At 37.3% G+C, this 516,029-nt stretch overlaps 1 protein-coding gene across 4 annotated transcripts; it reads left to right on the plus strand.

The window, feature by feature from the left end:
- The first annotated feature begins 135,310 nt into the window (after positions 1-135,310).
- On the plus strand, positions 135,311-480,252 carry Unr (cold shock domain-containing Unr). Of its 4 annotated transcripts, XM_090387109.1 has the most exons (16): positions 135,311-135,388; positions 184,729-185,002; positions 221,740-221,913; positions 225,820-225,916; positions 252,788-252,942; positions 282,486-282,737; positions 291,539-291,622; positions 324,331-324,500; positions 339,906-340,074; positions 365,470-365,613; positions 385,045-385,431; positions 430,200-430,381; positions 434,725-434,954; positions 441,705-441,865; positions 446,897-447,087; positions 478,839-480,252. In XM_090387109.1, exons 2-16 carry the CDS (start codon positions 184,982-184,984, stop codon positions 479,140-479,142), a joined length of 2,721 nt encoding a protein of 906 aa, XP_090243235.1. In that variant the 5' UTR covers positions 135,311-135,388; positions 184,729-184,981; the 3' UTR covers positions 479,143-480,252. The 4 variants fall into 4 exon arrangements, with proteins under 4 accessions (XP_090243235.1, XP_090243236.1, XP_090243237.1 ...); XM_090387110.1 differs by lacking the exon at positions 291,539-291,622; XM_090387111.1 differs by lacking the exons at positions 135,311-135,388; positions 184,729-185,002; positions 225,820-225,916 and having other exon boundaries at positions 221,801-221,913.
- Positions 480,253-516,029: the final 35,777 nt, after the last annotated feature.

Here is a 516,029-nt window from a genome sequence, read left to right on the forward strand (position 1 = left end):
TTTAGCCACGTTTAAGAGATGCGACGTGATGTAATCTGTCACATCATCAATACGCTGGAGACTGATTTTCTCCTCATCAATTTTTGCCCAGTTTGCTCTTGTAAATTTCCATTTCCTGCAGGGTTTAGTTAAAGAAGTCTGTGCTATCAATATTTTGCATACGATTGGGAAGTGATCACTGCCCATAGGATCGTTTATAACATACCACTCTATGGTCGGGACCAGTACTGGAGAACAAATGGAAAGATCTATTGCTGAAGTATGTCCAGTTGGGAGCTGAATGTGAGTGTGTGTGTGCCAGTATTCAGTATGGCGAGGTTTAGTGCATCTGAAAGTCTTTCAATGAGTCGACCACGTGTATCCAATTTAGAAGCACCCCCATAGGGGGTTGTGCCCATTAAAGTCCCCTAATACCTAATATACAGAAAGGTGGAGGTATCTGTATGAGGAGGTCTTCAAGTTCTTTTAAACAATAAGTACAGTTTGGCCGTAAATAGATTGAGACTAGTGTTATTGCAATATGGAGAGTTATACGAACCGCAACAGCTTCTATTTCAGTTCGAAGTGGGATATGCTTAGTTGGGATCTTTGAATTTATCAGGATTGCTACACCACTGTGGGCAGTATTTGCTGTATTGCGATCTCTTCAATAAAGGCAGTAGTTATTTATCGAAGGAGAAATTTGCGAGGTTAAGTAAGGTTCTTGGAGACAGAGAGCAAGTGGAGAATACTGGTTAATTAGATTATGGATATCATCTGTGTTGCAACGAAAGCCTCTGCAGTTCCATTGTACCATGAAGGCCATTATTTGTGTTTAATTGTTTGAGATGTATCTGACTGTTTTTTGAAGGTGACTGGCTTATGATGTTCCAATTTTTGTTTGTCTTTTTTTTAGACAAACTGGCCGACCAGTGTCCATTTCTTCTTCTTCGGCATGAATTTCTAATATTGGATTTTCCTGTAGAGTAGGAGAAGTCGCTGGTATTGTAAGAGGAGTGTTACTTGCCTGGTCTGAATGCTTTGGGTTACTGGACTGTTGCTGAGAGAGGACAGCTCGAGCCCAGTCAGAAATTGATATGTTTGAGGCGACGGTAACTTCAGTTTGGGTGGACACTGTTTGTTGTTTTTGTGCAACATTTGCATAGGTACGTTTGGGCATGGTAGGTGCAATTATTTTCCTTGCTTCTTGAAAGCTTACCTTGTTCTCAACCTTATATTTAACAATTTGTTTCTCAGTTTTCCATCTCTCACAAGTTTTAGAATATGCAGGATGGTTACCTTTACAGTTGGGACATTTCTTTTCTATTGCCAAACATTCAGACTGAGTATGATTGGAAGATCCACAGTTTGGACAAACTGGGTTTCCTCTACATGTTGTCTGAGAGTGACCATACTTTTGGCACTTGTAGCATCTCAAGGGATTGGGTAAATACGGGCAAACACGGCAAAGTAGATAGCCAGCTTTTACTGTTGATGGTAGGTTTGGGGAATTAAATGTAAGAATGATATTCCTGGTAGGCATAAGGTTATTGTCTTTTTTAATCATGATTCTTCTTGATGCAATAACATTTTGATTGTGAAGTTCTTCGGTTAATTCATCCTCTGTCACATTCAACAGATCCCAACTAGAAATCACACCTTTGGATGTATTTAAGGTAGCATGGGGAGATACTTTAATTGGTATCCCAGCAAAATTTGAAAGTTGTAAGAGTTTCTCTGAATGTCTACTTTTTGTTGTTTCTAAAAGGTCTCCAGATTGCAGCCTCTTCACAGTCTTAGGAGATCCTGCAATATTCTCCAGGTGTTTCTGGATGAGGAAAGGAGATAATTTGCTGAGAGGTTGTTCTGAAAGTGAATGTAAAATTAAAAAGGAAGGAAACTCTGTTGTTGAATTTGTTTTCAACCTCTTGGGTTGTGAACTGTCGTAATCAATTTCAGTATGTGACCGAGAGCTTGTCAGCTCTAAAGATGGGTAATCATTTTGCTCCATCTTTGCTCCTTTTCGCCCTTGGCAGATGAGCTTTTCTGCCAAGGTTTCCAGCCCCGCCATGAGGAGGCAGGAGCAGTGCCTGGTGTGACCAAGCGAGAAGTAGTAGGGGGTTAGTAATAAGACTATGAAAAAAGAAAGGTGGCTTGCCTTTCTTTCTCTGTACAGGTACTTTTGTTTTTTTTTTTTTTTTTTGGTTTTTTTTTTTTAGGAGCATTAGCAACTAAGGCCATATTGCTCCGGTTCGGTGGTCATTCCCTGACCTTTCCGCATCCTCCGTATTTGGTGGTGACGGGCTCGAACCCCGGTCTAATCAAGAAGCGTGTGCTACGCACTGCTGCTCCTTCCCACCTGGCTACGGAGGCGCCATGGTACTTTTGTAGCAAGAGCAGTTATAAAATAAATAGATTACTTAACGAGAAGAACGCAAAAGAACTATATATCACTTTTTGGAAATCACACTATAAGGCACAGATAAATCGCTCAGTCACAATCACTTGGCACCCGGGGCCGTCAGGGAATGACCACTGCATATCCCGGAGCAATATGGCCTTAGTTGCTAATGCTCCTAAAAACCAAATAACAAACAAACAAACAAACAATCTTGCTCAGATTCAAAGTGAGGAAAGACAGTTGTAGAATAGATGTGCAGAAATTTGTCTTTAGCCAGCAAGTAATTGACTGGTGGAACAAACTTCATCTTTTGTTGTGGAAGTTGATAGCCTAAATAAATTTAAGGCTGAGCTGGACAGGCATTCAGAACAAATGGAGGGGTGAAATTTGAGGGTTTTTTTTTTTTTTTTTTTTTTGCTGATGCTGCATAAGCTTGCTTTCTTTCATCGTATGCCTCTACTAATGTTAATGCTAACCTGTTTTTAATAATCAACACATCGTTATCAACTTCTATTGCCACTATCAATAACAAGCACCATCTATTTACTGAGAATGTAGAGAGAAACTGTGGTAGCGGAAAACAAGTTTGCCCAGTATAAGTTTACTGAAGTTCCCTGTGATTCTCATGTTGGCTTTCTTTACCTTAAGCCCTCAAACCTATTATGGATATCCTGCCAGACGGCAGAATTATAAGTAACAATATACCTATAATAGATGCACTGAATAATGGGCAATATTAACACACATTCAAATGTTTGACTTAGTCTTTTTAAAAGACTAGATCTAACCAACTTAAAATCAATCTTGAATAAAATATACAATAATTATAAACACATTTTAAATTGCAATCCTGGATATTGGAACAATCTAATCAACTTCTGTATTTCCAATATGGAGGTTGGTTAGATTTGATTAACTACATATTTGATGGCAACACTGTATACCTGCAAACCAAAGGTACTCCTATGGGCAGCCCCGCTAGCTGTGTCATAGCTAACCTATATCTATACTGGTCTGAAACCACCCTACCCTCAGATATAAGTATGTACAGGTATATCGACAACTTGTTGGTAATTAACTATCCCACATTTCTACAAGACTTTGCTAGTATTTATCCTCCAGAACTCACTCTGGAAAGAACTAATAACAATGACCTTTCTGCCAATTACTTAGACTTGGACATTATTATTAACATCATCATCATTAGCCATATGGTGCAAAGAAGCTTGAGGCTTATGCTGCACCAGCCAAAAAAAAAAATTACAGAATTACCCTGAGAGAGAGAGAGAGAGAGAGAGAGAGAGAGAGAGAGAGAGAGAGAGAAGTAGAAGGGAATCATCAAGAAAGAGAAGAATGATGATATCCAGCTCAGGACCCTGGGTGTGCCAAGCCCATATTCACCAGATGTGAGCCATTAACATATACTGTATAACAAAAAAGATGCCTTTAACTATAATGTGGTCAGCTTCACCCAATGGCATTCCAACACATAAAAAAAAAAAGTACATTTTATATCATTGAATATAAAAAGCTGAATGACAACCATACTGATATTAACAGTATAATAGCAGGTCGATATTCTTTTTATATTCAGGCTTGTATATAATGTACAGACAATACCCCCTGCCTCCTTGGTGTCTCATGATCTAGAAAACTTGTGCCCACCAGTTGGCTAAACGTGAAGGTATTATATTGATGGTTAATTGGCTTATATTTATGATTATATTATAACACCACTGACTAAATTTCAATAGCAAAAGCTTAATTTACAGTACCCACCTTGGACGATCTGCAGTTATTTAGGTGAATGAATGACTAAATTTTTGGGTTTGGGTAATTTAAAGTTAAATAGATTAATTTACGGGATGGGAATAAATTGATTGAAAACAATTAAAAACGGAATTAAAATATGCGCAAGGAAGCAGAAGTGCACAACTTCGTCCCTGGTTGTCATGGAGAATTAATTAAGAACTCTAAAATATGTGAAACAGATGGGCCAATAGTCATAACGGTAGACTTTCATTTTGTTGGAAAAAAAAATTTATCACTATAACATTCTGAAACATTATCACTATAACAGTTTCAGAACAGGACAATCCAGTATCGAGCTCACATTACACGTGCATTTCCAAACCCCCCCCCAGTCGATTCAACCATTACCATAGTAAAACTAAAAACCAGTTACAAAATTCTCCAATACGAAGCCCTCATCATAGAATGGTTCCATCACCATTCTAAATTAAACAGTATAAATGCAAAACTACCCTCCAACCTTTCCCTGGTTTGGAATCTCACACACTTGAGATTTCTACATGTCGCAAAGTGCATCACGTGAACCTAATTTCTTTAAAATACAGCACGCATTCTCTCTCCACTAAACTTTGCCAACTGAAGATGTTTTAACAAAACGAAAGTCTACCGTTATGACTATTGCCCCATCTATTTCACATATTTTAGAGTTCTTAATTAATTAATTCTCCATGACAACCAGGGACGGAGTTGTGCACTTCTGCTTCCTTGCCCACATTTTAATTCTGTTTTCAATCAATTTATTCCCATCCTGTAAATTAATCTACTTAACCAAAAATTTAGTCATTCATTCACCCAAATAACTACAGATCATCCAAGATGAGTACTGTAAATTAAGCTTTTGCTATTGAAATTTAGTCTAATCACACGGTACTTTAAGACATTCTATAATTATCTAACACTACTGACTTAAACACATGAAGCATACTCCCAGACCTATGTCTAGGGTCCTACTACAGGTATGGGTTTCGCACCCCCAGACTGCCTGAGCACCACTGTATTCCCCTTCTTCCAATTACTTTTTACTGTTCTTACACCCTTTGTTTTTTCATTTCTCGTGAATGATTAGGTTAACCAAAAGCATTATTTGAGATGCTATTTTTCTGCTATTTCTCGCTTTTTTCATCTCCCACAAAGTTTAGTCTTTTTAAGCTACTTTGCCATTTCTCCCCTATACTGAGTTATGCTTCATTTGTGTAATTGTCAACCTCCCTACTACACTGGTAGTGTTAACTTTGACTTATTTACACCTTCTCCCCTCCAACACTTGGAGTTACTTTAACATGTTATAAATATGCTGAGAACTAATTTGCTAACTTCTTTGGTTCCCAATACAGCTTGGCTGATGTTTTCTTCCTCAGCCCATTTCACCGGTTCCTGTTTGGCACTGCCGTAAGTTTTCTACCTTTGTCTATATCCTTTCATCTGCATTTTACATTACTTTTGTTTTTAAATTCCTCTTGTGTGGCATGCTATTTTATTTAATCTTATCTTAATTTTCTACTTTTATTTTAGATTTGATTTTTATTCCTTTCCTTTTTGGTCTCTGCTGGGTCAGCTAGGAAATATACGTCAGCCTACTTTTTTTTTTTTTTACCTCTTGCTACATATATTTCATATCAGAAACAGAGGCCTTGCTTCTTGCTATATTTCCTTTGGTTTTGGCTGCTGACCCTTGATGAAGAAGTTAAAATCATTGGATCTATAACATTAAGTACTATATGTATTTCTATTTAATTTTACAGGTACCTATTTAATTTTTTTCATTGTTACTATATCTGATGTGGTCAGCATTCCTCCATTTATATTCTAATCTACTTATCTATATTCCATTATGGTCATTGGGTATTTCTGCTATTACTTGCAGTGCTCCTTATCCATAAACCATTCAAATTTTTTAATTATCATTCTTTTCAAGCTGTCAGTATTCACTAATGGCTTAAAATTCACTCACACACGAAAAAAATGGGCAACCATTGCATCCAATCTAAAAGGGGCTCCGGTTACAACAGCCATGAACATTACTGCATTTTTAATGTAATGCAAATTACCGCAGACAGACTGACATTAACTGAAATGCCAGCCCACCAAAGCAACAAAATCACATCATGGCAGCCCTATATTTCTTTTAACCCAAAAAAGTTTTCAGATGACACAGGTTGGCAGGATGGTTAATGACTCATCAGGATGAACTACTGCAACAAGATCTAGGAAAATTGGGTTGATGGACTGAGAAATGGCAGTTGAAGTTTAACAGTGACAAATGCAAGGTAATACATATTGGTAGCAGTAACCTCAGAGTAACTTAGAAACTGTTTGGTACTACACTCAGGATAGTCTAGAATAAGAAAGACATGGTCGTAATTTTTTTTTTTTTTTTTTATAAAAACCCCAATAGACAAGGAATTAGAAACTATAAAACTCAGTATCATGCATAGGTTGAAAAGATGAAAGAAGATACTTGTTGATCTTCTTAGACTTTAACTTCTGTAGATTGCAATTTTCAGGAAATATTTATGAAGGAAGGTTGTTCCAGAAAAATGAAGTTTAATGAATAAATGAGGAAGAAGAAAAGTTGGTTCTGTGAGTTTGAAGTTGAGCAGTAAAAGGATGTCAACTGATTATGGCACGTGTTCAGACTGCTTTGGAAGAGAGAGGGGGGAAATTATGGAAGCCAAGTATGTATAGAAAAGCAAGCAGCAGAAACAGAAAGTCTATGAGACAATGGAAATACTCTGTTAGAGATGAATCATTAATTAACCTATTTGCCCTCTTTTGAATGGAATCTAGAAGCTTGAGAGGTTTTGGGAGTAGTCTCCCAGATGTGGAAACAACATTCCATGGTAGGGAAGATTTGCAATTTATACAGAATGAACAACTGTTTGGAAGAAAGTAATACCAAGAGCAAAAGAGAAACCCCAGTTTTTTAGATGCAGAGGAAGCAATATTTGTAAAGTGTTTATGACAAGAGAGATCAGAAGTCAGGGTAATCCCCAATAGATATATGATCTTGCCTAGAAATCTGAGTGTCATCAAAGATAAGCATAGGAACAGAAGAATCCTTTCTGTGAGATAGAAGACAGGTCTGAGTTTTAGAAGGATTGAAATCAACTAAGTTCTCTTTGCTCCACTTCAAGAAGTTGAAACTGTTTGTGCAGGGCAAGGCCTCTCTAACTGGAAGGTAGAATGTAATGTGCAATCATCAGCAAAACTATGGATAAGATTTCAGATCGATGGAAGAAGTTCATTAATATACAACAGGAAAAGTGTGGGAGAAAGAACTGAACTTTGAGAACACCAGCATTAGTCAAGTAGTCAGAAGACAGAGCCATCTACCATCACCTGCAGTGAACAGTCAGAGAAAACTGGATACCCAATTACAAAAAAACGTTTCACAAATCATAAGATGGAAGCTTATTTAGAAGAACTTTAGGTCAAACATGATCAAAAGCCCTTGAAATGCCAAGAGCAACTGCTCGATTTTCACAAAACACTTTTCCATTGAATTCATCCATCGATGGCTAACACATAAGCCAGAATATCACCAATGGATTGACATTGAAACAAAATTTGGGTTTGTAAAAAAGAGAATGTATCACATTCTCTTTTTACATAATACTTCATAATTCTGCTATCCTCACCCTGTATTTTGCATAAAAAAAAAGAGATAAAGGTTTGATATTGTCACCTTTGCAATCACCTTGTAATGGTGACTATCTTTTTATTTTCACCTTGCAATCTGTTCTTGAAAAGTGACACCAAGGTTGCACGTTATGTGGCAATATCTTTTTGCTTAGTACTATCTCATTATATATATATATATATATAGTTTTATTTACAATTTACATTTTTTTTTTTTGCTATATCTAAACTAATTATGCTCATTCTTTACTACCTTTCTATTTCTCTTTGCTCTATACACTTCTATTTCTCTCTTTTTTTTTCCCATAGATCTCATCACAGAATTAATATATTCTTCAAGGCCATTGGATTTCTATGGGTAATATATATTTTTATGCTTTTTTAAAATTTTACTAGATGCTAGTGTATCCTTAATTTTATTTTGACGGTCCCAAGTATCAACCAACCAGTAACTAACAGGCACATATTATATGCAAAAGCAGTTGAATAATGGTATTAATTAAGCCAAGTTATGAAGATAAAGGCATTAAATAAGATATTAAATAAAAGCATGAAATGAAATACTATATTTTATTATCAACAGGAAGATTTTATAGTAAATTATACTAATAAATTCACTAATATATACAGGGTGTTTCAAAATTATGTATACAGGTAATTCGACTTTACAAGTTAATTTGTTCCTAGAGCGCACTCGTAAAGCGGGAATTTATTTCCCATAGACGTAAGGTTAAAAATAGGGGTACGTTCTCAACAATGAAATTAGTTGGCTAATTAGTTTGTTTAAACAATGATCGATTTATCCAAAGAAATGAAAACTTAGCCTGTAAAATCATGCATTTATAATAATAAGGATATTATTTATAACTTAGAAATGTTAAAGAATATTTATTCTTCATCATCAGACTAAATGCACACTTGCTGATCACTCATTATTGGCTTGGCACTCATTGGTTTGTTGCACAAGGAGACGTCTTTAGAAATGTTTCAAAAGGCATTTATTTCCAAGATAATCTTCTCTTTTAATTATAAATTTCACAATTGCATGCATAAGCATTTAGCGGCACACACAAATTTCAACTAACACAATTTGTGTGGAGTAACAAGTTTACGAATATTCTGAAAAATTTTTTTTTTTTTTTTTATATATGATTGAAGATTTCAGTGAAGGGGAACACATTTCACCATAATAGCGTAAAAACCCACCCAATTCCAGCTATTGGTATTTTCACAAATGGCAATAACATGGAGTTTACTACCCGTTTATAATTGCTTGCAGTAACAGAAAAGCCCAATAAACCAGAAAGTGCAAATTTTTTGTTTTATGGTTGTGACCTCCAGAAATATGCTTTAGAAAAATATCAAAGGCGTTTAAAATTGATTCTTATAACGGAACATATGATAACAATAAATGTGTAGTGCATTTCAATGATTTGAATTGGTAGCTAATACAATTTACAAACCACGCTCACAACCTTTTATATGACCTTAAGGTCACACTCGTGACCTTAAAAATGACATTTTAGAGAGATAAATAGCTTAGTTATATAGCGAAAATTAACTTCTGAGATCTTGAAATGAATTACCAAAAAAAAAGTGTTACTGGGTTCACATTATGATATTTTAACGATACGATGGTGTCTCTGGAACTAATTAATATCATAAAGTGGGGTACACTGTATTGTATAGTTAAGCACATGGTTTGGAATGCAGTATTTATGAATGTTTAACATTCATTTTTTGCAATTAATGTTCATATTTTTGATTTTGTTGATACTTTATACTTGTGGAAAAAAAAACTCAAACCCAGGAACTCTTAAAGCGAAAAAACACTTAAAGCAAGAACTGCCTGTACACACTTTAAAAATTTATATTTAATGAACAATATGCACCAATTTAATTTTCTTACTCATTTTGTAGCTTAAAAATAGACAATTTTTTTACAATTATTTAATTGTTTTATTTTATAGATACCTATAAAATGGAGTACCCAATTAAGTTTCAAAGAAAGAAAGGCAATTATAAAATGGTATTGGAAATAGGAAAATGTCAACGAAGTTCAGTGTACTTGGAAAATCATAATATGGAACAAATGCAACCACACATTTAACAATTACTCATTTGCATGATAAATTTGAGGAGTGTGGAACCATTCAGAATATCAATAACTTAGCATGTTGCAAAGAGAGGACATCATGAAGTAATGTAAACATTGAAGCTGTAAGAAATGCACCCTTATGCACCCCCAAGAAAATCAACAAAACTGTTTACAAGAACTAGGTTTAAACCAAATAAGTGTTTTTAGAATGACAAATGAATTAATAATTGCACACAGCTGTGCACAATTATCTTGACAATGAATTTCATGATCTATGGATAGGTCTTTGAGGGAGTGCTTTTAAATATCCTCCAAGATCACCTCCAAGAGGAATCGTGGATGAAAATTCAACAAGAAGCAGAAAACATTTCACCTGATTTGTGCATTTCAGTACGTGGATCTGTTGAAGATAAATGCCACTCATGCATTAATGCTGATGGAGGGCATTTTCAACAATTAAAGTTTTATTGTTGTAAAAAAAAAAAAAAAAAAAAAATTACATTTGTATATATCGTTCATTAAATATAAAATTTTAAAATGCATCTACATAATTTACAAACACTCTGTATATACACCAACGGGCTTGGCATTGTGAAATCTCATCATGCATACAAGCAGATATTTAATGAATGCAAAGCTTCCTCAAAACCTGTGATAAAGTTATGTGTTGACCAGTTTCGTACTTGTGGAAATGCTCTGGACATCCATGACCTTCACATAATTAAAGAAAAATCGAAGCAGCCCATAGGTCAATGTGAAGCAGTCTATAGAAATCAATGTCATTTTCAAGAAACTGCCATACCTAGATCATACTTGCACAGAATTTTAACCAAGACACTCATATGGAACAGGACCAGGGTATGTCTGCCAGGGGCAAAGGTTGATGACGTTGTAGAGCGGATATCATCTTTTAAGGGCACAAAAGGTGATATAATTGTACACGTTGGCACAAATGATATTAAGAGTAGGAGACCGGCGGAATTACTTAACAAGTACAGGTCACTGATGAAAAAAAGCTGTGAATTAGGGTTGAATTTCAAAGTGTCTGCAATTCTGCCCAGACACGAGAGGAAGGAGTATATAATGAGAGCCCTGTCGATCAATTCGGCCCTGGAAAGATTGTGCAGGGCTCAAGGTGTAGAATTTTTTTCAGCCTGGTCTGTACTTGTTAACAGGAGAGACTGCTTCTACAGGGATGGGATACACTTAAATAGAAAGGGTGCAGGAATTTTTGCTGATGCTATCGAGGCAGTGTTAGGTGGGTCGGAAAACTGCTAGATTGGGGGGATACATGGACTAATAGATTAACAGTAACCACTGGCAGAGGAGAAAGTGATTCTTGCACTGCTTCTATTGGAATGAGCAGCACCCTGGAAAATAAGATGCAGGATATTACAGAGACTGCTGGGAACCATGGGGGTACAACTAAACACATGGGTTGTGTTAGAGTGGCTAAGAGGAAGAGCAGGTGCATGTATACTTGCGTGTACACCAATGCTAGGAGTTTGGTAAATAAATTTGATGAATTTGAGTTATTGCTCAAAACATCAAAGGCAGATATTGTTGGGATTTCAGAGACATGGTGTCACACAGATATAAGGAATGCAGAACTGGAATTTGGGGAGTACAATGTCTACAGAAAGGATAGACAGGATAGGAAGGGAGGAGGGGTTATGCTATTAGTTAAGAAACACATAAAATCCAAGGAAGTGAAGCCAGTCGACATCGCTGGACAGTGCAGTGTCGAGTCAGTTTGGTGTGACATAAGCATTGGGAGATCAAAATTGAGAGTAGGAGTGTGCTATAGGCCTAATGACTCTGATGAGTATAATAAGAAACTGTACAGAGAAATAGAGTGGGCCAGTAAATCAGAGAGTCTTATAATGGGGGATTTTAATTTCCCAGATATTGACTGGAATTTGGGGGCTGGTCACTCACACACTAGCAAGGCTTTTGTGTATTTATTGGATGATTGTTTTCTATATCAGCATGTTCGGGAGGCAACTAGAGGGAGTAATACTCTTGATTTGATTATCAGTAGTGATTCTTCATGCATTAAGAATCTGCAGATAAATGAACCACTAGGTGGCAGTGATCCCAGTGTTCTGAAGTGGGAGTTACTCAAAGAGGTAACTACCATTAGGGGTAAAGGGAAGGGGTATTGCTTTCGTAAAGGTGACTACGATGGACTGAGACAGTATTTAAATTCTATACAGTGGGATCAACTGTGTTACCAACAGCAAATTCAAAATGGGAAGCATTCAAAGAACTTATCTTGCAGGCTACTAGGCTTTACATACCAACTAAGAAATATTGTTCAAGGTTTAGGCCTAAATGGATGTCAGATGAACTAATGAGGCATATGGCAGAGAAGAAAAATGCATGGGATACATACATGCATTTGATACATACATAAACACACGACACAGAAGCCTATGATAGATACAAGTTGATCTGTAACCAAGTTACAAAGGAGGTTAGGCAGGCGAAGACAGATTACGAGAGATCCTTGCCACGGGATGCAAAGAAAAACAGCAAAGAGTTCTTTACTTATGTAAACTCTAGAAGGAAGGGGATGAATCAGATTGGTCCACTTGATATCGATGGGTCAACTGTTGATGATCCTGCTCAGGTAGCTAACAAACTAAATGAATATTTTGCATCAACATTCACACATGAGGAGTTATTCAGTGAGGGGAATGCCAGAGGTGTATTCAACTCTAGCAGTAAGCTAGAGAATCTTGTAATAACTGAGAGTAAAGTGGAGGATAAATTGTTGAAGATAAATACAAGAAAGGCACCTGGGGTGGATGGGATCTATCCAGTTATATTAAAGGAGGCAGCAAAGGAAGTAAGCAAACCCTTATCCATAATTATGAGAGCTTCCTTGGACTCAGAGGAGGTACCCATGGACTGGAGATGTGCAAAGGTGACCCCAATTCACAAGGGGGGGGAATCAAAGGCTGACACAAGTAATTATAGACCTGTGAATTTAACTTCTGTTCCCGGAAAATTAATGGAGGCACTGCAGGATCATCTAGACAAGACTTCAGTTATAGCTCGACACAGCATGGTTTTGTTAAGGGCAAGTCTTGCTTGACCAATTTGATTGGATACTATGATGCAGTCACAAAAGAACTGGATGCAGGGAATAACTTTGATATTATATACTTGGATCTTAGAAAGGCTTTTGATACTGTTGCACATGGAAGACTGCTGCACAAATTGGAGCAGTGTGGCATTGGAGGCAAATTGCTGCTATGGATAAAGGGGTGGTTGAGGGGGAGAAGACAGAGTGGTAATCAAGGGACACTGCTCATTGTGGACTAATGTTAATAGTGGAGTCCCTCAGGGTTCAGTATTGGGTCCTTTATTGTTCTCTGTATTTATAAATGATATTGATGATGGTATATCAAGCTTAATGTCCAAGTTTGCAGACAATACGAAGGTTGGCAGGGTTGTCAAGGACACTACTGACACTATGCTGCTGCAACAGGATCTGGAAAGGTTGAGCAGATGGGCTGAGAGGTGGCAAATGAAGTTTAACATTGACAAATGTAAAGTACTACATATGGGAAAGAGCAATCCCAGAGCAACATATCAACTCTGTGGTACTACACTGACAGTGGTAGAGAATGAAAGGGACCTGGGGGTGGTTGTGCAGGTAGATATGAAGTTCTCTGAGCAGTGCAGATGGGCTGCAAGAGTAGCTCATGGTGTATTGTCAATGATATATAGGAATTTTTCTAGCAGGGATAAGGAGGCAATTATTCCCTTGTATAAGGCAATGGTCAGGCCACACCTAGAGTACTGTATACAGGCTTGGAGGCCTCATTTCAAGAAGGATGTAGAGCTGCTGAAACGAGTACAGAGAAGAGCAACAAGATTAGTGAATGGAACAAAGGGGTGCTCTTACGAAGAAAGGCTTAAGTTTTGCGAATTATAGTGTCTGGAGACTAGGCACCAGCGAGGTGATCTGATAGAGGTGTATAAAGCCTTGAATGGTTTGAGCATGCTCAATGCTGATGGGATTCTTCCTCTTGCTCAGAATAATCACCTGAGAGGGCATAAGTTCAAATTGAGGAAAGATAGATGTAGGATAGATGTGCCGAAATTTGCCTTTAGCCAGTGGGGTGGTTGGTAGGTGGAACAGACTTCCATCCCTTGTCGTGGAAGTTGATAGCCTAAATAAGTTTAAGGCTCAGCTGGACAGGTATTTCGAACGAGCAGAGGGGTGAAGTGGAAGTGGTTATTTTTTATTTATTTATTTTATTATTTTTTTTTTTTTTTGGCTGATGCTGCATAAGCTTGCTTTCTTGCATCAAATGCCTCTACTAATGCTAATATACTTACAAGATTCAATTAGTCCAGCAATTATTGCCTACCAACCTTACAAAAAAGGTTACAGTTTGCAAATGAGTTCCTGGCCTTAGCAGAAGAACCAATTTTTTCAAAAAAAATCTTTTGATGACTGATGAGATACACTTCCACTTAAGTGGGTTGATAACACAAAACTGCCATTATTGGCCACAAGAACAACCAAAAGAGGTTAAGCCAAGGCCACTTCATGATGTGTGGGTGGGTGACTGTATGGTGTGGTGTTGTAGCTCATTGAGCATTTGGACCTTTCTTTTTTTGAAAATTAAGGAAATGCTATTTTGACATTGATATATTTGAACAATATTACAAAAAGTTAACTTTTCTGCATCCATTGCTGGAACATGAAAACAGGGACGAAAAAACAGATCCAATAAGAAAGAGCAACGAGTCACACATCCAGAGAAACAATAGCACTGCTTCAAGAAATGTTCCCAAATCATTTAATCTAATGATTTGGAGACATTGTTTGGCCTCCGAGATCTCCCGATCTTACAGTCCCAGATTATTTCTTTTTGGGGCTTTCTGAAGGACAGAGTGTATCTTTATAAACCGAGAACAATGGATCAAAGAAAACATTCAGAACATAATTTGTTAATTATCAGAACTTCTTGAGAAAGTGTAGCATTCCAAGTACAACAATAGAGATCAAAGGGCAGGCATGTACTTAATGTAATAATGCATATATAAACTTCAAAGTGTGTACTTTCAATTATAATAATTTGTCTTGTATCAAATTATCTTTCACAATCTTTAAAACAAATGCATTTACTAGTTTTGGAACAGCATATATACATATAAAATTACCTTTATACCAAAAACAGCTAACACTAGTTCTTTAGCAGCATTCACATCTTCTGAAGGACCACAAATTTTCACATGAGGATCTGTAAAATATGTTTATTTTAAATAAAATTATATATTTGTAGAAGATCTTGTTTGGTTTTGTTAGCAAAAATTTGCTATGAGGGGGGAAAAAAAAAAAAAAAAAAAAAAAACTTCTCTACATGGAAAGTAACAAATAAAAGTTTAATGTAAAATTATTAACTGTCAATTGAATCACTAAATTATCAAAAGTTGTAATAAAAATCTGGAAAATCATGAAGTTCAGAATAAATATGGATTACAATTAACCAAGGGCATACATTTTTAATCTCCTACTTTTGAACCTTCCTTTCTGTGGCTTACAAGAGAGAAATTAAGAAACAAAAGGTATGCAGCCACATTTCCTACTGGATCTATGTTACACTCTTTGGACACCAGACTCCTTCATTCATGAAAGAAAGTTACAAACAAGGGTCCAGCAACAGATTTTACCTATAAACCCCTGCCCTTTTGGCCATGAAGTCTCTCCCTCTCTCAAAAATGCCCATTTATAGCTAACTTTTGTGTCCAATCACAACCACCCCTTGATTCACTCAGGTAAATCAAGAGATAGCAGATAAATCTGATTTTCCCATAATCCTAAAATTCGCCAGTTTGAATGATATTTATGATGGACTGTCAAATGCATCTCATATAGAATCCATACTGTTATCCTTTATTATTCTTGCTTTCAATGCCTATATACTATCCTTTATTTTTGATGCCGAAAGAGTTTTGCAACACTGTGCTACAACAAAACAGCAAATGGCATTATTTTTTTGCAGGTGCTGTAGTAACACCAAAAAGATATAATTTAGAAGGGGGAAGGAAGGCACCTAAATTCTACTGCAGGATAACTGCTAGACTGTGGCAATCAGAAGTACATCACTAGAACACCCACCCTATAACCCAAATTCCATACATGGTTTAGTATTAGGCAAAGCCAAAACGATGCCAGAACAATTTAATTTGTATCAGAAAGAAGCACACCCTTTTATCCCTTACATCATGCTCTTCCCACCACAAAACGATACCAATCCAACCTCAACAAAGGGAAACAGTTTGTTCTAGTGTTCAAAAACTTGCTAACCACATGTAAACTACCTTAAGTCTATTCCATTAGTTTCACCAATAATTTATATTTATTCTCCTTGTTTTTTGGTCTATTTCAATAGGAAAATTACAGTTATCAGTTTATCACCCCACTGTTTCATCTATTTCAGTCAGTTTCCCATTAAGAGATAGGTACAATTGTAGTTTCCAAGTTCTGTACTTCACTTTTATCATATCAATTTCCCTTTGCTGATCTCACCAGGCAAGAATGCAATCTCATCAATGATGTGACCAACTGATGATGTTACCAACAGCAAACTCAAAATGGGAAGCATTCAAGGAACTAATCTTGGAGGCTACCAGGCTTTACATACCAACTAAGAAATATTGTTCAAGGTTTAGGCCTAAATGGTTGTCAGATGAACTAATGAGACAGGTGGCAGAGAAGAAAAATGCATGGGATACATACAAATTAATGGGTGACATGGAAGCCTATGATAGATATAAGTTGGTCTGTAACCACGTCACAAAGGAGATTAGGCAGGCAAAGGCAGACTACAAAAAATCCTTGGCAAAGGATGCAAAGAAAAACAGAAAAGAGTTCTTTATATATTTAAACTCAAGAAGGAAAGGGATGAATCAGATTGATCCACTGGATATTGATGGTTCAACAGTTGAGGATCCTGCTCAGGTGGCTAACAATCTAAACGAGTATTTTGCATCTACATTCACGCATGAGGAGTTATTCAGGAAGGAGAATGATGTAGGTAAAGTAAACATTGGCAGTGAGCTGGATGATTTTGTAATAACTGAGAAGAAAGTGGAGGAGAGATTGTTGAGGATAAATATAAAAAAGGCACCTGGGGTGGATGGGATCTATCCAGTTATATTAAAGGAGGCAGCAAAGGAAGTAAGCAAACCGCTAGCCATAATTATGAGAGCTTCTTTGGACTCAGGGGAGGTACCCATAGACTGGAGATGTGCAAATGTAACCCCAATTCACAAAGGAGGATCAAAGGCTGACACAAGTAATTATAGACTGTTAGTTTAACTTCTGTTCCAGGTAAATTAATGGAGGCACTGGTTAAAGAAGCACTGCAGAATCATCTAGACAAGAATTCAGTTATAGCTCAGATGCAGCATGGTTTTGTTAAGGGCAGGTCTTGCCTGACCAATTTGATTGGATACTACGATGTAGTCACAAACTGGATGCAAGGAATAACTTTGATATTATATATTTGGATCTTAGAAAGGCTTTTGATACTGTTGCACATGGAAGACTGCTGCACAAATTGGAGCAGTGTGGCATTGGAGGCAAATTGCTGCTATGGATAAGGGGATGGTTGAGTGGCAGAAGACAGAGTGGTAATCAATGGACACTGTTCAACGTGGACTAATGTTATTAGTGGAGTTCCTCAGGGTTCAGTGTTGGGTCCGTTGTTGTTTTCGGTGTTTATGAATGATATTGATGATGGGATATCAAGTTTAATGTCCAAGTTTGCAGATGATACAAAGGTTGGCAGAGTTGTTAAGGACACTACTGACGCTATGCTGCTGCAACAGGATCTGGAAAGGTTGAACAGATGGGCTGAGAGGTGGCAAATGAAGTTTAACATTGACAAATGTAAAGTACTACATATGGGAAACAGTAACCCCAGAGCAACGTATCAACTCTACGGTACTACACTGACAGTGGTGGAGAATGAAAAGGACCTGGGGGTAATTGTGCAGGCAGATATGAAGTTCTCTGAGCAGTGCAGACGAGCTGCAAGAGTAGCTCATGGTGTCTTGTTAATGATATACAGGAATTTTTCTAGCAGGGATAAGGAGGTGATTATTCCCTTGTATAAGGCAATGGTTAGGCCACATCTTGAGTACTGTATACAGGTCTGGAGGCCTCATTTCAAGAAGGATGTAGAGATGCTGGAACGGGTACAGAGAAGGGCAACAAGATTAGTGAATGGAACAAAGGGTTGCTCTTACGAAGAAAGGCTTAAGTTTTGCAAATTACAGAGTCTGGAGACTAGGCACCGGCGAGGTGATCTGATAGAGGTGTATAAGGCTTTGAATGGTTTGAGCATGCTCAATGCCAATGGGATTCTTCATCTTGCTCAGAATAATCACCTCAGAGGGCATAAATTCAAATTGAGGAAGGACTGATGTCGGATAGATGTGCGGAAATTTGCCTTTGGCCAGCGGGTGGTTGGTTGGTGGAACCGACTTCCATCACTTGTTGTTGAAGTTGAAAGCCTAAACAAATTTAAAGCTCAATTGGACAGGTATTTCAAACGAACGGAGGGGTGAAATGGGAGTGGTGTTTTTTTTTTTTTTTTTTGGCTGATGCTGAATAAGCTTGCTTTCTTGCATCATATGCCTCTACTAATGCTAATGCCACAACTATAACCTTCTCACTAGATGCAAAGCATGGAAAATCATTGATAAAAAAAAAAAAAAAAGCCTACAGCAAGTATAAAACCATTCCGAAATAAAGTTAGAGGATAAGTGTTTGATTGAGACCATAAAGGTTTTTTTTTTTTTTTTTTTTTTGCTGTTAAAAATTGAGGGAAAGATGAACCACACTAGTCCAGTGAATATCGATGGACTAACTAGTGATGATCTGTACAGGATTTGCTGATGCAATCTGTACAGGATTGCATCTTGGCAATCTTCATTTCAAACTGCCAGTTGTGGGGTTTGGGGGGGGGAGAAGGTTAATGCACACAGTTATCAGATGACAAGGTCAAAGTAATGCTTCCATGCATCACAAGAATTCTTGTCTATTGCCACAACAGCCAATGTTGCAATATGTTCTGAGGGTGGGAACATTTCAAATGAGTAGGAAGAAAAAGCTAGGAAACAAGTCTACATAACTTTGGGGGATGTGTTAGGGTGGTAAACTATTGAAGAATACCTAGTCAACTGTGCCTATAGTAATGTCAAGCATGTTGTAAATAAAATTAGTGAATTCAAACTACTGGTTAGGACAACTAATACTAACAGAGCTAATGAAAATGTGGTGTCATCCAGAAATTGGGAATGATGAGTGTCACTATGGTACGTACAATGTACTTAGGAAGGAAGCGCCTCCGTAGCCAGGTGGGCAGGAGCGGAAGTGTGTAGCACACGCTTCTTGATTAGACCGAGGTTCGAGCCCATGACCACCAAATACAGAGGATGCGGAAAGGTCAGAGAATGACCACCGCATATCCCCGGAGCAATATGGCCTTAGTTGCTAATGCTCCTAAAAACCAAATAACAACAACTTAGGAAGGATACGAAAGATAGAATGCTTCTTGTTAAAGTGGCCAGAATACAAAGAGCTTTTACTGAGTCAGAAGATAGTTGCCATCATAGAATCTGTGCAGTGTGAATTAATTGGAAGCAACAGTATAATCAGAGTGGGAGTAATTTACAGACTAGAAGATTGTGAAGAGTATATGAAAAGCATCTACATGTGGATAGAATAGGCAAGCAAGTGTGACTGTCTTGTTATTGGTGATTTAAATTTGACCCTGATTGAAAGGAACAAGTGGGAGAGAAACTTGCCACAGGAAACAATTTTTAAATAAACTTAGATAATTAATGTACTAAGATAGTGTAGCTTAATTTTCAGCACTCACCTCTTGAATGATCTGCTTAGATGTGATGTGATTATAGAAGACAGTTAATGTGAATAAGAACCTTATTTGTACATAATCATAGCTATAAATGCAATTACAATTTGGAATTTCATTAAGGATTTAAAATAATTAATTAAAATCATTAAAATGTGTGAGAAGGAGGAAATGTACATTCCATTTCATGGTTGTCAATTATAATCATTAAGACAGGAATAGTTCTGAATGGATTAATATTAATAAACAAGCTAATAGTTGTGCACGAGCAACTTTTGATTTACGTCCTCTGTTAGCATTGTGTAAAGAGAAAACGCAAATGGTTTAATAAGAAGAAAAGTCGATTCCCGAAGGGCAATTCAGTGCATGTCGGAAACTTTATGCATGTTAAATTCCAAATAGGGAAAAGTTTGATTGGGAGTTTTGTCTTTAGTACGTTAAATGATGTAAGTTGCCTAAACCATTCAATAACTAGTGCTTCATTTTTGAGAATTTTGTAATTAGACTAATTTATTTATTGTGATAGCGAATCTATTAGTGGGTTATGATTGTAGGAATGGACATGCGTTAAGCTCTGTAATAGATGGTTTTAAATATAACCTATTAAAATGGTAATATGTGCACATATTAGAGATTTTAGAAGTACCAAATTCTGTCGTAGTGCTACCATTTGTAACAGTCTTTACAGTCTGATTGGCATCAAATTAAATATATATTATCGTAATCCTGCGTGGTGTATTTGTATGTTGTTCTATATGAATTAAATTTGGAGCCTAATTTTATCGTATGATGAAAAAATTATGGTTATGTTTGTGTTTGTAAAAATCTGTCCGAGTTGTTTTGCATATTGTCTGTGATAAGGGAGAACAATTTGGGTTCCTTATTCTTTATCATGACTGTTGCAATGATGTGGGTTATTAATATTGTTTTCAACTCTGGATATGGTCCCTTATTAACTGTAATGGATATTTTCTAGTTATGAATTTTTCCATAAGGTATTTGAGTTCTATAGATAAATCATCTTCTGTATAGCTATATTCAATGGCATTGTGAGTTTGGTTAAAAAGAAATGCTTCTTTCATGTATAAAGAATGATGTGAATAAAAATTTAACCGTATGTGTTTTCTTCCTATAAATCTTGGTATCTAACCATGTACAACTTTATAAATACAGGCAGTTCTTGCTTTATGAGTTCCTGGATTTAAGAGTTTTTTTTTCCCCAAGTATCAAGTATCAATAAAATTGAAAATATGAACATTAATTGCAAAAAATGAATGTTAAACATTCATAAATACTGCATTCCAAACCACGTGCGTAGCTATACAATACAGTGTACCCCACTTTACGATATTAATCAGTTCCATAGACACCATCGTATTGTTAAAATATTGTTTTTTGGTAATTCGTTTCAAGATCTCGGAAGTTGAAATTTTCACTCTTTTTTAGGTTACATAAACTAAGCTATTTATCACTCTAAAATATCATTTTTAAGGTCACAAGCATGCCCTTAAGGCCATATAACATGTTGTGAGTGTGGTTTGTAAGTTGTATTAGCCAATTCATATCACTAAAATGCACTACACTTTCACTGTTATCATATGTTCTGTTATAAGAACCAATCTTGAACACCTTTGTGATATTTTTATAAAGCACATTTCTCGAGATCGCGACCATAAAACAAAAACAATTCGCACTTTCTGGTTTATTTGGCTTTTCTGTTACTGCAAGCATTTATAAATGGGTAGTAAACCATGTTATTGAATAATTTTAATAGGTTATACTTAAAACCATCTATTATAGAGCTTAACGCATGTCCATTCCTACAATCATAACCCACTAATAGATTCGCTATCACAATAAATAAATTAGTCTAATTACAAAATTCTCAAAATTCACTTAAATTCACCCTTCGTTTCAAGGGTGAATTTAAGTCATTTGTGCATTACGTTAAATGTATTAATTAGTGTATCGATGGAATTCTTATTACAGGTATGTTACCAGGAGAGACTGCTTCTACAGGGATGGGATACACTTAAATAGAAAGGGTTTAAGAATATTTGCTGATGCTATCGAGGCAGTGTTAGGTGGGTCGGAAAACTGCTGCCTTGGGGGGATGTTGTTGTTTTTGGTTTTTAGGAGCATTAGCAACTAAGGCCATATTGCTCCGGTGCGGTGGTTATTCCCTGACCTTTCCGCATCCTCCGTATTTGGTGGTGACGGGCTCGAACCCCGGTCTAATCAAGAAGCGTGTGCTACGCACTGCTGCTCCTTCCCACCTGGCTACGGAGGCGCCCCGCTTGGGGGGATACAAGGATTAATGGATTAACAGTAGCCACTGGCAAAGGTGAAAGTGATTCTTGCACTGCTTCTATTGGAATGAGCAGCAGCCTGAAAAACAAGATGCACAGTATTTCAGAGACTGCTGGGAGTCATCGGGGTACAAGTAAACACATGTGTTGTGTTAGGGTAGCTAAGAATGGGAACAGGTGCATGTATACTTGCGTGTACACCAATGCTAGGAGTTTGGTAAATAAATTTGACGAATTTGAGGTATTGCTCAAAACATCAAAGGCAGATATTGTTGGGATATCACAGACATGGTGTCACACAGATATAAGGAATGCAGAACTGGAATTTCAGGAGTACAATGTGTATAGGTAGGACAGGAAGGGAGGATGGGTTATGCTATTAATTAAGAAACTCAAAATCCAAGGAAGTGAAGCCAGTCAACATCGCTGGACAGTGCAGTGTAATATAAGCATTGGGAGATCAAAATTGAGAGTAGGAGTGTGTTATAGGCCTAATGAATACAATACTATACAGGGAAATAGAGTAAGCCAGTAATTAAGAGTCTTATAATGGGGAATCTTAATTTCCCAGATATTGATTGGAATTTGTCGATTGGTCACTCACACACTAGCAAGGCTATTGTGGATTTATTGGACGATTGTTTTCTACATCAGCATGTTCGGGAGACAACTAGAGGGAGCATACTCTTGATCTGATTATCAATAGTGATTCTTCATGCATTAAGAATATGCAGATAAAGGACCCACTAGGTGCCAGTGATCAGTGTGCTGAAGTGGGATTTACTCAAAGAGGTAACTACCATCAGGAGGGAAGGGTTTTTGCTTCTGTAAAAGCAAATATGGTGGTCTGGGTCAGTATTTAAATTCTATACAGTGGGCCCAACTGATGATGTTACCAACACCAAATTCAAAATGGGAAGCATTCAAAGAATTTATCTTGGAAGGCTACTAGGCTTTACATGCCAACTAAAAAATATTGTTCAAGGTTTAGGCCTAAATGGATGTCAGATGAACTAATGAGACATAGGGCAAATAAGAAAAATGCATGGGATACATATAAATTAATGGGTGACATGGAAGCTTATGATAGATAAAACAGGTCTGTAACCAAGTCAAAGGACATTAGTTAGGCAAAGGCAGATTATGAGAAATCCTTGGCAAAGGATGCAAAGAAAAACAAAGTTCTTTACCTATGTAAACTCTAGAAGAAAAGGGATGAATCAGATTGGTCCAATGGATATTGATGTTTCAACTCTTGATGATCCTGCTCAGGTGGCTAAGAAACTAAATTAGTATTTTGCATCTACATTCACACGAGTTATTTACGGAGGGGAATGCCAGAGGTGAATTGAACTCTGGCAGTGAGCTAGATGCAAAGCCATTAGAAAGAGACTCAGAGAGGACATAAGATTTAACACAAAAGTAGAACAAGCATTAAGGGAAAACAAAGGATTTAAATCAGCAGCCATGAGCAGTAATACAGAAAGACAAATGATACTGAAACTGAAGAATAGCGATGGTGTACTTATAAACAGCAGAGAAGGCATAATTCAAATAGCAGAAGACTACTATAGAGAATTATACAAGGAGTGAGGGAATGATACCAGCAGTGGGGAACATGGATTGCAAAGTAGCAACACATACAACATACCCGATATTCTTCCTGATGAGGTAGAACATGCATTGAAGAAAATGAAGAACCGGAAAGACCCGGGGGAAGATGAAGTTACTGTAGAGTTGTTAAAATTGGGAGGAAGAGACATAACACAAAAACTGGCAAGGCTCTTCACAAAGTGCATTAGAAAAGGTGTGATGCCTAAGCAGTGGAATAATGCAATCATAGTTTTGCTGAATAAGAAAGCAGATAAATCAGAAATTGGAAATTATAGACCAATTAGCTTGTTATCCCATATCTACAAGTTGTTCACAAGGGTCATTACTAACAGATTAGAAAGAATACTTGATGAGAATCAACCGAAAGAGCAAGCTGGCTTTAGGACAGGATTCTCAACTATGGATCACCTTCACGTAATATCACAGCTAATGGAGAAAGCAAATGAATATAAAACACCATTACGCTGGGTATTTGTGGATTATGAAAAGGCATTTGACTCCATATAGCATAAGGCAATGTTCCGGGCACTGGATAGACAAGGCATAGATACTCCATATATTATGATTTTGAAGAAAATATGAGTGCTACATCCTTTATTAGACTAGACAAAGACAGTAGCAAATTTAAAATCGAGAAAGGAGTTCGACAAGGAGACAATATCTCCGAAGCTGTTTACTGCTGCACTTGAGGAAGCTTTCAGAAGATTAGACTGATCGCAGAAAGGAGTCGATGTGAACGGAGAGTACCTAAACCATTTACAATTTGCAGATGACATTGTGGTCATAAGCCACGATCCCAAAGAATTAGAGGAAAATCTTAATCAGTTATGCACAGTTAGTAAGGATTTTGGACTAAAGATGAATATGGCTAAAACAAAAGTAATGATGAACAAGTATGCCACGGAAAGGGAAATAATGATTGAAGGAGCAGTAATTGAAAAGGTGGAGTCATATACTTATCTGGGACAAGTTATTAGCTGTAATAATGATAAATGGCTGGAAGTCAAGAGAAGAATAAATTTTGGATGGATAGCATTCAGGAAATATAGTCACATACTGAAGAGCAATATCCCAGTTTGTCTGAAACGTAAAATAATGAATCAATGTATACTCCCCACCATGACTTATGGAAGTCAAACTTGGGCACTCACCAAAAGAATGGAAGAGAAGCTAAGAACTACACAGCAAAGAATGGAACGAATTATATTGGGAATCAGACTGTTAGATAAAAAGAGAAACACGTGGATTAGGCAGCAAACTCAAGTAAAGGACATTCTTATCAAAACTAAAGAACTAAAATGGTCTTGGGCAGGACACATAGCTCGAAGACATGACAGATGGACTAAGAAAATAACAGAATGGTACCCAAGAGGAGCTAGAAGAAAACCTGGAAGACAAAGGCGGAGATGGATAGATGAAATTCATGAGTTTGCGGGTAGTAAATGGATGGCCAGTGCTCAAAACAGAAGGAACTGGAAAGTTGCTGGAGAGGCCTTCATCCTGCAGTGGATTGAAAATGGCTGATGATGATGAGTGAGCTAGATGATTTCTTAAAAAAAAAAAAAAAAAAAAAAAGGAAAGTGGAGGAGTAATTGTTGAAGATAAACATAAAAAAGGCACCCGGGGTGGATGGGATCTATCCAGTTATATTAAAGGAGGCAGCAAAGGAAGTAAAGCAAACCCTTAGCCATAATTATGAGAGCTTCCTTGGACTCAGGGGAGGTACCCATAGACTGGAGATGTGCAAATGTGACCCTAATTCACAAAGGAGAATCAAAGAGTGACACAAGTAATTATAGCCCTGTTAGTTTAACTTCTCTTCCAGGGAAATTAATGGAGGCACTGGTAAAAGAAGAACTGCAGGATCATCTAGACAAGACTTCAGTTACAGCACGGACACAGCATGGTTTTCTTAAGGGAAAGTCTTCCCTGACCAATTTGATTGGATATTATGATGCAGTCACAAAAGAACTGGATGCAGGGAATAACTTTGATATTATATACTTGGATCTTAGAAAGGCTTTTGATACTGTTGCACATGGAAGACTGCTTCACAAATTGGAGCAGTGTGGCATTGGAAGCAAATTGCTGCTATGGATAAAGGGGTGGTTGAGGGGGAGAAGACAGAGTGGAAATCAATGAACACTGTTCACTGTGGACTCAATGTCATTAGTGGAGTCCCTCGGGGTTCAGTGTTGGGTCCATTATTGTTTTCTGTATTTATAAATGATATTGATGATGGTATATCAAGCTTAATGTCCAAGTTTGCAGATGATACAAAGGTTGGTAGGGTTGTCAAGGACTCTACTGATGCTATGTTGCTGCAACAGGATCTGGAAAGGTTGAGCAAATGGGCTGAGAGGCGGCAAATGAAGTTTAACATTGACAAATGTAAAGTACTACATATGGGAAACAGCAACCCCAGAGCAACGTATCAACTCTGTGGTACTACACAGACAGTGGTAGAGAATGAAAAGGACCTGGGGGTAATTGTGCAGGCAGATATGAAGTTTTCTGAGCAATGCAGATGGGCTGCATGAGTAGCTCATGATGTCTTGTCAATGATATACAGGAATTTTTCTAGCAGGGATAAGGAGGTGATTATTACCTTGTATAAGGCAATGGTCAGGTCAAGCTTGAGTACTGTATACAGGTCTGGAGGCCTCATTTCAAGAAGGATGTAGAGCTGCTGGAATGAGTACAGAGAAGGCAACAAGATTAGTGAATGGAACAAAGGGTTGCTCTTATGGAGAAAGGCTTAAGTTTTTGCAAGTTACAGTGTCTGGAGACTAGTCACCGGAGAAGTGATCTGATAGAGGTGTATAAAGTCTTGAATGGTTTGAGCATGCTCAATGCTGATGGGATTCTTTCTCTTGCTCAGAATAATCACCTGAGAGGGTATAAATTCAAATTGAGGAAAGACAGATATAGGATAGATGTGCACAAGTTTGCCTTTAGCCAGCGGGTAGTTGGTTGGTGGAAGTTGATAGCCTAAATAAATTTAAGGCTGGGTTGGACAGGTATTTGGAACGAACAGATGGGTTAAATGGGAGTTTTCTTTTGGCTGATGCTGCATAAGCTTGCTTTCTCATGTGCCTCTACTAATGCTAATGTCATTCACATATCTCATATATAATTTGATGTTAGAGGGAAAAGGTTGAAGTACTTTCTGTTTGATAGAAGTTAATTAAATCTTGGACAACAGGGCTGATATACCCAGACCCATAGGGAGACCATATACTGTTCGTAAACTTTGTCTTGAAATCGAAATTGCTTTGCTTTAAGTAAGAATGATGCAAGTTATAAAATACTATTAATACTTAGGTTAGTGCATTTTATAAAAGTGTCGGCTGCAGTTCAATTCTTTTAAAACTTGTAATGTAATTCTATATGTACGTTCATGTATAATGAAACTACATCAAAGGATGCAAGAATATCGCTATCTGAACAGATGATGGAGGTGATGCGTTCATGTGCTTGTTTTTTGTTATATACGCGAAACCTGGAAAACCTCATCACAGGTGAGAATTTTTACAAGAAATGTTGATAAAATTGCATATGCGGAATGGACATAAAGGATAATCCTGTTTATGCAATTCAACAATACCAATAATGTGAGGAAGAACGTTGTTGCATATGCCTATCCATTGAAGGGTATGTAAACAAATTTGCTTATCGTATATAGCTAGAAAATATCCATTACAGTTAAGGGACCATATCCAGAGTTGAGAACAGAATTAATAACCCACATCATTGCAACAGTCATCATGATTAGCATAGGCATATGATGCAAGAAAGCAAGCTTAGGCAGCATCAGCCAAAAAAAAAAAAAAAAAAAAGACCACTTCCACTTCACCCCTCCGTTCGTTCGAAATACCTGTCCAGCTAAGCCTTACATTTATTTAGGCTATCAACTTCCACAACAAGGGATGGAAGTCTATTCCACCAACCAACTACCCACTGGCTAAAGGCAAATTTCTGCACAACTATCCTACATCTGTCTTTCCTCAATTTGAATTTATGCACTCTCAGGTGATTATTCGGAGCAAGAGGAAGAATCCCATCAGCATTGAGCATGCTCAAACCATTCAAGACTTTATACACCTCTATCAGATCACCTCTCTGGTGCCTAGTCTCCAGACACTGTAATTTGCAAAACTTAAGCCTTTCTTCGTAAGAGTACCCCTTTGTTCCATTCACTAATCTTGTTGCCCTTCTCTTACTCATTCCAGCAGCTCTAAATCCTTCTTGAAATGAGGCCTCCAGACCTGTATACAGTACTCAAGGTGTGACCTGACCATTGCCTTATACAAGGGAATAATCACCTCCTTATCCCTGCTAGAAAAATTCCTGTATATCATTGATAAGATACCATGAGCTATTCTTGCAACCCATCTGCACTGCTCAGAGAACTTCATATCTGACTGCATCATTCTCTACCACTGTCAGTGTAGTACCACAGAGTTGACACGTTGCTCTTTCCCATATGTAGTACTTTATATTTGTCAATGTTAAACTTCATTTGCCACCTCTCAGCCCAAACTTTCCAGATCCTCTTGCAGCAGCATAGTGTCAGTAGTGTCCTTGACAACCCTGCCAACCTTTGTATCGTCTGCAAACTTGGACATTAAGCTTGATATACCATCATCAATATCATTTATAAATACAGAAAACAATAATGGACCCAACACTGAACCCTGAGGGACTCCACTAATAACATTAGTCCACAATGAGCAGTGTCCATTGATTACCACTCTGTCTTCTCCCCCTCAACCACCCCTTTATCCATAACAGCAATTTGCCTCCAATGCCACACTGCTCCAATTTGTGCAGCAGTCTTCCATGTGCAACAGCATCAAAAGCCTTTCTAAGATCCAAGTATATAATATCAAAGTTAGTCCTTGCATTCAGTTCTTTTGTGACTGCATCATAGTATCCAATCAAATTAGTCAGGCAAGACTTTCCCTTAAGAAAACCATGCTGTGTCCAAGCTATAACTGAAGTCTTGTATAGATGATCCTGCAGTGCTACTTTAACCAGTGCCTCCATTAAATTTTCCTGGAACAAAAGTTACACTCACAGGTCTATAATTACTTGTGTTGGCCTTTGATCCTCCTTTGTGAATTGGGGTCACATTTGCACATCTCCAGTCTGTGGGTACCTCCTCTGGGTCAAAGGAAGCTCTCATAATTATGGCTAAGGGTTTGCTTACTTCCTTTGCTGCCTCCTTTAATATAACTGTATGAGATCCCATCCACCCCAGGTGCCTTCCTTATATTTATCTTCAACAATTTCTCCTCCACTTCACTTTCAGTTATTACAAGATTCTCTAGCTTACTGCCACAGTGGAATACACCTCTGGCATTCCCCTCGCTGAATAACTCCTCATGTGTGTTATTCCTGCTCAGGTAGCTAACAAATTAAATATTCTTTAATTTGTTAGCTACCTGAGCAGGATCATCAACAGTTGACCCATCGATATCAAGAGGACCAATCTGATTCATCCCCTTCCTTCTAAAGTTTACATAAGTAAAGAAATCTTTGCTGTTTTTCTTTGCATCCCTTGCCAAAGATTTCTCATAATTTGCCTTTGCCTGCCTAACCTCCTTTGTAACTTGGTTACAGATCAAGTTGTATCTATCATAGGCTTCTGTGTCACGTGTTAATTTACATGTATCCCATGCATTTTTCTTCTCTGTCATATGTCTCATTAGTTCATCTGACATCCATTTAGGTCTAAACCTTGAACAATATTTCTTAGTTGTTATGTAAAGCCTAGTAGCTTCCAAGATAAGTTCTTTGAATGCTTCCTATTTTGAATTTGCTGTTGGTAACATCTTCAGTTGGTCCCACTGTATAGAATATAAGTACTGTCTAAGATCATTGTAGTTGCCTTTACGAAAGCAATAACCCTTCCCTTTACCCCTGATGGTAGTTACCTCTGAGTAAATCCCACTTCAGCACATTGTGATCACTGCCACCTAGTTGTTCCTTTATCTGCAGATTCTTATTGCATGAAGAATCACTACTGATAATCAAATCAAGAGTATTACTCCCTCTAGTTGCCTCCCGAACATGCTTATGTAGAAAACAATCATCCAATAAATCCACAAAATCCTTGCTAGTGTGTGAGTGACCAACCCCACAAATTCCAGTCAATATCTGGGAAATTAATATCCCCCATTATAAGACTCTGATGTACTGGCCCACTATTTCCCTGTACAATTTCTTATTATACTCAGAGTCATTAGGCCTATAGCACACTCCTACTCTCAATTTTGAGATCCCACTGCTTATGTCACAGCAAATTGACTCGACACTGCACTGTCCAGCAATGTCGACTGGCTTCATTTCCTTGGATTTTATGTGCTTCTTAACTAATAGCATAACCCCTCCAGGGTTTCTGTAGACGTTGTACTCCCCAATATCTGCATTCCTGCATTCCTTATATCAGTGTGACACACGTCTCTGATATCCCAACAATATCTGCCTCTGATGCTTTGAGCAATACCTGAAATTCATCAAATATATTTACCAAACTCCTAGCATTGGTGTACAGGCAAGTATACATGCACCTGTTCCTATTCTTAGCTACCCTCACACAACCCATGTGTTTACTTGTACTGCAGTGGCTCCCAGCAGTCTCTAAAATACCCTGCATCTTGTTTTCCAGGCTGCTGCTTATTCCAATAGAAGCAGTGCAAGAATCACTTTCACCTCTGCCAGTGGCTACTGGCAGCCTATTAGTCTTTGTATCGCCCCAAGCTAGCAGTTTTCCGACCCAGCTAACACTGCCTTGATAGCATCAGCAAATATTCTTGCACCCTTTCTATTTAAGTGTATCCCATCCCTGTAGAAGCAGTCTCTCCTGTTAACAAGTACAGTTCAGGCTGAAAAAAATTCTACCCCTTGAGCCTTGCACAATCTTTCCAGGGTCGAATTGATTGACAAGGCTCTCATCATATAATCTCTCCTATCGTGTCTGGGCAGAATTGCAGACACTTTTAAATTCAACCCTAATTCACGGCTTTTTTCCAACAGTGACCTGTAATCGTTAAGTAATTCTGCCGGTCTCCTACTCTTGATATCATTAGTGCCAACGTGTACAACCATATCACCTTTTGTGCCCTTAAATGATAAAGAACAAGGAGCCCAAATTGTCCTCCCTTATCACAGACAATATGCAAAACAACTCCGACAGAAAAACAACCATAATGTTTTCATCATACGATAAAATTAGGCTCCAAATTTAATTCATATAGAACAACACACAAATACATCACGCAGGATTACAATAATATATATTTAATTTGATGCCAATCAGACTATAAAGACTGTTACAAATGGTAGCACTATGACAAAATTTGGTTGCCGACCGGGCTAGCCAGGTGGGTAAAGTGCCTGCCTGGCAACCCAAAGGTCGCGGGTTCGATTCCCGCCTCGGGCTTGGATCAAAGTACTGCAAAAACCTTGGGAGGTGCACTATGGCCACAGAAGCCGATGCGCCAACAACTACCAAACCAAAAAAAAAAAAAAAAAAAAAAAAGACAAAATTTGGTACTTCTAAAATCTCTAATATGTGCATATATTACCATTTTAATGGTTTTAAATATAACCTATCTATTACAGAGCTAACACATGTCCATTCCTTCAATCATAACCCACTAATAGATTCACTATCACAATAAATAAATTAGTCTAATTACAAAATTCTCCAAAATGAAGCACTAGTTATTGAATGGTTTCAGCAACATACGTCATTTAATAGGCACCTCCATAGCCAGGTGGGAAGGAGCAGCAGTGCGTAGCACATGCTTCTTGATTAGACCAGGGTTCGAGCCTGTCACCACCAAATACGGAGGATGCGGAAAGGTCAGGGAATGACCACCGCATTTCCTGGAGCGGTATGGCCTTAGTTGCTAATGCTCCTAAAAACCAAATAACAAACAACAACAAACAAACATCATTTAATATACTAAAGATAAAACTCCCTATCAAACTTTCCCCTATTTGGAATTTAACACATGAAGTTTCCACGTGCACTGAAGTGCACTTCAGGAATCTACTTTTCTTCTTATTAAACCATTTACATTTTTCTCTTTACACAATGCTAACTGAGGATGTAAATCGAAAGTTGCTCATGTGCAACTATTAGCTTGTTTATTAATATTAATCCATTCAGAACTATTCCTGTCTTAATGATTTTGATTGACAACCATGAAATGGAATGTACATTCCCTTCTTCCCGTGCATATTTTAATGGTTTTAATTATTTTAAATCCTTAATGAAATTCCAATTTGTAATTGCATTTATAGCTATGATTAGGTACAAATAAGGTTCTTATTCACATTTACCATGTGTCTTCTATAATCACATCATATCCAAGCAGATCATTCAAGAGGTGAGTGCTGAAAATTAAGCTGGGCTATCTTAATACGTCATTACCAAAGCACATAAGGAAGTTCCTAAAACTTGTGATTACTTAGATAATTATTTGTAGCATCATGTTAGAGAAAATACTAAGGGTAAGAATATTTTAGACTCATCATTACTCACAAACCCGATGATATCATGATTTACAATACAGGAAACACTGGCAAGTAGTAGTCACACAGTCATAGTTGAAGAATGAAAAAAGATGTTGCAGTCAGTGGCGTAGGAATGCCTTGGCATTGGGGCAGGTGCCAAGGGTGCTGACAGGAGAAGAGCGCCACTGACAGACTACATCAGTATAGTGTCAGGCTATTTCAACACCCGAGGAAAGCTGACGAAATGGCACCTCTCTGATGTCGAATCAAGATGAAAGCATAAGGAGGTTGAAAATTAATTATTTTCGCATGGTGATTCAAGCCTGCATGCATCCTTACATCTGAGTGCATACTGCATAGCATCAGATCTATTTTCTGTCCAGAATGTAACTTTGAAGGGACAAATCAGGCAATCGCTTAATAAGCACATGCTCGAATGCATAGTAGTTCGCAATTCACGCATTGTGTACAAACTGAATAAGTTAGTGTTTTTGTGATTGCTATATAAACAGGTAATCGTGAATATTGCGATTTATAATTTAAAAAAAAAAAAAAACAATAAAGGCCAAATTAATTTTAGACATGCCACCAAAGAAAAGTGGAAAGACTGCATAAACAGGAAATTAGAAAAAAAAAAAAAAAAAAAAACATTCCGGTAGTTTACAAAACTGGCTTACAATAAACCACTCCAAACCTAAAAGTGACAAAGAAAACGAACATGATTCGAACGAACATTATTATTAGCTGTATGGTGCAAGGAAGCCTAAAGCTTATGCTGCACCAGTCAAAAAAAAAATTCCCGAGTTACCCTAAGAGAGAGAGAGAGAGAGAGTCAGAAGTAGTAGCAGCATGTGATGCAAGAAAGCAAGTGTATGAGCTTATTGCAGCATCAGCCAAAAAAAAAAAAAAAAAAACACCATTCCCACCAAATGCCTGTCCAGTTCCTCCTTAAATTTATTTAACCTCTCAACTTCCACAACGACAGATGGAAGTTTGTTCCAGCAATTAACCACCCGCTGGCTACTAAAGGCAAATTTCCGCACGTCTATTCTACATCTGTCTTTTCTTAATTTGAATTTATGCCCCCTTAGGTTCGTAATCTGAACAAGTGGAAGGATCCCATCAGAATTCAGCGTGCTCAACCCATTCAAGGCCTTATACACCTCAATCAGATCACCACGCAGGTGCCTAGTCTCCAGCCACTGCAATTTGGAGGAAAAAAAAAAAAAAAAAAACACATTCCAGTAGTTTACAAAACTGGCTTACAATAAACCACTAAAATGAGGCCTCCAGACCTGTATGCAGTACTCAAGGCGTGGCCTGACCATTGCCTTATACAAAGGGACAATCACCTCCTTCTCCCTGCTAGCAAAATTCCTATATATCATTGACTAAACCCCATGACCTGCCCTGGCAGCCTGTCTGCATTGCTCAGAAAACTTCATATCTGACTGCACATCTTACTCCCAGGTCTTTTTCATTTTCTACCACCTTAAGTGTAGTACCACACAGTTGGTACGGTTTCTCTGGGGTTACTTCTACCCATATGCAGTACTTTGCATATGGGTAGAAACAAATGATGCCACTGAAATGGAAGTCTAAGAAAAGCTCAAACAGATGAAGTTATTTTAAAAGAATCAGAAAGTGTGGACAATTCCAACAACAATTGGCAGAAGAAAATGATGGCAGCAATAATATTAACATGGAACATGTAAGTCAGAATTTTAATGATCCGACCACATGGAACTTTAATACCCACAAAAACAGATCTCTTGTGGTGCAACAAGGTCCTGAACATAGTCTTAAATACGTATCCTGTCACTAATAGATGTTTCAATAAATCGTGGAAATACAAAAATGAAGGTATTGAAAAAGAAAGAGGAAATGGTTATTTTATTGTAAAAAAACAAAGATCCAATACAGTGAAACTTGTAACGGACACCTCCCGTTAACGGACATCTCTCTACAACGGACATTTTCAAATTCCCCAACTCACCTCTATTGGTTTTAACGTGTTTGCAGCTGTCTAGCGGACATTCTCTGTAACAGACGCGGACAGGCAATCTGCACTGTCTTGTTTAGATTAGCACTTAATTTGATCTCCCCATAACGGGCAGCGGGAGAGCTCACAGCCTTTTTCTAGGAATGTTTCTTCCACGTATTGCCTCAATCGTGTGTTTATTTTCTATTTCCGATTTTCTGAATTTTATCAAGGTTTACGTCACAGTTCTAAACTCTTTTTCAGGAATTTTAAGGCACGTGTAAAACTTCTGATGAATTCGGTGTGCAGGGGTGGGGGAATATGGTCGGCCTTTCGTCTTTTCAGTTTTGTTCAGTGTCGTGTGAAGTGCACAATGTCTTCTCGTAAACATTTAACTTTAAAAGATAAAGTCGAACTAATTAATGCGTATGATCGGCAAAAAAAAAAAAAAAAAAAAAGTGTTCGCAATCTCGCTGCAAAATTCAAAAATCGAGAAGACGCAGGTAAGCGACATCCTAAAGAAAAAGAATAAACTGCTCAAACAATTTTGGCAACACAGAAATGATCAGGTTCAAAAATAATTCGCGAAAACTGTTGGACTTCAAATTGACAATGCTACGTACGTGTGGTTTTGTCGCGCACGTGCTAAAAAAAATTCCCATTAATGGGCCTATTATTAGGGAAAAGGCTTTGGAGGTTGCGAAATCTATGGGAGTAAATGAGTTCAAAGCTTCTGTGGGATGGCTAGACAAGTTCAAAACTCGGCATTAAATTTCTTGGAAAACTGTAAGTGGTGAAGGTGGATCTGTTGATACTGGGATTGTAACAGAGTGGACCATCAAATTGGAAGATTTATGTCGTGATTTTGAAGCTAAGAATATTTACAACTGTGACGATATCACAGGGTTGTTTTTTAAAGCTCTTCCTGAAAAAACAACGAGTCTAAAAAACGAAAAGTGCCAGTGCGGAAAAATTTCTAAGGAACGCTTGACTATACTATTGTGTACAAATATGTTGGGAGACTTTGAACAACCTCTTGTTATAGGAAAACCACAAAATCCTCGTTGTTTCAAGGGCATAAAGTTGAATCTTTTGAATGTTGACTGGAAGTCTAATAAAAAAAGCGTGGATGACACGAGATATCATGAGCGAATGGATAAGTCACTTTAACCAAAAACATGATTCGTCAAAACAGAAAAATTATTCTTTTCGTGGATAATGCTGCATCTCGCCTGCACATTGAATTGTCCAACATTCAAATCGTTTTTCTGCCACCAAACACATCTCCAGAGTGTCAGCCCTTGGATCAAGGGATAATAAAAAATTTTAAACTTAACTACAGAAAACTTATTTTAAGACATCTCATTGCAAACATGAACGATGTAACAGTGCGAGTGACTTTGCAAATAAACTCAGCATCCTAGATGCGATTCAATGGATTTCCTCTTCAGTAAACGCAATTAGAAAACAAACTGTCGTGAACTGTTTTGTAAAGTCTGGCTTCTCAAACGCAAAAATTGAAGTTGTGAACAGCAATGTGGAGCACCAAGAAGAACAAGAACTTCAACATCTATTGATAATGTACGATACTTCACTACAAAGTGACCCTGGCTACAAAGGTATAGAATCGAACCTCACTACAGAAGATGGTGCTGGGCGCCTCCGTAGCCAGGTGGGAAGGAGCAGCAGTGCGCAGCACACGCTTCTTGATTAGACCGGGGTTCGAGCCCGTCACCACCAAATACGAAGGATGCGGAAAGGTCAGGGACTGACCACCGCATATCCCGGAGCAATATGGCCTTAGTTGCTAATGCTCCTAAAAATCAAACAACAACCAACCAAGATGGTGCTATAGATATAAACGACATTATCATCGATATTTTTCAAGAAGTTCCTCATGAGGATGAAGAAATGGAAGGAGGTTATTCTGTCGAAGAACATATTAACGACGAACCACCGATGAAAATAGAAGCGCTCATACAAATCAATCGTTTAAAAATGTTTTTCGCCGCTGAAGAAGATACTGAAGGACTTTCGACGGTTTCTTCACTCCAAACAAATGTTGAAAACAAAATTATCAGCCGGAAGAAGGTGCAGAAGAAAATAAGTGATTACTGTATTTATTTTTCTTAAGATAAAGTCATAATATGCATGGCACAATTGTATGTATATTATTTACAAAAATATTGTTCAAAATCTGTATATATTTTATTTAATTTTACATTAACCGTTTAAAGATTTTTCTTTTTCTTTTTTTTTTCTCCCTCAAACTTCTTGTTAGCGGACACTTCTCTCTAACGGACAGATTTTCATTCCCCATGGCTGTCCATTAAAGGGAAGTTTCACTGTATATTGTTTTCCGTGCCTCTTATTTGTATCTGGTACAAATAATGTTCCATTTTGTAGCTCAGATGGATTTAAGGATTGGAAACATCTAAATCCAAACTTTTTTTTCATGAGAATTCATTACAGCACAAACAATTTCACAAAATGGAAATTATTAGAAAAGGGTTTTCACAAAAAGGATGGATTAGCATTAGTAGAGGCATTTGATGCAAGAAAGCAAGCTTATGCAGCATCAGCCAAAAAAAAAAAAAAAAACCCCACTTCCACTTCACCCCTCTGTTCGTTCAAAATACCTGTCCAGCTGAGCCTTAAACTTATTTAGGCTATCAACCTCCACTACAAGGGATGGAAGTCTGTTCCACCAACCAACCACCCGCTGGATAAAGGCAAATTTCTGCACGTCTATCCTACATCTGTCTTTCATCAATTTGAATTTATGTCCTCTCAGGTGATTATTCTGAGCTAGAGCAAGAATCCCATCAGCATTGAGCATGCTCAAACCATTCAAGGCTTTATACACCTCTATCAGATCACCTCGCTGGTGCCTAGTCTGCAGACACTGGAATTTGCAAAACTTAAGCCTTTCTTTGTAAGAGCACCCCTTTGTTCCATTCACTAATCTTGTCGCACTTCTCTGTACTCGTTCCAGCAGCTCTACATCCTTCTTGAAATGAGGCCTCCAGACCTGTATACAGTACTCTAGGTGTGGCCTGACCATTTCCTTATACAAGGGAATAATCACCTCCATATCCCTGCTGGAAAAATTCCTGTATATCATTGACAATAATCCATGAGCTACTCTTGCAGCCCGTCTGCACTGCTCAGAGAACTTCATATCTGCCTGCACAACCACCCCCAAGTCCCTTTCATTGTCTACCACTGTCAGTGTAGTACCACAGAGTTGATAGGTTGCTCTGGGGTTGCTGTTTCCCATGTGTAGTACTTTACATTTGTCAATGTTACACTTGATTTGCCACCTCGAAGCCCATCTGCTCAACCTTCCCAGATCCTCCTGCAGCAGCATAGTGTCAGTAATGTCCTTGACAACCCTGCCAACTTTTTGTATCGTCTCCAAACTTGGACATAAGCTTGATATATCATCATCAATATCATTTATAAATACAGAAAACAATAATGGACTCAACACTGAACCCTGATGGACTCCACTAATAACATTAGTCCACAATGAGCAGTGTTCATTGATTACCACTCTGTCTTCTCCCCCTCAACCGCCTCTTTATCCATTGCAGCAATTTGCCTCCAATGTCACACTGCTCCAATTTGTGTAGCAGTCTTCCATGTTTGTTTGTTTGTTTGTTTGGTTTTTTTTAAGGAGCATTAGCAACTAAGGCCATATTGCTCCGGGTCATGCAGTGGTCATTCCCTGACCTTTCCGCATCCTCCGTATTTGGTGGTGACGGGCTCGAACCCCGGTTTAATCAAGAAGCGTGTGCTACGCACTGCTGCTCCTTCCCACCTGGCTACGGAGGCGCCAGTCTTCCATGTGCAACAGTATCAAAAGCCTTTCTAAGATCCAAGTATATAATATCAAAGTTATTCCCTGCATCCAGTTCTTTTGTGACTGTATCATAGTATCCAATCAAATTGGTCAGGCAAGACTTCCCCTTAACAAAGCCATGCTGTGTCCGAGCTATAACTGAAGTCTTGTCTAAATGATCCTGCAGTGCTTCTTTAACCAGTGCCTCCATTAATTTTCCTGGAACAGAAGTTAAGCTCACAGGTCTATAATTACTTGTGTCAGCCTTTGATCCTCCTTTGTGAATTAGGGTCACATTTGCACATCTCCAGTCTATGGGTACCTCCCCTGAGTCCAAGGAAGCTCTCATAATTATGGCTAAGGGTTTGCTTTACTTCCTTTGCTGCCTCCTTTAATATAACTGGATAGATCCCATCCACCCCGGGTGCCTTTCTTGTGTTTATCTTCAACAGTTTCTCCTTCACTTTACTCCCAGTTATTTCAAGATTCTGTAGCTTACTGCTAGAGTTGAATACACCTCTGGCATTCCCCTCGCTGAATAACTCCTCATGTGTGAATGTCGATGCAAAATATTCATTTAGTTTGTTAGCTACCTGAGCAGGATCATCAACAGTTGACCCTTTGATATCAAGTGGACCAATCTTATTCATCCCCTTCCTTCTAGAGTTTACATAAGTAAAGAACTCTTTGCTGTTTTTCTTTGCATCCCTTGCCAAGGATTTCTCGTAATCTGCCTTTGCCTGCCTAACCTCCTTTGCAACTTGGTTGCATATCAACTTGTATCTATCATAGGCTTCTGTTTCATGTGTTAATTTGTAAGTATCCCATGCATTTTTCTTCTCTGCCATATGCCTCATTAGTTCATCTGACATCCATTTTGGCCTAAACCTTGAACAATATTTCTTAGTTGGTATGTAAAGCCTAGTAGCTTCCAAGATAAGTTCTTTGAATGCTTCCCATTTTGAATTTGCTGTTGGTAACATCATCAGTTGGTCCCACTGTATAGAATTTAAATAATGTCTCAGTCCAGCGTAGTCACCTTTACGGAAGCAATAACCCTTCCCTTTACCCCTAATGGTAGTTACCTCTGAGTAAATCCCACTTCAGCACATTGTGATCACTGCCACCTAGTTGTTCCTTTATCTGCAGATTCTTAATGCATGAAGAATCACTACTGATAATCAAATCAAGAGTATTACTCCCTCTAGTTGCCTCCCGAACATGCTGATTTAGAAAACAATCATCCAATAAATCCACAAAAGCCCTGCTAGTGTGTGAGTGACCAGCCCCCAAATTCCAGTCAATATCTGGGAAATTAAAATCTCCCATTATAAGACTCACTGATTTACTGGCCCACTATTTCCCTGTACAGTTTCTTATTATACTCATCAGAGTCATTAGGCCTATAGCACACTCCTACTCTCAATTTTGATCTCCCAATGCTTACGTCACACCAAACTGACTCAACACTGCACTGTCCAGCAATGTCGACTGGCTTCACTTCCTTGGTCTTTATGTGTTTCTTAACTAATAGCATAACCCCTCCCACCTTCTTATCCTGTCTATCCTTTCTGTAGACGTTGCACTCCCCAAATTCCAGTTCTGCATCCCTTATCTGTGTGACACCACGTCTCTGATATCCCAACAATATCTGCCTTTGATGTTTTGAGCAATACCTCAAATTCATCAAATTTATTTACTAAACTCCTAGCATTGGTGTACACACAAGTATACCTACACCTGTTTCTATTCTTAGCTACCCTAACACAACCCATGTGTTTACTTGTACCGCAATGGCTCCAATTAACTAATTAACAATGCTGCACAAGCAGCACTAAGAAGCGAAATTTCAAAATGGTGTCATATATTGAAAGGCTTTACTAGGCTTTACATACCAACTAAGAAATATTGTTCAAGGTTTAGGCCTAAGTGGAGTGATCTCCACGGGCTCACATCTGGTGAGTATGGGCTTGGCACACCCAGGGTCCTGAGCTGGATATCATCATTCTTCTCTCTCTCATTCAGAAATATTTTATAGCCATATGGTGCACAAAGAAGCCTCAGGCTTCTTTGCACCATATGGCTAATAATAATAACAACAACAATAATATTGAAATGTATATTGTTCTGTGCTGAAAATAATTTGGCATTTCGTGGACATGCTATTATTATAAAATAAAAAAATTTTATGTTTATACTCCGGGACGACCAAACGGTCAGAGGAGTTATATCGATACCGAAGGAAAAAAAATTTGTGGCGTATTTTTAAACTTTAAAAAATTTGTCAGCCAATTTGATGGTATGAAAAATGCTCTGGAATTGCATATTAAACACCACACTAATTATTTATTTCCAGAAATTCAGAATGAATTTATTAATTTGGAAGTGAAGCCAGTCGACACTGCTGGACAGTGCAGTGTCGAGTCAGTTTGGTGTGACATAACCATTGGGAGATCAAAATTGAGAGTAGGAGTGTGATATAGCCCTAATGACTCTGATGAGTATAATAAGAAACTGTACGGGGAAATAGAGTGGGCCAGTAAATCAGAGTGTCTTATAATGGGGGATTTTAATTTCCCAGATATTGACTGGAATTTGGGGGCTGGTCACTCACACACTAGCAAGGCTTTTGTGGATTTATTGGATGATTGTTTTCTACATAAGCATGTTCGGGAGGCAACTAGAGAGAGTAATACTCTTGATTTGATCATCAGTAGTGATTCTTCAAGCATTAAGAATCTGCAGGTAAATGAACCACTAGGTGGCAGTGATCACAGTGTGCTGAAGTGGGATTTATTCAAAGAGGTAACTACCATTAGGGGTAAAGGGAAGAGTTATTGCTTTAGTAAAGGCGACCACGATGGACTGAGACAGTATTTAAATTCTATACAGTGGGACCAACTGATGATGTTACCAACAGCAAATTCAAAATCATTCAAAGAACTTATCTTGAAAGCTACTAGGCTTTACATACCAACTAAGAAATATTGTTCAAGGTTTAGGCCTAAATGGATGTCAGATGAACTAATGAGACATATGGCAGAGAAAAATGCATGGGATACATATAAATTAACACGTGACACAAAAGCCTATGATAGATATAAGTTGATCTGTAACCAAGTTACAAAGGAGGTTAGGCAGGTAAAGGCAGATTAGGAGAAATCTTTGACAAGAGATGCAAAGAAAAACAGCAAAGAGTTCTTTACTTATGTAAACTCTAGAAGGAAAGGGATGAATCAGATTGGTCCACTTGATATCGATGGGTCAACTATAGAAGATCCTGCTCAGATAGCTAACAAACTAAATGAATATTTTGCATCGACATTCACACATGAGGAGTTATTCAGCGAGGGGAATGCCAGAGGTGTATTCCACTCTGGCAGTAAGCTAGAGAATCTTGTAATAACTGAGAGTAAAATGGAGGAGAAATTGTTGAAGATAAACACAAGAAAGGCACCTGTAGTGGATGGGATCTATCCAGTTATATTAAAGGAGACAGCAAAGGAAGTAAGCAAACCCCTAGCCATAATTATGAGAGCTTCCTTGGATTCAGGGGAGGTACCCACAGACTGGAAATGTGCAAATGTGACCCCAATTCACAAAGGAGGATCAAAGGCTGACACAAGTAATTATAGACCTGTGAGTTTAACTTCTGTTCCTGGAAAATTAATGGAGGCACTGGTTAAAGAAGCACTGCAGGATCATCTAGACAAGACTTCAGTTATAACTTGGACACAGCATGGTTTTGTTAAGGGGAAGTCTTGCCTGCCCAATTTGATTGGATACTATGATGCAGTCACAAAAGAACAGGATGTAGGGAATAACTTTGATATTATATACTTGGATCTTAGAAACCCTTTTGATACTGTTGCACATGGAAGACTGCTGCACAAATTGGAGCAGTGTGGCACTGGAGGCAAATTGCTGCTATGCATAAAGGGGTGGTTGACGGGGAGAAGACAGAGAGTGGTAATCAATGGACACTGCTCATCGTGGACTAATGTTATTAGTGGAGTCCGTCAGGGTTCAGTGTTGAGTCCATTATTGTTTTCTGTATTTATAAATGATATTGATGATGGTATATCAAGCTTATGTCCAAGTTTGGAGATGATACAAAGGTTGGCAGGGTTGTCAAGGACACTACTGACACTATGCTGCTGCAGGAGGATCTGGAAAGGTTGAGCAGATGGGCTTCGAGGTGGCAAATGAAGTTTAACATTGACAAATGTAAAGTACTACATATGGGAAACAGCAACCCCAGAGCAACGTATCAACTCTGTGGTACTACACTGACAGTGGTAAATGTGGCAAATGAAGTTTAACATTGACAAATGTAAAGTACTACATATGGGAAACAGCAACCCCAGAGCAACGTATCAACTCTGTGGTACTACACTGACAGTGGTAGAGAATGAAAGGGACCTGGGGGTGGTTGTGCAGGCAGATATGAAGTTTTCTGAGCAGTGCAGACAGGCTGCAAGAATAGCTCATGGTGTATTGTCAATGATATATAGGAATTTTTCTAGCAGCGATAAGGAGGTGATTATTCCATTGTATAAGGCAATGGTCAGACCACACCTAGAGTACTGTATACAGATCTGGAGGCCTCATTTCAAGAAGGATGTAGAGATGCTGGAACGAGTACAGAGAAGGGCAACAAGATTAGTGAATGGAACAAAGGGGTGCTCTTACGAAGAAAGAGCTTACGTTTTGCAAATTACAGTGTCTGGAGACTAGGCACCGGCAAGGTGATCTGATAGAGGTGTATAAAGCCTTGAATGGTTTGAGCATGCTCAACGCTGATGGGATTCTTCCTCTTGCTAAGAATAATCACCTGAGAGGGCATAAATTCAGATTGAAGAAAGACAGATGTAGGATAGATGTGCGGAAATTTACCTTTAGCCAGCGGGCGGTTGGTTGGTGGAACAGACTTCCATCCGTTGTTGTGGAAGTTGATAGCCTAAATAAGTTTAAGGCTCAGATGGACAGGTATTTCGAACAAACGGAGGGGTGAAGTGGAAGTGGTTATTTTTTATTTATTATTTTTTTATTTTTTTTTAAATTTTTTTTTTTTTGGCTGATGCTGCATAAGCTTGCTTTCTTGCATAAAATGCCTCTACTAATGCGTTAACAAAAGTACGAAGTGAAATAACTTAAAATAACGAAATGCAACAAGGTATAATGTTAAGAGTAATATATATATATATATATATATATATATATATATATATATATATATATATATATATCTATCTCTCGGTGTGGATACACCATAGGTAACTCTTAAGAAAAAACTAAGATAGTAGTGTGGGAGGCATCATTTCCTCTGTATCTCATATTTTGCTCTATGAAGGGCCAATAGATTTGAAACAGTGCCATTTCACTTCCACGAAACAGATGACCGCTCATCAGGATAAAGGAAAACCACTCTTCTAAATCCCTAACAGAGTGATTACAATAGATGGTTGACCAGACCTATTGTTCGAATGTCTAATGGCCTTGGTCTGGCCACTGGCTATGGATACACAAAGTAGTTGACCAGCTCGACTTCTCAGTATGTGGGACAGGTAGTCGGATAGGTTTTACGGGTCCCACTGAGTTGCAGATGGTAATTTATCTTTTAATTCGGGCATAACAACAGCACTATTGCTTGCATGAAGGCAATGGGTGCGAATGATGTGTACCCAGTTAAGTCTCATAAGCCAGTTGTTATATGGAAAATTTTCTTTGTTCTATGAACAAAGAAAATTTGTTTCCATAAAACGAAGAAATAAAAAAATAAAAAAATTCTATAAAAATTCAGTAAAGAATAAAATTCTATTTAGCAAATTCTAAAAAAATTCGGCAAAAAAACATTTACATCTAAATAGAAAAATTTGCTATAAAAAAGTTTGTTAAATAGAGATCTGACTGTACTTATTATTTATTATGATTTTACCAATTATTGAAAAAAAGTCGTGTAGCCACGAATTTGTCAAGTGTGCCGAAAACCTAACTATGCTTCTGGTTGCAGTTTGTTTGTTATTTGGTTTTTAGGAGCATTGGCAACTAAGGCCATATTGCTCCAGGATACAGTGGTCATTCCCTGACCTTTCCACTTCCTCCGTATTTGGTGGTGACTGGCTCGAACCCCGGTCTAGATCAAGAAGCTCTGGTTGCAGTAGTTAAAAATAAAGGCAGGGGTTTTAATAGCAAAAGATGGGACTATGACAGTTTAAGATGCTACATGGAATCTATGAATTTGGTGGATTGCAGAGGGAGGGCAAATATATTAGAACTATGGAATACATTTAAAGCAATAATCAGAAATCATGAACACATAATACCATTTAGAAAATATAGCAAGTGGGAACAAGATGGGTGAATATGGAGCTGACCATTCTAATATAGCAGAAAAAGATGGCATTGTAAAATTAGAGTAATGAAAAGTACCAAAGCCTAAAACAGCTAGAAACTGATCTATAATAGTACCACAAAGTTAGGGCAGCCAAGAGAGTATGATAAAGCACTGGCTTAGACAACAAAGAATGGCAACAAAGAGTTTGATGTATGTGAATGCACAGAAGAAAACAAATCAGATTGGTCCCTTGTGTACTGGGTGTGAAAAAGTCTTAGGTAACTCAGGTGATGTTTCTGATGAATAAGTACTTAGCATCAATCTTTACTAACAAAAGACCACTCATGGTGAGGAGAGGCTATACAAGTGGAGCCGGAAAGCATGAAGTTAGCAATAATAAAATTTCTGAATATTACTTATTAGAAAAATTTTCAAACGAAAGGCAAGTAAGGCTCTTTAAGTTGACAGCACATACCCAATAATTTTGGGAGAGGCAGCCAAAGAGTACATTAACCATTGAGGCTAATTACAAGGGAATCACTGGACACTGAAGACATTCCTCTAGATTGGAGAAGTGTAACATATCACAATACAATAAAAGTAGTGCCAAGAGTGAAGTCTAACTACAAATTAGTCTAACTCCAGTAGAGGCAATGATTAAGAGTGCAATTCAGGGAATTTTATATAGAAATGGTGTTCTGAAGAACACACAATGTGGTTTCATTAGGGTAAAATCATATTTAAAATACCTGATATGCTGTTTCAGCATTAGCAGTGGCAAATGATGTAAGAAAGCTTATACACCTCATCAGCAAAAAAAAAAAAAAAAAAAATCCACACATCTAATTTCACCTATTCTATCAGTTAGTCTATTTCCTTCTTGAATTTATGTAAGTTCTCAACTTCCATAACAACAGACAGAAGTTTGTTCCAGCAATCAACCACCCACAGGATAAATGCAAACTTCCACACATCTATTCTACAACCATCTTTCCTTAATTTGAATTTGTGCTCCCTCATGTGAGGGGTCCAAGAATGAAGAATCCCATCAGCACTGAGATTGCTCAATCCATTCAAAGCCTTAAATGCTTAATCAGATCACCTCACAGGTGCCTAGCCTCCAGACACTGGAATTTGCAGAATTGAAGCCTTTCTTGGCAAGAGCACCCCTCTGTTTCACTCCTCAATCTCATTGTTCTTCTGTGCTTATTCTAGAAATCCACATCTTTCCTAAAATGAGGCCTCCAGACCTGTATACAGTACGCTAGGTGTGGCCTGACCATTGCCTTATACAATGCGATAATGGTACATCTTCAACAAAACCCCATGAACTTTGCTCAGAGAACTTTGTATCTGACTGCACAATTGCCCCAGATCTTTTTCATTTTCCACTACACTGAGTGCAGCAACACACAGTTGCTATGTTATTCAGGAATCACTGCTACCCATCTGTTGTACTTTTCATTTAGCATTAGTAGAGGCATATGATGCAAGAAAGCAAGCTTATTCAGCATCAGCCAAAAAAAAAAAAAAATAACACACCACTCCCATTTCGCCCCTCCGTTCGCTTGAAATACCTGTCCAGTTGAGCCTTAAATTTGTTTAGGCTATCAACTTCAACAACAAGTGATGGAAGTCGGTTCCACCAACCAACGACCCGCTGGCCAAAGGCAAATTTCCGCAAATCTATCCAACATCCGTCCTTCCTCAATTTGAATTTATGCCCTCCGAGCTGATTTTTCTGAGCAAGATGAAGAATCCCATTGGCATTGAGCATGCTCAAACCATTCAAAGCCTTATACGCCTCTATCAGATCACCTCGCCGGCACCTAGTCTCCAGACTCTGTAATTTGCAAAACTTAAGCCTTTCTTCGTAAGAGCAACCCTTTGTTCCATTCACTAATCTTGTTGCCCTTCTCTGTACCCGTTCCAGCAGCTCTACATCCTTCTTGAAATGAGGCCTCCAGACCTGTATACAGTACTCAAGATGTGGCCTAACTATTGCCTTATACAAGGGAATAATCACCTCCTTATCCCTGCTAGAAAAATTCCTGTATATCACTGACAAGACACCATGAGCTACTCTTGCAGCTCGTCTGCACTGCTCAGAGAACTTCATATCTGCCTGCACAATTACCCCCAGGTCCTTTTCATTCTCCACCACTGTCAGTGTAGTACTGCAGAGTTGATACGTTGCTCTGGGGTTACTGTTTCCCATATGTAGTACTTTACATTTGTCAATGTTAAACTTCATTTGCCACCTCTCAGCCCATCTGTTCAACCTTTCCAGATCCTGTTGCAGCAGCATAGCGTCAGTGGTGTCCTTAATAACCCTGCCAACCTTTGTATCATCTGCAAACTTGGACATTAAACTTGATATCCCCTCATCAATATCATTCATCTTCTTCTTTAATGCTGCCGAATGGCGTTTGCGACTTCGTTTTGATATTGTTCTCTGTCTAGCGCTGCGTGTAGAATTTGTGCTGTTGTCATGTGAAGCCAGGTGTTGATGTTATCTAGCCATGCCATTTTCGGTCTGCCTGGGCGTTTCTTGCCTTCGATCTTTCCCTCCAGGATGAGTGGTAGTAGGTGATATTTTTGTTGGTTCCTAGCAATGTGACCTAGGTATTTGCATTTCCTGCTGATGATGGTTTTGAGCAGGTCCCGTTCCGTGTGCATGTCCTGCAGGACCTGTGCGTTGGTTATCTTGGCTGTCCACGGAATTTTCAGCATTCTTCGGTAGAGCCACATTTCGAAGGCCTGGAGCTTTTTTGTAGTGGCTGATGTTAGAGTCCAGGTTTCTACACCGTAGAGCAGTATTGGCCAGATGTAGCATTTCAATGTGCGTAATTTGAGCATGATGTTCAAGCTTCTGTCGTTGAGGAGGGTTCTCCATTTGGTGAACCCTCCTCAACGACAGAAGCTTGAACATCATGCTCAAGCTTCTGTCGTTGAGGAGGGTTCACCAAATGGAGAACCCTCCTCAACGACAGAAGCTTGAGGAGGGTTCTCCATTTGGTGAATGCCTGCCTGGCTTGTTCAATTCTGCTTTTGATTTCGGCCTCATGGTTCAGCTGGTCATCAATGAGTACTCAGAGATACTTGAAGCGGTGTATTTGCTCTAATTTTTCGTTGTTTAGTTTGATCGTGATTTTGCTTGCAGTCCTGCTGACCTTCATCACCTTTGTTTTCTTTTTGTTGATTCGTAGCCCCCATGCTTGGCTTTCTATGTCCACTTCGTTCAAGATGGTCTGTAAATCTTGTTCTGAATCCGCTATTAGTGCTGTGTCATCGGCATATCTTAAGTTATTGATGTAGTGTCCGTTAACTTTTATGCCGATGTTCTTGTCAGCCAGTGTTTGGTTGAAGATCATTTCCGAATAGATGTTAAAAAGAATGGGAGATAATGGACAGCCTTGCCGGACGCCTTTTTTTATTGGAATTGGGTCTGTCAGATCGTTGTCATAGCAAAGCTGGGCTGTTTGATTCCAGTAGAGAGTTGTAATAAAGTTGATATCATTGTTTTCAAGCCCACGTTTTCTCAGTCAGTCAATTAGGCGGTCGTGGTCTACTGAATCAAAGGCTTTCTCGTAGTCAATAAGACATATACACGTCTTTTTGATGTTCATAGCACCTTTGTAGCAATATTTGTAAACAGAAAATTGCTTCTCTGGTGCCTAGTCCCCTGCAGAATCCAAACTGTGTGTTTCCTAGTGCACTTTCGCACTTACATCTTATCCTTTGCTGAATCACCTTGAGGAAGACTTTTAGCACCTAGCTCATTAGACTGATCAGCCTGAAGTCTTCGCATTTCCGGCTGGTAGCCTTTTTTGGTAGGGCCACAAAGATGGATTGGAGCCATTCGGATGGAATGTCGTTGTTGTTGTAGATTTGATTGAACCATTTCGTTAGTTGTTGGATGTTGCTGTAGTCTAGTTGTTTCAGCAGTTCCACATGAATCTGATCAGGTCCACAGGCCTTGCCTGGCTTTGTTATTCGGATGGCATGTTCCACTTCAGATGTTAATATGCGGAGATTGTCTTCCTGTGTTTGTTGTTGCGTTTCTGCCGGTTTTCTGTTGGTGCCGAACAGATTGTATATATAGCTCTTCCAGGTGTCGAGTTTGGCTTGTTTGCTTAGTATAGGTTGATTGTTGTCCATATATAAACTTGGGATAGGAGCCGGTTTGTAGATGTTTCCAGCTTCTTTAAGCTTCTTGTGCAGGTTATAGTTGTCATTTTTCTTGATTAGGCCTTCGATTTCTGCACACTGATCTTCCATCCATTTTTCCTTCGCTTTCCGGATTTCCTGTTTGATCTTTTGTTGTGTTTTTGTATTTTTCCCGGTTGTTGTTGCTTTTGAATATTCTCCGTTCATCCATTAGGTCTAGTATGTGCTGGGTCATCCACCATTGTTTCTTTTTCGACGCCTGATGTCCTAGCAGGGTTTCTGCTGTTTCATTGATGCACTGTTTGAGTGAACGCCCGAATGCTTGCACGTCTGTTGTTACTGCTTCGATCGATCGGATTGTAGTGTTGAGATGAAGCTGTACTTGTCGTCTGTTGGCGGTGTTCTTCAGTTTCTCCAGGTCGATTCTTTTTGTTGTGCTTGTGCGTTTGACTGCTCGTAATTTGAGACGTAGTGTTGCTATTACTGGGTTATGGTCTGATGATATGTCAGCTCCGGGGTAAGTTTTTGCCTTGAGGACACTTGACTTATATCAGATGTTGATTAAGATGTAGTCAATTTGGTTCCTGACGATATTGTTGTCAGAGTCTTGTGGTGAGGTCCAGGTGTATAGTCGTCGAGGTGGTAGTTTGAACCAAGTGTTAGCAATGCTAAATTTTTCTTCTTGGCAGAACTGGAAGAGTCTGTCGCCTCGTTCATTCCGTGTCCCCAAGCCATGTTCTCCGACTATGTTTTGTAGCTTTCCTTGACCGATTTTGGCATTAAAGTCACCGAGGATGACCGTCATGTCGTGCTTCTTCAGTGACTTTAAAGTGTTGCTTAGCTTGTCGTAGAACAATTCAATTTCTTCATCGTCTTTGTCCGCTGTTGGTGCGTAGACCTGGAGCACATTCAGGTTGATCTTGTTGCCTGCTAGCTGTAGTAGTGCGATTCGTTCCGATATTGGGGTGAAACTGGTGACTTTGTTGGCCAGTTGTTTGTGGACAACGAAAGCGACACTGTACGTCTGCTTGGTGTTCTCTTCTCCTCCGGAACAGAAGACGTGGTGGTCATTTGATATAAACTTCTTTGTTCAAGGCCATTTGGTTTCACTTAGCCCAAGTATGTTGATGTTAATGCGTTCCATTTCTTGTAAAGCATTGGCTAGTTTTCCTGGTTGTAGTAGGCTTCTAACGTTCCATGTAGCTAGTTTCAGAAAATTCTTCGACGCAAGCTCGGAGATTCTTAGCACCCCTGTCCCATTCAAGGGACGCCGAGACTCTGGGCCGTGGTTTATTTTGCTTGCTATCATTGAAGTTTTCAAGGGAAGGATAATCCAAGTAGTTTCCCGTTCCTTTCTTGGATCACAATTTAGTTGAAAAGGTTGTGTGTGGACCTTTTGAAACGGGTTTCGTCTGACGTCTCCACTGAAACCTTTCTGTCATGGAAGGCCCTTCTGGGAGCATATATCTTTCGGTGCTTTAGTAGTTTAACAAATTAAACTACTAAACCTGCCACAGCCATATAAATGGAGTAGCTCTTATTCAGTGATGAAACTGCCTAGTGATGTCATAATTTTACGCAATTTATGCCGAATTTCTAGTCTGCTGTTGTTTCTGATTTTTATGCCGAATATCATTCATAAACACCGAAAACAACAACGGACCCAACACTGAACCCTGAGGAACTCCACTAATAACATTAGTCCACGTTGAGCAGTGTCCATTGATTACCACTCTGTCTTCTGCCACTCAACCATCCCCTTATCCATAGCCTCCAATGCCACACTGCTCCAATTTGTGCAGCAGTCTTCCATGTGCAACAGTATCAAAAGCCTTTCTAAGATCCAAATATATAATATCAATTTGTACATGTTAAACTCCAATTGTCCTTTCTCAGCATTTGTAGTATAGTATTTGTAGCATTTGTAGTATTATAGTATACATACTGTCATTAACTATTCTGCCAACCTTTGTATCATCTGCAAATTTAGACATTAAGCCTGATATGCCTTCATCAATATCATTGATGAATATAGAAAACAACAATGGGTCCAACATCATTTGACACAATTACTCTAAATTTGGATATAGAGAACAATTTCAACATGGCTTAGATTTTAGCAAGGCATTTAACTCAGTCCCTCATGAAAAGTTACTGTATAAGCTGGAAAATGATGGGATTACTGGCAAGATTCTAAGATGTATTGCAGGATGAGTGCAGGCAGAGGGTTGTGTTTAATCGATAGAAACTTGAGGAGTGAGGCCCCAAGGATTGGTTCTAGGACTGCTGTTGTTTCTGATTTTTATAAACAACATAGAAGATGGGGATAAAGGATGTAATGTCAAAATTTGCAAATGATATAAAGATTAGGAAAGCCATTAACAATCAGTGCCAAACAGTGCTCCTACAGAATGACTGGCACCTCCGTAGCTAGGTGGGCAGGAGCAGCAGTGTGTAGCACACTGCTTCTTGATTAGACCAGGGTTCAAGCCCGTGAGCCACCAAATATGGAGGATGCAGAAAGGTCAGGGAATGACCACCGCATATCCCCCCGAGCAATATGGTCTTAGTTGCTAATGCTCCTAAAAACCAAATAACAACAACAGAATAACTTGAACAGGCTTCAAGGTTTGTCAGAAAAGCAATAGCTATGTTTTAATGATGCAAAATGCAAGGTCTTACACTTTGGGAATAGCAATCCCAAAATAACTTATGTGGTGGGATTGAAGTAAAAACAGTAGAGGAAGAAAGGGATCTGGCAGTTGTGATATGGATGGATATTAAGTTCTGTGAGCAGTGTAAACAAGCAGCGAGGAATTTCCATGGTATCCTGTCAAAGATTTATTAAACAATATCCTGTAGAGAGAGGAAGGTCATAACTTCACGGTATAACACAATTGGAATACTGTGTTCAGGTATGGAGACCTCATCTAAAAATATACAATGAGCTTCTTGAAAGGGTCTAATGACAGACTACCTACATAGTTAAACTAAGCAAAATGGCAACCATACAAGGAAAGACTTCAATGATTATGGGGGCTAGAGAGCTTGGCAACTGGATACCTTAGAGGGAATCTGATTAATGGTTAAGGCTCTGAGAGGTAATAGTAAAGTGAATGAAGGTGGAGTTTTCACTGTTATAAATGATTCCAGAGTAGGGGCCATAAATTCAAATTACAGAAGAAGTTTAGACTAGAACTGTAGAAAGGCTTTTTGCCAGAGAGTTATTGATTATTGGAAAAAAAAATAAAAAAAAAAAGAAAAGTTTCCTCTGCAAGTAGTTGAGGCTGACAATTTGAAGGAATTGAAAAAGGTCTACTGGATAGTTAACTATGCAAAGAGGGAAGCACATAATTTGTATGTTCTTACCTACTTTTTACTTCTTTTTTTTTTTGGCCAGTGCAGCAAATGTCTGTGGCTTCCTTGCACTATTGGCTAATACTATTACTAAAAATAGTAATACTAATTCCATATTTACAAAGAAATGTTTCTTCTAACATGTAAGTGATTGGTTAAAGAATTAATGCAGAATCATCTTCACAGGAACTCAGTTATACAGCAATGACAGCATGGATTTGTTATGGAGAGACTTTATCTGACTAGTTTGACTGGCTACTATGAAGAAGTCAAAGGAAACCGGACGCAAAAACAATTTATATCATATTGCGATTCTTGCAGGGCTATTGATACTGTTATGCATGAATGACTGCTGTACAAATTGCAGCAATGGTGGAGGGGGGAGAAGAGGATGAAGTTACTGCTACAGATAAATGTATGGTTGAGTGGCAGAAGACAGAACATTTATTAATGGGCACTGCTGTTCTTAGACTAATATGTAGAGCCCCTCTCTGTTCAGTGAGGTTTCTCCTTACTATTTTCAATATTTGTTAACAATACTGAGCTTGATGTTTAAATATTCTAATGACACCAAGGTTAGCAAGACAGTTAATGACAGTAATCAAGGTATGCTACTCCCACAAGTATCAGATAAATTAGGCAGACAGGCTGAGAAGCAACAACTGAAGTCCATCTTTCAACCTCATTTTGTTGGAAAACTGGGACCAGTTACTTTCTGTTGCAATGTTCCCCTGTTTTATTTTTAATTCTTAAGTGATATGTTTTTAACTTATTCTAAGTTGAGTGGCAGAAAACAGAGGTAGTTATAAATGGGCACTGCTCTTCTTGGACAGTTATTAATGGACTTCCTCAGGGTTTAATGCTGGGGCTCCCCCCTTACCATTTTCAATATTTATTAATGATATTGAGCTTAATGCCCAAGCTGGCAGTGGTACAAAGATATGCAGGATGGTTAATGACAGGAATCAAGTTATGCTAATTGTATTCTCCATTCTATGCTTGTTGTGTTAAGTCACATTGGCACCTAAGGCTGCTCCAGATATGCTACTGCAAAAAGACCTAATAGGCCATGGATTCAGAAAAATTAAACAGATGGACTGAGAAGTGGCAATTGAAGTTTAACATTTGTAAATGCAAGAATAACACTACCACCTAGTTGGTAGTGTTATTACCACGTAGTTGATAATGTTACAAGGTGGTGAAGAACAAAGGAGACTAGGGATAATTGTACATTTCAACGAAGTTTTCTGAGTAGTGCATACAAGCTGCTATGACATCATGGGGTTCTGTTAATGATATACAGGCATTTTTCTAGCTAGAAAAAATTGACTATCCCATTATATAAAGAAATGGTTAGGCCATATCTTGAGAACTGCATACAGGTCTGCAAGACCCTTTTTAAGATGTGGATCTCTTGAACAGGTACAAAGAAGAGCAGCCAGATTAGTCAATTATACAAAATGGTACTCTTACCACAAAAGGCTTCAGTTCTACAAATTGTGACACTTGGAAACTGGTCACCTGCAAGGAGATCTGATTGAAGAGTTTAAAGCATTAAATGGATTGAGTGAACTGAATGCTGTTGGCATTCTTACTCTCTCAGACAACAAGAACATATGGGGGAAAATTTTAAAAAAAATAATAAAAAATTTAGGATAGCTGCAGGGTGGATGTGTGAAAATTTGCTTTCAGCCAGAGATTGATTAATTGTTGGAACAAACTACTATCTGATGTTGTGGAAGTGGATAGTTTGAATAAATTTAAGGAAGAACTACGCTGTATAAGCTTGCTTCCTTGCATAAATTGACCAATACTAACTAACTGCTTACAATATATACTTTTGGAACAATTCTTCATCTGATTTTATTTTAAGCAAAAAAAAAAAAAAAGAAATGATACATTTATTATTAATTAATAAGCAACTATATGATTAATAATCATAGTTGAGATAATAACTCCAATGAGAACAGTATATTTAGTACATTGTATATGCTTATTGATAGAAATAATGTTTAAGAATTTCTACTTTTGGGATTCAAAAAAGACCATTTAAAATTGCATAAGAAAAATTGAGAATCAATTGTCTAATTGTTGATAAATTAGAATATTCATCTCACATAATGCCTTTCACATAGTACATTCATGGGTAGACTATCACAGAATGTTAGGCAAGCAAAGGCAGATTACAAGAAATCTTTGGAAAAGAATGCAAAGAAAAACCAGAAAGACTTCTTTACTTATGTAAACTCTAGAAGGAAGGGGAAGAATCAAATTGGTCCACTTGACATAGACGGTTCAATTGTTGATGAACCTGCTGAGGTAGCTGACAAACTGAATGAAGATTTTGCATCTACATCACACAAGAGGAATAGCTGTAGGAAAGTGGAGGCCAGAAGCTTATCAAACTCTGACAAGGAGCTAAATGATTTTGTAATAACTGAGATCAAAGTGGAGGAGAAATTGAACACAAGAAAGACACCTGGGGAACTATCCAGTAATATTAATGGAAGCAGCAAAAGAAATAAGCAAACCATTAGCCATATTATGAAAGCTTCCTTGGGGTAGGGAGAGGTCCCCATGGACTGGAGATGTACAAATGTGTCCCCAATTCACAAAGGGGGAACAAAGAGTGACAAGTAATTACAGACTTGTTAGTTGAACTACTTATCCAGGGAAAAGTAATGGAGTCACTGGTTAAAGAAACAATGCAAGATCATCTAGACAAGACTAGTTATATTTCAGACACAGCACGGGTTTGTTAATGGGAAGTTTTTCTGACAAATTTTATTGGATACTACAATGAGGTCACAAACGAACTGGATGCAAAAAAAATAATTTTGATACATATACTTGGATTTTAGGAAAGCTTTTGATACTGTTGCAGATGGAAGCCTACTGTACAAATTGGAGCAGTATAGCATTAAGGGCAAGTTGCTACAATGGATAAAAGGATGGTTGAGTGAGAGAAGACAAAGTGGTATTCAATGGACACTGCTCTTCGCAGACTAATGTTATTAGTGGAATGCCCCAGGGTGCAGTGTTCGGCCCATTGTTTTAGCATTAGCAGGGGCACATGATGCAAGAAAGTAAGGTTATATATACAATTTGAATTTATGCCCTCTCAGGTGATTATTCTGAGCAAGAGGAAGAATCCCATCAGCATTGAGCATGCTCAAACCATTCAAGGCTTTATACACCTCAATCAGGTCACCTCGCCAGTGCCTAGTCTCCAGACACTGTAATTTGCAAAACTTAAGCTTTTCTTCGTAAGAGCAACCCTTTGTTCCATTCACTAATCTTGTTGCCCTTCTCTGTACTCGTTCCAACAACTCTACATCCTTCTTAAAATGAGGCCTCCAGACCTGTATACAGTACTCAAGGTGACCAACTCACAAATTCCAGTCAATCTCTGAAAAATTAAAATCCCCCATTATAAGACACTGATTTACTGACCCACTATTTCTCTGCACAATTGCTTATTATACTCATCAGATTCATTAGGCCTATAACACACACCTACTCTCATTTTTCTTTTCCCAGTGCTTATGTCACACCAAACAGACTCAACATTGTATTATCCCCCAACATCAATTGGATGCACTTCCTTACATTTTATGTGTTTCTTAACTAACAGCATAACCCCTCCTCCCTTCCTGTCCATCCTTTCTGTACACATTGTACTCCCCAAATTCCAATTCTGAACACAAGCTTATGTCTTTGTGACATAAGTAGTTATGTCTGCTTATGTCACACAGACATAAACAAATATCTGTTGGGATAACAGAGACATCACATCTGTTATCCCAACAATATCTGCTTTTGATGTCTTGAGTACTTCAAGCTCATCAAATTTATTAACTATACTCCTAGCACTGGTGTACACACAACTGTTTCTACTCTTAGTTACCCTAACACAGCCCACATTTTTACTTGTTCCACTATGACCCCCAGCAGTCCTGGAAATCCACATTGCCTTGTTTTCCAGGCTGCTGCTCAATTGCATTTCAATAGAAGCAGGGCAAGAACCACTTTCACCTCTGCCAACGGCTACTGTTAATCTATTAGTCCGCGTATCTCCCCAAGCTAGCAGTTTTCCGACCCACCTACCTCTGCCTTGATAGCATCAGCAAATATTTTTGCATTTAAGTGTATCCCATCTCTGTAGAAGCAGTCTCTCTTGTTAACGAGCATAGACTAGGCTTAGAAAAATTCTACCCCTTGAGCCTTGCACAATCTCTCCAGAGCTGAATAACCAACGAAGCTCTCATTTTTTTTTTTTTTTTTTTAAGGAGCATTAGCAACTAAGGCCATGTTGCTCCGGGATATGCGGTGGTCATTCCCTGACCTTTCCACATCCTCCGTATTTGGTGGTGACGGGCTCGAACCCCGGTCTAATCAAGAAGTGTGTGCTACGCACAGCTGCTCCTTCCCACCTGGCTACGTAGGTGCCAGCTCTCATCATATACTCCCTCTTATCATGTCTGGGCAGAATTGCAGACACTTTCAAATTCAACCCTAACACTGCTTTTTTTCAACATTGACCTGTACTTGTTAAGTAATTCTGCTGGTCTCCTATTCTTAATATCATATCATTAGTGCCAACATGTACAACAATATCACCCTTTGTGCCCTTAAAAGATGTTATCTGCTCTACAAAGTCATCAACCTTTGCCCCTGGCAAACATACCCTGATCCTGTTCCACCTACCCTTTTTGCACAAATGTTCCCCGTTTCCCTGACAATAGTCACCAACCACAACTAGTTACTTTGGGACCAACGCATTCTGCCTTGGGGGTTGCCGCTGTGTTGAGTGATATTCAAGTGCAAGCTCTGGCATTGATGTGAGCAGCTGAGGGCTTGATGGGCCTCTCAATTTAAATCCTTCAATGGCATCCACCCTGCCCTTCAAGCTCTCATATAGACCCAGAACAATGCTGAGTTGGCACACTACTTCCTCACACTCTTTACATCACACACAAAGACATTCCTCTTGGCAATATTATGTCCCATTCCTGATATCTCTACACACATCAAACAAGCAGTGCATTTCAAATGGCTGTGATTCAGAGGACAACCGTCCCCCCCCCCTCAGTTTTCCCGAGCCACAGCACTCCCATTAGTTTGAGCCTTTTGCTTTGCTGCTCGTCATGATTTCTATTCAATTTCAAATAAAATTCCAATACAAATTATAACCCTAAACTTATATCCCAATGCAGTTATAACACTACATACATACATATATTTCAGTATCGAATATTATCTCGAGTTATGTTATATGACTTTATCTTCTTTCAAGTTATATGTATTAATTTATAATGTGATGTTTGTAAAAACTAGATCATTGTCTGTATTTAGTTTAAAAAAAAAGTACAATTTAATTGACAATGAAATTTAATAAGATTAGTAAATTTTACTAATTAATTTATACTACTATACTTGCTATCTAGTTTTCTTGGTAAACCTTACGCTATCTTATGCATGTTTGGGGTGCACGTTGTATCGTATAATAATGGCGGCAAGTTACAAATGGACACTTACTGATACTCAGGTTTTCTGTTTTTATTTCTGTATTTATCAATGAAGGTATATCAGGGTTAATTAAGTTTTGCAGACAATACAAAGGTTGGCAGGATTATTAATGATAGTACACTACTACAACAGGATCTGGAAAAATTAAGCAGATGGGCTGAGAGGTAGCAACTGAAGTTTAACATTGACAAATGTAAAGTACTGCATATGGGTAGCAGTAACCCCAGAGTAGTGTACCAACTGGGTGATACTACACTCAAGGTAGTGGATAATGATAAGGACATGGGGTAATTGTGCAGTCATATATGAAAGGTTTCTGAGCAGAGCAGACAGGCTGCAGGTGTAGCTCATGGTGTCTTGTTATTGATATACAGGAATTTTGCTAGCAGGAATAAGGAAGTGATTATCTCCTTGTATAATGCAATGGTCAGGCCACACTGAGTACTGCACAGAGGTCTGGAGGCTTCATTTTAAGAAGGATGCAGAGCTGCTAGAATGAGTACAGAGAATGGCAATGAGATTGGTGAGTGGAACAAAGGGTTGCAGTTACCAAGAACTGGTTAAGTCCTGCAAATTGCAATGTCTGGTGACTAGGCACCTACAAGTGATCTCTTTGAAGTGTATAAGGCCTTGAATGGTTTGAGCAATCTCAATGCTGATGGGATTCTGCTTCTTGCCCAGATTAATCACCTGAGGGGCCAAATTCAAATTGAGGAGAGACAATTGTAGAATAGATGTGCAGAAATTTGCCTTTAACCAGCAGGTGGTTGATAGTTGGAACAAAACTTCAATCTGTTGTAGAGGAGGTCAACAACTTAAAATAAGTTCAAGGAAGAACAACATTCAAGAGTGAACAGATGAGTGAAATGGAAAGGGTTTTTTTTTGGCTGATGCTATATAAACTTTCTTGCATCATATGCCTCTACTAAAGCTAATGCAATTAAAATCATAATGGGAGGGCAAGATGCACGTGGCCTTCTCTGTAAGTCAATGTTAAAAACTGGAAAACTTTACAAAGATTATTGTTCCAATTTCATAATATACAAACTGTTTATGGTTAGCAAAAAAAAAAAAAAAAAAAATATAACCAACATTTTAAGAAACAAAAGTAATGAGTTAAAGGGATATAATTATGCTCTTTAGTTATGATTGTACAACTGTACAAATTCACTATATATGTATAAAGATCTCTAGTTTAGTAAACTGGAGTATCTGCTTCAGAAGTTCAGCAGAATATTTGCATTCTCATGAAGCACTTGTTTTGATGTATTGAATATTTCATTTTGCTAGATATCTGGATAAAAAAAAAAAATCTTAGAATGTTTTTATAATCAGACAGCTTCTACCACACCATATGGAAATTTTTTCCAACAGTCAACCACTTTCTAGCTAAAAACAAATTTTGGCCAATCTATGTTGAAACTATATCTTTTTTCAATTTATTTCCCATTATTGTGTATTATCCAAGAAAAGAGCAAGGATGCCATTACTTTACTCAGTTAACATTAGTAGAGGAATATGATGCAAGAAAGCAAGCTTATACAGCATCAGCCAAAAAAAAATTCCCACTACACTCATCCATTCACTCTAAGGTCCATTCATTCACTTGCTACTTGAATTTATTTAAGCTATCAACTTCAACACATGGAAGTTTGTTCCAGCAATCAATTACCCGCTGGCAAAGTGCAATTTCCACACATCTATTCAACAACTGTCTTTCCTCAATTTGAATTTATGCTCCCCTAAGATGCAGAATCTGAGGAAGATTCCCCATCAGCATTGGGAATCTTCTTGAATTCTTGAATGGTTTCAGCAGGCTGAAACCATTCAAGGCCTTATACACTTCAATCAGATCACCTCGCAAGTGCCTAGTCTACAGACACTGAAATTTTCAGAACTTAAGCCTTTCTTGGTAAGCGCAACCCTTAGTTCCCCTCGACAATCTCACTGCCTTCTATGTACTCATTCTAGTAACTCTAGATAATTCCTAAAGTGAGGCCTCCATACTTGAATGCAGTATTCAAGGGCGTGGCATGATCATCGCTTTACACAAAGGGATAATCACCTTTTCCTACTAGCAAAATTCCTGCATATCATTGACAATACCACATGACTGGTTCTGGTAGCCTCCCTGCACTGCTCAGAAAACTTCATATCTGACTGCACAATTATCCCCCCAGGGTCTTTTTCATTCTCTGTCACCCTGAGAGTAGTACCAAACAGTTAGCATTAGTAGAGGCATTTGATGCAAGAAAGCAAGCTTATGCAGCATCAGCCAAAAAAATAAAATAAAATAAAATAAAAAAATAATAAGAAATAAATAAAAATACCACTTCCACTACACCCTCTGTTCGTTCGAAATACCTGTCCAGCTGAGCCTTAAACTTATTTAGGCTATCAACTTCCACGACAAAGGATGGAAGTCTATTCCACCAACCAACCACCCGCTGGCTAAAGGCAAATTTCCTCACGTCTATCCCACATCTGTCTTTTCTCAATTTGAATTTATGCCCTCTCAGGTGATTATTCTGAGCAAGAGGAAGAATCCCATCAGCATTGAGCATGCTCAAACCATTCAAGGCTTTATACACCTCTATCAGATCACCTCGCTGGTGCCTAGTCCCCAGACACTGTAATTTGCAAAACTTAAGCCTTTCTTTGTAAGAGCACCCCTTTGTTCCATTCACTAATATTGTTGCCCTTCTTTGTACTTGTACTTGTTCCAGCATCTCTACATCCTTCTTCAAATGAGGCCTCCAGACCTGTATACAGTACTCTAGGTGTGGCCTGACCACTGCCTTATAAGAGGAAATAATCACCTCCTTATCCCTGCTAGAAAAATTCCTACATATCATCGACAATACACCATGAGCTACTCTTGCAGCCCATCTGCACTGCTTCATATCTGCCTGCACAACCACCCCCAAGTCCCTTTCATTCTCTACCACTGTCAGTGTAGTACCACTGAGTTGATACGTTGCTCTGGGGTTGCTTTTTCCCATATGTAGCACTTTACATTTGTCAATGTTAAACTTCATTTGCCACCTCTCAGCCCATCTGCTCAACCTTTCCACATCCTGTTGCAGTAGCATAGTGTCAGTAGTGTCCTTGACAACCCTGCCAACCTTCGTATCGTCTGCAAACTTGGACATTAAGCTTGATATACCTTCATCAATATCATTTATAAATACAGAAAACAATAATGGACCCAATACTGAACCCTGAGGGACTCCACTAATAACATTAGTCCACAATGAGCAGTGTCCATTGATTACCACTCTGTCTTCTGCCCCTCAACCACCCCTTTATCCATAGCAGCAATTTGCCTCCAATGCCACACTGCTCCAATTTGTGCAGCAGTCTTCCATGTGCAACAGTATCAAAAGCCTTTCTAAGATCCAAGTATATAATATCAAAGTTATTCCTTGCATCCAGTTCTTTTGTGACTGCATCATAGTATCCAATCAAATTGGTCAGGCAAGACTTCCCCTTAACAAAACCATGCTGTGTCTGAGCTATAACTGAAGTCTTGTCTAGATGATCCTGCAGTGCTTCTTTAACCAGTGCCTCCATTAATTTTCCAGGAACAGAAGTTAAACTAACAGGTCTATAATTACTTGTGTCGCCCTTTGATCCTCCTTTGTGAATTGGGGTCACATTTGCACATCTCCAGTCCATGGGTACTTCCCTTGTAACGACTATTGGCACCACCGGTCTTCTCTCTTTTTTTCATTTACATTTTTTAACCTCTTTATGACAACCAAGGATTGGAGATTTGAATTTCTACTTCCTTGCACTCATTTTAAAATCTGTTTAAAATATTTTCACCCCATTCCCCGCCTTAGTTCTTTTTAATGCTCTTCTAACCTAAATTTAACCACCATCTACCAAAAAAAAAAAAAAAAAAAAAAATATTGCCGATTTATACAAGGTGAGTACCGTTTTCTAAGCATTTGCTATTCATAATTATATCTGTAAAAAGAAATCAGTATGTCATATATTATTTGCCAGATTATGCAAAATTATTTTGGTAAAACGTAACTCACTCTATATTTAATAACTGATGTGAAACTATCATGGTGATTTTTGCAAATCTATGCACCATCTACCAAAAAAATTGGTTAAAAACTGCATTTAAGTTCTTGGAGATAAAAATTAGGTTGGCTAATGTTATCAGCAGTGATTATTCTTGCATTAAGAATTTGCAGATAAAGGAACCGCTAGGTGGCAGTGATCACAGTGTACTGATGTGGGATTTACTTAAAGATTCAGGTGGACAGTGCAATGTTGAGTCTGTTTGGTGTGACATAAACACTGGGAAAGTGAAAATGAGAGTAGAAATATGTTATAGGCCTAATGACACTGAGGAGTACAATGAACAGTTGTGCAGAGAAATAGAATGGGCCAATAAATCAGAATGTTGGTACGTGATGAGAAAAGTACATGAGAGCCTTGTCAATCAATTTGGCCCTGGAGAGAATGTGAAAGGCTCAAGGGGTAGAATTTTTTTTAGTGTGGTCTGTGCTTGTTAACAGGAGACTGCTTCTACAGCAATGGGATGTACTTAAATAGAAAGAGTGCACGAATATTTGCTGATGTTATTGAGGCAGTGTTAGGTGCGTCGGAAAACTGCTAGCTTTGGGGTATTCAGACTAAAAGGTTAAAAGTAGCCGCAGGTAGAGGTGAAGGCGATTCTTGCACTACTTCTATTAGAATAAGCAGGTGCCTGGAGCGAGGGATGCTGGAGTTTCAGGGACTGATAGCAATCATCGTGAAACAGGTGGGTATATTGGGATGTATTAGGGTAATTAAGAATTGGTGCATGTATACCAATGCTAGAAGTATAGTAGATGAATTTGAAGTGTTTGTCAAGACATCAAAGGTGGATATTGTTGGGATATCAGAGATGTGGTGTCACACAGATATTAGGAATGCAGAATTGGAATTTGGGGAGTACAATGTGTACAGAAAGGATAGGAAGGGAGAAGGGGTAATGCTGTTAAGAAAAACAAAATCAAATGAACAGTGCACAGTTGAGTCAGTTTGGTGTGACATAAGCACTGCAAAAGCAAAAATAAGAGTAGGGGTGTGCTATAGGCCTAATGACTCGAGTGAGTACAATGAACAATTGTACAGAGAAATAGTGGGCTAGTAAATCGGAAAGTCTTATAATGGGGGATTTTAACTTCCCAGATATTGACTGGAACTTGTTGTTATTTGGTTTTTAGGAGCATTAGCAACTAAGGCCATATTGCTCCAGGATATGCGGTGGTCATTCCCTGACCTTTCTGCATCCTCCATATTTGGTGGTGATGGGCTCGAACCCCGGTCTAATCAAGAAGCATGTGCTACGCACTGCTGCTCCTTCCCACCTGGCTACGGAGGCGCCACTGGAACTTGTGGATTGGTCACTCGCACACTAGTAAGACTTTTTTTGGATGATAGTTTTTTTGCAGCAGCATGTTCAAGAGGCAACCACAGAGGGTAATACACTTGATCTGGTTATCAGCAGTGATCATTCGTGTATTAAGAATTTGCAGATAAAGGAACCACTAGGTGGCAGTGATCACAGGCTAAACCTTACCCTCGAAATTGCAACGGACAACCAGATTAATTTTCTTAATCTTACTATTTATACAACAGACACAAATTTAAATACCAAGATTTTCAGAAAAAATATGCACACCGGTAAATATCTACATTTCACTTCACATCATCCCCTTAGTACCAAAAAAGCCAACCTACACAACCAAATCTACAACGCTATCAAATTCACCTCTTCACAAAACGATCTACACAATGAACTTCAATACCTTACTGATAGATTCATAGCCAGGAGCTATCCCCCTCAACTCATCCAACACACAATATCCACCTTTAAAAACAGTATTAATAACCCCATCAGACACAGTCACAAGACAAATACTCGCATAGTTCTCCCTTACCATAGTGAACTCTCAGCACAATTCTGACGTACATTCAAAGATACTGACTTCTCCACTTAGAATAAACTAGGTTCCCTATTTACTTCTTACAAAGATACACACAAATATCCCATCAATGATCTCAATAACTTAATTTATCTCATAAAATCCAACCGAACTGCAACACCTGTTACATCGGCAGCACTACCACCAAATTCGGTTCCTCCACAACTTCCAATACCCACGCATACTACCACTTCAACAGTTTCAAGACAAGTCAATCCTGCACTGAGTTAACAACCCATGCTCAAACCCACAACCACACCCCCCTTGTTGACTCTGCCATCACTATTATTAAACTTAGATCGAGCTACAGAATTCTTCAATATGAAGCCCTCACCATCGAATTGTACTGACACCATTCTGATCTCAGCATTATTAACGCTAAACTTCCCTTCAACCTTTCACTGGCTTGGAACCTCTTGCGGCTAAAGTTCCCACGTGTCAAAAAGAGCATCATGGGAGTTTAGATAACTTTATATACAACACGCGCTCACTTCTCTTTCATTTGCCAACTGATGACAGTTTACTCACGAAAGTCCCTCTTAACGACTATTAGCACCACCGGTCTTCTCTCTTTTTTTCATTTAGGTTTTTTAACCGCTTTATGACAACCAAGGAATTGGAGATTTGCATTTCTACTTCCTTGCTCGCATTTTAAAATCTCTTTAAAATATTTTCACCCCATTCCCCACCTTAGTTCTTTTTAATGCTACTTCCAACCTAAAGTTAACCACCATCTACCAAAATTTAACCACCATCACCAAGAAACAGAAGAATGATGATATCCAGCTCAGGACCTCGGATGTGCTAAGCCCATACTCACCAGATGTGAGCCCCCGGTGGATATGTCGGAGATACTTTATTTTTGTATTAATTGATTAGCCAGGATTTTTTTTTTTTTTTTACAAACTATCCTGGAAAATATAGTCCACTGTATTAACTGATTGTGACATGTTGTCAGGGTTGTAAATCTATCCTCCAAACATAAACAGCCCCTTGAGAGTAGGAGGGTGCAGCCTGTAACCCTTGCAACAGAAAAGGTTTTTGAAATATTTTGCTATGGAGGACAGTATGTGTTTTTGCAAAGATGTTATTGGACTTCTGAAAGAACTAGGTGTTGTGCATAAGTCAGGTGAATGTCGTTTATTCATAGATGCCTCAAAATTAGGTTTAAAGCAGTTTTTGCTTCATAATGGCAACGAATTTCTATCAGTTCCTGTGTTTCATTCAGTTGGAGTTAGTGTTTGAAACCCAATTAAAGGAGGTTTGAATTGAAGCTTAGCAATCATTTCAGTGAAGAAAACTATGAAATGTTGGTGTCTAATTTACTTGAGTGCTACAAAAACATGAGCTGTTTTCATTTTCTCCATTCCCATCTCGAATTTTCCCCCAAAAATCTAGGAAATGTGAGTGATGAACAAGGAGAATGATTTCATCAAGATATTTTTCCACAATGGAAAAGTGGTACCAAGGTCACTGGGATCCTGTAATTATGGGGGGGATTACTGCTGGTTCCCTGTGAGGGAGAGTAAGCAGAAATACAAAAGAAAATCCCTTAGTAGCAAACATTTTTAAGGACAATCACAGGTATGCTGATTATATATTCTTGAAATATAACTATTTCACTATGCATGATATTTTTTCCCCGAATTAAATGAGTTAGAGAACGTCTAATATTTTTTTACACTTTTATTACAAACTTAATTATATATCCCTTTATTTTAACATTAAACATTGGTACATCTTTTCACGTAGATGCAATAAAGAATTTTCATGGTGATTTTCGTAATCAGCATGTTCATTTCATCCAGAATCACATATTTTCATTGCAGAAGTATGACGAAAAATATATTTTTTGTTGGCTAGTGTAATCAGATCAAGAGTATTACACCCTGTGGTTGCCACTCGAATATGCTGCTGTAGAAAACAATCATCCAATAAATCCACAAAATTTGTGTTAGTGTGCAAGTGACCAATGACAAGTTCCAGTCAATACCTGGGAAGTTAAAAACCCCCATTAAAAGACATTCTAATTTACTGGCACAATATTTCTATGTATAATTGTTTGTTGTACTCAGAGTGATTAGGCCTATAATACACTCCTACTCTCATTTTTTTGCTTTTCCAGTACTTGTGTCACACCAAACTGCACAGACTCACTACACTGTTCATCTATGTTAACTGGATGCACTTCCTTAGATTTTGTGTTTCTTAACTAACACGGCATAACCCCTCCTCCCTTCCTATCCTGTCTATCTTTTCTGTACACCTTGTAGTAGTAGCATATGATGCAAGAAAGCAAGTGTATGAGCTTATGCAGCATCAGCCAAAAAAAAAAAACACACCATTCCCTCCAAATGCCTGTCCAATTCCTCCTTAAATTTATTCAACCTATCAACTTCCACAACGACAGATGGAGTTTGTTCCAGCAATTAAACACCCGCTGGCTAAAGGCAAATTTCCACACATCTATTCTACATCTGTCTTTTCTTAATTAGAATTTATGCTCCCTTAGGTTCGTAATCTGAACAAGTGAAAGGATCCCATCAGAATTCAGCGTGTTCAACCCATTCAAGGCCTTATATACCTCAATCAGATCACCACGCAGGTGCCTAGTCTCCAGCCACTGCAATTTGCAGAACTTAAGCCTCTCTTGGTAAGAGGAACCCTTCATTCCCGTCACCAATCTTGTTGCCCTTCTCTGTACACGCTCAAGTAAATCTACATCCTTCCTAAAATGAGGCCTCCAGACCTGTACGCAGTACTCAAGTAGTGGCCTGACCATTGCCTTATACAGAGGGATAATCACCTCCTTTTCCCTGCTAGCAAAATTCCTATATATCATTGACAAAACCCCATGACCTGGCCTGGCAGCCTGTCTGCATTGCTCAGAAAACTTCATATCTGTCTGCACAATTACTCCCAGGTCTTTTTCATTTTCTACCACCTTAAGTGTAGTACCACACAGTTGGTACGTTTCTCTGGGGTTACTTCTACCCATATGTAGTACTTTGCATTTGTCAAGGTTAAACTTCAGTTGCCACTTCTTAGCCCATCTGCGCAAATTATCTAGATCCTGTTGCAGTAGCACACTGCCATTACTGTCATTAACAACCCTGCCAACCTTTGTATCATCTGCAAACTTCGACATTAAGCCTGATATACCTTCATCAATATCACTGATAAATATACAAAACAACAGTGGACCTAACACCGAACCCTGTGGGACTCCACTAATAACATTAGTCCAAGAAGAGCAGCACCCATTGATGACCACCCTCTGTCTTCTCCCACTTAACCATCCTTTCATCCATTGTAGCAACTTACCCTTAATACCATTCTGCTCCAATTTGTACAATAGTCTTCCATGCACAACAGTGTCAAAAGCTTTCCTGAAATACAAATATATGATATCAAAATTATTTTTTGCATCCAGTTCCTTTGTAACCACATCATAATATCCTATTAAATTTGTCAGACAAGACTTTCCCTTAACAAACCCATGCTGTGTCTGAATTATTGCTGCAGTCTTGTCTAGATGATCCTGCAATGCATCTTTAACCAGTGACTCACTCCATTATTTTACCCGGAACAGAAGTAAAACTAACTAGTCTGTAATTACTCGTGTCACCCTTCGATCCCCCTTTGTGAATTGGGGATACATTTGCACATCTCCAGTCTGTGGGAAACTCCCCTGAGTCAAAGGACTCTCTCATAATTATGGCTAAGGGTTTGCTTAGTTGCTTTGCCGCCTCCTTTAATATAACTGGATAGATCCCATCCACCCCAGGTGCTTTTCTTATGTTTAACTTCAACAATTTCTCCTCCACTTTGCTTTCAGTTATTCCAAAATCATTAAGTATCCTGCTACAATTTGATAACCTTCTGCCATTTTCAAATCTTAATAATTCCTCATGTGTGAATGTAGAGGCAAAATACTCATTCAGTTTGTTTGCTATCTGAGCAGGATCATCAACAGTTGAACCATCGATGTCAAGTGGACCAATCAGATTCATCCCCTTCCTTTTAGAGTTTATATAAGTAAAGAAATCCTTGCTGTTTTTCTTAGCATCTTTTGCCAAGGATTTCTCGTAATTTGCCTTCTCCTACCTAACCTCCTTTGTCACCTGATTATAGATCAGCTTATATCTGCCATAGGCTTCTGAGTCGCTTGACAATTTATATGCATACCATGCATTTTTCTTCTCTGTTACGAGTCTCATTAGTTCATTAGATAACCATTTAGGCCTAAACCTTGAACAATATTTCTTAATAGGTATGAAAACTTTTAGTAGCTTCCACGATTAATTCCATGAATGCTTCCCACTTAGAATTTACTGTTGGTAACATCGTCAGTTTATCCCACTGTACAGAATTTAAAAACTGCCGGAGACCACTATACTCACCTTTACGGAAGCAAAAACCCTTTCCTTTACCCCTGGTGGTAATTAAATCTTTAAGTAAATCCCACATCAGTACACTGTGATCACTTCCACCTAGTGGTTCCTTTATCTGCAAATTCTTAATACACGAATGATCACTGCTGATAACCAGATCAAGAGTATTACTTTCTCTGGTTGCCTCTCGAACATGCTGCTGCAGAAAACAATCATCCAATAAATCCAAAAAAGTCTGACTAGTATGTGAGTGACCAACCCACAAGTTCCAGTCAATATCTGGGAAGTTAAAATCCCCCATTATAAGACATTCCGATTTACTAGCCCACTATTTCTGTGTACAATTGTTCATTGTACTCGTTTGACCCATAACACACTCTTACTCTTATTTTTGCTTTTGCAGTGCTTAAGTCACACCAAACTGACTCGACAGTGCACTGTTCATCTATATCAACTGGATGCACTTCTTTTGATTTTATGTTTTTCTTAATTAACAGCATAACACCTCTTCCCTTTCTATCCTTTCTGTACACATTGTACTCCCCAAATTCCAGTTCAGCATTCCTTATATCTGCGTGACACCACGTCTCTGCTATCCCAAGAATATCCACCTTTGATGTCTTGACCAACACTTCAAATTCATCAAATGTATTTACTATACTTCTAGCATTGGTATACATGCTCCTACTCTTATTCTTAGTTACCCTAACACATCCCATATACCCACCTATTTCAGGATGACTGCCATCCGTCCCTGAAACCCCCAACACCCCAGGTCGCTACTTATTCTAATAAAAGTTGTGCAAGAATCACCTTCACCTCTGCCTACGGCTACTGTTAAACTATTAGTCCTTGTATCCCCCCAAGCTATCAGTTTTCCGACCCACCTAACCCTGCCTCAATAGCATCAGCAAATATTCTTGCACCCTTTCTATTTAAGTGTATCCCATCCCTATAGAAGCAGTCTCTCCTGTTAACAAGTACAGTCCAGGCTGAAAAAAAAAAAAAATCTACCCCTTGAGCCTTGCACATTCTTTCCAGGGCCGAATTGATTGACAAGGCTCTCATCATATACTCCCTTCTATCGTGTCTGGGCAGAATTGCAGACACTTTCAAATTCAACCCTAATTCTCGGCTTTTGTTCAACAGTGACCTGTACTTGTTAAGTAATTCTGCCGGTCTCCTACTCCTAATATCATTAGTGCCAACGTGTACAACTATGTCACCTTTTGTGCCCTTAAAAGATGATATCCGCTCTACAACATCATCAACCTTTGCCCCTGGCAGACATACCCTGGTCCTGTTCCACCTATCCTTTTTACAAAGCATGTTTCACATTTCCCTGACAATAGAGTCACCAACAACTACTAGTTCCTGTGGGACCAGCGCATTCTGCCTTGGGAGTTGCCGCTGTGTTGCGTGATGACCAAGTGCAAGCTCTGGCGTTAATGTGGGCAGCTGAGAGCCTGATGGGCCCTCAATTTAGATCTTTTGGGGCCTGATGGGCCCCCTCAATTTTTAGGCCCATAACAACGCTAAGTTGTCTCCTGATTTCCTTACACTCTTTACATCGCGCACACACACAAAGACATCCCCCCCCTGGCAATGTCATGTTCCATTCCAGAGAGTTCGGCAAACATTTCACAAGTTACATTTTTTTAGGCTGTGATGCGTTGGGGAATTGGCCCCCTCAGTTCTCCCCCGAGTCACAGCACTCCTGCCACTTTGTGCCCGTTGCTTTGCTGCTCTAGTTTGGGGCATGATACTTTAAATTAATAAAATCAATAAATTAAATTAATTAAATGTCAATACTACACTATCTAATAGAAACAGTGAAGCGTATTACTCTATAAATTATACATTAGAGCTACCTAACTACCTCAATTAAAAATTTGAATTCCCTACCACCATATACAAAAACAATGGCTGCGAGATTCGAACGAAATAACAGTTTTACGTATATCTACAAAAATTGTTTATCTAAATTAAAATAAAAATAACCAGCGTAACTATAAGACTACGTATTAAGTACAATATAAAATAACAATTATGTAAATAAAGAGGCAAACACTTATCGTTTTTTTTGGAGCCTGCAACTGACAGCTGTAATTTTTAAAGAGAGTCAGTGCCCTCTTTCCAAATTCCACTTCTGCCCTGCTTATCTGTGTGACACGACATCTCTAATATCCCAACAATATCCACCTTATGACTTCACCAGAACTTCAAATTCATCAAATTTATTTAATATACTCCTAGCATTCGGGTACATGCAAATATACATACACCTATTCTTACTCTTAGTTACTCTAACACTGCCAATGTATTTACTTGTTCCATGATGACTCTCACCAATCCTTGCAATCCCCAGTACCCCTTGCTTCCTAGCCTGCTGTTCATTCTAATGGTGTATAATATAAATTAAGACTGAAATACATTAAGGGCTTTAGCCTCAGGCTGAGAGAGATTTAGACAACGTATAAGTTAGTGCAAACGCATCATATTAGTATGCAGCTAAACTCTAAACCATCAGGCATCTCTCATATTGTGGAGTTATACTTCACAACTGTTTTGTCATCATTGCATCACTAGGGTACCTACCCACCCACCCACCAAAGGAGCCGACCGGGCTAGCCGAGTGGGTAAAGTACCTGCCCGGCAACCCAAAGGTCGCGGGTTCGATTCCCGCCTCGGGCTTGGATCAAAGTACTGCAAAAACCTTGGGAGGTGCAATATGGCCACAGAAGCCGATGCGCCAACAACTACCAAATCAAAAAAAAAACCACCAAAGGAAGGCCAAATAGCCCTGAAACGGTGCCATCTGGGTGAAGCATTACTTATTCAAACTAGTGCAATATCATGGCAACTCGTTGCGAAGGTTGGTTGGGTTTTATTGGCACATTAGCAGCTAAGGCTGTTGAAGGTATTCACAATATGAGATAACTTAAACAATGCCACCTTTGCATATTTTTGCTAATTCAGAGTTTAGCTGCGTACTAATATGATAAGTTGTAAAGATAAAAGAATTATAAAAAAGGAAATGATTTTTTTTATATATATATATATATATATATATAGAGAGAGAGAGAGAGAGAGAGAGAGAGAGAGAGAGAGAGAGAGAGACATACAATGTATATTGAATTTCCTGTTTCCAGCATGGAATACTAAAAATTTGCATTTCTATATACCAAATTATTTTATAACTATTTCAGATACTAGTTATTTGTAAACCCCTGTCACAAAAAGGCAGGTATACTGCTTTCTTTCCAGACAAATACTTCCATTATATTTTTAATAGTTTACACAACATCTTTGTTATTACAATATAAAAAAACAAACCTTTTCGTGATTTTGCTCCTATCTTCAACCGGGAGGGCCAGCTGATTTCAGTATTTGTTTCCTCCATAATCTAAAATACAGAGCAAATTAGGAAGAAATATTTTTGTACAAAATATAAAAATCTGCAATAAATGCAAACTTTTTTTTCAAAATAAAAAAATAAAAGAAACTAAGCAATTTTTTAAAAAAATTCAGTGTTCAGTTACATTACTTTAATATTTTAGTGCATTTAACAGGTAATAACAAGCTTATCTGCCAAACCAGAAATATTTCAATTTAACCTCCATTTTTCCTTTTACCAAACCTTAAATTTAACCAACTGAAGAACTTATTCTAAATCAACTAATCTTGAAAACTAATTTAGAAAAATAATAATAGAAATTTATGCTGAACTAAGTTATGTTGATGAAAGAGTTTTTAGAGATTATTTTCCCTTACATACATTAAATAAGGGAACTTTCTACAGAATTCCTTTAAGTTGTTAGTGCCTTCAGTCAAAATGGATATTCTATTTCTTTTATAAGCTAAATAATTGACAGTCTCAATATCAATGACATCAGCACACTTTTTGCCTTTTTTTTAGACTACAACTGACTTGTGTAAATCTATTTAGACTGCCTTGTTAAAAAAAAAATAAATAAATAAAAAAAAAATAAAAATAATACTCAATAAAAATTCAGGAAAAACTGCTCAAGAATTTGGTAAAGTTTACAGTCATAAATTAAGGCAATTGTGAATGCATTCACAATATGAGATTAATGAAACAATGCTACTATATTAGAAGAGGCATATGATGCAAGAAAGCAAGCTTATTGAGCATCTGCAAAAAAACTATTTCACCCATCTATTCAGTCCAAAAGTTTATAGTCTTTCCTTGAAATTAAAACTATCAACTTCCATAACTAAAGTAGCTAAAGGCAAATTTCCACACATCTATTCTAAAACTCCTCATTTTGAATTAATGTGCCCTCAAGTGCATAATCTGAGCCACAATCCCACCAGCATTCACCATCCTCAAACCCTTCGAGACCTTATACACCTCAGTCAGATCACTTTGAAAATGCCTAGTCTCCAGATGCTGAAATTTGCAGAACTTAAGCCTTTCTTGGTAAGAGCAACCCCTTGTTCCCCCCTCACCAATTCATTGCTTTCTCTGTACTTTCAAGCATTTCCACATCCCTCCTAAAATGAGGCCTCTAGATCTGTATGCAGTACTCAAACTGTGGCCTGACCATTGCCTTATATAAAGGAATATTCACCTCCTTATCCTTGCTAACAAAATTCCTGTACAGGCAATTCTTGGTTTACGAACGTCACAATTATTCAAAATTTCTTAGTCTCCAATAAATAGAGTTCTTTATAAAACAAAATGCCAAACGTATAGTGAACATAAATGTAAGATTTTAAACTTTAACAACTTTAAATTTTAAACAAATAAACTTTTAAAAAATGTATTTATTACAATAATTATCAGGAAATTGAACTGGGCAATAAAATGGACCTCAACCTTGATGTGAGACAGCTTTTGACTCCCATTTTGAAGAATTGACCATGGATGAAATAATTGAAATAGAGACATCTAAATTCTGAAGTAATGGAAGAACCTGATATTCCACAGTCTCCCAGAACATTTACAAGGCAGAGAATGGCTGCAGCTTTTAAATCAATTTCTGAGGGGTTGACAATATTGAAGAAGAGGTAAATATGGAAAGAATTGCCAAAAGTGAAAAGAGGCATTTATGACTGCCTAGCATGTTAGAGTGATATTTTTGAAGAAAATATAAAAGAATCTAACTGTGCATTCTGTAAAATGCATTTTAAAAAAGTGGAAAACCCAACTGTTTCTTCATTATCAGATGCCCTTCCATCTACACCTAGTGTCATTTATGTGGAAAATATTGAATCTGATGAAGATATAGACGAATAAAATTTGAATACATATGTTAGTACTCATTTTCTTTATTTCTATTTTGTAACTGTTTTTAATTAAAATTAAAAAGTAAGATATCTTATTTTAATTCTTTTTTATTTTATGTTACATATGATATACAATAAACCATAACGCATACATACATACATTATAATAAAACGTATTGTATAGACCATTCAAAATGTTTAGTACATGGTTTTAATGCTTTAAAATGGATGCTAATTTATACGATACTTATCGTAAAAGCTCAGGAATGCAAGATACACATACCGAACAAAACATATAACGAACAACATCTTGAAATGGAACTAGTTTGTAAACCGAGAGTTGCCTGTGTATCACTAACAAGACACCGTGAGCTGCTCAGAAAAACTTATCTGATTGCACAATTATCCTCAGATCTTTTCCATTCTACACTGCCTGAGTTTAGTACTGGTGGTACTACATAATAAGAATTACTGCTACCCGTATGCAGTAATTTGCATTTGTCAATGTTAAACTTCAGTTGCCACTTCTCAGCCCATCTGCCCAAATTTTCTAAATCCTCTTGAAGTAGCACACTGCCATTACTGTCATTTACAACCCTGCCAACCTTTGTTTCATCTGCAAACTTTGACATTAAGCCTGATATACCTTCATCAATATCATTGATAAATATACATAACAGTGGGTTCAACACTGAACCTTGGGGAACTCCGCTGTACAATTGTTCATTATACTCAGAGTTATTAGGCCTATAACACGCTTCTACTCCCACTTTTGCTTTCCCAGTGTGTATGTCACGCCAAACTGACTCAACATTGCACTGTCCATCAATGTCATCTGGATGCACTTCCTTAGATTTTGTGTCCATGAAGAGCAGTGTCCATTGATTACCACTCTGTCTTTTCCCACTCAACCATCTTTTATCAACAGCAGCAACTTTCCCATAATGCCATACTGCTCCAATTTGTATAGCAGTCTTCCATGTGTAACAATACCAAAAGTTTTCCTGAAATCCAAGTATATGATATAAAAATTATTTTTTGCATCCAGTTCCTTTCTGACCACATCTTAGTAACCAATCAAATTGGTCACACAAAACTTCCCCTTAACCCATGCTATCTCTGAATTGTAATAACAGTCTTGTCAAAATGATCCTGCAATGCTTCTTTAAAAAGTGACTCCATTATTTTTCCCAGAATAAAAGTTAAACAGATGTGTAGTTACTAGTGTCTCTTTGATTTCCCTTTGTGAATTAGAGATACATTTGCACATCTCCAGTCCGTGGGGACCTCTCCTGAATCAAACACTCTCATAATTATGGCTAAGGGTTTGCTTACTTCCTTTGCCATCCTTTAATATAACTGGATAGATGCTATCCATCCAGCTACCTTTCTTATGTTTAACTTCAAAAATTTCTCCTCCACTTTCCTCTCAGTTATTACAAAATCACTGAGCTTCCTGTTATAGTTTCTGACAAACTGAATGTCTATTTTGCATCTACGTTCATTCATTATGAATTCTGTGGAAAAGTGGAGGCTAGAAGTTTACACAACTTCCTTACAAAATAAAAAACTTCTTTACATAAGTAAAGTTTTTGCTGTTTTTCTTTGCATCCTTTGCCAAAAATTTCAAATAATCTGCATTCGCTTACCTAACCTCCTTGGTGACTTGATTACAGACTAGCTTATATCTACCATAGGCTTCTGTATTGCCTGATAATTTATATGCATTCCATGCATTTTTCTTCTCTGCCACAAGTCTCATTTCATCTGACATCCATTTAGGTCTAAACATTAAACAGTATTTCTTAGTTGGTATGAAAGCCTAGTAAGCTTCCAAGAATAATTCCTCGAATGCTTCCCATTTAGAATTCACTGTTGGTAATGACATCAGTTGGTCCCACTGTGTAAAATTTAACTGTGGGCCCACTGTAGTCAACTTTACTCAAGCAAAAACCCTTTCCCTTAACCTCCTCCACCTGATGGTAGTTACATCATTAAGTAAAGGCCAAATCAGTAACATTGTGATCACTTCCACCTGGTGGTTCCTTTTTCTGCAAATTCTTAAAGCATGAATAATCACTGCTGGTAATCAGATCAAGAGTATTACTCCATCTGGTTGCCTTTAGAAAACAATCATCCAATAAATCCACAAGTCTTGCTAGTGTGAGTGACCAACCCACAATTTCCAGTCAATATCTAAAAATCTTCCATTATAAGACAATCTGATTTATTGGCCCACTATCTCTGTACAATTGTTCATTATACTCAGAGTTATTAGGCCTATAACACACTTCTACTCCCATTTTTGCTTTCCCAGTGCTTATGTCACACCAAACTGACTCAACATTGCACTGTCCATCAATGTCATCTGGATGCACTTCCTTAGATTTTGTGTTAGCACTAACAGCATAACCCCTCCTTCCTTCCTACCCTGTCTGTATATATTGTACTCCAAATTCCAATTTTGCATTCCTTATATCTGTGTGACAGCACATCTCTGACATCCCAACAATATCCATCTTTGATGTCCTGACTAGCACTTAAAATTCAAATTTATTTACTATACTCCTAGCAATAGTCTACATGCACCTATCTTACTCTTAGTTATCTGAACACAGCCCATATATTTACTTGTTCCATGACAACTCCCAGCAGTTTTTGAAATCCCAAGCACCTTGCATTCCAGGCTGCTGCTGCTGCTCACTCTAATAGAAGCAGTGGAAAGATCATTTTCACCTCTGTCTGCAGCTATTGTTAATCTATTAGTCTGCAAATTCCCCCCCCCCAAGCTAGCATTTTTCCAACCCACCAAATACACCTAGATGGCATAAACAAATATTCTTGCACTCTTTCAAGTGCAAGAATATTACTTAAGTGTATCCAATCCCTGTAGAAGCAGTCTCTTCTGTTAACAAGCACACTGACCATGCTGAGAGAAATTCTTCTCCATGAGTCTTCCACATTCTCTTCAGGATCAAATTGATTGACATCATATACTCCCTCCTATCATGTCTGGGCACAATTGCAGACACTTTCAAATTTAACCTCAATTAACAATTTTTTTTTCAACACTGATCTGTACTTAAGTACATCTGCAGAATTCCTAATCTTAAATGTTATTAGTTCCAACATTTACAATATCACCTTTTGTGCCATTAAAAGATGATATCTACTCTACATCAAACTTTTACCCCTGGCAGCCATTATCAGCCATTTTCAATCCACTGCCCGATGAAGGCCTCTCCAGCAACTTTCCAGTTCCTTCTGTTTTGTGCAATGGCCATCCATTTACTACCCACAAACTCTTGAATTACCTGTTCATCTCCACTGTTGTCTTCCATGTTTTTGTACCATTATGTTATTTTCTTAGTCCATCTGTCATCGCATCTTCGAGCTGTGTCCGGCCCAAGTTATTTGAGTTCTATACTTTTGATAAGAATGTCATTTACTTGTGTTTGTTGCCTAATCCATGTGTTTCTCTTATCGAACAGTCTGATTCCTACTATAATTTGTTCCATTTTTCGCTATGTAGTTTTCAGCTTCTGGCAGGCATACCTGGTCCTATTCCACCTATCCTTTTTGCACAATGTATTTGCCATCTCCAAAGCAGCTAATTATTGTCGGTTGAAGATTGCCACTGTGTGCCTGATGCACAGGACTGAGCTCTGCCATTAATTGGCAGCTCAGGTTTATGGGCCTCCCCACTTTAACTCCTTTGAGGGAATTACTCTACTCTCCAAACTCTCATAGACACCCATCAGAATGCTGAGTCAGCACCTAATTTCTTCACACTCTGCACCTAGCATACACAAAGACATCCTCCTTAGCTGGATCATGTCCTGTTCCAAAAAGTTCTGCAAACATCACAATATGCATATTTTCTTTAGGCTGTGATGCATTAGAGAATCACCCCCTTTGGTTCTCCCACAGCATTCCTGCTACCTTGTGCCCATTGCTTTGCTTCTCTAGCCTGGAGCATGATTCCCATTTAAATAAAACTTAATTGATTAACAATTAAAATTAATAAGGTTGATAAATTTAATTGATTAATTGACAATACTAAGATAATAGATTCCTAAATGCAGCAATATGTATTATGCTATCTAGTTTTATGCTACCTTATGCTATCTAGTTTGAGATATACATTACGCTATATCATAAGAGCAATGTTAAATTAATTATATCCTTTGTTAACACAAAAAAAAAAAAAAGCCTAACAACCGACCAGGACCTTCAAGCTACTTATTTATCACAAGTAAAACCCTACTATTCCTCTGCACTATGAGTAATAACTTACAAAATCACTAATTAAATTTTAAGAAAATAGGCTAAGGAACACGATGAGACTACTTAATCTAGTTGTAAAACACAATTTAATGTTAATTAATAAAGAAGGCAGTAAAAATTTCCAAAAAATTTATCCATTTGCAGGAGCATGAAAATTATGCATCTGGCACATATAACTTTGGATAATTTACTGTGTAAGACATGATGCATTTGCACTAATTTATATGTCTATAACTAAATAATTAAGCCTGACAGACAAGTATTCAGGAATGAGAGTGCCGTTGCACACCAAGTGGACTGTGGTTCAAACCCACATAATTACTAAATTTTTTTTTTTTTTTTATGTGAACCCCAAACACGAGGTATTAGAACCTATAGTACTCAGTACCGTGCTTGGGTTTAAATTAACAACTGTATTTAGGATTTATTGTAAACTCCTCTGACTTGGTGGTCATGCTGGAACATAAAGAAACATTTTATAAATTGATGATTTAAAATATTTCAATGAAAATAACATTAATTGTAATCCTTAGGATTAATAATTTTTTTTTGTTAAAAGATTCAGGAAATTAATAATGCAGAATAGTTTGAACTATATTACAGTGCAGAATATACATAGCTTGGTAGAGTTTTTGCTTATAAAACAAAATCTTTCATTTTATTTATTACAATGGTTTTAATTTTTACATTTAACCCATCGGCAATTGCAAAAAGGATTGTTCTTCCTCCAAGAACACAGGATCACTTCAACCCTATGCATAATGTACATTTGGAAAAAAAAAAAAAAATTCAAAACTGTTCACTTTTATGATGCTACCTTTATTTTTAATATTTTCTGAACACAATTGTGAAAAATCCATTTATATTAAAAGGTTTTGTTTTTTAATTTTTGAAATTAAAATTCCCTTTAGATCTGTCAGCAAACAAAATGCAAATTGAAAAACCCTCCTGCTTCAATGAACATATACAATTGGAAATCCAGCCTATCAATAACAAAAGTACCTATGAAGAGTATACATCAACAGCTTAATTTCAGATGGTGCTTCAATGTCATGAATCCAGAAAGCATTACCAATTGGGAGAATGTGTCAGTAAAGCCAGCTTGCTAACAACAACTGTATGGTGGCTGTCATTCAACATTTGCATATAATAAACTTAATTTGTGAATTAGTAGTGGCAAGTGATCCAAGAAATCAAGCTTATACAGCATCAGCCAAAAAAAAAAAAACTCCACCCATTTATACCCACCAAGAATTTGTCTAGCTCTTCCTAGAATTTATTCAAACCGCCCACTGATGGAAGCCTGTTCCAACAATCAACCACACGTTGGCTGAAGAAAAACTTCCACATATCTATCCTGCAACCATTCTTCCTAAACTTGCATTTGTGCACCCCCCTCATGTGTGTGTGTAGTCTCAGCAAGAGGAATAATGCCATCACATTTGGCTTACTCAATCCATTCAAGACCTTAAATACTTCTATCAAATCTCACCACAGGTGCCTAGTAAACAGATGCTACCATTTGCAGAACTAATGCCTTTAAGAGCATCCTTTTTCTCCCTTCAATCTGGTTGCCCTTCTCTGCACCAATTCTAGCAGATCTACATCCTTCCTAAAATTGTATACAGGTCTGGAGACCTCACTTTAGGTGAGGTCTCCAGACCTGTATACAAAAGCAGATGCAGCTTAACAAAGGGATAATCACCTCCTTATTCCTTATAGCAATGTTTCTGTATATCAAACTTAGACATTGGCAAAACCCCATTAGCTGTCCCAGCAAGCATGAAAATCATGCTGTGCTGATTCCATTGCATTCCGTATCAGGAGAAATTATGCACTCAAATGACCGGAACCAACACATTGAAAAATTTGATAGATATGGTTGTGAAAATTATGAATTACCTCCAGAGTGGAAGTTGCCTCATCTACTGACTGTTTGTTGAGGCTTCGAAAGAATGCAATGACTGATTTCGAAGATCTTATTGGACTTTGTAAATGTGAGATGGCCAAACACAGGAAAAGTACTGGAACAATTTACTTCTTTGATTCCTCAACAAGAAAATTATCTTGTTGAGAAATGTCAGATTGAAACTTTTTCTGACATGAGAGCTCTTCACAGCAGAGTGATTTAGATTTTCTGTGCAATATCATGGCTCACCTGAATGATCTGAACATGAAGCTCCAGTGAATAAGAAAAACAATGTGAGTATGTGCAGCATATTCAAGAATAAATCAAAACCGAACCTTTCTGTGGCACACACTGAAGACAATTTAAAACAATTTAAAAAAAAAAAATTAGGAGTGTGGTCTACTCAATATGAAGTGGCAGTTCTATGTAAACTAGACAAAATCTGTCTCAGAAATTTAAATAATACTTTTCTGATTTCAAGAACTTCAAATTGGCATTTGAGTTATCTGCATCACTTTGATATTGCAAATTCAAGCAAAGAAATTGCCACTCTTGTCTTTGTATAAACGGGGACATGAAGATATGCTTGTTCTTCAGTCTGGAACACTTGAAAGTTGGGCAGAATTCTTCAATCACAGAGATGTGAGAATCTATTCTCTGATTGACAAGAATCTTCTAACTTTGAAATTGGTCATTTCGAAATTGTCTATGTTTGGATCAATATGGGCATGTTAATTAACATTCTCAACAAAATGGAGCCAACATTTATAGAAATTGTCAGAAAAAAAAAATAAATAAAAAAAAATTGTGAAATTAAGTTAAGTTTTCTGATTTTCAATTTGTTTCATCATTTGCATCTGAGGCAGCTGTAACTGAGTAGTCGAAATGCATATGTTTTAAATAAACTTGGTCAAACCACATTTACTTTTTATATTTGACTGAGGAACCTAATTTCTCAGTCAAATATTAAAAAAAATTGACAAATTTCACTTTTCATTTGCCACACCTGTGGCTGCATTGAAAAATAGGTTACCCATCTAAGCTTTAGATCAGTGTTTCTCAATTTTTTGAATCCCCACCCCCTTTAAACTAACTAAATCTTATGCTGTCCCCCTCCCCAATATTCAAGTGAAAGCTTATCATTATGGTGACTAAAAGCAAATCGAAAAACTTAATATATATAAAAAAATTATTTCCATATTTAAATATTTGCAAACATACATAAATGTTATTAATATGAGCATTGGGCTTGCTTTGCTATTATTTTTTATTTGGCTTTATTTTATTATAATTTATTTGGTTTTCTTTGCTATTATGAGATTGGACAGTACTAGAACAATTTTGGGAATATGCGAAGGCTGCAAAAGAAGAGCTTTCTTTTGTTTTGTCAAAACAAAAGCTTTCAACAGCTTCACAGATTCCCGAAAGTACTGCCCAAATCTCATATGCTGTTGGGAATCTCGCTTCAGAGAAAAAAAAAAAAAAAAAAAATTCAGTTCTTGGCTAGATTTGGTTCAAATGTCATTCCAATCTGGAAAGTCACATGGATCATTTCTCAGCATTTTCAGGCATACAAAAACCACTGAGGAATTTGGAGCCCATCTTTTGCAATATATACATAAAACCATACTTGATAAAACTGAAATTTGTTTTATTTTTTATCACCATCAGAATGGAACTAACTAGTATATTCTTGCAAATATCAGAATGAAACTACTGTAACTAGTGTTCTGGGATGTCATACATCATACTACTGTTACTACAGTGACACATGTGCAGAGTAATAAGACAGGCTATGTGCAGTACACTTCTGCATCACAGATGATGCCATTAAAACAGTCATTTCTGTATTAGGTAACCTTAAGTATATATTTCTGTGGTTTTCCAATTAAAAATAAAAATTATAAAAATAATTTTTTTTTATGAGACTGAATATGCTTTTTCAAACTACAAATGCCCCTTCAGTGGGTCAAACCTCCCAGTTGAGAATCCCTGCTTTAGATAGGGTGCCATATTTAATAACTGCATGTACACTGTTAAATATACAGGGATTGAAACAGAAAATTAATAAATTGAGAGAGAGAGTTACTGATGCATAATGAACTGGCACAGTGCCATTATGAACCCTGTAAATTATTCAGCAAATATTCATCATTTAATTTTCAGCATTTATCGTACATAAAAGCTGAAAATATTTCATTCTTACCCATTTAACTTTAAAAAGGTGGTGCTTTACAAAGTCATAGAAAAGTTCTTAAATGAAATGTCTAGTGTCAATTCTTGTTCAAAAAAGTCCTTAAATCTGATCTTCATTAATCAAGCACTTACTGTAAAGAGAAATTAATTGTATTGTTAACCAATAAAATTTAATAATACTATAATCAAATTATTCATAACTCATCTATCCCCAATCACCTTATTATGTATTTACCTGTACATGGTCAACAAACCTTGTTTTAAATGAACTCTCATAGATTTGCCTCCCCAATCAGTAATACTATTTAGTTTAATACACTACAAATATAACCGACCGGGCTAGACGGGTGGGTAAAGTGCCTGCCTAGCAACCCAAAGGTCGCGGGTTCGAATCCCGCCTCGGGCATGGATCAGAGTACTGCAAAAACGTTGGGAGGTGCATTATAGCCACATAAGCCGATGCGCCAATAACTAACCAAAAAAAAACTACAAATATATTCATATCTATAGTTATTTTGTAAAAAATAAAAAAAACAAAAAAAAACTTTTATTCTAGTTTCCAGTCTACAGCACTTGCTGTATTCCACAATTTATTCATCATGAAAAACAATTTAGTATTTTTTGTTAATACAATTTGAATGTCAAGCAAGTAATGTACCACAATGTAACAATAAATATAAATATTTTTATTCCAACATGCTAATCCAGGTCAGGGATATGTAACAGAGCATAATAACATTCAGTTAGATTATACGGGAAAGCCATTAAATATTTTGCCTCTACACAGTAAATTGTATCTTAAATCTCCCATTCAATTTTTCTTTTTCCTTTCAATTGAAAGCCATATTGCAACAGCCAACAGATAATGTTCCATCTAAGGTAAAGAAAGCCAACATGAGAACCAAGGCAAATTACAGGAAACAGCAAACAAACTGGTTTGGTGCTACTACAGCTTCCCGCTGCATGCTTAGTAAACAGGCAAAGCATGCTATTGGTCTGGAGCAGAAGTAGAGAACAATATTGATTGACATGTAGGCATGACAGGCGATGTACTCAATGTGTAAACACAGCAGACAATAACATCATAGTGTTAAGTGTTTGTTGACATTATGATACATATAAAAAGTATTTTTCTTTTCCTATTTCCAACCTAACCTTAAAAGTTAGGTTATGAAACAGAAAAGGTTTCCTTACCTAACTTTAAAGGTTAAATAATAATAGGAAAAGAAAGGGTTAAATTTTTAGATCAGAGTGCACACTCCAATCTATTTAGTCAAACTGCAGTGCAGGTGAACTTTTTTTTTTTAAATAAAAAAAAAAATATTCGGCTATTTAAAAAAAGGTTAGCTTAGTTTACGCCACTAATTTAGAATGGATTCAAGCAATAAAACTGACTATGTTACAGCATACTAAAGATAACAGACACTGTTTTTCACTTGAATCTGTCCCAAATTAGTGGCATAAACTAACAACCTTTTTTCACTAGCTGAATATTAGTCTATTTAAAAATTACCACAGTTTTAATCAAACAGACTGGAGTGAGCACCCTGTTCTAAAGTTAACCTAAGAAAGACAGATTCTTTATATACAATGGACCCACGATTTATGATTGGTTCATTGTATGATCAAGTCATGTTACGATGGACTCTGCATAACAAAATACTGTTCACTATACAATATGTAGTTGTGATCACATTTGCAAATTGAATTTTAATTCAATTAAACTGATTCTAATAAGCAAAAATAGGAGAAATTTTCCACAGGCTATAAAAGTAAAGATATAAAGCACAAATTTACACTTTATTACCTTACCAATTAACAAAATTAAATGATACATGAAAATTAGAAGAATATTTTCCACAGGTTAGCAAAATAAAAATAAATTAAATACATAGCTCAATTAATACTGAAATATATACATACTAACTAATTGATATTTCTGTTCACCGACTTTTTTTTTTGGGTTGTAAATTTTGAGTAAAAACTAAGCAATCAATAATGAAGAACATGGCACGCACAAATGAGATACGAAGTACCAAGTTTAGAAGCTTAAAAAATAGGAATGAAGAGAACATTCTGAAAATTTATGGTTTTTCACATGATAGATTTCAGTGAATGAGAAACATTTCACCATAATAACATAAAACCCACAATTCCAGTTATCGGTATTATTGCAAATGAGACAGTTTACTGCTCGTTTATAATAGACTGCACTAACAGAAAAGCCCAATAAACAGGAAACTGTTTTTATTTTTTATAATAGTGATCTCCACAAATGTGCTTTAGAAAAATATCACAAAAGGCATTCAAAATTGATTCTTATAACTGTACATATGATAACGAAAGTGTAGCACATTTTAATAGTTTGAATTAGTTTTTTCAAATTTGATTCTATAAAACAGCTGATTCTATAACCAGTGATCATGATAACCAGAACCTACTTATTGCACTTTACGACAGGCTTAAGATTGTCTACAACCGAACCACATGGTCCTTCCTCTTAGCCATTAGTAGCATTTGTAAACGTTTTAGATGCACGTTTTATTTTTGCATTCTTTAGTTAAAGTGATTTGTGTTGTGCTTACCTGACAAAGTTAAATAAAACTAATACAATTTCCATTATAAAAATGACCTTTTAGAAAGATAAATAGCTTAGTTATATAGCAAAAATTAACTTCCAAGGTCTTAGCATTAGTAGAGGCATTTGATGCAAGAAAGCAAGCTTATGCAGCATCAGCCAAAAAAAAAAAAAACCCCACTTCCACTTCACCCCTCTGTTCGTTCAAAATACCTGTCCAGCTGAGCCTTAAACTTATTTAGGTTATCAACCTCCACTACAAGGGATGGAAGTCTGTTCCACCAACCAACCACCCGCTGGCTAAAGGCAAATTTCCGCACGTCTATCCTACATTTGTCTTTCCTCAATTTGAATTTATGCCCTCTCAGGTGATTATTCTGAGCTAGAAGAAGAATCCCATCAGCATTGAGCATGCTCAAACCATTCAAGGCTTTATACACCTCTATCACTGGTGCCTAGTCTCCAGACACTGTAATTTGCAAACTTAAGCCTTTCTTCGTAAGAGCACCCCTTTGTTCCATTCACTAATCTTGTTGTCCTTCTCTGTACTTGTTCCAGCAGCTCTACATCCTTCTTGAAATGAGGCCTCCAGACCTGTATACAGTACTCTAGGTGTGGCCTGACCATTGCCTTATACAAGGGAATAATCACCTCCTTATCCCTGCTGGAAAAAATTCCTGTATATCATTGACAATACTCCATGAGCTACTCTTGCAGCCCATCTGCACTGCTCAGAGAACCTCATATCTGCCTGCACAACCACCCCCAAGTCCCTTTCATTCTCTATCACTGTCAGTGTAGTACCACAGAGTTGATACGTTGCTCTGGGGTTGCTGTTTCCCATGTGTAGTACTTTACATTTGTCAATGTTAAACTTCATTTGCCACCTCTCAGCCCATCTGTTCAACCTTTCCAGATCCTGTTGCAGCAGCATAGTGTCAGTAGTGTCCTTGACAACCCTGCCAACCTTTGTATCGTCTGCAAACTTGGACATTAAGCTTGATATACCATCATCAATATCATTTATAAATACAGAAAACAATAATGGACTCAACACTGAGCGCTGAGGGACTCCACTAATAACATTAGTCCACAATGAGCAGTGTCCATTGATTACCACTCTCTGTCTTCTCCCCCTCAACCACCCCTTTATCCATAGCAGCAATTTGCCTCCAATGTCACACTGCTCCAATTTGTGCAGCAGTCTTCCATGTGCAACAGTATCAAAAGCCTTTCTAAGATCCAAGTATATAATATCAAAGCTATTCCCTGCATCCAGTTCTTTTGTGACTGCGTCATAATATCCAATCAAATTGGTCAGGCAAGACTTCCCCTTAACAAAACCATGCTGTGTCCGAGCTATAACTGAAGTCTTGTCTAAATGATCCTGCAGTGCTTCTTTAACCAGTGCCTCCATTAATTTTCCTGGAACAGAAGTTAAGCTCACAGGTCTATAATTACTTGTGTCAGCCTTTGATCCTCCTTTGTGAATTGGGGTCACATTTGCACATTTCCAGTCTATGGGTACCTCCCCTGAGTCCATGGAAGCTCTCATAATTATGGCTAAGGGTTTGCTTACTTCCTTTGCTGCCTCCTTTAATATAACTGGATAGATCCCATCCACTACAGGTGCCTTTCTTGTGTTTATCTTCAACAATTTCTCCTCCATTTTACTCTCAGTTATTACAAGATTCTGTAGCTTACTGCTAGAGTTGAATACACCTCTGGCATTCCCCTCGCTGAATAACTCCTCATGTGTGAATGTCGATGCAAAATATTCATTTAGTTTGTTAGCTACCTGAGCAGGATCATCAACAGTTGACCCATCAATATCAAGTGGACCAATCTGATTCATCCCCTTCCTTCTAGAGTTTACATAAGTAAAGAACTCTTTGCTGTTTTTCTTTGCATCCCTTGCCAAGGATTTCTCGTAATCTGCCTTCGCCTGCCTAACCTCCTTTGTAACTTGGTTGCATATCAACTTGTATCAATCATAGGCTTCTGTGTCATGTGTTAATTTGTAAGTATCCCATGCATTTTTCTTCTCTGCCATATGCCTCATTAGTTCATCTGACATCTATTTTGGCCTAATTTGGAATGAATTACCTTTTTGGAATGAATTACCAAAAAACAGCGTTATTGGATTCACATTACGATGTACAATGGAGTCTCTGGAACATATCATAAAACAGGGGCCACAGTATATTCGTATCACATAACATCAATCAATCACTCACTTAATGCTATGATGTTATCATCTGTGTTCACACACCAATGAGTACATAGTCCGTCTTACCTACGTGTCAATTAATATATCGTCCTTGACTTCTGCTCCAGACCGATAGCATGCATTGCCTGTTTTCTGAGCATGCAGTGTGAAGCTGTGGTAGCAGCAACCAGTTTGTCCAGTAAGTTTCCCGTAGTTCTCGTGTTGGCTTTCTTTACCTTAGCCAATATTCCTTGAAAGCTTTATTCCCAGATAAAATGCATCTAACAAAGTTCCTAAACCAATATTTTTTCAAAAAATAAATTTACATTATGACAGTTGCCATATAAACCAAAGTAGACTACTTCATGTCATTATGAAAAATTTTACTATTAACATAAAATTACTGAAGTGTAGCCTTAATTTACAGGAACATCTTTTACAGTTATTATATCAGCATATGATTGAAAGTCACCTTTATTTCTGTATTAAATCGCTATTACAGAAGCTATTCAAAGAAATTGTTGTCTTTGAGAAAAAATTAAATTCTCTTCCTTTAATTAAAAATACAAAACTGAAATTTCCTTTGAATTCATGAAAAATTCTAGACTTCCATTTCCTGATTCTGGAACAGTTCTATTGTCCCACATACAGGCTTGTATCATAAAACAAGAAGAAACTTACCCTGCTGAAAAATGTAACTGGAGTCTCGCAGCTTCCATGGCCTGAATTATAAACAGAAATTAAAACAAAATGTTAACAAAAGTGCACTAAAATTGCAGTTTGACATTTTGTATTTTAGTTTCTACAATGAATCCAGATTACAATAGCAAAGGAGAATTTTTTGTTTGGGTTACAACAGCATAGTTAATAGTACATGAGCTATCATGAAATCTAAGTAACAGATTTGTTTGGAAAACAGATTTTTCAGAAATTAATTTCAGAATTTCTCTATTCAGGATTGATGCAAACAGAAAAAACTTAAATGCATTAGTTTAAATCTCACCTTTTATTATTATTAGCCATATGGTGCAAGGAAGCCTGAGGCTTACGCTGCACCAACCAAAAAAAAAAAAAAAAAAATTTGAGTCACCCTGAGAGAGAGAGAGAGAGAGAGAGAGAGAGAGGGGGGGGGGGAAATCACCAAGAAAGAGAAAAATTATGACATCCAGCTAAGGACCCTGGATGTGCCAAGTCCATATTCATCAGATGTGAGCCCCTGGGGAAATTATAATGAATAAATGATAAATTTAAATACATTTTAATGAAAATATCTAGAGAAAATAGCATTTGCATATGTGCTCCAAACATGAAATTAAATAGTTTATAACAGTTCATACAAAAATAAAGGTGAGATAAAGGCAATCTCAATAAAATTTATACCAGTTCTCATAAATTAAGAAATATTTTTGATAGGTTATCCATGCAGTTTGCAAAATAAATGCAAAGATAAATACAGGCAACCCCCGCATAACTCTACTTCTACAACATGGTTTTGCTCTAACACGATTGATAAATTGCAGCAATCCATGCACAACATGGTACTTAAGACAGTTTTGCTCTAACACTGCTGGAAAATTGAAGAACCTTGCATAACAGTATTTTTTTTTTTAACTTTTTTTTCAGGGGAAATCCTGCTATGTTGTATGTAATTTTTCCATTTCTATTTTTTTTTTTTTTTGTGAATCCCACTGTTGACTCTACTTGTTATGTAAAAAAAAATTGCAAAATCTGTGTTAGGTTCTATGCTTTTGAACTTGTGCTTGTTTGACACTACAAAAAATTAACTTTGAAGCGTGCAGTTTGTGACTTTTAAGGTTTTTGTAAGATTATTTTAGCTTTTATTTGATCATTTATAAATTTTTCTGGATATGAATTACTAAACTTTGTTCTTAAGAACTGTATCGGAATAATTTTTGTTGTGAATTTAATTCCAGCCCTAAATTATGCCTAAGGAAAGTGAAAAAGCACCCCTCAAAAGACATTTTTCAATTGTGGACTATATTGAAATCATAGCTTTATGGCTCAAAGAAGTAAAACCGTCAACATTAACTTTGTGTGTTGAAAAAAAATGCATGGCCAGAGTCAGCTCATTTAGGAAATATGGCAGAACCAGTAGAAAACTGAATCAATGTGATAGCAGAACTTGCTAAGTCAGTAGGAGGGGAAGGTTTTGATGATAGGACTATTGAAGACATTTACCCCAGGGGCTCAACATCCGGTGAGTACAGGCTTGGCAAACCCAGGATCCTGAGCTGGATATCATCATTCTTCTCTTTCTTGGTGATTCCCACACACACACACACACACACACTTTTTTTTTTGCCTGGTGCAGCATAAGCCTCAGGCTTCCTTGCACCATATGGCTAATAATAATAATAATAATTCACAAATTACTGGTAGAAATAGAGGCTGGCAAAGCAGTTTGCTGGAAATGGCATCAGATGTAAAACAAATCAATTAAGAGGATGACAGCGCAGATCAAAATTCTGAGGTTCAAAATTTTACACTAAAAAGCATATGGGAAGGTAGAATGCAGATCCTTCATCTGAAAAGAGCACAAAGTTCAAAAAGGAGCTTCCAACATGCTTAGCTCTATACCAAGAAATTAACAAAGATCAATCAAGTAAAGGCAAACAAACCCAGATTGCCAATTTTTTAAAGAGCAGAAGATAAACAAAATGTAGATGCTGCAGAAGAAAGTTCAAAAGGTGAAGATATTAACAGGAAAGATTGCTTCTACAGGGATGGGATACACTTAAATAGAAAAGGTACAAGAATATTTGCTGATGCTGTAGAGGCAGTGTTAGGTGGGTCGGAAAACTGCTAGCTTGGGGGGGGGGGGGTTCACAGACTAAAAGGTTAAAAGCAGCCACAGGCAGAGGTGAAGGTGATTCTTGCACAACTTCTATTAGAATGAGTAGCGACCTGGAGCGAGGGGTGCTGGGGTTTTCAGGGACTGATGGCAGTCATCGTGAAACAGGTGGGTATATGAGATATGTTAGGGTAACTAATAATAAGGATAGGTACACGTATACTTGCATGTATACAAATGCTAGAAGTATAGTAAATAAATTTGAAGAAGTGTTGGTCAAAACATCAAAGGCAGATATTGTTGGGATAGCAGATACGTGGTGTCACACAGATATAATCAATGCAGAACTGAAATTTGGGGAGTACGATGTGTACAGAAAGGATAGACAAGGATAGGAAGGGAGGAGATGTTATGCTGTTAATTAAGAAAAACAAAATCAAAAAAAGTGCATCCAGTTGATATAGATGAACAGTGCACTGTTGAGTCAGTTTCTTGTAACATAAGCACTGCGAAAGCAAAAATAAGAGTAGGAGTGTGTTATAGGCTTAATGACTCCAATGAACAATTGTACAGAGAAATAGAGTGGGCTAGTAAATGCCTTATAATGGGGGATTTTAACTTTCCAGATATTGACTGGAACTTGTGGGTTGGTCACTCACAAAGTAGTAAGACTTGTGGATTTATTGGATGATTGTTGTTATTTTGGTTTTTAGGAGCATTACCTACTAAGGCCATATTGCTCCATGATATGCGATGGCCATTCCCTGACCTTTCTGCATCCTCTGTATTTGGTGGTGACTGGCTCGAATCCCGGTCTAATCAAGAAGCATGTGCTATGCACTGCTGCTCCTTCCCACCTGGCTATGGAGGTGCCATTGAATGATTGTTTTCTGCAGCAGCATGTTCGAGGGGCAACCAGAGAGGGTAATACTCTTGAACTGGTTATCAGCAGTGATCATTCATGTATTAAGAATTTGCAGATAAAGGAACCACTAGAACCACTAAGTGGCAGTGATCACAGTGTACTGATGTGGGATTTACTTAAAGATATAATTACCATCAGAGGTAAAGAAAAGGGTTTTTGCTTCCATAAAGGCGAGTACAGTGGTCTCAGACAGTTTTTAAATTCTGTACAGTGGGATCAACTGACAAGTTACCAACAGTAAATTCTAAGTGGGAAGCATTCAAGGAATTAATCATAGATGGTACTAAAAGTTTCATACCTATTAAGAAATATTGTTCAAGATTTAGGCCTAAATGGTTATCAAATGAACTATTGAGACTCTTAACAGAGAAGAAAAATGCATGGGATGCATATAAATTATCAAACGACTCGGAAGCCTATTGCAGATATAAGCTAGTCTGCAATCAGGTCACAAAGGAGGTTAGGCAGGCAAAGGCAGATTACGAGAAATCTTTGGCAAAAGATCCTAAAAAAAACAGCAAGAATTTCTTTACTCATATAAACTCTAAAAAGTAAGGGGATGAATCTGATTGGTCCACTTGATATCGATGGTTCGACTATTGATGATCCTGCTCAGATAGAAAACAAACTGAATGAGTATTTTGCATCTACATTCACACATGAGTTATTAAGTTTTGAAAATGGCAGAAGGTTATCAAATTGTAGCAAGGTGCTTAATGATTTTGTAATAACTGAGAGCAAAGTGGAGGAGAAATTGTTCAAGTTAAACATAAGAAAGGCTCCTGGGGTGGATGGGATCTATCCAGTTATATTAAAGGAGGCGGCAAAGCAACTAAGCGAACCCTTAGCCATAATTATGAGAGAGTCCTTTGACTCAGGGGAGTTTCCCACGGACTGGAGACATGCAAATGTATCCAAATTCACAAAGGGGGATCGAAGGGTAACAAGTAATTGCAGACCAGTTAAACTTCTGTTCCAGGTAAAATAATGGAGTCACTGGTTAAAGATGCATGGCAGGATCATCTAGACAAGACTGCAGCAATAATTCAGACACAACATGGGTTTGTTAAGGGAAAGTCTTGTCTGACAAATTTGATAGGATATTATGAGGTTACAAAGGAACTGGATGCAAAAAAATAATTTTGATATCATAAATTTGGATTTCAGGAAAGCTTTTGACACTGTTGAGCATGGAAGATTATTGTACAAATTGGAGCAGAATGGTATTAAGGGTAAGTTGCTACAATGGATAAAAGGATGGTTGAGTGGGAGAAGACAGAGGGTGGTAATCAATGGGTGCTGCTCTTAGTGGACTAATATTATTAGTGGAGTCCCACAGGGTTCAGTGTTATGTCCTCTGTTGTTTTGTATATTTATCAATGATATTGATGAAGGTATATCAGGCTTAGTGTTGAAGTTTGCAAATGATACAAAGGTTGGCAGGGTTGTTAATGACAGTAATGGCAGTGTGCTACTGCAATAGGATCTAGATAATTTGGGCAGATGGGCTAAGAAGTGGCAACTGAAGTTTAACCTTGACAAATGCAAAGTACTGCATATGGGTAGAAGTAACCCCAGAGAAACATACCAACTGTGTGGTACTACACTTAAGGTGGTAGAAAATGAAAGACCTTGGAGTAATTGTGCAGGCAGATATGAAGTTTTCTGAGCAATGCAGACAGACGGCCAGGGCAGGTCATGGAGTCTTGTCAATGATATATAGGAATTTTGCTAGCAGGGAAAAGGAGTTGTCCCTCTGTATAAGCAATGGTCAGGCCACACCTTGAGTACTGCATACAGGTCTGGAGGCCTCATTTTAGGAAGGATGTAGATTTGCTTGAGCGTGTACAGAGAAGGGCAACAAGATTGGTAAGGGGAATGAAGGGATCCTCTTACCAAGTGAGGCTTAAGTTCTGCAAATTGCAGTGGCTGGAGACTAGCCACCTGTGCAGTGATCTGATTGAGGTGTATAAGGCCTTGAATGGATTGAGCATGTTGAATTCTGATGGGATCCTTCCACTTGTTCAGATTACGAACCTAAGGGGGCATAAATTCAAATTAAGAAAATACAGACGTAGAATAGATGTGCGGAAATTTGCCTTTAGCCAGCAGGTGGTTAATTGTTGGAACAAACTTCCATCTGTCGTTGTGGAAGTTAATAGATTAAATAAATTTAAGGAGGAACTGGACAGGCATTTGGAGGGAATGGTGTGATTTTTTTTTTTGGCTGATGCTGCATAAACTCATACACTTGCTTTCTTGCATCGCATGCCACTACTACTACTACATTCTGCAATAGAGAAAAAGTTTTTGTTGATTGTGCTTGGCAGCAATGAAGAGGAAGAAAATTAAATGAAAGTACATTATCTGACATATACACTGATGAGCCGAAACATTGACCATCTACCTAATATGATATTAGTCCTTGACGTGTAGCCAAAACAGCTCGTACTCGGCAAGACATGGACACTACAAGATTTCTAAATGTGTCTTGTAGTATCTGGTACCAACACGTAACCAGCAGATCCTTTAACTCCTGCAAGGTCCTTTGTTGAGACACTGCAAATCAGAGTTGCTGTTCCAATACAAACCACAGATGATTGATGGGATTGATGTTCAGGGAATTTGGAGGCAAGGACAATACCCTGAAGTCTTCATGTTCCATGAACCAGTCTCGAAAAATCCGGGCAGTGTGGCATGGCACATTATCCTGCTGAAAGATGGCACCACCAGAGGGGACGACCATTGCCATGGAAGGGTGTACCTGGTCAGCAATGATGTTTAGGTAGGTGGTAGACATCAGAGTGCCCGGCACACGGATGATTGGACTCAGGGTATCCCAGCACGTTACCCAAAGCATGACACCCGCCACCAGCTTATTTTTGTCCAACAGTGCATTCAGGTGCCATCACTTCCCCAGGTAAACAATGCACATGTACCTGGCCATCCACATGATGCAATAAAAAATGATTCCTCAGACCAGATAACCTTCTTCCAGTTTCGATGCTTGCATGCCCATTTTAGTAACTATCGCTGGTGAACCATGGTTAGCACGGGCACTCTGAGAGTGTCTGTGGCTACACTGCCCCATTTCCAGCAGGATTCAATGTACTGTGTGTTGTGACACATTACTCCTGTCACCAGCATTCCAATTACTGGCAAGTTGAACCACAGTCACCCTTCTGTTGTCATGTACCATCCAGGAAGCCTTTGCTCACCTCAATGAGCCATGGTTGTTCAACACCTTGCCGGTGGTTCATGGGTTTTCCCCTCCTCTGACCACTTTCAGTAGGTACTAACCACGGCTGACTGTGAGCATCCCAAAAGCTGTGCCATTCCGGATATTCTCTGACCCAGTCGTCTGGCCATTACAATTGGGCCTTTTTCAACTCACTCAAGTCGGCTGCCTTTGCCATCCAAAGAACAACACTGATTAACGGAGCTCAGTATCAGGTGTTTTTTTTTATAGTGTCCCCGAGCAGGGCAGTAGTTCACCTGCAGTTGCTTCGATTTGCATAAAGACTCACTGGTCATAATGGTTTGGCTCATTGGTGTGGGTATCATAGTTTGTAAGACGTTTGTTCAGTTATTACCTTTTTTTTTTTTAATAAAAAGGTCATTTTCCGATTTATAAAAATCGGTTGTATTTTTGTTAGCTTTTGGAACATAACCCCCCCCCCCTTTTGTACTGGTTCTTAGTCCCATATAACACTGTTTTGCACTGCATGGCACTTTTTAGAACCTTAACTAACTTGTTATACCAGGGTTACCTGTACACATTTGTAAGAACTTTACTTTAAAAAGATATATACCAAATACCGTTATTCTCACTACATTATTAATGTGTTTCGGGCATCATACTGATACCCACTGCTTTTTTTTTTTTGTAAAAAAAAAAAAAAAAAAAATTGGTGCCGGTACTGATTCTATTTGCTAATAGGAAAAATTGAAAATTTAAAGGATATGAAAAGTACTCTAAATTTTTTTTTCCTGATATTGTTATTTTAGTAGTAATTTTTAGAATAAGAACAATAAATTAAGTATATTAACAGTTTATTAAGCATGAATTTATTATTCAAGTATATAAAAAAATAAGTAAAATAAGTAAAAAATAATAACATTAGTAAAAATAAGTTCATAAAGTTTTTGTAGAATATTCCAAAAATTTTCATTAAGTTCTCATCGGACACCCTATGCCGACTTCTTTTCTTCCTCTGTGTGTCGGTTGCTGAATGACGTTTCCGAAACAACCACGAATCGACATATTTTGCTGGATCGAAGCGGGTCAGCGGCGGTGGGCCAACAGTTTTAAGAAATGGTAGTGAAGAAACTGCTTTTGTCATCAACGGAGCGCTGGTTTGGCTGGCGATCAAATTCATTTGTGAAAATCCTCGTTCACCTTCACTCGATGAACTTGGTATCGTACTCAGAGCGTTCATGAAATGCTTCAATTCTTCCGAAACCTTATTAATTAGGTATCCCCCGAAATCCCTGAATTGCATTTAACTGTAACCTAATTGACAATTTTCAAACTTCTTCACCAAATGCCAACAATTCATCTTTAGAAGGATTAAAACCTTCGTTGTCCTTCTCTCGATTTGAATATTTTCTTTAAAAACTGTCCAAAATGACGGTGTCATTCGGATATTCAAGTATTGTGACCATGTAAACAGAGATAGGGAAAATTAATTGAAAAATGTGGATAACGTACTTCCGCGAAACAGATGATTATTTATGGGGTAAAAGAAAAACCATTTTTCTAATTCTCGAACGGGGTACTGTACTTACAGTTGATTCACAGAGGTATCCAACCTACGGCCAGGGATGAAAGTGAACTAAAACAGCATTTTAAATTGTTAATTATCAAAAATATTCTCATTAAAATGTTTTGTTCAGTAAATGTAATTGTGTATTGTATTTAATAAAATTTTCGAATATTTTCAATTTTACTTTTACATGCAATAAGATAGGGAAAATGGTACCATACTAAAAAAATTCAACTTTGAATTCTTTTGAATATGGCCCCTGTACGGGAAAAGGTTGGACACCACTGCAGTAGAAGGTGGGCCAAAGCCCATTGGAATACACCTTGATCTGTTCACTCTTGACCAGCGCGACTTTTCCGTATGTGGGACAGTGGTCGGATAGGTTTTACGAGGTACTACTAAGTTGTAGAACGGTAACCCTTTTAGTTCTCTTAATTCACGCAGCAGCACTAATTGTCTAAATTGCCTGAAGGCCAGAAATGCCAACAGTACGTACCGAGTTAATTCTTTCCTAATCCGTTCGCTATATGAAAATTTTCTTCGCTCAATGGAAACTATTTTAAATGTGACTTCCAAGGGGAATTCAAAATAATTCGCTATAAAAAGGTTTTCGTTAAACAGAGGTCGACTGAGTAATTTAGAATTATAAAAATGGTTTTACAGTAAATATCTTAGCAATAGACAGTAAAAAATGCAAATTAACAACAGTTGCAGTGCTATGGAGTGTGGCGTTATCATCCATGAACACGAACTCGGGGCCAATGGCACCTCGGAACAGACGCACATGGGGAAGGATTACCTCGGTACAGTAGCGCCTTCCAGTATTTGGAGTTGTGTATGTCCATCCAAGATAACGCCTTCCCAGACAAGAACACCTCGACCGCCATATCGATCCCTTTCAGTGATGTTTGCGGGGGTGATACCGTGTGCCAACCTCTCGCCAGATTAGCTGACGTCCAGAATCGCTGCTGAGACTGAATCTACTCTCATCAGTAAAGAGTATCTTAAGTAAAGATTTTGTGGTTGTAACCTTTATAAATAGTATTGGTCTTAAATTTTGCACACCAGTGTACAATGAAGCCTCCAGACCTGTATGCTGTACTCAAGACATAGCCATGTACAATAGGATAATCACTTCTTTGCCTAGCCTTTTCCTAACCTTTGCCATGTACAATAGGATAATCACTTCTTTATCCCCGCTAGCAAAATTCCTATAAACCCCGTGAGCTGTCGTGGCAGCTTGTCTGCGCTGCTCAGGAAACTATATCTGACTGCAACAATTACCCCTAGGTCTTTTTCATTTTCCATAACATGAGTTTAGTACCAGAGTTGTGTGTTAATCTGGAATTAATGCTACCCACATGTAGTACCTTGCATTTGTCAATGTTAAACTTGGACTGTCATTTCTCTAGATCTTGTTGCAGTAGCTTACCTTGATTATTGTCACTAACCACCTTACCAACCTTCGTACCATCTGCAAACTTAGAGATTATATATGATATACCTTGTTCAATGTCATTAATAAATATAGAAAACATCAATTAGCCCAGCACTGAACTCTGGGGGTCTCCAGTAATAACATTGGTCCACGAAAAGCATTGTGTTGGTCCACGAAAAGTCATTAATAACGACTATCTTCTCCCACTCAACCATCCCTTTATCCATAGCAGTAACTTGCACTTAATTTCACGTTGCTCCAATTTATACAACAGTGTTTTCTGCAGTAGTATCAAATGCTTTCTGATATCCAAGTACATGAAATCAAATTTTTTCCTATCAGTTCCTTTTTTAATGTATCATAGTATCCAATCAGATTGGTCATCCAAGATTTCCCCATAACAAATCCCTGCTGTGACTTCAGTATAACTGCATTCCTGTCTAGGTAGTCCTGCATCGTTTCTTTAACCAGTAATTCTATTATTTTATTTTCCCTGATAAAAAAAAAGTTAAGCTAACAGGTCTGTAATTACTCATGGCACCTCTTGATCCCCACTTTATGAACTGGGGATACATTCGTTCATCTGCTGTCCATACGAACCTCCCCTGAATCCAAAGATGCTCTCATAATTATGGCTAATGGTTTGCTACTCCCTTTAATAGAATTGGATAGTTCCCATCTGTGTTGTTTACGTTTAGCTTCAAAACTTCTCACTTGCCTCTCAATTATCACAAAATCATTTAGCTTCCTGTTATATTTTAATAAACTATTTCTTAGTTGGCATGAAAAGTCTAGTAGCGTCTGATTACTTCCCTGAATGCTTCACATTTATAATTTGCTGTTGGCGTAATCGACCGTTGGTCCCATTAATTTTATGAAAACAAAAGCACTTCCCTTTACCCTTGACAGTAGTTATGTCTAAGTTAATTCCGTATTAGTACACTGACACCCTGTAGTTATTTTACCTGAAGATTCTTAATGCATTTAGAATGACAGCTGATAATCAGATCAGGAGTATTGATTTCTTGTTGCCTCTCTAAAATGCTACTGTAGAAAAACATTCATCCAATAAATTCACAAAAGTCTTTCTAGTATGTAATTTACCAACCCACAAATTACAGTCCATATCTGGAAAGTTAAATAATAAGACATTCCGGCTTACTGGTCCACTGTTTCTCCATAGAGGTGTTTGTAATTCTTATTAAATACTCTCATTAGTTAATTTGTGCCAATTGAATTTTTCTCCATAAGCACAATATTATAATAGAAGGTTGTGTTCCTGGAAAATCTTGGAAATTTTTTTTAATTTCAGGGGAAAAAAATTTTAATATCATGAAGCTTTGTAGTGTCTATCAACTGGCCAGATGGTACATTCCAGAGAATTATAAAAAAATATGGAATACCTTTAATATTTTCAGACATGCATAGGTATATATTAAATAAACGTTTGTCAGGTGAAAGCTCTGTGGAGTAAACACATTACGTTTTTTGGGTAACATCGAATAGTGTCCGTTTACTCCTAGCTGCTAAAAGCGAAATTATCTGTAGAGAAAAATTGCTTGAACAAACCGTCTTACAATATTCAAGTGCTGCCATCTATTATCTGTGTCCACAAGTAATGGCAGACAGCACCACCTGATTTTGATATGGAAATTATAACCTTGCTTAAAGAGTAGGCATATGATAATACCATGGTGATTAAATGGAACTATGTTCGGTCTATGCCAGTTCAATAATAGGTGGCAGAGGCAGTACTATTTTAAATATAGCTTTTAAAATGTAGAGGGGAGGGAATCCATGTAATCCTTTATTTAGGGTAATCCATTATTTCAATATCGCGCGGTGACAGCGTCGGGACGCTTTAGTTCCAACAGATGTGTCACTCAATTTCAGTGGCGGCTCATGACTCTGATGTATGGAGGTGCTGCTTCTTAAAGTTATATTAAATTGCCTTGTTTATAAGACATGTAGACATAGATGATAATAATAATAAGCATGTTAAAAATACTACAAACATATTAACAGAAATGAGTAATGTTGAAATTTTATTTTAAAATAAAATCCATTCTTCGGTTTTTATTTGTTGAAAATAGATTAACTTTTTCATTCCAGTTTGGTGGACTGCTCGGCACTGATCACTCCGCAGTTCATTGACTCGTTTTATCAGCTCTAAAAAAAATGCGTATTGGCAACCTACCAACTAGGCATTGACACAGCCATTGGGCCAAACGTAGAACTGTGTAGTGCACAGTTCCACCTACGGTTAACCTTCAAAGCTGAAAACGATTCGATTTAGTGTTTTTATTGGAATAATTATTGGAAATAGACGATGAGTATACTATATGCGGGACCTGTTAATAAAAATATTCATTGCGTTGCATTGTTCTTCACAAAATTTCATATAACACCGTTGACTGTATATTTAGATTTAAAAAGCTGGGGATTCTGCAATTCCGCAGTGCCTACCAACGAGCAGCCCCTTCTTGATTTTCCCGTCTCTGTTGGGAATTTAAACTTGCTATTCGGAGTTTTATGGTAGATTCTCCACTCCAATGTACGTTATGCATTTAATTAAAAAACTTAAATATTGTAATTAAGTTGTTAATTTTAATTTTCTGCGCTTACAGCAGCGATATCCGCCACTGCCCCTGATAATATAAAATTTGAGGGCTTCATAAATGCACACAAGAAATTAAGTAGAAATGAATGTTATTATTACTAGACATACCAAGGAAGCCTGAGGCTTATGCTCCACCAGCCAAAAAAAAATTTCCGAGTTACCCTGTGTGTGTGTGAGAGAGAGAGAGAGAGAGAGAGAGAGAGAGAGAGAGAGAGAGAGAGAGAGAGAGAGAGAGAGAGAGAGAAAAGAATGATGACATCCAGCTCAGGACCCTAGATGTACCAAGCCCATACTCATCAGATGGGAGCCCATGTGTATATGTATTCTCTTGTAAAAACACTTTTATAATCCGTTTTATGTTTCGACTGTGAAGGCATCTTTAGTTCCGCTGTAACAAGAAAATACATAACCATCCACTCGTCCGTTTCTACTTAAATTTTCTGTGTTCACATGTGCGTTTGTATTTCATGACTTTAAATACCAATGAAAATGGATTTATTGTATGATTGTTTTTACTGCAGCAGCATATTCGAGAGGGAATCAGAGAGGGAAATAATCTTGATCTGTTTATCAGCAGGGATTATTCGTGCATTAAGAATTCTGAACCACAGGATGGCAGCGAACAGTGTACTGATGTGGGATTTCTTAAAGATATAATTACCATCAGGGGTAAAGGGAAGGGTTTTTGCTTCCGTAAAGGTGACTGCAGTGGTCTCAGACAGTTTTTAAATTCTGTACAGCGAGACCAACTACTCTTTGCTGTATTAACGACATACAAGATTGTATGCAACATGTTGACATCAAAGTGCTCTCATATGCAGATGACTTGAAAATATACAAAACCATCAAAACAAACACAAGACTGTGAATCACTGGAAAATGGACTAGACACCATCACCCGATGGATCACAAACAATGGTCTAACACTAAACTTAAACAAATGCTGCACCATGTCTGTCACAGACTATCACAAAAAACACAAGATTAATTATCCCTATAAAGCTAATAATCATGAGCTATTGAGAATACATGAGGTCTCAGATTTGGAGTATGGTTTCCTGAGATGGGAAACTTCAACACACATGTAAATAAAACTACAGCTAAGGAATCCAAATCCCTTGGACTGGTTAAAAGAATCTGCTTCGATTTCACTAATGTACAGCTCATAAAAACAGCTTGCATAATGATCATTAACCCAATTCTAGAATATGCCTCTCAAATCTGGAATCCTCACACCAAAATTCTTATAAAACAACTGGAACGTATTCAGAAATCCATAGTCAGATTCCTGGTGTACAAATCTAGGTTGGAATTGAACACAAATCCTACAATGAATGGTGCATTCACTTCGGGATTGTACCACTCTACCAAAGAAGAGCTGCGGCAGACTGCAAATTCCTAATGCATCTCGTGGCTGGCAAGCTCGATGCCCCCGAGCTGCTCTACCTCATCAACTTCAGCTGTCCTCCAAGAGTCTTGAGAAGACAAAATATGCTGGCACAAGAGCCATTCAGAACTGATCAACTCAGATTCCACTACTTCAACAGAACTGCAAAACTGCTGAACGATTTCAACATTGATATCCTAAATGAAAACATGAATATCAAAAAAGAGCTACAAAGGTTTTTCAATCAAACTAATAGAGAATAAGAATAAATGACTAATTTAATAATAACAATACTATAAATATAGGTATACTTAGCCTTAACAAAAAAAAAAAAAAATTTTGGGATAACAATAAGAATAATAACACAAAGCAATTAATGCAACTACTTAATGTGAACTATCAAGAAAAGAAAACAACAAAATGATTAGAAATACTAATTTCTCTGTTACCACAGCTTTGCTAAAATGCAAATCGTTTGTAACACATGATATGCATTGTATATGTTGTAAATTGACCTTGTATATTTGAAATTGTATATTGATACCTGACATTGTGTACAGTTTGTAAATAGAAGGATTACTATATTTCTACTGTCAAATTCCTCCTCTGTAAGGCTTCGGCTGTTTTGGAGTAATAAAAAAAATAAATAAAATTTAAAAAAAAATAAAATAAAAAAAAAAACTGTTGTTAGTAATAGCAAATTGTAAGTGGGAAGCATTCAAAGAACTAATCGTGGAAGCTACTAGGCAATTCATATATAGTATATTAAAATATTGTTCAAGGATTACGCCTAAATGGATGTCAGATGAACTAGTGGGACTAGTGACAGAGAAAAAAAATGCATGGGATGCATATAAATTATCAGGTGACTGAGAAGCCTTTAGCAGATATAAGCTAATCTCTAATCAAGTCACAGAGGAAGTTAGGCAGGCGAAGGCAGATTACGAGAAATCTTTGGCAAACGATGCTAAGAAAAACAGCAAGGACTTTACAGAAGGAGGGGTTAGCATTAGTAGAGGCATATGATGCAAGAAAGCAAGCTTATTCAGCATCAGCCAAAAAAAAAAAAACACCACTCCCATTTCACTCCTCCGTTCGTTCGAAATACCTGTCCAGTTGAGCCTTAAATTTGTTTAGGCTATCAACTTCAACAACAAGTGGTGGAAGTCGGTTCCACCAACCAACCACCCGCTGGCCAAAGGCAAATTTCCGCACATCTATCCGACATCTGTCCTTCCTCAATTTGAATTTATGCCCTCTGAGGTGATTATTCTGAGCAAGATGAAGAATCCCATTGGCATTGAGCATGCTCAAACCAATCAAAGCCTTATACACCTCTATCAGATCACCTCGCCGGTGCCTAGTCTCCAGACTCTGTAATTTGCAAAACTTAAGCCTTTCTTCGTAAGAGCAACCCTTTGTTCCATTCACTAATCTTGTTGCCCTTCTCTGTACCCGTTCCAGCATCTCTACATCCTTCTTGAAATGAGGCCTCCAGACCTGTATACAGTACTCAAGATGTGGCCTAACCATTGCCTTATACAAGGCAATAATCACCTCCTTATCCCTGCTAGAAATATATCTGTATATCATTGACAAGACACCATGAGCTACTCTTGCAGCTCGTCTGCACTGCTCAGAGAACTTCATATCTGCCTGCACAATTACCCCCAGGTCCTTTTCATTCTCCACCACTGTCAGTGTAGTACCGTAGAGTAGATACGTTGCTCTGGGGTTACTGTTTCCCATATGTAGTACTTTACATTTGTCAATGTTAAACTTCATTTGCCACCTCTCAGCCCATCTGTTCAACCTTTCCAGATCCTGTAGCAGCAGCATAGCGTCAGTAGTGTCCTTAACAACCCTGCCAACTTGGGATCATCTGCAAACTTGGACATTAAACTTGATATCCCATCATCAATATCATTCATAAACACCGAAAACAACAACGGACCCAACACTGAACCCTGAGGAACTCAACTAATAACATTAGTCCACGTTGAGCAGTGTCCATTGATTACCACTCTGTCTTCTGCCACTCAACCATCCCCTTATCCATAGCAGCAATTTGCCTCCAATGCCACACTGCTCCAATTTGTGCAGCAGTCTTCCATGTGCAACAGTATCAAAAGCCTTTCTAAGATCCAAATATATAATATCAAAGTTATTCCTTGCATCCAGTTTGTGACTACATCGTAGTATCCAATCAAATTGGTCAGGCAAGACCTGCCCTTAACAAAACCATGCTGCGTCTGAGCTATAACTGAATTCTTGTCTAGATGATCCTGCAGTGCTTCTTTAACCAGTGCCTCCATTAACTTACCTGGAACAGAAGTTAAACTAACAGGTCTATAATTACTTGTGTCAGCCTTTGATCCTCCTTTGTGAATTGGGGTTACATTTGCACATCTCCAGTCTATGGGTACCTCCCCTGAGTCCAAGGAAGCTCTCATAATTATGGCTAGCGGTTTGCTTACTTCCTTTGCTGCCTCCTTTAATATAACTGGATAGATCCCATCCACCCCAGGTGCCTTTTTTATGTTTATCCTCAACAATCTCTCCTCCACTTTCCTCTCAGTTATTACAAAATCATCCAGCTCACTGCCAATGTTTACTTTACCTACATCATTCTCCTTCCTGAATAACTCCTCATGCGTGAATGTAGATGCAAAATACTCGTTTAGATTGTTAGCCACCTGAGCAGGATCCTCAACTGTTGAACCATCAATATCCAGTGGACCAATCTGATTCATCCCTTTCCTTCTCGAGTTTAAATATGTAAAGAACTCTTTTCTGTTTTTCTTTGCATCCTTAGCCAAGGATTTTTCGTAGTCTGCCTTTGCCTGCCTAATCTCCTTTGTGACTTGGTTACAGACCAACTTATATCTATCATATGCTTCCATGTCACCCATTAATTTGTATGTATCCCATGCATTTTTCTTCTCTGCCACATGCCTCATTAGTTCATCTGACAACCATTTAGGCCTAAACCTTGAACAATATTTCTTTGTTGGTATGTAAAGCCTGGTAGCCTCCAAGATTAGTTCCTTGAATGCTTCCCATTTTGAGTTCGCTGTTGGTAACATCATCAGTTGGTCCCACTGTATAGAATTTAAATACTGTCTCAAACCATCATAGTCGCCTTTACGAAAACAAAAACCCTTCCCTTTACCTCTGATGGTAGTTACCTCCTTGAGTAAATCCCACTTCAACACACTGTGATCACTGCCACCTAGTGGTTCATTTGTCTGCAGATTCTTAATGCATGAAGAATCACTACTGATAATCAGATCAAGAGTATTGCTCCCTCTTGTTGCCTCACGAACATGCTGATGTAGAAAACAATCATCCAATAAATCCACAAAAGCCTTGCTAGTGTGCGAGTGACCAATCCACAAATTCCAGTCAATATCTGGGAAATTAAAATCCCCCATTATAAGACTCTCTGATTTACTGGCCCACTATTTCCCTGTACAATATCTTATTATACTCATCAGAGTCATTAGGCCTATAGCACACTCCTACTCTCAATTTTGATTTCCCTATGCTTATGTCACACCAAACTGACTCGACACTGCCCTGTCCATCGATGTCGACTGGCTTCACTTCCTTGGACCTTATGTGTTTCTTAATTAATAGCATAACCCCTCCTCCCTTCCTGTCCTGTCTATCCTTTCTATACACATTGTATTCCCCAAATTCCAGTTCCGCATTACTTATATCTGTGTGACACCACGTCTCTGATATCCCAACAATATCTGCCTTTGATGTTTTGAGCAATACCTCAAATTCATCAAATTTATTTACCAAACTCCTAGCATTGTGTGTACACTCAGGTATACATGCACCTGTTTCTATTCTTAGCTACCCTAACACAACCCATGTGTTTACTTGTACCGCAATGACTCCCAGCAGTCTCTGAAATATCCTGCATCTTGTTTTTCCAGCTTCTGCTCATTTCAATAGAAGCAGTGCAAGAATCTCTTCCACCTCTGCCAGTGGCTACTTGTAATCTATTAGTCCTTGTATCCCCCCCAACTAGCAGTTTTCCGACCCACCTAACACTGCCTCGACAGCATCAGCAAAAATTCTTGCACCCTTTCTATTTTAGTGTATCCCATCCCTGTAGAAGCAATCTCTCCTGTTAACAAGTACAGTCCAGGCTGAAAAAAATTCTACCCCTTGAGCCTTGCACAATCCCTCCAGGGCCGAATTGATCGACAAGGCTCTCATCATATACTCCCTCCTATCGTGTCTGGGCAGAATTGCAGACACTTTCAAATTCAACCCTAATTCACGGCTTTTTTTCAACATTGACCTGTACTTGCTAATTAATTCCGCCGGTCTCCTACTCTTAATATCATTAGTGCCAACGTGTACAACTGTATCACCTTTTGTGCCCTTAAAAGATGATATCCGCTCTACAACGTCATCAACCTTTGCCCCTGGCAGACATATCCTGGTCCTATTCCACCTATCCTTTTTACAAAGCATGTTCCCCGTTTCCCTGACAATCGAGTCACCAACAACTACTAGTTCCTGTGGGACCAGCGCATTCTGCCTAGGGGGCTGCCTCGGTGTTGCCTGATGACCAAGTGCAAGCTCTGGCGTTGATGTGGGTAGCTGGAGCTTGATGGGCCCCTCAATTTATTTCCTTCGAGGGCATCCACCCTGTCCTTCAAGCTCTCATAAAGGCCCATAACAACGTTGAGTTGTCGCCTGATTTCCTTGCACTCCTTACATCGTGCACACACAAAGACATCCCCCTTGGCAGTATCATGTCCCATACCTGACTGTCCGCAAACATCAAGCAAACAGTGCATTTTAAAAGAGTGTGATTCAGAGGGCAACTGCCCACCTCAGTTCTCCCCTGAACCACAGCACTCCCATTAGCTTGAGCCTTTTGCTTTGCTGCTCTGGTCAGAGTCATGATTCTGATTTAATTCAATAAAATTTCAAAACAAAAATTAAATCCTTAAGTTATATCCCAAAACAGTTATGTTATATATATATATATATATATATATATATATATATATATATATATATATATATATATTTTTTTTTTTTTTTTTTTCGGTATCTAGTGTTTTCTATGAGTTCCCTTTATACAACTTCCGTATCACGTGTACCACTATAGTTATGTATTAATTATTTGTTACGATTAAGTCGTTATATATATATATATATATATATATATATATATAGAGTTAAAATACAATTTAATTGACAATAAAGTTTATCAAGATTAATAGATTTACTGATTAATTGACAATATTATATTATGCACTATACTACACTAAGCTTATGCTATCGTGTGAAAATGGCGGGAATTCTCGAACGGTACTTCTACGGACTCGTAAGTATTGATTAGCTTCCAAATCTCGCTATCTCAATTTAGAATAAACTAAGGATCCTGACTAGGTCTATAATCTACTTATAGAAGATAATTTGATATAACGATTGGTTAATAAATCGACTAAATTTGGTTAAAAAAAAGACCTCTCGTTCAATTTGTGACACGTGGATTTGATACCGTTACCGATACTAAGTAATATCTACAAAATCTCTGTCTAAGTTAAACTTTAAACTAAGTATCGTAACTAGGAATATAAAGCTACTCTAGAAAATAAGTTAATATGACAATTTAAACTAATAAAGCAGAAAATAAATCAGGAAAAACTTCTGTTTCAAGAGCTTCAAGGAGCTACGTCCGCACAGGCTAACCCCGCCCCAGACAGGGTTGAATCAGAATGGTCAACTTGATATCGATTGGTCGACTGTTGATGATCCTGCTCAGATAGCTGATAATCTGAATGCGTATTTTGCATCTACATTCACATATGCGGAGTTATTAAGGGAGCAAAATGCCAGAAGTTTATCAAACTGTAATAGTGCTTAATGATTTTGTAATAACTGAGAGCAAAGTGGAGTAGAAATTGTTTTAATTAAATATAAGAAAGGCACCTAAGGATGGGATAGGATAGGCAGCAAAGGAAGTAAACAAACCCTTAGCCATAATTATGAGAACATCCTAGGACTCATGGAAAGTCTCCAAGGACTGGAGATGTGCAAATGTATCTCCAGTTCACAAAGGAGAATCAAAGAGTGACACGAGTAATTACACACCTGTTAGTTTGACTTCTGTTCCGGGTGCTTATAAATGATGAAGTCACTGGTTAAAGATACATTGCAGGATCATCTAGACAAGACTGCAGTAATAATTCAGACACAGCATGGGTTTGTTAAGGGAAAGTCTTGTCTGAAAAATTTGATTGGATACCATGATGTGGTTACAAAGGAACTGGATGCAAAAAATAATTTTTTTATTATATACTGTATTTGGATTTCAGGAAAGCTTTTGACACTGTTGTGCATGGGAGAATACTGTACAAATTAGAGCAGTGTTAAGGGCAAGTTGCTACAATGAATAAAAGGTGTTTGAGTGGGAGAAGACAGAACGGTAATCAATGGACGCTGCTCTTTGTGGACTAAATGTTATTAGTTGTGTCCCCCGGGGTTCGCTGTTTGGCCCACTGTTTTTCTGTATATTTATCAATGATATTGATGAAGGTATATCAGGCTTAAAGTCGAAGCTTGCAGATGATATAAAGGTTGGCAGGGTTGTTAATGAGCAGTGTGCGACTGCAAGAAGATTTAGAAAATTTGCGTAGACGGGCTGAGAAATGGCAACTGAATTTTAACATTGACAAATGCAAAGTACTGCATATGGGTAGAAGTAACCCGAGAGAAAAGTACCAGCTGTGTGGTACTACACTTAAGGTGGTAGAAAATGAAAAAAGATCTGAGAGTAATTGTGCAGTCAGATATGAAGTTTTCTGAGCAATGCAGAGTGGCTGCTATTGTAATTTGATTTTTAGGAGCATTAGCAACTAAGGCCATATTGCTCCGGGGATATGCGGTGGTCATTCCCTGACTTTTCTGCATCCTCCATATTTGGTGGCTCACGGGCTCGAACCCCGGGCTAATCAAGAAGCGTGTGCTACGCACTGCTGCTCCTGCCACCTGGCTACAGAGGCGCCACAGAGTGGCTGCCGCAGCAGGTCATGGAGAATTGTCAATGATATACCGCAGCAGGTCATGGGGTATTGTCAATGATATACAGGTATTTTACTAGTAGGAAAAGGGTTATTATCCTTTTGTATAAGGCAATGGTCAGGTCACGTCTCGAGTAATGCGTACAGGTCTGGAGGCCTCATTTTAGGAAGGATGTAGAGTTGCTTGAGAGTGTACAGAGAAGGGCATCAAGTTAGTGAGGGGAACGGGGGGGTCCTCTTTCCAAGAAAGGCTTAAGTTCTGCAAATTGCAGTAGCTGGAGACTAGACACTTGCGAGGTGATCCGATTGAGGTGCATAAGGCCTTGAATGGGTTGAGCGCGCTGAATTCTGATTAGATTCTTCCGCTTGCTCAGATTATGAACCTGAGGGGACATAAAATCAAATTGAGGAAAGACAGTTGTAGAACTGATGCGAGGAAATTTGCTTTTAATCAGCAGGCGGTTAATTGCTGGAACAAACTTCCATCTTCGTTGTGAAAGTTGATAGATTAATTAAATTCTAGGAAGAAGTGAACAAACTTTCAATGCCTTCATTACTACTACTGCAAAACTCCAAACAGCAAGTTTAAATATCCGGTACAGAAGGTCAAAATAAAAACAATAACGGATTAGAAACAATTTTTAAACTCTTTCAGAATTATAGAAAGTACGTCATGAAGTAAAACAGTATGTTATTTACACAGACATGCAAATATCGCGAGCAACGTGCGTGCTCTCCCAGAGTAAGTTTACAATCAGTACTGCAAGCGGCAGCACGCTTGGCAGGGTGGAAAAATTAGAGCAGTGATCGACCAATCAAAGATGGAGGCGGTGAAGAGTCACCGCCTCCATCTTTTCGATCGGATTTTGAATTCAGTGAACGCGAATTGTTTCCAATAATTGTGTCTTCATTTAAAAATGAATTTATCACATACAAGCAAGAGAACGAGTCTCCCACCCCCTAGCCTGGTGGGTTCCCTACTGCCAGCAAACATATCCCACCCCCGAGCGGGATGGGCAGCTTGACCTTCATACCGGACACTGCTTGGATATGACACCGACGAAGGCATTCTTCTGCGGCTTTGTTGCCAACTCGCCATTGGCAATCTGAACTGGGTACTCTAACCTGGTTCCCTTTAAAACCCCATCCCCAGGCAGGGGGGGAAGACGGATCTGTCTCCACTCTGCCTACCCCCGCCCCCATACTTCGCCTGGTGGGGCTCGTCTCCACTGACCTCTTTGGGGATGCCTACTCTATCATCCCTATTCTTCTATCTGTTTGCCCCAGTCTTCAATCTCCCCCCTTTCTCACTAAATCGACCAAGGTGCCCCTTAACAATGCTGCTAAATTCTAATCAACGTCTAAATTCCACCGGTTTCATCTAAATCTACAACAAACACTATTAGCTTTTATCTAGCGTATAGCCTCACGTCTAAATTTAATAACATCAAAATTTTGCCCGACTTATTAGGCCTTTAACACATCTCTTTAGCGTTCAACCCCAACCAGCGATTTCCAAACAGCAATCCCATTAAGTACTAATGTCAAATGCGTAATTTTTTTTTTTTTTTTAAAGCCACTGAAATCCCAGTAAACTAGGCGGCAGGACCTGCTAGAGCAATTTGTTGTGATACTGGATACACCCGGCTACCCTCCACGTGGCAGGATATCAGAACGCCATGCCCCACTAGAGGCCTGGCAGCCAATAAGCCGGTCAAACAATGGGCACAACATATCACACTGCACAGACACGGCCCACACACTTTCAAGTCTCTGGCTTGACAGTGTACTGTCCTTGATACAGCGAAACACACGCGGAGTTGGGAGAAATCCCAGGTGCCGTTTGATACGAACATACCTTATACCTAAGAGTTAGTTATTGTTGGGGTGACAGGGAATATATTATGCAAAAAGGATAAGTGGAACAGAGCAACGGGTATGTCTGTTTAGGGCAAAAGTTGATGACGTTGTAGAGCAGATATCCTCTTTTGAGGGGACAAAAGGTAATATTGTTGTACGCGTTGGTACTAATGACCTTAAGGGTAAGAGATCTGCAGATCTATTAACAAGTAAAGGTCGATGTTGAAAAAAACGTCGCGAGTTAGGGTTAAATTTTAAAGTGTCTGCAATTCTGCCCAGACGCAGTAGGATGGAGTATATGATGAGCCTTGTCAATCAATTCGGTCCTGAAGAGATTGTGCAAGGCTCTTGGGGTAAAAAATTTTCGGTGTGTTGTTTGCTAACAGGAGAGACTGCTTCTACAGGGATGGGATACACTTGACAAATGCAAAGTACTGCATATGGGTAGAAGTAACCCCAGAGAAACGTACCAACTGTGTGGTACTACACTTAAGGTGGTAGAAAATGAAAGACCTGGGAGTAATTGTGCAGGCAGATATGAAGTTTTCTGAGCAATGCAGACAGGCTGCCAGGGCAGGTCATGGGGTTTTGTCAATGATATATAGGAATTTTGCTAGCAGGGAAAAGGAGGTGATTATAAGGCAATGGTCAGGTGATTATAAGGCAATGAGGTCTCCAGACCTGCGTACAGGTCTGGAGACCTCATTTTAGGAAGGATGTAGATTTACTTGAGCGGGTACAGAGAAGGGCAACAAGATTGGTGAGGGGAATGAAGGGATCCTCTTACCAAGAGAGGCTTAAGTTCTGCAAATTGCAGTGGCTGGAGACTAGGCACCTGCGCGGTGATTGAGGTATATAAGGCCTTGAATGGGTTGAGCACGCCGAATTCTGATGGATCCTTCAACTTGTTCAGATTACGAACCTAAGGGAGCATAAATTCAAATTAAGAAAAGACAGATGTAGGATAGATATGAGGAAATTTGCCTTTAGTCAGCGGGTGGTTAATTGCTGGAACAAACTTCCATCTGTCGTTGTGGAAGTTGATAGGTTGAATAAATTTAAGGAGGAACTGGACAGGCATTTGGAGGGAATGGTGTGATTTTTTTTTTTTTTTTTTTTTTTTTTTGGCTGATGCTGCATAAGCTCATACACATGTTTCTTGCATCACATGCACAAATATTTGTTTATGCTATCAACGCAATGCTATGTGGGTCGGAGAACTGACAGCGTGATAGGATTCACAGACTAATAAATAAATTTTCTGTATATATTCCGGGACGACCACACGATCAGAGGAGTTCACAAGGTAGAGATAATACAAGAAAGAGCACCGTACTGAGCAGTCATGGGCTTGAACCCGACTAACAGTAATGAAAAGGGTTTTTGCTTTCGTAAAGGTGACTACAGCGGTCTCACAGTTTTTAAATTCAATACAGTGGGATCAACTGATGATATTAAAAACAGCAATTCTAAAGGGAATCTAAAGGAAATCCTTAAAGCAATTACTCTTGGAAGCTACTAGGCTTTTCATACCAACTAAGAAATACCGTTCAAGATTTATATTTAAACGGATGTCAGATGAACTAATGAAGCTAGTAGCACAGAAAAAAAATGCATGGGATGCATATAAATTATCCGGCGACACAGAAGCTTATGGTAGATATAAGCTAGTTTGTAATCAAGTCACAAAGGAGGTTAAGGCAAGCGAAGACCGATTACGAGAAATACTTGGCAAAGGATACAAAGAAAAACAACAAAGAGTTCTTTACTTATGTGAACTCTAGAAGGAAGGGAATGAATCAGATTGGTCCATTTGATATTGATAGGTTGACTGTCGATGATCCTGCTCACATAGCTGACAAACTGAAAGAGTATTTTCCACCTAAATTTACACATGAGGAAATCTGTAAGGAAGAAGAGGACAGAAGTTTACTAAACTAAAAGGGAGCTAAATGATTTTATAATAACGGAGAGGAAAGTGGAGGAGAAATTGAAGTTAAACATAAAAAAGCACCTGAGGTGGATGGAATTTATCCAGTTATACCGAAGCAGGCAGCATGGGAAGTAAGCAAACCCTTAGCCATAATTTTGAAAGCATCCTTAAATTCAGGGGGAGGTCCCCATGGAATGGAGATGTGCAAATGTATTCCCAATTCACAAACGGTGTTCAAAGGCTGACACAAATAGTAAAACTGGCTCCTCCGTAGCCAGGTGGGAAGGAGCAGCAGTGCGCAGCATACGCTTCTTGATTAAACCGGGGTTTGAGCCCGTCACCACCAAATACGGAGGATGCGGAAAGGTCAGGGAATGACCACCGCATATCCCCGGAGCAATATGGCCTTAGTTGCTAATGCTCCTAAAAACCAAAAACAATAACAAATAGTAATAGACCTGTTGGTTTTATTTCTGTTCAAGGGAAAATAATGGAGTCAGTGGTTAAAGAATTGTTTCAGGATCATCTAGACAAGACTGCAGTAATCGTTCAGACAGCTTGGGTTTGTTAAGGGAAGGTCTTGTCTCACCAATTTGATTAGCTACTACGACGTGGTCAAAAAGAAACTGGAGGCAAAAAATAATTTTGATATCGTATACTTGGATTTCAGGAAAGCTTTTGATACCTTTGCATGGAAGACTGCTGTACAAATTTGGAGGTATGGCATTAAGAGCAAGTTGCTGCAATGGATAAAGGGATGGTTGAATGGGAGACAACAGAGCGGTGATAATTACAGTGCTCTTCGTGGACTAATGCTATCAGTGGAGTCCTCTAGGGTTCCGTGCTGGGCCCATTCTTGTTTTTTGTATTTATCAGTGATATCGATGAAGGCATATCAGGCTTATTGTCCAAGTTTGAAATAAACAATTTTCAAATTATTTTTTCAGGGTTGTTAATGACAATAAAGACAGTATGCTACTGAAACAGGATCTAGAAATGTTAGGCAGCTAGGCTCAGAAGTGGCAACTGAAGTTTAACTATAACTTTTAACTGAAGTTTAACTGAAACCATATGCAAAGTACTGCATATGATTTCAGTAATCCCAGGATATTGTATGAACTGTGTAGTACTACACTCAAGGAAGTGTAGAATGAAAAGACCTGGGGGGGGGGTTGTGCAGTCAGATATGAAGTTCTGAGCAGTGCAGACATGCTGCCAGGCAGGTCATGGAGTCTTGTCAATGATATATAGGAATTTTGCTAGCAGAGATAGAGGTGATTATCCCCTTGTATAAGGCAATGGCCAGGCCACACCTTGAGTACTGCGTACAGGTCTCATTTTAGGAAGGATGTAGAGTTGCTAGACCGAGTACAAAGAAGGGCAACAAATTGGTGACAGGAACAAAGGAGTGCTCTTACCAAGAAAGGCTTAAGTTCTGCAAGTTGACGCATCTGAAGACTAGGCACTTGCGAGGTGATTTGATTGAGGTGTATAAGGCCTTGAATTGTTTGAGCAAGCTCAGTGCTGATAGGATTATTCCTCTTGCTCAAATTACGAACCCGAGGGGGCATAGATTCAAATTGAGTAAAGATAGTTGCAGAATTGATGTGCGGAAATTTGCCCATAGCCAGCAGGTGGTTGATAGTTGGAACAAACTTCTATGTGTTGTAGGGCAAGTTCAAGGCAGAACTAGACAAATATTTGGAGTGAATGGATTGGTGAAATGGGAGGGTTTTTTTTTTTTTTGGCCGATGCTATATAAGCTTGCTGTCTTGCATCATATGCCTCAAATAACGCTAAATTTGTTTTTCTTCAAGACAGACTAAGTATAGAGACACTCAGTAGCACAAGTAATAGTACAGTGTAAGAACACTTGCTCGAATCGACCGAAGCCCAGAACAGCAGCGACAAGCACCATAAATTAAACTAAATTTAGAATAACAGATCAGTACCATAAATAACATATTATACTCCGAAACAGCCGATGAAATATATTAAAGCAAATAATATACAGCAGTTTAACACAGAATGACACCATCACAGATAGATCCAAGATAAAGAAAAGACATGCATTGACACAAATTTCAAACCAAATGTACGTCAGATTTTATATATTTAGAATTATTTTTTTAATAGCTGTTATCAAAAATTACCATAATTACTAAAAATAGATTACACCCAGTAACACTTCGACAATTCTCTTACAAGTCATGTTTAAATAATTCCGATCAAATGCAAGCAGGATAGTGCCAATGTTTATGACGTTCAATTTAGTGTAAATGCATCATTAGTACACAGCTAAACTCTGAATTAACAAACTTTTGCAAAGGCGGCATCGTTTAAGTTATATCTTAAATTGTGAATACCTTCACAACGAGTTGCCATGATATTGCACTACTTCGGATAAGCAACGCTTCAAAGGAGAAGACTATTGATACTTATTCTCAGCGGATACCACCACTCAGACAGCACCGTTTCAGGGCTATTTGGCCCTTCTTCGGTGGGTGGATAGATACTCTTGTGATGTAACGATGGCAATTATCTAGAATCAGACTACAAACGTAGTCTAATTCTGTTGCAGTCTGAGGCATAAGCCCTAAGTACATATTATTTACAGTATTATTATTATTATTTATTATTTTTTTTTTTGTTAAGTGTTAGTGCGAGGAGCAAAATAAATTCTGGAGTGAAATCGAGTTAAGGTGTTTGTGAATGTCAACTTTGGAAAGGTTTATTGAAAGATTGAGGCAAGGTAACAACCGAAGCATTTTTTTCCCTTTTTAAGAAATACCTGTCTCGTCCCTATTTTCCGACTGTTCTTCCAACAGAAATGAATGAAATTTAAAATATGTTGCGTATAATAAACTTAAGAACAAAATGAAAAGAAGTTTGATATTTCAGTTCTGAGTTTAACGCATTATTAATATATGAAACGCATGCCACATCGACGGCCTTTTTTCCCATATAGATTGGAATCTTTATGGAAAAGAGAAACCCCCTCCCCCAAGGATTGAAGTAGTGAACCGGTCACTCTTCCACAGAAACTATCTAGATCTCTTTACTCTAACTGGTCTGGCCTGGCTATCGGACACTTAACACCTCCATTTCCCTCCCCCTTACTTATTGCAGAGATGGGGTTTTGACAAGTCAAAACTCATCGCCTTGTTACGAGGGATAATTACTTAGTACTGTATCTTGTAATAGCTTAAAGTATGCAAATCTGACTGCAAAATTCGCTTTCCAGGAATAACTATGCCACGCCCAGCAAGCAGACAACGGATCTACCAAAGTGCCTATAAAATTGTGAACACAGGATGTATAACAGTAATGTCTTAAAATCACTAAGTTCATTCCTGACCGACCTATCGCTGCCAAAGTGTAATTACAATGAAAGTGTTTTTAAGCTACAAAATCTAAGCACACTCCAACAGAAGAAAATGGTGACATGTACTACATTATGTAAATATTCATTTTTCAGTAACCAATTTTGTAGCACGATAATAAATAAATACATGGTAAAGTTAACGATCATTGCCAATGTAATCACAGCATGTTCTGGTGTTTTTATTCAGAAATAATCTGCTTGCGATGAAATATCTCCCTTCTTTCTGAGAAGCAACCAAAATAACTGATCGGGGGGGGGGGGGAACAGACAAAGTTATGAATTCAACCGTTTAGTTACAGTATTTTTTTTTTTTTTTTTTTAGAATTTCATGATACAGGCTTGCTATAAGTTAGCGTCTGATAATAATTAACTTTCTCTCTTTTGGGGTGGAGCAGCTTGTAAACCAGAGGGAATTAATGGCGCCAGTGTTCATGAAAATGCCAATTGTACGTTTCATTTAGAACACAGAGGTTGAAAATATGCGTAACATTTTATTTCTAAACATCTCCCGTAAAATGTCACGTTTAGAGGGGTGCTAACTAAAATCATTGCCCTTGCTCAGTTCCTTACCAAGTCTCAATTTTAGTTGAACTGAATCGGAAGATTATGCATTTTAAATGTGCACGTGTCCCATTGAGCACCTAATGAAGTTCATCTTCGCTTTTATTGTACGTTGATAAATGAATTTGGAACAAAAACCTGATCTATTGAGTAGTACAGAAAGGAAAAAAAGCGGCTTATAAAAGAAAAAAGCTGTGATTTCATATACCCAAATAAGTGAAATACATATTCATAAATTGAATTAGTGAGCAATATTTACTCAATGAAACAATCACACATTAATTACAAAACGTCAACTTTTTATCAAATCTGAAATTGAAAGTAAAAGTCAAGAGCGTTAAGACAATATATGGAAACTACTTTTCTGAACTGCCCATACCTTCTGGAATTTGCATCATGCACTCGAGTTTTTTTCTGTCGATACGAAATCTTTCGATCCTCCAACCAAAACATTGTGCAACTTCGTTGTCAAGTTGATCATCAATTCCGTTCGCATCATTTACGCTATTGGAATCATTGTGCCAGTTCTCCATAACTAAATCGTTATCTGAATCAAGTTTCCCGTAAACAAAGCCAAATCTATAAGCGTAATTACTGCAAACCACAACATCAGTTACCCAGTTTTCATTTTATTCGCAGTTATTTGACGTTTTCTCAGTGCGCTGCACAATATAGTTCCAACTTGTATAATTATAATTTTGAATCTGATCTTTATATTAGATTTTATCAAAATGGAAATACTATAAATACAAGTATATGATATTGTAATTTTCGGAAGTCGACTGGAAAAGGAATTCTTCCTGGCCAGTTTTCTAGTGCACTCCATAAATCAAGAGCACTTTAGCATAAGAATTTTATTGGTTGGTTGTTTAGCACTTCATAAATCAAAAGCACTTTAGCATAAGAATTTTATTGGTTGGTTGTTTAGCACTTCATAAATCAAAAGCACTTTAGCATAAGAATTTTATTGGTTGGTTGTTTAGCACTTCCTCGAGGCAACTAATATGTATATGTACACTGTCTGGCCAAAATCGCCCTAGCGGGTAGACCTGAATGTGAAAAGACCTGAGCTCGAATCCGTCAATGATGCAAGGAATTTTTGTCTTTTTACAAACGTGGCTAAGTATATCGGTATTAGGCGAGAATAACATGGTTTTTCCTCCCAGATACTTGGGTTTGTCCAGTAAACAGCAAATCGACCATATAACACACGCATTTTACAGACATATTATATACGGCTTAATATGGCCTAAGTTGCTGATGCGCCTAAAATCCTACAACAACTAGCAGTCCTTTCCCCAGTCACTATGGTCCAGTTCCAGACTACTATTGCCCCTCCTGTTTCCCAGCTCGGCATAGCACCAGGAGTCCATGGTACTCCTTCTTTTCGATCACCTAAGTCTACCAATTATATATCAACCTCGAAGAGAGGATGATCCCCCCACAAGCGCCCTATATACTCGTAGCAGGATGCCACTCCGTTATCAGCTGAAACCTCTTCCTCCTGACATTGAACTCTTTCCGATGCAGTATTATTGCCCTATGGTACAGTGCTGACCAATCTCACCCTTGAGTCTGGTTGAAATCTCCACTCCATGTGCCTCACTTCCTGTTTCCTGGAAATTGCTGATGCTGGATCGCAGTGGTCCCAACGTTCAATATCCAGCTTCACCGTAGCTTATCCTTCTGCCGACCTGAAGCCTTCCTAGGTGGAGTTCAGTACATTCGCTTCTAAATGATCAGGGATATTATTTTTACACTGCCTCCATACCACCTAGAATGAAACCTCTTGAATTAATTTGGGCTAAGATAAAAAAAAAAAAATTGGTTGGGTATAGAAATATCACTTTTAAACCTGACGATGGAAAGGGTTAACAAATATTTGAAGAACTGGGGAAAGAGGAGTGGATTGTTTGCTGCCAAAAAAGAAGAAAAAAAATAAATAAAAGCAGAAACTGAACATTTAGAAAACAATTCTATTTTAGAAACAGAAATTGAAAAAATAATAATTACTATTGGAGATGAATCATTATCAGAAACTACCAGTGAAAATGAATGCGGTTTGTATTAATGTTAGAGTGCAATAAACTGTCATATTTGGGACACCCGAGAATCGACTCATCTTTCCACGTGAAATTTATGGTCTTCCGAAAGAGTCCATAAATTACGTGTGTTTTGGTCGATTTGCTTGGCTTAAAAACCCTCGGGTTGTTCGTCCAACACAACACAACAAGCAAATCAAGGTTTCCGGGTTAAAACCATGCTCTCCACGCCTTAGATCGACTAACTCAGCCATGGAATGAAATAAACAGAAATAACTTCATTTCTTTATTGATGGGATTTGAACCCGTGCCTTTCGGAGATAATTATCTTTATATTTCTTTTATGTTAAAGAAATAATTAATCACTTCATTATATGTAACAATTTATACTTTTTTTTTGTTTTTTTGGTAGTTGTTGGCGCATCGGCTTTTGTGGCCATAATGCACCTCCCAAGGTTTTTGCAGTACTTTGATCCAAGCCCGAGGCGGGATTCGAAACCGCGACCTTTGCGTTGCTATGCAGGCACTTTATCCACCCGGCTAGCCCGGTCGGCAAACAATTTATACCATTACCTTGAAATGGCATCGTCCACTATTGAAGGTTATGTGCCAATCCAGTTGAAATACTTAATAGCCTTTGCTGTGAGAAGATATACTAAACACTGGATATATTGGGCAAGCCACTAGAGAAGATATTGCATCTATAAAACTAGCAAATACTCAAATAGCAGACTCCTCACTACAAACTTATCCAAAAAAAGTTGGTTTCCTCTATCTTCTGAAAGAGTCCATGTTTTTCCAAAATGGAGATCTTCTCAAAGAGTCGATGTGTTCCAAAATCAAAGTCACTTACTCTATCAGAATGAAATATGGATTTTAGATATTCGATAATTCTCATTATAGCGCTTTCGTAGGAATTGTCCCCGAAGAACATTATACGCTACTTTGAATCACCGAAGAGATCAACACCGACATCAGAATGCATTTCGATCTAAACAAATGAAAAACCCTTGGATTTCTTCGAGGACATTCAATTGGCTGAAACAACTAGCTGAAGACAAGTAAAGAGATTGTAGCCATGACTGAGGGAGAAACCTATAAATATTTGGGGATGATGCAGGCTCACCAATCAGAACACAAGAAGATCAAGGCTGGCTCACTGAGAAATACCATCAGAGATTGAGAAGCTTGCTAACATCAAAGCTGAATAGCAGGAACATGTTCACAGCCATAAACACATATGCTATCACAGTACTGACGTACTTGTTTGGGATAATAACTTTTACCAACAGCGAGCTATAAGAAAGAATATGAGATCAATCAGGATAACGATGACCAATAGCCGCCAACACTACCCGAAGTTGCCCATCAAGAGATTGACCATAGCCTGGAAAGGAGAGAGGATTGACTGATCTCATTGAACAAGAGAAGAACCTGCATCATTACTTCCAAGAAAACACAGCACCAATCTACCATAAGAAAGATAAATAAACGGCACACAGGACTCAACCTAAACAAGGAGAGCCTACTCGCACAGACAGAAGAAACAAAGACAGAAAGATGGGCGAAGAACGCACTCCATGGCAGACACCACAATGACCTCCATCAAGAATACATAAATAAGATGGCTTCAAACGCAAGTCTTACCAGTGGGATGATCTTCCCCAAGACTGAAGGATTCGTGCTTACCATCCAAGACCAGGTACTGAACACCAGGAAATACATCGCCAAGGTCCCCGGAGAGACAAATGGCACATGTCAATGATGAAATCTGGTACCAGAAACAATCTAGCACATCGCCAGGGTGACCACTCAGACGGAGTATACCCTCAGACACACCCAGGCCACCAGGATAAAAATCAGAAGCTAGCGCAAAAATACCAGTTGATTGAAGAAAATATATCGAATTACAAGTACAAACCGTAAGCTGTACCAGAGACCCCTACTCATAAACTATATTGGGACCGTGACATAATACCGGCATTCCAGGACAACAGATCCGGCACAACAGACCAGACACAACTCTCATCGACAAGAACGAAATGGCTACCCACTTGATCGACCTAGCGGTGACCAACATCAGCCCAGCAATTTCCAGATAACCAACGAGGGAAAAATCAGGAAATACATTCCTTATACAGGACATCAAAGAAATGAGACATATGGAACAAGTAAGAACCATCCCCACCACGCGTCTACCACTGGAATGGTACCAAAAGGCCTCCACAAGGATCTAGCAATAATAGGCCTCGCAAGTAACAATGTCATGGAACTTCAGAAAGCCGCGATTATGAACACCTGTAGGTTAGTAAGACAGTAATAGCAATAATAATAGTAACCTGATAGAACCAACCACTCAATGCTCTTGGTACCAGTACCCGGCATGGGGCAAAAAAAATCCCATAAAGGAGAAAAGGTTTAATAATAACAGACAACAGACAGACTGGATCAAGCAACGGACAGACTCCATTGCAGTTATGGAGCAAGCCAAGAAGCACCGCAACTTGTACACCGCCTACAACGACTAACGCAAGGCTTTCGATTATGCGTCCCATAGCTGGCTGACAGAAACGCTGAAAATCTGCAAAGTCAACCGATATTGACAAACATCCTAGAAGCGAGCAATGCAAAGTGCAGGATCACCATCAAAATCGGGAACATTACGATCAAACTGATCCCCATCAGGAGAAGATATCAAGTTCTACTCGGCAACCAAGAAGTATCTCCCTGGAAGATGCAATAAATTCAAGACTAACGGATTGCATGAGGGGAAACCAGTCAGCCGAAAAACAGATGAGAGCTATTGTATGTTCAGGATCAAGTCTTGCATGTATAAACACACAAACTATCAAATGTTAACCCACTAATAAACCAAAAACCAAACCGAACTATTATGTTATGGTCACCCGGAAAGTTATTACATATGTTGTATAGAGAAATAGAATGGGCCAGTTAATCAGATTGCGTTATAATGGGAGATTTTAAGTTCCCAGATATTGACTGAAACTTGTGGGTTGGTCACTTGCACACTGGCAATATTTTGTGGACTAATTGGATGATTATTTTCTACAGCAGCATCTTCGAGAAGCAAATAGAGAGTGTAATACTCTTGTTCTGGTTATCAGCAGCGATTATTCGTACATTAAGAAATTGCAGATAAAGAAACCACTAGGTAAGGCCTGGTGAAACTTTTTGGCTGAAGGGCCACATTAGGAATTCAAAAAGAAGGCGGGCAGCACGTAAAATACTATTTTTAGATATATATTATTTGTTATCATGAAGAAATATAACATTAAAAAAAATTATTCTCTAACAACCAAGAATTTAATGAGATGAATGGAACTGTTTTACATCTTTTTATTTAGAATTTTTATTTAGATTCATGACGGAAAATGTTTGTTCACATATATAGGTTGGTCCAAAAATAACCAACATTTTTCGGGCAAAATCTTTAAGTTCGTCGAATTTGTCCGAATTAAGAGTACTGTAAAATTTACAGATTTCCTCACGACGGTGCAATTCCCTTAAATCGGTATCACACTGCAGATTTATAATCTGAAGTTGTAGTTCACTCGGTGCACTATCAATTTCTATTGAAAATGGGTCGCGCACTATTGTCAAACTTGTTTCAATTTTTCGGAAGTTGCCAAATCTTCGTGAAAAGTCGTCATTCAGCGCGTTGATAATTTCACAATATTTTTCAAATTTATTTTCTGGAATCTTCAGCAACTTCATGGTTGGAAAGTGGTCTACCTTGTTAATCAATAAATGTCGAAGGAACAACTGGAGTTTTAATTGAAATCCATTTAAACATTTTACCATATCATGGGCGTATAAATTTTTCCCTTGTAACACGGTGTTGAAAGTATTTAAGTGTGTCACGATGTCCAGGGTAAACGCAAAATCACAAATCTAGTTATTATCAGTTAATTCGGGAAAGTCCATAATATTTTTCAGTTTTAAAAATAGAATGATGTCATCTTTAAGATCCCATACTCGTCGAAAAACTTTTCCTAAGCTAAGCCATCGAATTTGGCTATGATAAGGAATATCTGTGTATTATTCGGATTCAATATCTTGAAGAAAATTACCGAATTGTCTGTGTTTCAGGCCCCTCGATCGTATTAAATTTACTAGTTTAATAATACAAAATGTGACATGTTCAACTTTTAACACATTTTTACATAATACTTGATGTATAATGCAATGAATTGTAATTAAATTATAATCAGGATAATTTTCACAAATTTTATCCTGAATTTTCTTTAACGCTCCAACATTTTTACCTGTCAAACTTGTGTCTCCGTCAGTTGTTACGCTTACCATTTTGTTCCATTGTAAATTATATCTTGTTAAGCATTTTTCAACTTTTTTAAATATATCAGCTCCCGTTGTTTGGTCTTTAAGAGATTCCATTGAAAGAAACTCTTCAATAATTTCCGAATTAGAGATACATCCACGTATGAAAATTAATAACTGCGCAGTATTCTTTTGGTCGTTACTTTCGTCGAGAGCTATAGAGTACCATGTTATGGATTCTAATACTGATAATAATTGCTCATTCAAATTTGTATCGATACATTCAATTCTTCTTACTACGGTCGCCAAAATAAACTTATATTCTCAAATTTGTGTTTAATGTCAGGACATGTAATTCTACAAGCTTCAGTCATACATTCTTTAATATAGTCTCCATCAGAAAAAGGCTCGTTGCTTTTTGCAATTATATGAGAAATAACAAAACTTGACTCTACAGTAGCTTCTCGTTCCTTAGTTAGCCGCGTAAACACATTTTGTTGTCTAGATAAATTTTGAATCAATCCATCAGCAGTTTCTTTCGTCTTTTAATATTGTACTCTTTCAACACTGACACGTTCTCCGTTATTTTTGTTAGCAAAAAAATATTTTGTGTTCCACTCTTCATTGAAGACACGATGATCTTGTTGAATTTTTAGTTTTTTATTCATTTTTAAAAGGGCGTAAATATTATTTTTATCGCTCATGGCACCAAGATAATTCATTCATTTCATTCATTCATTTGAGTGAGCTTTCATCCCACATCGCCACCGGGGTTTTCACCCATATGCGACATGTTCTCATTCGTATTTTCTACCAATCCGGTAGGTTTTCACTAAAAATAAAATACACAGACCTCTGCTGGTCAACCCAAATAAAACAAAAATTAATGATTAGTACGTTGATCTATTATCGACTTTTTAGCCTTGTGGTTGGAATGGACAATCACACTCCCACTCTACTATCTAACATTATTCTGCCATTACTATCATAGAATCCTCCACACTACTCCATTGCCCACAATTCCTACAGCTTTCTTGGTTTTAATTACTGCTATAACTATTTGGAGCCACCGTCACAGACAGGGCACCAAAATTACATTCAGTTGAAACCTCCAGAGGACGAGGAACCTCACCCCATCCTCAGCTAATTGATCTTAATGCAATTTCTAATTAGCACTTTTATTTAGACTGCAGGCGACCGCTCTACAGCCACCGCCTCGCATAGGCCTTTACAGAATTTCAGAATCGGTGTATGACTCTGATCATGGCTAAGAAAATCTTCTCAACCATGGTGCCAACTGCGAGGCTACGTATCCTTGATCAACTGCATTATGAAGTAAGGTCTAATCTCCATAATCAGTTCTGCGTCTTACCATATCTTCTGCCCCAGAAAACTCAGGGCATATCTTATTTGTTGATGAATGATCAGAGGGTACCCTTCTCCTCCAGCAGCCGACCGGGCTAGCCGAGTGGGTAAAGTACCTGCCCGGCAACCCAAAGGTCGCGGGTTCGATTCCCGCCTCGGGCTTGGATCAAAGTACTGCAAAAACCTTGGGAGGTGCAATATGGCCACAGAAGCCGATGCGCCAACAACTACCAAATCAAATCAAATCAATCTCCTCCAGCAGTTGACGCACTTAGGAGAGTTATCTCGACTCACACACTCCCGAAAAGTATGTCCCTTTTTCGAGCAGTGATCACAAAACATATCACTCCTGCAGTACTTGGCTACATGGCCAAAGGCCATTCACTTAAAACATTGCGTAGGAGCGGTGAGATCCCTCATCCTGTGGGAGCTCCAATCTACAAAAATTCTAGTGCGCGAAATAAGAAACTCTATCTCACCAGTTGTTTGCACTAGGAAGTTAAGGCACCAAGATAATAACCGAAGATAACTGCGACTAACTGCGGGATGACCGTCAGAGAAAACAGATTGGAACTGCTGCCGGTAAGCAGTCCTATCCTTTTACTCCGCCACCGCAGCAAAGCTGTTGTCTCATCACCGGTTGTCTCTTACAGTAGTTTCGCGCGGTTAGTTTATAATCACAAATTATACCGTTATAAAAGCGCCCGTTGACTCACTCCGGTTCGCACACAGTTTCAAATTCTATCTCAATTTGAACAATATAGAGATGATAAAACAATTTACAAGTCGATAAATTCTATAATGTATTACACATACAAATTTATTTTTCAAAAAGGCGTCGCAAAAGGCATAAAACAAGTAAACTTTTTTCTAAAATACAATTAAAGCTCACGGGCCGCACAAAAATGTGCGGCGGGCCATAGTTTGCCCTGGCCTGATATATACCAGGGCAAGATTAAGATACTTAATGATTTTGTAATAACTGAGAGCAAAGTGGAAGAGAAATTGTTGAAGTTACACGTAAGAAAAGCACCTGGGGTGGATGGGATCTATCCAGTTATATTAAAGGAGGCGGCAAAGCAACTAATCAAACCCTTAGCCATAATTATGAGAGCATCCTTGGACTCAGGCGAGGTTCCCACGGACTGGAGATGTGCAAATGTATCCCCAATTCACAAAGGGGGATCGAAGGGTGACACGAGTAATTACAGACCAGTTAGTTTAACTTCTGTTTCGGGTAAAATAATGGAGTCACTGGTCAAAGATGCATTGCAGGATCATCTAGACAAGACTGCAGCAATAATTCAGACACAGCATGGGTTTGCTAAGGGAAAGTCTTGTCTGACAAATTTGATAGGATATTATAATGTGGTTACAAAGGAACTGGATGCAAAAAATAATTTTGATATCATATATTTGGATTTCAGGAAAGTTTTGACACTGTTGCGCATGGAAGCATGTACAAATTGGAGCAGAATGGTATTAAGGGTAAGTTGCTACAATGGATAAAAGGATGGTTAAGTGGGAGAAGACAGAGGGTGGTAATCAATGGGTGCTGCTCTTCGTGGACTACTGTTATTAGTGGAGTCCCACAGGGTTCGGTGTTAGGTCCACTGTTGTTTGGTATATTTATCAATGATATTGATGAAGGTATATATCAGGCTTAATGTCGAAGTTTGCAGATGATACAAAGGTTGGCAGGGTTGTTAATGACAGTAATGGCAGTGTGCTACTGCAACAGGATCTAGATAATTTGGGCAGATGGGCTAAGAAGTGGCAACTGAAGTTTAACCTTGACAAATGCAAAGTACTGCATATGGGTAGAAGTAACCCCAGAGAAACGTACCAACTTTGTGGTACTACACTTAAGGTGGTAGAAAATGAAAAAGACCTTGGAGCAATTGTGCAGGCAGATATGAAGTTTTCTGAGCAATGCAGACAGGCTGCCAGTGCAGGTCATGGGGTTTTGTCAATGATATATAGGAATTTTGCTAGCAGGGAAAAGGAGGTGATTATCCCTCTGTATAAGGCAATGGTCAGGCCACGGCTTGAGTACTGCGTACAGGTCTGGAGGCCTCATTTTAGGAAGGATGTAGATTTACTTGAGCGTGTACAGAGAAGGGCAACAAGATTGGTGACGGGAATGAAGGGATCCTCTTACCAAGAGAGGCTTAAGTTCTGCAAATTGCAGTAGCTGGAGACTAGGCACCTGCGCGGTGATTTGATTGAGGTATATAAGGCCTTGAATGGGTTGAGCACGCTGAATTCTGATAGGATCCTTCCACTTGTTCAGATTACGAACCTAAGGGGGCATAAATTCAAATTAAGAAAAGACAGATGTAGAATAGATGTGCGGAAATTTGCCTTTAGCCAGCGGGTGGTTAATTGCTGGAACAAACTTCCATCTGTCGTTGTGGAAGTTGATAGGTTGAATAAATTTAAGGAGGAACTGGACAGGCATTTGGAGGTAATGGTGTGATTTTTTTTTTTTTTTTTTGGCTGATACTGCATAAGCTCATACATTTGCTTTCTTGCATCACATGCCACTACTACTACTACTACTACTAAAGTCCAAAATGTATTATTGTGTTGTAATTTTTTTGATAATTGAAAAAAAAAAAAAATTTTTTTTTTTGAGATGCTCTATTTTTATGTGCATACATGTATATCATGTATTTATATACGGAATAAATAAATAAAAAAATTCTTGAAATTAATTTCATTTTAATTTGCAAATTTCCTATTTTACGAGGGCGCTGAAATATAACTTTGAACAAAGGCGCCTCTTACCCACGGGGCAGTACCGTCTGTGAAATGCACGCGGTCTTGAAGGGAAAACGGAATAGCGTATTTGAGAAATAAGAAAATATTCAGACTCCGTGTAGCAAGTGCGAGAATGGTCGATGATACTCGAGTTCCGCGAAGACAAACCCGCTCCAGAGGACTGTTCCCGAAATGAGAAGATCTGCATGGAAAATTCCGATGTAAAGATTTCTTGTGTTAGAGGAAGAAGGAGTGGATGGAAGATTCTGAAAATGTAAGTCCTCACATCGAGTGTTTTCGGAACAGAATTGGGCAGTTTATGTTTAATTTAAAATAGCGGAGAGAGGATATCGAAGTTAAGTGTAATGATAACGAGCATGATTAATAGCATGGTGTTTTTATTAATGTTAATATATATATATACCAATGAGCCAAAACATTATGATCACCCTATCTAATATGATGTTGGTCCTCCTGCAGCCAAAACAGCTCTAAACAAGATTTCTAAATGTCTCTTGTGTTATCTGGTACCAACACGTAGCCAGCAGATCTTTTAACTCCTGTAAGGTCCGTGGTTGAGACGTCGCAGATCGGAATTGCTGTTCCAACACAAACCAAGATGCTTGATGGGGTTGATGTCTGGGGAATTTGGAGGCCAGGGCAATTCCTGCAAGTCTTCCTCATTTTCTGCGAACCAGTCTCGAACAATCTGGGCTGTGTGGCATGGCGCATTATCCTGCTGAAAGATAATGCGCCAGAGGGGAAGACTTTCCAGGAAAGGGTGTACTTGGTTATGTTTAGGTAGAAGTAGAAGTGTTTGGGTTGCCTGAGCAGAGCCCGGAGTTTCCCCCATTAGCTGCTTCATGTCTTTTTGCTATAGGACTTTTTACTTCCGGCCGTTGTGTTGGGTGTTGTCTGAGAGTAGTGTTATGTTCTGTTGTGTGTAATGGCCGGACCGGCAACATAGCGAGTGGGAGGAAGAGACACGAGGGCTCTGCCCCCACTCCCCACATTGCCATGTGGAAGCGTGCCGGGTTCAACTATCATCTTGCCGAGCACCTCCAAAGAACATTGGAAGCGCTCGAATTAGGGTAGAGAGGTAAAGTGATAGAAAGGGGGAAAATCTAAGGGAAGGTCTGCCCTAAATAGAAGAGATGAGTATTCAAGCTAGTTAAAAGTATCTCCCACTGAGGGTGGTGGGAGAGTAAGGGGAAGAGGAGATTTAAGTAGCGTCTAAGTAGAGGAAATTTAAATAGAGGAGTAAGAGATTTAAGTAGTGTCTAAGTAGAGGAAATTTAAATAGAGGAGTAAGAGGAGATTTAAGTAGTGTCTTTATCAGCCTAATTGTTGGCAGTGTGAGGTGGGCGGTTGTCAAGGTCTGGCTCGGTTTCCTTCTGTTCTGGTGGCCGCTTCTTCTTTTGAAGGCCCTTGTGCCGAAAGAATTGAAGGCCTTGAAGTTAGTTTTAGTGGCTATCAGCTTTTCCTTGTTTATTGGCGGTATTATTATTATTATTATTATTATTATTTTAGGGTTGCCCGTAATTAAATACTTTAACCCGTATTTGTGTCTGTAAATTGCGTATGTTCTATGATTGATTTGCCTGTTTTGCTGGACGAAAAAACACCAATTACTGGGGAGAAAAACCTTGCTATCTACGCCTGAGACCAACTAACTCAGCCACGTAGTAAAAAAAGCCCATTAAAGTTCCTCGCGTCATCGACGGGATTCGAACCCAGGCCTTTTCCAGCTGGTGTGGGGAGGACGGTGATGATACCACTGTGCTACGCGCGCAGACTTTATTGGCGGTATAGCATCCACCAAGGAGGACAGTTCTTGTCTGAGGTCTTGATAAGTTTAGCACTCGTTGTGGATGTGCTCAGCCGATTCTATCTCGCCGCAATTGCAGTGTGCTGTCTCAGCCAGTCCTAATTGGTTCAGTTTGGCATTTAGGCTGCCATGTCCTGTCATTAAGAAAGTTGCATGAAGTCCGGGTGACAGCCATAAATTCTCCTTCCTAGATATTTCTTGCATTTCCGGAAAGTAGTGCTTGGTTGTTTTACCAACCTGAGCTGCGATCCATGTTTCTTTTAATCTTTCCTTCAATTTATTTCTTATTCTTGCTAGCTCGACTTTTTTGTCTGCTGTAGGTTAATGGTGATATCATCTAGGGTTGTTAGTATCTTCTTGTTTAGCCTGTATTTAAGGTAGCGGTACTGGATCTCAAGATGGGCTGTCATTTTTCCTAGAAGTGCTTTGAGGGCCATTGTGGAAGTTGTACGGCATACTCTGGACATGGTTAGTTTGGTTTAGTTGGTTTATCAGCGCTACCTTGTTAGCTCTGAAGCCCCATGCCCCTACTACGTAGGAGAGGGCGGATAGAAAGATGCAGTTAAATACAGCCTGAGGGTGTTGGTTTTTAGGCCCTGGTTATTTGTTTTATTGCCATTAAGGAAGTGATGTTTCGGTAGGTTCTAGACGTCAGAGTACCCGGCACATGGATAACTGGACCCAGGGTACCCCAGCAAAACATCCCCCAAAGCATGACAACACCACCACCAGCTTGTTTTTGTCTCACGGTGCATCCAGGCGCCATCACTTCCCCAGGTAAACGACGCACACATACCCGGCCATCCACATGGCTGGGTACGTATGCCTGGCCATGTAACAAGAAACTTGATTCATCGGACCAGACGACCTTCTTCCAATCACTCAAGATCCAGTTTCGATGCTCGCGTGCCCATTGTACGCGCTGTCGCCGGTGAACCATGGTTAGCATGGCCACTCGGAGTGGCCTGCAGCTGCGCAGCCCCATTTTCAGCGGGGTTTGATGCACTGTGTGTTGTGACACATTACCATCCGGGAGAGGCTTCACTCACCTCGAGCAACTATGAGCCGTGGTCGTCCAACACCTTGCCGGCGGTTCGTGGGTTTTCCCTCCTCGGACCACTTTTGATAAGTTCTAACCACAGCTGACCGTGAGCGACTCACCAGCCGTGCGATTTCGGATATGCTCTGACCCAGTGGTCTGACAATTACAGTTTGCCCTTTGTCAAACTCCCTTCAGTCCACTGCCTTTCCCATCTGAAGAACAAGAGTAACACTGATTAACGGAGCTGAGTATCAGGTGTTTTTTATACCGTGTCCCGATTCGCGCACGCGCCGTAATTCACCTGCAGTTGCTTCGATTTGCATAACGACTCGCTGGTCATAATGTTTTGGGTCATCGGTGTATAAGATGAAGATGAATATATAAGATTTTATACATAATATATAAAATGAGCATAAGAATGTTGGAGTAAAGTAATGCAATGATTAAAATGAATAAGAAACAACTACACTAGATAGATAATTAGAATTTTGTAGGCAGTTTTGTTTTAGGGATTTCTTTGTTGTTATTTGGTTTTTAGGAGCATTAGCAACTAAGGCCATATTGCTCCAGAGATATACGGTGGTCATTCCCTGACCTTTCCGCGTCCTCCGTATTTGGTGATCACGGGCTCGAACCCCGGTCTAATCAAGAAGCGTGTGCTATGCACTGCCGCTCCTGCCCACCTTGCTATGGAGGCGCATAGGGATTTCTTTAAAAGCAGAGTGTTTCCTAGTAAAATGCCATTACATAATGTAATCTGAGTTGTGTAGTTAAATTAGATTGAATATAAAGTATTTGTGGGTAAGGGCTCATGCTAAGAGGTAGAATGACTAATATGTAGGTTAGTGCAAAGGCATCATTTTAACATAGCTATCTACCAAAGTAGTTAAATTAATTAATTAAATTGACATAGTTTTGGTTACATCTCATATTGTGACAGCCTTCACCAGTGGACAAGACTATTTATTCTCAGGGGATACCACCACCCAGACGGTACCGTTTCAAAGCTTGTTGGCTCCTCTTCCGTGGGCGGGCAGGTACCCTCGTGACAACCAGTTAAATAAATCAATTAATTAAATGATTAATATAACCAAAACGATGCCATTTAATTAAATTAATTAATTTAACTACTTTGGTAGATAGCTATGTTAAAATGATGCATTTGCACTAACCTACATATTAGTCATTCTACCTCAAAGCATGAGGCCTTTGCCCTTAAATACTTTATAGTCTATATCACTATGCACCATCAGGCACATCTCATATTGTGAAGTTATACTTCGTAACTGGGTTGTCACTATTGCAACACCAGGGTACCTACCCACCCATCAAAGAGAAGCCATCAAGCTTCTTATATTCAGCTCATTCTCTGTAATTCTCCAATTCCCATCGTCAATAAGCATACTGATCTCGGGGTTGTGTTTGATCCTAAGCTCTGCTTCAGTTACCATATAGACAAGCTCCTCACCCTGGCAGCTCGACTCCGATGGATTGCCAAACAGCATCTACATTATATAAATGAAGTCACAACTACTAGAAAATATATAAAAACCACTGTATACTCTCCGCTTTTATATGCTGCAGAGATATGGGCATCAGCTGCCACTAGCACAATCAGGCCACTTTTTTCTGCTGAGTACTGGCTCTTAAAATGGGCCATAAACAAACACCCCCCACAAACTTCCCCCACAGCTAAGGACAACCGAAATGGCCAGCTTGATTCAGATTCACAGGCTCCCCACGCTGATTTGTGTGAAACGTCTTAATACGACTATCAAAATGATGGTTGGCGAGATTTCGGCACCATCATTCTGGGACCTGTGCTCATGGAGAATCCCTCAGTCTTCCCTCAGAGCGACTCCAACTCTATGCCCACATCACAGCCATCTCCACCTATCTGATAGGTTTCTGCCTTCTCAGCTACTTTCGTGTGCCCAGTCCTTGGATGCTGACCTTAACAAGTTCGCTTCTGACAGGGAATATAGATGTCGCATCCTTGAATTGTACTTCCCTGTTCCTGATCCTTCTCCTCGAAGCTCGTCTTAATGCTGCAAGCCATCAATACCACCTGATATATGAAGACGGCATACTAACTCTTCAGTATGACAGTTAGTAATGATGGACTAACTACTTCTGTTCAGTGCCAAGAACGTTGCCTGTTTATACTACTATATTTATATGAAATTATCTGTTTCCGCCAATATCTTCTTTATATATTGTATTGTAAATAACTGTATGATACTTGGAGTTTGGAATTGTACTTCCGCATATGCATTTCCTATGTTTTATATATCAATGTTCCCTATTTATATTTGTATTATTACTGTTAACCCCTGGCCTGGTGGCCGTGAAGGGCAACATTGCGATCTATCAAATTGTATCATTATTATTCAATAAAGATTTCTCTTTGAAACGGTGCCGCCTGGGTTGTGCTATCCGCTGAGAATAAATAACAATAGTCTTCTCCACTGATGAAGTGTTATATATTCCAAGTAGTACAATACCATGGCAACTCGTTGTGAAGGCAGTCACAATATGAGATATTGTGACTGCGGCACAATACAATTAATTTATTTACCAAAGTAGTTACATAATTAATTTAACTACTTTGGTAGATAGCTATGTTAAAATGGTGCTTTTGCACTAACCTATAGAATGGTTTGAGAGAAAATATATTGGTTAGTAATAGTAAATGTGCCATAAGAGCAATATAGATGAATGTATGTGGGAAGAAAAAAATATTGTTCAGAAATAGTAAATGTGCTATAAGAATTAAGATAGGTAATTAAAGAATTAGCCCTGATAATGGTGTATGATTGATGTATATTACAAAAAAAAAAAAAATGAATTGCACTGGAATATAAATAAAAGGTGCGTGCATTATAAAAAGGGCAATGTTTTTAATGTAGGATGAAATGGATGATTTAACTGTAATGAATAACATTCATGCACATATTTGTTAAGTAGCATTGTATAATAAACGACGTGGTGTTAAAAATTTTGTGTCATTGCTCATTAAATTCTGGCAGCTTACACATCTAATATAAATTATATGGGGAAAATCCCTCTATTCCTGTAAAACTCTGATAATTTGGAGCAGTCAGATAGCTTGTGGACCTTAGTGCTTGAGGGGTGCTGTTGTACGAAAGAGTAACAACAATTGTCACTGCAGCAATACTAAGAAACAAAGGGAATATAAATATAATCCCAGGCAGGGGCAGATCGTCCATAGGCACTGCAGCACTTCAGCTATTTAAATCTAGATATATAGTGAATGGAGTTATATGAAATTTTGTCAATGCAACGCAATGAATATTATTATTAACAGGACCCGCATATAGTATGCGCATTCTCTATTTCCAGTAACCATTTCAATAATAAACGAATGAAAACACGAAATAGTTTCCAACTTTCAAGTAATTTAACTGTAGGGCGCACTGTGCGCTAGGCTGTGACATATTTTGCATTCCAGTGAATGGTAGTTGGTTGCCATTGGCAACCAACTACCAGATAGAACCTGTACACCCTCATCCACCTGATGTACATGGATGACATCAAGCTCTATACGGCAACCGAGAAGCAACTCCAGCAACTACTCCGGGTCACCGAATAATTCAGCAAGGACATTAAGATGGAATTAGGTCTAAAAAAATGCAAGACCCACACACTGCACCAGGGAAAATTGGCCGAAACTACCAGCTGCTGACTGGTAAAGAGATCAAAGCTATGACAGAAGGAGAGACCTACAAATACCTAGGGATGATGCAGGCTGAGCAGTTGGAACACAAGGAAATCAAGAAGTTCCTGACCGAAAAATATCATCGGAGACTAAGAAGCCTGCTGAAAGCAAAATTGAATGGGGGGAACACAGTTAAAGCCATAAACACCTATGCAGCTCCAGTAATAACATATACATTCGGGGTCATAGATTGGGCTAACACCGACCTAGAAGATATCATGTGAAAGACAAGGACAATGATGATCAATAGTCTCCAGCACCACCCAAAGTCAGCAGTGGAGTGAATAACGATACCTCTGAAAGAGGGAGGAAGATGCCTGATAGATCTGACAGAACAATAGAAAGCAGTGATAGTTAATCTGAAAGATTACTTCGAGAACAACACAGCACCACTCCATCAGGCTATAAGGAAGATAGATAAGTGTTGTACCGCAGTCAACCTAAGCGAGGAAACCCCCTCCCGCCCAAACGGTACAAGAAACGAAGATAGAAAGATGGGCAAAGAAGACACTCCATGGCAGATACTACAATGACCTCCATCAAGATCACCTGGATAACATTGCTTCCAATGCATGGCTCACAAGCGGGACTCTCTTCTCCGAGACTGAAGGATTAATGCTTGCCATCCAAGACCATATAATCAACACCAGAAACTATAGAAAATACATCGCAAAGGAGCCCAGAATGTCAGATGACACATGTCGACGATGCCACCTGACCCACAGAAAGGATCCAACACATCACCGCGGGGTGCAAGGTGATCACCCAGACTGAGTACACTCATAGACACAACCAGGTAGCCAGGATAATACATCAGAAGCTAGCGAGGAAATACCAGTTGACCAAAGAAAGTGTACCATACTACAAGTATGAAACCTAGGCAGTACTAGAGACCCGAACCCACAAGCTCTACTGGGACCGCGCCATAATAACGGATAAGACCATCCCGCACAACAGACCGGACATTACCCTTGTGGACAACATGGAAAACGCTACCGACCTGACTGACATATCGGTGCCCAACACTAGCAATGTCCAGAAAACCCGATGAGGAAAAAATCAGGAACTACACGAACCTGAGATATGAGAACAAGATGTGGGATATGCAAGAAGTATCAACCATCCTAATAATCGTGTCAACAACCAGTATGGTACCAAAGACTCTACATAGCAGCCTAGCAGCAATAAGTCTCCCAGAAAACAGCTACAAGGAACTCCAGAAAGTCGCAAACCTGAAGACCTGTTGGATAGTCAGAGAGTTTCTCGACCGACAGTAACACCAGAAACCACCCTGTGTACTTGGTAGCAGTACCCGTCATGGAATGGAATCCCCCAATCAGGGAGAAATAATATAAAAGAGGAACAACAACAACAACAATAATATTAATAATAACAATAAACACACAGCAGCACTCTGCCAGTCCATAAGGAAGTTAGACAAGCGATATACCCCCACTCAACCTAAGAAAGGCAATCCCTCTCGTCCAGACGGTACAACAGACGAAGTTAGAAAAATGGGAAAAGAACTCCAGGGCAGACACTACAATGACCTCCATCAAGATCACATCGACGACATTGCTTCCAATGTATGGCTCACAAGCGGGACGCTCTTCCCCGAGACTGAAGGATTCATGCTTGCCACCCAAGACCAGAAAATCAACACCAGAAATTATAGAAAATACATCGCAAAAGAGCCCGGAATGTCAGATGACACATGTCGACGATGCCACCTGGTCTCAGAAACGATCCAACAGATCACCGCGGGGTGCAATGTGTTTACCCAGACTGAGTACACTCATAGACACGACCAGATAGCCAGAATAATACATCAGAAGCTAGCAACGAAATACCAGTTGACTAAAGAAACTATACCATACTACAGCTACGAACCCCAGGCAGTACTAGAGATCCAAACCCACAAGCTGTACTGGGACAGCGTCATAATAACAGATAGGAGAATCCCGCACAACAGACCGGATATAACCCTTGTGGACAAGAAGGACAAGGCTACATATCTGATTGACATAACAGTACCCAACATTGGCAACCTGCAGAAAATCCATGGGGAAAAATTCAGGAAGTACACGAACCTAAGACAGGAGATCAAAGAGATGTGGCATATGCAACAATTAACGACCATCCCAATCATCGTGTCAACCACAGGTACAGTGCCAAAGACTGTACATAACAGCCTAGCAGCAACAGGTCTACCAGCGAATACCTACATGGTACTCCAGAAAGTTGCAATCCTGAACACCTGTAGGATTGTCAGAGAGTTCCTCGACCAACAGTAACATCAGACATAGCAACCCCCCCCCGTGTATTTGTTAGCAAAACCCGTCACGAGGTGGAACCCCCAATCAGAGAGAAATAATAAAAGAGCAGCAATAATAATAATAATAATAAGTCGCAAATCCTGAACACTTGTAGGATAGTCAGAGATTTCCTCAACCGACAATAACACCAGACATTACAACCACCCTGTGTACTTGGTAGCAGTATCCATCACGGAGTGGAATCCTCCAATCAGGGAGAAATATTATAAGAGCAACAACAACAACAACAACAACAACAAATCATCAGACAACATCTCGCACAACAGACTGGACAAGGTCTGTTGTCTTTTCCAACTTGTGGACAAGGTGGAAAAGGCTACTTATCTGATTGACATAGTGGTACCCGACATTAGCAATGTCTAGAAAACCCATGAGTAAAAAAATAGGAAATACACGAACCTGAGACATGAGGTTAAGGAGATGTCGCATATTCAAGAAGTAACGACCATCGTGGATCATCGTGTCAGCCACCGGTATGGTGCCAAAGACCCTACATAGCAACCTGGCTGCAATAGGTTTCCCAGAGAACACCTACAAGGAACTCCAGAAGGTCACAATCCTGAACACCTGTAGGATAGTCAGAGAGTTCCTCCACCAACAGTAACACCAGATATTACAACCACCCTGTGTACTTGTTAGCAGTACCCGTCACGTAGTAGAATCTCCCAATCAGGGAGAAATAATATAAGAGCAATAATAATAATAATAATAATAATAATAATAAACTTTCACATGGAAGTAGCGCCTTGCATTATTAATCTCGAACCTTTTACTATTGGAAAAATTATTTCGTAAGCTATGATTGGTAGAATATTTCTTTTAAGTGTTGATATCAAAGTAGTTATAGAATACCCTGGGTGATATACTCAAAATGGCGGCGTGTCGTCAGTGTCGTGCTGTGTCGAGGTGGGGATAAATTAATATGTCTTCAGCTTTATATTGTTTTCATATTCTTGCTTTTTAATAATTGATTGTACTATTGACGTATTATAAGTTCTTAAGATTTCAATATTCTCTTCTGCCAAATAAATGGATAATGCGGTTAAAATAGTGCGGCTTGCTTACCTTTGCTAAATACGTAGCGTGATTCTCTCAGGTATTGTAGCAATATATGCAACTCGGGATAACAGTGCAGCATTCGTGTAATTTAGCCTACGAATGTTCATAAATAGGTTGAAGTGTCGATTATGAGATGGCCTTATTATTTCTTTGGAACGAGAAATCCATTTCTTTAGCAGAAATTGTTATTAAATTAATATTCTCGGAGATCCTTTTAAAGATTCAGTCCTTAAACAGTGCTAATATTAGTTACCATCATAAATCCCATAGTTGAACATAAGACTAAAATTATAATTCCTTTTATTACTTCTCACGAGTCACTAGAGGAGTATTTTATTTGATTTTCACCTGATGCGCATTTGTTTTAAGGTGTATTTTTCATCGAAAAATTGTAGTTTGCAGTACAAATTAGGCAAACCAACCTTCACAACTTGCATAGGTGCATGTCATAAAATTGTGCAACTATTATATCTTGAATTGCTGTTTGCACAAATGAATAAAATACTCTAACAGTGTTGGAGGAGGGGGGTTAATTGTATGTGGCATTTTGATATTTTTCCCTGGCAATGTAATCAAAATGATATATATATATATATATTTTTTTTTTCTTTTTAAACCATAATTTAAGTTATTTTTTTTTAAATATATTGCAAAAATACAGAAGAAATTGTACAGGGTCTTTCAGAAATATGAAAAAAAATTGTGTGAAAATTTTCTGAGATTGATTCCAGGGTTTTAACAGTTAATGAATTCCAGTATGTCTATTCCATGTGTAATCTGTTGTTTTCTGAGGCACATTTAGTGACAGTGTCTGTTAGTTTCACAGCAGCTACTTAGCATTAGTAGAAGCGTATGGTGCAAGAAAGCAAGCTTATACAGCATAAGCCAAAAAAATCCTTCCCATTCTCCCATCCATTCGCTCCAAATGTTTGTCTACTTCTTCCTTGAATTTATTTAAGCAGTCAACCTCTACAAAGAGAGATGGAAGTTGGTTCCAGCAATCAACCGCCTGCTGGCTAAAGGCAAATTTACGCACATCTGTTCTACAACTGTCTTTCCCCAATTTGAATTTGTCCTCTTGGGCGATTAATCTGGACAAGAGGAAGAACCCCATTGGCATTGAGCTTGCTCAAACCATTCAAGCCCTTATACGCCTCAGTGAGATCACCTCACAGGTACCTAGGCTGCCTCTGTAGCCAGGTGGGCAGGAGCAGCAGTGTGTAGCACATATTTCTTGATTAGACCAGCGTTCGAGCCCGTGACCACCAAATGCGGAAAGGTCAGGGAATGACCTTTCCGCATATCCCCGGAGCAATATGGCCTTAGTTGCTAATGCTCCTAAAAACCAAATGAGAAACACAGGTGCTTTGTCTCCAGACATTATAATTTGCAAAACTTAAGCCTTTCTTCATAAGGGCAACCCTTTCTTCCATTCACTAATCTTGTTGCCCATCTCTATACTCATTCCAGCTGCTCTGCATCCTTCCTAAAATGAGTCTCCAGACCTGTATACAGTACTCAGTGTGGAGTGACATTGCCTTGTACAAAGGGTTAATCACCTCTTCATCCCAGCTATAAAAATTCCTGTATACAGACTGTCTGCACTTCTCAGAAAACTTCATATCTAACTGCACAATTACCCCAGGTCCTTTTCATTCTCTGCTACTCTGAGTGTAATACTACACAGTTGATATGTTACTCTGGGATTACTGCTACCCATATGCAGTACTTTACATTTGTCAATGCTAAACTTCAGTTGCCACCTCTCAGCCAATCTGCTCAACTTTTCTAGATCCTATTGTAGTAGCGTACTATCATTAGTGTCATTAACCACCTGCCAACCTTTATCTTCTGTAAACTGACATTAAGCCTGATATACACCGAGGAGCCAAAACATTATGACCAGCGAGTCGTTATGCAAATTGAAGCAGGTGAACTACGGCTTGTACATGGGTTGGGACATGGAATAAAAAAACACTTGATACTGAGTTCTGTTAATCAGTGTTACATCTTGTTCTTCAGATGGGAAAGGCAACTGACTTAAGCGAGTTTGACAAAGGCCAAATTGTAATGGCCAGACAAGTGGGTCAGAGCATATGTGAAACGGCACAGCTGGTGTGGGTGCTCGCGGTCAGCAGTGGTTACCTACCAAAAGTGGTCAGAGGAGAGAAAACTCACAAACTGCCACCGAGGTGTTACACGACCACGGCTCATCGATGTTTGAGGTGAGCAAAGGCCTCCGGATGGCACGTGGCAACAGTAGGACGACTGTGGTACAACTTGCTGGTGATTGGAATGCTGATGATGGGAGTAACATGTCACAACACACAGTAAATCAGACCCTGCTGAAAATGGGGCGGTGTAGCCACAGACCACTCAGAGTGCCCATGCTAACCATGGTTCACCAGCGACAGTGACTAAAATGGGCATGCGAGCATCGAAACTGGATCTTGAGTGATTGGAAGAAGGTAGTCTGGTCTGATGAATCGTTTTTGTTGCATCATGTGGACGGCCAGGTACATGTGCATTGTTTACCTGGGGAAGTGACGGCACCTGGATGCACTGTGGGATGAAAATAAGCTGGTGGCGGTGTCATGCTTGGGGCGACGTTCTGCTGGGATACCCTGGGTCCAATCATCCACGTGCCGGGCACTCTGATTTCTACCACCTACCTAAACATCGTTGCTGATCAGGTACACCCTTTCATGGCAGCTGTCTTCCCATCTGGCGGTTCCGTCTTTTAGCAGGATAATGCGACATGCCACACCGTGTCGATTGTTCGAGACTGGTTCATGGAACATGAGGAAGACTTCCAGGTATTGCCCTGGCCTCCAAATTCCCATCGAGCATCTGTGGTTTATGTTGGTATAGCAACTCCGATCTGTGGTGTCTTAACCACAGACCTCACAGGATTTAGAGGATCTGCTGGTTACGTGTTGCTACCAGATACCACAAGACACATTTAGAAATCTTGTAGTGTTCATGCCTCAGCGGGTACAAGCTGTTTTGTCTGCACTTGGAGGACCAACGTTGTATTAGATAGGTGGTCATAATGTTTTGGCTAATCAGTGTACCTTCATCAATATCTTTAATAAATACAGAAAACAACAATGGACCCAACACTGAACCCTGGGGGGGCTCCACTAATAACATTAGTCCACGAGGAGCAGTGACCATTGATTACCAGTCTCCTTTTCAAACTCAACTGTCCCTTTATCCCTAGCAGCAATTTGCCTCCAATGCCACACTGCCCCAGTTTGTGTAGCAGTCTTCCATATTGGAAGACTGCTGCACAAAGCCTTCCTAAGATCCAAGTATATGATGTCAATTATTCTTTGCATCCAGTTCCTTTGTGACCACATCATGGTATCCTATTGGTCAGACAAGACTTCTCCTTAACAAACCCATGCTTTGTCCGAACTAGTATTGCACCGATTAATCGGTAGATAATCGGCCATATGGGCTCTTTTGCCGATTAATTGGTAATTGGCCTTTAGACTGATTAATTGGTTCTCATTAAATTTAATTTACACTTGTATTTCTGCCATTACATCTCTTTCAAGAGAATCATCAGTTATTTTTGCCATTGGACTAGATTATAGCAATAGGTTTACTTTCTTCACTATTACCTTCATTTTCAGTGTCTGACTGCTGATCTGACTTTATTGATACAAGTGTGTGGTATTACATTTAAGGTGGTAGAAAATGAAAAAGACCTGCAAGTAATTGTACAGTCAGATATGCAGTTCTCTGAGCAATGCAGACAGGCTGTCAGGGCAGGTCATGGGGTTTAGTCAATGATATATAGGAATTTTGCTAGCAGGGAAAAGGAGGTGATTGTCCCTCTGTATAAGGCAATGGTCAGGCCACGCCTTGAGTACTGCGTACAGGTCTGGAGGTCTCATTTTAGGAAATATATAGTTTGCTTGAGCGTGTACAGAGAAGGGCAACAAGGTTAGTGAGGGGAATGAAGGGATCCTCTTACCAAGAGAGGCTTAACTTCTGCAAATTGCAGTGGCTGGAGACTAGGCACCTGCGCGGTGATCTGATTGAGGCATATAAGGCCTTGAATGGGTTGAGTGCGCTGAATTCTGATGGGATCCTTCCACTTGTTCAGATTACGAACCTAAGGGAGCATAAATTCAAATTAAGAAAAGATAGATGTGCAGAAATTTGCCTTTAGCCAGTGGGTGGTTAATTGCTGGAACAAACTTCCATCTGTTGTTGTGGAAGTTGATAGGTTAAATAAATTTAAGGAGGAACTGGACAGGCATTTGGAGGGAATGGTGTTTTTTTTTTTTTTTTTTTTAGCTTCATACACTTGCTTACTTGCATCACATGCCACTACTACTACTACCACAAAAAAAATGAAATAGTAATTTGATAAACACCTAGCTTCATTAATAAAAAACACAAAAATGAAATAACTTTGATAAACGCATAGCTTCTTTAATACAAAAACACAAAAGTCAATAATTTCGTTACACAAACGCTTGGCTTTTGAACTATTGTAGTACAATTAAGAAAAACATCTTGGAACATTTAAAAAAGTAAATAACTTAAAACAGTTGTAATGAATATAATCAAATTCCATTATTCTTAAATTATAATACAGTAATACCCCGAAGTTACGCGATAGATGGGTCCGACGAAAATCGCGTAAGTCGAATTCGCGTAAGTCGGGGTACAACTTTGCATATAAATACATATAAATTTTGCTTAATTGGGACCAAGGACTAACAAAAACACTAGTTTAGAAGAAAAATATTAATAAAATTGCAGTTCTTTATACATATTAATACAAAATATGTATTAAAAAAAACAAATGACTTACGTAAAAAAGTTATTTCGATGTCGATGGCTTCATAAAATCTAACAAATTCGTCTGACGACACAGCGCGTTCTTTTTTTCACGCAGAATTTCTTCGTAGCAAGCTAATAATTTTTTTATTCCTTGCTTTGTAGCTATAACGCGTTCTTCGTTGGAGTCTGTTTTCTAAAATTTTTAAGCCCTTTACAATTGAGCCCTTTTCAATTTTCAACCTGTCAAGTTTTCAATTGTCGTGTGCTTTTCGCCGTTGCTTCATTTAGGCCTGTAGCACGTGCAATATCACATGGTCTTTCATTTCGCTCAAAGCGTTTCACAATTTCATATTTTTTCTCTATCGACAGAGGTGGACTGGCCATAAGCCTTACCGGGGAAACCCTGGTGGGCCAGTGTGATTTTGGCCATAAACCATAGTATGACGCCACTATAAATTTTCCCGGGTAAGAATTTTTGACCCAGTCCGCCTCTGTTTATCGATAATTGCTTTTCTTTTTCTCTCTGAATCTGCAGTGTCTTCACCAGGACGCTTCCTTTTCACACCTTTTAATTAAGTATTTTACTCATTTTTAGGGAATAAAGCACAATTACAAAACGAGGAGGCACGCTTGATACGCATAAACAAAGCTGCGCGCATGTAGCAACTGAATAAACAACACCATAAAGGCAGAGATACACTATTAACACCTCACATTTCTAGGGGTTACAACCATAAAACAATAAAAATCCAGTTGCGTTTCTGCTAGTGAAATCTGTTATAAACTGGTAGTAAACTCGATCTAATTGCATTTGCGATTATACCGATAGCTGGAATTGTGTTGGTTTTTATGTTATTATGGTGAAATGTGTTTCCCCTTCACTGATATAAAAAACATAAAAGCAGCAAAGTTGAATTTTGTTCATCTTTCGCTCTCATTCTCCGCCGTCGCACCGTATATCGATAACATATGAAAAACGACCTTGAAGGCAGTGGGCGGCAGCGTTGCCAAACGAAAAAAATCAAGAACCGCGTAACTCCGAGTTCGCGTAAGTCGGGGTAGCGTAAGTCGGGGTATTACTGTATACTAACATGAGAATTTCTCCATTTTCATGCATAACCTGTTTCTTGTAGGCTCGTATATATATTTCTACCTGTGCGGAATATTCTTTCACTTTCAACTGAAGAAGGTGGTGCACTTAAATATTTTAAAGCTAATTTACTCAAAAGAGGAAAGGTTTCTTGTAAATTTTTCCACCACAAGAAAGGGTCATCAGTTTTTGGTAGTAACAGTAAATTCAAATAATGATGCATTTCCCTTGAACAGGTACAATTGATGCTTGATTTAGATTCCTTTTCTTTCGATATTGCTGATTCTTCATTCTTTTACATCTTAGCAGAAGCTAATTCATTAAACAATTTTGAAAAAGCGAGTGCATTGTCACTTGAGGATTCTTGATCTTCTCCAGAACTGGATGAACATGAAATATCTTCTCTGAATTCTCCATTTTGCCCACAGCTTCTAATACCCATTCCTGTATTTTTTTCATCCATGTCACTTTTGTGAAATGTCATCTTGAATCTAGGATCTATGAAAGAAGATACACAAACATTTGTTTTCCAAATAAGTAAATCTTTTGTCAGTTGAAGACCTAAGTTCTTCAATTGTGGTGCAAATTTCGCTGAAGTTATTACTTTGTATAGCCTTCAATAAAAACAAATTAATAGTTTGAATTTTTGGGATGATCGTTGAAATGGAGCATTCTCTCTTACTTGATTCTTTAGTAATTTCTTCTAATGGCTCTGAAAGTTGAACTATTTTCTCAACAAGGCTCCACTGGTATGAATTTAATGTAGGGATGTTTTTATCTACAGCACATGCCACAAGAGCTTTTTGTTGCTCTCGATTTCTTTCTAGCATGTAATACATTGAATTCCAATGCGTAGACATCTTGAATTAATGTAGTGTTTTTTTTTTTTTTTTTTTTCTAAATTTTGTTTATCCTGCAATTCTGTCTACTTATTAACTGCTGAAGCAGAATGGTTTCAGTGTCAAACGACTTAAAAGCCTATGGAAGATATAAGCTAGTCTGTAATCAAGTCACAAAGGAGGTTAGGCAGGCGAAGGCAGATTATGAGAAATCTCTGTCAAAAGATGCTAAGCATAAACAGTATTTCTTTACTTATATAAACTCTAAAAGGAAGAGGATGAATCTGATTGGTCCACTTGATATCGATGGTTCCACTGTTGATGATCCTGCTCAGATAGCAAACAAACTGAATGAGTATTTTGCATCTACATTCACACATATTAGTTCACAATATTTTTACTAGTTGTAATGATATTCTTCACTGTCTGCTGGCAAATATGGATTCATTTATTAAAAGTTGTAGTGTGCGTATAAGGCATAATTGCAACTCTAAATCACAATTATTAACTCAGCTACCATATTTGCTCCAGAGTCTACTAGCATCGCACAAATTGCATATGCAGATATGTATCTTTTGGGTCTACCTTAAAAAAAACTTCCACACAATACTTGGTGCCATTAGGATGATTGATTATTTATAAAAGAAATTAATATTTTTCTTCTTGAAGATCTGAAAAAAATTGATTACCGTTAGATTAGAACCTTAAAAATGTTAGTTTTTAGGTGATATTTTTAGACGCTCTACATAAAAACAGAACTTCCCAAATTAATCTTCAAAAGTATAACTCTGAGATATATGCTGTCACAGATGTTTTATAGTGAATGAAATCTTCTATCGTCATGCAAAATTGAATTTGCATCTTACAGATCATGTTACTGCGAGGGAATCGAAAAATATGCTTCCTGGTAAGAGCCTGTTTGATGGCATTCTCATGATTGCACGATTGATTAAAAAAGGGACACAGATTTATTTTCTTGTACAAATTGTACAGGGAAGATTGATTTTAATATGAATTAATAATAGCCATAGGAATAAAATAATCAAAAATATATAAAACAGTGTATTTTACTTACTTTATGTGCCTCGGAGAAACCGTCCATCCCCTTCCTATCTCGAATGCCCTTTTAGTCGCAGAGTGCAATGATTCAAATCGCAGTTATTTTTTAAACTTGAAATTTAATGAAATGATGTATTGCTACCTTGCTTCAGATTTTGTCTCCTGTTTTCATTGGAAATGTCTCCCTTGGTATATATATTTACCTTGATTTTACCTATATCACGAAGAACCTAGAAAACAATTGAGTCACAATAAGCATATGTTGCAGCCTAATTTATGGTTTGATGACAGAAAGTTTCTCACAAGCTGTTTATAGTTATTTGCTTTGTTGTTTCCCAGAAAGTTTGTTGCTGCAAGTTTGAAAGAATCTCAGGCTGCTTTTTAATCAACATGGAGGATCTGGTCAAAGTGTTTGTCCTTGAGAAAGTCCTATATTTGTGAGACATTGAATACACCTTTCTATTTTTTGGCTTCAGTAAGTCTTGGGCCCCAAGTGCCAAGCGATTCTGTGATCAAGTGACTTTGCTCTGAATTAGCGCTCTTTCTTGAAGTAGAAATCGTTTCCTTATTTAAAGCATTTATTAACACACAATTAAATAATCCATAGTAAAGAAAGCAACTTTACTAGATTAAGAAGGAAAGCAACCTTCTCTCTCCCTTTTATTTTTGTTATATATTAATCACTAACCTCCTAGTGCTTGGTCACAGGGTGGCACTGCTCCTGCCTCCACGTGGCGGGGCCGGTAACCTGGAAGGGAAAAGCTCTCCCTTCCAGGGCGAAATGGAGCGAACTGACTCCAATACCCAGGAATCCACTGGGTCAACGGACCCGAATAGAACTGACCCAAGATATGAGAAATCTAGTTCTTTCGGAGACACCTCTAAGGCAATCAGAAAAGGCGATACAAATGACTATCTCCACAAAGAGATTAAAAACAGACGTTAAAGTTTTAATTTCCCCAACATACATTATTATACATTCAAATACTGAGAAAGCGGTAGGGCAATTGTCACCCTTTCTCATACAAAAGACTCTTGAGAGTTATGTTGGCCCACCAAAACAAGTTAAAAGACTAAAATCAGGCGACATATTGGTAGAAACAGCCAATGCTAAACACTCCGAAAAATTATTACAAATGACAACCTTTGCAGGAATACCAGTAACGGTACCCCCACACAATACATTAAATACCTCAAAAGGTGTCATTACGGAATGGGACCTTCTAAATGTGCCCAAAGAGGAAATTCAAATCGAGCTTCAGGAACAAGGAGTCATTAGTGTTAAAAGAATTACAATTAAAAAAGAAGGAATAATCACCCCCACCAGGAATCTGATACTCACTTTCAACACACCTAAAGCACCCAGATCAGTAAAAGCTGGATATCTACACTGCAATATAAGACCGTACATCCCGAACCCTCTCCGTTGTTTCAACTGTCAGAAGTTTGGTCACTCGCAGACAGTATGTAGAGGAAAATTAACATGTGCAAACTGTGGTTCACAAGAACATGCCACTTCTACTTGCACAGCTGGAAACCATAAATGTGTAAATTGTAAAGGGGAACATACTGCATATTCAAGGGAGTGTGAAATTTGGAAGAAGGAAAAAATGATACAAAGCAGAAAATGGAGTTTCATATCAGGAAGCTAAAAAGGCGATTACAATAAATATAGCAAACAAACCTTCTTATGCGCAGATTACCACAACCAAAAAGGCTCCGGAAATTAAATTACCCATTTCAAAATGTTGTGGCACACAAACGGATGTCACAATCCCCCCAGGAGAATCCATCTCAGAATGGGTTCGTGAGTTTTACAAACCATCTCCATCACAAAAACAAGAAAAGATTATCAATACTCCATTATCTTTCCCACCAGATAATTCAGAAAATGTAAGGCGAAAAGGAAACAAAGAAAAGATAGGTAATACAGGAAAAAAGATTGCAGAACAAATGGATACAGATGCAAGAAACCAAGGAGAGGAACCAATTCTCGAAATCTTTACTGAAGAAGAAATGGATACGGGTAGACCATATTTTTCAAAGAAAGACAAAACCAAGGTAGACAAAGTTAAATCAGCCCCAAGGAAGCAATCCGAGGGAACATCTAACCTCAAATGACAGGTACAATTATCCAATGGAACTGTCGAGGTTTTCGCTCAAACACTAATGATGTTATAGACCTCATCACCCAGTACCACCCACTAAGTATCTGCCTACAAGAAACCTATTTAAAACCACAGGACAATAGTATAATCAAAAATTATATCATATATAGAAAGGATCGCATAACGAATGGAACAACGAGAGGAGGAGTTGCAATATTAGTTAACAGACATGTACCTTCCCAAACAATACCATTGAACACACCATTAGAAGCAGTTGCAGTCCGTCTAGCAATAGGCTTCAACATTACCATAGCCTCAATATACCTACCCCCTAATCAAGAATTCCAATTTAAGGATTTCGAAGAGCTGATCACTCAACTACCATCTCCATTCTGTATCTTAGGTGACCTAAATGGATATCACCCACTATGGGGCGATCCCAAAATAGACCAAAAGGGTAAGCAAATAGAAAAATTAGTTGTCGATAACAATCTAATGATTTTAAATGACGGCACACACACACATATTTCCACCTTCCATCAAAAAGCAGTTCTGCAATAGACTTATCAATCTGTTCTCCAACACTGTTCCCTATGACTAAATGGAGCGTACACGAGACTCCATTGAGCAGTGACCACTACCCCATTATTTTGAAAATCATGAAGAAAACGGCATGTCAAGCCAGTAGGCACCCCAGATGGAAAATATATGATGCAGATTGGGAAACGTTCAGGTTACTAGCCAAGTTAGACTGCAACATTATTAAACGAGAATCAGTACAAACATCGGTAGCCTATGTTACTGATAGTATGCTTCAAGCTGCGGAAAAACAATACCTAAAACATCTTCTAACATTAGAATATATCCAAAACCATGGTGGAACAAAGAGTGCTGGGAAGCTAAAAAAGAGAGAAATAGAGCCTGGAACCTCTTTCGCAGAAATCCAACAACAGACAATCTGATACAATTCAAGAGAGCCAGAGCTAAGGTCAGGAAAGTACAAAAAATAAGCAAAAAAGCTGCTTGGATGAAATTTGCATCCACTATAACTATTTCCACACCAGCTACACTTATCTGGAAAAAGATCAGAAGGATGTCAAACAGTTCTCAATTAAACCCCTCACCATTGCTAAGTTGGAAGGGACAGTTGGTTACAAATACCTTAGATATAGTCAATGTGCTTGGTGAAAATTTTTCGAATACATCTGCTAATTGTGCATACCCCACTGCTTTCAAAACGTACAAGAAAGAGGCCGAAAAAATAAAACTAAACTTTTCTAGCAATCAGTGTGAACAATACAACTTGCCGCTCACTATAGCAGAACTAAAACAAACTTTGCTACAGGTGAAACACAGTGCCGTCGGTCCTGACGAAATCCACTATGCAATGATACAACAATTAGATGAACAGTCCCAATTAGCCCTATTAGATCTATACAACAAAATATACCTTGAAAATTCTTTCCTAAACAAATGGCACCACGCAATAATACTAGCTCTCCCAAAACAGGGAAAAGATCTATCAGACCCACAGAACTATCGTCCCATAGCTTTGACTAGCTGCTTAGGCAAGATCTTAGAGAAAATTGTCAACAATAGACTAACATGGTATCTAGAAAATAATGGTCTTCTCAACCCAGAACAATTTGGCTTTAGAAAAAATTGCTGTACCTTGGATGTACTTATACAACTGGAAAATCAAGTAAGAAATGCTTTTCTCAGGAAACAACACCAAGTCATGGTTAATTTTGATATCCAAAAGGCATATGATACCACGTGGCGATATGGTATACTTAAAAGGTTACATCAACTTGGCCTTAAAGGACATCTACCCCTCTACATACATAACTTCCTTAAGAATCGGACCTTCCAAGTTCGAATGAACAATACACTTTCTAATATATATTATCAAGAAGAAGGGGTCCCTCAAGGATCTGTACTTAGTGCCACACTTTTTGCAATCCACTTCAGCACAATAATAGAACAAATCCCAAACAATATTTTTACAACTGTTTATGCTGATGATTTCAGCATTTCTTATCAAGCGCAGCATATGAGGACAATAGAACGGCAATTGCAAGTAGCCATTAACAGAGTCATAAAATGGACAGAAAGAAATGGATATAGAATATCGGTACAAAAGACTGCATGTATACATTTCTGCAGAAAAAGGAATCTCCATCCTGACCCAGAACTCAGGCTGAAAGAACAGATCATCCCAGTTAAAAATAGTGTCCGTTTCTTAGGATTAGTTTTTGACAAAAAACTGACTTTCCTAGAGCATATCAGTCACATAAGAGTCCACTGTTTGAAGAAAATGAACATCTTGAAGGTCCTATCCGCTATATCCTGGGGAGCAGACAGGACAATCCTACTACGTTTATATCGCCTTCTCATTCGGTCTAAGCTAGACTATGGTGCCCCAGTCTACGACTCGGCAAGACCTAGTGCCCTGAGATGGCTCGACCCGGTACATCACTGCGCACTCTGTTTAGCCCTTGGAGCTTTCCGCACCTCACCCGTGCAGAGCCTGTACGCTGAAGCTCAAGAACCTCCTCTGCAAATCAGAAGACAAAATCAATTACTCTCTTACGCAGCTAAAATAAAATCCTTACCGGACCATCCTCTACAGAAAACTCTTTACTTCTGAATGGGAACAACATTATCAGCAACAACAAAGAATCAATAAACCTGCGAATGTGAGATTAAAAAACCTTCTCAGTAGAGAGCTTAACCTGGATAACATAATCCCACTGACGAAGCAGTCTACCCCACCATGGATAATCCGACAACCTTTATGCGACTTTTCCTTCCACATTTGGAGCAAACAAACCCTTTCTCATATAAACCATCAACAGCTGCACGCTGCTTATAAGGCACAATTTTCAGATCATTGTTTTCTATATACAGATGGATCCAAAACTGATTCTCATGTGGGAGCGGCAGTTTACTTTTCTGACATCACATTGGCTCAAAAACTCCCAGAAGACTGTAGCATTTATACTGCAGAACTGCAAGCCATTATGCTAGCATTAAACGAAATCGACCATTCAAGTTTTCAAAACAGCATAATTTTTACTGACTCCCGTAGTTTCATGATGGCAATACAAAATATCAGTTCTAACAAACATCCACTACAACAGCAGATTCAATACAAAATATCAAAACTCCTTGAACAACATTGTAACATTAGATTTTGCTGGATCCCAAGCCATGTCGGAATACATGGTAACGAACAAGCAGACAGAGCTGCTAAAGAAACCAAGAACAATATTTCTGCATTAGAATATATCTCTTTCTCTGACTACAAACACGTTATTGATCGCAGTGGGAAACATCACTGGCAGCAGCAATGGCAAGTACTTACCACTAACAAATTGCATCAGATTAAAAGATTACTCCAGCCATGGAAATCCAGCATTCAGAAAAATAGGCGCGATGAAGTGATACTTGCTAGGTTAAGGATAGGACACACGTATTTCAGTCACTTATCTTTTGCGAGGAGAAGATCCCCCCCTATGCCCTATCTGTCACACACAACAAACAGTAGAACACGTACTGATTACTTGTCCAGCTTTTGCAGATGATCGCCGAAACTCCTTCAAAGAGCTAAACAAACATCACCCTCTCACTCTCAAAACCATACTGGAAGATAGAAAGAATATAGCAGATGTTTTTCAGTTCCTCAAGAAAATAAATTACTATAATCAAATATAAAACTAAATATTATCTATTACTCTTGGAAATTATTAGCAGCAATATACCAATTAGAACAAAACCGATAAATTAAATCTTACAGGCGCATTTTAGCCACAGTAGCTCTTGCACCAAGAACTCTTAAATCAAATCAAATCAAAGTAAGTCTTGGAAATTTTTCTTTGAAGGATTTGAAAGCTGGTCCATCTTGATCTGGTCTTAACAAATTGATTCATAAATCCCAATTTTATGTGTAGGGGAGGTAACAGGATTTTGCTTGGCTCAACTTGTTTACTCTAATGGGCATTTTTTTTATCCCTGGGTGTTTGCCTTGAAGGCCAGTCATTTGTTGTGTGACGAGAATCCTGTGCTGTCCTATTCAGCAGCAAAACTTTTGATTCCCTGCTGCATTCTTAACAAGATGGCAATAACTTTTAATTCACTGCAAAACTGCTATTGGTAGTTCTTGTAGTTGATGGATTCAATAAGAAGCTTCATGTTATCATATGATTCTTTCATATGAACTGCATGGCCTTTTGGCATTGATGGTAGTGTATTGCCATTATATAGTAGCACTGCTTTTAAACTCAGTTTAGAAGAATCTGTAATTAGTCTCCAGTCTTGAGGATTGTAGTCAATATTAAGTGAGTCCATTAAACCAGTGGTTCTCAACCTTTTTTGCTCGTGGCCGACTTCTGAGTTTCATTCATCTCTGTGGTCCCACCCCTTATATTGTTTAATTATAATAAATATGTATTTTATCAACTGCATTTTTTATTTATAACATGCACTATTTGTTTATAATAAGGAATATTAATAATAAAAAGGGGTTTATTAACTACAATCTTTATTTATAATAGAATTTTTACTCATACAATATTGTTTATTCACAATATACAATTATGCTCCTAACAAAAAAATTTTAATAATATCATTGTCTCTTAGTTTAGTGAGAACCTTGCAGATCTCACTAATTTGTTTTTTATATTAGTAATAATTTTATTTTAGAAGTGAACTTTTCGTGGCCCACTTAACAGTTTCCATTGCCCCCAGTTTTACGACTTTTACCTGTAGCCCCTTACAAATACAGCGTGGCCACGTTGAGAACCACTACATTAAACTATTGCTGTCAGTTCAGCCAAGAAAGTCATTTTCCATTTGGTTAAATCCTTTTGGTAAAAACCAGTTTTACTGACTCCCATAGTTTCATGATGGCAATACAAAATATCAGTTCTAACAAACATCCACTACAACAGCAGATTCAATACAAAATATCAAAACTCCTTGAACAACATTGTAACATTAGATTTTGCTGGATCCCAAGCCATGTCGGAATACATGGTAACGAACAAGCAGACAGAGCTGCTAAAGAAACCAAGAACAATATTTTGTTCTTGGTTTCTTATCTTGAATGTGATTCCACTGTGTGGAATCACATTATCTTGTGATAATCACAAGTGGAATCACATTATCTTGAATGTGATTCCACTGTTGCAAATCTTGGGGTTAAAAATTCTGCCTTATATTTTAGTTATTAATATCCCTGATAAGATTTAATTCATTTTGTGTAACTTTGTATGGCTCTGCAGAGGGGGATTGGAAATAAAATCAGCATTTGTTGATGTGGAGGGTTCAGGTGATTTATGTTGGCTATCACCTGACTTTTCATCAGATTCTAAATAATATTCAACTGGTGGCTCATGAATGGGAAGTCCTTCTTGAGGTGCCAGTTGAATACTAGATGGTATATTTGAGTAGCTTAAGGTCCACTCTTTCTTCTTAGAAATCCCATGCTGAAGAGGTGGTACCATACAAAAATAAATGTTATATGATCCAAATTCTCTCCATATTGTAGGCATATCGAAAAGTATTGAGTGGCCTTTGTGATTTAACCAGCTGCAGAGATTAGAAGCACAAGAATTCCAGCAAATATGAGGCACTCAGCTTTTGTCTTGGTCCACAACCTTGTAGCCAAAATAATAGTTGTATGCTTTTTTTTTTATTATCAGAGTAATGGCATGCAAGATGGGGTGGAAAACTGCTAGCTTGGGGTGGGGTATTCAGAGACTAATAGACTTAACAGTAGATGGAGGCAGTGGTGAAAGTGATTCTTGCACTGCTTCTATTGTAATGAGCAGCAGCCTGGAAACCAAGGTGCTGGGGATATCAAGGACTGCTGAGTCATCATGGAACAAGTAAATACATGGGCTGTGTTAAAGTAACTAAGAGTAAGAGTACACCAATTCCAGGAGTAAAAGTAAGTAAATTTGATAAATTTGAAGTGCTGGTCAAGATAGCAAAGGAGGATATTGTTGGAATATCAGAGACATGGTGTCACACAGTGGTCTCAGACAGTTTTTAAATTCTGTACAGTGGGATCAACTGACGATGTTACCAACAGTAAATTCTAAGTGGGAAGCATTCAAGGAATTAATCGTGGATGCTACTAAAAGTTTCATACCTATTAAGAAATATTGTTCAAGGTTTAGGCCTAAATGGTTATCAAATGAACTAATGAGACTCGTGACAGAGAAGAAAAATGCATGGGATGCATATAAATTATCAAGCGACTTAAAAGCCTATGGAAGATATAAGCTAGTCTGTAATCAAGTCACAAAGGAGGTTGGGCAGGCGAAGGCAGATTATGAGAAATCTCTGGCAAAAGATGCTAAGCATAAACAGTATTTCTTTACTTATATAAACTCTAAAAGGAAGAGGATGAATCTGATTGGTCCACTTGATATCGATGGTTCCACTGTTGATGATCCTGCTCAGATAGCAAACAAACTGAATGAGTATTTTGCATCTACATTCACACATGAGGAGTTATTAAGGTTTGAAAATGGCAGAAAATTATCAAATTGTAGCAGGGTGCTTAATGATTTTGTAATAACTGAGAGCAAAGTGGGGGAGAAATTGTTGAAGTTAAACATAAGAAAGGCACCTGGGATGGATGGGATCTATCCAGTTATATTAAAGGAGGCGGCAAAGCAACTAAGCAAACCCTTAGCCATAATTATGAGAGCATCCTTGGACTCAGGCGAGGTTCCCACGGACTGGAGATGTGCAAATGGTATCCCCAATTCACAAAGGGGGATCGAAGGGCGACACGAGTAATTACAGACCAGTTAGTTTAACTTCTGTTCCGGGTAAAATAATGGAGTCACTGGTTAAAGATGCATTGCAGGATCATCTAGACAAGACTGCAGCAATAATTCAGACACAGCATGGGGTTGTTAAGGGAAAGTCTTGTCTGACAAATTTGATAGGATATTATGATGTGGTTACAAAGGAACAGGATGCAAAAAATAATTTTGATATCATATATTTGGATTTCAGGAAAGCTTTTGACACTGTTGTGCATGGAAGACTATTGTACGAATTGGAGCAGAATGGTATTAAGGGTAAGTTGCTACAATGGATAAAAGGATGGTTGAGTGGGAGAAGACAGAGGGTGGTAATTAATGGGTGCTGCTCTTCTTGGACTAATGTTATTAGTGGAGTCCCACCGGGTTTGGTGTTGGGTCCTCTATTGTTTTGTATATTTATCAGTGATATTGATGAAGGTATATCAGGCTTGGTGTCAAAGTTTGCAGATGATACAAAGGTTGGCAGGGTTGTTAATGACAGTAATGGCAGTGTGCTACTACAACAGGATCTAGATAATTTGGGCAGATGGGCTAAGAAGTGGCAACTGAAGTTTAACATTGACAAATGCAAAGTACTGCATATGGGTAGAAGTAACCCCAGAGAAACGTACCAACTGTGTGGTACTACACTTAAGGTGGTAAAAATGAAAAAGACCTAGGAGTAATTGTGCAGTCAGATATGAAGTTTTCTCAGACAATGCAGACAGCCTACCAGGGGCAGGTCATGGGTTTTTGTCAATGATATACAAAGGGTACTAGGAAAGTTTTGCAATACAGCTTTGTTTATTTAATTTTTTCAAAGTAATTTCCTCTACATTCAATACACCTCTCCATCCTCCGAAACCAATCTTTAAACCAGTTCTGCCAAGTTTCACTAGGGAGTAAAGCACACTCGTTGTCCCAAGCCCGTAGAAGGTCCTCATCACTGGAAAACCGCCTCCCTTTTAGCTTCATTTTCACATGCGGGAACAGTGCAAAGTTGCAGGGAGCAAGGTCCGGACTGTAGGGAGGGTGCTCGAGAAGTTTCAGTCCTGTCGTGGTCAAATATTCGGTGCAGGCTTTGGTGCGGTGAGGTGGAGCATTATCATGATGGAGGTACCAGGTGTCCATTCTTGACTTTGGCTGCAGGTTCTTCATAGATCCAATGACTTTAGGCAGGCATTGTTCAGTATACCACTTAGCTGTGACTGTCTTCTGCGTGTCCAAAACGACACATTCCACAATTCCACTCGATTTGAAAAATACAGCTATTATTTTCTTCTTTACAGATCGGGATTTTCTGACAATTACGGGTGTGTCGTCATCATCAAAGACCCAAACTTTGTTTTGAGCCTTGGTCAGCAGATCGTAATAGTACAGCCAAGTCTCGTCACCTGTCACAATGTTGTTCTCATACCGAGATTGTCCCTTATCAAACTTTTTTTAACATCTCCCGGCACCAAGTCACACGTCGTGTCATCTGCTCTTCAGTCAGTTGATGCGGCACCCAGAGAGAACAAAGTTTCTTCACGTGCAAATGATCTTGGAGAATCGAACGAATTGCTTTTGCATTTAGGCCCAAAGTATCCTCTATCTGTTGGTAGGTCACTCACCTGTTTTCGTCAAGCATTTTCCTCACAGCAGTAACGTTTTTCTCCGTAACTGACGTTCGTGGCCTTCCCGGCCTCTCAGAATCCTCCAGAGTGAAATTTCCCCTTTGGAATTCTCTATACCACCTGAATATCGTTGTACGATGTGGACAATCATCATCTAGTGCAAGAGTCATTTCTTCTAAACACTGGTCTATGGTTAAACCACGCACAAAATTATACCGCAAAACTGTCCTTATCTCATTTTGTGACCACGATGCCATCGCAAGCACTTTACACTCTCACTACTAATGAATAACTGAGCCCATAGACTTGGCGCGGCGGCTACTATGCACGTATGAACATGTCTCAACATGCAGCAACAAGCAGCTTCCTGTGATTCATTGTTGCGTCATATTGCAAAACTTTCCTAGTACCCTTTGTATAGGAATTTTGCTAGCAGAGAAAAGGAGGTGTTTGTCCCTCTGTATAAGGCAATGGTCAGGCCATGCCTTGAGTACTGTGTTCATGTCTGGAGGCCTCATTTTAGGAAGGATGTAGATTTGCTTGAGTGTGTACAGAGAAGGGCAACAAGATTGGTGAGGGGATGAAGGGATCCTCTTACCAAGAGAGTCTTAAGTTCTGCAAATTGCATGGCTGGGGACTAGGCACTTGCACAGTGATCTGATTGAGGTGTATCAGGCCTTGAATGGGTTGAGGACACTGAATTCTGATGGGAACCCTCCACTTGTTTAGATTACGAAACTAAGGGGGCATAAATTCAAATTAAGAAAAGACAGATGTAGAATAGATGTGCGGAAATTTGCCTTTAACCAGCGGATGGTTAATTGCTGGAACAAACTTCCATCTGCCGTTGTGGAAGTTGATAGGTTAAATAAATTTAAGGAGGAACTGGACAGGCATTTGGAGGGAATGGTGTGTTTTTTTTTTTTTTTTTTTTTTGACTGATGCTGCATAAGCTCATACACTTGCTTTCTTGCATCACATGCCACTACTACTACTACTACATTGCTCTGCTAATAGCCCTTCTGACTTTAATACAGTGATCTTCTAATGAAAGTTTGACATCTGATATATTCTTGAGGAATGCATCAGAGGATACATGATTAATGGCAATATGCACACACAGGGTCCTGAGCTGGATATCATCATTCTTCTCTTTCTTGGTGACACCCTTCTACTTGTGTGTGTGTGTCGGGAACTCAGGATCTTTTTTTTTTTTTTTTTTTTTTGACTAGTGCAGCAAAAGCTTCAGGCTTCCTTGCACTATATAGCTAATAATAATAATATTATGAGTGCATCAATCATATAAACTAATGAACCATATGTGAAAGTCAATTGGCCAATAAGCTAAAGCCAATTAATCAGTAATCGGACAGTTTGCTTATCGGTGAATCCCTAGTCTACAACTGAAGTCTTGTATAGATGATCTTACAGTGCATTCTTTAATCAATGCCTCCATTAAATTCCCCCGAACAGAAGTTAAACTAACAGGTCTGTAATTTCTTGTGTTATCCTCTTTTGTGGATTAGGGTCACATTTACACATCTCCAGTCCATGGGTACCTCTCCTGAGTCCAAGGAAGCTCTCATAATTATAGCTAAGGGTTTGCTTACTTCCTTTGCTGCCTCTAATATAACTGGATAGATCCCATCCACCTTAAATGCTGTTCTTATGTTTATTTTCAACAATTTGTGCTCTACTTTGCTCTCAGTTATTACAAAATGATTTAGTTCGCTGCCAGAGCTGGAACTAGGCAATCCTAAGCCTGGGGAAAAGTGTTAAGTATGCCCCATTATATGTGGATCGTTCATTGTCGAGCTTTGTGACTGCCATGTATGATTAGGAAAAAAAGAAATGCGATAATACATTTTAAATAAGAGTTTGCTCACAATCTGCCTTTTTTTTTAGTATAAAAAAGTATTTTAACAAGGAAAATGTTCTGCTCAAAAAAATTAACAAGGGGAACTCTTTGCTCAAAAAATTTAACAAGGAGAAATACGTCCTCCCAGTTTGATTACTGTGTCTAAAACTCGTTTTGAAAATGAGACAAAAATCGAATTCTAAAACATGTATTTTAAATAACTAATAATTACATATAATGTAATTAAAAATTACATTATATGCAATTATGAAAATTAAAAAAAAATAAACATAAAATATGGTTACAGTTCAACTAAAGAAAATTAAAATACATAAAAGAAAGGCTTGTTTATAACAACTTATTAAAACTTGCTTTTTTAATATGGAGACAAAACAACTGAATAACAAAATTTGAATTACACTTTTGTTTCTTTTAACCTGCGATTACTCACACTTGAGCACTTTTGCAATTCAAGCAAAATACAATTGCAAACTCGGCAACTGGCTAGCACTGGAGTACAAACCAAAATGCTCAAAGGTGTGATGTCACAAAATGGGCCATACTTTATAGAAATTTGTAATTTGTTTCTCTATTATTTTCAAAATTTGTAAAACACTGTTCCTCCCTGATATTTTTTCTGTAAGTGATTTATAAGTCCCAAATTTATAATTTTTTTTCACTCTTACAAAATCACAATTTCAGGAATCATAACATACAAAGATAATGCAGTATTTCTTTTAATAAGATTTTTATTTTAAACAAAGAACACAAGTTGACTAGCAGGCTATTATCCGTGTCGGGAATACACCTGGATCGTTTGACTAGCATAATTTTTTTTTTTAGGTATATGGGATAGGTGGCTGCATAGGTTTTATCTTCTGGCTTACATTGTAGAACGGTAATCCCCTTAACCTTTAATTTGTGCATTCTAATTGCTTCAATTGCCTAAAGGCAGGAACAAAGCATACAAGGGTGTTTCTCGTAATCCATTTGTTACATGGAAATTTTCTTTCTTCTACGGAAACTATTTTAAATGTAATTACCAAAAGAATTCAAAAAAATTCACTATAAAAAAGTTTGTTAAACACAGGTCTGACTATAATTAAATTAAGAAAAAAAGCAATTTTTAAATATATAACTGGTTGAAAGCGCCCTTAAAATGCTGCACGTGGGACTAACGCCCCTCTTGCCCCACCCTAGTTCCAGTTCTGCTCACTGCGAGTTTAATACACCTCCTGGCATTCTCCTCCCTGAATAACTCCTTGTGTGTAAATGTTGATGCAAAATACTCATTGTTTGTTAGCTACCTGAGCAGGATCATCAACAATTGAACTATCGATATCAAGTGGACCAGTCTGACTCATCCCCTTCTAGAGTTTACATAAGTAAAGAACTCTTTGCTGTTTTTCTTTGCCAAAGATTTCTTGTAATCTTCCTTTGCCTGCTTAACCTCCTTTCTGAGTTTATTACAGATCCCATGCATTTTTCTTCTCTGCCACATGTCTCATTAGTTCATCTGACATCCATTTAGGCCTAAACCTCGAACAGTATTTCTTAGTTGGTATGCAGAGCCTAGTAGTATTCCAAGATTAATTCTTTGAATGCTTCTCATTTAGAATTTGCTGTTGGTAACAACAGTTCTCTCGCTCTCTCTCGCTCTCTCTCTCTCTCTCTCAGTTCTCTCGCTCTCTCTCGCTCTCTCGCTCTCTCTCTCTCTCTCTCTCTCTCTCTCTCTCTCTCTCTCTGTGTGTGTGTCAGTGTCCAACTCGCAATGTCTAGGAAATTAAAATCCTCCATTATAAGGCAATTTGATTTTACTGGCCCACTTTATTTTTCTGTACAGTTGTTTATTATACTCAACAGAGTCATTAGGCCTTTTGTCACGCCAAACTGACTCAACACTGCACTGTCCACCCCATGTCCTAGTCTTGCAGCACACTTGAAAAAGGTTGTCAAACCATTGTGGCATGGCTGCACTTACTTAGATTTTGTGTTTCTTAACTAATAGCATAACCTCTCCTCACTTCCTATCCTTTCTGTACACATTGTACTTCCTAAATTTCAATTCTGCATTTATATCAGATGACGCCACATCTCTGATATCCCAACAATATCTTGAACTGTTTGTCAGCAGTATATATATTTTTTTAATCCAAAAATGTTTTTTTTTTTTTTAAATCATCGTCCTGCTATCAAGTAGTGTCAGCATTGTCAATTAAATTATAAAGTAATTTTTTTGTTTTTATTGCCGTTTTTCCCAAAAAACATGATTAGTGTACAGATTCTGATTGAATATGTATACTAATGGTCTGCAGCTGATTTTTTTTTTTTTTTTTAATGCATCTGCTAAAAGGTTAGAGCTCAGTTTGAAAAGAGTTCTGGATATTGCAGAACTGTAGCAATGAATAGAATGTGGTTGTGAAACAGTGCATCACTGCATGAATGTTTAATCATGTACATCAGTCACTGTCTTTGCACTTCAGCATGAGCTTGAGGTTTGTATTGAAGTCCAAGGACATCCATTTTGAACATTTTGTTGTGAAATCAGTTTATGAACCTTAATTTGAGACTTAGGTTTGTATCGTTTTGGAAGTTTAACTCCGAAATAAACTTTTTCAGACATTCATTTATGTGGGAACTTTTTTTTCTTATTTTAAACCAGTGGCTCCCAACCTTTTGTCATTTGAGTCACATCTTAAGTTAAAGAATGCTGTATTCATGGCATACTTAGTGATTGCCACTGAAATAAATAGTTCTTCCTAATCTTGCAGCACACTTGAAAAAGGTGTGACAAACCAGTGCCATGGCATACCCTTTGGGAATGTTGGTTCTAGTCCTTAGAGCATGTACCAGAATTTCTGTGCATCATCTGAAACATCATGAATACACCATAATTGCATTGTTTTCAAGGGGTTAGTAGTTCATTTTAGGAGGTACCCAAAGTAACTGATTTTATCATTACTTGTGTGTCAAGTACCTCAGATTGATTAGATTAGAGCCACGGTGCACTTCAGAGAGCAAGGGTTATCTCTACTTGCATTCTGAAGTACCAAAAAAAGGAGTATTGAAACTGGTCATGATAATGATATTATTCATGTTTTGATTATTATTATTATTATTATTTTTTTTGTGAGTTTAAGATGAGTAACTGCTATAAACCACTCATATTGAAACCCAGAATGTGTTTGGAGATGGTTTGTATTGTGATTATATATACAGATATCTTTTGATGAACATGCCAGAGAGGACATTTGTCTGTCATAAAAATAAGTTATCTTGGGCCTCAATTAGTTCATGAGCCAGATGCTACCCTCTAAAAATTAGTCAGCAGGTTGAGGGGCAACAATATATTAAAAAGTCTTCTGAAAGCAACCATTATACAGAAAACTTATTGTATTATGTGTTGAAGCAAAAAATATCTTTGTTTACTTTGCTTGTATTGCTAAATTCATAATTCCAATGTCTCAAAGCTACCTGATCTCATACTTGTGCTATGATACTGGGCAGTCTTTAACCATTGTATATGAGAACAGACTTCTTAGGAGAAACGGTGAGCAACCTCTGAATAAAAAATTAATTTTCATCTGATCTAATAAATAAATGCAATTGATAATTCATCATCCATAGTGAGTCTTATCTTATTCTACATTTTGTCAAATGGTACAGTAGACTCGAAATAACTGCACCCCAAATAACGGAAAATTCGAGCTAACGGCACATTGAGATCAAATGTTTATATACAGAGCAGATGTCTTGCATTGGCGAAAAAAGAAAATGGCAAGTTGTGATCTGTATTTTGTTTATGTTCACCATTTTGATAGTGAATTCTGTACTAATGTCATGGATTATGCTGCTGTTTTATTTATTTTAAATTAAAAATCCCTCTGTACAGCTCCTAAAGTTAATAAACCTTCTACAGAGAAGAAAAGAACAACAACATTAAAGCTTAGTGACAAACTTGATATAATCCAAACTATTACATTAGGGTCACACAGAAAGTTAATTCGTATACCCATATGTATTGTCTGTAAATCGCATTTGTTCTCTGGTCAATTTGCCTGTTTTGCTGGACGAAAACCCCCAGTTTCTGGGGAGAAAACCTTGCTACCTATGCATGAGACTGACTAACTCAGCCACGGAGGGCAAAATACCCATAAAAGTTCCTCGCGCCATCGACAGGATTCGAACCTGGGCCTTTGCTACCCAGTGTGAGTGAGGGCGCCTCCGTAGCCAGGTGGGAAGGAGCAGCAGTGCGTAGCACACGCTTCTTGATTAGACCGGGGTTCGAGCCCGTCACCACCAAATACGGAGGATGCGGAAAGGTCAGGGAATGACCACCGCATATCCCGGACCAATATGGCCTTAGTTGCTAATGCTCCTAAAAAACCAAATAACAACAACAACAACAACCCAGTGTGAGGAGGACGGTGACTATGCCATTGTGCTACCTGTGCAGACTAAACCTGATATAATAAAGAAATTAGAACAGGAAATAAGCAGGAGTGTATTAATGGCAGAATATAACATTAGGATCATCAACATGTTTGTTTTTTTTATGTGCAGTTAATAAAATAGCATTCTTAATCTCTATTTCTTATTTAGCCTCATGGTTTCTGCATTAAACATTAACTTTTTAAATAATGGAAAATCAAAATAACGGCACCATGAATTCCCGAAGGTGCCGTTATTCTGAAAGTCTACTGTATTAATCTTTGGAAAGATAGCCACAGGTGATTGTAAACTCTCTTAATGTCAGTTATTTTAACCTGGTCAACAGAATTTTTATGTTGTCTGCAAGGAATTTCAAAAAATATCCAAGCATTTTTATTTAATATTTGAATTGATTAAAGTAATGTTACTTTCCATAAATGTTGCCCAGCTAGAAAGCTGTCCTTTTCAAAAAATTATTTTTTTGATTGAGCTATTCTATTTCAGTCTACACATATGATCATATTTTATTGCATGTGCCACTAAGTATTGGTGGCATATGAATGTCAAAATGTTCAGTAAGGTAAACATCCTGACCCACATTATGAGAAGTGGCCTCCGTAGCCAGGTGGGAAGGAGCAGCGGTGCGTAGCACACGCTTCTTGATTAGACCGGGGTTCGAGCCCATCGCCACCAAATACGGAGGATGCGGAAAGGTCAGGGAATGACCACCGCACAACCCGGAGCAATACGGCCTTAGTTGCTAATGCTCCTAAAAAAAAAACCAAATAACAAACATTATGAGAAGTCTTTGGCAAAGGATGCAAAGAAAAACAGCAAACCCTTCCTTCTAGTGTTAACATAGGTAAATCATCAATGTTGTTGTTATTTGGTTTTTAGGAGCATTAGCAACTAAGGCCATATTGCTCCGGGGATATGCGGTGGTCATTTCCTGACCTTTCTGCATCCTCCGTATTTGGTGGTCACGGGCTCGAATCCCAGTCTAATCAAGAAAAGTGTATGCTACGTACTGCTGCTCCTGCCCACCTGGCTATGGAGGTGCCAATGTAGGTAAAGCTTTTGACATGAATCATATTGGTTCACTTGATATCATGGTTTAACTGGTAATGATCTTGCTTAGGTTGTAATTAACTGAATACAGCCACTCTCCTACCAACGTAACAGCTGCGTTCATGCAGCACTCGCAAATTTGATTGAAGCAAAAAAGAAAGGTTCAACAAACATGTAAATAAAATTTATTAAATTTTATCTTGTGTGCAGGAAAAATTACGAAAATTTCAAAATTATAAAATTACAAGAAGAGAGAGGAGACAGGCATAACATCAGCAAGTTTTACCTTTCAAGCATCATTGCCAGAATTAACTCTCCAGCTGATAAGCATGCCGTTGCAAAAGTTGGTCTGTGGAGATTTAGAAGGGGTTTTTTCCAAAACATCACAATTTCTCTGCAGCTGCAGAATCGGCACTGGCGACTTCATCGCATACTTTAATGTTTTGGAAACCAGCGCAATGCTTGAACCTATTAAACCACTGTTGCTTGCCACGAACTTGGCTTGGGGTTTGCCGTATTTATCCTTAATATCTTCATAAATACTTGTTGCTTTTGCTTGAATGGCTGTTAGGCTCAGGGGCACTTGCTTCTGAATCTGATTTTCCATCCATATTGTTAATAGCTTTCCATCTTCGACATAGCACCCGAATGCTGTTGATCTTTAATGCTTTGATCCTTTAATATGTTCTTTTATATGCACACTGTCCCTTAAAATAGTATTCACTGTTGAAGCAGCGATACATAATTCCATGCAGTAGATGACAAACTTTGTCCTGCTCCTTCATCTTCATTTCTAAATCAATTTTGTTTTGTTTCCTAGCACTGCCAGCACTTGCACTTTCTGTTGGTTCTTTTCCCTTCACCATTGTAATAAGCAAATAGGAATGAAGAGAAGATTCTGAAAATATGTTGTTTATATGATTGAAGATTTCAGTGAAGGGGAACTCATTTCACCATAGTACCGTAATGTAAAAACCCACAGAATTCCAGTTATTGGTATTATCTTAAATGCAATAAGAATCAAGTTTACTACCATTTATAATAGATTGCACTAACAGAAAAGCCCAATGAACCAGAAAGTGCAAATTGTTTTTGTTTTATGGTTGTGACCTCCAAAAATGTGTTTTAGAAAAAATCACAAAAGCATTCAAAATTGATTCATCCCAGGTATAATAGAACGTATGATAACAATGAAAGTGTAGTGCAATTTCCATTATAAAAATGATTTTTTAGAGAGATAAAGAGCTTAGTTATATAGCAAAAATTTCAACTTCCGTGTTCTTGGAACAAATTACCAAAAAAAGTGTTATTGGGTTCACATTACGATATTTTCATGATGCCTCCATTTATTCCTACAGGATGCAAAATAAGTTTCCACGATTTTTTTGTTTGTACTGGCTGGCAAAAACTTATGTAAAGTCGAATTTCCATAAGTAGAGTATTAGGTAAGCCGGGGAGTGGCTGTAGTTATTTTGTCTCTCCTTCACAAAGGAAGGAAATAATGAGGGAAGGGGATTCTAGACGTTTATCCTAATTCTAACAGGGAGCTTAGTGATTTTTGTGTTAACAGCGGTGTGGAAGAGAAATTGTTGAAGCTAAACATAAAATGGGCACCTGGGATCTCTCCAGCTATATTAAGGAAGGAAAGGCGGTAAGCAAATCCTTACCCACAATTATGAGAGCATCCTTGGATTCAGCAGAGGTCTCCCTCATGGACTGGACATGGTGTGAATGTATCCCCAATTCACAAAGGGTGACATGAGTAATTACAGAGCTGTTAGCTTAAATTCTGTTCCAGGGAAAATAGAGTTCCTGGTTAAAGAAGAAATGCAGAACCATCTAGATAGGAGTGCAGTCATTTAAGTCACAGGGCAGAGTTTAGTCATATTTGTAAGGGATGATCCATGCAGTCATTTGTAAAGGATGATCTTGTTTAACCAATTTGATTGAATAATACTAAGATACAGCAACAAAGGAACTGGTTCCAAAAAATAATTTTATCATATACAGTCTATTAATCGGCTGCCCCAATTATAAGAAATTTCACGTAAATAGTTAAAAAAAAAAATACAGCTTTACGATTGATTTTACGATCAAATTATGTTACGATGGAGTCGCCATAGTAAAGTACCGTTCACTATACGATATGTAGTAAGCGCCAGTCATTGTGATCACGTTTGTGAATTAAGTTTGATTCTATTAAACAGCGATTCTAATTAGCGAAAATAGCAGGAATATTATCCACAGGCTATAAAAGTAAAGATATACTGTAGTACAAATTTACACTTTATTGTGTTACCAATTAAAAAATTAAATGCTGCGTAAAATTCGGAAGAACATTTTCCACAGGTTATCAAAATAAAAATAAATTTACACTTATGTGCATTACATACTGTAATATGTACATGGTAACTAGTTGACATTTCTGTTCACTGAAATTTGTGGGTGGGGGTTAAAATTTAAAACAATAAAAAAGATAAGCAATCAATAACAAAGAACACAGCACAAACAAATTGCAAGTAACACGACACATGCAAGTGAGAACGGAGTAACAAGTTACGAAGCTTAAAAAATAGGAATGAAGAGCAGATTCTGAAAATTTAATTTTTTTATATTATTGAAGCACTAACAGAAAAGCCAAATAAACAAGGGATTGCTAATTTTATGTTTGGGACCTCCAGAAATCCGACCAAACCGCATGGTATGATCAGAGACAATCGTAGGGTAATCTCGAGTGCTGCAGTTTCCTGCCCCGATTAAACGGCATGTTGTCCCAATTAAGCGAAATAAACCTCTGGCTATTTTCTCAATTGGGTTCTGTTCTTTAAGATTTGTCCCAAATAAACAGCTCCCCGATTTAACCGGTGGCCCAAATAACCGGAATCCACTGTACTTAGATTTCAGAAGAGCTTTTGATACTGTTGCACTTTAAATATTACTATGCAAATTGGAGCAATGTGGCACAAGTGCAAATTACTGCCATGGATAAAGAGATGGTTGAGTGGGAGAAGACAGAGTGGTTATCAATGGGCACTGCTATTCTTGGACTAATGTTATTGCCAGAGTTCCTCAGGGTTCAGTGCTTGGGCCCATTGTTTTCTGTTTTTATTAATGATATTGATGAAGTTATATCAGGTTTGCAGGTGATACAAATGTTAGCAGTGTTGTTAATGACAGTGAGGGAGGTATGCTACTGCAAAAAATGTAGAAAATTAGGCAGTGGCTGAGAAATGGCAATTGAAGTTTAACATTTACAAATGCAAGGTACTCTTTGGATATTAGTAATCTCGGGTTAACTTATGTTACTATGCTCAAGGTAGCAGAAAATGGCATAGATCTTGGGGGTAATTGTGTTTGGTTTTTTTTAGGAGCATTAGCAACTAAGGCCATATTGCTCCGGGATATGCGGTGTTCATTCCCTGACCTTTCCACATCCTCCGTATTTGGTGGTGACAGGCTCCAACCCCGGTCTAATCAAGAAGCATGTGCTACGCACTGTTGCTCCTTCCCACCTGGCTATGGAGGTGCCCAGGTAATTGTGTAGTTCGATATGAAGTTCTCTGAGTAGTGCCTACAATCTGCCATTGTGCATTGTGCTAGCAGGGATAAGGAGATTATTAACCCATTGTATAAAGCAATGGTTATGCTGCATCTTGAGTACTGTGTACAGGTCTGGAGGCCTCATTTTACTAAGGATATGGGTCTGTTGGAACAGGTGCAGAGAAGGGCAATGGATTGGCGATGGGAATCAAAAGGTATTCTTACCAAGAATGGCTTCAGTTCTGCAAATTGCAGCAGAACTGAAGCCATTCTTGGTAAGAGACTGCATCTGTGAGGTGATCTCATTGAGGTGTTTAAGGCCTTCAGCTTTGAGCATAACGAGTGCTGATTGTATTTTCCAGAACTCTTGTTTAGACTACACACATGAAGAGCATAAATGCAAATTGAGGAAGGATGGTTGCAGGCTAGATGTGTGAAAGTTTGCTTTCAGCAAGCAGGTTGATTGTTTTGATGTGGAAGTGGGTAGTTTGAAATTTTATATATTAAACTATTAATTTTTTAGTTTAATTATATTTTATATAATTAAACTACAATTGAAAATGACTTGCCATGGACAGCACGTGGCACAGCAGCTTGTCATTTTCAATTGCAATTTAATTTCAAAAATATACTTTCTTACGAGCATGTTAACATACATTATGCAGTTTTGCAATTTGCAGTTTTACCATTTACCACTCATGGGTGAATCTTAATAAAAATTATAAGTTAAAATATGTTCTTAAGACAAAGGGGGGAGAAAGAAAAAAAAAAAACAGTATATGCTGTACGGTAAGAAGATGCACGTGACCATGGGTTGCACTCAAGATTGGAGAAGAATTTTGGAAGAAATATTTTATTGCATATATTTGAAATTACAAGTATTTTTTTTTCTCAGTTGTTGGAAGACAAATGTCTTTCAGCCCTGTTTCCATGTTCTTTGCCATAATTTAACACCTTCAATTTGAAGCTAAATGTTTATGGAAATCTCATCTTGCTTGTACCATTTTTTTTTTTTTATGGAAATCTTATCTTGCTTGTACCATTTTTGTGACAACTACATATTTATAACAATATAAAACTCCCTTAATGCATGAAACAGCTACTAAAGGGAGGGTTTAATTTTTCCCTTCCCCACTTGTAACTGATTGAAAGGATTACTGATTCTGTGACATAATGGATAAGGTCAATCAATTGAAAACTAATGCTGTTAAATATGGACTAATCAAGCTGCTTATTTCTCATAAATATGAGTAGGCATAAGCAGTGCAAGGAAGAGTTGTTCTCGGTCTCGTATATTGAATGGAAGCTTCAGCTACATGGTAATTCCCTTTTAACCTTTTCCAGAAAAGGTTTTATTGTTCCCTTCCCCAATGAAAATAAAGTATGATTTTATAGGGAGATGTGTAAAGATCCAACTTTACAACAAGATGTGTAAAGACCCAAGCAATAACCAGAGCTGGCACAACTTTTTTTTTGCAGTGTGCCACATAATCATGTTTCAAGTGCATTGCATGCCCCCATACGTTACTGTATTCATTCCCCACCACTGACTTGCATTGCAAAAAAACCTTCCCTCCTATAGTTTTTAGTTATTTCTTGACTTTATTTAAACTATCAACTTCCACAACAACAGATCAAAGATTGTTCTAGCAATCAACCACTTGCTGGATAAAGGCGAACTTCTGTACATCTATTCTGTAACCGTCCATCTTGATTTTATGCCTCTCATATGTAATCTAAGCACGAAAAAGAATCCCATTAGCACTGAGCTTGCTCAAACCATTCAAACCCTTAACTACCTCAATCACATCATCTCTCAGGTGCCTAGTCTCCTGGTGCTGCAATTATTTGCAAAACTGAAGCCTTACTTTGTAAGAGCACCCCTATATTCCCCTCACCATTCTCATTGCCTTTCTCTGTATTCTTTCCAGCAACTGCACATCCTTCCAAAAATGAGGCCTCTAGACCTGTATGCAGTACTCAAGATGTGGCCTGACCATTGCTTAATTGCAAAATTCCTGTATCTAATTGACAAAACCCCATGAGCTGGCCTGGTTGCCTGTCTGCACTGCTCAGAGAACTTCATGTCTGACTGCATAGTTACCCCTAGGTCTTTTTCCTATTCCAATACCTTGAGTGTAGTACCACAGTTGTATGTTACTCTGGGTTACTGCTACCTGTATGCAGTACTTTGCATTTGTCAATGATAAACTTCAGTTGCCATTTCTCAGCCCATCTGCCTAACTTTTCTAGAACCTGTTGCAGTAGCATACTGCCATTACTGTCATTAACCAACCTGACAACCTTTATATCATCTGTAAACTTGGACATTACACCTGATATGCCTTCATCAGTATCATTGAAAAATTTAGAAAACAAACAATAAGCCCAACATTAGTCCACGAAGAGCAGAGTCCATTGGCGCCTCCATAGCCAGGTGGGCAGGAGCAGCAGTGTGTAGCACACACTCCTTGAGTGGCAGGTGTTCGAGCCCGTGACCACCAAATACGGAGGATGCGGAAAGGTCAGGGAATGACCACTGCATCTCCCTGGAGCAATATGACCTTAGTTGCTTAATGCTCCTAAAAACCAAATGACAAACAAACAAACAGTCCATTGGTTACCACTCTGTCTTCTCCTACTCAACTGTCTCTTTATCTGTAGCAGCAACTTGCCCTTAATGCCACACTGCTCCAATTTGTACAGCAGTTTTATGTGCAACAGTACCAAAAGTTTTCCTGAAATCCAAGTACAGCAGACTCTCGATTTACCAGGAACGGTTTAACCAGGACACTTCAAGACCTCAAATAAAATAAAAAAAAAAAAAAAAAACTAACCAGACATCATAAAATTAACTCCAGTGGTTCACATCTTGTGAGTATGGGCTTGGCGCACCCAGGGTCCTCAGCTGGATATCATCATGCTTCTCTCTCTCTCTCTCGGGAATTTTTTTTTGGCTGGTGCAGCATAAGCCTCTGGCTTCCTTGCACCATATGGCTAATAATAATAATAATTCAAGTAATAACTACAATAGGTATAAATAGATGTTTTTTTTTTTTTTTTTGATTTGATAGTTGTTGGCGCATCGGCTTCTGTGGCCATATTGCACCTCCCAAGGTTTTTGCAGTACTTTGATCCAAGCCCGAGGCGGGAATCGAACCCGCGACCTTTGGGTTGCCGGGCAGGTACTTTACCCACTCGGCTAGCCCGGTCGGCTATAAATAGATGTTTTGCAAGTCGTAAATAAGCGAGAAGGAGAGTGTTATAAAGTCTTCATTGGGAGATTATCTCGCAACCCCACTGTCTTCACAACTGACGCTAAAAAAAAAAAAAAAAGAGAACAAATGTTTAGTTTGTCTTACTGCGTTGCTTCAATTGTTGTTTCGTAGCACAACAAAAAAATTTTGTTTCGTTATTTATGTCAGGGATAAAGAAAATTTTTTTGTTTAGAAATCGCGAAAATGATGGGTAAACACAAACGAGTTGCACTTTCAATTAAATAAAAATTTGAAATTATTCAAAAGTTTGAAAACAGTGCATCCATTAAATCTCTAAAGAACCATTATAATGTTGGTGACGAAACCATGCACGAAATTGTAAAAAATTAAGGGAAGCTACTGGATTTAAAATCGACATTGAAAAAAAATAAAGGGAAGCATCGTATTGGACATGAAAGTAGTGCGTGGTAAGTTTTTTATACATCGCCCTATTTTTTAAGTAGGTTGCTGAATATTTTTGGATATCCTGTAGTAAATCCCTGACTTACGTAACTTCGAACTTACATTAATGTTTTTCATTCATTTTTTTAGAATAGTAAAATTCAAAAAAGATGATAATAATAATAAGCAATCAATAATGACGATCACAGCACGCACAAATTCCACAAGCAGGATACGGAGTAACAAGCTTAAAAACAGGAATGAAGAGAAGATTCTTTAAAGGTTTTTTTTTTTTATATGACTGAAGATTTCAGTGAAGGGGGACACACATTTCACCATAATAACGTAAAATCCCCCAGAATTCCAGCTATCGGAATTATCACAAATGCAATATGATCGAGTTTACTGCTCATTTGTAATTAGATGCACTAACGAAAAGCCCAATAACCCAGAAAGTGCAAATTGTTTTTGTTTTATGGTAGTGACCTCCAGAAATGTGTTTAGTAAAATGTGAGCTTGCGTGGGGTGATAATGTGTTTTCGCCTTAACCCCATGAAGTTCTTTCCAGAAAATTTAATTTTGACTGTTATTGTGGTGCCAACTAAGAGAATAAGTGACAGCGGTACTAGTAAATCTATCAAAAAAAAAAAAAAAAAAAGGAAAGCGATTAATTCGGATCAGAAAATTAAAATAAGGATGTTTTGAAAATGATCAAACATAAACATGAACAAGTATCACACGGAATTTAGATTTGTCAGTGTCAACAGTGAACACAATAAATGAGAAAGACAGAATACAAGAAGTGGTGAAAAGATCGGCACCAATAAAGTGAATTATGATAAACAAACCTGCGAAATACATACCAGTTTTTACTGGTATGTATTTTGCATAGTTTTTAAAAATATGTATCTATTTTTCTATACATATAACTAATATATAAAAAACATAACTTTTTCTTCATTCTTCTGAGTATATTATGCAGTTTTTGTAATTTTGGCGTATCACGGATATAGGAGCAATGTTCTTTTTGGTCATTCCCAAGTCGTAAAACTCGACTTACATAAGAATTCCTGGAACGTATGTCGGAGACTTGCTATATTTTTGGATTAACCAGGAAATCGATTATCCGGGATTTTTAATTTACCACCTATCCCAGAAATCGAGAGTCTACTGTACGTGATATCAGAATTATTTTCTGCATTCATTTCCTTTGTGACCACATCGTAGCATCCAATCAAATTGGTCTGACAAGATTTCCCCTTAACAAAGCCATTCTCTGTCTGATGTATAACTGCAGTCTTCCCCAGATGATCCTGCATTAACTTTTAACCAGTGACAGTTATTTTCCCTGCTAGAGAAGTTTAACAGGTCTGTAATTACTTTCCCTTTGAGCCCCCCTTTTTGAATTGCTGATACATTTGCATATCACCATTGTGTGGGGACCTCCCCTGAATCCAAGGATGCTCTCCTTATTATGGTTAAGGGTTTAAGTTAATTTCTCTTCCATTTTCCTCTCGCTTATTGCAAGATCCTTTAGCTCCCTGGTGAATGTAGGTGCAACCCCAGGGGCTCCCATCTGGTGAGTATGGGCTTGGTACACCCAGGGTCCTAAGCTGATATAATCATTCTTCTTTCTTTATGATTTCTTTCTACTTCTCTCTCTCTCTCAGGGTAACTTAAATTTTTTTTTTTTTTTTTTTTTTTTTTTTTTTGGCTGGTGCAGCATAAGCCTCAGGCTTCCTTGCACCATATGGCTAATAATAATACTCATTCAGTTTGTTAGCAACCTGAGCAGGATTTTCATCAGTCAAACCATTGATATCAAGTGGACCAATTTTATTCATCACAGTCCTTTTAGAGTTTACATAAGTAAAGAAGGCTTTGCTGTTTTTCTTTGCATCTTTTGCCAAAGGTGTCTCGTAATCTGCCTTTGTTTTGCAAATTGCAGTGTCTGGAGAGATTTGGCATATTTAAGGAGATCAGCATTGAACTTGCCCAACCCATTAGGTTGGATAAGTTTAATGCTGATAGAATTTGGCCTCTTGCTCAGACTCTGCTTTCCATTCATGATGGGAAGATAAATTCAAATTGAGTAAGGATAGTTGCAGAATAGATGTGTGGAAATTTTGCCAGAGGATGGTTGATTGTTGGACCAAATCCCATCTGGTGTTGTAGAAGTGCAAGATATCTAGACAAGATCACATATCTCTTTTAGAGATTATCCTGACTTCACCTTTCTAGACCTAAGCATATCATAAATATTGCTTCCTCTGCATTTAAAAATGGGTTTTCTCTTTTGCCCTGTGTTACTTTTCTTTCAAACAGCTAGTCAATTTGCACAAATCTGTCCTACCATGGAATATCATTCCTACGTTTGGGGCAGTGCCCCTAAAACCTCTCAGGCTTTGATTCCATTCAAAAGAGGGCAATTAGTTCATTAGCATTAGTAAAGGCACATGATGCAAGAAAGCAAGCTTATGTAGCATCAGTCAGAAAAAAAAAAACTAATTTCACCCATCCATTCACTCCAAATGTTTGTCTAGTTCTGCCTTGAATCTATTTAAGCTATAAACTTCTGCAATGACAGATGGAAGTTTGTTTCAGCAATCAACCACACGCTGGCTAAAGGCAAACTTCTGCAAATCTATCCTACAACTGTCTTTCCTCAATTTGAATTTGCCTTCTCAGACGATTATTCTGAGCAAGAGGAACAATTCCATCAGGATTGATCATGCTCAAACCATTGAAGGCTTTATACACCTCAGTCAGATCACCTTGCAGGTGCCTAGTCTCCAGACATTGTAATTTGCAAAACTTAAGCCTTTCTTTGTAAGAGCAACCCTTTGTTCCATTCACTAATCTTGTTGCCATTCTCTGCACTCGCTCCAGCAGCTCTACATCCTTCCAAAAATGAGGCCTCCAGACCTGTATACAGTACTCAAGGTTTGGCCTGACCATTGCCTTATACAGGGGGATAATCGCCTCCTTATCCATACTAGAAAAATGCCTGTACATCATTGACAAGACACCATGAGCAGACCATCTGAACTGCTAAAAAAAACTTCATATCTTCCTGCAAAATTACTCCCAGGTTCTTTTCATTTGCTACCACTGTCAGTGTAGTACCACACAGTTGATACGTTACTCTGAGGAGAACGCTGTCCCTCTTCTATAAGGCAGTTTTCTTCCCGGTTATCACCTATGCCTATGGAGTCTGGTACAAGAAGGTCAATACAGTAGTAAACAGATCGCACCTAGGAACTATCCAGCGCTCTCTTCTCCTTCTGTCCTTGCATGCCTGTCGCACTGTTAGCACCCATGCACTCCAGGTCCTCACTGGATCTCTTCCACTGGACCTGGAGATTGTTCGTCATGGGTTGCTCTATCAAATAGCCAAAGGAAGAGCAGTTACCTGTGCAGGTTTCACCACTGACCCAGCAAATAATAGAAACACTGAAAAGAAGACTTAATGAATGTCTAACAGACACCTGGCAAGAAAGATGGCAGACTAAAGGTGCTGTCACCAAAATGTTCCGCCCGGATGTCAGGGCCTCCTACCCCCTCACACCTGTCTGGTTTTCACTGGGACTCTATGCTACCTACCTCCTCACTGGACATGGCTCCTTCCAGAAAAAACTACATGACTTCAGAATTTCAGACTCGCCCCGCTTCCACTGTGGAGAGGATCGGATGGAGCACCTTGCCCACAGCTGTGAAATCTACGAGGACTTCAGGAGGATCCTGATAACGAGACTACGCTTCAACTACCAAAATCAAGAACACCTCGCCCTACAGAATGAAGAAACTTAGAGCCCTGACTCAATTTGCAATGGACCTATTTACCAGGCAGAAAGTGCTACCACCACCTTAGCACCTGGATCAATAGGTCATAACAACCATGACTGCCAAATGTTGCTGCGCATCATTGAGCCATGGATGCTAACGCCTTAGACCAACTTACACAAGACTTGACCAACAAACCATCCGGAGTACAGAACCCAACTTGATCCCTCACATCTCAAGTAGTCAACTGGTCTCCCCACTTGGTTGGGTCAATACTAGCAGTGTAATCAAAGACAGAGTCCACACATACCTTGACAAATTCCTCATCATTGATTCCTGGACCAACTTTTCCCGACCAGATGCGACTCTTCTCATCAAGAAGAGACCTACCATTGATCCCTGGACTTGACCATCATATCTTGGACTCCCGGTTTTGACCACCCCACTATCTATTCGTTATCATGGACTACTGGACCAGCCTTCAGTCTGGATGTGATACAGACTCACCAAATGGAGTCCCAATGACGACACCTGGACTAGACCCTGAACATGACCCATCCACCATAGCAGTACTCACACTACTGGATTTCCACCAAGTGTCGGCTCCAACTGACTGGCTGTGCTAGCTATACCTACCCTGCACTTGCAGGGTATCTCTCTCTCTCTCTCTCTCTCTCTCTCTCTTTTTTTTGGCTTTCTTCTGTTTCCTACCATCTGTCCTTTTACCCCCCCCCTCCATTTTTCTCTTACACAATGATTTTTTTTTCTGTGGGGAGGTGGTTTTTTTTGTCCACCCCACTCTTCTCTCTGGTGAGGCACTGGGCATACCACACTGTCATCAGGGCCATCTTGAGCCCGTCACCACCAAATACGGAGGATGTGGAAAGCTCAGGGAATGACCACCGCATATCCCGGAGCAGTAAGGCCTTAGTTGCTAATGCTCCTGAAACCAAATAACAACAACAGGGGTCATCTTCCCTGTCGGCCCCCTTCTTCTGTTTCCTACCCTCCAGTCTTCTGCCTTCCTCCCTTACTTTTCTCTTGCACAACGTTTTTCTTCGTGTGTGTGTGTGTGTCCCACAGGTCTAAATCTAAATACATCAAAATTATTGCCTGACCTATTTGGCCCTAGAACAAGTTATCAGCGAACAACCCTACGCTCTGTTAAAATTACAACCGTTGCTCAAGAACCAGCGATCATCTCATTCTCAAATCTGGTCCTAGCCACTGAAATCCCAGAAAAGTAGGTGGTAGGACCTGCCAGAGTACTTTAGCATCAGTGGTGCACCGGTTAGCCTCCCCATGAAACGGTGTGGTAACATCGGGTCCCACTAGGGGCTCGGCGGCTAATAGACCGGAGGAACAAGGGGCACAACACAATATACAGCACATGACCCCCCACATACTTCAAATCCCTGGCCCTGATACAATGTACACCCACGGAGATGGGAGAAATCCCAGGAGCCATTAGACGCTAACATACCTTACACCTTACCTCACATTACTCTGGGGTTACTACTTCCCATATGCAGTACTTTACATTGTCAATGTTAAACTTCATTTGCCACCTCTCAGCCCGTCTGCTCAACTTTTCTAGATCCTGTTGCAGCAGCGTACTGTCATTAACAACCCTGCCAACCTTCATATCATCTGCAAACTTGGACATTAAGCCTGATATACCATCATCAGTATTATTAATAAATACAGAAAACAACAATGGACCCAACACTGAGCCCTGAGGGACTCCACTAATAACATTAGTACACGAAGAGCAGTCTCCATTGATTGCCACTCTGTATTCTCCCACTCAACCATCCCTTTATCCATACCAGCAATTTGCTTCCATTGCCACACTGCTCCAATTTGTGCAGCAGCCTTCCATGTGTATCAGTATCAAAAGCCTTTCTAAGATCCAAATATATGATATCAAAGTTATTCCCTGCATCCAGTTCCTTTGTGACCGCATCATAGTATCCAATCACATTGGTCAGACAAGACTTCCCCTTAACAAACCCATGCTGTGTCCGAGCTATAACTGAAGTCTTGAATAGATGATCCTGCAGTGTTTCTTTAACCAGTGCCTCCATTAATTTCCCTGGAACAGAAGTTAAATTAACAGATCTAATTACTTGTGTCACCCTTTGATCCTCTTTTGTGAATTGGGGTCACACAATTAATGAACCAACTCTAGCAAAGTCTCTTCACCCTCTCTCTCTCTCACACACACACACACACACACACACACACACACACACACACACACACACACACACACACACACACACACACACACACACACATATTCTGTTTCTGCTGCATGCCTTTTCAATAGGCACTATTCTTTTGAATTGGCTTCTATAACTCCTGCTCTCTTTCTCTTCCAAACTGGAAAAGTCAGCATCCTTACTGTCCGACTTTAACTCTCAGAACCAACTTTTCTTATTTCTCATTATTCCTTCAACTTCCATTTTCTGGAACAACCTTCCTTCATATTATTTCCCAAAAATTGTAATTTACAATAATTCAAGTCTAATGTCAACAAATGTCTTCTTTTATCTTCTCAACCTTCAACGCATGCACAGTACTAAGTGCTATAGGTTCTAATATCCATTGTGCTTGGGAATTAAAAAAAAAAAAAACTTCCCCATTGAGTTAATGATGCAACCTCTGATTCTCCTATGGTGAAGTGACCAAAACCATGCTTGACTTCACCCCACACACCCACACCCGGTATCTCTTCTTCCATTGCAGAATAAAACTTATTATCAGTAGAATAGCAAGGCCCAGTATTTTAGATTAAGAATATAGCTCTCAGATGATTTTTTTTTTTTTTTTTTTGTAGATAGCTGCTTTAAATCAACAAGGACAAACTGTGCAGTACTACACTCAGGTGGTGAAGAATGAAAAAGAACTGGGCATCAGATATGAAGTTTTCAGAGCAGTGCAGACAGACTGCCAGAACAGCTCATGGGGTCTTGTCAAATGATATACAGGCACTTTGCTAGCTGGGATAAGGAGATGATTATCCCTTTGTATAAGGCAGTGGTCAGGACACACCTTGAGTACTGCATACAAGTCTGAAAGCCTCTTTTTAGGAGGGCTGCAGAGCTGCTGAATCAGTACAGAGATGGGCAACAAGATTGGTGAGGGTAACAAAGGGGGGTTTGCTCTTACCAAGAAAGGCTTAAGTTCTGTAAATTGCAGCATCTGGAGACTTGGCACCTGTGAGGTGATCTGATTGAGGTGTACAAGGCTTTGAATGGTTTGAGCAAGCTCAATGCTGAATGGATTCTTCCTTCCTCTTGTTCAGATTACACACTTGAGGAGCACAAATTCAAACCGAGGAAAGACAGTTGCAGGATAGATGTGCAGAAATTTGCATTTAGCCAGCGAGTAGTTAATTGTTGGAATGTACCTCCATCCTTCATTGTGGAAGTTGATAGCTTAAATAAATTCAAGGAAGGACTGGGCAAACTTTTGGAGTGAATGGGAAGTGTTTCTTTTTTTTGATGACGCTGTATAAGTTTTCTTTCTTGCATCATATGCCACTGCTAACACTAAACATGAGTTCCACCCCTTCAAGCCCTCATTAAGCAAAGTGGTGGTATTGCACTGGTTGGTGATAGTATTTACCACCAAGTATTTCCAGGCAGCATTCATCCGTGTGGTGTGGATGCCACACCTTAACCGCTGCTTACGTTGGTTTGCACGTGGGTGGTCATTTGAGGGGGAGAAGACAGAGTGGTAATCAATGGACACTGCTCATCGTGGACTAATGTTATTAGTGGAGTCCCTCAGGGTTCAGTATTGGGTCCATTATTGTTTTCTGTATTTATAAATGATATTGATGATGGTATATCAAGCTTAATGTCCAAGTTTGCAGACGATACGAAGGTTGGCAGGGTTGTCAAGGACACTACTGACACTATTGCTACTGCAACAGGATGTGGAAAGGTTGAGCAGATGGGCTGAGAGGTGACAAATGAAGTTTAACATTGACAAATGTAAAGTACTGCATATGGGAAACAGCAACCCCAGAGCAACGTATCAACTCTGTGGTACTACACTGACAGTGGTAGAGAATGAAAGGGACCTGGGGGTGGTTGTGCAGGCAGATATGAAGTTTTCTGGACAGTGCAGACAGGCTGCAAGAGAAGCTCATGGTGTATTGTCGATGATATATATAGGAATTTTTCTAGCAGGGATAAGGAGGTGATTATTCCCTTGTATAAGGCAATGGTCAGGCCACACCTGTATACAGGTCTGGAGGCCTCATTTCAAGAGGGATGTAGAGATGCTGGAACGAGTACAGAGAAGGGCAACAAGATTAGTGAATGGAACAAAGGGGTGCTCTTACGAAGAAAGGCTTAAGTTTTGCAAATTACAGTGTCTGGATCACCAGCGAGGTGATCTGATAGAGGTGTATAAAGCCTTGAATGGTTTGAGCATGCTCAATGCTGATGGGATTCTTGCTCAGAATAATCACCTGAGAGGGCATAAATTCAAATTGAGAAAAGGCAGATGTAGGATAAACGTGAGGAAATTTGCCTTTAGCCAGCGGGTGGTTGGTTGGTGGAATAGACTTCCATCCCTTGTCGTGGAAGTTGATAGCCTAAATAAGTTTAAGGCTCAGCTGGACAGGTATTTCGAATGAACAGAGGGGTGAAGTGGAAGTGGTTATTTTTTATTTATTTATTTATTATTATTATTTTTATTTTATTTTTTTTTTTTTGGCTGATGCTGCATAAGCTTGCTTTCTTGCATCAAATGCCTCTACTAATGCTAATTTCCAGTATACTGGTTATCATAATTCTGGAATTGCAGATGGAGGAATGATGAATAATAGATGAATAACAATCCCACCATCTTGAAGGTGCAAGCAGTGGATTTAGTTATCACAGAATGACTGGACTTCATCAAAATTCAATCCATTTGACTTGAGTGCCACCTGAATATCATTTCCATCAGTGTTTTTGACTCGCAGGTATCAAGCCTAGCTTGGCATACCTGAGAGAGTTTCTGTGACAGCCTCATGGACCAGTGAATGCTGAACAGCATAGTTCAACCCATGCTTGCATTGATTGGCATAGGCATGTGTTGTCATCCCCAGTGTAAAAGGATTTCTTTTAACCCTTGGATCTTGCACATAAGGGATGTACCTAGGATACAACAGCTATACTAGTGTGAAGTAGAGGATTTGGCTTGCTCCAAATGATTTTGAGACTCGCCATGCTACCTGTAAGTGTACTTTGAATATCAACCTTTTTGATTTCCAATTTGTGTCTTTAGCCATTGCCACTGCAAGTTTCTAGAATGTTACTAAATTCTTCTATGAAATATGAAACATTTAAATGCTGTAATGCCATATTTTACTGCACTTGCCAGTTGTTTGGATTCTTGATATTTTACCATGTCATATTTGGCATGGAAATTCTATTCACATTCTGAATAAAGCTTATTCTAAGTTTGAACAACTCATGGCATTCAGATGATTACCTTCCAATATCTGACATGTTTAGCAAGCTGGTTGAAGGTGAAGAAAATCTTGGCTCCTGATGTTAACCTTGTGAAGGTGTATACTTGAAGCTATAAAACTTAAGTGGGTGATTGTCTGATGCTGCCTCAAACTATCTGCCTGAGCATCCTTAGATGGCAGGTAATGAGGCTGCATTTCTGAATCTGAAGACAAACTAGTGAAGCTTGATCATATCAAAAAATTCTGACATTTGACAGCTTTACCTTGAAGACAGTCTCTTTTTCCTTGTCCATGTACTCTTCAGTATTATCAGTAATAACACCTCAGACAATCTCTTCAAGAAAATCTGGTATCTAGGATCTCTTTAATCAGCTCCCAACTGCTCGGTGTAGTCTTCGGTATAAAATACCATATTCACCAGTCTTTGAGGTTCATCTCAAAGTCAGAATCTGCATCCCTATCTTAGAGGATTTTGTTTATCCATTTGAAAGGGACAATCTTCATCTCCTTTCAACCTCAGTTGAATGTGGTGGTCATCAGATTTAACTGCATATGGTCTGCAGAGCCTTTATTCTCTGGTATCCTCCATTTTGTCCTGCTCATCCTCCAAACTACCATTGCTTCATCAAGGAACCTCTTCCTGTACAGTTTTTTGTATGTTCAGATGCTATCTTGAGTCCTCAGTTGGATTACAGCAGTTGTGCTAGGTGGTAAGAAATATTAACAGAAGCTTTCCCATCCTGGTTGGGAATCGGATTTCAGTCTGTTAATGCTTGAATCCCAAGTACTTGAGCTTTTTACTTTCAGGATTGTAGTGGTAGACCCAGTCAGAGGTAATCGTCTATGTGAATCATGTATTAGATGAACTAATAAATTGACTGGGAATTTTTACTTATGTTATTCACTACTCATCACTGATTTCCTCACTACAGTAAACTTTCAGTTGATAGCTACTGTCAGTATTATTATTAGCTATATGGTGCAGCATAAACCTCAGACTTATGCTGCACCAGCCAAAATAAAATTTACAGAGAGAGGGGGGGGGAATTGCCAAGAAAAAGGAAGAATGATGATATCCTTACTCACCAGATGTGAGTCCCTGGGGTTACTTCTGAGGCACGGCTGATATTCCCTACTTCTCAAGCTTTTTGAGAGTAGTGAATACAAAAAAGTTCAGTTTTGTTACCATTATATACCTGAGGGGTTTAGAGGGGAACAGGTATTCTGTGTGTTATCAGTCGAAAACAATGATGGATCCAATATCTTTTCTATTACAGAATATTTAGAAGTCTAGTTGGCCTGCCTCCCTAAAATCCACTCATGCACACCTCAGTGGTAAGCCCTGTTATGTCACTTAGGTCAACGAATGTGTAGAGTGGTTCTCTTCAAGACGCCTGGTCAGCGTGAAGAGGAAAAGACCAAATCCTCCAGCACATGATAGTACGACGAAACAAATGCCGCTTAGTCCCCAGTGGCTTTCATTGCCCCCTCTTACAGCTGCAAGAGGATCAGAGTGGAAGCAAAGGGTGCTAAGAATCTCTGGGTATGACCAGGCTGCCATGCACGGTTGTTGTTGTTTTGGTTTTTAGGAGCATTAGCAACTAAGGCCATATTGCTCCGGGGATATGCGGTGGTCATTCCCTGACCTTTCCGCATCCTCCATATTTGGTGGTCACGGGCTCGAACCCCGGTCTAATCAAGAAGCGTGTGCTACGCACTGTTGCTCCTGCCCACCTGGCTATGCAGGTGCCCTTCCATGCACGGAAACTGAACTTGGCCTGTTACAACGTAAGATTGTGCTTCGGTGAAGACAGGATGTTAGAGCTGGAAAAGGAATTAGAAAATGTGAATTGGAATATCATCGGTTTGGCTGAAACAAGAAGAAATGAATCATAAGTTTACCAAGTGGAAATCTGCTGTACACAAATGGAAACAGTGAAAGGAGTGAAGGTGGAGTTGGCTTTCTTGTCCATAAAGATTTAAAAAACATTTTGGAATTCAAAAGTACATCACCAAGGGTGTCAAGACATATTCAGGATTTCTAAGAGGTACAAGCTAAAGGTTATAATGATTTATGCACCAACATCAAGCCATGATGATTACGAGGTTGAAGAAATGTACACCGAAATTGAGTTTCTAGATGAGCAGAAAAACACCCCACCATCATTATTATGGGGGACTTCAATGTTAAGGTTGGAAAAAGACAAAACAGTGCAGAAAGGGGAACTATAGGAAATTTTGGAGTTGGTGAAAGACTTGTGGAATTTGCAGAATCTTGAGGAGTGTCAGTAATGAACACTTTTCAAGGAAAGGGTGAACAGAAAGTGGACATGGAAAAGCCCAATTGGATTAACAACTAATGAAATCGACTTCATCCTCACTAATAGAAGGTATATCGTGAATGATGCGTTACCGTCCTAAACAAGGCAAATGTTGGAAGTGAACACAGAATGGTAAGATCCACACTTGATATAGATGTAAGGAAAAAACTGACTTGAGTAAATAATACGAAGGTCTTTGAGATAACAGAAGAGGAGAAAAGGCAGTATGTACTGGAACTTAAGAACAAGTTTGAGCTCCTGCAGACTGCACAGGACCAAGATATTGACGAGGAATATTAAAATTTTCTGAAAGTGATAAGCCCAAGAAACCTATAGGTAAAAAGAAATCTAAAGAAGAAAAAATTAGTCAAGAAACACTTGTCATGATGAACCGAAAGCGACAAATAAAGAGCAAGATAAACACTGACAAGGAGAAACTTGTGTATACCAAGTTATACAAAGCCATTAGAAAGAGACTCAGAGAGGACATAAGAAGATTTAATACAAGAAAAGTAGAACAAGCATTAAGGGAAAACAAAGGACTTAAATCAGCAGCCATGAGCAGTAATACAGAAAGACAAATGATACTGAAACTGAAGAATAGCGATGGTGTATTTATAAATAGCAGAGAAGGCATAATTCAAATAGCAGAAGACTACTATAGAGAGAGAATTATACAAGGGGTGAGGGAATGATGCCAGCAGTGAGGAAGATTGATTGTAAATTAGTAACACATATGACATACCTGATATTCTTCCTGATGAGGTAGAACATGCGTTGAAGAAAATGAAGAATCAGAAAGCCCTGGGGGAAGATGAAGTTACTGCAGAGTTGTTAAAATTGGGAGGAAGAGACATAACACAAAAACTGGCAAGGCTCTTCGCAAAATGCGTTAGAAAAGGTGTGATGCATAAGGAGTGAATAATGTAATCATAGTTTTGCTGCATAAGAAAGAAGATAAATCAGAAATTGGAAATTATAGACCAATTAGCTTGTTATCCTACATCTACAAGTTGTTCACAAGGGTTATTACTAACAAATTAGAAAGAATACTTGATGAGAATCAACCAAAAGAGCAAGCTGGCTTTAGGACAGGATTTTCAACTATGGATCACCTTCACGTAATATCACAGCTAATAGAGAAAGCAAATGAATATAAAACACCATTATGCCTGGCATTTGTGGATTATAAAAAGGCATTTGACTCCATACAGCATAAGGCAATGTTTCAGGCACTGGAACGACAAGGCATAGATACCCCATATATTATGATTTTGAAGAAAATATATGAGAACGCTACCTCCTTTATTAGACTAGACAAAGACAGTAGTAAATTTAAAATTGAGAAAGGAGTTCGACAAGGAGACTATCTCCAAAGTTGTTTATTGCAGCCCTTGACGAAGCTTTCAGAAGATTAGACTGGTTGCAGAAAGGAGTCAATGTGAATGGAGAGTACCTAAATCGTTTGATTTGCAGATGACATTGTGGTTATAAGTCACAATCCCAAAGAATTAGAGGAAAATCTTAATCAGTTATGCAGAGTTAGTAAGGATTTTGGACTAAAGATGAATATGGCTAAAACAAAAGTAATGATGAACAAGTATGACGTAGAAAGGGACATTGAAGGAGCAATAATTGAAAAGTTGGAGTCATGTACTTATCTGGGACAAGTTATTAGCTGTGATAATGATAAATGGCTGGAAGTCAAGAGAAGAATAAATTTTGGATGGATCGCATTCAGAAAATATAGTCACATAGTGAGGAGCAATATCCCAGTTTGTCTGAAACGTAAAATAATGAACCAATGTATGCTCCCACCATGACTTATGGAAGTGAAATTTGGGCACTCACCAAAAGAATGGAAGAGAAGCTGAGAAGTACATAGTGAAGAATGGAAACAGTTATATTGGGAATCGGACTGTTAGATAAAAAGAGAAACACGTGGATTAGGCAGCAAACTCAAGTAAAGGACATTCTTATCAAAACTAAAGAACTAAAATGGTCTTGGGCAGGACACATAGCTCGAAGACATGACAGATGGACTAAGAAAATAACAGAATGGTACCCAAGAGGAGCTAGAAGAAAACCTGGAAGACAAAGGCGGAGATGGATAGATGAAATTCATGAGTTTGCGGGTAGTAAATGGATGGCCAGTGCTCAAAACAGAAGGAACTGAAAAGTTGCTGGAGAGGCCTTCATCCTGCAGTGGATTGAAAATGGCTGATAATGATGACCTGAGCAAAGCACAGTCCAGAGTGTGGTGTTTTTTTTTTTTTTTTTAAATCCCATTAACATGCTCTATAAAACACTCTAGACCTGCCAGCAGCATTCAGATTCACCACATTATCTTTTGTTGATGATGTGCCTCTTACGAAAACACCACAACCATCCATTGATAATACTAAAGTTTGTTTGTGCACTTTCAAATTTATTAGTGGTTTCCCTAGGTTCACTCCCATGTTACCATCTAATCACCAAATATTGTTGCACATACCATTTGTGCATAGCTTCTTCAAAGTTTGACATAAACCATCTTGAAGCACAAGTTTTCCAAAGCCATTTGTTTCACAAGCACCAGCATCAAATTTTGCAGCAAACTGTTTGCTTTTTTCCTTTGTTACAAACATAAAAAATTTTCACCCAGTACTCTCTCACAAGTGAGAGAATTTAATGGTAGGCACCTCCATAGCCAGGTGGGAAGGAGCAGCAGCGCGTAGCACAAGCTTCTTGATTAGACTGGGGTTTGAGCCAGTCACCACCAAATACGGAAGATGCGAAAAGGTCAGGAAATGACCACCGCATATCCCAGAGCAATATGGCTTTAGTTGCTAATGCTTCTAATAACCAAATAACAACAAACAGAATTTAATGAAAGATAAATTGAAAATGAGAACATAATCTGGCATTTCAGTGCTAGAAACTGTTCTCATTTTATCTGAAACACTGCAATTTGTATGCTTTATCTTCACTACCATTCTTAGATACTGTTATGAGGAAACTGTAGTACAAAGTTTCTGTTGTCTTCTTCCTGTCCAGTATTAGGCTTAGTGGATTGTTATGGTTTCTCTCCATCTTTGCAGGGATCTGCCTCTGTCTCTCCTTCCCCGAATTTGTAGTTTAGAATCACTTTCAGATAGCATCCATCCTCCATTCTCCCGTTCTACATGCTGGATTCATCTGTTTCTGTATGAGTTGATAAAATTCATTGCTGAAGTTGTCTCCAGTTCTGACAGGATGTCTTGATTTCTTTTTACACTGTTTCTAATTGTCATACCTCCCATAAAAACTGCAGTACAGTACTGTAATAGGAAAACTTTGTAAACCACAGACACAGTAAATTATGGTATTGTACACCAAGATTGCATAAATTTCACTTGTACACGAGACACTGTCTCGTCATAAATACTGAATTTGACTACACTTACTTGCTATAGCAGTTCCTGCTGTTATGAAGAAACTGACTTAGATCCAGTATTTCAACAGGTTACTTGAAGCATTTTTGTTCATAAAATAAATGCTTTATGGTATTTCAGTTTTTCTGATTGTGATACTATATTGATAAATGAAAGTAGGCCCAGCTCCCTTATTAACTGCAAGTTAAACTTGCTTTCTTGTGAAACTATTTTAACTGATTGTAAATGCAATCAGACTGAGCAAGTTATATTGCTGAATCAAGTTTGGATGAAAAGCCAGATTTTCATTCAAACTCAACTTTCTATTGAGAGAGAGAGACCTTTAACCATTAGAAACCAACCATTCAGCTCTCTGAGTTGTGCCTTTTTCTTTGCCATACTGATATGGTAGTTTTGCTGCTGTACTCAACTTTAATTATCAACTTGCATAGGAATGAGTTGCTAAGTAATGTAAGTATGAAATGTGCATGTATCTAGGTATTAAGTGGCGAACTGTAAGTCTAATAATTGCTGTAATATCTTTACAATGAATTTGTTTAGAAATATTATAAACAAAGAAATTGAAAATGAAACAAAAGTAAAATAATATAAATATAATCCGCAGAGCAGAAGTGAGCTTCACACCTTTGGATTAGGAGATGTTAACCTTAATCCATAAATTATGGGAGCTTTATTTAAGAAATCTGCAGTGACACAGTTGCAAAATCCCCTTGTTAGTTATTTTCAGTAACTTAGCATCTTTGATACTAAAGACTGGAATAATATCTTTAGAAAGTTTTTTTGTATAAAGAAAGAAGTAAAAGTGCAAGAATGGCTTGAAAAAGTAATGCAAGATCAGCACTTTCGCTGCTGGCTTTTCAGATTACATTTTTGACCCAAGATTTTTTTCTGTCAAATTGGAACAAAAGTTCTAAAAGTGATGTGGATTTTCCCTTGAAGTGGATTAAAATCCAATGCTGCAGATTTGCATGTTGAAGCAGTGAACATGTTAATAGATAAAACAAACAAAAAAAAAAAAACCTACAGGCACACTGTAGTAGCATTTTAATTTGATTTATTAAATACCATTATGCACATGTGGGAATTGCTGCAACAAACCAAGCTTATGAGTAGCTGTTCTTAACCTGAATTTAAACAATTAATCAATTAAAATTGTTTTAAATTTAATACTAGTTTTGAAATCTTAAGTCCTCAAAAATGTTGATTATTTAATTTTTTTAGAGAATTTTCAGTTAGTTTTCTTATTATCAGAATCTGATAATTAGTTATATAATATTAATTGTTAATTTTCTTCCCTAGCACGACCCACAAGTAGCATAGAAAAAAAAATTCTCCAACCACATAGGGACGTCTGCTCTGACACACTTCAGCACGCACTGTTCTACATCTGAGGCACTTCCATTCAACCTTTTTAAACTTTTAATAATACAAACCAAGCATTTTTGATTAGTAACTGTGAAATTTAAGGAAACTGATTTCATACATTAATATTGAATAACAAGAAACTTGGTGGAACATTATCTGCCATTATTGAAAAATCAAACGTGATAATATGGCAAGTCCTCAGTGGAAGGTATGTGTTTCAAATTTAAGTAAAATAGTTCTGATTGATTGAAATGAATATTTTTATCTGTACAATAATATTCTTCTTACCTTCCCAAAATTTTATCTTTCAGTCTTTACGTATAACTACCTTTATAACTAAAAGAACATTTCCATATGTTTGTGCTTTAATTTTTAATTCATTTTTTGTTTAATGCTGATGAATTAAATCTAATTAATTTAATCTAATTGTATATGATGCTTTATTTTTAGCATTAACCCTTTACAGTTTATCTTTATTTTCACTGTCTTCTCCCATGCTGCAGTCCAGCTTTATCAGTCAAACAAATGACTAGTTAATGCATTGTTCAAAAATTATTTTTGGGGTTTATGTGAGCTAATATATATAAAATAGCATGACAAAACAGTGAGACTAATGCAGTATTTCTTCCTGGAAGAAAATAGTCACAAAGCCTTCCATCTGGATAACTGACAATGAGTTTTTATATTGGAGCCTCTACTTGGAATTCCTTGTGGGTGGGTGGGCAGATGCAACATCCAAAATATCTGCAGAAATCTCTTCTGCTAAATACATACTTGAAAAATTTAATTCTGTTTATCCATTCTTCCAACCCATATTTCTTTATCAATTTTTTCATTTAGTACCTTGTTGACAAAATGCAATATCTTTTAGTGAACCCTAAACCCAGTCACCATGTGGAACTGTTGGAAACTTTTTTTTTTTTTTTTTTTTATTTTTAAGAATTTTCTTTTTTACTCTCAATTTCTTCAGTAAGGTCTAACAATTTCTCTATTTTGCCATCAGAAAAACCATTTATTAGATCTTACCTGTGTGTCTGTGTAAATACTTCACTCCGATGTAGTATGTTACTTTGACTTCTACACTGAAAAAAAAAAAAAAAAGTGATGCTGCCCACTGTTAACAATTGAATATAAACATCAATAAACATCCACTTAGTTTTTCAGTCATTTATATGAACTATAAATGGATGGCACTACACTGGGAAAACGATTTTATAATTGAAACACTGACAGTTGTGATGGTTTCCACATTGGATTTGAGGACAGGGAAAAAAGAAAATGCTGCCTACCATTAACTATTGAATATAAATATTGATTTAGGTTTTTCAGATTATTTATATGAAGTATAAATAAATGACAACATACCCGGAAAACAAATTCCATAATCAGAAACGTTGGATGTGATATTGGACTGGAAGAGGAATTTTACAGTGTTGCAGCTCAGCATGACACTGGACTGCAAAGGGTTAAAACAGTTTGGTACTTCATATTTTTCTAATATTTTCTGCTTAACAATTGAATGTTAATAATAAAGTTGCATATTAATAGGTCTTACGTAACACATTTTAAAGATGCATTTTGTAATAATGCAGTAACATATGTTAGCTTTGTCTTGTCCATCTGCAGTCTATCCATATAGATGTAATCACTCTGGCTAGTTGAACTTTGAATTTGATTTAAGATTTCAGTGTACTATTTACACTATTTGTAGGGGTTTTTCCTATGTGCCTTGGGGTGCTTCTCTTGGGTGCAGGAACAAGTAGGCCAGTAAATTTTTAGTAAATGGATTTCATCTGTGAAGTGTCATTACTCCACTCCAAGTAATGCTGGCATCTGTTGTTTGTAGCATTCTAACATCAACAGAATCATTTGAATGAGATTCAGAATCTGCATCACTTGAATAGAATTTTTTTCAGTATTGTATCAGATGAATTTTTCTATTGTATCAGATCTGATATTGATATGATATTGTATTGTATCAGATCAGTTGGTGGAAGTTGATAGCCTAAATAAATTCAAGGCTCAGCTATACAGGTATTTCAAACGAATGGGGAGGGGTGAAGTGAAAGGGTTTTTTTTTTTTTTTTTTTTTTTTTGGCTGATGCTGCATAAGCTTGCTTTTTTGCATCATATGCCTCTACTAATGCTAATGAAGTTATAAAGAGTTGATTCAATGTCATCAGCTACAACATACTGTCCATCCCTGTTCCTTTTCAGTACTGATGTCCCAGGCTGTGGATCCATTATAACAATCCTTTAAGTTAATTTTATAGGAAAACACTTACACAATTTTATCCACACACACACACACACACACACAAAGGATGAGGCCGACCGGGCTAGCCGAGTGGGTAAAGTACCTGTGCCCGGCAACCCAAAGGTCGCGGGTTCGATTCCCGCCTCGGGCTTGGATCAAAGTACTGCAAAAACCTTGGGAGGTGCAATATGGCCACAGAAGCCGATGCGCCAACAACTACCAAATCAAAAAAAAAAAAAAACAAACAAAGGATGATCTTTTTGTTTTTGATTGAAACTAAAGAATTAATTCAGCAAGCATAAGCTCTGAAAAATTTTAACTTTTCTTTTTGGAAAATACTAAACTAGATAAGCAAAGGACATAAACTGTGAACCAAGTATACAACATTTATAGCACTCTCATATACAATGTGATTGACTCCAAGAAAAATCCCAGCCATAATGCAATAGCCCCTGGTTCAATCAGTGTGCTGATATCGCTCATTTGTTCATTTCATATGCCTTTCCTTTTGCAGTGCTCATTTGTTGACTAATTGAATGGATGCATATCTGCAGTTAGGATGAAATTTGCCTGATCTGAATGCTTTGAAGATGTGCAAAATAGATGGGTGGAAGTTTTCCTTTAGCCAGTGGGTAGGTGATTGCTGGAACAGACTTCCATCTGTTATTGTGGAAGTTGAAAGGCTTAAATAAATTTAAGGCTGAACTAGACAAACATTTGGAGTGACTGGATGGGTGAAATGGGAAGGTGTGTTTTTTTTTTTTTTTTGGCTGATGCTGTTATAAACTTGTTTTCTTGCATCATATGCTTCAACTAATGCTAATGTTTAGATGAAGAATGGCTGCAGAAACTAGCCTACTTAGCAGACATTTTTCATTACATGAACCAGTTGAACAAGTCTTGTCAAGGCCCTGGAGAAAATGTTTTGTTAAGTGACAAGATTTATGGATTTAAAAGGGAACTGAATCTTTGAAAAAATCATGTTGCAAAAGGAAATCTTAATGTTTATACTGTTGCTTGGGCTTGAGAATGAGGAAAGATATCAGCAAGTCAAGTTTTATTGAAAACCACCTGGAAGACTGCAGAACAAAATTAAATTGAACAGTATTTTCCTTCTCTTTTAACACAAGTGTATGAATGGGTGAGGGACCCTTTCTCTGAATCTTCTGCTCAGCCTGACAACTTCTCTTTGACAGGAGAGGAAGAACTTTGTGAGCTGCAATCTGATTGTACATTCAAGGTGAGATTTACTGTTCTGCCCCTAGACAAGTTCTGGATTTCTTTGAAAGAAGAGTATCCTGCCATTCATAGGAAAGTGATGAACATTTTGCTGCAGTTTTCAACTTCATATATGTGTATAATAATTTTGTAACTTCCAGGCCTTATATTTGAGCCTGATATTGTCACTCATTAAGAAAATGTTTTTCAAAGTCTTGTATAAAATTGTCTTAGGCTATATTTTTATTCATATTGCTTTGGCTTATGGTTTTAGTAGCTTTACTGTTCAATATTGTCAATAAATTTTCATGTTGTAAATAACATTATATAAAATCAGTTTACAACCTTTATTTAAATTAAATCTAATGGGATTTAATTTAGAAAAATTAAATCACATTTTGGCTTAAGCCAGTTGTTTAACAGAAATTTATTGTTTTTAAAATTTATGAAAAGGAAAAATTAATTTTAAGAAAGATATACTAAGCTTAACTACCTTTTTTTTTTTTTTTATTTTATTCCTCCAAGTAAGGTTGGCTAAAAAGTCATTTTTAGTTTTAAAAAGGCAAAACCTACTCTTGCACATACCTCATTACCATCTTGTATAGTAGAAATTTGTGATAAGACTTAAGCCTACTGGGATAAGGTCAAAAAATGAAGTAGGAAATTTAAAAAAAATGAAAAATTGAAGTTTCCTCTGCCTACACTACTGACTTGCATTAGAGGTGACATCCTTTGTGGGGAGGGGGACCACACAGAGTAGGCTAATAAGTTGGTCAAAATAAACAATCCACAGAAAAATATCATTCTCTACTCAAGTATTGACAATTATTATTGGATTATTATATCTACAACTTACTGATGACACGAATATATTGTGAGCTGTAGATATAATAATTTTTAAGCAGGGGCTCCCTGAAACCTGAAAATTATTTCAGGGGTTCCTCCAGGGTAAAAAGGTTGAGAAATACTGTCTAGAGCAGGTTTCTCAATCTTCTTTGTTTGCGTACCCCCAAAGAACCACATTCTTATTTTTGTACGCCCATATATGTTGTTGTGGAATTTTTACTACAATACAAAACACGCTTAAGTAAAAAATCAGATAAATCATCAATTCTGATGAATCATCACTTAGCTTAATAATGGCAATAGTGTAATTACTACAGAATATGTTAAGTAAAAAATACGTTTCAATTGTTCCCAAATATTTTTGTTTCTTGTTAATCTTTCGCATGCCCCCAGTTGAATAACGCTGGTCCAGAGGGTCCTGTATTATTTCTTTAACCAATGACTTCATTATTTTCCCTGGAACAGATGTTAGGCTAACAGGTCTGTAATTAATCATGTCGTCCTTTGATTCCCCTTTGTGAATTGGGGATACATTTGCACATCTCCAGTCCACAGGAACCTCCCCTAAATTGAAACATGCTCTCATAATTATGGTTAAGGGTTTGCTTTACCACCTTTGCTGCCTCTCTTAATATGATTGGACAGATCCCAACCACATCGGGTGCCTTTTTTATGTTTAACTACAACTTTTTCGCTTTCCTCTCAGTTATCAGAAAGTAATTCAGCTCCCTGGTAGAGCTTGATTAACTTCGGGCATTTGCCTCCCTGAAGAATTCCTCTTGTGTGAATATAGATGCAACATACCTATTCAGCCTATCAGCAACCTGAGCAGGTTTATCAACAGTTAAACCATTTGGCATTTAGTGAACCAATATATTTCAACCCCTTCCTTCTACTATTTAATATAAGTAAAGAAGCCTTTGCTGCTTTTCTTGGCTTTCTTTTTCAGAGATTTTTTGTAATCTGCCTTGGCTTGCATAATCCCTTTTGTTACTTGAGAGTAGACTAATTTATATCTATCATAGGCTTCTGTATCACCTAATTATTTATATGTATCCCATGCATTTTTCTTCTCTGCCATGCGTCGACAGTTCATTAGACATCCATTTTAGGTTTAAGCCTTGAACAGTATTTCTTAGTTGGTATGAAAAGCCTAGTAGCTTCTGTGATTATTTATATGAATGCTTCCCATTTAGAATTTTTTGTTGGAAGTATCATTAGTTTGTCCCACTGTACAGAATTTAAAAACTGTCTGAGATGGAGTTACTTTTTTAAGTAAATCCTACATCAGTACACTGTGATCACTGCCACATAGTGATTCTTTTATCTCATTCTTAATGCATAAAGAATCACTGCTAATAACATAAAATAAAGATTATTGCTTACTCTAGTTGCCTCTCTAATAAGCTGCTGTAGAAAACGCACACACGACTTTTGTGGATTCGTCCAATAAATCCACAAAAGTCGTGTGTGTGTGTGTGTGACCAACCCACAAGTTCCAGTCAGTATCTGGAAAGTTATAATCCCCCCATTATAAGGCATTGTGGTTAGTCCGTGCCCACCAAATACGGAGGATGCAGAAAGGTCAGGGAATGACCACTGCATATCCCCGGAGCAATATGGCCTTAGTTGCTAATGCTCCTAAAAGCCAAATAACAAACAAACATAAGCCATTGTAGGAGTTTACTCTCCCACTCTTTTTGTATATAGTTGTTCAGATACTTTTACTATTTTCTGCTAGTGTGGTAAAATACTATTACTGCTAGCTTGTGGGAGGAATTCCTATATATGAGTAGTACCATGTTTATAATACTACCTACAATGTTCACATTTGATGACCTAACCAATACTTCAAATTCCTCAAGTTAGTAGTTTTATAGTAGTCACGTATACAGGTGAAATTGATTCTTGTGCTGCTTCTGTAGGGACACGCAGTATCCAGGAAAACAAGCTGTAGTGGATTAAAGGCCTGTTAGTAGCACTCGTGGGACAAGCAGTTATATATGGGATGTTTTAGGATTACTAGGAACAAAAATAACTGCATATGTACTAGCATATACTAAGGCTAGGAGTATAGTAAATAAATTTGAGGAATTTGAAGTATTGGTTAGGTCATCAAATGTGAACATTGTAGGTAGTATTATAAACATGGTACTACTCATATATAGGAAGTGTGGAATTTGTTTTTGAAAATGAACTTTACAGAAAGGACAGTCAGGACTGTGGGAGTATGCTTTTGGTTAAGAAACACTCCAAGGTAAATGCTTCTGGTTGATGTAAGTTGGCTCTAATGTTGAGTCAGTTTGTTGTGATTTAAGCACTAGGGAAAAAAAAAAATTTATTTTGTAGGCCTAATAAATGAGATGAGTATAGTGAAGAGCTATATAGACATAGATTTGACCAGTAAATCAATGTCCTATAAGGACAGACTTTAACTTCTCATGTATTGACTGGTAATTGTGGGTTGGTCACTTGCATAGTAGTAGATCCTTTCTTTCTGTTTTGGATGATTGTGTTCTATACCAGCATGTTGGAGTCAACAAGGTTAAGTAGTACTCTTGATCTGATAATTGGCACTGACTCTTTATCCATTACAAGTCTTTAGATCAAAGATCCACTGGTTGGCAGTGATCATAATGTATTGATCTCAGATTTACATAAAGATATAACTACTATCAGTGGGTATAAGAAAAGGGGAAAAGGGAAATTTTGCTTTTATAAAGGTGACTACAATGGCCTCATACAGATTTTTTTAAATTCTGAGTGAAATAGGTGATAATGTTGCCAACTGCAAATTCTAAATGGGAAGCATTTAAGGAAGTAATTGTAGAAGCTGCCAAGCCTTTCATACCAGCTAAGAGTCTGTTTCAGGTATAGACCTAAATGGATATCAGACAAGATAAGACTAGTGACAGAGAAGAAAAATGGCTGATTATCAGGGGACATAGAAATATATGGTAAGTATAGACTAGTCTGCAGTAAGGTCACAAAGGGAATTAGGTGGCTAAGGCAGATTATGAGAAGTAATCTGGCTAGGAATCCAAATAAGAGTAATTAACATAATCGGAGGGCTCCTTGCTTATGTTAACACAAGGAAAGGAATGAACCACATTGGCCTACCAGATATAAATTGCACAACTATTGATGATCCTGTTCTGGTTGCTGACGAACAGAATAAATATTTTGCATGTACAGGGTTGTTAAAATTAAAGTATCCCTATGCAGAGGGCTCTGGAGTGAGTTCTAAGATTTGTACTAAAGAGAAATTTGGACAATAGGTACAAAAAAGAATGCACTTGCCATTTATTGGGAAAAAAATTAGTTACAAAATTTGTCACTATATGGCACTGTGGCAATACAAATCACTTTGTATAATACTTGAATAGTGCTACAATTGTTCAGTGTGTCCTCCATTTTGGTCAACAACGGTTTCCATTCGAAGAACAGCATTTTCTATAGTCAACTGGAATAGCCAGCATATGACGTCACATCTAATGCTGTCCTTCAGATCTGCCAAAGTTTGACATCCTTCCCGATACACCTGGTTCTTCAAAAAAAAACCCACAACTGGAAGTCGCATGGGGTGAGGTCCGGTGATCGGGGTGGCCAAGATGTCTGGAAACTACAGCTGATGACCCGTTTGTCTGTAAAGTGTTGCCTTGGAAATCTTTGGACACGACGGTGGATGTGAGCTGGTGCACTATCTTGCACGAATATGGTATCTTGAAGGCACCCACGTTGTTGCAGCTTTGGTATTGCGAAATTTGCCAATATTTCGTAATATTGCTGTCCAGTGACGGAACAGGTACGGGGTCCAGACGATGTTACCTGTTCAAAAAAATATGGCCTAATCATGAATGTGCTGTAAATCCACACCACACTGTCACTTTTGGAGAATGCAGCGGGACCTCTTGGATCTCAAGGGTTTTCTGTTGCCCAAATGCGCGTTGTGTGTATTCACTTGTCCATTTAAGCAGAAGTGGGTTTCATCACTTCAAAGGGTTATGTTCCATGGCCAAGTGATATCCACTGTCATTCGCGCCAGAAACTGAAGTGCTTATGTGAAACGAATATAAATCCATGACAGCGATAGCCACATCTTCAACACGAGAGGAGTCCACTTGTTTTGGACCTCTACCTGATTGAACACCAAGATGTGTCGCTTCAAATTTCGCAACCATTTTGCAGACAGTACAAAAAGTCATAGGTCCACACCTTATGCACTTCTGATGCCAGAATTCTCTGATAACCGCAGCTGCATTGTTGCTGTTCTGTTAGTACAGCTTCACTAATAGTGCCTTTTCCTGCAATGTTGTTGGCATTGCTGCTGTAGTGTGCAGGCAAACATCTACTGTATGATTTTGAAGAGACTGCTCTGCTTTTATGTAGTACGGTAGAGCTGAATAGTGGCACTGTGGCAATAACTTACGATTATTTAATTGTAAGTTATTTGCATAATCGTAACTAAGATAGTCACACGCCATTCAGTGACAAATTTTGTAACTAATTTTTTTCCCAATAAATGGTGATCGCATTCTTTATTGTACCTGTTTTTCAAATTTCTCTTCAGTATGAGCCTTAGAACTTGCTCCAGAGCCTTCTACGATAGGGATACTTTAATTTTAACAATCCTGTGCATTTCATGCGTGAAGAACTGTTTAGGGATGGGCTTACCAAAAGTATACTAACTTGTAACTGGGTGCTGAATGGTTTTGTGATAGCTGAGAGGAAAGTGGAAGAGAAATAAATGGAGCCTAAATATAAATAAGGCACTTGGGGCTGATAGAATCTATCCAATTATTAAAATAAGAGCAAAAGAGGGATGTAAACCTTTAGCCACAATTATGATAGCATCCTTGTATTCAGATGGTCCCTATGGATTGAAGATGTGCACATTTAATCCTTCTTTATGAATACATAAAGTAGATCGAAAGGGAGAAAATAGTAATTATAGACTCATAACTTCCCTTTTACTAAAGGGAAAATAATGGAGTCAGTGATCAAACAGTAGGATCATGTTGACAGGAATGCAGTTATAGCATAGATTCATTAAGAAAAGACCTTGCCTGGCCAATCTGATTAGCTACTATGATGCACTCACAAAAGAACTGGATGCAAAAAATATTGACATTTACTTAAATATTTCAGTAAAGCTTTTGACACTGTTCCACATGAAAGACTATTGTACAAATTAGAGCATTGGGGATGTTACTGCTAAAGGGATAGTTGAAGGCAGAGTGATTATAAATAGGCACTGCTCTTCCACTAATTTTATTGAAGTTGCGTGTGGGGTTCAGTGTTGGGCCATTTTTCAATATTTATTAATGATATTGATGAAGATATCAAGTTTAGTGTCAAAGTTTGCAGATAATACTAAAGTCGGTAGGATGGTTAATGAGAGTAGTCAAGGTATGATGCAGTAATAAGACCTAGAAAAATTAACCAGATGGGCTGAGAATTGGCAACTGAGGTTTAACAATGAAAAATGAAAATTACTGCATATGGGAAACAGTAATTGTAGAATAACATACTAATTGAGTGGTATTTCCTTGGTAATTTTAGTCTGACATGATGTTTTTTGAGAGTGTAGATAGGCTGCTAGGACAGCCCAGGGGATTCTGAGTGATAAATAGGAACTTTAACAGTAGGGGATAAGGAGGTGATTATCCTGTTGCTGTAAGACACTGGTTAGGCCACATCTTGAGTACTGCATACCAGTCTGGAAGCCTCATTTTAGGAGGGATATAGATCTGTTAGAATGTAGATCTCGTACAAAGAAAGGTTAGTTCTGTGAATTGGAGACTAGGAACTTGTATGAAGATCTGATTTGAGGTGTTTAAGGATTTGAATGGATTAGTAAGCTAAATGCTGATTGCATCTGTTTCTTTTGAATAGCAGATGAGGGGACATAAATTTAAATTGAGAAAGGATGGTTGTAGAATAGATGTGATAGATGTGTTTCAGCCAGAGAGAGAGTAATTGACTGACTGTTGAAACAAACTTTGATGTGGTGTTGTGGAAGAGGGTAGCTTGAATAAACTTAAGGAAGAATTATACAAATTATTAGAGGGTAATGGATAGATGAGGGTGGTAGTTTTTTTTTTTTTTTTTTGCTAATGTTTAAGCTTACTTCTTTGCATTGTTAGGCTTCTAGGATAGATGAAAAATTGCCAGTTGAACAGATTATATAACAAAAGCATATCTGGATTATTGGGATTGAACATAGACTTTGGTTCATTGTAATTTGCTTTGACCTAATGTCCTAAGAATGGTTCTGTGACCACATCCATTCTGATTTAACATGTTTTTTATGCACTATGCTAATGTTATCATCATCACTATTGTTATTTTCACTACAACGATTTTTGATTGGGAGTGATTCTTTGATTTCTTGAAAATTTCTTCGAGGATGTCCCATTTGTTGATCATCTGTTCATTGACCAAATCCTGTGAGTTGTCCGGACAGCTTGTCTATACTGCTCAGAGAACTTCATATGACTACGCAATTACCCCATGTCTTTTCTTCCTGGACAATAAGTGCATCATCAGTATTTTCCATCATCAATGGAGACCACATCCTTCTGAGTATTCCATGAAAGAGAAAAACATCACTTCACCTAGACTCTTCCTCACATTAACATTTTATGCTGTTTTCTGTTGGAAGCACTTCACAAATAGTTTCTTGTTAAATTTCCTCTCAGGCACTGCTTAACCAATGAATTACATGGATGAAGTAAGTACTGATTGATTTTCTATGAATTTCTCTAACCTAAAAGATTTACATCTTGTGGTAAAGGGATTTAACATTTATTTTCTGACCTAATGACTGGACACCGGATTTCAGAGTATGGAGGAAATTTCATCATTACATCACTTTTTTTTTTTTTTCTCTCTTCTGATGACTAGTAGTATTATCAACAAATAGCAGAATGTTCCAGTTTTCTGCATTCATATGTTAGTTCACAGTTGTAAGCCATCCTTGGTTGTTGCCATCTTTTCCTTATTGGAGCATCAAGTAATGTTTGACCGTCCCATGGTATGTATCCCTTGAATGCACAAGGTTGTGCAGCATTGTCAATTACTAAAAGATTGTTTTTCTCCTGTTTCACTTAGCACAAGGTACATTACTTTTTTCTTTGGTAGGTTTCTTGAACTTAATTTATCTTTTATCTGAAGCAAACTTTTTTTTAGGAATTTGGTAATAAAATAGCCCAGTTTCTGCTAACATCACAAACTTGAGCCCCAGTGCAGTGCAGTTTATTTTTTATATAACTTAATTTTTTTCTCTTATTTTTTGGGCCCTCTCCCTGAGTTAAGGGTTGAAGCACAGTTGCACCATCTGACTGGTGGCCACATTGGTTCCAGGAGAATATTCACTCAATACTATTTCGTAATAGTTTTGCTTTTCACTCTTATGCTGCATCCTACCCGAGGTGGACTGGCCATAAGACTTACCTGGTGTGCTGGAGGCCGGTGTCATTTTGGCCATAAACACTAGTATGATGCCTGCTACAAGTTTTTTTTTTTTTTTCCCCTGGTAAGAATTTTTGACCCAGTCCACCTCTGCATCCTACTCTACTGCTGAAGGCAAACTGCTGCACATCCATCCTGCGACCATCCTTCCTTGACTTGAATTTATGCCCCCCTCATGTGTGTGTGTAGTCTCAGCAAGAGGAAGAATGCCATTTACATTCATCTTACTCCATCCATTCAAGGCCTTAAACACCTCAGTCAGATCATTCCATAGGTGGTACCTAGTCTCCAGAAGCTGCAATTTGCGGAACTGAAGCCTTTCTAGGTAAGAGCACCCTTTTGTTCCCTTCACTAATCTGGTTGCCCTTCTCTGCACCCATTCCAGCATATATACATCCTTCCTAAAATGAGGCCTACAGACCTGTATACAATACTCATAATGCAGCCTAACCATGGCCTTGTACAAAGGGATAATCACTTCCTTATCCCTGCTGGCAAAATTTCTGTACATCATTGACAAAACCCTGTGAGCTGTCCTGGCGGCATGTCTTTACTGTTCAGTGAATTTCATATCTGACTGCACAGTTACCTCCAGGTCTTTCATTTTCTGCTATCCCGAGTGAAGTACCACACACAGATAAGTACTGTGGCATACTGCTACCAATATACAGTATCTTGTATTTGTCAATGTTAAATTTCAACTGCTATTTCTTAGCCCATTGATCCAATTTTCCTAGAAATTTTGAAATTAGAAACTTGCATGTTTTTCCTTGTCCTAAATGATTCTGAAGCATTGCTTACCCAAAAATTTTCAATATTGAAGCCTTTGTGCAATTTCTTTGGCTGTTGTCTGGTACATTGGCCTAGTAACCTCATGACAAGCTGGAAAAATTTCATACAAGGATGTTAACAGATTCATTCACTGTAATTTTCTTTTGTTACTACAGTTTTCCCAACTTTTCAAAATTGCATTTCTATTCTTGTTAGTATTTCCAACTATCGTTATCACCACAAAATGATTGCCAGTTGTTGATAGACTGACACGTTTATCTACTAAGTTAAATTTTTTTATTTTTTTAATATCAAAAAGTTCAATGTTTAACACTTTGTTTTGAGACCACTGCTTATTAATTATTTTGTATTTTAGTTTATTGTAATGGTTAACTTTAACATAGCTCTCCCTCCCTTTACACAGACAACTGGCTAAGAACTATTGAGAACAATTATTTGTCTACAACTAGCAGTAACAATTATTTAATTGGTACTGCTAGTTATAGAGAAAGTTTATGGAGAATTGAAAGTTAGATATACTTTCCTTGATAATGTGCTTCTCTTATCTGTGAATTTTTATTTGTAAAGTACATGTTGGCTTTAACTAATGACATGCACCCACTAAACAGTGAAGTGTGATATGACAAACATGAGTTTCAGCTGGTATCGTGAGCGTGCCAGTGTTTAAAAGGTGAGAGAGAATGGATAAGTCATCGTTAAGTAATGGTCTTCTGTAACAGTGGTTCCCAAACTACTGAAATCTATGGACACTTTCAAAAATCAAATAATTATATATATATATATATATATATATAGTGTGTGTGTGACCACAGTTTCAGACCCCAGTTTGGGAAATGCTGTTCTATAACATAGATCAGTAGAGGCATATGATGCAAGAAATCAAGCTTATATAGCATCAGCAAAAAAAAAAAAAAAAAAAAAAACTTACCATTTCACCCATCCATTCATTCTATTGTAGCTACTTGCCCTTAATGCCATACTGCTTCAATTTGTACAATAATCTTCCATGTGCCATAGTATCAAGCTTTCCTAAAATCTAAGTATATGATATTAAAATTATTCTTTGCACCCAGTTCCTTTGTGACTATATCATAGTGTCCAATCAAATTTGTTAGACAAGACTTCCCCTTAACAAACCCATGCTGTGTCTAAACTATAACTGCAGTCTTGTCTAGATGATCCTGCATCGTTTCCTTAACCAGTGACTCCATTATTTTCCATGGAACAGAAGTTAGACTAACAGGTCTGTAATTGCTTGTGTCATCCGTTGATCCCCTTTTGTGAATTGGTGATACATTTTCACACCTCCAGTCCATGGGGAATCTCCCCTGAGTCCAAGGAAGCTCTCATAATTATGGCTAAGGGTTTACTCACTTCCTTTGCTGCCTTCTTTAATATAGCTGGATAGATCCCATCCACCCCAGGTGCCTTCCTTATGTTTAACTTCAACAATTTCTCCTCCACTTTGTTCTTAGTTATTAAAAAATCACTTAGCTCCCTATTAGCATTTGATATACTTCTGGCACTCCCCTCATTGAATAACTCCAAGTGTGAATGTAGATGCAAAATACTCATTCAGTTTATCAATTACCTCAGCATGATTATCAATAGTCAAATCATCTATGTTAAGTGGACCAATCTGATTCATCCCTTTTCTTCTAGAGTTTACATAAATAAAGAACTCTTTGCTGTTTTTCTTTGCATATTTTGCCAAAGATTTCTCATAATGTGTGTTTGCCTGCCTAACTTCCTTTGTGGCTTGATTATAGACTAGCTTATATCTGCCATAGGCTTCTGTGTTGCCTGATAATTTATATTCATCCCATGCATTTCTCTTCTCTGCCACAAGCCTCATTAAAAGATTTTGGATGTGTGTGTGTATATATATATATATATATGTATATAGTGCACACTTGAGTGTAGAATGTATGACTCAGTTTCAACTGCTATGCTAAGCAAATCAGTGTGATACATCATGATGGTGCCAATTGGAAGTGAGAACATGAAAAAGACACAAGGGCATTGTAAAATGGGAAGAATTTCTTTTAAGCAGTCAACTGATTGGCCTGGAAACTAAAGTAACTAATTAAGGATTATGAAATAAAGAATGGAAGTTGAGAGTCTAGTAATGGTATATAAATTGAAGAAAAGCTGAGTGAACACATTCTGACCAGAATGTCAAATGGATTAAATAGTACTCTGCAGAAAGCCCAAAACATAGAATGTATCCTGGACCTCAAGTTTTCTCAGCAAAGGTAAAGAAAGAGTATAAAAAAAAAAACTTCTTAAAACAAGAACCGTACTAGTAGACTGCTCTCTGTTAAGTGTTGATCAATCTGAATCATTACTGCAGTCACTTAATAAACCTATGATGTTATAGTCTTATATCAGTGAACAAATCAGTCTATTACTCTCCCATCTCATGCAGTCATTCATTTGCATACTTACTCACTTTTGCAATATACATTGTTAATTTTATGCAGTCCTCCTTTGAAGTGTATATATTACCAAAACAAATATGTATGGTTTTCTGTGAGGGCCTTTGCCCCCCCCCCCACCACCACTTGACTTTTTAAGCATTCCCACTAGGCATTTAGTTGCACCAGAACCGTCTTTTGGAACACTGTCAAATATGTTATCCAATGGTCATAGAAGATACCCAGCTTTTAACTTTGCATTCAGCCGAATTGTGGGTATTGGAGACTCCATTTGTGTGTGTGGGGGAAATACTATGTTCCCTACCACAAATATTCATTTTGATAGTGAGTTACAGGAGTAGTATTTTGCTCTTGTATAAAAGCCAAACTGTAATTCACCTAAAAGTGTCACATGTAATTGAATTGCAGTTCCTGACTTTTATACAAGTGTAAGGGAGAGGGGACTAGTACTCTCGCATATCTTGCTGTTAAAATGGAAATGTATATCTGCTATAAGTACTAAATGTAATATCAAGCATGTCTCTGGTATTCCCCCATGCAGCCGTGTTTCATGGTAAATTTTTGTGGCACACTGTGCTCAGTGATAATGGCAAACAGTGTCAAATTTTTACCTGCAATATACAAGTCAAGTGAATTGGGCTGCAAACATTTGTGGTGAGACATTGAAACATTGCTGTAATATTTATAGAGGCAAACTAGCTCCGATAGTAAGAATGAAACATGGTTGACTTTCACACATAAAACAGTTCAAATTTTGGGAGGTGGGGTGAAGTTGTCATGTACTGTTTAGAAATTTTTGAAAGTTGACCCAACAAACAGAAACGAATGTTAAAAGGCCAGATAGCCTCTTTGCCTTTGGTAAAAACTAGATATCACTTTTGTCCTTGCTTACATGGGACATTTGCAAGATGTCTCTACTGTTCTCCCAGCTCCACTAATCACTTGGAGCTCTTTGACTTCCTCTCTTTGCAACTTAACTTTCTCCAGTCCAACTTTCCTAACAGTGAGGTAATTTTCCTTGGTGATTTTAATGTTCACAGCTGGCTGACCTTGCTCAGATTGTTCATTTACTTACAAGAATACTGGACAGTCCTAACTATACAGCCAACACGGTCGATGTGAGAGGTCCTTTTTGCACCTCAGATCACAACTTGGTGATTGACATTCTCCAATGGAGCCTTTATCTCATGGCTATTCCCAACCTTGTTGTTTGGCATTACAAGAATACAAAATGGGATGACCTGCAAGATTTCTTTTCCTTGGTTGGATTACTGTTTCAAAACTTCTGATGTTACCGTTTGCTCAGATCGTGTCAGTGAAATTATTATCGCAGGAATGGAATCCTTTATTCCACACTCCACTTTAAAATCTTGTCCTTTATCTAAACCTTGGTTTTCCAATAAATTGCTAAGGCTGTTCAAGAGAGGAATGGTTGCATATCGTAATTGGCTTGTTTCTAATTCTTCAGTTTCATTTTCTGCTTACACCAAAGCTCGCAACAATTGTAAAGCAGTTATTAATCAGTCCAAACTAGAGTTTGAACAGGCTAAGAGTAGAAAACTTGCTTCTTGCCCTAATAGTAGCTGAGCATTGTGGTCTCTTGTCAAAGCTATTGGCCACAACTTTTGCCCATCTCTGCTCCTCCCTCTGTCCAAACTAGATGGTTCTGTTGCCACTTCAGCCAAGGATAAAGCTGACCTGCTAGCATCCCATTTTTCTTCCAGCTCATGTATTAATGACCTTGGTAAAACACCTCCCACTATTCCCAACACGCTCAGTTCAATGACTCCTGTGGTCTTTCGTCAAAAGGATGTTAGAAGGATTTTGACGAATCTTGATGCTAAGAAAGCTGCAGGTCCTGGTGGTATTTCTCTACTTGTTCTCAAAACCTGTGCTCCTGAACTCGCCCCTGTTATTTGCTGCTTTTTTCACTTTCTTATTCCAGAGGTGTTTTTCCTTCTGCTTGGAAATTTGCTCATACCCAACTAGTTCCTAAAAAGGGTGACAAATCCATCCCATCCAATTATCGTCCCATTGCAATTACTTCTACTCTTTCTAAAGTAATGGAGAAATCAATTAACTGCCAACTCTTAAACTACCTAGGAACGTTCCGTCTGATCAACGGTCGCCAGTATGGATTCCGTCAGTATTGATCCACTGGTGATATTCTGGCTTATGTTACCCATTTATGGACTAATTCAATAGAATTAGTCCATAAATGACATCTCAAAGGCTTTCAATCATGTTTGGCATAAAGGTCTTCTAAACAAGCTTCCATTTATGGTTTGCCAACTGTTTTTTTTTTTTTTAATTGGTATGCAGTTTTCTCTCTGATTGCTGACTGAGGGTGATGGTAGATGGCTCTCTGTCTTCTAACTTTTCTACTAATGCTGGTGTACCCCCAAGGTTCAGTTCTTTCCCCCCACTCTTTTTCTCTTGTTTATTTATGACCTTCCATTGACTGGAAATCCTATCCATAGCTTTGCCGATGATAGCACATTGCATTCCACTTTCCATTTTGAGAAACCTTGTCCTGCTTAATCAGCTTCAACTTCTTGAAAATCTGCTACCAATTCCTTAAATGCCGATCACCAGGTAATTCTTCGGTGGGTCAAAGACAACTTAGTTGATTTCAATCCTTCTAAAACTCAGTCTTGTCTTATATCTCGCAAAAAGAATTCTTCTGCTCTTATGCTTATCTTTGGTGGCACTCCGATTTCTAGGCAAAATAATATATCTCTTTTGGAGATTACCCTGACTTCTAATCTCTTGGCACAAGCACATTACAAATATTGCTTCCTCTGCATCTAAAAAAACTTGGTTTTCTCTTTAACTCTTGGCATTACTTTTTTTTTCACACAGTTGCTCACTCTGTATAAATTGCAAATCTGCCCTGCCATGGAATATTGTTCCCACTTCTGGGGTGGTGCCCCCAAAACCTCTCTCAGGCTTTGATTCCATTCAGAAGAGGGCAGTTAGGTTAATTAATGATTCATCTCTAACAGAGTCTCTCCACTCGCTGTCTCATACACATACTGTTTCTGCTGCATGCCTCTTCTACAGATACTTCCATGGGCACAGTTCTTCTGAATTGGCTTCTATAATTCTCGCTCTCTCTTTCAAAATAGTTGGAACACGTGCCGCCACCAGCCAACATCCATTTACTGTCCAACTTCAAACCCACAGAACCAACTTTTCATCTTCCTCGTTTATTCATTCAACCGCCGTTTTCTGGAACAACCTTCCTTCATACGTATTTCCTGAAAATGACAGTCTGCAGAAATTAAGTCCAATGTCAACAAATCTTCTTTCGACCCAAGCACGGTACTAAATACTATAGGTTCTAATACCCCTAGTGTTTGGGGTTTACATAAAAAAAAAAAAAAAAAAAAAAAAAGTAGCAGGTTAAATTTTGCGAAGTGGCCAGATTAATTCCCTATAAATGAGCAGACATTACATTGCTGACTGAGCCCATAGCGAGAAACCCTGATCAGTATAAGACTGATCAGTCCCGCATGTTTTATTTACTGAATAGGTAATAGTAACGGCAAAAGAAATATTTTTGACATTGTTTTCATAGCTTACTGACAGAGTGCTGTTATTTTTTCATTCAAATCAGTTTACATTTTACCATTGGAGATATTAGAAAACACAGAAAGTGAACTGCCAACAGAACACCCAGATGGAAACCTTACCAGTATATAGCTGATATTTTCTCAGTTTAGCAAGTATGATAGGAAGCTGTTAGTAGTGAAAAGCAGTTTGCCAGCAGATATTCATAGTTTCTTTCTTTACCTTCAGTTTTCTGAAGGTAAAGAAAGAAAACTGAAATAAGATTTTTGTCTAAAAATGTCATATTAGTGTTACCAGAGAGAATGATCTCATCCACCCACATGTATTATGCCTGTAAATTAAGTACATTCTTTAGTTGTTTTTCCTGGATAAAAAACCCAAAGTTCCAGCAGGGAAAAAAATCTTGCAATCCTTGCCTCGCACTAACTTGGCCATGGTGAGAAAAGCCAATAAAAGTTCCTTCCATCATCAATGGGATTCCAAACCAAACCTTTTGCACACTGTGTGGAGTGGAGTTCTTTACCTTCACTGTTTTCTCACCCACTACTCAACTAAGATTTTATTTCAAAAAATAATTCATATTAGGGTTTAGCATTAGTAGTACAATGCAAGAAAGCAAGCTTATGCAGCATCAGCCCCAAAAAAAAGCTGCTCCCATTTTGCCACTCCGTTCATCCCAGATACCTGTCCGGCTCAGCTTTAAATTTATTTAGGCTATCAACTTCCACAACAAAAGATAGAAGGCTGTTCTACCAATTACTACATGCTGGCTAAAGGCAAACTTCTGCACATCTATCCTATAACTGTCTTTCCTCAATTTGAATTTATGCCCTCTCGGGTGATTATTCTGAGGAAGGGAAAGAATTTCATCAGCATTGAGCATGCTCAAACCATTCGAGGCTTTATACATCTCAATCAGATCACCTCACAGGTGCCTCGTCTCCAGACACTAATTTCAAAAACTTAAGCTCTTTCTTCATGAGAGTAAGCCTTTGTTCCATTCACTAATCTTATTTCCCTTCTCTGTACTCATTCCAACAGCTCTACATCCATCTTAAAATGAGGCCTCCAAACCTGTATACAGTACTAAAGGTATAGTCTGACTATCGTCTTATACGAGTGGATAATCACCTAATTCCTGTATATCATTGACAAGACACAATGAGCTACTCTTGCAGACAGTCTTCACTGCTGAGATAACTTCATATCTGCCTGCACAATTATCCCCAGGTCCTTTTCATTCTCTATCACTGTCAATGTAGTACCGCAGAGTTGATACGTTACTCTGGGGTTACTGCTTCCTATATATAGCACTATAATTTGTCAATGTTTGCCACCTCTCAACCCATCTGCTCAACTTTTCTAGGTCGTGTTGCAGCAGCGTACTGTCATTAGTGTCATTAACAACCCTGCCAACCTGCGTATCATCTGCAAACTTGGACATTAAGCCTGATATACCATCATCAGTATTATTTATAAATACAGAAAACAACAATGGCCCCAACACTGAACCCCGAGGGACCCCACTAATAACATTAGTCCATGAAGAGTAGTGTCCATTCATTACCACTCTGTCTTCTCCAACTCGACCATCCCTTTATCCATAGCAGCAATTTTCCTGCAATGCCGCACTGCTCCAATTTGTGCAGCAGTCTTCCATGTGCAACAGTATCAAAAGCCTTTCTAAGATCCAAATATATGATATCAAATTTTTTCCCTGCATCCAGTTGCTTTGTGACCACATCCTAGTGTCCAATCAAATTGGTCAGACAAGACTTCCCCTTAACAAACCCATGCTGTGTCCGAGCTATAACTGAAGTCTTGTCTAGATGATCCTGCAGTGCTTTAACCAGTGTCTCCATTAATTTCCCTGGAACAGAAGTAAGCAAATCCTTATGGTTAAGGGTTTGCTTACTTCCTTTGCTGCCTCCTTTAATATAACTGGATAGATCCCATACACCCCAGGTGCCTTTCTTATGTTTATCTTCAACAATTTCTCCTCCACTTTCCTCTCAATTATTACAAAATCATCTAGCTCACTGCCAGAGTTTAGTTCACCTCTGGCATTCCCCTCCCTGAATAACTCCTCATGTGTGAATATAGATGCAAAATACTCATTAACTTGTTAGCCACCTGATCAGGATTATCAACAGTTGAACCATCAATATCCAGTGGACCAATCTGATTAATCCCCCTTCCTTCTAGAGTTTACATACATAAAGAACTCTTTGCTGTTTTTCTTTGCATCCTTTGCCAAAGATTTCTCATAATCTGCCTTTGCCTGCCTTACCTCCTTTGTGACTGTTACAGACCAGCTTATATTTGTCATAGGCTACCATGTCGCCCATTAATATATATGTATCCCATGCATTTTTCTTCTCTGCCGCATGTCTTATTAGTTCATCTGACATCTGTTTAGGCCTAAACCTTGAACAATATTTCTTAGTTGTTATGTAAAGCCTAGTAGCTTCCAAGATTAATTTTTTGAATGCTTCCCTTTTGAATTTGCTGTTGGTAATATCATCAGTTGGTCCCACGGTATAGAATTTAAATACTGTCTCAGACCTCCGTAGTCACCTTTACAAAAGCAAAAACCCTTCCCTTTACCCTTGATGGTAGTTATCTCTTTTGAGTAAATCCCACTTAGCACATTGATCACTGCCACTTAGTGGTTTCTTTATCTGCAGATTCTTAATGCATGAAGTTTGAGTTGGCAGAAAACAATCTCATCCACGTGCGTGCGTGTGTGTGTGTGTGTGTGTGTGTAAATTTAAAGTATTCAATTAAATTGTTACATTTTCGATAAAACAGTCTAATCTTTATAAATAGTAGATTATAGTTAATTTAAGTGAATAACCAGATAATATTCTAATTCATAATTCTTTCTTACCAGCAAAGGCAACATTCAGCTGTGCATCAGTTAAGTCAGTTCAAAAATCTACATTCAAATTGTGTTATTTTACTTTGGTTACAGTATCACTTCAAAATTACCTTGGTCATATCACCGATTTTCAGGAAACTAACTAGTAGTATGTATTTGCTGTCTAATTAACCCCACTTATTTTTAGTTTTCTTTTGCATCTTGCAGAATAGTGTGTTAACAGTGAAATCTGTATTAAGAACTGCCTAAAAACTTAATTCAACTATTTCTGTTCTTTTAAAATTTTATATTGGCATTTTACTACACTGCACAGTAAATGGTGATGGAAGCAGTCATAATCACATACAGCTCCCTTATGCACAAGTTCACAAAACTAAATTTTGCAAGCATTAGATGATGTAACACTGCTGTTATTGATGCCATATGTATATGTGAAAAGTTTTTATTATCTAACTGAGCCATTCCTTATGGCTTGTTTAATACTGTACTACAAATTTACTTTCTATGTAGCCTCAATATGGAAGTGAATTTTCTATGGGAAATTGGTAACTTCAAGTTTAATATGAGAACTCAAAATAAGCTTCATGTACAGATATATTGTTACTATCTGCTCAAGAACACTTTTCTGAATTCTGGTCAATTTGCATCATCCTGTTGCAAAGATTAAGACATTGTTTTTATACTATATAGCAGAGGTTCCTAAACTTCTCAGTTCATGGTGTGCCCAGGCCAAAAGAAATACTGACAGTTCCGTTTAAGTGCAAGTTTGGAAAATTTAAAGTATCCCTATGTAGAGGACTCTGGAGTGAGTTCTAAGGCTCGTAGTGAAGAGAAATTTGGACAACAGGTACAATAAAGAATGCCCTTGCCATTTATTGGGGAAAAAAAATTAGTTACCAAATTTTTCACTGTATGGCTTGTAACCATCTTAGTTACGATTATGCAAATAACTTACAATTATTTGCATAATCGTAAGTTATTGGCACAGTGCCACTACTCAGCTCTACTGTACTGTATAAAAGCAGAACAGTCTCTGCAAACTCATACAGTAGATGTTTGCCTGCTTGTTATTTGTTATTTGTTTGTTATTTGGTTTTTAGGAGGATTAGCAACTAAGGCCATATTGCTCCGGGATATGCGGTGGTCATTCCCTGACCTTCCCGCATCCTCCGTATTTGGTGGTGACGGGCTCGAACCCCGGTCTAATCAAGAAGCGTGTGCTACGCACTGCTGCTCCTTCCCACCTGGCCACGGAGACGCCTTTTGCCTGCACTACAGCAGAAATGCCACCAATGTTGCAGGAAAAGGTACTATTAGTGAAGCTGTACTATCAGAACAGCAACGATGCAGCTGTGGCTATCAGAGAATTCCGGCGTCAGAAGCACATAAGGCGTGGACCTATGACTGTTTGTGCTGTCTGGAAAATGATTGCAAAATTTGAAGACAGGACATCTTGGTGTTCAACCAGGTAGAGGTTGAAAACAAGTGGACTCCTGTTGAAGATGTGGCTATGGCTGTCATGGATTTATCAAGTCAATCTCCATACGGTAGCACAAGTGTGCCAGCTGTTTCTCGTGAAGTGGAAATGCCATATTCCACTGTAAGGCTAGTAATGCATCAAGTGTTGCTGAACAAGATGCTCGTGCTAAAGCATGGTGATGATGCAGATATTCGTTTCACATACGCACTTCAGTTTCTGGCACGAATGACAGTGGATATCACTTGGCCGTGGAACATCTTTTGGAGTGATGAAGCCCACTTCTGCTTAAACGGACAAGTGAATACGCAAAACTGCCGCATTTGGGCAACAGAAAACCCTAGAGTTATCCAAGAGGGCCCGTTGCATTCTCAGAAAGTGACAGTGTGGTGTGGATTTACAGTCACATTCATGATTAGGCCATATTTTTTTAACAGGTAACACCGAGTGGACTGCACAACTGTTCCGTCACTGGACAGCGATATTATGAAATGTTGGCTAATTTTGCAACAACGTGGGTGCCTTCAGGATACCATATTCATGCAAAATGGTGCACAACAGCATCTACCGTCATGTCCAAAGATTGCCAAGGCAACACTTAACAGACAAACAGGTGATCAACTGTTGTTTCCAGACATCTTGACCACCCTGGTCACCGGACCTCACCCCATGCAACTTCTGGTTGTGGGGTTTTCTGAAGAACCAGGTATATTGGGAAGGATGTCAAACTCTGGCAGATCTGAAGGACAGCATTAGATGCCATGTGCTGCTATTATGCTGCTACGATCCAGTTGACATGTTACGTTCTGCTGTACAAAATGCTGATCTAATTTTTTTTTCTCCAATAAATGGCGAGTGCATTCTTTATTGTACTTGTCCAAATTTCTCTTCACTATGAGCCTTAGAACTCTCCAGAGCTCTCTACATAGGGATACTTTAATTTTAACAAACCTTTAGTTAGGCCCAAAAAACCTTAATAATTAATGTTAAAACTGTGAACTACCTCAAGCGAGTAGTTTGTGCGGTGTCTGGCAGATGTAGAGTATCGCTGTTACCCTCAAATTTAAAATATCCCATGGTGCCCCTGTGAGTTCCCTGGGGAACTGCTGCCATATAGTATAGTACGTTATAATGGATGACAAACAAAGTTTTAAGTGTTGAAGATAAAATGCAAGTTATTAAAGATGTGTCAAACAGTAAGAAGTGTGTTGAACTTAAGTTACTGAACTCAATGGTGCACACAATTTGGAATTAAAGACTAAAAAAGAAATTAGTCTTTCAGTGGGAAAAAAGTTGTAGCAAAATTAAATGTACAGGTAGTTCTCGACTTTACGAGTTAATTCGTTCCTAGTGCTCTTAAAGTGGGAATTAAATCCCATAAACCTAATGTTAAAAATAGGGGTTATGTTCTCATCAATGAAATTAGTTTGTTTAAACAATGATTGATTTATCCAAATAAATTAAAACGTAGCCTGTAAAATTAAGCAAATTATAATAATAAAGAAGTTATGACTTACAAATGTTAAAGAATGTTTATTCTTCTTCATCGACTAAATGCACACTCGTTGATCACTCATTATTGGCTTGCACTAGTTGGTTTGTTGCACAAGGAGTTGTCTTCTTCAGAAATGCTTCAAGAGGCATTTGTTTCCAAGATAATCTTCTGTTTTCTTTAAATTTCAATAGACACATAAGCATTTTTTAACGGAACGCACAAATTGCAACTAACGTGATTTGTGCAAAGTAACAAGTTTACGAAGCTTAAAAAAAAAAAGAATAAAGAGAAGATTCTGAAAATCTATTTGTTTTTTATACGATTGAAGATTTCAGTAAAGGGGAAACATATTTCACCATAATAACGCAAAAAACCACACAATTCCAGCTATCTATATTTTCACAAATGCAATAACATTGAGTTTACTATAATTGCTTGCAGTAACAGAAAAGCTGAATAAACTGGAAAGTTCAAATTGTTTTTATTGTTTTATGGTCGTGACCTCCAGAAATGTGCTTTAGAAAAATGTCACAAAGGCATTCAAAATTTGTTCTTATAACAGAACATATGATAACGATGAAAGTGTTTTTTTTTTTTTTTTTATGAAAACCCCAAACACGAAAGGTATCAAAACCTATAGTACTTAGTACCGTGCATGGGTTGAAGGAGAAGTATGGAGGGGAGGGGGATGCCGGAAACTTTGCTCTAGAGACTAAACATGGGTTTCACCACTTCAAGCCTCCAATAAGCAAAGTGGTGGTATTTCACCGGTTGATGAAAGTCATCTACGAAAGTCACCTGGTGAAGTTCATTTTAGTGATTTGAAATGTAACTAATACAATTTACACTATAAAAATTATCTTTTAGAGAGTTATATAGCGAAAATTTCAACTTCCAAGGTCGTGGAATGAATTACCAAAAAATGATGTGTTATTGGGTTCACATTACGATATTTTCACGATACGATGGTGTCTCTGGAACGAATTAATATCTTAAAGCTGGGTATGCTGCATTGTTTGGTTTGAAATGTGGTGTTTATGAATTTTAACATTCATTTTTTGCAATTAATGTTCATATTTTCGATTTTGTTGATACTTGATACTTTGGTAAAAAAAAAAAAAAAAAAACTCAAAGCGAGAACTGCCTATATACATAAATCAGAATGTTCTGATAACATTGTAGTGCTTTTAAAATGGCTTAAACAACAAAAGGAGTGAAAATATCCAGATAAGTGAAACATCTTTTAATGATTAAAGCTAAACATTTTCTAACATTATTTTTAGAATTAAAATCATTTTGATGGGTGGATAGATTTTAATTTAAAATCGTATGTTTTCAAAAAGTTACAGATGAAGCAAAAGACATGAACAATACAGACCATATTAGTGGTTAAATTCGGTATGGCCTTAAGTGGATGAAGGATTGACAAATCCATTTTTAATATGGATGAGACAGGACTCTTAATTCCAGAACATTAAAATTCAGGGTAGTCGGTAAAACTGTCAAAAAAACATTTTAGTTCTTGTTTGTGTTAATTTGAATGGAATAGCAAAGAAGAGTGTTTGTCATATAGGAAAAGCTAAAAATCCACTATTTCAAAAACATTAAAAAAATGTTTAAAAAAAATGATTAACTGTTTCGATATAATGCAAATAAAAAAAAAAAAATAGGCTTGAGTGATGTGAGCCTGTTTGATTCTGAGCTGCTTCATTGGAATTGTTGGTTAAGACGACTTTTGGATAAGATTGTGCAGCACACAGAATGATTGAAAAAGAGATTTGAAATAAAAACATACTTATGGTGTTTCTTCCAGATAATACAATCAGCATTTTGCAATCTGCTGATGAAGAGGTTATATGGAGTTTCAAATCTTATTTTCAAAAAATTGTACTTTAATTGATTGCTTTTCTTGAGAGAGAGGAAGATTGTTCAATAACTGGTGGCTAGGACTGATACTAATTAGAAAGATGACTTGCATTTTATCAAAATGGATTACAAAATAAATCACATGGATTTAAAGCAATTTGATTTACACATGTATGCTATATGTGATGACATAATCCGACATTTAAATTCTGTTAAAACACACAGGCCTATTATATTATTGGAAAAATTGCTTCTGCTCAGAAAACAAAACAATCAGATTATCTCTACTAATTTCAGTGTGTAATTTTAAAAATGTTAACCTTTAATGTCAAGAATTTGCTTTTTCATATGTGATGCTATTACAGAGTTTATATGTTGCAGATAATTTTCAGTTAATTTAATAAAATTTAAAATGTTTTTATGTAGTGTAGTGTTCTTTCAATTTGTTCAGCCTGCATAATAATACTGTTTTTTTTTTTTTTTTTTGGTTCACATTTTAGGGTATTTATTTTTCTCTTAATTACATCATATTAGGATTATTTTCACATTGCAATTTTTAAGCATTTTTATTATGGCTTCTAGTATAAAGTTTCTGATTTAAAATTTTTGAATTTTGGTTGATTAAACAAAATGAATATAATATACTATTAATGTATATTATTGTATTCATAACTACATTGGTTATTTAAAAAAAACCTTAATTGCATTTATAAATAAAACCTGGGATATTTACCACATGAACACCAATGGTATGGTTGGGTGTGAATATTTTATTTTCTACTCCACCTCCAACTTAATCTTTTTTGTTTTTTAAACAATGAAGTTATTGTGTAGGTGGATTTTAGTTACCTATACCATCTTTGATTGAAGTACCTTCCTCTTTTTTTTATTATTTTTTTTTATTTGAGGGCTATATACATATGGCAACAGTAGACCTACTGTCACAAATCTTCATGATTTGGTTATGTGCAAAGCTGATGTTAGCTTTTGTTGACTTTTGCTAATTCTAATTAACAGTTGAGTATCTCTCATCCTAACTACATGTTTAAAATAATACAATAAACTTTGCTAAAAATTAATGCTCTTGCTATGAATTATAAAGTGGAGGAAGCTGACTGAGCAGCTTTTAGAACATTTTTGAAACTCTTATCAAACTAACACATTTTAATATCAGGCAAAAACAATAAAAAAAAAAAAAAAAAAAAAACCAAGCTCTGAAAATACAGGTCTAGGGTTGCTGAGTTTACCAATAGCAGTAAAAGTAGTGTAGTGGTAAACTCCTATTCTAGCATTAGGTTAGAATTGAGGCAGTAGTGATATTGCCTCAATACTTTGCTGATAACTTGAAAATCAAACAATAATATAAAACATAAAGCTTAAATTAACAAAAGATCCAGGATCCTGTGTTTACTGAAGAAGCATTGTTTCCAGTGCATTCAGTGCACTACCAGTGTTGCCAATCAGTTGACCACTTTCTCTTATAATTCAGTGCCAGAGGAAAATGATTTACCATGCATGCTCTATCGGTGGAGCTGACCTCCATGGAAATGCAGGTAATGATGCATTGTGGGTCATTGTATCTTAGTACAGTCAGAAAACCTCCCTGTACTGTACAGACCAAAATATATTTATGAACAAGATAATTATTAGGAATAAAAATAAATAATAAAAAGTGCCCCCATAACACAAATGGCTGCAAAAGATATTGTCCACTCAGACTTTCAGGTGCTTGTTGTTACAACTGCATATAAACATTTTTAATTATACTTTTTTTTAGCTATATTTTTTCTCTTGATGGTATTTGACGTGGAATGACTGCCATTTAAAGGACGTCTCCCTTCAGATGAGGTCTAAAGGTAAAGTTGTGTCGTCATTTGTAATTCATTACAAATCATGCCTTTATGGGAAAAATTACCTCATTGAAATGTCTCCCTAATTTTATTTCTTTTCTGATATTTTATTCCTCTTTAAACTTATAACTTGAAGGAAAAGTTGGATTTGCACCAAACTTTTGATGTGTATCTTTCTGGTACCTAGGAGATCTGAGGTTCACTTTGGATTCCCCAGTTACTTACCCCCCCCCCCCACACACACACACACTGTCTCTATAGATATAATGCTCAAAATAAATTTGAGACAGCAGCTTAGCCTAGCCCTCATCAGGAATATTCCTGAGGACATTTCTGCATAATTTAATGTCGAATACTGTTGAAGGAGACGGCAGTCTCCGAAAGCTTCTGGTTTTATCGCTTTTAATCCAGTTTATTTTAGATAATTTTATTGCTTTGGTATATTTTAAACGTTTTATTGTAGTTTATTTTATCATAAATTATTGTAATATTTTAGTCTTCCGATAGTGTATCACATTATTTTATTATTTTTATAGTAATAATTTTTTATTCCTTGGCTGGTGTTTGTCTTTAATTATTACAGTATCATTTAAAGTCGCTAGGCTAAACTCTTTTTTTCATATACCCATTCCTCCCTTTAAAAAAAAGTGCTGCACAAATTCCACCTTTCAGCTACTTGTCACCTGGTAAAGTTTTTGTAAACACTTGTGTGCAGTATAGAAGAAAACTTCTGAGGTATGTTATTTGATAAGTAAATGTGCCTGAATGCAGTGCATATGCTACCAACTCGTTGAGACTGCTGTGTAATTTGCACTTGCATAAGTCTTGTAACAAGAAAATAGAAAAGATTTCTCTGCATTCTTATGCTAAGAAGAAATTTATTACAGCAGTCTGTGCAATAAATTAAATTAAAACCCTGCCATATGCAAAGTAATTGCTTATGGCAGCACAAAATTCCCCTGGATGTTCCTGTAGTTCTAGCATTTTTTTATAAACATTTGGTAATTAATCTTTACTTACGAATAGTACTGTCTTTATATAACCAGTTCTGACTCTTGCAGCCATAGTTTTATTAGTGGCCCACCCAACCACCCTCTACTTCTGCTACTACTATAAAAAGATCTGGATGCAGGGAATAACTTTGATATTATATACTTGGATCTTAGAAAGGCTTTTGATACTGTTGCACATGGAAGACTGCTTCACAAATTGGAGCAGTGTGGCATTGGAAGCAAATTGCTGCTATGGATAAAGGGGTGGTTGAGGGGGAGAAGACAGTTGTAATCAATGGACACTGCTCATCATGGACTAATGTTATTAGTGGAGTCCCTCAGAGTTCAGTGTTGGGTCCATTATTGTTTTCTGTATTTATAAATAATATTGATGATGGTATATCAAGCTTAATGTCCAAGTTTGCAGAGGATTCAAAGGTTGACAGGGTTGTTAAGGAAACTACTGATGCTATGTTGCTGCAACAGGATCTGGAAAAGTTGAGCAGATGAGCTGAGAGGTGGCAAAGTTTAACATTGACAAATGTAAAGTACTACATATGTGAAACAGCAACCCCAGAGCAATGCATCAACTCTGACAACTATCAACCACACTGACAGTGGTAGAGAATGAAAAGGACCTGGGGGGTAATCGTGCAGGCAGATATGTTCTCTGAGCAGTGCAGATGGGCTGCAAGAGTTAGCTCATGGTTTCTTGTCAATGATATACAGGAATTTTTCTAGCAGGAATGAGGAGGTGATTATTCCATTGTATAAGGCAATGGTCAGGCCACATCTTGTGTACTGTATGCAGGTCTGGAGGCCTCCTTTCAAGAAGGATGTAGAGCTGCTGCAACAAGATTAGTGAATGGAACAAAGGGTTGCTCTTATGAAGAAAGGCTTAAGTTTTGCAACTTACAGTGTCTGGAGACTAGGCACCGGCGAGTTGATCTGATAGAGGTGTATAAAGGTGTATATAAAGAGGTGGTTTGCGCATGCTCAATGCTGATGGGATTCTTCCTCTTGCTTAGAATAATCACCTGAGATGGCATAAATTCCAATCGAAGAAAGACAGATTTAGGATAGATGTGTGGAAATTTGCCTTTAGCCAGCGGGTAGTTGGTTGGTGGAACAGACTTCCATCCCTTGTTGTGGAAGTTGATAGCCTAAATAAGTTTAAGGCTCAGCTGGACAGCTATTTTGAACGAATGGAGGGGTGAAGTGGAAGTTTTTTTTTTTTGGCTGATGCTGCATAAGCTTTGCTTTCTTGCATCATATGCCTGTACTAATACTATCCAGTGGAACAATCTGATTCAGCCCTTTCCTTCTAGAGTTTACATAGGTAAAAACTCTTTTCTGTTTTTCTTTGCATCCTTTGCCAAGGATTTCTCATAATCTGTCTTTGCCTGCCTAATCTCCTTTCTGACTTGGTTACTGACCAGCTTATATCTATCATAGGCTTCCATGTCACCCATTAATTTATATGTATCTCATGCATTTTTCTTCTCTGCCATATGTCTCATTAGTTCATCTGAGATCCATTTAGGCCTAAACCTTGAGTTTAGGCCTAAATGGATCTCAGTTCTTTGAATGCTTCCCATTTTAAATTTGCTGTTGGTAACATCATCAGTTGGTCCCACTGTATAGAATTTAAAAACTGTCTCAGACCATTGTAGTTGCCTTTACGAAAGCAAAAACCTTTCCCTTTACCCCTGAAAGGTAGTTACCTCTTTGGGTAAATCTCACTTCAGCACACTGTGATCACTGCCACCTAGTGGTTCCTTTATCTGCAGATTCTTAATGCATGAAGAATCACTAGTGATAATCAGATCAAGAGTGTTACTAACTCTACTGGCCTCCCGAACATGCTGATGTAGAAAACATTCATCCAATAAATCCACAAATGCCTTGCTAATGTATGAGTGACCAACCTACAAATTCAGGTCAATATCTGGGAAATTAAAATTCCCCATTATAAGACTCTGATTTACTGGCCCACACTTTTATTTCCCTGTACAGTTTCTTATTATACTCATCAGAGTCATTAGGCCTATAGCACACTCCTACTCTCAATTTTGATCTTCCTATGCCTATGTCACACCAAACTGACTCGACACTGCACTGTCCACCGATGTCATCTGGCTTCACTTCCTTGGATTTTATGTGCTTAAATAATACCATAACCCCTCCTCCCTTCCTATCCTGTCTATCCTTTCTGTAGACATTATACTCTCCAAATTCCAGTTCTGCATTCCTTATATCTGTGTGACACCACGTCTCTGATATCCCAACAATATCTGCCTTTGATGTTTTGAGCAATACCTCAAATTCATCAAATTTATTCACCAAACTCCTAGCATTGGTGTATATGCAAGTATTATATGCACCTGTTCCTATTCTTAGCTACCCTAACACAGCCCATTTGTTTATTTGTAACACAATGACTCCCAGCAGTCTCTGAAATATCATGCATCTTGTTTTCCAGGCTGCTGCTCATTCCAATAGAAGCAGTGCAAGAATCACTTTCACCTCTGCCAGTGGCTACTGTCAATCTATTAGTCCTTGTATCCCCCCAAACTAGCAGTTTTCAGACCCACCTAACACTGCCTCAATAGCATCAGCAAATATTCTTACACCCTTTCTATTTAAGTGTATCGCATCCCTGTAGAAGCAGTCTCTCCTGTTAACATGTACAGACCAGGCTGAAAAAATCTATCCCTTGAGCCCTGCACAATTTTTCCAGGGCCGAATTGATTGACAAGGCTCTCATCATATACTCCCTGCTATCGTGTCTGGGCAGAATTGCAGACACTTTCAAATTCAGCCCTAAAATTCACGGCTTTTTTTCAACAGTTACCTGTACTTGTTAAGTTATCCTGCCAGTCTCCTACTCTTAATATCATTAGTGCCAATGTGTACAACTATATCACCTTTTGTGCCCTTAAAAGATGATATCCGCTCTACAACATCATCAACCTTTGCCCCTGGCAGACATACTCTGGTCCTATTCCACCTATCCTATTTACAAAGCATGTTCTCCATTTCCCTGACAATAGTCACCAACAACTACTAGTTCCTGTGGAACCAGCGCATTCTGCATTGGGGGTTGCCGCAGTGTTGCGTGATGACCAAGTGCAAGCTCTGCCATTGATGTGGTCTGCTGAGACCTTGATGGGCCCCTCAATTTATTAAGCTCTTGAACCCTGCTGTGTAAAAAGATGTCAGTTTTTATCATAATCAGTTTATGGCTTTGCTGCCCTTGTGCTGTAAAGCCTACAAATAAACAAACAACATCATGATCAGTGATCAACATTGTTTTTACCATGCATAAACTGAAAAATACTTTCCACAGACTTGTTTAAGTGAACCAACAAAATGGAAATTTCTAGAGGTTGAGGTTAGGGAAGATAATCAGGAAGTTTCTCCATATTGTTAATGGTGTCTTGGGTTGCATGTGCACTGTGTGTGTGTGTATTGTCATTTCTGTGAATTGTTCCTAAGTTCTTTCATAATTGTGCAATAGAGGGAAACAGGTATCCTGTGTGTTATCAAACACTCAGCCTAAAACACTGATGGATCCAATATCTCTCTATTACAGAAGTTTTAGGAGAAGTCTGGTTGGCCTGCCTCGCTAAAATCCACTCATGCACACCTTCTCGATGGTAAGCCCTGTTACGTCACTTAGGTGGCAATGAATGTGTAGAGTGGTTCTCTTCAAGATGCCTGGTCAGCGTGAAGAGGAAAAGACCAAACCCTCCAGCAGTGAGAGCACAACAATACAAATGGCCCTCAGTCCCCAGCAGCTTTCACTCTCCCTCTTACAGCAGCGAGAGGATCAGAGTGGAAGCAGAGGGTACTAAGAATCTGTGGGTACGACCAGACTGCCATGCACAGAAACTGAACTTGGACTGTTATAACGTACGATCACTCATCGGTGAAGACAGAATATTAGAGTTGGAAAAGGAATTAGAAAATGTGAATTGGAATATCATCGGTTTGGCTGAAACAAGAAAAAGAAATGAATCACTTATAAGTTTATCAAGTGGAAATCTGCTGTACACTAATGGAAACAGTGAAAGGAGTGAAGGTGGAGTTGGGTTTCTGGTCCCTAAAGATTTTAAAAACAACATTTTGGAATTCAAAAGTACATCACCAAGGGTGTCAAGACTAATATTCAAGATTTCTAAGAGGTACAAGCTAAAGATTATTATGATTTATGCACCAACATCGAGCCATGATGATGAAGAGGTTGAAGAAATGTACACTGAAATTGAGTCTTCTAGATGAGCAGAAAACCCACTACACTATTATTATGGGGGACTTCAATGCTAAGGTTGGAAAAAGGCAAAACAGCGCAGAAAGAGGAACTATAGGAAATTTTGGAATTGGTGAAAGAAATAAAAGAGGTGAAAGACTTGTGGAATTTGCAGAATCTCAAGGACTGTCAGTAATGAACACTTTTTTTCAAGAAAAGGGTGAACAGAAAGTGGACATGGAAGAGTCCAAATGGATTAACAACTAATGAAATCGACTTCATCCTCACTAACAGAAGATATATTGTGAATGATGTTACCGTCCTGAATAAGGTAAATGTTGGAAGTGATCACAGAATGGTAAGATGTACACTTGATATAGATAAAGGAAAGGAAAAAACTGTCTCGAGTAAATAATACAAAGGTCTTTGAAATGACAGAGAAGGAGAAAAAGCAGTATGTACTGGAACTTAAGAACAAGTTTGAGCATCTGAAGACTGCTCAGGACCAAGATATCGACGAGGAATATTACAACTTTCTGAAAGTGATAAAACCCAAGAAACCTATAGGGAAACAGAAATCCAAAGAAGAAAAAATTAGTCAAGAAACACTTGTCATGATGAACCAAAGACGACAAATGAAGAGCAAGAAAAACACTGACAAGGAGAAAATTGAGTATACTGAGTTATGCAAAGCCATTAGAAAGAGACTCAGGGAGGACATAAGAAGATTTAACACAAGAAAAGTAGAACAAGTATTAAGGGAAAACAAAGGATTTAAATCAGCAGCCATGAGCAGTAATACAGAAAGACAAATGATACTGAAACTGAAGAATAGCGATGGTGTACTTATAAACAGCAGAGAAGGCATAATTCAAATAGCAGAAGACTACTATAGAGAATTATACAAGGAGCGAGGGAATGATACCAGAAGTGGGGAACATGGATTGCAAAGTAGCAACACATACGACATACCCGATATTCTTCCTGATGTGGTAGAACATGCATTGAAGAATCGGAAAGCCCCGTGGGAAGATGAAGTTACTTTAGAGTTGTCAAAATTGGGAAAAAGAGACATAACACAAAAACTGGCAAGGCTCATCACAAAGTGCATTAGAAAAGGTGTGATGCCTAATCAGTGGAATAATGCAATCATAGTTTTGCTGCATAAGAAAGGAGATAAATTAGAAATTGGAAATTATAGACCAATTAGCTTGTTATCCCATATCTACAAGTTGTTCACAAGGGTCATTACTAACAGATTAGAAAGAATACTTGATGAGAATCAACCGAAAGTGCAAGCTGGCTTTAGGACAGGATTCTCAACTATGGATCACCTTCACGTAATATCACAGCTAATGGAGAAAGCAAATGAATATAAAACACCATTATGCCTGGCATTTGTGGATTATGAAAAGGCATTTGACTCCATACAGCATAAGGCAATGTTCCGGGCACTGGAAAGACAAGGCACAGATACTCCATATATTATGATTTTGAAGAAAATATATGAGAGTGCTACATCCTTTATTAGACTAGACAAAGACAGTAGCAAATTTAAAATCGAGAAAGGAGTTCGACAAGGAGACACAATATCTCCGAAGCTGTTTACTGCAGATTCTTAATGCAGGAAGAATCACTGCTCTTAACCAGATCAAGGGTATTGCTTTCTCTTGTTGCCTCTCTAACATGCTGCTATAGAAAACAGTCATCCAAGAAATCCACAACTCCTGCTTATGCATGAGTGACCAACCCACAAATTCCAGTCAACATCTGGAAAGTTAAAATCCCCCATTTGTAAGACATTGATTTACTGGCCCACTATTTCTCTGTATCTGTTTGGTATACTACTCTCAGTGATTAGACTTATAACACACTCCTACTGTTTGGTTTTTCCAGTGCACTGGTCAGTCATGTTGACTGGATGCACTGTGTTAGATGGCGCCTCCATAGCCAGGTGGGCTGGAGCAGCAGTGCGTAGCACATGCTTCTTGATTAGACCGGAGCCCGTGAGCCAACAAATACGGAGGATGCGGAAAGGTCAGGGAGTGACCACCGCATATCCCCAGAGCAATATGGCCTTAGTTGCTAATGCTCCTAAATAATAATATCAATAACAACTGTGTTAGATTTAATATACTTCTTAACTAAGAGCATAACCTGTCCACCCCTTGCGTAGTCTTTGTCCTTCCTATATGCTCTGTAATCCCCATATTCAAATTCAGCTTTGCTGGTGTATGGGTGACACCATGTTGCCGCTATCCATTGTCTGCATTTGATGACTTAATACATTAAAATTTATTTATTGTGCTCCTAGCATTAGTGTACATGCAAGTATACATGTGCCTGTTCTTTTATCTTAGTTACTCCAACACAGCCCATGTATTTACTTGTACGATGATGACCCACAGTAAAGCTTGAAATCCCTGATACCTTGCTTTCCAGGCTGCTGCAAGTTCCAGTAGAAGCAGCACAAAAATCTTTCACTTCTGCCTGTGCCTCTAGTTAAGCAATTAGTCTGTGTTCCCCCCATCCAAGCTAACAATTTTCTGACCCATCTCTCACTGTCTCAATAGCATCAGCAAATAAAATATTCTTGCACCCTATTCTGTTATGTATTCCATTCCTGTAAAAGCAGTGTCTCCTGTTAACGAGCCGACCGGGCTAGCCGAGTGGGTAAAGTACCTGCCCGGCAACCTAAAGGTCGCGGGTTCGATTCCTGCCTCGGGCTTGGATCAAAGTACTGCAAAAACCTTGGGAAGTGCAATATGGCCACAGAAGCCGATGCGCCAACAACTATCAAATCAAATCCTGTTAACGATCACAGACTATGCTGAAAAAATCCTAGCCCATGAGCCTTCCACCTCTTCAGGGCTGAATTTGTTGACAAGGTTGTCAACATGTAATCTCTCCTGTTGTGTCTGGGCAAACTTTCAAATTCAATCTTAACTGATGACTTTTTCCCATCATTGCTGTGTTCTTGTTAAGTAAGTCCTCAGATCACCTACTCTTAATATCATTAGTGCCAGTGTGTACAACAATATCTCCTTTTGTGCCCTTAAAAGATATCTGCTCTATAATGTCATCTACTATTGCCCCTGGCAGACATAACCTAGTCCCATTCCACCTATCCTTCTTCCACAATATAATTCTTGTTTCCCTGACAATAGAGACAGCGAAAATAACTACCTCTTGTGAGACCAGTGCATTTTGCTTTGGGAATTGCTGCTGTGTTGCCTGATGCACAAGTCTGAGCTCTGACATTGAGTTCGGCAGCTGAGAGCTTGATGGTCCCCCATTCCATTTTAATTCATTTGAGGTCATCCAACCTACCCTTCAAACATTGCCAGATGATGCAAGAATGATACAAAAACACACATTTTTGTGTGTATTATCAAGTTAATTTTGGAAGGAGGGGTAACAAAATCAAAATCATTTAACCACCTTTCTAAAAATTCATGCCATATGATGGGCATTAATATAATAATTACTAATGATAAATAATGATAAATAATGATTAATGAAATTGTTTATGCAGAATTTCCAGCCGCCAATCCAAGATAGTGCAATGCTAGCCTACCAGCGCTCTCCATCATTTAGCAAATCTTCTAATAATAGCAACAACAATCAGAATAATTTTTCAAGCAACTCATCCAGTCCTGTGGGATCTGCAGGTGGATTACGGGAAGCAGGAATTGTCGAAAAACTTTTAGTAAGTATATAATTATAAAATGCTTTCTATGTTTTTAGCAACCTGAGCTATTTTAGCTGTTTCATAGAGTTAAAACATAAATGTAATATTAAAACTGTAGCCACTTATTGTTAACTACCTTGGAAAATTAGAGACATTTAAACCTTACAAATAAGAGTTTTGAATAATATAATTCTCTCAATGGGTTTTAGCATCTTTTTTTTTTGTTGTTGTTGTTATCAGTTAAGTAGCAATACAGTGAAATTATCAGAACAAATAGTTTTAATGAAATTTTCATTATAATGAAAATATAAGTCTTAGATGCTTCCTTATTAGTAGTGGCAAATGACACAAGAAAGCAAGCTTATACAACATCAGCACAAAAAAAAGTTTCACCTATCCCACCTCTCTTGTTTATCTAGAATTCAAACAGATGGAAGCTTGTTCCTGCAATCATCCTTTCTCAATTTGAATTTATGTTACCTCTTGTGTAGTCTGAGCAAGAGGAAGAGTACCATTAATAGCTTGCTCAATCCATTCAAAGCCACGACACCTCAATCAGATCACCTTGCAGGTGCTCAGTCTCCAGACTTTGCAGTTTGCACCACTGAAGCCTTTACTGGTAATAGCATCCCTTTGTTCCCCTCTGTATCCATTCCTGCAACTCTACATCATTTGTAAAATGAAGCCTCCAGGCCTGTTACAGTACTTATGTGGCCTAACCACTGCTTTATACAATGAGATAATCACCTCGTTATCCCTGCTAGCAAAGTTCCTGTTTCCACTACCCTGAGTGAAGTACCACACAGTTGGTTGACTAATCTGGGCTTACTGTTACCCATATACAGTACCTTGCCTTTGTCAATGTAAGCTTTAACTGCCATTTCTCAAGCCATTTGCCTAATTTTTCTTATTCTTGTTGCAGTAGCTTACCTTGATTATTATCATTAACCAGCCTGCCAGCCTTTATATCATCTTTGTACATAGTCATTGAGCCTGATATATCCTTCTCAATATCATTAATAAATACCGAAAACACAAATGGACCCAGCATCAAAACCATCTTGGACTGCATTGATAACCCCTTTGTCTTCAACCACTCTTTTATTCCTTGTAGTAACTTGCCATTAATGCAACACTGCCCTGATTTTTATATCAGTCTTTTATATGGAAGGGTATCAAAAGTTTTTCTGGAATCTAAGTATATGATGTTAAAATTATTTTTTGCATCTAGTTACTTGATTACTGCATCATAGTATCCAGTCAGATTGGTCAGACAAGACTGCTCCTTAACAAATCCATGCTGTGACTGTAGTATAATTGCAGTCCTGTGTAGTTGGTATTGCATTGCTTCTTAGGTGCATTATGGCCTCACTGCCCTTGCACCGTAAAGCCTACAAACAAACAAGCATTGCTTCTTTAACCTATGACTTCATTATTTTCCCTGAACAGAAGTTAAGCTAACGGAAGATCTGGGAGAAGTCTCATCTGACGTTCCTAAAAGGAAGGAGGTAGAATCAGATCAGAAGATTATTCATTGCTCCACACAAATTAAACACCCAGGAGAGTCCTGGCAATTGGGAGACATCTGATGAAATGAAAGAAAAAAAATTCTATAAGTAAAATTTATACTATTCATCCACTACTAGCTAGGCACACAAAAAAAAAAATATAATAATAATAATCTGTGCGTTAGTAGTCATAAAAATGGATTGTTCAGTTGTAAAGATAAATTTTCATAATAGCATTGCATGTTAGCAGCAGTCGCAGATGGAACTTATAACAATATTAACATATTGGTTACTTTGGATTTGTTATAATGAAGCTGTGTTGCTTAATCACACAGGTGATTAAGCACATAGCTTCAGCATATGTGCTTCAGTAGATTTGAAGAAATATTTTATTTCTAATATAGTGGAGAGTACTATGAGCAATTAATATTTCATTGTAGAGTCATGGCAACAGGTGCTTAAAATTTGAGCTGAATTAATCAGTGATGAGATCTTGTAAATAATTATTGTAGAGTATCTTTGACAGTCTATCTTATGAGGACTTCACTAATAACATACAAGTATTATTCAGTTCTGCTGTGAATGAGCACACAAAAGAGCTCTGACGAAGTATGATTAAAAAAACAACTAGATTGTAGCACCATACAGTCCTCCAATTTTGCTGCCCTCCAAAATTTCTCGTGTATTACATAATCATTGATTCTGTGGCCCAGATTGCGTAAATCCATTAAACAGAAGATTTGGGAGTAGTCCCATCTGAAGGATGTAGAACTAGATCCCATTTTGAACAACTCTTGTAATTTTAAATATTTCATTAGGAGTGTAATTAAAGTTCTGTTTGTTTTGAATTTCCATTGAGTGTATTGTTGAGCATGTAATTGAATTACATACTTAATTGAAGTTATAAAATAAATAATAATAACTAGGGGGCTTTGCTCGACCACTCCTCTGCACACACTTTTCTATGTAAAATGTAGAGGTATATGGCATAAGTCAAATCTTTTCTACGTAAAAGTCACACCTGTCGAAACACACTGCTCAATATGTAATCAGGAAATTACATATATAATTATTTACCTGTGCATTTGTAGTGCATGGCATTCTCAAGTTCGAATAAATATCACGATAAATCTGCAGAACGGTGTTACACCCTGCAACGTGGCGGCAAGAAAAACAGTGGGAAAGCAGTGATTAACAGGTTGACTTCCATATTTCGACAAACAGACAGGAACAAAATAGTGATTGGCAGATGCCATTGCCCTCCTAGGTTGATATGCCTAGGGTGTTTTTCCCCACATTTGCCGCTGTTTTTAAATCTGGAACTCTTTTTCCCATTTTAAAACAGCAGGTTAGAGGGATAAACATCCTACTTAGCCCCCCTCCTTGACTACAAAACAATCGAAAAGGAAGGTGCCTTCACCTTCAATTATCGCCATCTTCCTCGCTTTCATCCATGTACCTGCCGGTGTGTACTATACTGGACTTCAGCCAATATCACTATGTAGTTATTTACCTGTGTTTACATAGGTCACTTAGGTAAAGGCCTTTTGCTTTGGATTCCATAATTCATGAGGAATATTGTTGCATCCGAAAGAGCAGGACTAAAATATTTATAAACTATACAAATATTTAACTACAATATACAAATATACAAAAACGTTACAATGGAACATCAAATGTTAGACACCGAATCACGTGCACAAGGTTGGTGAACGTTATGGAGGCAGTTGTCAATAATTAATTGCATTTGTAGTGATGTATTGGCTCGAATAAATGTCACTAGGAGGAAAACTTTTTTTTTTTAATGTATAGATAGATAATAATAATAATGCAAATTGCCAACTGGTGGGGGGGGATATATGTTAAATAGAATAACAAGAAAACGAATGTAGAAATAAGAAAGGAGAAAAGGGAGGGAAGTAGTTTAGTGCAGTCCAAGGCATCAAATGCTAAACCTGAGCAGAGACGATAAGGGGAGGGGAAAAGGAATAAAAGAAACAGTAAATGTAGAGAATAAAAGAACAGTAATGGTAGAGGCACCATTGGTAGGTAGTGATAATGCACTTGGATGATGAAGAAATATTGCAGTAATTAAAGACACAGGTTTTAATTTCAGGAAAGGGGACTGTGACAGTTTAAGATGCTACATGGTATCTGTCAACTGGGCAGATATAATAATATTGATAATGGTTTTTATTAATATCTGCTCAGCATTGATATAAATTAAGGGAACTAGTTCATTCTCTACCAGCAAGAATTTTGAAGTGATTCATACTGAAGGAGGGATTACATATTATTAGTTGAAAAATTGCATGGGTGACTAATTTTTTGTCTGATGTCTGTATACTAAAGTAAAGTCTTGACACTTTTATGCTAGTGTGAGTGTACCTCTATTAACACTCTTATTTTCTTCTAGCATTCTTATGGTTTTATCCAGTGTTGTGAACGTCAAGCTAGGCTTTTTTTTCATTATAGTCAGTATACAGGAAATATTGAACATCTAAAATTAGGAGGTAAGATTTTTTTAATTTCATGTGATACTATCAGAAATTAATGTTTGTCCATTTAAATTGAAGTAATGTCAGATATGAGGCATGGGAATTTAAACTGTCAATTTAAAAAAAAAAAAAAAAAAAAAAATTTTTTTTTAAAGCTACCCAGAGAAAGAACGGAAGTGACATTTAGTTCCATTTTGAAGATAGTTAAACCATTTCTCTTCACTGTAGTTTTTTTTTGGCACATCTGACATTAACTCCCTCCTTATGCATTATCCATTGTGGTTGCCTAAGATGGCATTATTGACTTACTTATTTGGTGATATTTAATGTTCATTCACTTCTATTAGCATTGGTTGAAGTAAGAGAATTATTAAAGGATGATATGATAGCTAGATCGTGTTAATGAAGGAAAAAAATAGAACTACTTTGGTGTTTTGTAGGACCGAGTGAAACATAATTGTGCTGGAACAAAGATTAAATATCTAAGTCTGATATTAGATAGTAAGCTTAACTTCCAAGCACATATCACATATCTACGAACTACTTGTCTAAAACAGTTGAACATGCTTCGATCAGTCTCATCCATGTCGTGGGGAGCTGATCGGTACTCCTTACTTCACCTGTACAAATCTCTGATCCGTTCACGCTTAGATTATGGTTCTCCCGTATATGACTCAGCTAGGAAAAGCACATTAGACCGGCTGAATGTCATCCAGCACAGTGCCCTGAGGACTGCTCTGGGGGCATTCAGGACTTCTCCCATGCAAAGTCTTTGTATCGAAGCCCACGAGCCTCCATTACATCTTCGTAGAAAAACATTATTGCTTTTCTATGCTTCTAAGATCCAGAGTCTTCCATCGCACCCCAGTTGGGAGTATCTTTATCACACTCGGTGGGATTCCTTTTATGAGAATAAGCCACATGAAAATCGACCTGCTTCTCTCAGGATCAAAGATCTTATTCTGAGTTGGAACATTGATTTAGCTGATATTTTTCAGAACACAACTGCACCTATTCCACCTTGGACGTATGTTTGTGCCTCACATGACACACATTTTCTCCAGTGGGGGAAGAATGTCATATCTTCCAATAACATGAGACAGTTGCACTCTGCTCATGCTACTCTTAACTCCGATTTCTGTAAAATATATACTGATGGGTCCAAAACTGATAGTATGGTAAGTGCTGCAGCTGTTTTTCCTACATGTACAATTTCAGCCACACTACCTTTATCATGCAGTGTCTTCACTTCTGAACTTTATGCCATCAAGTTAGCACTTAGTAAGATTATTGAACTTTGCATCTCACCCGCAATAATTTACACGGATTCCCTCAGTGCTATCAATGCCATAAGGAAGAATTTCTCCTCTTCTCATCCTACATTGAAAGAAATTCATTCCCAACTATTTTCCTGTAGTATGTCCAATCAGTCAATCTGCTTTTGCTGGATCCCTGGCCATTCTGGCATTCCGGGAAATGAAAGTGCAGACTTTGCCGCTAAACATCCTCAACCCACTCTCTCACAACATCCTCAGGTTCCATACACTGATTACAAACCTGTTATTCGTAAAGCATGTTACCACAACTGGTCACAGATATGGAAAAGAAATACTAACAGCAAACTTTACCAAATAAAACAAGAACCAAAGCTGTGGCTCTCTTGCTTCAGACCAAACAGACGTGAGGAAGTGGTGTTGGCAAGGCTAAGAATTGGACATACACATCATACCCATCTCCACTTGCTATTGGGAGAAGTCCCACCTCAGTGTTCATCCTGTAACACTCGGCTTACTGTGCGCCATTTTCTGCTTGATTGTCCCTTGCATTCAACCATCTGGTCAAACACTTTTCAATCAGTTTCCAGGCTTAACGTATCACCTGACTTATCTCATATACTAGGAAACAATGCAAATATTGAAGAACTCTTAATATACTTAAAATGTATTGGCCTATACAAAAGTATATAATTTAACAACTATAAAGATAGGGTCATGCAATTAAACAATGAATAGACACAATTTGGCCTCAGATGCCCTTGTGTCTTTAAACCCAACAACAACAACAAATATCTAAGTTTTTGCATGGTTTTAACTAAAAACTTAATCTTGAAATTTCTGGGGTTTTTTTTTTTTTTTTTAGTATTCAAAGGATCTTTTTCTGTAAATAAACTTAAAATCATGAAATAAAATGTATACATGGAAAAATGTGCTCATCTAGAACCAAAATGATTTTGTTACCCCTACATGCAAATGGAGAGTTCTGAGGGGGTGTCTATTAAGTTGCATCCCCCCACAAGAAAGTTATGAGTCTGGGAAAGGGTGTGCAATTCTTGCACCCTTATACAGCTATCCCTGGGGAAAAAATAATATGAAGTGAAAAGATACTGTTCAACTATTCAAACTGTTACACGTGAACCAGGAGCTGTACTGAAAAAGTTTTTTTTCTATCAGAAGTTTCAATGTGTGTGTATTGTAGCCGTTTATTATTATTTATAGTCTATGTTAAACCTCTAGCATTTTTGCTGTTATGGGCATTGCATCAGACATCCATGTAAAATTTGCTTATTTTTGCTAATTGCAATAAAGATATATATTTATTTTTCTTTCTTGTGGTATGACTGACCAAGAAAAAAAAAATTTTACAAAAGTCAGTTTTAAATTGTAACAGCCTAGTTTTGAGCTGGGGTAGGGATAACAGATAGCTGGCAGTTTGGTTGCAGGCTGCTTGTGGCCCATTAGTTGGGCACACCTAGTTTATATCATAAGGAAGTCTGTTAGAAGATTATAGGATTGGATTGTCTTGTTGCTATTCATGAGGAAAAGTTAGCAATTGATAATTACACTGGAGAACTGAATTTTTCAGTTCTCCCGCGCATGCTTTTCTACGTAAAAGACACTGATCGAAATTTAATCTAATATATATAAAAGGAAAAGAGAAAGTGTAAGAAAAAACTAAAAAGTAAAATTGTGTGGATGTTGAGTGAATGAAAGCTATTATTAATTGCATGTTGTTGTTATTATTATTATCTTTATTTCTCCTAGGAGACACCCAGTTACAGCTGGGGGAAGATACAGATTTATGTTACAGAATATAAGACAATATACAATTTTAAAATACATGTAATACAGCACTTGTTATATGATTTATATAATATTTGTGGAACTAATATCTGGATTCTATCTTAGCCTCTTCCCTGGACAGACTTGATGGCTATGCAGGCCCTCAAGGGCCTTATGGTTATCCAAGCTGACACCATGCTGTAGCTTTTCCTAGCTGGCATGGTGTGGCCATTAGGGTAACCCCCAGGCCAGTGTGGGACAAAGCTGCAAAAAGTACGCTCCATCATAGGAATCTCTTTCCCTATGTTCTTTTATTCCTACCACCTGGGACAATTGGGTCTCCCCACTGCTCACTTTCAACTCCCACCCTCTGGACCAGAATGGGCATCCTGTACCAGGAGTCCCCTTACTGTCTCTCCTTTCAAATCAGACGAGTGCCTCAACTATTGCCCCGTCTGTTCTCTGCTCCTTTTATCCCACCCTCTTCCTATCTCCCCATTATCTCCTTTACAATAAATTTTTTTGGGCTCTCCTTGGATGCCTAGGTATACTAGGGTTTACCCAGAGCTTTCTTCTCTCCTAATGTGTCCTGGCCCATCTCCCAGTGGTGGTGATGAAAACTGGGGGTGTAAGTGGCCAGAGGAACAACACAACCCACACTAATACTTCACAAAACACATACTAACACACACACCCTAGCCTTATGCAGAGTATTGTAATCTACACAGAATAAAAATGCACAGTTTGGGGGAGACCCCTGGTGCTGCCAGACAAAATACACTGTCACTATGATCAATATCTAATCAGGAAATGACCTATGTAATTATTTACTTGTGCATTTGTAGTGTGTGGCATTTTCAAGGTCAAATAAATTTCACTATTTGAAATTTATTTATTTACCTGCATTTACTTAGGTCACTTAGGAAAAGGCCTTTTGCTTCAGGTTTCATAATGCATGAGGAATATTGTTGCATCCCAAAGAGCAGGACTAAAATATTTCACTGAAATATTTGCAAACTGTACAAATATTTAAAATAATTAGAAACTATACAAATACTTAAAATAATTACAAAATACTAAATTACTATATTTACAAATACAGGCAGCGCCCGTATAACACGGTACTTCTACAACACTGTTTCACTCTAACACGATTGATAAATTGTGATAATCCTTGCACAACACGCTACTTCTACAACAAGGTTTCGCTCTAACACGGTTTGAGAATTGCTGGCAATGTCGCATAACACAGTATTTTTGAGCTTTTGCGCTGGGAAAATGTTAGATGTAATTTTCAACGTTTCCAGTCCTTTTTGTGAATCCCTGCTGTTGACTCGCTAGTCGTTGTCACCTTCATGGTATTTTTCAAAAGCACATTTCTGGAGGTCACTACCATAAAACAAAAACAGTTTGCAGTTTCCGGTTTATTGGTCTTTTCTGTTAGCGTAATCAATTATAAACATGTGGTAAACTCTATCTTCTTGCATTTGCAATAGTACTGTTAGCTGGAATTCTGTGGGTTTTCACGTTATGGTGAAATGTGTTTCACCTTCCATGAAATATTCAATCATATATAAAAAACATAAATAAATTTTCAGAAACTCAACTCCGTATCGTATTTGTTGCAACTTGTGCATGCTGCGTTCTTTGTTATTAACTGCTTATCATTTTTCCTGTTTTAAATTTTACAACCAAAAAAAAAAGTCAGTGAACAGAAATATCAATTAGTATGTACATATAACAGTACGTATTAATTAAGCTATGTATGCAAGCGTAAATTTATTTTTATTGTGCTGACTGGAAAATATTCTTCCGATTTTCACATATCATTTAAAGTGGGGGTCCACTGTATTTTCCTGGGTTAGGTTCTGTGCTATTGAACTTGTTTGAGACCATAAAAAATAGACTTTGAAGAGTGCAGTTCGTGACTTAAAGAGAGCAGAAGGTACATGAAATCTAGATGCTGCAGAAGAGATTGTGCTTAACATAGATGAAGAGGAAGAAAATTAAATGAATGTATGTTAGCTCACATAAGTATCACAGTTTGTAACGTAAGATGTTTGTTCAGTTATTACTATTTAAGTTACTACTGTTATAAAAATAAAGTTAAAATATTAAGTTATTACTACTAATAAAAATTAAGTTTCCCATAGTTATAAAAAAAGGCTTTGTTTGTTAGCTTTTGGAACATACCACCCCCCCTTTGTACTGTTTCTTAGTCCCGTATAACATGGTTTTGCATTGCACGATATTTTGTAGGAACCAAATTACCATGTTATACAAGGGTTACCTGTATACAATATTCATTAATATACAAAAAAAACGTTACAATGGAGCATCAAATGTTAGACAGTGAATCATGTGCACGAGGTTGGTGAATGTTATGGAGGCAGTTGTCAATAATTAATTGCATTTGTAGTGATGTAATTGCCTTGCCCTCTTCTCTCATTGGCTCGAATAAATATCACTAGGAGGAAAACTTTAATGTATAGAGGGATATAGGTTCGTATAAGTTTAGAGTTATGATTCAAGTTATGGAGGTATATAATTATCATACCAGTAGTGCAAATGCATCATTCTTTACATAGCTACAATGAAATCAGTTTGCACATAAGTGCCGTACAATTTCATGTTAGCCGGGTGGGTAAAGTGCCTGCCTGGCAACCCAAAGGTCGCAGGTTCGAATCCCGCCTTGGGCTTGGATCAAAGTACTACAAAAAAAAATCTTGGGAGGTGCACTATGGCCACAGAAGCCAATGCGCCAATAACTACCAAAAAAAAAAAAAAAACAATTCATGTTGCAAAGCAAATGACAGCAAATTTACCCACTATTGATATTCTAATAAATAGCACTTCCCAACTAAGTGAAATGTACTATTATTTATTCTCACTGAGTGCCATCAGTAAGTAACTAGTTGGAAATAACTCAGTTGTGCTAAGTTTCTGCAGTATGAGAGATGCTAAAGGGTGTAGATCATTTAAACAATTTTAAAGTATAAGTTTAGGGCTGCAATGCTTCAAAGTTATCGAATTGGCATTACTTGAACTGTTATTCAAGTAGTGCGTGTGCATATTCTTACTATCCTTAATATAAACAGCGAGTGCCAAAGAGAAGGTGTATATATATATATATAATTTTTTTTGTTGTTGTTTCCATCGAAAAACCAGAAACTGTTCAAGTAATGCAAATGAATCATTCTGTATATAGCTATAATGGCAAGTTTGACTTTGTTCATAAAAGCGTCATGCATGTAAAGTATATACTTTACATGCATGACGCTTTTATGAACAAAGTCTAATGAACAAAAAATCTAATATTAATTCAATATTAGATTTTTTGTATTGTGGTGTATTTTGAAATCGCTACTGCTCCCGCAACTAACAGTGTTAGGATCTTATATGCATTTTAGTATGTGTGCAGCATTATTCTGCTACAATGCACCATCTTGTAACCTGCATTTCAAGTTATGTGCATATTTATTTTTGACACCTTGTTTGCCATTACACATACAAATATATATATATAGCAAATCAAAATATGGAACCCACACACTGCCATGTTACACTCTTTCTCAATAGTGTTATTTCAGTTGTGTGGTTGCCGTGAGTTCATATTGCATATTTTGATATTATATATTTTGTGTACAAAAACTTTTATACAGTTCGTGTGTGTGTATTCTTACTATAAACAGTGAGTGCCAAAGAAGATATTGTTTTCTGTTGTTTCCATCGAAAAACCAGAAAGCATTAAATATTGAAATATTTAATGCTTTCTTTTTAAATATTTATTATTTAATTTATATAAAATATATTAAATATTTAATATATAAAAATAAGTTTTAAAATTTTGGCAAAAATGGTTTCCAACGATAATTTGACAAGTCATTACAGATTTAATTTGGAATGGGGGGGGGGAATTCTCCATTTCCTTTCATAGAAAAATTAGCCATTTAAAATGATACAATATTGCTGATGTGCTTTATTTCAATAAATTTTTATTTAATAACCTCTGAGTTTTAATGTTATTTACCAGTCTTAGTGTAATATGTATGTATGTTTTGTATTATTTTTTTTATTTAATTTTTGAACATATGTCACCTGTTGTGACAGGATGAGCTGTAATTTGAAATACGTATAATGAAATTTGATGTCTAAATTGAGTCTTGCTACTTGTGAACAGCTTGTTTAATTTAAAAAAAGATTGCCAAAATCATTTATAGTCAAACATTGTTATCACAAAATTTTGTTGCTGTACTATTAGTATGTACAGTACAGTTGGTCGTCGACTTACGACCGACTTCCGTTCTGACTGACAGGTCGTATGTCGGCCATATATTTATTAACAGTATTTTTTAACCTTTCTAATCTTTTTATCATCTTTATGATTTATTTTTATAATCTTTTATTTTTCATTTTAAATACAGTAATGTTTTTATCTTTTACTTAGCGATACTGAATATACCTTCGTTTTTACGCCTAGGCTCTCTCTCTCTCTCTCTCTCTCTATGAGGTTAAATTCAAATGTTCTCTACATTTTAATTGGTTTATTATTCATACTGTTTATAAAAAAACAAAACTACGATCTATAATTATATTGTACATAATGTACTGTAAACACAAAAATACAATCTAAAATTAATACAAATGAAATTTACAAAATCAATTTTCAATCTTTGCTTGTGCTGGGTTGTGCATCGTCAGGGCCATGTTCTTGGGTTGAGGTAGGAGATGTTTATTTTTAGAGACATTATGCAAAGAAAATCTTTTTTTAAAAATGCTTAAACCACCCAGTACTAGCCTGAAAATCTTCTGTGTAATCGTCTCCGGTGCATGATTTTAAACTGAAACAAACTTCTAGCCTTTGCTTGCACTGTGTGAAGGCTCATGGATGTATTTTTTCGTATTAAATCTTCCATCCACATAAACAACAATTTCTCCATTTCACGGATGGGTTCCTGTCGTTGTTTGGTTAAAATTTTAGACTTAATAAGTGCAGAACCTTTCACAGCTTCCCGAATTCTTTCTTTGTCCTTAAGTATCGTCAATACCATGGAATGTGATAACTTCAAGTCACATGCTATCGTATTCACTTTCTTTCCGCCTTCATACTGCTGGATAATTTTCATTTTACACTCTAAATCAATAGTTTTCCTTGACTTTTTAGCTGGCGTATATGTAGATGAAGTCATTTTCCTTTTACTAAACATTTTATGCGTATTTCAGTAGAATTTTAATTAATACACCACATGCAACAGATACTTGAAAGCGACTGGGTGTATGTGCCTGGTGCTGTCTTCAGGCCTCCCGTCATCGATGTGCCTCCTCACCTGGGTTGTGGGTGTCACGGGTAGTGATTTCCTGATTTATTATTAATCAATTTATTTATTATTATTATTTTTTTTTTTTGTGGTCGTAAGTGTGGCCGGTCGTAAGTCGCATAGGTCGTAAGTTGACGACCAAGTGTATATACTATCATTACAAAGTATGTCACTTTAAATTTTGTATTTCTACTCAATTTCTGCTGAATTGCATGCAGAATCATGGAAATTTGCATACCTCTCAGGCTACAAATGTACATGCAATACAATTCATCCTCACTCTACTGAAACCAAAGTACACTTCGATTGCTAATGATACAATATGAAAGAATGACAATTCTTCAAAGAAAAAATACTTTCACATTGGAGGACTAAAAAAAATTTTCCTATTCTTCCATAAGGAATTCAAAACAAGGTATGTATGGGCAGTCTTTTTCAATTTCGTGCATAACAGAGTTTCATTTTTGCCACCATAATTGTTATGCAGCATGATGTATAAAAGACATACGTTAAAACAAGTGCTGTGCTGCACATTATATATGCTGCTCATTAAATACACATGTGCAAGAAAGGTGTATTTGGGATATTACTTGTGTAGCTCGTGCCAAAAAGGGTGACACTTCTTTAGTGAATAACTGATCAGTTATTTGCTGATAACTTAGCTAGAACTGCAAAATACAGCCATGAAAGTTGTTTCATCGAGCACTTGTGTCAGCTAATCAACTCGCAGCTATTCTATAATAACTCTTCTTACAGAATAAGAAGAGAATGAAGAGAAATTCTGGTAGCATTTCTGGCTACAAACAGTAAATCAGTTAACCTCAGTGCATTTGCATTCCAGGAAGATGTCACAAAAGTATCCTGTGTTACCAGAAAAAAAAAGCCAGACCATTTTTCTGACAGGTTGTGTGCATTGTGACAGTAAAATTGTTCAAACTGGAGGGAGCAAAAAAGCCATAGATAGTCATATTTTACAATTCTATAAAAGCAATGGGAGGTGGGGCGGCTTGATGTAGTTGAATGAGTTGTATGCTATATGTGATATCAGCTAGAATCTATGATGATCTGTTTGGATTTTTTTTCCCCCCTAGTGAATTTAGAAGGTATCAGTTTGCAAGTGATATGTAGGTGGTAATATGCAAAGAAGGCCTGGTCATAATAAAAATGACAATAAAAGATGGGCACATGAAAAAAAAGTATTGTAATTGTTTTTTGTATTTCAGCCATGCAAAATTCATACTTAGTGAATGTGACACAAAGCATGAAAAAATGGATATGAATGATTTCCCATTTATATTTCATATTTATTATAATAGAAATTTATTTTTTTATTGTAATCTAACATTTATCCCTTTGCTTTAAATGTTTATACCTGATAACATAAATGCATTAATTGAATCAGAAACAAATTTTCTGACAGTATGTTATATATGAGAAACAAAACCTTATTGTTTCTCTGAGGGACAGAATAAAAACTTGGGAAATGTTTTTGTGAGCATTACTTGTCATTTAGAAATAGATTTGATTTTGAGCTGTGCATTAACAGTGAAATACATAGAGGACTACTTCCTTCATCTACAAAAGTGGCATTTTTTTTTTTTTATATCACAGACAGGTCAGCTGATATAGGAGATGCAGCTGTCACTATATAATGTATTAAATGTGTGTAAGGGCTACCATATTCATATCTTGTCTTAGGCTCAAGTTTATAGAACTTAAGAATTGTTTTTGTGAGGTTAAGCCTAACCTCACAAAACTTAAAAATTGAAGAGTGGGGAAAGAAACCAGGCGAAAGAACATTTTAGCTTTTCATGTGATTGAAACCATCAAAAGTATGAATTAATGAATTTGATTAAGTCTTCGTAAATATTTAGTATAGTAAATGTTATGAAGGGAAATTTTAACTTATTTTTATTTTGATGTTCATTTCATAATCCTGTCCTTTATCTTCCATTTTTTTTCCCTTCTGATATCCTCCTTTTAAGCCACTGGTGTTTGCCGACTGTACTTGTATGCCATTTTTAAAAAATCAAAGTGAATGAATTACTTTCTTTTTAAATATTGCTGCTTAAAATCTTTTTTGGTGGGCTTGGATATCACATAGGAAGGAACAGATCTGAATGGAGATATAGAGGAATTGAAAGCAGGGGTCCATGCTGGTTCTGATTGCTCCTGCAGGTAGGGGATATGTCTAGGAGTATTGAGGGACAAATGTCCCCAGGGTAAACAGCTGCACCAGATATGGTGTAGATTTCAACTTCAGATCTGGTGTCCCTACATGATATATGGACTTGGAGCAGCTGACTAGCTTATTCTTCTTGATGTCCCTTGTGGGGAAGTGAATAAATCTTTAACATGGAACATTGTGTGCTTCAATATAGCATTATTTTTATTACATAACTGAATAATCATCTGATGCAAATAGGAGTAGGAATTTGTAAAGGAGTTATGGAAGAACTGTATTCGTTAAATTTTCATTATAACAGTTGATTGTACTGATAAATCCTGAATGTTTCTTTTTTATTTTCCATCTTTTTAGAAGCATTTGCCTATTTCTACTTTTACTACTACCTGCCACATCCTTTTTTTTTTTTTTTAAGTCCTAAACACAGCTCACAATCATAAGTGTTTCGAAACAATCTTTTCACCTTTGATGTCCATTTTCTCTACATACAAAATTATCTACTATCAACAAGTGACATTTGGATGATAAGATTTGCCGTGGTTTGTGTTGAGGGCAAAGTACTTATTTTTTTTTTCTTGCCAAAATGAGAAGCATTTGTATATTTGCCAAAAACATCAGCTATCTGGAACTATCCTTAAAACACCAAGTTACTTACTTCCAAGTTCATGACAAAAGCCGATTTGATTAGATTCTGAAATTTGAAAAAACAGGAAATCTCTGCAATAGAGAGTGAACTAGTTGTCTTAGAGTTTACCAAAAATTGGCACATCAATAGCTGAATCTGTTGATGAATAAACTACTACTGCAATCACAGCATTTCATATCATGTGTGTGGCTTCTTGAACCCTTCATTCATTGGAGTACTCAACAAGAGTCTCCTTGTTTATGCCCAGTGGTTGCTAGATAAAATGGAAATAGAATCATCTTGGTTGGTGATTAACTGAAACACATTTTTCATTAAAGGAGACCGCAAACACTTATTGTCATATGGTTGTTGTATTGGTTCTCAAATCATCCACATGAGTTTCAGGAAGCCCTTTCCATTTTCCAAAGGTGATTGTGTGATTCAGTGCAGTTTTACCACTTCATTTATCCATTTTTTTAAGACTTCTTTTGATGGAAACCACATCTTTAGAGGACAATATTATAAAACCTTGTTAGAAGAGGATTGTGCCAAATTTACAAGAGTGCTACTGCCTTCTAAACAATCTTCATACATGATGTAAAGCTGCTATGTGTTGTTTGACTAGTTTCTATGCTACTTGCACTAAATGTTTGCACCCGATAGAATAACTAGTAAGAATTTCATCAATGCTAGGCCTCTACATTTAATACACTTCACTTGACTCCTGCCAGTTTTTGGCTATGGGAGTATTTTAAAGGCTTTGTTTAGTCTTTATGGAATAACATTCACCATGTTTCAGTTGTCTCTGTAGTCTTGTAGGCAAGTGTGAGCAATGTTCCTCTTTTACTTAGTTACAGATCAAAGAGGTGAGCCTATAGAACATGTCTGACATAACAGGTATAGATCATTTAATGACACTGTTAAGTCCTTAGAAAATAAGTTAATAACATGTTATATGGATGTTTTTCTTTGAAAAAAAATTTAAATGTAAATTTAAAATTTTTAATAAATGAAATAAGAGCAGCAGGCTAGCTACAAAGGGTACTAGGAAAGTTTTGCAATATGACGCAACAATGAATCACAGGAAGCTGCTTGTTGCTGCATGTTGAGACATGTTTATACGTGCATAGTAGCCGCCGCGCCAAGTCTCTGGGCTCAGTTATTCATTAGTAGTGAGAGTGTAAAGTGCTTGCGATGGCATCGTGGTCACGAAATGAGATAAGGACAGTTTTGCAGTATAATTTCGTGCATGGTTTAACCATAGACCAGTGCTTAGAAGAAATGACTCTTGCACTAGATGATGATTGTCCACATCGTACAACGATATTCAGGTGGTATAGAGAATTCCAAAGTGGAAATTTCACTCTGGAGGATTCAGAGAGGCCGGGAAGGCCACGAACGTCAGTTACGGAGGAAACGTTACTGCTGTGAGGAAAATGCTTGATGAAAACAGGCGAGTGACCTACCAACAGATAGAGGATACTTTAGGCCTAAATGCACCAGCAATTCGTTCAATTCTGCAAGATCATTTGCATGTGAAGAAACTTTGTTCTCTCTGGGTGCCGCATCAACTGACTGAAGAGCAGATGACACGACGTGTGACTTGGTGCCGGGAGATGTTAAAAAAAGTTTGATAAGGGACAATCTCGGTATGTGAACAACATCGTGACAGGTGACGAGACTTGGCTGTACTATTACGATCTGCCGACCAAGGCTCAAAACAAAGTTTGGGTCTTTGATGATGATGATGACACACCCGTAATTGTCAGAAAATCCCGATCTGTAAAGAAGAAAATGATAGCTGTATTTTTCAAATTGAGTGGAATTGTGGAACGTGTCGTTTTGGACACGCAGAAGACAGTCACAGCTAAGTGGTATACTGAACAATGCCTGCCTAAGTCATTGGATCTATGAAGAACCTGCGGCCAAAGTCAAGAATGGACACCTGGTACCTCCATCACGATAATGCTGCAGCTCACCGCGCCAAAGCCTGCACCGAATATTTGACCACGACAGGACTGAAACTTCTCGAGTACCCTCCCTACAGTCCGGACCTTGCTCCCTGCGACTTTGCACTGTTCCCGCATGTGAAAATGAAGCTAAAAGGGAGGCGGTTTTCCAGTGATGAGGACCTTCTACGGGCTTGGGACAACGAGTGTGCTTTACTCCCTAGTGAAACTTGGCAGAACTGGTTTAAAGATTGGTTTCGGAGGATAGAGAGGTGTATTGAATGTAGAGGAAATTACTTTGAAAAAATTAAATAAACAAAGCTGTATTACAAAACTTTCCTAGTACCCTTTGTATATAACACTGTAATAATAAAAATGAATATTAAAACTTTGTTCATTGCTGATTTTATTTAATGTAGAATTCCTTTTTTTTTTTTTTTTTTTTAAATCTTAGTTGGGCATAGACAATGAAGGATCTTTTGTTGTAGGTGGTTGAAGTCATTTAAAATATGGATCTGTTGAAAAATTACTTACTCTTCTCTCTGTACAGTGAATGATAACATTCTATGCTTTGTATAGAATGTTATCATATGTTAATTCCTGTTGCTTTGACTATCTTTGTCTTTCTTCAAAAAGATGCAGTGTGGTTTCTAATTGGTAAAAGCTTCTTGCATATCCATCCATGGTTGATATTAATTTTTTGTAGCTGTACCATTAGCATTTATCTAACAGTGTCTTAGGTTTTCAAGTTCATGGAGTTTTTCAGTGAATTAGAGCAAATCAACTGCATCAGTCTCCTCAGTGGCGTGCAAGCCTGACTGTTTTGTAGTCACCACTGTTTCTTTATCATATTCTGTCTCCTAATTCAAAGTAATTTCTTTATGACCATTCTATGGTTATCTCCAAGTTTTATTCATATTTGATGTCTTGACTTCTTTTCATGACAGTTTTGGATCCAATTTAAAAGGGAATATTAAAGCAAATAAATAAATGGATCATGTAAAAAGAGAAAATCTCGACATAGATGTCGCTACAAATGGATGTAGCGACATCTATGTCGAGGAGAAAGAGGAAAATCTGTATATAGCCAAGGTAAGAAAATTACCCTTATTTAATGCTATTGAACATTTTGATAAAGAAACATTTAAATGATAAACTGAGCATACTAGTCAAGCAGGCAACAAAGCATCTAGTGTAGCAACAGGATTTTCAGAATAAGTCATAAAAAAGGATTAATGTTGGGCAAAGAGTTAATATAACTCAAGTTTCTTATTGCACAAGAAACAGTAGAATAACTTGAGTTATTCTTTGGACCAATTTTATCAAGATGTCATAATGTGTATAACCCAGTGCTTTTGTATTTCTGAATAAAAATAAAAGTACCACCTCTGTCTAAATTAATTCTGGTGTTAAAGCAAAATAAATATTAATTGACAAAAACTAAAATTCTTCATGAGATGAGATTTGTTGGAAAAAATCTCAAAACAATAAAAGTTTTAATGGAAAAGAAATGGCACCATTCTGAAGAGAACAAAATATTCACAGAAAATGAAGATACCTATTGTTTCTATGTATGAAACATAGATCAACGGTAATTAACATTCAGAAAATGTAATTCAGAAGAAACAGGTATCAGTAGTTCCACTGATGATGAAAATGACTGTTAAAAGAAAAGTTGTTACTAATAATATTAAATATTGTTTCCAGCAGGTAAGTACTACTGAAGTTCCTAAATTTTCTTTTCATATTTGTTAGATAGTATGAATCAGAGCTGTAATACTCAATGTTGTATGTTAATAATAATATTGGTAAATAATATTGGTTGATAATAATATTAGTAAAATGACGATTGACGTAGAACATATTGAGTATTACAGCTCTGATTCATACTATCTAATTAATTTTTAAACTCTTGACTATTTCATTCACTTCCTGTCTCTCCAGTAGTAAACAATCGATACACACAATTATGGGAGATTTTTTGAATGGCTTGGTGCAAAATTGCATTAAATCTACACTAAGGTACTCGGCCCAAAGTTACCATATTTCTTTTCTAAAATATTGCCTTCAAAACAACATCGTTACGAAGTTTGCCAGGGTGAATTTAAATCATAAAATTTCAGACCTAAAACAACTAACACTGGCGACATTGCGTAATATTGTTAAGCTTGCCTTAAAGTCTCGATATTCTAATAAACAAAAATACCTTTCCCAGGTTAGGAAGCTTCGCGATAAATTAAAAAATTATCTACATCCGAACGATTGGTCTGTATTGAAGACCTCCATAGATTTGTGATGTGAAGCACAGGCCTCAGAAATAAAAAAAAAAAAAAAAAAAAAAACAGACACGTTAATAAGTTGCAAACATTATCGGATAGGTCAAGACACGTTCATGCGAATTCTAACACATTGTCGCGGGCTTGCAACCAAGTTCCTACGAGTTGGGTGACATCCTCCCCACAGACACACAACGTACTACCACAGAATATGTCAGCTAGTTCACGAACACCCCCCTCACCCAGTATCCAACGAACCGACATATCAACAGGTTACAAATCTTTCCTCGTGTAAACTTTCGCACGACCAGATTTCACTTTTATCCAAAGGACTAAATTATAATTTACCACCTCGTAAATTGCCTGAAAAAACAATGCGTAATTGATATTGAATTTGAACTTCGTAATGTTCCACAAAAAGATGTATTTATTCAACAAGTTAACGAAGTAGTGAATAACATAAAAGAAACGCAACTTCCTAAATTGAATACACACGACAGTTCGGCTTTACGAGAACTTCATAAATTCGTAATTCATATAATAATTCGTAAATTATTATACAGAGGGCAGATAAAGGAGATGCAGTGGTAATACTAGATAAACATGATTATATTAATAAGTTAGATTCAGTTGTGTCACATACCTCCACTTAGCGTGAAGTAGACCCGGCACTGTTTACCAATTTGGTCAATCAATACAATAAAACATTAACCACGTATCGAAAAAACGACTACATTACTATGGTTCAGTTAAAGGAATTGAAGTCCAGAACATACAATATTCCTGCACTTTTCGGTCAGGTAAAATTACACAAGACTGGAATTTCCTATTCGACCTATTGTTTCCTACAGGAAGTCAGCATTTTCATCCTTAGCCACACATGTATATAACATTATAAAACCCTTTAGACAGGTAATACAATTTGGGATTAAGAACTACGATAGGTGGTAGATGACTTTCATCAACCGGTGAAATACCACCACTTTGCTTATTTGGAGGCTTGAAGTGGTGAAACCCATGTTTAGTCTCTAGAGCAAAGTTTCCGGCATCCCTCTCCCCATACTTCTCCTTCAACCCATGCACGGTACTAAGTACTATAGGTTTTGATACCTTTCGTGTTTGGGGTTCTCATAAAAAAAAAAAAAAAAAAAACGATACATTATTTAATAATCTTAAAGACTGTAGACTCGGCGACAATGACAATTTATTCTCACTAGATGTTACCTCATTATATACTAATGTAAATGTTGAATACACATTAGATATTATTTGGGATATGTTAAATAAAAACTCTACACCGATTAATTTATTAAGGAAATTTTTCACTTAATTAAACTGTTAGTTGAGGCTAACTACATCACCTTTCGAGACAAGGTGTACAAACAAATTTTTGGATTACCAATGGGTTTGAGCCTGAGTGGCTTAATGTCAGAGATCAATCTCTCAACGATTGAGCAGATACGTTTGACACCTTTTCGACCCCATATCACATACTATGGGAAATATTTAGACGATGTTCTAGTTATTACCGATAGCAGTACTATCCAAGACATTTTACATTCGTTTAATAAAATGAACGAATGTAAAATGTTTAATTCATTCTAGACTCAAATTTACATTGTAAAGGGAGGATACGGATACAAAGTCATTAAACTTTCTAAATTTCACGCTTACCTGGGACTAGAACAAAATACAATTTAGCATCTATCAAAAACCTACAAACACCGGTATGCTTCTACATTATAATAGCTATCACCCGTTCACCAACAAAAGATCGATTATCTTTAATCAATTTCTAAATGCCTATAAATATTCAACGACAGAATCTGCTTTGGACTCAGAAATACAAATATTAACTAGCAGATTCTTAAACAGGGGTTATTCCATTACCACAATTAACCAAATTAGGGTACAGGATAGGATACAAGCTAAGGATAGGATACAAAATACTACACCAATCAACAATAGTAATATCAAAAAATACTTTTCCTGTCCCATATGTTGAATAGTGGCACAAACAGCTTAACAGATTCTTTAAAGATACCGAATTTAAAATTATGGCTAGGCCAATACAGAAGCTACACACTACACTGAACAATCGCTCGGTTCTTTCCGCGTTCGCAGCACAAATTAAGGATCTGGTATACATTTCTTGCGGTGATTGCAACTCATCTTACCAAGGTTCGACGCGATTTTCTCTTAATATTCGTGTAAATCAACATGAAGCCTCAGTTCGTGCTTCTTGTTCAGTAACGTCAGAATTAGCCTTTCATGCCATTAACAAAAAACATACTTTTTTTATTTAACGAGGCCAAAATACTTAATGTTCAATGTAATTATACGCGACTTATTTGTAGAAACCGTTGAAATTAAATTACACTAGAATTCTGTTAATGTTCGGCGGCCATATTTGATCTCCAATGCGTGGACCTGCATGCGCGAAGACAAATAATCACTATTTAAGTTTCAGGTTTAACCCGATTCGGTAATTTTCATTCCTGTGATCACGACATATGGTCGAAAAGCGTTGTCCGCTTCAGGAAGGAAAATCGTTTTGAATATTTTCATTAGATTCTTTTAATTGCGTTAATTTGATCCTTGAGATATGCCAAACAAGCTGTTCTTGCTACCTGGGAGCCTAAAACGCTGATGGAACTGATATTCGGGTGACACTCAAGTCAAAGCGGACCCAATTTCGGCGAAGTCCGGACGGTCTATGACAGCCAAATCCTCTGCTTGCACCTTCATGATGGTGGGACTGTTAGTAATCCTGGGTATAACCTTCATACACAAGTTGGTTCACACTACCCAGGTGTGAACCAACGTAAGCAGGGGTCGAGGTGTGGCGCCCACACCACATGGAGGAACGCCGCCCCTCTATGTTACCAGGCAGTACTAGGTGGTAGATGACTCTCATCAACCGGTGAAATACCACCACTTTGCTTATTGGAGGCTTGAAGTGGTGGAACCCATGTTTAGTCTCTAGAGCTAAGTTCCGGCCAACCCTTCCCTGTCTCTTCCATCATGCAGTATGATTGATGATTTTTGAGGTTATGATGAATGTCGTGGCGAGATCCAATATTCCTTACATTTCGAGGGTACAGCTCTAAAACGGTGTTCGCAGGCCGGCCGCTAGTTAGTACGCCGAACTGAACCTATTGGTAACTCTCTAGGAAGCTTCCAGATCAGCTAGTGTATAATCTTGCTACCTCTACTCTGCCAGATAGTGACTGGAGGGAGTCCGAGTAGTGTGTATGCGGGGAGCATTGTCGAGGCCACGTTATGTCAAGGATCTGGGTATATTCTTACCACATGTACGCCATATCCAAAAAATTTCATTACTTCATACAGCATGTCCCACCCACTTTTTCTTACTATTGAATACACCATGAATTGTCAAAATAATAGAGCAAGCTTATCTGCGAAAGGATCTGAACCTCCCAAGGACTTCCTAATTCATTTCACAGATATACGTGGTCTCAATTCTAATCTCAACGATGTCCATTTCCACTTGCAGTCTTCCAAACCCCATGTACTTTTTCTGACTGAATCTCAGTTATCAGTTGATTCAACTACTGCTCATCTCAGATGTCCAAATTATTTGCTGTTCGATTCCTTTCGCCTCAAAGGTGGTACTTGTGCATATGTCCGTTCTGATATTCCCTGTCAGAGACTTGGAAATTTGGAATCGTCTCTCTTTGATCTTCTCTGGCTTAAAATCTCTCTACCTCATTGTGTAAAATTCATCTGTTGTCTCTACCGTTCTCCCAACTTCACTAATCACTTGGAGCTCTTTGACTTCCTCTCTTTGCAACTTGACTTTCTCCAGTCCAACTTTCCTAACAGTGAGGTAATTTTCCTTGGTGATTTTAACGTTCACAACTCCAGCTGGCTTCCGTTTTCTAGTCACACCGACCCAGCAGGTCGAGATGCTGAGGCTTTTGCAATTACTAATGACCTAGCACAGATTGTTCATTTACCTACAAGAATACTGGACAATCCTAATCATACAGCCAATACGCTTGATCTTTTTCTCACAAACAACCCTTCTATGTACACGGGCGAAGTGAGAGGTCCTTTAGGCAATTCAGATCACAACTTGGTGATTGTCTCTTCTCCAATGGAACCTTTATCTCATGGCTATTCCCAACCTCGTGTTGTTTGGCATTACAAGAATGCAAAATGGGATGACCTTCGAGACTTCTTTTCTTCTTTTCCTTGGTCGGATTACTGTTTCAAAACTTCTGATGTCAACGTTTGCTCAGATCGTGTCAGTGAAATTATTCTTGCAGGAATGGAATCCTTTATCCCACACTCCATTTTAAAATCTCGTCCTTTATCTAAACCTTGGTTTTCCAATAGCTTGTTTCTAATTCTTCAGTTTCATTTTCTGCCTACACCAAAGCTCGCAACAATTGTAAAGCAGTTATTAATCAGTCCAAACTAGAGTTTGAACAGGCTAAGAGTAGAAAACTTGTTTCTTGCCCTAATGGTAGCCGAGCATTCTGGTCTCTTGCCAAAGCTATCGGCCGCAACTTTTGCCCATCTCTTCTCCCACCTCTGTCCAAACCAGATGGTTCTGTTGTCACTTCAGCCAAGGATAATGCTGACCTGCTAGCATCCCATTTTTCTTCGAGCTCATGTATTAATGATCTTGGTAAAACACCTCCCACCATTCCTAACACGCTCCATACAATGCCTCCTGTGGTCTTCCGTTAAAAGGATATCAGAAGGATTTTGATGAATCTTGATGCTAAGAAAGCTCCAGGTCCTGATGGTATTTCTCCACTTGTTCTCAAAACCTGTGCTCCTGAACTTACTCCTATTCTTTGCCGCCTTTTTTCACTTTCTTATTCCAAAGGTGTTTTTCCTTCTGCTTGCAAATTTGCTCATATCCAGCCAGTTCCTAAAAAGGGTGACAAATCCCTCCCATCCAATTATCGTCCCATTGCAATTACTTCTACTCTTTCTAAAGTAATGGAGAAATCAATTAACCGCCAACTCTTAAACTACCTAGAAACCTTCCGTCTGATCAACGATCACCAGTATGGATTCCGTCAGTGTCGATCCACTGGTGATATTCTGTCTTATGTTACCCATTTATGGACTAATTCAATGGAAAGGTTCGGTGAAACACAAGTAGTTGCTCTTGACATCTCAAAGGCTTTTGATCGTGTTTGGCATAAAGGTCTTCTAAACAAGCTTCCATCTTATGGTTTGCCAACTGTTTTTAGTAATTGGTTATCCAGTTTTCTCTCTGATCGCTCACTGAGGGTGATGGTAGATGGCTCTCTGTCTTCTAACTTCTCCACTAATGCCGGTGTCCCCCAAGGTTCAGTTCTTTCCCCCACTCTTTTCCTCTTGTATATTAATGACCTTCCATTAACTGGAAATCCTATCCATAGTTTTGCCGATGATAGCACATTGCATTCCACTTTCCATTTTGAGAAACCTTGTCCTGCTCAATCAGCTTCAACTTCTCGAAAATCTGTTACCAATTCCTTAAATGCTGATCTTCAGGTAATTCTCCAGTGGGGCAAAAACAACTTAGTTGATTTCAACCCTTCTAAAACTCAATCTTGTCTTATATCTCGCAAAAAGGATTCTTCTGCTCCTATGCTTATCTTTAGTGACACTCCGATTTCTAGGCAAAATGATATATCTCTTTTGGGGATTACCCTGACTTCTAATCTCTCTTGGCACAAGCACATTACAAATATTGCTTCGTCTGCATCTAAAAAACTTGGTTTTCTCTTTCGCTCTCGGCGTTACTTTTCTCCAAAACAGCTGCTCACTCTGTATAAATCGCAAATCTGCCCTGCCATGGAATATTGTTGCCACATCTGGGGTGGTGCCCCCAAAACCTCTCTCAGGCTTCTTGATTCCATTCAGAAGAGGGCAGTTAGGTTAATTAATGATTCATCTCTAACAGAGTCTCTCCACTCGCTTTCTCATAGACACACTGTTTCTGCTGCATGCCTCTTCTACAGATACTTCCATGGGCACTGTTCTTCTGAATTGGCTTCTATAATTCCCACTCTCTCTTTCAAAACAGTCCGAACACGTGCCGCCAACATCCATTTACTGTCCAACTTCAAACCCACAGAACCAACTTTTCATCTTCCTCATTTATTCATTCAACTGCCGTTTTCTGGAACAACCTTCCTTCATACGTATTTCCTGAAAATTACAATCTACAGAAGTTCAAGTCCAATATCAACAAATATCTTCTTTCGTCTTCTCAACCTCCAACCCAAGCATGGTACTAAGTACTATAGGTTCTAATATCTCTCGTGTTTGGGGTTCTCATAAAAAAAAAAAAAAAAAATTGGAGGGATTTGTCACTCTTTTTAGGAACTGGCTGGATATGAGCAAATTTCCAAGCAGAAGGAAAAACACCTTTGGAATAAGAAAGCGAAAAAAGGCTGCAAAGAATAGGAGTAAGTTCAGGAGCACAGGTTTTGAGAACAAGTGGAGAAATGCCATCGGGACCTGGAGCTTTCGTAGCATATAGATACGTCAAAATCCTTTTGACGGAAGACCACAGGAGAAATTGAATGGAGCGTGTTCGAATATTGGGATGTGTTTTACCAAGGTCATTAATACATGAGTTGGAAGAAAAATGTAATGCTAGCAGGTCAGCTTTATCCTTGGCTGAAGTGACAACAGAACCAGCTGGTTTGGACAGAGGTGGGAGCAGAGATGGGCAAAAGTTGTGGCCAATAGCTTTGGCAAGAGACCAGAATGCTCAGCTGCCATTAGGGCAAGAAGCAAGTTTTCTAACCTTAGCCTGTTCAAACTCTAGTTTGGACTGATTAATAACTGCTTTACAATTGTTGCAAGCTTTGGTGTAGGCAGAAAATGAAACTGAAGAATTAGAAACAAGCCATTTACAATATGCAACATTCTTCTCTTGAACAGTCTTAGCACATTTATTGGAAAACCAAGGTTTAGATAAAGGACGAGATTTTAAATTGGAGTGTGGGATAAAGGAGTCCATTCCTGCAAGAATAATTTCACTGACACGATCTGAGCAATCGTTGACATCAGAAGTTTTGAAACAGTAATCCGACCAAGGAAAAGAAGAAAAGAAGTCTCGCAGGTCATTCCATTTTGCATTCTTGTAATGCCAAACAACACAAGGTTGGGAATAACCATGAGATAAAGGCTCCATTGGAGAAGAGACAATTACCACGTGATCTGAAGTGACTAAAGGACCTCTCACTTCGACTGTGTACTTAGAAGGGTTGTTTGTGAGAAAAAGATCAAGTGTTGTTGGCTGTATGATTAGGATTGTCCAGTATTCTTGTAGGTAAATGAACAATCTGTGCAAAGTCATTAGTAGTTGCAAAAGCCTCAGCATCTCGACCAGCTGGGTCGGTGTGACTAGAAAACAGAAGCCAGCTGGAGTTTTGAACACTAAAATTACCTCACTGTTAGGAAAGTTGGACTGGAGAAAGTCAAGTTGCAAAGAGCGGAGGTCAAAGAGCTCCAAGTGATTAGTGGTGTTGGGAGAACGGTAGAGACAACAGATGACTTTGACACAATGAGGTGGAGATTTTAAGCAAGAGAAGATCAAAGAGATGAGATTCCAAATTGCCAAGTCTCTGACAAGGAATATCAGAACGGACATATGCACAAGTACCACCTTTGAGGCGAAAGGAATCATACAGGGAATAATTGGGGCATCTGAGATGTGCAGTAGTTGAATCAACCAATAACTAAGATTCTGTCAGAAAAAGTACATGGGGTTTGGCAGACCGCAAGTGGAAATGGACATTGTTGAGATTAGAATTGGGACCACGTATATTTGTGAAATGAATTAGGAAGTGCTTGGGAGGTTTAGATCTTTTCATAGATAAGCTTGCTGTATTAGTTTGGCAATTCATTGTGTATTCAATAGTAAGAAAAGGTGTGTGGGACATGCTGTATGAAGTAATGAAATTTTTGTATATGGGGTATGGTAAGAATATACCCAGATCCTTGACATAACGTGGACTCGACAATGCTCCCCTCATACACACTACTTGGACTCCTTCCAGTCACTATCTGGCAGAATAGAGGTAGCAAGATTATGTACTAGCTGATATGGAAGCCTCCTAGAGAGTTACCAATAGGTTTGGTGTGGTGTACTAACTAGTGGCCGGCCTGTGAACACTGTTTTAGAGCTGTACCCTCGAAATGTAAGGAATATTGGATCTCGCAACGATGTTCATCATAACCTCAAAAGTCATCAATCATACTGCATGATGGAAGAGAAGGGGAAGGGTTGACAGGAACTTAGCTCTAGAGACTAAACATGGGTTCCACCACTTCAGGCTTCCTGTTTAGATCAGCTGCTAGGAACTGGATGCAAAAAATTAATTTTTGATATCACATATTCAAAGTTCGATAAAGCTTCTGATACTGGCCCACCTGCAAGACCGATATACAAATTGGATCATGGTGGCGTGGCACTAGGGACATGTTACTTTAATGGATAATGGGAGCTGAGTGTCAGGAGTCAGTGTTTATTAGTAACCAAGAACAATCTTCATGGACTAATGTTATTAGTGGAGTTGTTCAGGGTTCAGTACTGGACTCCTTACCATTTCCAGTATTTATTAATGATGGTGATAATGGCATAACAAGTTGGATGGCAAAGTTTGCTAGAAATATAAAGGTTGGAAGAGGTTACTGACAAGACCCAGAGAAATTGAACAGATGAGAAAAGTAACAATTGAGTTTGTACTGTTATAAATGCAAGTTAATACTGCTACCCTTGGGTAGCAGTAATCCCAAAATAATGTACCAATTGGTATGTTATTCTGCAAGGTGGTGGAGAATAAAAGAGACCTATAGGTAAATGTACAGGCTGACATCAAGTTCACTGAATAATGCAAACCACAGGAGTCTGTCAATGATAAACAGGAATTTTTCCAGAAGGGACAAGGTGATTATCCTGTTGTGGCAGTGGTTAGGTTTTGAGTGCAACAGGTCTAGAATTGTCATTTTAAGAAGGCTGTGGATCTGTTGTAATGGGTACAGGGAATGCATTGAGGTTAGTCGTGGATGCAAAAAGAGTACTCTTTTCTGTAACTTGTTAAGTTCTGTTCTGTAACTTGTTGGTGCCTGGACATTAAGAAAACAATGCATATAAGGGACATAAATTGAAAAAGAATGGTTGCAGATGTGTGAATTTTCTTGCAGCTGGAGAGTAATTATCAGAACAGACTTCCACCTGGTTGTGGAAGTGGGTAGTTTGAATAAATTTAAGGAAGAATTGGACAGATTATTATAAGTACTGGATAAATGATGTGGGTTGGGTGGGTGTGTGTGTGTGTGTGTGTGTGTGTGTGTGTGTGTGTGTGTGTGTGTGTGTGTGTAAAGCTTGATACCATGTAGCACAAAGCTTGCCACCATCAAACTCACTACCTATAGTCCACACATTTAGAAAAGTGACTGCTATGCTCATGTGCACTCAAAGATTTCATGTGTGAAAGTGTTCAGGAGGATATAGTTACTCTGAAGCCTTCATCTCTCTTAGTGTTGCATATAAATTTATTCATGCATTCCAAAGCATGAACCAAAACACTTCACGATATAACTCTGAAAAAATAGTACGAAGAATGAAAGCAAGAGGAAATAAGATTCTTATTTCCTCTTCCTGCACCGTTCTTTCATTCCTGTGTGTAACATCATCAGTTCACCTTTGCTGTTGGTCTGCCTCTTAGCCTATTACCATTCATTTCTGCTTCATATTTCTGTTTAGATAATCTCCCTCCTCCTATCATGTTTTCTACATACACATATACTACCTTCACTTACATTTGATTGGATATTTGTTACTTAATTTTTTTTTTTTTTTTTTTTTGTTAGTTCCATTCATTTCTGTAGATTCAAATTTTTTGATCAATCCCATTATTTTGTATGCAGCTTTCAGTTCCATAAAATATAAACAAATCCTGGTCTCTTCCCTTTTCCAGGTTAAAAGTGCAATAAGTTCACAAAACTTTAAACTTGCATGTGCTTATTGGTATACATAATACTTTTAAAAAATAAAAATATGTGTGTTTGTGTGTATTAAATCATTTATGTCCAGGGCCATTATTAGGACTGACAGGAAATTGCAATCCTCCCAGATAACCAGTGCACTAACTTTATATTCTTCATTCATATACTGTTCATTTTCCTTCAACTAATTTCTTTCCACACTCTGGGTTGTTAGTTTATACGAGGGCAGGAAATACTATCTAGCTCTTTCTTTACAGCAAGGTGCGAGATAAGCCAGTAGATAACCCAATAACAGAAACCAACTATATATACAGAAAAATCTCATAAATAACATGTATATTAGATACCATTATTCACTTTCATTTGTAATTTTTTTTTTTTTTTTCGAAATTTATTTCAAATTGTGCACTGTTGAAGCATGCTAAATTTAAAATCTGTCTTGCTTCCATCAGATTAGTAGACATCTTTAGTGAATGTTGTTTTCCATGCTTTATTTATGCAAAACAGCAAATCTTCCAAAACAATTTTGTGAGACTAGATGTTTATGTAACTAATGGGAAGGAAAAGCAAAGTAATTTGATATGTAAATAATGCTTTGAATATGATTCTTTGTGTAATTTAAAACTTTGTAGTACTGATAAGTGTGAGATGCCTTGCTACCTTTAGACTTTTCACTTAAGAGTTACAAAGTGTGTGGCAGAGCACCTGACTGGTTCTTGCTTAATTTTAATCTGCAATAACCATAAAAAAATTAGACTATTGCAGTAAAAGTTTGACAAAATTAGGAAGATAGAAAAAATTTCAAATTTTTAATCATTGTTTAACCAGAGAACATTAAAAAGAGAACATTATTTTGGAGAGACACCTGTCAGGTGCATTGCTACCACCACAGGTTAAAAATTAATTACCCAAAAATAATGTGAGCTAGTATGTTTATTCATTTAGTGATATGAATTGGTTTCTTGTCTTTCACACACAACTTGTGTATAAAGAAAAGAAAATTTGTGGTTTTATTTACATTAACAATATGGTGTTTAAAATATGGACTTAATTATGATTGAGTTTACCCTCTTGTGCACTTGGATATGGTTGATATTCCTTGCTTTGGTGCAGAATCTTCCAATGGCACCTTCACTCCTTTTACATTCTGTGATTTTACTATTCAGGAAGATGCAGCTCTTTCCTAGCAGAGTAAAAGAGTTGCTGGATCATTTTTTAATTGGAAATGTAGTAATTAAGTTTGTTGCTGGCATCTTATAATAAATTTTAATGCAGTTTTTAATATTAAATGTGTGATTCTTTTGTTGACTATTTTAATAATAAAATCAGTCAAGAGTTATATTCATTTCTTCTGGAATACATTGGTATTTTGTTTATCTTTATGTTAATTGTAAATGTAAGTGAAACTGATATAATCAATTTGACATTTTGCTTAGTCAATTTGTGTGCATAGTCTTGCTATAATTTTCTTGTTGTTTCAGATCCAGTGGAATTTGAAATGACCTATGATCGGAGGACAGGAAAACCTATAGCTAGTGCAGTTGTGAAAATTTCTCCTGAAGCACTTTCTGGTGAAGTTCTGAGTGAAGATAGAGTTTCAGGATTTGTTACAACCGAGATTAAAGATACTACTGAAGTTGGTTTTGAGGATTTTCTTTTAATTGTTACTTGTAATGCATATTTATACTTTCTATTTAAAAAGTCACTTTTAATTGGATTGTCAGAGAAATAGTTGAGTTTTAATTCCATCAAATGTATGGTTCTGTAATTGTTTATTTTTTAGGCTCTCATTAGACCAAAATTTCTGATAGAGATTAGGCAAAATATTCAATAGTATTACTTTTCAGCATTCATGCAATTAGAAGCTTACTCTGCACCTCACCCACACTAGATTCTGTAATAAAGTATATAAAACACTTCAGAAAATTACTTTATTTATATTTTGTTGCTTTAATTTTATTTGAGATTTTAGAGAGATAATTGAAAGATAAACTGTATTTTATGTTTAAGATCAGCAAAGTTTTCTGCACAGAATTTCTCAATCACTTTTAGTAATTAAATTTATGGCTGTTAAGGTTTTTTTTTTTTTTTAATCACACAAATGTTACCTCATTGGGTAGCATAGTATAAAAGCACTTTCATTAGTTAATGTTAATGTGAAATGCAACTCAAAACTTATGAAAATGTATTTAAAGTGAACAACAGTTTAATTTGCCAATTTTAAATCATGTCTCTATCAAAGTTCTCTCTGTAGGATTTGATACGTTGAGCCAAGGTTGCTGTATCAGCAGGAGCATTTTGGGATTATGGGCAAAATCACTAGGGGGCTTTCAACTACAGCTCCCAAAGGCTTCCTATATGGCCACTTTTTTTTTTTCTGAATTTCTTGAATGATATACATGCAGCAGTAAAGGGTATGGTATTGAAATTGGGATACATTGTTGAAAGTTGGGAAGAGTAATATTGCAAGTCAGACTTGGCATCCTTCAGCATGATTTGGAAAGGCATTGTAGATGGTTGGAGAGATTGCAGTTTTGTTTTAATGCTGAAAAATGTATGATTCTTCCCATATAATATCCAGAGGAATACGATTTGGGAGAGGATAAAGCTGAAGTGTAGTGTAAATAAGGTGTCTGATTGGAGATTTACTTGACGTTTGCATCTAGAGAGAAAAATATACAATTTTAGAAAGAAGTTAAGCTTCTTGAAAGGGTTTAAAAGATTTGTATGAATAGCAAAAGGGACGTCTCCATGAGAGTGACTACAGAGATGTAAATTATATAGATTGGGAACTTATGCACCTTGTGGGGAAGCTGCAAAATGAACAACAGTACAATTTTGACATTGAAATGAGGCTGATAGATTGGACCACAGGAAATTTAGGTTTACTTAATGTTGGAAGAATAATTTATACTGGTGGTGGATAGAACTGAAGGGTTTACACCCTTCAGTTCTATAGAGAGAAACATGATACAGTCAGACATGACGGTTGCCATTTCTATGTGAACATTCTCACTCCAAGTATCTCCACTGATTCTGAACAGGAAACCTTTGGACACTGGTTTTGGGAAATGTTGGCTGTAAACTTTTATACTGACAGGTAGGGCACTGTTTTAAAAGTATCTCATGAACATTGATGCTTTTATGAAGCATCATTTCCAATGGTTGTTTATGACGAGGTATTTTTGGAACTGTTTTGCCAGCAGAACTTGGTTTGAGCTGTACTTTTGAATTGTTCATTCAAAAAAAAAAAAATGTTTTTAGCATATTATACTGTTTTGCTAAAGAGGTTCATATACACGACTAATGCAATATAGAATTGTATACAACATGGAAAACTCAGGAAGTAAGCCTGTCACTGCTTAGCTGGAAAAATTCGTGCTATTATTGGTGGTACTGTCATGTGAGCATTCACATACTTTTGGGTAGCAGCACTACATTAAAGTTCTACAGGGGTGGGATACCCTTAAATATAAAGGGTGCAAGAATATCTGCCGATGCTATCGAGGCAGTGTTAGGAGGGTCGGAAAACTGCTAGCTTGGGGGATATACAGAATAATAGATTAACAATATGCACAGGCAGTGGTGAAAGTGATTCTTGCACTTACATTGGAATGATCAACAGCCTGGAAAGCAAGGTTCCAGGAATTTCAAGAACTGCTAGAAGTCATCACATGGAACAAGTAAATACATGGGCTCTGTTTGGGTAACTAAGAGGTGCATATACTTGCATCTACACCAATAGGAGCATAATAAATAAATTTGATGAATTTGAAGTGCTGGTCAAGACATCAGATGCAGACATTGTTGGGATATCAGGGACTTGATGTCACACAGATACTGTACTTTGTATATCGAATGCAGAATTTGGGGAGTACAATGTATAGAGAAAGGATAAAGTATTCCAAGTATTTTTGTTTTTCATGCTGTCTCCAGGATTCTCCTATACACCACAGTTTTGTCTGTAAGGCATGTGCAAAATCCGGCATTGTGTGGCTCTGTCGAATGTTAAGTGCTGGCACCTGGCAAATTTGCAGACAACCTGACCCCCCCCCCCATTCTTAGCCACACGGAGGTTCACCAGGGACTGTACACCAGACTCTAATTGGAGCTTTCAGGAATTATTTGAAAACCCGGAAGTGTACAGAAAGGACAGACAAGATAGGGAGGTACAGTAGGGGATTTTAACTTTCCAGAAATTTACTGGAATTTGTGGGTTGGGCACTTTCATAATAGCAAAGACTTTTGTGGACTTCTTGGATGACTGTTTTCTACAGCAGCATGTTTGATAGGCAATCAGTAGGAGCAATACTCTTGATCAGCAGTGATTATTTATGCAGATAATTTTAATTTTTATTTATGCAGATAATAATAATTTTAATTAAGAATCTGCAGATAAAGGAACCACTAGGTGACAGTGATCATTGTGTACTGATGTGGGATTTACTGAAAGATGTAACTACCATTTTGGGTAAAGGGAAGGGTTTTTACTTTTGTAAAGGTGACTGTGTGGTCCCAGTCAGTTTTGGGACTGTTGTCTATATTTATCAATGATATTGATGGAGGTATATTAGGCTTAATGTCCAAGTTTGCAAGATACAAAATGCTAGGTTAATAACAGTAACGATGGTATGCTGCTGTAACAGGATCTAGGAAAGTTGAGCAGATGGGCTGAGAGGTGGCAACTGAAGTTTGACATTGACAAATGCAAAGTACTGCATATTGGTAGCAGTAACTCCAGAGTAACATGCCAACTGAGCACTACTACAGTCAGGGTAGTGTGGAGAATGAAAAAGATTTGGAGGTAATTGTGCAGTCACATGTGAAGTTTTCAGAGCAGTGCAGATGGGCTGGCACTCTGCTAGCAGGATAATGAGGTTATTATCCCTATGTTGACCAGGGATAATAACAGACAGTGGCCAGGCCACACCTTGATTACTACATTCTGGACTGGAGGCCTCATTTTAGGAAGGATGTAGAGCTTGCTGGAATGAGTACAGAGAACAGCATGTTTGGTGAGGGGAACAAAGGGGTGCTCTTACCAAGAAAGGCTTAAGTTCTGTAAATTGCAGCATCTGGAGACTAAGCACCTGTGAGGTGATTTTATTAAGGTGTATAAGGCTCTGAATGGTTTGAGCAAGCTCAGTGCTGATGGCATTCTTCCTCTTGCTCCGATTGCTTACTTGAAGGGATATAAATTCTAATTGAGGAAAGATAGTTACAGAATAGATGTGTGGAAATTTGCCTTTAGCCAGTGAGTGGTTGATTGCTGAAACAAACTTCCATCTGTCTTTGTGGAAGCTAATAGCTTAGACTCGAGGTTGAACTGGACAAACTTTGGGACTGAACGAATAGGTGAAACATATATTTTTTTGTGTGTGTAAACATATTTGGCAGCACCTACTAACTTTTGGAAGGTAGTAAAATCAATTTGTCATGATTTTGCGACGGAAGTGATGTCATTTCAGTTTCATAAACAAAAACGGAGTTGGGAGAGGTGATTGTGGAAGGTGATCTTGGATGTGCTCAGAGTTGGCATAAACCAGCTGATTGTGGAAAATCATTTATAATTTGGGGCATATCACTTAGGTGGCTTTGGGCTAACCATTGCCACCCATGGCAGAAAACTTTTGGTAACCAAAGAAATGAATATCTTGGGGGCAGTGATCTTGGATGTGCTCACAGCTGGCATAAACCAGCTCTGAGCAACATCCAAGATCATTGCATTACATGTGCTTCAGCCCTACCAGTTGAAGTGCATGTAATGTAGGCATTACAGTACCTGTCTGTATTACTGAAGCAGTTGTATATTTCCATCAAGAGACAAATCATAAACCTTTTTTCTGCAACCAACTGGGCTGTTCAAGAATATTTGAATCGGAGATAACGGACTCCAAATTACATGTATGAGTATTTTTTTTTGCTTGTCATTGCCCATTCTCATTAATGATGTCCTTGTTGGCCATAAAGTTTTTGCATTTCTTTTCAATTGCACTGAGTTGGTTTGGCATGGTGAGCTTTAGATCCTAATTCATCTCACTGTTTGGATGATTGTAAAAGTTTTGAAAGGGGTGTTCTTGTAGTCTCGTTACAAGGCTATGCAGATCATTACTGCATGCTTATTTAGGGTCAGTGTCGTTGTTACATATTTGAATTGTTTTGTGAATGTCCAAGTCCAGTTCATACAATTTACAATCTAATATTAGCTCTTCATTGTCGTTGTAGATCTAGACGTATTTCATCTCTGACAGTATCTGTTTCCTCATTGTGAAATGGAATGTGCAGCATTACCATCTTGCGCTTGTACTCGTTGAGATCCCGAGGCAAGTCATAGTTTTGATAGTGTATTATTTATGGATACTGTAATTTCTTGCAGGTCTCATAGTGCTGCATATGTAATTTGCGACAAAACATATAACAGAGTAACATGATAGTATGATTGTAACAATACAAAATATTTGTATTGTTGCAATCATACTATTCAACAAATGGCTACAATCAAATGGGTAATTAGGCTATTGGCCTAACCTCTTCCAAACATTGATTCGGTAGAGTAAGCAGTGTATCCTATTTATCACTGACATTGATTCGGTAGAGTAAGTAACAGGTGTGAGCATAAATTACATCGTTCATGATTTCGGTTCTAGCTGTTCGAAATTTAGTAGGTGTCATCAAAGATAAGCCATCTTTGATGGCTTGATTTCTTGCAGCATGTGCCACTGCTAATGCTAATACTGTAAACTTCGGATTATCCATTTATGATTTCTGAGCTTTTCTTTTTAATTTTCATCCAAATAGGAAAAAGCATGAATATTAAATTGCTGTTTTCTTGAGACAACTTCAAGTTGATAAACATGTACAAGTGCTGCAATGTTTTTGAGATCTGTAAATTTATGACAAACACCAAATATATGTCCAGGCCGTTGAAGGATAATTATTAAATATGTAGATTTCTGTTTGCTAAAAACCCAGAATATTATAATGGAAGAGCTGTTTTTTTTTTCCCTTTAACTAGAAGTCCTTATTACTTTCCTAGTTTCCTACTCATGATAGCGCCATTTAGTACCAAAATGATCATCCAAGAACTGACAAATAAGCCTTCATTATCCTGGATATTCATTGGTGTTCCTTGTAAATCAGTGGGCTTTATACATGGTCAATATGTAAAATATTTTTTGCTTAAATTTCATTGAATCATTATGAAAGTGCATGCTCTTGTGTATACCTATGTATTAATTGAATGTACTTTTATTTTTTTTCTCTCTCTCTCTCTCTCTCTCTCTCTGCATTTGCACTAATCTCTTTTGAAGCTTTGAGACTTCTTCCATCTAACAATGGCCAAGTTATTCTATAACCTGTTGTTTAGGAATGTGGCAAATTAGAAGTTGGGTTAAGAATGCTACTGCTTTTGCAGTGTAATTAATTATAGATTACTTATAAATTTGATTTAGCATTTATGAATAGAATCAACGTAAGGAGAAAATGCTCAACGAAGGTCAGTTAGAAACAAACTTCGACCCTGAAGTTGCAAGTGATTGGTTCATCACTGTTTGTTTTAGTAAATAAACTAGTCTTTTTCTCTCTTTACACAGTGCAGTATTTCTCTCTCTCTCTCTCTCTTTCGTGTAATTGTGTGTTAACCTTAGGTTAATGGAAAAATTCATTGTGCCATAATTGAACAAAAACTGAAATTCAGAGAGATTAAATTGGGTAAAAATTGTCATAAGAACATGACCTGTTCATGACAAAGAACTATTTACTTTAAAAGCCTAAATATTTGTGCCATGCTTGGTATTATGCCAAATGTTATGCAGCCATAGGAACTTTTAAGTTTGCATGTTGGTTTGTCACAGTACAAACAAAGCTATTCTGTGATATTCGAAAAATTTCTCACTGTAGAAGCACTTGCAATAAAGCATGCAGCATTAGTTAATACAGTAGTTACAAGATGCCTTTTATTTTGAGTATAATGCTAATAGCACTTTTTGTAATTATTTTCAAGGGATTAGGTATTTTATACAAAGTTTACTTGTAACTGTCCATGTTCTGGTATTCTTCATTATTTCATAATTTATTTTCTTTATATGTTTTCTATTTTCCAGACTTGGAAATGTCACCTTCAGATTCCATGCAATATAGGATTTAGAACAAGAGGCACACTGCCACACATTTCGCAACATTTTCATGAATTTGTTTTGTGAGATTCCCATACATCGAAGTGCAGATAATAATTTAATTTTGTTCTTAAGTTCTTCTGGGCAGTGGTCCGCATGGCTCCAAATTCTTTATCTTGGATGAGACTAAATTAGAAGAAAATTTAACATTTTAATAATTTATAAAATGAAGATGGCCAGTGTGCAGATTCTGCTGCACTTTATCTTTGTTTTAATGTACTTTCCAGGCAGCATTGTGTCGATTATGTGCTATGCCTGTGATTGTAGTAGTTTCAAACTGGACAGCTTTAGGCATGGATTAGACAGAAATAATTTTGTCTGTTTGTGCCTGTTTAAAATTAGGACTTGCAGCAAGGCCATGGATTGTAACATGGTCTAAAAACATTCGCAGGAATACTTGGCTTTGCAGCTAGAAGTGATACACCTATTCACTAATAAAGAGACCTGCCACCAGGGGATTTGGATTTGTAGTTGAGAGATTGACTACAGTATCAATGCCACCACCTTATCAACAGATAAGGTGGTGGCATTGGTCTTGCATATTATTCCTTGTGGCATTATTATAAATATATTGGTTATTCAAAATGCTGGTTAATTACTGGGTATTCCTTGTGGCATTGTTAAATATATTGATTATTCAAAATGCTAGTTAATTACTGGGCTGTTCTACTCGATTGACATTGGAGATAAACAGATGTGATCAAGCTGAAGGGCTATCTTTATGTGGATCTTGATGCAGATGGCCCTATCAAGGTATGATTTAATTACCATGGACTTCAAGTGGGTAAATTTGGTTCAAGCTTTTAAATAAGCTGTTCTGACTGCACCATCTTGAGACTTTCCACAATTTGTGCAGCTTAAGGCAGAATTTTTTTTTTTTTTTTTTTTTTTTCAGTTTGTGTGACCATTCCTTAAAGTGAGGGGTTATTGTAAATTTTTTGTTACTGTATGGTGACAGTCCAGTTGGTTAAAATAGTGACAGCTAAATCAACATTATACAACTTGAGGATACACTGTAGGATAACTGAAGCTGCTTATATGCTTCTCAGTATGTCTAGAAATCAAGCTAGCTAAACAGTTTTGATTAGCCTGCTGGAATGGTGGCAAACAGCTGGTAATTGAAACTGCATCAAAAATGGATCATGAACAGAGTTGAGCACCGCCTCATTGGGTTAATCGGTGGCGCAGAGTATCGAAGTTAGATCTGGTATGTTTGGTGGGATTGGGTATTTTTTATTTTTTATATATATATATATATATATATATATATATATATATTTAAATAACGACAATTTAAAATAAATATTAAGCTTTCATTAGAGGCAGCAACATGCACATCATCCATATGAAGCCAAGATATATCCACTATTTCAAAATAAAATAAAACATAAGCGAGTAGTATGGCAAAAACAGTAGAGCAAAAATTAACATAAAAATAACCCAAAATAAAACGAACAAATGGGAAAGTAAAGGTAAGACATAAACAGTAGCCAAAAAACCCCCATATAATTTAGCACTTTAAATCCAATTAATAAAACCGATTTAAAATAATGCCAATTACATAAAAATTTAGCGGTACCCCCCCCCCTCCCATAAGGTACCAGTTCCAAAAGACGTGAAATATCACCAAAAAGAGTTAAAGGAACTACTAAAAGGGAAAAAAAATCAAAATAATCGACTGACCGTTATGCCCCATATCGACAGAGGACCACGAGGTCAAAAATGGTCATGGAATCGCTGCATTTCAATCGCCATTCAAATCTTTGCAAAGGCGAAAAGATCGGAGAACCAAACCACCCATTCTTCCTCCAGTCGATCCACCAATGCAGAGGATTTGCAAGGAGGTGGTCCTTATGCAGCGAAAAATAAATTATGGATTTATAATTTATAGATATTTTAATAAATATTTTAATCTAAATAAATAGATTTTTTGTTTTCTTTTAGTAGTTCTTTTAACCTTCTTTGGTGATATTTCACGTCTTTTGGAACTCTGGTACCTTACGGGGGGGGACCACTAAAATATTATGTAATTGGCATTATTTTAAATTTTATATCGGTTTTATTAATTGGCTTTAAAGTGCTAAATTATATAGGGGTTTTTTGGCTACTGTTTATGTCACCTTTACTTTCCCGTTTGTTCGTTTTATTTTGGGTTATTTTTATGTTAATTTTCGCTCTACTGTTTTTGCCATACTAAAATATTATGTAATTGGCATTATTTTAAATTTTATATCGGTTTTATTAATTGGCTTTAAAGTGCTAAATTATATAGGGGTTTTTTGGCTACTGTTTATGTCACCTTTACTTTCCCGTTTGTTCGTTTTATTTTGGGTTATTTTTATGTTAATTTTCGCTCTACTGTTTTTGCCATACTACTGGCTTATGTTTTATTTTATTTTGAAATATTGGATATACAGTCGATTCCAGTTATTTGGGACACATCCGGACTAGTGCATTTTGGCCCGATTAAGCGGCTGCCCCAATTATCCGAAGTTTCACGTAAATAGTTAAAAATACAATTTACCCCCCCCCCCCCCCTGTACAATTACTTCACTGTACAATCAAATCACATTACGACGAACTCACCACAGTAAAGTACTGTTCATTATACGATGTGTTGTAAGCGCCGGTCATTGTGATCACGTTTGTGAATTGAATTTTAATTCTATTAAACAGCGATTCTAATTAGCGAAAATAGGAGGAATATTATCCACATTCTATAAAGGTAAAGATATATTAAGCACAGATTTAGTCTTTATTACCTTACCAATTAAAAAATTAATGATACGTGAAAATCGGAAGAATATACGTGATAATCGGAATAATTAATACGTACTGTAATATGTACATACTAACTAGCTGACATTTCTATTCACTGACATTTGTGGGTGGGGGTTAAAATTTAAAACAGTAAAAAGATAAGCAATCAATAACAAAGGACACGGCACACACAAATTACAAGTAACACAACACGCGCAAGTGAGAATGGAGTAACAAATTACGAAGCTTTAAAAATAGGAATGAAGAGAAGATTCTGAAAATTATTTTTTTTATATGATTGAAGATTCCATGGAAGTGTAAACACATTTTACCATAATAACCCACAGAATTCCAGCTGTCGGTATTATCGCAAATTCAATAAGATCGAGTTTACTGTCCGTTTATGATAGATTGCACTAACAGAAAAGCCCAATAAACAGGTGACTGCTAATTATTTTTATTGTTTTATGGTTGTGACCTCCAGAAATCCGACCGAACTACCTGGTACGGTCGGAGACAATCGTAGTGTAATCTCCAGTGCTGAGGTCTCCTGCCCCAATTAAACGGCATTTTGTCCCAATTAAGCGAAGTAAACCCTGGCTATTTCTCGATTGGTTTTTGTTTTTTAAGATTTTCCCCAAATAAACGGCTGCCCCGATTAACCGGTGGCCCAAATAACCGGAATCCACTGTATCTTGGCTTCATATGGAGGATGTGCATGTTGCTGCCTCTAATGAAAGCTTAATATTTATTTATTTTATCATATTTTAACTTTTGTCATTATTTAAATATAATTTAATGGTAGTAGTGGGTTGATATGCTAATTAAGCAGCGCCTGTGCCGCCATCTATTTTTCTTTTATATAAGCTGGTTCAGCTTACATTATGTCAGTGGTGTGGCTCTGCTCTAGAGTGATACATGTTCTATAATTTATTTTTCGCTGTGCAAATACTCTGCATTTTTAGATCGATCGGAGGAGGAATGGGTGGTTTGGTTCTTCGATCTTTTCGCCTTTGCGAAGATTTGTATAGTGATTGAAATGCAGCAATTCCATGACCATTATTGGCTTCGTGGTCCTCTGTCGATATAGGGCATAATGGTCAGTCTATTTGATTTTTTTTTTGTTTTCTTTTAGTAGTTCCTTTAACCCTTTTTGGTGATATTTCATGCCTTTTGGAACTGGTACCTTACGGAGTGGGGGGGGAGGTACTGCTAAATTATTATGTAATTGGCATTATTTTAAATTTTATATCAGTTTTATTAATTGGATTTAAAGTGCTAAATTATATAGGGGTTTTTCGGCTACCGTTTGTCTTACCTTTACTTTCCCGTTTGTTCGTTTTATTTTGGGTTATTTTTATGTTAATTTTTGTTCTACTATTTTTGCCATACTACTCACTTATGTTTTATTTTATTTTATTTTTGAAATATATGTTAGTGCAGAGTTTAGTACAAAGATGTTAGTGCAAAACGTTCAGAAAGCCACAGGCCAAAAAGGAAGATAGCCGAAAATGTGGTAACCTATAAAATAAAAATGTGGTAACTTTTAAAAATAAAAATAACAGCAGCCTACATCAGATAAAGGCAGGGAAAATTTTTTTTGCAAAAATACTTCGAAACAGGGAAGAGAGGCAAATATGTCATTAATAAAAATGAAATCTGATGATGGCAAAGTAAATATTGATACATGATTAGGTATTTTATCGGTGGACTATACCTAACCATGCATCAAAGGGCTGTGTTTCCATACTTGCCAATAGCTATGTAAGGGAAAATTAAAAGTATAAACGAAACAGAAAGATATCTCTTACATAGTATGGACAAAGTAGTCCCTATGCAGTTTTTAAAAAGGGAAGATACAAGTAAAAAGAAAATAAAAAGATGGAAGATTAAGCAATTATACCTGAAAATGGCAACGAGAAAATACATGAGGTTAGACCGATAGCTGCAAACCAAACAGTAACAAGTAAGGACAAATCTGTTAAATAATACAGCAACTAACGTGAAAGAGAGCTATAAAAAATGGAGGACTAGTGACCTCGATAGACTATGTATTTAGAATGAATTTTGTTCAGCCATCTGCTGCTTTGCGCGATGCTATACTTAAACTACAGCCTTTTCTGTTTTATTTCTTTTGTAGTCCTGTCTGTTGCACTTCTTGCCACATTTTTCTTACCTTCATGTCTGAACAAAATTCATTCTAAAACATAGTCTATCGAGGTCACTAGTCCATTTTTTATAGCTCTCTTTCACGTTAGTTGCTGTATTATTTAACAGATTTGTCCGTACTTGTTACTGTTTAGTTTGCAGCTATCGGTCTAACCTCATGTATTTTCTCGTCGCCATTTTCAGGTATAATTGCTTAATCTTCCAGCTTTTCATTTTCTTTTTGCTAATTTTTACTTGTATCTTCCTTTTTTAAAAACTGCATAAAAACCTTGTCCATACTATGTAAGAGATCTTTCTGTTTCATTTATATTTTTAATTTTCCCTTACATAGCTATTGGCAAGTATGGAAATGCAGTCCTTTGATGCATGGTTAGGTGTAATCCTCTGATGAAATACCTAATCATGTATCAATATTTACTTTGCCATCATCAGATTTCATTTTTATTAATGGCATATTTGCCTCTTTTCCCTGTTCCGAGGTATCTTTGCAAAATATTTTTTCCTGCCTTTATCTGATGTGTAGGCTGCTGTTATTTTTATTTTTTTTTAAAAATTACCACACTTATTTTATAGGTTACCACATTTTTGGCTACCTTCCTTTTTGGCCTGTGGCTTTCCGGACGTTCACACTACCATCATCTTTATTTTTATTTGTCATTTTTTTTTAATATGCATATACTTACATCTGCATCCATTGCTGCTGCTTTGATGCATTTGCCATATCCTATCCGATTTATATCTTCAATTCTATCTCTTAAAAGTTTTATATATATTTATTTCTTTATTCCTTAGTATAAATTGAGATTTCAATTACTGTAAGGTTTTATAGCTAATTGGTGTCTTAAAATATTTAAAGAAGAAAGTGCTGAGTTCCCTGAGAAAAGAAAAGTGACTAGCCAAAGAACAATGGCATTTGTGGCATAAATGTCTGTAAACTAGGAAACATAAGAAACAAAAGTAAATGATTCTTGAGAGCCCAAGTCTTATAAGCAGATAACAATGCCAAATCTGGAACTTCAATTCAGATTGAGACTGCTGAATAATCCAGTGCAAGAGAAGTGAATGCAGCCATAAATTCTAATTGAATAGAATTAAATAAGCAGAAATTGAGATAAGAAGCCAAAGAATTCTGAAAAGCCAAATATTAAACAACACTACCTTGGTTCAATGACAATTATTTGGGAGTTATACATCTGAGAAATTTTCTTAGTCTAGAAACAAAAAAAAACTGAACATTTGCTGTCACAAAGGAAAATTGGAGTTCAGATGAGCATTTCTAGACTTTCCTTTTACACTGTCAAATCCTTATAAAATGTTTTAGAAGAAAACATCAGACCTTGCAATAGGATTATATCATTTTAGTATTGGCAATAGGATGCAAGGAAGCAAGCAAATTTCTGCACATCTATTCTGCAACCATCCTTTTCTAATTTAAATTTATATCACTTATGTGTTTCACCTCAGAGTTGATACTATCAGAATTAGTTTACTTAGCCTTTTAAAGCATTATACACTTGAAGTGGGGACACCCTGTGACCATGATGAACCCTCATTTTCAAATGTGGCATTAAATAATATTTATGATTACACATGCACACATTAGTGTTTAATCCAAGAGTACTTCTTCCATTGTGGTACTTATATAAGGTGTAGTTATTATGTAATGAGACTGCGCATACAGCTACTACACACCAAACACTACTTGCAAAACAAAGGCACATTGGTTGACCTTGAACCTTTCTCTAGTTCTGCCAGGTCATGTTCCAACATGCTCATTCACTTTTCATTGAGATGGGTTTTTATTACCTTGTGTTTTAGCAGCTTGCTGGGAAAATGACAGTCAAGAATTGAACCACAAATCAACCTCAGATTTTAAACAAAACTAAAAATGCAAATTGAAAGTAATGAGTTATGTCAAGTTCATGGGGAAAATACTATGTCAAGAGCTTGTGTGTTTGAATGGCATAAAAGATTTCAGAAGGAAGAGGGAATGTTGAAGACAATGAAAGGTCTGGTATCCATGAAAACTGAAAAAGTGGACAGGGCAAAGACATTGATTAGAAGTGATGTCATTTAAGCTTTAGAGTAGTTACATCAGAACTCAATATGGACAAAGAAACAGTTAGACAAATTTTAACTGAATTTAGGCATGAGAAAACTGCCAAGATGGTACCAAAATTCTGAATGAAGATTTTGAATGAATGAGAAGATTCCAAGTTTGTGAAGATACTTTGAAAAAAAATTGTAGATCCAGACTTTCTGAATATTGTAATTACTTGTGATGAAAGTTGGCTGCTCCAGTACAACCCAGAAATTAAAAGACGGTCAGTGCAATGAAAGATAAAACATTCCCCAAGACCAAAAAAAGAGAATTTCAAAATCAAAAATGAAAACCATGCTTCTTGTTTTCTTTGATATTAAAGAAATTACTATTGGCTAAATACATCCCACCAAATCAGACTGTCAATCAAACGTACTACATTGAAGATCTGATAGGTTGTGTGAAAAAATTTGAAGGAACCGACCTGAATTGTAGAAGAATGATTGGAAGCTCCAGCACAAAGATGTGCTCATTCAAACAGATGTGCTGTTTTCCAGTTTCTGGGCAAAAAACAAATCCTTGTGTGTGAACATGAATCCTACTTCCCTAAATTGAAAAGATGTACTTTTTAAAAGGGAACCCATTTTCAGTCCATTGAAGACATTCAGAAAACAACTGAAGTGTTGAAAGAGTTTACAGAAGATGACTTCTAGAAATGTTTCTGTGCTTGGAAGAAATGTATGGAACAGTATGTGCAAGCCCAAGGTAATTATTTTGAAGGGGATAACTTGTAAAGTATGAAATATTTCATTCTTTTTATTTTATTGCAACAGTCATTTTTTTTTAATAGCCACACCTTGTATATCATAGAGCTAGCTAAATATTTCTTAATTTTTACTGCTATACGATTGCTATTTACTATACAGTGCATGCCATGCTTACAATAAAACAGAGTGAAGGGAGGAAACAGAGCCAGTATATAAATTTTTTGAAACCAGTGACTAACAGACTTGCCTATCATATTAATTGAAAGTTAGTACAGTCTGTCCTCGTATAGCACGATAGTTGTGTTCTTAGAAACCCTCGTGCAATATAAACAACAGGCCCTATGGGAAAAGTGGGGTTAGGTGCCGACCACCCAAGATTAAACACACACACACTTGGAACCAAAACATTACCAAACACAATAAATAATCGGGTAATTTTAATCGTTATAAAATACTTACGTATTTTATAATTTAAAAAATAATATTATAATATTTTTTATTATAATATAATAAATAATAAAAAAATTATTTTTTATTATATTATAATAAAGTATTTTTATTATTTTTTAATACTAAAAAGTATTTTTTTACGAATAAAATACATATTTTATTCGTAAAAAATTTATTATATTAAATAAAATAGTCCTAATAAAATACGTATTTTATAATACGTAAGTCGTAATAAAATGCTTACGTATTTTATTACGACTATTACATAATAAAATATTGCTAATGCTTTTGCTTCTATCGTAAGCAAACTTGTTTTTTGTTTGATTTTTCTATCCAAACAGATGACAGCCGTTCCATCTCTTCCAATTCTTGTCTTAATCTAATGGATTTTAATTACACTTTGAGTTGTTCCTGCTATGAAAGTTGTTTTTATTTTCTCCGCATTCTTTGTAATTCTCATCGTTGCCTCATTTAGGTCTGTAGCACGTGCAATATCACATGCTCTTTCATTTCGCTCAAAGCGTTTCACAATTTCATATTTTTTCTCTATCGACAGAGGCGGACTGGCCATAAGCCTTACCTGGGAAATCCCGGTGGGCCGGAGGCCGGTGTGATTTTGGCCATAAACCGTAGTATGAGGCCACTATAAATTTTCCCGGGTAAGAATTTTTGATCCAGTCCGCCTCTGTTTATCGATATTGCTTTGTTTTTTTTCTCTCTGAATCTGCAGTGTCTTCGCCAGGACGCTTCCTTTTCACACCTTTTAAGTATTTTACTAATTTTTAGGGAATAAAGCAATGACAAAACCAGGAGGCACAATTAATACACATAAACAAAGCTGCGTGCGTGTAGCAACTGAATAAACAACACCGTAAAGGCAGAGATATACTATTAACACCTCACATTTTACTAAAGCACATTTCTGGGGGTTACTACCATAAAACAATAAAAACAATTTCCAGTTGCGTATCTGCTAGTGGAATCTGTTATAAACTGGTAGTAAACTCCATCTAATTGCATTTGCGATTATATCAATAGCTGGAATTGTGTTGATTTTTACGTTATTATGGTGAAATGTGTTTCCCCTTCACTGATATAAAACACATAAATATATTTTCAGAATCTCCTCTTCATTCCTATCGTTTTGCGTTCAGTTGGGGTGATTCCGCGTTCGACTGCCATTTCTTGTAAAAGGCGAATCGTGCATAAGCGAATTCGGTTTGTGTTATATAAGATAACGTTCCCCTATTTATAAATCGTGTATGATCGAATTCGTGTAATGTAAACACGTGTTATACGAGGACCGACTGTACTAGTCTTCTGCCTAATATTAAAGTAACAAGTTTGCTTTCTGGTAAAGAAAAATAAAGTTATTTATTTAGATTTTGATTATTTGTAAGTCTTTCTCATTAAAGTGACCTAATGAGACTAATTTTTTTTTTATTCTGCTGAACAGCTTAGAACTCATTCTTGTCTGAAACTAAGGATATTCATTTAAAATAGGAGAAATTATATAAGAGGGACAGTAAGATTTCTCTAATTAACGAAAACAGATGTTCAAAATGAAGTTAAAAGATAGTTTTGTTTTGGATTGTTTAACACTCTCCCATTTTAGTTGAGGGCTGATGACCCTCCTATGTGTGAGCAATGCGACACCGTTTTAACCGTCGAACACATTTTATGTGATTGTTCCAGTTTTATAAATGCTCGTTTTACTGCTTTTACCCATCTGACTGAGCCGTATACACTCAGTCAGATTTTAAATGACAACCACAATGTGTCAGCAGTTTTTAAATTTTTAAAGTCGATCAATTTGTATACACTCATATGAAATATACAATTTGCTTTTGTCATTGAACTGATTTTATGACTGTATGCACCTTTAGACGAAATAACGTTTTTACAAATTACCAGTCCTACCTTTTTATATTTTAACTTTTTCCTGGCGCACTATAACCCTGCTGTTTTTGCGCCAAAAAAAATCAAATCAAAATCCCATTTTAGTGATTACATTACAGGTAGCTCCTGTTTTGCAATGGTCCATTTTATGACTTTTCACGTTAATGACAGTTTCAAAATATTACTTGAAAAAATGGAAAATAACAAAAAAAATCAACTCAGTAACACATCGCAGCAACGCCTGTGTCTTTTGTTTTTCGTGGTGCATTGTGGGTGGAATGATAGTGATGCCAAGAGTTGTTTACGTTCAGTGCACTATGTTGGTTTCATTGTGAATTTTCCCTCAATTGATAACAGTTTAGTGTTATTTCTCATTAATAATAATTTTTGTGTAACCATGAGCTCTAAGCGTAGGGCAGTGTCTGTGCCAGAGTGAGGCAAAAAAGAGCATAAAACACTAACAATTAAGGAGAAAATGGATGTGATTTGTCGCATGGAGTCTGAGCGTTGGTTGGATATGTGTTAGGTGTTCAGTTTAGCACCTTCTACTGTATCAATGATTATGAACAATGTTGATAAAATAAAGTGCACATGCACACAGGTATAACAAGTATGTCATCCTCCAGAACAACTTATTCACGCTATGAGACAGTGGAAAAAATAGAGAAATTGTTAGCGTTGTAGTCTGACGATATGAACAAAAATAACATTCCTATTACACAGGCAGTAATTCTGGACAAGACAAAGTCGTTATTTGATGAAATATTGGAGGAGTCTGGTAGCACTGAAACATTTATGGCCAGAAAAGGGTGGTTTCATTGGTTTTAAAAAACCGTTCTAAAATTCGCAATGTGAAAGTGTCTGGTGAGGCTGCTAGTGCTGACATTACAGTGGCGAAAGAGTATCTTTTTTTTTTTTTTTTTTTCCCTTTTTTTTTTTTGTTAGTTGTTGGTGCATTGGCTTTTGTGGCCATAATGCACCTCCCAAAGTTTTTTTTTTTTTTGCATTTTACTCTTATCCAAGCCCAAGGCGGGATTTGAATCCATGACCTTTGGGTTGCCAGGCAGGCACTCGACCCACCTGGCTAATCTGGTTGGCAAGAGTATCCTTCCAAATTTAAATGCTTAATAGACGAAGGCAACTACCACCCTGATTTAGTTTTTAATGTGGACAAAATGGGGGCTTTATTGGAAAAAATTGCCAAGTAGGATGTACATCACCTGTGAGGAGAGGTCGTCCCTGGTTTCAGGGTTGCAAAAGATCAGTTGACACTGCTTCTGGGTGGTACTGCATCGGGAACATTTAAACTCGAACAGATGTTGGTGTACCATTCAGAGACACCTCGTGTAATGGAGGGCATGGTGAAGACACGACTTCCTGTGTTTTGGCGTTCTAACAAAAAGACATGGGTGACTCAGACCATTTTTAATAAATGGTACACCTCATACTTCTGCCCAGAGGTTGCTCAGTTTTGTGCAGCAAATGGCTTGCCTCCCAAAGTCATGTTGGTGCTGCACAATGCCCCAGGACACCCAGCCAACTCCAAGAAATCCACAATGACCATTTAGAAGTTGAGGTTGTGTGTTTGCCTCTCAACACAACTTCACTTTTGCAACTGATGGACTAGGGTGTAATTGCGACCTTTAAAGTGTATTATTTGTGTATGACTTTCAAAGGGATTGTTGAGGCTGTGCAGTGTGATATAACTGTGAGGGACTGCTGGAAGTTGTATAACATCCTGAATGCCATCACAAACATTGATTCTGCCTGGGAGGAAGTGTCACAGTCCTGCACGAATGGCATCTGGCATAAATTATGGCCCGAAGCAGTGATTGATTTTTGTAAGGATTGAGCCAGTTTCGGAAGTGGATAAAGATATTTCTCACATGGCTAAGGATGTTGGCATTGACAATGTTGATCCAGATGATGTTGACCAGTTGCTGGAGAGTCATGGTGAGCCACTTTTGAGGGAGGAATTGGAGAAACTGACTGTGCAACTTCAACAACATGAAGCTGACACACCAGATGGAGTGGAAGAATTGGATCCAATCAGAACATTAAAAACAAAACATATTCAGAGTGCTCTTGCCAAAATTCGTAGTGCATTTGATCCAAAGAGGTGTCAAGATGATGTTGAAGCCCTACTAAAACATCTTGGAAGAAAGAAGTAGGAAGTCATGCCAGACGTCAATAAAACAGTTCTTGACAAAGAAGGGAAAGGAACCCTCAGAACCCAATGACCCTCAACCATGAACCTCCCATTAATGTCGCACTGTTACGCCATTATCACATAAAATTTCAGTGAAGTAAATACGTACTCAAGCGATGACTCCACAGGACCAAAGTAAATTAAAATTTTATTTTGTTTTATGTATAAGTATAAATAAAACATGTGCATTAAATGTTTAAAATATTTAATTATTTATAAAGAACAGAAATATTAGTATATACTTGAATTTTGAAACCTATCTCATTCAATTACATTATAAATTGGTTTTGTTTTAAGACTTCATTTTATGACCCTGTTTTGCTGGAACCTAACTTTGTATAATGGGTCCTACCTGTACTTAGAAGAAAATTGATGGTTGCCAAGAACTATTTCAGTGTCTAGTTTAATTCACCACAAGGAATTTATTGCTTGTTAAAACTAAAAGAATGAATGAAAGAAAGAAACAGAACTATGTTAAGCATAAAAAATGCCAAATCTTTAAATATCTGAAATATTAATGTTTTAAAACAGTTGAAAGAGGGAAATATTAAGTGTTAGAATTAAATTTCAACAATCTGTGGCCACCAGTAACTATACTAGCTCAGCTCAACTGATCTAGTATTATGTACTGCTTATCTTTGAATTTCATCACTTACATATGAGAAAGGAAATATTTAAAAGAAAAATGTAATGTCTTTTAAATTTAGTTTGAGAACTAAAGAGAATTTGCACTTTTATTCACTTGTCATCTGTATACTTTATTAGTCCCTCATAATGGAAGTAAAACTTAGCATTTCTAACCTGGGTAAGAATAGGAAACCCATATGCAGACAGTTATGAAATTTAATGAGGCTTAAAAGGGAAACATAATGAATTTATCTCTTAAAGTGATTTAATGGCTAAGTTAAAAAAAATAATAATAAATTAAGGTTATTGTTCAACTGTTCATGGTTATGAACTTCTGTACATTCTTCATCTAATTTATTGCAGCTGAAGAAACAAAGCAATTTTTTGGTTGTGTATGTTGCTATTTGGAAGTGAGTGCTTCAAACATGTTTTTGCTTTAGTGTATTAGTAAAAGAGTCTTTGCACACTCTGTTTTATGCATTCACTCTCCATGATTTAGAGACAGCAACAAACTTGTATTCACCAGTAATTGTTTCTTGCATGTGATGATCTCCCACCCGAAGCTTAAAGCCCCCTTTGAAAGGTGACATTTGCAGTGAGTGAGGTAATTATTAGCAGTTTCAAAAGAATCCTATCAGGTATACTTCCAGAAGTATTGAAGTTGGTGATATGCAGTGCCAAGTGGACTTTGAAAGAGGTCCATCTGAATATAGCTAATAAGCTTCATGATTTCCCAAATGTTAATTCAGTCCCTGAACTTTTTTGATCAGTCATACCTTATACAATTCTTATGCCACATAAACAGTAAAAAACATTAAACCCTACTTATCACAACACTTCATTATATACCAGGAATGCTCATTTTTATTCATAGAGGAAAATGCGTTCATTCAACTTCTTCAAAACAGGCAAATTAAATTTCCTTTGTTATTACCATAAAGATTTAATTAAGTCTCCTGAGAGCATAGCCTGGAATAATCATTGGTAAAGTTGTACTTCTTGGCAACTTCACATGCAAGAAACATTTCGAACACCATACACTTATGTTTCTGTTGGTCACTGATAGAATCCAATATTGTGGCATCCCTGGTGACACTAAAAAATTCCACTATGTGATGCTCAAGAGGTAATGTTTAATTTTATGTATAGAGTGATTTCAAGAAACTTGTGGGCTTCGTGAAACCATCTGGCAACCTGAACTAATCAAGGTCACTATAAGGAATTGTGAATTATAATAGTGGATAGATGATGAGTGCAAAAAACTAAATAAATAACCATGCATGTCTATCATCAGGTTAAAATGAAATTTAATATTAGTACAGTATTAGAAAAATGGTGCGAGGAAGGAAGCTTATGCAGTACCACTCAAAAAATTGTGAAGTTTGTTTGTACCCTAAATATACTCTATTTCTAATATTCAGTACAGGCACTCCCTGGCTTACGTAATACTCAACTTATGGAAATTCGACTTTACATACGTTTTTGCTAGCTGATGTAAACTTTAAAAAATCATGGAAACATTTTTCATCCTGTAGGAATAAATGAAAGTATCGTAATGTGAACCCAATAACACAGGGTTTTTTTTTTTTTTTTTTTTTGTTAATTCATTCCAAGACCTCAGAAGTTAATTTTGGCTATATAACTAATGACCTTTTAGAGAACTATTTATCTCTCTAAAAGGTCATTTTTATAATGGAAATTGCACTATACAGTCACTCCTCGTATAATACGCGTTTACACTATACAAATCCGATCATACACGATTTATAAATAGGGGAATGATACCTTATATAACACGAACTGAATTCGCTTATGTACGATTCGCTTTTGTGTTTACGAGAAATGGCAGTTGAATGCAGAATCACCCTAACTGAATGCACGCGATAGGAACGAAGAGAAGATTCTGAAAATGTATTTATATTTTTTATATCAGTAAAGGGGAAACACATTTCACCATAATAACATAAAAGCCAACACGATTCCAGCTATCGGTATAATCACAAATGCAATTAGATCGAGTTTACTACCAGTTTATAACAGATTCCACTAGCAGAAACACAACTGCAAATTGTTTTTGTTTTATGGTAGTAACCCCTAGAAATGTGCTTTAGTAAAATGTGAGGTGTTAATAGTGTACCTCTGCCTTTACGGTGTTGTTTATTCAGTTGCTACACGTGCATGTGCTGCTTTGTTTATGTGTGTATCAAGCGTGCCTCTTCGTTTTGTAATTGTGCTTTATTTCCTAAAAATGAGTAAAATACTTAAAGGGTGTGAAAAGGTGTCCTGGTGAAGACACTGCAGATTCAGAGAGAAAAAGAAAAGCAATATCGATAAACAGAGGCGGACTGGGTCAAAATTCTTACCCAGGAAAATTTATAGTGGCCTCATACTATGGTTTATGGTCAAAATCACATGGCCTACCGGGGTTTCCCTAGTAAGGCTTGCGGCCAGTCTGCCTCTGTCGATAGAGGAAAAAAATATGAAATTGTGAAACGCTTTGAGCGAAATGAAAGACCATGTGATATTGCACGTGCTACAGGCCTAAATGAGGCAATGCAGAGAATTACAAAGAATGCAGAGAAAATAAAAACAACTTTCATAGCAGGAACAACTCAAAGTGTAATTAAAATCCATTAGATTAAGACACAAAGAATTGGAAGAGATGGAATGGCTGTCATCTGTTTGGATAGAAAATCAAACAAAAAACAAGTTTTCTTACAATATAAGCTTAGATGCTAATGCGCCAATAAAATTCAAACCAAACAAACGATAGAAGCAAAAGCATTAGCAATACTTTATTATGTGATAGTCGAAATAAAATACTTACGTAATTTATTACGATAATTTATTGTGTTTGGTAATGTTTTGGTTACAATTGTGTGTTCAATCTTGAGTGGTTGGCACCTAAGCCTATTTTTCCCATAGGGCCTGTTGTTTATATTGCACGATTTTGCATTGCACGAGGGTTTCTAGGAACACAACTATCTTGCAAATGAGGACTGACTGTAGTTTCATCATATGTTCCATTATAAGAATCAATTTTGAACCCCTTTGTGATATTTTTCTAAAACACATTTCTGGAGGTCACTACCATAAAACAATTTGCACTTTCTGGTTTATCGGGCTTTTCTGTTAGTGCAATCTATTATAAACAGGTAGTAAACTTGATCTTATTGCATTTGCGATAATACCGATAACTGGAATTTTGTGGGTTTTTACATTATGGTATTATGGCGAAATGAGTTCCCCCTCACTGAAATCTTCAGTCATATAAAAAAACATAAATAAATTTTCAGAATGGTGAAGGGAAAGGGACCAACGGAAAGTGCAAGTGCTGGCAGTGCTAGGAAACAAAACAAAATTGATTTGGAAATGAAGATGATTAAGAAGTACAGAGCAGGACAAAGTTTGTCATCTATTGCACGGAATTGGGTCTCGCTCCTTCAACAGTGAATATTATTTTAAGGGAATATGTTAAAGGATCAATGCATTTAAGATCAGCAGTGATCACAAAACAACGTTCAGGTGCTATATCAAAGATGGAAAAAGCTATTAATAATATGGATGGAAAATCGGATTCAGAAGCAAGTACTCCTGGGTCCAATGACCATTCAAGCAAAAGCAAGAAGTATTTACAGATATATTAAGGATAAGTATGGCGAACCCCAAGCCAAGTTCATTGCAAGCAATGGGTGGTTTAATAGGTTCAAGCATCGCAATGGTTTCCAAAACATTAAAGTATACAGTGAAGTTGCCAGTGCCAATTCTGCAACTGCAGAGAAATTTTGTGATGAGGGAAAAAACCCTTCTAAATCTCCACAGCCCTCAACTTCCACAATGGCTTGCTTATCAGCTGGAGAGTTAATTTTGGCACGATGCTCAAAAAGTAAAACTTGCTGATGTTATGCCTGTCTCCTCTCTGTTTTTTAATTTCATAATTTTGTAATTTTTTCTGCACATGAGATAAAAATTTGAATAAATAATTCTATTTACATGTTCGTTGAACATTTCCTTTTTTGCTTCGATCAAACTCAGTGCACGTAGTTGTGATTGCTGCATGAGCATTTAGGGAAATTCCGACTTGAGTAAAATTAGACTTGCATAGAGTTCCGTGGAACGCAACCCTTACGTAAGTTGGGGAGTGGCTGTATTGATATTTTTTCTAAGATTGTAATTTCTTTCATTTGCTGGAAATGAGCTTTTAATGGGCAGGCCTCAATGCTGAATTAACTCTTCAGTCATGGTTGTCTTTTTGTAACTTTATTAGTGGCATGGATGACTTTTATATACAATTTAAAATTCATTTTTGTGCTTTTGATTTCTTCTTCCTTTGTAATATCATAATAGTAATTTTCTATATTCTTAGTAATCTATTCAAAGATACTGTAAACAGATTTTAAGTTCCTGGGAAAAAAGCACTGCCATAAATAAGAATCTGACGTTCAACATTGATAGAATATTTGTATCAGTGATGATTATTCTGTCAATCACTCCCATTATTGGTAGAATATTCATAAGTATTTCATGTGCATTAAATAAAGTGTAAAGATATTGATCTCTAAGATATGATCACTATATATTTTGAGAAATAATTGTTATATTTTATTAGTACAATTGTAGAAACAATACATAGGTGAAACAAAATGTGAAAACAGATTAAAAAGAAGCTCATTTTTGTTTAAACGCTATTATAATTATAAGCTGTCATGAAAGTAAAGATATTATAAAAAATTCAAATATTGAAAAAAGAAAGGATCTTTTCATTGAAAAGGATAAACAGTTTGATTCACTCATTGCCAAATATCATGCTTTGATACCATTGGAATTATTCCATAACTGTAAATATATTTTAACTTCATCTGAAATCGCTAATAAAATAGAGCATGCCAATAAGTGCTTATTTCTATCTCATTACTTATTTCTACTTCAACCGTAGTTCTGTAACATAGATATTAGTATATAAGTTATTGTCATTCATATAATAGCTTTATCTAAAAATAATTTCCAACACTCTCCGTCAGATTTAGCGAGTCTGGCAACCTCTTTAGGCCCTGGTAGGTGGTTATTGTTGTGCAACCAAATGTGAAACATTGCAACTGCTTCTTTTTTTTTTTTTTTTTTTTTTTTCTATTTTATTTTCTTATCTTTACCTAAATAATAAATTCCATTAGCTGTCTCTTCTGTGGCTTTTTGCCTTACTAATGAATTAACTCAGAGGATGAGTTAAACAAATATCAAATTAGTTGTAATAAAATCATTATGTGGCTACCATTTTAAAGATTAGATTAAATTAATAAAAAGACATACTACATGAAAACAGGATTAGGAATTTTTATTGAGAAATTCCTCAATACGTAACCTTCATAACTGGAAATCTACATGTCACGACAATACTGTTTCATATTTAGACTGGCAATAAAAGAAAACAATTGTAAACATGAGTAAAACTAAAAATATCATTTTATAAAGTCATGTATTAATATTAAGCAAAAGAAATATACAGCCTATTAAATAAAAGTGAATTTTATCCTGGAGTGGGAAGTTTTTTTTTTTTTTTTTGTCTTTGGCAACATGCCATTGGTTGACACTGATTGGATGGTCATTACTTAATCCATGTGCTTCAATTCTTTGACTTTCTATCTTAGGTCTATACTTCCTTCAGGTGTTGCTTGTGTTGGGCACTGCTGTATTGATCAGCAGTGTCCAACACAAGCAGGAAATGGCTTCATAAATAAGAAGGAAATGGCTACCAGGTAGGTAGCCATTTCCTTCTTGTCGATGAGGATTATGTCTAATCTGTTGTGCAGGATCATCTTGTCCATTGTTATGCAATATAGTTTGTGAGTAGGAGTCTCTAGTACAGTTTAGGGATTGTAATTGTAATACAGTACATATTCTTTGATCAGTTTGGTATTTGTGCGTTAGCTTCTGATGTATTATACTGGTGACCTGGTTGTGTCTGTGAGTGTACTCAGTCTGGGCAATCACCCTGCATCCTACTGTGATGTGCTGCATTGTCTGAGGTCAGGTGATATCACTGACGTGTCATCTGTCACTTTGTGGTCCTTGGCAGTGTATTTCCTGCAGTTTCTGGTGTTGATTACATGGTCCTAGATGGCGAGCATGAATTGTTCAATCCTGGGGAAGTGCCTCCTGCTTGTAAACCATGCATTGGAAGCCATCTTATCTATATAATCTTGATGTAGTCATTGTACTGTCTGCCATAGGAGTACCTTCTTCGCCCTCCTTTGTCTTCATTTCTTCTGTCTTTGTGAGTGGGGTTTCCTTGAGGTTGAGCAGTGTGTGCTGTTTGTCTATCTTTCTTGTGGATTCGTAGATTGATGCTGCATTTGTCTGGAAGTAATCACTCAGGTTCTTAACCTCCTCCTGTTGTTCAGTGAGGTCTTTCAAACTCCTCTTTTCTGCACTATGGCCAACTTTGGGTGGTGTCAGCGGCTGTCATCATTATTCTAGTCTATCCCATAATCTCCTCCATTCGGTGTTGATTCAATCTATAATCCTAAGACATACATTAGTACTCAGACTGTGTAGGTGTTCATGGCTCTGACCATGTTCCAGCCATTCAGCTTTGTTTTGAACAGGCCCTTCAGTCTGGTATTTCTCAGTCATGGCTTCAATCTCTTCACCAGTCTTCAGTTGGTAGTTTCAGCCGACTGGATTACCCTGATGCAATACGTGGGTTTTGCATTTGATTGCATCCTGATAACAATGCTAAACTCTTAGCTAAACCATAATAGCTGCTGGAGTTGATTTTCAGTTGCTACATAGTTTGTCCATGTAATTAGGTGAGAGGGTATACAGGTTCTTCCTTATAGCCATACTTCATGTTGAGTATGGTGGACAGTGGGTTGAGTGCTAGAAAGAGCCACAGTGGACTTTAGGCATCTTCCTGGAATATTCCTCTTCATATTGGGACTGGTCTGATCACAATGTCCTTAACCTTAATGGTGGTCCTCCACTTTGCCATGGTTGCTTCTAGGAAGTGTCAGTGTTGGATTGATTTTGTAGATATTCAGTGTCTTTGTCAACCAGCTATAGGAAAAGGAGTCTAAGGCCGTGCAGTAGTTGATGTAAGTCATGTATAGGTTGTGGTGCTTTCTATAGGGTTGCTCCATAATTGTCTATCAGTGGTCAGTTGCTCCTTGCATTCTTTGCTCATCTGCTTACATCCCTTCTACTGATCGGCCATGATGTTCTTTCTTTCCAAGTGGCCTGATATCTTATGGTCAGGATCTTGGACATTGTTCGGAGATAGGGCTGTACTTTGCCTCTTGTATAAGTAGTCATGGATGTTATCTATTCCCAACATGAGTTCATCAGCTGTGGGACATCCTTATTGACTATTATACTTCCTCCAGAATTTTCCATTCTGTCATTACTTGTATGCCCTTGGTTTTCTTCTGTTCTAGGTTTATTCAGGTAGGCATGGCCTTTATGACTAACTCTGCTGCTCTACAGGTTGCAGCAGAACGAGTGCCTTCAGATTTGTGGGGTCTATTGCCCTGCTTCTCCAGTCAGTATTCCTGTAAAAGGTTTCTTGGTTTTTATCAAATTTCTGGTTGTCTTTTCTTCTGGGCACTTGCTCTGTATTGGCAAAGTCTCTTGCTGGGTGCCAGGAGTTTCTGCTTGAGGGTATTCAGGTATCCTTCAGTCCTCTGATTATAGGTCTCGTGTTTTCTGTGAATGTTGTCTTTCTTGAGAATGGCCTTCACTTTTTTGATAGGCTTCTTCTGTTGCCCCATTGGTACTGGGTCATTTGGCCTCTCTTCACTCTTAGCTCTTCTGTCTTCTGCTGTAGCTTTCTTTCCCATGCTGGTGGCTGTGGTAGCAGCCATTCATTCATCCTGGTGGCTGCTACCACAGCCACCAGGATGAATGGAAGAGAAATGAATGGCACAGTAAATGGCTACAGATGGCATCTAGTGTTACTTTGTTGAGGTGATCTGTGACTTGCCTCAGGAATTCATTGGATCTCTGTTTCAGTGAGGTGTGGATCTTTGTTGGGGTCTATTCCCTCATTCTGCTAGGGCCTCCTTCCAATCTTCTATTCTGGGTAGTGCAACCTTGTCTATTTCCACTTTGGCTTGTAATTGTACTTGCTGTTCCTCTAGTTCTGGTTTGGTTGTGTCTGCATTCGTCGTTCTTTGTAGTTGGCTGCTTACATCCTGCTTGGTTTTTTTTATTTTCTTCTTCCCTGAGTGGTTGCTAGAACAGGAAGCACTTCTAGTTGGTTGTGATGGATGGTCTTGCCTTTTTCTTGTAGCAGCCATACCTGGGGTCAGTGCCACTTGCTCTAGTCTTCCTTGGGAAGATTGTCTGACTTTTTGAACCAACCACCCCTCTGCATTAGGCCTGAACACAAATAAGCTTATCCTGTGCCACAGTTGTTATTATTATTATTATTATTATTATTAGCTATATGGCGCAAGGAAGCCTGAGGCTTATACCTCACCAGCAAAAAAAAAAAAAAAAAATTCAGAATTACCCAGAGAGAGAGAGAGAGAGAGAGAGAGAGAATATGATGATATCCAGCTCAGGACCCTGGGTGTGCCAATCCCGATACTCACCAGATTTGAGCCCCTTGATGCATTATGTTCAATATTGCTACGTGTCATCTTCATCCAGCTGTGGAGGTGGACTGTTATTGTTATTTATGTCAAATGACATAAGGAAGTGAGCTCGCACAGCATTGGCCACAAAAAAAGCTGCCCACCACATAGATACATCCTCTCTAGTAATACGTCTAATTCTTCCTTAATTTATTCAAACCAGATAATCACTTCCACAACACCAGATGGTAGTTTGTTCCAACAATCAATGCTTTTAGCCAATCACTCTGGCTAAAAGCAGATTTGTACAAATCTGTTCTGTAGCCTTTTTCAGTTTAATTTTTTCTCCTTGTGTGAGTATGTTTTCCAAGAAAGAGTAAGAATACCATTTAAGTTTACTAAATCCATTCAAAGCCTTAAACACTTCAGTTAGGCCCTCAATTGTAGCACAGTTCGTATAATTACACTACTTTCCATATCGGGTGGAAAAGACCCAAGTTTGAATCCTGTGAATGATTCGAAGAATTTTTAAGCATATTTTTCACAGTGTGGCAGAGGTAAGGGAGGCATGGTTTTTCTCCTGTCAACTTGGGTTCATTATCCAGCAAACAACAAAAGTAATAGTATTTGCCATTTGATGCAAGGAAGCCACCCTACAATAACAGCTTCAGTCAGGTCTTCTCACAAGTGTGTAGTTTCCAAGCCCTGCAATCTGCAGAACAAGTCTTTTGTGATCAGAATGCCCCTATATGTTCTTGACTAATTTGTTTCCTCTTCTCTGCACCCATTCCAAGTGATCCACATCTTCCTAAAAGGAGTCGTCCAGACCTGTATACAGTACTCAGGATGTGGCAACCATTGCTTTATACAACATAAGCACCACCTTGTCCTTGTTGGCAAAGTTCTTATGCAAGTCTGCACTGCTCAGAGATATTGATAGGTTATCTTTTTGGCTCTCCTATCTGGCCTGATTTTCAGAAAGTCCTTTGTAACTTTGTGCTTTCCACAAACAATCATAAGGTAAGATTGTTTTACAACCATGTTAATTCTCTGAAACAGTTGTTAATTCCATTCAATTAAGCCAAAAAAAAAAAAAAATTGCTTTGACTTGTGATTTTCCAGGGTGAAATTTGTTTCCATTTATCTGGCTGTATATTTTTTGTTTAACATTAACACAGTCTTTTATAACAGCATTTCTAGCTTTCTCATGTTTAAAATAATTCTTTCTCAATTATTGCAGGTACTGAAGACTAGATGTTAATATTATCTTGAAATGTAGCCTTCTAGTCATGAAGAGCATGTATCGGGATTTCTCGATAATAATTCTTAAACTACTTTCATATGGTATGAGTATTTTTATTATTTTATTTTAAACAAGTATCAGTTTCTTTCTTTTTTATTTTTTTTTTTTATTTTTTATTTTTTTTTTTTTTTTTCCTTGAAAAATTTGTAGAAAGTTGTCCCCCCCCCCACATTCTTGAAGTATTAAGCTTCATTTTTGTTTTCTTTTTAGGGTCGTGTTGCATATGAAAATAGAGGAGAATGCTTTTTTCTTCCCTATACTAAAGAAGATTTGGAAGCAAGTGATGCACAGCTTCATCCTGGAGATAAGGTGACATTTCATATTGCTACTGACAAGCATACTGGTAATCCCAGAGCACGAAATGTTATGCTAGAAAAACCACAGCCACAGCGTTATCAAGGAGTTGTATGTGCACTTAAAGATACATTTGGTTTTATAGAAAGAGCAGATGTGGTTAAAGAGGTAAATTATAAAAAAAATATTTCATAATGGGAACACATTTGAAATATTATATAATAATGTTTAAAATTTAAATATTTTTATTTTTGCTGATCTTTGGGGAACTCTTCCTAATTTTAAGCAACTTTAGCCTCAAAGGTTTTTCTACCCAGTGTCATAGCTCATACTATTTGCTAATGCAACCAGAGTGCTGGATAGTGTAAATATTCTGCAGTCATGATGAGCAGCCTTTTTTTTTTTTTACAATGGCTAGTTTAAAGGCTTAAAATTCTGTATCGACAAATGATAGTAAAAAAAAAATTTTAATGATAATTTTATACTTTTATGATTTTGGTTAAGGATGTGTTTCAGAATCCAAAAGCTTCTTCGTGTATATTTTGTTTTCATTGCTTTAGTATTTATCTGTATATTTTATTTTTATTTCTATCTGTATTTTAGCTTATATTTATAGTTTCTGTTATACAGTTAATCCCTGACTTGTGTAAGCCTGAGTTACATAAATGCTGACTTAAGTAAATTTTTTTGGTAAAATCGTAAAGATACTTTCTGTATAATTTAAGAGTGAAATGAAGGAACAATAAGTATAAGTTTTTATTTTCGTTCCCATACAAAACTGTTGGGTTTTTTTTTTTTTTTTACAATGAATAGTTTAAGGGCTTAAAATTCTGCATCAACAAATGATAGGAAAAAAAATTATTTGATAACTTTATATTTTTATGAATTTGGATAAAAGATGTGCTTTCAGAATCCAAAAGCTTCTTCGTGTATATTTAACAATGTTTAAGCCACATTTATCTATTTAACGTGTAAGACACGTAGACTGTGTCCTGTCTGCTATTTCTTTGGAGAATTACACTCTAGCCCTTTAACATCCTTGATGGTATACACAACATTTGAAGAGCCTGGAATGATTTGACAACTTGCCTGAGCAGAGTTTGGAAAAATCTAAAATATTCCGAGCTTAACAACAGACTTCAACAGAGATGAGCTGATGTCTTATGTTACCAAAGAAATTGTAAACTTGTTCCAGCTGGTCCTGGAGAACGAAGATGTAGACAAGCTTGTGGATGGACGAGGTGAAGATTTAAAAACAGAAGACCTAGCCCAGTTGAATGTGCAAATAGTCGAGGAGCAAGGAAGAGCTGAATCTGTTGAGGAACCAGAGCGACCCAAGAAACAGTTCAAATTGAAGAACTGGCAGAAGCGTTTGGTAAAATTCAGGAAGGTCTCTGTTTGATGGAATGGATGGAAACATTAATGTCTTATTAATGCTTCAGGTTCATTTTAAGTTATCTTTAGCTCATTGCACCTGCAGTGTATAAACTTAGATGTGTTGTGTGGTATAGACCAATTTTCTTAAATATGCACACTTTGGTTTTGATTCTCTTAGTAGCCCTTATAAATCTTACATGGCTTAAGAAATACACATCAGTTTTTACACTACAATAATGTGCTTTTTTTCTTCCTTTTATGTTTTCTTATGTGCCACTACGGTTAATTTGCTGCTGTCCCCAGATACAGTTTTTAATTGTTATGGTATATAACTATTTTTCTTCATTCTTCTGAGGATATTATGTGGTTTTTGCAATTTTGACATATCAGGGATATAGTAGCAATATTTTATTAGTCATTCCCGAGTTGCATAAAAATCTACTTAAGAAGTCCTAGAACGTATCTCTTACGTATGTCGGATACAGACTGTATTGTACTTTATATTTTTTCACTATATTTTAATAAAGTTTTATTTCTTATGTTTCGTCAGTAGTTACAAGATTTATTTCATTATGCTTATTCCTAACATACAAGGGCCTTAATATTTGTAGATTATATGACTTTCAAATGTATGAAAATTTTGAAGTTGAAAAAGTGCGCATCGCTCTGAAAGCTTGTTGATGTATATTTTATTTTTATCACTTTTAGTATTTATTTTTGTTTTTATTTATATCTGCAATTTATCACCTTTTCTTTTTAAAGTTACTTCCATCAGTAGTTGCAAAATTAACAGTTTCAATATATGTCAGCATGAAAATAGTCTTCAAAATTGGAAGAGGAGAACAATTGTTAGCCACAATTTATTCGTGTAGCTTGTTCTCCTGCCTATCTGTGGTTTTTCCATGATGACTTCTGCAGTCTTAAATGGCTCACTAATTGTTATCTGTTTCACAACAAATTTTTGCAACCTACTGCTCTTGTTGCTAATGGCAAATTAGTGTCTAATTTTTGCCATTGGCATAAGAGGAAATTTTCTGTTGTTTCTCTGTGCAATATATCATCTCCTTGGGCCATTGGTAAAAAAAACCTTGTCTGTTGTTGTTGTTGTTGTTGTTATTTGGTTTTTAGGAGCATTAGCAACTAAGGCCATATTGCTCCGGGGATGTGCGGTGGTCATTCCCTGACCTTTCCGCGTCCTCCGTATTTGGTGGTGACGGGCTCGAACCCGTCACCACCAAATACGGAGGACGCGGAATACCAAATATACCAATACCACCAATACCACAACCACCAATACCAAATATATCATCTCCTTGGGCCATTGGTAAAAAAATTTCTAAACTGCTAGTGACTTTTTAATTAACTTCAATCAGGGTTGTTTTACATACCAAAAGTCAGTTGTACTTTGCAGTGACTGATATTGCATTGTCATGGTAATGAATTTTGACCAATGACCGACCCGAAGAGGTTACCCAGCTAGTAAAAACAGAAATGATAAACAAAATTAAAGGGAGGGTGAAAAGTAAACCAATTTTAAAAAAAAATAGATTTATTGGATAAATTTTTTTTTAAAAGCAGCATTGCATGACACCCTTTTCAAAGCTCTGAAATCATAGATAGAATGGCAGAAACTACAAAATCTTTGGATAATGCAAAGTTATACATTAATCGGGTTACATGATTAATGTTATGTGATTAGTGGAATTAATCATGTAACAAAGGATATCTGTTAGACAAAAAAAAAATGCCTTTTTTTATGTAATGTCATGGGAACATGTGTACTGCCTTCTTTTAAATTTAAAACTTTGCATTGCAACTGTTGGTCTGAAATCCATTTCAAAACTCAGTTCCTGGGTTTTGAAAGGGTTTTCAGGAGGCACCACCATCCAACTCTGCTTAGCATTTGATATGCCATAATTTTTTATTTAAAGAAGTTTAACAATTACATCTTTGTGAAAAGAACTGTAGTATTGAATGCTGATACATTTTATTCTATAATTAAGCTTTGCTACTTTGCAATATGAAATGGAGATTGAAAAGGGACCTAAGTTTCATTTTTATTTGCTAAGTAAACAAGAATAAGTTGCTACATCATAACTAAGTGAGAATATCAGCCTTCATAAAAGAGTCCAGTATTTGAGCTCATTGTCCAGTAAATAAATTGAGAAAATACTGTACATGTAAATTTTTGGTATTTTTTAATTAGGGTTTATTATTATTTTATAAGTGGGTTAATTTAATTTTATTTTCAGTTTTTATTATAGTTGTTTACTTGATTTTAATAAGTTTGCAACCATCACTGCTGTTTATATAGCAGTGATGTTTTGGACTATTGCTGAGCATTAGCATTAGTAGAGGCATATGATGCAAAAAAGCAAGCTTATGCAGCATCAGCCAAAAAAAAAATACTCCCATTTCATCCCTCCGTTCGTTCCAAATACCTGTCCAGCTCAGCCTTAAATTTATTTAGGCTATTAACTTCCACAACAAGGAATGGAAGTCTATTCCACCAACCAACTACCTGCTGGTAGTTGGTTGGTGGAATAGACCAACTACCTGCAAACTTCCGCACATCTATCCTACATCTGTCTTTCCTCAATTTGAATTTATGCCGTCTCAGGTGAATATTCTGAGCAAGAGGAAGAATCCCATCAGCATTAAGCATGCTCAAACCACTCAAGGCTCTATACACCTCTATCAGATCACCTCGCAGGTGCCTAGTCTCCAAACACTGTAATTTGCAAAACTTAAGCCTTTCTTCATAAGAGTTTGTTCCATTCCCTAATCTTGTCGCTCTTCTCTGTACTCGTTCCAACAGCTCAATGTCCTTCCTAAAATGAGGCCTCCAGACCTGTATACGGTACTCAAGATGTGGCCTGACCATTGCCTTATACAAGGAGATAATCACCTCCTTATCCCCGGGTCCCTCCGTAGCCAGGTGGGCAGGAGCTGCAGTGCGTAGCACATGCTTCTTGATTAGACCGGGGTTTGAGCCTGTGACCACCAAATACGGAGGATGCGGAAAGGTCAGGGAATGACCACCACATATTCCCGGAGCAATATGGCCTTAGTTGCTAATGCTCCTAAAATCCAAATAACAAACAAACAAAACATCCTTATCCCTGCTAGAAAAATTCCTGATTTTATCATTGACAAGACACCATGAGCTACTCTTGCAGACTGTCTGCACTGTCAAAAAACTTCATATCTGCCTGCACAATTACCCCAAGTTCTTTTCATTCTACCACTGTCAGTGTAGTACCATGCAGTTGATACATTACTCTGGGGTTACTGCTTCCCATACTTTGCGTTCAAATTTATATGATAAGTTATTGCCTTTTCTTTCTGTTTCTATCTAGCAGCAATAGATGAGCTGTTTTCAGCAGTCATCCTCCTTGTCTGTTGTTGTTGTTGTTGTTGTTATTTGGTTTTTAGGAGCATTAGCAACTAAGGCCATATTGCTCCGGGGATGTGCGGTGGTCATTCCCTGACCTTTCCGCGTCCTCCGTATTTGGTGGTGACGGGCTCGAACCCCGGTCTAATCAAGAAGCGTGTGCTACACACTGGTGCTCCTTCCCACCTGGCTACGGAGGCGCCCTCCTTGTCTGAAAAATCAAATTCCTCTTTGTCTTGCACAGCAGGCTCATGGAGCATTGCCATTTTTATTTCAATGGTGAAAGCAAAAAATAAATACTGTATAAAAATATTTTGTCAAACATAGACAGTTCACACAGGCTTGCTGGCAATAAAATAAAGTACCATTACACTTTTCAAATAGCATTGCTATGTGTGAGTATCCTAAAAGGGTTTGAAAAACTGTAGAGAAGAGGGCAAGTTGTCTTTTGAAGAACAATCGGTCAGCAGTTACAATACGCAATGTTACAGAGCATTTGATTCTCCAATTGCTATGTAACATATACTAAGTTGCTTACAATACAAATGTCTTTTGGTCATTTCCACCCCCCCATCCATTAAAGATTAAGATGAGTTAGGGGACAATTGCACCTATCACAGAACAATATCTCTCAACAGTTATGGTATCACGCAGTAATTACTTTCCCCACCCACCCTCATGGAGGGAGACCTGGAAAACCTATGTCAACACATGCTGATGCACCGAAGGAAAAAAATCCCCAATCAATGCATGCAAACGGATATTTCATTTCAAACATCCGGAAATGAAACTGAAGGGAAAATGAAAACTGTTTCACTGTGAGATTCCCAACATGTTTCAAGTTGAGAGGCTACAGTGTGATATGAGGAAAGCAGACATAATATAGCAAAAGCTGACCTATCCATAAATGAAGATGATAATAAAATTTATTTCCTTTGTTTCATGAAAATAAAAAAGAAATTTATACTTTGCTTTTGATGGTGAAAACAAGAGATAAATTAAGATTAATACAAATGATTCTCTCCATAGCAAACACACAGTTTTTGCATGCTTGCTGGTAATAAAAATGATATGCACTCATTGTTGCACTTAGCAATCCTTGGTGGGAGGGAGAGCATTTTGAAATATGAAAATGAATCCATACTAGATGCCAAAATAAAACTGCTTACAATAAAAATGCTGGTTTAGGTCATTGCATATTTATATTAAAAACTAGGTAATGATTTCAAGCATTATTAAAGGTATACCTGACACCTGCATCATATTGAGGTTGTGCTGCATGTATTAATAAATATTGAAATACTTATGTTCATTGTGAAAAGTACTAATACAGTAAACCCCCGCTATTTGCGGGGGTTACGTTCCTGAGAAATGCTGCGAATACCGAAAACGCGAATACTGAGTTATGGCTCCCATAGTAATAAAGGGGTTCCGTTTCAAAATATGAAATATATAAGAAAAACTAGTCTAAAATTTTGTCTGTATGTATTATATGTACCTTCATAATATGACTATGTACATAGAAGTACATAGTGAAATACAAGCATAAGGCATCGAAATGAAAATAAGAAACAATTTAATATTAAATGTAATATTTATTAGAAATTTCAAACAAATCTTTCAATCCAGCACCATATCTAAAAAACCTATCCCACCAGTTTCGCTAAAGTGTTGATAAAGGTGTTTTGCCTTTTCACGAATGATGAGTGAACTTAAGGGAATTTTATTTTGAGTTCAGTCTTCTATCCACAGATTTAAAGCTTTTTCCATTTTTTCTAATTTAACATCACGAGTTACAGAGCAAATTTTTGAAGCAATTAGCGCGTTTTCACAGACACTACAGTGAATTTTTTCTTCCGATTTCTTGATTGATTGTACCATTGACTTATTGATTTTATAATGTTTTGCCACTGACGAGACACTTTCACCGTTAGAAATTTTGTCTAATAACTGAATTTTAATTGCTAATGTCATCACCTTCTTTGATCTTTTCACAATTCCCTTGTTATTCGTAGCCATATTTTTGTAGGTGAAAGTGACTTAAAGTTACTTTCTTCTGTTAACACACTTGAAAAAGTCTGTTTACCCTAACATCTCTGTGCAAAATGGAGATTTTTCACTTTTGTAAGCATATAAATTGATAAATTTAATCAATTTATAAGCATTTAAATTAAAAGCAAATGACGAAATCTTCCATGACAAGTGCATAGCACATACTGAACAAGGATCAGCGAGAAACATCCACAATTTTGTCACCCCTCTCCCCCCACCCACTGAGCGCTGTTTTGACCGGGAAAGATGGTTTTAGCCATGCCCGTGTTTTTTTATGGCGGAAAATGTTCACGGCGATTTAAAATTCACATTTTATGTTTCATTTTATAGGCGCACTATAGCCTCAGTAGCTTATGTGCCATTAAACCTCCATAACACACACAAGTTTCATTTTATATTAAATCAGCGACTGCGAATAGCGGGGGTTTACTGTATTTGATAAGGCAAAATTTTGAATCCCCCAGCTGAGGTTTTAGTATTTTTATTGTATTATATTTCATAAATTTACATTTCTTATAGGTGCTAGTATATTTGAATTACATTTCTTATATAGGACCTAGTATCTTTTATTATACACCCAGGCCTCGCATAATGAGAGTTCGATTAACGCATTTTTTCAGTTACCACTATTTAAAAAAATTATACAACTTTACATGATGCAAATTTTCAGTTACCATATTTTTTTTTTTTATGTGATAGTTTAAAAAGATTTGAATCACATGTTGGACGGGCAATAAAGAAACGTTTGCCTGCTGCCCACCTCAGTGTAAATCGCATGTTGGACGGGCAATAAAGAAACGTTTTCCTGCTGCCCGCCTCAGTGTGTTCCATCAACCATTGGAAGAAGACATGTTACTTGTTTGTCTCCTGCTAATAAAGTCAATGCAGACTTGCATTTAAAAATTCTAATTTTTAAATGAGCCAGATGAAAATGTTACCCACAAAGGAGATGACGATAAAAAAACTAAATGAAATCTTTTGTAACGCAGAGAACCTCAAACAAAAGGTTTGAGGTTCTTTGCGATAGTTATTTCGCCAGGGCCCAGAAAAAATTGTTTTCGGCTATTGGAAATTGATTGATGAAAAGAGAAAGTCAACACTATTCAAATATTTCCGTAACAAATTGTTTCTTCATTGTGTATTTTATGTCAGAGGTGCCCAAACTTTTTCGGTTCGCTGTACCCCTAGCTTCTCAGTAATTTTTTCACAGCGCACCTAGACCAAAAGAAATACCTAACAGTTCCGTTTATGAAGTAGTTAGATCCAAACAACTTAATAAGAAATGTTGAAACTGAACCACCTCGAGCTAGTAGTTCGCGCGGTGTCTGACAGATGTCAAATATCGCTGTTTCCCTCAAATTTAAAATATTCTGCGGCACACAGTTTGGAAACCGGTTTTATGCTTTAAACATTTAATTCCATAATTATTTTCATCATCTTTTACATGGTATACAGTTAAAAAGTTATTTAAAAGGTATTTTTAAAATTCTTTATGGACATTCCTGAAGGTCAAGGACCAATTAGTTTTCCTATTGACTATTTTATTCGATTAACACATTTCCGTTTTGAACAATGCACTAGCCGGAAGAATTAAGCGCATTAATTGAGGTTAGCTTGTATACTTTTTAACATTTATCTGTACTTAATTTTTAGGATTTTAGATGTACTTTATTTATTTTTGTTTTCTAAATAAACTACTTTAATTTTTATATTCTGCTGTTTAGTCAGATGGTTTGATTATAGTGGTATTAAAATTTGTATTTATTAATGCTTTTCAGATAAAGTAAATCTTAATATGATTTTTAATAATAAATAATTAAAAATCGTTTATTTTGCATGTGTTCTAATTCTGTTGATAAGGACCCAAAATCCAGAAAGCCTCTGGGTGCAAGTTTCTAAATAAAGGGTCCAGTACTGCACTTACATTCAGTGCATTATAGACATTGGGGAGTGCACATATTGAGTAAGTGGGGTTTGTTTCTGTCCACTCCAGTGCATCTGGTGGCAGACACCTAAGCAGTGCCATGCCACAAATTTCATTTATGCATTTTTATTAATGCATATCTAGAAAAATGGAATTTTAAAATTCCAGCACTTATTGAGCAAGTACTTCATAAATTTTTTTTTTTTTAACCATCTTTTTCAGATTTTCTTTCATTCTAGTGAATGCAAAGATTTCAAAAGTTTGAATTTAGGAGATGATGTTGAGTTCAGCATTCAAACCAGAAATGTAAGTATATTATTATCTTTATTTTTATTTAAGTGACTTAATATTATTACTTTTAAATATATGGGGTGTGGCAATGAAGTCCCCAGACTGGTGCAATAAAAATAACACAAAGTGAAGGAGCTAAAAACTGGTTTTATTTTCATTCCAAGTAATCACCACCTGATTGAATGCACTTATTATACCATTATAAGTTTCTAAAAAGAGTCAGTGAAGGCTTCTAAAGAGTTCAGTTTGGTGGTTTTTTCCCATCCTTCATGTGCTCAACATCTTAAAAATGCATTTCTTTGGGGGCAGTTTCCATCTTGGGAAAGAGGAAGTCTGCAGGTGCCAGATCAGTAGGGGGTATGGCTAAACTGTACAATGCCATGTTTTCTCAGAAGGGTCTGCATAACAAGTGCAAAATAGGTGCAACAAGAACTAGTTGCCTTTCTCTCAAAATTGTGGCCTCACCCAGGGAAGGTGTTTCAATATCTTTGAAGCACCCATACATAGAATGCAGCATTGATATTCTCTCCCCCTCCTTTCAGGTACAAATTCCTTGGAAATGGTGGAGTTTTTTTTTAATGAACACTGTTCATTAAAAAATAAAAAATTATCAGCATAGTCTTGATCCTGGACTTCTATAAACAACTTTTTGGACCTTGGTAACGATTTTGAAGTCCACTGCATGGGCTGATGTATCATCTGTGGGGCGTACTGAAACACCCAACGCTCTTCTCCAGTGACAATACAGTCAAGGAAATTAGGATTATTTTGATAAGTCTGCATAAAGTCTTTGCATGATGATTCTATTCATTGCCTCTGCTCATCTGTGAAGCTGTGCAACACAAATTTTGCACAGACCTTCCTTTTCCCTAAGCCTTCATGCAGAATTTGAAGAATTGTCTCCTTATTCATATCCAACCTATCCGTTCTGAGTATCTAACAATGATCTCTTGCCAAAATTTCTGAACTTTTGCAACTGCATTAATTTCAAGATGCTAATAGATGACCACATCTTGGGTCATCGCAAACATCCTCACATCAGTCTTTGAACTACTTATGCCATTCAAATACACTGGTATGGCTTAATGTGCCATCACCATAAACAGTTTTAACATTTCATATGTTTCTATTGTAGATTTTTCCAATTTAAAGCAAAATTTGATATTTGTTTGTTGCTCCATTGCAAAATTGTGACAAGGAAAATTAATGCTAATGATTAAACTGGTTGTTACTTGTCCCTTGTCAATCTATTGGACAATCTCTGGACCATCTGTTGGAGGAAGTTTTTGAACTGCAATATTCCACTTCTATTTATTTTGAAACTTGTCGAACATGACTGCAACAGCACAAGTCTGTGAACTTTATTGCTACTCCTCATATTTATTTAAAATATAAAAATGAGTAAATAAGAAAATATAAGATTTTATTTAAGATGGGGGTAATTGTGCAGGCAGATATGAAGTTTTCTGAGCAGTGCAGACGGTCTGCAAGAGTAGCTCATAGTGTCTTGTCAATGATATACAGGAATTTTTCTAGCAGGGATAAGGAGGTGATTATCCCCTTATATAAGGCAATGGTCAGGCCACACCTTGAGTACTGTATACAGGTCTGGAGGCCTAATTTTAAGAATGATGTAGAGCTGTTGGAATGAGTACAGAGGAGGGCAACAAGATTAGTGAATGGAACAAAGGGTTGCTCTTATGAAGAAAGGCTGTAATTTTGCAAATTACAGTGTCTGGAGACTAGGCACCTGTAAGGTGATCTGATTGAGGTGTATAAAGCCTTGAATGGTTTGAGCATGCTCAATGCTGATGGAATTCTTCCTCTTGCTCAGAATAATCATTTGAGAGGGCATAAATTCAAATTGAGGAAAGACAGACGTAGGATAGATGTGCGGAAGTTTGCCTTTAGCCAGCGGGTGGTTTGTGTGAACAGACTTTCATACCTTGTTGTGGAAGTTGATAGCCTAAATAAATTTAAGGCTGAGCTAGACATGTAATTGAAACGAACGGAGGGGTGAAATCGAAGTGGGTTTTTTTTTTTTGTTTTTTTTTTTCGGCTGATGCTGCATAAGCTTGCTTTCTTGCATCATATGCCTCTACTAATGCTAATGAATTTAAATATAATTTTAAATCTGAAGAGAATTGATATTTATGCTTTGTAGTATTGATTTTTTAAATTCTTTATTAATATTTGTAGAAGAATAAGAGAAATTTACCTCTATGATACATAGAACACTTCCTAATGATACTCCAGCAAATAAATGAATATAAAATTAACACAGTGATTACAGTAATAAAATTAATTAAAAAAAAACAATTAAATAAGTTCAACTCAAATTTTGAAAAAAGACCTTCCTTCATGAAGCTGACAGGGCTTTTCAACCATATGTCTTGATCACAGGAATGGAAATAGTCAATTATGTGTGAGCCAAAATCTTAAATAGATTATTTGCCTTCTCACATGTGCGTAAAAGACCACGAATCAGAGATTAGACACGGACAACGAACGTTAATAGAATTCTCGTGTAACTTAATTTCAATGGTTTCTGCAATTAATAGTCTAGTGTAATTATGTTGGAACTAAGTATTTTGGTCTCATTGAATAAAAATGCATGGTTTTTGTTAATGGCATGAAAGGCCAATTCTGACACTGCTAAACGAGAACACAGTCACTGAAAGAAATGTATATCAGGTCATTTACTCTTGTATCGAAAGCAGAAAGGACTGAGCGATTGTTCAGTACAGCATGTAATTTCTCTGTTGGTCTGGCCACAATTTTAAATTCGGTATCTTTTCGTCTAAATACCACTGTTCTACATATGGGACAGAAATAAAGTATTTTTTGATGTTACTATTATTGGTTGGTGTAGTGTTTTGTATCCTATCCTATCCTTAGCTTTTGCCCTAATTTGGTTTATTGTAGCAAGGGGGTAACCTTTGTTTAAGACTGCCAGTTAACTTCCATATTTCTAAAGCAAATTTTGTTGAATATTTATAGGAATTAAGAAATTGATTAAAAATAATAGACCATTTGTAGATGAATAGGTGATAGCTGTTATAATGCAGCAACGTACCGGTGTGTGTTGGTTTATGGTAGATGTTAAATTGGACTTTATGCGCTTTCCAAGTAAGCATAAAATTTAGAAAATTTAATGGCTTTGTTTCAGTATTTTCTCTTTCTAATTTAAAATTGAGTCTAAGATGAATATTATTAAATTAATTTAAAATGTCTTGAATAGTGTCACTATCAGTAATAACCAGAACTTCGTCTAAATACCTCCATAATATGGAATTAAGGGGTAGAAAAGGCACTAAATGTATATGCCCAATCATTGAGAGGTAGACCTCTGATATTAAGCCACTTAGACTCGATCCCATTGGCAAACCAAAAATTTGTTTGTATACCTTCTCAAAAGGTGATGTGGTTGGCTTCAACTAAGAGGTAAATCAATTGAAAAATTTCTTTAATAGGAAGCTTCATATAATTAATAAGTATAGAGTTATTATTTAGCAAATCCAAAAGAATATTTAATGTGTATTCAATGTTACATTAATATATAACGAAGTAACATCTAGTGAGAATTAAAGACTGTAGACTCGTGATAATGATAATTTATTCTCACTGGATGTTACATTCTTATGTAACGAAATAACTGAAATAACATCCAGCGAGAATAAATTATCATTATTGCTGAGTCTACGGTTGTTAAGGTTATTAAATAAAGCATCGTAGTTTTTTTTTATCCCAAATTGTATCGCCTGTCTAAAGGGTTTTATAATATTATATACATGTGGTGTGGCTAAGGTTGGAAATGCAGAGTCCCTGTAAGAAACGATGGGGGCGAATAGAATATCTGGTTTTATGCAGTTTTACCTGCCCAAAAAAGTGCTGGGATGTTGTAGGTTCTGGCCTTCAATTCCTTTAACTGAGACAAAGTAATATGGTCATTTTTGCAATATATGGTTAACGTTTTATTGTGCTGATTGACCAAATTGGTAAATAGTGCTGGGTCTACTTTAAGATAAGTGAAGGTATCTGATATAATTAAATCTAACTTATTAATATAATCAGTTTTATCAAGTATTACAACTGTATCTCCTTTGTCTGCTCTCCGAATAATGTCTTTATTTTCCTGAAGGTTACGTAAAGCTGAAATTGAATGCCTGTTCAATTTAGGAAGCCTTTTATTTTATTCACCACTTGAATAAATCTTTTTGTGGGACATTAGAAAGTCCAAATTCAATATCTGTTGCGAGCTGTTGTTTAGGTAGCTTGCGAGGTGGTAAATTTTATTTCAATCCTTTGGGTAAAAGTGAAATCTGGTCCTGCAATAGCATATACGAAGAAAGATTTGTAACCTGTTGATATGTAGGCACGTTGGGTAAGGGAGTGTTCAAGAAATAGCTGAAGCGTTCCGATTGTGTGAAAGCACGTACACTTGGGGGGGGGTTGTAAACAAACTCGTATGCATTTGGCCATAAGCTTTGTTAACCAGATTAACCAAACCAGATTCATATGAGTGCTTCTGTAACCCCTTTATATATGTACAATGGGCCAACACACAATTCAGACATGTTCTCGCAAGCTTCTGGCCAAGATATGTTAATACTGTTCAAGATAAATGTAGCATATCACAAATTGGCTTCCATTATCCAAGGTGTGGGTGATATATCCAAATCTCTAGTTTCATTTTCTGCTTACAAGCTCACAACAGTTGTAAAACCATTATTAATCAATCCAACTATTTTGAATGGATTGAAAGTAGAAATGTTCTCTTGTCCAAATGCTTATTTAAACCTTCTGGTCTCTTGCCAAAGCAACTTCTGTGTACCTATATTTCCACCATCTGTTATAACCTGATGGTTCTAGTGCTTCTCATTCCATTCAGCACTTCCTGTGTCCTCTAACAGAAGGATGTTAGAATTATGAATGATCATGGTGGTATTTCTCCTTGTTCTCAAAACGTGTGCTCCTGTTTTGTGCCATGGTGGTTTTCCTTCAGCATGAAAATTTGCTCACATCCAGCTAGTTCCTGAAAAGGCTGACAAATCCATCTCAGCTGCTTCAATCTGAAACTCAAGCAATTGCGTTTAAATTGCAGATTTGTGTTTGGCATAAAGGTCTTCTAAACAAGCTCATATGTTAAGAATAGCACCCCCCCCCCCCCCAATTGGAAAAGCAAGTTTTTTTTTTTTTTCTGTGACTACTCAGTGCAGGCTTTGGTTGATGACTGTCTCTTTTGACTTCTCGACTTATGCTGATATCCCCCAGGGTTCGGTTCTTTTTCCCATTCCTTTCGTCTTGTATATTTATGACCATCTCCACCGATTCAATTCCTATATCTAGTTTTGTTGATGATAGAATACTACATTCCACCTTTCAGTCTGAGAAACATAGTCCTGCACAAACAGTTTCAAATTTTCTAATATCCTTGACTAATTCCTTAAAGTGTCAGTCTCCAGTGACGTAGACCAAAATTGGTTAACTTCAATCCTTCTTAAACTCAGTCCTGTCTTATTTCTTCCGAAAATGAGTCTATTGCTCCAGTGCTTATTTTCAGTGACACTCGGATTTCCATGTCAAACAAATGGCCCAATGTAAGAATCAAAGTGGCTGCTATGCGAGTCCCTAAACTTTTTTTTTTTCTTTTAATCTATTTTCTGTATTTAAGTGACTGATGAGAAAATTGCGAAATAAGTATAAATAGGCAAAATATATGATAAGAAGTTTAACAACTGGCATGACCATATGGATATAGTGCTTCTGTGGCTGTAAGATGTACAGTGACCAATGTTATGACCCTTTTTTTACACATATATACAAATCACACCTGTGCAACGTTGATATTGATTCTGATAGATGAAAATAATGTTAACCCTAATGCATCCCCCCTTGTTTTTGTTAGTTCTTTAATACCCCCATGTTTGTTCATTAACAGAGTTGAATAGAGTCATCAGGCATATGGAACCATGTGCAGTTTAATAAATCTTGTGGGCACAGTTTTATTTTATAATGTTCTTTTTTTTATAAATTATTAATTTCATCTGTGATATAATAAATATTATAGATATGGATATCCCTCAAACACTGTGCTTTAATAATATAACTGATTATTATTATTTTTTTTTTTTTTAGAAATATTACTTGCCAATTTGGAAAACTAATTGCTCGGAAATTAAATGCTTCTCTTTTATAAATTTTAGTACTAATGGTGTGGGCTGCCTCCGTAGCCAGGTGGGCAGGAGCAGCAGTGCGTAGCGCACACTTCTTGATTAGACCGGGGTTCGAGCCTGTGATCACCAAATATGGAGGATGCGGAAAGGTCAGGTAATAACCACCGCATATCCCCGGAGCTATATGGCCTTAGTTGCTAATGCTCCTCTTCTTCTTCTTTGTCCTCGCCTTCTTCCCACGTTCATATGGGGTCAGCATAATACTCCATTTCTTCCTCCGTCGTCCGTTCCTCTAAAGAACAACTTATACCCTTCACCGAGCTCTTTTGCTTTATTTCCCTTCCACCTAGCCTCTTGTAGGCATAGGATCTTCACTCTTCTTCTTTGCATCAAATCCATAGTCTCTCTGCTCTTTCCATTCATCGTCCCAATGTTCCTAATTTAACACTTTTCAACTCCTTCTTCATCTCTAGCTGAACTAACTTCTTTAACTGGATTCGTCCTTTGTTCGGTAGCCCTGACACCTCTACTTTCCATCAATCACCTTTTGTTTTGGCATAGTTTTTACAACCGAATGCCCTTCCTGACGTCAACCCTCGCCATTTATCCGGGCTAGGGATTTAAGCTGCCGATCTGCCAAGCCTTGCGCAGCTATATAGAAGTGGTAGTTCTTATACAGTGGTGATGTCGCAATTTAATAATTTTACGCAATTTATGCCAAATTTCTAATCCCACTGAACAAGTAGGTGGCACTGCTGTAGTTTTTATTTCATGAAAATGTCTGACTCGGTAGAATGACTGTGACCTCGAAAATAACAGTAATAAATAACTCAGCAACATGTGAGTTGCTAATGCCCCTAAAAAAAAACCAAATAAACAAACAACAATAACTAATGTTGTTATTTTGAAATAAATGTCCAAATAAGAAGTTTAAGTGATTATTACTGTTACTATGTTCAGTAATTGAGTTAGGTGAGTATGTATCTGCAATTAACTGTCTGATAATTTGGTTGATTGAGTGTGAACAGGTTATGCACACATATTACATATATAATATTGGTGTAAATACACCATAGTTTACCCATAAATTTAACTACAAATGATGCTGTTACACTACTTATGTGGTGTAACAGCATCATTTGATTATACAGTGGGCCCTCAATTTAACGGCCTAATTGGAGAAAGGGATGTCCACTATTGCCGAAAGTCCGTTAAATCAAATGTATTTTAAAAATATATATTAATGGCGAACTTAATGTACAGGATGTATTATAATGTATAAGTATGAATAAAATATAATGTACATTGAGTAATTTATACACGCCACTAAAACATCTTAAAAATAAATTACGATAGGAACCAAACTTTATTTTAATTAAACATGTCAAAAACTATACAATGCAACTAATGTGGAGTGTTTCCACCACCTTTTTTTTTTTCCTTAAAGCTCACACAAAGTTTTCATTGTGAACATTAGTTTTTTTCATTTAAATCCATTTTAGAGGGGTGGGGGAAAGGCTTTAAAATTCTTAAACTCCATTGAATAAAAAAAGGTTAAAAATAGATGCATAATATTCAGTATTAATATTAACTTAATTGAAAGAATCACAACTGTCATATGGAGGGAGATGTGTTAATTCCTTACTGGTAGAGGATTCTGGTGAAACAGGTCCAGTTGATGAAGTGGTCTTGAAGAAATCATCAAGTTTCAATTGCCTTACACCTTGGTGCTGCTTCCTTATTACTGTAGATAGAAATTCTCTAAAATGTTCGTAATAAGGAAGCACATCAGGGTCAGACGATGATTCAATATAATGTATGATGTTATCCATATTTTCTTATAACAGACAATTTAGGATGAGGTGCAACTGATTCTTCCATCTTTGTCATCATCATCATTGTCCTCTTGTTCTCCATGAAGTACATTTTCGCAATCTCTCCCTCAGAAAAAATTTGGTAGCCCGGATCATCTTCATTTTCGAACCACTGTTCCACATCATTCTCGGTTGCATTTTTGTTGCTTGCCCTCAGAAGAGTGTCCCAAAAACAGACGCCTCAACTCCCTCAAAGTTCATATCAGGTTCTATGTCATGCAACAACTTCTTTCAAGTATTGGCCAAGGTAGTAATCTTCATATCTTTCCATGCAGCTGCTAAGTTGAAGATAGCAGATCTGATGTTGTATGCATGTAAATTTTCTAGTGTCCTGATCCCTCTTGTATCTTCTTCTGCATCTTCTGTTTCTTTTAAAACACCGCCTGTACCAAAAACTTCTTATACAACCTCTTACATGCAACGATTACACCCTGATCCATCATCGGCTGTATCAGTGAAGTAGTGGGCGCCTCCGTAGCCAGGTGGGAATGAGCAGCAGTGCGTAGCACACGCTTCTTGATTAGACCGGGGTTCGAGCCCGTCACCACTAAATACGGAGGATGCGGGAAGGTCAGGAATGACCACCGCATATTCACGGAGCAATATGGCCTTAGTTACTAATGCTCCTAAAAACCAAATAACAATAACAGTGAAGTAGTGTTAGGAGGCAGAAAAACACATTAATTCTCCCATCCCTACTAGCTAACCTCTCAGCATTAGGGTGAGCAGGTGCATTATCTAGCTGTAAAATAGCCTTCATTTCATGAGATGGAATTTTCAGCACATCTTTCTGATAGCGTTGCACATCAGATAGATGTGCTCTCTGATGTGTGACGGTATCAGATATAAATAGATTATAAATCTATTTTTCTTTAGGACAGATATTTTTTTGTCCTTTAAATCCGAAGTCCGTTAAATCGAGGGGCTACTGTATCTCATATTGTGGCTACCTTCACAATGAGATACCAGGTATTGCACTACTTGGAATAAATAACACTTCTCTAGTAGAGGAGACTACTGTTATTTATTCTCAGTGGACACCACTGAGAATAAATAACATCTAATAAATAATAAATGTCTGCCTGCACAATTACCCCCAGGTCCTTTTCATTCTCTACCACTGTCAGTATAGTACCACAGAGTTTATACGTTACTCTGGGGTTGCTGTTTCCCATTTGTAGTACTTGCCATTTGTCAATGGCACCTCCTTAGCCAGGTGGGCAGGAGCAGCAGCAGCAGCAGTGCGTAGCACACGCTTCTTGATTAGACCGGGGTTCGAGCCCGTGCCCATCAAATACAGAGGATGCGGAAAGGTCAGGGAATGACCACTGCATTTCTAAGATCCAAGTATATAATATCAAAGTTATTCCCTGCATCCAGCCTCTTTTGTGACTGCATCATAGTATCCAATCAAATTGGTCAGACAAGACTTCCTCTTAACAAAACCATGCTGTGTCCGAGCTATAACTGAAATCTTGTCTAGATGATCCTGCAGTGCTGCTTTAACTAGTGCCTCCATTAATTTTCCTGGAACAAAAGTTAAACTTAGGGGTCTATAATTACTTGTCAGCCTTTGATCCTCCTTTGTGAATTGGGGTCACATTTGCACATCTCCAGTCTACGGGTACCACCCCTGAGTCCAAGGAAGCACTCATAATTATGGCTAAAGGTTTGCTTACTTCCTTTGCTGCCTCCTTTAATATAACTGGATAGATCCCATCCACTCCAGGTGCCTTTCTTATGTTTATCTTCAACAATTTCTCCTCCACTTTACTCTCAGTTATTACAGGATTATCTAACTTACTGTCAGAGTTGAATACACCTCTGGCATTCCCCTTGCTGAATAACTCCTTGTGTGAATGTCAATGCAAAATATTCATTTAATTTCTTAGCTACCTGAACAGGATCATCAACAGTTAACCATCGATATCAAGTGGACCAATCTGATTCATCCCCTTCCTTCAAGAGTTTAAATAAGTAAAGAACACTTTGCTGTTTTTCTTTGCATCCTTTGCCAAAGATTTCTCATAATCTGCCTAACCTTTGTGACTTGGTTACAGACCAGCTTATATCTATCTTACAGAAGCCTATCTATCATAGGCTTCTGTGTCACGCATTTATTTATATGTATTCCATGCATTTTTCTTCTCTGCCATCATTAGTTCATCTGACATCCATTTAGGCCTAAACCTTGAACAATATTTCTTAGTTGGTATGTAAAGCCTAGTAGCTTCCAAGATAAGTTCTTTGAATGCTTCCCATTTTGAATTTGCTGTTGGTCCCACTGTATAGAATTTAAATACTGTCTCAGACCATCGTAGTAGCCTTTACGAAAGCAATAACCCTTCCCTTTACCCCTGGTGGTAGTTACCTTTTTGAGTAAATCCCACTTCAGCACACTGATCACGCCACCTAGTGGTTCCTTTATCTGCAGATTCTTAATGCATCAAGAATCACTACTGATAATCAAATCAAGAGTATTACTCCCTCTAGTTGCTTCCCAAACATGCTGATGTAGAAAACAATCATCCAATAAATCCACAAAAGCCTTGCTAGTGTGTGAGTGACCAACCCACAAATTCCAATCAATATCTGGGAAATTAAAATCCCCCATTATAAGACACTCTGATTTACTGGCCCACTCTATTTCCCTGTACAGTTTCTTATTATACTCATCAGAGTCATTAGGCCTATAGCACACTCCTACTCACAATTTTGATCTCCCTATGCTTATGTCACACCAAACTGACTGGACACTGCACTGTCCAGCGATGTCGACTGGCTTTACTTCCTTGGAATTTGTGTTTCTTATCTAATAGCATAACCCCTCCTCCCTTCCTATCCTGTCTATCCTTTCTGTAGATGTTGTACTCCCCAAATTCCAGTTCTGCATTCCTTATATCTGTGTGACACCACATCTCTGATATCCCAACAATATCCGCCTTTGATGCTTTGAGCAATACCTGAAATTCATCAAATTTATTTACCAAACTCCTAGCATTGGTGTCAGGGCTTCAACTCCTGGGTTTTTCCACCCAGATCTGGGTTTTTTGATTGTCATCTGGGTTGATAGGTTTTTTTCACAAAAATATCTCATTATCTGGGTTTTTTTGGTAATTTTTAATTTTAAGTCAAAATTTATTTTTATTTCTTGTAAATACAATAAAATTGAATACATTTAATAACAGTTTACAATTTTCTTAATTTTATATGTTAGAATACTGATCATAATTTGTAATATCTCAAGTGCTTGTACAAAATACTACAAATGTAAAAGGATTTCAAAGTTTTCGCAGGGTTCTACATTATGAAATTACGCTTACATGTTCATACATGTAAGCATACATGTTCGTGTTACTAACATGTATGCACAGCCTATTGAGCAGGCGGAAGGCGGTCTTTACTGCACAGTCTTTCGTGATCGTTTGTGGTATTATTGCATTATTTGGTGTGATTTTTTACATTTATGCGTGTACTACATATAGTGATATAATCAATTTAAATTGTAGTGACTATTTCTATTTTATGTTAATGGATTAGTGATTTATTTTTTATTTTATAGAACATTTTAAATAAAATAATTGCTAATTAGCCATACCCACAAATTGCCCACAATGTCTGAAACTTGTTCCCCACAGAGAAAGATGAGTAAACGGTGGTATACTCAAAATTTTAGAAATGAATGGTTAGAAGATCCGGAATTAAAGGATTGGTTGAAAGAAGACAGTAATGAAAAAGGTGCGTCTTACTGTATTTGTTGTGAAATGAAATTAAAGAATGCCAATAAATCGATGCTACTAGCGCATAAAAATACAGTTAAACATAAAAAAAGTGCAAATATTGTTAAGACAAGTTCAACGTTAGACACGTTCACAAAAAGTAAACCTACGGAGAATGGAGAATTTAGCAAAGGCAGAGATAACAATTGCTGCACTCATTTCTGAGCATAATATTCCATTTGCGCAATGTGATCACCTTATAGAAGCATATAAGAAAGCATTTCATGATAGCAATATTGCAAAACAAGTTCAGATGAAGGCGACTAAAGTCTCTTATCTTATACAAGATGGCATAGCCTTCATGAAAATATATACATTTCTAACATATGCAGAAACAACAAGTTTTCAATGATAATAGATGAAAGTACAGATTTATCTTTATCGCAAGTTCTAGCTGTTGTTTGTTAGATATTTTGATATTCAAAAAATTGATGTTGTAGATGTGTTACTTGACACTGTTTGTGTCGAAAATGTTCAGAAGGGCTTTATCAAGCTGTAAAAGATCTTTTCATAGAAAAAAACATTCAAATAAGTAATCTCGTTGGCTCTGGAAGTGATAATTGTGCCACTATGATGTATACTAAGAGTGGGTTCCAGTCATTGCTAAAAAAGTATGTACCATCAGTATTTATAATGGCATGTGTTTGCCATTCTTTTGCATTATGTGCTAGTCATTCAGTCAAGGTACTGCCATCATATCTAGAAATATTTATAAAAGATATCTCTTGTCATTTTTCCCGTAGTAGTAAAAGATTAAACGAGTTCAAAATGATTCAAGATGTTGTAGATACTGCTAAGCATAAAATCCCCAAATTAGCACAAACACGTTGGTTATCCCGTGGCAATGTAATAAAAATTATTATTGAGCAGTGGGATGCGTTAGTTCTTTATTTTCAGTCTCAATCAAAAATTGACAAAATCGATGGTGCAGGAAATATTTACAATACTATGATCACCAAAGGAACTAAGCATATGTTGTTGTTTTTAGGATATGTACTGGAGAAAATAAACTGCCTGAATATTGAATTTCAATCTGAGCATTTCAGATTGCACTTACTTCATTCAATGGTTTCAATTGAGTATAAAAATATTCTTAGTTTTTTCATAAAAGAAGTCATTACTTCGTGCAAGCTGGTTGAAATTGATCCAAGCAATGCAATAAATCATAAGCCTCTGAATAAAATATATTTGGGAGGCTGTTGTATGGCCTTATTAAATTCAACACCACTTGGTGACAGTGAAAGCAGGTTTAAAAATGATTGTTTAAAATTTCTTGTTGAACTTTGTATGGAAATCAGAAAAAGATTTCCTCTAAATGATGATGGAATTATCGCCAGTCTCAATGTTCTTGACCCAGCAGTGATACATGGTCGTGCCAATTCGCCATCCTCAATTTTCCATTTAGCAATGCAGTTCCCTCACCTTGTTTCTGAAGACAAACTAGATCTTCTAGATGATGAATGGAGATCATTTCATTTAAATCAAGATTTAGATTTCTCTTATAAAACCATCCCTGAGTTATGGTATCTGTTACGTAATGTAAAAGATGGCTTTAATAATTCTAAATATGAGATTTTATCTAACTTTATGACCAGTCTAGCTATTTTACCTCACCCTTCGGCAAGAGTAGAAAGAATCTTCTCCCAAGTAAACCATATAAAAACAAAAGCCACAAACTCCCTTAAACCAGAAACTGTGAAAAATCGACTAATGGCAAAACAGGAGATAAATAGATCTAATCAAAATTGCTATACATGGAAACCTAAATCAGAATTGGTAAAAGAAGTCATACAAGGAACTTGTCATAAAAGATACGAAGAACGTTTGAAAAAAATGAAAGAACTTCAAAAAATAAATGTGGAGGGAACTGAATGGGATGAAAATTCTGATTACAATTAAATAAAAGATATTTTTGCATGGTAAGTTTTATCTTATTTGTGTTCCTATACTATATGATGAAAACTAGGTTTTTTTTTGGGTTTATTTAAGTTGCAATCTAAGTTTTTTTAAAATTTGTGAGTGGGAGCCCTGATTGGTGTACACGCAAGTATATATGCACCTGTTTTTATTCTTAGCTACCCTAACACAACCCATATGATTACTTGACTGCGATGACTCCCAGCAGTCTCTGAAATATCCTGCATCTTTTATTTCTGGGCTTCTGCTTATTCCAATAGAAGCATTGCAAGAATCACTTTCACCTCTGCCAGTGGCTCTGTTAATCTAGTAGTCCTTGTATCCCCCCCCCCAAGCTAGCAGTTTTCCGACCCGCCTAACACTGCCTCGATAGCATCAGCAAATATTCTTGCACCCTTTCTATTTAAGTGTATCCCATCCCTGTAGAAGCAGTCTCTCCTGTTAACAAGTACAGACCAGGCTGAAAAAAAATTCTACCCCTTGAGCCTTGCACAGTCTTTCCCGAGCCGAATTGATCGACAAGGCTCTCATCATATACTCCCACCTATCGTGTCGGGGCGGAATTACAGACACTTTCAAATTCGACCCGAATTCATGGCTTTTTTTCAACAGTGACCTGTACTTGTTAATTAATTCTGCCAGTCTCCTAATATTAATATCATTAGTGCTAATGTGTACAACTATATCACCTTTTGTGCCCTTAAAAGATGATATCTGCTCTACAACGTCATCAACCTTTGTTCCTGGCAGACATACCCTGGTCCTGTTCCACCTATCCTTTTTACAAAGCATGTTCCCAGTTTCCCTGACAATGGAGTCACCAACAACTACTAGTTCCTGTGGGACCAGCACATTCTGCCTTGGGGGTTGCCCAAGGCTGAATGCACTGTGTTGCGTGATTACCAAGTGCAAGCTCTGGCATTGATGTGGGCAGCTGAGAACTTGATGGGGCCCCTCAATATAGATCCTTCGAGGGCATCCACCCTGTCCTTCAAGCTCTCATATAGGCCCATAACAACGCTGAGTTGTCGCCTGATTTTGTTACACTCCTTGCATCGCGCATCACACACAAAGACATCCCCCATGGCAATATCATGTCCCGTCCCCGATTTCTCCACAAACATGCAAGCAGTGCATTTTAAAAGGCTGTGATTCAGAGGGCAACTGCCCCCCCCCTCAGTTCTCCTCTGAGCCACAGCACTCCCATTAGCTTGAGTCTTTTGCTTTGCTGCTCTGGTCTGAGTCATGATTTCTATTTAATTTCAATAAAATTTCAACTTCAGTACAAAATTATAACTATAAACTTGTATCCCAACAGTTATAATGCTATATATATTTTTCAGTATCAAGTATTACCTACGAGTTCCCTTTATATAACTTCCATATCAAGTTATGTATTAATTAGTTATGTTACGTTTGTAATCTAAGTCGTTATGTATTTAGTTAAAAGTACAATTTAATTGACAACGAAGTTTAACAAAATTAATTTTGTTTAATTGTCAAACTAATAGAGCAAGCTTATCTGCGAAAAGATCTAAACCTCCCAAGGGACTTCCTAATTCATTTCACAAATATACGTGGTCTCAATTCTAATCTCAATGATGTCCATTTCCACTTGCAGTCTGCCAAACCCCATGTACTTTTTCTGACAGAATCTCAGTTATCGGTTGATTCAACTACTGCTCATCTCAGATGCCCCAATTATTCCCTGTATGATTCCTTTCGCCTCAAAGGTGGTACTTGTGCATATGTCCATTCTGATATTCCCTGTCAGAGACTTGGCAATTTGGAATCTCCTCTCTTTGATCTTCACTGGCTTAAAATCTCTCTCCCTCATTGTGTCAAATTCATCTGTTGTCTCTACCGTTCTCCCAACTTCACTAATCACTTGGAGCTCTTTGACTTCCTCTCGTTGCAAATTGACTTCCTCTAGTCCAACTTTCCTAACAGTGAGGTAATTTTCCTTGGTGATTTTAATGTTCACAACTCCACCTGGCTTCCGTTTTCTGGTCACACCGACCCAGCAGGTCAAGATGCTGAGGTTTTTGCAATTACTAATGACCTAGCACAGATTGTTCATTTACCTACAAGAATACTGGACAATCCTAATCATACAGCCAATACGCTTGATCTTTTTCTCAAAAACAACCCTTCTAAGTACACGGGCGAAGCGAGAGGTCCTTTAGGCAATTCAGATCACAACTTGGTGATTGTCTCTTCTCCAATGGAACCTTTATCTCATGGCTATTCCCAACCTCGTGTTGTTTGGCATTACAAGAATGCAAAATGGGATGACCTGCTAGTCTTCTTTTCCTTGGTCGGATTACTGTTTCAAAAGTTCTGATGTCAACATTTGCTCAGATCGTGTCAGTGAAATTATTCTTGCAGGAGTGGAATCCTTTATCCCACACTCCACTTTAAAATCTCGTCCTTTATCTAAACCTTGGTTTTCCAATAATTGTGCTAAGGCTGTCGAAGAGAAGAATGTTGCATATCCCAATTGGCTTGTTTCTAATTCTTCAGTTTCATTTTCTGCGTATACCAAAGCTTGCAACAATTGTAAAGCAGTTATTAATCAGTCCAAACTAGAGTTTCAACAGGCTAAGAGTAGAAAACTTGCTTCTTGCCCTAATGGTAGCTGAGCATTCTGGTCTCTTGCCAAAGCTATTGGCCGCAACTTTTGCCCATCTCTGCTCCCACCTCTGTCCAAACCAGATGGTTCTGTTGTCACTTCACTCAAGGATAAAGCTGACCTGCTAGTATCCCATTTTTCTTCCAACTCATGTATTAATGATCTTGGTAAAGCACCTCCCACCATTCCCAAAATGCTCCATTCAATGCTTCGTGTGGTCTTCCGTCAAAAGGATATCAGAAGGATTTTGATGAATCTTGATGCTAAGAAAGCTCCATGTCCTGATGGTATTTCTCCACTTGTTCTCAAAACCTGTGCTCCTGAATTACTCCTATTTTTTGCCGCCTTTTTTCACTTTCTTATTCCAAAGGTGTTTTTCCTTCTGCTTGGAAATTTGCTCATATCCAGCCAGTTCCTAAAAAGGGTGACAAATCCCACCCATCCAATTATCGTCCCATGCAATTAGTTCTACTCTTTCTAAAGTAATGGAGAAATCAATTAACCGCCAACTCTTAAACTACCTAGAAACCTTCCGTCTGATCAACGATCACCAGTATGGATTCTGTCAGTGTCGATCCACTGGTGATATTCTGGCTTATGTTACCCGTTTATGGACTAATTCAATGGAAAGGTTCGGTGAAACACAAGTAGTTGCTCTTGACATCTCAAAGGCTTTTGATCGTGTTTGTCATAAAGATCTTCTAAACAAACTTCCATCTTATGGTTTGCCAAATGTTTTAGTAATTGGTTATCCAGTTTTCTCTCTGATCGCTCACTGAGGGTGATGGTAGATGGCTCTCTGTCTTCTAACTTCTCCACTAATGCCGGTGTCTCCCAAGGTTCAGTTCTTTCCCCCACTCTTTCCTCTTATATATCAATGACCTTCTTCCATTGACTGGAAATCCTATCCATAGTTTTGCCGATGATAGCACATTGCATTCAACTTTCCATTTTGAGAAACCTTGTCCTGCTCAATCAGCTTCAACTTCTCGAAAATCTGCTACCAATTCCTTAAATGCTGATCTTCAGGTAATTCTCCAGTGGGGCAAAGACAACTTAGTTGATTTCAACCCTTCTAAAACTCAGTCTTGTCTTATATCTCGCAAAAAGGATTCTTCTGCTCCTATGCTTATCTTTAGTGACACTCTGATTTCTAGGCAAAATGATATCTCTTTTGGGGATTACCCTGACTTCTAATCTCTCTTGGCACAAGCGCATTACAAATATTGCTTCCTCCACATCTAAAAAACTTGGTTTTCTCTTTCGCTCTCGGCGTTACTTTTCTTCCAAACAGCTGCTCACTCTGTATAAATCGCAAATCCGCCCTGCCATGGAATATTGTTCCCACATCTGGGGTGGTGCCCCCAAAACCTCTCAGGCTTCTTGATTCCATTCAGAAGAGGGCAGTTAGGTTAATTAATGATTCATCTCTAACAGAGTCTCTCCACTCGCTGTCTCATAAGCCGGCCAGACTGGCCGAGTGGGTAAAGTACCTGCCCGGCAACCCAAAGGTCGCGGGTTCGATTCCCGCCTCAGGCTTGGATCAAAGTACTGCAAAAACCTTCGGAGGTGCAATATGGCCACAGAAGCCGATGCGCCAACAACTACCAAATCAAAAAAAAAAAAAAAAAAAAAAAAGCTGTCTCATAGATGCACTGTTTCTGCTGCATGCCTCTTCTACAGATACTTCCGTGGGCACTGTTCTTCTGAATTGGCTTCTATAATTCCCGCTCTCTCTTTCAAAACAGTCCGAACACGTGCCGCCACCAGCCAAAATCCATTTACTGTCCAACTTCAAACCCACAGAACCAACTTTTCATCTTCCTCATTTATACATTCAACTGCCGTTTTCTGGAACAACCTTCCTTCATACGTATTTCCTGAAAATTACACTCTACAGAAGTTCAAGTCCAATGTCAACAAATATCTTCTTTTTATCTTCTCAACCTCCAACCCAAGCATGGTACTAAGTACTATAGGTTCTAATACCTCTCGTGTTTGGGGTTCACATAAAAAAAAAAAAAAAAAAAATAGTTTTACTGGTTAATTGACAATATTATATTATATACTATACTATACTAACGCTATCTAGTTCAGGATATAACGTACCGTATAACAAAGGTGGCAAGTTATGAACGGTAAATCTGCGGACACTTGAGTATTAATTAACTTCCGAATCTCGCTGTCTCAGTTCAGAATAAACTAATGATCCTAGCCTGACTAGGTCTATAAGCTACTTATAGAAAATAATTTGATGTAACAATTGGTCAATCAAGCGGCTAAATTTGGCTAAAAAAACTTCTTGTTCAGCGGAGCTGCAACTTGTAACACGTGGATTTGATACCCTTACCGATACTTTTATGCAATTACAAGGCCGAGTAAAGAATAAATACACCAGATTAATCAGAAAATCACAAAATAATGCTATACTACTAAATTTAAATCAAAAGTTTTAGAAAAACAATTTCAAATCAATAAATAAGAAAATCCACTTAGCAGCTTTGAACATGTCTGGTTCCCACTAGCCTCGTCAGCAGACTCATTGTATTTGTGTGGGATAATAACTCGACTATCGAGTTGTCCCTATTAGACTTAGAAAGCAAAAAGGTAGATGGAAAGTAATATTGTGGATGCCTTTTGGAGCTTTTTGGCTCGCTCATCGGTCGGCTTGCAGGTACCTCAGTAAGTACCCTTTGTTATCTTCACCAAATGGTGACGATAACAAGGCATAATATGTTATGGGTGAGATTAACTATATACACCATAGTTGTATTTACACCAATATTATATAGTTAAATTCACCATATGATGTGCCGACTGGGCTAGCCGGGTGGGTAAAGTACCTGCCTAGCAACCCAAAGGTCGCAGGTTCGAATCCTGCCTCGGGCTTGGATCAAAGTACTTCAAAAACCTTGGGAGGTGCATTATGGCCACAGAAGCCGATGCGCCAACAACTACCAAAAAAAAAACCATATGATGTATTTACACTAAGATTATATAGTTAATCTCAACCCATAACATTATGCCTTGTGCATTTAGTCTTCAAAATATATTATCATTATCTTCACCATTTGGCATCTCTCATATTGGGGAATTAACTTCACAACCGTGATGGCATTGTTTGCATTATTGGGGTACCTGCCCGCCAACCGGTGAGTGAGCCAACAAGCTCCAAACCGTGTCTGTGTGGTGGTGCCCACTGAGAATAAATAACAGTAGTCTCCTCTACTAGAGAAGCATTATTTATTTGAAGTAGTGCAATACCTGGTATCTTGTTGTGAAGGTAGCCACAATATGAGATATAATCAAACGATGCCATTACACTACTTATGTAGTTAAATTTATGGGTAAACTATGGTGTATTTACACCAGTATTATATAGTTAATCTCAACAAATATTACATATATCATAGTTTTGATCTAGTTTCATTTCATAATGATGTAAATTAAGATTAGCTACTACACGTGAATAATTAATTGCCTCATTGCAATCCCCATGTTTTGAATAAATAAAGTTGAACCATTGTATATGTAATTATTGGAGAGACATACATGATAAAGCATGTTGGTTTGGGCTGGTAAAATTCTCTTTGATGATTACACAATTGCCAATTACAGTGTGCCAAACAAATGACCCAATGTAAGAATTGAAGTTGCCACCAAGTGTGCACTTGAACTGTCCGCCCGCCGTACATTTTTTTAAAAAAATCAGTTATCTGTATTTAATTTAAATTAATTTAAGGCATTCTTTGGCGAAGTTATTCTCTTGTTCAAATTTAAAATTATTATGCATCAATACTATAACATTCTTTAGTGCAATAATATCATTACTACATAGCTGTATTCTGACAGACTGAGTTTGTACATTATTATATCATCTCATTGTGAAATCCTTCGTTACCTTCTCCTTATGCTTTGAATAAGTAAACTTTCCCATTAGAAAAGTCTATCATTACTTATTCTCAGTTGAGTACCATCACCCAGACGGCACCATTTTTAAGCTATTTAGGCTGTCACTGTGGGTGAGTAAGACCAAAGGTGTGAGATATGATGACACAGTTGCGACTACACAGTATGCAATGCCAAAAGGTATACTTCTTAGACTAATAAAATTTTAGGGCAGAAAGTCTCACATTATGTAAATTTCAAACTATGACAATCTTTAGTGCAATTGAATTAATACTACATAATTTATGTAATTTTTTCATGTAGTTTAGTTGAATTTTAAGACAATGAAGATTGTATGTTAAGCATTACTAGCAATATCCCTTGCAAAAATTTCTCAATTGGTTGCAGAGTTTTTCTCTAGCTGTCCTAAAGAAATGTAGTCTCTTTGGTCATGAGCAGGTAAGCCAACATTTGTCGAATCCTTTCTTATTTTTGTAAAATAAAACTACCTTTCTTTTAAGGTAGGCAGCGCTAGTAGAGAAAATTGACCCGTTCTGTAAAATAAACCTATTCATATTTTTTACTATCTGGAATTTTTAAATTTTCTGCACACCTAGGAAGAAATATCAATTTGAAACCTAAACGGTTAGACCTTTCTTACACAATGGCTACAGCTAGCTGTACCTGTTGTGAAAATTTATTATTTATATATTTTTTTGGAACAAAGGACACGATTGTGAGAACATACAAATTGTTAATCAGGAAAAAAAAGCCGTATCAGCTTAAACAACTGTTTGTTTAACAGCTAACATCTTCATGTGGCTCCATCTATGAAGTGAATGTTGAACTATTCTCGTTTGTAGTACAAAAGTGGCCTGTTCTGTAAAATAAAACTATTCAGAATTTTTAAATTTTAACCACTTCCAGTCCGATCGGTTAAGCCTATCGAAAGAAAATGGCTTTCATATTAAATATATATATATTATTATAACATCTCATATTGGGAAATCCTTCACAAGTTGCTTTCTACTTCAAATAAGTAACATTTCCTATAGAGTTTTATGTGGTTTGAGGCTTTCTGCCCTTACAAAAATTTTTAAAAAAAGCACATTTTGGCATCTCTCATTGAGTAAATAAAGCACAACTGTGGGTTGTCAGCTCATATCTATGGTGCCATCTGGTTGATGGCTGCTCAGCTGAGAATAACTAACAATAGACTTCTCTAATGGGAAAGTGTTACTTACTCAAATTATAAGGGGAAGGCAATTAGTGTTGAAGAATTTCACAATATGAAATGTTAACATAACAATGCCTATACAAACATCAGTTTGTCCTGAAATTCAACTATGTAGTAAGGATACAATTTCACTAAACAATATCATAGTTTAAGGCTTTCTGCCTTAATTTTAAAATTTTGCGTTAATACTAAATTCAAAATAAAAATTAAATAATAAAAAGGTAAAGAAGCATGTTTGATTATAAATTGCAACACATTTTAAATATATCTATATATTAATTAATGCTAGTTCAATAGAAAGGGCATACATAAACTTAAAAAAAAAATTTTTTTAAAATTACATCTGTTCAGTATGCTGTCATTTTGGTCTTTATGGAATCTTAGTCTTTTGGGTACAGATCGCCATAGCAAGGCAAAATTCCTCAGAAATGTTCTCAGATTCTGTAACTATTGACTTTTGAAACTGCAGTATAAACTTATGCTTACATACTAAATATTTTATCCTTTAAATCTAGAGCATGTGTTGGCCATTCGGTAGAACCCTGGCTTCAGATCCATTGACTTCAGCTTTTCATCTAAGAATTTGTGAATAGTTTTTGCTTAGTTAGCTGGTGCTCGATCTTGTATATAAAAGCAATTTTTGACTGCATTAATGAAATGTCTTAGCAGGCTCAGGTAGTTTTCTCTTAATGTGGATCCCTCAAAGAAAAATGGCCTGAGAACAACTGTTCAAATTTCCAGTCTGGACAATCAAGCTAGGAGCATTTAAAACTGTAACCCCTTCATGGATTATCCCAAGATATTTCGTTTTTAGTTTTAAAAGTTATTTGGAACTACACGAAATATCTCAGGATACAATAATACCCGAAGCAAGCAATAATACCTCCAAATTTAAGACTGAAATATTTTATCTGGCATTTATCTGGCTAATTTTGCATTAGGCAGGGAAATCCAGAGTTTTCTCAGGATTTTCTTACACCTGGCAGCAAACGACTGGCTTTCATTTTACTTATATTGAATGGTGCCTCTGTAGCAGGTGGGCAGGAGCAGCAGTGCATAGCACACTCTTCTTGATTAGACCGGGGTTCAAGCCCGTGACCACCAAATATGAAGGATGCGGAAAGGTCAGGGAATAACCACCGCATATCCCCTGTGCAGTATGGCCTTAGTTGCTAATGCTCCTAATAAACCAAACGAACAAACTTATATTGTACAGCAATGTCAGAACAGTTGTGCACGTTCCTGTGCCGCCAGTAAGCAAAATATAATTTGCCATCCTAAATGCAGAATACTGAACTCACAGAAATAATTCACAAAAACAATATCAAAAAATATTTCTCTGCCCTCTTGAACTGCCGCCCGTAAGTAACACTTACCTCACCTGTCCACTTGTGCTGCCGTGTGTCAGAATGTAGTTAGTTCGCGATTACTGCTTGTGCATTCCACTTGATTTTTTAATTTATTTATATAATGAAGACTTTGAGCCTTTCTTTTAGCTCAAGTGCTAATTTATTTAAAAAATCTGTGTAATTTGCACACTTTTTGGCATACACGAGATAACACGGGATAGCTGAAATGGGTTAATTACTCCATGTATTTTCTACGAAAAAATTAATAAAAAACACAAACTATACAATGAGTATTTGCATGATGCATACTTTTAATCTGTAAAATTAAAGTCGATCCGTTACGGCACATTTTCTGGAAAAAAAAATGTTCCAGGAAGGGGTTAAAGAATAAATGGGGGTTGTTAAGAGAGTGATAAACACAGTTATGTTGATTAACAATTCCACTTTTGTTCCAGGGAAAATAATGGAGTCACTTGTTAAAGAAGCATCTACATTTACACATGAGGAAGTCTATAGGGAAGTAGAGGCCACAAGCTTATCAAGCTCTGGCAGGATTCTAAATGACTTTAATAACTGAGAGTGAAGTGGAGGAGAAATTGTTGATATTGAACATAAGAAAGGCACCTGGGGTGGATGGGATCTATCCAGTTATATTAAAGAGGCAGCAAAGGAAGCAAGCAAACCCTTAGCCATAATTATAAGGTCCCTATGGACCTCATAATTATGTCCCTATGGACTGGAGATGTGCAAATGTGTCTCCAATTCACAAAGGGGAGCAAAGGGTGACACGAGTAATTGCAAACCTGTTAGTTTAATTTCTGTTCCAGAGAAAATAATGGAGTCACTGGTTTAAGAAGCAATGCAGGATCATCTAGACAAGACTGCAGTTATAGTTCAAACACAACATGGGTTTGTTGAGGGGAAGTCTTGTCTGGCAAATCTGATTGGATAATGTGATGTGGTCACAAAGGAACTGGATGCAAAATATAATTTTGAAATCATATACAGGCAGTTCCTGCTTAAGAGTTCTTTTTTTCAGGTATCAAGAAAATCAAAAATATGAACATTAACTGAAATAAAAAAAAAAAAAAAATGCTAAACATTCATAAATGCAGCATTTCAAACCACACATGTAGCTATATAATACAGTACTACTGGGCGTGCATTTGTTTGTTCAGGCAGAGATAAGGAGGGGGGTATAACTCTTAAAAAATTTTGGAAAGAACTCTGTATTTTAGATGCAATCATAACAAAATTAACGTGGGACAAAATTGCAGAGAAGAACATGAAGTGTGTATGGAATAAACTCTGTCATCCGTTTATTGATAACTTTGAAGGTTTTCAAGAACCGGCAGAGACCGTACAAAATGAAACAGAAGCGGCCGTAAATGTTGCTAACCAATTGCAACTTGAGGTTTTATAACTGCCATAACTGATCTACTTCAAGTAGACAATGGAGGGTTCACAAATGAAGACCCCGTTGAAATGAGGTCTTCATCAAGCGTTGAAACGCTCAATGAAGCATTTCAACACAGAAAAAAACAGTTGAGATTAAGAGTCCCAAGACTCAAATTTCGAGAACACTAGAAAACTGTGCTCGAAAGAATGAATTTGCTACAGATTTAAGAAATGCTTAAGTATGTTATGAAATTTATAAAGAAAAGAAAAGACTGTCTTGGAAACAAAACGACTCTTGAAGCATTTCCGAAGAAGACTAGTCCTTGTGCTTCCAACAAACTGAGTGCCCAGCCAACAATGAGTGACAAACCATCAACGAGCATGCATCTAGTCAATGATGGAGAATAAACATTCTTTAATATTTGTATAACATTAATAATTTCTTTATTATTATAATTTGCTTGATTTTAAAGGCTGTTTTCATTTCTTTGGATAAATAAATCATTCTTTAAGCTTACTCTATTGTTTTATTGACCTTTACGTAACATTACTATGGTCAGATTTCATTGTAGAGAACATTACGTCTATGGGAAATATATTCCCGCTTTATGAGCACGCAGTAGGAATGAATTAACTCGTAATTAACTCCTAATTGGAACTACCTGTATTTAGATTTTGGGAAAGCTTTTGATACTGTTGCACATGGAAGGCTACTGTACAAATTGGAGCAGTGTGACATTAAGTACAAGTTGCACTATGAATAAAGGATGGTTGAATGAGAGAAGACAGAGTGGTAATCAGTGGACACTGCTCTTCATGGAATAATGTTATTAGTAGAGTCCCCCAGAGTTCTGTGTTGGGCCCATTGTTTTCTGTATTTATCAGTGACATTGATGGAGGTATATTGGGCTTAATATCCAAGTTGCAGACGATACGAAGGTTGGCAGGATTATTAATGACAGTATACTTCTGCAACAGGATCTAGAAAAGTTGGGCAGATGGGCTTAGAGGTGGCAACTGAAATTTAACATTGACAATTGAAAAGTACTGCATATGGATAGCAGTAACCCCAGAGTAACGTGCCAACTGGGTGGTACTATGCTCAGTAGTGGAGAATGAAAAGAACCTGTCAGTATAAGGCAGTGATCAGGCCACACCTTGAGTACTGGATATAGGTCTGGAGGCTTCATTTTAGGAAGGATGTAGAGCCGCTGGAACGAGTGCAGAGAGGGCAATGAGATTGGCGAGTGGAACAAAGGGTTACTGTTACCAAGATAGACCTAATTTCTACAAATTGTAGCATATGGAGACTAAGCACCCGCGAGGTGATCTATTTGAGGTGTATAAGGCCTTGAATGGTTTGAGTAAGCTCAATATGAATGGTTTGAGTAAGCTCGATGGGATTCTTCCTTTAGCTCAGGTCACTCACATGATGGCACATAAATTCAAATTGAGGAAAGACAGTTGTAAAATAGATGTATGGAAATTTGCCTTTAACCAGTGGTTGGTTGATAGTTTAGAACAAACTTCTATCTGTTGTAGTGGAGGTCAACATAAATAAGTTCAAGGCAGAATTAGACAAACATTTGGAGGGAATGGATGGGTGAAATGGGAAGATGTCCCTCCCCCTGGCTGATGCTATACAGGCTTGCTTTCTTGCATCATATGCCTATGCTAATGCTAATTTAGTATAAATATGCTCCATCAGTTAACAAAACATTATCAGTTATATCTGAATTTGTAATACTTGTGGTCAAAAAGTGTTTGGTAAATTCCAATCAAAATTTGAAGCAACATTGCATGATAATCTTTGTAATCATTCCTTTATGATTCTATAAGTTTGTTTTAGGTATTTTAATTTCCAAACTTTTTCTTTCTTTGGGATTTTTTTGGACCCCTTTAAATATCCTCTTACAAGTTTCAAGATCAACAGATGTCTTTGAGTCTGCTAGGTTTTGGTAGATTGTGCTCTGTTCCCACTTCATCAGACGTCTTCACAATTTACTTTGTGGTCTTTATTGTGGGTTGCTTATATCCAAAAAAACTTGAACATCTTTAACTGGCATGCAGCTTCTGCACCATTTTCATAATTTGCATGCCACCTTATAATTCCGATCCTCTCCTTCATTATAAGGTTCACAGTACTTTTTTGATATTCCAACTGTTCTGAAACAATAAAAAAATAAACTTTTTCAAATAACTTATCCATATTTACATCAACAGCTGTTCAAAATAGTTCTTACTTATGGACTACCCTGCATGTGCAGAGGGGTTTCATAAATGCTTGTATGGTGGCAGTTTTGAACTTTACTTTCAGTCATTTGTTTGGCAAACTAATTGGTAAGCAATGTATTACAACCTTACTTCTCTAGATCATGCTGTTTGTTTAACTTGCTATCCATTAGGCCAGTGGTCCCTTTATGTCAGAATGAAGCAAAATCTGGCCCTGCCTAATATATAAAATATGATTTAATGATTAAAATATTTATTACACATCTAAAAGAAAGAAAAAGAAAAGCTGTTTTCAATGTTTTTTGTGAATACAAGTTGAACTTTTGTACCTAATCAAAAAGGGATTGTTTTTATGTTTGAATCATATCAGATTTCTACATATGGGGTACATTTTATGTTAATAACTTAATTATTTTTTAACGTTGCTGAAAGCGATTTATCTTTTTCTCAGTCTTTATAGAATGAGTGCAATTCATATTGAATATTTAGTCATTAATTTTGTTGTGCCGTGTTCTGTGAAATGAAACCAGGTGACAGTCTTGCATTTCCCGTCTTTTCTAGTGCCCATGTTTGTTGTACAGAAGTTTAATTGATAGTAAGTGCCTGTGTTTTAATTGGAAATGCAATTGATAGTACTGGTAATCGTGCAAAATCAATTTCTTTAATTATTTATAAAGAGTTCAAGTATCACTGAAATAAATCAAACATGTGTCATATGAAGCTGCTCTTAAATGGAATAAAATTTCATTTTCAAAGTTTGCCAATAAAATAATTTTTCGAACAGTTGCATTCGGTAATCATTTGATGTTAAGTTGATAAACGGTAACTGTGATATTTATAAAATACATTAATATAAACATTTCATTCATTTGCTATCAAAAGAAAGTTTTTGATCAAATAGTTTTGAACTCTTCACCTATTTCATTTTGTTAGTGTACAAAATCAGGCAGGATTGGCACAATTTTCTACTGTAATTAACTTATACATGAGTCATTAAACTTTCTCATTTTCCAAGCCCAAAATTAGGAATTTATTCACTCTTTTTGAATTTGACTCTTAATGGGGTATCATTAGTAATTCTTGTGACTATTATTTATGCATTGATAGATGTTTGCCCCTTATCAAAATGCTTTTCACTGTGTAAAGATGGTAATTAGTTTTATAATTAGTGTCATGATCTTAAATTTGGTAATTTTACATTTTTGGTTTATTTAGTAGATATTGCTGTATTACTGCTATCATTTCCGCTATATTAACGGGTGTTATTCTAGATGTTAAATCTTAGGATAAAAAAAACTTTTTCATATTTACATTCAAATTTGTACATCGATCACATGCAGTTTTAATTTTGCAATGATATTAAGAATCACTAATAAAATGTTCTATAGTTAAATTCAAAAGGCTTTATTATTTTTTTTTTTTTACGTGTGATGTGTGTGTGTGTGCGCGCACACACACACACACACACCATATTTTTATGTAGGTATTATTTAGCTTTTGCAGTCATTTTCATCAAGTTTGAAAATAAACTGAAGTGGTATGTTATTAAAACTTCCAACTGGTGCTGGTACAGTGGTTGTCCATTAGGTTGGCAGGTTGGAAGTAACAACCAGTTCTGTTAGTACCATTAATGTTCCATGTCATATGATTTTTAAATGGAGCAATGAACGAATATCAAATTTTTCTTTAGACTAAAAGGAATTGCAACAGAAACGGATGAAATGGTAAAAATTGTTTATGGTGATTAAATGTTAAGTCATATCAGTGTATCTGAATGGTTCAGAGATGGACATAAGGATGTTCATGATGATCCAAGAAGTGGGCATCAGTCAAACTCTTGAAATGAGGACAAAATTTCAAGAAATTGTGGCAAAAGATCATCATTTGACCTCCCCAGAATGATGGCTGATGAGTTGGATATGAAAATTCCCCAAATCATTCATTGAAGATTTAGGGTAAAGAAAGGGCTGTGCTGTGCCACAGAGCAACAAAGCATGTCGTCATACATGAAGACTTTATCCAGTCTTGTCAGGACAGTCCTAATTTCCTTGATTGTATTGCCACTGGAGATGAGTATTGAGTATTTCATTTTATTTATTTATTTCGTATGATGTGATCAATACAAATGGCCCTCAGTCCCCAGCAGCTTTCACTCTCCCTCTTACGGCAGCGAGAGGATCAGAGTGGAAGCAGAGGGTGCTAAGAATCTCTGGGTACGACCAGGCTGCCATGCACGGAAATTGAACTTGGCCTATTATAACGTACGATCACTCATCGGTGAAGACAGGATATTAGAGCTGGAAAAGGAATTAGAAAATGTGAATTGGAATATCATCGGTTTGGCTGAAACAAGAAGACGAAATGAATCACTTATAAGTTTATCAAGTGGAAATCTGCTGTACACTAATGGAAACAGTGAAAGGAGTGAAGATGGAGTTGGGTTTCTGGTCCATAAAGATTTTAAAAACAACATTTTGGAATTCAAAAGTACATCACCAAGGGTGTCAAGACTAATACTCAAGATTTCTAAGAGGTACAAGCTAAAGATTATAATGATTTATGCACCAACATCGAGCCATGATGATGAAGAGGTTGAAGAAATGTACACTGAAATTGAGAGTCTTCTAGATGAGCAGAAAACCCACTACACTATTATTATGGGGGACTTCAATGCTAAGGTTGGAAAAAGGCAAAACAGCGCAGAAAGAGGAACTATAGGAAATTTTGGAATTGGTGAAAGAAATAAAAGAGGTGAAAGACTTGCGGAATTTGCAGAATCTCAAGGAATGTCAGTAATGAACACTTTTTTCAAGAAAAGGGTGAACAGAAAGTGGACATGGAAGAGTCCAAATGGATTAACAACTAATGAAATCGACTTCATCCTCACTAACAGAAGATATATTGTGACTGATGTTACCGTCCTGAATAAGGTAAATGTTGGAAGTGATCACAGAATGGTAAGATGTACACTTGATATAGATGTAGGAAAGGAAAGGAAAAAACTGACTCGAGTAAATAATACAAAGGTCTTTGAGATAACAGAAGAGGAGAAAAAGCAGTATGTACTGGAACTTAAGAACAAGTATGAGCTTCTGCAGACTGCTGAGGACCAAGATATCGACGAGGAATATTACAACTTTTTGAAAGTGATAAAGCCCAAGAAACCTATAGGGAAACAGAAATCCAAAGAAGAAAAAATTAGTCAAGAAACACTTGTCATGATGAACCAAAGATGACAAATGAAGAGCAAGAAAAACACTGACAGGGAGAAAATTGAGTATACTGAGTTATGCAAAGCCATTAGAAAGAGACTCAGAGAGGACATAAGAAGATTTAACACGAGAAAAATAGAACAAGCATTAAGGGAAAACAAAGGATTTAAATCAGCAGCCATGAGCAGTAATACAGAAAGACAAATGATACTGAAACTGAAGAATAGCGATGGTGTACTTATAAACAGCAGAGAAGGCATAATTCAAATAGCAGAAGACTACTATAAAGAGTTATACAAGGAGCGAGGGAATGATACCAGCAGTGGGGAAGATGGATTGCAAAGTAGCAACACATACGACATACCCGATATTCTTCCTGTTGAGGTAGAACATGCATTGAAGAAAATGAAGAATCGGAAAGCCCCGGGGAAAGATGAAGTTACTGTAGAGTTGTTAAAATTGGGAGGAAGAGACATAACACAAATACTGGCAAGGCTCTTCACAAAGTGCATTAGAAAAGGTGCGATGCCTAAGCAGTGGAATAATGCAATCATAGTTTTGCTGCATAAGAAAGGAGATAAATCAGAAATTGGAAATTATAGACCAATTAGCTTGTTATCCCATATCTACAAGTTGTTCACAAGGGTCATTACTAACAGATTAGAAAGAATACTTGATGAGAATCAACCGAAAGAGCAAGCTGGCTTTAGGACAGGATTCTCAACTATGGATCACCTTCACGTAATATCACAGCTAATGGAGAAAGCAAATGAATATAAAACACCATTATGCCTGGCATTTGTGGATTATGAAAAGGCATTTGACTCCATACAGCATAAGGCAATGTTTCGGGCACTGGAAAGACAAGGCATAGATACCCTATATATTATGATTTTGAAGAAAATATATGAGAGTGCTACATCCTTTATTAGACTAGACAAAGACAGTAGGAAATTTAAAATCGAGAAAGGAGTTCGACAAGGAGACACAATATCTCCAAAGCTGTTTACTGCTGCCCTTGAGGAAGCTTTCAGAAGATTAGAATGGTCGCAGAAAGGAGTCAATGTGAATGGAGAGTACCTAAACCATTTACGATTTGCAGATGACATTGTGGTCATAAGCCACGATCCCAAAGAATTAGAGGAAAATCTTAATCAGTTATGCACAGTTAGTAAGGATTTTGGACTAAAGATGAATATGGCTAAAACAAAAGTAATGATGAACAAGTATGCCACGGAAAGGGAAATAATGATTGAAGGAGCAGTAATTGAAAAGGTGGAGTCATATACTTATCTGGGACAAGTTATTAGCTGTAATAATGATAAATGGCTGGAAGTCAAGAGAAGAATAAATTTTGGATGGATAGCATTCAGGAAATATAGTCACATACTGAAGAGCAATATCCCAGTTTGTCTGAAACGTAAAATAATGAATCAATGTATACTCCCCACCATGACTTATGGAAGTGAAACTTGGGCACTCACCAAAAGAATGGAAGAGAAGCTAAGAACTACACAGCGAAGAATGGAACGAATTATATTGGGAATCAGACTGTTAGATAAGAAGAGAAACACATGGATTAGGCAGCAAACTCAAGTAAAGGACATTCTTATCAAAACTAAAGAACTAAAATGGTCTTGGGCAGGACACATAGCTCGAAGACATGATGATAGATGGACTAAGAAAATAACAGAATGGTACCCAAGAGGAGCTAGAAGAAAACCTGGAAGACAAAGGCGGAGATCGATAGATGAAATTCATGAGTTTTTGAGTAGTAAATGGATGACCAGTGCTCAAAACAGAAGGAACTGAAAAGTTGCTGGAGAGGCCTTCATCCTGCAGTGGATTGAAAATGGCTGATGATGATGATGTGATCAATACACAAAGGAACCAGTTTTTTCTTGCTTCCTTCGTGTATCGTGGCTGGGATATCCAACCAACCTGTTGGTTCGCCACCATCATGATATCCAGCCTGAGATGGGAATCGAACCCGTGACCTTTGAGTAGCCAGGCAGGCACTTTACCTACCCGGCTAGCCCGGTCGGTGAGTACTTCATTATGACCCAGAAATGAAACATCAGAGCATAATGTGGGCTTCAGAATCAACAGGATCAACACTGTACTTTTTTTTTTTTTTTTGGATAAACAATGCAATTCCCAAGAAATTTACCTGAAAATAAACTAGAGAGAGAGAGAGAGAGAGAGAGAGAGAGAGAGAGAGAGAGAGAGCGCTTCATTCTACACACTGATGCTTCTAAAACTGAGGTGCATTTCCCAGGCAAGGCCACAATTTCAAGAGAAAGGAAGCTAGTTGTTGCACAACAATGCACCTGCTCATTCTGCACTTGTTTTGAAGACATTTCTGTCGAAATATGGCATTACACAGAACAATCATCCACCCTACTCTCTCAATCTAACACCAGCAGACTCCTTCCTCTTTCACAAAGTTATAACGGCCCTCAAAGGAAAGATTTCAGAATGTCGAGAATATAAAGAAAAATGTAACCACCGAACTGAACATCTCTTTGAGTGCCTTTACTGACTTTTTCAGGAAATTTTAGAACAGTGTAATAATTGCATTCAATGAAGTGGTGATTACTTTGAATTAAAATAAAACCATTTTTGTGCTCCTTCACTGTGTCCTTTTATTGCACTTGCCTGGGAATATTATTGCCACATCTATGTGGATGAAATGTAATATGCAACCACAGGGGCTTTACAGCAAGGCACAACAGGTGGCCACAAAATGTCATAAATCTGGTGCTCTGTGGCCTTGTTCCCAACAATCTCTTAAGTTTTAAAAAACACAGAACATACACAACTAAATAAACTTAGTGCATGACATTGGTTGTACCTAATTGTTCAGTTTTATTTGGAGAAAGTTGTCAATGAGGAACTCTTATATCCTAACAAAATATTACTTTGTCTTATGCACTTATATATATATTTACACCTGTACGTTTCTCTTTATTTTTGTTTAAATTCTCCTTTATTTGATGCGCAAACTTTTTTTTTTTTTTACTCTTTAGAATAAAGAAGTTGCAGTTAGTATAACATCTCTAGCTGAGGGAACTGTCATATTTGATGATATTAATCCTGAACCTGTTGCTGGACAAGTGGTAAAAGTACTGGAAAAAGTACAAGCCAGGCAGTTAAGTGATCCACTCTCTGGTCGAGTACGTTATCGCCGTGATAGCAGGTTAGCCAGTTTTTCTTTTTAAAAAAGACCTCTTTCATGACTGTCAGTAAAGCTTACATATTCAAACAAAATGCTATATGTATATATATATATTTTTTTCTATATTGGGGGAATTGTATTAAAGTGCCTTTTCTTCCATTATTTTGTCTGTTTTCTCCCTCGTATACTTTAACTAGTATCCAGAATTTCTAGCAAAATCTTGAAGCATTAATGGAAATAGGAAACTTCTATACATAAGTGTCTTACTTCTGTTACTGTTGCCATAAACATACAAATCAATATTTCTCTCTCTCTCTCTCTCTCTCTCTCTCTCTCTCTCTCTCTCTCTCTCTCTCTCTCTCTCTCTCTCTGTGTGTCCCTCCCTCCCTCCGGCATGGGAAATGAGCTACCAAACGGGAATTGGAGCTACGGAAAACGCAGAAAGATATAGGAAAAATAAAAGGAAGTACTTGATGGTAAAAAACTTAGGATTTCAAGGGTCAACCATCGGAACTACAGCAAGAAGTAGGACCCCTGTTTATGACATGAAATATACATAAGCACTGGGTGGTATCGGCAAACCAATTTGAATTTGGTGGTGAAGGGAGTTAGGCCTAATGGTAGAGATAAGCACAGGTGAGATGTACGTATATTTCATGGCTGACCTGGCAGGGAGGAGAGTTAAAATCAAAGGGAAGGTGGAAATCCGAATCTGAAATGGTGTGCAGTCAGGGGAAACTTTCAGAACTGTCGAGGTATGAAGCCAGGGTAAATATATTTATAGTTGCTGTATACCATGACGACCTTGTGTGTTGAAATTCGGAGACAATAAAATTAAATTAAATTATGAAGAATATATGTATGTGTAGAAAGAAAAATAGACTCACGAAGTACCTGAAATTAGTCACTAAACTTTGCATAGGCAAGAAAAGTATGTTATAACAGAAAAATAGCATCTCGATATTGCATTTGGTAAACTAATGACTCATAAGAAATAAAAATAAAGGAGTAAGAAAGTAAAAAGAATATGGAATATTTGGAAAATAGTTGGGATCGAGCAGTCGGGCTGCTCTTCCCGTACCTGTAGTAGGAGCCTGAACATGGTTCTGGGAGTGTACTTCATATGTTTAAGTCAGACATGTAGGAGAGAATTAAAATTATAAGTCTATACACACCTTGGTAACAACTCTTTTTCTGCTATAACATATTTTTCTTGCCTACACAGAGTTTAGCAACTAATTTTTTGCTATTTTACAAGTCTATTTTTCTTTCTGTTCTGGAATGTCATACTTCATAGGTTTAATTTCATATTCTCAACACTTTAAATTAAATTACAAACAATGTTTGTTATTTAATTTAATTTTACTGTACAACCCATTACAGCGCAACAACAAATGTAGGCGCTATGAAAATTGAATTGCAAGGCTGTCAACTGGATTTTTTCTATGACTGCAACAAAGATCAATGACTAGATATGCAATAATCTATGAATTGCACTCTTTATATAAAAGAATTAAGAACAAGATGAATTTTTCCAGGTAATGTTAAAAAATTAAGTTATTAACATATTTTTCCCGTATGTAGAAAGCTGACATTGATAACATATGTCTCTACTAATGCTAATGATATTAGCATTAGTAGAGGCATATATTGCAAGAAGGCAGGCTTATGCAGCATCATCAGGCAGGGAAAAAAAAAAAACGCTCCCATTTCACTCCTCCATTTGTTCCAAATGCCTGTCCAGCTAGCCTTAAATTTATTTAGGTTATCAACTTCAACAAGGGATAGAAGTCGGTTCCACAAACCAACTACCTGCTGGCTAAAGGCAAACTTCCGCACATCTGGGAGTCTGGGTGCGAGGTAAGCCTCTGCAGACATTGCTCCTTAAAGCTCTTCAAACAGAGAAGTTTTTCCTGATTTATTTTCTGCTTTATTAGTTTAAATTGTCATTAACTTATTTTCTAGAGTAGCTTTATATTCCTAGTTACGATACTTAGTTTAAAGTTTAACTTAGGCAGAGATTTCGTAGATATTACTTAGTATCGGTAACGGTATCAAATCCACGTGTCACAAATTGAACGAGAGGTCTTTTAACCAAATTTAGTCGATTTATTAACCAATTGTTATATCAAATTATCTTCTATAAGTAGATTATAGACCTAGTCAGGATCCTTAGTTTATTCTAAATTGAGATAGCGAGATTTGGAAGCTAATCAATACTTACGAGTCCGTAGAAGTACCGTTCGAGAATTCCCGCCATTTTCACACGATAGCATAAGCTTAGTGTAGTATAGTGCATAATATAATATTGTCAATTAATCAGTAAATCTATTAATCTTGATAAACTTTATTGTCAATTAAATTGTATTTTTAACTCTATAACCATTTTGATAACCATTTAGGCCTAAACCTTGAACGATATTTCTTAATCGGTATATAAAGTCTAGTAGCTTCCACGATTAATTCCTTGAATGCTTCCCACTTAGAATTTACTGTTGGTAACATCGTCAGTTGATCCCACTGTACAGAATTTAAAAACTGTCTGAGACCACTGTACTCCCCTTTACGGAAGCAAAAACCCTTTCCTTTACCCCTGACGGTAGTTACCTCTTTGAGTAAATCCCACTTCAGCACACTGTGATCACTGCCACCTAGTGGTTCCTTTAACTGCAAATTCTTAATACACGAATGATCACTGCTGATAACCAGATCAAGAGTGTTACTTTCTCTGGTTGCCTCTCGAACATGCTGCTGCAGAAAACAATCATCCAATAAATCCACAAAAGTCTGACTGGTGTGTGAGTGACCAACCCACAAGTTCCAGTCAATATCTGGGAAGTTAAAATCCCCCATTATAAGACATTCAGATTTACTGGCCCACTCTATTTCTCTGTACAATTGTTCATTGTACTCATTCAAGTCATTAGGCCTATAACACACTCCTACCCTTATTTTTCCTTTCGCAGTGCTTATCTCGCACCAAACTGACTCAACAGAGCACTGTTCATCTATATTAACTGGGTGCACTTCCTTTGATTTTACGTTTTTCTTAATTAACAGCATAACACCCCCTCCCTTTCTGTCCTGTCTATCCTTTCTGTACACATTGTACTCCCCAAATTCCAGTTCTGCATTCCTTATATCTTTGTGACACCACGTCTCTGCTATCCCAACAATATCCGCCTTTGATGTCTTGACCAACACTTCAAATTCATCAAATTTATTTACTATACTTCTAGCATTGGTATACATGCAAGCATACATGCTCCTATGCCTATTCCTTGTTACCCTAACACATCCCATATACCCAACTATTCCATGATGACTGCCATCCGTCCCTGAAACCTCCAACACCCCTCGCTCCAGGTCGCTTCTTATTCTAATAGAAGTTGTGCGAGAATCACCTTCACCTCTGCCTGCGGTTACTGTTAAACTATTAGTCTTTGTATCCCCCCAAACTAGCAGTTTTCCGACCCACCTAACACTGCCTCGATAGCATCAGCAAATATTCTTGCACCCTTTCTATTTAAGTGTATCCCATCCCTGTAGAAGCAATCTCTCCTGTTAACAAGTACAGTCCAGGCTGAAAAAAATTCTACCCCTTGAGCCTTGCACAATCCTTCCAGGGCCGAATTGATCGACAAGGCTCTCATCATGTACTCCCTCCTATCGTGTCTGGGCAGAATTGCAGACACTTTCAAATTCAACCCTATTTCACGGCTTTTTTTCAACAGTGACCTGTACTTGTTGAGTAATTCCGCCGGTCTCCTACTCTTAATATCATTAGTGCCAACGTGTACAACTATATCACCTTTTGTGCCCTTGAAAGATGATATCCACTCTACAACGTCATCAACCTTTGCCCCTGGCAGACATACCCTGGTCCTGTTCCACCTATCCTTTTTACAAAGGATGTTCCCCGTTTCCCTGACAATAGAGTCACCAACAACAACTAGTTCCTGTGGGACCAGCGCATTCTGCCTTAGGGGTTGCCGCTGTGTTGCGTGATGACCAAGTGCAAGCTCTGGCGTTGATGTGGGCAGCTGAGAGCTTGATGGGCCCCTCAATTTACTTCCTTCGAGGGCATCCACCCTGTCCCTCAAGCTCTCATATAGGCCCATAAGAACGCTGAGTTGTTGCCTGATTTCGATACACTCCTTGCATCGCGCACACACAAAGACATCCTCCATGGCAATATCATGTTCCGTTCCAGAGAGTTCGGCAAACATTTCACAAGTTGCACATTTCTTTAGGCTGGGATGCGTTGGAGAATTGCTCCCCTCAGTTCTCCCCCGAGTCACAGCACTCCTGCCACTTTGTGCCCGTTGCTTTGCTGCTCTAGTTTGGGGCATGGTAGTTTAAATTAAAAAAAATCAATAAATTAAATGTCAGTAGTATTTGAATATATAGAAAGGATAGACAGGACAGGAGGGGAGGAGGGGTTATGCTATTAATTAAGAAACACAAAGTCGAAGGAAGTGAAGCCAGTTGACATCGATGGACAGGGCAGTGTCGAGTCAGTTTGGTGTGACATAAGCATAGGGAAATCAAAATTGAGAGTAGGAGTGTGCTATAGGCCTAATGACTCTGATGAGTATAATAATATATTGTACAGGGAAATAGAGTGGGCCAGTAAATCAGAGATTCTTATAATGGGGGATTTTAATTTCCCAGATATTGACTGGAATTTGTGGGTTGGTCACTCGCACACTAGCAAGGCTTTTGTGGATTTATTGGATGATTGTTTTCTACATCAGCATGTTCGTGAGGCAACAAGAGGGAGCAATGCTCTTGATCTGATTATCAGTAGTGATTCTTCATGCATTAAGAATCTGCAGATAAATGAACCACTAGGTGGCAGTGATCACAGTGTGTTGAAGTGGGATTTACTCAAGGAGGTAACTACCATCAGAGGTAAAGGGAAGGGTTTTTGTTTTCGTAAAGGCGACTATGATGGTCTGAGACAGTATTTAAATTCTATACAGTGGGACCAACTGATGATGTTACCAACAGCAAACTCAAAATGGGAAGCATTCAAGGAACTAATCTTGGTGGCTACCAGGCTTTACATACCAACTAAGAAATATTGTTCAAGGTTTAGGCCTAAATGGTTGTCAGATGGACTAATGAGACATGTGGCAGAGAAGAAAAATGCATGGGATACATACAAATTAATGGGTGACATGGAAGCCTATGATAGATATAAGTTGGTCTGTAACCAAGTCACAAAGGAGATTAGGCAGGCAAAGGCAGACTACGAAAAATCCTTGGCAAAGGATGCAAAGAAAAACAGAAAGGAGTTCTTTACATACTTGAACTCGAAAAGGAAAGGGATGAATCAGATTGGTCCACTGGATATTGATGGTTCAACAGTTGAGGATCCTGCTCAGGTGGCTAACAATCTAAACGAGTATTTTGCATCTACATTCACGCATGAGGAGTTATTCAGGAAGGAGAATGATGTAGGTAAAGTAAACATTGGCAGTGAGCTGGATGATTTTGTAATAACTGAGAGGAAAGTGGAGGAGAGATTGTTGAGGATAAACATAAAAAAGGCACCTGGAGTGGATGGGATCTATCCAGTTATATTAAAGGAGGCAGCAAAGGAAGTATGCAAACCCCTAGCCATAATTATGAGAGCTTCTTTGGACTCAGAGGAGGTACCCATAGACTGGAGATGTGCAAATGTAACCCCAATTCACAAAGGAGGATCAAAGGCTGACACAAGTAATTATAGACCTGTTAGTTTAACTTCTGTTCCAGGTAAAGTAATGGAGGCACTGGTTAAAGAAGCACTGCAGGATCATCTAGACAAGAATTCAGTTATAGCTCAGATGCAGCATGGTTTTGTTAAGGGCAGGTCTTGCCTGACCAATTTGATTGGATACTATGATGTAGTCACAAAAGAACTGGATGCAGGGAATAACTTTGATATTATATATTTGGATCTTAGAAAGGCTTTTGATACTGTTGCACATGGAGGACTGCTGCACAAATTGGAGCAGTGTGGCATTGGAGGCAAATTGCTGCTATGGATAAGGGGATGGTTGAGTGGCAGAAGACAGAGAGTGGTAATCAATGGACACTGCTCAACGTGGACTAATGTTATTAGTGGAGTTCCTCAAGGTTCAGTGTTGGGTCCATTGTTGTTTTCGGTGTTTATGAATGATATTGATGATGGGATATCAAGTTTAATGTCTAAGTTTGCAGATGATACAAAGGTTGGCAGGGTCGTTAAGGACACTACTGACGCTATGCTGCTGCAACAGGATCTGGAAAGGTTGAACAGATGGGCTGAGAGGTGGCAAATGAAGTTTAACATTGACAAATGTAAAGTACTACATATGGGTAACAGTAACCCCAGAGCAATGTATCAACTCTGCGGTACTACACTGACAGTGGTGGAGAATGAAAAGGACCTGGGGGTAATTGTGCAGGCAGATATGAAGTTCTCTGAGCAGTGCAGACGAGCTGCAAGAGTAGCTCATGGTGTCTTGTCAATGATATACAGGAATTTTTCTAGCAGGGATAAGGAGGTGATTATTCCCTTGTATAAGGCAATGGTTAGGCCACATCTTGAGTACTGTATACAGGTCTGGAGGCCTCATTTCAAGAAGGATGTAGAGCTGCTGGAACGGGTACAGAGAAGGGCAACAAGATTAGTAAATGGAACAAAGGGTTGCTCTTACGAAGAAAGGCTTAAGTTTTGCAAATTACAGTCTGGAGACTAGGCACCGGCGAGGTGATCTGATAGAGGTGTATAAGGCTTTGAATGGTTTGAGCATGCTCAATGCCAATGGGATTCTTCATCTTTCTCAGAATAATCACCTCAGAGGGCATAAATTCAAATTGAGGAAGGACGGATGTCGGATAGATGTGCGGAAATTTGCCTTTGGCCAGCGGGTGGTTGGTTGGTGGAACCGACTTCCATCACTTGTTGTTGAAGTTGATAGCCTAAACAAATTTAAAGCTCAACTGGACAGGTATTTCGAACGAACGGAGGGGTGAAATGGGAGAGGGTTTTTTTTTTTTGGCTGATGCTGAATAAGCTTGCTTTCTTGCATCATATGACTCTACTAATGCTAATGCTAATCTATCCTACATCTGTCTTTCCTGAATTTGAATTTATGCCCTCTCAGGTGATTATTGTGAGCGAGAGGAGGAATCCCATCAGTATAGAGCATGCTCAAACCACTCAAGGCTTTATACGCTGGCGCCTCCGTAGCCAGGTGGGCAGGAGCAGCAGTGCATAGCACACGCTTCTTGATTAGACCGGGGTTCGAGCCCATCACCACCAAATACAGAGGATGCGGAAAGGTCAGGGAATGACCACCGCTTATCTCCGGAGCAATATGGCCTTAGTTGCTAATGCTCCTAAAAAACCAAATAATAACAATAATAGCTTTGTACATCTCAATCAGATCACCTCGCAGGTGCCTAGTCAACAGGCACTGTAATTTGCACAACTTAAACCTTTCTTCGTAAGAGCAACCCTTTGTTCCATTCACTAATCTTGTTGCCCTTCTCTGAGGGCAACAAGAGGTGTCCAAACTTGTATATAGCACTCAAGGTGTGGCCTGACCATCCCCTTATACAAGGGGATAATCACTTACTTCTACCTCCTAGAAAAATTCCTGTATACCATTGACAAGACACCATGAGCTACTCTTGCAGACTGTCTGCACTGTCAGAAAACTTCATATCTGCCTGCACAATTACCCCCAAGTCCTTTTCATTCTCTACCATTGTCAGTGTAGTACCACACAGTTGATACGTTACTGCTTCCCATATGTTGTAGTATTTTACATTTGTCAATGTTAAACTTCATTTGCCACCTCTCAGCTCATCTGCTCAACTTTTCCAGATCCTGTTGCAGTAGCATAGTGTCAGTAGTGTCCTTGACAACCCTGCCAACCTTCGTATCATCTGCAAACTTGGACATTAAGCTTCATATATCATCATCAATATCATTTATAAATACAGAAAACAATAATGGACCCAATACTGAACCCTGTGGGACTCCACTAATAACATTAGTCCACGATGAGCAGTGTCCATTGATTACCACTCTGTATTCTCCCCCTCAACCACCCCTTTATCCATAGCAGCAATTTGCCTCCAATGCCACACTGCTCCAATTTGTTCAGCAGTCGTCCATGTTCAACAGTATCAAAAGCCTTTCTAAGATCCAAATATATGATATCAAAGTTATTCCTTGTATCCAGTTCCTTTGTGACCACATCATAGTATCCAATCAAATTGGTCAGGCAAGACTTTCCCTTAACAAAACCATGCTGTGTCTGAGCTTTTACTGAAGTCTTCTCTGGATGATCCTGCAGTGCTTTTTTAACCAATGCCTCCATTAATTTTCGTGGAACAGAAGTTAAACTAACAGGTCTATAATTACTTGTCGCCCTTTTATCCTCCTTTCTGAATTGAGGTCACATTTACACATCTCCAGTCCATGAGTACCTCCTCTGAGTACAAAGAAGCTCTCATAATTATGGCTATGGGTTTGCTCACTTCCTTTGCTGCATCGTAATATAACTGGATAGATCCCATCCACCCGGGTGCCTTTTTTATGTTTATCTTCAACAATTTCTCCTCCACTTTCCTCTGTTATTACAAAATCATCTAACACACTGCCAGAATTTAATTCACTTCTGTCATTCCCCCTCGCTGAATAACTCCTCATGTGTGAATGTAGATGTAAAATTCTCATTTAGTTTATTAGCTACCTGAGCAGGGTCATCAACAGTTGAACCATCAATATTCAGTGGACCAATCTGATTCATCCCTTTCCTTCTAGAGTTTACATAGGTAAAGAACTCCTTGCTGTTTTTCTTTAAATCCTTTGCCAGAGATTTCTCATAATCTGCCTTTGCCTGCCTAATCTCCTTTGTGACTTGGTTACAGACCAGCTTATATCTATCATAGGCTTCCATGTCACCCATTAATTTCTATGTATCCCATGCATTTTTCTTCTCTGCCATATGTCTCATTATTTCATCTGACATCCGTTTAGGCCTAAATCTTGAACAATATTTCTTAGTTGGTATGTAAATCCTAGTAGCTTCCAAGATAAATTCTTTGAATGCTTCCCATTTTGAATTTGCTATTGGTAACATCATCAGTTGGTCCCACTGTATAGAATTTAAATACTGTCTCGGACTACCGTAGTTGCCTTTACGGAAGCAAAAACCCTTCTCTTTACCCCTGATGTTAGTTACCTCTTTGAGTAAATCTCACTTCAGCACACTGTGATCACAGTCACCTAGTGGTTCCTTTATCTGCAGATTCTTAATGCATGATGAATCAATACTGATAATCAGATCAAGAGTATTACTCCCTCTAGTTGCCTCCTGAACATGCTGATGTAGAAAACAGTCATCCAATAAATCCACACAGCCTTGCTAGCGTGTGAGTGACCAACCCACAAATTCCAGTCAATATCTGGGAAATTGAAATCCCCCATTATAAGACTCTGATTTACTCGCCCATTCTATTTGCCTGTACAGTTTCTTATTATACTCGGCGCCTCCGTAGCCAGGTGGGAAGGAGCAGCAGGGCGTGGTATACGCTTCTTGATTAAACCAGGGTTCAAGCCCGTCACCACTAAATATGGAAGATGCAGAAAGGTCAGGGAATGACCAACACATGTCCCAGAGTAATATGGCCTTAGTTGCTAATGCTCCTAAAAACCTAATAATTTACATAATTTTTATTATACTCATTATTGTCATTAGGCCTATAACACACTTCTACTCTCAATTTTAATCTCCCATTGCTTATGTCACACCAAACTGACTCGACACTGCACTGTCCAGCGATATCGACTGGCTTCACTTCCTCAGATTTTTTGTTTCTGAACTAATAGCATAACCCCCTCCTCCCTTCTTATCCTGTCTATCCTTTCTGTACACATTGTACTCCCCAAATTCCAGTTCTGCATTCCTTATATCTGTGTGACACGACGTCTCTGATATCCCAACAATATCTGCCTTTGATGTTTTGAGCAATAGCTAAAATTCATCAAATTTATTTACCAAACTCCTAGCATTGGTGTATGTGCAAGTATACATGCACCTGTTCCTATTCTTAACTACCCTAACACAACTCATGTGTTTACTTGTACCGCAGTGACTCCCAGCAGTCTCTGAAATACCCTGCATCTTGTTTTCCAGGCTGCTGCTCATTCCAATAGAAGCAGTGTAAGAATCACTTTCACCCCTGCAAGTGGCTACTGTTAATCTATTAGTCCTTGTATCCCCCCCCCAAGCTAGCAGTTTCCCGACTCACCTAACACTGCCTTGATAACTTCGGCAAATATTCTTGCACCTTTCTATTTAAGTGTATCCCATTCCTGTAGAAGCAGTCTCTCCTGTCAACAAGTACAGACCAGGCTGAAAAAAAATTCTACCCCTTGAGCCTTGCGCAATCTCTCCAGGGCCCAATTGATCGACAAGGCTTTCATCATATACTCCCTTGTATCGTGTCTGGGCAGAATTGCAGACACTTTCAAATTGAACCCTAATTCACTGCTTTTTTTCAACAGTGACCTGTACTTGTTAAGTAATTCCATCGGTCTCCTACTCTTAATATCATTAGTGCCAACGTGTACAACAATATCACCTTTTGTGCCCTTAAAAGATGATGTCCGCTGTACAATGTCATCAGCCTTTGCCCCTGGCAGACATACCCTTGTCCTGTTCTACCTATCTTTTTTACATACCATGTTCCCCCCCCGTTTCCCTGACAGTAGTCACCAACAACTACTAGTTCCTGTGGGACCAGCGCATTCTGCCTTGGGGATTGCTGCTGTGTTGCATGATGATCATGAGCAAGCTGTGCCGTTGATGTGGGCAGCTGAGAGATTGATGGGCCCCTCAGTTTAGATCCTTCGAGGGCATCCACCCTGTCCTTCAAGCTCTCATATAGGCCCATAACAATGCTGAGTTGTCCCTCTGTACTTCTACATATATAAACTCTGTACTTCTTGATGATCAAAAACATACAAAATTTGACATACAGAGTATTTATGGTACATCCACCACAAAACAAAATGCAGTCATCAACATGATTTGTGGGTTCTCTTCACATATTAAGGTTATAGCAAAAGGCATACTCTTATGGCTACCATGAAACTATCCCCCTAATGCTAACCTGTAACTGCAACATCAGAAATGAGTTGCTCACAAGTAGTCTAGGTTCCACAAAGCATATTCCAAAATATTTTAAGTGATTAATACATAACATACCAGTGATGTTATGTATCAATCACTTCAAATTTATATAATATTCATAAACAAAGCAGAATTAGCCTGGAGATACTGCACACCTTTTGTTTATAATCATAGCAAATCACCAAAAAAAAACCCCTTATTACACAAAAGCTACAGGCTCTTACATATCACTTAATTACTAAGCATCATGTAATACTTATAAAAGTCACAAACACATAGAATCCAATTGCTGCACAAATATTGATATTGGAGAAAAAAACAATGATACTGTTGGTTTCAGCACATAAAATACACAAATAATTAAATATGCACAAATTTTTTGCTGTGTAGTTTTGTGGCTAAAGACTACATCTCTTTTGCTGCTTCTTTTAATATAGTTGAATAAATTCCATCATTCAAAATGGTGTTTAATTTTCCTTTAGCTTACAGTTTCTCTTGTCATTTATCATAAAATTATTAACTTCCAGTTCCAATTTGATATACCTCTGGTATCCCCAAAAACACCTTCACACATGAAAGTATAGATGCAAATTGTTTATTCAGACAGTAGGAATGTGTTATAGGCCTAATGACTCTGAGTATAATGAACAACTGAAGATAGAAATACTTGGCCAGTAAATCAGATTGTCAGAATGGGGAATTTTAATTTTCCAGAGATTGACTGGAATTTGTGGGTTGGTCACTCACACACTAGCAAGGCTTTTGTGGATTTATTGGATGATTGTTTTCTACAGCAGCAGCATGTTCAAGAGGCAACTAGAAGGAGTAACACTCTTGATCTGATTATCAGTAGAGATTATTCATGCATTAAGAATCTGCAGATAAAGGAACTACTAGGTGGCAGTGATCACAGTGTGCTGTTGTGGGGTTTACTCAAAGAGGTAATTACCATCAGGAATAAAGGGAAGGGTTTTTGCTTTCGTAAATGGTGACTACTGTGGTCTGAGACAGTATTTAAATTCTATACAATGGGACTAACTGATGTTACCAACAGCAAACTCTAAATGGGAACCATTCAAAGAATTAATCTTGGCCACTACTAGGCTTTTTATACCAACTAAGAAATATTATTCAAGGTTGGCCTAAATGCATGTCAGATGAACTAATGGGACATGTGGCAGAGAAGAAAATGCATGGGATACATGTAAATTAACAGGTGACACAGAAGCCTATGGTAGATATAAGTGGTCTGTAATCAAGTGACAAGATGTTTGCATGGTTTAATCTAAAAATATTTCTTGACTGAATGTTTTAAGAATATGAAAAAGGTTGTTTATACACTTTCATCATTTCTACTACCCAGGTAGTATGCATGCATCTTTTGATTATATCTCGCATTATCCATGCATAAACAACCTTTTTCATACTCTTAGACACTTAGTCAAATAATTTTAGATATTAATTTAACATGATATACTGTGAGATAGGGAAGTGATTGCAAGGAATTGTGAGTGATGTGGTTTCTTTCTTTGACAATTCTTTACTTTTTATTTAATTTTATTTTACTTTGTTTATTATTAGTTATTTTGTAGTTTACAGTAATATACCTATGTAAATCTAAGCAGACGCCATTACAGAATTTTTAGTGAGAACCCCCTGGAACACTTTTGCGAGCCACCGGTTGAGAACTGCTGATCTAGACAGGACTTCAGTTATAATTCAGACACAGCATGGGTTAGTTAAAGGGAAGTCTTGTCTGACCAGTTTGATTGGATACTATGATGTGGTCACAAAGGAACTGGATGCAAAGAATAATTTTGATATCATATACTTGGATCTTAGGAAGTCTTTTGATTCTGTTGCACATGGAAGACTGCTAAACAAATTGGAGCAGTGTGGCATTGGAGGCAAATTGCTGCTATGGATAAAGGGATGGTTGAGTGGAAGAAGACAGAGTGGTAATCAATGGTCACTACTCTTCATGGACTAATGTTATTAGTGGAGTCTCCCTGGGTTCAATGTTGGTCCTTTGTTGTTTTCTGTATTTATTAATGATATTGATGATGGAATATCAGGCTTAATGTCTAAGATGAGACGAAGGTTGGCAGGGTTGTTAATGACACTAATGATAGTGCGCTACTGCAACATGATCTAGAAAAGTGGAGCAGATAGGCTGAGAGGTGGCAAATGAAGTTTAACATTGACAAATGTAAAGTACTGTATCAACTGTGTGGTACTACACTGAGGGTGGTAGAGAATGAAAAGGACTTGGGGGTAATTGTGCAGTCAGATGTGAAGTTTTCTGAGCAGTGCAGACAGTCTGCATAAGTAGCTCATGGTGTCTTGTCAATGATATACAGGAATTTTTCTAGCAGGAAGAAGGATGTGATTATTTCATTGTATAAGGCAATGGTCAGGCCACACCTTGAGTACTGTATACAGATCTGTAGGCCACATTTTATGAAGCATGTAGAGTTGCTTGAGTTGTGTACAGAGAAGGACAACAAGATTGGTGAGGGCAACAAAGGGTTATTAGGCTCTGAATGGTTTGAGCATGCTCAGTGTTGATGGGATTCTTCCTCTTGCCCAGATTAATTTGTGATTAATTAATTTAAATTGAGGAAAGACAGTTGTAGAATAGATGTTTGGAAATTTGACTTTAGTCAGCGGGCAGTTCCTTGCTGGAACAAACTTCCATCTGTTGTTGAAGTTGACAGCTTAAATAAATTGAAGGCAGAACTAGACAAACATTTGGAGTGAATTGATGGGTGAAATGGGAAGCTTTTTTGGATGATGCTGTATATCCTTGCTTTCTTGCGTCATATACGTATGCTAATGAACACGATATTCTCAGTAGTTATGCCATTCATATTCATTGGTCCAATGTGCTTCATCCCTTTCCTGCTAACATAAACTCTTAACTAACTTTTAACATGAACAAAATTCTTTGCTACTTTTCTTTCTCTTCAGCCAAAGACCTTGTAATCTGCCTTCACATGTCTAATGCCATTAGTAAGTTGGTTGCAAACTAATTTATGCTTACTGTAAGCTCTTTTGTTCTCTGATAATTTATAATCATACTATGGGTTTTTTTTTCCTCTGCCACAATTATTAGTTCATCTAATATTTATAAGTAGTATTAAATAATGCCTCTTATAGACAATCCTTGAACCCTGAAAAGTAGCTCTTACTTGATATAAAAAAAAACTTATTACCTTTTATGATTACTTTCTCAAATGTTCCCAGTTAGAATTTGAAGATGTTATCATCACTTAGTCCCAACTTCTTTACATTTGATAATAGGTGAAGCTAAATTTGTGTGCTGATGTCAACAGACTACCATACTAACGATGAAAAATGCTAGTTTAAGATGTTTTCCCACTATGAATTTGATGACAAGTTGTGATATGGTATTTGTGGTAATCAAGTTAAAGATCCATTTATCTCCTGGAACATGCTTACTGTGACTTGATTATACACTTGTTATGAATTTTTTTTTTAGGAGTGGCTAAAGAATACATCTCTTCAACAGCTCGTAAACGTACTCTTCCAATTTAGCTTATTGAATGAAGTTGAATGATGTCCCTCCCCCACATTAGCACATATCAGTCATATGAATTGACATGTTTTCCCATATTGTTGCATCTGAATAACTTAAACATTTATGGAGAGTATACATTGATATACTCATTGCACACGTTCATTTTCTAGTTGGAGAATGTTTAATCATGAATTGATTGTCTTACAACTTCTGATATTTTTATCCAATCTTTTATTCACCCTTAAATTGACATAAAACCAGTTTAATTCCCACACTGCCAATATCAGTTAGCTGGTAGTGATCTACTAGAAATATAACTTAAATTGTCTATTCTTGATATTTATTTGGATATGAACCTTGTTCCTGCTCTGTGTGTATTTATAAAGAGACAACCGCCATGGAGTGATTATTATAAGAGAATAAAAACTTGTGGAATGATATACAGAAGTGATATTTATTTTAAATTAGTTTTAAATTAATTTCAGGTGTATAAATCTAACAGTTGATTTGGATTTCTTGTTATTTGTGCAGTCAGAAAAAAAATTGCAGTCCTTTGCTTAATAAGAATATATGCATAAAAGTATTAGTTGCCACTACGGTTAATGCACTTGATGTAATCAGGCAATGTTTTTCATAATACTTCAGTGAAATTTGCCTTTAGTATTTGTTGATTTCAGGACAGGAATAAAATTATATTTTCAGGGACATAGAAGTTCCTTTTGGTGAAAGAGATTCTAGGGAATATACTCTTCAAATTGGTGATTGGGTACAATTTAATGTAGCAATAGATCGCAGAGACCAACTGCAGCGTGCCACAAATATAGTACTAATGGATGAAAGTTTTCTAGTCTCAGGTGAAAAAAGGGAACAGGTAATTTTTCTTGTGTGGATACAATTGTTTCTTTATATATTTGTTAAATAAGATGCATTTTATATTGCTTTTAAGTTAATTGAATACTACTTTTTTTTTACTGTTTACTATCAAGTTAGTATTTATGTTTTCATTTTTATAGAATTTATTCAGTGATTTAAAAAAAAAATTAACTAAATTTGACATTCTGATGATGGGATTCAGTTTGTCAGTCAACTCGTGAGAGTGAGAGATCTGAAAAACAGTATTGTGTTAATAAATTTTACTAGAGTAATAGAAACTAAATATTTTGCAACTACTGAAAGGCATAGGCAGATTTGATTATTTTTCTTCTTTGAACCACCTTATTTGTACAGTAATTTGCATATCGGGAAATTACAGGGCTTATTGGAGATACTTAAACATTTATGGCTTAGAATGATGAAGTTTTCTGTAAGAGTGTGAGACCATGTCACTATGGAAAAATAGGGACTGTTGAACAGCTGTACCTGAAAGAAATCAGGTGCTCGAAATTGATATTCTTAGGTGTGATAACTTGAATGAAAGTTTTGTAATTTATTCCAAACTACTTGAATAACTTGAGTTATTCAAGATTTGAATAACTCAAGATTTGTTGGATATTGTTTACACTTAAACATTAGGTAAATATTAAAATTCACTTAGCAAATTACTACCATCAGAACTATAGTAGTAGTAATGGAGGCATGTGATGCAAGAAAGCAAGCATATGAGCTTATGTAGCATCAGCCAAAAATAAAAAAAAAAAAAAAAAACCCAATTTCACACATCCATTCCCTCTAAAAGTTTGTCCAGTTCCTCCTTAAATTTATTTAAGCTATCAACTTCCACAACAGATGGAAGTTTATTCCAGCAATTAACCACTCTTTGGTTAAAAGCAAATTTCCGCAAATCTATTCTACAATTGTCTTTCCTCAATTTAAATTTATATCCCCTTTAGGCAATTAAACTTGGCAACAGGAAGAATCCCATCAGCATTGAGCATGCTCAAACCATTCAAAGCCTTAAACACTTCAGTCAGATCACCTCGCAGGTGCCTAGTCTCCAGCCGCTGCAATTTGCAGAACTTAAGCCTTTCTTGGTGAGAGGACCCCTTTGTTCCCTTCACCAATCTTGTTGCCCTTCTCTGTACATGCTAAAGCAACTCTCCATCCTTCCTAAAATGAGGCCTTCAGACCTCTACACAGTACTCAAGGTGTGGCCTGACCATTGCCTTATACAAAGGGATAATCACCTGATTTTCCCTACTGGCAAAATTCCTGTGTATCATTGACAAGACACCATGACCAGCTCTGGTAGCCTGTCTACGTTGCTCAGAAAACTTCAAATCTGACTGCACAATTGCTCCCAGATATTTTTCATTTTCTACCACCCTAAGTGTAGTACCACACATTTTGTACGTTTCTCTGGGATTGCTTCTACCCATATGCAGTACTTTGTATTTGTAAATATTAAACTTCAGTTGCCCCTTCTCAGCCCATCGCCCAAATTATCTAGATCCTGTTGCAGTAGCACACTGCCTTTACTGTCATTAACAATGCTGCTAACCTTTGTATCATCTGCCAACTTTGACATTAAGCCTAATATACCTTCATCAATATCATTGATAAATATAAAAAACAGTGGACCCAACACAACCATGGGGATTTCACTAATAACATTAGTCCACGAAGAGCAATGCTCATTGATTACCACCCTCTGTCTTCTCCCACTCAACCATCCTTTTATCTATTGTAGCAACTTACCCTTAATACCATACTGCTCTAATTTGTACAGTTGTCTTCCATGTGCAACAGTGTTAAAAGCTTTACTGATCAAGTATATAATATCAAAATTATTTTTTGCCTCCAGTTCCTTTGTAACCACATGTTATCCAATCAAATTTGTCAGACAAAGCCATGTTGTGTCTGAATTATTTCTGCAGTCTTGTCTAGTTGACCCTGCAATGTATCTTTAACCAGTGACTCCATTATTTTCTCTGGAACAGAAGTTAAACTAACTGGTCTGTAATTACTCGTGTCACCCTTAGATCCCCACTTTGTGAAATGGCCATACATTTGCACATCTCCTGTCTGTGGGGGCTTCCCCTGAGTCCAAGGATGCTCTCTATGGCTATGGATTTGCTTCCTTTGCTGCCTCCTTTAATATAACTGGATAGTTCCCATCCACACCAGGTGCCTTTCCTCTGTTTAACTTCAACAATTTCTCCTCTACTTCATTCTCAGTTATTACAAAATTATTAAGCACCCTGAGAAAATTCTGGCATTTTCCTCTCTTAACTCTTCGTGTTAATGTAGATGCAAAATACTCATTCAAATTATCAGCTATCTGAGAAGGATCAACAGTCGATCCATCGATATCAAGTGAACCAATCTGATTCACCCCCTTCCTTCTAGATTTTATAAGTAAAGAAGTTCTTGCTGTGTTTCTTAGCATCCTTTGGCAAATATTTCTTGTTAACTGCCTTCACTTGCCTAACCTCCTTTGGACTTGATTATAGAGTAGCTTATATCTGCCATAGGCTTCTGTGTCACCTGATAATTTATAATCATCACATGCATTTTCTTCTCTGCTACTAGTCTCATCCTTCTGACATCCATTTAGGCCTAAAACTTGAACAATATTTCTTATCAGTATGAAAAGCCTAGTAGCTTCCACGATTAGTTCCTTGAATGTTCCCACTTAGAATTTGCTTTTGGTGACATCATCAGTTGGTCTCACTGTACAGAATTTAAAAACTGTATGAGACCACTGTAGTAGCTTTTATGGAAGCAAAAACCCTTCCCTTTACCTCTTAATATACAGTAGACTCTCGATTTTCCGGGATAGGTGGTAAAAAAAAATTCCCAGATAATCGATTTCCCGGTTAATCCAAAAATACAGCAACTCCCCCAACATATGTAAGAGATACGTTCCAGGACTTCTTATGTACGTCGAGTTTTACATAACTCTTGAATGACTAATAAAATATTGCTACTATATCCCTGATATGCCAAAATTACAAAAACCAGATGATATCCTCAGAAGAATGAAGAAAAATAGTTATATATTTTTAATTAGTTCAATTAAAAACTTTATCTGGGGACAGCTGTGAAGTAGCCAGAGTGGTACATAAGAAAAGAAAACAAAAAAGAAAGAAAAAAACGCATGCTAGTACTGTAAAAAACTGATCTGTTTCGTAGCTTTGGTTGTTATAGTTGACTTCATTGGTGCTGATCCTTTCACTGCTTCTCATATTCTGTCTTTCTCCTTTATTCTGTTCACCATTGCCACTGACAAATCTGAATTACACGTGATACTTGTTAATGTTTGACCATTTTCATACATCCTAATTATTTTCATTTTCTGATCCAACTTTGATCACTTTCCTTTTCTTTATAGATATACTAGTACCACTTATTCTCTTAGTCAGCACCATGATAACAGTCAAACTTAAATTTTCTGAAAAGAACTTCACTAGGTTTAAGGCAAACTCACTATCACCCCATACGAGCTTATTTTTTACTAAAGCTCATAACTGGAGGTCACTGCCATAAAAACAATTAGCACTTTCCGGGTTACTGGGCTTTTCTGTTAGTGCATCTAATTATAAATGGGTAGTAAACTTGATCTTATTGCATTTGCGATAATACCGATAGCTGGAATTTTGTGGGATTTTAAGTTACAGTATTATAGTGAAATGTATGTTCCAATTCATTGAAATCTTCAGTCGTATAAAAAAATATAAAAAACGTAAGTCTGAAGCTATGTAAGTCGGGGACTTACTGTATAGAAAAACGCTCAGCAACCTATGTAAAAAGGATGGCGAGAGATAAAAAAAAAAAAAAAAGAAGAAAAAACTTACCACATACTACTCACATGTCCAATATGATGCTTCCCTTTATTTTTTAGTGTCACGTATGGTTTGGTCGGTGGGAGAAAGAGACGTAACACAAAAACACAAAAGAGACAGAACACAAACTGGCAAGGCTCTTCACAAAATGCATTAGAAAAGGTGTGATGCCTAAGCAGTGGAATAATGCAATCATAATTTTGCAGCATAAGAAAAGAGAAAAATCAGAAATTGGAAATTATAGACCAGTTAGCTGTTATCCCACATCTACAAGTTGTTCACAAGGGTCATTACTAACATATTAGAAATAATACTTGATGAGAATCGACCGAAAGAGCAAGCTGGCTTTAGGACAGGATTCTCAACTATGGATCACCTTCACGTAATATCACGGCTAATGGAGAAAGCAAATGAATATAAAACACCATTATGCCTGGCATTTGCGGATTATGAAAAGGCATTTGACTCCATACAGCATAAGGCAATATTTCGGGCACTGGAAAGACAAGGCATAGCTAACCCATATATTATGATTTTGAAGAAAATATATGAGAATGCTACCTCCTTTATTAGACTAGACAAAGACAGTAGCAAATTTAAAATCGAGAAAGGAGTTCGACAAGGAGACACAATATCTCCGAAGCTGTTTACTGCTGCCCTTGAGGAAGCTTTCAGAAGATTAGACTGGTTGCAGAAAGGAGTCAATGTGAATGGAGAGTACCTAAACCATTTACGATTTGCAGATGGCATTGTGGTCATAAGCCACGATCCCAAAGAATTAGAGGAAAACCTTAATCAGTTATGCACAGTTAGTAAGGATTTTGGACCAAAGATGAATATGGCTAAAACAAAAGTAATGATGAACAAGTATGCCACAGAAAGGGACATAATGATTGAAGGAGCAGTAATTGAAAAGGTGGAGTCATATACTTATCTGGGACAAGTTATTAGCTGTAATAATGATAAATGGTTGGAAGCCAAGAGAAGAATAAATTTTGGATGGATAGCATTTAAGAAATGTAATCACATACTGAAGAGCAATATTTCAGTTTGTCTGAAACGTAAAATAATGAACCAATATATACCCCCCACCATGACTTATGGAAGTGAAACTTGGGCACTTACGAAAAGAATGGAAGAGAAGCTGAGAACTACACAGCAAAGAATGGAACGAATTATATTGGGAATCAGACTGTTAGATAAGAAGAGAAACATATGGATTAGGCAGTAAAGGACATTCTTATCAAAACTAAAGAACCAAAATGGTCTTTGGCAGGACACATAGCTCAAAGATATGATGACAGATGAACTAAGAAAATAACAGAATGGTACCCAAGAGGAGCTAGAAGAAAACCTGGAAGAAAATGGCGGAGATTGATAGATGAAATTCTTGAGTTTGTGGGTAGTAAACGGATGGCCATTACACAAAACAGAAGTAACTGGAAAGTTGCTGGAGAGGCCTTCATCCTGCAGTGGATTGAAAATGGCTGATGATGATGGTTTGGTCACCAACAGTATAATGGTTCATTAGAGATTTAACGGATGTACGGTTTTCAAACTTTTGAATAATTTGAAGTTTTTGTTTAATTGAAAAAACAACTGTTGCATTTACCCATTTTTGCAATTTCTAAACAAAAAAAAAATAAATAAAATAATTCCACTTTTCCCTGACATATTAACCCCAGGTGCTCACATTTGTAAGTATAGGCTTGGCACACCCAGGGTCCTGTGCTGGATATCCCCCCACCCTCTCTCTCTCTCTCTCTCTCTCTCTCTCTCTCTCTCTCTCTCTCTCTCTCTCTCGTAATTTCCTTTCCCAGCACAGGCTGTTTGACTGCAGTAATTTGCAGAATGGGGGAAATGCATAATCTGTCAGACTTTGAAAAGATCTTATCGTGGGTGAATGTTTAGTAGGAGCCACAATTCAAGGAATGAAAGACAACTTCTCAAATGCATCCATCTCAAAGGTTTTTAATGACTGGAAAGCAAGTGGTTCTTAAACATCCCAAAAGCATAAATAAGGAAGAAAAACAATACTCAGGAGCAAGCTGTCATACTCTAACGAAGGCTGTACGGAAAAATAAGGCATCCAGTGTGCAGCAAATAACATCTGAATTCAACCAAACCCAGAAATTGCCCTATTTCAACCCATATACTGTGTAGGAATTGAAGAAATTGGTTATTGTCATTCACCTGCCTATTTGGAAGCCATTTTTTTAGAGAAAAGAACAATTCACCTGCAGTGGTGCTGAGAATGCCATGTTGGACAGTTGAACAATGGAAGAAAGTGATGTAGTAGTAGTGGCATGTGATGCAAGAAAGCAAGTGAATGAGCTTATGGAGCATCAGCCAAAAAAAAAAAAAAAAATTACACCATTCCCTCCCTCCAAATGTGCCTGTCCAGTTCCTCCTTAACTTTATTCAACCTATCAACTTCCACAAGGACAGATGGAAGTTTGTTCCAGCAATTAACCACCTGCTGGCTAAAGGCAAATTTCCGCACATCTATTCTACATCTGTCTTTTCTTAATTTGAATTTATGCCCCTTTAGGTTCGTAATCTGAAAAAGTGGAAGGATCCCATCAGAATTCAGCAGGCTCAACCCATTCAAGGCCTTATACACCTCAATCAGTTCACCTTGCAGGTGCCTAGTCTCCAGCCACTGCAATTTGCGGAACTTAAGCCTCTCTTGGTAAGAGGATCCCTTCATTCCCCTCACCAGTCTTGTTGCCCTTCTCTGTACATACTCAAGCAAATCGACATCCTTCCTAAAATTGAGGCCTCCAGACCTGTACGCAGTATTCAAGGCATGGCCTGACCTGACCATTGCCTTATACAGAGGAACAATCACCTCCTTTTCCCTGATAGCAAAATTCCTATATATCATTGACAAAACCCCATGACCTTCCCCGGCAGCCTGTCTGCATTGCTCAGAAAACTTCATATCTGACTGCACAATTACTCCCAGGTCTTTTTATTTTTCTACCACCTTAAGTGTAGTACCACACAGTTGGTACTTTTCTTTGGGGTTACTTCTACCCATATGCAGTACTTTGCATTTGTCAAGGTTAAATTTCAGTTGCCACTTCTTAGCCCATCTGCCCAAATTATCTAGATCCTGTTGGAGTAGCACACTGCCATTACTGTCATTAACAACCCTGCCAATCTTTATATCATCTGCAAACTTCGACACTAAGCCTGATATACCTTCATCAGTATCATTGATAAATATACAAAACAACAGTGGACCCAACACTGAACCCTGTGGGACTCCACTAATAACATTAGTCCACGAAGAGCAGCACCCATCGATTACCACCCTCTGTCTTCTCCCACTTAACCATCCTTTTATCCATTGTAGCAACTTACCCTTAATACCATTCTGCTCCAATTTGTACAATAGTCTTTCATGCACAACAGTGTCAAAAGCTTTCCTGAAATCCAAATATGTGATAACAAAATTATTTTTTGCATCCAGTTCCTTTGTAACCACATCATAATAACCTATCAAATTTGTCAGAGGAGACTTTCCCTTAACAAACCCATGCTGTGTCTGAATTATTGCTGCAGCCTTGTCTAGATGATCCTGCAATTCATCTTTAACCAGTGACTAAATATGGAATTATTTTACCCGGAACAGAAGTTAAACTAACTTGTCTGTAATTACTCGTGTCACCCTTCGAATCCCCCTTTGTGAATTGGGGATACATTTGCACATCTCCAGTCCGTGGGAACATCCCCTGAGTCCAAGGATGCTCTCATAATTATGACTAAGAGTTTGCTTAGTCGCTTTGCCGCCTCCTTTAATATAACTGGATAGATCCCATCCACTCCAGGTGCTTTTCTTACGTTTAACTTCAACAATTTTTCCTCCACTTTGCTCTCAGTTATTACAAAATCATTAAGTACCCTGCTACAATTTGATAACCTTCTGCCATTTTCAAACCTTAATTCCTCATGTGTGAATGTAGATGCAAAATACTCATTCAGTTTGTTTGCTATCTGAGCAGGATCATCAACAGTCGAACCATTTATGTCAAGTGGACCAATCATATTCATCCCCTTCCTTTTAGAGTTTATATAAGTAAAGAAATCCTTGCTGTTTTTCTTAGCATCTTTTGCCAAGGATTTCTCGTGATCTGCCTTCGCCTGCCTAACCTCCTTTGTGACCTGATTACAGACTAGCTTATATCTGCCATAGACTTCTGAGTCGCTTGATAATTTATATGCATCCCATGCACTTTTCTTCTCTATTACGAGTCTCATTGGCCGACCGGGCTAGCCGAGTGGGTAAAGTACCTGCCCGGCAACCTAAAGGTCGCGGGTTCGATTCCTGCCTCGGGCTTGGATCAAAGTACTGCAAAAACCTTGGGAGGTGCAATATGGCCACAGAAGCCGATGCGCCAACAACTACCAAATCAAAAAAAAAAAAAAAAAAACGAGTCTCATTAGTTCATTTGATAACCATTTAGGCCTAGACCTTGAACAATATTTCTTAATAGGTATGAAACTTTTAGTAGCATCAACGATTAATTCCTTGAATGCTTCCCACTTAGAATTTACTGTTGATAACATCGTCAGTTGATCCCACTGTACAGAATTTAAAAACTGTCTGAGACCACTGTACTCACCTTTACGGAAGCAAAAACCCTTTCCTTTACCCCTGATTTATATCTTTAAGTAAATCCCACATCAGTACACTGATCACTGCCACCTAGTGGTTCCTTTATCTGCAAATTCTAAATACACGAATGATCACTGCTGATAACCAGATCAAGAGTATTACTTTCTCTAGTTGCCTCTCTAACATGCTGCTGCAGAAAACAGTCATCCAATAAATCCACAAAAGTCTGACTAGTGTGACCAATCCACAAGTTCCAATGGGGGGGTTAACCCCCCCCCATTATAAGACATTCCGATTTACTGGCGCACTCTATTTCTCTGTACAATTGTTCATTGCACTCATTCAAGTCATTAGGCCTATATCACACTCCTACTCTTATTTTTGCTTTCACAGTGCTTATGTCACACCAAACTGACTCAACAGTGCACTGTTCATCTATATCTACATCTGCACTTCTTTTGATTTTATGTTTTTCTTAATTAACAGCATAACACCTCCTCCCTTCCTATCCTGTCTATCCTTTCTGTACACTTACTCCCCAAATTCCAGTTCTGCCTTCCTTATATGTGGGTGACACCACGTCTTTGCTATCCCAACAATATCCGCCTTTGATGTCTTGACCAACACTTCAAATTCATCAAATTTATTTACTATACTTCTAGCATTGGTATACATGCACCTATTCCTATTCACCCTAACACATCCCATATACCCATCTATTTCACAATGACTGCCATCCGTTCCTGAAACCCCCAACACCCCTTGCTCCAGGTCGCTACTTATTCTAATAGAAGTTGTGCAAGAATCACTTTCACCTCTGCCTGCGGCTACTGTTAATCTATTAGTCCTTGTATTCCCCCCCCCCAAGCTAGCAGTTTTCCGACCCACCTAACACTGCCTTGATAGCATCAGCAAATATTCTTGCACATTTTCTATTTAAGTGTATCCCATCCCTGTAGAAGCAGTCTCTCCTGTTAACAAGTACAGACCAGGCTGAAAAAAATTCTATCCCTTGAGCCTTGCACAATCTTTCCAGGGCCGAATTGATCGACAAGGCTCTCATCATATACTCCCTCATATCGTGTCTGGGCAGAATTGCAGACACTTTTAAATTCAACCCTAATTCATGGCTTTCGTTCAACAGTGACCTGTATTTGTTAAGTAATTATGCCATTCTCCTACTCTTAATGTGGTCAGATGAATCATGATATACTGTTTTGCACTAATGGTTGTAGGCAAAGAGTGTGGCAAGGGCCTCATGAAGTAATGGACTCTGCTTGCCATGATAAGACAACCCAAGCATCTGGAGGTGGTATGTTATGGTGAATGTTTTTTTGGCATGCACTGGGCCCATTGATACTGGTTGAGGGTCAAATGTCATCAGTGGAGTATCTGAATTTTGTATTAGACGTACCTCACCCTGTAACGTTACCTTTTACCCCAAAGGTGATGGCCAATTTATAGATGACTTTGCAATATCTCCTCATCATGCAAGAATGGTTTGGACAGTGGGATAGGTTGGTTGGTTTTTGGGTTTTATTGGCGCATTAGCAACTAAGGCTATAATGCGCCAGCAATGGGACATGGATTTCTGCCATCTTCCCTGGCCCCTCATTTACCTGATCTCAATTCTATTGAAAATATCTGGAATATGCTGGAGAGAGAGCTCTTTGGCAATGAAGTTCTCTTCCTTCAGCTTTGTTGCGGCTATGTGATATTTTGCTGAAAGAATGATTACAATTAGACCAAAACACACTAAAATACCTTATAGAATGCATGCTGTCCTGCACACTTGCTGTTATTCGAAAAATGGGCTGCCCAATTTTGATACTGAAGGGTTGTATTTTTTGGCCAGGGTGTATATTTGCTAATGATATTAATGATGACAAAATTTGATGTCACTTTGTCGGTCATACAAACTTTGGGAAGGGTAACAAATTACAGTAACAAAGATATTTGTCAATGAGATGATCAAATTATTCATTTCATCTGAAAAATGGCAACTAAGTATAATATAAGGAATTGTAACCGTTAATGCACTTTGTTAAGATATTTCATTCCTTTTTATAACAAAGGGTACACAACAAATCATGTTTTTTTTTTTTTTTTTTTTTGACAATTTCCTTATCCCCATCTTGCACCTCATTTTTCTACTTAAGGAAAAAATATTTCTAAAGTGAAATTCTTGTCTAGCCAAGTCTGATTTCCCCTTGATCATGCAAGTTTAAATGCTAGTCACCTCATCTGAAAAGAGCCTTTTAAGATTATTTACTGTATTGTAACTTTTATACCCATAAAGACAACTCTTTGCAAAATGTAAAAGAGGATATCATTGCTCTAAGCTATTTATAAAATGAATTTTCTAAATGGCTTAGAATTTTCGTGTAACAAATGAATACATGACAAACAAACAATTGGCATCTAAAGGAAAAGCTTAAAGACTGAATAAGTTTGGTGGCCACCATTTTAGTCAAATGAACCTAAAAAAAAAAAACCTAATTCTTGAAACCAACAAAATTTTACTGCTATCTTCATATCACACATTTAATCCACATGGGCAGGTGCATATTCAGATTTTGTTCATTTCTGACAAGAAGTTTATGGGTGACTGAAGAAATGAGAATGGGTGTGATGCTATACTAATTAGTCAATTTTTGTAGTAAAATAAGCATTAATTGTTACTGCCTGCTATTAGCATTAGTAGAGGTATATGATGCGGGGAAAGCAAGCTTATGCAGCATCAGCCAAAAAAAAACCCCTCCCATTTCATCCCTCCATTCGTTCCAAATGCCAGCTCAGCCTTAAATTTATTTAGGCTATTAGCTTCCACAACAAAAGATGGAAGCCTGTTCCACCAATCAACTACTTGCTGGCTAAAGGCAAATTTCTGCACATCTGTTCTACAACTATCTTTCCTCAATTTGAAACTGTGCCTACTCAGGTTCTTAGTCTGAGCAAGAGGAAGAATCCCATCAGCATTCAGCTTGCTCAACCCATTCAAGGCCTTATACACCTCAATCAGATCACCTCGCAGGAGCCTACTCGCCAAGCATTGCAGTTTGCAGAACTTAAGCCTTTCTTGGAAAGAGCATCCCTTTGTTCCCCTTGGAAAGAGCATCCCTTTGTCCCACCAATCTTGTTGCTCTTCTTTGTACTCGTTCTAACAACTCTACATCTTTCCTTCCTAAAATGAGGCCTCCAGACCTGTACACAGTACTCTAGGTGCGGCCTGACCATTGCCTTGTATAACGGGATAATCACTTCCTTGTCCCTGCTAGCAAAATTCCTATATATCATTGACAAGACTCCATGACCTGCCCTGGCGGCCCGTCTGCTCTGCTCAGCAAACTTCATATTTGACTGCACAATTACCCCCCCCAGGTCTTTTTCACTTTCTACGTCCCTGAGTGTAGTACCACACAGTTGGTATGTTTCTCATGGGTTATTACTACCCATATGCAGTACTTTGCATTTGTCAATGTTAAACTTCAGTTGCCACTTCTCAGCCCATTTTCCCAACTTATCTAGATCCAGTTGGAAAAGCATACTGTCTTTATTATTATTAACAACCCTGCCAACCTTTGTATCATCTGCAAACTTGGACATTAAACCCGATATACCTTCATCAATATCATTAATAAATATACAATACAACAATGGGCCCAACACCGAACCCTGGGGAACTCCACAAATAACATTTGTCCACGAAGAGCAGTGTCCATTGATTACCACTCTCTGTCATCTCCCACTCAATCATAACTCCAATTTGTACAGCAGTCTTTCATGTGCAACAGTATCAAAAACTTTCCTGAAATCCAAGTATATGATATCAAAATTATTTTTGGCATTCAGTTCCTTTCTGACCACATCATAATATCCAATCAAATTGGTCAGACAAGACCTCCCTTTAACAAACCCATGCTGTCTTAACTATTACTGCAGTCTTGTCTAGATGATCCTGCAATGCTTCTACAACACGGGCCAACCCAGAACAATATCTGGCATGATCATGAGTCGCATGTATGGGCTATACCAGCAGATGACCCCTATAGAATCCTCTCCTAACCAAGGTTCATCGGCGTAAAATACTCACCCAGTGCAAAGAGCATGCAAGGTGGACTTTAGAAGACTGGAAGGTGGTGTGCTTGTCTGATGAGTCACTTTATTTACTCCACACCGTGGATGGCCGTGTACAGATTTGGTGTCAACAACCTGAGGCTCATGATCCATCATGCATGGTACCAAAAGTGGAGGCTGGTGGAGGCAGTTGTATGATGTGTGGATGTTTCACTGGTAGGAACGTGGACCTCTGGTGCATGTGGAACAATGTATCAGTGGTCTCCACTATCGGTAACTGCTTGCTGACTGTGTAAACCCCGCTATGTTACACTTATTCCCCAATGGCGATGGTGTCTTCCAAGATGACAATGCGCTGAGCCATCGGGCACTTGTTGTGCAGGAATGGTTTGAGGAACACAGTTCTGACCTCCAGCATATCGACTGGCATCAGAGCTCCCTGATATTAATCCCATGGAGCACTTGTGGGACACTATGGAAAGGCATATAGGGCTTCTGGATACACCAATGACTTCCTGCATTGCTGACCGCATTACACATAGCCCAACAAGGTCTTACACTTGTTGAATCAATGCTACGTTGGATAGCTGCTAGTATTAGGTGGGTGGTCATAATTCAGTGATCACTCAGTGTAAGCCTTTATAGAAAAGCCACTTTTGAATGAAAAAATAGTCATTCCCTTGCAGTTTCTATCAATTATAATTGATATATATAATTAATGGAGGATATGATTTCGTTTCCATATCATATTTGCATATTGCCTACAGCTCGCTTTAAGAATCCTGAAAGTGTAGTAACAGCTGGAGATAGCAAGATATAAGTTAACCTGTATAACATAAAAACCTAGTAAAGCTGTGTTGTTCAATTAAGAAAACGCCGAACTGGTTCTGTGGACATGGTGCCACGTGGATTTGAATATTCAAAGTGCATGTTAATGCAGTGCCACTCCACTCACTGTCAGGAGATACAACTGATACACTGCATTCTGGAACCTTCAGTGGATTGTTGGCAGGCCTATATTAGGACAATGCACAGTTTTCTCCCAAAATGATACAATTGCTGCCTTGTTGGGAGTGAAGGCCTGTACTTTTCCTGTAAGTGTAAATAAAAAGTGGATTATATCTTATAGGAAGCTCTAATTTTTTCTGAAAATAAAATTTAAATACACTTAATTCCATTTCACATGGTAAATATGTACCATGTAAAAAAACTGTACATCATAGATTATTTATAGATTATATACGTAAATATAATTGCATGTGTTGACTCACACCCACCATAAATTATAAATATACGTATTATAATACAGAGAGGGGCATTTTCTCATGGTTAGCCCCATGGATAGTTGCACTATAATGGAGCAGTGGTTGCAGTGTGACTGTGGGAATGTGATTTATTTCGTGAATGAATACATTTTCTTTTTACGACTTGTAATGGGGGTATGTTAATAAAAAAATTTATTAACTTATTCCTATTTTGCTAACCTAACTAGATATAATGGCTTTGTTAAATTAGATTTTAGAAGGTAAGAAAGAAAGGCAAAAGTATTGAAATTGAAACTATAAATATTGAAATGTGTGATGTGAATAGCTTATGTTAGTTTTTATTTCACTAATTATGATTGACAGCTGGGAATCTCCCATTCCAGGTTCCTGGCAAGGTACCGTTATAGTAAACTGTGTCATAGATTTCATGCAATTAGCTAGGATGCAGTTGATGTCGTATATCATTGGCTTTCATTAATCAAGATTTACAGTTTAGCATATTCCACACTAGCTGATATGAAATCAGTATTCTTTCCAAGGATTGTAAGGGGGGGGGGGAGAATCATTGAGTGGCATTTATAAATCAAAAGGAGCATGATATACTTTGCCCAGAATTAATTCCTTGCAGTGAATTGTTCAGGGAAAAAACTACAAATATAACTAAGAATATATAAAATTATTTTCACTTCACTGCAGAACATAATGTTCACTCACTATTTTATAATACTTTACTTATTTCCTCCTGGATTTAATAAATATTGAAATGAAAATTCAATTAAAGTTGAAAAATTATCTAATTCTTAAGGGTCTTGCAAATCAACAGTGATAGAAATTATTATAAGAAAAGTATAAAGAGAAGTAATCTGCTAGAACCCAAAAGCTAAAATTGAAATAAGAAGTCCCATTATGACATGATCAGAATTGGTAGTTGTTTGGCTAATCAAAAAAATTAGTTTAGTAGGGAATCATAAAAAAAAAAAAAAATCATATATACATATGTGGCTTAATAATTTTGATTTCACTTAAAACATACTTTACACATGAGAATAATGAACATACTCTATTTACACAAAATCAGTAATTCTCATATTTTTAGATGATGATGAGTCTTGTTCACCAGGACAGTGTGCCTGCTCATAAGTTCGTCACTGCCCTGGGTACACTGCATGAATGCAGCATTGAAATCTTGAATCATCCCCTATTTCCTAATTTGAAAAAAATATCTGGCTGGCATCCATTTTCCCCACCGATAGTGATATCATTGCTGCAACATATGCATTCCTTGAAGTGCAAGAGAAAATTTTCTTTGCAGCTGAAAGCAATGCATTGTAGCATCGATGACAAATGTATTGACCCCAAAGGAGACTATGTTGAAAAGTAATATGTTACATGACTTCTCAATAAACCCTTCATACTCAGGCCATAAACTTTTCAAATGCTCCTCATATAGATTACTGATCGTTATAGAACGATGAAATGAAATACTAAAGATCATTATTATGAGAGACATTCTGTCATGAATGGCTGGTAAACTATTGTTAATGGTGAAATAGATATTTTTGAGAATTATTGTGGATGAGTATAACTCGAAGAGCATTATTGCCATCATCTTTTGTAGTAGTGTATTGGATGCATTGCCTGTACACGAAATTGTTGAACTGTGTGATGACATATAGATAGGTGGGGTCTTGTCTTGTATAGTTATGAATCGGTCACTATTGAACTAACTTCTGCTTGATGTAGATTAATAGATAGTAGAGACCTACCTAGGCGCATTATAGCCATAGTAGCTTATACGCCTTTAAACTCACATAACAACAAGTAGAGACCTACGTCCTCGTGGTGGGGGATGAGTGCCTGTCCCCACTGAGGCCAAATGGTCAATTGTTGTCAGATGTGTTTCAATGTTTTAATGCTGCTAATGTAAGGTCTTACACTTGGGGAACAGCAACCCACAAATAAATTATACACTTGATGAGGTCGAATTAAAAATGGTGGAGGAGGAAAGGGATCTAGGAGTTACAATATGGGCAAATATGTTTTCTGAACAGTGTAAACAGGCAGCCAGGAAAGCCCATGGTGTCCTATCAATGATTTATCGAACACTATCCTGTAAAGATAGGGAGGTCATAATCCCTCTGTATAAGGCCAATGGTAGACCACATTTGGAATACTGTGTTCAAGTATGGAGATCTCGTGAGAAAAATGACAATGAACTTCTTGAAAGAGTTCATATATATGGGTAATTGTGCAGTCAGATATGAAGTTTTCTGAGCAGTGCAGGCAGGCTGCCAGAGCAGGTCAATGGGGTCTTGTTAATGATGTACAGGAATTTTGATAACAGGGTCAAGGAGGTGATTATCCCCTGGTATGTATGAGGCAACAGTTGGACCACACCTTGTAAACTGTGAACAGATCTGGAAGCCCATTATAGGAAGAATGTAGAGTTGCTAGAATGAGTACAGAGAAGGGCAACACCCCTTTATTCCCCTCACAAGTCTTGTTACCCTTCTCTGTACAGAGAAGGGTAACAAGACTGGTGAGGGGAATAAAGGGTTGCTCCTAGGAAAAAGACTTAAGTTAATTGCAGTCTGGAGACTAGGCATCTGCGAGGTATCGAGCCTGCTCAATCCATTCATGGATTGAGTAGGCTCTATGCTCATGGAATTCTTCCCCTTGCTCAGATTACAAACCTGAGGCAACATAAACTCAAATTGACAAAAGACAATTGTAGAATAAATGTGTGGAAATTTTCCTTTAGCCAGATGTTGATTGCTGGAACAAACTTCCAAATGTCATTGTAGAAGTTGATAGCTTAAATAAATTCAAGGAAAAAGTGGACAAATGTTTGGAGTGAATGGATGGGTGAAATGTTTTTTTGTGCTGATGCTTTATAAGCTTGCTTTCTTGCATCATATGCTTCTAATGCTAACTTGAATGGTGAGATCAGCAAAATGAAACTGTACCAGAAAAGACTCCAGAAAAGTAAGTAGGCACCTCAGTGGTAACCTGATTGAAGTTTATAAGGCTCTGAGAGGAATCAGTAAAATGAATGAAGGTGGAATTCTCACTATTTTAAAGCTTTCCATAAGCACTGTGAAGGCAAAAATAAGAGTAGGAGTGTGTTTATAGGCCTAATAACTCCAATGAGTACAATAGTGGGTTAGTAAATCAGAATGTCTTATAATGGGGGTTTTTTAACTTCCCAGATATTGACTGGAACTTGTGGGTTGGTCACTCACACTAGTCAGACTTTTGAGGATTTATTGGATGATTGTTTTCTGCAGCAGCATGTTCGAGAGGCAACCAGAGAGAGTAATACTCTTGATCTGGTTATCAGCAGTGGTCATTCGTGTATTGAGAATTTGCAGATAAAGGAACCACTAGGTGGCAGTGATCACAGCGTACTGATGTGGAATTTACTTAAAGATATAATTACCATCGGGGTAAAGGAAAGGGTTTTTGCTTCTGTAAAGGTGAGTACAGTCGTCTCAGACAGTTTTTAAATTCTGTACAGTGGGATCAACTGACGATGTTTCTAACAGTAAATTCTAAAGTGGGAAGCATTCAAGGAATTAATTGTTGATGCTACTAAAAGTTTCATACCTATTAAGAAATATTGTTCAAGGTTTAGGCCTAAATGGTTATCTAATGAATAATGAGACTCGTAACAGGGAAGAAAAATGCATGGGATGCATGTAAATTATCAAGCGACTCAGAAGTCTATGGCAGATATAAGCTAGTCTGTAATCAGGTCACAAAGGAGGTTAGGCAGGCTAAGGTAGATTAAGAGAAATCCTTGGCAAAAGATGCTAAGAAAAATAGCAAGGATTTCTTTACTTATATAAACTCTAAAAGGAAGGGGATTATTATAAAGTCCACTTGACATCGATGCGACTGTTGATGATCCTGCTCAGATAGCAAACAAACTGAATGAGTATTTTGCATCTACATTCACACATGAGGAATTATTAAGGTTTGAAAATGGCAGAAGGTTATCAAATTGTAGCAGAATACTTAATGATTTTGTAATAACTGAAAGCAAAGTGGAGGAGAAATTGTTGAAGTTAAACATAAGAAAAGCACCTGGGGTGGATGGTATCTATCCAGTTATATTAAAGGAGGCGGCAAAGCAACTAAGCAAACCCTTAGCCATAATTATGAGAGCATCCTTGGACTCGGGAGGTTCCCACTGACTGGAGATGTGCAAATGTATCCCCAATTCACAAAGGGGGATCGAAGGGTGACACGAGTAATTACAGACCAGTTAGTAGTTTAACTTCTGTTCCGGGTAAAATAATGGAGTCACTGGTTAAAAATGTATTGCAGGATCATCTAGACAAGGCTGCAGCAATAATTCAGACACAGCATGGGTTTGTTAAGGGAAAGTCTTGTTTGACAAATTTGATAGGATATTATGATGTGGTTACAAAGGAACTGGATGCAAAAAAATAATTTTGATATCATATATTTGGATTTCAAGAAAGCTTTTGACACTATTGCGCATGAAAGACTATTGTACAAATTGGAACAGAATGGTATTAAAGGTAAGTTGCTACAATGGATAAAAGGATGGTTAAGTGGGAGAAGACAGAGGGTGGTAATCAATGGGTGCTGCTCTTCGTGGACTAATGTTATTAGTGGAATCCCACAGTGTTTGGTTTTGGATCTACTCTTGTTTTGTATATTTATCAATGATATTGATGAAGGTATATCAGGCTTAATGTCGAAGTTTGCAGATGATATAAAGGTTGGCAGGGTTGTTAATGACAGTAATGGCAGTGTGCTACTGCCATTACTGTCAGGATCTAGATAATTTGGGTAGATGGGCTAAGAAGTGGCAACTGAAATTTAACCTTGACAAATGCAAAGTACTACATATGGGTAGAAGTAACCACAGAGAAACGTACCAACTGTGTGGTACTACACTTAAGGTGGTAGAAAAATAAAAAGACCTGGGAGTAATTGTGCAGTCAGATATGAAGTTTTCTGAGCAATGCAGACAGGCTGCCAGGGCAGGTTATGGGGTTTTGTCAATGATATATAGGAATTTTGCTATCAGGGAAAAGGAGGTGATTGTCCCTCTGTGTAAGGCAATGGTCAGGCCATGCCTTGAGTACTGCATACAGGTCTGGAGGCCTCATTTTAGGAAGGATGTAGATTTACTTGAGCGTGTACAGAGAAGGGCAACAAGATTGGTGAGGGGAATGGAGGGATCCTCTTACCAAGAGAGGCTTAAGTTCCGCAAATTGCAGTGGCTGGAGACTAGGCACCTGCGTGGTGATCTGATTGAGGTGTATAAGGCCTTGAATGGGTTGAGCATGCTGAATTCTGATGGGATCCTTCCACTTGTTCAGATTACGAACCTAAGGGGGCATAAATTCAAATTAAGAAAGGACAGATGTAGAATAGATGTGCAGAAATTTGTCTTTAGCCAGCGGGTGGTTAATTGCTGGAACAAACTTCCATCTGTCGTTGTGGAAGTTGATAGGTTGAATAAATTTAAGGAGGAACTGGACAGGCATTTGGAGGGAATGGTGTGATGTTTTTTTTTTTTTTTTTGGCTGATGCTGCATAAGCTCATACAATTGCTTTTTTGCATCATATGCCACTACTACTACGAGAACTAGGGGTCATAAATTACATGGTTTTGAGGTTTAGCTTGGATTGTAGAAGGTTTTTTTTTTTTTTTTTTTTTTTTTTTTAGTCAGTAAGTTATTGATAGCTTGAACAATTTGCCCTTGCACGTAGTTGAGGCTGACAGTTTGAATTCACAGGTCAACTGGTTACTTACCTGTGTGAGGTGCATTATAGCCTTAGTTGCTAATGCGCCAATAAAACCCAAACACCAACCAACCTGTGTGAGGAGGGAAGCATATAATTTCTGTTTTCTTATCTATTTGTGTTGGATTTTTTTGCTAGTGCAGCGAGAGCCTGTAGTGTCCTTGCACTATATAGTGAATACTATTACTATATCATTTGTTAGGGAAAAAAAAGTTAAATTTGTATGTAATCATCAAATACATACATTTGCTGGCAAAAAAAAAAATTGGAATCCTTTATTCCATATCTAGTAGGGGTCATCTTTTGACCATACATATCAAGGCATGGATTCACTAGATGTCTGATGGAGTCTAGCTCCAGATTTAACCATTCTTCCATCAGCTGCTGTATTGTTGTTGGTAAGGAACTACAGAGCCGAACTGCTTCTTCCAACATATCCTAGTTGAACTCAGATATGGTAAATTAAGCAGAGAGGGTAGATGCTAGAAATCCTAGAAATGTTTTGCAAACCATTCAGATACAATTTTTGCACAGTGGATAGTTGCATTGTCAATCAGCATAAAAATTAAGAATTGCAGGGTGAAGCTGGTCTGATACAAGAGAAAGATCCTTGTAAAAGATAACATGACCTTCTCAGTATGAGCAGAACCAGTCTGTACCAGTGTGTGATACTACCTCCAGCCACATGGTAGTAAATGTGAGACAATCTGGATGCATGGCTTCATGACATTCTTGTCACGCTTCACCTTACTATTGGTGCAAAAAAGTATAAATTAGGATTTGTCAGACCATGTGATCTTTTTCCACTCTTCCACAGGTCTAGCATTAGCAGCACCATTACAGTCAAATCTTTTTTTTTTTTTTTTTTTCCCTTTAATTTATAGAAAGAATTGTCTTTTGTTTAGGCACATGACTACTAAATCCCAAAGTCTTCAACTCCAGCTGCATAGTTTGGTTGGAAATGGGTTTTTCTTTACCTAAATCGAATTTTTCAGTCATTTGCTGTACACTAGATCTATTCTGGTTCACAATTTGCTTTAAATCCTTTCGGTCTTGTTCTTGAAGTACCACCTTTCTGCATCATTTCTTCTTTTTAGAGCTGCATGCTCCTTTTGTCTTCCACCCACTGTGTGTAACTTTTGAGATGGCTGCTTTTGACATAAACATGATTTCTTTTGTTTTTTTCAATTGTAGCTCCTGTTAAACATGCTCTAACAATAATACTTTTCTGAAAATGAGAAAAATCAAGCAAGAAGCCCCAGGAAAGTGTACAGGATTTATCTAATACCAAGGAACTTGTGGTCATACCATGTGACACCTTACATTTACTTACTGTGCATTTAATTATCTGTTGATGCCAGTTGCATAAAGTTTCTAATTTTTGGGCCCGTGAGTGTATAATTAATGCCCGAAGCAAGAGGGAAATCGGCCGTATCTACATGAATTTCTACCATTGGAAACATTTAGAATCTTGTTGAACCGCCGGTGGGCCGCTCTGCCAATAGGTAGTTAAGCAAATAAGTGGCATCTTTATAATAATAAATCCAGATATTTTCCTTCTGTGCTTCTTACATAAACTACAACTTGTCTAGGCACCTCCGTAGCCAGGTGGGCAGGAGCAGCAGTGCATAGCACATGCTTCTTGATTAGACCAGGGTTTTAGCCAGTGTCCACTAAATACGGAGGATGCAGAAAGGTCATTCCCTGACCTTTCACTACATATCCCCGTAGCAATATGGCCTTAGTTGCTAATGCTCCTAAAAACCAAATAACAGTACTGTAACTTGTTTATAAGGTTGTAAATGTAAAGAAAACTTTTTTCAGGCACCAGAAAAGCAGGCAAAAGAATACATATAGCACTGGGTGCCCACTGTTGTTTTCAAGTGTAAGAACATTCTTTACGTGTGGCTGCAAAATATTTGACATCCATTTAGCATCATTGATACTTTTGTCAGAGATCAAGTGGGGCAGTGTGATTAGTTCATTTGTGCTTTAGTGAACATTTTTTAGGAGTATGTAGATAGAGCTACATCTGAAGGTTTCTGCAAACATAGTCTGTTAGTGTACAAATTGTCTTAATTTTTCCATACATTGCTGTTGTCTCACCTAACTAAACAAATTTCATAATAGATGACAGCTCTCCTCCAAGTTTTGAAAAAATTGGAGAAGATAACCTGTTGATTGCAGTTAGTAATGCAAGCCTCTTGTAACATTAAAGATATTCTCTGGAATCTGATAGATCCAGAAGTTGCTAAAATTGAATTATGGGATTCATAAGTTTAGATTATATAGAGGATGTTTGTATAAAGAGTTCTTTTGCATATGTTTTTTAAATTCTGATATTTTTGGTAGCTTAGTCTAGTGTTAGGCATTTAATCATGATAAGAAAAAACATTTGAAAACTTCAGGTACATTTATGTAGTTTTTCAGAATTCCACAGAAAAGTCCACTTCACAGTGCCTATCATTATTGGAAATTCTCAGCCAGGAGCCCACATACATTTGGGGAAAACTCATTCATGGAAGGCTTCAAAGGATTTTTTGCTTTTGCCCTCATAGTCTTAGTTAAAGGCTTATTTTAATTGATCTAAGCATGCCTAGCTTCTTGATCCTTACAGTTAAATCTGTATTTACTATAGATTTAAAGATCCTTGAAGTCATCTTCTCATGCATCCTTCTTTGCCATTAAAGTCATCAGAGTTCCTCTTTATATCCATTTTGGTCTATCTTGAATATCCTTTTATTGGTATCAAAATCGCTTCCCAAATTACTTCCTGGAATATTTCCCATTTAGCATTTGTGTTTGTTAAAACTATTTGGTCCACTGTAGAGAACTTAAGTTTCTAAGATCATTGTATGAAACTAAAACCCTTTCCTACTTCCTTAGATAGTAGTTATTTCTTTGATTACATCTATCATTATTACTGTTATTGTTCCTTTATTTTATGATTCTTAGTATCCGATAAATCCAGATTAAAACTTGCTCTCTCTGTCTGTCTCTCGCTCTCGCTCGTGGTGTTCTAATGTGCTGATAAAGAAAGCAAATCTGGAAATTACCTGCTACTAGGTAAGTGACCAAGCCACAACTTTCAGCCAATTTCTAGAAAATTAAAGTCCCCCATAATGACATTCTAGCTTGCTGGCTCACTTTGTTGTTTGTAAAGATCGTTATACTCAGATCTGTTGTATGATCTGTAATATACTCTACTCTTATATCTTGTTTTCTCGGTGCCTATGCCACACTAGACTGAGTCAGTATAGTTATCTATCAGATTGGCAATTAAAAGCCACCCCCCTTCCTCTGTCATTTGTCATATCTGTTATTCCTGTACATTGTATTCACTATAATCATTCTTGCCTTGGTTTCTGTAGGGAGTTGCCCTTCGGCTCAAGAGAGTTAACAGAGAAAAAAAACACTTTTTAAATTCATTTGCAATTAACTGGATTTTTTTTTTTTTTTTTTTTTTCGAAATTTTGATTATTATGCAATTTTGTATTATGAAATTAATACTGGGTGGCCAGTTAAAGTATCCCTGTTTAGAGATTGTGTGAAGTTCAGTGTGATGGAGGAAATATAGTCCCAAAAAATCATCATGAGTTTTGTTGTGAATGCTTAATTGTTTTATCAAGGTTCCGCAATTAGTTTTCATTGCTGTCTCAATCCCTTCTTAGCATAACGTTATAAATCAAATACTATATTTTTTCCCCTCTTTTTTTTTATTATAGAACACTTCAATATTTAAAATTATATTGTAAATTTATATATTAATGAGAAAATCAAAACTTTTGAAATACAGTGAAACTCTATGGCAAATACCATTGGGTCGCAAGAAAGTGGAGGGAGGTAAATGCTTTGTAGCCAGTTTCAGTAATTTGGAAAAATGAAATTCACTGCAACTGGTTGCCTACTCCATTTTTTAAACACAAATTTTAGTTTAACACATTAACTTCTAGTAGAGAAATGAATATAAAATGGTTTTATTCAGAGCATTCCATTCCATTCTCATTGTGGATAATTAAAGCACTTTCTAGCCTTAATCCATATTCATTGTTTTTGTTGATATAAATTTTTTAATCTAATAGGATATGCCTCCCCCCATTTAACTGGTCAAACTCCTTGCCTTCTAAATTTCTGCATACAGCCCTGCTACGAACAGCAAGAAATTTAATTTCTTTCTTTGCCTCTGTTTTATTCAGATACACTTTTATCCCTTCCCTAACCTCGATTCACTTCCTAGCTTTCTACTGTTTGCCTGCTCAATTCTATTTACTGCATACATTAACTAACTTCATATGTAGCTACTTAAATGATCCATTTCATACTGCTAGGTGCCTCCATAGCCAGGTGGGCAGGAGCAGCAGTGCATAGCACATGCTTCTTGATTAGACCGGGGTTCGAGCCCATTCCCACCAAATACGGAGAATGCGGAAAGGTCAGGGAATGACCACCACATATCCCCGGAGCAATATGGCCTTAGTTGCTAATGCTCCTAAAAACCAAAACAACAACATTCATACTGCTAAGTGAAAGTGGCAAATGGCAGCACAGAAAAATTGTCATTGTCCCTCAATCAAAAAGCTGGACACAACTGTATCTAAAGCAGTTATGAAAGTAATGTCACGCATCACAAAATGTTTTTATTGAATGTACAAGAATATTGAATTAAAAGTATAAGAAGATTACCTCATTAATTATGTGTAGAAGGCTTCAGTGTCGACACTGTTATCCAAATGAATTTAGTAAAGTTGCTCAAACATTCTTACTCCCAAAGAAAATCAATGATCAAACATTTCTGGTATCAATAGTTGGAGAGCTCCAAACGTAACCCCAAAATACCTCAAATCATCAACTAATACTTATGAGTGAAAGAAGACATTAGCATCATAAATAAAAACATATTGAATGTACAGGATGTCCACAAACCTTCTTTAGAAAACTAAAACATTGTGTAAATAGTTACACAACACAAATCTGAAATAACTTCAAAGTTTTTATTTATCAGTTGGAAAATGTACATGTTGCAGTAGATGGCAGCTAATCACAAAACCATAATCATGGAAAATTTTGCTATTTAAAAAAAAAAAAAAAAATTGTATCCTCTTGGTTTCTTCATCGGTCAGCGGCTTTTGTATGAGCCGTATGATTTTATTCTGAGAGGATGCAGGTTACACACTATTGACTTTTGACATACTAAACTCACAATTGGCATTTAATATTGATTTCCCTGGGTTTTGTTTAAACTTGCTCAAACCAGCTCCACTGCCCCATCGCTGACCGTTGTTCGACCAGGATGGACTGCACAAACAGTTGTCATTGGGAATTTTCCATACGACTGCAGTTGATCCTACTCAGTTGCTTCCTTTTAAACTGTTTTAAATTTACACGTAACAGTCATGGCAAACTGCAGCTCGTTGAACAAAGTATGCAGGGTGGTAAATTCCACCACGATTGCAATTTTGTAATTAAGCCTGCCATCTACTGCACAGCTCACTCAAGTGAAATTTTGGTGTGTGTGTGTGTGTGTTATTTATTTTTATTTTATTTATTTATTTTTTTTAATTGCGGAAAGCACATTAAATTCTTCCTGGCATAAGAAGTGGATGTAGACTGAACCTTCGTTTTAAAAATGCCTGCAATCCTGTAACAATAAATGAAGCACTCCTAGATTACATTCTTAATTTCTTAAATTATGATTTTGGTAGTTGGTTACAATTGATTCTATTGCTAAATTTAATTGAAATTTTCATATTCTTAATTGATATCATTTATATTGAACTGATTTTATTTTTGGATAGGGTATTGTAGCAGCTGTGAAAGACACATTTGGTTTTGTACAATGTGCTGATAGAGATGCACGGTTATATTTTAGAGTGTCAGAAGTTTTGGATTCTGACATTCAGATCAGGCCACATGATGAAGTGGAGTTCACTGTAGTGCAGGTAATTATAAATAATTATTATTTTATTTTATTTTTTTCCACCTTTAAGAAGTTAGTAAATTGTGTTTACTTGTAACGATTTGTGGAAGTATGTTTGAGTTTCCTTCTAATTGTACTTTCTAATTATAATAAAGTCAAATGAGCAACACTAAACGTATTTTCATTAGTGCCAGTTATGTAAGTTTTGGCTTTGGCAGACTTATTTATAAGAAATAAGTGATTATGCAAACTAAAACCTAAATAGTGGGCTACATATTAGATTACCAGGAAGTAAATTACTGAAAACTAGTGGAGCTGTTCATTTAAATGTAATAAATAATGTCACGAGTAATATCTCTCTATACATAGTTTTCCTCCTAGTGATATTTATTCGAGCCAATGGAAGAAGAGGGTGGGGCAAGTATGTCACTACAAATGTGCAGGTAAATAATTACATAGGTCATTTCCTGATTAGATTTCGATCAGTGCATTATAATGTTAGTATATTTGTATAATTTTGTTATTATACAAATATTTACAAAAAACTAAACTATTTGCAATCCTACCTCTACTATATATTGGGATAATATGGGCCCCTTCATCAGCTGATATTAGTATACAAAAAGCATTACAATGGAACATCAAATTATGCTGGGCATGGTCATGTATTAGACAGTGAAGCACATGCACGAGGTTGGTGAACGTTAAATGGAAGGAACACAAATGGATTACTGGGCAGAATCAGATACCTGCTGTTTGACAATGTAGAGTGCCTACGTGCCACTGGTTGGCACCACTCCAACCTCCATGTGGCAAGGCTGATAACCTGGGAGAATAAAGTGCCTCTCCCAGGGCTAAAAGAAGCAAGCATGGACTTGAATAATTTTCCTCCTTCGAGCTCAAGACCAGAAATGTCAGTGACTCTAATCAACCAAAAAGGTTTCTAAGTGAAGCGCAGTGCAACAACATGCCAAACTTCCTAGTTATACGCTCTCTCTCTCTCTCTCTCTCTCTCCACCCAGCCTGTGAGCAAGTTATCACCTTTTGTGATCCAAAGATATTTGGAATCCATTGCTGGAACGCCAAAAATGGTTAAAAGATTACAATCCAGAGACTTGATTGAAACAGCCAACTCAAAACATTCCCAGTGGCTGCTCAAAACAACGACATTTGGTGGGTTGCCAGTATCTATCACTCCGCACAATACATTAAATTCCTTGAAAGGTGTCATGCTGAGTGGGACCTATTTACAATATCTGAAGAGGAATTAATTCATGAATTGAGAAATCAAAAAGTAATTAGCAGCAAACGTATAATGACCAAAAAAGATGGAAATCTCGTTCCAACTCAAGCCATCATTTTAACTTTTAGCACCCCAGATTTGCCATCCTCAGTAAAAGCTGGCTATTGAAACTTCCAAATTTGGCCTTACATTCCAAATCCCATTTGTTGTTTTAAATGCCAAAAATATTGACACTCCCGGTAAGCATGTAGAGGTGATGCCATTTGTCCAATTTGTGGCTACAAGGAGCATACACAAGCAGATTGTTTAGCCTCAACTCCTGTTTGCCCCAACTGTAAAGAAAGTCATCCAGCCTTCTCTAAATCATGTGAAATATGGAAAACAGGGAAGAAAATATATAAAATTGAAAAAATCACATACAAGTTATATCAACCATGCCCAGTTATCCTTATGCATCTCACACTCAAAACTCTCATTCAACAGCAGTTCAAACAGATGTATCAATATCACTCAGCATATCTCTAGCTAACTGGATTAAAAGTACACTATCGAACTCTGGAAAAGACACATCTCAAACTAAAACCAGCAAAGGAACCAACACTCCAATCAGTATCCCAGCTGATTCTCTGACTGTCCTGCATAACTAAGAAAAATGGAAACCTACTGAAGACAACAAGAAAACTGAATCGCCCAGCAATAGTATGGAAATAGATGCACACTCAGACCATGAGGAACCCATACTAGAACTACATGCAAACGACACTATGGATACTGGATTCCCCATCTTTCCAAAAAAAGATCGAAAAAAATATTACTCAAACAAAAAAAAAAAAAGAAGAATCATCCTCAGCTAAACCTAAATGATGCATAATGTTTTATAGTGGAACTGAAGAGGCTTTCGTTGCAACACATGATATTAAAGACTTAACTGATAATCTCCAGTTGTCATTTGTCTTCAGGAAACTTACCTAACCTTGCAAATTTCTCCTTCGATAAAGAACTGTTGCCTGTATCGAAGAAATCTTAATACAGCAAATGCAGCCCATGGTGGTGTGGCAATTCTAGTAAATTCAAAGAATCCAACTAAACATGTGCCCCTTCAGACTGAAATAGAAGCTGTTGCTGTTTGTATCACTTTTGGTATTTCGGTAACATTTGTCTCAATCTACCTGCTGCCAAACCATACTTACTCTTTAAAAGATCTTGAAGATCTCTTCACACAGATACCTCCACCTTTCTGTATATTAGGCAATTTTAATGGGCACCACCCCTTATGGGGCAATCATCAAGCTGCCCTCATCAAAATCCACCTACAGCAATATTGATAATGAAATTGATATGGCTTACATCACATTGCATCTCCTAGAAGCAGCTAAAGACACAACACCATTATCAGATCCCCAGGGCCAAAAACATTATAATTACTGGTGGAATTGAGGATTGCACAAAAGCAAAAAATAAAGCCTGGAATTACTTTCGACAATATCTAACCACAGCCAATCTCATTAATTACAAGAAACTAAGAGCAAAATCACGTTTCATACAAACACAAGCCAAGAAAGATTCCTGGACCCATTTTCATCAAGCATTAACAAAGAGACACCAAAATAATATGGAATAAAATTAGACAGCTTTCTGGTAAGTTTCCTACTGTACTTTCTCCAGTCCTCGCCTGGAATGAGTGAGATTTGTTTAGTGCTTTAGATATAGCTAATGCTTTGGGCTTTTGCTGAAATGTCGGCAGCATCAGCTTATAGTATATCTTTTCAGCGAATTAAAACCACTGCAGAACTGCACTCTAACTTTCAAGCTGCCCTCATTTGTTTGTTATTCGGTTTTTAGAAGCATTAGCAACTAAGGCCATATTGCTCAAGTGATATGCGGTGGTCATTCCCTGACTTTTCCGCATCCTCCGTATTTGGAGATAACAGGCTCGAAACCCGGTCTAATCAAGAAGCGTGTGCTATGCACTGCTGCTCCTGGCTACGGAGGTGCCGCTGCCCTTGTACTACCATATAATAAACCTCTGAAATTTTCTGAACTCTTGCATGCCATTAGAACAGCCCACAATGTTTCTGCCGGACCAGATGGGGTCTATTGGTCATGCTATAACATCTTGATGACAAAGCTTTGTGCCTCCTCCCAATCTTTTACAACAGTATTTTTTTAGAAAATATTTATTTAGCTTCTTGGCATCATTCTACTGTTTTGGCTTTCCTAAAACTTGGAAAAGATCCAACCAACCCCCATAACTATAGACCAATATTTCTCTCAAGCTGTCTCAGTAAAATCCTTTGAAAAAGTTGTCCACAGCAGACTTGCCTGGATCATTGAGTCAGAACATCTAATGAGCCATAGTCAACATGGCTTTCATAACAGACTTTGAGGGTGGGATTTCAAGTCCCGCTGTGGGTCATCATCGAACAACTGAATACATGGGCTGTGTTAGGATAACTAAGAGTAAGGACAGGTGCATGTATACTTGCATATACATTAATACTGATTAAATCGCCAAATACAGATTGTGGGGATATTGGAATGGAAACATGGTGTCCCTGAAACAGAAGGGATTCAGAATTTGAATATGAGAAGTACAGTGTGTACAGAAAAGACAGACTTTATGCTCTTAGTTAAGAAGCATATTAAATCTAAGGCAGTGCATCCAGTTGACATGGTAGCCAGTGCAATGTTGAATTATTTTGGTGAGACATAGGCATTAGGAAAACAAACATGAGAATAGGAGCATGTTATAGCCTTAATGGCTATGATGAGTATAACAAACAACTATACAAAGAACTAGTGAGTCAGATCTTATAATGGGGGATTTTATCTTTTGAGATATTGACTGGAACTTGTGGATTGGTCACTCACACATTAGCAAGACTTTGGGTGGTTAATTGGATGACTGTTTTCTTGGCAGCATGTTAGAGAGGCAGCAGGAGGAAGCAATACTCTTGATCAGTGGCATATTCTTCGTGCATTAATAATGTGCAAGTAAAAAGACTGGGTGGCAGCGATCACAGTGTGCTGATGTGGGATTTAGTTAAAGAGAACTCTTGTCAAGGGTAAAGAGAAGAGCTATTGCTTTTGTAAGGATGACTGCAGTAGTCTCAGATAGTTTTTAAATTCTATACAGTGGGACCATCTGATCATGTTACCAACAGCAAATTCTAAATATGAAGTAATCATAGAAGCTACTAGGCTTTTCATGCTGATTGAGAAGTACCCTTTCAGGCTTAGGCCTAAATAGATGTCAGATGAACTGTCGAGACTTGTGGCATTGAAGAAAAATCCATGGGAGCGTCTACATTCATGCATGAGGAGTCCAGGGAGGGGAATCCCAGAAGTTCATCAAAATCTAATAGGGAGCTGAATGATTTTGTGATAACTGAAAGGAAAGTGGAAGAGATTGTTCAAACTTAACAGAAAATGGGCACCTAGGGTGAATGGGATCTATGGAGTTATAATAAGGGAGGCAGCAAAAGAAAATGAGCTAAAGATGCTCTTATCCATAATTATGAAAGCATCTTTGGATTCAGGGAAGGTCCCTATGGACTGGAGATATTCAAATGTTTCTCAAATTCACACAATGGGATCAAAAAGTGACGTGAGTAATTACAGACTTGATGGCTTAACAACTATTCCAGGTAAAATAATGGAGTCTCTGGTTAAAGAAGTAATGCAGGACTATCTAGTGAGGCATGCAGTTCCTTTTACTGCATCATAGTAATCTGATTGATTACTATGATGCAGTAAAAGTAACGGAAAGCAAAAAATAATTTTGATATCATACGCTTGAATCTCAGGAAAGCTTTTGATACTTGCACACGACTGCTGTACAATTTAGATCATTTTGGTAGTAAGGGTGAGTTACTACTCTGGATAAAGGGATGGTTGAGTGGGAGTAGACAGAGTAGTTATTAATGGACACTACTCTTCACTGACTAATGTTATTAGTGGAGTCCCTCAGGGTTCAGTGATAAGCCCATTATTGTTTTCATATTTATTAATGATATTGATGAAGATATCAGGCTTAATGTCTAAGTTTGCAGATGATACAAAGGTTTGTAGGTGGGTAATGACAATCAGTGTTATGCTACTGCAACAAGGTCTAGAAAAATTAGATGGTCTGAGAAATGGCAATTGAAGTTCAACATTGACAGCAGTAATCCTAAATTAATATGCCAACTGTGAGGAACTACACTCTAGATATTGGAAAATGAAAAGGATATGGGAGTAATTGTGTAGTCAGATATGAAGTTCTGAGAAATGCAGACAGGCTGCCAGGAAAACTCATGGGATTTTGTCGCTGTGATATACAGAACTTTCCAAGCAAGGATAAAGAGGTGATTATCCCATTGTACAAGCAATGGTTAAGCTACATCTTGAGTATGACATACAGGTCTGGAGGCCTCATTTTCGGAAGGGTGTAGATCTGCTGAAACAAGTGCAGTGTGAAGGGCAACAAGATTGGAGAAAGGAATGAAAGGATGGGCACCTGTGGAATGATCTGATTTAAGGTGTTAAATGGATTGAGCAAGCTCAGTGCTGATAGCATTTTTCCTTTTGCTCAGACTACAGAATGAGGGGTCATTAATTGAAATAGAGGAAGGATGGTTGCAGAATAGTAGTGAGGAAGTTTGTTCCGACAATCAACCACCCCCTGCTGACTTTTGGCCAGTGGGTGGTTGATTGTCTGAACAAACTTCCATCCATTGTTGTTGGAAGTGTGTGATTTGAATAAATTCAAGGAAGAACTAGACAAATTACTGGAGGTGATATGTGAGATGGATTTTTTTTTTTTTTTGTCTGATGCTTTATAGGCTTGCTTTCTCGTATGGTATGCCACTGCTACTACTATTAATGTCACCTTTTCTTTCCCAGAAAACAGTAGCCATGATTTTTCTTGAAGACATTTAATTACATAAACTTGAAGATCATTATTGACATTTAAAAATCTGATAACAGAACCAGACACATTTGGCAGGATTTCTGATAGGTGCATTTACTGACAGTCGACCAATTTTCAAATGTCATTCGATACTATAACATAACCTTTCATCACATTACACAAACATGTTCAGCATTACATTGATTAGTTTGACTTCTATCATCTTTGTACCATACAGGGGGAAAAAATGTCTGTGTATGATATTGTTTACATATTATTGCATCTCATTTTCTTTGTGTGATATTCTAAATTTTAAGCTGTGTTGATACTTTGTATGACAGGCGCCTCCGTAGCCAGGTGGGCAAGAGCAGCAGTGCGTAGCACATGCTTCTTGATTAGACCGGGGTTTGAGCCAGTGACCACCAAATACGGAGGATGCAAAAAGGTCAGGGAATGACCACTGCATATCTCCGTAGCAATTATGGCCTTAGTTGCTAATGCTCCTAAAAACCAAATAACAAACAAACAACAAACTTTGTATGACACTTAAATATATGATACTGCTCAGTACAGTAAATTAAAAAAATAATAATAATAATGAATATATACAGGGCATTCAAAAAAGTCACCACCAAATTGATAGGGTAGTTTATATGATTTGAAAATGAGAGATAAAGTTGTGATGAATATATGGTCATAGATGCTCACATCCAAAGTTATCACAGAATAAAGGTCACCAGTAAAGTAAATTTGAAATACACTAGCCTTCTTAATGCTTTGCTTTTGTATGAAGTAAAAACATCACAGTAATGACTGTTTATCCCCACTTCCTGCCTCTCCCTGTTCTTGCCAATCTTCTGATGATACATTCATCAAGATCAAGTGCCAAGGCAGGTAGTATGTGTATAGTACTTGAAGAGTCAGAGGTTTTATTCATTATTTGTGTTTTGTTGTATTTTTGGTTAGCTGCTTGATTATATTTCAGAATGTAGTTTACAAATGAAGGTTATGCAGATAAATGCAAAAAGAATAAAGCTTGGAACTTGTTTCATAGATACTCTACCATGATAAACCTCATAAATTACTATTATATAGAAACTTAAAGCTAGGGCTTAACAAATTTTTTATTTTTTATTTTTTTTTTGTTCTCTTTTTCCTTTTGATATGGGAAAAAGGGGTCAGCGTGTTTTTTTTTTTTTTTTTTTTTTTTTGCATGCAATTTTTACAGCCTGATGCCAACCCTCACCCTTTATCCAGGCTGGGGATATGTGGTGGTCATTCCCTGACCTTCCGTATTTGGTGGTCTCGAGCTCGAACCCAGGTCTAATCAAGAAGCGTGTGCTACGTACTACTGCTCCTGGTTACGGAGGCTGCTTGACAAATTAAATACAAAGCAAAAAAAAACTTGGATAAAATTTGCCTCCACCATCACAAAGAGACAGACAACAGACTGATATAGAATAAAATCCAACAACTCAACTGAAAATCCCTACTAAACTCCATCTCCAATTTTACTTTGGAACGGGTAAGGCATCCCCAGCACCAATGAGATCGTAAAATACTTTAGTTGAAACTTCCTCCAAAGTGTCAGCAATTGCATAGTCTTCATATTTCTAACAAACAAAACAGCAGAAAAGTATAAAATAAATTAACTCCATCCTCTCCCTTCCTTATAATCAATCCCTTACAATATCTGAGTTAAAAGAATCCCTAAAACAAAACATCCAACAGCATAGTGAAAATAGTAAATGGCCTTACTACATTTCAAGAAGATGAATGTCTTTCATATGAAGTCTTCATACCTGAACACAGTATTCCAAATGTGGTCTTAAAATTTCCTTAAAATTGGGGCTACGGCCTCCTTGTGTCTACAAGATCATAATCAGCCATTTTCAATCCACTGCAAGATGACTCTCCAGCAACTTTCCAGTTCCTTCTGTTTTTTGCAATGGCCATCCATTTACTACCCACAAACTTATGAATTTTATCTGTCCATCTCCGTCGTTGTCTTCCAGGTTTTCTTCTAGCTCCTCTTGGATACCATTCTGTTATTTTCTTAGTCCATCTATCATCATGTCTTTGAGCTATGTGTCCTGCCCAAGACCATTTTATTTCTTTAGTTTTGATAAGAATGTCCTTTACTTGAGTTTGCTGCCTAATCCATGTTTCTCTTCTTATCTAACAGTCTGATTCCCAATATAATTTGTTCCAGTCTTTGCTGTGTCATTCTAAGCTTCTCTTCCATTCTTTTGGTGAGTGCCCAAGTTTGACTTCCATAAGTCATGGTGGCGAATATACATTGGTTCATTATTTTACGTTTCAGACAAATTGGGATGGCGAAGGTAAAGAAAGCCTGCACGAGAATCACGCAAAAGTTAGATGAAATTTACCGGTAAAAGTACTTTGCCGTAACGGCATTTGTATTATTGCTCACTCGGTAAACAGACAGTGGGTGTTATCGGTCTGGAGTAGAAATTGAATCCCATGGGAGATTGAAACCCTCCCAAAGTGGGGGGAGGGTAACCTGACTTTTTTTATTAAGATAAATTGTTTATTAAGGGAAAAAAAGACGAAGGAAGCCCACACGAGAAGCATGGCAATTTTTGAATAAGTCTACTGGTGAAACTATGTTACAAACATTTTTATGACGGCAGAACTTCCAATCTGACTCGGTTCGTGATTCAATTAGTTAATTCAATTGGTGATTCTAAAGAAAAAAGGTCAGGTTACACCCCCCCATATTTTCTTCAAAATCATAATATATGGGGTAACTATGTCTTGTCTTTCCAGTGCCCGAAACATTGTCTTATGCTGTATGGAGTCAAATGCTTTTTCAAAATTCACAAATGCCAGGCATAATGGTGTTTTGTATTCATTTGCTTTCCCCATTAGCTGTGATATTACGTGAAGGTGATCCATAGTTCAGAATCCTGTCCTAAAGCCAGCTTGCTCTTTCGGTTGATTCTCATCAAGTATTCTTTCTAATCTGTTAGTAATGACCCTTGTGAACAACTTGTAAGAATGCCGTATGTGTTACTAATTTGCGATCCATCTTCCACACTGCTCGCATCATTCCCTCGCTCCTTGTATAATTCTCTATAGTAGTCTGCTGCTATTTGAATTATGCCTTCTCTGCTATTTATAAGTACACCATCGCTATTCTTCAGTTTCAGTATCATTTGTCTTTCTGTGTTACTGCTCATGGCTGCTGATTTAACTCCTTTGCTTGTTCTACTTTTCTTGTATTAAATCTTATGTCCTCTCTGAGTCTGTTTTTAATGGCTTTGCATAACTCAGTATACTCAATTTTCTCGTTGTCAGTGTTTATCTTGCTCTTCATTTGTTGTCTTCGGAGCATCATGACAAGTGTTTCTTGACTAATTTTTTCTTTGGATTTTTTTTTACCTATAGGTTTCTTGGGCTTTATCGCTTTCAGAAAGTTGTAATATTCCTCATTGATATCTTGGTCCTGAGCAGTCTGCAGAAGCAATTTTTTCTTAAGTTCCTGTACATACTGCTTTTTCTCCTCTTCTGTTATCTCAAAGACCTTCGTATTATTTATTCAAGTCAGTTTTTTCCCTTATTTTTCTTACATCTATATCAAGTGTGCATCTTACCATTCTGTGATCACGTCCAACATTCACCTTGTTCAGGACAGTAACATCATTCACGATATGTCTTCTGTTAGTGAAGATTAAGTATTTCATTAGTTGTTAATCCATTTGGGCTCTTCCGTGTCCACTTTCTGTTCACCTCTTTCTTAACAAAAAGTGTTCATTACTGACCATCCTCGAGATAATGGAAATTCCCCAAGTCTTTCATCTCTCATTTCTTTCACTACTTCCAAAATTTCATATAGTTCCCCTTTCTGCACTCTTTTGTCTCTTTCCAACCTTGGCATCGAAGTCCCCCATAATTGATAGTGTAGTGGGTTTTCTGCTCGTCTAGAAGACTCAATTTCTGTGTACATTTCTTCAACCTCTTCATCATGGCTTGATGTTGGGGCATAAATCATTATAACCTTTAGCTTGTACCTCTTAGAATCATGAGTAGTAGTCTTGACACCCTTGGTGATGTACTTCTGAATTCCAAAATGTTGTTTTTTATATCTTTATGGACCAGAAAGCCAACTCTACCTTCGCTCCTTTCACTGTTTCCATTGGTGTGCAACAGATTTCCACTTGATAAACTTATAAGTGATTCATTTCTTGTTTCAGCCAAACTAATGATATTCCAATTCACATTTTCTAATTCCTTTTTCCAGCTCTAATATCCTGTCTTTGCCGATTAGCGATCTTGCGTGTAACAGGCCAGGTTCAGTTTCTGTGCATGACAGCCTGGTTGTACCCAGAGATTCTTAGCATCCTCTGCTTCCACTCTGATTCTCTCACTGCTGTAAGAAGGGGAGTGAAAGCTGCTGGGGACTGAGGGCCATTTGTTTCGTTGTGCTGTCATATGCTGGAGGGCATCTTGACCAGGCATCTTGAAGAGAACCACTTTACAAGTTTGTTGCCACATAAGTGATGTAACACTGTTTACCATCGAGAAGGTGTGCATGAGTGGATTTTAGGGAGGCAGGCCAACCATGTTTCTCCTAAATCTTCTGAAATAGAAAGATATTGGATCCATCAGTGTTTTAGACTGTCTGATAACACACAATACCTGTTCCCCTCTAAGCCTCTTCTATAGGATAGTGTTTGTTAAATCATCGATAATACACCATGTGCTTTCCAGGCTGCCTCTTTACACTACTCAGAAAACTTCATATTAGCTTGTATTATAACTCTCAAGTGCCTTTCTTCCTCTGTTTTTAATTAGACCCACCAAACATAATTTATTTTGGGGATGCTTTCCCCAAGTATAAGACAAGCATTTTGCTGCAATAAAACATAGCTGCCACTTTTCTGACCATTTCTTTAGCCTGTTCAAATCATCTGGAAGGAGCACTGACCATTAATTACTCTACCAATCTATATGTTCTCTGCAAATTTTGACATCAAGCCTTCTATCCCATCGTGGATGTAATTTATGAAAATTTGAGGTTCCAAGAACCTTGAGAGACCTCCCAAAGGATCCCCCAAGGTTCTTGGACCACTGGACTACAGATGTCATATCTGTTTAATATCCTTGAATTGCAATCTTATTCAAAATGTCTAAGATTTTCCCTGCCACTGAAGTCAGACTGACCGGTCTGTAGTTGCCAATTCGCTCTTAGAACTGCCTTAATTTATTGGCGATCATTGGCATTTCTTCAATTCTTTCCCCCGAGTTCAAAAATGCCCTTATAATTAACTTCAATGGTTCAATATTACTCCCTGGCAGCCTTCCTCAAAATTACTGGGTACATGAAATCAGTTCCAGGAGCGTTACTTACCTTTATGCTCAAGTTTTTCTAATAAACAGTCATCTGTAATTTCTAAATCGGTAATTTCATATGACTCTGCTTCTTCTCAGCATGAAGAAACTTCTTCAGTAAAGACCGGTGCAGAGTACTGTTTAATTCATTTTCAAAATCAGCTGTGTTGTCTAAGACTTTCCACACCAAGTGCACATGTCCAATCTGATTTGCGTTTTCTTCCTTGTATTTACATACGTGAAAAATTCCTTGTCCCCATTCTTTGCTGTTTCGGCCAGTGCTTTCTGATATGCAGCCTTAGCCTCTAACTTTGTGGTACCATTACAAATCAACTTGTAACTGTTGTAGACTTCAATATGTTTCATCACTCTGTGACTAGCCAGCTCTGCATTTATCCATTTCTCAATCCTCCTCCTGCAATAATTTTTTAATGGTAGGTAAGCATTCATACCATTAAGAAAATGTGTGATTTTTGCACTTTAAAGGTATTCCATAATTGGTGCATATTCGGGATCACTCTGCAATCCACCTCATCAATGTCCATTGTTCCGAAATTAAAACTACTGCAACATTTCTTCTTCTGACTGACAACTGGATGGTCACTACTTGCCAATAGTTCCTGTGTTTTAAGACATGTGATGTTACCTAAGTAGTATGTATTGGAACTTAAAAACAAGTTTGAGCTTCTGCATACTGCTCAGGACCAAGATATCGACGAGGAATATTACAACTTTTTGAAAGTGATAAAGCCAAAGAAACCTATAGGGAAAAAGAAATCCAGATAAGAAAAAATTAGTCAAGAAACACTTGTCATGATGAACCGAAGACGACAAATGAAGAGCAAGAAAAACACTGACGGGGAGAAAATTGAGTATACTTGATTTATGCAAAGCCATTAGAAAGAGACTCAGATAGGACATAAGATTTAACACAAGAAAAGTAGAAGAAGCATTAAGGGAAAACAAAGGATTTAAATCAGCAGCCATGAGCAGTAATACAGAAAGACAAATGATACTGAAACTGAAGAATAGCGATGGTGTACTTATAAACAGCAGAGAAGGCATAATTCAAATAGCAGAAGACTACTATAGAGAATTATACAAGGAGCGAGGGAATGATACCAGAAGTGGGGAACATGGATTGCAAAGTAGCAACACATACGACATACCCGATATTCTTCCTGATGAGGTAGAACATGCATTGAAGAATCGGAAAGCCCCGTGGGAAGATGAAGTTACTTAAGAGTTGTTAAAATTGGGAGAAAGAGACATAACACAAAAACTGGCAAGGCTCTTCACAAAGTGCATTAGAAAAGGTGTGACGCCTAAGCAGTGGAATAATGCAATCATAGTTTTGCTGCATAAGAAAGGAGATAAATCAGAAATTGGAAATTATAGACCAATTAGCTTGTTATCCCACATCTACAAGTTGTTCACAAGGGTCATTACTAACAGATTAGAAGGAATACTTGATGAGAATCAACCGAAAGAGCAAGCTGGCTTTAGGACAGGATTCTCAACTATGGATCACCTTCACGTAATATCACAGCTAATGGAGAAAGCAAATGAATATAAAACACCATTATGCCTGGCATTTGTGGATTATGAAAAGGCATTTGACTCCATACAGCATAAGGCAATGTTTCGGGCACTAGAAAGACAAGGCAGAGATACCCCACATATTATGATTTTGAAGAAAATATATGAGAGTGCTACCTCCTTTATTAGACTAGACAAAGACAGTAGGAAAATTAAAATCGAGAAAGGAGTTCGACAAGGAGACACTATCTCTGAAGCTTTTTACTGCTGCCCTTGAGGAAGCTTTCAGAAGATTGACTCCTTTCTGCGACCAGTCTAATGTGAACGGAGAGTACCTAAACCATTTACGATTTGCAGATGACATTGTGGTTATAAGCCACGATCCCAAAGAATTAGAGGCAAATCTTGATCAGTTATGCACAGTTAGTAAGGATTTTGGACTAAAGATGAATATGGCTAAAACAAAAGTAATGATGAACAAGTATGCCACAGAAAGGGAAATAATGATTGAAGAAGCAGTAATTGAAAAGGTGGAGTCATATACTTATCTGGGACAAGTTATTAGCTGTAATAATGATAAAGGGCTGGAAGTCAAGAGAAGAATAAATTTTGGATGGATAGCATTCAGGAAATATAGTCACATACTGAGGAGCAATATCCCAGTTTGTCTGAAACGTAAAATAATGAACCAATGTATACTCCCCACCATGACTTAAGGAAGTGAAACTTGGGCACTCACCAAAAGAATGGAAGAGAAGCTGAGAAGTACATAGTGAAGAATGGAAACAGTTATATTGGGAATCGGACTGTTAGATAAGAAGAGAAACACATGGATCAGGCAGAAAACTCAAGTAAAGGAGATTTTTATCAAAACTAAAGAACTAAAATGGTCTTGGGCAGGACACAGCTTGAAGACATGATGACTAATAGACTAAGAAAATAACAGAATGGTACCCAAGAGGAGCTAGAAAGAAACGTGGAAGACAAAGGCGGAGATGGATAGATGAAATTCATGAGTTTGTGGGTAGTAAATGGATGGCCAGTGCTCAAAACAGAAGGAACTGGAAAGTTGCTGGAGAGGCCTTCATCCTGCAGTGGATTGAAAATGGCTGATGATGATGTTGATGTTACCTAATTCGTGAGTAATGATGGGGTCAAGAATATTCTCACCCCTGGTATTATCTCTGATATGCTGATGCAAATAATAGTTTATTTAGAAAAATTATTCCCCAAGGTGAGTTCCCCTCCCACTTATTCCAATCAGTCTGGAACAGATTGAAGTTACTCATAATAAGACATTTGCACTTGCTTGCCCCTTCCATCTGCAAGTAAAGACTTATCATACTCTTCACAATCTTCTGGTCTGTAGATTTCTCCCACTCGTTATACCTTTTGCTTGCTTCCAACTAACTCACACTAAACATTCTCTGCTGGCAGATGTAACTTCAGACCCAGCAAAATTTCTTTTTGTACTCAGGCTGCTTTTGATAAGAAGCATGACAACCACCTTCTTTCTGCCTTCCCTATCCTTTCTAAATACATTATACATAAACACAGTGGAGCTTGTCATCTCCTATTTCCGGGTGGCACCACATTTCTGATAGCCATTTATTGACAGCACTCCTGCCATTATTGTAGACAGTTAAGACTAAGTATTCTTCTATAGTTTGCTAACCTGACCCACCTCTTGAAGTTATTTAGATTTGTTTCTATATCTTTCTCATCCCACTTTTCACTCATATGAAATGTTGCTAGCCTCAAAACATCTTGCCAACATTGTCTGTTGTGGTTACAAATTCTGGAGGCGAGTGCAAGCATTGCTTTGACCCGTATCATCAGATAAACATGGATCTATATTATCCCCCTCACCCAACTAGCAGGTTCCTTGAACCCTTATGGTACCTTCAATGATACTGGCCAAAAATCCTTGCACCACCTTTGTTTAAATGAATATATAAAATATATTCCTTCTACATACAAGTGCAGGCCATGCCGAAAAAAATTGTAGTCTTGCAAATCCCCTCAGGTAATGAGTTAATCCACAGGGGTTACAGCATATACCCCCCTCCCCATCATGTCTGGGTAGAATTGTAGACACACATTCTGACTTGCGACATTTTTTTCAGCACTGTCCTATGTTTATCCAACAAATGGTCTTGTCGTGGTTGTTTAATATTGTTAATCTCCATGAATGATAATGCTGTCTTTATCCCTCTTAAAATCTGACAGTCTGTTAGTAATGTCATCAATTGTTGTTGCTCCTGGAAAACACACCCTGGTCCTTGTCCAACTGTCTTTATTACAAAACATGTTACACATTTCTCCCAATAAAACTAGATCATCTTAGTCCATCTATCATCATGTCCTCAACCAGAGCAGTATGCACTTGACAGGTCATCAGATAGTCCCTTAAGAGCTGCCAACTACATTTGTTTCTAGGGCAAGCACACATTTCTTCACTGCCTCATTCTTCTCGTAATACACTAAGTTCTAATTTGAAATCAGTGCACTCCTTACGTTGTGCTCAAAGAAAAGAATCAACGGTTCAGCCAGGTTTGTCCACTAGATCGACCTTAGAATACATGCCACAGGCTATACACATCGCAAAATCATATTTGTATTGTAATTGGATCTTGTAGCAATCATTATTAAGATAAAATTTCAACTTTACTTTAGAAAAATTTAAATTTACAGTACAGTCGGGCCTCGACTGCCAATGACATCGACATCCGATATTCTCAGGAACCAATTCACCTTCCATATGATCTTTTATTTTATGGACCGATGATATTTTCAGGAACCAATGGCTTACCAATATAGCTATAATATTTTCAGCTTACCAATATTTTCAGACGCTTGGTGTGCAGAACATCATTCATACGATTATTCTCAACCAATTAGCGTCTTTGTTCAACACAACATTCCCACATGTTACAGTACTCGGAACAATTTCTTTATCTTCTGTTTGATACGCTTGTGCAGTGTGTAAGCAGAGTGTACTTTTGTTAATTATACAAAACTGGCCTCTTCTGGAAGCAAATGCCCAGGAAAATGTTTATCACTAAGGATGAGGCTAGTTTACCTGGACATAAGCCTATGGAAAATAGGCTCACTCTCCTGTTGGATGCCTCTATCTCTGGAGATTTTAATCTGAACCCTTTGCTGGTGTATCACTATAACATTTCCAGAGTATTTAAACAACAAAATGTCAACAAAGGTGTGCTGGGAATGTTTTGGTGCAGCAATAAGGCCTGGGTTACAAGATATGTCTTCAATGAATGGGTGCTTCGAATTTTCTGTCCTTCAGTGAAAAGTTAACTTGAGAAAAATAAGCTTCCTGCGAAGGCAGTGCTCCTGCTGGCTAATGCAGCAGGCCATGATCCCGACCTTGTGCAATCTCTCGAGTCACAATTTGACTTTTTTGCAAGTCAAACTTTTGCCACCCATCTCCATTCCTCTTCCTCAACCTCAAGTAGCTTTGCAGCGACCTCTGTTGAAATTGCTATATTTTAAGCAATTTCAGCTTGAAGTTTTATAAGGTCTGCGTTTATTTATAGTCAACATATTTCGGACTCGTGTACGCTTACGCGCATGCATAAATAGTAATTCCTACATTGGTCTATATAAATAATCTCGTGTTAGGTGTCGTCAATATTATATAAAACAGGGGGGGGTTATCATTCGCGAATCACTTTTGTACTTATTGTGAACATGGTAACAAACCAAATAAGGTAGTCTCTTAAAAGAAGTTATAAAAACGGTTTTAAAGTTTAATTTATGTGTGAATTAATGGATATTTATTTGTTTCGTTGTTTTTAGGTTTTTGCGACAATTGTTTTTCAATTCTCATTGTGGCATATGATGCTGGTTGGTTTTTGGAGGTTGATGGCTGCCGTCTTTCCATAATTCTTTCCAATTCGCTTGAAGTGATATGAGAGTTGAAGGCATGATTATTTTAATTAATAAGCTATTTTAATTTGATTTATTTATGACTATGCACGGGGGGGGGGTCATATTATAATCATTCGTGATTGTGTGTTGAGAGATTAACAGTCCTACTAAAAAGGTGAAGTTTTCTCCTATAATTTAAGATTATTATAATAATAGGACTTATTGGGCTTCATAGTCCTTTTTGATTTGAATTGGTAACATATATATTGTTTAACTTGACTTATCGTTTGTTTCTCTCCCTCACCTGAGAAATTTCCTTCACATTTTTAATTCGTTGGAGTTTTTAGGTTAATTTCGCAAATATGAGAGATTGTTTATATAACTTTATTCACACATACATTGATACTACTTTGCATTATCGAAAATCTAATCCCAAAATTTGCGAGGGTGTCATTAAGACAAAGGTTAGCAGGTATTAAGAAATTAGCACGTGTGGCTTCACAAAAAATTGTTAGGTTAACCTTGGATTTCAGAGTTTGAAAAAAGAAGAGTTACTTTTGCCAACTACAACGTTTATGTAATACGATAAAGGATTATTTACATATTAATGATTGGGCTTATCTAAAATCAATTATCGAAATAAGGAAACAGACGCAAGCAAGTGGAATAAACATGAGACATACTAATAAACTACGCTTCGTATGAGGAATAATAACACTGCAGACAAAAAAGTAGCATGTCTACAGTGTATAATTACGGAGAGAGTGACACAACATAACATGACAGAATCTTGTGTAACACATACAGAAGAGAATATTACCAACCATGGTGGGGTCAGTTTCTTGTACAAACCAATTATATTAATTTCTAAGGTAAAATTTACAAGCAGATATTTGGGTTACCGATGGGGCTTAGCTTAAGTGGATTGGTTGCTGAAATTTATCTGAATGAGATCGAGCAGATATACTTAATGCCAAGCAGCAGGTATACTTAATGCCAAGTCTCCCAAATATAACGTTCTATGGTAGATACCTTGATGATATCTTAATAATTACTAATAAATATATAGTACAGAAGGTCCTAGATACATTTAATAACATTCATACTCTACTTAAGTTCACTCTAGAAATGGAAATCCTGCATCACAAATCCACAGATTTTCTAAATTTTACTTTAACCAGGGTTAATGAAAACATTTTTATAATTTATAGGAAGCCAACGAATATTGGTAAATTTTTACACCGTTTGAGCTACCATCCTTTTACATATAAAAGGAGCATTATTTTTAATCAGTTTCATAATGCATATAGATACAGCTCTACTCAAAAATCCTTATTGGATGAGCTCATGGAACTGACAAAAAGATTTTTAAACAGGGGTTATTCATTAGGTACCATTATGCAGATTAGTCAACAGGCCAAATATAAATTGGAGACGGGTACAACAAATGACAGGGCGGATCACAAACATTTTATTATAGTTCCGTATATATAGCATTGGTATAGACAATTTATTAACATATTTAAGAACACTGAATTTAAGATTGTTGCACAACCCATGAGTAAACTATAGGGCATATGTAGTTCCTACCATGGAAGCTCCAATATTGTTTACAATATTTCTTGTGGTGGGTGCAATTCTGCTTATATTGGCTCGACCCAAAATTTACTTTCGGTAAGAATACAGCAGCATGTGGCATCAGGTAGGATGGGTGCCTTTGAACTTGTGTTTCATGCAGTCACTGATGGACATGTGTTCCTTATTAATGAATCGAAAGTTCTTAATAAACAGCTGGAATATTTTAAATTATTAATTGCCGAAGCATTAGAAATGAGATTAAATGTTGACTCTATTAATATACGCAGACCTTATATTTCGAACTCGTGGACGCTTATGCACATGCATGAATAGTAATTCATACATTGGTCTATATAAATAATCTTGTGTTAGGTGTCGTTAATAATATATAAAAGGTGGGGGGGTTATCATTTGCGAATCACTTTTGTACTTATGGTGAACATGGTAACAAACCGAATAAGGTAGTCTCTTAAAAGAAGTTATAAAAACGGTTTTAAAGTTTAATTTATGTGTGAATTAATGGATATTTATTTGTTTCGTTGTTTTTAGGTTTTTGCGACAATTGTTTTTCAATTCTCATGGTGGCATGTGATGCTGGTTGGTTTTTGGAGGTTGGTGGCCATCGTCTTTCCAATTCGCTTGACGTGACATTAGAGTTGAAGGCATGATTATTTTAATTAAAAGCTATTTTAATTTGATTTATTTATGACTGTGCAGGGGGGGGGGGTTTATTATAATCATTCGCAATTGAGTGTTGAGAGATTAACAGTCCTAAAAAGGTATGAGGTTTTCTCCTATAATTTAAGAAAAGTTTTATTTTATGGAAGCCTTGTATTATTTCAGAGTAAAGAAGTATTTACTGGAAATACATTTATTTTAACTTTGTGTTATCTATCTTCATGTTTCTGATTATCATAACATTATTCCTAATGTGTTATTTATTTTTTTTAAATCAGGATCCATCATCACCAAGTCGCCTTCAAGCAATAAGAATTCGCCAGCTACCTCAAGGAACCGTGGTGCTTGACTCTTCACCTGTAATTCCAGCTGATACAGCCAAAGATATATCACAGGTTGATCAATCTGATGATACTCAAACTAGAATTGTGGGAATTGTAGAAAAAGAGGCAACTAGTCAGTGGGCTTCCCGTAGTCCTCAAAAGGGCTGTAAATATGGTGCCAATCAGGGAAAATTAGCAAGTGGAGATGATACTTCAAGTCACAACTCTGTTCCTGAGGTAGAAGAAGGAACAATAGTTTATCAAGCTAATAAGGGGAAAGAAATAGTTTCATATCATTTGAAAGACTGTGAGTTTCGTCATAATCCTCATGTTGGAGATAAGGTACCTTTTTTCCCACCCTCGTAAAAATTTGTTTTTCATTTATTCAGTAAAATTGAATTATCAGTTCAAAGATATTTCTACAGCTCCTGTAGCATTTGTTGCATTTTCATATTAAACTTGTTTTGTGTATTTTTGCTTATATGAAACTTCATACACGTGACAGAGTGGTCATGTGTACGAAGTTTCAATGAAAATAGAGATTTTTCCACAATTTATATTAAGAATTGAACAGTTTTATTTTTGTTTAACTTAATTAAAAGGTTAGTTTCCTGAAGAAGATGCAAGAAGTGAACAGGTATTGACTGTTGTTTTATATTGATCTATAATCTGTTACATCCTGTGAAAGATTTTATAGCAGTGGCAAGTTAATTTGTTGTGACATCATAAGTCATTAGCACACTTTTCTATCTATGAAATTTCTTTCAGTGTGCTGTTTGTCAACAAACAGGCTCAATATTGCATTGTCCACCAACATCAATTGGATGCACTCCTTAGATTTTGTTACTTAACTAATAGCATAACTCCTCCTCCCTTCCCGTCCTTTATGTACACATTGTACTCCCCAAATTCCAATTCTGCACTGCTTATATCTGTGACACCAGGTCTCTGATATTCCAACAATATTTACCTTTGATATCTTGACTAGCACTTCAAGCTCATCAAATTTATTAACTATACTCTAGCATTGGTGTACATGCAAGTATACATGCATCTATTCCTATTCTTAGTTACCTTAACACAGCCCATGTATTTACTTGTTCCACTATGACTCCTAGCAGTCCTGGAAATCTCCGTTACCTTGCTTTCCAGGCTGCTGCTCATTGTAATAGAAGTAGTGCAAGAATCACTTTGCCTCTGCCTGCGGCCACTGTTAACCTTTTAGTCTGTATATCCCCTCCAAACTAGCAGTTTTATGACCCACCTAACACTGCCTCGATAGCGTCCGCAAATATTCTTGCATCCTTTCTATTTAAGTGAGTGTAGGAGCAGTCTCTCCTGTCAAGCACAGACCAGGCTGAAAAAAATTCTACCCCTCGAGCCTTGCACAATCTCTCCAGGGCCGAATTGATTAACAAGGCTCTCATCATATACTCCCTCCTGTTGTCTGGGCAGAATTGCAGACACTTTCACATTCAGCCCTAACTCGCAATTTTTTTTTTTCAACATTGACCTGTATTTGCTGAGTAAATCTGCAGATCTCTTACTCTTAATGCCATTAGTTCCAACGTGTACAACAATATCATCTTTTGTGCCCTTAAAAGATATCTGCTCTACAACATCAACTTTTGCCCCTGGCAGACATACTCTGGTCCTGTTCCACCTATCCTTCTTGCATAGTATATTCCTCATCTTCCTGACAATAGTCACCAACAATAACTAGTTCCTTTGGGACCAGCACATTCTGCCTTAAAGATTGCCTCTGTGCTGCCTGATACACAGAAGTGAGCTCTGCTGTTGAGCTGGACAGCTGAGAGCTTGATGGGCCCCTCATAGAGGGCATTTACCCTACAACTCAATCTCTCATAAACACCCATCAGAACACTGAGTTGGTGCCAAATTTCTTGACACTCTAGACACCTAGCACACACAAAGTCATCCTCCTTGGCTAGATCATGTCCTGTTTTAGAAAGATTGACAAAGATTTCATATTTCGCACATTTTGAGACTGATGCGTTGGAGAATTGCACCCCTTCGTTTCTCCCCCGAGTCACAGCACTCTCGCTAGTCTGATCTTTGCTTCACAACTCTAGTCTGGGTCATGATTTTCGTTTAATTAACAATGAAATTTAATAAGATTAATAATATTTTTGATTAATTGATAATACTATAATAAGCTAACAGATTCCTAATACTATTACGCTATCTAGTTTTACTTTATACCTTATGCTATCAGTTCGAGATATATATACATTACGCTATTTTTTATAAACTACAATATGGCGGCTAGTTAAAAAATATTGGTGCCAACACTGGGAGTCGTAACTTCCAAAAATCGCTGGTTAAATTCAAAATAAGAAGCTAACGAATGCTACTAAACCTATTTAATATCTGTAAAACACAATGTACTATGTTAATTAACGAAGAATACAGTAAAAATTAAAAATACTTATCCATTTACAGCAGCCAAAAATCCACTGACTGTTCTCTTCTGCAACCAGAGCGCCCTTCGTTCAAATGCTTTTGAACAATCTATAAAACACAAAACGACTGGAATTGAATTATTTGCATTTTTCAAAAATAAGTCGTAGACTTAGGGTCTAATCTCTGGTTCCTCTGCCCCTTCTGAAACTTGCTTGCTTTTCTGGCATTTCTTCTTCAAGTTTTCTTGAAATTCTGTTTAATATGATTTTAAGGTGAGGGAACAAACAGAAGTGATAAGCCTTAAGCTAAGTGTGCCGAAAGACTACATAGAATGTCAAATCAAAACTAAGAGTTTAAATACTTAGATATAGTGATAGAGAATGAAGGAGGAACAATGTCAGAGCCAAGATGGCAGCAAAGTAGACAAAGTGTATGGAAATAAGTGCTGTATGATAAGAAAATGCCAGGTGAGACTGAAAGACAAGGTATATGAAAAAAAAGTGGTGAGACTGGCAATGACATGTGGGGATGACAGCTACTTCTTCTTCCAGTCACATAGCTCCCTGAGGAGTTGTGGCCACCAAGAAATTCCTCCAACTGCATCAATCGTGTGCTCTAAGAGCAGCATCACAAAATATCATGCCCAGAAGTTCACCGATCCCATCCTTCCACTAGTTGCAGATCTTCCTCTGCTTCTCTTCCCCTTGATTTTTCCTTCAATTATATTCTTCAACAAAAGTTTTCCCTCCTTACTGTGTGTCCAAAAAATTTGAGTTTTCTTCTGTTGATGCTATGAAGAAGAATTTTAGGCCGGCCAATTTTATTCAATACCCACTCATTTGTTCTTTTTGTTCCAGGTAAGATATATGCAGTATTCTCCTGTAACACCACATTTCAAATGCCTCCTGTCAACTCTTTTCAGATTCCATCCTTCACAACCATAAGTAGCAACTGGAAAAATTAACGAATCAGTGATTCTCAGTTTCGTCTTTAGGGGCAGATCTTGATCTCTCCATAATTTTGTCAGATCAGTGACCAACATTTCAACAATTGATTGAGCACTCATCATTTTTATTTATTCCTGACCCTAAGTAATCAGATTCATCAACTTCTTCGATATCTTGCCCATTAACCTTCAGTTTACTGGAACTGAGATTATCACCATAATTTTAGTTTTACACACACACATTCAGAAACAATCCTTTTTTCTTACTTTCTTCACATACTCTCCTCAGTTTCTTTAAGATGATCCTTGGAATTGCAAATTAGCACAGTGTCATATGCATAACGAAGGTTGTTTGTTGTTTATCTTCAGTCCATTTTTGATGCCAGTCTCTAAATCTTCCAAAGCTTCACACGTGATATCTTTGGCATAAAGATTAAAAAGGTGAGGTGACAAAATAGAGCCCTGCCTGACACTGTTACCAGTTTTGAAAAAGCCTGTTTCCCATGTTGGTTTTCTCAGTTTCTTCCTGTTTCTGGTACAGTAGCTTAATCAGCTGAATTATGTGGTTCGGGAATCCCATAGTCATAGTTTCTCATGTTCAACACAGTCAAATGCTTTGAATAATCTATAAAAAACAAAACGACTGGAATTGAATTCTTTGCATTTTTCAATAATCAGGCATAGACTTAAGATCTGCCCCTTCTGAAACCTGCTTGCTCTTCTGGCATTTTTTCTTCAAGTTTTATTGAAATTCTGTTTAAATGTGATTTTAAGAATAATCTTACTGGCATTTCAAATTAGCTGATAGAGAAATTAGGCTAATAGTCCTGTAATTTGAGCAAATTTTTTTTTTTTTTTTTTTTGTAAGGGAATGAAAATTGATTTCTTCCGATCTTGGTGGCCACCTCCCATTTCCCAAATCTTTACAATCATTTTATGAAAAATCTTGATGCACATCTGTAGCTTTAATCAATTCCAGGTGACTTGCCACACGTCAGTTCTCTGGTGGCTCTTTTGACTTCTTCCTTCAGTGGAACTGGTTCATGATCACACTCTTGAAAAGAGCGTGGCAGATCATTAGTGTTAGCAGGTGCTCTGAAGAGCAGCTCACAGTATTCTTTCCACCTTCCTTTAATTGTTTTCTCCTCTGCTAAAATTTCCCCCTTGCAGTCTTAATTACATTAATTTTTGGTCAGAACTTTTGTCTTCAGGTGTTTGTTGTGGTATTCGATTTCTTTACACTTTTGATTGATATAATCCTATTTATCCTGGCTTAAACAGCTCTTGATGACTACTCAGTTCCTGATACTCTTCATTTCCATGTATACCCTGGGCTTTTGCTGTTCTTCTCTGTTCAATAACTTTAAAAGTGGTTTCTGTAGTCCCGGCTTCCTGACCTTTACCTTTTTGTAATGTATCTATTTGCTGAATCCTTATAATGCTCTTTGTATTTTTCCACGTTTCCTCAGGCAGTATATCATCATCTAGTTCTAATAGAGCTTGAAAATGATTACCTGTTTCAAGTATAATTGTTCGGAATATTTTCCTCATCCAATCGTCTTAAAACCGTATTAATGATGTTTTTCAGCTTCAGCTTGAGAATGAAGTGGAGTAGCTGATGATCATCGCCACAATCTGCTCCAGGAAGTGTCTTTTGCTGTGATTACACTGGAATGCCCCTTTGCTGAATAAGGATAATTCCTTGTTTTATGATCAGGAGATTGGCATGTGTAGGGGGTTTTCTTGGGTGTTGCTGAAAGCAGGTGTTACATATGACAAGACTGTTCAGAAGACAAAATTCAATTAAACTTTCACCCCATTCATTTCTACCTGCCACATTCTGGACTAGAAGAAACTGTCTCGTCTACTTTTGCATTGAAATCATCCATGAGTATCAATGTCCTTTTTTTTGGGACCAGATCGAGTTGCTTGGAGATTTTCATAATAAACTTCCATATCTTCATCTGTGGATGTTGATGTCAGTGCATATGCAACTGTAAAATTTACTGGTTGGCTCTGAAGTCTAACTGTCGTCATTCTACTATTAATAGGATTGTATCCAAGAAGAGATCTCGAACATTCCTTATTCAAAATGACAGCGACACTATGTTCTTTTACTTGGTCACTTCCAAAAAAAAAAAAAAAAAAAAACCAAGTTTTCCAGTTTTGAAATGTCAATTCTGATTCTGAATGTTGTATTCATCTATGTCTGTTTGAAATCTTAGATTTCAAACACACAGATGAACACAACAAATACAGTAGCTAAAGGAAACACGTCAGAATTGGCAGAAAATGCATTCAGGTATATAGTAAGAGGAAATTTGTAGTATTGGGGGAGAGAATGAAAAGAAAAATAAAAGAATCCTTTTTCGTAAGAAATTAGGCTTTAAATAGAAACAGGGGAGAAAATCTAGGGGGACTGTGAAATGGGGATTTTCAACAATAAAATTAAATAAGGACTATTGGAGCATGGCAGGGAGGTGCTGAGGAATGAGTCTGTGAGAATGATAGACACTGGTTTGAAAATGCCTCATGCAACATGCCATCAGCAATTAGAGAAAGGCTAATTTGTAATTTTTGTCCAGACTCATTATGCATGTGAGCAAGGACTTGGTAAAGGGTTTGTAATGTGATGCTCATTTGTTAGAATTATTTGTGGTGTGTAAAAGTGTTTGAATAGTTTCCTAAAGGACCAAAGCTTTTCACTTGTATCATTTTGTATAGAATGTTTAAGGGTGATCCCGGGGACACAGCATGGAGAGAATTGCAAAAAGTATCGCTTCTTCTTTACAGTCACCTTGATGACTTTCTCCAATCTTTCCTTTCTCTCATTCTCAGAATCTGATGTAGCACACTTTATTGCTCAAAACAGATTTTTTGCATCTTATGCAGATGGAAATCCGTGAATGATCACAACTTGGCATATCCTCTGGTCCCTTACCCCCCCCCCCCCCTCCTCATCCCATTTTAATATTCTAACTCCAGCATATATCAGTTTCTCTGAGAAAGAAGCATAATACTCTTTAAAAAATCAATGTAATTAAAATTGTTTCCGTGTAGATATATTGTAATCTTGTGTGAATTATTAGAAAGGGAATGCTTTAGTCTAAAACCTTTGATTTTTATCTATTAGCAACATTTGGAAGTTGTCATAATTAGAGATTTGATTTTGCCCTATCTTATCAGGTTTTACACAAAAAATATATATATCTCAAAATACATCTATTTGAATGTTCAACAGACAGGTTTTTGGTACAAAATATTAAGAAAAATTAAGGTAAAGCACACAGACACTCAGTCATCTTGTTAAATCAGTACTTTATTTGCTGGTTCAGCAGTTTCTCACCTGGATTAATATGCACTTTTTTTTTTTTATACTCTCATTCTGATTGCATGAATCCTTTTTCAAATAACAGTAGTCTGCCATCATTGCTGCATGCCACTTACCTTAGTGTCTTTTCCTCCCACCATCTTGTGATATCTTGGTGAAACTTTTCACTTTACTCTTCAGCATGGCACCAACATTGTGGAAAGCATCAAGGTGACTGTGCAGAAAATTCACCTTCACACTTATGTTGCAACCTAGTTATTTGAAAGTGGTAAGCATGTTGTTAACATTTCTTATTTCTTTGAACTATAAATTCTAAAAATATATTCACAATGCTCAAAATGCTAACCAAGCCTCGTGCTTAATTTTTGAGACCCAGAAGAGTGAAAATATCACACAGTGTGGCAATGCTCTGATTTATAGTCCGAAAACACCAGAGTGGAGTTAAGCAACACTTATCTCAAAATTTTGAAATTATATACTAAAATTAGCCTCTTTACTTTTGTGGCCTTAATAGACTATTTCATTTGTTCCAGTTTTATATGTAGGAGTGACAGAAGCACCTTGGAGAAACAAATAATCCATTGACATTTTTACTTTCAGGTAGTGAAATTAGTTCAACTTTGATCACTCTTTTCTAACCCAAGGATCTCATTTATGCAAAGCATGGAATAGTTGACTGGAATTGAGGGTAATATGTTCTGATGAATCATGCATAGCACCCAGTGTTTTGATTACACCATTTCTGTTAGTACAGAATGCCAGGGATCCCTCTTTGGAGTAGAAGGGACTGAATTATTTTTCTCTGTACTATACCAAGCAAATGGAGTGCCCAGTACCAGCAGATCATTCAGCTCAACCTTTGTAAACTATTTTCTTCTTTGACATGGCCAAAACTCTTCCATTACTTTCAAATTCACTCTGCTTAGTGAATTTGAAAGTAATGGTAAAGTTTTGGAGAACAGTTAGAATCAAGAGTCTGCTAGAAGTATGAAAGTTCTAGATTTAGATGTTACTTGTACATCTTCACTGTGAAGGATAAAAGATGAATAGCTGATGGTAGATTTGGATATTGTATTACAGATGTGTCCTTGATTTTGCATCCTATAATATTGCACAAAAAATAACAATCCAGTGTGTGGTCTCTGGGTTCACACCACACCAAATGCAAGGAATTTTCATCTTCCATTAACCCATTTTCTCACACATCTCAAACATGTAGAATGCATACATAATGGACCCATGATTTTTCATGATTACTAATTTTAACACCATAGTAAAAATGAAAGTCTGTGATTCTTTGATTTTTGTGGTGTAAAATTTCCACAGGTGCAGTAGAACGGATCAGGACACATTGACAATGCAACATTATTGGAACAAATTGTTATGATATATTAACAATTAAAACACCTATCATTTTCATTTTGAGAAAATATGGTTCATGATATATGCTGCATATCAGTTGGGTTCACCAGGGCAAATGTTGTAATGCCACTTTATGAAAACTGAGTTGTGGGGAATCAAAAAGTTATATAAATATTTACAGTTGCACTCTTTATAGTGCAACTGTAAATTATAATAATAACCAGTGTAGGCCAGTTTCACGTTGAATTTAAGGCTGTTTTAAATTTGACATAATGACTCTGAAAACCAAATAAATTCTCTGTAAAAATTCAATTTCCGCCATTTTGCTTTACTCTTTCTGTTATAATACTTATTGACTGAAGCTAATGATATGCTTGCAGGCTGATCGTAAGAAATTACTTGTTGGAAGTTTCTTGGCATAATGAAATAATTAACTATAACTTCATTTCATTATACAGTATGTATAGACTAGGGCTTACAGTTCTAGGATCCTGCTAATTTTTTTCTGGTATTCAAATCCCGGTATTGATACAAAAATACTGGTTTTTTGGTACTAATTTAAAAAATAATTATCCATGATTTATTCACATAAAGGCTATAAAATCGGCAACAATAAATCATAATACTGCTGAATTTGCATATGAGGGATTGTTATACGCAGTTCAAATGCAACGGAAACCTGAAGTCATGAAACTGTAAGACATTAAATCTTACAAATATATTTCTCTTAGTAAGTATAGTGTGTGTGGAAATAAAGCACTTAAGGAATAACCAAAACATCATTACAGAAATATTTCCATTAGTGGCAGCAATCTCTTGTGTGAACAGTGTCAAAAGCTCTATGGAAATTTAAATATATGATGTCAGAATTATTTGCATCCAGTTCCTTTGTCACTGCATCATATTAGCTAATCATATTGTTCTGCCAGGAAACCCTCTTAACAAACCCATTCTGTGATTTCTGTAATTCCATTCCTGTTAAGATGATCCTACAATACTTGTGTAACTACTGACTCCATTATTTTCCCTGGAACAGAAGTAAAACTTACAGATATATAATAGCTCACATTGCCCTCTGATTTCCCCCCCACCCCACCCTTTTGTGAATAGGAGACATATTTGTAAATCTCCAATCTGTAGGAACCTCTCCTGAATTAATGTATCTTCTGATAATTATAGCAAAAAGTTTAGTTACGTCTTTTGCTGCTTCTTTTAATATAACTTGATAGATCCCATCAGCCACAGATGCCTTTTTTGCTTTTAATTTATGTTCCACTTTCTTCTCAATTATGATAAAATTATTCATCTCAGTTATAACTTGGTCTACTTCTGGTGGTCCCATCCCTAAATGTCATGCATGAACATTCATGCACACTATTTAGTTTGTCAGCAGCCTGAGTAGGATCATCAGTAATTATGCCATTCATATCTAGTGGGCCAATGTTATTTATCCCTTTCCTTCTAGTATTAACATAAGCAAAGAATTCTTTGTTTCTTTTCTTTTCATTCTTATCTGAGGACTTCTCTTAGCTTGCCTACCCCCCATCCAGCCTTCCCTGATTGCAACTAGTTTGTACATTCTGCAGGATTCTGTGACACCCACTAATTTATCGTCTCATCTTCTCATTTTTCTTCTCTGCCAATAGTTTCACCTGACATCTATTTAGGTCTAAACTTATCAAACTTTATCTTGAACTTCATCTCTTAGTTGGTATAAAAAGCTTAATAGCTTCTATGATTACTTCCTTGAATTCTTTCCATTTAGAATTTGCAGCTTGTCCCACTGAAAGGAATTTAGAAACTAAGACCACTGTAGTTGCCTTTACGAAAGAAAAATCCCTTCCCCTTGACAGTACATATCTTTAAGTATATCCCACATTAATATATTATGCTTATTGCCACCTAGTGGTTTCTTTGTGGATATTTTTAATTAGTGTTAGCAAGGGCACATGATGCAGGAAAGCAAGCTTATATAGCATCAGCCAAAAAGACAACCCCCCCCCCTTCATTTCACCCATTCGCTCGCTCCAAACGTTTGTCCTGTTCTGCCTTGAATCTGTTTAAGCTATCAACTGCATGATAAATTCATGGTAAATCCCTGATAATAATCAGATCAAGAGTATTGCTTCTTGTTGCCTCTGTAACATACTCTAACATGTCACAAGTTCCAGTTGATATCTGTAAAGGTAAAAATCTCCCATTATTATACTCCCTTATTTACTGGCTTGCTCTTTATCTATATAGTGGTTTGTTATATGCATTAGTCATTGGTCCTATAACCCACTCCTACTCTTATTTAGTTTTATCAGTACATGTGTCACACTAAACTGACTTAACATTGCACTGCTCTGACCCATCTGGGTTCCTGCCTTAGATTCTGCATGCTTCTTAACTAAGAACACTATTCCCCTCCCTTTTGCCCCTCCTGTATACATTGTACTCAGCATATTCAATTGCTATTATCACTTATGTCTGAATGGTGGCACCATGTTTCTGACAGCCCTACTGTGTCTACATTTGTTGATTTAACCAGTACTTCAGATTCATCATATTTGTTTATTTGCACTCCTCGCATTAGTGTACAAGCAAGTATACATGCACCTGTTTTTGCTTTTAGTAACCTTAACATAACCATGTTAAGGTTATGTTAACCTTATCTCATGATAGTTCCCAGCTGACCTTGTAAATCACCAACACTTCTTTTTCCAGTTGCTGTATGTCCCAATGGAAGCAGTGCAAGAAACACTTTCACTTTTGCCTATGGCCACTGTTAATCTATTACTGTATGCCCCAAGCTAGCAGTTTTCTGACCTACCAAACCGTCTCAGTATCATCAGCAATATTCTTACACCACTTCTATTTTAGTGTATCCCATTCCTATGAAAAGTTTCTCCTATTCATAAGTGCAGATCATGCTTATAAAAATTCTACTCCATGAGCCTTGCACAGTTTTCAGTGCCAAATTGTGTGATAAGGTGATTGATATACTGCCTCCTGTTCTGTCTGGACAGAATATAGGTAACCCTCGTATAACACGGTTATTAGGTTCCTATAAAATGTTGTGCTGTGCGAAACCGTGTTATACGAGACTAAGAAAAAGTACAAAAGGGGGGTTGCATTCCAAAAGCTAACAAAAATACAAAATTCTAGATTTCATATATCTTCTACTCTCTTTTGGTGCCTCCGTAGCCAGGTGGGCAGGAGCAGCAATGTGTAGCACATGCTTCTTGATTAGACCGGGGTTCGAGTGGAGGATGCGGAAAGGTCCAAATATGGAGGATGCGGAAAGGTCAGGGAATGACCTCTGCATATCCCCGGAGCAGTATGGCCTTAGTTGCTAATGCTCCTAAAAACCAAATAACAAACAAACATCTACTCTCTTAAAAAATCAGTAATCTTAGTTTTGTTTGCTTTTGCTTGATAAATCATTGTGAATTTCATCATATGGAACTAAGCATATTTGAAGCTCCCTTTTGAACTTTGGGCTCCTTTCATTCAAGAATCTGCATTCAAAAAATAAGATTCTAATTGCTCGGCTAACTTTATACCTTCCCCTATACTTTTTAGTTTAAAATTTGGAAGTTTAGAATTTTCATATGTGCTATCATCATCTGAAATGATTTGGTTTTACCTCCGATGCCATTTGCACCAAATCCACTAAGCCCACCTCTTTTTCTACCAGTAACTCTTGAATGTCTTCGGTAATCATATCTTTTTTTATTTTTTACGGGCATCAGTGACTAAGGCCATGTTACTCTGTGTATATTGTCAATAAATTGGGTGTCCTGAGGTCAATTTTCTATTTTACTGGACGTAAAACCAGAGTTTCCAGGAGAAAAAAAACCATGCTGCCTGATCCCGACTAACTCAGCCATGTTGTGAAAAAGATCCATAAAACTTCCTCCCTTCATTGATGGAATTCAAACTCAGGTCTTTTCCAGCCGGTGTGGTGAGGAGGGCGATTCTATCAACTGTACTACCCACGAGGGTTTCGGTAGTCATATCATCAAAACCTTCCCCTCCTATCAAATAGCAAGTTCTACTATCGCACTGATTCCATTTTCTGCCCATTCAATCATATTTCCTTAATGAACTGACTCCGGTCATACATTCCACACGCATTTAACATCACAAAGGCTCAAAAATACCATGTTATGCGAGGTTTACTGAAATTTTCTAACTTTGTTAGAGCGAAACCGTGTTATATAAGTACAGTGTTGTGCAAGGATTGCCCCAATTTATCAATCATGTTAAAGCGAAACTGTGTTGCTGAAGTACCATGTTAATACAGAGGTTGCTTATATGTTCATATTTATTCATAACTTGAGACTGTTCTCTGCATTGCCCTGTACTTTTTAAGCAATTCCTTGGATCTTTTACTCTATCATTAGTACCAACATGTAAACAGTGTCACCTTTTGGGCCCCAAATATGATAGTTGCTCTACAGAATCATCACCAGCAGTATACATACCCTGGCCTTGTAGCACTTATCCTTTTTATGCAATATATTTCCTGTTTCCCTGACAATAGTCACTGATAACTGCTACCTGCTGTAGAACAGAACTCTGCCATTAAAACATTAAAAATGTCATTTTTGTCTGTTGCCATAGCATAGGCCCAGGCATTGAGCTGGGTAGCTGTGTGCTTGATGTGTTCCCCTCTTTAATTCCTTTGAGGGTATCAAGCCCTTGTATAAGCCCATCAAAATACTGAATTTGCACTTAATCTCCTTATTCTGTTAGAGAGAGAGATCCCCTTTGGCAGTATCATGCTCAGCTAAAGGCAGTTTTATAAAGAGACAGCAAGCAGAACACATTACAAAATTGTGATTCATGTAACAATTTCCTTTAGCAGTTCTTTCCCAATTCAAAGCATTCTTGCTGTTTGAGCCTTTTGCTTTGTTTTATTTTAAGCAATCTTGAAAACCATGTTTATTAGATAAACCAAATAACAAGTACAGTATTAATTTTAAACAAAAATGTAATAAAATAAATAATTCTTAAGCAATAGAAATGTCAACTTAGTAGTCCTCAAAAAGCAATCTATTCATTGTTGTCATTTTGACAAAGTGATTGCCAACTGCTTTGGAATTGTGCCTTGAATAATTCAGTGAATGAAGCTTCAAATGCTTCTAATTGTGAAGAACAGTCTGATAATAGTAAAGAAAATTTGAGGATGTGTGTCATTCTCTGAACTTAGAAAGAAAGAATATTTTGAAGACTATATATTTGGTGATGCTTGTTTAAGTAAGCCAGTGGATGGAACATTTCCAAAATAGTTGAGAATCTATCAAAAATGACCAATGTTCAGGTTACTTTAGCTTCGAACAGTAATCAAATAGTTGCCAAAATGTGAAAAAAATTAATTTTGATAGGTAATCTTCTGAGAAATTTCTAACAAACTAGAACTCCTTTGGATCTTGCCAGATAATTTTTGACAAAAAACTTCATGTCAACAAAATTTGTTCCAATATAGTATGAAAAGAACTGTGTGATGAGCTGAAAAAAGATTGAAATTAACACTAATTCTGTTAGTTATATTGCAACTGGTCTTTAATATGGGTGTATAGCTATGACTCAGACAATTCTATTTGCCCTATTAAGAGAGGAGTGGGGAGAAGTACACAAACAGTATTGTGCGCTCGTGCTCTCTCTCTCTCTCTCTCACTCAATTTTTCCCTGTAATCTTCAAGGTATCATTCATTATGAATTTCTGTAGTAGTCAGATTGTAAACCAGGCATGTTGTGAAGAGATTCTGATTTGATTGAAGTAAGAAGTTTAATTCCTCAGCTGTTTGGAAATGGTGGATGGTTTATGCATTGCAAAGTACTGCTACACATGAACTGTGATCTCTAGTTGAGAATTTGGCCAAAAAAAAAAAAAAAAAATTTCCTGCAGTACTCTAATCTCCATATTCACCCACTCTCATTTGATTTTTTTTTTTTCTCTCCCCTCCTTGAAACTCAAAGCTTGAAAGGATGAAGATTTGGTATTCTAACAATTCCTCAGAATGCTGCTAGAGTGGAACTCAACCAGCTTACAGTTGAAGATTTCTAATGATGTTTCCCAACATGACAAGAACTTTGGGACATTTGCATATAATGCACCTTGAACTTTGGGAGGTCCTATGTACTGGTGATGTGTGGATGTAGCTCCAGTTCACAAAAGAGGCTCAAAGGGCAAACTGAGTAATTACAGACCTGTTAACTTTTATTCTGGGAAAAATGGAGTTACTGATTAAAGAAGTGCAGATCAGCTACACAGGAATGCAGTTTCTTAGAAATCATAGCATGGGTTTGTTAGGGAATGATCATTGTCTGAACAATGACTGAATACTATGATGCAGTAACAAAGGAACAAGATGCAAAAAATAACATTGATATCATATACTTAGATTTCAGAAAAGCTTTCGATACTGTTCCACGTAATAATGGCCCCAGGGGCTCACATCTAGTGAGTATGGGTTTGTCACACCTGGGGTCCTGAGCTGGATATCACCATTTTTCTCTTTCTTGGTGGTTCCCTTCTATTTCTGACTCTCACATGGGTAACTAAATTTTTTTTTTTTTTTTTGCTGCTGCAGCAAAAGCCTCAGGCTTCCTTGCACCATAAGACTAATAATAACATTGCTGCACAAATTGGAGAAGTGTGACATTAGGGGCAAGTTACTGTAGTGGATCAAAAGATGGTTGAATACAAGAAGATGGTAATTATCAATGTGCACAGCTCTTCTTGGATTAACATTATTAATGGAGTCTCTAGGGTTCAATGCTGGTCCATTGTTGTGTTCAATATTTATTAATGATATAGATAAATTCTAGAAAATTAGACAAATGGGTTAAGAAGTTGCAGTTGAAGTTTAACATTGACAAATGCAAGGTACTGCATATGGGTAGCAGTAATCCCAGAATAGCATATCAGATGTGTGGTACCACATTGATGGGAGTATAAAAGGGACATGGGGGTAATTTTGCAGTCAGATATGAAGTTCTTTGAAAATTGCAGACAGGCTGCTAGGACATTTCATGGGGTTTTCTCAATGATATACAAGGATTTTCAGTAGATAGGAGATGATTATTCCATTATATAAAGGGATGGTCGTGACGCATCTTAGGTACTATATACAGATCTTCAAGCCTCGTTTGCAATGGGTGCCAAGGTGGGCAACAAGATTAGTGAGGAGAACGAAATTTCCTAGAATAGAAATCAAGCTTGCTGATCTATAATGATTTGCTTCTCTCTTTTAAACCCCCACCCCTTTATGAATAGGGAAGATATGCACATCTTCAGGGTTTAGAAATCTCCTCTGACTCAAGGATGCTCTTAATTGCTGAAGGTTTACTGTTTTTGCTACTTTTGGATAAATTCAACCAGCCTCAAGTGCCTTGTGGTTTCTCTTCCACTTTCCTCAAAATTATCACAAAATCATTTATCAATAATCTGGTATGAACGTAGATGCAAAATATTTATGCAGTTTTCAGCAACCAGAACAAGATCATCAAAAGTTATACCATTCATAATGTTGTGGACTAATGTCGTTCATTCCTTTCTTTTTTACTCCCAACATAAAGCTCTCTTTTGCATTCCTAGCCAGTCTTCTCATAATCTGATCTTGAGCTATTTAATCTGCTTTATGTAACCTTGACTGCAGAGTAATTTGTACTTGCTATGTTTCTTGTGTTCCCTAATAATTTACAATCATCCCATGCATTTTTCTTCTCTGCCACTAGCCTCATTAGTTCATCTGATATAGATTTAGGTCTAAGCCTTGAATAGGCATTTCTTGGTATGAAAAGCGTGGTAGCTTCTGCAGTTTCTTCCCTGAATGTTTCCATTTAGAATTTGCAGTTCGTAACATTATCAGTTTGTTCCACTAAAAGAACTTAAACTAAGGCCATTGTAGTTACATTTACAAAAGCAAAATCCCTACCCTTCTTATACTTACTTGACCTACTAGTTAAATCTTAATGTAAATTCCATATCAATATGTTGTGATCACTGCCACCTAGTGATGCTTTTATCTCCAGATTCTGAATGTGTTAAGTGTTACTGCTGACAATCAGATAAGTATTTCTATCCTTTGTTGCCTCTACTGCTGTAGAAGGCATCCAGTGAAGCAGAAAGTTTCTGCTACTCTGCAAATGACAGCTCGTAAGTTAGTATCTGGGAAGTTAAAAGTCCTCATAATACATTATTTTAAAGGTTTAGGCCTAAGTGGTTATCAAATGAACTAATGAGACTCGTAACAGAGAACAAAAATGCATGGGAAGCATATGAATTATCAAGTGACTCAGAAGCCTATGGTAGATATAAGTTAGTCTGTAATCAGGTCACAAAGGAGGTTAGGCAGGCAAAGACAGATTACGAGAAATCCTTGGCAAAAGATGCTAAGAAAAACAGCAAGGATTTCTTTACTTATATAAACTCTAAAAGGAAGGGGATGAATCTGATTGGTCCACTTGACATCGATGGTTCGACTGTTGATGATCCTGCTCAGATAGCAAACAAACTGAATGAGTATTTTGCATCTACATTCACAGATGAGGAATTATTAAGGTTTGAAAATGGCAGAAGGTTATCATATTGTAGCAGGGTACTTAATGATTTTGTAATAACTGTGAGCAAAGTGGAGGAGAAATTGTTGAAGTTAAACATAAGAAAAGCACCTGGGGTGGATGGGATCTATCCAGTTATATTAAAGGAGGCGGCTAAGCAAATCCTTAGCCACAATTATGAGAGCATCCTTGGACTCAGGGGAGGTTCCCACAGACTGCAGATGTGCAAATGTTTCCCCAGTTCACAAAGGGAGATCGAAGGGTGACACAAGTAATTACAGACCAGTTAGTTTAACTTCTGTTCCGGGTAAAATAATGGTGTCACTGGTTAAAGATGCATTGCAGAATCATCTAGACAAGACTGCAGCAATAATTCAGACACAGCATGGGTTTGTTAAGGGAAAGTCTTGTCTGACAAATTTGATTGGTTATTATGATGTGGTTAGAAGGAACTGGATGCAAAAAATAATTTTGATATCATATACTTGGATTTCAGGAAATCTTTTCTGTTACGCATGGAAGACTATTGTACAAATTGGAGCAGAATGGTATTAAGGGTAAGTTGCTACAATGGATAAAAAGATGGTTAAATGGGAGAAGACAGAGGGTGGTAATCAATGGGTGCTGCTCTTCGTGGACTAATGTTATTAGTGGAGTCCCACAGGGTTTGGTGTTGGGTCCTCTGTTGTTTTGTATATTTATCAATGATGCTGATGAAGGTATATCAGGCTTAGTGTGGCGCCTCCGTAGCCAGGTGGGAAGGGGCAGCAGTGCGTAGCACACGCTTCTTGATTAGACCGGGGTTCGAGCCCGTCACCACCAAATACGGAGGATGCGGAAAGGTTAAGGAATGACCACCGCATATCCTGGAGCAATATGGCCTTAGTTGCTAATGCTCCTAAAAAAAACACACAACATCAGGCTTAGTGTCGAAGTTTGCAGATGATACAAAGGTTAGCAGCATTGTTAATGACAGTAATGGCAGTGTGCTACTGCAACAGGATCTAGATAATTTGGGCAGATGGGCTAAGAAGTGGCAACTGAAGTTTAACCTTGACAAATGCAAAGTACTGCATATGGGTAGAAGTAACCCGAGAGAAAAGTACCAACTGTTTGCCACTATACTTTGGGTGGTAGAAAATGAAAAAGACCTGAGAGTAATTGTGCAGTCAGATATGAAGTTTTCTAAGCGATGAAGACAGGCTGCCAGGGCAGGTCATGGGGTTTTGTCAATGATATATAGGAATTTTGCTAGCAGGGAAAAGGAGGTGATTGTCCCTCTGTATAAGGCAATGGTCATGCCACACCTTGAGTACTGCGTACAGGTCTGGAGGCATCATTTTAGGAAGGATGTAGATTTACTTGAGCGTGTACAGAGAAGGGCAACAAGATTGGTGAGGGGAATGGAGAGATCCTCTTACCAAGAGAGGCTTAAGTTCTGCAAATTGCAGTGGCTGGAGATTAGGCACCTGCACGGTGATCTGATTGAGGTGTAAGGCCTTGAATGGGTTGAGCACGCTGAATTCTGATGGGATCCTTCCACTTTTTCAGATTACGAACCTAAGGGGGCATAAATTCAAATTAAGAAAAGACAGGTGTAGAATAGATGTGCGGAAATTTGCCTTTAGCCAGCAGGTGGTTAATCCTGGAACAAACTTCCATCTGCCGTTGTGGAAGTTGATAGGTTGAATAAATTTAAGGAGGAACTGGACTGGCATTTGGAGGGAATGGTGTGTGTTTTTTTTTTTTTTTTTTTTGGCTGATGCTGCATAAGCTCATACACTTGCTTTCTTGCATCACATGCCACTACTACTACAGTCTGAATTAGTAAGCCACTTTGTATAACTCTTCATTATATGCATCAGTCATTTAACTTGTAACCTACCTCTATCCTTATGTTTATTTTTCTAGTGTTTGTAACACCAAACTTACTTACCATTACACTGCCCACTTATGTCAACCAGGTGCACTGCCTTAAACTCTTTGCTTCATAACCATAGTATAAACTCACATTCCTGCTTCACTGTACTTTCTTTAAACTTTGCTCTTCATATTCAAATGCTGCAGCATATATCTGGGTGGCACTGTTTCTGATATTCCTACAATATCTATGTTTAATGACCTGATTTATATGTCAGATTTATTTATTATACTGCGCACCTCTTTTTGTTCCTAATAATCCTAACACATCCCATGAATTGCTTCTACCTTAGTGGCCACCAACAGGCCTTGTAATCACTACACACCTTTCTGTCTTGACTGCTGTGTTTCCTAATAGAAGCAGCAATTCCCACTTTTCACCTCTTTAGCATGATGTGTACCAGATTCTAGATGTAAGTCTAGGATCTGATACATTATGCCATTTCATCATACCAAATACAAATTGTGGTTTCTGCTTTCTGAAGTTGTTCTGCTATGTGTCATCAACACTAGTGACGTGCATCTTTGCAGCAACTTGCTGTTCCATAACAAGCCATCAGTTTTCAATGGTTAAATGGGATCTATATCCTGACTGTATTAAGCACTGAATAGGGTTTCACGTGAAATTTTTCAACTAAAGATAAAACAGTAGTTTTGATACAAATTGCCTTACTACCCATTAACATCACAATTGTGATGTTAATTGGTGGTATGTTATTCTTATTTTATTATTTTATTTTTTTATGAAAACCCCAAACATAATAGATATTAGTACCTATGGTGCTTAGTACCATGCATGGGTTTGTGGTTCTGCGAAGATCTTCAGATGAAAGATGCTTGCTGACATTGGCCTTGAATTTCTGTAGATTGTAATTTTCAGGAAATGTGTGAAAGGAGATTGTTCCAGAAAACAGAAGTTAAAGGAATAAATGAGGAAGAAAAGTTGGTTCTGTGAGTTAAGTTGGATAGGAAGTGGAAGTTGACTGGTTTGCAGCATTTGTTTGGACTGGTTTGGGAGGGGGGAGAAGGAATTTTGAAAGCCAGTTCAAAGAAACAATGCCCACTGAAGTATCTATGGAAAAGAAACTGGGCAAAAACGGAACATCTGTGAGACAGGAAGTAGAGCTTTTGTAAAAGATGGGTCATTAATTAACCTAACTGCCCTCTTCTGAACGAAAAAGCCTGAGAGATGTTATAGGGGCACTGCATCAGATCTGGGAACAATATTCTGTGGTAAGGCAGATTTGAGATTTGTACAGAGTGACTAATAGCTGTTTAGAAGAAAAGTAACTGAGAGTGAAAGAAAACCCAGTTTTTTAGATGTAAAGGAAACAGTATTTGTAATATGCTTATATCAAGAGAGATTTAAGAAGTCAGAGTAATCCCTAATAGAGATATGTGATCTTGTCTAGAAATTTGAGTGTCATCGGAGGTAACCACAGAAGAAGAATCCTTTTTGCAAGATATAAGACAAAACTGAGTTTTAGAAGGATTGAAATTTACCAAGTTATCTTTGCCGCAGTGGAAAATTACCTAGATTCCACCATTTAAGGAATTGGCAGTCAGTGGATATTCGAGGATTGAAGCTGCTTGTGCAGAGAAAATTTCTCGAACTGGAAAGTGGGATACAGTAACTCATCAACAAAACTATGAAGAGGATTTCTGGTCAATGGAAGAATGTCATTAAAGTAATTTCTCCTACTCTTTTCCTCATATATTAAGAGGAAAAGAGTGGGAGAAAGAACTAAACCTTGGAGAACACCTGCATCAATGGAGAAGTTAGAAAACAGAGAGCCATCTACTCGCAGTGAGCAGTCTGAGAGAAAACTGGAAACCCAATTGCAAAAAACATTTAGCAAACCATAAGATGGAAGCTTACTTAGAAGACCTTTATGCCAAACACGATCAAAGCTTTGAAATATCAAGAGAAACTGCTAGAGTTTCACGAAAATTTTCCAATGAATTTGTCCATAGGTGGATAACATTAGCCAATATCTCACCAGCGGATCAACACTGATGGAATCCATACTGACAATCATTGATCAGATGGAAGGTTTCGAGATAGTTTAGAATTTAGCAGTTAATTGATTTCTCCATTACTTTAAAAAGGTAGAGATAAGTGCAATAGGATGGTAACTGGATTGGGGATATTTTTCACCCTTTTTAGGAATTGGCTGGATATGAGCAAATTTCCTAGCAGATGGAAAAACACCGGTTGAATAAGTAAGTGTAAAAAGGCACCACAGAACAGGAATAATCATTATGTCAAACAACAGCTCAGGAGCACAGGTTTTGAGAATAAATGGAGAAATGTCTCTTTTTTTTTTTGGCATCAAGTTTCTTTAAATTCTTCTGACATCCTATTAGCATTAGTAGAGGCATATGATGCAAGAAAGGAAGCTTATACAGCATCAGCAAAAAAAAAAAAACTTTCCATTTCACCCATCCATTTACCCCAAAAGTTTGTCCGCTTGTTCCTTGAATTTATTTAAGCAATCAATTACCCATTGGCTAAAGGCAAATTTCTGCACATCTATTCCACAATTGTCTTTCCTCAGTTTCAGTTTATGCCCCCTCAGGTTTGTAATCTGAGCAAGAATCCCATCAGCACTGAGCCTGCTCAATCCATTTGAGCAGGCTCAGTGCTTATACACCTCAATCAGATCACCTCGCAGGTGCCTAGTCTCCCGATACTGCAACCTGCAGAACTTAAGCCTTTCTTCATAAGAGCACCCCTTTGTTCCCTTCATCAGTCTTGTTGCCCTTCTGTACTTGTTCTAGCAACTCTGCGTAGCCAGGTGAGAAGAAGCAGCAGTGCATAGCACACGCTTCTTGATTAGACCGGGGGGTTCGAGCCCGTCACCACCAAATACGGAGGATGTGGAAAGGTTAGGGAATGACCACCGCATATTCCAGAGCAATATGGCCTTAGTTGCTAATGCTCCTAAAAACCAAATAACAACAAACAACTAGCAACTCTGCATCCTTCTTAAAATGAAGCTTCCAGACCTATTCACAGTACTCAAGGTGTGGCCTGACCATTGTCTTATACAAAGGGATAATCACCTCCTTATCCCTGCTAGAAAAATTCCTGTATATCATTGACAAGACTTCATGACCTGCTCTGGCAGCCTGTCTGCACTGCTCAGAAAACTTCATATCTGACTGCACAATTTCCCCCTGGTTTCCTTCATTCTACACTTCCCTGAGTGCAACACCACACAGTTGGTACATTTCTCTGGGGTTACTGCCACCCATTGCACCTCTGTAGCCAGGTGGGCAGGAGCAGCAGTGTGTAGCGCACACACACACACACACACTACTTGATTAGACCAGGGTTTGAGCCCGTGACCACCAAATATTGAGGTTGCGAAAAGGCCAGGGAATGACCACTGCATATCCCCGGAGCAATATGGCCTTAGTTGCTAATGCTCCTAAAAACTAAATAAACAACCCATATGCAGTACTTTGCATTTGTCAACGTTAAACTTCAGTTGCCACTTCTCAGCCCATCTGCTCAATTTTTCTAGATCCTGTTTCACTAGCATACTGTCATTAACAGTCCTGCCAACCTTTGTATCATCTGGGAACTTTGACATTAAGCTTGATATACCTTCATCAATATCATTTATGAATATACAAAACAACAGGCCGAACCCAGGGGAAAACTACCAGTAACATTAGTCCACAAAGAGCAGCATCCATTGATTACCACTGTGTCTTCTCCCACTCAACCACTCTTTTATCCATTGTAGCAACTTGCCCTTAATACCATACTGCTGCAATTTGTACAGTAATCTTCCATGTGCAATGGTGTCAAAAGCTTTGCTGAAATCCAACTATATGATATCAAAATTATTTTTTGCATCCAGTTCTTCAGTGAACATGTCATGGTGTCCAATCAAATTGGTCAGACAAAACTTCCCTTTAACAAATCCATGCTGTGTCTGAATTATTACTGCTTCTTTAACCAGTGATTCCATTATTTTCACCACAACAGAAGTTAAACAGGTCTGTAATTACTCGTGTCACCCTTTGATCCTCCTTTGTGAATTGGGGATACATTTGCACATCTCCAGTCCGTGCAGACTTCCCCAGAGTCCATTGATGCTCTCATAATTATGGCTAAGGGTTTGTTTAATTTCTTTGCCTCCTTTTGATAAAGACCACAGGAGTCATTGAGTGGAGTGTATGTGAAATGGTAGGAGGTGGTTTATCAGGATCATCAATCAGGAAAAAAGTAGTGTGGTAGTGAGGTGCTGGTAAGTCAGCTTTATTTTTAGCTCAGGTGGTAATAACGGAGTTTTCTCAGTTTTAACAGAGGTGGGAGTTACCAATGGGCAAAATTTGCCTCTAATAGCTTTGGAAGAGACAATTACATAACTACCATTTGGACAAGATACAATATTTCCACTCTTAGCCCACTCAAAATTTAATTTCTTCTGAATAACAACTGCTTTACAATTCAATATCACTATTCAGAGCCGACATGCAACATTTTTCTCTTGAACAGCCTTAGAACATTTATTAGAAAACCAAGGTTTAGATTAAGGACAAGATTTTAAGGTGGAGTGTGGAATAAAGGATTTCATCCCTACAAGAATAGTTTCACTGACACTATCTGAGCAAGCATTGATTTTTGAAGATTTGAATCAGTAATCCAACCAAAGAAAAGAAATCTCACAGATCATTCCATTTTGCATTCTTGTAATGCCAAATAACATGAGGTTGAGAATGCCCACAAGAGGAAGACTGCATTGGAGAAGAAACCATCAAGCTGTGATCTTGAGATGCATAGAGGGCCACTCATCTCCACCTTAGAAGGGTTGTTTGTGAGACAAATATAGTGCTGGCTGTGTGGTTAGGATTGTCTGCATGCATTATGGCCATAGAAGCTGATGCACCAACATCTAACAAACAACAGGATTGTTTGCTATAAATGAACAGTTTGTTCGAGGTCGTTAGTAATCGCAAAAGCCTCTGCATCTCAGCCAGCTGGGTCCGTGTGATTAGAAAATGGAAGCCAACTGGAGTTGTGAATATTAAAAAGAAACTTACTTTACTGTTAGGACTCGATACAGTCAGGTTTCAAAGAGAGGAAATGGAGGTTCTAAGTGATTAGTGGAGTTGGGAGAACGATAGAGGCAACATTTGAATTTTACAGAATGGGGTAGAGTGATTTTAAGCCAGAGAAGATCAAAAAGAGATGATTCCAGATTAGTCTCTGACAGGGAATATGAGCAAATAATATACTGCTTTTGAAACAAATCAGCAAATAACTAGGACAACTGAGATGAGCAATAGTTGAATCAATTGATAATTGGGATTCTGTCAAAAAAAAAAAAAAAAGTGGAGCTTGGGAGAAATTTCTTTTTATAACGCTGTAAATATAAATTTTTATTGTTTTAGTTTGTGTATTCAAAATTAATACAGTCAGACCTCTCTTTAACAAACTTCCATATAGCAAATTTTTCTACATAGTTACCTTTTTGATTTCCCTTTGGTCATTACATTGAAAATAGTTTCCATATAACGAACTGATTTCGAGAGACCTCTGTATACATTGTTTGCACCTCTGGCCTTTAGGCAATAGAACTGATGCTTTAGAAAGCATGAATTAAGAACTAAAAGGATTAAGAATTAATCACTTTAGCATTTAATAGCTAAAGGGTTTAATTCTTAAGAGCATTCCACAATTTAGTGTTGCCCATAAAGCCTTTACTGTACCAAGAAGTTGCACTTTTTCAGCTGCTATCTGTATGTTGTCCACAGTTATTGGCAAAGATTAAAGCATATTTCCGACACGACATTGACTCTGGTCAACCTGTTTTCTATTCTAAGCACCCTATTAGAGAATTAAGGGAGAGTGATTTTCCTTTATCCCAGAAATCCATCTCTTGTTTCGCATAAATTAGTCATCCACACTTTCAATAAAAATTTGCCTGTCTCTATATGTTAGGTACAAGTGGTCCCTAAATCAGTTTTGTTTTAGTTGCTGTGCAAGTAACCGTACAATGTCTAAAAGGAAGTCCTTGAGTGTAGTGGAAGTGCTTGATAGTGTAGATCAGGACATTGAAAAAAAAAAAAGAAAAGAAATCGCTTTAAAATTTGGTATTCCTGCCAGTAGTTCAGAATGTCAACCATTCTGGAAAACCGTGTTTCAATTCTCAAACTGTTTGAGGAAACGGGGACTCAATCAGAAGCGTGCAAAATTATTCTTGTATGAAGATATAGAAAAAGCAGTTTTTAAGTGGGTGAAGTTGATTTGAGACCAGAACATGCCAATATCAGGGCCATTAATAAAAGAAAAGGCTATAGAGTACGCATCTTTTCTGGGACATGAAACATTCCAAGCCAGTTCTGGTTGGCTGGACAAATTTAAAAAGTGCCATTGCTTACTCGAAAAAGTTATTTCTGGTAAAAGTAGGGTTGTAATTGAAGAGGACTGTACCCGTTGAAGAGAAACAGTTTGGAAAAAAATTATGCAGGACTATAAGTCCAAAGACATATTCAATGTTGATGAAATCTATTTTTCAGGTCTATTTTTTAAATGTGTAGGTGATAAAAATAGTAAGGAGAGAATTGGTCTTGGTTGGTGCAAATATGGCTGGTAATGAAAAACTGAAGATTTTGTTAATAGGCAAAAGTAAACAACCCTGATGTTTCAAAGGAGTCAAATCGTTAGAGTTGTACTACAACAAAAAAAGCTTGAATGACAAATGAAATTTTTGAACTGTGGATTTTAAATTTCGATAGAAAGATGAAAGAAAACAGAAAAATCGCTTTGATTGTCGATAACTGTCCACCTTCATTCACTCTGTAATTTCGAAACTTACAAGTGTGAAACTTGATTTCTTTCCCCTGAATACCTAGAATAGACTAAGGCATTATCAAGAATTTGAAAATGCACTACTGAAGGTGCATACTGAAAAACATTATACTCAGAATAGAAACCAACCAATCTATAGATTCTGTTATAGAATGTGCATATCAGAGTTGTCAAAAGTGTGGAGTCAAGATGTGATGGAAACAATGATTAAGAATTGTTTCACAAAAGCAGGTTTTGCTAAAACTCCAATTAACAGAAATGATAGGGATGAACTGCTACAAGACATTGAGCAATCTTGGGAAGAACTTCAAGCGAGAGGTTTAGTTAATCAGGGGAGAAATTGTTCTTGAAGAATCTTTAGGAGTTGATAACGATGTCATAGTATCCAAGTGACTCCAACATCTTGGAGAGTATTCAAAGAACTAGTGACGGTATCGACAATGAGTTGGATGGCAATGAGTGCAATATTAACCTTCCAAACATGAAATATTGGCAGCATTTGAAACTTTGCGTCGAGGCCTTCAGTGTGAAGAAAATGTACTAGAAAATATATTTCAGTGCTTAAAGAAATGTGAACCTTTTTTTATGAATGATGTACAGTAAAATCCAGTACAACAAAAAATCACCAAATATTTTACGACATAATTCCTAAAAGTGTACTAATATATTGTCCGCATCATGTAAGTAGTCATTTCTTAATATGTGATATTAATAAATTAATTGTTTTTAAATGCTAGAAAATTTATTCATTCCCACTGATTTCTGATTTATTTCCAATTTTTTTTTCTGTATTTCTGAATGTTGAATTACAGAATTTTTTCAGGCAAACGATTGATTTCGTTATGTGGAGGTCCAACTGTATTTATTTCAAATAAACTTAGGTATAATATCTAGAGTACATTCAAATTTTATATAAATCGGAATGAACAGCAATGTTATAGCAGCAGGAAACCTTCGCGGACTATGAATTCAAGTTTGATAAAAGTGATTACTTGCCTAAATTAAAATTGTATTCCATCATGGATATAAATTTAGTAATTGATATTAATGCTTCTGAGTCAGTACTAACAATAATACATAGTAACTATTCTGTATATATACAAAGGGAAATGTGTGGAAGCAGAGACAAATGGTTCCAGTTGACACATCCAACATAGTGTAAATTACTTTGTTACAGCATCTTTGAAGTAGAAATTCACCAACATATGAAAAAGGTTGTCTTAATAGATGTGTGTACTATTGTACACAAATGTGCCCGTTACCAAATAATTGTGATGAAACCGTAGATCACCCTTGCCTAGGACAAGAGAACACACATAGTTGTTACAAAAGAAAATGTTGTCTTGACATTGTATTCTAGTATGTAAATGAACAATCTGTGCAAGGCCAATTAGTAATTGCAAAATCTAATATACACTAGTGGCGTCATCAACACCAATGTATTCAGTTTATGTAGCTGGAGAGTTGGATTATTAACATGACAGCAAAATCTGCATGAAGTGAGTTCACAAATGTCTCAATGATGAATAGAATATTTACAAATGGAACTATTGTGTAATGCAAAAACAGTGAGTCAGTGGCCCGCATATCATGAGTGGCATTCACAGGAAACTATGGCAGCATACAGCTACCAATAAATTTTAAAAAAGTCATTAATAATTCATACCTTTTATTTGAAGCCCATAAAATATTTTATGGTCTACATCTAGAATGAAAACAAATGTAATTTGTGCAAAATTATTCGGCAATAAGGTTCTCATTAAGAATTGTCAGTTCAGCTGCCCCCCAAAGATAACTCAAACAAAACAAAAAAACTTAATTTTCTCTAAGCAGCAATATTCTCTGATTCTCAGTCTCCACTAAAGAAAAATCCAGGGTTGTGGCCACTGATATCATTAAAGACTTTACTAATTTTAGCCAGTTTTCTTTAAATGTGACTGATTTTTTTTTTTTTTTTTTTTTTTTTTTTTGTTTGTTTCAGCACATGAGCTAGAAAAGATTTGCAATCTCTGACTGCGGATGACTTGCTGCTATAACTGAAGAAATTGAAAACTTCCAAATGCAATACCATTTTAAAGTCAATGCTTTGCTGTTGTACCATTTCATGTGCACGGGTGGAATTGGCAACTCACAAAATTACGCACAAATAGTCAAAATTCTGTTATGTGCCTTCAAGACTAGTGACATTGAACATCTGACTGCCAGTGTCATTTTGTCATGTGACTGCAGAACCACACACACACAGCTCAACACTAGAAATCAGAAACTATACTGGGAAGTAATTGAGTATCCGCTGCACCCAGCTTTGTTTCATTTATGCTTCCTTATTTTTGGCAGAATGAAAAATAATTTAGTAGGAAGTTGCATGCACACAGAAAAAGCGAAGGACAGTATAAAACAGTGTTGCCAACAGTGGCCAAAAGATTTATGAGCAGGGTATAAAAAATGAAACAGCCAAAGCTGATTACATGGTATTTTATTTATATCTCATATTGTGATGCCGTCACAATATGAGATTGTGAGAAATGGCTCCCAGGGGCTCACGTCTGGTGAGTATGGGCTTGGCACACCCAGGATCCTGAGCTGGAAAACATCATTCTTCTCTTTCTTGGTGATTCTCAGAAATTTTTTTTTTTTTTTTTTTTTTGACTGGTGCAGCATTAAGCCTCAGGCTTCCTTTTACCATATGGTTAATAATAATAAATAACAGTTGTTGGTGAAGTGTTACTTATTCAAAGTATAATGACCAGCAACTTGTTGTGAAAGCACTCACAATATGAAATGTAAATATGATAACATGTAATCAACTTCGGTTTACTTACTTACTATGTACAGACTTGATGATTACACTAACTTGTATGTCTGGTAAGTTTTCCGTAGTGTGAGGTTTTCAGCCCTCAAGTTTTATTCAGTTTTAAACTGTTGTACACCCATTGGCATCTCTTATATTGTGGAGTTAATTTCACAACTGCGTTATTAGTTATTATACCACTGTGTATCTACCCACCCTCCAGTGAGGGCCAAATTAGCATTAGCAGGGGCACATGATGCAAGAAAGCAAGCTTATATAGCATCAGCCCAAAAAAAAAAAAAAATAATAAAACCCCTTATTCCACCCATCCCCTCGCTCCAAATGTTTTTCAAGTTCTGCCTTGAATCTGTTTAAGCTATCAACTTCTACGACAGATGGAAGTTTATACCAGCAATCAACCACCCACTGGCTAAAGGTAAACTTCCACACATCTATTCTACAACTGTCTTTCCTCAATTTGAATTTATGCCCTCTCAGGCAATTATTCTGAGCAAGAGGAAGAATCCCATCAGCATTAAGCATGCCCAAATATCCACTGAGAATAAGTAATAAGTCTATTGGGGAAGCATTACTTATTTGAAGTGTAAACAATAGACAACTTGTGGAGGAATTTACATGAGATATAAATAAAACAATATTTATTCAGATGTTCACTTTTTTATTCCACTCCATGAAGCAGACAAATAGACAATCTGTAGTGTGGAGTTTACAGATAAAAAACACATTGGCCATTGGCTCCTGGTGTAACAAAAACACTAACTATACTGCATAAGAAATTGCTGTAAACCACAAAAAAAAAAAAAAAAAAAAAAAAAGCTAGAGGTGCCAACTGCAACTGGCATACAAACAGAAAATATCATAATAATAAAAAAATATATATAAAATACCAAAGTTAAATAAGCATGTGTCCACACTCACCCAGCAAAACAGCAGTACAGGATACCTGAAATAGTATAGCGTAACTACCGTAGAAAATGATGCAGTTACTACCCCTTCTCCTATCCTGCTTATAGCAGAAACAATTTCATAATCATGAAGGCATCGACCATTGTGAAAATTCTCAAATGTCATGGCTAGCTAAATTGACAAAATCACTATTGATGTCTCAGCGCAACTGATAAAGACATTCAGTGGAAAATATTTCTTAAATGGGGGGTTAACCAGAAAAAAAATGACGTTTCCTGGTTATTGAATTTACATTTTGTTTTTTTAAAAAAAAAACCATGTAAATTTCCATGTTTACCTGGAGCCAATTAAACTTGCAGTTTTAACAAGTTAGTTTATAAGCATAGTTGGACCCTGTGGGGTGAATTTTTTTATTGTTATTATTTTATTATTTATTTATTTATTTTTTATTTATTTTTTTTTTTTTTGAAAACTTAAACTTTGACTCAATATCAGAATGAAATTATTTCAGAAAACAGCAGAATTCATAGAAATTCATTACTTCTTTTTTTGATATAATACTATCTTCAACATGTATTTTTATATCACTGGACTCAATTTCATCAGCTTCTGGATCTAAAACCTAGAATCGTGCTATTCCTATTTTTAAGTCAAAGTTGGACAATAATGGCCAACAGGCATGATCTCCGCTTAAAATTTTATAATCTGTTTCTTGCTGCTAACTGTCAAACCACATCTACAATTAATTAGAAACACAGATAAGATATGGTAGCGCTTACTGGAAGATCTGTAGCTTACTTTGAGGTGACCTTAGAAAAATATGCATGTATTTAGTTCTCAGGGCCCACACACGTGGCGCCTCCGTAGCCAGGTGGGAAGGAGCAGCAGTGTGTAGCACATGCTTCTTGATTAGACCGGAGTTCAAGCCCATCACCACCAAATACGGAGGATGCGGAAAGGTCAGAGAATGACCACCGCATATCCCGGGACAATATGACCTTAGTTGCTAATGCTCCTTAAAAAAAAAAAAAAAAAAAAAACCAAAAACCCATACATGTAAAATGTGTATATATGTACTTCTTAAAATGTTAACAAAAATGTAAATGTGCAAAATAAAATCTACTAGTAAAAAGTTAAAAGCAAGACTAAATTTAAATTACGGACAAAATATAAGAATATTTGAACAACTAAACACAAAAAACTGAAAAGCTAGAAAAGTGGAATTAACCTGACAAACTAAATAAGAATAGGAGTGGCCATACTGAACAATTAGGACTGTGAAAATGTGGGCTAAAGATATATTGATATTAAACAGACTGTATTGGACATATCAAAGTTCGTGTGAAATGTAAATTAAACATGTGATCAAATCATAGAGGTACTAACTGCAGCCCACATACATAAAAAAACCTACAATGATAAAATAACAATACTAGTGTTAGCAAAAGCCTTCAGTTGTCCTGGGAAGCAGAGCAACATGAAATGTTGCTATGTTGTGATCACCTGATTTTTTGGTAAATATTGCTTAAAAATATACATTGTGTGTGTGTGTACCCATACAACGTATATTTTTAAGACTATAAGAATATCAGTGGTAAACCCATTCAACTGATACTATAAGAGTATCAGTAGAATGGGTTGAGCACGTCGAATTCTGATGGGATTCTTCCACTTGCTCAGATTACAAACTTAAGGGAACATAAATTAAAATTGAGGAAAGAGAGTTGTAGAATAGATGTGTGGAAATTTGCCTTTAGCCAGCGGGTGGTTAATTGCTGGAACAAACTTCCATCTCTCGTTGTGGAAGTTGATAGCTTAAATAAATTCAAGAAGGAACTGGACAAACTTTTAGAGGGAATGGTTGTGTGAGTTTTTTTTTTTTTTTTTTTTTTTGACTGATGCTACATTTGCTTTCTTGCATAACATGCCTCTATCACTATATCACCATAATTTTTTGTAATAGTAAAACTACAGAAGTAGTGTAAATGGCATCGATTTAATCGTATCTGATATTTTGGCTACCTTCACAACAAGTTACCATGTATTGCACTACGTCAAATAAGTAATACTTCACCAGTGGAGAAGACTATCATTAATAGTGGAAGCTACTAAACATTTCATACCTATTAAGAAATATTGTTCAAGGTTTAGGCCTAAATGGTTGTCAAAAGAACTAATGAGACTTGTGGCAGAGAAGAAAAATTCATGGGATGCATATAAATTATCAGACGACACAAAGCCTATGATATATATATATAAGCAAGTCTGTAATCAAGTCACAAAGGAGGTTAGGCAGGTAAAGGCAGATTACGAGAAATATTTGGCAAAAGATGCTAAGAAAAACAGCAAGGATTTCTTTACTTATATAAACTCTAAATGGAAGGGATAAATCTGATTGGTCCAGTTGATATCGATGGTTCGACTGTTGATGATCCTGCCCAGATAGCAAACAAACTGAATGAGTATTTTGCATCTACATTCACACATGAGGAATTGAGGTTTGAAAATGCCACAAGGTTATCAAATTGTAACAGAGTGTTTAATGATTTTGTAATAACTGAGAACAAAGTGGAGGAGAAATTGTTGAAGTTAAACATAAGAAAGGCACCTGGGATGGATGGGATCTATCCAGTTATATTAAAGGAGGCAGCAAAGGAAGTAAGCAAACCATTAGCCATACTTATGAGAGCATCCTTGGACTCGGGAGGTCCCCATGAATTGGAGATGTGCAAATGTGTCCCCAATTGACAAAGGGGGATCGAAGGGTGACACGAGTAATTACAGACCAGTTAGTTTAACTTCTGTTCCGGATAAAATAATGGAGTCACTGGTTAAAAATGCATTGCAGGATCATCTAGATAAGACTGCAGCAATAATTCAGACACAGCATGGGTTTGTTAAGGGAAAGTCTTGTCTGACAAATTTGATAGGTTATTATGATGTGGTTACAAAGGAACTGGATGCAAAAAATAATTTTGTTATCACATATTTGGATTTCAGGAAAGCTTTTGACACTGTTGTGCATGAAAGACTATTGTACAAATTGGAGCAGAATGGTATTAAGGGTAAGTTGCTACAATGGATAAAAGGATGGTTAAGTGGGAGAAGACAGAGGGTGGTAAACAATGGATGCTGCTCTTCGTGGACTAATGTTATTAGTGGAGTCCCACAGGGTTCGGTGTTGGGTCCGCTGTTTTGTATATTTATCAATGATATTGATGAAGGTATATCAGGCTTAGTATCAAAGTTGGCAGATGATACAAAGGTTGGCAGGGTTGTTAATGATAGTAATGGCAGTGTGTTACTGCAACAGGATCTAGAAAATTTTATGCTGAGAAGTGGCAACTGAAGTTTAACATTGAAAAATGCAAAGTACTGCATATGGGTAGAAGTAACCCCAGAGAAACGTACCAACTATGTGGTACTGCACTTAAGGAGGTAGAAAATGAAAAAAAGACCTGGGAGTAATTGTGCAGTCAGATATGAAGTTTTCTGAGCAATGTGGCAGGCTGCCAGGGCAGGTCATGGGATGTTGTCAATGATATACAGAAATTTTGTTAGCAGGAAAAAGGAGGTGATTGTCCCTCTGTATAAGGCAATGGTCAGGCCAAGCCTTGAGTACTGCGTGCAGGTCTGGATGCCACATTTTAGGAAGGATGTAGATTTGCTTGGGCGTGTACAGAGAAGGGTAACAAGATTGGTGAGGAGAATGAAGGATCCTCTTACCAGGAGAGGCTTAAGTTCTGCAAATTGCAGCATCTGGAGACATATGCAAGGTGAACTGATTGAGGTGTATAAGGCCTTGAATGGGTTGAGCACGCTGAATTCTGATAGGATTCTTCCACTTATTCAGACTACAAACCTAAGGGGGCATAAATTGAAATTGAGAAGGACAGGTATAGAATAGATGTGCCGAAATTTGCCATTAGCCAGCGGGTGGTTAATTGCTGGAACAAACTTCCATCTGTCATTGTGGAAGTTGATAGGTTAAATAAATTTGAGGAACTGGACAAATATTCAGAGGGGATTGTATTTTTTTTTTTTTTTTTTTGCTGATGCTGCATAAGCTCATATGCCTGCTTTCTTGCATCACATGCCACTACTACTGCTACTTATTCTCGCTCGGGGTATACCACCACCCAGCCGGCACTGTTTCTAGGCTTGTTGGGTGGGTGGGTAGGTATGCCAGTTGGTGTGCATATATATATATATATGGTGGTCATGAGAGGGGTTCACCTCTCATGACCACCATATCAGGCATTCTTTATTAATTTTTGTACTAAAGTTTTTAGACTGAAGAAAGGAAAGCTTTTGTCTGAAAGGTAACTGCCATTTTGACTGTTTCTTTTATGTCTTTACTCAGAAAAAAAGCTGAACTTATTAACATAATCAGTTTAAGTTTTAAGAAGAAAAATGGCTGAACACTGTGTAAGGACTTTGAAAAACTGTAGAATAAATGCTAAGGAAACAGAGGAGAGATCTAGTAGACTGAGACTGAAACGTGACTCTACAACTATGAAGATGGACAGAAAACTTTGAAGGAAGAGAAGCAAGATTGGAAATGAAAAGACAGGTGAAATGCCATAGGACTAATCAAATAGAAGTACCGGATGCGAATAATCAACAAGCTGTAATTAATGTGGAAGAGCATGACATAGAAATGTGTTACTACTGTGAGTATTGCAATGGAAGATATTGGGACATGAGTTAAACACATTGAATAAATACACTAAATGCTATCATGATGGAAAGGTTTCACTTGACCCACTGTCTGAGACACCTGCTCTGTTAAGAGACCTGTTTACAGGGGATACACGTGAAGCAAATAACTACAGATAACATATATGAGAGTACAACTCAGCATTGGCTTTCACATCAATGGGTGCAGATATTGAATCACCACCTGGAAATGGTCCATACTGTTTTAGAATATACAGCCAGATTTACCCTTTGGTCTCACTGCTATATCCAAACAAGGAAAATAAGCCAGGACAGGGACAACTTTATATTTTCAATTCTGCTGAAGCAACAACAAAATAGCTTGAAAAACAATCAAACCAAGGGTGTATGGCCGAAGTAATGCAACAATTGGATGAGATGCTGCAACAAGTTAACCCATTTGCTGAGTCATATAAACAAATGCATCAAATAACCCAAGCCAATCCAACAATGAATGGTATTTATAGAAGACCCAGACTTAGATAAGAGACTATATAATGCACTACATATAAAATGGAGGTTGCTGAAATATTTGTTGGAGAAGACAGGGAACCACCTGCAAATAGAGACATATGCATATATCCCAATGGTGTATCCATTGCTATTCCCATGCGGAGAGGGTGGTTGGCACGAGGAACTACAACATGCAGAAGAGAGAAGAACCACAAAACATATTAGAGTAACATAATTACAATTCTTTGCTTGTAGTCTTGCATTGAGACCTGGTTTTAGCCTAATTCATAGCAGTGAGAAATTATTTCAACAATACATTGTAGCCACCTATGTGAAGACTGAAGGATCTAAGTTAAACTATTTATGCCATAATCAGAAAGATTTACAAGTGGAAATGTACCATTGTATTATTAGAAGTAGAGGCAAGAGCTCTGAACCAAAACTTGAGAGCAGGGAAGATGATAATTCTGCCTTCGACTTTCCAAGGCAGCACAAGGTACATGCAACAAAACTATCAAGATGCAATGGCAATTGTATGAAAGTTTGGGAGACCTGATCTATTTGTTACATTTACTTGCAATCCTGACTGGCCTGAAATTGTGAATGCAGTGGAAGGGAAGCAATGACCCGAACACAGACCCGATATATAACTGTGTAAGCGTTCAAAATAAAACTTACAGAACTGCTTGACAACATTCTCAAGCGGAATCTTTTTGGTACTGTGATAGCCTTCATCTACATGATAGTTACAGAAACATGGACTACCACATGCGCACATACTCCTCACTCAAAACACAGATTCTAAAATACTCACAAAGGATGACATTGACGAGTCATAAAAAAAAAAAAAAAATTTTCTGTTTATACTCCGGCACGACAACCAAGTCAGTAGAGTTTACAATAAATTGTCAATACAAATATTTATCATATTTAGTAGTCACGGGCTTGAACCCCGGTCCACTCAAGGAATGCGTGCTATGCACTCTCGCTCCTGACCACCGGGCTACGTCAGGCCTAACATAAACTACCACTTAAAAACAAATCCATGGTTATTTAAAATCGTCAAAGTGCATGCTACATGGTCCCTGCGGTACCTTCAATGCACCATCTCCGTGCATGAAAAGAGGGCTATGCAGTAAGGGATTTCCTAAAGAGTTCATAGATACAACAGAAAATGTTAATGACTATCCAATATATGAGAAGGGAAGGACCTGCTGTTAAATTAGGAAAGCATGGCGTGGACAGTAGATCAATTGTACCTTATAAATCCTTAGATGGATAGCAGGACGGCTTCAGGGCAGGAGACACAGGGTTGTGATAAATGGCTATTCCTCAGATTGGGTTGATGTAAGAAGTGGGGTTCCCCAAGGATCAGTATTAAGACCACTGTTTTTAATTTTCATAAACGACATTGATGAAGAGATAGAGGGCATGATGTCTAAATTTGCAGATGATGTTAAAATTGGTAGAGTAGTTAATGATCACTGTCAAGCTGAACTTCTTCAGAGAGACCTAGATAGACTTCAGGAATGGTCAGAAAAATGGCAGCTATGCTTTAATCCAACAAAGTATAAGGCATTAGACCTGGGAAACAGTAATCCAAAAATAACTTATTCACTTGGTGGACTTCGACTAAACCCAGTACTGGAGGAAAGGGACTTGGGTGTTACGATACAGTCAGACATGAAATTCTCTGAGCATTGTAAACAGGTTGCAAGGACGCCCCATGGTGTTCTATCAGTGAGCTATCGAACTTTTGCAAGTAAGGATAGGGACGTGATAATCCCATTATATAAGGCTTTTGTTAGACCACACCTGTAATAGTGTGTTCAAGTAGGGAGACCGCACCTAAAGAAAGACATCGAGCTTCTTGAAAGGGTGCAAAGATGGGTAAGATTTGGTGAGATTTGCAAAATCTCACCAAATTTTACCCTGGTGAGATTTGCAAAAGGGCGTCCTTATGAAGAGACTTCAAATATCTGGGTTGCAGAGTTTGGAAAACTAGACACCTTAGAGGAGATTTGATTGAGGTTTTTAAGGCTCTGAGAGGCATCAGTAAAATGAATGAGGATGAAATTTTCAAGATTATAAATGATGCTAGAACTAGGGGACATAAATTCAAGTTACGGGGACTGCAGGAAGTTTTATTTTAGTCAGTGAGTTATAAATTACTGGAATAAGTTGCCTACATTGGTGGTAGAGGCTGATAGTTTGGGGAAATTCAAAGAACATCTGTATACAGTAATACCCCGAAGTTACGCGATAGGTGGGTCCGATGAAAATCGCTTAAGTCGAATTCGCGTAAGTCGGGGTACAACTTTGCATATAAATACATATAAATTTTGTTTAATTGGGACCAAGGACTAACAAAAACACTAGTTTAAAAGAAAAATATTAATAAAATCGCAGTTCTTTATACATATTAATGCAAAATATGTATTTAAAAAATAAATGACTTACGCAAAAAAGTTATTTCGATGTTGATGGCTTCATAAAATCTAACAAATTCGTCTGACGACACAGACTTCTTTTTTTCACGCAGAATTTCTTCGTAGCAAGCTACTAATTTTTCATTCCTTACTTTGTAGCTATAACGCGTTCTTCGTTGTAGCCTGTTTTCTAAAATTTTTAAGCCCTTTTCAATTTAGCTGATACCTTCTGTCAAGTTTGCAATTGTCATGTGCTTTACGCATTTGCCTCATTTAGGCCTGTAGCACTTGCAATATCACATGGTCTTTCATTTCGCTCAAAGCGTTTCACAATTTCATATTTTTTCTCTATCGACAGAGGCGGAATGGCCATATGCCTTACCGGGAAAACCCCGGCGGGCCTGTGTGATTTTGGCCATAAACCATAGTATGAGGCCACTATAAATTTTCCCGGGTAAGAATTTTTGACCCAGTCCGCCTCTGTTCATCGATAATTGCTTTTCTTTTTCTCTTTGAATCTGCAGTGTCTTCAGTACACTTCCTTTTCACACCTTTTAAGTATTTTACTCATTTTTAGGGAATATAAAGCACAATTACAAAACGAGGAGGCACGCTTGATACGCATAAACAAAGCTGCGTGCATGTAGCAACTGAATAAACAACACCATAAAAGCAGAGATACACTATTAACACCTCACATTTCTAGGGATTACTGCCATAAAACAATAAAAATCCAGTTGCATTTCTGCTAGTGGAATCTGTTATAAACTGGTAGTAAACTCGATCTAATTGCATACCGATAGCTGGAATTGTGTTGGTTTTTACGATATTATGGTGAAATGTGTTTCCCCTAAAGAAAAACGACCTTGAAGATAGTGGGCGGCAGTGCTGCCAAACGAAAAAATCAAGAACCGCGTAACTCCGAGTTCGCGTAATTCGGGGTATTACTGTAATACCTTCAGGTGAGGGAAACGCATAGGATGATAGGTTTAATTTCCTTTTCTATTACTAGTAATTATGGTTTTTTTTTTTTTTTTTATTGTGTTTTATTAAGGGGTTTTTTTGGCTGGTGCAGCATAAGCCATAGGTTTCTTGCACCATGCAGCCATTACTAATACTATAATCCATGGTTGTCAAAGAAATTCAATGCCCACATTAATGTTGGAAGTGTGTGCCTCCATGAAGAGTGTAAAGTACTTCTATAAATATGTTTTATAAAGGTTATGATACAGCATCTGTACGATTACAGAGGGAAAGTACCAATGATAGTTTGGCCTTTGATGAGCGATACGTTAGTCCAAGTGATCTTCTGAAGCAATGTGGCATTTGGTTAGGTTTCAGATTTCGGTGAAGTCGCACTCCATTATAAGATTGCAGTGCACCTACCTGATGAACAGCAGGTGATCTTCCAAGAGGACAGAGAAGAGGTGCTTTGCAGCAGGAAATGTCTACAAAGACTGCTGGAGGCATGGTTTGAATTAAACAAAACAGATGTGCATGCAATGCATATTAAATTATGCAGAGATAAAGTACTATGTATTTGAGAAAAAATTAGGCAAATGGAAATGTGGGCAAGGAGGTGGAGATGGTGTTATTAGACGAATGCCTGTTGTGAGTGTCGAAGGCAGTGAGCGCTACTATCTGCGCATGCTTTTTACAAGTTTTGAGCATTTACAAATGATCAATGGAAAACTCTGTGAAACATTTCAGCACACTTGCAGAAAACATGGACTTTTGAAAGGAGACAGCATATGGCACGACACACTATTTTCAAGGTAATGGACCTACACCAAGTTATATACCTTTACTGTTTGCAATGATATGTGGATTTGGTGAACCTGAAGATGTACCTAAACTATGGGAAAGACATAAGCAGGGCATGAGTGAAGATTTCATAAGACGTTATTCTGAAGAAACAGGCCCTCTATGTTCTTGCAGATATAAATGAAATGTTGAAAAATTGTTCTGAGCCTTCGAAAAGTGCATCTACCAGCTGTTGAAATGATGAGAGCACCTCCACATTGTCAATCATTTGACATTTTGGAAGAACAAGCCAAAGATCGCAAATACAGAAAAATTAAACAATGAACAAAAAATGGCATTTGAAATTATTCTTGATGCCATGTACAATAAGTCAAACACTAATCATACCTGTTTTTTTTTTTAGATGGTCTGGCTGGAACTAGAAAAACATTTCTTTACTCAACTGTATACATACCATTTGAGGCAAAGGAGATTTGTTACTCTTGTTGCATCTACAGGTATTGCAGCAACTCTGTTAACAGGAGGCAGAACTACTCACTCTACATTCAAGATACCGCTGCTTCTGAATGCCACTTCAACATGCAATTTAAAGCCAAACACAGTGGAAGCTAAGGCACTTCTACAATCAAAACTGAGAGTGGGATGAAGCACCAGTGACACATTCGTGCCTTTCAAGCATAGACAGACTACTGTGCGATCTGACAGGATTAGACAAATCTTTTGTAGAGAGTTACACTATTAGGCAGACTTCAGGCAAGTCATGCCAGTGAAACTATGAGGCTGAAGATCTCTAATTGCCAGTTGTATAAAGAAACATAAGCTATGGGCCCAATTCCATGTACTAAAAGTTACACGTAATATGTGAACAATAGCAAGAGAGAAGGAATTTTCAGACTGGCTATTAGAAGTAGGCGATGGAAGAAGTGGTGCAACTAAGTTCTCCTACAGCCTATTTTTCAAACACACAAGACGCTGTAGAACAACTCTATGGTGACATTAACTTCAACACTGTTACAGCTCAGCAACTCAAAGGCAGAGCAATACTAAGTGTTACAAATGAGGATTCTTTGTAACTGAACAACAGTGTTAGACCATATTCCTGGAGAAGTGATTGTTTACAGCAAAAGTGTGGATACTGTAGCAAGTGAGCATCTGGCATACCCTGAAGAAATTCTCAACAGCTTAAACTAACAGTAATGCCTCCTCACGAGCTAAAACTGAAAGTAATCATGCTACTATGGACTCTTATGCCATCGTGGGGGCTCTGCAATGGAACAAGATTGATATTTACACGTCTACAAAGACACATTGTAGAGGCTCACGTAATAGATGGATTGAACTTAGATGCTGTTCCTCATACTGCGAATATCTCTATTCCATCTGATACAAATATGCCTTTCAAATTCAAAAGAAGGCAGTTTTCTGTATATTTAGCATTTTCAATGACCAAGTCACAGGAACAGGCTTTTGAAAGAAGAATGTGCTTATACTTTCCGAAACTTGTATTCAGTCACGGGCAACTATGTTGGTCTCTCAAGAGTTAGATCAATGGACTCATTAACCCCCCCCCCACAAGAATAAGTAACTAGTCTTCTCCATTGGTGAAGTGTTACTTATTCTAGATAGTGCAATACGTGGTAACTCGTTGAAGGTAGTCACAATATAAAAAATTTTATTCTGAGAAGAAGAATAAAATTTTTAATTGTTTATAATGAAATTTATGAATAAATAAAATGTGTTGATATTTAATTAATAACCTTTAAGCTATGATGCTGATGGCATATGTTATGCCAGGTACAACTAGTTATTATTACTATAATAACACAATATGAGAGATGCCAGTTGGTGTGCATTTTCTTATTACTATAATAATAATATGCACATTGTGGAGTTATACTTCACAACTGGGTTGGCATGATTGCAACACCTGCCCATCGACGATAGGCCAACAAGCCTTGAAACGGTGCTATCTGGTTGGTGGTACACCCCCCCCCTCCCCCAAGAATAAGTAACTAGCCTTCTCCATTGGTGAAACGTTACTTATTCTAGATAGTGCAATACGTGGTAACTCATTGAAGGTAGTCACAATATGATATACAATTAAATCGATGCCATTTGCACTACTTCCATAATTTTACTACTATGGAAAAATACGATGATATATCACTGATATTCTTATAGTGAGATGCCAATCCGTAAACTATTACACCTTGTGCATTTATTCTTTTTAGTAGTACCCAATTAGTTGATGTCTTGTATACCACAGAAGTAAAAGTGGACAGTCAACAAACATTGCTTTATACAGCTGTCTCCTGTTTAACCGTGTATATATATATATATATATATATATATATATATTAGCATTAGCATTAGTAGAGGCATTTGATGCAAGAAAGCAAGCTTATGCAGCATCAGCCAAAAAAAAAAAAAAAAACCCACTTCCACTTCACCCCTCTGTTCGTTCAAAATACCTGTCCAGCTGAGCCTTAAACTTATTTAGGCTATCAACCTCCACCACAAGGGATGGAAGTCTGTTCCACCAACCAACCACCCGCTGGCTAAAGGCAAATTTCCGCACGTCTATCCTACATCTGTCTTTCCTCAATTTGAATTTATGCCCTCTCAGGTGATTTTTCTGAGCTAGAGGAAGAATCCCATCAGCATTGAACATGCTTAAACCATTCAAGGCTTTATACACCTCTATCAGATCACCTCGCTGGTGCCTAGTCTCCAGACACTGTAATTTGCAAAAATTAAGCCTTTCTTCGTAAGAGCACCCCTTTGTTCCATTCACTAATCTTGTTGCCCTTCTCTGTACTCGTTCCAGAAGCTCTACATCCTTCTTGAAATGAGGCCTCCAGACCTGTATACAGTACTCTAGGTGTGGCCTGACCATCGCCTTATACAATGGAATAATCACCTCCTTATCCCTGCTGGAAAAATTCCTGTATATCATTGACAATACTCCATGAGCTACTCTTGCAGCCCGTCTGCACTGCTCAGAGAACTTCATATCTGCCTGCACAACCACCCCCAAGTCCCTTTCATTCTCTACCACTGTCAGTGTAGTACCACAGAGTTGATACGTTGCTCTGGGGTTGCTGTTTCCCATGTGTAGTACTTTACATTTGTCAATGTTAAACTTCATTTGCCACCTCTCAGCCCATCTGCTCGACCTTTCCAGATCCTGTTGCAGCAGCATAGTGTCAGTAGTGTCCTTGACAACCCTGCCAACCTTTGTATCATCTGCAAACTTGGACATTAAGCTTGATATACCATCATCAATATCATTTATAAATACAGAAAACAATAATGGACCGAACACTGAGCCCTGAGGGACTCCACTAATAACATTAGTCCACGATGAGCAGTGTCCATTGATTACCACTCTCTGTCTTCTCCCCCTCAATCACCCCTTTATCCATAGCAGCAATTTGCCTCCAATGTCACACTGCTCCAATTTGTGTAGCAGTCTTCCATGTGCAACAATATCAAAAGCCTTTCTAAGATCCAAGTATATAATATCAAAGTTATTCCCTGCATCCAGTTCTTTTGTGACTGCATCATAGTATCCAATCAAGTTGGTCAGGCAAGACTTACCCTTAACAAAACCATGCTCTCTGAGCTATAACTGAAGTCTTGTCTAAATGATCCTGCAGTGCTTCTTTAACCAGTGCCTCCATTAATTTTCCTGGAACAGAAGTTAAGCTCACAGGTCTATAATTACTTGTGTCAGCCTTTGATCCTCCTTTGTGAATTGGGGTCACATTTGCACATTTACAGTCTATGGGTACCTCCCCTGAGTCCAAGGAAGCTCTCATAATTATGGCTAAGGGTTTGCTTACTTCCTTTGCTGCCTCCTTTAATATAACTGGATAGATCCCATCCACCCCGGGTGCCTTTCTTGTGTTTATCTTCAACAGTTTCTCCTCCACTTTACTCCCAGTTATTTCAAGATTCTGTAGCTTACTGCTAGAGTTGAATACACCTCTGGCATTCCCCTCGCTGAATAACTCCTCATGTGTGAATGTCGATGCAAAATATTCATTTAGTTTGTTGGCTACCTGAGCAGGATCATCAACACTTGATCCATCAATATCAAGTGGACCAATCTGATTCATCCCCTTCCTTCTAGAGTTTACATAAGTAAAGAACTCTTTGCTGTTTTTCTTTGCATCCCTTGCCAAGGATTTCTCGTAATCTGCCTTCGCCTGCCTAACCTCCTTTGTAACTTGGTTGCATATCAACTTGTATCTATCATAGGCTTCTGTGTCATGTGTTAATTTGTATGTATCCCATGCATTTTTCTTCTCTGCCATATGCCTCATTAGTTCATCTGACATCCATTTTGGCCTAAACCTTGAACAATATTTCTTAGTTGGTATGTAAAGCCTAGTAGCTTCCAAGATAAGTTCTTTGAATGCTTCCCATTTTGAATTTGCTGTTGGTAACATCATCAGTTGGTCCCACTGTATAGAATTTAAATACTGTCTCAGTCCATCGTAGTCGCCTTTACGGAAGCAATAACCCTTCCCTTTACCCCTAATGGTAATTACCTCTTTGAGTAAATCCCACTTCAGCACACTGTGATCACTGACACCTAGTGGTTCATTTATCTGCAGATTCTTAATGCATGAAGAATCACTGCTGATAATCAAATCAAGAGTATTACTCCCTCTAGTTGCCTCCCGAACATGCTGATGTAGAAAACAATCATCCAATAAATCCACAAAAGCCCTGCTAGTGTGTGAGTAACCAGCCCCCAAATTCCAGTCAATATCTGGGAAATTAAAATCTCCCATTATAAGACACTCTGATTTACTGGCCCACTCTATTTCCCTGTACAGTTCCTTATTATACTCATCAGAGTCATTAGGCCTATAGCACACTCCTACTCTCAATTTTGATCTCCCACTGTTTATGTCACACCAAACTGACGCCACACTGCACTGTCCAGCGATGTCGACTGGCTTCACTTCCTTGGTTTTTATGTGTTTCTTAACTAATAGCATAACCCCTCCCCCATTCCAGTTCTGCATCCCTTATATCTGTGTGACACCACGTCTCTGATATCCCAACAATATCTGCCTTCGATGTTTTGAGCAATACCTCAAATTCATGAAATTTATTTACTAAACTCCTAGCATTGGTGTACACGCAAGTATACATGCACCTGTTTCTATTCTTAGCTACCCTAACACAACCCATGTGTTTATTTGTACCGCAATGGCTCCCAGCAGTCTCTGAAATACCATGCATCTTGTTTTTCAGGCTTCTGCTCATTCTAATAGAAGCAGTGCAAGAATCTCTTTCACCTCTGCCAGTGGCTACTGTCAATCTATTGGTCTTTGTCTCCCCCCAAGCTAGCAGTTTTCCGACCCACCTAACACTTCCTCGATAGCATCAGCAAATATTCTTGCACCCTTTCTATTTAAGTGTATCCCATCCCTGTAGAAGCAATCTCTCCTGTTAACAAGTACAGTCCAGGCTGGAAAAAAATTCTACCCCTTGAGCCTTGCACAATCTTTCCAGGGCCGTATTGATCGACAAGGCTCTCATCATATACTCCCTCCTATCGTGTCTGGGCAGAATTGCAGACACTTTCAAATTCAACCCTAATTCTCGGCTTTTGTTCAACAGTGACCTGTACTTGTTAAGTAATTCTGCCGGTCTCCTACTCTTAATATTATTAGTGCCAACGTGTACAACTATATCACCTTTTGTGCCCTTAAAAGATGATATTCGCTCTACAATGTCATCAACCTTTGCCCCTGGCAGACATACCCTGGTCCTGTTCCACCTATCTTTTTTACAAAGCATGTTCCCCGTTTCCCTGACAATAGAGTCACCAACAACTACTAGTTCCTTCGGGACCAGCGCATTCTGCCTTAGGGGTTGTCTCTGTGTCACGCGATGCCCAAGTGCAAGCTCTGGCGTTGATGTGGGCAGCTGAGAGCTTGATGGGCCCCTCAATTTAGTTTCTTCGAGGGCATCCACCCTGTCCTTCAAGCTCTCATATAGGTCCACAAGAACGCCGAGTTGTTGCCTGATATCGATACACTCCTTGCATCGCGCACACACAAAGACATCCCCCTTGGCAGTATCATGTCCCGTACCCGATTGCTCTGCAAACATCAAGCAAACAGTGCATTTTATAAGGCTGTGAATACCTCTTGTAACAAGAAATCCTGTCAAGATTCAATTAAATGTAAAGTAATATTAGTAATGAAAGAAAGCACTTTGATAATTTTTGCTTATTGGAATCTGTAGATGGGACTGATGGCTGTAGTATGAAACAAACTGAGTGAGAAGAATGACTGCCCAAGCCATGATAATGTGCTTCTAGTGATGGTGATAACTGAGGTTTTGCAATGTCAGCAGGATGAAAAAAAAAGCAAAGTAGTTTACTTTTATGAAAACATTTAGGAATTCAAGCAGCTTAAATTTTTTTTTTTTTTTTTTTTTTTTTTTTCCCTCCTCTTTTCATTTTTCTCTTTCATCCTTCCCTGATTTAATAAAAATTAGAAGGTACCTTGCAAAAGTAATTATGGTAACTAATTTTTGTATGGCACTACTGTATAAGTAGTTGTGACTTATATAAGTGTAGAATAGATAGAAATTGTTTTATTATCTATGGTTAATTGAAATATTTATAACAGGTAGAATTTACTCTTACAACTCTAAGAACAAATGGACACCCTGTAGCAACCAATATCAGAGTTGTTAATAGAACCCGTAATGGCTTCAGACACACATATCGTGGATTTATTGCTGCACTGAAAGATAGCTTTGGCTTTATTGAAACTGAGGACCATAGTAGAGAAGTCTTTTTTCACTTCAGGTATGTTATCTCTTTCTCTCTGTGACTTGGTTATTAATGTATTGCAAAATGCATTTAAAGACTAATTAAAAATCGCATGAATTCAGCATACAAGTAGTTGTCATTATGTTAGTGATAACAGAAGAAATAAATTTGAGATTGTTTTCTGCATCCCCAGCAAAAATAATTTTTCTTAAATTAAAAGAACTTTTTTTATATAATGAAAGTACAGAAAATGAGATTGCGTGCTGCATATTGAGATTGTTTATTTAGGACATAAGTTCAAAATGAGAAATGTATTCATATTGAATACTGTATACAGCATAAATTAACATTAAATTAAAATGTTAAGCTGTTGGCACTTTATCTGTAAATAAAGTAATTTTAGTATGGTGACGAAGTTAAGCAGTAAATATAAAAATGGTCAAAAGCAAGCAAACCCATTTTGATATTGTGTTTAACATTTAACATGAATTTTATATATTCACATTTATGTGTAATTCTACCACTCTTCTGTTAACCAATTTCTCCAACATGTTCTTAAATAGAACAAGAAGATTGTAAAAATCTGTGCTGAATTTCTGTAGCTCTTTGTACTGCCACAAGTTTCCTATGTGCACATGTTAGAACTATTCAATTCAAATATATGAAATTCTCTGAGCAGTGCAGACAGGCTACCAGGACAGCTCATGTCAGTGGGGTTTTGTCAGTGATATAGAAACTTTGCTAGTAGAGAGATAAGGAGGTGATTATCCCTTTGTATCTTGTATTTGTAGCTGCATCATGAATACTGTATACAGGTCTGGAGGTCTCACTTTAGGAACTGCTGGAATTGGTGTAGAGAAGGGCAACTAGATTGGTGAAGGGAACAAAAGGGTGCACTTTCCAATTAAGGCTTCTGTTCTGCAAATTGCAGTGTCTGGAGAGTAGGCACCTGCATCTTTGAATGGATTGAGTAAACTAAATGTTGATGGCATTCTTCCTCTTGCCGAGACTACACTGAGAGAGGGCATAAATTCAATTTGAGGATGGTTGCAGGATAGATATGCAGAAGTTTGCCTTCATCTAGTGGATTGTTGGAACAAACTTACAACAATCTGTTGTGTTAGAAGTGGGTGATTTGAATAAATTCAAGGAAAAACTAGACAAATTCTTGGAGGGTATGGATGGATGAAGTGTGTAGTTTTTTTTTTTTTTTTTTTTCCTAGCTGATGATTTATAAGTTTGCATCATTTGCCACTACTAATACTAATTTTAAAAAGTTTCATTTATTGGATAAGCATACCAAGCCTTCTAAAATTACATGAAAAATGATTGTCAGTCAGCTGTGGTTTTACAGTTGATTGACAATCAACTAGGCATTGCTAGGTGTGTTCATTGGAGACAATTTAATGACTATCCAGCAAACATATAATGGGGAACTTGGTTGCCATCATATTTAACAACGTTGCATTTTGATTGACTTTATGTAATACATGTGCATAAAAAAGTAGATTTTATTTTGCACAACCAAGGAAAATTTTACAACTGTAAAATCAAATGTATATTTTTGAAACTGTATACCTTCACATTACACCCTCCCCCCCAAGTAACATAAAAAATTGGTCACTTGGTTCATGTGGTTCTGTGACCAGCTTATATAGTTATAATTAGCAAAAATAGTTAGGTCTGCATTTCAAAGTTTACTGAATGAATATCAGTGATAAGGGAGAAACTTTATTTATCTTTTTTTTTTTTTTTGCATGGGTTGTAATATCCCAAAATTGGATGCTTTCTCTTTAGAAGGTATATGCAGTTATACATAAGGAACAATACAGTTCTTGAATTAATGTACAGATACATGGCAGGGTTGTTAATGACAACATGCTACTGCAACAGGATCTGAAAAGTTGGGCAGATGTGCTGAGAGGTGGCAACTGAAGTTTAAAATTGACAAATGCAAAGTATTGCATATGGGTAGCAGTAACTTATCAACTGGTCTCAGGACAGTGGAGAATGAAAATGACCCAGGGGTAGTCTTTTTTTTTTTTTTTTGCTGATTCTGTTGTGTATAATCTTGCTAATGTTGAATTTCTTGATTATTATGGCAGCAAAAACAAAACTATGATCTTTTTTATTCCTTATGAGAAATTAAAGATTTTGCATTCCTCATTGTGAATTCCCAAAGAATAATTTTTTAATCCTTCGAGTTATATTTTTCTCTCTCTCTCTCTCTCTCTCTCTCAAATTCTCTGTTATTCCACACAATTCTTGAAAGAATAGAAATGTAAAATTTAAAGGTGCCTCATTATTAATATTGGTAATATATGCCATACACTAGCAAATTTTTGTTATAGCTCCATTCAATTTCATTATAACATTGTTTGCCTATAGTTGTTTTGAAGTCATTTAGAATTGCAATCATACAAACCGATTATGACTTTGAATTTCGTTCTAGATATATTTTGAATAATCCATTCTGAAATGCATATAAAGAGAATAGTATCAATATTGAAATATGTTGAATTTTGAATACCAATATCTAATTAATAAGGATGTCCTGTACAAATTTGTGAATGCCTGGATTAAAAGAGCTTGCTGGAGTATAAAACCCATAGACTCACCCCGTGTCTTCCTTGAAGAGAATTAATTTATTAGGCTATTACAGTTTTGGAGCCAAACTGCTAATTTGCAAGAGACTCTCCACTCCACTCCACTAGTGGTGTGGAAATCAAGCTTACCAAACAGTTCAAGTTTTTTTTTTTTTTTTTTTTTCATGGGCTCCCAACACAGACCACTTCCTGTTCTATCCTGAATGCTTATAATATGCTGCTAGTAGCCATTTCCATAATAGAACTCCTTTCTGAGATTGCTCAGCATTCATCATATAAGTGAAGGCAGTTCAGACATCTGCACGATGTCAACTCCAGTGTGTTTGTTATTTCTTCAAGTATTCAACAAACTGCTTATCTTACATTAATAACCCCAAAAGAATTGTTGTGAGATTAATTCTCCTATAAAGTAGTTTCACTGAAGCTGCACACTTAGGGAGGTGCAAATAGCACACTTAATCCAGCTTCTGAAACTAATTTCCCTGAAGGTTTAACTTTTTCTTGAAAAGAAGCATTTTTTCCCATCTGAATGTACAAATCCTCAACTTTTTGTACTAACAAGTACTAAAACCAATAGTTTCACAGTATTTCTGCAATACTACCAAGCTGTACAGACCTACATGTGAACTACTTTCTAGATTACTCCTATGTTGTTCATTACACAGTGCTACACTGCAACCTTTACTAGCCATGCTTTTTGCCTTTTATAGACTGTTTACATCTTACATTGAAATAGTTTTGTTATTGATATAGTTTTCTATATGTAAAGTTATGAAAATCAGATGACCAGCAGTATCAGTACTGGAAAGGTACCATTTTATTCAGTATATTAATATATATGATTTAGCCAGGTAAGTTAAGGCATCAAAGTTTCTGCCTAGAGTGTTTTTTAAATGAATAAAATTGTCTTGCCAATTATTTCTGTAGCCACTTCTGAAAAACACCTAAAAGATAACCATTTCTTGAGCTTAATACTGCAAGAAAAGTTTCAGGTTTTCTCTGCATTTAACCAGGTAATGAACTTTGACCCCTCCCCCCCCTCATTAATTGGAAGAGCAACACATATGCTGGTTGAAAAGCAGTACATCTGCTCAGTGTGTTTGTTTTTGATGTCATTTTGAGTTAAGGTTGGAAGCAGGGTGAGATGGCTAGTTTTGTTAGCTTGGTATCCTTACTATTCAGATGTGAACTAGCTACCCTATGAAGTGGACAATTATTACTAATGAAAATGATTTTATCTAACTAAACAAGTAAACCAACATTGACACTTTATAGCTTAAGTTGCTTCAGTGCAAATATTAAACAATCAAACCCATCTCTTTGAAAATGGCCTGTTAATATCAGGAATATTCTGCGGTTTCTTAGTCTGTAAAGAAGCCAACCAATGCACACACATTACTTGAAAGCAATTGTTAAGAATTATAAAGATTATCAACTGAAATTGTGGAGGAAAATTGATTTGCATCAATCCAGTGATAAGCAAAAAATGCCTTCTCAATAATCTAGAAAGGTATCGTAAAAGTAACTCATTGGGTCAGGTTTATAGAATTATTTTAAGTTACATGAAGTAAAATTTAAGTGTTAAATTTTAACACTTAAACCATTAAAATTTAAGTGTTACTAATTAAGAGCTAAAAGTACTATTTTTCTTAGTGATAATTGTTGAATTTAATTTCCATACCTTGTACAATCAGAAATTGTTTATATGAATGAAAAATATATATTACTGATTTGCTGTATTGGATAATATTGTATTGGATAATTTCATTTTAGTGTTTTTGATGGCAATGCATCCAGTTTGGAAATAGGTCAGGAGGTAGAGTATGGCCTCTCTCATAAAGGTGGGAAACTGAGTGCTGAATGTCTTCGAAAATTAAATAGTGGCACTATAGCGAGTGAAGAAGTTCAACCTGATGTTTTGAGTGGAATTGTAGAACGTCCTGTTCGGTGCTTTAACCCTGACCAAGAAGAATATCCTGGTCTCATCAGACTTACCAGTGAAGGTGAGTCTGTTATAAACAGTTGCACATATGCTTACATTTCACTCTTGTTAATGTAATTATTTTAGCTACCTAACCAACCAAGTATTTGCATATTCTATTACCATAAGTTTAACAGAACATCAGTTCCCTCCCTTCTTGGCTAGAGCAACTTTTTATTCTCTCTCTCTCTCTCTCTCTCTCTCTCTCGTGCACAATGTTTAATAAAGGTTAGTTTTTTTAAAAAAAAAACTAAAACAAAATTATGGCAGAAACATTTTACACGGGCATGAAATTCAATGGAGATTTGAGGAACAAAAATAATAGCAAGTTCTCCACCAGTGGGCTCAATTTATATATTAAAATATTGCAGCTTGTGTATAAAAAGGGTAAAGTAGCCCTTTATTTTGTTGTATTGTATACAACAAAACTTATCATAGGCCTTAATGGTCTGTCATAAGTTTTTCTGCAAAAGAGCACGAGAGAGAGAGATTGTTATTACAGCTTTCCACCTGTTTTCAAGCTCTGAAACTTATAATGCCTCAGTGTTCAATAGTCTAGTCTGTTATATCTTCCAATGCTTAGCGGGTACAGTTTATGTATTAGACATTGTTTAATAAAAACAACTTGGTATCCAGTGAATCTCAAAATTAAGCTTAAAATTTTTAGTTCCCCTTTCGCAGATTGTTTTACCTCTGTATTTTGATAAGGTGTTCTATTTTTTTTTTTTTTTTTTTTTTGTGGTCCTGAATCTGCAAAGCATAGTAGTTAATGTACTGTGCTTGCTTTTTTGGTACTTCAACTTTTTTATTTTTTTCACTTCAAAAGATTATTTTTATTAAATAAAACTGAAATATCTTGAATATTACTGTATGAACATAATCAATGTAGTATTGATATAATGCTTCCATTAATAAAAATTTATTGATGCTATATTGAACAGATGCATACACATCTGTTCAGTATGGCATCATTTCCCTGCTTATTGAATCAGCAAGGAAAGGAGACAAATGTTAGATTTAAAAAGGACTGAGAAGAGTAGCTGATTTTTTAGGTAAATATGAAAAATAACCTGCAAGGAATGATTTCTATGAACTAAACTACATGATTAGCATTTCTTAAAATTTAGTTTGTCATTTCAAAGCCAAAATCAAGATGGAGAGTTATCCAGGTTTATTCCTTTTTTTTTTTTTTTTTTTTTCAGACTTTAAAAAAGTGATATTAAATAAGAAAGCATTTAAATGGAAGGGTGATAGCACATTAAAAAGTGCATTTCACTTCATAGGATTGACCATGGAAGCAAAGAAAAGAACGTTAGTAGCGGGAGAGTTTTTATACTAGGAGTTAGCACACACACATGCACCACAGTGTTCTGTGATATAATAGTCAAATTTCAAGACCTTGTTCTAGAGATCATTTGGGGCAAAAAAATGCCCTGAAAACTGTAGGTTGATTCTTGTTAGCATAGCATAATGAGCTGATACTGTTGCAACTTTGTGACTCATTGGTTTGCTCTTACATCTTGGCAACACAATCTTACATAAGATTGTGTTGTATTGCAGTTACACATAATGTTTCAAACATTTACAAATGAAGACTGTGTCAACATGCATTTTATACAGTTTATGGAGTAGTAGAATGTATGCATTGTGTGCATTGAATTGCACACATGTCCCAGAATATACACAGAACTTTGAGAGGTGGAAGCTGGTTCCTTCCCATGAGCAAATGCAGAATGTGTACAGCTGTGATTTGGAGAAGCAGTATTCTGGTTTCAGTGCAAAAAATTAAAAAATAAAGTGGCAAGGCCTCTATATAAACATACACAGAATTTACATGATGACTGGTATTTTTATCGCTGTTAGTACTATTATTAGTACTGGCAAATAATGAGAGGAAGTAAGCTTTATACAGTATCAGCCGGCCTGGGGGAGGGGACTTGCCCATCCTATCTAATATGTCTAATTCTTCCTTAAATTTATTCAATCTTCCCACTACCGTAACATTAGATGGTATCTGACAATCAGTTACTCTCTGGCTGAAAGCGAATTTTCATGCTTCTATCCTGCAGCCATCCTTTTTTCAGTTCGTATCTTCATGTGTTTTTTTTTTTTTTTTTTTTTATGAAAACCCCAAACACGAAAGGTATCAAAACCTATAGTACTTAGCACCGTGCATGGGTTGAAGGAGAAGTATGGGGATGGCAGAAACTTTGCTCTGGAGACTAAACATGGGTTTCACCACTTCAAGCCTCCAATAAGCAAAGTGGTGGTATTTCACCGGTTGATGAAAGTCATCTACCACCGACCGCTGTGTGTGCTATTCAAGAAATAATTAGAATACCATCATCATTAACTTGACTCAATCCATTTAAAGCAATGAACACTTCAATCAGATCTCCTTGCAAGTGCTTAGTGCTCATTCCATGTGCAGAAATTTGCGGCACCCAATCCTGTTATGATAAGAGTATCCCTTTGTTTTCACTAGTCTGATTGCTGTTCTCTGTACCTGTTCCAAGAGATCAACATCTTTCTTAAATTGAAGCTGCTCCCAAACTTCTATATAATAGAGGTCTGAAAGTGGCTGTTTTCAAAGTGATGAATTATGCATGCCTCCAACTTTGGAGATAAAGTTCTGTTTCATTCACTTATTTGAATGTAGTTTACTGAAGATCGAGCTGCGATCTTCAGTAAATGAAAAGAAACAATTTTATTGAATAAGCACATCAGCCTATAAAATTACATAAACAAATAGCAAAATTTTGGTGTCATTCAATTCAATTTCATTATAATGATGTTTGTTTTATCTTTGGTTGATTTTGGTAGTATTTTTGAATTCATGAGTCCTGGGACCAAATTCAGACTTCTGATTTCATTCTAGATGTGATTTGAATAATTTCTATTAAAATGCATATAAAATCCTATATTGTTTGTTGGGGAATGGTAGAATGAAATGCCTTACATTTTGATTAATGTTGTACAAATTTGATTGCCTGCAAGTACAGCTACAAATTTTGCCTGATGTTTTATTTTTAGATGTGACTAAATACAAGGAATTCTCTCAATTTTGGGTTAAAGAAATCCCACACAAGGTAGCAAAATGTAATTCTAAACAGATTTTCAGTAATTGTGTGCTGTGGAATATTAGATAATTATCTCTTTGAACCACATTTTATGTTACAGTTGTATGTTATGGTAATTTTCTGAAAATGAAATACTGCTGTATTTAGAGGGTGTGCTCTTGCCACATAAGGATGAATGTGAATGTATGGAGGAAATTTCAGCTGAGAAATTATATTTTTTGAGCAAAAATTATCACGGAAGATGGTTGGATAGAAGTGGACCAGTGGCAACTAGCTCGATTACTCAACTGAAACTTGTTACATTTCTTCCTCTGGGGTTTTATACAGTGTAGAGACAAAGAGACAACCTAGAGACAACCTAGAGAGTCTTTGTCTCTACACTATACAGTGTAGAGACAAAGAGACAACCTAGAGACAAAGCAGTTGGTAGAAGCCATAAAGCCATTGTTGGCTTCAGTAATGAAGATATGAATGCATGCAGTCATGGGAATTTCAGGAATTGGATTTAGTTGTATGTGAATTTGTGAGATGATTAACTGAAGGTTATTAGAAACTTTGTAAATGCTTTAGCATTGGCCATATGGTACAAGAAAGTTCCAGGGTTTTGCTGCGGTAGACAAAAAAAAAATAATAATAAAATAAATTACCTACCTATGTTTCCCACCTCACTTAGATTCCCATCCATTTGACCTTTGAAAATCCTCGAGCTGTCTGTCTCAACTGCCATAGAAGTGAACTTCCAGTAATTAACTGGAAATTTCATTCTAGCTCTCTGGATAGAATGAAACTCCCTATAATTAGTTAGCTTAAACCTCTTTCCCCAATAGTTTTATATTTGTGCTTTCTCCACCCTATTCTGGAATTATAAGAGTGAAATTTTCACCTTTATTTTTTGTTTCTCAGATCCTTATAGGCCTGAGAAAGTTACTAAGCTCTATAGCTCATGTATTCAAAGGATTTCCCGATATGTGCATCCTTTTGCAGATCTCATGGGCACTCTGTGCATGCTGCTCATGTTTTGACATTTTCAAGAAGCTCAACTGTCTTGTATGGTTTCCATACATGGAAAGCTCTTTCATCCTGAAGGAGTGATGCATAGTGCTGGTCATTTACTACCCTCTAAATCTTCACATCACCTGCAAATTTCGATATAACATCCTCTATCTCTTGGTCGAGGTCATTTATGAAAATCAGAAACAATACTGGTCCCAGAACTCTTCCTTGAAGGACCCCACTTCTAATATCAGGCTGATTTTGAAGAGTAACCATTCATAACAACCGTCTGTTTCCTGTGCTGCTATCCATCTTACAATCTTACCCATGGCTCAACATGTTCAGTTTTTACAATAACCTTGCGTGGGGTTGTCCTTGTATTGCACTCTTAATCATTGTCCACTTTTTCTGAGAACCACCTTTCTATATTGGCAATATATTGTTGTTTCTCTAGTTCAAAGGAATCTCACCCAAGTCTAATGATGCTGACAAAATCTATCTTAATGGTTCAGTGTACTATCACCACCTTCCTCAAAAATACTGGGTATATGCTGTCAACTTCAGAAGCTTTACTTGAATTTGGACTAAAAGTTTTTCTAATAAACAATCTTCAGCATTGCTAATTTCATACTGCTCAGCCTCGCTTGGGCAAAAGGATCTTTCAGCAGTGAAGATCAATGCAGAGTACCTATTTAGTTCATCAGCTGGGTTATCTAAGACTTTCCCCACACCATTATTCAAGGTCTGAACTGATTCATTGTCCTTGTGTTTTTACATAACATGAAAAATTTCTTTTACCAATTCTTTGCATCCTCAACCAGCAATTTTCTCTCATTAAATCTTTGCTCATATAACCTTGTCTGTGGTATTACTTCAGATCAACTTGTAGGTGATATATAGGCTTCAGTACTTTTCGTCACTAACTTCACTATTGCATGCTGAGCTCTGTACTCATCCATTGCAGAATCCTCCTTGTGCAACATTTTCTTACTGCTATATGAGGTCTGTTCAAAAGTCTATTGTCGTGATATGACAATAAGTATACTTACTAGGTGAGGGTCTTAATCTCCTTTTAAATAGTTTCCTTCTTGGGCAATGCACTTAATCTAGTGATTTTTTTCCACTCATGTAATAATCAATTCTGATTTTAAAATGACTAAAATCTGGCCAACATTAAAATGCTACCACATGGCCTTAGTTTTGCTATACTTGCCATGCTTCTGGGGGTTGGGGAAAAATGACAGTGCCAGTTGAAAACTTCTATGTAGCCCAAAGAATCCCCTTGTTTTTTATTAAGATCAGATTTTTTTTTTTTAATAAAAATTTAATATCCACATGTTCAGTGTACTCAAATGTTTTGAAATGCAATGATGTGAAAATGTGGTTTTCATTATCGGCTGAGCAAACTGTCAAATGACTCAGTCCATTCTTTGTTTTGATCCAATGATGCTTTATCTCAACCTTGTATATGTAGTTGTAATTTCTGACTGTTGCTTTAATGATATTCCTAAACTATTTTCCCTCCCTGTGCTAACTGCCCAGCTGATAGAAGTCACATGGCTCCTTAAACTGTCATAGTTCCTGGATGTTGAAGCCTTTCCTTAAATTGGATGATGAAGAGAGTACCAGCGGTCCCTATACTGCCAGCCCTCTGATTTCATATGGCTCATGCATGATAACCAGGTCTAGAATATTCTTACCCCTAGCATTTTCCCCAACATGCTGATGCATATAAAAATCTAGTTCATTGTTTCCCAAACTTGGGTCTGCAGACCTCCAGGGATCCACGAAACATTTAGAAGGGGCATAAAGTAGCATGTGTGATTAAAATGAAAAAATAAATATTATAAGATCATATTTTATGATAATAGTGATTCAATATACAAATTACAAAACATTTGAATTAGATTTTGTTGGTAATGGAATGTTAATACAGGATTCAAAATGCAGTAGGGCTTACTCAAAATAAAATACAAATAATGGTGAAATAAAAGAATAAATAACAGTTGAGTGCTCTTATTACTTATCAGTTTAGCCTATTTGTAAGATAAAATTTTATGATAATACATTGTGGGTTTTTTTTTTTTTTTTGTCTGTTTGGAAAGATGTCAAGCTACTAAAAAAGATTGTTGGAATTTTGTAAGCCGGACTTAAGCACCATCATAACCTTTTACTTAGCCATAATATAGCAATGAATATTGAATAAATTTTCAGCTCGCCCTTATCATTATCTAAAACACACACACCTCAAAAGTTCTTGTCTATGACCACAAAAGCTGATATTGTCAAAATGTGAAAGGTGGTAGTGATTTTAATAAATAGAAAGTTAATGCTAAGGAAACATGCTTAAATAACTTCAAGTAATGTCAGGAGATTGTCATCACTCTTGACACACCCCTTTGTTAGTTGGAGGAGTTAATCATAGTTAATAACCTCTCCCAGTATAGTATTTGTATATTGCTCAACATGAAATGTTTTAAAAAAAATTGCTCAGTAGGGAGGACTTAGGGCCAAGATAATGTTTTAAGTTAACTGTATAGAGAGATAGAGTAGCACCATATTTATATATCTTATTTTCAATATAGTAATTCCAGATGTATAGATAATTGTCTTTAGATCATGCTCAGTTAGTATTTTGGTGATATTATATTTTGGTTGGTAAAGATTATTTACATTTTTATTAACATTTATTTCCTTAGATGGTTGTGAAAATACTCAGGAGTATCCATTTGGAATTACTAGTTTAGTGGATAAACATGAATTTCTTCAGAAGGGTGATGTTGTGCAGTTTCAGGTTGGATTAACTAAGAAAGATGAAGAGAGAGCTGTGAATATCAGTGTCATTCGTACCCGCCTTCAGGTATCTCTTTTTTTTTTTTTTTTTTTTTTCACAGCAATGTCATAAAAATAAGAATATTGACTTTTCTGGTTTTGTTTGCCCACGTTCCTATGAGAATGCTGAATTAGCATTAGCAAAGGCACATGATGCAAGAAAGCAAGCTTATATAGCTTGCTTTCTTGCATCATGTGCCTTTGCTAATGCTGATTTCATCAGCCAAAAAAAAAAACACACACACACACACACCCTTCTCATTTCACCCATCCACTTGCTCCAAATGTTTGTCTAGTTCTGCATTGAATCTATTTAAGCTAATAAATTCTACAACGACAGATGGAAATTTGTTCCAGCAATCAGCCACCTGCTGACTAAAGGCAAACTTCCGCACATCTATCCTACAACTGTCTTATTCCTCCTTTAGCAAGTAACCTTTTACTTAGCCATAAAATTAACTTGAATCTCATCATATGGTTCCCAGAGTTGATTAATGGAAAAATAACAAGCTTACATGTCATTTATGAAACTTAATTTTGCATATTAATCACCATGATATGTGAAAGTCGTGTCTCAGCATTTTCAGTTTAACGTGAAATAAAGGAAACAGAAGGAAGAACTGACAACTTTGAAAATTTCACAGTAATCAAATTTACATATTTCAAATTGATAAGAAAAAGTACTTTAACTTCATACTTTCTGCTAAATACTCAAATTATGGTTGTATTCACAAACTTTTACACTCAGCAGTTTTAAAAATAATAATGGTGTTAAAGTCCTTTTAAAAATTTCTGGCCATATATTACTGCTTTTCTGGTTTATATTGCACAAATTCAAAACATTTCGATTGCTATTTGTTGGTTAGCATTCTGAGACAGTAGCTATGGCTCTAACTGGCCATTGTATCATATGGTCATTTCTGGGGAGCTTGAATACAAGGAGCAGTTAAAGTTTGTGGCCTGAAAATGAAAGGATAGTGGTACAGTGTTAAAAATTTCTGTACCTAATATATAACACTTCAAATAGTAACCCACCAAGTTTCATGCAATTTCAGTAACATCTTTTTTTAATTATAGGTTCCAAAGTCCAAGTTGTGTGGAGGAGGAGGAAAGACTGACAAAATCAGTCACTGGCAGTTATCTGATATTTGGGACAAATGGGACTAAAGGCAATTCATGAAGATGTAGTTAAAACATAGGGGAGGATTCCTCTTCCTTATTCCATAGTTAAGAAGTGGGCAGCAGAATTTAAATGAGGTAAGGGGAGCCTGGAAGATAACCCATGCTGTGGAAGACCTGCAATATCCATTAGTATGCATGATCTGACATTGATTGATTGATGAGTGATAGTTTGGTACATTGCCAGCATCTTGAGAATCTCATCTGAATATGCGTACCACATAATAACGTAGGTTCTTTCTGTGAGAAAGTTTTTGACAACAGATCAAAAACTCACAAGGGTTGTAAAGTCAAATTTTGCAGTTTTCAAGCAGATTTAGCAAATTTCCTTGCAAGGTTTTTGACCATGGATGAGACATGGGTTCATCACTTTAAGCCAGAAACAAGGGAGCAGTCCAAACAATGGAAACACAGCTCTTCTCCCCACCAATGAAGCCAGGTTTGTTCTTTCTTTTGGCAGGGTGATGGCATCAGTTTTTTTTGGGATGCTGATGAAGTGTCACTAATGGATTATTTTTTTAGAAAGTCTAGACAGCTGCAGGGGTATATTACATAGACCTTGTGAGGCATTTGTGTGAACACATCAAAGACAAATGACGAGTAAAACTCAATAAAGGAGTCTTGTGACAACATGGAGATTCATAATCCTGCAAGACCTTAACTCCTTTGGAATAAAGGGATGATTACCTCAAGTCAGTGGTTTTTAATTTATTTATTTATTTTGATTTTGTTCTCAGAACCTTGGAAGGTTCTGTGAATCAAATGCACTGTCGCAAACATACATTAAAGAAGAAGGCATACTGCTTTATTTTCTATTTGAATAAATAAGATGCTATAAGATATTCGAAATACTGTTGAAGCTTATGTATGCAATCTCAGTTCTCAGTATGTGCATACCATAGAAAGAAAACTACGAACTTCAATATCCATTGGATGGCACCTAATGGCTATTACTTGTCAGAATGGAAATCTGCTGATATGCACTTCTGTAGGAATCTCTGCATGCATCCTGAACCAGAATTAAGGTTAAAAAATCAACTAATCCAAGTAACTGTCTGATTTCTAGGACTAATACTATACAGGAAAATCACATTTGCAGAACACTCCACACATTTTCCTACCTTGTATGTATTTAAAAAAAAGCTAAATTCTAAAAAGTACTTCTGTAACAATGGGGGTGCTGGCTGTTACACCCTGCTACATCTGTATTGGACACTAATCAGCTCCCATTTAGCTTATGGAGCTTGCATTTATGATTCTGTTAGAAAGAGCATTCTTATAAAAATTAAACACCATCCAATGCAGTGACCTGAGAATTGCTTTAGGAGCTTTTTCAAACTTCTCCAGCATGAAGCCTTTATATGAAAGTGCACAAACCCCCACTACATCTCAGGGGGAAAACTTAGCTGTGCAGCTAAAATTTACCATTACATTTTGTCCATAAATACCTTCTTGATCCACCATTGTTACAGTTTTATAAAAATAAACCAAATGAAAACAAACCTGAAATAAAATTACAAGATCTGATGAACACTTGGAACATTCAACTCAGCATTCACCAAGAAAAAGAACAAATAGATCCACCCTGTTCCATAGAAATAGCTTCCTGCTTATGACTACTTTGAACATCAGGGAAAAATTCATTAGCCACCTGTAACAACCAGCAACTACAGCAGGCCATCGTTATAACACAGTACGCTTTACACTGATTTGCTATAATGCTGTTCTTATATTATAACCCGTATCTGACTATAATGCTCTTTTACAGATTGCATTTTTGACATATTTAACGAAATCGTTTCATTTGATGGAGTTGATAGCTTGAAAATGAATAGCAAAGCAGCATTAAAACGTTTCTCATGCTGACTTGAGAAATTTTCTCACGCTCAGTGAAATTTTCTTGAAAGCTAATTTAATTACAGTACAGGTATGACTTGTTACGTAATTCCAAGATAAACATTTTAAAAAATGATTAAGTATATTGCTTGTAATATTTGCATTATATACATTTATCACTAGTCATCACTCAGTACAGTATTAGACATCATGCGTAACGGACACATTACTCTAACATTTTATCATAATTAATGCAACCAATGCAGTTACATTTTCGAAGAGTTAATAATGGCAAATAAGAATGAAAAAGCAACGAGGTCTGGACACAGTATGAAGACTATAAATGTAAGAAAGACTGAATTTTAAAATTAAATTAGTCGTTTTGAAGCGAATTGATTCCGGTCAACAACAAGTGGATGCGTGCCATAATTTAGGACTGGCAAGTTTAACTGTAAGAACAATTATAAAAAATAAAGAATTAATTTTAGCAGCGGGAAAGACAGCTGTTCCACTGCAAGCAACTAGGGCTAGGCCGGCTATTAGGATTGAAATGGAGAGACTTCTAAATAATTTTATTGAAGATAATATCCAATGCAGAATTCAGTTAAATATTATTGAGAGAGAGAGAGAGAGAGAGAGAGAGAGAGAGAGAGAGAGAGAGAGAGAGAGAGAGAGAGAGAGATCCAGGGAGAAGCCGCAAGTGCAGATCAAGGAGCCGAAACTTTCAAAAAAGAACTTGTTAAAATTATTGAAGAGGGATATTATGTATTATACTTCTCAAGTTTTTAATATAGATGAAGCAGGACTTTTTTGGAAAGGAATGCCTAAAAGAAGTTTCATATTGAAAGAAGAAAAAAAAAAAAAAAAAAAAAACATGCCAGGTTTCAAAGCGGTGAAGGATCGGTTGACTTTATTGTTGGGCAGTAACGTTGTGGGGTATTTAAAATTAAAACTCCTTTTAGTTTACCATGAAGAGGGCCAAAGTACAACCCAAAATCAGCACATTTTTCATGATTAAATTCGTCAATTTAGATCAATTAAATTCATTATTTTAATTGGAATTTTAAGTTTAATTTTGATACATAAGTAGTTACCACATAATTATATATGTATGTAATGCAGAATATTTTATATGTACAAATATTTGAATACTAAATATTTTGACCAACATTTGTGCATCTTTTCACTGCCGTTTGCTATTGATTAGGAAATATTCTGTGGCACCGACCGCAACTCACAAATACATATGTTACCTTATGGGAATGCGGCGCTTGCTTAGCGCGGATTCACTTAGCGCTCTGTTTTTCCGGAACGAATTATTGGCGTTAAGTGGGGGCCACCTGTACTTGCATTCATTCTCATTATTAACAAATTTCCACTGATAGTTCAAAAACAGATACTGCTGTGGGATTTGGGTGCAGCAGCAGTACCTAATACATTGTACAACACCCCCTCTAACAACAGAATCTAGTATATATACTGCTGAACTATGTGCCATTAAACTAGCTTTAGAACATGCAAATAATTAGCCATGCCCACAATCTTAATATATACTGACTCTCTGAATGTTGTATATATTAAAATCCGCGGTACAGAAGACCAGTCAGTAATTTTCTGCTGGATTGCAGGGCATTCAGGACATTCAAAGTGAGTCTGAGAAGACCTGATTTGAAAATGTTTCGGATAACTACTTCATTGCAACTTTGTAAGAATGCATACAGCCTCAATTGATGTGGAAGCACTACATGAGTTAGCATCAAAACAGTTCACTATTCTCCCTATAAATCTTTCTTCCTGTGTGTTCTATTTTCTATTTCCTAAGTTCAAGGATGAAGTGAAAGATTGCTGTTTTCCATCAATGTGCTAATAAACACACTCAGGGTATCTTAAATTCTCTCAAACTCTGAATTATTTTTAAAAAATGGGTGGAGAGATAGGGCAGTTGTATTGAACTGTATGGGGTAATTATGTCAAAAAGAATGCCCATCAAAAGTTTAATAAAAGATTTTATTTTTTTAATTTAATGCTTGTTTTTTTTTTATAGGCAACAGTAGAAACAATTAAAGGTAATTTTGGCTTTTTATCACATGAAGTAGAAGAGGGCAAAAAGTTGTTTTTTCATATGTCTGAGGTAAAAGGAGGGACTACTTTACAACCTGGCGATCGTGTAGAGTTTGTTGTGGTACATCAGCAACGTACTGGAAAATATTCAGCTTACAGTGTAGTAAAGATCGGGTGAGTATAACTAAATATGTTTAATGAATTCCTTAGTTGTAGGTATTTGTATCATTTGCATAGAAATTTAATTGTTTATTTCATAATAGTTATAGTACTGGATCAATGTTCTAGATTTTTAGAAAAAATTTAATCAAATAATAATTGTTATATTTGAAATGTAATTTATTATTGTTATATGCCTTGTTTTTAATAGTACAGTGCCATTCTTTATCCAGCTAGCATAGCTAAAAACACCTGTACAAATCATTTCTATATAATAAGATAGTGCAGTGTTCATATGTAAGTTTTTTTTGTAAATCTTCCTCTGTGATGAACTATGTATGTTTCTGTTGCACTCAGATACCATCACGAAATATGCTTTACCATTGTCTGCAATTTGCAGGGAGGAAAAGTGTTATCTAACCCAATAATCACCCAATCTAACCAATGTTATTGTGGTCTAATATTGGTTAGATTGGGTGATTCTGTTGTTTAAAAGCATTAGAAACTTGTTAAAAAATTATTGGAAAATAATTGGAATCAGTATCTCAGCCTCTTAGTTATTACAAGATGCATAAACTGAAAAAATTCTAAGCAATGTTTAGATTGCTGTTTATTGAGACTGAGCTTTAATTCATTTGTATATGACTGTGTGGGAGGGGGATTCTATGTTATATAGGTAACAAATTTAGAGAACTATATAGATCTTGTGTTTTATCTGAATCAATAGAAGATGGAACCGTTTACATTCATTACTGTAAGTTGGTTTTAGGTGTTGATTTAACTTTTTTTTTTTTGTTTGTTTTTTTTTTTAAGGAAACCCAACAAAATATTATCTTTCCCATCTCATTTAATAAAAGTCACTGTTCTTGCTCACCCACTTTTTTATTGAACCTTGGGTTTCCTTAAGGCAAGTTTTTAAGATCAACACTTTTTATAGTGTTTTATACTTTGTGTATGCATGTGCCTGCACATACCAGTGTATAATTTAAAAAATATATGTATTGCAAACAAAGTTTATTCTAGTTTTAATTAAATATCACTAGAGGAGACAGCATTGTTGAAAATGCATGCATATTCGATGCATATTTTCCAAACTGCTTAATACGAGATAAATGATTTTCTGCAAACTGTCTACTAGGGCAGATATTTTTTTTTATTCTTCTGCTATACTTAACTTAATGCATCATTACATGTAATCCATTTGGATATATTTACTATTCTTAGGCTATGTAACTGGTATGATTCTGAATATTACATGCTTCTCTCTCATCTATTATTTAACATCCACTTTGTTTTTTTACATATAGTATTAGTACTGGCCATATGGTGCAAAGAAGCCTAATGCTTATGCTGCACCAGCCAAAAAAAGAGTAAAATAATAGTAATAACAGATAAAATAATTAATGAATAGATAATAAAAGAAAAGGAAGTGGACAACCTACGTATCCAGCTGACCTTTGAATTTCTCCAAACTGTCTGCCTCAACCACCCATGTAACTTATTCCAGTAATTTATAACTTGCTGGCTAAAATAAAACTTCCTGCAATCCAGTCTAAACTTCTCCCATAACTTGAATTTATGGCCTCTAGTTATAGAATCATTTATAACTGTGAAAATTTCGTCCTCATTCATTTTACCTTTGCCTCTCAGAGCCTTAACACCTCAATCAAGTCTCCTCTAAGGTGCCTAGTTTCCAAGCTGGGCAACCCATATATTCAAAGCCTTTCTTCATATGGATGCCCTTTTAGCCGATCTCACCAGGAAGTTACCTGTCTTTGAACCCTTTCAAGATCGTCTTTTTTTTTTTTTTCAAGTATGAACTCCACACTTGAACACATTACTCCAAGTGTGGTCTAACAATAGCCTTATATAATGGGATTATGACATCCATATATCTCTAGTAGCAAATGTTCAATAAATAATTGATAGGATACCATGGGCCTTCCTTGTAACTTCTCTACAATGCTCGGACAACTTCATGTTGACTGTATTGTAACACCCAAGTCCCTTTCCTCCACTACTGACTTTAGTTCATCTCCGCAGCAAAGTGCAAGCTGTAAGACCTTGCATTTTGCTGAATTAAAGCATAGCTGCCACTTTTCTGACCATTCCTGAAGTTTATCTAGGTCGCTCTGCTTGCCAGTGATCATTAACTACTCTTTACATCATCGGCAAATTTAGACATCATGCTCTCTAATCCCTTCATCGATCTTATTTAAGAAAATCAAAAACAACATTGGTGCCAATACTGATCCTTGGGGAACCCCACTTCTTACATTAACCCAATCTGAAGAATAACCATTTATCACAACCCTCTTCCTTCTTCCCTGTGATTCCAACTTATAAAGTAACCGCTCATGTGGGACTGAGTCAAATGCTTTGCTGAAATCTAAATAAAGTAGACTTTCGAAATAATGGAACCCTGAATCCCCGAAGGTACTGTTATTTCGATTTTTTCCGTTACCTAGAAAGTTTTATTTTTAGTGTATTTACTGTAGAAATAATGAAGCCAAATAAGAAATAGAAGATTAAGAATGCAATTTTATTAGATGCACATAAAAAAAAAAAACATAAATATGTTGACGATCCAATGTTATTTTCTGCTTACGCCCCGTTCTATTTGCTTTATTATATCAAGTTTAGTCTGCATGGGTAGCACAGTGGTATCGTCACTGTCCTTCCCACACTGGGTGGAAAAGGACCGGGTTTGAATCCCATCGATGATGCAAGGAACTTTTATAGGATTTTTTCACTCTGTGACTGAATTAGTGGGTCTCAGGCATAGATAGCAGGGTTCCCCCCCTAGAAACTGGTTTTTAGCCCAGCAAAACAGGCAAATTGAGCAGAGAACACATGCAATATACAGACACAATACACATGGGTATATAAATTAACATTCCTGGTGACCCTAATGTTAATAGTTTGGGTTATTAAGTTTGTCACTAAGCTTTAATGTTGTTCTTTTCTTCTCTGTATGAGATTTATTAACTTTAGGAGCCATAGTGATGGGTTTTTAATTCAAAATAAATGGAGAACGTAAACAAATACAGTAATCACATGACTTGCCAGTGACTGGGGCTGGTTTTGTGTGAAACATCTGTATAACTTTTTTTCTTTATTTTGAATTACTGATTTACTAATTTTGTTGTGTATTTACTTCTGATGCCCTAGAATTTATCATATTTTGAGAAAATTAAATAAAAAAAAAACTGCGTGGTCTATCATAGTGCTGAAGTGAAGTCAGATTTCTCCATAAATCACTTGTCATTTCATGTATATTTTTGTCTAGTTTATCTGTTAGCAATCTTTGCTATCTTAAGTGTAACTTTCAGTTGATGAAAGGATGTCATGTGCTGTGGTTTAAAGAAATTTTATTTGTAACTGATGTATTGCACTCAGTGAACAGTAGCTCTATTCCCCTCCTGAGGTAGCTGTTTGTAATCATTGTTCCTCTGATGTACTCGTCTCTTGCTTCACTAGCTGATGGGAGAAATTGGATGTCTACGGTAATCAGTCTCTGGCAAGTTCTGTTCATTACTGTACTCTGCAACTGAATACTGAATATTTCAGTGAATATACAGCCAATTTTCCCTCTTGGAAATATAGTAGTAGGATGTACAATAATAAGAGCAGTGCTTTTTTTTGGGACGGTACGTAATGGTACGGCGTACCAGCACCTTTATTAACAGTAACATTTGGATGCAGCGCACTTCGAAATTTGTAATATTCCGTAAATTTTTTTCACATGTTTGCCTACTATTCAAATAAGTTTAAAATATTTAACTAAATTTTGCATTTTTCACTGCCTATTGTTAAGATATTTTATAGATAAAACTGCATAACCATTTTTATAATTCCAAATTACTCAGTCGGACCTCTGTTTAACGAACTCCTTTTATGGAGAATTATTTTGAATTCCCCTTGGATGTTACATTTTTCTTTCTGTTGAGCGAAGAAAATTTTCATATAGTGAACGGATTAGGAGAGAATTAACTCGGTATGCACTGTTCGCATTTGTGGCCTTTAGGCAATTAGTGCTGCTGCGCGAATTAAGAGAGCTAAAAGGATTACCATTCTACAACTTAGTGGTACCTGGTAAAATCTATCCGTTCACCTGTTCCACATACAGAGAAGTCGCGCTAGTCAACAGTAACCAGATCAAGGGATATTTCCAATGGGCTCTGGTCCACCTTCTACTGCGGTGGTGTCCAAACTGGTATTATGCAAAAATTCTTTAGTGTGTTCCTTTTTCCTTATCTTGTTGCATGTAAAAGTAAAATTGAAAATATTCGAAAATTTTTATTAAGTACAATACACAATTACATTTACTGAACAAAACATTTAATGAGAATTTTTTGATAATTAACAAAATTTAAAATGCTGTTTTAGTTCACTTTCCGGGCGGGCCATAGGTTGGACACCTTTGTGAATCAACTGTAAGCACCCCCCCCCCCCCTTCAAGAATTAGAAAAGTGATTTTCTTTTACTCCTACATCTGTTGTTTCGTGGAAGTGTGTTATTCGCATTTTTCTGCAAATTTGCCCTATCTTTGTTTACATGGTCACAGTACCTGAATATTCGAATGACACTGAAATTTTGGACAGTTTCAAAAAAAAAAATAAGAAAGAAAAATATCAAATTTAAGAACTAGCAACAATACTGATCATGAGAGAAGGAAAATGAGGACAAAGAAGGTATTAAACCTTCTAAACATGAATTGTTGGCATTTGGTGAAAATAAAGTTAGAAAATTCAATTAGAAAATTACAGTTAAATGAAAGAGATACAATTTGTGTATTTCGGGAATACCTAATTGACAAGATGGTTCTGAAGAACTGAAGCACTTGATGGATGCTCTGAGTATGAAAAACAGTTTCTTCACTACTGTTTCTTAAAATTGTAGGCTCGCTGCTGACCCGCTTCGATCCAGCAAAATATGTCGATTCATGGCTGCTTTGGAAACGTCATTCAACAACAGACACACAAAGAGGAAGAAAAGAAGTCGGCATAGGGTGTCAGATGAGAACTTAATAAAAATTTGAAATATTCTACAAAAACTTTATTATGAAATTATTTTTAGGGTCCGTATGAAGAACCCTTATGTCACTCGGTTGTCTGTCTGTCACAGCATTGTATCTCTGGAACCACTCAACCTATTGACTTGAAATTTTGCATGGGTTTGTACATGTGGGCCAACATAATGCCATATTGATCGTTGTTGACAAAAATTTCTGAGAAATGGGAGTAAAATGTGGGGGGGGGGGGTATGAGATGTTGACAACCTATAGCTTATTATACACCGTTGGAAATAGCTTAGTAGGTTTACAATATAATTTTAAAATATTTTTAAAATTAAAAATGGCAAAAAAATTTGAGTAATTTTCGTGTCCCCCCCCCCCCCTCTATTTCCATCACTAATGGAGCTAAAAATTTAAAAATCACATTAGCTATGCATTATTCAATGCTTATCAAGGGAAAACTATTCCGATTGAAATCTGTCATTTACTTTTTGTGTTAAAATTAAAAAAACAATTTTTTATTGCACTTCGATAGTGCGCTTCTTTTTACTAAGTAACTCTCCTTTTGGTGACAAAAAGGTTGCTAAATAGTTAGTTAATAATTCTATAGAAGTCATTTATAAATTTTGCAACGAGGTACTCAGAGCCAGTGTTGAGGCGGGGGGGAGTGGTAGGGAGGTGCCTGCATGGAGTCTTGCACAGTCCTCACCTACCAGTCGATTCTCCTCAAGACTTTAATCGCTTCTCCAGGAAGAAGTCAGAGTCGCTTCTCCCACCCTTCTCATTCACAACAACTGGAAAGACTTAGACGTTTTTGTTAGTTCCTCAGTTTCAGGCCAAGCCAGGGTACTAGAAGCTTTTTTTCAGTTATCATTAAAGCTCTCTATTTGAGATACTACATTAACTACCATTCGTGACTGCGGACCCTTCATCCTGAGTGCCTGGCACTCAGTAGTTGACCAATTTATTTATTTTTTTGTATACTTGAACTGTGTTAATATACTAAATTTGTTGTTCTTATTCGAAAAACATTACTACTAAAGTAACAATATCAGGGGGAAAAAATTTTAGAGTACTTTTCATATCCTTTTAATTTTCGATTTTTCCTGATAGCAAAGAATGAGTACCGGCACCTATTTTTTTTTTTTACAAAAAAGCACCGAATAAGAGTATGTATAGTATTCACTTTTTCCAGTTTCCAATATGAAATTGCTAGTTCTTTAAACACTTTTTTTCATGTTTTGTTTTGGGGAACATAATCATATTACACTTTTTCATTTTGTTTTGGGGAACATGATCATATTCGCAGTATATCAGAAACTGCAGTATGAAAAGGCACGTTATGTTGAAGTTTTTTTGTTTTTTTTTACTTTAATTTACTAAATTGTGTTCACGTACTTATTTTTAAATTTACCTAGAGATTTTGTAAGTTACAATTAATATTTATAGAGCTTCTGTATTCATGATTTGGTGCCTAACTATTACAAACTAGTGGTGTTAGTGGAATTGTAAAATTTTAATTGTGGTAAATGAATAGTGTATAAGTGGTTTTTTTTTTTTTTTTTTTTTTTTTTAATCAAGAGATTTTATTTCAAGTATGGCTATAAGTAATTTAAAACTCTACAAATATAATGGTATAGCATAATATATATAATGTGAATTAAATTGAATTTAAACAGTAATCTGCCTCGGACTAGAGCAGCAAAGCAACAGGTTGAAAATAGCAGGAGTGCTATGGCTTAGGGGATCTGAAGGGATGGTTCTCCAATGAATCACAGCCTTACAAAATATGTTGCTTGTGTGATGTCTATGGATCCATTGGGAATGGGATATGATTCAGCCAAGGGAGGATGTCTTTGTGTATGTCTGGTGTGAAGAGTGTGAAGAAATTCAGTGCAAACTCATTGTTCTCAAGGATTTATTTGAGGGCATGAAGAATAGTGTGGATGCCCTCGAAGGAATTAAAATGGACACCCATCAAGCTCTCAGTTGCTAAACTCAATGCCAGAGCTTACACGTGTGCATCGGACAACACAGTGACAATCCCCAGGCAGAATGTGCTATTCTTACAGGTGATAGTTATTGTAGGATACTCAATTGTCGGGGAAAGGGGACTTATATTGTGCAAAACAAATAAGTGAAATAGCACCAGGATATGTCTGCCGAGGAAAATTTTGGGAAAAAGTCACAAGTTGAGATTAAATTTGAAAGTGTATACAATTCTGCCCAAACAAAATAGCAGGGGGTACACGTTGGGAGCTGTGTCGATCAGTTTGGCCATGGAGTGACTGTGCAATGGTTAATGAAGTAAAATTTTTCTCGGTGTGGTGTATGCTTATTAACAGGAGAAACTGTTTATACAGGGATGGAATATGCTTAAATAGAAGTGATGCAACAAAATTTGCTGATCTTGTTGAAGCACTGTTAGGTTAGTTGGAAAATAACTAGCTTGGAGGGGGCAGGGAGAACAGACTAATACATTAACTACAGGCACAGGTGTAAATGATTCTTGCACTGCTTCTATTAACCCATGTAGCAGCCTGCAAGGTAGGGTGTTGAGATTTCAAGTCCTGCATGTGTCATCACAGAACAAGTAAATACATGAGCTCTGTCCAGGTAATTGAGTATGAAGAGGTGCTTGTACACTAATGCTAGGAGCATAGTAAATAAGTGTGATTAATTTGAAATACTGATTAAATCATGAAATGCAGACATTGTAGGAATATCAGACACACATAGTATCGGTCGGAGATAAGGGATGCCAAATTTGAGTATGAGGAGTGCAGTGTGTACAGATAAGACAGGAGGGGGGAGGATTATGCTCTTAGTTCAGAAACTTTAAATCGAAGGCAGTTCATCCAGTCAGCATTAGATGTCGAATGCAATATTGAGTCAATTTGGCATGACATAACCACTGAGAAAAATAAAAACGAGAGTAGGAATGCATTTTAGGCCTAATGACTGTGATGAGTACAACAAACAGATGTACAAAGAATGATTGGACCAGTTAATCTGGATAGTTAAAATCCCTCATGTAATGAGGGATTTTAACTATCCAGATAGTGATGTGTGTGGATCACTCACACTTGCAATACTTTCATTGATTTATTGGATGATTATTTCTTATAGCAGCATATTAGAGAAGCAACAAAAGGAAGCAATGACCTTGATCTGCTATCAGCTCTGATTATTCATGTATTAAGAATCTGTAGGTAAAATGTGATTGGGTACTGTGATGCAGGAACAAAGGAACTGGATGCAAAAAAAATAATTTTTATATAATTTACTTGGATTTTAGGAAACTTTTTCTTTCTTTAGGAAAGAATTGCATATAGGACTTCTGTACAAATTGATTAGAAGTCAGGGTAATCCCCAAAAGAGATATCAACTTGTCTAGAAATTGGAGTGTCACCAAAGGTAAGCATAGGAGCAGAAAAATCCTTTTTGCAAGGAGATATAAGACGAGACTGAGGTTTAGAAGGATTAAAATCAACTAAGTTATCTTTGCCCCACTGGAGAATTACCTGAAGATCAGCATTTAAGGAATTGGTAGCAGATTTTCGAGAAGTGGAAGCTGATTGAGCAGGGCAAGGTTTTTCAAACTGGAAAGTGGAATGCAATGTGCTATCATCAACAAAACTATGGATAGGATTTCTGGTCAATGGAAGAAGGTCATAAATATACAGAGTGGGGGGGAAAGAACTGAAACTTGGGGTATATCAGCATTGGTGGACAAGTTAGAAGACAGAGCCATCTACCATCAGCCTCAGTGAGTGGTCAGAGAGAAAACTGGATAACCAATTACAAAAAACAGTTTGCAAACCATAAGATGGAAGCTTGTATAGAAGCCCTTTATGCCAAACACGATTGAAAGCCTTTGAGATGTCAAGAGTAACTGCTTATGTTTCACCAAACTTTTTATTGAATTTGTCCACAAATGGGTAACATAAGCCAAAATATCACCAGTGAATCGACACTGATGGAATCCGTACTGGCAATTGTTGATCAGATGGAAGGTTTCTAGGTAGTTTAAGAGTTTGCTGGTTAATTGATTTCCCCATTGCTTTAGAAAAAATAGAAGTAATTGCAATGGGATGATAATTGGATGGGATGGATTTATCACCCTTTTTAGGAACTGGCTGGATGTGAGCAAATTTCCAAGCAGAAGGAAAAATACCTTTGGAATAAGAAATTGAAAAAAGCGGCAAAGAAAAGGAGTAAGTTCATTAGCACGTTTTTGAGAACAAGTGGAGAAACATCCGGACCTGGAGCTTTCTTAGTATCATTACTTCATACAGCATGTTCCTTGCCCCCACACTTTTTCTTATTGAATACACCATGAATTAATAAACTGATAGAGCAAGCTTATCTGCAGAAAGATCTAAACCTCCCAAGATTTGTCAAAATCCTTCTGACATCCTTTTGATGGAAGACTACAGGAGGCATTGAATGCTGCATGTTGGGAATGGTGGCAGGTGTTTTGCCAAGATCATTAATACATGAGTTGGAAGAAAAATGGCATGCTAGCAGGTCAGCTTTATCCTTTGCTGAACTGACAATAGAACCACCTAGTTTTAACAGAGGTGGGAGCAGAGATGGGCAAAAGTTGCAACTAATAGCTTTGGCAAGAGACCAGAATGCTCTGCTAAAATTAGGGCAAGTAGCAAGTTTTCTAAAATGTTTCTAAAATTTTTCCTGTTCAAAATCTAGTTTGGACTGATCAATAACTGCTTTACAATTGTTGTGAGCTTTGGTGTAGGCAGAAAATGAAACTGAAGGATTGGAAACAAGCCAATTGTAATATGCAACATTCTTCTCTTGAACAGCCTTAGCACATTTATTGGAAAACCAAGGTTTGGATAAAGGATGAGATTTTGAAGTGAAGTGTGGAATAAAGGATTTCATTCCTACAAGCCAGGTGGGTAGGAGCGGAAGTGCGTAGCACACGCTTATTGATTAGACCTGGGTTCGAACCCATGACCACCAAATACAGAGGATGCGGAAAGGTCAGGGAATGACCACCGCATATCCTCTGAGCAATATGGCCTTAGTTGCTAATGATCCTAAAAACCAAACAAAAAAAAAAAACTATTCCTACAAGAATGATTTCACTGGCATGATCTGAGCAAACATTGACATCAGAAGTTTTGAAACAGTAATCCAACCAAGAGGCGGAAGAAAAGAAATCTCACAGGTCATCCCATTTTGCATTCCTGTAATGCCAAACAACATGAGGTTGGGAATAGCCATGAGATAAAGGTTGCATTGGAGAAGAGACAATCACCAAGTTGTGGTTGGAGGTGCCTAACTACTCACTTTGACCGTGTACTTAGAAGGGTTGTTTGCGAGAAAAAGATCAAGTGTGTTGGCTGTATGGTTAGGATTGTCCGGTATTCTGGTTGGAAAATGAACAATCTGTGCAAGGTCATTAGTAATTGCAAAAGCCTTAGCATCTCAACCAGCTGGGTCTGTATGACTAGAAAACGTAAGCCAGCCAGAGTTGTGAACATTAAAATCACCAAGGAAAATTACCTCACTGTTAGGAAATTTGGACTGGAGAAAGTTGAGCTGTAAAGAGAGGAAGTCGAAGAGTTCCGAGTTATTAGTGGATTTGGGAGAATGATAGAGACAACGGATGAATTTGACAGAATGAGGTAGAGAGATTTTAAGCCATTGAAGATCGAAAAAGAGATTCCAAATTACCAGAGAAGATTGAAAAGAGGAGATCCCAAATTACCAAGTCTCTGACAGGGAATATCAGAACGGACGTATACACAAATACCACCTTTAAAGCGAAAGGAATCGTACAGCGAATAATTTCGGCAACCTAGATGAGCAGTGGTTGAATCAACTGATAACTGAGATTCTGTCAGAAAAAGTACATGGGGTTTTGTAGACTGCAAGTGGAAATGGAACATCGTTGAGATTAGAACTGAGACCACCTATATTTGTGAAATGAACTAGTAAGTGTTTTAGAAGTTTAGATCTTTTCGCAGATAAGCTTGCTCTGTTAGTTTGATAATTCATGGTGTATTCAATAGTAAGAAAAAGTGGGGGTGGTGGTGGCGGCTGTATGCAGTAATGAAATTTTTGGATATGTCATATACATGGTAAGAATATACCCAGATCCTTGACATAACATGGCCTCGACAATGCCCCCCTGCATACACACTACTCAGACTCCCTCTAGTCACTATCTTGCAGTTTAGAGGTAGCAAGATTATACACTAGCTGATCTGGAAGCCTTTTAGAGAGTTACCGGTTCGGTCTGGTGTACTAACTAGCATACTGGTGTACTAACTAGCGTACTGGTGTACTAACTAGCGTCTGGTGTACTAACTAGCGGTCGGCCTGCGAACACCGTATTAGAGCTGTACCCTCAAAATGTAAGGAAGTTTGGATCTCACCATGGTGTTCGCCACATTTACTAGCACAAACACTTATCACTGCATTCTCCCCTGGCCTGCAAAAACTTGCAGCTAGACCTGCACCACAACCGAAGAATTACAGTAAGTTGAGGTGCTCAGAGAGTGCAGTGCAGAAAGCAAGAGTTGAATAAATGAAATGAAAGCCAGAAGAATGAATGAAAGTGTAAATGTGTGAGAAAAAGAACACAAACCATAAATGCTGCAGTTAAGTACACCCTAACCCTAGTTTAATTAGTATTTAAATTTACACTACACGTCATTGTATCTCCCCCCCCAGGTTTGTGAGATAAAGATGAGTGTGAGTGAAAAAAATATATATATATATAAAACTTGGAAGGGAAAAAAATAAGAAAGTATTAAGAAGAAAATAGAATGCAAGTAGAGTGAGAATGCAGATTATGAATGAAGTAAATGTCTCTCTCTCCCACCATTCGCCTTGTGGGTTTCTCACTGCCAGCTAACATATCCGACCCCCAGAGCGGATGGGCAGTTTGACCTTCCTACCGGGGTCGACACTACATGGACATGACAACCATCACCGGCGAAGTCAATGTGTGGCTTTTCTGCCGACATGCCATTGATGATCTGAACTGGGTACTTTAACCTGGTTCCCTTTAAAACCCCATCCCCAGGTGTGTGGGGGGGGGAAGACTGGTCTGTCTGCTCCCTAACTCCCCCATGGGACTCGTCCTCTTTGGGGATGCCTACTCTATCGTTCCTATTATTCTATCTGTTTCCCCCATCTTATCTCCACCCCCTCACTAAACTGACTAAGTATACCGCTTAACAATGCTGCCAAATTCTAATCAATGCCTAAATTCTACCGATTTCTTGTAAATCTTTCTAGTGTACACCCCCCCCCCCTTTTTTTTTTTTTTTTTTTTCTATATAGGCCTTGCCACTGAAATCCTTGTAAATTAGGTGGTGGAGCCTGCCAGAGTACTTAAATAATCTAAAGGGTGCCAAACCTGACTGGCGCCTCCGTAGCCAGGTGGGAAGGAGCAGCAGTGCGTAGCACACGCTTCTTGATTAGACCGGGGTTCGAGCCCGTCACCACCAAATACGGAGGATGCGGAAAGGTCAGGGAATGACCACCGCATATCCCGGAGCAATATGGCCTTAGTTGCTAATGCTCCTAAAAACCAAATAACAACAACAACAACAACCAAACCTGACTCCTCGTGCAAAAGTGTTGGCAACAGTTGGTCTCGATTGGGGCCCAATGGCTAAATGGTCAGAGAAACAACAGAACATAATACTACACAGCAGACCACTCCCCACACACTTTTTAAATCTCTGGCCTCCACAGAATTCTTTGTCACTCACAAAGAATGCAACGCGGAGTTGGAGGGAACCCTTGGTACCGTGAGACAACCAACACACTTTTCGTGGTGTTCATCATAACCTCAAAAGATATCAGCCATAGTGCATGATGGAAGAGATGGGGTAGGATTGACCGGAACTTAGATCTGGAGACTAAACATGGTTTCCACCACTTCAAGCCTCCAATAAGCAAAGTGGTGGTATTGTGGAGAGGAAAAAAATTTTTTATAACAAAATTTTTTAATAAAAAATGTAAGAAAAAAAAAAAGCACAATAGTATAAAAATGCAGTAGACTCTCGATTTTCCGGGATAGATGGTAAAAACAAATCCCGGATAATCGATTTCCCAGTTAATCCAAAAATATAGATGTCTCCGATATATGTAACAGATATGTTCCAGGACTTCTTACTTCGTCAAGTTTTACGTAACTTGGGAATGACTAGTAACATATTGCTACTATATTATTGTTGACAGATCTGAATTCACTGCGATACCTGTTAATGTTTGGCCATTTTCACATATTCTTAATTTTCTGATCCAAATCGATTGCTTTCCTTTTGTTGGTAGATGTACTTATACAGCTGTCGCTTATTCTCTTAGTCGGCACCATGATAACGGCCAAAATGAAATTTTCTGAAAAGAACTTCACAGGGTTAAGACAAACTCACTATTATCACCCCACGCAAGCTCACATTTTACTAGAGCACATTTCTGAAGGTTAACAAAAAACAAAAACAATTTGCACTTTCCGTTTTATTGGGCTTTTCTGTTAGCACAATCTATTATAAACAGGTAGTAAACTCGATCTTATTGCATTTGTGATGATACCGATAGCTGGAATTTTGTGGGTTTTTACGTTATTATGGTGAAGTGTGTGTCCCCTTCACTAGAATCTTCTTTTTTTTTTCTTTGTTACTCCGATCTCACTTGTGCAATTTGTGCGTGCCGTGATCATCGTTATTGATTGCTTATTATTTTTTTTTTTTGTTGTTGTTTTAAATTTTACAATTCTAAAAATAAAATAAAAATTGAGTGAAAACAAATTTACGTAAATCCGCAACTACGGATTTACGTAGTTGCAGATGCAGTAAGTCGGGGACTTACTGTATCAAAATGTCCAGCAACCTATGTAAAAAATATGGCAATAGATGAAAAACAAAAAAACTTACAACATACTACTTGTGTGTCAAATAAGATGCTTCCCTTTAGTTTTTGCAATGTCGTTTTTTAAGTCTAATAGCTTCCCTTTATTTTTTACATTGTCGCATGTGGTTTGGTCACCAACATAATGGTTAATCAAAGATTTAACTGATGCAGCTTTTTCAAACTGTTGAATAATTTCAAGTTTTTGTTTAACTGAAAGCGTAAACTCTTGCATTTACCCATCATTATCGCGATTTCTATACAAACAAAAATTTACTATAAAAAAAATTAACATCCCTGACAAATAACAAAATAAAATTTGTTTTTTTGCGGTGCAACGGAACACAACAATCAACGTGACGCACTAAAACAAACTAAACATTTGGTCTCTTTTTTTTTTTTTTTTTTTTTCCTCTTTGAACGGTGGGGTGAATACAGCGGGGGTTGCAAGATAATAGGCACATTAATCTCACCATAACTACTTATAACGCCACTTCTTGTCGCTTATTTACGACTTGCAAAATATTTGTTTATACCTATTCTAGTTATTACTTAAATTTTATGATTTCTGGTTGAGTTTTTTTTTTTTTTTTAATTTGGAGTCTTGAAGTGTCCCATTAATCCGATCCCGGTAAATCGAGAGTCTGCTGTATAAGAAAAAATTATAAAACCAGAATGAGAGCAGAGTGAATGAGGATTAAGAATGGTTAAAATTGCCTCCCTTCACCCCCAGATGGATGATGGCCATAGTGGCCCCATGTGTATCCAAACAGCCACCATGGTATGAGATGCTGACACTGGCCAACACAGGCATTCCAACATAGGGACCCTTTCCCTATGATCCTTCATTTCTACCACCTGGGTTTGTTGGTTGGTTGCTCACTCCCACCCTGGGTGCCAAGTGACTCTTCCATGCTATTTCTGCTGTGATTCCTAGAACAATTTTTCTAGAGCAACTGAGTTTTTCCTTGTTTTATAAGTCTTTCTGTTTATTAGCTCTTCTTCCAGTCAGTTCCCTAAGGAACTGAAGTGGCCACCAACAAAATCTTCCAACTGCATCGATCATATGTTATATGAGCGGCATCGCAAAATGTCATGCCCAAAAAGTTCACTGATCCCATCCTTCCACCTAGTTGCAGGTATTCCTTTAACAGCAGTTTTTGGAGTTGGTTTTGTTATGGTCTCTGTGGCATCAGATAATGTGGTGGTATGCCATTGCCTACCACATGGAAGATTTTGAAAGGGGCTGGCCTTAATCATAGGAAGAGTCATCGTGCATCCCACGAGATAGTCTTGAAGAGGAATGGTGACTATAGCAGAGCCCCACTTAGTGACCCCCCATTATTTATTATTATTTTTTTTATCTTCAGTGAGATTGCACATTATCCCTCTTCCTCTCTTAATCTCTAGCTAATAATTACCAATTATTAATGATTTTTGAATTTTCTTAAACATATGTTCATGGTGGTTTGTACAGGCTTAGTCCCAATGACTAAATTTTAAATTATAGCCAAATAAAATGTTAAGTATTTACACTATGCTGTAACATAGACAAACAATCAGCTGACCGTTAGAACTAAGAAAGTTCCAACTGTCAAATGCATATCTAAAAGTAGTTGAATACAGGTCGACCATCACTAATCCGGCAGCGTTGGAACCTGTGGGGTGCCGGATTAGTGAGTTTGCTGGATCACCAGTGGTTATTTTAGCATACAGTTTACCCAACAGCTAACTATCTCCTCCTACCTTTAACACGTTGACTGCCAAGCTAGTTTAAGAAAAAAATTCCCCAGGGGCCAAAAAATCAAATATTTTTTGATTAGTAATTCTAAAATAAATATTGTAATGTCAATGTTGTCGTTTTTCACTTAAAATATTTAAAAAGAGTATTTTTTTTTTATGTCGCATATATGTGGCCAACGTGGTTACATATGTTGGTTACTTTATTTTTTGAGAAGTAGTGTCAGCCACGTACATGTGACGCTTTTACGGTATACATATGAAGGTCATTTGTGATTAGTTTATTGCACGCACAGCGAGCACTGCAATGAAACTAATTACGATAAAATAAACTCTCAAACATCGCAATAAGTTTGTCAGTATTGTTAGATTTTGTGAAAACAAGTTCGTTAGGGAGCTGTATTATCCATCATATTGTGTTGTTTTTCTGCAAGTTTGTACAATTGTGTTGTTAAAAAAAAAAAAAAAAAAAAAAATCTAAAAAGGAATGGCTAAAGGAAAATTACTAAAATAAGAGGAACTGAGAGAAATTGCTGGACTTTACAATTAAGCAGAGTTAAACTTCTCACAGACACATCGCTGTCAAGTTTTTTCAGAAGTTCAACTTTATCTGTTATGGACAACGTACCGTGTTTGCACTTTCCACCATGAGAGGCACTTCCTTTATGCGTTGGAACCATGGCTAGGGCTAAATGTGAGCAGGTTTTAATAATAAATGCAGAAAAACAAGTGGGAATGGCTTGCCAGTGTTTTTGCGCCACACAATGCTCATGTGTGGGCTCACAATAACCCACATGGTGTGCACCCCCATACGGCACAACATCGCTTCGCAATAAATGTGTGTGCAGGTATGGTTGGTGACTGCATACACCGACCATACCTGTTACCATCCCGCATGAACTCCGCTAAATATCGGATCTTTCTTGAACAAGTTCTACCAGGGTTACTTGACGATGTTCCAGCAAATGTGAGACACCATTTGGTTTCAACATGACGGGGCGCCTGCCCAATATGGAAGGTGTGTTCGTGGCCATTTGAACAGGCGTTTTGGGCATCGATGGATTGGCCGTGGTGGACCCGTTGCCTGGCCCCTATGCTCACCTGGTTTATCAAGCCTTGATTTCTTTCTGTGGGGGCCCCTCAAACCTATCATGTATGAATTGCCTGTGGAGACGGATAAATAGATCTCGAGGCGAGACTCGTCTGTGCTGCTGCTACTGGCAAAGAAACTCCAGGTGTATTCAACCGTGTCCGCCAATCCATGCTGCGTCAGTGTCACGCATGCATCACGTCTCATGGTGGAAACTTCGAGCATCTGGTGTAACATCATGAAATGCATCCATCTCGTACTCCATTGTTAATATTATGTCAAATAAATGTTTGCCACTAATTACTGTCTTGTGTCATTTCTGCTTCTTGTGCCTCTGCTACTACTTTCCCCGTGACATTTCCAGTTATGGGTTCCTATGTGATTCACATTCCTTTAGATGTGATTCCTTTACCTACCTCTTCTAAACGTTTGTACCCATATTTTTGAGACACCCTGTATATTGGGGGAAAGATTTTAAGGTGGAGGCTGGAATAAAGGATTTCATCCCTACACGATTAATTTCACTGACATTATCTGAGAAAGTGTTGACATCAGAGGATTTGAAACAGTAAACAGAAACCAATGAAAAGTAGAAAAAAATCTCAGAACATCCCATTTTGCATTCTTCTAATGCTAAACAATGAAAATGGCCAAGAGAGAAAAGCTCCATTGGAGAAGAAACCATCACGTTGAAATCTGAGGTCCCTAGAGGACCTCTCACCTGTACTGTATACTTTTGTGAGAAAAAGATCAAGAGTGTTAGCTTCATGGTTAGGATTGTCTGGTATTCTGGTAAATAAATGAATAATCTGTGTGAGGTCATTAGTAATTGCAAAAGCCTCAACGTGTCAACCAGCTGAGCCTGTGTGACTGGAAAATGAAGCCAATTCGAGTTAACATTAAAATCACCAAGCAAAAATTACCTCACTGTTAGGAAAGTTGGACTAGCAAAAGTCAAGCTTCAAAGAGAGGACGTCAAAGAGTTCAAAGTGATTAGTGGAATTGGACGAATGATAAAGGCAACAGATATAGTTTTGACAGAATGTGTTTGAGACATTTTAAGCCAAATAAGATTGAAAAGAAGAGATTCAAAGTTATCGAGTCTATCAGGGAATATCAGAGCAGACATAAGCACAAGTACCATCTTTGAAGTGAAACTTAGTGAATAATTAGGACAGCTGAGATGAGTCTTGGTTGGATAAACCAATAATTGATCTAAAAAAAAAAGTGGGGTTTGGCAGACTAAGTGAAAATGGACATCATTGAGATTTTAACTGAGACCACATATATTTGTGAAATGAATGAGAAAAGGTGTTTTGGAGGTTTAGGTCTTTTTGAAAATAAGGTTGTTCTTTTAGTTTGACTGCCCATAATGTATTTAGTAGTAAGAAAAGGTAGAGACAACATGTATGAAATTTTGAGATATGGCATACACACACACATCAAGAATATACCCAGATTCTTGACATAACATGTCCCCAACAATGCCCCTGCATACACAACTATCAGACTCCATCCATAAGCAGGGATTGAGGTGGTTTTCATCTGGGTTTTCACCTATGGCATTCTAGGTTCTGTATTTAAGCACATGGAGGTTATACTCAGAGCTACTAATAATCCCACAACCCTGAAGGTGCAAGCAGAGGATTTGGCAACCAAACTGCACCAAAATTCAGTCCAGTTGACTTGAGTGTCGCCTGAATATCTGTTCCATAAGTATTTTGGACTCTCAGGTAACAATCCCAGCTTGACATGCCTAAAAAAATGTCTATGACAGCCTCAATATCCAAAGTTCTTCATTGAATTTATTTAAACTGCTCAATGCCAGATGTTAGTTTGTTCCAACATGCACCCACCTTTCTTAATTTGAATTTATACCCCCTCATGTGTAGTCTGAGCAAGAGAAAGGCTAAATCCATAAACGCTTGATTTTTAAGGCTAATCCATAAACACTAGTGTTTATGGATTAGCCTTAAACAGTTCAGTCAGATCTCTCAGGTACGTAGTCTCCAGGCACTGCAGAACTGAAGTAGTTCCTTGTAAGAATATCCTTTATTCTCGAATTAATCTCATTGCTGTTCTCTGCACCATGCCCCTCCTAAAATAAGGCCTCCAGCTCCATGTACAGTGCTATTTGAAATGTGGCCTGGCCATTGCCGTATACAATGGCATAATCATCTTGAAAAATTCCTGTATATTATTGACAAAAACTTCTGAGCTGTTGTGGCAGCAGCCTGCTGCACTGCTCAGAGAACTTTATATCTGACCACACAATTATCCTTGGGTCTTTTTCATTCTCCACTACCATAAGTATGGCACCACATATTTGGCATCTTTATCTGGGATTACTGCTCCCTATATGAAGTACCTTGCATTTATTCATATTATACTTAAATTGCCGCTTCTTAGCCCATCTACCTAATTTGTCTAGACATTGCAGTAGCATGTCCTGATTACTGGCAGGGGCATGTCCTGCCCCTGCCAGCCTTTGTGTCAGCAGCAAACTTAAGACATTAAGCCTGATATGCCTTCATCAATATTGTTAATAAATATAGAAAGCCAGAATGGGCCCATCACTGAACCCTGGAGAACTCTGATAATAATGTTAATCCAAGAACAGTGCATGTTGATAACCACTTTGTCATCTCTCATCCACCTATATCCATAGCAGTAACTTGCCCTCTTAATAACACACTGTTCTACTTTTGTTTAGTAGTTTTTTTTTTTTTTATGTACAACAATGTCAAAAGCTTTTTTGGAATCTAAGTATATGATGTTAAAGTTATTTTTGCATCCAGTTCCTTTATTGACTATCATAGTATCCTGCATTACTTTTTTAACAAGTGACTCCATTGTTTTCCTTGGAACAAAAGTTAAACAGGTCTAATTTCCCATGTTACCCTTTGATCCCAGTTCCCTTGAATTCAGAGATACTCTCATAATCATAGCTACAGGTTTGCCTACCTCTTTTGCTGCCTTCCTTTATATAATTGCATGAATGCCATCCACCTAAAGTGCCTTTATTACGTTTACCTTCAGTTTCTCCTCCATTTTCCTCTGAGTTATCAGAAAATCATTAAGCTACCTGTTAGAATTTTACCCACTTCAGCATTCCCGGCCCTAAAAAATTCAAGTGTGAATGTAGGTGAAAAATAGCTATTTAGTTTGTCAGCAACCTCAGCAAGATCAACAGTTGAACCATTCATATCTAGTGGACCCGTGTGATTCATCCTATAGTGTTTACTTAAGTAAAAGAATTCTTCGTTGATTTTCTTTGCCAGAGCCTTCTCATCTGCCTACCCTCCTTTGTGACTTGATTGCAGGATACTTTGTCTACTGTAGTCCTCTGTATCATCTGATAATTTATATGCATCCCATGTATTTTCCTTCTCTGCCCCAAATCTTATCAGTTCATCTAACATCCATTTAAGTGTAAGCCCTGAATGGCATCACTTAGTTGGTATAAAAAACCTATCAGTTTCTACAATTGATACTGTAGAAACTGTAGAAACCTATCAGTTTCTACATCTCTGAATGCTTTCCATTTAGAATTTGTTGGTAGTAATTTCATCAGTGGTCACATTTCATAGAATTTAAACTGCCCAGCACCATTGTAGTCACCTTTACACAAGAAAGTCCCACCTTTTTGCCCCTGATGGTAGTTACATCTTTAAGAAACTCTCACATCAGTACATTGTGATCAAGCCACCCAGCAAGTCTCTTTTATCTGTAAATTCTTAATTTTTAAGTAAGTCTAAATGCAGCTGGGCATAATATTTTTGGAGTTATATTTATCTATATAATATCGGTGTAAAAACACCATAGACAACTCTTTTGACTCATTTTTGGTGGGAGAGCACCCTCAAGTCTTTGCGTTTTGTGCTCTGTGATAAATACATCTTTGAAACTCTATCTTATTTTCAGGATAGGAAGGTAAAAGTATGTGCTAAGCATTTAACCTATGAGTCTTGTCTTTCCAGAGGATGCCCTCAGGGTTCTTTAATGGGGCCTCTCCTCTGGAACACTGTTCTAGATCAATGGTTGGTAAGAGATAATCTGGATTGTATAAAGATTGCTTATGTGAATGACCTGGTATTGGAGTGTCTCATGGCAGTCCAGGAGAAATACTAAGGGAAAAATTCAACTGGTCCTATCTGATTGGGCAAAGCTAAATAAATTAAATTTCCCAAATAAGACCAATTTTATAGTATTTAAAACAAAATAAAACAGATCTCTTAGTTTTACTAGACGAAAAACAAATTCCTTGTCTCCAGCGTTAAATATCTTTGGTTGACTCTTGATGATAGCATACATTTCAGGTACATGTTAATAAAATTTTGGAAAAAATAAAGAATTTTACTGCATCTGTAATTTGCATCTCTAGAAAGGAATGGGGGTTAACCAAAAAGGTCTTATTTTTATGTTATAAAATGATATTCTTATTGTGTCTTATGCTTCTAGGTTTTGGCATATTGCAGCTATTAAAACTAAGGTAGAAACAAAACGACACAAAGATCAAGCAACTTTGTGTCGTTTTGTTGCTTTCTATCATGCTGTGCCACAAACAATCTGTAATAATGCCCTGCAAGTGCTTGCTGGCACACTTTAGATCTACTTAGAAATTAAGTAATTTCTAAGTAGATCTAAAGTGTTTAGATCTACTGCCTTCAGATCTACTTAGAAATTAAGCCTGATACGCCTTTAGATCTATTATTTATTTGGGCATGATAAGTAAATTGAAAAGGGGCTTGTGTACTACCCAACTAGACATTATTTCAGACCTGGCTAATAATCTCAAAAATGAGAAAACAAGGATTTGGACTTGCTTGGTAGAAGTTTGGCAACAACACTGGAATAGTAGTGAGTATGGAAAGGTAACAAGAAAATTCATTCCGAAGGTTGAATATGTGGATTTGAAAACCATGAAGCCGTGGTTTTCTCCCAGTATGAATACTTCGTATTTACTGACAGGACATGGCTCACTCAGGTTAACTGTTTGAGAGGGGGATTGAGCCAGATCCTTGGTGTACATGTGGAGAAGCAGAAACGTTGTACTGGTGAGAAAAATTCTTGAATTGTTAGACAGTAGTGTTCACCTGCTTGTGGGTGGTCCGGGAAATTTTGAAGCTTTCCAGGATTTTGCAACTAAAGTGTTTCTCAAGAGACTTGAACTAAGATCCAGAATGTTAGATACAAGGTAAGTGGATAATTGTTCCCTTTCCTTGAGTTTGAGTTACCTTTGTCGTATTGAGGATTTACTCTGCTTTTCCTACAGGGTTTTTATCTACAGTAAAGTTAAAAATTTAGAAGAACTTAACTTCTAGAAACAATTCTGTTTTTAATCCTGGTTGCTGAACAGTTGGTTATAGATCAGTGATAGTTTGTATGGTGACATACTGTAGACTAAAAAAGGATAGTACTTAAATATGAACACTACTAATTTAATCCAATTTCTGTTTGTGCTGGATGAATCTTCAACATTGAAGTACACCTAAACCTCTTTTTATGTGATATTTATTCACTTTTACGCGACCAACCTAAAATCTAAGTTAGGAAAAAATCTGTAATTCAAGAAAATTCTGAGAATTTTGTGGAATTGCATTCTTGTTTCAATTAAGAAAATTCTAAATTCCTCGAGTTACATAACTGACAGCGCATAAATAAAAAAAAAACAGCAGTTGTTTGTGGTTTAAATTTGGTTTCTCGTATCAACTTAGAAAATTCTTACGAATTTCATTTATTGAGAATTCCCCGAATTACATAACTGACTGTGCATAAAAAAGCAGTTCTTAGCAGTTTGAATTTGGTGTTTTGAGTAGACAACACAGTTACCGCATTTGCATTTTTTAAGTGAAATCAAAATAAAAATCGCATTATAAAATTAATAATTTTGCCAAGAAATAATAAATGGTAAGCTACATTGTATGTAATTTTCAAACTTTCATTTCATTAACCGAAGATTTTAATCCGGCCCCTCACATGATGTTGCCGATAACCAAAAAAATAAGGAAAGCTGTTTCCTTGGATATAAAAATTCAAATTTTAGATCGTCTTCAAACTGGGGAAGGTGCGACGGCTGTGGGTAAGCATTTTGGAGTCCGTGAATCAACCATCAGATCTATAAAGAAAAATGAAGAGGCTATTAGAAAAGCAGTATGTTCTGGTACAAAATTGAGTGGGAAATTAATATCATACACAAGAGATGTTGTTCTAGAAAAGGCCGAAAAAGCTTTAGTGATGTGGATAGAAGATAATGTACAAAAAAGGAATGCCTGTTGATGGAAATTCCATCAAGCAATCAGCATTGAGATTTTATGAACAGATTAAAAACTGCAGCCAGATACTTCATCTCAATCGAGGAAAAAATATGAATTTCATGCAAGCAATGGTTGGCTGGCTAAGTTTATTAAAAGACATGCTCTTCATAATATAAAAATTAAAGGTGAAACAGCTGCTAAAGCATTTCCACAAAAACTTGCTGAAATAATTGAAAATGGAGGTTACACTCATGAACAAGTTTGGGGTATGGATGAAACTGGCCTTTTCTCAAAAAAAATGTCAAACAGAACTTAACGTATCAAAAATGCAAAAAACTGTTGGTGGGTTTAAAGCAGCAAAGGATCGCATAACACTCCTATTTTGTTCAAATGCTTTAGGAGATCGGATGTTAAGACCACTGCTCATAATAAATCGATCATTAAGACCACTGCTCATAAATCGATCATTAAGACCACTGCTCATAAATTGATCATTAAGACCACAGCCAAATGAAAGGCGTAGATTTTCAAAAATTGACAGTTCATTGGATGGCCAACAAAAAAGGTTGGGTGACCATTGATATTTTCACTGAGTGGTTCCGCAAACATTTTGTGCCAGAAGTTAGACGCTATTTGAATGACAAGTGTCTCGAATTTAAAGTGCTTTTAATTCTTGATAATGCACCTGGTCATCCTGCCATAGAACACTCAGATGTGCAATTTTGTTTTCTGCCACCCAATACCACATCATTGCTACAACCTGTAGATCAGGGTATAATTGCGACTTTTAAAACATTATGTCAGACGAACATATCTGAATTGAGACCGGAAACTGTGAATGCATGCTGGAATGCTATTTGGCCCGCATGTGTTAAAGGGAATGCTCCTGTTCCCTTCAATCATACTGCAGAATTCCCCAATATAATAAGTTTGGCATGTGAAATTGGCGGAGATGATCTTATGTCAGCAGATATCGGAGAATTGTTAATTGATAAACCTCTTAGCGAAGACGAAATAGTGGAGATTGTTTCTGAGACTCCTCAAAGCGAACAAGTTAATGATCAAGATAATCCTACTTTTATTGCTGATATAATTAAAGAAGGTCTTAAACTGGGCAGTAATTTAGGCAATTATTTTGCCTGACGTGATCCAAATGAAGAACGTGCTGGGAGGTTTTCATGTGAGCTTAAGTTGTTAATGTCTTCATACAGAGAATTATATCGTGACTTATCTAAAGCATCAACACAGCGATTAATAACTGAGTTCATGCCTAAAACTACTGAAACAACCAGTGGTACTTTTGTTCAAGGCATGACAAGAAGAATTCCACAAGTTGAGGCGGAAGTCGGTGACGATAATACCATATCTAGTAGTTCTAGTGATATTACAGTCTCACGAAAACTAAAGCTTTCGCGTTTATTGTCAGAAACTGATAGCGAATAACATAATTTTTTTATAGAATCCTTAGCAAACAACGGCCTCCGTAGCTGAGTGGGCAGGAGCGAGAGTGCAGTAGCACACGCTCTTTGAGTAGACCAGGGTTCAAGCCCCTGACTGCTGAATACGATCGATCTGCCAACCGGCACTGGACCAGCATGGCAGATTATGGTCCATTTCCCTCAGCATGAATTGTTGAGGAGGCTTCCATCCTGCTGTGGGTTGATAATGGCTGCACTTGACTTTTAGCAAACAACTGAAATAAATGTAAATAAAAATCTTATGATCCTAACGAATTTAATGGTTTTTTTTTTTTCCCATTATTTTGCTTATTTCAGGTTTGGAACCAATCTTCACTTTTTCTACGGAGTCAGTAGTTCATTTTACGCGTAATTTTTAGGAACGTATCTATCGCGTAAAAAGAGGTTTAGGTGTATACATATCTGGCTAAGCTGATTCAACTAGATATGTAACTATAGTTTCACCTCATAGGTGAATGATTGAATGTTCACTTATAACTGGCTTTTAACAGAATGTGAAGGAAGGCTTCTCTGCATGACATAAACTTTTGAATGTACCCTAAAAATGTGACACAATGGTATGTAAAATTTGAAAATATTGAGGAAATACTGCTGGGTTTACTGCAGCCTTCAAGTTACAGGTGTCAAACTTGTGTTGAGAGGTGGTAGAAACTATTGAGATAATCAGAAGATCACGCATGGATAGCATGATCGTATGAACTCTCATGTCTCCTGCACTTCTAGAAACATGGTTCCTGAAGTATATAAAAGTAAAAATTTTGCGATCTAAACCTGCCATAGTTCTATAAGGTGTACAAATATAGATCCTAAGATTGGAATAGAAGAAATAATTTGAGTAAATCTACTCTGTGCTAGAGGTGGAAGGAACATCTGATGTGATATTTTAAATATATTAAGAGTAATGAGTAATTGAAGAGGAAAATTTGTGTTTGTGCTTTCGGTTTTTTTTTTTTTTTTTTTAGTATTGGATTTCCTTTGACAAAATGTCAGGAATTTTTGAATTATTTTAGTCCATAGTTATGGAGTATTGTACTGGTGAATCCACTGGTGCAAATTTTTTTTAATTTAATTATTATTTTTTTTTTTTTTTTGTATTTATTCGCTAGTAATAATGCATCCACAGGTAAACTTGTGGATGTTGGGATTTTGTGCACTACCTTGTGGATGTTGGGATTTTGTGTATTGCACACAAACAGTGGAAAAAGGCCAGTAGTTAAGATAGGGTGGTATTCAGGACTGGAAAACCTGAATATGAGGTTAATGCATACACTGGTTTTCCACTACCATCCAGTGGATGCAATAAAATACAGGAAACAGGTCTTGCTCCACATGTCAAGGACACTGGGCAGCAGTTGTCCAGGTGATGGCTGCTCCCTGGTGGCAAAGAGGCCTGACACTCACTACAGAACATTCACTAACACTACATGTAAATTCATTAAGCACATGTCAGGCCTGTTTTACAGAGTTCCTGTATTTCATCACAGTGACAGTAGGTGGAGAGGACATTAGTCTGGGAGCCACCATAGACAGGGTACACGCACACACACACACACACACACACACACATGTACACATTGTACTTCCCCATATTCAAATTCTGAATCCCTTATATCTGAGTGATACCATGTGTCTGATAAATCCACAATGTCTATATTTGATAACTTTACCAGTATTTCAAATTCATCAGATTAATTTACTATTCTCCTAGCATTGTCATTAAATATCCGTAGTCAACTTTTTTTATCATATAAGATTCGTATGATAATATCAACTTTAACCCTTAAGGCCATCTTGACATGGTCTGGCAAGCTGATATATTCTCCTAGCATTAGCATACGTACAAGGATACATTCAACTGTTTTACTCTTAGTAACCCTAACACAGCCCATGTATTTACTTGCTCCATGAGGTTCCCCACAGGTCTTGAAATCCCAACACCGTTCTTTCCAGGCTGCTGCATGTTCCATTAGAAAGAACACTCCTTTTGTGTGCTTATTCTCAACTGATCCATACTCACAAAACTTTATCTCAGATTACAGCTTTGCATCAATGGTAAGTGTTAGGAAATTTTTACAACAGATTTTTATAAATATTCACTAAGGCTTTGTCACATAAGATTCCAAAAGAAAGAAGGGGGGGAGAATGCTCAGTGGTGTATGGAATTGACATTTATTCAATAGTAATAATGCTTGTAACTTCAAACAGGGTTGTGTAACCATCTGAGGACTTGAAATGTGAAACTGTCATTTTCTCCAGTTATTTAACATCCTCCACTAGCACCCTCACACAATTACACCAATGAACATTACTCGTTAGCATGTTTAATATAAATAACATGGATTTACTTTTAAAATGAACATCTTGAATGTGGATGTGATCTTTGTATTGACATACATGAAGCACCAGGTCAAGGATTGTTTCACATAAATTTTAACATGTTTTGTATAAAAATGTTACATTTGTTAGAGATCTGCTTATAGCTATTGTAGGCTGAAATACTTCTTTTACTATAGCTCTTCTATGCCATCTCTATTGCCAAGCTGTTTTAATCCATCTCAGCATCCTCCTTGTGCTATATTTTCTGTTTTTCTTTTTTTTTTATGAGAACCCCAAACATGAGAGGTATTATAACCTATAGTACTTAGTACTGTGCTTGGGTTGGAGGTTGAGAAGACGAAAGAAGATATTTGTTGATATTGGACTTGAACTTCTGTAGATTGTAATTTTCAGGAAATACGTATGAAGGAAGGTTGTTCCAGAAAATGGCAGTTGAATGAATAAATGAGGAAGATGAAAAGTTGGTTCTGTGGGTTTGAAGTTGGACAGTAAATGGATGTTGGCTGGTGGCGGCACGTGTTTGGACTGTTTTGAAAGAGAGAGCGGGAATTATAGAAGCCAATTCAGAAGAACAGTGCCCATGGAAGTATCTGTAGAAGAGGCATGCAGCAGAAACAGTGCGTCTATGAGAAAGCGAGTGGAGAGACTCTGTTAGAGATGAATCATTAATTAACCTAACTGCCCTCTTCTGAATGGAATCAAGAAGCCTGAGAGAGGTTTTGGGGGCACCACCCCAGATGTGGGAACAATATTGCATGGCAGGGCGGATTTGCGATTTATACAGAGTGAGCAGCTGTTTGGAAGAAAAGTAACGCTGAGAGCGAAAGAGAAAACCAAGTTTTTTATATGCAGAGGAAGCAATGTTTGTAATGTGCTTGTGCCAAGAGAGATTAGAAGTCAGGGTAATCCCCAAAAGAGATATATCATTTTGCCTAGAAATCGGAGTGTCCCTAAAGATAAGCATAGGAGCAGAAGAATCCTTTATGCGAGATATAAGACAAGATTGAGTTTTAGAAGGGTTGAAATCAACTAAGTTGTCTTTGCCCCACTGGAGAATTACCTGAAGATCGGCATTTAAGGAATTGGCAGCAGATTTTCGAGAACTTGAAGCTGATTGAGCTGGACAAGGTTTCTCAAAATGGAAATTTGAATGCAATGTGCTATCATCGGCAAAACTATGGATAGGATTTCCAGTCAATGGAAGAAGGTCATTGATATACAAGAGGAAAAGAGTGGGGGGAAAGAACTGAACCTTGGGGGACACCGGCATTAGTGGAGAAGTTAGAAGACAGAGAGCCATCTACCATCACCCTCAGTGAGCGATCAGAGAGAAAACTGGATAACCAATTACTAAAAACAGTTGGCAAACCATAAGATGGAAGCTTGTTTAGAAGACCTTTATGCCAAACACGATCAAAACCTTTGAGATGTCAAGAGCAACTACTTGTGTTTCACCGAACCTTTCCATTGAATTAGTCCATAAATGGGTAACATAAGCCAGAATATCACCAGTGGATAGACACTGACGGAATCCATACTGGCGATCGTTGATCAGACGGAAGGTTTCTAGGTAGTTTAAGAGTTGGCGGTTAATTGAGTTCTCCATTACTTTAGAAAGAGTAGAAGTAATTGCAATGGGACGATAATTGGATGGGAGGGATTTGTCACCCTTTTTAGGAACTGTCTGGATATGAGCAAATTTCCAAGCAGAAGGAAAAACACCTTTGGAATAAGAAAGTGAAAAAAGGCGGCAAAGAATAGGAGTAAGTTCAGGAGCACAGGTTTTGAGAACAAGTGGAGAAATACCAACTTCTGATATCCTTTTGACGGAAGACCACAGGAGGCATTGAATGGAGCATGTTAGGAATGGTGGGAGGTGTTTTACCAAGATCATTAATACATGAGCTCAAAGAAAAATGGGATGCTAGTAGGTCAGCTTTATCCTTGGCTGAAGTGACAACAGAACCATCTGGTTTGGACAGAGGTGGGAGCAGAGATGGGCAAAAGTTGCGGCCAATAGCTTTGGCAAGAGACCAGAATGCTCGGCTACCATTAGGGCAAGAAGCAAGTTTTCTACTCTTAGCCTGTTCAAACTCTAGTTTGGACTGATTAATAACTGCTTTACAATTGTTGCGAGCTTTGGTGTAGGCAGAAAATGAAACTGAAGAATTAGAAACAAGCCAATTACGATATGCAACGTTCTTCTCTTGGACAGCCTTAGCACATTTATTGGAAAACCAAGGTTTAGATAAAGGACAAGATTTTAAAGTGGAGTGTGGGATAAAGGATTCCATTCCTGCAAGAATAATTTCACTGACACGATCTGAGCAAACGTTGACATCAGAAGTTTTGAAACAGTAATCAGACCGAAGAAAAGAAGTCTCGCAGGTCATCCCATTTTGCATTCTTGTAATGCCAAACAATACGAGGTTCGGAATAGCCATGAGATAAAGGTTCCATTGGAGAAGAGACAATCACCAAGTTGTGATCTGAAGTGGCTAAAGGACCTCTCACTTCAACCTTGTACTTAGAAGGGTTGTTTGTGAGAAAAAGATCAAGCGTATTGGCTGTATGATTAGGATTGTCCGGTATTCTTGTAGGTAAATGAACAATCTGTGCTAGGTCATTAGTAATTGCAAAAGCCTCAGCATCTCGACCTGCTGGGTCGGTGTGACTAGAAAACGGAAGCCAGCTGGAGTTGTGAACATTAAAATCACCAAGGAAAATTACCTCACTGTTAGGAAAGTTGGACTGGAGAAAGTCAAGTTGCAAAGAGAGGAAGTCAAAGAGCTCCAAGTGATTAATGGAGTTGGGAGAACGGTAGAGACAACAGATGAATTTTACATCTGTACACAATGAGGTAGAGAGATTTTAAGCCAGAGAAGATCAAAGAGAGGAGATTCCTAATTGCCAAGTCTTTGACAGGGAATATCAGAACAGACTTATGCACAAGTACCACCTTTGAGGCGAAAGGAATCATACAGCAAATAATTTGGACATCTGAGATGAGCAGTAGTTGAATCAACTGATAACTGAGATTCAGTCAGAAAAAGTACATGGGGTTTGGAAGACTGCAAGTGGAAATGGACATCGTTGAGATTAGAATTGAGACCACGTATATTTGTGAAATGAATTAGGAAGTCCTTGGGAGGTTTAGATCTTTTCGCAGATAAGCTTGCTCTATTATTTTGACAATTCATGGTGTATTCAATAGTAAGAAAAAGTGGGTGGGACATGCTGTATGAAGTAATGAAATTTTTGGATACGGCGTACATGTGGTAAGAATATACCCAGATCCTTGACATAACGTGGCCTCGACAATGCTCCCCGCATACACACTACTCGGACTCCCTCCAGTCACTATCTGGCAGAGTAGAGGTAGCAAGATTATACACTAGCTGATCCGGAAGCTTCCTAGAGAGTTACCAATAGGTTCAGTCCGGTGTACTAACTAGCGGCCGGCCTGCGAACACCGGTTTAGAGCTGTACCCTCGAAATGTAAGGAATATTGGATCTCGCCACGACATTCATCATAACCTCAAAAATCATCAATCATACTGCATGATGGAAGAGATAGGGAAGGGTTGGCCGGAACTTAGCTCTAGAGACTAAACCTGGGTTCCACCACTTCAAGCCTCCAATAAGCAAAGTGGTGGTATTTCACCGGTCGATGAGAGTCATCTACCACCTAGTACTGCCTGGTAACATAGAGGGGCGGCGTTCCTCCATGTGATGTGGGCGCCACACCTCGACCCCTGCTTACGTTGGTTCACACCTGGGTGGTCACCCACCATGTACTTGTGCATGAAGGTTATACCCAGGATTACTAACAGTCCCACCATCGTGAAGGTGCAAGCAGAGGATTTGGCTCATAGACCGTCCGGACTTCGCCGAAATTGGGTCCACTTTGACTTGAGTGTCACCCGAATATCAGTTCCATCAGCGTTTTAGACTCCCAGGTAGCAAGAACAGCTTGTCTGGCATATATGAGAGAATGTCTGTGACCAACCTCAAGGACCAAAATAGTATATAATAGTATTCTTAATAGTATATAATGCATTTGTGGCTACTGCTTTAAAAGTATTTTTTTAATTTTCCTGTGTTTGTTCTTATGCCATCAGTCCAGTATAGAAGCCATATCACATCATAAAACTGTCCTAGCCTACTTTCTTAAAACTCCTGCCTTTTAATGTTTAAACAGCTGCAATCTCTCTCTCTCACACTCACACACTCACTCAATCACTTCCTTGCTGTACATCCCTCTACTGTTAGTCCTTTGATATGATACAGTCTGAACAGTATCAAAGGACTGTCAGTAAGGTGTAAAATATTTCTACCCTTAGTATCCTAATATGTGATGTAAATAATAATGGTCTGGTTTTTAGTTAGTGCTCAATCTTTTATGCCAAAGGCCACGTCACGATTTGTGTGTTCATGAGCCAGATAAGAAAAAGGCTTGTTTAATGTATTGTTTTTCTCCGTAAGAGCTAATGAAGATGCATGGTATCTTCCTTGAAAAATTTAACTTTAGAATTTAAGCCTAATAAGAAGTAAGTTTTTCTTTTAAAATTATATAATAGATATATAATTATTGAATGTCAGTAAATGGAAAAAAGAGTTTGCTGTTTACACTTCTAAAACTGACCTTGAAGCACTTAAAGCCATGTTTCGGTGTATACCAAAACAATGATATGCCTGCTCATACCTGAACAGATTTTAAAAAAAAAAAAAAAAAACCCTGCCACATACATGGTTTTACTTTAACTTTAAACCATTTTCCTAAATATTTAAACCACAGGGAAACACCTTAAAATTCCATCCATAGCATTTAATTTGACATTGGTTAGATGTAATTTTTAAAATATTACTTGTTTTATTAAATGTTTAGGCTTTTTTTCCTGCTATTTGGTGCTCCTTTGTTATGTGTATTTTTATTATAAACTTTCTTTCAGTGAGAGCCAGCCTTCACAGCGTCCAGAACGTTTAATTAGTCGACTTCGCACAATGTCCGTTGAAGATGGAACTCCTCGTGTCATTTTGATCAGGCAGCCTAAAGGTCCAGATGGTACCAATGGGTTCAAGACTTCTCGACATATTGTGTCTGCCACAAATAATGTTACTGATTCTCTGTTAACTGCTGTGGACTTCCCATCACTTGATCAAAATGAATTTTCTTATATTTGTTCTTCAGGTGGAGCAGGAGATAATTCTGCAGGCGACATCACAGCCAGTGCAACTGTAGCGTGTTCTGAATAGGGTGACTGTTTAACATCAAAATAACAAAATCAGAATTGTAAAAATAGTTTGTTTTTTTTTAAACTTTATTTGAAGAGTCAGGGTAAAAGAAATGGAGTTTGATTTTTAAATTAGATCCATTTTAATTTTTATTTCTCTTCAACTTTGAAATTCCATCATGAGAGATTCTCTGTAATAGATATTCTATTACAGTTATTCTGTATAACAGGGAACAGAACAAAAGACACTGAAAATTAGATCTGAGAAACTTCTTAACCTTTTAATAGTTTGATGCTATGTAAGATGTCATCCATAATGAGGTGTAAACCAGGAATCTGTAAATATACTTACAAAATCATTATTATTGAAAAATAAGAAGCTCAGAAATAGATTCCAGGCATTTCTCTTTAATTAGAGCAGATAAAATATCGCTGCTCATACCAGTGTTGTAATGTAGGCAGGTGTCTTCTGATTATGGGCCATAAATTGCAGTATAACAACACCTTAATAGCAAATAATTACTGCTGTGTTGGTAAAGCTTATGGCAGAGCGCTGTAGTCAAGTGTTGCACACCACATCTACACACACACACACACACCACATTAACCAGCACAATTCCATGGATTTGTTGGAGTCTCTTTTTCAGTGTTACCTTGCTGTATTCCAGCAAACTAGATTTGTGATCTAGTTTTTATTCACAATTTGAAAAATTAGGCAACTTTTTTTTTTTTTTTTTTTTGTTTGCTTGCTTGCTTGTTAAAAGGGGAAAAACTGCCAAAGATAAATCTGTAAGCTAGCAATCTGGTCAGTATTTTTTTGTATAGTTTAACTAACCTGATTTGCTTTTTTGAACTTTTACCTTTACTTGCAGCATTCCCTAGTCATTGTTAATTCTCCATTTAATGTCAGTTATTCTGACATGAAAGGGAGATAGCGTTTTCACTGAAAAGGGGATTTCCAACATAAGATATTGATGTTATGTTATTCTTGAGAGAGTGTGACTACTTCAATAAAATCTGAATGGCTGTGGCAGAATATTTTCATAGCTTAAATAATGTTAACCATTTGGTCACAATTTGTAACATCAGAAATGCAAAACTTAAAGATATGGAATAAATATTCAGTGCTGGACTCCTGTCTTTATTCCTCCCCCCATTTTATCTAATTTCATATATGGCTTTGATGTACAGACAACTGAAAAACTAACAATGGGGATTACCCAGTTTTGAGTTAGGAACTTTATATATCAGTTACTTCTAAGCCTATTGTCGAATATTTATAATTATTGAAATTTTAAAAAAAGGAATAGAGGAATACCTCACATAGCACGGTTAATTCGTGCCAAAAAAATATTGCGCTGATAGAGGTATTATTAGTATGTATTTTGATGTGTAATGCCTTCCGACAATTTGATTATATGGGTCCAGTTGCAAAAATATATAGGTGTTTGTTTACTATAAATTGATTCACATGAAGTTCTTGCAAAAAAAGAAACTAACTAAAATGATAAAAATAAAAAAAAATACTAGTAAGTACAGTACAAATTATTTTTATTGCACAGTATGTACGTACCAAAAGAAGATAAGTTAATTATGTACTGTTTTTTTTTTTTTTTTTTTTTTTGAAAAATAACTGATCAGCTTAGTTTGCAGGGTTTTTTTTTTTTCCCCCTTCTTTTTATCTGCATACATCTGTTTATAACATCGAATGTCATTTTGCAACGCCTGCCTTACTTTCATACCTCTTTCAATGTTTGGCTGCTGTCATTATCATTTCACAAATTTCATCTACTTTAGTAATCAACGTTGACAATTCATCAGTTTTGAATTCTTTCATGGATGAACATTTTCTTCTTGATATAAGAATTGCTGCTCCATTTCCACAAGTGTTTCATCAGCGAGGTCATCCCAATGAGTCAATGCATTGATGCACGCTGTCACAATCCAAGTTGATTTTTCCCAAGCTGCACAATGTGTTCAGAAACTGTTTTGATTTGAGATTCGAAACTGATACAATTAACATTTGTTAAATTTGGTAAGAGATTTTTCCAAACAACATGTTGTTCGCAGTTACTTCAAGCCATGATTCACATACGTTTTCAATGGCATTCAGATATTGTAACGTTTCCAAAATTCACATAAAGATATGGCATTTTCTCCCATTACATTAATGGCTTGTCCAAAGGTATGCCTTAAATGTGGCAATGATGCCTGATCCATTGGTTGTAACAAGTTGTATTTGGTGGCAGAAAAGTAACATTGACATTTCTGTTCAGGTCTGTAAGATAAGTAGGATGACCTGGCACATTGTCTAATAGTAACAGAATTTTAAAGTCCATATTATTGTCTTTGCAATAGCATTTAACTGCAGGGCAAAAATAATTTACAAACGATTCTTCAAAGAGCTGTTTCGGTACACAGGCTTTCCTATTTGACCACCATATAACAGGAAGAGTATTTTTTTTAAATGGTTTTTGGTGCCCTTGGATTTGATTTATATACCAGCATAGGCTCTGATTTAAAGTCACCAGGTGCGTTTCCACCTAGTAAAAGGGTTAATCGATCTTTGGCGGCTTTATATCCTGGTTGGGTTGATTATTTTTCTGCCAAATAAGTGCGTGACGGCATATTCTTCCAAGATAATCCTGTTTTGTCCGCGTTGAAAATTTGTTCATCCTTGTAACCATTATCTTCAATCAGTTTTTTTAGATCACCATGAAATCTTGCAACTGCTTCATTGTCAGCACTTGCACTCTCACCACTAAGTCAAACATTGTGGAGCTCTGTATGTTTTTTAAACCTGTAAAACCAACCACAGCTTGCACAAAAACTTTCCTCTTCCTTGCCATTTTCTTTTGTTAGTAGTGAATAGAGATTGCTTGCTTTAGGTTTTGTTTGTTTTTGTTTGGTTTTTAGGAGCATTAGCAACTAAGGCCATATTGCTCCAGGAAATGCGGTGGTCATTCCCTGACCTTTCCGCATCTTCCGTATTTGGTGGTGACGGGCTCGAATCCCGGTCTAATCAAGAAGTGTGTGCTACGCACTGCTGCTCCTTCCCACCTGGCTATGGAGGCGCTGCTATTGCTTTAGGTTGAATCATCATCTGACTTAATGGAATTCTTTTCTGATTAGTCTTCAATCTATAACATTAACAGACATTCCATATTATCCATTTCAGAGCTTTGATTTTTAACAATCATTTTGACATATTTGACAAAGATGCTGTTGCCATTCCATGTTCCTTTATTTTATCTTTATTCTTTAGAAGCATTCGTACCAGTGATTTGTTCATATGCTTGTCCCGTGCTACTTAGCATATGATGCACCATTTTCGTATTGTTTTACAATTTATAGTTTATCATCTAGGGTCAACCATTTATGTTTAGAAGAATACTCAGCATCATTACATTTCTTCTTTCCATCCATATTTGCAAATAAAGGTGTAACGTTTTTAAAAAATAATCTTTAATTAAAAATACAAAGCGAAAAATATTTGTACAGCTTACGCACAGTCAACGACCTCACTGCTCGGAATCTAAAAAGATTACTAATGCATGAATGCTAGCAGAGTCTGTATATAATGGGAGTTGCAACAACAGTCAGCATGGCCTTGAATCCACAATACACTGGCCTACGTACTGGCATTACAATACATATGTACATATCAAATATATTGGTGCGTAACGCAGTTAATTTTTTTATTTTATTATTATTTTTATTTTTTTATTTTTTTCAATTTGTAAGCCGCGCTATAGCAAAACCCCGGCTGTTCAAAACCACACTATGCTAGGTATTCCTATATATGAAAACTAATTCTTATGTTGAACCTCTGCTTTTGAAACCTATTTTTAATTTTCTTACATCTTTTTAAAATCTCATCATTACGCGTGATATTAAAATATATATATACACGCACACAAACACAGTGCCTTCCAGATAATGGGGCCACATCGGGAAAAAATGAAATGTGGTCCTATCATGTGGCTGGTTCAATTAACTGTAGCTTAAGAGAATCCAAAAAAAAATAAATTCAAACAAAATCTCATTTATTAAACTATAATGGAACTGATTAAGAACATACAAAACTTAGAAATAATGAAAAAGATGCTCAGGCATGTCATCTTTGTCACTAGCCGACTCTTCAGATATCTTGCTGTGTTTTGCTACAATTCGATCAACAATGTCCTCAAGATCATTTTCATCATAACATTGCAGATTTTCATCGGCACAAAAGCTCCTCCATGTTTGTAACTTACTGCAGTGACAGCACGGTTTCAGTTTCGACTGGTGCTGTTTCAGCATTCTCTATCTGAATGCTGAAAGCCAGCGTAAGCAAAATAGTTTTTAATTGTTTTGCAATTGATCTCGCTCCAGCTGTCTGCGACATGTTGTATTGCTTGTAAGATGGTCACCTTTGCGGTTGATGATGTATAGAGATTTTCTTCAATGGCTTCAAGTGTATAGTTAACACCAGTTTGTGCGATATGTCATCTTCAGATTCTTTGTTACCCACATCCATGGGTTGTATCAAGGATGTTGTTGATGGTTGGGAAGAATTCCATTTGAATGTTTTTCAGATAAAGTGAGGGTGTGCGGCGCAGTTGTCAAGAAGCAACAGAATTTTTCTTGAGTTCCGCTGTAGTTCAACATTCCAATTCTTTAGCCATTGCTCAAATTTCAATGTCATCCAAGCATTTTTATTAGAGCAGTAGGTAACTGGTAAACTGTCCAACCTGAGTCATCGAAACAGCACAGCTTTGCTGTTTTCTCAATCACCAAAAGCTTCTGTTTATTAGATCCCGACGTGTTTGTAGACCAGTGAATCGTCCGGCGTGCAACAATAAAGCACGCCTGTTCAGCGTTGTACATGTCATCAGCAGAAAATTGCTGAAGCAAATTGGGCAATATTGTTGATTTCCAATGATCAGCACTTGCAAAATCTGCACTGCCCTTTTTGCCTTGTCCTTTCTTGAACTTAATTTCGTGTCCCAGATTTATCGGGGTCCTTCTCGCTTCCTTTTCTGTGAAGTTCCTTCCTGCCATTCACAGGATGCCCATGAATGTCATAGTTCATCTTGTTGCTTAATTAAACGTACAATTGTTTTTGCTACTCTGTGTCTCTGCCATTTGACATTGACTGCTGTTACTTGGTTGGCTTTTGATCTTGTCTAGCAAAGTAATCTTCTCAGCAAGTGTCAGATATTTTTTTTTTTGACATCCTGCTTATAAACAAAAATTTTTTTTTTTTTTAGAACGAGCCACATATCTAGTTTAACTTTTTTTTTTTTTTTTTTTGGAAAAAGTTAATCAATTTTTATACTATCACAGGTATTCGATATGTACGTACCAGTATCCAATCACTGTAATTTCATTTTTTTAAATGAGGTTGCAATATGTAGGACTGAGTAAGAAATGAGGTTACCCACAGGGTCTGAAGAGTTGCTTTAGTAGTCTGCAGAGCTCAAAAATTTGGAACAAACACTACTGCTACACCACAGATAAGAAACTTCTATAGTCAAGGCCATTACCAAATAAGCTGCCATTGATGTATGCAGTGTACATGCACGAAACTAACCGCTTTCAAACCCCTTTCTCCCTACTATTTCCCCTAGTCGAAAATGGTTCTACTGGTCCAAATACACCACGCTGGTCCTAATACACAAAGTAAATTAGGTTTAATATATATTTTATTCAGTTCTTGCTTGTTTGGTCCTAATGTCTTGTTGTCCCATTACCTGGAATGCACTATAAATATATTTATATATATAAATAAATATATATAAATTTGTCTGCTTAAATTTTCAGATAATTTATATTATCTGAAATAGGCTTGTAATTTATTTCTGCATCTCCTCTGTTGAAGTAATACAAGTTCATTCCAAAATTGAGATATTAATAATTTATTTTGTTATGATAGTTATATTAACTATTTCCAATGAATACATTGCAAGTATGCAATTTCCAATAACTGAAAATAGTAAATATAAACTAATAAAAATTGGTTAAGAAATATTTTTTAAAAACTCTACTTAACTGGCACAATGCAGTCTCCTCTAAGTCCAATTAGTTATATTGAAGATTACTTTGTATGAGGTAGTAAGTGTACTCTTCTGTGTGAAATTTCTCGATATGAAACATATTGACTAGTTCAAGAATTTTCAGTATACCAGTTTGTATAATTTATTTTATACTTTACCAGAAACATAGAAATGTTTCTGAATGTTCCAAGCCCATTTTTCCATATACCCGATGTGATTGAAATTGACAAAACACTTGAATATCTTCAGTATGGTCCACCAAACACACAAGAAAACTATTTATTCAATAAGAGGGGTTTTTGAGAAATGTTTTATTCAATTTTTGTTAGTTTTCTTATGTCAGGGATATCTCCAAGTAAACCCCAAGATAACTGTGAATGTTATATAAAATTCAGTAAGGTGCCATATGGGTATAAAGCTATTTAAATAACATTTACATTTAGTGCTAGGTTCTCCCCCTACTTTGGGGGATCTTCCTAAATTTTACATGTCTGCAAAGAAAAGAAAATTACATGTTCATTCCAGTATTATTGGAGGTGTTCAGGGTAGAGACAATTCTCAAGGTGCTATATAGATTTTCTGTCTCATATAAAATACTGAGCTTCCTGAATGACTCTTAAAGTAAGTCGCTAATTAAAAATGAAGATCGTACCAACGTCAGACAGGTTATCAGGCTTAATTTTATAGCAGCTACATAAGACTTAATTCAAATAGTCTTCTAGTATAGATAAAAAGTCATTAATTTTCAGGAACATTCATACCATATGCTAAAGTAATATCTTAGTTTTTGTTGACATTTATAATCTGATAATATAAAAGATACAGTAATAAAAAACAAAATTACTAAAAAATTATTTACCATGACTTGTGTTAGTTTCTAACATCACCTTTATCAGACTGACTGGAAAACTACCTATCTCTGTACTTAACTATACCAAGTTGATAAATACAAACATCACAATAAATAATGTTTGGGTAATATTCTTTGCTAGTAGTTATCTTCCATATTATCAGATTATAACTGTACAGTGTTTGCAACAAAAATAAACTTAAATTTCGTAATTAAATTATTCTTTAAAATTAATGGTTTATTTTCAAGTCATGTATCAGAATTTCATATGCAGAAAGTCTGAAATAAATTGATTACAAGCTGTTGCAAACATCTTTCTTCAATGAAAATTTTTCACTCTGATAATATATCTAACCTCTGTCTATTTCTTTTTAGTTTTTTTTTATTCAAAACATTGAAAGTAAACTAAAAAAGCATGCCAGTTGCCTTAGCTGAGTGGATCAGCTCTATTGACCACACTCTTGCTGATTATTCCAATGTGTGAGATGGCTGCTTTTGGGAAGCTAGATTAGTTCACACATGTTTACATTGGGAATAGTCTAAAAAGAAATAGACTGTGGAGAAAAGTACAGTTCACATCGAATACAACTGAACACAAAACTGTACACACAAATATTTTAGAAATAATTTGCTAATTTCTGTGTCTAGAATACTCTTTTGAACTTGAATAACTCAAGACTAAATAAGCTTTTGACCAGATTCCCTTGCAGTAGGTTTTATTTAGCAGTAAAATTTTCGAACTTATTTTCGAAATTTTTTATTTTTTTTTCAAGTTCTGTAATGGAACTGTTAAGCAAGCAATAGCTTCATTGGTTTTTGCAATATTAAAATAATTTTAATTTTGTAAGGGACAATGTAGTGATGTAAAAAATTATCAAATTGCATTTTTTTAATATTTTATTAGTTGAGGGATAGGTTTTTGTAATTACAGTAAACCCTCACTAATCCGGATTAATTTAGAGGAGAGGTCATCCAGATTAAGTGATAATCCGGATTAGTGAAGCAAAGGATAGCCTTAAAAGAACAAAAATTTGGAACAAATAAATGGAAAATTTAATAAATAAAATATAGGTAGTGATGATGAAACTAAATAAAAAAATATTACTGTAGAGCATTCATTTAAAAACTATAAAAAGAATACATTTATCCATTGATAGATGAATAAATGTATTGTCCTTTGTCTTTTTATACATTTATCAGGTGGTGCTGGTGTCACATGCCAATGCCACTTGATTGTTGCTGCACCTAAATACAGCTCCGCCAACACTTACCTTTTTTAATGTGTGTTTATTTAATACACTGCTTTTATCACTTCCCGCATTGAATTTTATAGAAAATGTCTTTATAGATTCTTTTTGTTTTTTAATATCAGTCTATTGGCCAATACCAAATTGTTCAGCAATTTTTTTTCTGGGAACACCATTTTTAAGTTGTTCTATCACTGAGCTTGTTAATGATAGTTAAAGGAACGTGTTTTCTTTTTATTCCATTTTTCAATTCTTTAGAACCCATAATTATATAAAATATGTTAACTTATGTACATATATACGTATAAACAAGTATGCAAAGGAAGCAGTAGAACCAATGACATCCGACTCGGAGTCAACAACGATAGCAAACTACATGCAAGACTATCTAACGTATGGTCCATCTCTCTCTCTCTCTCTCTCTCTCTGCCTGCCTGCCTGCCTGCCTGCCTGCCTGCAGTCAGTGACACATCTGCCTTCCAAAATCCCATGTCTTTCAAAGTACTCAAATGTGAACAGAAGTTTTCATATTTCGATCCGGATTAGCGAGGGTTTACTGTACTTGGGTATTAATCTTTGTTTCTTCTCTGAAACAGTTTCAGGGAAATATTCACCACAGGTATGCTAGGTTGTTAAATATTAATGATAATTCTAAATACTTTATTCAAGATCTGACTGAACTAGGTGTTCCTTCCATGCTTGACACAATGGCTTGTCTGATGGTATATACCATTGATTAGTATTAGTAGTGACAAAATGCTACAAGGAAGCAAGCTTATACAGCATCGGCAAAAAACAATAGAAAATAAAAAAGCTGCTGACCTTTATTTGCCCGCTTCTGCTATTTTGTTCTGTCCCTTAAATTTATTAGAAAGCACTCAAAACACCTGGTGGAAATTTATTCCAACATTTGACAATATTCAGAGGAAATTAAGAAATCTATCCTTTCCCAATGTACAATTCAATTTAAATGTCCCGCTTGTGTGCACCTGAGAATGAGTAGGGAAGGCAGCATTTAGTGTAATTAGCACATTTAAAACCTTAAACACTTTAATCAAATTAACTTGCTGGTATACCAAGTTTAAGTTTGCAGATGCCATATTTACAGAATTCAAGTCTTTCTGATGAGAGTACCTTCTTATTCTCTTGACTAATCTTAGCTTACTCAACTCGTTCCAATGTATCTACATCCTTCCTAAAATAAGCCTTTCAAAATTGCATGTAGTACTCAAGATGCAGCCTAACCATTACCCTTACACAATGGGATAACAATTTGTCACTGCTAGCAGAATTCCTCTGTATCCTTGAAAGAACCCCATGATTGTCCTAGCAACCTGTCTACATTGATCAGAGAAAGATGTCTGCTTGTGCAATTATCCCTAGGTGGATTTTTGTTCCTGACTACTATGAGTGTAGTAACACCTAAATGGTTTGTTATTCTTAAATTCAGTACCTTGCATTTATTGATGTTAAAACTCAGATGCCACCTTTCAGCCAATTGAATTTATCCAGATCTTGTTGGAGAAGAATGTCCTGATTACGTTCATTGACCAATCTGCCCACCATTGTATTGTCAGCATACTTGGACATCAACTTTGTCAATATTATATACTGAAAACAGTAAGGGCCCAGTGTTGCACTCTGAGAGACACTAACATTAGTCTGTGAAAATCAGTGACCATTAATTAGTTTCCTGCCACTGGACCATCCCGTTATCCATAGTAATCACAGGTCTACAGTACCAATTGCTACAGTTTGTGCAGCTGTCATTCACATAGGACAATATTAAAAGCCCGACTAAAATCTGCATATATGATGTCTAAATTTATTATTTTTTTTTTTTTTTTCATCTTGTGACAATCATAGTATCTAATCAGATTGGTCAGACATTTCCCCTTAAATTCATGCTTTGATTTGCCATATAACTACCTACATTCTTGTCAAGACAATTTCTGTGTTACTTTAACCACAAACTTCTGCTGGCTTCACTTTTCTAGTCATATAGACCAGGCAGGTTGATGTGGCTTTTCCAATTATTGATCACCTCACAGTCAATTTACCTACCAGAGAATTTAACCAATTTGATGAATGGATAAAGGACATGATGTCAATTTGCAGACAAAGATTGGGAGAGGTCATTGTCTTTTTACCCATCTAGGGACATATTCAGTAAAAATGGTGAAACTCAAGCAGTTGACATTTCTAAAGCTCTTGATCATGTTTAATGTCAATGTGTGAACAAACTTCCATTATATGGATTGTTGGCTTTTTGCAATTGAATGTCATTTTCTTTCTGAGTGCTCACTGCAGGTGATTATAGATGCCTGTCATCTATAATCACCTGCAGTTGAGGTTCAGTTGAAGGTTCCTAGATTGAATATTTCAATCCATGGAGTTTGTTATATGCACTGAGTGATCACTGAATTATGATCCCCCCCCCCCATGAAAACTGAATGAGACCCGTTGACCACATGAGGTACTAGAGTGCAGTTAGTCGACCTACATAGCATAGAAAAGGTGTCAGTGGTTCAGTAGGTTGTAAACTTCCTTTTACCCATCATTCCAAGCGTGATGGGTAAAAGGAAGGATTTATTGGACTTTGATAAAGGACAGATTGTGGGAACTTGATGAGCTGGTGCCTTGATTTCCCAAACAACTGAACAGGTGGGGTGTTCGGCAGCCACCATTGTTAAAGTGTACCAGGATGCTTCAAAATGGTCAAACAACTGCAAAGGTCAGCAAAAGGTTGTTAGAGTTGAATGCCGGGTCCGACGACTTGTAGAGATGCAGCACTGTTGAAGAGTTGACCAGCCAATACAACATGAGCCAGTCTGGAACAATGTCTGGCATGACTAGATATTGTTCATATGGGCTATAACAGCAGATGACCCCTACTGCATCCTCTCCTAACCAAGGTTAATCAGTGTAAATGGCTCACCTGGTGCAAAGAGCATGCACTTTGGACATTAGAAGGCTGGAAGGTGTGCTGATCAGATGAGTCACGCTATTTGGTCCACACCACGGATGGTCATGTATGGATTTGGTGTCAACAACATGAGGCCCTTGAACCGTAATGCAGGGTATCAAAAGTGCAGGCTGTTAGAGGCGATTGTATGGTATTGATGGGCACGTTTCACTGATAGGAACTTGGACCCCTGTTGCATGTGGAACAATATTAGTGGTCTCTGCTATTGTCAACTGCTTGCTGACTGTACACCCTTCTTTATTACACTTTTTCCCAAATGGCGTCTTCCAAGATGACAATGCACCAAGCCATCGGGCACTTGATGTGCAGGAATGGTTTGAGAAATGCAGTTCTGACTTCCAGCATATCGAATGGCCTCCAAACTCCCCCAATATCAATCCCATAGTGCACTTGTGGGACACTATAGAAAGGCATATCAGGTGTCTGCGTACACCAATCACCTCCATACCTGCATTACATGGCTTGTTTGGCCATACCTAAAAAATAAAAAAAAAAATTCTCCCTTCCCAGCTTGAGCTGAGGTGGGGCTCGTCGGATTATTTATTTATTTTTTTTTTATTAGATCAAAAATGGCTCTTCACTCAAAAAGAGGTTGCTGAATCCTGCTTAGACCTTCATGCTATTTTCCAGGGTTTCATTTACTGTGTTTGCAAGAATGAAGTTTCCTCCTTTTTTGGTATACAAAAACAGGTCGACACTAACATCAAAGCAAAAAGAAGCGATTGGGTTGAAATCGTATTAATCTGGAAAACTTGTTGGTCAACTGGGGACAAGGAACATATTAACTGGAGCATCCATTGACTGAGTACTTTCCATGGTTTACTCCAAAACTGGAGACCTCATATCTCTTAATTGGACATGGCTCCATCAAGAAAAAGCTGCATGATCTGGGTCTTTCTGAAGGTATTCATAATTTCTATGGAAAACTGAGTGCTGGGATCATTTACTCTTCTTGCACCATCTATCTTAACCTACAACAATGATTACTCAGAGATCTTCACCTCTACCATGCACCCTTTTGGTGCAAAAATCAACACCAACCATGTTTTCACAGATTGTTCCAGATTTCCTACTTCTCATCCAAGCAAAGATGCCTGGCATCAATTCCATGGACCATGCAACAACCAACTCCCACTCACCTATAATGTTTCAGCCTGCTTCTATAAGTCATTACTTGATGTGATTCCGTTCTCTTCTTGCTGATCTGAATACATCCAGGTGGAATTTAAATGCAAACATTAGCACATTGCAAACTCGGGCCGTCTCTCCCACGTAGGTATTCTGAGGACGAACTCTCCATCGTGGGATTTATATGCTGTAGCACTAACCTCTTGTGGGGTCAGGATTGGTACGTGCATAGTGGGCTTCATATGGCACTCCTATTATGACTTTCTCCCAAGGCCGGTTCCCTTACCTCACTCCTTGTTTCCGTCTTAACAGACCCCTTTGCCGAGGCCTGCTGTTATTTATTCTAGCCCACCTTTCTTTTCTATTTCCTTATTCATTCATTCCAAACTTTTTATATTTATTTTTTGGTCTCTATCAGGAAGCTAAAGCAACCTGGCAAATGGCAGCCAGCTCACCTCCCAGCGGTGGTGGCAAACAATGTAGGGGTCAAGTACCCAGAGAGACAACTGATAATACTACGGTGATAGAAACCGGACAATACACATTTTCAGAGAGATTTTACTTTTAGAACTGCTCCAAAAAGTACCATGGTGCAGTAGTGAGAAACCACAGGAGGCGCCTTCCACAAAACACTATGCTTCACTTGCAAACCAATTAGTCTGCCCATGGATATCTACGTTCGGTTTGGGTAATGGGCCTCCAGATGTTCTGGTGGTAAATGGTATTGCAGTATCTTTGCCTCAGTGTTTTGAAATTTTCAAATGGAAAATGCTGGCATGCTCTATGCCTCCTTTGATATTCCTTTCCTGCAGATTACAAGAAAAGCAATTCTTGTGTACACGAAGGCGCTATTTTTGGATGGCTTTTCGGCAGTCTCATAGCTGTGTGCGCGGCTTTAGGCAGGAATTGGGTAGTCCATTTTTTTGGTTTCTGTCATGTTCAGCATATTTTCTGGTAAGTGCTCTAAGAAGATGGGGCAATGTCATTGATAGCTCCTTTTTTCCATTAAAAACTGCACAAGTTTTCAGCTACGATCACGTCTTTAGATATAATTGAACGAATCATCCAGATATATCTTGAACCAGGGAGGAATTAGTATTAGCCATATGGTGTTAGGAAGCACAGAAATTCTGCTGCACCAACAAAAGAATAAAAAACCATTATTAGAGGCATACAATGCAAGGTTATGCAGCATCAGCCAAAAAAAAAAAAAAAAAAATCAACCGCTCCCATTTCTCCCCTCCGTTCGTTTCAAATACTTATCCAGCTCAGACTTAAATTTAATTAGGTTACCAACGTCCACAACAACAGATGGAAGTTTGTTCCAGCAATAACCACCCGCTAGCTAAAGGCAAATTTCCACACATCTGTCCTAGAACTGTCTTACCTCAATTTCAATTTATACCCTCTCATGTGATTATTCTGAGCAAGAGGAAGAATCCAATCAGCATTGAGCATGATCAAAGCTTTATGCGTTCACTCAGATCATCTCCCAGGGGCCTAGTCTCCACACACTGCAATCTGCAAAACTTAAGCTCTTTCTTCGTATGAGCAACCCTTTGTTCCATTTACTAATCTTATTGCCCTTCTCTATACTCGTTCCAGCAGCTCTACATCCTAGATGCAGGCCTCCAGACCTGTACACAGAACTCAAGGTGTGGCCTAACCATTGCCTCATAGAAGACGATAATCACCTTATCCCTGCTAGAACAATTCCTGTAAATCATTGACATCATGAGCTACTCTTGCAGACCATCTGCACTGCCCAGAAAACTTCATATCTGCCTGCAAAATTACCCCCCCCCCGGTACTTTTCATTCTCTACCACTGTCAATGCCGTACTACAGGTTGATATATTAATCTGGGGATACTGCTCTCATATGTAGTCGTTTACAATTGTCAAGGTTAACCTTCATTTGCCACCTCTCAGCCAATCTGCTAAACTTTTCTAGATCCTGTTGCAGCAGCATACTGTCACAAATGTCCTTAACAACCCTGCCAACCTTCGTATCGTCTGCAAATTTGGACATTGAGCCTGATATTCCATCATCAATATCATTTATAAATACAGAAAACAACACTGAACCCTGAGGGACTCCACTAATAACATTAGTCCACGACGAGCAGTGTCCATTGATTACCACTCTCTGTCTTCTCTCACTCAATCATCCATTTATCAATAGCAGCAATTTGCCACCAATGCCACACTGCTCCAATTTATGCAGCAGTCTTCCGTGTGCAACAGTATCAAAGATCCAAATATATATCAAAGTTATTACTTGTATCCAGTTCCTTTGTGACCATATCATATCCAATCAACTTGGTTAGACAAGGTTTCCACTTAACAAAATCATGCTGTGTCTGAGCTACAATTGAAGTCTTGTCTGGATCATCCTGCAGTGCTTCTTTAACCAGTGGCTCCATTCATTTCCCTGAAACAGAAGTTAAACTAACAGATCTATAATTACGTGTGTCGGCCATTGATCCTCCTTTGTGAATTTGGGTCACATTGCGCATCTCCAGTCCATGAGTACCTCCCCTGAGTCAAAGAAACGTCTCATAATTATGGCTAAGGTTTTGCTTACTTCTCTTGCTGCCTCCTTTAATTTAACTGGATAAATCCCATCCTGTTATATTAAAGGTTATCTTTGATATAACTGGATATTTATCTACAACAATTTCTCCTCCACTTTGCTGTCAGTTACTACAAAATCATCTAGCTCACTGCCTGATATTAATTCACCTTTGGCTTTCCCCTCCCTGAATAACTCCTCATGTGAATGTAGGAGCAAAATATTCATTTCGTTTGTTAGCTACCTCAGCAGGACCATCATCAGTTGAACCATCAGTTGATGGTTCAACCGGGGTGGATGGGATCTATCCAGTTATATTAAAGGAGGCAGCAAAGGAAGTAAGCAAACCCTTAGCCATAATTATGAGAGCTTCCTTGGACTCAGGGGAGGTACCCACAGACTGGAGATGTGCAAATGTCACCCCAATTCACAAAGGAGGATCAAAGGCTGACACAGGTAATTATAGACCTGTGAGTTTAACTTCTGTTCCAGGAAAATTAATGGAGGCACTAGTTAAAGAAGCACTGCAGGATCATTTAGATAAGACTTCAGCTATAGCTCGGACACAGCATGGTTTTGTTAAGAGGAAGTCATGCCTGACCAATTTGATTGGATACTATGATGCAGTCACAAAGGAACTGGATGCAGGGAATAACTTTCATATTATATACTTGGATCTTAGAAAGGCTTTTGATACTGTTGCACATGGAAGACTGCTGCACAAATTGGAGCAGTGTGGCATTGGAGGCAAATTGCTGCTGTGGATAAAGGGGTTGTTGAGGGGGAGAAGACAGAGAGTGGTAATCAATGGACACTGCTCGTCGCGGACTAATGTTATTAGTGGAGTCCCTCAGGGCTCAGTGTTGGGTCCATTATTGTTTTCTGTATTCATAAATGATATTGATCAGGATATATCAAGCTTAATGTCGAAGTTTGCAGACGATACAAAGATAGGGAGTGGTAATCAATGGACACTGCTCATCGTGGACTAATGTTATTAGTGGAGTCCCTCAGGGTTCAGTATTGGGTCCTTTATTGTTTTCTGTATTTATAAATGATATTGATGATGGTATATCAGGCTTAATGTCCAAGTTTGCAGACGATACGAAGGTTGGCAGGGTTGTTAAGGACACTACTGACACTATGCTGCTGCAACAGGATCTGGAAGGTTGAGCAGATGGGCTGAGAGGTGGCAAATGAAGTTTAACATTGACAAATGTAAAGTACTACACGTGGGAAACAGCAATCCCAGAGCAACGTATCAACTCTGTGGTACTACACTGACAGTGGTAGAGAATGAAAGGGACCTGGGGATGGTTGTGCAGGCAGATATGAAGTTCTCTGAGCAGTGCAGACGGGCTGCAAGAGTAGCTCATGGTGTATTGTCAATGATATATAGGAATTTTTCTAGCAGGGAAAAGGAGGTGATTATTCCCTTGTATAAGGCAATGGTCAGGCCACACCAAAGTACTGTATAATAATAATAATAAGATTCTTTATTAACATAAATTTTATACACTAGTGATTCCTTACACAGAAAGCCAGAGGAATCTTACAATTAGTTGTTTATGATTTTGATTTATAAAAAAAATAATAAATAAATAAAATAATAATAATAATTAATAGATCAAAGCAAAGGTAATAGTCAAAATGTAAAAAAGAATGAAGTAGTAATTACAGCGAAAAAGGACTACAAGTTGAGCTGAACATGAAATTACATCGGCTAACTAAGATCGGCACTTACATAAATGTCCTTTACAAACAGCAAGATGGGACAAGATGCCATCTCGATATGCCTTGTCTATCGTCCACAGGTCGATGTTGAGCGTGTCCACAGTCACATTAGGGAAGTGTCTTTTGAAATTCTGTAACCGCTGGAGCCTTGAGCATAAGGAGGGTGTACTACAGAGATGTCTGCCTCGCAAACGCCAACCAACCGTGTTCCAGATGTTAATGTGATCCTACTTAGCTGAGCACAGATCGAGGAATGACTTTATTTTTAGCACATGGGCTCTGTGGACTATGGGCGTATATTGCAGGTTGCAGCAGAGAGTAGATTTGGATGTTGTGTAAATCTGGTGCGACCACAAGTTGGCCCACTTCAGCACCCAGAATTCGAGGCCCCACAGTTTCCTGAGGCTAGTGGGTGGTGCCGCCGACCAAACATCAACGGCATAGGAGAGTACACTACAGAAATAAGTTGCGAGGTACTTCTTGATTATTTTCTTATTGTGCGTTTTGCACAGATCGATTTACATTCCCCAGAACGCTCTCAGGGCTTTGGAACACTGAGCTTGGATTTGTTTTTTATATGTGAGGTTGGCATCAAGGATTACTCCTAGGAATTTGACACTGTCTGTGGGAGTCAGGACATTTCCTGCCAATACCGGAAGTAGAGAAGATGCAGAATCAGTAGAAGTCATCCGACTTGGCGTAAAGATAAGATAGTTTGACTTCTCTGGATTGACTGACAGGCCAAAAAATTTAGCATACTTATAGAATTTATTTAGGTAGCTGTTTAAAGATTCAGAGGCGGTTTGTCTTTCTTGTGAAGGACCAACATGGCGTTTGCATGGCAAATAGCAAACAATATCATCAGCATAAGATAGGAACGCTCGAATTTGATCCATTAGTGGAACGAATATTGCTGCAAATAAGGTTGAGAGACAACTACCTTGTGGGATCCCTACTTCGACGCTTTTAGTGACTTTAACGCCATCGCCTTCGAAGTGAAGCATTCTCCTAGATAGCAAACTATTGAGGATATCGAGCATCTTTCCGATTATCCCGTAGAATCTCTCAAGTAAGGCAAGAAGGGGTGTTATTTGGACTGAGTCGAAAGCAGATTTCATGTCGAGAAAAATGGTGTGAAGATCTTCGTTGTCATTCCAGGCTTGAAGTATTTTCTGTGATAATGACTGTAGGCATGTTACCGTAGATCTATTAAGCATGGCATAATGGGTGTGTTCTGGCCTATGTGCAAAGATTGAGACTGCTACATCATTATAGATGCACTTCTCGAGGCATTCCAGGAAGGGAGAGGCAATTGATATTGGCCTGAAGTCAGCCGGTCTTTTCGCATGAGACTTTTTTCGGAACTGCCACAACTCTGTATGATAACCAGCTTGAAGGCACCTGTGCAAATTTGAGTACTTTGTTGTAGAGTTGAGTGAGCTCTTTGCTAATAAAATGAGAAGTAATTTTTAGACTAAACAGAGGTATTGCGTCAATTCCTATGGTGGACTTGTCAGGTAGTGAATTTATTATTTTTATTAGTTGTTCTGCGGAAATTTCTGTATTACTAGTAGGTGAAGAAATGTTAAGCGCTTCGTTCCAAGGATATGCTTCGGACACACGGTGATCTCGCTTAAAACGCAGCACATGCTCACACCATTCCCGGTCTAAAGGCAGAGGGGTGCAAGTATGACTTGTGGACCACACACGTTTTCCCCTGGATAGACGGCCGTTCATGAAATTGTCAATAGAAAATTGTTTCCTTTTCTGGAAATCCATCCTTGCTTTAGAAAATCTGAAGTATGACTCTTGTGAAGGCGACTTCTTATAAGAGGCATGGGTCTGGAGGCCTCATTTCAAGAAGGATGTAGCTGCTGGAACGAGTACAGAGAAGGGCAACAAGATTAGTGAATGGAACAAAGGGGTGCTCTTACGAAGGAAGCTTTAGTTTTGCAAATTACAGTGTCTGGAGACTAGGCACCAGCGAGGTGATCTGATAGAGGTGTATAAGGCCTTGAATGGTTTGAGCATGCTCAATGCTGATGGGATTCTTCCTCTCGCTCAGAATAATCACCTGAGGGGCATAAATTCAAATTGAGGAAAGACAGATGCAGGATAGACGTGCGGAAATTTGCCTTTAGCCAGCGGGTGGTTGGTTGGTGGAACAGACTTCCATCCCTTGTCGTGGAAGTTGATAGCCTAAATAAGTTTAAGGCTCAGCTGGACAGGTATTTTGAACGAACAGAGGGGTGAAGTGGATATTTTTTATTTATATATTTATTTATTATTATTTATTTATTTTTTTTTTTTGGCTGATGCTGCATAAGCTTGCTTTCTTGCATCAAATGCCTCTACTAATGCTAATCAATGTTCAGTGTTCCAATCTGATTCATCCCTTTCCTTCTAGAGTTTACATAAGTAAAGAACTCTTTGCTGTTTTTGTTTGCATCCTTTTCCAATGATTCCTCATAATCTGCCTTTGCTTTCCTAACATCCTTTGTGACTTGGTTACAAACCAGTTTATATCTATCAGAGGCTTCCATGTCACCCATTAATTTATATCTATGACATGCATTTTTCTTCTCTGCTACAGGTCTGATTAGTTCATCTGACATCCATTTGGGCCTAAACCTTGAACAATATTTCTTAGTTGGTATGTAAACCCCAATAGCTTTTAAGATAAATTCTTTGAATGCTTCCCATTTTGAATTTGCTGTTGGTAATATCATCAGTTGGTCCCACCGTATGAAATTTAAATACTGTCTCAGACCTCCAAAGTCGCCTTTACGAAAGAAAAAACCCTTCCCTTTAGCCCTGATGGTAGTTACCTCTTTGAGCAAATCCCACTTCAACCCACTGTGATCACTGCCACCTAGTGGTTCCTTCATCTCCAGATTCTTAATGCATTAAGAATCACTACTGATAATCAGATCAAGGGTATTTCTCCCTCTTGTTGTCTCCCGAACATGCCGATGTAGAAAACAGTCGTCCAATAAATCCAAAAAAGCCTTGCTAATGTGTGAGTGACCAACACGGAAATTCAAACGAATATCCGGGAAACTAAAATCCAACATTATAAGACTCTCTGATTTACCCGCCGACTTTATTTCCATGTACAGTTGTTTATTATAATCGTCAGAGTCATTAGGCTTATAACACACTCCTATTCTCAATAATTTTGTTTTCCCAGTGCTGGCAAACTGACTCGCCACAGCAGTGTCCAGCGATGTCAACTGGCTGTATTTCCTTGGATTTTATGTGTTTCTTAACTAACAGCATAACACCTCGTCCCTTCCTGTATACATTTCACCTCCCCAAATTCCTGTCCTGTATTCTTTATATCTATGTGACACCATGTCTCTGATATCTCATCAATATCTGCCTTTGATATTTTTAATAAAACCTCAAATTTATTTACGAAACTCCTAGCATTGTTCCTATTCTTAGCTATTCTATGTTAGAATAGCACAGCCCATGTATTTAGTTGTTCCGCAATGAACCCCAGAAGTCTCTAGAATCGCTTGCACCTTGTTTTCCAGGCTTTTTTTTTTTTTTTTTTTTTTCATATGTGAACCCCCAAACACGAGAGGTATTAGAACCTATAGTACTTAGTACCGTGCTTGGGTTGGAGGTTGAAAAGACGAAAGAAGATATTTGTTGACATTGGACTTGAACTTCTGTAGATTGTAATTTTCAGGAAATACTTAAGAAGGAAGGTTGTTCCAGAAAACAGTAGTTGAATGAATAAATGAGAAAGATGAAAAGTTGGTTCTGTGAGTTTGAAGTGGAACAGTAAATGGATGTTCGAACTGTTTTGAAAGAGAGAGCGGGAATTATAGAAGCAAATTCAGAACAACTGTGCCCATGGAAGTATCTGTAGAAGAGGCATGCAGCAGAAACAGTACGTCTATGAGAAAGCGAATGGAGAGACTCTGTTTAGATGAATCATTAAATAACCTAACTACTCTCTTCTGAATGGAATCAAGAAGCCTGAGAAAGGTTTTGGGGGCTAAGTGACATAATGTTTTTTGACAGGCGGCACCGGTGCTTTCGCACAACTCCGCATTTGAATCTCTTGTGAAGTAAGATAGTACTCTGAAGGCCAGATAGCATATATTAGTGTATGTTCATGTTTGCTTAGTGCGGGTTATATTGTTCATCTGGCCGCTGAGCCTAGGGTCTGTGTTTCGGGGGCACCACCCCAGATGTGGGAACAATATTCCATAGCAGGGCGAATTTGTGAATTATAAAGAGTGAGCAGCAGTTTGGAAGAAAGGTAACTCCGAGAGCGAAAGAGAAAACCAAGTTTTTTAGATGCAGAGGAAGCAATATTTGTGATATGCTTGTTCCAAGAGAGATTAGAAGTCAGGGTAATTCCAAAAGAGATATATCATTTTAGGATATGTCTTAGAAATCGGAGTGTCACTAAAGATAAGCATAGGAGCAGAAGAATCCTTTTTGCGAGATATAAGACAAGACTGAGTTTTAGATGGGTTGAAATCAACTAAGTTGTCTTTTCCCCACTGGAGAATTACCTGAAGATCGGCATTTAAGGAATTGGTAGCAGATTTTCGAGAAGTTGAAGATGATTGAGCAGGACAAGGTTTCTCAAAATGGAAAGTGGAATGCAATCTGCTATCATCTGAAAACTATGGATAAGATTTCCAGTCAATGGAAGAAGGTCATTAATATACAAGAGGAAAAGAGTGGGGGAAAGAACTGAACCTTGGGGGACACCAGCATTAGTGGAGAAGTTAGAAGACAGAGAGCCATCTACCATCACCCTCAGTGAGCGATCAGAGAGAAAACTGGATAACCAATTACTAAAAACAGTTGGGAAACCCTAAGATGGAAGCTTGTTTACAAGACCTTTATTCCAAACACGATCGAAAGCCTTTCAGATGTCAAGAGCAACTACTTGCGTTTCACCGAACCTTTCCATTGAATTAGTCCACAAATGGGTATACATAAGCCAGAATATCACCAGTGGATCGGCACTGACACTGGCGACCGTTGATCAAACGGAAGGTTTCTAGGTAGTTTAAGAGTTGGCAGTTAATTGATTTCTCCATTACTTTAGAAAGAGTAGAAGTAATTGCAATGGGACGATAATTGAATGGGAGGGATTTGTCACCCTTTTTAGGAACTGGCTGGATATGGGCAAATTACCAAGCAGAAGGAAAAATACCTTTGGAATAAGAAAGTGAGAAAAGGCGGCAAAGAAAAGGAGTAAGTTCAGGAGCACAGGTTTTGAGAACTAGTGGAGAAATACCATCGGGACCTGTAGCTTTCTTAGCATCAAGATTCGTCAAAATCCTTCTGACATCCTTTTGAGAAAAGACCACAGGAGGCATTGAATGGAGCGTGTTGGGAATGGTAGGAGGTGTTTTACCAAGATCATTAATACATGAGTTGGAAGAAAAATGGGATGCTAGCAGGTCAGCGTTATCCTTGGCTGAAGTGACAACAGAGCCATTTGGTTTGGACAGAGGTGGCAGCAGAGATGGGCAAAAGTTGCGGCCAATAGCTTTGGCAAGACACCAGAATGCCCGGCTACCATTACGGCAAGAAGGAAGTTTTCTACTCTTAGCCTGTTCAGAATCTAGTTTGGACTGATTAATAACTGCTTTACAATTGTTGCGAGCTTTGTTGTAGGCAGAAAATGAAACTGAAGAATTAGAAACAAGCCAATTACGATATGCAACATACTTCTCATGAACAGCCTTAGCACATTTATTGGAAAACCAAGGTTTAGATAAAGGACGGGATTTTGAAGTGGAGTGTGGGACAGAGGATTCCATTCCTACAAGAATAATTTTCCTGACACGATCTGAGCAAACGTTGACATCAGAAGTTTTGAAATAGTAATCCGACCAAGGAAAAGAAGAAAAAAGTCTCGCAGGTCATCCCATTTTGCATTCTAGTAATGTAACCAACACGAGGTTGGGAATAGCCATGAGATAAAGGTTCCATTGGAGAAGAGACAATCACCAAGTTGTGATCTGAAGTGCCTAAAGGACCTCTCACTTCGACCGTGTACTTAGAAGGGTTGTTTGTGAGAAAAAGATCAAGCGTATTGGCTGTATGATTAGAATTCTCCGGTATTCTCGTAGGTAAATGAACAATCTGTGCTAGGTCATTAGTAATTGCAAAACCCTCAGCATCTCGACCAGCTGGGTCGGTGTGACTAGAAAACGGAAGCCAGCTGGAGTTGTGGACATTAATATCACCAAGGAAAATTACCTCACTGTTAGGAAAGTTGGACTGCAGAAAGTCAAGTTCCAAAGAGAGGAAGTCAAAGAGCTGTCAAGTGATTAGTGGGGTTAGGAGAACATTCGAGACAACCGATGAATTTGACACAATGAGGTAGAGAGATTTTAAGCCAGAGAAGATAAAAGAGAGGAGATTCCAAATCGCCAAGTCTCTGACAGGGAATAACAGAACGGACATATGCACAAGTACCACCTTTGAGGCGAAAGGAATCATAGAGCGAAAAATGTGGGCATCTGAGATGAGCAGTAGTTGAATCAACCGATAACTGAGATTCTGTCAGAAAACGTACATGGGGGTTGGCAGTCTGCAAGTGGAAATGGACATCGTTGAGATTAGAACTGAGACCACGTATAAATGAATTAGGAAGTGTTTGGGAGGTTTAGATCTTTTCGCAGATAAGCTTGCTTTGTTAGTTTGACAATTGATGGTGTATTCAATGGTAAGAAAAAGTGAGTGGGACATGGTGTATGAAGTAATGAAATTTTGGATATGGCGTACACATGGTAAGAATATGCTCTGCTCCTTGACATAACGTGGTCTCGACAATGCCCCTCCACATACACACTACTCGGACTCCCTCCAGTCACTATCTGGCAGAATAGAGGTAGCAAGATTAAACACTAGCTGATCCGGAAGCCTCCTATAGAGTTACCAATAGGTTCGGTCCGGTGTACTAACTACCGGCCGGCCTGCGAACATCGTTTTAGCGCTGTACCCTCGAAATGTAAGGAATATTGGATCTTCCCACGACGTTCATCATAACCTCAAAAGTCATCAATCATACTGCATGATGGAAGAGATAGGGAAGTGTTGACCAGAACTTAGCTCTAGAGACTAAACATGGGTTCCACCACTTCAAGCGCCAATAAGCAAAGTGGTGGTATTTCACCTGATGATGAGAGGAGCAGTGCCAGAATCTCTTTCACCTTTTCCAACGGCTACTGTTAATCGATTAGTCCGTGTAATAAGCTAGCAGGTTTACGACCCACCTAACACTGCCTCGATAGCATCAGCAAATATTCTTGCACCCTTTCTATTTAAGTGTACCCCATCCCTGTAGAAGTAGTCTCTCCTTTTAACAAGGAGACCAGGCTGAGCAAAATTCTCGGATCACGTCGTTTGATATAATTGAACGAATCAGCCAGATGTATCTTGAACCAGGGAGGAATTAATATTAGTCATATGGTGTTACACTGGAATTCTGCTCCACCGGCAAAAAATGATAATAAACCATCTATATGACTCTCTCTTCACGTAGGTGTCTATCCAGCTAAGCTTTGAATTTTCCTAAGCCGTCAATCTCAATCACCAATATAGAAGGAACATTGCAATAATTTAACGACTCGCTGACTTAAGGAGAACTTCCTGCAATCTAGTCTAAACTTTTCCCGCCATAATTTAAGTATATGGCCCCTAGTTCTGGAACAGTATGTAACAGTGAAAATTTCGCCCTAATCTTGTCTGCCTTTCAAAGTTCTACAGCCCACACATATTCAAAGTCTTTCCTCATTTTGGTGCCCTTGAGCAGATCTACTCTGCTCAAGGTCTTTGAAACCCTTCAAGAAACAATGGCTTTTTGTTGTGACTTGAAACTACAGTACTGACTTGAAATACAGTCTCTGAACACTGTATTTCAAGTGTGTTCTTACAATTTCTTTTTATAGAGGTATGCTGTTCGTTTTAAATATCCTAATCTCACTCTTGATAATATAGAAATGCACACTAATTAAAATATACTAAAACATTTACTAAAAAAATGCACTTTTCAATTGAAGCGCAAATAGAATTTTTTTTGTTGTTGTTTGCCAATCCAACTTGAACTGTTGAATTCAAGAAAATGTTTACCGCTGAACGACCAAGACAAGAATATACAAGTTGGACAGTCAACATTGGGTAATGGAACCCCGCTAATATTCGTGAAATCGGACAAATGTTAACTCATTTGTGATTTTCTCTTTTAGAGGTTCTCTGTTCTAATTTTGATTTTAAATCAAATAAAAATAGAGTATTAAGAAATATTATAGATATTTTAAGTCGGGATTTTAGTCTCGATTACTCAAGTTCTGTCCAATATGTGTCAAATTTCGCGACAATAGGATTCCAATAATATTTTTTTATACGAATATACAAGTTGGTCATATTATAACCACGGCTTCCACGCCTGGGTTTTTCCACCCAGATCTGGGTTTTTTGATTGTCATCTGGGTTGATAGGTTTTTTTCACAAAAATATCTCATTATCTGGGTTTTTTCGGTAATTTTTAATTTTAAGTCAAAATTTATTTTCATTTCTTGTAAATAGAATAAAATTTAATACATTTAATAACATTTAATATTCTAACAATACTGATCATAATTTGTAATATCTCAAGTGCCTGTACAAAATACTACAAATGTAAAAGGATTTCAAAGTTTTCGCAGGGTTCTACACTATGGTTTTCGTTCGTGTTACTAACATGTTTGCGCAGCCTATTGAGCAGGCCGAAGGCGGTCTTTACAGCACAGTCTTTCGTAATCGTTTGTGGTATTATTGCATTATTTGGTGCGATTTTAAATTTATGCGTGTACTACATACAGTGATATAATAAATTTAAATTGTAGTGGCTATTCCTATTTTATGTTAATGGTTTAGTGCTTTATTTTTTTATTTCATAGAACATTTTTAAATAAGATAACTGCTAACTAGCCATACTCACAAATTGTCCACAATGTCTGAAATTTGTTCCCCACAGAGAAAGATGAGTAAACTGTGTTATAGTCAAAATTTTAGAAATGAATGGTTAGAAGATCCGAAATTAAAGGATTGGTTGAAAGAAGACAGTAATGAAAAAGGTGCGTCTTACTGTATTTGTTGTGAAATGAAATTAAAGAATGCCAATAAATCGATGCTACTAGCGCATAAAAATACAGTTAAACATAAAAAAAGTGCAAATATTGTTAAGACAAGTTCAACGTTAGACACGTTCACAAAAAGTAAACCTACGGAGAATGGAGAATTTAGCAAAGGCAGAGATAACAATTGCTGCACTCATTTCTGAGCATAATATTCCATTTGCGCCATGTGATCACCTTACAGAAGCATGTAAGAAAGCATTTCATGATAGCAATATTGCTAAACAAGTTCAGATGAAGGCGACTAAAGTCTCTTATCTTATACAAGATGGCATAGCCTATCAAGAAAAAATATACATTTCTAACATATGCAGAAACAACAAGTTTTCAATGATAATAGATGAAAGTACAGATTTACCTTTATCGCAAGTTCTAGCTGTTGTTGTTAGATATTTTGATATTCCAAAACTTGATGTTGTAGATGTGTTACTTGACACTGTTTGTGTCGAAAATGGGCTTTATCAAGCTGTAAAAGATCTTTTTATAGAAAAAAAAAACCCATTCAAATAAGTAATCTCGTTGGCTTAGGAAGTGATAATTGTGCCACTATGATGGGTACTAAGAGTGGGTTCCAATCATTGCTAAAAAAGGATGTACCATCAGTATTTATAATGGGATGTGTTTGCCATTCTTTTGCATTATGTGCTAGTCATTCAGTCAAGGTACTACCATCATATCTAGAAATATTTATAAAAGATATCTCTTGTTATTTTTTCCATAGTAGTAAGTGATTAAACGAGTTCAAAATGATTTAAGATGTTGTAGATACTGCTAAGCATAAAATCCCCAAATTAGCACAAACACGTTGGTTATCCCGTGGCAATGTAATAAAAATTATTATTGAGCAGTGGGATGCTTTAGTTCAGTCTCAATCAAAAATTGACAAAATCGATGATGGAGGGAATATTTACAATATTATGATCACCAAAGGAACTAAGCATATGTTGTTATTTTTAGGATATGTACTGAAATAAATAAACTGCCAGAATATTGAACTTCAACCTGAGCATTTCAGATTGCATTTACTTCATTCAATGGTTTCAATTGAGTATAAAAATATTCTTAATTTTTTCATAAAAGAAGAAGTCATTACTTCGTGCAAGCTGGTTGAAATTGATCCAAGCAATGCAATAAATCATAAGCCTCTGAATAAAATATATTTGGGAGGCCGTTGTATGGCCTTATTAAATTCAACACCACTTGGTGACAGTGAAAGCAGATTTAAAAATGATTGTTTAAAATTTCTTGTTGAACTTTGTATGGAAATCAGAAAAAGATTCCCTCTAAATGACGATGGAATTATCACCAGTCTCAATGTTCTTGACCCAGCAGTGATACATGATCGTGCCAAATCGCCATCCTCAATGTTCCTCAAAGGTGAGGGAACTGCATTAGCAATGCAGTTCCCTCACCTTGTTTCTGAAGACAAAATAGATCTTCTAGATGATGAATGGAGATCATTTCGTTTAAATCAAGATTTATATCTCTCTTACAAAACCATCCTTTGAGTTTTGGTATCTGTCATGTAATGTAAAAGATGGCTTTAATAATTCTAAATATGAGTTAGGTTTTCATAAAGTTAGATTTTATCTTACTTTATGACCAGTCTCACTACTTTACCTCACTCTTCGGCAAGCGTAGAAAGAATCTTCTCCCAAGTAAACCAAGGGGCTCACATCTGGTGAGCATGGGCGTGGCACACCCAGGGTCCTGAGCTGGATATCATCATTCTTCCCTTTCTTGGTGATTCCTTTCTACTTCTCTCTCTCTCTCTCTCTCTCTCTCTCTCTCCTCTCTCTCTCTCTCTCTCTCAGGGTAACTCGGGAATTTTTTTGTTGCTGGTGCAGCATAAGCCTCAGGCTTCATTGCACCAAATGGCTAATAATAATAATAATAATAATAATAAGCCACAAACTCCCTTAAACCAGAAACTGTGAAAGATCGACTAATGGCAAAACAGGCGATAAATAGATCTAATCAAAATTGCTATACACGGAAACCTAAATCAGAACTGATAAAAGATTTGTTTATTTTTTATTTGGTTTTTAGGAGCATTAGCAACTAAGGCCATATTGCTTCGGGATATGCGGTGGTCATTCCCTGAACTTTCCGCATCCTCCGTATATGACGGGCTTGAACTCCGGTCTAATCAAGAAGCGTGTACTGGTAAAAGAAGTCATACAAGGAACTTGTCATAAATGATACGAAGAACGTTTGAAAAAAAATGAAAGAACTTCAAAAAATTTTGATTACAATTAAATAAAAGATATTTATGCGTGGTTAGTTTTATCTTATTTGTGTTGCTATACTATATGATGAAAACTAGGTTTTTTTTTTTTGGGTTTATTTAAGTTGCAATCTAAGTTTTTTTTTTTTAAATTTGCGAGTGGGATTTGCCCTGATTATAACTGTCATTAGAGGGCGTTCTGCAAGGTATACACCACGTTATCTTTAGATTTTATTTATTATGGCTGTTAATTGTTTAATTAATAGTACGTATTTTGGTTTATTTTCACTTATACGTTTTTTTTTTATTATTCATCGTCAGACGATTGCTAAATGTTTATGGAATTTTGAAATTTACGAAATACGTTATTCTTTTGTTTTAAATGAAGGTTCACTTTGTAGTTAGGACATGAATATTATTAGTATTAGCAATGGCAAATGATGCATGAATAATATGACCAAATATTTTGGGTTAAAGCGGGACAATTGAAACTGAAAAAGAGAAACGTACTGTTTATTAATACTGTTGCATTCAATCATAACAATTATTAAAATAATAAAATTAAACAACACAATTATATTCTCAGTTGTAATTTTCACTGATGAATTAAGATAAAGATATTAAAATACTGTATAACTATAGTCATATTTTGGGTAAAAATCCAATCGGATGAGTAATGAATAAAGCTTTTTTTCACATATGATTTGAAATTTCAGCTTGACTTACTTTAAAAAAATGTGAAAAATTCTTTCACTTTATTAATATAAACAGTTCTTATTCTTTAATAATATCTGTTCACTTTCCAAAAATTAATAAACTGAATGAATTATAATCAATAATCTAATATATTAATGTAAATTGTGTTTGTATTGTATGCTTCAGTGTAAGATCTGTGGATGTTCGACTTAATTTGGTCAGTGTTCGGCAATTAGCCGATCTTTATTTCTGCATGCTCAAATGCAGTCATCTCTGCCACTACCACAGCGCTTTACTGTTACTGTTCGCCGACAATTGCTGACCTTGCATTCGTGGAATATTGTTAAATAAATAAACTAAATGTTACAAATACCTTTATCATTACAATAAATGAAACGTTTATAATGTGGGACAAATAACTACTTCAATTGAGCAGAGCAGCGGGACAAGAATGTAAGGACTTTACCAGCAGGACTTTACCACCTAAATCATGATGGCTGGTCATTTTATGCATGAAAACAAAAATATCTGTCAAGAAGAAGAAGAAATAAAATAGGGGAAATTACTATTTAAACATCCATCTATGCGGCTAACTTGGTTTAGAATTTTATTATTATTATTATTAGCATTAGCCATATGGTGCAAGGAAACCTGATGCTTATGCTGCACCAACCAAAAAAAAAAATTTGAGTTACCCAGAGAGAGAGAGAGAGGTATATAGAAGGAAATCACCAAGAAAGAGAAGAATGATGATATGCACCATGGGTGTGCCAAGCCCATACTCACCAGATGTAAGCCCCTGGGCCCCCAAGTAGGGCTCAAAATGGAACAGAATTCATAAAAAGGAACACCCGTCGTTATAATTACTTGCAGTTAATTGACATGCATGCCGTAATACAAAACATTTGGAATCAAGGGTGTTAGAAGCGACAAATGATATAAGAAAGCAAGCATGTGTATACAACATCAGCAAAAGAAAAAAAAATTTCCACATAACTTGCCCATCCCCTCCAAGAATTTGTCTAGTTTTTATTTAAAATGCTCCAAAGTACCCACTTTGGAAGTTTGTTCCAGTAATCAAATACTTGCTGGCTGAAGGCTAATTTCCATGTATCTGTCCTGCAACCATCCTCAATTTAAATGTATTGCCCCCTTGTGTGCGTTTTATAGCCTTTAAGGCACATTATAGCCTTAGTAATACGCCAATAAAACCCAACCAACCCTTGTGTGTTGTCTGAGCAAGCAGAAGGATGACATTAGCATTTAGCTTACTCAGTCTATTCAAAGTGTTAAACACTTCACTCAGAGTGCCTCACAGATGTCTTGTTTCCAGATGCTGCAATTTTCAATCCTGAAGTTATTCTTGGTAGGAGGACCATTTTGTTCCTCTTATCAATCTTGTTTCTACAATTCTTCATCCTTCCCAAAGTTTGGCTTTCAGATCTGTATGCAATACTCAAGATATGGCCTAACCATTCCTTATACAACAGTATAACCACCTCTGATTAGTATTTAGAATATGATATGCTATCCCATGGATCATTGCAAGGAGTAGTGATTGAGAGTTCCTTGGCCCCTCCTACTTTCCTCACAGTGATTCGAGGCTCTGACATCTTCGTTATACTGTACCCATTTTAGTTAGTGTGTTTATTCTCCACTTGCTACTGTTTTAAATTAGAAAATGAGTTCCCAATTTAAAACCTGAGTTTATTTCCCTCTTTCCTCTAGATTAAACTCCTGTAATTAGTAGTCTATCAAAGTAACGTGTAGGAGGAGCTAAGCCTGTGTGTCGCTGCATCATGCCATGCCTCCGAACAGTTGCTTGTAAGTTGTATCATATTCTAAAGTCTAACCTCACCTCTTTATCTCTGCTGGCAAAATTGCAGTATGGCATTGACAAAACTCCATGAGCCATCCTATCAGCCTGTCTGCAATGCTCACAGAACATGTCTGACTTCATAATTATGAAGTCAGTCTTTTTCATTATCCGATACCTTCAATGTTGTGCTGCCTATCTGTTATGTTGTTCTGCAATATACTATTATTCATGTGCAATACATGAATAATAGCAATATCACAGTTAAACTTCAGTTGCCACTTCTCGGCCAGTATGCTTAATTTTTACATAGACCTTTGCAGTAGTGTATTGTCATTAACCAACCTGCCAACCATTGTCATATACCAACTTAGATAGTAAGCCTGATACACCTTCATCAGTATCATTAATGAATTTTGAAAACAACAGTGGCTTAGCACCGAACCTCAGGGAAACTCTGCTAATAACATTAGCCCGAGAAGAGCAGTGCTGCTGTTAACCACTCTTTGTCTTCTCCCACTGAACCATCGCTTTCTCCATAGCAGTACCTTTCCACTAATGTTCCACTGCTCCCATTTGTACAGCAGTATTTCATGTGCTACAGTATCAAATGCTTTACTAAAATTTGGTCAGACAGGATCATCCCTTAACAAATCAATGCTGTCTCTGTAATATAAGTGCATTCCTGGGTGGATGGTTCTGCATTACTTTTTTTTATCCTATGTCCCATTATTACTTTCCCTGGAACAGAGGTCAAACAACCAGGTCTGCAATTACTCACTTTATCCTTTCATCTTCCCCCCCCCCCTTTACAAATAGGAGAGACATTTGCACATCTCTGATCTATAGGGATCAGATCTGATCTATAGGGATCCTCCCATGAATCCATGGGTCTTTCAAATACAGTAAGCGTCAGTTATAGTGATCACTTGTTATTAGAATCATCCACTCAATAGAATCAAATTTCGAAGAACCGATCCAAATCAATAAAATGCACTACACTTTCATCGTTTACTAGAATCATATTTTCAGTTATAAGACTCAATTTTGAATGCCTCTGTGATATTTTTCTGGAGGTCATAACCATAAAACAATAAAAACAATTTGCAGTTTCCGGTTTATTGGGCTTTTCTGTTAGTGCAATAAACAGGTAGTCAACTTGATCTTTTTCACTTGCAATAATACCAATAGCTGGAATTCTGTGTTTTCACGTTATTATGGTGAAATGTTATTATTATTAATATTATGCTATAAGGTGCAAGGAAGCCTGAGGCTTATGCTGCACCAGCCAAAAAAAAAATTTTTGAACTACTCAGAGAGAGAGAGAGAGAGAAGAGATAAAAGGGAATCACCAAGGAAGAGAAGAATGATGATATCCAGCTCATGTGTTTCCCCCTCATTGAAATCTGCTCTTCATTTCTATATCTGAACTTCGTCTTACTTGCGTGTGTCGTGTGCTTTGTTATTGATGCTTATCTTTTTTACTGTGTTTTAAATTTTAGTACCAAAAAAAATGTCAGTGAACAGAAGGAGAGTGAATTTGAGTGTAAAAGATAAGTTACGAATTATAGAAACATACGATAAATTATACTTAGGCAATATGTCTCAAACGGAAGCAGCAGTAAAATTAGGAGTGCCTCAGTCATTTTTATCAAAATTGTTAAAATCACATCGCACGTTAAACACTAATGTGATTAGTGAAACCAGAAAAAGGAAGCATGAAGGGAAATGCCAAACAGTAGATGAAGCTCTGTTCGTTTGGTTTAAACAGGCCAACTCTTTTTTAATGCGCCAATCAATCGTAGCATTCTTCTTCTTCATAAAGCTAATGATTTTGCTGAAAAACTACATGAAGAGTTTAAGGCGACAGACGGATGGCTGACAAGATGGAAGAAGAGGCATGATATTGTTTACAAAAAACTTAATGGAGAAAAACAGAATTCCGATTGTTCTGCAGCTGACACCTGGTTGAAAACCTCTTGGCAAACTGTGTTAAGCACTTATAATCCTGAAGACATTTTTAATACAGATGAGACGGGTTTGTGCTACAGGGCTACTCCAGACCACTGCATGATTTTTAAAAAAATTCCTATGCTTCTGCAGAAAAGAAGATCAATGACAGGACTACAGTTCTTTTAAAATGCAACATGACGGGAACAATCAAGAAGCTGTTAGTTATTGGCAAGAGTAAATCACCTAGATGTTTTAAAGGAGTAAAATAACTGAATGTTGAATATGCCAATAATACCAATGCTTGGATGACAGCTTCTTTATTTGAAGATTATCTTCGTAAATGGGATTTGAAATTGGATAAGAAAAACAAAAAGATTCCATTGGTTATAGACAACTGCCCAGCTCATCCAAAGTTGACTTTCAAAAACATTGAATTAGTTTTTCTACCTTCAAATACCACATCACTGATTCAACCTCTCTACCAGGGAATAATAAAAACCTTTAAAACCTTTTATAGATCGGATATGAGGCGAAGAAACGTCCAGTCTATTGATGAAGGTTTGGGAACATCATCCGATATCGCAAAGCAAATAACTGTTCTAGATACACTTCATATGTGACAATGAGTGCCTCGAATGAAGTTTCCGAAACCTGCATTAGCAACTGTTTCAAAAAATGTGGATTAATTATTCATGATGGGTAACTAAGTCACAATGCTGATCACGTTGAAAAGCCCGAAGAAGTGGGTGAACAGGAGTTTAATGATTGGGTGGGCTTAGATGGTGATCTACAAGTTACTACAGCTTTAACAGATGAAGAAATTGCCCAGTCTCTTACTGATAATTTTGCCAAGGAGGAGAAAAATTAAGATGAACCCGAACAAATTCCATTTACAAAACAGCAAACTCATGAAGCTATAGCCGGCCTGAGGAGAGCATTGGAAGAAACTGGTGCAAGTGATCATGAATATAGACTGTTTGAAAAATCTATAAATAGACTTTGTAGTGATAATTTAAAGCAATCTAAAATAAGTGACTATTTTAAATTATAATCATATTACAAAATGTTATGTTAATTAATATGTATATTAATTAAGCTATATATGTAAGTATAATTCTTCTAATTCTTCAATTGTTTCTAATTCTTCAGTTTCATTTTCTGCCTACACCAAAGCTCGCAACAATTGTAAAGCAGTTATTAATCAGTCCAAACTAGAGTTTGAACAGGCTAAGAGTAGAAAACTTGCTTCTTGCCCAAATGGTAGCCGAGCATTCTGGTCTCTTGCCAAAGCTATTGGCTGCAACTTTTGCCCATCTCTGTCCAAACCAGATGGTTCTGTTGTCACTTCAGACAAGGATAAAGCTGACCTGCTAGCATCCCATTTTTCTTCCAGCTCATGTATTAATGATCTTGGTAAAACATCTCCCACCATTCCCAACACGCTTCATTCAATGCCTCCTGTGGTCTTCCGTCAAAAGGATATCAGAAGGATTTTGATGAATCTTGATGCTAAGAAAGCTCCAGGTCCTGATGGTATTTCTCCACTTGTTCTGAAAACCTGTGCTCATGAACTTACTCCTATTTTTTGCCGCCTTTTTTCACTTTCTTATTCCAAAGGTGTTTTTCCTTCTGTTTGAAAATTTGCTCATATCCAGCCAGTTCCAAAAAAGGGTGACAAATCCCTCCCATCCAATTATCGTCCTATTGCAATTACTTCTACCCTTTCTAAAGTAATGGAGAAATCAATTAACCGCCAACTCTTAAACTACCTAGAAACCTTCCGTCTGATCAACGATCGTCAGTGTCGATCCACTGGTGATATTCTGGCTTATGTTACCCATTTATGGACTAATTCAATGGAAAGGTTCGGTGAAACACAGGTAGTTGCTCTTGACATCTCAAAGGCTTTTGATCGTGTTTGGCATAAAGGTCTTCTAAACAAGCTTCCATCTTATGGTTTGCCAACTGTTTTAGTAATTGGTTATCCAGTTTTCTCTCTGATCGCTCACTGAGGGTGATGGTAGATGGCTCTCTGTCTTCTAACTTCTCCACTAATGCCGGTGGCCCCCAAGGTTCAGTTCTTTCCCCCACTCTTTTCCTCTTGTATATTAATGACCTTCTTCCATTAACTGGAAATCCTATCCATAGTTTTGCCGATGATAGCACATTGCATTCCACTTTCCATTTTGAGAAACCTTGTCCTGCTCAATCAGCTTCAACTTCTCGAAAATCTGTTACCAATTCCTTAAATGCCGATCTTCAGGTAATTCTCCAGTGGGGCAAAAACAACTTAGTTGATTTCAATCCTTCTAAAGCTCAGTCTTGTCTGATATCTCTCAAGGATTCTTCTGCTCCTATGCTTATCTTTAGGGACACTCCGATTTCTAGGCAAAATGATATATCTCTTTTGGGGATTACCCTGACTTCTAATCTCTCTTGGCACAAGCACATTACAAACATTGCTTCCTCTGCATATAAAAAACTTGGTTTTCTCTTTAGCTCTCAGCGTTACTTTTCTTCCAAACAGCTGCTCACTCTGTTTAAATCGCAAATCCGCCCTGCCATGGAATATTGTTCCCACATCTGGGGGTGGTGCCCCCAAAACCTCTCTCAAGCTTCTTGATTCCATTCAGAAGAGGGCAGTTAGGTTAATTAATGATTCATCTCTAACAGAGTCTCTCCACTCGCTTTCTCATAGACGCACTGTTTCTGCCACATGCCTCTTTTACAGATACTTCCATGGGCACTGTTCTTCTGAATTGGCTTCTATAATTCCTGCTCTCTCTTTCAAAACAGTCCGAACACGTGCCGCCACCAGCCAACATCCATTTACTGTCCAACTTTTCATCTCCCTCATTTATTCATTCAACTACCGTTTTCTGGAACAACCTTCCTTCATATGTATTTCTTGAAAATTACAATCTACAGAAGTTCAAGTCCAATGTCAACAAATATCTTCTTTCGTCTTCTCAACCTCCAACCCAAGCACGGTACTAAGTACTATAGGTTTTAATACCTCTCGTGTTTGAGGTTCACATAAAAAAAAAAAATAAATAAATGAATAAATTTATTTTTATTTTGTTCGGAATGTAAAAATCGGAATATTCTTCCGATTTTTACGTATCATTTAATTGCTTATCTAATTAATAAGCCTTTGACAATAAAGTGTAAATTTGTGCTTTATATCTTTATTTTTTTATAGCCTCTGAATAATATTTGTCAATATTCGCTTATTAGAATTGTCGTTTTTTTAGACTCAAAATTCAATTTCCAAACTTGACCACTATATTTGGAACTTACTGTAGTTGAAATTTTCTGATAATTGATTTTAAATATGCAGCAGACTCTCGATTTACCGGGATTGGATTAACCAGGACACTTCAAGACCCCAAATTTAAAAAAAAAAAAAAAAAAAAAATCAACCAGAAATAAAATTCAAGTAATAACTGGAATAGTTATAAACAGATATTTTGCAAGTCATAAATAAGGGACAAGAAGCAGCGTTATAAGTCATCATTGGGAGATTATTAGTGTGCTTATTACCTTGCAATCCCCGTTGTCTTCACACCCGCTGTTCCAAAAAAAAAAAAGACCAAATGTTTAGTTTGTTTTAGTGCGTTGCATCGATTGTTCTGCTTTGTCGCACAGCAAAAGGCAAATTTTGTTTCGTTATTTATGTTAGGAATGTCGGAATTTTTTTTTTTTTATGGTAACCTTTTTTTTTTGTTTAGAAATAACGAAAATGATGGGCAAACGCAAGAGTTGTGAAACTTTAAATTATTCAAAAGTTTGAAAACGGTGCATCTATTAAATCTCTAATGTTGGTGACCAAACCATAGGCGACACTCTAAAAAATAAATGGAAGCATCGTATTGGACACACGAGTAGTGCGTGGTAAGTTTTTTCGTTTTTTCTCTATCGCCATACTTTTTACGTAGGTTGCCGAACATTTTTCGATACAGTAAGTCCCCGACTTATGTAACTTCAGACTTACGTTATTTATATTTTTTTTATATGACTGAAGATTTCAGTGGAGGGGGACACACGTTTAATCATAATACCATAACGTAAAAACACACAGAATTCCAGTTATCGGGATTATCAAAAATGCAATAAGATCGAGTTTACTACCCATTTATAATTAGATGCACTAACAGAAAAGCCCAATAAACCGGAAAGTGCAAATAGTTTTGTTTTATGGTAGTGACCTCCATAAATGTGCTTTAGTAAAATGCGAGCTCGCTTGGGGTTATAAGTGAGTTTTTGCTCTGTGAAGTTCTTTTCAGAAAATTTAATTTTAACTGTGTTATCATGGTGCCGACTAAGAGAATAAGTGACAGCAGTACTGGTTGGTAAATCGACCAAGAAAAGAAAAGCGATCAAGTTGGATCAGAAAATTAAAATAATAAGGTTGTATGAAAAAATGGCCAAACGTTATCATGTATCGTGCAGAAATCAGATTTTTAGTGGCAACAGTGAACAGAATAAAGGAGAAAG

This window comes from Mastigoproctus giganteus, chromosome 13 (assembly GCF_048544385.1).
Source record: "Mastigoproctus giganteus isolate SK-2022 chromosome 13, ASM4854438v1, whole genome shotgun sequence".
NCBI classification, from domain to species: domain Eukaryota; kingdom Metazoa; phylum Arthropoda; class Arachnida; order Uropygi; family Thelyphonidae; genus Mastigoproctus; species Mastigoproctus giganteus.

What these genes read in the sequence shown, in the direction of transcription:
- Unr (XM_090387109.1), top strand. Translation starts at nt 184,982, where the DNA reads ATGGCAAGTCCTCAGTGGAAG. An exon ending in TGAACATCTAAAATTAGGAG is followed by an intron (nt 225,917 to 252,787) that starts GTAAGATTTTTT and finishes TTGTTGTTTCAG; the next exon opens with ATCCAGTGGAATTTGAAATG. An exon ending in TCAGCATTCAAACCAGAAAT is followed by an intron (nt 291,623 to 324,330) that starts GTAAGTATATTA and finishes TTTACTCTTTAG; the next exon opens with AATAAAGAAGTTGCAGTTAG.